This window comes from Hyperolius riggenbachi, chromosome 1 (assembly GCF_040937935.1).
Source record: "Hyperolius riggenbachi isolate aHypRig1 chromosome 1, aHypRig1.pri, whole genome shotgun sequence".
Taxonomy (NCBI): domain Eukaryota; kingdom Metazoa; phylum Chordata; class Amphibia; order Anura; family Hyperoliidae; genus Hyperolius; species Hyperolius riggenbachi.
This window is the reverse complement of record NC_090646.1, coordinates 55,150,915-55,727,630: the sequence shown is the minus strand read 5'-3', so window position 1 is coordinate 55,727,630 and position 576,716 is coordinate 55,150,915. Positions and strand designations below refer to the sequence as shown.

Below are 576,716 nucleotides of genomic sequence, written 5' to 3'. Positions count from 1 at the left end.
GGTGATTATTCCAGACCCCCAAAATCCACCCTGGTGGTAACATTGCAGGTGCCAACTCAATCTAGCAAACCTGATTAGTTTCTGCAAAAACACAACTTTTAACCAACCCTTAAAACACACCTTCTTATCAACACTGTCATGTTCATCAGAAACAGCACCTCCAAGTGGCCTAGTAAAACACTGCATTCAAATTCTCGAGTGTTAAAGGGGAACTGAAGAGAGAGGTATATGGAGGCTGTCATGTTTATTTCCTTTTAAGCAATACCAGTTGCCTGGCAGCCCTGCTGATCCTCTGCCTCTAATACTATTAACCATAGCCCCTGAACAAGCATTCAGCAGATCAGGTGTTTCAGTGGTTCAGACTTTAAAGTCAGATCTGACAAGACTAGCTGCATGCTTGTTTCTGGTTTTATTCAGATACTACTGCAGAGAAATAGACCAGCAGGGCTGCCAGGCAACTGGTATTGATTAAAAGGAAATAAACATGACAGCCTCCATATAGCTCTCTTTTTAGTTCCCCTTTAAAAGGAGGTCCCCCAGGTAGCGGCCATATGCTATTACAATACCACCAAGCTTATGACATCACAAAGAGTCAAAGAGGCTGACAAAAGCTACAAAAATACACTGGGGCTCCATCTATTGGCTGCGGGTGGTAAATATGAATTATTTCTTGGTAATATTTGATATGTATCTGATTAAAAAATAAGCTCTATTTTCAATGATGACAGAATTTAGTACAATGATGTAAACATTATCCATTTCCCTTAATGTATTCACAGCGTTATTATCATGTCATATACGTGACTGGGAGTAGAGTGATACTTCAAGGGTTAAAAAGAGCAGTGGTGGGAGGGAGGCCATGGGAGAGCTATACAGTGCATCACCTCATTAGCTGACTGGCACCACAATGTCTGGACACTGATGCTCCAGTAGTTTGTATGGAAGGGGCCTGAAAAGACACTTGCACAAACTTCCATGTTCTCCCTCAGGACAGGCAAAGCAAACAATGTGGAGTTTTTCTCTGAATATCTGTATGGCTAACAAGGTAGGCACCACTTTTGTTTTTTTGTTTTGTTTTTTCATAAAATAATGATTTTTTTTCCTTTCTGTCTTACTCATACTCGTTAAACTATTCTATCAGCATTTACATTTTGGGGTGATTTTTTTTTTAAACGCATGACATAATTAAAGAAAATAGCATAAACTTTGGTTTAGATTTAATATTTTGTATCACCCAGTTATGTATCTATTTAATTATTTCAGTTGCAGTTATTCAATTTATGGTTATTATTTATATTTTGCTGTTGAAACATTCTGCCTTTAGGCATTTTGTCCTAAATGGTTAGTTTTTGGCATCTTTTTAAAGCACTTCAGATATATTTTGGACTTAGAAAAAAAAATACCAGCTGGTCATTTTCGACTGTTATGAACATTTTAAACGATTGCTTGTAAGGATAAGAAGCACAAGAAACGTTTATTTTTGTGTACTTTTTTTTCAAACTTTATATTTGTTAAAAAAAAATTACAACCTAACCAAATACAATCACGTAGTCAAGTTCAATAAATAGAATAGTCAATGTATGGCAAATACACACAGACATAACATTTCTGTATATTTTATGTACACGACATACATAGGAAATACGATGGTTAATATTATTTCTCACTTGACATAAAAGTATAGAAAACTATTTCAATATATGTGTTAAGTGGAGCTTCAAGTATAGCAACAGATGTGCTTTAGAAAGTTATGCCATTAACTATTTTAGGCAGATGTTTAAAATATTCGCCTTTCTAAATGCAACTGGTAGTTATAGTAAAAAAATAATACTTAGAAGTGATTTATCAAGACGAGGTGAAAGAAAATAGGCACAAAATTGGAATCCTACATCCTGGTTCCATCCAAGAGCTTAAATCTTATTGGCTGCTCTGGTGAAGAACTTTCATTTCTCTATCTTTCATTCCTCTATTCCTGGCCATTGATTTGATCATTCAGTCAAGCAGAGATCACATACAAAGGGGATGTTTATCTGTCAATACGATGTGATTTAAAAATTTGATTCCGCCATTTATTTTTACTTTTCCATCTTTTCAAAACTTTTTGGGACGGACAGAATTGTTGTCTAATTTTCTTTTCAATTTAGTCTTTTAAAACACGAATGAACAGGTGAAAAAATATTTTACAAAATCAAAGATCGATTGGATTATAGAAAAAGTCGATTTCTAAAAACATCTCTAGACATGCTGGCAGACAAGGCAAATTCATAATGGGGCTGCTTGTAGACCTTAGAATAAAGGTAAACAAGTAAGAAGACATTGTAAAGCAGTATATCATGGTGGCTACTAATGATCCAATCTTTTTCATCCAATCTTACCATTTCTACTGTATGTAATATTATGCTAGGAATACACAATGAGATTTTTCAGTCGATTTACTGTCCGATCTTATTTTTGATCGATTCTCTGAACAATTTTCTTATCTATTCTTATCAATTTCCATTCACTTCTATGTGAACTCGATCAGAAAAATGATTGAAAATAAGATCGGACATGTCGGAAATCAGCTATCGAACCATCTATCTGCTGGAAAAACTTATGGTGGATTCCTAGCCTAAGGGACTTCTTAAATTAACTGTTCAATATATTCACTGTTTACCCTTATACAATACAGATTTAGTAAAATTGGATGAAAAAGATTGGGTTATTAGGGGCCACCTTATGCTGGGCATAAACGGGTCGATCCGGCGGCCGATTAGCCGCTGGATTAACTCCCGCCGCGTCCCTCCTTGTCCACGCATGCGCCCGGATCTATTCCCGCTCGTCCCTGCCGGCGCTTCTTATCTTCCGCTCAATTCGCCGCTATTGTCCGGTCGCGGGTATCGAGCGCGGAATCGATCCCCGCGGTGATCGGACACGTCGGATATTATCAATCGATTGATAAGCCTACGTCGAGCCGTGTATGCCCAGCATAAGGTAGCCATACCAAGATTATTGAGTTTGATATATATCTACCAAATTTGATCATGTTGAGCGAACCCGGCAATTATTGATTAGTTCCCTCAAAATCCATTGAAAGTGATCAATCAATCAGTTTTTCTAGGGATTAAATTCAACATGTAATGACCAAGTATGCTTGTAAAGTTGAATCAGTTTGCAGAGGGCGGATTGCTTACTTCTGTATCAAGAATGTCCAGTTCTACTTCTTCCATTGATTTTGAGCAATTTTAAAGGGTTATCAAAAATGCAATTGTCAGATTGATTTATATTACTTTTTTTTACAGTAAAGGTAACCATATTCCAACAGCATTTAGGAGATTGAAACCATATAATCATATAATCAATATCATTCCATTGCTATTATATTTACCAAAGGCCATATTGCAATTTACTTCCAAACTCATTGAATGTGCCCATATCAGCTGATATACCTTTCGTGTAGGGTGCATTCTTAGGTAGTTTGAAAAGATATCTACACACAGTAGTGAACTGTAAGATTTGTAAAAAAATTGTACACTACTTTTGATGTAGAGGACTGGGATGAACATAAATGAAAATAAAACATGTATGGACGAAATAAAAAGAAATTTTTTGCTAAAGATTTTCTTGGTTTTCATGCACAAAAATACGCTATTATAATGTAGATGTGATGTAATTTGTATTACGCGCCCCGATTGTTTAAAATTGTTTAGGCAAATTGTTTAATTTTATCCTAAAATTTTGAGTAAAGACAACCAATTTTTCTGATTAGTTCCTCTTTTTATAGACAAATGGGGCTGTATGCAATTCACTTTATCTCCAAAGTTTTCTCCTAGAATTTTTCTATTTTCTGTTTTAACTAATTTTTCATCTACCTGGTATTTAAAAAGTACTAAATGGTAAGTTAAAAAATACTGTCAAAATTATTCAGACTATTTTCTTGCTTGCTAGTGGCTTAAAAGCCATTTTATTACCAAGGTGTTACATTTTCACCTAGGAGAAAACTTAGAAGAAAAAGTAAATCGCATATGGGCCAGTGGGTTCACATATAGTTACTATTTTTAATGTGAAGGAAAATGTTATTTTTTAAATGACAAACTCTAAATAGAACCAAGTCTTAGGTGATATCAGTTTTCTAAAATTAAAGTTTTTTTTATTTTTTATTTTGGTAGCGTAAAAAATCTGGGCAAGTGGGCAACATAGCTGATATAGTAAAGTTGGGTGTGTGCATGAAACTGAAACAGCGCAAACTCTAATCCACCATCCTCTCAGTTTCCTCTCTTTATTCTGATATTACCCAGGTACCAGTGAAAAAAAATGTCACCCAAATGCAGGTAATTAAAAAAGAAAAATCCAGTCCTGATTTGTCAAATCCTTTACGTTCTCCAAGGTTCTCTAACATCAGTGAATGAACCCAGTTATTTGCCTTCATCTAGTGAGATTTAATTATGATATTTTCACTACAAGGCTGTCAGAAACTAGCAGATGTTCCTTACTGATACTGGTAGGTCCTGTCTGAAATCTCCTGCTATAATGTTTCTCTGATTCTGCAGGCAGGATTGCAATCAGGAACAGCGTAGAAGCCAGATCACGTCAGATGTTTGTTGAGTGGTTGAACAATAGATTTTTACTGCTTTGAGTGGTGCTAAACTACTACTACTGTAGTACTGACCCATTGAGATGTGGACTCTACAAGACTGCTGAAGGTGTCCTGTGGCATCTGGTGCCAAGACCTTAGCAGCAAATCCTTTAAGTCTTTTCCCATCAGGGCTTACTATTGCCATGAAGGGTTGTACATAGTCTACAACAATGTTTACGGAAGTGGCATTTCTTAAAGTTACCATGAACTGACAGAAAATGTGACTCAGACCAGGCCTTCTTCCATTGCTCCATGATCCAGTTCTGATGCACATGTGGCAGCTGTAAGTGTTTCAGGTGGTACAAGGGGATAAGCATAGTGACTGGTATGATGCTAACCAGGCCCATATGCAGCAAGCCACTATGCACTGTATATTATGATACCTTTCTATCGTGAAGTTTTCCAGCAGTTTGTGCTGCAGGAGCTCTTCTTTGCGATTTCACCAGACAGGCCTTTAAACCTCATGTGAATCAGTGAACCTTAGGTACCTTTCATTATTATTATTTAGTATTTATATAGTGCCGACATCTTCTGCAGCTCTGTACAGAGTAAATTGTCCTGTCACTTAATTGTCCCTCAGAGGGGCTCACAGTCTAATCCCTACCATAGTCATATGTCTATGTATGTATTGTGTAGTGTACGTATCGTAGTCTAGGGACACTTTACAGGAAGCCAATTAACGTATCTGTATGTTTTTTGGGGGGATGTGGGAGGAAACTAGAGTTAAAGCAGGAAACTGATGCAGACACAGGGAGAACATACAAACTCTGTGCAGATAGTGCCCTGGCTGCGATTTGAGCCAGCGATACAAGGCGAGAGTGCTAACCACTATGGCACCGTGCTGGCTATATAATCCGGTCATGGGTTAACTGGTATCCCATTCCGTTACAGATATTCATTGTTATTTATTTCCCCTTACAGTGCCTCTAATGTGGTGCTTCAAATCTGGTCAACATCACAGATACTCAAACTGTAATGATTTTTTTTTGGGGGGGGGGGATGACAGGTTTATTTCTCCTTAAAAATCCCTGTGCGTGTGACCGTCTGCAAAACTCTTATTGGTTACTGGTGACCTTAGTTTGACAACGGGCTCTAGGTCTGTCACCACCGGCACCTGTCAGCACGCATGCGCGCACCCGTCCGCCGTGCGGCGCGCACACGCCTGCTCAATGCATGCACATGCCTGCCTCCCACTCGCCTGGCTGGCCCCCTAGCTGTCCTGTTCCTATCCGAGTAGTGCAAAGCAGGGACACACACACACTGACATGGGACGCAGAGACACCGGGGTTTTATTAGGTAGGATTGCTGTTGGAGGAGGCAAGGGACAACTGAATATGAATAACCACATAGTAACTATCAACAATGATGATGAAACAGTGCCACGTCCAGGGGCGTAGCAATAGGGGGTGCAGAGGTTGCGACCTCATCAGGGCCAGAGGGGCCCTGAGAGGCCCTCCCTCAACCACAGTATTACCTCTCTATTGGTCCTGTGCTCATAATAATCACTTCTATAGATACTTTGAATAGTTGTAATCATTAACACACTGCTCCCCATCCCCTTCTTGCACCTCTGACACTGTATTTGCCATTGGCAGGTTTTGGTGCGTCGTATCAATTGTTATGTATAGAGTGCTTAGGGGGTCCCAATGTAAAACTTGCATCGGGGCCCACAGCTCTTTAGCTACACCACTGGCCACGTCAGTGTGCATACTGGGGACATACGTAAGTTCCCGGCAGTGGTTTGGTGGGCATGGGGGGGTGAACCGAGAAAAGGCCCTTCCTGTGCTAGGCAATGTAGGAGAATATAGCAAATATATTCCCCCTACTGATAACGCTTGGTGTGATTTGCCTTGTTAACACAGAAGGAAACTTGCAATTAGGGATGGTCATAGTCAGCCAACTTCGCTACGCTGGAACTACACGTAGTTTTACGCAATTACGCTTCGCCAAACTACGGCTTCGAAATCAAATATTCGCTTCGTATGCATTTCGTAGACTACGTGTTAAAATACGCATTTACGCGTAGTGTGAAGCGTAGTGTATGCGGATGCTTATGCCCGTATGCAGAAAATTTTACGCGTTAATTCCTTTTTAAATGCTTACACAGGGAGCTCTTCTATGCGTACATTTGTAAGCATACAATCGCATGCGGAAAATTAGATGCGAGTGACGCATTCGTAGTTCACTACGCAATACACATGTTAACTACACATAGTGGGCATAAACTACGCGTAAATTCGTAAGCGTAGTTTTGAAACTTCACCTACAAACTACGATGTGTAGATGCGAACTACAATGCGTAAATTCACACTGGCGTAAATTCTGCTCATCCCTGCTTGCAATAATTTAGCTATAAGTGAACATTTGTGGTTATCCACAATGCACTGCTACTGAATATGCAAATTATCTCTTTATGCCCCTGGAGCCAGACTTACATCCAGAACTGCTGGTGTATAGCAAGCCTATAGCTTTACATTTTACAGAGCCATATCAAACCCACATGTGACAGCCTGTTTCAGACTTTTGGTCCTCATCAGTACATGGCAGGGATTGATATGGCTGTAACCTAATTTGTCCCTTTGGACACGTAGTTCGGGGTCAAGCTACTGCCGGCAACCGAATTACAGTAATTTTAGGACAAATTCCTCCAGCACCACTATAGTCATAGTTAACATTACGGTCTATGGTAGGGCCCCGCCATGCTTGACTGAAATACCTGTACTAACAGTGAAACTGTCTATAACTGACACTCTATCGGACTAGCAGAGATGAATTAAGATGTAAGGGGAACCTAGGCAAGGTAATAGATTTGGGCGCCTCCTTGTGGTCTTTTTGGTAAGCTGAATTGGAGAGAGGTCAAAGATGGTGGCTGGTGGGTCCTGTGACATTCACTAGGCCCCAGGTACCTGCCTGGTGGATTATCCTGCACTGGTGACTAGTTACTAGAAGTACTATCTATCTGCCTGCACTTTTATTTAACAGTGAATTGGCCAGCAGCACAGAGGAGCTGTGTCCCACTAGCAGTTAGATTACAGATTCAGCCCAGCCCTGTTCTTATACTGTATTCCGCTATAGCTTCCCTGTTGTCATGTGTGTGGCAGAGAGCCAATAAGCTGCCAGCCACCAGTAATATTGAATGAATTCAGGCCATGTTTGCTGGATTACCAACCTCCATCAGGGAAGAACGTTAGTAAATCAGGCCAAACAAATCACATATTTCGATGTTTCAAGGAAAAATCCTGAGTTACTTTAGCCAGTGTTATGTGAAATCTAGGCGATTGAGCTCATACCATAATACTTCATCAACCAGAGCGAACTAAGTGAAGATTGAAACTAGTGCAAGCACATCTTTGCCTACATGGTAAATAGTGTGGCATGGTGGCTCATATCTGTGAAATGCCACACAGGCCATCGTTTTCAAACATGATGCTGATACCCCAGGGGGGCATTTTAGTTGCTCACAGGGGTTACCTGAACATGTCACAGCAAATTTTTTAGAGCGAATTTTGAGATTTAGGAACTAAGCTTTACTGCTGGGAAGACTACATTGTACATTGGTGTGGATTATTGGTTCTGTCATTGGTTGGTCAATTCATGGCTGTTGGCAACAGGTCAGAAGGTCGGGGGTGACCTGGGAATATCCACAATGCACAAGTAGACCTGCTTGTGGGTCGACTCCTATGGTGAGTCTTGTGTGATAGCGTAAGGTGGGGGCTTTCCTATCGGGGAAAGTGTGAAAATATGGGAATTGGGCATGGCCAGTGATGTGATATTATCTGGATATGTGTGGATATGGAATACATATGGACTCTAAAGTGAACATTGGGTTTTGCTTATAACGAAATTGAAAGTGTATTTCATTTTTGTAATATCAGGAGGTGCACCAAAAACGTGTTTTGGTCTTTTTGTACTTGTCAGTGCGCCTTGAAAAACGTTAATAGGTTTTGAGGTTTAAAAAAAATAAATCACAAATCGTATAGAAACAAACCTGATTAAAGAGGAACAGTTGATAAAATAATGTAATGAATAAAATTATTTTTTTTTACAATATTCATTTATATATTAATATTATTAGTGTTTTACCCATTCTAAATTTTTTTCCTCACCCTGATTTGCATTCTGAATCCTATTACGGGTGGCAAATTCTTTCAGGTGGAGCTCTGCGGAATGTTTGTTTACTGAGTGTTCTAAAGCCAGTAGAAAATATTCCTGATCTCCCAGAATGCTCGTTATTAAATGGTTATATAGAACAGCACAGACAGAGCCTACAAATAACCAACAACCACCATATAGCCATGGAAGTTTTATAACTCAAAACACAATGCAAGAGAAAATCTATCCATGACTGCACAAAATACACCAATTCTTATATTTCCAGTATTAGCACAAAGTTTATTAAGGACTTATCCCAAACATAAAATCATTTAAAAGCAGGCAGGAGGCAGATCAGAAAGTATATATAGAATGTCTCTAATTAATAAAGTATTCAAATGGGCAAGCAACAATTGCTTGCCCATTTGAATACTTTATTGATCACAGACATTATAATATATATATATACTTTTCGAATACTTTATTGATCACATACATTATAATATATATACTTTTTGATCTGCCTCCTGCCTGCTTTTAAATGGTTTTATGTTTGGGATAAGTCCTTAATAAACTTTGTGCTGATATTGGAAATATAAGTATTGGTGTATTTTGTCCAGTCATGGATATATTTTCTCTTGAATAAAGGGTTATATGTCATAAAAAACTCAGAAACTCTTGTCTGTTATATCTCATCTCATGAAGAAAATGTTTGGTAACTCCACATATCAAGTTGCTATTAGAGCTTCTATTACCTATTAGTGACTAATCTTTAGCAAGAAAGTACGTAGCAAAAAGAAACGTTGCTTAATTCCCTACCTTTTTATGTACTCTTGTATATACCTGTTACGTTAGACTTTAGGAACGCTATGGCCACATCATAGGGAGACTGACTGTCATAACATGTTTGCTTTCCAGCTCGTAAAACAATAGACAGAAAACAAAACGAACTCTGGCATCATTCTCTGTGAAAAGTATAGATGTTTACTATGCATTCCAGGCATGTCCTCCTCAGTACGGTACTCCGTAGCCTTTCGCCTCACTTAGTGCTTATCTTGGCACTGCTGACTGGAGCATTTCAAGATGATGAACATGACTGACTCCAGCCAGTAGAAAGGCAGCACTGGTTTACGAATCACTCAGGATGAGTCCTGTGAAAAGGCTGAATATGCGTAGAAAGGCCCACATTGGTGAGTCGCCTCTTGAGCGTCACTCGTGAAATCATCTCCTAGGACAAACTGATATCCCCTCCCAGAGTAGACTGGGGATTGTAGAGAACTGTTGGTTCTCCAGAAAACACTACCTACAAGACTGTCTCCTTTATTATAAAAGATTATAAATGTTCAGGGGTGAGTGCTTAACATTAATGTGCCAGGCTTTGGAATCCTAACAACTCTTTTTTTTTTACTTACTAACCTGCTTAACCAATAGCTTTACAATTAAGATATTTCAGCAGTGAAAGCTGAATCTGTGGCAGTGTTTTCTGTTTGCTGCAGTCTTGTGTTGTTTTGAGTTGTGTTCCTCGTATTTTTTTTCTTTTTAAATAGATTAACCACGTTACTCTATTCTCGCTGTCTCAAAGTTGTTATTATTGTTTTGTCAAAATATGTTTTATGGAAGTATTTGTATTTATTATATGCCGATTGCAGGACTGTATAAAAGTGTTTTGTAATTTATAATGTGTTACTCATTTTAATGATCGCATTTGAACCTCTTTTAAGTAGGTAAGATTAATTAAAAAAAACTATTACAATTAAAAATAGTGAGGATAAAATATCGTCCTCTATAGCTGACACTAATAAGGCCCCTCGTTAACTCAGAAATTAAGACTTTAATGGTTTTCGGCCTAGCCATATTGTTACAGCATGGTGCATTAATCTCCTTCGTACCTCTAAGTCCTGGCATCTACAGTTCAATATTATGGTGTTTTACACTTAAATTTGGATTTTTTTATTAATCTGTGTTTTTTCTATATTCATTTTTTACAGTTTTTACTGTCTTAAATACAGTACTGGCAAAAAGTCACATATTTATTTTGCATATATGTACCTTACACTTTAAAGGCACAGAAAATGAAGATGATATTATTCTCTGATTCTTGACTTAAAAAGAAAAAGAAAAAACTTTTAAGTAGACAGTTAAAAAAACAAGTGTGGCTTATAGTAGGATCATTTTAAAACTCTGTGTACAGCAGTTATTAGACTTCATGGCTATGTTTAACTTTTTTTTTTCTTCTTGTTTAAAGTCAAATCACCACAAAATATACATTGCTTAGCTGTAGTTGATGCAGTTAAGCATTGTCTGTACAGACTCCACACTAAAAAAGCTTGCAGTCTAAATGACAACTTTTTAGGTCGGTTGAGGAGGTAAAATTATGTTTCTAGATATTTAAGATTAAACTAGCTGTATTCAATGTTTGACAGAACTTTGGAGAATGTATTTGCTAGAAATCTACACTCCTTAAAATTTTAGGTACTATCATTTTTGAGAACTGTAAATGTAGTCAACAATTTAAAATAGATATTTAAATCTTGAATACTCCCAACTAAATTTAATTCATGGTTTTTGCACAAATAATGAGGGTTTCTTTTAAGTGGTAATGTTGATAGTGTAAAAAAAGAAAAAAATCTTACTACATCATAATAAGTAGCAAAAGTCCAACAAACTATAAGTAACTGGCATACTTGAACATACTAATGTCAATTTAAATATCTCAGCAAATATTGTAAACCTTTATTAAATTATTTCCTCTTTCTTTTTTCCTCTCTCTTCAGTTGTAATTACTAAGTGAAATTCAAAGGCTTAGAAAGGCATTTTTTTCTTTTTGTAATATATTCCAATGACTTTGGTGGACAACTTACTCTGAAGTTACTCTGAACAGTACCTCCTTCCCTGGAGTTGGAGCTCTTTTGGGAGAGATTCAGATGAGCTGACATGCCAACATAACTTGATACATGTTTTCTAATTGAACATTAGAGTACTTAAAGAGATTATACTTGTTCAGATGCATCTTGCTCTAAACTGACTGATTGCATTGCGCTGCTGGGGATTTCTGTCTTTTTTTAAATCTGTTGTCCTCTTCAAAAGTTTTTAATGTCTTCCTCTGAAGTTGTCTTGTTTTCGGAAAACTTAATTCAGTAAACAATTTATTTTTGGAGGCTTTGTGTATACGACTTAGAATCGTATTTAGTAAATTAATGTTTTCTGAAATTTCAGAAAGTAGAGTCGCAAGACATCAAGTATGTGATCAGCAATTTGAGTTTGATCCATCAAAATAACTTTGACTTACTTGACTTATTTCCTGTTGCTCGCGCTAGAAGACAGAGCAGTAGTTTGTCCAGTTGTGCCTGTCTTTGGCTTGGACCTTCAGTTCTGTACAGGTTTTCCTGCCACTTATCACTCTATAGCTCGTTTCCATGTCATCTTAGGGGGTTCCAGTCCAGAACTATATCTCAATTTTAAAAGAACATTTAAAAGTACATATACACATGAGAGAATGGCCCACCATCAACTGAACAATAAACCCCTTATATGTTGTTCAGTACACCAAGCCATAAATACCCCAGTCTACACCCCCATGCTATTGGCCAGTGGTGGCACTATGAGATGTTATTCCAGCCATGAAACATAATGATTTTTTTTCTTTATGATCAGCATTTCCACATACAGATGGCTCTTATTCATCTCACCTAGGGCCATACCCTACTAACTTTTCTCCTGAGTTTTGTCTAAGGAGATCATTTTTCATTTCTTATCTAAAAAAATGTTTTTAAGTACTTAGCAATAGAAAATATACTAAAAAAAGAAGAAGTAAAAGGGTAATATTAAACTCATGTTATGTAATTTTTTGCTTGGTGTGAGCTTTAAAAGTATTTTATTGACAAGGTTTGAAAATATCTACTTGGAGAAAACTTAGAAGAAAAGTTAATCAGGTATGGCCCCTTTTCTCTTAGGTTTTCTCCTAGGTGATATTTTTACGCCTTATCATATTCCTTTTAAAGCCACAAGCAAACAAGAAAACACATTTAGAATAATTTTGACAGTACTTTTTTGCCTACTTTTTGGTACTTTTTCAATTGCAGATGGTTGAAAAGTTATTAAAAAATATCTCATAGGAGGCAACTTTAGAGAAAAAAAGATAATTGAATTAAGGTCTTGATGCTCAAGATGGAAAACAGCTCAACTCAGCTGACAACCTTTTAGATTAAAAAATGGTTATTCATCCAAATCTACAATGACTTTTCATGGTGGCTCAAAGTTTATTTGGCCATGCCAAAAACATTTGTTGCCATTAATGTTTTATTTCATGATTGCAATTACATTATTACATTGCATTATATTATCATCGTCTGGGCATAAAGTGGTATAGGTTAAAAAAGACCACAGCAATTACATTATAACATTGCATTATATTATCATTATCTGGGCATAAAGTGGTATAGGATAAAAAAAAAACACAAATCATAGCATGTGTGGTGCTGTTAGAGCTCATCATAACATGTTTGATGGCAATTATATCTAATAATAAACATTAGGTGTACACAAGCCTTAAGTCGTTGAGTAACCCAGAGATTTTGTTTCAGTTTAGTAGGGGGGTCTTCAAAGCAACACTTTCCATTAGTGTTGAGGGTTATTGTGAGAGTACAAATAGGTTAGTAGGGGTTAATTAACATTTTGACACCACTGAGAATATTAGGATAATAATAATCAGGTTCAAGGTTAAGGGTACTTTTACAACTAGTTTAACTAAAAAAAGTTAGTTCTTTGTAATTGATAAATGGAGAGTTATTGAAAGGTTAGGTTTATGAGAGACAAGTATTCAAAGGTTAAGTGTATTGTTAAGCATAGGTAGGGTAGATTGGTGAGAGTAACTGTCAGCATTTAAAGCATATTGGGCTATATGCAATTCATTTTCTCTCCTAAGTTTTCTCCAAGGTGATATTTTACACCTTGTCAATAAAATGCATTTTAAGCCACCAGCAAACAAGAAAATACTCCTAATAGGTTTTTCACCTACTTTTTAGTACGTTATTTAGTTGCAGAGTTGTACAGAGTTATTTTAAAAAGAAGATGAAAATTATCTCCTAGGAGAAAACGTTAGAGAAAAAGTGAATTGCATATGGCCCATGTTTTCTGCATTTAAAGCATATTGGCCCATATGCAATTAATGTTTTCTCTTAAGTTTTCTCTTATTTCATATTTTCACGCCTTACCAATAAAAAGCTTTACAACCATCAAACAAGTAAAAAAAATACTCAAAATAATTTTGATAGTACTTTTTCACCTACTTTTTGGTCCTTTTGTAAAGTTCTGAAAGTGATTTTAAATAGAAGATAAATAATTATCTCCTAGGAGGAATCTCACGAGAAAAAGTTAGTTGAATAAGGCCCACTGTGCCAAATTACTGGTTCCAAAGAGAAACACAAAGCAATTACCCTCATCCAACCCATAACCTTTTCACAAGCCTTCACAGTTTTACACTAATGTTCACGCTTACACTAATCCTAGCACTAAACCAAATAGTAAGAAATTCCAAAACTAGGAGCAAACTGGACCCTCAACAACTCTTGGCACCAATGTCAACTATAACAGGGACTCAGATGTAACAAAAATGCATCCCAGTAATTAGTCATATATTCCACTTAATGTTTTCATCAACCATTTGAATACTGCAATTTGTTACAAATGCAATTCAGTATTTATGGCCTAGTAAATTGAAGTGGTCAGACTGAACCTATTTCTAGTACCAACATTTTGTTATTTAAATTTCTACATTTGTTCCTAAAATGTACATGTGTTTGAATTCACTAACGATTCTATTCCAACAATATCCTGCGCCAAAACTGTATTCACTATGTAAACCCTTAATGGGGAGCCAGAGGAGAACATCTAATCCAAAGTACAAATTCCAATACTCCAATGTCTACAAAAACATATTTACTTTATTCCAAAATACTGTACTTTGAATTCACTAAGCTACAATGTGGGTCTAAAATAGACATGATTTTGGACACATCAAAATTGTATACCCAAACAACACATGACAAAGTGCAATTCATGTTCTGTATATAATTTCATTCATGCATCTACCTCACGTAATTTTTTTATACAAAATAATGAATGAATGTGTTCAAGTAGGTTGAAAATGATCACTGGTCTTGAAAATGCTAAATGTGGTAATATATATATATATATATACAGTATATATATATATATATTACCGTATATATATCTGAGGTATGTGAAAAGGTGATATTTTTATATGTATATGAGAAATGTATGCACGTGTCAGATTTCCTGTAGTCGAGTATTTTCTTGGTCCTTTTATGACTCACCAACTCTAGGTTGTGTGTGTGACTCTCTCTCTCTCTCTCTCTCTCTCTCTCCGCTCCATATCTCCATCTACATACAACACACTCTGCTCACTTGATGTCCTGACTCTACTGCGAAAGGACCTCCCGACTTGAAGCTCTTCTTCATTTTGAACCAACCACTCAAGAATGGATTAAGCTATCGAAATTCAACGGTTTCACTGTGGATTACAAATACTACAATAACAATTTTACTGCCGCGGATTGTTTTTGTGTAAATTATTTTTCTTCATTTGGATCACTTTAAATTCAGGACTCGTCTACATGGCCAGAAATACCTTAAAGGTCGGCTGATCTTTAGACTTTTGGCTCAGTCTCTGGATAAATATAAAAACACAAATAGACTACTGGGGAATCTCAAATTAATTTGCGGATTGCACTTACTGATGGAATATCTCAATAAGGATAAAATCAAGAGAATCTGTAATAATAATAGCTGGTATGATACCTTGGAAGGATTTCAGGATTTCGTAAAAAAAGAAAAAGAAGTGTATTACCTAATCATAGAGAATTTCTTACCTGTGGAATGTAAAGTTTACTAACACTTAATGTCCGGATTGGAATATTCACTGGAAATACATACAGTAAGTTCAGTTCAGTAAATACAAAATGAAGACAAGAGCATCTTCACAAATCATGTAAAGCAACGTGATTGGTCAAACCTTATTGTTAAAAATTTGTTTGAAATTTTTGGTCTTTTCTGTCTACGAAAAGGTTATAAACAAACCCTTCAAAAGTGGCGGAATGTCCTGAAAAACTTTATTGCAAAGAAAATATTGAATTACAGTTTCCCAAAGAAGTATGTACACTCTAACTCATCTAACGTATTAAGAGTAAAACTAAATGGCTGGATCTGGTGGCGCAAAGGTGCCACTCAGAATAATTTTAAAAGTGTTTTTTACCCACTTTTTGTTTTTTTTTCAATTGCAGAGTGCTGAAAATGTATTTTAAACAGAAGATAGAAAAAAAAAATCTCTTGGGAAAATAGGTGAATTGGGTCGGGCCCAATATTAACTTAGAAATTAAATGTAAAAAAAAACCAAGTGAAAATGAAGCCCATCTCAATTGATGTTTGATCGTCTTATCAGTCAACCATTGATAGGAAAAGGCCATTCTTTAGCGCTCAAGTGAGGCAGGAGCGAGGGTTCGAGTGAGGCAGGAGCGAGGGCTCGAGTGAGGCGGGAGCGAGGGTTTAAGTGAGGCAGGAGTGAGGGCTCGAGTGAGGTGGGAGTGAGGGTTCAAGTGAGGCAGGAGCGAGAGCTCAAGTGAGGCGGGAGCGAGGACTCAAGTGAGGCGGGAGCGAGAGCTCGAGTGAGGCAGGAGTGAGGGATTGAGTGAGGCTAGAGCGAGAGCTCAAGTGAGGCAGGAGTGAAGGATTGAGTGAGGCAGGAGCGAGAGCTCATGTGAGGCTGGAGCGAGGGCTCAAGTGAGCAAGGGAGCGATGGGTAGGGAGCTGGAAGGAACAGTACATATTTGTGGGCCCCATAGCTTTCCATGGCATCAAACAGTAGAAAGCTAGGTCCAGTGGTGGTGCTATTGAAATGGGATCAGTTTTTTGTTAGAACATGATCTAATATCTAATACTGCAGGTTGGAACATATCGGTAAGTATTTGATACTAGGGATATACGTTGACCATTTACCGGATCTAATAGTGTGTTGCCACCATAAAATGCTTTAGGAGAGCTTTGAAGAAACTACTTACTGTGTAGACTGATATATAATATAGGAATAAATTATACACTTTAATTAAATCAATGTCATAAAAAAATGATATCAACAAGCAACTCCTGCAAATGGGCAAAATGTTAGCTTGTGTCATGAAATATAATACCGTACATTGTCTGCGCTCAACAATGCAACCTGTACTATGTTATAAATGTGCGCAGAAAGTCGCCACCCATCATTCTCTGAGTCTTTCAGTATGGAATTATCCTGCACATGCGTGCGTCCCTGCCCGGAAATGGGCAAACCGTCCATATTGAATCCTATCGGAAGAAGGGCATGCCGCCCACCATGGAATACAGGAAATACAGTCATAAGTCGTGAATTAAATAAAGGACAATGAGTAGTTGCATATTTATCTATAGGAGCCGTGTGTGTGTGTCAATATATATCGGAAACACTTTTTATCGACACAAGGATATTAATCAGAATTGTATGATGAAAAGAGGGCAACATGAGTGAAAGTTGCTGAAGTGGCAGGTAGCAATATCTGCTAAGCTGTTCATTTGAATTTTTATACCTAACATTTTAACATAACGATAAATAACAACAACGAAAAATATCAATAATTGCTTTTACAGAACAATAGTACTTCTACGCTGACTATTATACATTGCTGCCCATAATTATTCATACCCCTGGCAAATTTTGGCTTAAAAGTTGCTTTTATTCAACCAGCAAGTAATTTATTGATGGGAAATGACATAGGTGCCTCCTAAAAGATAATAAGACGATGTACAAGAGGCATTGTAGTGGAAAAAAGCATTTCTCAGCTTTTATTTACATTTGAGTGAAAAGTGTCCAGTCCAAAATTATTCGTACCCTTCTCAATAATCAATAGAAACACCTTTATTGGCTATTACAGCAATCAAACGCTTCCTATAATTGCAGACCATCTTTTTGCATGTTTCCACAGGTATTTTTCCCCATTCATCTTTAGCAATGAGTTCCAAATCTTTTAGGTTGGAGGGTCTTCTTGCCATCACCCTGTTCTTTAGCTCCCTCCACAGATTCTAAATTGGATTCAACTCAGGACTCTGGCTGGGCCACTCCAATACGTTAATGTTGTGGTCTCCTAACCATTTCTTTACTACTTTTGCTGTGTGTTTTGGGTCATTGCCATGCTGAAATGTCCACTGGAGCCCAAGGCTACGTTTTTCTGCAGACTGCCTGATGTTGTCTTTGAGAATTCTCATGTATTGTTCGTTTTTCATGGTGGCTTTTACTGTGATTAGGTTCCCTGGTCCATTGGCTGAAAATCACCCTCCAAGGCATTAGGTTCCCACCACCATGTTTGACAGTGGGGATGGGTTTCTTTGGGTTGAAGACTTCTCCTTTTTTATGCCAAATGAAGAAAACATCATTGTGACCAAACAATTAAATTTTTGTTTCAACTGACCATAACACAGAAGACCAAAAGTATTCTTCTTTGTCCAGATGAGCATTTGCAAAGGCCAAGTAAACTTTTGTGTGCCTTATCTGGAGAACTGGCATCATCCTTGGACTGCACCCGTGGAACCCAGCAGTGTGCAGTGTCCATTGAATTGTCTGCCTTGAGATATTGCCACCTGTAGAGCACATATTCACCAGGATGGCCTTGGTGATGATCCTTGGATTCTTTATCACCTCTCTCACTATCCTCCTGTCCAAGACAGGTATCACTTTTGGCTTCCGAACACGTCCTCTGAGATTTTCCACAGGGCAGAACATCTTGCATTTTTTTAATAATACTTTGCAGTGTAGCCACTGGAACTTTAAAACATTTAGAAATGGCCTTGTAGCCCTTTCCTGACTTGTAAGCAGCCACAATGTGCAGCCACAGTTCCTCACTGAGATCCTTTGTCTTAGTCATGATTGTCCACAAACCAACTGCAGAGAGCTGCTGTTTTTCACCTTTTGAGTTGATTAAACAGCTGTTCCCAAGTAATCAGGGTAATTAGGATGCTTTAGAACAGCTTGGACTATTTGGAATAGTATAGAACTTTGGATTTTCCCACAGACTGTGACTGTTTGTGAAGGGTATGAATAATTTTTAACTGGACACTTTTTGATAAAAGCTGATAAATATTTTTTCCCCACAATAATGCCTCTTGTATCGTCTTATTATCTTTTGGGAGACACCTATGTCTTGTCCTATCAAAAAATTACTTGCTGGTTGAATAAAAGTAACTTTAGGTCAAAATTTGCCAGGGGTATGAATAATTATGGACAGCACTGTATATGCCTTGGTACAGTACAGTCTCAGTTCTGGATCCGTGACGTTTATAAAAATACACAATATCTTACAAAATCGGATACACCTCTCACATTTTTGTAAATATCTATTATATCTTTTCACAACGCTGGAGATATCATACGTTGATACAATGTAGTCAGTGAACAGCTTGTATGTCCCATCAAAATAAATCAACACTCAGCCATTAATGTCTAAAGAACTTGCAATCAAGGTGAGTACACCCCTGAAGAATGTCACAATTCTGCCCAAAGTGTAAATATATTGTGCCCACTATTATTTCCCAGCACTGCCATTACTCTCTTTGGCATGAAGTTCACTAGAGCCTCACAGGTTGCCACTGGAATCCTCTTCCAATCCTTCATGATGAAGCTGGTGGATTTTTAGAGATCTTGTGCTCTTCCACCTTCTGTATGAGGAGGTTCTACAGATGCTCAATTGCGTTCAGATCTGGAGACATACTTGGGAAGTTCGGCACCTTTACCCTTTACCCTAGTTTCTTTAGTAAGGCGGTGGTCATCTTGGAGTTGTGTTTGGAGTGATTATTTTCTTGGAATACCACCCTGCAGCCCAGTTTCTGATGCTCTGCTTCAGTATGTCACAGTACAGTGTTGGCATTCATTGACCCCTCAATGAACTGTAGCTCCCCAGTGCTGGCAGCATCATGACACTCCCACCACCATGTTTGACTGTAGGTAAGACACACTGTTGTTTGTACTCTTCACCAGGTTGCCGCCCCCACCTGCGTGACACCATCTTAACAGAATATGTTTATCTTCGTCTTATCAGATCACAGGGCAGAGTTCCAGTAATCCATGTCTTTAGTCTTCTTGTTTTAAAGGAATACTGTAGGGGGGTCAGGGGAAAATGAGTTGAACTTACCTGGGGCTTCTAATGGTCCCCCGCAGACATCCTGTGCCCGCACAGCCACTCACTGATGCTTCGGCCTCGCCTCCGGTTCACTTCTGGAATTTCAGACTTTAAAGTCTGAAAACCACTGTGCCTGAGCTGCCATGTCCTCGCTCCCACTGATGTCACCAGGAGTGTACTGCGAAGGCCCAGTAAGGTCTGTGCCTGCGCACTACGCTCCTGGTGACAACAATGGGAGCGAGGACACAGCAACGCAGGTGCAGTGATTTGTAGGCTTTAAAGTTTGAAATTCCAGAAGAGAACCGGAGGCGGGGTCGGAGCATCGGTGTGTGGCTGCGCCGGCACAGGATGTCTGCGGGGGACCATTAGAAGCCCCAGGCAAGTTCAACTCATTTTCCCCTGACCCCCCTACAGTATTCCTTTAAGCAAACTGTTTGCGGGCAATCTTGTGCATCATCTTTAGAAGAGGCCTTCTTCTCGGACAACCCCAATCCAGACCATATTGATACAGTGTGCAGCGTATGATCTGAGCATTGATAGGCTGATCCTACTCCCAGTACTCATAAATATATTTGCAAAAGACAACCTCTGGATTTGATGTTGAGCATGTGCTTTCAATCTCTTTGCTCAGCTATGGCAAGGCCTGTTCTGCGTGAAACCTTTCCTTATAAACCACTGTATGTGTATGGTCTTGGCCTCCATGCTGCAGCTCTGTTTCCAAATGCTTTGGCCATCTGTGCGGTCAATCTTCTTACAGCCTAGGTCATCTTTATGTTGAGCAAAAATTATTTTTTTAACATCCTCAGGGAGTTATCCGCAACTCCCAGAGACCAGTATGAAAGAGTGTGAGAGCAATTACACCAAATTTAACACCGCACCCCATTCACACCTGAGAATGAGTAAAATGACCCCAGGAGAGGGAAATTGTCTAACTGGGTAAAATGTTGACATTTCTAACTTAGGGATGTACTCACTTTTAAAAATATTTGCAAAAATGTATAATTATGCTTGCATAATGGCCTACTAGTTTACTTCTATGAAAAAGGGTAGAGTAAGGTGACACAGCACCTTAAAAAGAATGCACGCAGACAGTGGGAGCCCAAATGGTGCCATATAAGACAGGTAAGGGAGTATAAAGAAGGGAGTAGTACTCACAAAAATTAGGTTTATTATATTAAAAACCCATCTCCACTCGGGTGTTCCCAGAAGTTCTTAGTATGGTCACTATCTAGAACATAGTTCTCCAACCATGTCCTCTAGGCCCACCAACATGTTTTGCAGGAAACCACAAACATTCTCAGGTGAAGTAATTAGTGCCTCAGCAGAGCTGATTAACTTTGTGGATTTCCACAAAACATGCACTGGGTCTTGAGGACAGGGTTGGGGGACACTGCTCTAGAAAATACACGGTACTGGCTGCAGACTATATAGCCAGGAAACAAGGTCCCTTAAAAGGGAGGGTACGAAGCACAAGGGGGTAAGAGGCCCTTAAGGGTGCTTCAATTTGAACGAGTGAATAGAATAGTGTCTGATCCTGCATTGAGGGATGTACGTCTAAAAGAAATGGCCAATAGATTTGTTCAGACAGATTATCCATTAGATTTATGCAATCCTTCTAACCGATCCGCTACGATCAAAAGATCACATTCCAAACAGATCGATCAGATTCCTCTGGTCACCACCTTTTCGACCAATTCAAAACAAATTGAGAAAATTGTCAGAAAGCAATGGCCTTTATTAAAAAAAAAGGCTTTCCTCAGGTTAGAGAATTTCAGGAATATCCACTTATGTCGTATAATTGGTGACAGTTTGGTGAGGGCAGATGTTGGCACTCGGACTGCCAATTTAACTACAGAAAAGGGACTTTTTCCTGTTTGTCTTGCCACATGTGTAATTCCATTGTGAAAAGGGATACTTTTACACACCCTACAACAGGAAAACGTTTTTTCAATTAATGGCTATTACACATGTGACTTGACATATGTTTTGTATCTTCTTTGTTGCCCCTGCTTTATGTGGGAATGACCACACAGATGCTTAAAATGTGCATTTCAGCGCACAAATCAGTTCTCCGCTCTGGCACATCTGAACAAGGGGTTGCTAGCCATTTTTCTGCCTGTTGCCATAATGTCAGCCAGTTGAGGGTCCAAGTGATTGACTCTGCCCCCCCCCCACCACGAAGAGGGGGTGATAGGGTCAAACAATTATTGAGACGGAAGCTATTTTGGATCAGGAAGCTGGATGCCCTTGGTCCTGGTGGTCTCAACCGGGAGTGTGAGTTGGGTCCGTATGTCTAAAGATAGATGTCTTGTTGATAATAATTTGGTCTGGACGCCTGGAGTCTCCTTCTTGGTTCGGTTCTGTTTCCTTGTTTCCCGACCCTCTCGACCGGCTGCCGCAAATTGGTGGCCGCCGATCGAGAGAGAGATGGGTATATATCATTTTTTATTTTTCATTTTGTTTTTTTGTTGGCTATCCTGGACTGGCCGCCACCGGTATGCGGCCACCAGTCCGGGTCACAGGTGAGCCTTCAAATATTGTGTGCGTGTTTTGTTGTTTACCTGTTTCTCTCCAGACTGGCTGCCATATGTGGACGCCAGTCGGGACAGGATTGGTATTTTTGTTCTCGCCAGCCCAGAATGGCCGCCGCAATTTGGCACAAGCCAGTCTGGGAGGGTGAGATGTTATTACTTTGTTTGGATTTTTGTTACGTTCGGTGTCTGGCCGCCGCTTTGGGTGGCCGTGAGACACCGAGCGCACGTTTTCTCAAAAAAAATTTCTTTTTTTCTTAAATTATTTTTCCTATTCTGCATTGTTTATATTCAACCCATTAAGGGTTAGGAGCATATACACTTTTATGTGTGACCGGTATAGGCGATTGGATTGGAACATCTATGTCTTAAACGATTTACACTTCCGGGTATTTTACGCATACATTTTTACGCATACGCATTGATTTAACCACATGCGGATTTTCAATGCGGATTTCTGCGTGCGGCGGTTATATGACCTTTTTTCATTCAGGACATGTTCTGCCCTTATTGGTCGGTGCTCCAGCGGCCATTTTAAAATGATTGGAGCATAAAAATAGATGCAGTTCCCCATCAGGTCCTCCACCAGATGGGAGAGTTTACTTGTAGGAACTTAGCCTGATTGGTTGACGACAGGGTGTCCAGACCTTTTTGATTGGCTCCCTAGTGGAGAAAGCACTATTTAAAGCCGATTGAAGTTGTATGTATTCAGAGGACTTGTCAGCTTCAGAAAAAGAGCAGGCTCCTCTCGAAACGTCACAAAGACTTGCCCTTTGTTATATCTTTTGATGCTTTAAACAAATGAAGAGCTTGCAATACATTTGAAGACAGTGCTGGGTCTCTTCTCTTGGAGCTTCTACCTGCTGTTCCAGGAGACAGAGGGACAACGACCAAAAGCACGTCGCATCTGGATGGTTGGGTGCAGCCTGTTACTTCTTGTCTACTGCCACACTAAGCTGCGCTTCTTGAGGAGTGTAGCTTAGTGAATAAACCCCTAACTGTGAGTCAGATGTGGCCATCAAAAGAGCCAAATCTGGCTCCCGGGCCATTGGTTCCCTACCCCTGCAATACTGCAACCTTTAATTATAATGCAACCTCTAATATATTTACAAATGGTGTCACCTACACAGACATTTACCTCTTTAGCTTTAAAGGGAAGGTTCAGGGAGGGTGCCTAAAAAATAAAAATCAATTTCCACTTACCTGGGGCTTCCTCCAGCCCGTGGCAGGCAGGAGGTGCCCTCGCCGCCGCTCCGCAGGCTCCTGGTGGTCTCCGGTGGCCGACCCGACCTGGCCAGGCCGGCTGCCAGGTCGGGCTCTTCTGCGCTCCAAGGCCCGGCACTTCTGCGTCCCACGCCGGTGCGCTGACGTCATCGGACGTCCGCAGCGCTGTACTGCGCAGGCGCAGAACTACTGCGCCTGCGCAGTACAGCCCGGCGGACGTCCGATGACGTCAGCGCGCCGGCGTGGGACGCAGAAGTGCCGGGCCTTGGAGCGCAGAAGAGCCCGACCTGGCAGCCGGCCTGGCCAGGTCGGGTCGGCCACCGGAGATCACCGGGAGCCTGCGGAACGGCGGCGAGGGCACCTCCTGCCTGCCACGGGCTGGAGGAAGCCCCAGGTAAGTGGAAATTGATTTTTATTTTTTAGGCACCCTCCCTGAACCTTCCCTTTAAATATTTCCAGTTTTTGGTTCCCATCTGAATGCTGCAATGCAGGGCAAGTTATGACGGGGGAAGGAGGGCCTTCTGAAAACTATTTTTGGAGTGGGGAATACATCTCGCTGATTGATCATCCTATTTCAGCACCAACCAATATGTACTAAAGAAAAGTCTATGGTAATCTTGTATTGTCGATGGTAGATAGTGATGAAATACAGACATTGTCTGTATTATCCTAATGTGTATTTTTTACCTGTAAAGTAAACAAAAGTTTATTAGTCATCACTAAGGGCTCGTTTCCACTTGTGCACTTTCAGCCGCGCTTATAGAAGCACAATCGCAGGGAAAGCAGACTGTCTGATGTTTCCATACATGCGCTGTGACTCACCACTGAATTGCAGCGTATGGTTGCATGCATTTTGATTGCAACAGCATTCTTATTCATTATAATGAATAGGACCACAGGCCTGTCCCCCAGGGGAACCAGGTACAATGCAGAGCCGCGCTGAGAGCATGGCTCTGCATTGCATAAATGGAAACGAGCCCTAAATTAGTCTGCACAAACTTGCAGAGTAATTTTGAAATTGTCTGCCTACGTTTGAAGTTATTAATGTTGGTGAAGTTTTGCTTTGTTCTTAAAGTGGAATATAACCCTGCATTTTCATCTTTGCACTAAAACATTATTTACAGCATATTATATGCAACCAGCATTTTTTTTTACTAGACCAGCATTCGAAGGGTTACACACAGAGCTTGAAAGTTCAGTGCAGTGAAATGCTGCCACGTCTGAACTTCAGATAATGTTATCTTGTGTTTACTTAAAGGATACCACAACTGACATGTGGCATAATGAGATAGACATGGGTATGTACAGTGCCTAGCACACAAATAACTATGCTGTGTTCCTTTTTTTCTTTCTCTGCCTGAAAGAGGTAAATATCAGGTATGTAAGTGGCTGACTCAGTCCTGACTCAGACAGGAAGTGACTACAGTGTGACCTTCACTGATAAGAAATTCCAACTATAAAACACTTTCCTAGAAGAAAATGGCTTCTGAGAGCAAGAAAGAGATAAAAAGGGGGAAATTCTTATCAGTGAGGGTCACACTGTAGTCACTTCCTGTCTGAGTCAGGACTGAGTCAGCCACTTACATACCTGATATTTACCTCGTTCAGGCAGAGAAAGAAAAAAAGGAACACAGCATAGTTATTTGTGTGATAGGCACTGTACATACCCATGTCTGTCTCATTATGCCACATGTCAGTTGTGGTATCCTTTAAATGTATCAAGTGAGGAATGTGACACATTCTCTGACTGCAGAGGAGCTGCTGGAGACAGAGAGACACTGAAAGCTTGTCTCCCTGCAATACATAATGTATACAGTTATTAATAGAATGCAAAGTCAGCTCACAAAGCAAAAAACTGTACTTTTGGAAACCTATAACTTCTAAATGAATAATAATACTTGTGCACAAATGCAAATATGATAACCGTGTGGCATATAAAAAGTAGGTAACATGTTTTCATTGAATATTATGTCAGGGTTTTAAACCGCTTTAAAGTAGATCCGAGATGAACTTTTACTCATTGCATAATTGTGTTCCTTTTCTATTGTTTATAGGGCATTCCTCAAGCCAAATACTTTTTTGTTTTAATACTCAAATTCCCTATAAACTAAACAAGCCACGCCCACAGGTTTTCAGACAGCCAAGGCATTTTCAGACAGTAGCAAGGGCTCATGGGAGCTCAGTCTGGGCAGGAGGAGGGGGAGGTATTACTAGCCAGAGATTAGAGAGGCAGAGGGGAGGAGGAGGGAGATTAGGTTTTTTTCACAGGCTGAGTGCTCAAGATGCAGATAAGCTTGCCTCTGTGTAATGTTTACAAACAACATGGCTGCTGTCATTGTATCACAGGAAGAAATGATCATATTCTATTGAAGCTGTTTGCAACTAGATTTGCTGTGTACACTATTTAAACTTTAGCTAAGACATATAGACAAGTTACTTGTTATAGTTAGTTTTTCATCTCGGATCCGCTTTAAGTACTTCCTAACTGGCCTATCTCTAATAAGACTATGGGGATGGTGTCTGCCTATATGCATGCAGTATGGCATTTATTGCAGTACATTTGTAAAACAAGGTACTTGGTTGAGAACCTCATTATCTTATACATACGTGAAAATTAATTCAAAAACATTTTCATTAAAGGAGTAATAAAACTATCCAGAAGTTCAACCTACCAGTCCAAAATGCCAGGATATTGTCAATGCATCCGTACCATGAAAGCATATGGCACTTAAGCATTGTTGGGTCTAACTTAGAACATAGCAATTGTTCCCAACCCTCCAGATACAGATTGGTGTACTCGAGGGGTGCGAAAAGTCCCCATTGCCACCCCACACTTGGAGATAATGGGCCCTTTTGAAGTCAAATACATTCAACACCAAATTATTTTATTTATGGTTTGTAATGTCAGGGTCATTCAAGAAATGTTGTATAGTATGATTGATTTTTATATAGGGGTAGAAGACATGTATGCACACTACACAGAATTTGGAGACAAAAGGGAAAAAGAGCCCAGGCCAATCAGCCTTACAATCTAAAGGGTTTAGGGGTAGGACAAAATGTGAAGGGATAGCTGTGTACGAGATGGTGGCCAGTGGCTGAGGTGTCCTTAGGGAGTATGCTTGAGTTTTTAAAGTGGACCCAAATTAAAAATACAAGATTCCAGGAATAAAATCTATTTTCTAACTTATAATAATAAATAGCAGCCTTTTTTCAGCTGCATGATGACAAATATAAAATATTTTCAATTTATTGGAGGAACCCCTCCCTTCCTTTCATATTGCCGGGACAGAATCCGGCAGTCTGGTGGAGGACTTAAAAAACAAAAACAAAACACAGGCGGCTACTGATGATGTCACAGGGGAGGTGATCTCAGCTTGTGTGAGATTTCACATAGACGACGCCTCTGTGAAGGAGAGTATCTGATGACAAAAACACCCATGATCTAAAACCTCCTACTAAGCTCAGAAGTAATGGCTGCCACCTGTATAACCCTAGTTTTGAAAAGAGAAGGGAGAAAAGCGTGCACTGAAATGCTCATAGGCTTGAAGGAGTGTTTATTTATCTCTGTATGTGTCAGAGTGGTGCAACTAAATATTTCGAACTAAAAAATGTTTGGTTTAATTCCGCTTTAAGTTGTGTCTAAAAAGGGTAAGTGTGGGTGAGTGGCAAATGTGTTGAGGGAGGGTGTTGCAGAGGAGGGGAGAGGATCAAGAGAAATATTATAAGCAGAAGTAAGAAAAGGCTGCCGCAAAGTAAGACAATAGGTTGAAAAAAGTTCAAAAACCAGTAATTGCAAAAGTATAAATCAATTTATTACTAAATAATCTATAAAAGACAATGCGGTGTGTGCCCCAAAGTGCAACCCCCCCATAAAAAGACCCAGGATTCAAGCCCCAACACTACCCACAAGCAATACCCCTGACATGGGAGAGAAACCACCACAGGTAAACCTCCCTGCCTTCTACCCTCAGAGCTCTTATAAGGCAGGCCTGCCTAATGAAGTTCTTGGTGTTTTCAGCAAAGCAACATACTATGTAGCATCTAAATGGAGAAGTTCATATTATGGCGTGTAGCACAATTAGATGCTACATAGTATGTTGCTTTGCTGACAACACCAAGAACTTCATTAGGCAGGCCTGCCTTATAAGAGCTCTGAGGGCAGAAGGCAGGGAGGTTTACCTGTGGTGGTTTCTCTCCCATGTCAGGGGTACAGGGGTATTGCTTGTGGGTAGTGTTGGGGCTTGAATCCTGGGTCTTTTTATGGGGGGGTTGCACTTTGGGGCACACACCACATTGTCTTTTATAGATTATTTAGTAATAAATGGATTTATACTTTTGCAATTACGGGTTTTTGAACTTTTTTTCATTAGTGTCATAGTGTGCTTAGCACACAATTGTATGTGAATTTTTAAGACAATAGATTACTTATAAGATGGTACATAGAGATAGGTTTATTTAAATAAAGTCATTTAATCATAGTCACCATCCATCCCCATAGTATTAGTAGAGCTATTCCATTGGATCAGCTCCTTCAGCTAATATGAAAGGTTTCCAATATAGAAATTCTCATTTCTCAAGACTACCGCTTAATAGCAAACAATCAATTATGATTTAGTCTAGAGGCAAAAATAATCATGAAGTTAAATCAGTCAATAAAACATAATTAGCACACACCTTCTTCATAAATATGGGTGTTTTTGAAACAGGGTGAGCATTTATTACTAAAATTATTATTATTTATAGAGCACCAACATATTCCATAGCGTTGTACAGCATGCAAACATACAGCAATGAGGAGCATAGATACAGTGGGATGCGAAAGTTTGGGCAACCTTGTTAATCTTCATGATTTTCCTGTATAAATCGTTGGTTGTTACGATAAAAAATGTCAGTTAAAGTGGAATATAACCCTGCATTTCAACTTTGCTCTAAAATATTATTTACAGCATATTATATGCAAAAAGCATTTTTTTTTACTAGACCAGCATTGGAAGGGTTAAACACAGAGGTTTAAAGTTCCGTGGAGAGATATGCAGAAGTTCAGATTGTTACATTCTATTTAGTTAAATGTATCTATTGATAAATGTTACACACTCTTTGGCTGTCCTCCAACTCCTTCTCAGTGAGAGAGAGTGAGTCACATTCAACACTTAGATACATTTATGTAAACAAAATGTATCTATGTCAGCTTCAGATGCGTCTTCAGAAATCTCCAGGAACTTTAAAGCACTGTGTAACCCTTCCAATGCTGGTCTAGTAAAAAAAAAATGTTGGTTGCATATTATATGCTGTAAATAATGTTTTAGAGCAAAGTTGAAATGCAGGGTTATATTCCGCTTTAAATATATCATATAGGACACACACAGTGATATTTGAGAAGTGAAATGAAGTTTATTGGATTTACAGAAAGTGCACATATGATAGATTTAACTGACATTTTTCATCGTAGCAACCAATGATTTATACAGGAAAATCTTGTCGATTAACAAGGTTGCCCAAACTTTAGCATTCCACTGTACATGTTGTACAAGCAGCACAACCAGTGACACAAGTACAGATACATACAATTGATCACCAATACTGATAGACATTCATTTAGCAAAACAAATTCTATGAAACCCCAACACAGGATGCCTACAGGCCCCTTTTGTCAGAACTTGCTTGCACACAGCGATTATAGGGGGTCCAACAGGGTTGATGCTTAATGTGATGGTGTAATGTTAAAGTAGACCCGCACTCTTGCACAGGACAGAAGGAAAACATAGAGAGTTTAGCCTGTCTAATTCCCCCTTATGTGTGACTAATCACCACTGTAATTTGATCTCTGAGCTGTGTCAGCTGGCTGCTTCAGCAGAGCAGCTCATTTGTAAACATAGGATGTTAACCCTAAGGCTAGTTTCACACTACAAATTGCCCTTAGCATTGCGGTGCAGGCCTTCAGCAAACACCTCGGTGTTCCCTGTCTGGCATCCGCCCAAACAGGAAGTGATGCGCGCTTGCAGCCACTTCCTGTTTCGGGTATGCAGAAGTGCAAGGAAGCGTATTGTAAAAATACACTTCTGCGCATGTGTGCTGCAACATCACAACTTCAACATGTTTAACCACTTACGCACGAAGGGTTGTTTATTTTTTGCATCTGAACAACTTTCACCTCCCATTCATTTTCCAATAACTTTATCACTACTCATCACAATGAATTGGTCTTTATCAGCGTTGGCGAACCTATGGCACGCGTGCCCGAGGTGGCACGCAGGGCGGTTTCTGTGGGTACGCGTGCTGCCCCATCACCACCGCTGTATGCACGAATAGTTACATTTCTGTCCCTTACAGTACGCGCGTGGAGACAGAAGGAGAAGCTGCCTGACCAAACACAGAACTCTGAAGGACCCCGCTACATCCTCAGGCTGTCTCATCAGCGCCTGAGTGAAATAAACAGATTTTTCTTAAACACTGGGAAACAGGCACTTATGAGTCAGCCTGAAGAAAGCGGGGCCCTTCAGAGTTCTGTGTGTGTAACTCTAATGAGCCGCCCTGGGATACTGCAGACGATCACTGACATGCAGTGCAATGGATGGGCTGCTATTTCTGCGGTGCCTAAGGCTTGGTAAGTTCAGGCTGTAACCTCTGTGAGGCTCTCTCTCCGTCTGTGTGCCTGTCTCTGCTCCCATGCCACGTGGCTGTGTCTTCCCCTGTAAGCCTGTCTCTTGGTCAGTGTGCCTGCCTGCCTCCCATGTGGCTGTCTCTGCCCCTGTGTGCCTGTCGGCCAGGGGTGAGCCTGGGGTGCCTGGCACCTGGGTGCAAGATTTTTTCTGGCGCCTATGGGAGTGGTTAAATTAACCGCGCCCAACCACATAACCACACCCATGTCCTGCCTAATCACACCCACACCTTCCACCTCTTTACGCATGCATGTGATACCCCATTCTTACCCCTCTTCCATGAGCTTGCTCCTGGCTGGCTTTGGCTGCCTGCGAGTCTGCTAGTCTCTGGACTGACTCAGGCTGAAAGGCTCTGCGAGTGCGACGCAGTCACACACTGCGTACTTCTGGCTGCCTGCGGCCACCCTACTTCCGCTCGCTGTTGGCACCTCCCCCCACCAAGCCCAAGCGTGAGGTGGGCTGCCTGTATCTTTCCCGTTGCGCCGCCAGCCAGTGTTGCCAACCTTTCACGTTATTTTTTTACTGACAAATACCTAAAAATTTACTGAGAAAAGATGTTTTACTGACAAAATTTCCACACTAAATGCACATAAGAGACAGCGTTTCACCAGTAAATGCACGTAATGACAGACAGCCTTTCATCAGTAAATGCACATAATAAGAGACCGCTTTTCCCTAGTAAATGCACATAAAAAGACCGCTTTTCCCTAGTAAATGCACATAAAAAGACCGCTTTTCCCTAGTAAATGCACGTAAAAAGACCGCTTTTCCCTAGTAAATGCACATAAAAAGACCGCTTTTCACCAGTAAAGGCACATAAAAAGACCGCTTTTCACCAGTAAAGGCACATAAAAAGACCGCTTTTCACCAGCAAATGCACATAAAAAGACCGCTTTTCACCAGCAAATGCACATAAGAGACAGCTTTTCACCAGTAAATGCACATAATGACAAACAGCCAGTGTCCCCAGTATATGTAGCCAGCCTGGACCCCCGTTAGTGAGCGAGTGACAGGGAGACCCGTTAGTGAGCGAGTGACAGGGAGACCCGTTAGTGAGCGAGTGACAGGGAGACCCGTTAGTGAGCGAGTGACAGGGAGACCCGTTAGTGAGCGAGTGACAGGGAGCCCCATTGGTGAGCGAGTGACAGGGAGCGCCATTAGTGAGCGAGTGACAGGGAGCCCCATTAGTGAGTGAGTGACAGGGAGACCCGTTAGTGAGTGACAGGGAGCCCCATTAGTGAGTGACAGGGAGCCCCATTAGTGAGCGAGTGACAGGGAGCCCCATTAGTGAGCGAGTGCCAGGGAGCCCCATTAGTGAGCGAGTGACAGGGAGCGCCATTAGTGAGCGAGTGACAGGGAGCCCCATTAGTGAGTGACAGGGAGCCACATTGGTGAGCGAGTGACAGGGAGCCCCATTGGTGAGCGAGTGACAGGGAGCCCCATTAGTGAGTGAGTGACAGGGAGCCCCATTAGTGAGTGAGTGACAGGGAGACCCGTTAGTGAGTGACAGGGAGCCCCATTAGTGAGTGACAGGGAGCGCCATTAGTGAGCGAGTGACAGGGAGCCCCATTAGTGAGTGAGTGACAGGGAGACCCGTTAGTGAGTGACAGGGAGCCCCATTAGTGAGTGACAGGGAGCGCCATTAGTGAGCGAGTGACAGGGAGCCCCATTAGTGAGCGAGTGACAGGGAGCCCCATTAGTGAGTGACAGGGAGCCCCATTGGTAAGCGAGTGACAGGGAGCCCCATTAGTGAGTGACAGGGAGCCCCATTAGTGAGTGACAGGGAGCCCCATTAGTGAGTGACAGGGAGCCCCATTAGTGAGCGAGTGACAGGGAGCGCCATTAGTGAGCGAGTGACAGGGAGCCCCATTAGTGAGTGAGTGACAGGGAGACCCGTTAGTGAGTGACAAGGAGCCCCATTAGTGAGTGACAGGGAGCGCCATTGGTGAGCGAGTGACAGGGAGCCCCCCTCTAGCCGCCGCCGCTCCCCCCCTTACCTGGCAGTCAGTCAGCCAGCACTCAGCAGACCTCAAGATCAGCGGCGACCCGACCAGTAAGTGCGGGCGCCGGACGCACCCGCTCTATATGCGGAAGTGATGTCACTTCCGCATATCAGTGCGGGCGCTGGGTCCTAGCGCCCGCACTATTGGTCGCCGCCTGATCGAGGTCTGACGCAGCGGCGGCGGCGGCGGCTACAGGGAGGGAGGAAGGGAGGGAGAAAGCGGCGGCCAGATGGGGTGAGCGGAGGCTGGGCGGCGCCTGTCGGAGACAGGCGCCTGGGTGCGATGCACCCGCAGCACCCGCCCAGGCTCGGCCCTGCTGTCGGCTGTTTGGCTGTCTCCTGTGTGGCTGTCTTTGCCCCTGTGTGCCTGTCCCTGCCCCCTGTGTGGCTATCTCTGCTCCTGTGTGGCTATCTCTGCTCCTGTGTGGCTGTCTCTGCTCCTGTGTGGCTGTCTCCCATGTAGCTGTCTCTTCCCCGTGTGGCTGTCTCCCATGTGGCTGTTCCTGCCCCTGTGTGGCTGTCTCTCCCTGTGTGCCTGTCTCTGCCCCATGCCATGTAGCTGTCTCTTTCCCTGTAAGCATGTCTCTCCCTCTTTGTGCCTGTCTCCTGTGTGGCTGTCTTTACCCCTGTGTGGCTGTCTCTGCCCCTATGTGCCTGTCCCCTGTGTGGCTGTCTTTGCCCCTGCGTGTTGCTGCTTCTTCCCCTGCGTGTGGCTGCTTCTGCCCCTGCGTGTGGCTGCTTCTGCCCCTGTGTGTGGCTGTCTCTGCCTGTTGGCTGTGTGGCTGCCTTTGCTCCTGTGTGGCTGTCTTGCCGCTATGTGCCTTTTCCCTGTGTGGCTGTACCTGTCCCATGTGCCTGTTTTTTCCCCTGTATGCCTGTCTCTGCCCCTGTGTGTGGTTTTGTCCTGTGTGGCTGTCCCCTCTGTGGCTGTCTCTGCTGTCTGTCCCCCTGTGTGGCTGTCCCCTGTCTGTCTGTCTCCCTCTGTCTGTCTGTCCCTGTGATTCACAAACAAATCACAGAGTGCCAATACGCCAATTTATACAAAATACAAAACAACTCATGCATTAAAGGTCTTAAAATTAGATGCAAAAACAACCCATATGAGTTGTTTTTTTCTTAACTAAAACTGAAGTATTTTGTATAAATTGGGGTATTGGCACTCTGTGATAAGTTTGTGAATTTTGGGTCTCAGTTTGGCACTCGGCCTCTAAATGGTTCGCCATCACTGGTCTATATCTTGTTTTTTTCCGCCACCAATTAAGCTTTCTTTGGGTGATACATTTTGCTAAGAATTATTTTATTCTAAATCCATTTTAACAGAATATTAAGAAAGAAATGGAAAAAAATCATTATTTCTCAGTTTTTGGCCATTATAGTTTGAAATTAATACATGCTACCGTAATTAAAACCTATGTATTTTATTTGACCACTTGTCCCGCTTATTACACCATTTAAATTATGTCCCTATCACAATGTATGGCGCCGATATTTTATTTGGAAATAAAGGTGCATTTTTTTCAATTTGCGTCCATCACTATTTACAAGCTCATAATTTAAAAAATGATGTTAATATACTCCTTTGACATGCATATTTAAAAAGTTCAGACCCTAAGGTAACTATTTATGTTTTTTTTTATTATAATTATTATTGTAATTTTTTATATTTTTTTGTATTAAAAATTGTATGTGGGTAATTTTTGGTGTGGGAGGTAAACAGCTAATTTTAAATGTAAAAAAAATGTATTTATTTATTAAAAAATGGATGTATGTGTAGTTTTAGTATTTGGCCACAAGATGGCCACAGTGAAATAGTCCCTTGAAGCGTGATCGTACGCTTCCAGGAAGAAGAATGAAGACGGGGAACTTTTTGAAACTCAGAAAAACCGCAGCGTCTGTTTAGACACTGTTTGCTTTTCTGCGGGGGGTTTCGATCAATGAAAGGGATCTATAATCCCTTTCATTGATCGCTGGGCTAACGGCCGGTGGCGGGTGGGTGCACGGGAGCCCCCCCGGGAGAACGCGCGGCCCGCAGGAGTGCACACAGCCCAACTGGACGAGAATGTTCGTCCAGTTGGGCTTTAGTGTTAAAGAACAGAATAGACAAACATGACTTTTGGGCTGACCCAGATCGCCGCAGGAGCCCCACTGTAACATAGGTATGCGCTAGCATTAAATCGGGCTCTTCTGACGCAGCGTACCGCAATGTGAGAGGTATGAAATTCCCTATAGACCTTCATTAGGCTGCAAAAGCAGTGCGGCAATTATCCGCACTACACCACCACAGTGTGAAAGGGCCCTATGTCTTCTTCCATGAAAGCAGGAAGTAGACACACTGCATATTAATTGCAGGATTTTTATCAACTGTAACAAATTTACAGCGCCACCCGGAGGACGGAGATAAAATTGCAGATGAGTGAGAGAAGGGGCTGCTGCTGGCATTCTGGCAGCATGATTTTTTCCCTAAATCTGGGTCTGAAACCCTAAAAATGAAGGCTTGGAAGCATTGTTTTTCTGTGTGATTCATGAGGAATATCAGTGCCATGCTGGAAAAACACCTCAGGAGCAAGTGGTAGATTAATATCTGTCACATGGAAATTATGTCATGGATTTCTTGCCAATATTTAGCCAATTTGGAGCATTTCCACATAATATGTAACAAACACTGGTTCGCACGATAGCCGGGGGGCCCAGAACTCTCTCACTGGCCGGGGCCTCCACACCACCATTTGATACCCAGAGGAAAGTGCAGGCGAGCCCTGGACCTCTCACAACCAGGGAATACACCCCCACTGCCTCATAACTGAATGCTAACTGCAACACACACAACTGCTCACTCCCAGGTAAAGCAATTTCCTACCTTTATTTGGTCAGCAGGCATCAGTCAGCTGACTGGTGCCTGCTGACCAAATACAGGTAGGAAATTGTTTTGACTGGAAGTGAGCAATTGTGTGTGTTGCACATAATATGTAAGAAAGATCCTTTATCTTGTTTCCATCTCCAACACAGGTCTGGCACTAATGCTGGGCACACACGGCTCGATTTTGCCGCTCGATTCAAGATTAATTGACCGCCAGGAGGGTTAAACTTCTACTTTAAAGAGAATCTGAAGTGAAAATAAACCTACGAGATAATGGCCCACATGCAATTCATTTTTTCTCCTTATTTTTCTCCAAGTTGATATTTTCACACCTTGTCAAGAAAATGCTTTTTAGGTCACATGAAGCAAAAAAATTCACTGAATAATGTTTACAGTACTTTTCCAACTACTTTTGGAAATTATTTTCAGTTGCAAAGTAATGTACTGAATAGTTATTTTAAACAGAAGTTTAAAAATGATCTCCTAGGAGAAAACATAGGTGAATTGCATATGGGCTAGTGAATTGTATGTGTAGTATAGCTACGAAATAGAACATTTGTAGCAAAGAAAAAATATCTCATAATGTTTCCAGTGCAGGAAGAGTTAAAGTGAACCTCCGGACTAAAAATCTACTCAGCAGCACTGAAAAGGCTTGGTGTTTCTTTAACGGTTTCACAGCATCAGAACGTTGTTTCTCTTATACAAGCCTCATTTTTAGCTGCACAGAAGAAAACTGCCTGGGCTTTTTTCCCCTGATGCTGTGCAAAGCATGATGGGATTTCTGAGTTTGTTGTTCTCGTTCTGCTGTTTTTGTGCAATTTTTTTTTTACATTTTTAATTTGACATTTGAAGCCTAGCGTGTGCAGCTGGGAGGGGTTATCGGGACACAGGATAGTTGGAACTGTGTCTCCCGCTCCTTGTCACCTCCTTTCAACCAAAAAGATGGCTGCCCCCATGGCAAAAATGGCAGCCCCCATAAATCACATACATTTGCCTGTTCTTTTAAAACAGGTTGGGTAAGAGATTATATTACCTATCTATTCTAATTAACATAACTAATGTAACTTGATGACAGTATGTTTGTTTAGGCTGAAGTTCCCCTTTAAAGAAAACCTGAACTGAAAATTAAAAGTCAAAATACGCATACACAAGTCATACTTGCCTCCCGTGTAGTCTACTCCTAAATCTTTTTCTCCTCTCCCGCGTCCTGCTTGTCCACTGTGATCAAGGGAATTCTCCGTCCTCCATTTTGAAAATGGCCATTACCCCATAACAGCTTTCTGGTCAGCACACTGTTAAACTGTAACATCGTCCACTTGAGCCATAGGGAAACATGGACATAACCGGACACATCAGATGTCCACTCAGCTATAACTGACAGCAACTGATATATTTCAGTTCTGACAAAATGTTGTCAGAACTGGAAGGGATTATTGTCAGAAGAAAATGGTGAGCTGCTGAGAGGAACTGATGCCAAGGTAACTATTTAATGTTCATTTAAAGTTACCACATGTGTTTATTTTAAATAATTTTACTCAGTACAGGTTCCCTTTAAGAACTTCAGTTTTTGTATATGCAAAAGAGCTTCTCTGAGGTCTCCGACTCAACTTGGGTTGAGACAGTCCTACTTTCTGAAACACTTATACATCAAAGATCAGTGGCGTAGCTGAGGAGCTGCGGGCCCCGATGCAAGTTTTACATTGGGGGCCCCCCAAGCACTCTATACATAACAATTGATACGGCGCACTAAAACCGGCCAATGGCAACTACAGTGTCAGAGGTATAAGAAGGAGGTGGGGAGCAGCTTGTTAATGATTCCTACTATTCCCAGCATCTATAGAAGTGATTATTGTGAGCACAGGACCAATAGAGAGCTAATACTGTGGTGGAGGGGTGGGCCCTGATGCGGTCGCTACCTCTGCACCCCCTATTGCTACGCCCCTGTCAAAGAAACAGTGAGGCACAGCTTCTGATAAGGTTTTATTGCAGGAAAGTTCAAAGGGTCATTAGCTCTGCTCTGTTTCATAGTTTAAAATACAGTGTGTGGTTTGTAATTGTTAATAGGACAGAAAGATGCAATGTTATAAAAAAAAAAAAAAGCTATATAACTGAAAATAAAAATATGAGACTCTTTTAATTGTTACTAATGTTCTATTGATTATCTGCAATACACATACAATTCATTATTTTATACTTTTTTTTTTTTGCTTCAGTGTCACTTTAACCACTTGAGGACCGCAGTGTTAAACCCCCCTAAAGACCAGGCCTTTTTATTGTTAATTGGCCACTGCAGCTTTAAGGCCAAGCTGCAGGGCCGCACAACACAGCACACAAGGGATTCCCCCTCTCCCCTTTTTCTCCCCTCCAACAGAGCTCTCTGTTGGTGGGGTCTGATCGCCCCCCTTATTTTATTTTTGTAATAAATATTTATGTTGGTGTTTGTTTTTTTTGTTTTTTTTGACTATTCCACTTTTTTTTTTTGTAAACTCCTCCCTCCCCCCCAGCCAGCCAATCCTGCGATCGGCTGTCATAGGCTTCTGCCTATGAGTAGAGTTGGGCCGAACCTCCGATTTTAGGTTCGCAAACTTCCGCGGAAGGTTCGGTTCGCGTTAAAGTTCGCGAACCGCAATAGACTTCAATGGGAATGCGAACTTTGAAAAAAATAAATAATTATGCTAGCCACAAAAGTGATGGAAAAGATGTTTCAAGGGGTCTAACACCTGGAGGGGGGCATGGCGGAGTGGGATACATGCCAAAAGTCCCTGGGAAAAATCTGGATTTGACGCAAAGCAGCATTTTAAGGGCAGAAATCACATTGAATGCTAAACAGGTATGCAGTGGCGGGTGTACTGAACACAACAGGTATGCAGTGGCGGGTTCACAGAACAGGTATGCAGTGGCAGGTTCACTGAACACAACAGGTATGCAGTGGCGGGTTCACTAAACAGGTATACAGTGGCGGGTCCACTGAACAGAACAGGTATGCAGTGGCGGGTTCACTGAACACAACAGGTATGCAGTGGCGGGTTCACAGAACAGGTATGCAGTGGCAGGTTCACTGAACACAACAGGTATGCAGTGGCGGGGTCACTAAACAGGTATACAGTGGCGGGTCCACTGAACAGAACAGGTATGCAGTGGCGGGTTCACTGAACACAACAGGTATGCAGTGGCGGGTTCACAGAACAGGTATGCAGTGGTGGGTTCACAGAACAGGTATGCAGTGGTGGGTTCACAGCACAGGTATGCAGTGGTGGGTTCACTGAACAGGTATGCAGTGGTGGGTTCACAGCATAGGTATGCAGTGGTGGGTTCACAGCACAGGTATGCAGTGGTGGGTTCACTGAACAGGTATGCAGTGGTGGGTTCACAGCACAGGTATGCAGTGGTGGGTTCACAGAACAGGTATGCAGTGGTGGGTTCACAGCACAGGTATGCAGTGGTGGGTTCACAGCACAGGTATGCAGTGGTGGGATCACAGCACAGGTATGCAGTGGTGGGTTCACAGCACAGGTATGCAGCCAGACAGGAACAAGTTAAGCCTAACTAATCTTTCCCTGAGAGACAGTCTGCAGCAGCTCGCCCTACTCTCGCTAACGCAGGCAGCACACGAGTGACCGTAATGGCCGCCGCTGCCTGCCTTATATAAGGGGGGGTGGGGCTCCAGGGGCTAGTGTAGCCTAATTGGCTACACTGGGCCTGCTGACTGTGATGTGGAGGGTCAAAGTTGACCCTCCATATGCATTATGGGGCGAACCGAACTTCCGCAAAGGTTCGCCTGCGGGACGCGAACGCGAACCACTGAAGTTCGCATGGAACCGTTCGCAGGCGAACTGTTCGGCCCAACTCTACCTATGAGAGCCGATCGCTCTCTTGTCCCAAAAGGGGACAGACGTGTAACACGGCTGTCCCCAGTACAGTGCTGCTGCTGATCGCAGCGCTGTACTAACAGAAAAGACGGCGGTTTCGCCCTCTAACAGTCTTCCGAGCGGCAATCGCTGCTCGGAGACTGAAGGCGGGGCGGAGCTCTGCCCCCGAGCAACAGATGTGCACACAGCCTGCGCGTAATCTCCTGCAAAATGCAGCCCCAGGACTTGACGCCAATTGGCGTTAGGCGGTCTTTAAAGGGAACCAGAGACGAAGCACCCTTGTGTATTTTACCATGTATATCAGTAAGAACATTAGAGAAAACACTTACCATGCTCTCTGTTTCCTCCTCACTGCTAAAAGTGTCTGTTAACAGCAGTCACAAGAATCCCAGACTGAGCAATTAAATCTGGCTTTGCTGGGAATGATTATAGCTGAGTCATTATAGCAAAGCCACAAGGGGGCAGGCTTGGGCTTGAAATAACACCACAGAATACAGACTTAGCTATAATCTTTCTGTAGCAAAGCTAGACGGAGCAGCCTGACTTCTCAGTCGGGGATTCTTATCAGACGTGATAACAGTCAGATTACACAGAGAACAATGAAACAAAGGGCAGATTAGGTGTTTACTGTCATGTTCCCACTGATTTATAAGGTAAAATACAAGAGGGTGCTTCATCTCTGGTTCTCTTTAAGTAGTTAAACAGTATATAACACGTTTGAATATCTTGCAGAAGTCCATTTATTTCAGTAATTCAAGTTAAAGAGGAACTGTAGTGAAAACCACATAATGAATAAAATTGCTTATTGTTTACAACAGAGGTGCCCACGCTTTTTCGGCTATGAGCTACTTTTAAAAATTAGCAAGTCTAAATGATCTACCTATGTATAATTTTAAGAGCACAATTGTATATACAGAATGGAAAATGTAGTGGGGTCGGGATCTATTCATTTACAGATTCTTTGGTCAGTGTTTGTCCATTGTAAGATCTTTCTTCTCCCTGATTTCCATTCTGACATTTATCATTGGTGGTGAAACCCTTAACCACTTAGCAACGCTTTTCTACGCCCCTGCTTATAAACATCTGTAAACACATGTAAACATTTGGTTCTGTTTTCTATTTTTAGAAAACGGAGTTAGTATAGCACCATCTTGTGGCCAAAAAGTAAAACTACTTACAAATACACTATTATACAGTTACCACAAAAAAATTGAATACATTTTCATTATTTTTTTTACCTACTTCACTCCTAACCCAAAATAAAATATTATCACCATACATTGTACTAGGGACACAATTTAAACATTGTAATAACCCGGGACAAATGGGCAAATAAAATGTGTTTGTTTTATCTACACTAGCACATTTTATTTTTAAACTACAATGGCTGAAAGCTGAGAAATGGTACATTTTTCCATTTTTTTTCTTCTTCTTCTTTCCTATCAAATGCATATAAAAGAATATAATTCTTAGCATAAAGTACTGCACAAAGAAAGCCTAGTTTGTCCTGCTAAAAATAATATATAGATCATTTCAGTGAGATAATTAGCGATAAAGTTATTACCGAATGAATGGGAAGTGCTTTTGAAGGGCAAAAAGCTGTGGTAGAGAAGTGGTTAACCTCCTTGCCGGTTATCCCGAACACAGTTCGGGGTAACCTGCGCAGGAGGATTTCTCAGGCCCCGCTGGGCCGATTTGCATAATTTTTTTTTCCTACACGCAGCTAGCACTTTGCTAGCTGCGTGTAGTACGCGATCGCCGCCGCTCGCCGCTGATTCGCCGCTACCCGCCGTGCCGAGCCACCCCCCCCGCCCCAGACCCCTGCGCAGCCTGGCCAATCAGTGCCAGGCAGCGCTAAGGGGCGGATCGGGATTCCCTCTGACGTCACGACGTCCATGACGTCGGTGACGTCATCCCGCCCGGTCGCCATGGCGACCGGGGAAGCCCTGCAGGAAATCCCGTTCTCAACGGGATTTCCTGCATACTCTGATCGCCGAAGGCGATCGGAGTGGGTGGGGGGATGCCGCCGCTCAGCGGCTATCATGTAGCGAGCCCTGGGCTCGCTACATGATTTAAAAAAAAAATAAATTAAAAAAAAGTGCGGCGCTGCCTCCTTGCCGGATTTTTTAGAACGGCAAGGAGGTTAAGTGCTAGGTCTGTATAGAATGTTCATTATTGAGATTTCTATGTACAGAGGGAGATATTGCTTGCTTGGCAGTTGGAAAAAGCTGTTATTTCCCACAATGCAATGAGGTTCACAGACAGCAAACTGTCAGGACCATGGTTATGACATCACACTGTGGGAGGGCTTTCACCGCAATATCAGCCATACAGACCCCCATGATGATCTATATGTGAAAAGGTAAAGATTTCCTGTGGGAAAGTGGATATCAGCTACTGATTGGGATGAAGGTCAATTCTTAATTAAAGTTTCACTTTAAAAAGTGAAACTAATATATGAAATAGGAACCCTTTGCAGATTAGAGTCTGACACTTTGAGCCTAGGAAATTGAACATTTTCACAACATTCAAATAATCTAATGGAGATTTTGATTTTGGGTTTTCCATAAGCTGTAAGCCACAATCATCAAAATGATAACAAATAAAGGCTTGTAATATCTCGCTTTGCATGTAATGAGTCCATTCCATATATTAGTTTCACCTTTTAAGTTGAATTACTGAAATAAGTGGACTTTTGCACCATATTCTAATTTTTTTAGTTTCACCTGTACATGGATCATTCATTATTAACCTTGTCAGTACAAAGTTTATTTTAATTTAGCATTTGAATTACCCGGTTAAAATCTAGTCCACCTGTAAGTGTGGGGAAGGCAGCAGACTTTATTATGACTGGGCTTTCCATAGCTCAGCATCTAGATTTCCTTTGGGAGGACTATGCACTATTTCAGTCCATCAGCTCTTCGGCCACCACTACAGTGATGCCTACTCAACAGGAAGAATGAGATCTTTCATGATGGCAACAACCTGAAAGCTAATATGGGGACTCAGGAGCTGACAAAACTTACCAAAAAAGTTCAGCCTAGAGTTGTCTAACCTAATCTAAAATACCAGGCTTAGGTGGCCCAACTGGTGAAGGTGTTTATGTGTAGGTACCAAATAAAAAAGTACTTAGGGCTCTTTCACATTAGGGCAGATTTTGTGCGTTAACGCAAACGGCAGCCGTTTGCGTTAACCAAGGTAAGATGAAAGTCCATAGACTTTCATTTTACCTTTCAGACCCGACGCTGCGTTTCGATGCGTTGCGGTTCCGACGCACCGGGGCGCAGTTTTTCATCCAACGCACCCACGAGCGGGCGTTTTCCGTCGGGTTTAATTACCAGCTGCCACCGCTGATTGCGTCGCACCGCAGATACCCGACGACACGCCGCAGGCAGACAACGCATGCAGGAGAAAGGCTCCTGCATGCGTTGTCTAATGTGAAAGAGCCCTCAAAGCAGACCTTAAAGAGCACCTCCAGCCAAAACAAGGTCTGGATGGCAATACATATACAGTAGCAGTAAAAAGTATGTGAACCCTTTGGAATTATATGGATTTCTGCACAAACTGGTCATAAATTGTGATCTGATCTTCATCTAAGTCTCAACAATAGACAATCATAGTCTGCTTAAACTAATAACACACAAATAATTAAATGTGCCCATGTTTGTATTGAACACACCATGTAAACTTTCACAGTGCAGGTGGAAAAGTATGTGAACCCCTAGACTAATGACATCTCCAAGAGCTAATTGGACCAATGTGTCAGCCATCTGGAGTCCAATGCATGAGATGAGATTGGAGGTGTTGGTTACAGCTGCTCTATAAAAAAACACACACTAGTTTTGGGTTTGCCTTTCCCAAGAAGCATTGCCTGATGTGAATGATGTGTCGCACAAAAGAGCTCTCAGAAGACCTACGGTTAAGAATTGTTGACTTGCATAAAGCTAGAAAAGGTTATTAAAGTATCTCCAAAAGCCTTGCTGTTCATCAGTCCAGGGTAAGACAATTTGTCTATAAATGGAGGAAATTCAGCACTGCTGCTTCTCTCCCTAGGAGTGGCCGTCCTGTAATGACGACTGCAAGAGCACAGCGCATGAATGCTCATTGAGGTGAAGAAGAATCCTAGAGTATCAGCTAAAGACTTACAAAAGTCTCTGGCATATGCTAACATCTCTGTTAGCAAATCTATGATACTTAAAACACTAAACAAGAATGGAGTTCATGGGAGGATATCACAGAGGAAGCCACTGATGTCCAAAAAAACCCCAATGCTGCACATTTAAAGTTTGCAAAAGAGAACCTGGATGTTCCACGGCAGTACTGGCAAAATATTCTGTGGATAGATGAAACCAAAGGGAGTTGTTTGGAAGAAACACACAACACTTTGTGTGGAGAAAACGAGGCATAGCACACCAATATCAAAACCTCATCTCAACAGTAAAGTATGGTGGTGGGGGCATCATGGTTTGATGCTGCTTTGCTGCGTCAGAGCCTGGACGGATTGCTATTATCGAAAGGAAAAATGAATTCCCACGTTTTTCAAGACATTTTGCAGGAGAACCTAAGGCCATCTGTTCACCAGCTAAAGCTCAGCAGAAGATGGATGTTGCAACAGGACAGGACAATGACTCCATAGACCTAAATCAACAGCAGAATGGCTTAAACAGAAGAAAATACGCCTTCTGAGTGGCCGAGTCAGAGTTCTGTAAAGAAAAATGGTCAAAAATTACTCCTGACAGTTGTGCATGCCTGATCTGCAACTACAGGAAATGTTTGGTTGAAGTTATTGCTGCCAAAGGAGCTTCATCCAGTTATTAAATCCAAGGGTTCACATACCTTTTCCACCTACACTGTGAATGTTTACATGGTGTGTTCAATAAAAACATGGAAACTTAATTATTTTTGTGGTAATAGATTAAGTAGACTGTGATTGTCTATTGTTTTGACTTAGATGAAGATCAGATTATTTATTTATTTATTGTATTTATAAAGCGCCAACATATTACGCAGCGCTGGACATTAGTTTAGGTTACAGACAATATTTAGTATGGCATGCACATCTGGGAGGTTCAGGGATGACCGGGGTGGGGAGATCATAAATTCCATTTTGTCTAGATTTAGTTTCAGGAACCTAGCGGACTTTCAGGAGGAGACCTTGTCCATGGTAGTGGTGGATATGTCAGGGGTGTGGAGGTAGATCTGGGTGTCATCTGCATAAAGATGATAGTTAAAACCCATGGAGGAGATAACCTTGCCAATGGAGGATGTGTATAGGGAGAACAGTAGGGGGCCAAGGATCAAGCCTTAGGGGACTCCCATTGAGAGGTGGTTGGGGGTGGATGAGGACTTATTGAAGGAGTTACATCAGATCACATTGTATGACCGATTTGTGCAGAAATCCATATAATTCCAACGGGTTCACATATTTTTATTGCTACTGTATGTAGTCTATGCACTGTGTACAGTTAGATGCACATATAAAGTTTACATCTGGAACATAATTGTGGATAGAACAGACTCACATTTATATCTGTAATTAGAACTTCCTTATTTCTCCAGAAAATGAAGCCTTGCTAAAGCATTGTGTCCACCCCTCCAGCCTGGTTAACTCCCCTGCCCCTCCCTCCTCTGCTCTTTGCCTGCCTGAATCAAATTACTTCTCTTTTCACAGAGAGGATAGACAGCAGAACAGATGTCTGTCTGTCTGCCTAGATTAGATCACACAGACATGAGAGGTGGAGTTATGACATCAATCCCCCAGCATCCTTTGCACCTATGGTTTGGAAATTAAAAAAAAAAATCACCAGAGCCCAATTTCACATTGGGGGCCTTATGTGGGATACAGACCCTGGGGGTGAGAAAATCACACTTTATCATGTGTGATTTTATATATCTTGGCAACTTATCTTGACTTATCTTGGCAAACTGTAATTTATAAGTTAGGTACTCTTTAAGCGAAAAAAAAAACTTCTGATATAATGAATTCTATACATATACAGTACGGATAATGAATAGACCATTAGTAGCAAAGAAACGAGTCTCATATTTTTATTTTCAGTTACCTATACAGTATAGCATTTTTATAACATTGCATCATTCTGCAGTTTTCAACGCACACTCTGTCTTTTAAACTATAAAACAAAGGAGAAATAATGACCCTTTGAATTTTTCTGCAGTGAAATCTTATCTCAAGCTAACTCTCAGTGTTTTTTGGCTGTTTAAAGAGACTCTGAAGTCTCTTTTTTTCCCCTGATTTTTTCATATAATCCTGTTAAGCATTAATGCCAAAATGAAATCGCTGCATCCCCGCGGCAGATTAATGATTTAATAGAGAGAAAGCGACCTGAAAAGTTCCATGACTCTGCAGGTCACAGTTTGAGCTGCCCTAGAGAGGCAGAGTTTTGAGCTGTAGCTCTGCCTCTCCGCAATCAATCTCCACGGATCTCCGCCTCCTCTCCTCCCCTCTCAGTGAAAGAAGACTGAGAGGGGCGGGGGAGAGGCGGCGATCAGCAGAGATTAACTACGGAGGAGGCAGAGCTACAGTGTATAAAGCTCTGCCTCCTCTTCGAGGAAGTAAAGCCCTGCGAGCCCAGGAGCTTTGCAGGTCTTAATCCTCTATAATAAATCATTCATCTACCGCGGGGATGCGGCGATTTTATTTGGGCATTCATGCTGAACAGGATTATAATTAAAAGCAGGGAAAAAAGAGACTTCAGAGTCTCTTTAAGTGCTTCAGAAAACAGGACTGTATTCAACCCAGTGGGTTGAAGAGCTCAGAGAAGCTCTTTTACATAGATAACAACTGAAGTTTGTTAACTTTTCCTGTACTGGAAACAATATAAGACTCATATCTGTGCTACTATGGCTGGATGGTGTAATGGTTAAGGGCTCTGCCTCTGACGCAGGAGACCAGGGTTCGAACCCCGGCTCTGCCTGTTCAGCAAGCCAGCACCTATTCAGTAGGAGACCTTTGGCAAGTCTCCCTTACACTGCTACTGCCAATAGAGCGCGCCCTAGTGGCTGCTGCTATGGCGCTTTGAGTCTGCCAGGAGAAAAGCGCGATATAAATGTTATTTGTCTTGTCTCTTGTCTACTAATGTTCTAATTCTTAGCTGTACTACACATACACTTCATTATATCATAAGTTTATTTTCGCTTCAGGTTTGCTTTCACAGTAGGTAAGAAAAGTAATGTCAAACAAAAGTAAATTAAGGACAACCTGTGATGAAGTCATTGTAAGGACTTTTTTTGTTGCTAAGGGAAAGGTTTATCGAATCGAGGCCATCTCACGAAATTTCCAGAAAAAACCTGAGAGAAAACAATAAAGTAAAGAAAACAGTAAAATTGCCAAGATTGACCTCTCATCATCAGGAAAGTATTGCAGGGAGTCCGATTAAACACTAAACACTTGAAGCATAAAATCTCCAAAACATGGGGAACTAACAGAAAATCTAGATGGTGGAAAAGTGTCAGAACACCAAATGTCAATGAGGTTTCAGTACACAAGTGAGAATGGATGTTCAATAGTCCATAAAAGTAGATGAGACAAAAAGCACAAGGCTGACCTCAGTAGTCTTTAAGGATGTGTGAGACAAATAGTGTCTCTTTGCAGGAAAGATCTGGATGTCTCGGGCTAAACAACCCTGCAGGACAATGTGGCCACAACTGTTATGTCGGTTTTCCATCACTTGGGGCCCTTTTCCACTAGCAGTCGCTAGCGTTCACGCTGAACGCTAGCAACTGCTGAATCGCAAAGGTAAAAAATTACCGGCGATTTCCCGACGTTTGCGGCCGCGATTTTGCTATGCTATGCACTACATAGCAAAATCGCGGCAAATATCGCTCCGCGCCACGATCGCGTTTCAGGCAGAAACGAATCGCGGTAGTGGAAACATCCTACCGCGATTCCTATGCTATTTAGCAAACCCTAGCGATTGTAAAATCGCTAGCTGTTTGCGGTTTTGCAATTCCGCTAGCGCAAACGCGCTAGTGGAAAAGGGCCCTTACACAAACTTTCCACAACTCTGTTTTTGCCATTAACTATAATCAATCTTTAACTATATGTAAGCAAATGTAAGCTAACAGGAGCTATTGTTTTGATCTCCAACTATTTCAGAGTTTTTTTAGGCAAAACATTACATGAGTTTGTTGTTTATTAAAAAATATTTTATAGAAAACATTGCACAAATGCAGACATGCAAAAGTCTACGCTATTCTGCTGTGTGGGGTACCCTGTGATACAAGACCCCCTACCAGGGGCGTAACTAGGCCCCACCGGGCCCCCCTGCAGAATTTCAGAGCGGGCCCCCTCCCTTGGGCCCGCTTGTGGCCGTTTTGTGGGGGCTGGAGGGGTGGCAGCATGAGGGGAAAGCCTTGGCCACAGGCGGCGGGGCTCCCTCACCTCGGGGCTCTCCCCTCTGCGCTCCCCTCCAGCTAGTTACAGTGTGGGCAGCGGCAGGCAGATACATACCTTCTTCCGTGCGTTCCACCGCAGACTCCTCGCTCTAGCGGCTGACGTCAGTTCCGGAAGTGACGTCAGCCGCTAGAGCGAGGAGTCTGTGGTGGATCGCACGGAAGAAGGTATGTATCTGCCCGCCACTGCCCGCTGCCCACTGCCCACACTGTATCTAGCTGGAGGGGAGCGCAGAGGGGAGAGCCCGAGGTGAGGGGGGGAACTTCCCCTCTCCCCGCCGACTGTGGGCAAGGCTTTCCCCTCATGCTGCCACCCCTACAGCCCCCACAAAACGGCCCCAAGCGGGCCCCCGGAGGGGGGCCCGCGGGCGCAGGGGCTGCAGGGCCTATTGTTACGCCACTGCCCCCTACTTGAGTTCATGATGTCTTGTATTTTCAGTTTTACCTTTCTTTTATAGAATAATGTTTTTTTCTTTAATAGAATAGTGGTTTTTTTTTAATAGAATAGTGTGTTTTTTAAGTAATAAACAATCTAAACTTAGAACAACCCTTTTCTTTGCTTTCTGAGTGCATATGGTCCTAATAGGGATTGAGACATGTGTTTCTTATGGTGCCCATACACGATAAAATACAAAGGTTCGATTTTCCCGTTTATTCGATCTAAATGATCGAATCGAATGAAAGTTGAAAATATTTTTTTTTCGAACAAATAATCCCGTTTTTTTGAGAAAAATCTGATCGGACATGCTGGAAAAATCTTTATATTCGATCTAACGGAATAATCGAACTAAATTATCTAATCGAAAAAAAAATGAAAAATTGTACCATGTATGGCCACCATTAATCTTCTACCCAGTCGAGCTGCCTATTCTGATGATAAAAGCCTCCTACAAACGCTTGATTAAAGGGAGCATGATATTATAAGCGTCTCATGTTCCATACTTACCTTGGGCTTCTTTAAGCCCCCTTGAGGCCGCTCATCCCTCGCCGTCTCCCCGGGTGGCTCTGGTACCCGACAATTCAGCCTGAAAGCTTGGCTGAGTCGCGCTTCATCACGCATGTGCGGGCCGGCCAGGCGGGCTGCCACATCACGCTTCCATCCCTGGGAGCGTTCTGCCCCTATGCATAGAAACACAGCACAACATCAGCTACACAGCTGACAATGCGTTTGTGTCGCCCAGGCCAGTGCTCAAAGGTGTGTACGCATCCTAACGATTTCAGCCCACGGGTATTTTTCACCTTATGGACAAGAGGAATTTTCACATTTCAGCACTCCTCCCTTTCATTTCCCAATAACTTTATCACTACTTAACACAGTGAAATGATCTATACCTTGATTTTTCCACCACCAATTAGGTTTTATTTGGGAGGTACGTTATGTTAAAAATGATTTTATTCTAAATGCATTATAATGGGAATAATAAGAAAAAAATGGAAAAAATTCATTATTTCTCAGTTTGCAGCCAGTATAGTTTTAAAATAATTTATGCTACCATAATTAAAATCTACACATTTTATTTGGCCATTTGTCCCTGTTATTGCAACATTAAAATGATATCTCTAGTAAAATGTGTGGTGACAATATTTTATTTGGAAATAAAGGTGCATTTTTTAAGTTTTACAATCCATTACTAATTTTTAGCCCATAATTTAATAATAATATGCCGTCTTGACATAGATATACAAAAAATGATTCCCTAAAGTTAGTAGGTGTAATTTTACTATATGCCCACAAGATGTCCCCATTGAGCGCTTCCTATTCACGTACAATAAGTACGCGATAGGAAGCAATGTGTTGCTACATTGTAACTAAGGAAGTGACGCAGGTATCAATGGATGCCTAGGATCACGGTGGCCTGTGGGGAGATTAATGAATGGGAACTTTGTTCCCATTCATAATAAATCTAACGATCGGTGGTGGCAAGCAGCGGAAATCAGCGGCGGGAGGAAGCGCGGTGGATCTATTTCAGACTGAACACTGTTTTTGAGCTAAACAGTGCTCATTCTTGACGGACATGTATGGATTGGCACAGGGGACTTTTGTCCCCTGCAACCAATCCCCCCCCTGCTCTCGGCAACATTGTAATCCCGCACAATTGCCCGCATAGTCATGTCCCAAACTGCAGGGACGTGACTAGCGCGTCCCTGCGGCTGTAGCAGCTGGAGGAAACCTGCTGCAGTGAAGCAGGGAAATATTACACCGCTCCTTGCGCTACTCTGCATGTGGGTGGGGAGAGGGAGGAGGCCACCACAGCCAGGGGCGATTCTTCCATGAAGCAACATGAATAACTTGCTTCAGGGCGGCAACAAATAGAGGGCGGCAAGACGCAGCATCCCTCCCCAAATGTTCCCTTCCCTCGCACTCCCCATCTGCCCCTCCCTAGATGCGCGGCACCACTTCACTCACCTGCTTTCAGCATTCCAGCGATGGAATCTCTATCTGCCTGTCCAGCTTCCTGTATCCATGGCTACAGCGATTCCTCATGTGAGCTGTTACCTGCTGCCGGGTCACATGAGGCGCTGCTGTAGTCAAAGAGGAAGCAGGACTTAACCTGTGGCTGGTTAAGCAGATCGCTAATCTGCTGAGAGTGGGTGAGTGATGCGGCGCTGGTGCAGCACATATCTTGGGGATCAAATGCTGCTGGCCAGCAGGGAGGAAATGCTGTCTTGAAGAAAGCAGAGGGAGGTAAGCGTAGTGCCAGTAATTGCAATGCACAGCCCGATCTGTCTCTCCTCTCCAGTCTGGCTTTGCACACACAAGTCAGAAGGGGGGGGGGGGCTTCTCACAATGTATTGCTTCAGGCGGGTAAAAGTCTCGAACGGGCCCTGCCCTCCACAATCACTGGGGTCACAAGAGCTAGTTATGCCCTTGCTCACACAAATCAAATGCGATCCCTGCCCAATGCACCTTTAGCACCAGTAAAGTGCTGCACGAGGCAAACTGAGGTGCACATGGCCTCATCTAAGGACAGGTCATGTGGAGGGTGCTGCCTCTCAGCAAACAGGGGTGGTCCACCCATGACGCCACCTGAATGCCGTGCTTCAGGTAGTGTCATTAGTCTTGCCCCCTACCGGCCCCCCTCTCCCCCGGCTGCCCTTATTTACCTTGTGAGTCAGAAACCCCCTCCTTCACAAAGTTCTTGGTCCCCCTAGCCTCTCTACTACTAGACCTCAGAACGGTGGCGACCCGCATCCCCACAGTGAAGGGAGAAGATCGGCTCCCGTAGCGGCACATATATAGGAAGTACTTCCTGTATACACATCATTACCAGGAGAACTGCTCTCCTCTCTTCACTGCAGCGCTATGGGTAGTTGCTGATATGAGGTCTAGTAGTAGCGAGGCGAGGGGGCCCACGAACTGTGTGGAGGAGGTAGCCGCTGACTCACAAGGTAAATTAGCCGCAGCCAGGAAGAGAAGGGGGGTTTGGCTGGCTACCTACTGGGGGCACCTACCTGGCTAACCTATACTGGGGGCCACTATCCTCACAAGTTTACCTCAGGCAGTCTAGAGCCAGCCGTGCCGGCAAAGCATTACTTAATACTGACAGTGAGCGTCTGCATTCAGTACCAATTAAACAACTCTACAAGTGTAAAACAATCTACCTTAAGCTTGTAATCTGCAGGGAAGCCACATCCACTCGTGTAATAAAAAGCAGTTTCAAGATGGCCCAGATACAATATGTTCAGTAATTCATCCTTATGTCCCACTTTAAAGCCAGTCCTCGTAAAAGGCTTCCCCGCGGCTTGCGCACCTGTGGAAGGGGTTAAATGTAAGTGCTCTGCAGCTCGGCACAGTACAGTGAATTATTCATCCCAAGGATGATCCTAAAACCCTCAACTGGGATTCCATTTAGGTCACTTCATTCTAAAGCCTGGCTGCGTCTTGATGCTCTTATTTAAGTGCTGAACACGTTGTATGGTAAAAGAGTCAAACGACAAAGACGTCGTGTACATGGAGAACTCAAACGTTCAAGTATTTAAAGTCAAATGTTGGCATTTAATGCCAGGCAGGGTGTCTACTTCTGAAAATGAGGATTTCACATTAATGTCCAGGAAAAAAAATTGCCATGCCCTCCCGCTCACACCCTCTGTAGCCTGACAGTGTTCCCCCGACTCCCAATAGCAGACCATGGAGGAAAAATACCCACGAAGCGCTTCAGTTTGTGACTCCTCCCTCTCAGTACCTCCCTGCAGAACATTCCAAGAGCCCCTGCCTTGCTCCTATGTAACCACGCCCTCCTTCCCTGGGGAATACCAGCCTGCATGGGGGCAAGGGGTTTATAAGCATTAAAGGGGAGGTTGGGGGGCATGCTATTTTTGATGTTATCTTATCTTGAGGCCTGTTTTATACTAGTAGGGTAAACCTGCGTTGTGTTACCCTATTTTGCTACAAGGGGCCACAAAAGCAATGAAAGTCTATGGAGACTTTCAAACTTATTGCGGTCCCTCTTGAAGAGACAGTGACTTAAAGGGAATGTCCAACAAAATAAAATGAGTTTCACTTACCTGGGGCTTCTACCAGTCCCATGCAGCCATCCTGTGCCCTTGTAGTCACTCACTGCTGCTCCAGTCCCCCGCTGCCAGCTTGCCGACCTCGGAGGTCGGGGATGCATTGCATACATTTTTACGCATTCCCGCTAGTGCAGCAACATTAACACATACATTTTTACGCATTACTGGTTCTATGGTTTATATGGGCCTGTGCAGCTGTAGGACAGTCAGCGTTCCCATAGTGACCCCTGTCCATGCTAAAAGCACCTACAAAGGAAGCTTGAACATTAGAACTGGACCATGGAGCAATGGAAAAGATAGTCTGGGCTTCAAGCAGTAATATTGGGCGCATGGGGCAAGTGGATTTATTGGGCACCGCCATTCCCAAAGAGAGACTGTCCTTCCAAAAGAGGGACAGTTGGGAGCTATGATTCTTTAGCATCCAAATTCTCCAGATCTCAGTCTGATTGAGCATCTGCAGGATGGATGCGCTGGAAAGCCCAATCAAAATAGGCCAAACGTTGCCATTTTCAGGACATAAAGGATGCGCTGCTAATGTCTTGCTGCCAGACACCACAGGGCCTCTTCAGAGGTCATGTGGAGTTCAAGCCTTGACAGGTCTGAGCTATGTTGGTGGCACAAGGGAGGGTGTGCACAATATACAGTGGTCAGTATTAATGTTTTGGCTGATCAGTGTACTTTACTAATGCATCTGCTGTGAAGAACAGGCCAACTCTCAAGTCGAAAGCAGGCTGGAAAAAATGTCTGCCACTTGTTTTAACTGTCAGGCTAGATTAATTGTGTTTTTTTGTCACAGCTTGGTTGTTGCCCGCCCGCACAGCTGTATCCCCCTAGTTTCCGTCTCACAGAAAACAAAAGGCTGACCTCTCCTGCTGCTCTGTCTGCATGAGCTAATGTCACAGCCCCAGACCCCAGACGCTATGTGTGTGTACACTGAACTGCCTGTCACTGTCCCTGCAAGCCGGCCAAGGGGTCCAAGCTGTCACTGAAAAGGCCATATTTAGATCAATGAACCACGGGACCAGCAATGCTATTTTTATATTCAGAATCCGCGAACGATCAAGTGCCCCTTTGGGATCCACACAACGTGTCTGTATCTAGTGTATCCTTTGCCAAAAAGGCTTCAGCTGCCAATCCGGCACATGCTTGGCAGATATTTAGTGGTAGGAGGTTACTGGGATCAGCCACCGGTCTGCAACAGATGTGAAGAGAAATCTAAACCTTAAAACAGGATTGGTTACGACTCACAGCAGAACATAAAAAAAAATTGAGGATCCCCATTTCAGGGTAATTACCCTGGTTTCAGCATCAAAACACTTCCTATATCTGTATATTGCTGTATTTTGGTAGTAAAAGGATTAAGAGGAAATGGGGCCCCAGGCAAGATAGCAGTTTTTGCCCACTGCTGATGGTCACCTGGCTTTTTTTAGTAAGATTTGGTGGGAGGCTAGCATCCTCCAGGCCCCTAGACTCTTCAGGCCCTTGGCAATTGCCTAGGTTTGCCTTGTTGGTGATCCGGCTCTGACTCCTAGTGATGTCTAGCCAAGGCAGAGGCGTATCTGCAGGGGTGCAGGTATGGAATGTGCCTGGGGGCGCTGCTCCATAGCATCCCTGGCGTTCTCCATATAGATTCTAGTTTTTATCTGGGGGGCATTCTGCTGCCTGGTTACATTATTTGGGGGGACAGGCTGCCTGCCTATTGCCATACTGCATTCTTACAGGTCTTGCTTCATGTCACATTGGACAAAACCAATTCAACTGAGGCTATAACTTACATCTTTTGGATGGTGCCCTTCCCCTTCTCTTCTCCGGGGCAGATCTCAATGTTAGCCACAGGACTGTTTTCCCTAAACATGCCCCTGAACCTAGGCTATTAAGTTATGTAGCCTTCTACCCCAGAGCACTCTGGGAACTGCGGACACTTTACTACCTATCCTTGGGAATGCCTTACTACTTACAGTGGGATGCGAAAGTTTGGGCAATCTTGTTAATAGTCATGATTTTCCTGAATAAATCGTTGGTTGTTACAATAAAATATGTCAGTTAAATATATCATATAGGAGACACACCCAGTGATATTTGAGAAGTGAAATTAAGTTTATTGGATTTACAGAAAGTGCGCAATAATGGTTTATACAAAATTAGTCAAGTGCATACATTTGGGCACCACAAAAAATAAATTAAATCAATATTTAGTAGACCCTCCTTTTGAAGAAATCACAGCCTCTAAATGCTTCCTGTAGGTTCCAATGGGAGTCTGGATTCTGGTTGAATGTATTTTGGACCATTACTCTTTACAAAACATCTCTAGTTCATTCAGGTTTGATGGTTTCCTAGCATGGACAGCTCTCTTTAACTCACACCACAGATTTTCAATTATATTCAGGTCTGGGGACTGTGATGGCCATTACAGAATGTTGTACTTGTTCCTCTGCATGAATACCTTAGTGGATTTTGAGCAGTGTTTAGGGTTGTTGTATTGTTGAAAGATCCAGCCCCTGCGATACTTCAGCTTTGTCGCTGATTCCTGGACATTGGTCTCCAGAATCTGCTGATACTGAGTGGAATCCATGCGTCCCTCAACTTTGTCAAGATTCCCAGTCCCTGCACCGGCCACGCAATCCCACAGCATGATGGAACCACCACCATATTTTACTGTAGGTAGCAGTTATTTTTCTTGGAATGCTGTGTTCTTTTTCCTCTATGCATAATGCCCCTTGTTATGCCCAAATAACTCAATTTTAGTTTTATCAGTCCACAGCACCTTATTCCAAAATGAAGCTGGCTTGTCCAAATGTGCTTTAGCATACCTCAAGCGGCTCTATTTGTGCTGTGGGTGGAGAAAAGGCTTCCTCTGAATCACTCTCGAAAACAGCATCTCCTTATGTAAAGTGCGCGGAATGGTTAAACGATGCACAATGACTCCATCTGCAGCAAGATGATGTTGTAGGTCTTTGGTGCCGGTCTGTGGGTTCACTCTGACTGTTCTCACCATTCGTCGCTTCTGTCTATCCGAGATTTTTCTTGGTCTGCCACTCTGAGCCTTAACTTGAACTGAATTGTGGTCTTCCATTTCCTCAATATGTTCCTAACTGTAGAAACAGACAACTGAAATCTCTGAGACAGCTTTTCTGTATCCTTCCCCTAAACCATGATGGTGAACAGTCTTTGTCTTCAAGTCAGTTGAGAGTTGTTTTGAGACCCCCATGTTGCTATTCTTCAGAGAAAATTAAAAGAGGAGGGAAAATTACAATTGACCCCCTTAAATACTTTTTCTCATAATTGGATTCACCCGTGTATGTAGGGCAGGGGTCACTGAACTTACCAAGCCAATTTGAGTTCCAATAATTAGTTCTAAAGGTTTTGGAATCAATAAAATGACAACAGTGCCCACATTTATGCACCTGCCTAATTTTGTTTAAACAATTATTGCACACTTCCTGTAAATCCAATAAACTTCATTTCACTTCTCAAATATCTGTGTGTGTGTCTCCTATATGATATATTTAACTGACATTTCTTTATCGTAACAACTAACAATTTATACAGGAAAATCATACTACCTATACTAAGGACACATTACTACCTATACTGGGGGCATCATATAATAATGGGGACACCTAATTAACTATACTGGGGACACCTTACTCGCTATACTGGGAACACCTTACTACCTTTACTGAGGACGCCTTACTATTTATACTGGGGACGCCTTACTAACTATACTGGGAACATCATATAATGCTACCTAAACTGGGGACACCTTATTACCTATACTGGGAACATCATATAATACTACCTATACTGGGGACACCTTACTACCTATACTGGGGACATCTTATAATTCTACCTATACCGGGGACACCTTTCAATACTACTTATACTGGCGACACAATACTACCTATACCGAGGACACCTTACAATACTACATAAACATGGGAATACCTTACTGCCTATTCTGGGGGCACCTTACTACCTATACTGGGGACATCTTATAATGCTACCTATACTGGGGAAACCTCTCAATACTACTTATACTGGGGACATCTTACTACCTATACTGGGGACACCCAGTATAGGTAGTATAGTGATGTGGGGTGTGGAATTCACCTATACTGCGGATAACTACTAATGGGGGTACCTTTACTGGGGGATACATTTGGCTACATATGAGTAGGGGGATATTACCTACACTGGGAGACACCCTTGGCTACCTAAGGTGAGGGCACTATCTATACTGGTAGACACTTTTGGCAACCTATGAGTGGGGGAACTATCTATACTGGGAGACACCTTTGGTAGCCTATGGGGGGGGGGGGGCTATCTATACTCTGAAAACATTTGGCTACCTATGGGGTGAACTGTCTCTACTGGAGGACACCTTTGGCTAGCTAAGGGTGGAAGGGACTATCTATACTGCGGGACATCTTTGGCTACCTTATATGGTGGGGATGGGAGAGAGAGACACCTTTGGCTATCTATACTAGGGGCTACCTGTACAGTAGATAGTAGAGGGGGGGACACGTTTGGCTACCTACAGATGAAATAGAAAAAATTATAATATAGTAAAAAAAAGTCTATTTATTTCAGTAATTCAACTGAAAAGGTGAAACTAATATATCAAATAGACATATTACATGCAAACTAAGATACTTCAAGCCTTTATTTATTATAACTGATGACTATGGCTTACAGCTCATGAAAACCTCAAAATCAAAATATCAGACCATTAAAACATTGTAAAAATGTTCATTATTTTAGGCTCAAAGTGTCAGACTCTAATTAACTAATTAATCCAAATCGCCTGCAAAGGGTTCCCATTTCATATATTAGCTTCACCTTTTAAGGTGGATTACTGAAATAAATGGACTTTTGCACAATATTTTAATTTTTAGAGTTTCACCTGTATAGCCATGTAGGGTAAAGTTTGCAGCATTTCATATGTGAGGTAACATTTGCTGCATTCTCGTATGTGGGATCAGGTTTGTTGCATTTCATATTTGGGGTAACATTTGCATTCCGTATGTGACTGGGGGGTGCACAATTTCAGTGTTGGCCATGGGAACTGTTTTAAAGCGGAATATAACCCTGAATTTCAACTTTGCTCTAAAACATTATTTACAGCATATTATATGCAACCAGCATTTTTTTTTACTAGACCAGCATTGGAAGGGTTACACAAGGCTTTAAAGTTCCATGGAGAGAACTGCTCCCTGCAGCCGAAGTTTAGATAGATACATTTAAGTAAACAAAATGTAGCAAGTGAGGAATGTTACACACTCTTTGGCTGTTCTCCAGCTCCTGCACAGTCAGAAAGAGTGAGTCACATTCCACAATTGTTACATTTTGTTTTGCTTAAATGTATCTATCTAAACTTCGGATGTGTCTGCATTTCTCTCCAGGAACTTTTAGAGCTGGTTCAGACGGACGTTTGGAGGCGTCGCGTTCGTTGGCGTCGCGGTTGCGGGCTTTCAGCAGCATTCGTGTTGCGTTCGGATGCGGCTGCGTTTTTTCTTCCCCTAGAGGGACATTAGCCGTCGTGGTTAACCGCCCCTGGAAGCTACATGTAGCTTCCAGGGGCTCCATGAACGCCAGGGAAAAATCAGGACCCAAACGCCGCGTTCGTGCAAACGCGCTTGAAAGCTTGGTACAAACGTTCCCATTCACTTGAATGGGAGCGTTTAACACCAAGCCCCGAACGCTGGCTGTAAACGCTCTGCAAGAGTCTGTCTGAACCAGCCCTAAAGCTCTGTGTGTAACCCTTCCAATGCTGGTCTAGTAAAAAAAAAAATGCTGGTTGCATATAATATGCTGTAAATAATGTTTTAGAGCAAAGTTGAAATGCAGGGTTATATTCCGTTTTAACTAGATGTGCCACTGCTATTGGCCCCCCCTAAAACGAGCGTCCCCAGGAAATGGAGAAGGATGTATTACGTTTTTAATCTGTCCAAATTTGTAGGCTGCAGCACAGAACTGGAATCGGCTAATTTCGGCACAGTGCTGCGCCAATCATTCGGTAATGAGAATTAGGGCTATAGCGGTGCTCATATAGACTAATTTGGGGCACCAGAGCGCCCCGGCACACAGTTTGAGAATCGCTGTCCTATAGGCATAACCAGTGAATAACAAAAAATAAATAAATCTGCAACCTTCATGCTGTCAAACTGAAATCCTGTTCTAAGTGTGTTGTATGGGCGGGGATCAGGGAACATATGAGAAATAGACCAATCCGACCAATTAGCTTAAAACCATTATCATGCATTGTGTGGCAGATAAAGTCCATCCATCTAACTTCCTCTGACCTATTCAGAATCTGTACAAAGGGACTGTGGGAGCTTTCGGAAGCCTTCGGGAGCACTCGGGCTCCGGATGACGCGGCCGCTCCATACTACGCATGCGCGAGCGCCCTCTATGACGCGCTCGCGCGTACGTAGTATGGAGCGGCCCGTCTTCGGAAGCCCGAGTGCTCCCGAAGACCTCCGAAGTCCCTGCGGCGGCGGACGCGAACGGGGGAGCCAGCGCAGCACCGAGGGCACCGGGAGAGGAGAGGGAAGGCTCATTAGGACCGAGCCTTCCTTCTCCTTAGGTGAGTATCTGACTTTTTCTTTTTTTTACCGGCACCCATTGGCTTTAATGACAGTATGTTTGTTTAGGCTGCAGTTCCTCTTTAAGAACAAATTGAAATATCATTATCATTAACTAGCTGATTGCCCGGCGTTGCCCGGGTATGTATTTGGCTGGTGTTGGCTCCGCCTACTTTTTCTAACCCTAACACACAATTACTCACTGACCAAGTTTGTGAGCTTTGCGGTCTTTGGTATCAATAATCTGCATTGAAATGAAACAAATCTGATTGAGTGTGTGTGGCTCCACCCCCTTTTCTGAATTTGAACCCCAGTCACCCAATAACCAACTGTACCAGGTTTGAGGCCTGTGCCATTAACAGTTGAAGAATGGTAGCAATTAAATATTCCCCTTGAAAAGCAACAGGTGAAGTTTGATTCACTTTTGTAGGCTCCACCCACTTTTCTGAATATTAATCCCAGTCACCCAGTGACCAACTGTGCAAAGTTTAAAAACCCTGCCATTAACAGAATGGCTGCAGTGTACATTTTCCCAGTGAAATTTGTATTTGTCTCCACCCACTGATGACCCGGCGTTGCCCAGGTATGTATTTGACTGGTGTTGGCTCCGCCCACTTTCTAACCCTAACACACAAACACTCAATGACCAAATTTGTGAGCTTTGGAGTCCTTGGCATCAATAATTTTCCCATAGAAATTAAACAAATCAGATAGGCTGTTTGTGGCTCCACCCCTCTCCAGCATTTAAACCCCAGTCACCCAATGACCAACTGTAGCAGGTTTGAGGCATCTGCTATTAACAGTGTAAAAATGGCAGCAATTTAAATATTCCACTTGAAAATCAACAGGTGAATTTTGATTGGCTATTATAGGCTCCACCCACTTCCCTGAATATCTCAGTCACTCAGTGACCATCTGGGCAAAGATTGGGAACCCTGAAATAAACAGTGTAAGAAGGGCTGCAGTTTACACGTTTCCAGTGAAATTTGTTTTTGCTCCGCCCACTTTTTGTAACCTGGACACAAAGTCACTAATCAATGCCCACGTTTGTGAGTTTTGGGGTCCTTGGCATCAATAATTTGTTTTTTCCCATGAAATGAAACAAATCTGATTCACTGTTTGTGGCTCTGTCCCCTTTTCTGAATTTGAACCTCAGTGACCCAATGACCAACTGTACCAGGTTTGAGGCTTGTGCCATTAACAGTGCAAGAATGGCAGCAATTTTAATATTCTCCTTGAAAAGCGACATGTGATTTTTGATTGGCATTTTTAGGTTCCACCCACTTTTCTGATTATTAATCCCAGTCACCCAGTAACCAGCTATGCTAAGTTTGAGAACCCTGCCATTAACAGTGAAGAAGGGCTGCAGTTTACAATTTCCCAGAAAAATCTGTTTTTAACTCCACCCACTTTTTGTAACCTTGACACACAGTCACAACTCAATGACCAAGTTTGTGAGCTTTTGGGTTCCTGGCATCAAAATTGTGCTAATGGAAGCAGTTTATCCAGCAAAGAAATCTGGCTGTTTTTGGCTCCGCCCCTTTACTGAATTTGAACCCCCAACACTTAACGACTGACTGTAGCAGGTTTGAGGCCTCTGCTATTAACAGTGTGAGAATGGCTGCAGTTTCAATATTCCCCTTGAAAATCAATAGGTGAATTTTGATTGGCTCTTGTAGGCTCCACCTACTTTTCCAAATATTAATCCTAGTCACCCAGTGACCAACTGTGTGAAGTTTGAGAACCCTGCCATTAACAGTGTAAGAAAAGCTGCAGTTTACATTTCCCCATGTAAAAAGTTAGTTGTTTTTGGCTCTGCCCACTATTTCTAATTTTGACATACAGTCACTTAATGACCAAGTTTATGAGCTTTGGGGTCTTTGGCATCAATAAGTTGCATTTTACCATTGAAATTAAACAAATCTGATTGGCTGTTTTTGGCCCGCTCCCTTCAGAATTTAAATTTTAGTCTCCCAGTGACTGACTGTAGCAGATGTTAGGCCTCTGCCATTAAGAGTGCATGAATGGCAGCAAAGTAAATATTCCCCTTGAAAATCAAAAGGTGAATTTTGATTGGCTGCTGTAGGCTCCACCCACTTTTCTGAATATTAGTCACAGTCACCCAGTGGCCAACTGTGTCATGTTTGAGAACCCTGGCAACAACAGAATGGCTGAAATCAATCTAACAAATCTGATTGGCTGTTTGTGGCTCCACCCCTTTAGTGAATTTGGATCCCAGTCACCCAATGACTGACTGTATCAGGTTTGAGGCCTCTGCCACTAACAGTGTAAGAATGGTAGCAATGTGAATATTCCCCTTGAAAATTAATAGGTACATTTTGATTGGCTGTTGTAGGCTCCACCCACATTTCTGAATATTCATCCCAGTCACCCAGTGGCCAATTGTGTAAAGTTTGGGAACCCTGCAATGTAAAAAATTAAGTTGTTGGCACCGGCCACTTTTTCTAACCTTGACATACAGTCACTCAATTATCAAGTTTATCAGCTTTGGGATCCTTAGTATCAATAATTTGTATATTCCCAATGAAAAATAAACAAATCTGGCTGTTTGTGGCTCCGCCCCCTTCCTGAATTTGGACCCTAGTCACCCAGTGACCAACTGTACCAGGTTTGAGGCATCTGCTTTTACCAGTATAAGAGAATGGTAGCAGATAAAATATTCCCTTTGAAAATCAAAAGGGGAATTTTTATTGGCTGTTGTAGGCTCCACCCACCTTCCAAAATCTTAATCTGTGACCCAATGACCAACTGTGCAAAGTTTGAGAACCCTGTCATTAACTGTGTAAGAATGGCTGCCGTTTATATTTTCCCAGTAAAAGTTGTTTTGGCTCCACCCACTTTTTGTAACCTTGACACACAGTCACTCAATGACCAAGTTTGTGAGCTGTCAGGTTCTAGGCATCAAAAATGTGTGAATGGAAGCAGTTTATCCACCAAGGAAATCTGATTGGCTGTATGTGGCCCAGCCCCTTTAGTGAACTTTGACCCCAGTAACCCAATGACCGACTGTAGCAAGTTTGAAGCCTCTGCCATTAAAAGTGTAAGAATAGCAGCAGTTTAAATATTCCCCTTGAAAATCAATAGGTGAATTTTGATTGGCTTTTGTAGGCTCCACCCACTTTCTTGAATCTTAATCTCATTCACCCAGTGACCAACTGTGGCAAGTTTGAGAACCCTGCGATTAACAGTCTAAGAATGGCTGCAGTTTACATTTTCCCATTTAAAATGAACGGCTGAAATTTGATTGGCTGTTTTATGCTCCGCCCACTTTTCCTGAATTTGTAACCTCGGTCACCAAGTGACCAACTGTGCAAAGTGTGGGGACTGTAGCTCGATTACTGTGAGAATGGCAGCCTTTTACATTTTTTCCATTGACTTGAATGGGTGGAATCTGATTTGCTGTTTGTAGCTCCGCCCAGGTGTGCAGGGGGGCCGCGAGACCCCCAGAACCTATCATCCCAGGTAGTAAGGGATCTGTATACCAAGTTTCGTTCAAATCGGTCAAGCCGTTTTCGCGTGATCGCGGCACATACACACACACACACACACACATACATACATACATCCGATTTTATATATATAGATAACCTCACAGTGCTCTCCTATGCAGCTGGCTAGTCTTCCTATAGTCCTGGATATAACCTTTTCCTTTAGATTATTACACAATCCTTTGCCATGGTGGAAATGTCAATACAAGTGAGTCAGAAGCAGGCCAGTCACCCATGAAGGCGACCCCCATGGAGGCAGTTTTCTGTGTGCCCCCAGGGCCCAGCAGTAATTCAGTGAGGTCATTGCCTCTGAAGTGTGAATGCCTTTGTCATCTCTCTCCTGGGCTCAGGGCCACGTTTACCAACAAGAGCTAAAAGACTGCCAAGCTCAAGAAGTCTATGATGCAAGTGAGCAGAGCGCAAAGGGCGTTAGTGCATGGGTCAGATTTACTAACCTGCTTCTGGAAGATGATCGGAAGTGTCTGAGGAGCATTCTACATATGCTGTTGTAGGTACCGTACCTTCTGAGATAGTAGCGGCAGTTTCTGATAGTGCTTTACACTTCACTCCACTTCATCCCACAAGGGTGCTTCGTAGAGACCATTATTTGTACAAGACTGGAAAAAGTTACATCGAATTTGTTTCAAAAGTAAAGAAATTCAAGAGGCACGCAAACCCAAAAAGGCGCTTAACCCAAAGTGAACCTGAAGTGAAAATAAACTTATGAGATAATTAACTCTAGGGGCTTGATTCACAAAGCGGTGCAAAGTGTTTGCACGCCTGTGAAAAGCCCCTTATCACGCCTAAACTCAGTTTAGGCGTGATAAGAAGAAACTCGCGCAAATTTTCCGCGCGCAAAGTTTTCAGCGTGCAAGCGCGCGGGCGCGCGCGCAGCACCCGGCGCTTCGCGCGACGCTCCCATTAAGCCCTATGGGACTTTGCGCGCGCGCTTACGCGCGTACGCGCGGTAGCTTCGCGCGAAGAGCAGCACAAATCGGTGATAACTCAGTGGTGCAAAGGTTATCACGCCTAAAGTCTTTTAGGCATGATAACTGAGTTATCACCGCTTTGTGAATCGAGCCCTAGGTGTAGTACGGATGATAAATAGAACATTAGTAACATGGAAATCAGCCTCATCATTTAATTTTCAGTTTATCATTTTTAATATTGCATCAGACTGTTCCAGCTGCTGTTAGGAAATCCACACTTGCCTTGTTAAGCTGAAAGAAAAATAGAAGTAGTGACCCTTTGAACTTTCCATTAGTGGTTTTATTTTACAGTTTATCAGCTGTTTTTGCTTACATTTACTTTTCAGAAAAACTAATTGAATTTGACAAGCTGCCAACAAACTTTTTTGCATAGACGACAACTGAAGTTTTGTTTTTTAACTCATGCTGTACTAGAAAACAGAAAGAGACTCCAGAGAATATCTTACTAGGGCTAGTATTGTATGTACCTATGTTTAGTGGATCATGTCACATGTTACTTTAGGTTAGCTTTAAAGGAAAATTGTCACAAAAAAAAGTTTTTGTTTTATACTGGATATGGAAAAGAGATATGTATGTGGCTGCAGTGCAACTATGGATCTTCTTCTTCCACTTAAAGACTAAAAAATAGAAACAGACAGGGCTGACTAGTACAGCACTGCTCTGCATGTCCTCTTTCCCATACCTTTCATTTTACAAACTGAGGTGGTGTGTGTTGCCTCCTCCCCTCCCTTCCCAGGCACCAGTCTCACATCCGAGCTCTGGCATAAGAGGTCCAGTTTTGCTAAACTTACAGTAGAGTTCAACAACACTGTCCTCAAGGCCATGTTTTTTCAGGAAACCACAAACAGATGAGGTAATGAGTGTCTTAACACAGCTTATTAACTACTTCTGTGGATTTCCATGAACCATGTATTGTTGGTGTGCTGTGAGGACAGGTTTGGGGAACAATGATTCACTAGACATTTAGCAAAATGAATGGCCAAACGCTCAAAACACATAAACCTTAATCTGTGACCTTACTACAGGTTTAGATATGAGATATCATTAGCAGATACTCATATTGCCCCTTTAAAGCTCATACACACACTCAACAAAAGTCTTTTAAAGGATACCCGAACTGACATGTGACATAATGAGATAAACATATGTATGTACAGTGCCTAGCACACAAATAACTATGCTGTGTTCCTTTTTTTACTTTCTCTGTCTGAATGAGTTAAATATCAGGTATGTAAGTGGCTGACTCAGTCCTGACTCAGACAGGAAGTGACTACAGTGTGACCCTCACTGATAAGAAATTCCCCTTTTTATCTCTTTCTTGCTCTCAGAAGCCATTTTCTGCTAGGAAAGTGTTTTATAGTTGAAATTTCTTATCAGTGAGGGTCACGCTGCAGTCACTTCCTGTCTGAGTCAGCCAGCATAGTTATTTGTGTGCTAGGCACTGTACATACACATGGCTATCTCATCATGTCACATGTCACTTCGGGTATCCTTTAAATGCACAATTATCAAACAACTTGAAGAAGTTGGACAAATTTTGTCAAGGCGTTATCACTGATAAGAGGCAACCAACAACTGATAAGACGCAGCTGAAGTCAATCCAGCTATTGGATTGACTTAATGAACAACTAATGCTGGGTACACACGGTAAGATTTTCCGTGCGATATTCCGACCCGATTGTTTATTCTGCGCGATTCTGCACTTGATTCTTCCCTCTATTCTCTTATCTTCATTCTTTTTACTTATCTTTTTCTATTCACTGCTATGAGAAATCGAGCGCAGAAACGATCGGGAGCAATATCGGACATGACGGATTTTATCAATCGGATCCATCTATCGCACGAAAAATCATACCGTGTGTATTAGGCATAAGAGAAGTTGTGTTTAACATGGCAATGTGTACAGTAGTCTGCTATGACTTTTCAATGACTTCCATTACTAACTAGAACACCAGTTGAGTAACAATATGTAAGTTTGTTGTTGTCCGTCAAGTCATTCTGTGTGTATAATAGTCGTTTGCACGCCAAGACATATTTTCTAACTTTTTTAATCGTAGTTGTTTGTAAAGTTGTTAATAGTAAAAGACTTTTGTTGCGCGTGTGTATGTGGCTTCACTGATACCAAAGACTTTGCAAGACAGACACACTTTATACACGATAGATTCGTAGGAACAAAAACAAGACAAAGGCCTCAATTCACTAAGATCATGCCGGTGACAATAAGGCAAGAGAAAACTTACCTCCACACAGTGAGAGAGTTATCTTATCTCTCCATTCCTTAAGTTACCTCCTCGGTAGTTACGTTACCTCCTCTGTAGTTATTTTCACACGCAGTTAATAAACAGCCTGTCTTTAACTTTGGAGTTATTTTAAGGATTGACGAGTTAGCTTAAAGACAGAAGAGTTAACTTTAGGTTTGCCTGAGGTAAAATGTTTGCTGAATACGACATGCCTCGTCACCATGGTGATCACTCTAGAAACGTTATTAAAGACAGGAGATAAGCTTAGTGAATTGAGGCCGTGAACTGTATAAACAGCTAGTAGCTGAAGCTCAAATGTAACCTGCCAATCAGTTATTGTGGGAGTTATGACTAATCTGCTGTTACTCATAGTCCACCCCTTCATCCAGTTCCCTTTCCTTATTCTGACTGGGATAATATTACTAATGATATAGTGGATCTCTTTTCAAATGTGCTTAGAGACTGACTATTTGCTATAACTTTTTAATATACTAGTACAATAAATGGCCAAAGATAGGATATCATGTAACATCTGCTTGTGTGATCGAGATTCTCTTCAAAGTCATCAGCAGGAAAAGTAAGCCAAAGGCATTAATGTGATGTCTGACAATAGACCAACAGTTGTTACATCTGAGTTGGGATCCTTCCTGAGGGACAGAAATATTGTGCGTAGGAAAGCCTCAAGCCTTATACACATGCTCAACAAAAGTCTATTATATGCACAATTATCAAACAACTTTTGTTGTTGAAACAATTGCCATTGTTCAAACAACTGATAAGACACAGCTCAAGTCAAGTTGGATTGACTTGAGCTCTTGTCCCGCTTTGCAGACATCTGATCCTGCGGGCACTGGCATCCTCTCCTGACCGCACAGCCTGCATACAGCATCACCGCTGCAAGGAAAGGAGCTTATGTCCCACACGAAAACAGTCATACAAAATAGGTGACTCACGTATAAGCTGAGAGGGAGACTTTTGAGCACCTTTTTTGTGCTCAAAAAATCGGCTTATATGCTAGTATACACGGTACCTTTTTCTCCGAAGTTTTTTCATAAGAGTTACTTTTTCATTCTCTCTTTAAGATAACTTTTCAGCACAAAAGTAATATTAAAATTAGTTTTGAGTATTTTCTTGCTTGATGGTAGCTTAAAGTGAATGGGAACCGCATTTTAAAAAAATGAGACAGATACATACCCAAGGAGAAGGAAGGCTCTGGGTCCTATAGAACCTTTCCGGCCCCTCTCCTGGTCCCCTCGTTCCGGTGCTGGCTCGCCCGGTAGCAGTATTTGACTAAAATAGTCAAATACTGCTTTATCCGGCTGAAGGAAGCTTCAGAAGTCTTCAGCGAGCCCGAATGCTCCTGAAGAAGGGCGGCCCTGTACTGCGCCTGCGCAGGCACGCACTTTTGCACGCTCACGCCTGTGCAGTATGGGGCCGCACGTCTTCGGGAGGACACGGCTCCCGAAGACTTCCAAATACACTTTCGGTGGGGGATTTAAACGTGGGGGGGGGGAAGCCAGCACAGGATAGAGGGCACTGAGAGAGGAGACGGAAGGCTCTATACAACCCAGAGCCTTCCCTCTCCTTAGGTAAGTATTTGCTTCATTTTTTTTTTAAATGCGGTTCCCATTCACTTTAAAGGTATTTTATTTAGAAGGTTTGAAAATATAACTTTGGAGAAAACTAATAAGAAAAAGTTAATTGAATAAGGACCATTGTGTGGACTATCCAGTATAACAATGAACAATGCAAAATGTTATGGGCAAGGTAAATGAACAATTTTCATGCTTTATTACCTGGCTGGCTGGATTTGCAATGCTGACTTCCTGTGCTAGAGTCAGATCCTCCTATGCTGGACTGAACAGCAGCCTATGGACTATACACTATTTTCAAACTGTGCACATAGATATCCAATATCACTTAAATGAATTGTTAGCTCTTCAGGCTAGCCTCCACATAGACAGGATCAAGGCGATTGTTCAGGTTTAAGTGCTTCTGTATATCACCAACCACCTCACCCAAAGAAGGGGGTACTCACCTAATTCCAAGAACCTCAGTTATGCCTGGAACGCACTACAAATCGCAAATCTTTAAGTATCATTTTGTAAGCGATTTCATGAGTGTTTTCTGGCGATTTTGGGAGCGATTTTAAAAAGGGTAAGTTTTTTTCAGTGATTGTGATAGTGATTTGCGATTAGTGATTTCCTCCAGCCCCAAGCTCCCAGCATGTCCCTCGCCGCAGCTCTCCTGCAGCCGGTCGCCGCAGCTCCGTCCCGGTCCCCGGCGATGACGTCAGAGCGACCTCCAGGTCGGCCTGTATTGCGCCTGTGCGATTGGTGCTGTCAATCACCACCACGTGGGCTGGAGCGGACTGCGCAGTCCACTCTGGCCCACGTGGCGGTGATTGACAGGCGCAGTACAGGCCGACCTGGAGGTCGCTCTGACGTCATCGCCGGGGACCGGGACGGAGCTGCGGTGACCGGCTGCAGGAGAGCTGCGGCGAGGGACATGCTGGGAGCTTGGGGCTGGAGGAAGCCCCCGGTAAGTAGCACTTATTTTATTAAATTATCCCTGATGACTCCTTTAGAAGGGTTAGCAGCGCATTGCTGTCATCTAGGGTGCCTTATCTGGACCTCTGCTCTATGTTCCCCAATGTGTGGATAGCATGAATCCATTACCCTTCAAATGAAGGACAACCAAGCATCCATAGCGGCACAACATAAAAATGTATTAAAGCGGAATATAACCCTGCATTTCAACTTTGCTCTAAAACATTATTTACAGCATATTATATGCAAAAAGCATTTTTTTTTTACTAGACCAGCATTGGAAGGGTTACACAGGGCTTTAAAGTTCCTGGAGAGAACTGCTGCCGCATCCGAAGCTGACATAGATACATTTTGTTTACATAAATGTATCTAAGTGTTGAATGTGACTCATCTCTCTGACTGAGAAGGAGTTGGAGGACAGCCAAAGAGTGTGTAACATTTCTCAATAGATACATTTAACTAAATAGAATGTAACAATCTGAACTTCTGCATATCTCTCCATGGAACTTTAAACCTCTGTGTTTAACCCTTCCAATGCTAGTCTAGTAAAAAAAAAATGCTTTTTGCATATAATATGCTGTAAATAATGTTTTAGAGCAAAGTTGAAATGCAGGGTTATATTCCGCTTTAAGCTTAAAATACAAACTCCCATTCCATCAGCAGAGCTAGCGCATAGAGTTTTTCTCCCCCTTATGGTGGCCGCTCGGCTGGCTTGGAGTTGTGCTACGGGTCTCGTCCTCCTTCACCCAAGATGCCACTTAGAACCTGTCATGTCCTCACCCCCGCTCTACTAGTTTTGTCAGATACCTCTCATCAGGAATGGCATCAGCAGCCTTTGAACTGTCAAATGCCAATGCCATCATCACGCCCATGAGGTATTCAAGGAGAAGCTGGGAGGGGCATCAGCTAGTCTTCTTTTGTGAACACAGAGCTGACCCCGCCTACAGGAGGCTGACTGAGATGTCACATGTATAGAATACATGGGGTGAACAGTATTATGGGTATACTATATTGGGCAATAGTATTACTGCAAAAGGACAGTAAAAAAAGGGGGGATTTCTATACAGTGGAGCAGCTAGAGATTATGGGGCCCCATAGCAAAACTTTCATGGGACCATAAGATGTAGGCATTCTTGAGCAATGCCACCTGTCCTATGGATATGAGTTAACTGGGCAATATAAATTCTAATACAATCTACACTGCATATATTACATGGGTACTGAGACAAATTCATAGGGTGAAGGAACACAATAAAGTTAATGGTGAATACATCAAGTACCACCTGGGCCCCCTCTGATCCAGGGCCCCATAGCAGCTGCTATTGCTGCCATGGCTATTACCAGTGGTGCTCAGCAGAGCTCGAATATTCGAGTAGCTCGAATATTCGAGCTCTTTTTCAGCTATCCGAGCTCGGTATTCGAGCTCCGAATAGCTGTAGCTATTCGAATGGGCTATCCGAGTACACTCGAATAGCCCATTCACTATTCGAGCTATTCGAGCAAACGGCGCTATTCGAGCTCGGTACCGAGCTCGAATAGCGTCATAGCCCAGATTGATGTCCTTAGAGCCAATCAGAGGGCTCCCAGGCCCTCTGACGGCAGCCAATCACAGAGGGGGACCCTGGCCAGCCCCTACCCTATAAATAGCGGCCGCCATGTTCCGTTTCTCCATGCTTGCCTGAGACTTGTACAGAGAGAGAGTTGCTCCTTTGTGCTTTGGCTTAGCAAGTGCTCTATTGTGATCATTTACCTAGCGTTTTTGCTCACCTACACCTGCCATATACACCTATATTGTTGTTAGTTAGATAGACATTGTATTTTAGTTAGTAGCTTGCAGGGCCGGATTTACAACTCAGGAGCCTATAGGCACAGGGGTTCTGGCGCCCTAGGCCACACCCCCAATGCACACCCATTTTGTTTTTACTTGCTTGTTTTTTTTTCTACTGGCGGGGACGGTTCAGGTGAGGCATGGGGGAGGAAATAATTAAGGTTATGCATGGTTATGCATGGAGGGTTTTGTGTTGGTGGGGATAGTTAAGGTTAGGCATGGGGTAGGAAGGGTTAAAGTTTGCTGTTCGGGGGGAGTTATGTGGCAGCAGGGATGGGTTAGGTTAGGCATGGGTTGGTTAAGGTTATACTTCAGTAGTCAGTATATTACTATAAATTTTTACAGTTTAATAGTAAAATATTGGTAAATTTACCAATATTCATATTTACTATCGGGCTAACTGGGCGCCAAAATTTCCAGGCATCCTTTGTTGACATACTCCGACCTCCCAAACTGCTAACACTAACACTCGCTTGTCCGCCCCACTCAGTCTCAGTAGATGGTCAGCGAGATACCCACAATTCTGGACGCATGCAGGCTATCAAATTGCATGCCTAGAGACAGCACAGAGGCAGCCATGAGTCATCAAATCTGAGGACACTACCAGACGGTCAGTAAGATTTTTCGCTGACCATCTGGTACTGGTAGTGTCCTCAGATGTGATTGCTCATCATGGTTGTACTGTCTGTAGGCAGCAGGGATGTAGACTGTGGGACACTAACCTAGCCAGTGCCGGACTGGGAGCTGGAAAAGCTGAGGAAATCCTCTTGCTGGCCAAGCAGCAGTAATTAGCTGTTGCTGCTCACAGTGAAAACTTGCTGCAGGTTTCTATTGGGAGTGATGACACAGGGTTACTGCTGCTTGGCCAGCAGGTGGATTTCCTCAGGTTTTCCACCTCCCAGTCCGACACTGAACCTAGCTGTCACTGTGTGTGACGCTGGCTACAGAGGACAAGGCGGGATCGTGATCTGAGTGGGCATGGCATGTGGGGCTGTCAGTGATCACGCTTTCAGCTTTTCAATTGTGAAGGGGGACATTTAGTAAGCTGCCTATGCTCCATAAAGCACCTGTAGGCTCGTGCCTACTGCCTACAGTGCATTATGCTAAATCCAGTACTGCAGCCAGTGTACAAAGTGCAGCACAAGGCACAAAAAGCCTCCATGGGGAATTTGTAGTGATAACAAAGTAAACAGGGAGCAATACCTGACGCATTAAAATGACCAAGAAAACCTGAAGGTAGTCATACATCTTGCAATGATGGGCAGATTCGACCAAGAGAAAAATCCCTCTCTAATTGAGTCTGATTAGAGAGATTTGTTGGCTGCCCATACACTGCAGGCCGATTCTCGATCAATTTCAGCATGAAATCTCCCGGGAATCAGCTGCGCCCGCTGCTGCCTCCCTAGTGTATAAATGTACGTGTGCGTTTATACATTACCTGTCCTGTGTCGCGATGCCCATCCGTCTTCCGAATCTGCTGCCTTTCCATTATCCCCAATTCCCCATACATGTGCCGCCATGGCGTGTGAAGTCAAACGCCAGTGTGCTATGCGCCGGCAACATGTATGGGGCTAATGAAAAAGTGGCGGATTTGGAAGACGGATGGCGCTGCGACACAGAATAGGTAATGTATATGTACAAGTACATTTATACATTGGAGAAACAGTGCCAGGGGGTCCGTCGCTTGTCCTGATATCGCATGCCATTACCGCCGCGCACCCAATCGAGCATGTCAGCCCTACATCTTGCAGCATGTCCGATTGATAAATGCGACACATTCCAGCTTGAAAATTGGTTGCAACGTCGATCGGGCATGCACTTGGCGGCACAGATTTTCATCCAATTCGAAGCACTTGGCGGCACAGATTTTCATCCAATTCGATTATAATAATCGAATTGGATGGTCGATCGGACACCACATCACCTGATGTATGAGTCTGAGTGGTGCCCTGGTGATAATAAACACCCATGTGTGCATAATTACAGTGGACTGCAGTAGACCACTAGTATAAGGAGAATGCAAAACTGATAGCTGCAGTGTAGACTGCAGGAAGACCAGTGCTGCAAGTCAGTCAAACATGGCATGCAATGCAGGATCGTGCAAGAACCATCAGACCCGACACCCCGAAAACTAAGCTCAAAGCATAATAAATGTGCAAGAACTGTTCACAAAATGCAGAGAACAGGCTTGCATGTTAAGACAGGCAAGAGGAAGGAGGTACAAAGAAGGCCAAAACTTACAGCTGACCGAGTACTTCTGCCCTCTGATCTATATCCGGAGGACCGAAGCTGGGAGTCCCGGTACCCAAGTGGAGGCGGGGCTTAGCGGAAGGGGCGGAGCTTCGCGGGTCCGGTAAAGGGGCGGGGCTTAGACGCGAGCGGCCACGGAGCTGTAAAGATTTGGAGGAAGTGGCCTGGAATAAATCTATTCCCTCCCAAGCCCAGCCAGGCCCGCCCACCCCATTGCCACAGTGAGAGCGTGAGTGAGTTGCATAGCATGTACCTGCTGCATATGATCTCCATGGGGAGGAGGGGGGCAGAGCGGAGCTGGCTGGGTACATGTGCAGGACTGGGAAGAAGTGTGTAGCAGCAGCGGCAGTATCTCTGCATCGGGAGGCAGTCGTTCACGGAGGGGAGGCGCCTTTCCCTTATAAGGCGCCTGTAGGCACGTGCCTACAATACTTAATGGTAAATCCGGCCCTGGTAGCTTGTGTGTTACATTAGAGACAGGCAGCTGCTGCAAGCTTACAGGTTTAGGCCTCAGGGGGGCCTTGCCTCTGTGGGCAGCTGTCCTCTGTTTATTTCTCTCATCTATACCAGTATTTATGCTGTCCTTTACTAATAGTATTGTAGTTATACTGTACTAGGAGTAGGACACTCACTGACTGTCACTGTTTATAGGCTACTAGCTAGCTCCTGCGTGTGTGCACTCACTCACTGTCTGTGTGTACACACACTCTATTTCCTTCTGATTACTGATAGATTATTGTTAGTTAGTTGTACTTACTGTTACTACTTACTCTTACTGTACTAGGAGTCTAGGACACTCAGTCAGACAGTCACTGTGTTCATAGGCTACTAGCTCCTGCGTGCGGTCACTCACTGTCTGAGTGTACACACACCACCCACACTCCATTTCCTTCTGATCGCTGATTGATTATTGTAATTAGTTAGTTCTACTTACTGTTACTACTTACTCTTACTGTACTAGGAGTCTAGGACACTCAGTCACTGTGTTCATAGGCTACTAGCTCCTGCGTGCGGTCACTCACTGTCTGAGTGTACACACACCACCCACACTCCATTTCCTTCTGATCGCTGATTGATTATTGTAATTAGTTAGTTCTACTTACTGTTACTACTTACTCTTACTGTACTAGGAGTCTAGGACACTCAGTCACTGTGTTCATAGGCTACTAGCTCCTGCGTGCGGTCACTCACTGTCTGAGTGTACACACACCACCCACACTCCATTTCCTTCTGATCGCTGATTGATTATTGTAATTAGTTAGTTCTACTTACTGTTACTACTTACTCTTACTGTACTAGGAGTCTAGGACACTCAGTCACTGTGTGTTCATAGGCTACTAGCTCCTGCGTGCGGTCACTCAAAGTCTGAGTGTACACACACCACCCACACTCCATTTCCTTCTGATCGCTGATTGATTATTGTAATTAGTTAGTTCTACTTACTGTTACTACTTACTCTTACTGTACTAGGAGTCTAGGACACTCAGTCACTGTGTTCATAGGCTACTAGCTCCTGCGTGCGTGCACTCACTGTCTGAGTGTACACACACCCACACTCCATTTCCTTCTGATCGCTGATTGATTATCGTAATTAGTTAGTTCTACTTACTGTTACTACTTACTCTTACTGTACTAGGAGTCTAGGACACTCAGTCACTGTGTTCATAGGCTACTAGCTCCTGCGTGCGTGCACTCACTGTCTGAGTGTACACACACCCACACTCCATTTCCTTCTGATCGCTGATTGATTATTGTAATTAGTTAGTTCTACTTACTGTTACTACTTACTCTTACTGTACTAGGAGTCTAGGACACTCAGTCACTGTGTTCATAGGCTACTAGCTCCTGCGTGCGTGCACTCACTGTCTGAGTGTACACACACCCACACTCCATTTCCTTCTGATCGCTGATTGATTATTGTAATTAGTTAGTTCTACTTACTGTTACTACTTACTCTTACTGTACTAGGAGTCTAGGACACTCAGTCACTGTGTTCATAGGCTACTAGCTCCTGCGTGCGTGCACTCACTGTCTGAGTGTACACACACCCACACTCCATTTCCTTCTGATCGCTGATTGATTATCGTAATTAGTTAGTTCTACTTACTGTTACTACTTACTCTTACTGTACTAGGAGTCTAGGACACTCAGTCACTGTGTTCATAGGCTACTAGCTCCTGCGTGCGTGCACTCACTGTCTGAGTGTACACACACCCACACTCCATTTCCTTCTGATCGCTGATTGATTATTGTAATTAGTTAGTTCTACTTACTGTTACTACTTACTCTTACTGTACTAGGAGTCTAGGACACTCAGTCACTGTGTTCATAGGCTACTAGCTCCTGCGTGCGTGCACTCACTGTCTGAGTGTACACACACCCACACTCCATTTCCTTCTGATCGCTGATTGATTATTGTAATTAGTTAGTTCTACTTACTGTTACTACTTACTCTTACTGTACTAGGAGTCTAGGACACTCAGTCACTGTGTTCATAGGCTACTAGCTCCTGCGTGCGTGCACTCACTGTCTGAGTGTACACACACCCACACTCCATTTCCTTCTGATCGCTGATTGATTATCGTAATTAGTTAGTTGTACTTACTGTTACTACTTACTCTTACTGTACTAGGAGTCTAGGACACTCAGTCACTGTGTTCATAGGCTACTAGCTCCTGCGTGCGTGCACTCACTGTCTGAGTGTACACACACCCACACTCCATTTCCTTCTGATCGCTGATTGATTATCGTAATTAGTTAGTTCTACTTACTGTTACTACTTACTCTTACTGTACTAGGAGTCTAGGACACTCAGTCACTGTGTTCATAGGCTACTAGCTCCTGCGTGCGTGCACTCACTGTCTGAGTGTACACACACCCACACTCCATTTCCTTCTGATCGCTGATTGATTATTGTAATTAGTTAGTTCTACTTACTGTTACTACTTACTCTTACTGTACTAGGAGTCTAGGACACTCAGTCACTGTGTTCATAGGCTACTAGCTCCTGCGTGCGTGCACTCACTGTCTGAGTGTACACACACCCACACTCCATTTCCTTCTGATCGCTGATTGATTATTGTAATTAGTTAGTTCTACTTACTGTTACTACTTACTCTTACTGTACTAGGAGTCTAGGACACTCAGTCACTGTGTTCATAGGCTACTAGCTCCTGCGTGCGTGCACTCACTGTCTGAGTGTACACACACTAAATTTACTTGTGATTACTACTGATTATTGTAACTGCTAGTTGTACTTCCTGACTGTTACTACTTACTTACTGTACTAGGGGACACTCACTCAGTCACCTCACCAACCAACCCACTCCATTAAAGTACCCCACTTTTCACCCGCCCTTTTACAAAACTTTTGTCTATACGCCCAAAACATTTAAGATGTCTGGAAGTGGCAGCCAGCGCGGTTTGGGCAAGGGGAAGGGCAGCAAGGGAATCAGGAGGAGAGGGAGCAGCATTGTGGCAAGCCGCGGCCGCGGGCGCGCCACCATGCACAGTTCCGCAGCAGCAGCAGCAGCGTCAGTGGCTAACATTCCTCCCATAGCCACTGGCCGTGGACGCCTTGGGCGCCGCCCAGCAGGAGCATCTGCAACTCACGCTGCAGAGACACAGCAGCAGCAGCGTGTAGCACCTGCTCCCATTTTCCTCCAGCCGGGTCGGAAACGTCCCATTGAGGAAAAGGATGCAGACACTGTGGTGCAACTCATGACGGAGGATGAGCAGCCCGCCATCAGCTCTGCATCCGAGGCCTCCACCCTCACCACCACCACCACCCCTGTTCGCAGCAGCCGCCCAGCAGGGTCTGGGGAGGAGGCCAGTTCACCGTCACTCGCCGACCTGTCATTCAGCAGTCTTTTGACCCCAGGCATCATGAGTAAATTGTCTGCTGTTGTTGGCGATCTTGAGGAGGAGATGCTGATGGGCACTTTGGGGGATGAGGGATTGGACAGCAAGACTGTGGCGACAGTCAAGCAGCCCATCCATGCATCAGGAGAGGAGTTTGGGGGGTCCTCATCCCAGCAGGACATGTTTCAGGAGGGGGAGGATGATGATGACCCGGTGACAGACAGAGACTGGGTGCCACCACCTCCAGGGGATGTCGTCCTCAGCAGCTCTGAGGAGGAGGAGGAGGATGCTCTTGTGGGCCTTGCAAGGAGGCGCATCATTGCAAGCATTGGCAGCAGCAGTAGGCAGGTCCCACAGCCTGCTGGTGTCTCAGGCTCAGCAGCAGCAGCAGCAGCATCTGCCAGTACCACCACCAGCCGCACCCAAGCCCCCCAAGCCCCCCCCCCCAACCACCACAGGGAGACAGGCAGCAGCGCTTCCATGCCGTAGGGGGATGTTTAAGTCACCAATCTGGCGATATTTCACCATGCCCACTGTGTACAGCAAGTACGCCACTTGCAACCACTGTCAGCGGAAGTTGAGCAGAGGTGCAGACCCCTTAAAGTTCTGCACCAGCTCGCTCATCAACCACCTTGCGGCTAAACATTTCCACCAGCATGAGGAGTTCCAGAGGCTGAAGGCATCTAGTGCTGGCAGTGGCACCACACCCATCACTGCACAGCCTTCAGCAGCAGCAGCAGCAACAGCAGCCACCCGCCCTCCTGCTCCTCCAGCAGCACCAGCAGGAGTGCGGAAACGCACTGCTCCTCCCCCCTCTGCAACTCCTGCCGCCGACACTGAGGCCTGTTCTGGCAGCCAGTCCTCAGTGGCCTCCTCTGCTGTGTCTGCTGATTCCCGTGTCAGCAAAAGGCCACGCCAGAGCCTTTTGAGCGAGTCCTTCCAGGGGGTGGTTAGGGCTCTGCCTCCCAGCAGCCGTCGCGTGCGGCAGCTGAACGGCTTGCTGGCACGGGCCATGTGCTCCCAACTCCTGCCGTACACGCTCGTGCAGGAGGGGAGCGACATTCGTGCGCTGCTTGCTTGCGCAGCCCCAGACTGGCAGCTCCCCAGCAGACACTTCTTTGCCCGCAAGGCCATTCCTGCACTGCACCGCTTTGTGATGGCCAATGTGGAGCGAGGGCTGGAGCACGCGGTTGGTGAAAGGGTCCACGTCACCATGGACTCCTGGAGCAGCCGCTTCGGGACAGGCCGCTACCTGTCCTTCACTGTCCACTGGGTCAGCTTGGTGGAAGGGGGTGAGGATGGGAGAGCAGCAGCGCGCACAGCAGCAGCAGCAACACAGTGGGTGGTGCCACCCCGCAGGCTCAGGGGAACTGCAGCAGGTTCCTCCGATCCTCTGCCATCCTCCGGCACACCTGGCCAAACCCCCCGCCTCAGCAGCAGCGTGAAGGCCCGCCACTGCCAAGCGCTGCTGCACTTGGTCAGCCTTGGGAAGACCAAGCTGACGGCAACCCATGTGTTGGCCAAACTCCAGGAGCAGGAGAGGATTTGGCTGACCCCCAGAGGCCTCAGAGTCGGAGAGGTGGTGGCCGACAATGGGGCCAATCTGGTTGCCGCAATAGACAGGGGAAACCTGACCCACATCCCCTGTCTTGCCCACGTGCTGAACCTGGTGGTGCAGAAGTTCCTGCGCACCTACCAGGGGATGGGCGAACTGCTGGAAACGGCAAGGAATGTTGTGCGTCACTTCCGGCGCTCGGCTGCAGCCTGTGCGAGCCTGGAAGACGTGCAAAAGGAGCTGGATCTGCCACGCCATCGGCTGATCCTTGACGTTCCGACTCGCTGGAACTCCACCCTGGCGATGTTGGAGCGTCTGGTTGAACAGAGGCGCGCTGTCAAACAGTACCTTGCCCTGGCCACTGTTTCCGCAGCTCAGAGAAGGGACAAGACCAGCAACTTCCCGTCCATCGTCCCCGATGATGACTGGAGGCACATGCAGCAGGTGTGCTTAGTGCTGGCTCCCTTCCTGCAGGCCACAAACATGGTGAGCAGGGACCATGCTATGGTCTGCGAGTGGGTGCCCCTGGTTTCTCTGCTGAACAGGGCCCTCGATGCTTTGCTGGAACAGGGAGCGGCAGCCTTGGACCAGCAGGAGCGGCAACCAGCTGCGCAGTCCACCTCTGAGGGGGAGGAGGAGGAGGACTTGGTGGAGGTCCCTGACCTGGCTGCTGATGAGGGGGATCAGCACAGCGCAGCTGAGTTGGTGCGGGGGTGGAGAGAGGATGAGGCGGCAGAGGAGGAGGATGAGGACAGCACTGACGTCGATGTGCCAGCAGACGTGGCCCGCCTCTTCCCAATGGCAGCGCACATGCTGACGTGCCTGCGCAGGGACCCCAGGGTGATCCAGATGAAGCAGAGGGAGGACATCTGGATCAGCATGATGTTGGACCCACGCCTCAAGGGGAAGTTGAGCCAGTTCCTGCCGCCTGCAAGAGGAGACCCAGCGCAACAAATAAGGAGCTTGCAGCAGGCCCTTGTTGAGCGCTTGGAGGAAGCCTTCCCCCAGCCTTCCACCCCCACTGTCCAGCAGCCAGCACAGAGGCAGCAGCAGGTGCCTGCATCCAGCAGCAGCAAGCGCCCCACAGACCTGCTGTCTCTCAGCCACGAGCTCTACAGGACTGTAGAGGCTCCGGCAGCAGTGACTAGAGAGGAGATGCATGCAGCAGCATCCTCCTCCGGTCACAGCCAGCGCCTGACCCGCATGGTGGCTGACTACATGGGGTCGTACAGCGGGCTTGACAGCGATGCCCCTGTTGATCCCATGGAGTATTGGGTCAAGCGCATGGAGATCTGGAGCGAGCTGGCGCAGTACGCCCTGGAAGTGCTGTCCTGCCCCCCTTCCAGCGTGCTGTCCGAGCGCTGCTTCAGTGCAGCTGGTGGCGTGGTCACCGAGAAACGCTCACGTCTGTCTCACAAGTCTGTGGACAGACTGACGTTTCTCAAGATGAACCAGGCGTGGGTGGAAGGCGAGTTCCTGGCCCCTGTTGTCGGCGAGAGGGGGACATGAACTGGCTGCCGGAACCATCGTTAATGTGCCTTACCACCCTTTACCACCTCCTGGCTCCTGCTCACTAAGCCAGCCTGGTTCACTTTGACTATTACGTCGCCTGCAGCCACACATTTTACACCTACAGTGGGCTGCTGTGTACTGCCCTTCTGCTGTCTGTCTGTGTTTCCCACTGCCAGGGTACACAGATGATTTACCTTCTGCTGCCACTCTGCCACCAGCTATTACGTCAAACAATAGCTGCTCGCCTACTCCTCCATTCCTCCTCCTGCTGCTGCTGTCTGTCTGTGTTTCCCACTGCCAGGGTACACAGATGATTTACCTTCTGCTGCCACTCTGCCACCAGCTATTACGTCAAACAATAGCTATATTGGTTGCAAAACCAAAAACCAAAACACCATAAAAAAAAAAAAAAGGTTTAATTTTTCTGAGGTGCCCGGGTTGAAAACTGTGTTGTCCCAGTTGTGTATTGGACACAATGTGGGCTGCACGACCGCTGTCTGGGACCTCCTGTTGTGTTTATTTACAGCCCTGGTATCACCGCTAGGTACCAGGGCTATTATGTCACGCTGCCTACCTGCTGCCACACTCACACTGCTCCTCCATACCTCCTCCTGCTGCTGCTGCTGCTGCTGTCTGTCTGTGTTTCCCACTGCCAGGGTACACAGATGATTTACCTTCTGCTGCCACTCTGCCACCAGCTATTACGTCAAACAATAGCTGCTCGCCTACTCCTCCATTCCTCCTCCTGCTGCTGCTGTCTGTCTGTGTTTCCCACTGCCAGGGTACACAGATGATTTACCTTCTGCTGCCACTCTGCCACCAGCTATTACGTCAAACAATAGCTATATTGGTTGCAAAACCAAAAACCAAAAAACCATAAAAAAAAAAAAAGGTTTAATTTTTCTGAGGTGCCCGGGTTGAAAACTGTGTTGTCCCAGTTGTGTATTGGACACAATGTGGGCTGCACGACCGCTGTCTGGGACCTCCTGTTGTGTTTATTTACAGCCCTGGTATCACCGCTAGGTACCAGGGCTATTATGTCACGCTGCCTACCTGCTGCCACACTCACACTGCTCCTCCATACCTCCTCCTGCTGCTGCTGCTGCTGTCTGTCTGTGTTTCCCACTGCCAGGGTACACAGATGATTTACCTTCTGCTGCCACTCTGCCACCAGCTATTACGTCAAACAATAGCTGCTCGCCTACTCCTCCATTCCTCCTCCTGCTGCTGGCTGTCTGTCGGTGTTTCCCACTGCCAGGGTACACAGATGATTTACCTTCTGCTGCCACTCTGCCACCAGCTATTACGTCAAACAATAGCTATATTGGTTGCAAAACCAAAAACCAAAAAACCATAAAAAAAAAAAAAAAGGTTTAATTTTTCTGAGGTGCCCGGGTTGAAAACTGTGTTGTCCCAGTTGTGTATTGGACACAATGTGGGCTGCACGACCGCTGTCTGGGACCTCCTGTTGTGTTTATTTACAGCCCTGGTATCACCGCTAGGTACCAGGGCTATTATGTCACGCTGCCTACCTGCTGCCACACTCACACTGCTCCTCCATACCTCCTCCTGCTGCTGCTGCTGCTGCTGTCTGTCTGTGTTTCCCACTGCCAGGGTACACAGATGATTTACCTTCTGCTGCCACTCTGTCACCAGCTATTACGTCAAACAATAGCTGCTCGCCTACTCCTCCATTCCTCCTCCTGCTGCTGCTGTCTGTCTGTGTTTCCCACTGCCAGGGTACACAGATGATTTACCTTCTGCTGCCACTCTGCCACCAGCTATTACGTCAAACAATAGCTATATTGGTTGCAAAACCAAAAACCAAAAAACCATAAAAAAAAAAAAAAAAAGGTTTAATTTTTCTGAGGTGCCCGGGTTGAAAACTGTGTTGTCCCAGTTGTGTATTGGACACAATGTGGGCTGCACGACCGCTGTCTGGGACCTCCTGTTGTGTTTATTTACAGCCCTGGTATCACCGCTAGGTACCAGGGCTATTATGTCACGCTGCCTACCTGCTGCCACACTCACACTGCTCCTCCATACCTCCTCCTGCTGCTGCTGCTGCTGTCTGTCTGTGTTTCCCACTGCCAGGGTACACAGATGATTTACCTTCTGCTGCCACTCTGCCACCAGCTATTACGTCAAACAATAGCTGCTCGCCTACTCCTCCATTCCTCCTCCTGCTGCTGGCTGTCTGTCGGTGTTTCCCACTGCCAGGGTACACAGATGATTTACCTTCTGCTGCCACTCTGCCACCAGCTATTACGTCAAACAATAGCTATATTGGTTGCAAAACCAAAAACCAAAAAACCATAAAAAAAAAAAAAAGGTTTAATTTTTCTGAGGTGCCCGGGTTGAAAACTGTGTTGTCCCAGTTGTGTATTGGACACAATGTGGGCTGCACGACCGCTGTCTGGGACCTCCTGTTGTGTTTATTTACAGCCCTGGTATCACCGCTAGGTACCAGGGCTATTATGTCACGCTGCCTACCTGCTGCCACACTCACACTGCTCCTCCATACCTCCTCCTGCTGCTGCTGCTGCTGCTGTCTGTCTGTGTTTCCCACTGCCAGGGTACACAGATGATTTACCTTCTGCTGCCACTCTGTCACCAGCTATTACGTCAAACAATAGCTGCTCGCCTACTCCTCCATTCCTCCTCCTGCTGCTGCTGTCTGTCTGTGTTTCCCACTGCCAGGGTACACAGATGATTTACCTTCTGCTGCCACTCTGCCACCAGCTATTACGTCAAACAATAGCTATATTGGTTGCAAAACCAAAAACCAAAAAACCATAAAAAAAAAAAAAAAAAGGTTTAATTTTTCTGAGGTGCCCGGGTTGAAAACTGTGTTGTCCCAGTTGTGTATTGGACACAATGTGGGCTGCACGACCGCTGTCTGGGACCTCCTGTTGTGTTTATTTACAGCCCTGGTATCACCGCTAGGTACCAGGGCTATTATGTCACGCTGCCTACCTGCTGCCACACTCACACTGCTCCTCCATACCTCCTCCTGCTGCTGCTGCTGCTGTCTGTCTGTGTTTCCCACTGCCAGGGTACACAGATGATTTACCTTCTGCTGCCACTCTGCCACCAGCTATTACGTCAAACAATAGCTGCTCGCCTACTCCTCCATTCCTCCTCCTGCTGCTGGCTGTCTGTCGGTGTTTCCCACTGCCAGGGTACACAGATGATTTACCTTCTGCTGCCACTCTGCCACCAGCTATTACGTCAAACAATAGCTATATTGGTTGCAAAACCAAAAACCAAAAAACCATAAAAAAAAAAAAAAGGTTTAATTTTTCTGAGGTGCCCGGGTTGAAAACTGTGTTGTCCCAGTTGTGTATTGGACACAATGTGGGCTGCACGACCGCTGTCTGGGACCTCCTGTTGTGTTTATTTACAGCCCTGGTATCACCGCTAGGTACCAGGGCTATTATGTCACGCTGCCTACCTGCTGCCACACTCACACTGCTCCTCCATACCTCCTCCTGCTGCTGCTGCTGCTGTCTGTCTGTGTTTCCCACTGCCAGGGTACACAGATGATTTACCTTCTGCTGCCACTCTGCCACCAGCTATTACGTCAAACAATAGCTGCTCGCCTACTCCTCCATTCCTCCTCCTGCTGCTGCTGTCTGTCTGTGTTTCCCACTGCCAGGGTACACAGATGATTTACCTTCTGCTGCCACTCTGCCACCAGCTATTACTTCAAACAATAGCTATATTGGTTGCAAAACCAAAAACCAAAAAACCATAAAAAAAAAAAAAAGGTTTAATTTTTCTGAGGTGCCCGGGTTGAAAACTGTGTTGTCCCAGTTGTGTATTGGACACAATGTGGGCTGCACGACCGCTGTCTGGGACCTCCTGTTGTGTTTATTTACAGCTCTGGTATCACCGCTAGGTACCAGGGCTATTATGTCACGCTGCCTACCTGCTGCCACACTCACACTGCTCCTCCATACCTCCTCCTGCTGCTGCTGCTGCTGTCTGTCTGTGTTTCCCACTGCCAGGGTACACAGATGATTTACCTTCTGCTGCCACTCTGCCACCAGCTATTACGTCAAACAATAGCTGCTCGCCTACTCCTCCATTCCTCCTCCTGCTGCTGGCTGTCTGTCGGTGTTTCCCACTGCCAGGGTACACAGATGATTTACCTTCTGCTGCCACTCTGCCACCAGCTATTACGTCAAACAATAGCTATATTGGTTGCAAAACCAAAAACCAAAAAACCATAAAAAAAAAAAAAAGGTTTAATTTTTCTGAGGTGCCCGGGTTGAAAACTGTGTTGTCCCAGTTGTGTATTGGACACAATGTGGGCTGCACGACCGCTGTCTGGGACCTCCTGTTGTGTTTATTTACAGCCCTGGTATCACCGCTAGGTACCAGGGCTATTATGTCACGCTGCCTACCTGCTGCCACACTCACACTGCTCCTCCATACCTCCTCCTGCTGCTGCTGCTGCTGTCTGTTTGTGTTTCCCACTGCCAGGGTACACAGATGATTTACCTTCTGCTGCCACTCTGCCACCAGCTATTACGTCAAACAATAGCTGCTCGCCTACTCCTCCATTCCTCCTCCTGCTGCTGGCTGTCTGTCGGTGTTTCCCACTGCCAGGGTACACAGATGATTTACCTTCTGCTGCCACTCTGCCACCAGCTATTACGTCAAACAATAGCTATATTGGTTGCAAAACCAAAAACCAAAAAGCCATAAAAAAAAAAAAAAGGTTTAATTTTTCTGAGGTGCCCGGGTTGAAAACTGTGTTGTCCCAGTTGTGTATTGGACACAATGTGGGCTGCACGACCGCTGTCTGGGACCTCCTGTTGTGTTTATTTACAGCCCTGGTATCACCGCTAGGTACCAGGGCTATTATGTCACGCTGCCTACCTGCTGCCACACTCACACTGCTCCTCCATACCTCCTCCTGCTGCTGCTGCTGCTGCTGTCTGTCTGTGTTTCCCACTGCCAGGGTACACAGATGATTTACCTTCTGCTGCCACTCTGCCACCAGCTATTACGTCAAACAATAGCTATATTGGTTGCAAAACCAAAAACCAAAAAACCATAAAAAAAAAAAAAAAGGTTTAATTTTTCTGAGGTGCCCGGGTTGAAAACTGTGTTGTCCCAGTTGTGTATTGGACACAATGTGGGCTGCACGACCGCTGTCTGGGACCTCCTGTTGTGTTTATTTACAGCCCTGGTATCACCGCTAGGTACCAGGGCTATTATGTCACGGCGAGCTGCCTGCCTCATTGACTGCCTGCTGCCACACACTCATCCTCCTCCTCCTGCTGCTGAATTTACCTCCTGCTGTCTTTGTGTTTCCACTGCCAGGGAGCACATACAATGGCGCTTCCAACATGCGTGCGCCCACCAGCTATTTGTTACGCTCAAAAATAGCTGCATTTCTTTAAAAAAAAATTGAAAAGAGAAATACGTGAAGAAGAATAAGACTATATTGAAAAGGAAGGAGAAGATGAAGAAGAAGAAGAAGAAGAAGAAGAAGAAGAAGAAGAAGAAGAAGAAGAAGAAGAAGAAGAAGACGATATAGAAGAAGACGATATAGAAGAAGACGAACAAGTATATACAGTAACACTACTGAACAAAATTAAGGACACAACTTCTCTTTCCACATTTTTTTTTAAAGGAACATCCCCACATAATCACTTGCTGTTGTTACTTGGAAAAAAAGAGGTTTCTTGCATCATTCACCCTCAAAACAAGTGTTGGAAGCTATTTAAGGCCAATTCGAATAGTCAGCTCGAATAGTCAGCTCGAATACCGACTCGAATAGTGAGCTCGAAGTCCGAGGTCGAATCGAATAGTAAAAATTATTCGACTCGAATATTCGAATGACCTCGAATAATTTACTATTCGAATTCGACCAAACTCGAATTTTAAAAAGGGGTATTTGAGCACCACTAGCTATTACTACGCCCTTGTTTCTATAGCAAGTGTAGCAAGGACACTGTATGGGGGGGACAATGTTATAAAGGCACTGTATGATGGTAAACAAGATTACAGTATATGTACACTTTATTGAGGAAGTATTCTTAAATGATAAAATTCATGCTGATTGGGTATTTTTTCGAGTTTGCATTCATCGCACATCCAATGCAAGTAAATTGCATCATATTTGCTGTGTGTTTTAATGTGAATTTCCAAATTAGAATTTTCTGCAGAAAAAAAATTGGCCTACCTGTATTCTATTTTTTCACCATGGGCACGTGAATCACATATCACGCAAGTCAATGGAAATGCAAATATTTGCATCCCAAATGCGAAAATTTGCATGCAAATACCAACATTTCCATAAATAAGAAGTTCAGCAGTAGCAACAACTCCACAAAAAAAAACAAGCAAATGCTCAACACTCCACTCTGGAAAACCCACAGGAAATAGAAGGGAGAGGTAGGAAATCATAACTTTAAGAAAAACTCGCAATACATACAAAGGGAAAGAAGTCAAAATCATATGCAAAAATTTGCGCATTGCAGATTTGCAAACCATTTACGAAAATGACTTTGACAAGCATGAAGGCACACTAATAATAGAGGGGACAGGTACTGGATTAAAGTATGATGGAGCTATGGGCCTCAGTGCAAGTTTTACATTGGGCCACCCAAGCACTCTATACATAAGAACCGATGCAGCCACCCCAAACCTTGCCAAGGAAAACCGCAGTGTCAGAGGTGCAGCAAGGGGACGGGGGACAGTTTGTTAGTGATTACTACTATTCAAAGCATCTATAGAAGCAATAATTACCAGCACATGACCAATAAAGAGCTAATGTAACGATCGGTGTCAGCACGCAGAGAGAATCTGATTATTGGTGATCTGCAGTACCACCAAGAATACAGATATATACCCGATTATTGATGATCTGCAGAATCACCGATAATACAGATATATTACTAACCTCTGGACACCTATGTATATAAGAGTGTTTGGTGTAACAGTAATACTTTGAGAAACACACCTAAAGAGCAGGTGATTTTAGGCAGTATAGGCAATACTGCTTTAGAAAATACAGGAACCTTCCAGCAGCCTGAGACTCTCCAAGGGGTGGAGTCAGGCTGAAGGTAGGAAGGACTAGAGGGTGAGTGACACCAGAAGGTGGATATCACTATCTGATCCGGAGACTATCTCTTAAGGGGAGAGATAGCTCTCGAGGTCGGGCAAGCCAGGTCGGCAACTCACGGACAGACAAAGTACAAAGACAGAAAGCTGATTCGGTATCCAAGGCATGCAGAGTTTGGCAACGGAATATCAGATATGCAAGGTACCGAATCAGTGATCAGAGGAATAGTCAGGAAAGCAATTAGTCATAACAGATATCAAACAATGCCTAGTCTGGGTGTGAGGTCCGTGGTCTCTACACCCTGGAACTAGTCTGATGTATAACAAGTTCCCTAATCTGGGTGTGAGGTCCGTGGTCTCTACACCCTGGGACTAGTCTGATGTATAACAGAATGATAACACAAGTTCCCTAGTCTGGGTGTGAGGTCCGTGGTCTCTACACCCTGGAACTAGTCTAACATATAACAGAGCAATAATACAAGTTAACTGGCTCAGTGTGAATTCCCAGGTCCTCCTGGTTCAAACACACTGTTGGATCTGACTAAGGTCTGAGTGCTTCCACGTAGTGTTCGCAACGGCAGACAACTTGTGACTGGGCAGCAGTAACTATATATGGAGTAGAGCTCTCTGGCGCCACCTTAAAGTGATCAACCAATAGTTACCAGCTCTGGGGTCAGCTGATCGGCTCGGTCAGCTGATCCCCCCTTGCCCATCATAAAAGTTCTGCCTTTCAGCGTGCGCGCGCGTATTCCTAAGCCTGTGTGAATTAACAGACTCAGCCACACCAGACCCATGCTGCTGCGTGCAAACCGCCGCGCTGGACGTGGAACCAGCCGCCTTGCTGTCAATACATGCGGCGGCTTTTCCGCGTTCTGCCATGTTACCAGACGCACGCTTCCGCGTGCAAACCGCCGCATTGGACGCGGAATCAGCCGCCTTGCAATCAGCACATGCGGCGGCTTTTCTGCGTTCTCTCACAGTACCCCCCCCCTCCCCCTGAGGAGTGGACTCCGGACATCTCCTACCCGGCTTTCCAGGATGTAAGTTATGGAATTCCCTTTTTAACCCCTCTGCGTGCATACGACATTCTGGCACCCAAGTTCTTTCCTCTATGCCATACCCCTTCCAGTGAACCAGATACTGCACGGAGTTCTGCACAAGCCGTGAGTCCAGAATCTTCTCAAATTCATACTCAGGTTGGTCATCAATCAACACGGGGGGGGGGGGGGGGGGGAGGGGAGCGGAATCCACGTGCACTGCCGGCTTGAGCAAGGACACATGAAATGATCTTACACCTCGCATGTTGGTGGGGAGATCAATGGCATAAGTGACATTATTGATTTTCCTGGTTACTGGAAAAGGACCCACAAATCTGGGACCTAACTTGGGTGATAGTTGCTTCAGAGCCAAATGTCGTGTGGACACCCAGACCAAGTCTCCTGGAAGAAATTCCCACTCTACGGAACATCTCTTGTCAGCCTGTTTCTTCTGACTCTGAAAAGCCCTCCCCAAATTCCTTTTGACCATTCCCCAAATCTGCTTTAAAGACTTCTGCCAATTCTCCAGGGCTGGAAACGGAGTAGAAGCCACTGGCAATGGGGTGAACTTAGGTGACCTTCCTGTCACCACCTGAAATGGGGAAAATCCTGAGGAGGAGCTTTTCAAATTGTTGTGTGCAAATTCCGCAAACGGCAAGAATTTGACCCAGTCGGTTTGAGCATCTGCAACATAACACCTCAGAAATTGTTCCAGAGACTGATTGGTTCTCTCGGTCTGGCCATTGGTCTGTGGGTGGTAGCCTGATGAAAATGAAAGCTCAATGTCTAACTGATGGCAGAATGCCCTCCAAAACTTGGAAACAAATTGGACTCCCCGATCTGACACTATATTTTCCGGAATGCCATGCAGCCGGAAAACATGTTGGATGAAGAGATCGGCCTCTGGGCCGAGGGGAGTCCTTTCAGGGGGACAAAATGGGCCATCTTACTGAATCGATCGACTACCACCCAAATGACCTGGGGAGTTCGCGCACAAAATCCATGGACAAATGGGTCCATGGCTCGCTAGGGACTGGTAAGGGCTGCAATGTCCCAACAGGTGCCTGACGGGAGGGTTTGCTCCTAGCACACACTGCACATTCTCTCACATACTCCTTGCAGTCAGTCACCAATGACGGCCACCAAGCACACCTAGCAATGAGGTCCTGAGTTCTGGTGGCCCCAGGATGCCCAGCATTCTTGTGGGAATGGAACAACTGCAGTATTTGTTGACGAAAAGGCAATGGTACAAACATGACCCCCTCAGGCTTCCCCTCTGGTACATCCTGTTGGAACGGACTCAACGTCTCTGTCCAGTCCCTCCAGGTCTCAGTGGCTGCCAGAACCACTTTCTGAGGGAGAATGGTTTCTGGGTCTGAGGGCTGTGCTGTCTCGGGCTCAAAACACCTGGATAAGGCGTCAGCCTTGATGTTTTTACTACCAGGGGTATACGTGATTACAAATCTGAATCTTGAGAAAAATAATGACCACCAAGCCTGGCGGGGGCTAAGCCTCTTAGCGCCCTCAATGTATTCCAAATTCTTGTGGTCAGTGTAAACAGTAATGGTTTGTTCTGCCCCTTCTAGCCAATGTCGCCATTCTTCAAAGGCCAACTTGATGGCTAGAAGTTCCCTATTGCCTATATCGTAGTTTTTCTCTGCGGGTGAAAACCTACGGGAGAAATAGGCACAGGGGTGCAATTTTCCCTGCAAACCAGAGAGCTTAGACAGCACAGCCCCTACCCCTAACCCTGAGGCATCTACCTCCATGATAAAGGGATAGGTAATATCAACATGTCTCAATATGGGTGCAGAACAGAACAATTTCTTCAGGGTGGAGAAAGCAGCATGGGCCTCAGGGGACCAGTGGTGAGTATATGCCCCTTTCTTGGTGAGACTGGTGAGAGGTAAGATCACCGTAGAGTACCCCTTTATGAACCTCCTATAGTAGTTGGCGAACCCCAGGAACCTCTGGAGCACCTTCAGTCCTACAGGTTGGGGCCACTCCAAGACAGCTGAAACTTTTCCAGGGTCCATAGAAAGGCCAGAGGTCGAAATTATGTACCCCAGAAAGGCGACAGAGGTCACTTCGAAAATGCACTTCTCCAACTTAGCATACAGCATATTTTGTCTTAACTTTCGTAACACGAACTTAACATGTTTCCTGTGTTCTGAGAGGTTGGATGAGAAAATTATTATGTCGTCTAAATACACCAAGACGAATTTGCCCAAAACCTCTCTGAAGACTTCGTTAATCAGCTCCTGAAAGACGGCCGGGGCATTACACAACCCGAAGGGCATCACTAGGTACTTGTAGTGCCCGTCGGGGCGTGTTAAAGGCCGTCTTCCATTCATCACCGTCCCTGATATGCACAAGGTTGTATGCACCCCTTAAATCTAGTTTCGAGAAAATCTTAGCATTGGTGACTTGAGTACATAAATCGTCCATAAAAGGCAAAGGATAATGATTTTTTACTGTGATTTTATTTAAGCCTCGATAATCAATGCATGGACGGAGGCCTCCATCCTTTTTCACAAAAAAGAAACCTGCCCCAGCTGGGGACCGAGAAGGACGAATAAAACCTTTGGCTAAATTTTCTCGGATGTATTCTTGCATGGCTAATTTCTCTGGCCCAGATAAATTATAGAGATGACCTCTAGGGGGCATACAACCAGACCTGAGATCAATGGGGCAGTCAAAAGGACGGTGTGGAGGAAGTTTATCTGCTGACTTGGGACAAAACACGTCCGCAAATTCTGAATACTGATCTGGCAATCCTTCCATGTGAATCTTGGCTTTACCTAAGGTTACTTTCGCTAGACAATGATGATAACAATGGGTAGACCAGCTCGTTAGCTGACCTGTAGCCCAATTGATCTGAGGCGAGTGAATTTGTAACCATGGCATGCCAAGGATGATCGTGGAGGTTGTCATTCGTAACACCAGGAATTGTAAACTTTCTTTATGTAACACCCCTATTGTGACCCGTAATTCTGGGGTCTGAGACAAAGGGTGGTTACTCTGCAGAGGAGAATCATCCACTGCTGTGACCCCAATCTGTTGTTTTAATGGGGAGATCGGGATCCCCAATTTCTTAGCAAATTCATAATCCATAAAATTGGCTGCTGAGCCAGAATCAATGAAGGCCTCAGTGGTCTTTGTCTTATCCCTCCAAGATATAGTACAAGGGAGAAGCAAACGTTTATCATCTAGAGGTAACGACTGCATGCCTAGGGTATTAACTCCGACTACACCTAGGCAGCAGTGTTTCCCGACTTTTTGGGACAATTCTGCACTCTATGACCCCCCTCTGCACAGTACAGACAGAGCTGTTCTGTTTCTCTGCGCCTCCGTTCCACCCGGGACAATCCTGACCGACCAATCTGCATTGGTTCTGGTGGAGGTGAAGCGGGTGGAGATGGAACAGATGGAGGTGCAGTGTAGGATACATATCTCACATTGTCCCTACCCGGGTCTGCCTTTGATAACGTAGACGACGATCAACCCTGATTACTAATGAAATAGCCTCATCGATGGATTTTGGCTCAGGATGACCCAACATTAGCTCTGAGACCGCGTCTGACAGCCCTGACAAAAAACAGTCTAGTAGTGCAAATGTACCCCATCTAGCTGAAACTGACCATTTTCTGAATTCAGCTGCGTAAATTTCGACCGGATTCCTGCCCTGCCGCGAAGTTTTGAGTTTCCGCTCAGCGGTAGAGGCAATGTCTGGATTATCGTAAATTATAGCCATGGCTTTAAAAAATGCCTCAACCGAGGCTAAAGCCCCATTCCCAGGCTGGAGATTATATGCCCAGGTCTGGGAATCCCCTGACAATAATGTCTTAATAAACGTAATTCTTTGAGCTACGGTTCCTGAACAATTAGGTCTCAACTCAAAGTATGATAACACTCGATTTCTAAAATTCTGAAAGTCAGATCTGTGGCCAGAAAACCGTTCAGGTACAGACATGCGTATGTCTGTGCTAGGAGGAGATCGCACTGTATCCACAGCCGTCTGTAGGGTTTGTGCAGACCCAGACAAGGCATTGATCTGGGTCTGATGGTTGTCCAGCACTTGGATGAAATTTTCCACCGAGGTGGTGAGTGCATTCAGACGGCTGTTGAGTGCGTTCATTTGGGTTTGGTCTGCCGTTCTGTAACGATCGGTGTCAGCACGCAGAGAGAATCTGATTATTGGTGATCTGCAGTATCACCAAGAATACAGATATATACCCGATTATTGATGATCTGCAGAATCACCGATAATACAGATATGTTACTAACCTCTGGACATCTATGTATATAAGGTGTTTGGTGTAACAGTAATACTTTGAGAAACACACCTGAAGAGCAGGTGATTTTAGGCAGTATAGGCAATACTGCTTTAGAGAGTACAGGAACCTTCCAGCAGCCTGAGACTCTCCAAAGGGTGGAGTCAGGCTGGAGGTAGGAAGGACCAGAGGGTGAGTGACACCAGAAGGTGGATATCACTATCTGATCCGGAGACTATCTCTTAAGGGGAGAGATAGCTCTCGAGGTCGGGCAAGCCAGGTCGGCAACACACGGACAGACAAAGTACAAAGACAGAAAGCTGATTCGGTATCCAAGGCATGCAGAGTTTGGCAACGGAATATCAGATATGCAAGGTACCGAATCAGTGATCAGAGGAATAGTCAGGAAAGCAATAAGTCACAACAGATATCAAACAATGCCTAGTCTGGGTGTGAGGTCCGTGGTCTCTACACCCTGGAACTAGTCTGATGTATAACAGAATGATAACACAAGTTCCCTAGTCTGGGTGTGAGGTCCGTGGTCTCTACACCCTGGAACTAGTCTGATGTATAACAGAATGATAACACAAGTTCTCTAGTGTGGGTGTGAGGTCTGTGGTCTCTACACCCTGGAACTAGTCTGATGTATAACAGAATGATAACACAAGTTCCCTAGTCTGGGTGTGAAGTCCGTGGTCTCTACACCCTGGAACTAGTCTAACATATAACAGAGCAATAATACAAGTTAACTGGCTCAGTGTGAATTTCCAGGTCCTCCTGGTTCAAACACACTGTTGGATCTGACTAAGGTCTGAGTGCTTCCACGTAGTGTTCGCAACGGCAGACAACTTGTGACTATATATGGAGTAGTGCTCTCTGGCGCCACCCTAAAGTGATCAACCAATAGTTACCAGCTCTGGGGTAAGTTGATCGGCTCGGTCAGCTGATCCTCCCTTGCCCATCATAAAACTTCTGCCTCTCAGTGCGCGCGCATTCCTAAGCCTATGTGAACTAACAGACTCAGCCACACCAGACCCACGCTGCTGCGTGCAAACCGCCGCGCTGGACGCGGAACCAGCCGCCTTGCTGTCAATACATGCGGCGGCTTTTCCGCGTTCTGCCATGTTACCAGACGCACGCTTCCGTGTGCAAACTGCCGCATTGGACGCGGAATCAGCCGCCTTGCAATCAGCACATGCGGCGGCTTTTCCGCGTTCTCTCACAGCTAATACTGCAGTTGAGGGAGGGACCTTCTGGGAGCCTCTGCCCCAAGGGCCCTGGAGTTATTGCATCCTCTGCACTCCCTATTGCTATGCCACTGTATGGTGGTAAAAAAAAAAAAAAAAAGATCTCCTTATACTACAATATTATTCTCTATAGCCACCTTATCAAACCATGATTTTTTTTCTGAAGCCAGCTCATCAGGATGACCCTATTAATATTATTTTATATATGTGCCTAGGTCTGTGTCATCAGATCACTTCCCCGAGACCCTCCCCATCTCCCCATCTGAAATCATTTCCATGTAATTATCGTTTGTCGTTTTTGGTATATTATCTCAGAAACTGATTTCCCTCGTTCACTTGATGTCGCTTGAAGGAAAGAGCAAGCTTACACCCCCCTCCCGTTCCTGCAATGTGTCCTATCTTCCCCCCACTCTACCGCCCTCCCCTCCTCTCCAGTCCCTTAACAATTGGAGAGATCTCAGCAGTTTGCGCAGACCGGTCCCAAGCTGCAGTGTATTCACGGTTCAAGGCGCACTCAACGCTAATCCGAGCTGACGGCAAAACCTTTGCTGAAACTAACGGGAATATAGTATCAGGAGAAGCTGACCGAACCGTGAACCGTACCCAAACACAGACCAAATTATCATCAACTAAAATAGCAGGCAGTTCAGATCACTTATGTGTAAGGTACCAAATGCAACTTGCATGTCAGGTTACGTTAGATGAAGGACGAATACTAAATTAGAGGCTGTTTCCAGGCTGGAAATTTTCTAACCGCTGTCATCCCTGTCTTCTGAAAAGTTCTGTGGAGCTCGGATAAGTTCAGCTTGGTGCATGACATGTTAATGCGTCGGTTGTCTATTATACAGTATATACATATATTTATTTTCCCTCTAATGCATTTTGTTTGGCGTAACATCGGTGTCACTTCTGAAGGACTTAAAGTGAACCTAAAGCCACAAAAAAAAAAATGAGATGAACTCACCTGGGGCTTCCCTCAGCCCCCTGCAGACGATCGGTGCCCTCGCAGCTCCGCTCCGATGCCTCTGGACCCGCCGGCGAACACTTCCGGTTTCGCGGTCACCGGCCGACAGGCATGGGAACGCGAGTGATTGTTCGCGTTCCCAGCCAGGAGGCCGCAATAGCAGCATAGGGGCGATATACAGACTGGGAACGCGAACAATCACTCGCGTTCCCATGCCTGTCGGCCGGTGACGGCCAAACCGGAAGTGTTCGCCGGCGGGTCCTGGGCCATCGGAGCGGAGCTGCTAAGGCACCGATCGGCTGCACGGGGCTGAGGGAAGCCCCAGGTGAGTTCATCTCATTTTTTTTTGTGGCTTTAGGTTCACTTTAAGTTGTCTTCTGCTGGAGAATAAAAAGAGATTATTATTATTATTTATTTTTTTTTAATTTACATAGCGCCAACATCTTCCGTAGCGCTGTACATAGTACAAACAGATAATGGGTAACAAATATACATAAGAAATACAAGACACTGTACAGTCATGACATTGAATAGAATAAATATAGATACATACATAGTTGATGTATAGTTGGTACATGTACATATGTTAAAATTACAGCAGTATGAGAAACACTAGGAGGAGGTCCCTGACTCCCTGCCCTTGCGGGCTTACAATCTAGAGGGTAGTGGGGAGGAAACAACAGGGAAGGAAACACGTGGATTAGTGAGTGAGCCAGTGTGCCTTCAGTGCTTCTTATACCACATTATAGGCTTGTCTGAACAGGTGTGTTTTCAGAGTACGTTTGAAGGTTTCCAGACTCGTGGCATGACGAACTGGCTGGGGGAGAGAGTTCCAAAGGAAAGGGATAGCCCGTGAGAAGTCTTGAATGCGAGAGTGAGAGGAGGTGACTAGGCTGGAGGGCAAAAGGGTCTCCTGTGAGGAACGAAGGGTCCGGGCGGGGAGGTATCTGGAGATTAAAGAGGAAATGTATGGAGGCGATAGCTTGTGTAGAGCTTTGTATGCAAGCGTGAGAAGTTTAAACTGGATCCTTTGGGCAACTGGTAACCAATGGAGGGATTGGCAGAGAGGGGCTGCCTCAGAGGATCTAGAAGAGAGGTGGATGAGACGGTTTAGTAGGGATTGGAGAGGTGCCAGTCTGCTTTTTGGTAGACCACAGAGTAGGGTGTTGCAGTAGTCAAGACGGGAGATGATTAGGGCATGCACAAGCATTTTAGTTGCTGCTTATGAAAGGAAAGGACGGATTCTGGAAATGTTTTTGAGATGAAAGTAGCAGGAGGTAGTTAAAGTGTTAATATGTGGTTTAAAGAGATGGTTGGAAAGATTTAAAAAATGTATAAATCTGGGACATACAAGGAAAGTAAGGTTCTCATAGCATTGGTTTGGGCCTAAGTCTTGGTTCCCACTTGTGTAGAAAACGTAACGGTTTGGTATGTTGTTAAAAATAAGATCCGCTTCCTCCCAGCAAAACTTTGTTGGGCCCTCTCCAGTGTTCACACACCTTGCCTTCCCTTAGCGCCCTTCATGGCCTGGCAGGCAGAACCGGAACAAGGTCCTCCAGCACCCAAGGCTGAGACACCAAAGTGCGCCCCTCCATCCTTACACTTTGCCCTGAGGCTGGAGCCTCTCTCGCCTCTGCCTCGGCCCAGCCCTGCTGGCGGCCCATCTTACAAGGGTCATAAAACAAGTGTGGCCATCGTGATCTTCACACCCATAACAAGTTTAGACACAAAAACACCTGATCTGAAGTGTAGTCCCCTGTATCAGAAGAATAGGCTAGCAGTTGTGGGCTCCCAACATCTCTGGGCCCACCTGCAAACAGGGGCTGCTCCCCTATAGTTATGCCCCTACACACAGGGGAAGCTATGAGAACAGACAGTGTCCTCACTAGGCTGGACACCACAATATTCACCTGTCCAGTGGATTTGGTTCCGCCAGTAATGGTACCGCCACCTGGCACACTGCAGGGGAGAAGCACAGAATGGAGCCCAGCAGAAGCATGGGGCTACACATTGGATTGCAAAAGGCCAATGGGAATCCTCCTTAGCAACAGGGAGGATTCTCAAGGGTACATGATAGACCAATGAAAATCCTCCCTGTTGCTAGAGAGAAAGTCCTCAATTCACTAAGCTTAACTCCTGTCTTTAATAACTCTTCTGAGCTTTTTTACAGTTATCACAAGTATATCACCATGGTGATAACTGTAAAAAAGCTCAGAAGAGTTATTAAAGACAGGAGTTAAGCTTAGTGAATTGAGGCCATGTCTTTTGTAAACCAAGTGGTGAGCAAGATGCTTTTGCTGGACTCCACTCTGTGTATACCGGCTGTTACCTGGACCGAGCGGCATTGTCAGCAGTGGTGGCAGACGGCACTCTACCTTCTAACTAAACTGCACATAGTCACCAGGGGCGTTTTTAGGATTCGAAGAGATCTGGGGCACTTCTGGGCACTCCAGCCGGAAAATGGGTGTAGTCAGAATGTGGGTGTGGTCATGGGTGGAGTCAAATTTACATAAACTTGACAGCGTTCTAAGTAGGCCTGCCCAGCAAAATGTTGGATGAAGCCCCCTCTCCATTAATACAAGGGAAAAAAATGCAGTTTATCTGGCTGTTTCCCCATAGCATTCCCTGATCTTTTGATGCACCCCCTCCCATGCTCACACGGGCCTCCCACTCAGGCACCACAACTCCCAGCATGCCACCAAAGAAGAACCACGACTCCCTGCATGCCCACATAGAGGAACCACAGCACCCAGCAGCATACCTCCGTTTGATGCACCACAGCTCCCAGCATGCCCGACATTGAGGCAACACAGCTGACTCTGCCTGGGGGACATGCAGGGCACCCCAGAAAAGATCCGGGCCACTGATCTTTAGGGCTAGCAACGCCCCTCCCTGACATAGTGTGAATAAACCATTAGGGCACTTTGATATCGGCACTTTGGTCTGCGATAACACTTCCCAAGGTTATCATGATCCAGATGCGTTGTCCAAACTTCCAAAGCAGCCTATTCATTTTGATAAGCTGTGATTCTGTTTCTGGATTCGTACATGGGAAATTGGCACAAATCACCACTAGTGGAAATGAGTCTTTACACCTGAGATCGGCCACAGTAGTAGTGTAGTCCTTCAGGTCTCTTGCAATCGTTACGCTTTGCGAGCAGCTCTGCCCCTCTGAAATCTGGCTGAGTGAGCCAGTTGCGGGTCCCATAGCTGGGAGCATTAGGCGCATGTTCCAGGAGAAGGGCGATCGAGTAGGCACACGGCCAGGGCCTGTGCATGCAGCTTTCGGAGGGGACAGCTGCTGAATGGATCATACTGGAATGACTGTGAGAGACCTGAAGGTCTACAGGGGGCTGGAAGAAGCTCCAGGTAAGTTAAACTGGGCCTTTTATTTTAGGTTTCCTTTAACCACTTGACCACTACAGGTTGTGTTCCCCTTATGGACCAGAGCAATTTTCACCTTTCAGCGCTCCTCCCATTCATTTGCCAATAACTTTATCACTACTTATCACACCAAAATGATCTATATCTTGTTTTTTGCGCCACCAGGTAGATGTACTTTCGGCAGTACTTTTTGCTAATAATTACACTATATGCATTTTAACGGGAATAATAAATTATTTTTCAGTTTTCAGCCATTTCAGTTTTTAAATGAAACATGCTACTGTGGATAAAACCAACACATTTTATTTTCCCATTTTTCCCAGTTATTACAAAGCTTAAAGGGCAACTGAAGTGAGAGAGATGTGGAAGCTGCCTTATTTATTTACTTTTAAGCAATACCAGTTGCCAGACTATCCTGCTAATCCTCTGCCTCTAATACTTTTAGCCATAGACCCTGAACAAGCATGCAGCAGATCAGGTGTTTCTGACATTGTCAGATCTGACTAGATTAGCTGCATGCTTGTTTCTGCCAATTATAGCCAAATAGATAAGCGCGACAGCCAGGCAACTGGTATTGTTGATATGGCAGCCACCATATCACTTTTACTTCAGTTCCCTATAAATGATGCCCCTAGTACAAAGTAGGGCAACAATATTTTATTTGGAAATAAGGTGTATTTTTCAGTTTTGTGTTCGTTTATACTATATCACTAATTACAAGCTATTATTTGTGAAAACAACAGTAATATACACTCATGACATACATATTAAAAAAATGTCCCTGAGTCCCTGAGGGAACTATTTATGTTTTTTTTTTTTTTTTAAATGTCACTTTTGAATTTGGACGGGAGAGGACTACACCCCTGAGACTAAGATGATGTCTCAAGGAGCGTAGATATAGTATACTTAGACCAGCACTTGGTTAAAGGGAACCTGAAGTGAGAGGAATATGGAGGCTGCCATCTTCAACAATGCCAGTTGCCTGACTGATTCTCTGCCTCGAATACTATAAAGTCACTACCCCAGAATGAGCATGCAGATCAGATGCTGTGACTCTGGTGTGACTCCACTGGCTGCATGCTTGCTGCAGTTGTGTGACTTAAAAGCAACTCAAGCCAAAAGCTCAGCATGACAGCCAGACAGCTGGCATTTTTCATAAGGGGATGAAGATGGAAGCCTCTGTATTCCTACCACTTCAGGGACCCTGAACAGTGAGTAAGTTCAAATTCTATATTTCGGCGTGGCCTCTGGCGGAAGTCGTACTGGGAGACATGATAGGAGTAACCGTCAGGCTGCTTTGGGACTCTCTAAGGATTTTATTATATGCGCATATGATCTACAAATTTGTGAGTGTATCGGAATATTTTAAAGGTTTTAATAAATACAGTATTACGCTATGTTGGCGTTTGTTTTGAGTTTAAGGGGTGCAGAAGAAAGTTGAAAATGAGGAGGACTCATCTCAAAAAGCGCATATTGCTGGTCAGTTAAAGGGGATCAGCACTCTCATCTGGTGAGCGCATAGTTATATCTCTGGCACGGACGGTGGCGGGGACACTGTGGTTTTGACACCTGGCACGAGTGTGAGGCTGAGGGATGTCAGTTGTATGCTTTACCATATGAAACAGGATTATGTCTGCACCATATGTTTAAGTTATAGATACTGAGAAAGCCAGAAGATCGCTGGATGCTTAAGAGACGCTTGTTTATGCTGATCTGTAACAAAATCAGCCATCTGATTCGGTGAGGGATTTAGTGGAATTATTGCCTGGAGCTGGACTTTTTTTGACACCAATAGACTTTAATAGACTTTTTTTTTTCATATGTCTTTTGTTGAGCGCCTGCACACATACATTCAATCTATATTTAGCCTCTGTTCAGACTCCCTTTAGAGTCCCTTTAACTGCTAGAAGCTGTGATTTGCTTATCCCAGCTTTAGATTCCTGGGTGGATCATCTCTGATCAGGAAGGCCGGGCACATTGCATCTGTTATGAGGTCAGAAGCAGTGGCGTAGCTTTGGAGCTGTGGGCCCCGATGTAAGTTTTACAATGGGGCCCCCAAGGCACTCTATACATAACAATTGATACGGCACACCAAAACCTGCCAAGGACAACCACAGTGTCAGAGGTGCAAGAAGGGGATGGGGAACAGTGTGTTAATGATTACCACTATTCAAAGTGTCTATAGAAGTGATTATTAACAGCACAGGACCAATAGAGAGCCAATACTGCATTTGAGGGAGGGCCCTTTGGGGCCCCTCTTGCCCAAGGGCCCCGATGCAGTCTCTACCACTGCAACCCCTATTGCTACGACCCTGGTCAGAAGAATGGCAGCCCCCACATCCCCATTTACTTTATTTCTTCTTTAGAAGGGAACCATCACGTGAGGTCATGTGCCTCGGCCTCCGGTGACAGTGAAGGGGTTACACGTTTCAGCGTTGATGTGTTGGACGCGGGTTAATGAAGGGTGAAGGATCCACATTTGCCTGGAATTAACTTACTATGAGCAAATTAGTGTTTTTACAAATGCGGCTGGCGTGGCGTGCCAGGGAGGAATTTCTCTGTGTCTACCCCGGGGTTCTCGGGGCTTATGCCAATCAGATCATGGCGGGGATCTGGCTCCAGGCAGGCCGTGGTTGGAGTTCAGTATGGATGCTGCTTCTTTTTTTCTTGTCCTTTTAATCAGAGCTGATGTTAGACATTTGACTAATTCTGCCAACGGAGCTCATTGTTTTTTTTTTTTTTATTATTTGTTTGTTTGTTTTTTTAAACTAAAACCAGAGGCATCTATATAAAATACCCTAATCATCTCATCCGCCGCAGCTCCGCTCTGGTGTTGCTTCAATCAGCGGCAGTTCAGCCATAAAACTCTAAAAGCTGTGGATTCCTCCAGAACCCCCAGAAACACTTCCTATAGCCAGAGGCGTAGCTATGGGTGGGCATTGGGAGACACATGTCCCTGGGCGCAGCACTGTAAGGGGGCACAGAGCATGGCCACCGCACCCCCAAGTGAGTGAGAGGCAGATCGATGGCTGCTCAAAGTGCCCCTGCTTCTCTCCCTCCCTCTGCAGAGGAGTGCAGAAGTGATAATAGCAGCAGAACAAGGGGGCGCATCTGGCTAACTATAGGGGGCACATCTGGCTAACTGTAGGGGGTACATCTGGCTATCTAAACGTGGGGAAGGGAGGCACATCTGGCTATCTAAACAGCATTTGCATATTTGACTCCACCCATGACCACTTTCTGATGCGTGGCCATGCCCAATTTGTCCATAGGGGGTTGCAAAAACTGTCTTTGTCCCCGGACGTTGGAAAGCCAAGTTAAGCCTCTGCCTATAGCTATATATCGTACACGAGTGATCCAGCGCAGGAAGATTTGGGTGCAGCCGGTGCCACCATAGACTGTAATAGTAATAACGGCTATAGCGGCGCACAGTGAGTAACTTTGGCGACGTCAGGAGGCGGAGCTGAAGTTACTTTTAAAACACTGTAATTCGGCCTCCAGCAATAGCTTGAAGCCAAATTTCATCATTCCCCACTATCCATGGCGGCCTGGAGGGGGAATAGTAATTAACACGGCCGGGGCTTGTGCAGCAGCAGGGTAAGCCGTATACAGTGTATCAGCTTTATCCTGTGCCCAAGTCTCCCGGTGGTGATTTCCTTCGTACGCCTATACATTGCTGTATATTGGTATGTAGCCCCACCCTCCCAGCGATGCCTAGCCTAGACTGTTTAGCTCTGTGGAATTCTCCTCCTAGACATTCTGGGAAACCAGGTATATTTTATACTGGCTTTGGAATTCTCAGAAATAAACATTCTGCAGAAATCACCTGCCAGGACTAAAGATGTCACCACCTGTGATAAAAATTCAGAGTGTAAATCAGGGTGAGGAAAGATTTTACAAGGGGCAAACACTGACTAAATAATCTATACATGAATATTGTTAAAAAAGAGCAGTTTTATTCATTATATTATTTTCATCACAGTTCCTTTTTAAGGGGAACCTAAAGTGAGGCTTCCATATTTCTTTTCTTCTAAGCAATACCAGTTGCCTGGCCGTCCTGCTGATCTCTATGGCTGCAGTAGTGTCTGAATCACACACCTGAAACAAGCATGCACTAATCCAGTCTGACTTCAGTCAGAGCACCTGATCTGCTGCATGCTTGTTCAGGGTCTATGGGTAAAAGTATTAGAGGCAGAGAATCAGAAGGACTGCCAGGCAATATGTATTGTTTAAAAGGAGATGAATATGGCAACCTCCATATCCATCTGGCTTTAGGTTCCCTTTAAAGGGCAAATGTAGTGAGAAGAATATGGAGGCTGCCATATTTATTTCCTGTTAAACAATGCCAGACCAATGGTTGGCCAGGGAGGAGGTCGTGGCCCAATACAAATAGATGCACAGAAGGAGGGAACGACACCCTGAAGAAACGCCCATAGCGTGAAACGCGTCGGTGGGCGGAGCCAACGCAACGTGTGGCCGTCCAAACCACCCACTACAAGGAAACTACCCTACCCAGGAGCCCCTGCGGGCAGTAGGACGGGCGCTTCAATACGGAAGTCCGTGGAAGATCGGCATCTGAGCTGAGCTGGGACGCCAGCCAGCCATAGCTCCACGCTGCGCCCTGCTAACAGCTCCATATATATGGCGACCTGGTGGAAGGGGGGCCCCCGAAGATGAACATGCATACCCCATCAGTTTAGCAGCATTGGGAAGCAGCGCTGCGGAGGTTCTATGAGACATTGGCGACATTGGTGAGATCTATCCATTCTATCATTACGCTGTGCATGCATCCCTGATGATTGTTGAAGCTTCCTATCAGCTGTCATATATATAAAATGAACTTCTATATGGATTACAACTAACCACCTGTATGTTACTAACTTTGAAGAGACGTCAGTAGTCTTATGGACTCTGCTCTATGATCCTCCTGTGATAAGTATCTCAGCGCTGAGATTTATTAGGCTGTATGGGGGTATGCATGAGTGGATGTAGTGAGTGGTCTGTTGGATTGTATGGCCGGCCATATATATTGCATATGTTGACTCCGCAAACTTCCTTCCATAGTTTTTAATTACCATATCCCCAATCCCAATTTTTGATATTAATAAAGTATGTTTATATTTTGATTACACTTTATACCGAATCTTTATTGTTATTTGAGTTAATACTAACTGGTTGTGTTTATAGCAGTTGAGATAGAATAACATTCTATTTATATTTGGAGGCAGTACATGCCCCATTAGAGTTCATGTAAACTGCTCACTGCAACAGATCATTATTATTAATTATAAACAATGCCAGTTGCCTGGCAGCCCTGCTGATTTATTTGGCTGCAGTAGTGTCTGACTAACACCAGAAACAAGCATGCAGCAAATCTTATCAGATCTGACAATAATGTCAGAAACACCTGACCTGCTGCATGCTTTTGCTAGGAATACACCATACAATTTTCTGTTAGATTTTTTTGTTAGATTTTCTGTTAGATTATTTTCTGTAGAGACTGGTCATTATCTCTGGTGCATTGTCTTCTGGTTATCTCCTGCTGAGTAGAACAATGCCTAATTGCTCGGCAGATAGATGGTAAGATAGATACATTTCCAACATGTTGAACTTTATCTATCTGGCAGGTAAATCTAATAGAAAATCTAACAGGAAATTGTATGGTGTATTCCCAGCATAAAGTACACTTATAACTTTGCAGCAGATTCGACCATCAGAAAGATTTCTGTCAGATGCCTGTCAAGTCGAATCTGACAGGAATCTATCTAATGTGTGCCACACACTAGGAACAGATTTCCAATAGATTTCAGAATGAAATCTATTAGAAATCTATTCAAAATCGATCTAAATGCATTATTGCACCATTCGATCCAATGCAACTCTATAGGCCATCGATTTGCTGCCAGCAGCAGAGCGACCTAGATTTTCCATCCTGTCAGATAGATTAAATTGATCAAAATCGGCTGCGAATCGACCGATTTGCTGATTTGAAAGAATCGAGAATCGATTTCTGATCGATCGATGTCTGAAATCGACCAGTGTATATCCCCTTTAGGCTCAAAATATTAGAGGCAAAGGATCAGCAGGATAGCTACTGTAGGTAACTGGTGTTGCTTATAAGAAAATAAATATGGCAGCCTCCATATTCCTCTCGCTTCAGTTGTCCTTTAAGTGCTTAAATATGTTGTGGCGCTCAGGAAAAGAAGATTATGGTGTCAGGAAGGCCAAGCAGCCCAGGACTCTGTGTGGTAAATATCTACCATAACATTTTTCCTCCTTAGATCAGCTCTCGGAGTACACTCGCTCTCAGATGGCAGCCTCCACAAAACTCTCCCTGTCCCACATGGGAGCAGACTGTGGGGAGGAGACACTATTTGGTCTTTTGATGGTTGGCGGTCATCTGACGGATATGAGTGGATTTGACTTGTTGTCACCCAACACCTCCATCTTTAATGGGCGCAGCGTCCCAATGTTTGAGTACGCCATTCCCCTTTCCTTTCTAGAAACAGGACCGCATGTCATCGGTGCAGCGAAAATAATTACACATAACAAAGCAATTAGGAGGAAAGCTAAAAGACCTAAAGGGGGTAAAAAAAAAAATGAAAGGAATTTAGTCTGGTTGTGTTTCCGCTGCCAGGCAGCGATTTCAGCGCCTGATCCTCTCCGAGACGGCAAGCCGATCTGTGACCCATGGCTTAATTCCTAAATCCTCTCCATTGCCTGCCTCTCATTAACCCACATGACCGAGCACTAGTATCTAATGATCATGCCCTACTTCCAGCAGGCTGGGCCCCTCCTGCAGATGCTGAGGTACAGCGCTGAGCTTCTATTCCCACAAATCCCAGGGCCTCTGTACAGGCAGCATTGTTCTCACACAGCTAACCCCAAACCTTGTTTGTTATTTCTGTGTCCAGGAGGGCCGTAACAGGGAAGTGAGTTTACGAGGTCGAAAACGGTGTTCATTACTTTTGGTGAGGTTGTATTAAACCTACGGACAGTGGCCTAGCTACAGTTTATGGGGCCCCCCAGTGAAACTATGATAGGTCGCCCAGTGTTAACACCCCTTCCTGTGCCTCCCCTTGGTGCCCTCCATGGCATTGATGCCCATATTACAAGGGTCATATGTAATACAAGTGTGGTCATCGTGATCTCCACGCCCATAACAAGCGTAGCCACAGTAACACCTGATCTGAAGTACAGTCCCCTGTATCGGAAAAAGGGAAGGTTAGTAGTTGGGGGCCCCCCACAGCTCTGAGCCTCCCTGCTGCTCCTCTCTAGTTACCCCCCCTGCCTAAGGTGTTCCAGAGCTTAAAGGACACCCAAGGAGAAAATAAACAAATGAAATAAACAATTGTATCTATCTTCCTTCTCATAAAAAATAATGTTTAAGATATTCCACGGTTTGATTTTATGTTCAAATCTACTTTTTAAATTGTAACTGTTTTATTGGTTGTGCTCAATGACACATTCATTGAAGTATTCCAGAGCTAAAATCTAAGAACTATTGACCTTTTTATCTCTTCCCTGCTCTCAGAAGCCATTTTCTGCTAGAAAAGTGTTTTATATTTGGAATTTCTTATCAGTGAGGGTCACACTGTAGTCGCTTCCTGTCTGAGTCAGGGCTGAGTCAGCCACTTACATACCTGATATTTAACTCTTTCAGGCAGAGAAAGTAAAAAAGGAACACAGCATAGTTATTAGTGTGCTATGCACTGTACATACACATGTCTATCTCATCATGTCACATGTCACCTCGGGTATCCTTTAAGCTCGGGTCAAAAATAACATACTTACCTAAGAGGGAAGCCTCTGGATCTTGTAGGGGCTTCCCACGGCAGCATACGTTATAAAAGGGCGTCTAAAAATGTGGGCGCCCAGGAAAGCTGATATTAGAATATTGATAAATTTAGAGTGTAAAGTAGCATCATCAAATACCATTTTACTATAACTAAACTTAACCCTACTCTCTCATAGAACCCTCCCCTAGATGCCTAACCCTCCCCTCCCCCCTGCACAGATATTCTGCCTAACTCCTAATCCTATTCGCCCCCTCCCCCCGCACAACCACCCTACCTGACGCCTAACCACCCCTCCCCCCCCCCCCACACACACACACAAACTAACCACCACTCCTGCACAAACATCCTATGGGCCCTTTTCCACTAAAGCGATTGCGATTGCTGAATCGCAAATCGCTAGTGATTTTTAAATCGCTACGGTTGTTACTTTATCATAGAAATCACGAGAAGTATTTTCCACTACAGTGATTCGATTTGGAAATCGAAAATCGCAAACACTTTCTGGAGCGATTTTTACAATGATAATGCAATGCAAATGAAAATCGCAAATCGCATAACAGAATTAATGAAAAATCGCAATCGCTGGCGTTTGTGATTGCGATTGCTAGTGGAAAAGGGCCCTACCTGACGCCTAACCGCCCCCCCCCCCCCCCCCCAAACTAATCACCACCCCTGCACAAACATCCTACCTGACGCCTAACCGCCCTCCCCCTCCCCCCCTAACTAATCACCACCCCTGCACAAACATCCTACCTGACGCCTAACTGCACCCCCCCCCCAAACTAACCATGACCCCTGCACAAACATCCTACCTGATGCCTAACCCTAACCCCCACCCCGTCAAGCCCAACCTTACTTCCGTCGGAAAAATAAAGCAAAAACGTGATTTTTCGGCTCTGCCACAGGCGCACATTGAATTTGTGGCATTGAGTGATAATTTGTGCTCCCACAGCACCCAATAAACTTCGGGTGCTGAACCCAGTGCCCACTATTTATTGGGTGCTGCGGGCACCCACATTTCACCTCCATGCTGGTATTTCAAAAGGAGCCCTACGTCGACGCCCAAACGTCTGCTGAAAGCAGGTGCCTAAATTTCCTGCTTTCCCCCGACATCCTCTGCTCCCCTGTTGCCGGTCACAAGCACCCCAAAGTTTTCATAGAAGGGCTTGTCAGTAATCTTATCAGGGTCGCACTTCTCAAGCAAGTACCTGCGCAAGTACAGCCACGCCTGTAGTAAGCCAGAGTGGGCTAGTGTACACGACGGGGCCCATGCTACTGCGCAGGCGTGGCCGTGCTTGCATGGCTGCAGTACACCCGTGCTTGTGCCAGAAGAAGAATGTGGCCCACAGTGGGGTAGTGGACAGCACTCTCGCATTGCACCGCTGGGGCCCTGGTTTGAAACCCAGCCAGGGCACTAACTGCACAGCGTTTCCTCCGGGCACTCCAGTTTCCCACATCCCAAAAACTTGTCCCTAGACTACAATCGGCATATGACTATGGTAAGGATTAGGGCACTAGTCTTCTTTAGGGGACCCAACGGGAATCTCCCTTAGACAAATGGCTGCTTCCAGATCGCAGAAAACTCACTACATTTGGTTGCGACCACTAATTTGTAAGAAATAGGGGAACCAGGAGGAAACACTGAAATTGCACACCAGGACCCCCGCCTTCGACCGATGGACTTTGGGCACAGCTCACCTCCGCTCACACAACTTTACTAAATCTATTCGGTTGGTGGCGTGGATAGTGACTCCTGTCGAGTCCCTTATTTCCTACAAATGGAAGCGGATGTTTTTTCCATGGGGATTCTCATTGGGTCCCCTAAAACAGACTAGCGCTGGGATTAGATTGTGAGCCCTTCTGAAGAAATCGTTAGTGACAAGATTATATGTACTCTGTAGAAGATGTCAGCATTACACAAATACATCTTAATAATATGGTAGGGGTTAGAATAAGAATATGATAGGATTAGATGGTGAGCTCCTCTGAGGACAGTCAGTGACATGACTATGTACTCTGTAATGTGCTTCAGAGGATGTCAGCTCCATATAAATACATAATAATATGGTAGGACATTAGACTATGACTATGGTAGCAGGGGCGGAACTAGAAATCACTGGGCCCCCCCCTAAAAAACTTTGGATGGGGATATCATTTATCACGGTTTAGCAAATCAAGCCCATGATGTGCAGGAAACACATACAGAAAAACACACACAGAAAACTGACAGACTAGTGTGCTCCCAGCCTCAGCTTATTACACTCACTCTGTCCATCTCTGATGAAGCTGAACTGGCTCTATAAACTTCTCAAGCATCACTACAGTACAGAGCACTTGGGGAGTGGTAGAGAGTTTGGGGGCTGGGTGTTGTACACAACAACCTGCTGCACACTAAATAGGGACTGTCTACAAATCTTTGTCTACAAAATTTGTGTATGATTCAGTAGCAGTCCTTGGAACAATTGTGCAGCGAGCAGAAGTTTTTTTTCTCTCCATGCCCTTAGTTGTCAGTCTCTTAGGTCAGAGAAAAGAAACTTCTCCCCCCACGGGGCCCCCCTGTAATTCTGGGCCCCCCTTCAGCTGCATCCCTTGCAGGGTGAATTGTTACACCCCTGTATGGTAGAAGTAGATTGTGAGTTCCTCTGAGGACAGTCAGTGACGTGACTATGTACTTTGTAAACTGCTGCAGAAGATGTCAGTGCTAAATAATCATAATAATAATATGGTAGGACATTAGACTATGACTATGGTCGGGATTAGAGTGTGAGCTCCTCTGAGGACAGTCAGTGACATGACTATGTAGGCTGCAAAGTGCTGCAGAATATGTCAGTGCTACATAACGACATAATTATAATATGGTAGGACATTAGATATGGCTATGGTAGGCAGCCTCGGACTGACCCACCAAACTGCCGATGATTCCATCGGTGGGCCCCGCCTCCTGGGGGGGGGGCAGAGCCGGCACAGCGCAGGAAGGGGGGAAATTGGGCACACAGAGCAGCGGGGAGGGGGGAAGCTTCCCCCCTCCCTCACCTAGGGGCCCCCCCTTCCACGCTCCCCTTCCGCGCTCCCCCATCCGCACTCCCCCTCCCTCCAAAATTTCAGCCGGCGGCAGTGAGCGGGGAAAAGCTTTACCGGCATGATGACATCAGTCATCAGAGGAGATCCATCGCTCTGCGTGCCGCTGGCTGGTCTCCGTCTCCTGCAATGCACTGACCAATCACGCTCTCACAGGAAGTACTGCAAGAGCGTGATTGGTCAGTGCATTGCAGGAGAGACGGAGACCAGCCAGCGGCACGCAGAGCGATGGATCTCCTCTGATGACTGATATCTTCATGCTGGTAAAGCTATTCCCCGCTCACTGCCGCTGGCTGAAATTTTGGAGGGAGGGGGAGTGTGGAAGGGGGGCCCCTAGGTGAGGGAGGGGGGGGAAGCTCCGCCCCTCCCCGCCGCTCTGTGTGCCCACTGCCCCCCTTCCTGCGCTGTGAGACACCTGTGACCTGCGCCTGCGGCCTGCCTACCTAAACTGGAGGGGGGCTCCAGGTGAGGGGGGGGGAGCTTCCCCGCTGCTCTGTGTGCCCACTGCCCCCCCTACCAAGCTGGGGGGGAACTTAGACCTACCTAACTGGGGACACCTGTGACCTGCCTACATAAACTGGGGGGGCTCCAGGTGAGGGAGGGGGGAGCTCCAGGTGAGGGAGGGGGGGAGACTTCCCCCCCCTGCCGCTCTGTGCCCACTGCACCCCCTTCCAGCATGGGGGCCCCCACTAACAGGGGACCTGACTTTGTGGGGATATCTGCCGCCAATCTAATTGTATTTTGTGGGGATATCTGCTGCCAATCTGTTTGCATTTTGTGGGGATATCTGCTGCCAATCTGATTGCATTTTGTGGGGATATCTGCCGCCAATCTATTTGCATTTTGTGGGGATATCTGCTGCCAATTTGATTGCATTTTGTGGGGATATCTGCCGCCAATCTATTTGCATTTCGTGGGGATATCTGCTGCCAATTTGATTGCATTTTGTGGGGATATCTGCCGCCAATCTATTTGCATTTCGTGGGGATATCTGCTGCCAATTTGATTGCATTTTGTCTGAAAATCTGCTGCGATTTGACTACTTGATAAGTTATCATGAGGCATGTAACTACTTGATTATTTTATCAAAAATGTATCTGGTCGGACCTAATCTGCGCGCACCGCATGTGGACATATCCCTATTGGACACTGTCCTCAGAAGTGTTTATAATCTATTCCCTACCATAAAATCATGCAAAATTTCTAGAGTACATGTATATGTGAGCCCAAAATGAGATGGGGGGGGGGGGGTGGAGGAGAGCGGGGGGGGGGGGGGGCAGGCTGAAACTTCCTCGGTGGGCCCTTCGTGTCCCAGTCCGACCCTGATGGTAGGGATGTCAGTGACATGACTATGTGCTGCGGAAGATGTCAGCGCTATATAAATACTAAATAATAATAATAATAATAATAATAAAACTGTGTTTTCAGGCTTAGGTTCTGCTTTTTTAATTTAATATTTTCTTAAAAACAGTGTTTGTGTATGAGAACTGCTGCCTGGTTGTTGTGCATTATCCCCACAGGGCATGAAGACCTCAGCCAAGTCTCTCCAAGGTCAGAAGCCACAGTGTCTGTACTATGGGAGGGTAACTGTGCCACCTGCAGACCAGCGTGGCTCCCCTGTTGCACGGGAGGCCAGGTAGAACAAGCGGCACACGGCTCTGCGGCTCGCCCTGCCCACCCCTTTTCTAGACTTCACCTTTTGCAAAGCGCCCAGAGCTGTGCTGCGGGGCTAGCACAGCCTGCGAAGCTGAGGGGGCCAGCGAGGCAAGCGGAGGGGCGCGCAGGCGCAGCCTGGAACAGCAGGGTTCAGCTCACGGTCACTGAGCACAGCCGGGTCAGCCTGTGACTTTGAGTCACAGAATGTGCCACTCTGCATTAGCAGTGCGTCGCTTCAGAGCGTTGCATTGCCAGAGAGGATGTAGTGCAGCTAAGACATCAGCGCACTTACACAGACACAGCTTGCCTCCCTGGGCACCGATTCCTTTTAAGGTAGCTCATAAAAAATACATCGGCTGCCACGGCTTAACCCTTCTCGCGCCCAGCTGCTCCCACCTGCTGCTGCTGCTCCGCGCAGATCGGCAACCTGCTCCTCCGCAGACCCGTTCCCAGCCACCTCGCCGGGGACAAGAGATCCGGGATTCAGTGAATCCTCCTTGAAAACGCGAATTCACGAAAAAACGTATTTTATGAACGCAGTTCATTCCTTTGGGGAGTAAAAACCCTATGTGAACTTAATATACACTACTAACAGGGGCGTAACTAGAAATCACTGGGCCCCCCTGTGAAACTTTGGATGCCCCTCCCCCTTTCCTCCTTGGAAAGGCAGGGCAGGCAGGATATTAAAAGAATAAAAAAAAGTTATTTACACTATAGGTAGCCAGGTATAGATACCCAGTATACGTTAGCTAGCTCTAGGTGCCCCAGTATATGTTAGCCAGCTATAGGTGACCCCAGTATAGGTAGCCATATATAGGTGTCCCAGTATAGGTTAGCCAGCTGTAGGTGTCCCCATGTATAGGTTAGCCACATATAGGTGTCCCAGTATAGGTTAGCCAACTATAAATGTCCCCAGTATAGGTTATCCGGGTAACTGTGCCCCCTGTATAGGTTATCCAGGTATATGTGCCCCAAGTATAGGTTAGCCAGCAAAAGGTGCCCCCAGTATAGTTTACCCAGCTATATGTGCCCCCAGTATAGGTTAGCCAGCTATAGGTGCCCCCAGTATAGGTTAGCCAGCTATAGGTGCCCCCAGTATAGGTTAGCCAGCTATAGGTGCCCCCAGTATAGGTTAGCCAGCTATAGGTGCCCCCAGTATAGGTTAGCCAGCTATAGGTGCCCCCAGTATAGGTTAGCCAGCTATAGGTGCCCCCAGTATAGGTTAGGCAGTCATTGGCTGCATTCCTTGCATGGGCCATTGTTACGCCCCTGACTACTAATTAGATAAGCACAGAGTAAGTTCATTTACTAAGCATGCCCATTCATTACTAAATGGAGGCTGATTTGCAGGCTGATTGGTCTTCCGATCTGATAATTTTATTGAATAGAAGGAGAAGCCGTGCCACGACATGGCCACCCGATCAATCTTTTGATCAATTCGGAAAGCAGTTGAAAGGTTGGGAAGTTTTGGTCACAAGGGATTGTTTGGGAGCTCAGCGGTAATGGCGTTCCTGATGATGGGCGGACCCCCAACCGATGTCTCCCCAAGTTTATCCCCTCTCCCGGTGAGTGTTAAAGGTGGCGGCACGACTCTTGGCCTCCTCCGGTGTCCGGCGTCACCGAGAGCCTGTACCACGTGACACCAGCATGTAAAATGATGTCACTTCATGCACTGTGTCACATGGCAAAAGATTCCTCTCTGATCAAATTCGATCAGAGGGATCTATCTGATTGTCGATCTGGTGGCAGATTGACAGGTATATGAGCTCACTTTATCCAAGGATTAAAATTCATCCCTGCCGGCAGCTGATACCCGATTTCCCATGAGAAATCTTTACTTCTTCTTGAATAGATCATCAGGGGGGTCTGTATAGCTGATATTGTGGTGACCCCTGCCACACACACACATACACAGTGATGTCATGACCATGGTCCTGACAGTTTGCTGTCTGTGAATTCTGTTGCATTGTGGGAAATAATGGCTGTTTCCAATTGCCAAGCAAGCAGTATCTCCCTCTGTGCATAGAACTCTCAGTAACGAGCCATCCGTACAGATCACCTGGCAGAATGAAAGATGTCAGTGATACATTTCAGAATGTAAATCAGGGAGAAGAGAGATTTTACAATGGGCAAACACTGACTAAATACACTATGAATGAATATTGTAAAAAAATAAGCAATTTTATTCATCATGTTATTTTCACTACCGTTCCTCTTTAAGGCCTTCCCAGTGATTGTCCCTATTTCTAAAATTGTCTTTTATCGGGTGGTAAAAGATTGCAGCCCTTGCCTGGTGTTGTGTTCAGTCGTCATGGAGGAAGGATAACTGAAACTAGGTTTATTTACATGATTCACCGACTCTCTACATAAGCAGTGACTTCTCTTCATCTTCCTATCCTGGCAGAACAGAAACCAACAACCAAAAACAGTCTAGATAATATTATGCATAAAACAAGTATAACAGCGCCATCTACAGGCCAGATGCATGAACACCACTTCAGGGTCACCTGGGTCAGGACACAGAATGGAGTTATTGAAAGGTTGGCACATTAGCAGTTTCCTGCAAGTGCCTACAACCAGGGATGCTCTCAAATTAGAATTCGGATGAAATTTAATATAGGGTAATTCGAAGTTCATCCTGCTAATTACAGCAGCTGTGTGAGTGGCCGAGGGGGGGGGGGGGGTGTTAATTTTACCCATCAGCCGTCTTCTTGGTCCGTCCCTCGGCGCCTCCCACGCTGCAGTCCAATCCGGCATCACGTGATTACATACACTTCCTCCTTCAACCCGGAAGGAGGAAGTGTATGTAATCACGTGACGCCAGATTGGAACACAGCGTGGGAGGCGCCGAGGGTACTTCTTGGACCAAGAAGACGGCTGATGGGTAAGATTACCCCCTCGGCCACCTGCACAGCTGCTGTAATTAGCAGGATGAACTTCGAATAACCCTATTCAAATTTCATCCGAATTTGAATTTGAGAGTGTCCCTGGCCACAACGAGAACTTCTAATTTTAATAATCCCAGCCTGCCTTGCTGTGGATGCTGGAAGCAACTGCAATCACATAACCATCAATTCACAAATCTCTCTGTAACTTTGACTTTAATCTTATATGACCCTGGTGAGGGTGACAAATCATAAACCTCTAGTAGCCAACAGTAAAACTAGCCCACATTTGCACCAATGATATCCCAGGTGTATACCAGGGGCAGACTGACCATTCGGGCACTCAGGCATGGACCGATGGGCCTGTGGTCAGTAAGGGACCTGCTCCTGGCGCCCCTTCTATCCAGAAGTTTGGGTGCTGTGCTACTTGGATTGGGCGCTGGCTGTGGTGCTGCCGAGGTCCCTTGCCTGCCCTGCAGAGTTGTGAGAGGAGCTACTTAGCAGAGATACTTTAAGTACTCATGTCACGTGCTCCAGGCTCCAGCACCGCCCCTCTAACTGCTCTCTCTGCCTCTGGCATCCTGTCCCCATGGTTTCAGCTGACCGGAAGATAGGACGCTAGCGGCGAACATAGGGCAGTCAGTGCAGCACCCATACCACCCTCCCAGCACCCAAACCACCCTCCCACCCAGCACCCAAACAACCCAAAGGATTTAATGTGTGGGAGCTAATGGTTCATGCATTTCATGTGTCGGAGGAAATGATTGTTACATTTCATGTGTTTAAGGTTTGTAACAAGTGTAGGTTATGTGGGTGAGGCTGTGTGTGGGTGGGGCTTGAGGATGGGCAGGTGTGGCTTGCGGGTGTACGGGGCCCGATTATCTCCTATTGCCGAGGAGCCCCATGAGTTGTCAGTCCGCCCCTGGTGTATACACACATGAGTCAGACTGGAAGGACCCCATAAAAGCTGTCTATGTAAGTATGTCAGTATTCAGCTTAGTTTTGCGTTCTGTTTCTCTGACGGTTCCTTGGTTATTATATGACAGTTCTATGCATATCTTTACTCAGCAATGTGCCAAGGCAGGAGATAAGGCAGCACTCCAACTGGAATTGTTCCTGCTATTCTGTTCTGATACATGAAAAGGAAGAATGCAATGGAAAAGAAGCCCACAACATGTAAAACTTTAGTTACAGGCTATTTTAAGAAGGAGGATATTCCCATGTGAGACAGTTTTCCTTTAAAGGACACCTGAAGCGAGAACGATATGGAGGCTGCCATATGTATTTCCTTTTAAACAATGCACATTGCCCGGCTGTCCAGCTGATCCTCTGCCTCTTAGGGCCAGTTCACACCAATAATCTCTAAGCATAATCTTTGTAGTTATTTGCAGTAGTGATTCCCGGCATGTGCCTAGCGATTTTCTATTTATGCCTAGGGATTTCGGAGCATTTGTGTTTAGCGATTTTGTAGCGAAACAGGAAGTACATTTTGACCTGGAAGTTTTCTGATATCTATTAACCTCTCACTCTCTCCTATACAGTTCCCTGGCATCTAGTACCCCCTTCCCTCCTTTATACAGTTCCCTGGTGTCTAGTGCTCCCCCCTCCCTCCCCTTTACAGTTCCCTGATGTCTAGTAACCTGCCTATCACCTTCCTCTATACAGTTCCCTGGTGTCTAGTGCTCCCCCCTCCGTCCCCTTTACAGTTCTCTGATGTTTAGTAACCTGCCTCCCACCTTCCTCTATACAGTTCCCTGGTGTCTAGTGCTCCCCCCTCCCTCCCCTTTACAGTTCCCTGATGTCTAGTAACCTGCCTCCCACCTTCCTTTATACAGTTCCCTGGTGTCTAGTGCTCCCCCTTCCCTCCCCTTTACAGTTCCCTGATGTCTAGTAACCTGCCTCCCACCATTCCTCTATACAGTTTCATGGTGTCTAGTGTCCTCTTCTCTCCCTTTACAGTTCCCCGTTGTCTAGTGACCTCCCTACCCTATACAGTTCCTTGGTGTCTACCCCCCTATATAGCTTTCCTTCAACTCCAATATAGCTTCCCTGGTGGTCTAGAGTGAGCCAAACCATTTGCGGGCCAATTTTTTTTTGCTCTAAGAGCCAAATTTGGCCTGTAGGCCAAAGTTTGACATGTATGGTTTAAAGTAAACCCAAGGTGAGAGTGATATGGAAGCTGCCATAATTTTTCCTTTTAGACAAAGTTGTGAAGTGAGCAGAAACAACACCTGGTGTTCCAGAGTACACTGGGAGGAGAAGGCTGCATGACATCAGACATAGCATAGGCTTAACATCACTGGGAGGGCGGGGTTACATTCCTATATACAGCAATAGACAGATACAGGAAGTGTTTCTGATGCTGAAACCAGGATGATGTAAAATTGGGTATCCTAATTAATGTATTTCATTGTACTATATGTGGCTATAATTCTAGCCTAAAGCCTGGTACACCTGACTAACCTGTACTGGGGGAACCTACCTGGCTACCTTATACTGGGGAAACCTACCTGACTACCTTATACTGGGGGAACCTACCTGGCTACCTTATACTGGGGGAACCTACCTGGCTGACCTGTACTTGGGGAACCTACCTAGCTACCTTATACTGGGGGACCCTACCTTGCTGCCTTATACTGGGGGAACTTACCTGGCTAACATATACTGGGGGAACCTACCTGGCTACCTTATACTGGGGAAACATACCTGGCTAACCTATAATGAGGGAACCTACCTGGCTGACCTGTACTTGGGGAACCTACCTGGCTACCTTATACTGGGGAACCTACCTGGCTAACCTATACTGGGGGAACTTTCCTGGCTACCTTATACTGGGGAACTTACCTGGCTAACCTATACTGGGGGAACCTACCTGGCTAACCTATACTGGGGGAACTTTCCTGGCTACCTTATACTGGGGAAATTACCTGGCTAACCTATACTGGGGGAACCTACCTGGCTACATTATACTGGGGGAACCTACCTGGCTACCTTATACTGGGGGAATCTACCTGGCTGACCTGTACTTGGGGAACCTACCTAGCTACCTTATACTGGGGGACCCTACCTGGCTGCCTTATACTGGGGGAACTTACCTGGCTAACATATACTGGGGGAACCTACCTGGCTATCTCATACTGGGGGAACCTACCTGGCTACCTTATACTGGGGGAACTTTCCTGGCTACCTTATACTGGGGAACTTACCTGGCTACCTTATACTGGGGAAACCTACCTGGCTACCTTATACTGGGGAAACCTACCTAACTGACCTGTACTGGGGGAACCTACCTGGTTACCTTATACTGGGGAAACATACCTGGCTAACCTATAATGAGGGAACCTACCCCGCTGACATGTACTTGGGCATCCTACCTGGCTACCTTATACTGGGGTACCTACCTGGCTAACCTATACTGGGGGAACTTTCCTGGCTACCTCATACTGGGGAACTTACCTGGCTAACCTATACTGGGGGAACCTACCTGGCTAACCTATACTGGAGGAACTTTTCTGGCTACCTTATACTGGGGAACTTACCTGGCTAACCTATACTGAGGGAACATACCTGGCTGACCTGTACTTGGGGACCCTACCTGGCTACCTTATACTGGGGGAACCTACCTAGCTAACCTATACTGGGGGAACCTACCTGGCTACCTAATACTGGGGGTCCTACCTGGCTAACCTATACTGGGGGAACCTACCTGGATAACCTATACTGGGGGAACTTTCCTGGCTACCTCATACTGGGGAACTTACCTGGCTAACCTATACTGGGGGACCCTACCTGGCTGACCTGTACTGGGGGAACCTACCTGGCTGACCTGTACTGGGGGACCCTACCTGGCTGACCTGTACTGGGGGACCCTACCTGGCTGACCTGTACTGGGTGAACCTACCTGGCTGACCTGTACTGTGAGGCCCTACCTGGCTGACCTGTACTGGGGGACCCTACCTGGCTGACCTGTACTGGGTGAACCTACCTGGCTGACCTGTACTGGGTGAACCTACCTGGCTGACCTGTACTGGGGGACCCTACCTGGCTGACCTGTACTTGGGAACCCTACCTGGCTACCTTATACTGGAGACCCTACCTGTCTGACCTGTACTGGGGGAACCTACCTGTCTGACCTGTACTGGGGGAACCCTACCTGTCTGACCTGTACTGGGGGAACCTACCTGGCTGACCTGTACTGGGGGAACATACCTGGCTGACCTGTGCTGGGGGAACTTACCTGGCTACCTTATACTGGGAGAACCTACTTGGCTAACCTATACTGGGGAAACCTACCTGGCTGCCTTATACTGGGGGAACTTACCTGGCTACCTTATACTGGGGGAATCTACCAGGCTAACATATACTGGGGAACCTACCTGGCTACCTTATACTGGGGGAACTTTCCTGGCTACCTTATACTGGGGAACTCACCTGGCTAACCTATACTGAAGGAACCTACCTGGCTGACCTGTACTTGGGGACCCTACCTTATACTGGGGGAACCTACCTGGCTAACCTATACTGGCGGAACCTACCTGTCTACCTTATACTTGGGGTCCTACCTGGCTAACCTATACTGGGGGAACCTACCTGGCTACCTTATACTGGGGGAACCTACCTGGATAACCTATACTGGGGGAACTTTCCTGGCTACCTCATACTGGGGAACTTACGTGGCTAACCTATACTGGGGGAACCTACCTGGTTGACCTGTACTGGGGGAACCTACCTGGTTGACCTGTACTGGGGGAACTTACCTTGCTACCTTATACTAGGGGAACCTACCAGGCTACCTTATACTGGGGGAACCTACTGGGGGAACCTACCTGGCTTCTTTATAATGGGGGAACTTACCTGACTACCTTATACTGGGGAATCTACCAGGCTAACCTATACTGGGGAACTTACCTGGCTACCTTATACTGGGGAAACTTACCTGGCTACCTTATACTGGTGAAACCTACCTGAATGACCTGTACTGGGGGAACCTACCTGGTTACCTTATACTAGGGAAACTTTTCTTGCTAACCTATACTGAGGGAACCTACCTGGCTGACCTGTACTTGGAGAACCTACCTGGGTACCTTATACTGGGGGAACTTACCTGGCTAACCTATACTGGGGGAACCTACCTGGCTATCTAATACTGAAGGAATTTACCTGGCTACCTTATACTGGAGGAACCTACCTGGCTAACCTATACTGGTGGAACCTACCTGGCTGACCTATACTGGGGGAACCTACCTGGCTAACCTATACTGGTGGAACCTACCTGGCTGACCTATACTGGGGGAACCTACCTGGATATCTTATACTGAGGGAACTTACCTGGCTACCTTATACTGGGGGAACCTACCTGGCTAACCTATAGTGGTGGAACCTACGTGGCTAACCTATACTGGGGGAACCTACCTGGTTGACCTGTACTGGGGGAACTTACCTTGCTACCTTATACTAGGGGAACCTACCAGGCTACCTTATACTGGGGGAACCTACTGGGGGAACCTACCTGGCTTCTTTATAATGGGGGAACTTACCTGACTACCTTATACTGGGGAATCTACCAGGCTAACCTATACTGGGGAACTTACCTGGCTACCTTATACTGGGGAAACTTACCTGGCTACCTTATACTGGTGAAACCTACCTGAATGACCTGTACTGGGGGAACCTACCTAGTTACCTTATACTAGGGAAACTTTTCTTGCTAACCTATACTGAGGGAACCTACCTGGCTGACCTGTACTTGGAGAACCTACCTGGGTACCTTATACTGGGGGAACCTACCTGGCTAACCTATACTGGGGGAACCTACCTGGCTATCTAATACTGAGGGAATTTACCTGGCTACCTTATACTGGGGGAACCTACCTGGCTAACCTATACTGGTGGAACCTACCTGGCTGACCTATACTGGGGGAACCTACCTGGCTAACCTATACTGGTGGAACCTACCTGGCTGACCTATACTGGGGGAACCTACCTGGATATCTTATACTGAGGGAACTTACCTGGCTACCTTATACTGGGGGAACCTACCTGGCTAACCTATACTGGTGGAACCTACGTGGCTAACCTATACTGGGGGAACCTACCTGGCTAACCTATACTAGGGGCATCTACACCTGGCTTCGTATATAGGGGGCACCTATACAAGGTTTTTGTTTTTTCTGCTATAATGTGCTGAGCAAAATGTCGGGTGCTGGGCAATCGTGCCAAATTGGGAGCATGTGGGGCGCACATCCACACAAGTTTGCCTTAGGCAGCAAAAAGTCTAGAAGCGGCCCTGGCTGCAAGCACCGATACCAAAAAATAGACCTCTCTGCAGCAAGATCTCACCCCAGAACCCAGTCGTGGCCTTGCTCGGTATCTGACAGCTCCATTTTTTTTTTTTTTTAAACAGATGCGGTTTAAACAAATAACTAGTAATTCATAATACAGTTCCATAAATAACTAGTAATTCATAATACAGTTCCATAAATAAGAGATGATGGGAAGGGAAGGCACCGCGGTCTAAGAGCTAGTCCACACTAGGTCCGGAAACGTATCCGTGGCTGCGTTTTTCAAACCTGATGAAAAACGGAGTCCCGGATACTAATGTTTAAAATAGCAGCCAGCCTCACCCAAGTAAAAAACGGATCCGTCTGCGTTTGCGGGGATCCGTTTTCAAAACCTGAACGGAAGGTCCGGACCTGCTGCATTTTCACGCAACGGATCAGGACCACGGATACACGCAGGGGTAGTGAAAGCAATGAGAAAACGCATCTCCAGCTCCACAGGCAAAAAACGGATGTGAAAACGGATAGCCTGAGCTTTATGATTGGCCCAAAAAATCCTCCCACTCCTTCCTAATGATAGTTCAATCAAGTTCAGGCTAGCACACCTGCTTCAAAGTGCAATAGTTCTCCTTTTTATTGCTCCATCAACACAATGATGACAATTGTTTCGGAGCCACGGCGGGTCTCCTTCCTCAGAATGTGCAGACATTTTGTCGTTTTGTCTGCACATTCTGAGGAAGGAGACCCGCCGTGGCTCCGAAACAATTGTCATCATTGTGTTGATGGAGCAATAAAAAGGAGAACTATTGCACTTTGAAGCAGGTGTGCTAGCCTGAACTTGATTGAACTATTGACTTCTGTGATGCTTGGGCTTAGCACCATCCAGGCTATGCACCCACACTTTGGGGTAAGGTGTGCCACAACCGCAGCTACCACATGCCTTCCTAATGATAGAGACGTTTTCTGTCAGGGAAAAACCTGAACGGAAACTGATACAAAACTTATGCAAAACTGATGCACTTTCATCAGTTTGCAGTACGGTGGGTACTTCCCCTGATCCGGACTGCAGTGTCCGTCCTGCAACCGGGTCTAGTGTGGACCCAGCCTTATGGGACAGCATGGCAGCTATCCAACATAAGCACGCCACTTTGGAAGCTAAGTGCCCCTGAAATTTTATCTGAGCAGGTTGGTAGCGATGTCAGGGCTGCCTCTCCTCTCGGTCCCCCCCCCCCCCCCTCCATGCCCCCGCCTCCTTCCTGGGGGCGGGAGCCTAATAGGAGGTGACAGCATATTTACAACGAACCAAGCCTGATCTCATTCTATTAGCACGATGGGACTTGGGCTATCAGATCTCGTATGAGTTTAATAATCTGTGCACAGTGAAGGCGCAGGAGAGGCTGGGATCCCGCGGTGCCCGCACGACGCTAAAATATGTTCCCTGTAAAGAGAGTCTTGTACATCCGCAGATCATAATGCAAAATGCATGACGGGGACTTAGATGCATGGCACTGCGATGACAAATTTATGGAGCAGTCAGGGGGATGGGTTCTTTTACTAGCTCACAGCCAGGCGCACAGCAACATACAGTACACTAGATCATAACTTAGCAAGCAAATGCCACTTATTTGAGTGAAATTAGGCTTCCGCACCTTACAATCCTGTTTATAAATATCAGGTCACGTGACTTGACAGGTGAAAGAATTAACGCGCACCCAAACTTTTTCACAGCACACAATGAAAAGTCTTTACTCCACATATAGTTTCTGACAGTGGCGTAACCAGTGTTGCTGAGAAATTTCGCATGTGCGAAATTTCGCATCGAAATTCACCGTTTTCCATCGTAATCATAATGCAAAATTTACGGGAGAATGCGTAATAAATTACGTGTGAACCGTAATTATGTATCGAAATTTCGCATGACTTCGTAACTTCGCGAAATTACGGTTCATTACGAAATTAGTCATTTAGTATCTTTTGACGCGTATTTGTATTGATGTACGCTTACAAATTTCCGCATGCAGGCATGTTACATTATAGACGCGCATGCGCTATTTCATGCATATGCTTATACGCATCATAAGCATGATGGTTCGCATTAATATATATTATGCGCATGCGCGTTGGCAAGTTAAGTAACGCGAAATTACGTTATGCAATTTCGTTTACATGTGTAGTACCGTAGCCGTAATTACGCTATACCCGTAACTTCGTAAAATACTACGCGAAGTTTAATGTGAAATTTTACGATGCGAAAAACTTAGCGAAATTTGCGAAACAAAGTTTTTTTGGCCATTACGAGCACCACTTGAGCGTAACTATAATTCATTGGGCCCTCCAGCAAAACTTTGATGGGGCCGCCCAATGGTCACACCCCTTCTCTTGTCTCCCCTTGGTGCTCTTCATGGCCTTGGGGCCCATCTCACAAGGGTCATAACGTGTGGCCATCGTGATCTTCACACCCATAACAAGTGTAGCCACAAAAACCTCTGATCTGAAGTATGGACCCCTGTATGAGAGGAAGGGAAGGTTAGTAGTCTGGGCCCCCCACAGCTCTGCCCCCCCCTCCCCCACACGATCGCTGGGGCTGCTCCCCTCTCGTTACACCTCTGGTTTCTGAAGAAATCCCCTTCTCTGTGCTCAGCAATTTTTCAGCCAGATCAAAGTGTCTAACTAGTTCTTAGCAGCAGCTGTGAATAGACTGCATGAGAGCTCTGCCAGGCAACTCTCCCTGTACAGTAAACACTGCGACTTAACCCTTTCAGTGCTCCTTGCAAAGTGTAACCAAGTAAAAACTGTAGTTTTTTGGGGAATTTTTATAAATTGTGACTCAGATTTTTTTCCCATTAAGGTTGTGCTGCTGTGGCTAATCTTTTAGAGAAGCGATTGAGTTCTGAGTTTAGTCCCACTTTTAGCTCTGGATGCAGGACTTCTGCTCCTGCTGATATGTTCAGTATCCTCACGTTGCGCAAGACTGAAAGTGGGTGTGGCACAGACAGAGGGTTTTGATGATTGCAGCATGAAGCTGTGGAGAGGTCTGTGCCACAGGAAGTGCCCAGGGTCTGGGATCCTGGACAGGTACTTTCATGCTAGGTGCACACTTAACAGAAACACTAATGTTGCAGAAAACGCTGCGTCTTTTGCCACTAATGGAAGTCTATGGGTCGCAGGAAAAACGCATATCAAAGCGCAAATGAGTTTTCTATGCGTTTTGAAACATGCGTTTTTAAAAATGCAGGTTTTGTTGTATAATATTTAAAAATGCATCAAAAATTCACATAATGAAGATTATTTAAAATTGTGTTGTGATGTATTTCCACTTCCTGTTGCCTTCCTATTTATTTGCATAAAACGCAATTTAAAACGCATGAAAAACGCATATAAAAAGCATATACGTTTTGTATATGCGAACCGCAAACGCATTAAAATGCACACAAAATGCTTGAAAAATGCATCTGAGGTAAGAAAAAAAACCTAACGCAAAAGCACACAAAACGCAGCAAAAACGCACACAACATAAAATGAAACATGACATAAAACGCAGCCTTTCATGTTATGTTATGTGTGCACCTACCCCCAAAGTGATTAAAGTGAACCTCCGGACTAAAAATCGACTCAGCAGCACTGAAAAGGCTTGGTGTTTCTTTAAGTTTCACAGCATCAGAACTTTGATTCTCTTATACAAGCCTCATTTTTAGCTGCACAGAAGAAAACTGCCCGGGCTTTTTTCCCCTGATGCTGTGCAAAGCATGATGGGATTTCTGATGTTGTTCTCGTTCTGCTGTTTTGGTGCAATTTTTTTTTTTTACATTTTTAATTTGACATTTGAAGCCTAGAGTGTGCAGCTGGGAGGGGTAATCAGGACAAAGGACAGTTGGAACTGTGTCTTATGCTCCTTGTCACCTCCTTTCAACCAAAAAGATGGCTGCCCCCATGACAAAGATGGCTGCCCCCATGAATCACAAACATTTGCCTGTTCTTTTAAAACCGGGTGGGTAAAAAATTATATTACCTATCTATTGTAATTAACATAACTAATGTAACTTAATGACAGTATGTTTGTTTAGGCTGAAGTTCCCCTTTAATTAGCTAATTGAGTAGCTACTGTGCAGATAAACCAAGTTTTGCCACTGAGTACCTGAACCCTAAGAATACTTTTGAGAAAGGCGTTGGGTTTTAGTGCATACAGACTGAAATATAAACTTACATTGGCATGTAACTCAAAACACAATTTTTGCTCTAAAAATTATTATTAAACACAATAACAAAAAAACAATAGATTACATTTGAGTTTTATCCTACTTTTTAACCAGAGTTGAAAGATAATGAAAGATCCAGAACATGGGACTCAAACTGTCAGGCTGAAAACACACTAGGCAGTGCGGGAAATGAAGCATTTTGCTGCATATGTGTTTTACGTGCCTTTTCTGTGCGTTTATATTGTGCGTTTTTCCCAACATGTGCGGTTTTTTGCGTTTTGCGTGCGTTTTAATGCAATTGCAGTTCGCATATGCGTTTTGTATGCATTTTGCATGCTTTTTTATGCGTTTTATGCAAATCAATAGGAGTTTAACAGGAAGCGGAATCATCAAACTTGTTTTTTTGGGGTGGATTTAACATTTCTGTGCCCTGGTGCATAGAGATGTCGGCGAACAGTTCCCGAACAGTTCGCCGGCGAACCCCTCACCCTTTACTACTTCCGGGTCGCTATGACCCTTAGTAGTACGGTTGCGCTGGGCCGGCGGTGCGCGTCCTTGATTGCGCGCCTGTTGCTGGGCACTTTCTGCGCATGTGCGTGACTTCATGAGTGATGTCACGCTCATGCGCAGAGAGTGCCCGGCAACAGGCGCGCGATCAAAGACGCGCACCACCGGCCCAGCGCAGCCGTACTACTAAGGGTCATAGCGACCCGGAAGTAGTACGGCCACATAGAGATTGCCGGGCGAACTGTTCGCTCACATCTCTATTGGTGCATAATATAGCATGACTTGCATGTTGGACATGACTGTAAATATATGCTTGGGTGGGTAGTTGTGGATGGTTTCCCTGAGGGTGAAGACAGGGGTCGCTGTACTGCTCACCACTGATTGAAGCTTACAGCATCCTACAGGTGATGTACAGTAACTCCCAGGTCACAGAGTAGGGGTAGGCATACCTCCCAACTTTTTGAAATAAGAAAGAGGAATCTTAAGCCACGCCCCTGCCACAACCCCAAGCACGCCCCCAGCACACCCTTAGTCACGCATCATAAAGATTTCTTTAGAAAAATATGCTGTTTTATAATCCAAACCACACTGGCCCTTTCCATCATTGTTCATTTTCCTTCATATTAAGAAAGAGGTTTTGGACTAGTCCATTTCCTCATGAGGGATTCTCAATATGTCCTTTATGCTTTACAAAGGCACTGCCTGGAAAGGATCTATTCAAAGAGGCTCGCTGGCCTCCCTACTTCCCACCACACTACTTTGGCAGCTGGACTGAGCGACTGCCTTTCAGTGCTTTTGAAAGTATCCTGAGAATCTCCTATGAGGAGATGGACTAGTCTAAAACGAGCTGTTATTTTTACAGAAATCTTTCTGTAGAAAATACAGAACTTTTATTTGGATCAGAGTGATAGTTACATTTTTAAATAAGCCCCAAGGGATTGCAGTCATAAACATACTGGTCCAAGCCTTATCCTATAGAGACATATCAGTCCCTGCTATGCACTGATGAGGACCAAAAAGTCAGAAACAGGCTGTATGTTGGGTTGCTGTAGCTCTGTAGAATGTATTCGCTACAGACTCACTGCACACCAGCAGTTCTAGATGTAAATCTGGCTTCAGGGGCAGAAAGAGATGATTTGCCTATCCAGGAGTGATGCATCATGGGAAACCACAGTTGCTCACTAGGGGCCTAATTCACAAAGCTTTTCTGTTAAATTATCTCACCTTATTTATTAACTCCCAATGTATCTCTCCTTAAATGACACAACTCATGGTTTAGCTCTCTTTATTTGACACAACTCATAGTTTAGCTCTCCTTATTTGACATAACTCATGGTTTAGCTCTCCTTATTTGACATAACACATGGTTTAGCTCTCCTTATTTGACATAGCACATGGTTTAGCTCTCCTTATCTATTTATCTGATGAAATTATCTCTCATCATTTGTTTATCTTATGCATTAGCGCTCCTTACAGGCAGGGCTGGTTTAAGCAACAATGGGGCCCCAGGGCAAAATAAACCTGGGGGGCCCCCCAACATATACCCCGGAACAAAAATCGGCATTAGGGGACCTTTTTTGCAGCTGGTATAGTCAAGGTGTGAAGTCCCAATTGGTCAGAGCTCCACATTCTGGCATACCAGCCTGCATGGGGGACAAGGGGTTAAAAAGTTTCAGGAGGGGGAACCCCACATAATTTAAAAAAAAAAAAATTCCCACACTCTAAACATAAAAAAAAATTGGGAAAATAGGAAAAAATGCCAGGGATCTTCATACAGCCATATTGCGGCTGTATAGCGATCCCTGGCCAAAGCGCTGCGGCTGCGTATGGACCCCCTGGAAACCCCGTCAGGAAATTTATTGCGCTTTCGTTTGATGCATGTAAAATTACACTACCGTTAGGTTTGCTACTAAAAGTGACATTTACCGCATTTAAAACTATACTTTTTTCCTTCTAAACTTTAAAATCGATTTTCTCAAAAACTATAAGGTCTTTTTGAAAAATTGTTTTTTCCTCTTATTCCTAATGATCTCCTTAACATATCCTGTAAATTTAGGGTTTCTAGCATTTAAGGTGGATTTGTTATTAACCATTAAAGTCGGCAGGTTTTTAAATGTGTTTTTTTTTTCCTTTGAAACTTTAAAATCGATTTTCTCAAAAACTATAAGGCCGATTTGAAAAATTTTTTTTTCCTCTTGTAGCCACTGGGGGCCCCTACAAGCTCTGGGGCCCTGGGGCAGCTGCCTCCTTTGCCTTAATAGTAGCGCCGGCCCTGCTTACAGGTGAAAAATAAGTTACCCTTGTGCATCAATCCCTTAAGCCCAATCTACATGACACGATTCTTTATACGATTCGATTACGATTCTATTTACGATCCGATTAAATCCAACATGTCTGATCGGGATTCGATTCGATTCGATTCGATTCAATTCGATTTGACATTGCAAAACAGTGGCAAATCGAATTGAATTACATCAAATCCCGATCGGACATGTTGGATTTAATCAGATCGTAAATAGAATCGTAGAGCTGAATTGTCACAAATGCCTTTTGTTTTAAAGGGAACCTTAAAGAGGAACTCCAGTGAAAATAATGAAATAAAAAAAGGGCTTCATTTTTACAATAATTATGTATAAATGATTTAGTCAGTGTTTGCTCATTGTAAAATCTTTCCTCTCCCAGATTCACATTCTGACATGTATTACATGGTGACATTGTTACTGTGGGCAGGTTATGTAGCTGTTTCTAGCTGTTCTGGCTGTTACAGACAGCTGTAAACAGCCATTTCCTGTCTGTGAACATTGTTACATTGTGGCAGTTTGGCCAGAGTACCGCGGTACTCAGAGCTTCTTGTGGGAGGGGTTTCACCACAATATCAGTCATACAGCGCCCCCTGATGGTCTGTTTGTGAACTGCAATAGATTTGTCATGTAAAAGGGGGCATCAGCTACTGATTGGGATAAAGTTAAATTCTTGGTCGGAGTTTCTCTTAAAAGGTGGCCATACACTGGTCGATTCTCCATCAGATTCGACCAACAGATAGATCCCTCTCTGATCGAATCTGATCAGAGAGGGATCGTATGGCCACCTTTACTGCAAACAGATTGTGAATCGATTTCAGCCTGAAACTGATCACAATTTGTGGATCTGCCGCTGCTGACCGCCCCAAACCCCCCCGCATACATTACCTGCTCCAGCCGGCGCGAGTCCCCTGGTCTCTGCTGTCTTCTTCTCGCTCCGGGCTCCGACTTCTGAACTTCCTGTCCAGGGGAAGTTTAAACAGTAGAGGGCGCTCTACTGTTTAAACTTCCTGCCGGGACAGGAAGTTCTGTGTAGCAGGAATGGCCTGGAGCGGAGAAGAAGACCGCAGAGACCAGGGGACTTGCGCTGGCCGGAGCAGGTAATGTATACCCGCTGTTTGTGTCGGTCGTTGGGCATTCGAACGCCGCTAACGACCCACTCCCGACCTGCCAGCGACCGAGGAAAATCTTCCGCACGGATGGGGCGATGGGAATCGACGGGAACGATTTCGGGCGGAAATCAATCGTTCTGTCAGCGGTGTGTGCGGCGATTTCACAGCCATTTCGATCACTGTGATCGAAACGGCTGTAAATCGGCGGGAAAATCGTTAGGTGTATGGGCCCCTTAACTCAAAAAAAAATTGAGTTTCGCTTCCCTGGGGCATCTACCAGCCCCCTGCAGCCATCCTGTACCCCCGCCGCAAGCTAGTTTCATTTTTTGCCGACTCGGGGTTGGCGGGCCGCCACGCGTACCTTTGCACGCATTCCCGTTGGTGCAGGAAGCTATTGCGGACATTAACACATACAGTTTTACATGTTACAGGTGCAATGCGTAATTACGTATGTGTTAATGTCTGCGATAGCTTCTTGCACCAGTGGGAATGCGTGCAAAGGTACGTGTTGCGGCCTGCCGACTCCGAGTCGGCAAAAACGAAACTAGCTGGGGGACCGGAAGAGCCACGAGTGACTGCGATTGCACAGAATGGCTGCAGGGGGCTGGTAGATGCCCCAGGTAAGTGAAACTCATTTTTTTTTTTTAAGAAGACAACATTCCATTTAGTCATAAAATACAAACTTTCACATATCCTAATCTCCTGCTGTCCTCTGGCCTACCAATACATTTGTTAAAATGGGCCTACACTCAGAACTTCCTCTCTGCTCTAAAAAATAAGCAATGGAATAATAACTTTTAAAGAAAAACACATCTTTGTTGCAGCTGGTACAAATCCTGCAATAAATCTGCAGTGTGTCTACTTCCTGCTTTCATGGAAGCAGACAAAAGTTTAACATCCGGTGTTTGCATATTAGCTGTGTCTGCCGAGGACTGCCAAATTTCTGTGCTGACACAGCTGACAGATCAAATTACACTTAGGATTACTTGAAGATAAGGGGGAATTAGACAGGCTAAACTCTCTAAAAACTCACAGGTGCAATTCTCTCTGTTTTCCTTGTGTCCTGTGCAAGAGTTCAGGCCCCTTTAATTGATAGTATCACCTCTCATTGTTTGATGCAGTCATTACAACCAGGCATTCTTTTTACATTTAAAAAGAAGAGGGACTTCTGAATTGTATCAAATTTCAAGTTGCTGTAAACTCCCAGAAAATCAAGTTTGTGCATGTAAGAAAGAGCTTCATACGGTTCTGATCCAGTTCTGTATCATACCTGAAAAAGAAACTTAAAGGATCACTATTGTGAAAATTTTTTAAATTTAAAATACATGTAAACACATACAAATAAGAAGTATATTTCTTTTAGGATAAAATGAGCCATAAATTACTTTTCTCCCATGTTGCTGTCACTTACAGTAGGTAGTAGAAATCGGACAGAACCAACAGGTTTTGGACTAGCCCATCTCTTCCCGGGTGATTCTCAGCAAGGTTTTATTCTTTATAAAGACACTCTTTGAAAAAGATTTATACAAAGATGCTGGCTGTTCCCTCCCTGCACACTATTTTTGGCAGCTGGACAGAGCCACTGCTATTCACTGAGGGCTGGTGCACACCAAAAACCGCAAGCAGATCCGCAAAACGCTAGCAGATTTTGAAACGCTTTTTCTTCTTTTTCTGTAGCGTTTCAGCTAGCGTTTTGCGGTTTTGTCTAGCGGTTTTGGTGTAGTAGATTTCCTGTATTGTTACAGTAAAGCTGTTACTGAACAGCTACTGTAACAAAAAACGCCTGGCAAACCGCTCTGAAGTGCCGTTTTTCAGAGCGGTTTGCGTTTTTCCTATACTTAACATTGAGGCAGAAACGCATCCGCAATCCAAAAAATGCCTCACCCAGGCATTTTTCGTTTCTGCAAAACGCCTCCCGCTCTGGTGTGCACCACCCCATTGAGATACATTGACCAAGCAGATCCGCAGCCGCAAGCGGATCTGAAAACGCCCAAAAAGCCGCTCGGTGTGCACCAGCCCAGAGTGCTTTTAAAAATAAACAAAAACCCTGAGAATCCCCTATGAGAAGATTGGCTAGTCCAAAACCTGTCAGTTCTGTCAGATCTCTACTACCTACTGTAAGTGAAAGCAACATAGGAGAAAAGTAATGTAAGGGTAATTTTACTCTGGAAGAAACATACTTCTTATTTGTATGTGTTTACATGAATTTAAAATTTTAAGATTTTCGCGATATTGGGGCTTTAAAGTTTCGAAAGCTTGCAAGGCAATCTTGAACAGTAAGCCATTAAAGGTATCACCTAAACAACTCGCATAGTAATGAAGTTGGAAATAGGCCCCTAAAAATAGAATATTGCGCCCGCAGTTCCGCATTCCACCACAAGAGGGCATCAGCTACTCAGGAATGTTATGTAACCCGGTCAGGTTGCTGCGAATGGCTCGGGGCTTTGTTGTTCCACTGATCAGGGATGATGATGTAAGGAAATGATTGCTTTACCTATTGCAGAAAGGCTGAGCTGTGATCACAGAGTATTGCAGGACACAGCTCAGCCTGTGCAATGCTGAATCTCAACTCAATATCTGGCAGCAGGTCCGCAGAAATCACAAACTGATGGCGTAGTGGTTAGTTATCTTCCCCGGTTCGAATCCCACCCAGGTCAACATCTGCAAGGAGTTTGTATGTTCTCCCCGTGTCTGCGTGGGTTTCCTCCGGGTACTCCGGTTTCCTCCCACATCCCAAAAAACATACTGATAAGTTAATTGGCTTCCCCCTAAAAAATTGGCCCTAGACTATGATACATACACTACACAATACATACATAGACATAGTATTATGGTAGGGATTAGATTGTGAGCCCCTCTGAGGGACAGCTGAAGTGACAAGACAATATACTCTGCACAGCGCTGCGGAATATGTCGGTGCTATATAAATACTAAATAATAATAATAATCTCCAGACTTAAAGAGGCCCTGTAGTGACATATAGTAAAATGCAGTAAATTATTCGGGATACCCACTTTTATGGTAATTTTCCTGGTTTCAGCACCAGAAACAATTCCTATAGTTACATATAGCTGTACATTGGTATGTAGCCCCACCCTCCAAGTGATGTCACAGCTTAGGCTGTTTAGCTATGCAGGCTTCTTCTCCCAGAGCATTCTGGGAGAACAAGTTTATTTTCTACTGGCTTTAGAACTCTCTGTAAAAAAACATTCCACATAGCTGCGCCTAACAGGACTAAACATGTCGCCACCTGAGACAAATTTCAGAGTGTAAATCAAGGAGCGGAAAGATTTTACAATGTGCAAACTCTGACTAAAGCATTTATAAAGTAATATTGTAAAACATTTCCCTGGTGTTCCCCAATGAGTCCTGGCCCAGACCTTGCCTTAGCTTATACAGGTGGATTTTCAATGGCTTTTGTACGCTCCACCCACCTTTCTGAATATTAATCCCAGTCACCCAGTGACCACCTGTGCAAAGTTTGAGAACCCTACCATTAACAGTGTAAGAATGGCTGCAGTTTACATTTTCCCAATGACATTTGTATTTTTCTCCACTCACTGATTTCCTGACATTGTTCGGGTATGTATTTGGCTGGTGTTGGCTCCACCTACTTTTTCTAACCCTTACACACAATTACTCAATGACCAAGTTTGTGCGCTTTGCAGTCTTTGGCATCAATAATTTGCATTGAGACTAAACAAATCTGTTTGGCTGTTTGTGGCTCCACCCCTTTGTCTAAATTTGAACCCCAGTCACCCAATGACCAACTGTACCAGGTTTAAGGCTTGTGCCATTAACAGTGCAAGAATGGCAGCAATTACATATTCCCCTTGAAAATGAATAGGTGAATTTCGATTGTCTTTTGTAGGCTCCACCAACTTTTCTGAATATTAATCCCAGTCACCCAGTGACCAATTGTGCAAAGTTTGAGAACCCTACCATTAACAGTGTAAGAATGGCTGCAGTTTACATTTTCTCAGTGAAATGTGTATTTGTCTCCGCCCACTGATGACCCGGTATTGCCCGATTATGTATTTGGCTGGTGTTGGCTGCGCCCACTTTTTCTAACCTGAACACACAATTACTCAATGACCAAGTTTGTGAGCTTTGCGGTTTTTGGCATCCATAACCTGCATTAAAATAAAACAAATAAGATTGTTTGTGGCCCCACCCCTTTTATCAATTTAAACCCCAGTCATCCAATGATCAACTGTACCAGGTTTGAGGCTTGTACCATTAACAGTGCAAGAATGGCAGCAACGAAATATTCCCCTGAAAAATCAATAGGGAATTTTTGATTGACTTTTGTAGGCTCCACCCACTTTTCTGAATATTAATCCCAGTCACCCAGTAATTAACTGTGTAAAGTCTGAGAACCCCACAATTAATAGTGTAAGAATGGCTGCAGTTTACATTTTCCCAGTAAAGTTTGTATTTGTCTCCGTCCACTGTACAAATCGGACAGTACAGATTCTCTTTAAACAATACCAATTTCCTGGCAGTCCTGCTGATCTCTGTGGCTGCAGCAGTGGCATTTAAATGAAGAAAGATGAAGTTGTACAATCATCCTTTAACCACCTGCACATAAGCTCTGCATTAGTAAAATAGATAAGCATTAGAAGAATGCTTCACTGTCCCCGTTTCCTGCAGATGAGATAACAGGAATTTACTGTTGGAGTGAATGTATTTTACTGATCAGTAATTCTGAATGTCTGCTATCAGCCATGGCTTTACAATCTGCCTTCCTTCATCAATTCTTCTGAGAATGGCAGCAAGAATAGCCTACAAGACATAAATCACCCCAAACAGTAACCAATACACCGCTATGCAATTTCATCCCCGACGCGCCTCTCTCTGCCTTGTTGATTTGTTTCTTTTGAATGAAGAAAAGATACATTGCGGGCAATTTTCCATGTTTCTGTTTACCGGAGGCTCGGACTGAAGGAAAAAAAGTAAACCCAGCATGCCCTGCAACTTCCTTTGTGTGGCAGATGTACCAAATAAGAGCCAGAGAAACTAGAGTATGCTGTTTTATGGAGAAGAAAAGTAACAGTGACTTTTAACTTTTGGATTGCCTGGTTTACTGGTTAGCATCCTTATTATTTGTTTATCAGATAAAAATAAAGAATTAATTTTTTTTATTTTATACCTGACAGTACTGGTTTTCAAAAACTTTTCAGTGATTTTAGATCTTTTTTCCAATTGTTTCTGTGGTGTATTGACGTATATCGGTAATTACAAGCATTTCATAAGCTTCAAAGGCTTTTACTGACAATTACATAAAGAGTCAATATTTGAAGTGTTGGACCTTCTTTTTCAAGACCTCTGCAATTTCTCCCTGGCATGTTGTCAATCAACTTCTGGGCCAAATCCTACATGATGGAAGCCCATTCATTCATAATCAGTGCTTGGAGTATGTCAGAGTTTGTGGGTTTTTGTTTGTCCATCCATCTCTTGAGGATTGACCACAAGTTCTCAATTAGATTAACACCGGTGGAGTATCTTGGCCATGGAACAGATGTTTTGTTCCCCAAGCTACTTAATTATCACTTTGGCCTTATGGCATGGTACTATATCATGCTGGAAAAGGCATTGGTCTTCACCAAACATTTCTTGGATGGTTGGAAGAAGTTGCTGTTGGTCTATGGCTTGGTACCATTCTTTATGGCTATGTTCTTAGATAAAATTGTGACTGAGCCCACTCCCTTGGATCAGAAGCAGCCCCACATATGAATGGTCCCAATCCCTGTCGTTTTCCAGAATATCAGCTAGTCCCTGGTGTTTTTCTTGGAGAAAAGTGGCTTCTTTGCTGCCCTTCTTGACACCACGCCACCCTCCAAAAGTCTTTGCCTCACTGTGTGCACTGATGCTCTCACACCTGCCTGCCTCCATCCCTGAGCAAGCTCTGCACTTGTGACACCCCAATGCCACAGCTAAGTAATCTTTAGGAGACGGTCCTGGCCCCTACTGGACTTTCTTGGGAGCCATGAAGCCTTCTTCACAACAACTGAACCTCTGTCCTTGAAGTTCTTGATGATCCAATAATTCGTTGATTTAGGCGCATTGTTAGTAGCAGCAATATGCTTGTGAAGGCCTTTTTTTAGACACAAAATGATAACTTCAGGTTTCCTTGCAGGTAACCGTGGTTAACAGAGGAAGAACAATGACTTCAAGCATCGTCATCCGTTTAGAGTACTCAGTTTTCTATTGTAACTCAACCTGCATGACAGAATGATCTCCAGCCTTGCTTGTCAATAGGGATGGTCAGAAATGCCGAATTCCGATTCTGCTGAAATTCCGACTTCCGCCAATGCCGATTACCAATTGCGGATTTCCGATTACCAATTCTGAGTCTTTTTGGGGGGGTCATTGTTTGCATTCTCTGATTGGCCAAATACTTCCGAGTGGACCCGTAAGTATTGGACCAATCAGAGAATGCAGAAATATACCGCAATAATCGTAATACTGTGGAAATTTGAGGCCAATCACAAGACTCGAGAATACCCGATAGTATCAGAGTCTTGTGATTGGTCTAAAATGACCACGGTAATCTTATTTTTGCAGACTCTGATTGGTCGAATGCTTCTGAGTTCAGTGATTGAGCTAAATTTACAGAGATGCAGTAATGCAGCATTTCCAGGGAAATAGGATTGAAAATTTCCATTTTCTGATTGGAAATGGGGAAATTTCAACTCTGTGGAATCTGAATGAGCATCCAGACTCATCAATAATGTGACCTGTGTTGCCAAGAACATTTCTCAAATGATCTCAGCAGGTCCTTTTCTGGCTGGGCTGAAATGCAGAGCGAATGTTTTTTTGGAGATTAAAGGGGACCTCCAGTGTAAATTAAAGAGAACCCGAGGTGGGCAGATGGGACACAGAAGCATGTTCTCTGCCTCATAACATGCCTCTTTGTCCCCCCACCGCCACTCTCTGCCCCCCCCCCCCACACAGCTGCGCTATAGTCCCCCAAGATTAGCGACATTATTTGTCGCCATCTCGGAGGTAAACTCAGGGGATAGGATTCCCCTTTTCAAAATGCCCGCCAGGGGCGATTCTCCAGGGTTTCTTGAGCTGCTTATGGGCAGCTCTCTCTCCATGGCCACACCCCCTGCCTCTCCCCCGCCTCCCTGCACACTGGATGAAAGAATGAATCTCTCATCCCAGCGTCAAGACCTACAGGTCATGAAAGTAAAAGTGGGTCAGTGTGGCGCAGAGGAGCGGCAGGGAGCGGCGGTTTTTACGGCTACCTGATGCGCTCAACTCCACGAATCAGGTAGCCTACTTTTTCTTTTTTGAGCCCACCTCAGGCTCTCTTTAAATATTCGGTGGGTCCTCTTCAGCCCGCCCCTACTGAAAACGTCACAGTGTTTTTTCTACTTGAGATAAATACCATAGATAATTTCTACACTGACATTACAGGAAACACGAGGTGAAAATAATTTGATGAGATAAACAATATCATTTATCCTCCTCCTCCTTTAAATGACTTTTTTTTAGATATCTCACAGTTTTATTTTATTTTTAAATCTACGTTTTAAGTTTTTATTGTTTCTCTACTTGTTTCTCTACTCAATGACACATGCATTCATTGAAGTATGCCAGGGCTAAAATCTATGAACTGTTGACCCTTTTTATCTACAATATTTCCTGCTTTTAGATGCCATTTTCTGCCAGGAAAGTATTTTATGGCTGTAATTCCTTATCAGTGAGGGTTATGCTATAGTGCGACCTGGTCCCGACCTGAACATAAACTGTCACTTCCATACCTGATTTTTAACTCTTTCAGGCAGACAAAGAAAACAAGAAAGACAACACAGTTGTTTGTGTGCTTGGTACTGTACATACACATGTCTATCTCATAAAGTCATGTCACCTCGGGTATCCTTTAAAAAACATATCTGAATGCATAGGAAGGTGATTTCATGCTTCTGATTAGCCAGCAACTTAAAAAGCCTCACCTACTCCACCCTAAGCCCCTCCTCTACTAGCAGCTGGTGCAGCATTCTGCTCAAATACAAGACACAGAGTATGAAGTCAGTGCCATTTCTTCCGCGTACGTTAAAAAGGGACGCTGGGAAAAAAGGGCGCGGGGTTTTAAACGATAAGCATGGATAACGTTTAAAAATGTATTGTACTGTATTTCGTTTAAAATTAATGTTTTATAAAGTTATAAATCATTAAATAATGTGCATTAAATCGGCAATTGTAAAAACGTTAATCTTTCGTTTAAATAGTGAAACGTATAATAACGTTTAAAAAAAAAAATTACTAAGTAACCCTCCCTGTACCTACCCCTAACCCCTAGACCCCCCTGTTGATGCCTAAACCTAAGACCCCCCCTGTTGGTGCCTAAGTAACCCTCCCTGTACCTACCCCTAACCCCTAGACCCCCCTGTTAGTGCCTAAACCTAAGACCCCCCTGTTGGTGCCTAAACCTAAGACCCCCCTGTTGGTGCCTAAACCTAAGACCCCCCTGTTGGTGCCTAAACCTAAGACCCCCCTGTTGGTGCCTAAACCTAAGACCCCCCTGTTGGTGCCTAAACCTAAGACCCCCTGTTGGTGCCTAAACCTAAGACCCCCCTGTTGGTGCCTAAACCTAAGACCCCCCTGTTGGTGCCTAAACCTAAGACCCCCCTGTTGGTGCCTAAACCTAAGACCCCCCTGTTGGTGCCTAAACCTAAGACCCCCCTGTTGGTGCCTAAACCTAAGACCCCCCTGTTGGTTTTTTCGTTTAAAAATAATGTTTGAAAAAAAATATTGTACTGTTTTTCGTTTAAAAATAATATTTAAAAATGTATAAATCATTAAATAATGTGTAATCATGAGAAGCAGTAATAAAACATTAAGTCTCCGGGCGCCGCTTTTAAAACGTTATTTTTCTCCGGCGCCCTTTTTTCCTATCGGGCGCCCATTAAACGATATTTATTATAGGAGTGAATGGCGGCGCCCGATTTGTCCACTAGCCTCCTGCGCCCTTTTTTACTGTTACCATTTCTTCCAGCTGACAGTGAGAGAAAGAGCGGGAACAGCTGTCCAGCTCTGCAGACAGGTCGCTCGCAGGGCTGCCAACTCTTCGCCCGTAAAATGCACACAAGCTATACAATTTCTTTGGTTAATTACACTGAGCCAGTGCCGTGCCTGCGTGTAACCAAGGCCCATGGAATCTATATGGGAAAGTAATTAATGTTCATTCTCTTGTCTTCCTTATTGCTGTAAACTGGCACTGTGCTGGCGGAGCTCCAACGTTCTCATATGCCTGTTATATTCTGATGCCTCATTATCATCGCGCGGACGTGGGGCCAGTCGCTGGGGGCATTGTAATGAGGTCACTGCTGGCACACATCTGCTTGATGGACAGGGATGGAAAGCGGGTTGGTCATGCAGACTGGATGGTGAAAACGTATGTAAATTCTGCCCTTCTGGGACAGTTGCTTGTGCACTATGACCTAATGAACTCTCTCTATCCTGGAGGGGTACAAAACCAACCTTAAATCAACCAGGGCAAGTCCTTAAAGGGCAAGTCCAGCTGGAATTATTTTTGCTATTTTTAGATAGCGTGGTCAAGGGTGAGAACGTCAGGAAGGTTTTTACTGTTGTGTGTATCCCCGCTGGAGAGAAGGACAGGAAGAATGTTAAATTTAGCATTTTGTGGTTGACACTGATGTGAATGCTGGGTGGGGATCTCATAGTGGACATACCCGGGACTCTAAGTCTGAGGAATAGGGTGTAGTCTGGTAGCATGCCGTAGCTTTTCTGTGCCCTCAGGAATATATCACGGTTACCAGTTAAAGTGGACCCAAATTATAAATACAAGATTTCAGAAATAAAATCTATTTTCTAAATTATAATAACAAATAGCAGCCTTTTTTCAGATGCATGATGAAAAATATAAAATATTTTACATTTTTGGAGAATCCCCTCCCTTCCTTTCATATTGCCAGGACAGAATCCGGCAGACTGGTGGAGGAGGTAAACAAAACACAGGCTGCTACTGATGATGTCACAGGGGAGGTGACCTCAGCTTGTGTGAGATTTCACATAGACGACGCCCCTGTGAGGGAGGGTAGCTGATGACAAACACACCCATGATCTAAAACCTCCTACTAAGCTCAGAAGTAATGGCTGCCACCTGTATAACCCTAGTTATGAAAAGAGAAGGGTGAAAAGCACGCACTGACTCATAAGCTTGAAGGAGTGTTTATTTTTCTTATCTTTGTATGTGTCAGAGTGGTGCAACTAAATATTTTGAATTAAAAAAATGTTTGGTTTGGGTCCGCTTTAAGGACCACTATCACAAAGAAATGTAAAATTTCAAAGTGTACCTGAAAGGAAAAAAGTGCCCCTAGGGGGAGCTTATTTCAGGAGGGGGAAGTCTCTGGATCCTAAAGAGGCTTCCCCCAATCTCCTCACCAGAGGGGCTCCAGCACTAGGACCCCTGAAGAATCCCTTGTCCCCGGTTGAAAGCGGTATGCGCATGCGCACTAGCAGCTCTCCCTCGGATTCCGGCAGCCCGATCGGGTCTGCTTTACTGAGGGGGCCCAATCTGACTCTGCTATTTCCAATAGACCCTGAGTGGAGAGCCACTAGTGCGCATACGGGAAACGGTCATTGTTTGAACTTGAAAAATTATTTTATTGAAAACATTCAAAAAGAACAACAACTAAAAAAGTTACATTCAAAAAGTGACATTCAAGGGGTACATATAAGCAATTGCATAATACAGGCCATATATAGTAGTGTGTCATAAATAAGGAAAAAGTAGACATGGGTGAAGCCCCGGCATCACCCCTTTCATTTGAATGGCAAGGCAACATCTGAACCATGGTCGAGGGGCCAGGTGGCCTTTAGGCCTCTGACAACCAGAGGTTCCAAGGTAAGGGACTAGACAACGGTATGAACTGAGTTTTGACCTAGTCTATTGCATTATTATTTTAACTTTTTTAATAAAGAACAACAACATAGGGTTAACAGGCCCTAAACCTAGTATCATAGGGGCTTAAAGAGACTCAGAGATGACCTATACTAATGCTCTGATACTTACCCGGGGCTTCCTCCCGCCCCATAAACACGTCTAAGTCCCACACCGTTCTCCCGCGGTCTGCCGTTCAGCTGCGGTGAGCCCCGGTTATAGGCTCAGTGACGTCAGTCCAGGTCTACTGTGCATGCGCGGGAGGTCTGCAGATGCGCAGCAGGCCCTGACTGGCATCGACTGAGGCTGGTAACTGAGATCAGTGAGGCTGAACGGCAGACCGCAGGAGGACGGCGTGGAACTTAGACGTGTTTATGGGGAGAGAGGAAGCCCCGGGTAAGTATCAGAGCTTTAGTATAGGTCGTCTCTGAGTCTCTTTAAAGGGAACCAGAGATGAACAATTCACACAAAATAAACATATCAGTTGATAGCTTGTAAAGAATAAATGCTCTACCTGATAATTTCGCCACTCTGGTGTGCCTTTTTGAGTGTTTTTATCCATTATTGCTCCAGGAAATATCCAATATGACCGCCGGCTCATATCCCTTCTGCTTCCAGGTTATAAGCTGTTCTGGATATGCTGTCTAGGCTATATGAGACTATAGACAAGCAGGGCTGCTGCAGCCTTTCATCTGTCTGCTTTCAACTTTATTATTCTGGCATGTTGTGTGGCAGCCTGTAGAAAGTGTCTCTCGTAGAAATGAAACTGCATACAGTAGATAATGACTGGCTGCACACTGCACACAGATACACTTGTCTGTTTCCTGAGGGCCTTTTCCACTAGCGGCGTTTGCGATGCTGAATCGCAAAGTCGCAAACCGCTAGTGATTTTGAAATCGCTACGGTTTGCTTTTTAACATAGGAATCGCGGTAGGTAATTTCCACTACCGCGATTCGGTTTTTACTCAAACGTGATAGCACCGCAGAGCGATCTTTGCCGCGATTTTGCTATGCAGTGCATTGCATAGCAAAATCGTGAACGCAATCTCCGGGAAGTTTCCTGCACTTGCGATTCAGCAATCGCTAGCGTTTAGCGCGAACACTAGCGATTGCTAGTGGAAAAGGGCCCGAACTTCTTTCTCGGCAGCAGCAGCTCCCCCTCCCCCCATGTCAACAGCTCTGAGTAGGAAATCTGAGCCAGGAGGGGGCAGGCTTGGGCTTGAAAAGACTCCACAGAAGAGTGACTCAGCTATAATGATTCCAGGTCAAACCTCGACTGAATCAGTCAGTGGAGTCTTATCACAGTTGATAACAGATAGATTAGACTGAGAAGAATAAAACTAAAAGCAGGGTAGGTGTTTACTGTCATGTTCCCACTGATAAATGTAATAAAATATATGAGGGTGCTTCGTCTCTGGTTCTCTTTAAGGGCATTGAAACCTATATGGTTCAGCTGAGGTAAATGTAAATATTATTATTATGATAGACTGTTCAGGGGAGTCAGTGCTGGATCTGTCTGGCTGAGGAGGACAGGGCAAGCTTCATTAGGATTTCCGAGGCTTCCCCCTCCTGAGGTAAGTACCCCCAGGGGCTGTTTCTTTTCCCTACAAGTTTACTTTAAATACATAAATATAAAATGTACAATGTAAATGCACTTTCAATTACCTTTTTCCTATTTTGTTGTCACTTACTGTAGGTAGTAAAAAAGTGACATATTTTAGACTAATCCATATTGTCATGGGAGATTCTCAGTATTAAAGAGAACCCGAGGTGGTATTTAATTATGTTAGTGGGGCACAGAGGCTGGTTGTGCACACTAACACCAGCCTCTGTTGCCCCATGGTGTGCCTCCATGTCCCCCCTGCGCGCCGCTATAGCCCCCGCAGTGCTGGCAACACGCAGCGCATCACCAGCACAATGTTTACCTAAGCGCTGTCTGTCAGCGCCGCTCTCCCTCCTCCGCCGCATTGGCGCTACCCGCCCGCGGCCCCTCTCTCCAATCAGCGGGAAGGAAGGGACACGTGCGGGTAGCGCGTATGCTGAGGAGGTGGGGGAGCGGCGCTGACAGACAGCGCTTAGGTAAACATTGTGCTGGCGACACGCTGCGTGTCGCCAGCACTGCGGGGGTATAGCGGTGCGCAGGGGGGACATGGAGGCTCACCATGGGGCAACAGAGGCTGGTGTTAGTGTGCACAACCAGCCTCTGTGCCCCACTAACATAATGAAATCCCACCACGGGTTCTCTTTAATTTTATTATTTACAAAAGCACTACCTGGAAAGGACCTATACAAACAAGACACTCAGTGTCCCTCCTCCTTTGCACACTACTTCAGCAGTTAGACTGAGCATCCGCAGTTTACATTTGTAAATGAAAAAATACCTGAGAACACCCAATAGGGTAATAGACTAGTCCAAAACCTGACAGATCTGTCAGATTCTCATTACCTAATGCAAGTGATCACAATATAGGAAAAAAGTGATTTATAGTTTATTTTACTTTACTTTTAAGGATAATATATGGTACATTTATATGTACTGTATATACTCGCATATAAGTCGACCCGTGTATAAAGACAAGGTACCCACCTTTTCTTCAGAAACCAGGAAAAAGTCATTGACTCACGTATAAGCCCCCCTCCCCAATATAGCCAGATGTGCCTCCAGTACAAGTCATTCCCTCTCCCCATAGCCGGATGTGCGCCATTGATAATACAGCGGTGTCTTAAGATGCCACTAGATGGCATCATAGATATGAGATATAGCAATTGCCACACAGGAAGAATCCCCAATCATTGCACTGCTGACAAGTTGCTTGCATGCTCCGCTCCACAAGCCAGGGGACACGGGTAGTCTTGAGTACAGTTGGGCCGAACCTCCGATTTTAGGTTCGCGAACCGGGTTCGCGAACTTTCGCGGAACGTTCGGTTCGCGTTAAAGTTCGCGAACCGCAATAGACTTCAATGGGGATGCGAACTTTGAAAAAAATAAATAATTATGCTGGCCACAAAAGTGATGGAAAAGATGTTTCAAGGGGTCTAACACCTGGAGGGGGGCATGGCGGAGAGGGATACACGCCAAAAGTCCCCGGGAAAAATCTGGATTTGACGCAAAGCAGCGTTTTAAGGGCAGAAATCACATTGAATGCTAAATGACAGGCCTAAAGTGCTTTAAAACATCTTGCATGTGTATACATCAATCAGGTAGTGTAATTAAGGTACTGCTTCACACTGACACACCAAACTCACCGTGTAACGCACCGCAAACAGCTGTTTGTACTAGTGACGGCCGTGCTGGACTGGTGCGCACCATGGCGAGAGTGCAGGTTTTGGTGGCTTTACAGCCCATATGGTCGGCCTGGCTGATGTAGCTGAATGACAGAACAGTGACTGTCCAGCTGATCAAATTTGGTCTGACCACAATGAAGCAACGACCTTATTATCTTTTGTGTGCCCCCCGAGACACTCATCTAGGCGCCGGTCATTGCTTCATTGTGATACGCAAGCCCCTTCACCACGGCAAGGTAATGATCACGAAGGGGAATGGGCGCATGTACATGCCTTTTCTTTTGTTGTTGCAGCTGCCCTCAGTGCAGCCAGAAAAATTAGGCAGTCATGTACACGCACCATAAAAATTATTACAGTGGCCGCTGCTAGCAGCGGCCTAAAAAATTCAGCAATCCGCCTGGAGTCCCGGACCCTGTTGGTGGTGGCGGAGAAGGTAGTGAAGCGGCCTGCAGGCAGACATGCTGTGTGGAGGGACTGGGAGCGACTTAGTCTTTTTGGGGCAGGCCAGGCAGCCAGTCACACGGCGTGCAGGCAGAGATGCTGTGTGTGCGGGGACTGACTTAGTCTTGGGGCGGGCAGCAGCCCTCCGGGATCCATGCCTCATTCATTTTGATAAAGGTGAGGTACTTAACACTTTTGTGACTTAGGCAACTTCTCTTCTCTGTGACAATGCCTCCAGCTGCGCTGAAGGTCCTTTCTGAGAGGACGCTTGCGGCAGGGCAGGAGAGAAGTTGGATGGCAAATTGGGACAGCTCTGGCCACAGGTCAAGCCTGCGCACCCAGTAGTTCAAGGGTTCCTCATCGCTGTTCACAGCAGTGTCTACATCCACACTTAAGGCCAGGTAGTCGGCTACCTGCCGGTCGAGGCGTTGGTGGAGGGTGGATCCGGAAGGGCTACGGCGAGGCGTTGGACTAAAGAACGTCCGCATGTCCGACATCACCATGAGATCGCTGGAGCGTCCTGTCTTTGACTGCGTGGACACGGGAGGAGGATTAGTGGCAGTGGTACCTTGCTGGCGTTGTGCCGTCACATCACCCTTAAAGGCATTGTAAAGCATAGTTGACAGCTGGTTCTGCATGTGCTGCATCCTTTCCACCTTCCGGTGAGTTGGTAACAGGTCCGCCACTTTGTGCCTGTACCGAGGGTCTAGTAGTGTGGCCACCCAGTACAGCTCATTCCCCTTGAGGTTTTTTATACGGGGGTCCCTCAACAGGCAGGACAGCATAAAAGACGCCATCTGCACAAAGTCGGATCCAGTACCCTCCATCTCCTCTTGCTCTTCCTCAGTGACGTCAGGTAAGTCAACCTCCTCCCCCCAGCCGCGAACAATACCACGGGAAGGTTGAGCAGCACAAGCCCCCTGCGACGCCTGCTGCGGTTGTTCTCCTGCCGCTGTCCCCTCCTCCTCCTCCTCCTCCTCCTCCTCCCCCAAAGAAACACCTTGCTCATCATCCTCTGAGTCTGACTCGTCTTCTGCACACGACCTCTCTTCTTCCTCCTCCTCCCCCCTCTGTGCTGCCGCAGGTGTTGAGGAAACAGCTGGGTCTGATGAAAATTGGTCCCATGCCTGTTCCTGCCGTAACGGTTCCTGGTCACGCTCATTCGCAGCTTCATCCGCCACTCTACGCACAGCACGCTCCAAGAAGTACGCGTAGGGAATTAAGTCGCTGATGGTGCCCTCACTGCGGCTCACCAGGTTGGTCACCTCCTCAAACGGCCGCATGAGCCTGCATGCATTTTTCATCAGTGTCCAGTTGTCGGGCCAGAACATCCCCATCTTCCCAGACTGTTTCGTTCTACTCCAGTTGTAGAGGTACTGGGTGACGGCTTTCTTCTGTTCTAGCAGGCGGGAGAACATGAGCAGGGTCGAGTTCCAGCGAGTGGGGCTATCGCAAATGAGGCGTCTCACCGGCATGTTGTTTTTACGCTGAATTTCTGCAAATCGTGCCATGGCTGTGTAAGAGCGCCTCAAATGCCCACAGAACTTCCTGGCCTGCTTCAGGACATCCGCTAAGCCAGGGTACTTTGCCACAAATCTTTGAACCACTAGATTCATGACATGTGCCATGCAGGGTATGTGTGTCAGCTTCCCCATATGCAAAGCGGCAAGCAGATTGCTGCCGTTGTCGCACACCACGTTGCCTATCTCCAGGTGGTGCGGGGTCAGCCACTCATCCACCTGTTTCTTAAGAGCAGCCAGGAGAGCTGCTCCAGTGTGACTCTCCACTTTGAGACAAGCCATGTCTAAGATGGCGTGACACCGTCATACCTGGCATGCAGCATAGGCCCTGCGGAGCTGGGGCTGTGTAGCTGGAGAGGAGAACTGCCACTCAGCCAAGGAGGAGGAGGAGGACAGCGAAGAGCATGTAGCAGGAGGAGAGGAGGTGGCAGGAGGCCTGCCTGCAAGCCGTGGAGGTGTCACAATTTGGTCCGCCGCTTTCTGCTTGCCATCGTTCACCACCAGGTTCACCCAATGGGCTGTGTAGGTAATGTAGCGGCCCTGCCCGTGCTTGGCAGACCAGGCATCCGTGGTCAGGTGTACCCTTGACCCAACGCTCTTCGCAAGAGATGACACCACTTGCCTCTCAACTTCACGGTGCAGTTGGGGTATGGCCTTTCTCGAAAAATAAGTGCGGCCTGGCATCTTCCACTGCGGTGTTCCTATGGCCACAAATTTACGGAAGGCCTCAGAGTCCACCAGCCGGTATGGTAACAGCTGGCGAGCTAACAGTTCCGCCACGCCAGCTGTCAGACGCCGGGCAAGGGGGTGACTGGCCAAAAGTGGCTTCTTCCGCTCAAACATTTCCTTCACGGACACCTGACTGCTGCTGTGGGCAGAGGAGCAGGAACCGCTCAAGGGCAGAGGCGGAGTGGAGGAGGGTGCCTGTGAAGGTGCAAAGGAGAAAGCGGCAGAAGCAGATGATGCACCTGAAGGAGGAAGAGGAGAAGGAGGGTGACTTTTCTTTTGTGTGCTGCTGCTGCTTTTGCTCAGGTGGCCATCCCATTGCTGTTTGTGCCTTTTCTCCAGGTGCCTTCGTAAGGCACTTGTCCCTACGTGAGTGTTGGCCTTTCCACGGCTCAATTTTTGTTGGCAGAGCGAACAGATGGCTTTGGTCCGATCTGAGGCACACACATTAAAAAATTTCCACACCGCTGAGCCACCCTGGGATGTGGGCACTATGGGGACCTCAGCAGCTGATGCTGAAGGGCAAGTTGGCTGGCTGTACATAGGTGGCGATACATGGTGCCGGACTCTGCCACCAGCTGTTTCTGACGAAGAGCTGCCCCAGCTTCTTTCAGCAACTTCTCTCCTCCTACTACTCTCTGACTCCCCCTCTGAACTGTCCCCCTCTTCATCTCCTCTATTGGGAACATACAGAGGATCCCTATTACCGTCATCATCGTAGTCATCCTGCCCAGCTTCGCTTGCCTCAGACAAATCCAAACTTGCACCATCAGTAGGTCCTTCATCCTCCTGACACGTTACATCCATAGTGTTGCCGCGTAACTCAGACATATTAGCTGGTGAAAATTCATCTGGCTGTAACAACAATGGCTGTGCATCAGTGATTTCAACACTAAATAATTCTTGCGAAGTGTCAAATGCAGCGGAAGTGGTGCTAGTAGTAGCGCTGGTGGCTGAGCAAGATGAGGTGTTCTGTGTCGCTAAATACTCAACCACGTCCTGACAATCTTGGGAGGTGATGGGACGTGCCTTCTTCCGAGCACTGTACTGTGGGCCAGGTCCACACGAAATTACATTTACACGACCTCGCGCAGACCTGCCGGGTTGCCTTCCTCTGCCTCTGCCACTACCTCTTCCTCTTCCTCTACCTGTTTTGTCCATATTGGGTATGCACGGAGTGGTATATCACACTGCGTGCACTCACGTAGGTAGGTGGGTTCACTTAACTGCACAGGTATGCGCACTGATGCGGTGGGTTCACTGAACAGAACAGGTATACAGTGGCGGGTTCACAGAACAGGTATGCAGTGGCAGGATCACTGAACACAATAGGTATGCAGTGGCGTGTTCACTAAACAGGTATACAGTGGCGGGTCCACTGAACAGAACAGGTATACAGTGGCGGGTTCACAGAACAGGTATACAGTGGCGGGTCCACTGAACAGAACAGGTATACAGTGGCGGGTCCACTGAACAGAACAGGTATACAGTGGCGGGTTCACAGAACAGGTATACAGTGGCGGGTCCACTGAACAGAACAGGTATACAGTGGCGGGTTCACAGAACAGGTATGCAGTGGCAGGATCACTGAACACAATAGGTATGCAGTGGCGTGTTCACTAAACAGGTATACAGTGGCGGGTCCACTGAACAGAACAGGTATACAGTGGCGGGTCCACTGAACAGAACAGGTATACAGTGGCGGGTCCACTGAACAGAACAGGTATACAGTGGCGGGTCCACTGAACAGAACAGGTATACAGTGGCGGGTTCACAGAACAGGTATGCAGTGGCAGGATCACTGAACACAATAGGTATGCAGTGGCGTGTTCACTAAACAGGTATACAGTGGCGGGTCCACTGAACAGAACAGGTATACAGTGGCGGGTCCACTGAACAGAACAGGTATACAGTGGCGGGTCCACTGAACAGAACAGGTATACAGTGGCGGGTCCACTGAACAGAACAGGTATACAGTGGCGGGTTCACAGAACAGGTATGCAGTGGCAGGATCACTGAACACAATAGGTATGCAGTGGCGTGTTCACTAAACAGGTATACAGTGGCGGGTCCACTGAACAGAACAGGTATACAGTGGCGGGTTCACAGAACAGGTATACAGTGGCGGGTCCACTGAACAGAACAGGTATACAGTGGCGGGTCCACTGAACAGAACAGGTATACAGTGGCAGGTCCACTGAACAGAACAGGTATACAGTGGCGGGTCCACTGAACAGAACAGGTATACAGTGGCGGGTTCACAGAACAGGTATACAGTGGCGGGTCCACTGAACAGAACAGGTATACAGTGGCGGGTTCACAGAACAGGTATGCAGTGGCAGGATCACTGAACACAATAGGTATGCAGTGGCGTGTTCACTAAACAGGTATACAGTGGCGGGTCCACTGAACAGAACAGGTATACAGTGGCGGGTCCACTGAACAGAACAGGTATACAGTGGCGGGTCCACTGAACAGAACAGGTATACAGTGGCGGGTTCACAGAACAGGTATACAGTGGCGGGTCCACTGAACAGAACAGGTATACAGTGGCGGGTTCACAGAACAGGTATGCAGTGGCAGGATCACTGAACAGGTATGCAGTGGCAGGATCACTGAACAGGTATGGAGTGGCAGGATCACAGTACAGGTATGCAGTGGGCTGAGGGCTCACTGAACAGAACAGGTATGCAGTGGCAGGATCACTGAACAGGTATGGAGTGGCAGGATCACAGTACAGGTATGCAGTGGGCTGAGGGCTCACTGAACAGAACAGGTATGCAGTGGCAGGATCACTGAACAGGTATGCAGTGGCAGGATCACTGAACAGGTATGCAGTGGCAGGATCACAGTACAGGTATGCAGTGGGCTGAGGGCTCACTGAACAGAACAGGTATGCAGTGGCAGGATCACTGAACAGGTATGGAGTGGCAGGATCACAGTACAGGTATGCAGTGGGCTGAGGGCTCACTGAACAGAATAGGTATGCAGTGGCAGGATCACTGAACAGGTATGCAGTGGCAGGATCACTGAACAGGTATGCAGTGGCAGGATCACAGTACAGGTATGCAGTGGGCTGAGGGCTCACTGAACAGAACAGGTATGCAGCCAGGAAGAAGTTAAGCCTAACTAATCTTTCCCTATATGAGAGACTGCAGCAGCTCGCCCTACTCTCACTAATGCAGGCACACGAGTGGCCGTAATGGCCGCCGCTGCCTGCCTTATATAAGGGGGGGTGGGGCTCCAGGGGCTAGTGTAGCCTAATTGGCTACACTGGGCCTGCTGACTGTGATGTAGAGGGTCAAAGTTGACCCTCAGTGCATTATGGGGCGAACCGAACTTCTTCCGCAAAAGGTTCGCGTGCGGTACCCGCACGCGAACCACCTACGTTCGCCGGCGAACCGTTCGGCCCAACTCTAGTCTTGAGTAGCGCACTCTGCACAAAGTTATAAAACTTTTGTAATAGTTGGCTGTTAAAGAGCCCCATTGGTGTGTCCTAGTTCTGTAACTGCTTCAGTAGTGTGCCCCAACTGTACAATAATTAGTACAGTATCTGTTATGGTTAGAGCTGATTGAAAAGGTCTGACTAAGCCTATGTCCCATGATTCCCTCAAAGCCAGCATAAGTATATAAAGGTCTTTGTGGTTTCCTATTGTCGGAGAACCACACAGACCTCAATGTACTTATCTGGCCTTTGAGGGCATCAATAGCCTCATCATGTCCATCGTGAAAAGGCTACATGGAAATCCTCCAATGAGTAGATGGGTGTTTGGCACAGCTTGGCACTGTATGATTTCACAGAAAAATTAACTAAAGTGTTGAAATTATCCCTTTGAGCTTTGCTGACCCTGACCCTATCTTCCTCACCTACCCCAACAATAAGGGTGTGTACACATGCAGTTATTGTTGCCCGCAGAGATCTGGACTTGGTCCCTCAGCAATCAGAGCCCACCAATAGAAAACTCTTTTGGTGAGCAGAAAAAGTGTGTGTGTGTGTGTGGGGTGGAAATCACTAGAGTGCTGAGTTGTACAGCCCAGCAGTGAGCCATTAAAGCTGCAGTGGCCTGAATTGTAAAAAGTAGCCTAGTCACTAGAGGGGTGTAAGCCTACAGTCCTCAAGTGGTTAAGCCAGGTACACACACTACAACAAACTCGGCCAAGGGGGCCGTTAAACAGAACCCGAGGCGGGGTTCTTACATCGCAACCCCCATACAGAGGCTGGGTCTGCCTATAGAGCCCAGCCTCTGTTGCTATATAGCTTCCTCCAAAGCCCCCCCTGCGCGCTGTGAGACCCCATTATTCACAGCCGCGCTGTCGACACGCAGCGTGTCGCAGCGCGCTGTGTTTACCTCACTAATGCCAGTCTCGCCGCTCCCCTGCCTCCTGAATCTCTTCGGTCCCCGCCCACGTCCCTTCCCATGCCGCTGATTTGAGGGAAGGGACGCAGGCGGAGACCGGAGCGATTCAGGAGGCGGGCCAGAGCGGAGACTGACATTAGTGAGGTACACACAGCCGCATAGCGCGGCTGTGTTTTATGGGGTCTCGCAGCGCACAGGGGAGGTTTGGGGGAAGCTAAATAGCAACAGAGGCTGGGTGGGCTCTATAGGCAGACTTAGCCTCTGTATGGGGATTGCGATGTAAGAACCCCGCCTCGGGTTCTCTTTAAGGACTGTCTTGCCCAAGAATCTAGTTTGTGCACAGGGGTCCCTCAATGTGGCTTAAAAATCGGGCCTACCGCAACATCTGAGAATAGGAGCTTCAAGAGGAGTTGTCAGAGGGGTGTCAGCTTAGAAGCATGATGAAATATAGCTGAGTTGAATAGCAGAGTTCAGAATAGACTGGAGTGGTGTCACACTCTTTGTCTTCTTCCTTTCATGTCTTCTCTCCATACCACTGCGCTCCTCTCTGTGTCCTCTCTCCTGGGAAACACTTTATTCAGATATGCACTATAGTGACAAACCAGGAAATATAACGGCAAATGATAGTTACTTACCACAAGTGATAACCATCCTTCCAATTATGCCCAATTCTACTGGACACTAAAATTCGGCTACAGACACAGGCCTTAGACTGTTTCAGGCTATACACACATCCTCAAGCCACAAATGTGCACATTTTTGGACTCAAAACATTTTTGGCCTCAGGAGGAGGAGTGTACATTTTGCACATTTTTGGCTGGAAGACAGGAGAATAGCCCAAAGCAGTCTAAGGCCGGTGTGTCTTGATGAACTTTAGGACACATGTATGTAATGGCATAAGTATTTGGACTCACTGGCAACCACGTCATGATAGCCAAAAGTTTCCAGTGGAATTGGTCTTTATTGGATGGACTTTGGGTTGTCAATTGTGGTAACTATCTTTTTCCAATACAGTGCTGCCCATAATTATTCATACCCCTGGCAAATTTTGACTTAAAGTTACTTTTATTAAACCAGCAACTAATTTTTTGACGGGAAATGACATAGGTGTCTCCCAAAAGATAATAGGACGGTGGACAAGAGGAATCATTGTGGAAAAAAAACATTTCTTAGCTTTTATTTACATTTGAGCCAAAAGTGTCCAGTCCAAAATTATTCATACCCTTCTCAATAATCAATACAAAAACCTTAATTAGCTATTACAGCAATCAAACGCTTCCTATAATTGCAGACCAGCTTTTTGCATGTCTCCACGAGTATTTTTGCCCATTCATCTTTAGCAATGAGCACCAAATCTTTCAAGTTGGAGGGTCTTCTCGCCATCACTCTGACCTTTAGCTCCCTCCACAGATTCTGTGTTGTTGTCTGCTAACCATTTTCACCACTTTGTTGTGTGTTTTGGGTCAAAGTCATGCTGAGATGCCCATTGGTGGCCAAGTCGAAGTTTCTCTGCAGACTACCTGATGTTGTTGTTGAGAATCCTCATGTATTACTCGTTTACTGTGATTAGGTTCCCTTGTCCATTGGCTGAAAAAGCAGCCCAAAGCATTAGGTTCACACCACCATGTTTGACAGTGGGGATGGTGTTCTTTGGGTTGAAGGATTGTCTTTTTTTTACGTCAAATGAAGGAAACATCATCGTGACCAAACAATTCAATGTTTGTTTCACAGAAGACCAGACGTCTTCTTCTTTGTCCAGATGAACACTTGCAAAGGCCAAGCAAGCTTTTATGTGCCTTATCTGGAGAAGTGGTGTCCTTCTTGTTCTGCATCAGTGGAACCCAGCAGTGTGCAGTGTCCGTTGGATTATCTGCCTTGAGACATTGCCAACAGCAGAGCCCAGCTTCACCAGGATGGCCTTTGTGGTGATCCTTGGATTCTTTATCACCTCTCTCACTATCCTCCTGGCTGGCACAGGTGTCACTTTTGGCTTCCGACCACGTCCTCTGAGATTTTCCACAGTGCATCTTGTATTTTTTAATAATACTTTGTACTGTAGCCACTGGAACTGCAAAACATTTAGAAATGGCCTTGTAGCCCTTTCCTGACTTGTGAGCAGCCACAATATGCAGCAGCAGATCCTAACTGAGCTTTTGTCTTAGCCATGACTGTCCACAAACCAACTGCAGAGAGCTGCTGTTTTTCACCTGTTGAATTGATTAAAACAGCTGTTCCCAATTAATCAGGGTAATTAGGATGCTTTAGAACAGCTTGGACTATTTGGAGTGGTATAGAACTTTGGATTTTCCCACAGACTGTGACAGTTTGCGAAGGGTATGAATAATTTTGGACTGGACACTTTTCGCTCAAATGTAAATAAAAGCTGGGAAATGTTTATTTCCCACAATAATGCCTCTTGTGCATTGTCTTATTATCTTTCAGGAGACACCTATGTCATTTCTCGTCAAAAAATGACTTGCTGGTTAAATAAAAGTAACTTTAAATCAAAATTTGCCAGGGGTATGAATAGTTATGGGCAGCACTGTACTGTACACTCCCTGTTTTTTCACTACAGCAAAGTCCCCGGTATCCGGAACCGCTGGAGATCGCCTGATGCCGGATACATGTACTTGCCGGTTGCTCAAGCACATAAAAAGCAGCATAAAATAGATATCGAGCTTCCAGCGCTGTATTCTACCCTTCTTGTAGCTCCTAGCGGCTCTCCAGCATCCTCCGTGTACAGGTCCCAGCATGTCACCTGATTGTGTCAGGTCACGTGACATGCCAGGAGCAATGCAAGGACGCCAGAAAGCCACTAGGAGCGATAGGAAGGTTAGAAGATGGTGCTGGATGTGCCCTGAAAACCCCCCCAAAGCACAGTCCCCGTTACCCCCTCGGGCATGCCAGTTAGTTGAGACTTCCGGTGGCCTGAGTTCCGGATAACAGGAAATTTGCTGTATATACAGTATGTATGTATTGTGAAGCTACTTTTCAGAGCAGAGTACTAAGGTGAGAGCGAGCTCTGCCGACAACACACTGCATTGGTTGTCCCAAGATCGAACGTCGCTACCATTGTGCTCCTGACCCACTGATCGAGCGATATCTTCCATCCAGCGACCACAAATCCTTTGATCAGGCATCATTTGCAACATGCAATCTAGGAAAAACAGGAGCGCTCCATAGTGTGTTACCAAGGAAGCAAATTTATTCAAATTCAAGGTTCTACTTACTTAAAAACAATGTAAAATTCACCTGTATGATCTGACGAAGGCGCAGAGCGCCGAAACACGTAATGATGCTATCAGCACGCCAGGCATAGACTCCGCACACTGCCCCGAGAGACGGAACTCCCAGGCCATCGGAGACCGCGCTGCAGGCCACAGCGCGTGTGGATCCATTCCCTTGGGCTTTAGCGGATGTGCCTACCGCATACAGGCGAATTTTATATTGTTTTTAAGTAAGTAGAACCTTGAATTTGAATAAATTTGCTTCCTTGGTAACACACTATGGAGCGCTCCTGTTTTTCCTAGATTGCATGTTTTACTCAGTGGTGGAGGAGCTCCAGCTTACTGTGTCTACCGTAGAAGAAACCCAGGATTGTTTTTCATTGTTGAAGCGCAAGGATTTTGTGTTGTTATCATTTGCAACATGTATTTCTACCAGATTCGATCACAGTGATCGAATTTACCGAAATTTTTGACAGGACACATCGATAAGCGTATGGCCACCTTTAGTAGTTAAGACATAGAAATGCCAAAAAAAGGAGCATGCAGCATACCTCCCAACTTTTTGAGATAGGAAAGAGAAACACTTAAGCCATGCCCCTGCCACTCCCCTAACCACGCCCCTGGCACACCCCTAACCACGCCCCTGGCACGCTGCTAGACACGCATACCCTAAAGATTCCTCAAGAAAAATGTATAGTTTAATAATACAAACCACACTGGTCATTTCTATCCTGGTTCATTTACCTTCATAATAATATTTTAAAATAAGAAATATATGAATGTAAAGGGTGGAAATAAAGTTTAGAGTCAATTAAACACGTTTTTAAGTAGAATAATACATCTATTTACACAGATCTGTCCTGAAAAGAGGGACAAATGAGGAAGAAAGAGGGTCAGTCCCTCCAAAAGAGGGACAGTTGCAGGGCATAACAATGGACCCTGCAAGGGATGCAGCCACAGGGGGGCCCAGAAGCCACAGGGGGGCCCTTCCTAAGAGACTGACAACTAAGGGCAAGGAGAGAAAAAACTTTCTGCTCTCTGCACAATTGTTCTAATGACTGCATCTGCTCAGCCACTGATAACGAATCATACAAAGTTTTGTAGACAAAGATTTGTAGACAATCGCTATTCAGTGTGCAGGGGAAGGGGGCCCCATCCAAAGGTTTGCAGGGGGGCCCAGTGATTTATAGTTACTCCCCTGGACAGTTGGCAGCTATGCATGCAGAGGCATGTTCATAGTGTCATGCACAGGGAAGGGACGGATGCAGGTTATGTTTATGAGATGCAGATGGAGGTAGTTAGTGAGTAGATGTGTGCCTCAGTGTTATACCGCGGAGATGATATACTGATCTCATGGGCTCGCTCCATGTTATATAACTCACACCCCCTCTCTGTATTTCCGGGGCCAGCTCATGTTATCCTCCTCGCATCTCATGCATTTTCACCTTGTGATCCCCTCCTGATCTGCTGCTGGAGATGTGAAGAAAATCATCATTAATTCACTGTACATTTCACAGCCTTTCTGCTGCATTTTGACACTATTAGATTAGAAGCCTTTAATTGTACGTGTCCTGCCCGGCTCTCTCCTCAGCTGGGCTCTTTGTGTCTTGTAGCATTAGGCATGACTGAGCAGTTTTAGTGGGAGTTCATCACTGCACTGTGTGAGAATCCGAAGAGGGGAAAGCGGGGTCACGGTAGGCCAGGGATGTCTGATTTCATGGCCGTTATAACTTAAAGTGGACCTGAACTGAAAATTAAAAGTCAAAATAAACAGACACAGGTCATACTTACCTCCTGTGTAGTCTACTCAGCAATCGCTTTCTCCTCTCCTGCAAACACACTGCAGAATTATGGCAGGATTTGTATCAGCTGTAACAAAGACTTGTTTTTCTTTAAAGTTTATTATGCTGTTGCTTTTCTTTTAGAGCAGAGAGGAAGTTCTGACGTCAATAGAGTTATCTCCAGCGAGATAAGATAAGAGTACTGCTTATGACCTGAGTAGGCAGAACTCCTTGTGCTGTAAATTCTTGGAATGCTTTGATCTCTCTCTACTAGCAGAAAATACAGAAATTGAAAGCAGAAGCTCTCTTTTATTGTCTCACACTGCCCCCTAATGACATAAATGCACATTACAGCAGTACTAATTAGGAGCAAGGAAATATAACAAAAAAATAAATTAAAAATATGTGCTAAATTAAATATGCCTGGAGCACTTGCAAGATTCTAAATAAATTTTATGCTAAAGGGTTAAAGCTACCCTGTTGTGTATTCATGCAAATGAATCCGGTGTTGAATCCAGAATCGGAAGTGTTTAATTACAGCACAGATGTTGATTATTGCCCTGAACACCTTTTCTTCTGTCTTATCCAGTCACAAGAAAATCCTACATGCCATTAAAGCCTGCAAATGATTCCCATGTGATCACTCCTCAGCTCCTCCCTTCTGATGATTCATGCTGTCTTCTTTCCCCCTAGACAGCATGAGTAATCAGAAGGGAGGGCTTGGGAGTGATCACAGGGAGTCAGCAAGTTTGGCTGTGACTCAGCTACTCAATAATCAATTTGATTTCCTTTTTTTACATGGTTGTATAAAACATAAGATGAAGTGTTCTGTGTGAGAAACGGCATCTGTACTGTTATTAAACTGGACCTGAACTCTTGCACAGGACAGAAGGAAAGCATTGAGAAATGCACCGTATGTATTTAGAGAGTTTAGCCTGTCTATAAGAGACGTGGCTTAATTAGCTACCACTTTCACTTGGATCAGTGACTGCACTGAGATGACATACAGTACATTCATCAGCTCAGTGCCACATCTGCTGAATCAGGATAACCCGCTCCACTGACTGCATGCCGAGTCAGCACAGACACAGCACTGAGCTGATTTCCATTATTTATTTACTCATGCTACAAACTACTGAAACATTTTCACAGCACTTTATAAAGAACATAGAACAATTAACTTTAGCCCCTATTCCTCCTCTAACAATACCTCATAATTTAAAGAGACATTGAAGCGAAAAAAAAATTATGATATTATGATTTGTATGTGTAGTACAGCTAAGAAATAAAACATTAGGATCAGATACATCAGTCTAATTGTTTCTAGTACAGGAAGAGATAAGAAACTCCAGTTGTTATCTCCATTCAAAAAAGCTATTAAGCTCTGGGACTTTCAAAGTCGTGGAGAGGGCTGTTATCTGAGGCTAGATTCACAGTGGGACGTTGCGTTTTGATGCCACGTTAAAGTCGCACCGCAAACTTACAACGCAACGCGCCCAAAAAGTGGCAACGCAGCGTTACCGTCGCATACAGCAGATACAGTATAAAATACAGGCAATGAAAAGTATGCTTCCAAGTCATTACTGAGCATGTGCAAACAGTCCAACGCAGCTAATAACGTGTATAACGCACTGCATGCAGTACTTTTACTTAACGTGCAGCGTTAGACACCAACGCAACGTGTGCACTGTGAACAGGGCATTGATTTTTCATTGCAGTGAGTTATTCTGCGTTAAATGTTGTTTTAACGCGCGACTTTAACGTCCCACTGTGAACTTAGCCTGACTTTTATTATCGCAAGTGTTATTGAACTATTTACTTTTTCCCTGCTAGAGGAGAGGTCATTAGTTCACAGACTGGTCTGAAAGAATCATTTTGAATGCTGAGTGTTGTGTAATCTGCACATATTATAGAATGATGCAATGTTAGAAAAAACACTATATACCTGAAAATAAAAATATGAGAATATTTTCTTTGCTGCTAAACTTCTAGTAATTATTCATAGTACACAACCAATTCATTATATCATATATATTGTTTTCGCTTCAGTGTCTCTTTAATGTCCCCGCTACAAAATAGGGCCCATTCTGGGAGGAAGTCATTTTACTTTTTGTATTATTTTTATTGAACATTTATATAGCACTGATATCCTCTGCAGTGCTTTACACAGTGCATAATCATGTCACTGACTGTCCCCAGAGGAGCTCACAAGCTAATCCCTACCATAGTCATAGTCTAATGTCCTAGGACATTATTATTATTATGTATTTATATAGCGCTGCCATATTCTGCAGCACTTTACAAAGTACATAGTCATGTCTCTGACTGTCCCCAGAGGAGCTCACAATCTAATCCTACCATAGTCATAGTCTAATGTCCTACCATATTGTTATTATGTATTTATATAATGCTGACATCTTCTGCAGAACTTTGCAGAGTACATAGTCATGTCACTCACTGTCCACAGAGGAGCTCACAATCTAATCCCTACCATAGTCATAGTCTAATGTCCTACCACATTATTATTATTATATGTTTATATAGTGCTGCCATGTTCTGCAGCACTTTACAGAGTACACAGTCATGTCACTGACCGTCCTCCGAAGGGTTCACTATCTAATTCCTACCATAGTCATGGTCTTATGTCCTACCATATTATTATTATTATGTATTTATATAGCACTGACATCTTCTGCAGCACTTTACAGAGTACATAGTCATGTCACTGACTGTCCTCAGAGGGGCTTACAATCTAATCCCTACCATAGACATAGTCTTACTGTATGTCCTACCATATTGTTATTATGTATTTACTAGCTGATGGCTCGGCGTTGCCCGGTATGTATTTGGCTGGTGTTGGCTGCACCCATTTTTTTCTAACCCTAACACACAATTACTCAATTACTCTATGATCAAGTTTGTTAGCTTTGCGGTCTTTGCCATCAATAATTTGCATTGAAATGAAACAAATCTTATTGGCTGTTTGTGGCCACAACCCATTTTCTGAATTTGAACCCCAGTCACCCAGTGACCAACTGTACCAGGTTTGAGGCGTGTGCCATTAAAGGACAACTGAGGTGACATGTGACATGATGAGCTAGTCTTGCGTATATATAGTGCCAAGCACACAAATAACTGGGCTGTTTTCCTTTTTTTCTTTTTTTGTCACTATGGTGCAATAAAATAGTGCTACAATTGCATTTATCCAGGTGGAGACCCAGTCTTTTTCTTCTATTCCTTTTTTTCTTTCTCTGCATGAAAGAGTTACACATCAGGTATGCAAGTGACAGTTTCTATCCGGGTCGGGACTGGGTTGGACTGGATCAGACTATAGCATAACTATTATTGATATGTAAAGTTGAAGAGAAATCGAGAGCCCAATATGGTGTAGTATGTCAAAATTGATTGGATAAATGAAACAGTGAGATGGTAATACTCACAAACACGGGTTACCACCTAGGTAACCACTCATTAGGCTGGTGAGGAGATTAGACCTGTCCTCACTCAGGATTAGGAAGTCGCTCTCTGTAGATAGGAAGAAAGGGGGTAGATCACCCCTCCACCTGGGGTGGACTCAAATATATTGGTAGGTGAACAGAGGCGCCAGAAGGATAAAAGTACATAACATTTTAAAAAAATTGCTGAGAAGAAGTGGTGGACTCTCCTCCATTAAAGCAGACACCAAGGACTGTAAATATATAGATATACACATTTATTGAAAATACCCCAAAGATGCAACGCGTTTCGCGGGCACAGCCCACTTCTTCGCCTGAAGAAGTGGGCTGTGCCCGCGAAACGCGCTGCATCTTTGGGGTATTTTCAATAAATGTGTATATCTATATATTTACAGTCCTTGGTGTCTGCTTTAACGGAGGCGAGTCCACCACTTCCTTCCAGCAATTTTTTTAAAATTGTATGTACTTTTATCCTTCTGGCGCCTCTGTTCACCTACCAATATATTATTGATATGTAATTACAGCCATAAAATACTTCCCTGTCAGTAAATGGCTTCCTAGAGCAGGAAAGAGATAAAAAGGGTCAATAATTCATAGATTTGAGCTCTGGCATACTTCAATGAAGGTGGCATAAGGCAGAGACAACGAACCAGTAAAAACTAGATTTAAATACAAAATAAAACTGTGGGATATCTAAAAAAAGGTCATTTTTAGGAGGAGGAGGATCGATAAAATTGCTTTTTTCATCAGTTTATTTTCACCTCGCATGTCCTTTAACAGTGCAAGAATGGCAGCAATGAAATATTCCCCTTGAAAATCAGTAGGTGAATTTTGATTGGCTTTTGTAGGCTCCACCCACATTTTAGAATATTAATCCCAATCACCCAGTGACCAACTGTGTAAAGTTTTAGAACCCTACCATTAACAGTGTAAGAATGGCTGCAGTTTACATTTTCCCAGTGAAATTTGTATTTGTCTCCGCCCATTTTTTGGTTATGGGGATAAAAAGTATCCTATACTTTATTCCAGGTAATGTACTATGTGTGTGCCAAATTTCATTCAAATCCGTTCAGCCATTTTTGTGTGATCGAGTAACAAACATCCGAACTTTCCCATTTATAATACTAGCTGGACGCCCGGCGTTGCCCGGGTATGTATTTGGCTAGTGTTGGCTCTGCCCACTTTTCCTAACCCTAACACACAATTACTTAATGACCAAGTATGTGAGCTTTGTGGTCTTTGGCATTAATAATTTGCAATGAAATAACATTAACCACTTTGTCCTCCTTGACGTATAAAAACGTCAAGGAGGACAGGCGCGCTCCCGCGCCCGATCGCGCGCGTGCACGCGCACTCCCGGCCGCGGAGTCGGTAGCCACGGAATCAATTTATCGGGCTATGGAGCCCGATTATTGATTCCTCTCCCCCGCTGAAAAAGCGACAGCTTCTCTCGGAAGCTTCGCTCTTTCTGAAGCTGTGTCTCTCTAAGCGTACATTGTACGCTTAGAGTGACGTCATGTAAAAAAAATCGAGATTGCCATCTTGTGGCCAAAAAGTAAAACTACAAGAAAATCCTCAAAAACATTACAATACACCAATATTTCCCCAAATTAAACACTTTTATATCCCACCCTCCCAAAAATGCCCACATAAAATGTTTAATAAAAAAAACAAAAAAAAAACAACATTACTATAAAAAAAAAAAAAACATAAATATTTACCTAAGGGTCTAAACTTTTTAAATATCTATGTAAAGATGAAATATTTCTCTCTATTTTTTTTTTATAAGCTTGTAAATAGTGATGTATGCAAAACGGAAAAAATGCTCTTTTATTTCCAAATAAAATATTGTCGCGATACATTGTGATAGGGACATAATTTAAATGGTGAAATAACCGTGACAAATGGGCAATAACAATACGTGGATTTTAATTATGGAGGCATGTATTATTTTAAAACTATAATGGCCGAAAACTGACAAATAATGAATTTTTTCATTTTTTTTCTTATTCTTCCTGTTAAAATGCATTTACAGTAAAGTGGCTCTTAGCAAAATGTACCCCCCAAAGAAAGCCGAATTGGTGGCGGAAAAAACAAGATATAGATCAGTTCATTGTGATAAGTAGTGATAAAGTTATAGGCTAATGAATGGGAGGTGAACATTGCTCGGATGCATAAGCTGAAAACGACTGAGATGTTAAGTGGTTAATCTGATTGGATGTGGCTCCACCCCTTTTCTGAATTTGAACCCCAATCACCCCATGGGCAACTGTACCAGGTAAAGGTGATTAACAGTGCAAGAATGGCAGCAATTAAATATTCCCCTTAAAAATCAATAGGTGGATTTTAAATGGCTTTTATAGGCTCCACCCACTTTTCTGAATATTAATCCCAGTCACCCAGTGACCAACTGTGTAAAGTTTGAGAACCCTACCATTAACAGTGTAAGAATGGCTGCTGTTTACATTTGCGCAATGAAATTTTTTTTTTCTCCACCCACTGATTTCCTGGCATTGTTCGGGTATGTATTTGGCTGGTGTTGGCTCCGCCTACTATTTCTAACCTTAACACACAATTACTCAATAACCAACTTTGTGAGCTTTGCGGTCTTTGGCATGAATGATTTGCATTGAGATTGAGGCTAGATTCACAGTGGGACGTTGCGTTTTGATGCCACGTTAAAGTCGCACCGCAAGCTTACAACGCAACGCGCCCAAAAAGTGGCAACGCAGCGTTACCGTCGCATACAGCAGATACAGTAAAAAATACAGGCAATGAAAAGTATGCATCCAAGTCATTACTGAGCATGTGCAAACAGTCCAACGCAGCTAATAACGTGTATAACGCACTGCATGCAGTACTTTTACTTAACGTGCAGCGTTAGACACCAACGCAAAGTGTGCACTGTGAACGGGGCATTGATTTTTCATTGCAGTGAGTTATTCTGCGTTAAATGCTGTTTTAACGTGCGACTTTAACGTCCCACTGTGAACTTAGCCTCAACAAATCTGATTGGCTGTTTGTGGCTCCACGCCTTTGTCTGAATTTAAACCCCAGTCACCCAATGACCAACTGTACCAGGTTTAAGGCTTGTGCCATTAACAGTGCAAGAATAGCAGCAATTACATATTCACCTTGAAAATCAATAGGTGAATTTTGATTGGCTTTTGTAGGCTCCATCCACTTCTCTGAATATTAATCCCAGTCACCCAGTGACCAATTGTGCAAAGTTTGAGAACCCTACCATTAAAAGTGTAAGAATTGCTGCAGTTTACATTTTCTCAGTGAAATTTGCATTTGTCTCCACCTACTGATGACCCGGCATTGCCGGATTATGTATTTTGCAGGTGCTGGCTGCGCCCACTTTTCCTAACCCTAACACACAATTAATCAATTACTCAATGACCAAGTTTGTGAGCTTTGCGGTATTTGGCATTAATAACCTGCATTAAAAGGAAACAAATCATATTGGCTGTTTGTGGCTCCACCCCCTTTTATAAATTTAAACCCCAGTCACCCAATGATCAACTGTACCAGGTTTGAGGCTTGTGCCATTAACAGTGCAAGAATGGCAGCAATGAAATATTCCCCTGAAAAATCAATAGGTTAATTTTGATTGGCTTTTGTAGACTCCACCTACCTTTCTGAATATTAATCCCAGTCACCCAGCGACCAACTGTGCAAAGTTTGAGAACTCTACCATTAACAGTGTAAGTATTGCTGCAGTTTACATTTTCCAGTGAAATTTGTATTTGTCTCCGCCCTCTTTTTGGTTATGGGAATAAAAAGTATCCTATACTTTATTCCAGGCAATGTACTATCTGTGTGCCAAATTTCATTCAAATCCGTTCAGCCATTTTTGCGTGATCGAGTAACAAACATCCAAACATCCGAACTTTCCCATTTATTATATTAGTAGGATTACTATGCATGCATATAGCACTGACATCTTCTGCAGCACTTTACAGAGTACATAGTTGTATCACTGACTGTCTTCAGAGGAGCTCACAATCTAATCTGTAACATAGTCATTGCCTAATGCATCCCTCCCACCTTTTTGAGATCAGAAAGAGGGATACCTAAGCCACACCTCTAATCATGCCCCCACACATCCCTAGGCACACCTACTATCCATATGTTGTCATATAATTCAGATCACACTGGTCCTTTCTATCTTGGTTTATTTTCCTTCATATTAACATTTGAAAATGCAATATTTCAATAAAAAGGATGGGGACAAAATTTAGAGTCAATTAAACACATTTTTCAGTAGAAAATACATATATTTACATCAATCTGTACATCAGCCCTGAAAGAGGGACAAATTAGGGAGAAAGAGGGACAGAGGGACTGGGTTCCCAAAGAGAAACTGTCCCTCCAAAAGAGGGACAGTTGAGAGCTATGCTAATGCACCTATGTAAATACTGGTAAAATTGCTGTACGCCCCCCAAACCACATCCATACTAATCTACAGAGGTCCTCATATTTGGGGGTAATATGACTCTCTCCCTGAGCAAAGTGCACTACGCCTCCTAACTCCTAAAACTCCTCTTTGCTGTGTGGACACACCTCCCCATAGGAAGCCAGGGAAGAAAGGCTGAGTGCCACACTAGGTCTGCCACGCCACAGACCATCATGATTCCCTCCCACTACCTTTATGCATCACACACAGCCTCCCACTTTTCACTTGATGGGAAGGAAGCCCCCCCAACAGCAGCCAGGAGTGGGGATGAGCCGAGGCCAAGCCCCCACTCAAAAGTAAGGTTACTGTGATGATGTGGCAGCTACCACCCTCCAGAAAACATTGCAAAAAAGAGGGACAGAGGGATAGGGACTGTCCCTCCAACAGAGGGAGCAGGGGCGAGCCTGGGCGGGTGCTGCGGGTGCAAGGCACCCAGGCGCCTGCCTCTGAGAGGCGCCGCCCGGCGTCGCTCTCCCCCTGTGGCCGCCGCTCTGCCTCTCTCCCTCCCTCTAGCAGCAGGTGCACTGGCGCCGTGTCAGACCTCGATCAGGCGGCGACCAATAGTGCGGGCGCTAGGACCTAGCACGCCGCACTGATATGCGGAAGTGACATCACTTCCGCATATAGAGCGGGTGCGTCCGGCGCCGCTCATACTGGTTGGGTCGCCCGCTGATCGAGGTCTGACTACACTGCCAGGTGAGGGGGGGGGGCGGCGTCGGCGAGGGGAGGCGGACTGTCACTCACTAACTAACTAACTAAAGGGGGTCCCTGTCACTCACTACATCTTCTGAGCACATATACCCCCTGGCTACATCTACTGCGCACATATACCCCCCTGGCTACATCTACTGGGCACATATACCCCCTGGCTACATCTACTGGGCACATATACCCCCTGGCTACATCTACTGGGCACATATACCCCCTGGCTACATCTACTGGGCACATATACCCCCTGGCTACATCTACTGGGCACATATACCCCCTGGCTACATCTACTGGGCACATATACCCCCTGGCTACATCTACTGGGCACATATACCCCCTGGATACATCTACTGGGCACATATACCCCCTGGCTACATCTACTGGGCACATATATCCCCTGGCTACATCTACTGGGCACATATACCCCCTGGCTACATCTACTGGGCACATATACCCCCTGGCTACATCTACTGGGCACATATACCCCCCTGGCTACATCTACTGGGCACATATACCCCCTGGCTACATCTACTGGGCACATATACCCCCTGGCTACATCTACTGGGCACATATACCCCCTGGCTACATCTACTGGGCACATATACCCCCTGGCTACATCTACTGGGCACATATACCCCCTGGCTACATCTACTGGGCACATATACCCCCTGGATACATCTACTGGGCACATATACCCCCTGGCTACATCTACTGGGCACATATATCCCCTGGCTACATCTACTGGGCACATATACCCCCTGGCTACATCTACTGGGCACATATACCCCCTGGCTACATCTACTGGGCACATATACCCCCTGGCTACATCTACTGGGCACATATACTCCCTGGCTACATCTACTGGGCACATATACCCCCTGGCTACATCTAGTGGGCACATATACCCCCGGCTACATCTACTGGGCACATATACCCCCTGGCTACATCTACTGGGCACATATACCCCCTGGCTACATATACCCCCTGGCTACATCTACTGGGCACATATACCCCCTGGCTACATCTACTGGGCACATATACCCCCTGGCTACATCTACTGGGCACATATACCCCCTGGCTACATGTACTGGGCACATATACCCCCTGGCTACATGTACTGGGCACATATACCCCCTGGCTACATCTACTGGGCACATATACCCCCTGGCTACATCTACTGGGCACATATACCCCCTGGCTACATCTACTGGGCACATATACCCCCTGGCTACATCTACTGGGCACATATACCCCCTGGCTACATCTACTGGGCACATATACCCCCTGGCTACATCTACTGGGCACATATACCCCATGGCTACATCTACTGGGCACATATAACCCCTGGCTACATCTACTGGGCACATATAACCCCTGGCTACATCTACTGGGCACATATAACCCCTGGCTACATCTACTGGGCACGTATATCCCTCGTACATATACTGGGGACATATACTCGGAGCAGTGCTTTTCAGCGCTGCTAGCTTTGGGCGCAGCCAACGCCGCCATAGACTGTAATGGGAATCAGTCTATAGCGGCGCTCAGTGAGGAAGGTCGAGCCGAAGTTGCTTAAAAAACACAATAATTCGGCCTCCAGCAATTATTTCATTCCCCCACTATCCATGGCGGCCTGGAGGGGGAATAGTTATTAAAATGGCCCGGACTTGTGCAGAAGCAGGACCAGCCATATAACAGCTGGATCCTGCGCCCAAGTCTACTGGCGCCAATTTCAAATGTACCTCTGGCTACATATACTGGGCACATATATCCCTGGCTACATATACTGGGGACACTGGCTGTTTGTCATTATGTGCATTTACTGGTGAAAAGCTGTCTCTTATTATGTGCATTTACTGGTGAAAAGCTGTCTCTTATTATGTGCATTTGCTGGTGAAAAGCGGCCTCTTATTATGTGCATTTGCTGGTGAAAAGCTGTCTCTTATGTGCATTTACTGGTGAAAAGCGGTCTCTTAAGTGCATTTACTGGTGAAAAGCTGTTTCCTATTATGTGCATTTACTGGTGAAAAGCTGTCTCTTATTATGTGCAGTTACTGGTGAAAAGCGGTCTCTTATGTGCATTTACTGGTGAAAAAATGTCTCTTATGTGCATTTACTGGTGAAAAGCTGTCTCTTATTATGTGCATTTACTGGGAAAAAGCTGTCTCTCATTACGTGCATTTACTGGTGAAACGCTGTCTCTTATGTGCATTTAGTGGGGAAATTTTGTCAGTAAAAATCTTTTGTCAGTAAATTTTTAGGTATTTGTCAGTAAAAAATAACGTGAAAGGTTGGCAACACTGTCAGGGTGTGCGGCGCAACGGGAAAGATACAGGCAGCCCACCTCACGCTTGGGCTTGGCGGGGGGAGGAGCCTACGACAGTGAGAGTAGGGTGGCCGCAGGCAGCCATAAATACGCAGTGTGTGACTGCGTCGCACTCGCAGAGCCTCTCAGCCTGAGTCAGTCCAGAGACTAGCAGACTCTCAGGCAGCCAAAGCCAGCCAGGAGCAAGCCCATGGAAGAGGGGTAGGTATGGGGTATCACATGCATGCGTAAAGAGGTGGAAGGTGTGGGTGTGGTTAGGCAGGACATGGGTGTGGTTATGTGGTTGGGCGTGGTTAATTTAACCACTCCCATAGGCGCCAGAGAAAATCTTGCACCCAGGTGCCAGGCACCCCAGGCTCACCCCTGAGAGGGAGCTATGCTTAAAGAGCTAACCTGCAATGCAGAATTCCTGGCTTTCAGCTTTGCAAAAAATAAAACCTTTTGGCCAGAATTCCAATTTAAATTTATAGTTCAAGATTTGTCATTCCTTTGTTAGATTGAAGGTAGGATTTATTTACTTTTAACGTCAACTAATTGATTTTTATTTTTTCTATAATTTTAACAGGTTTGAGAATCCTAAAAAAGAGCAGGAGATTGCTACTCAACATTCCTTACAATACTGTATGTTATCAAGGCTTAACGATCACCCACCGGAGCTGTAACCAATGGATTGCACCCATGATGAACCCCACAATAAAGCCTTCCTGGATCTTCACTGTGGATCCTACATGGGATGTGAATCTTCACTGTTGGTCCTACATGGGATGTGGATCTTCACTGTTGGTCCTACATGGGATGTGGATCTTCACTGTTGGTCCTACATGGGATGTGGATCTTCACTGTTGGTTCTACATGGGATGTGGATCTTCACTGTTGGTCCTACATGGGATGTGGATCTTCACTGTTGGTCCTACATGGGATGTGGATCTTCACTGTTGGTCCTACATGGGATGTGGATTTTCACTGTGGATCCTACATGGGATGTGGATCTTCACTGTGGATCCTACAAGGGATGTTCATGGATAGACGGGCCACCAGGAATATCCAATAATGTCTCGGCTGCACTCCATGGATGACAAAGTACTTCCTGTTGCCAAAAATGTGTGAGCAGCGTGACATATCCACTACACGCGGGCGTAACTAAAGGGGAGCAACCCCTGCGATCACAGGGAGACCCAGAGCTGTGGGGGGGCCCCAACTACGAACCTTCCCTTCCTCTGATACAGGGGACTGTACCTCAGATCAGGTGGTTTTCTAACTACACTTGTTATGGGTGTGAGATCATGATGGCCACACTTGTTTTGTGACCCTTGTGAGATGGGCCCCACGGGGAGGTAAGAGAAGGGGTGTGAACATTGGGGGACCCCGTCAAAGTTCTGCTGGGGGCCCCATGAATTGTAGTTATGCCACTGACTAAACATCACATATAACGGAGTTAAAAGAACTGAATGTAATATTAAGAGCTAAAGGACTTGGGAAGTCTTCAAACTACCAGCTAACTAGATCACAGTTTGGATTTTTTTCTTTTTTAATCATCAAGGATACATTATATTGGATAAAGCTACTGGATAATATTTGCTATCATGGCTTACAACCCATATTGGGTAGGTGCTCACAGGTCATCTGATACGATGGCAGGAGTTCATGGGTTAAACCTTGCGTTATTTTGTTGGAGAACCTTTGGAGATAAAGTTCTATACATTCACAAATATTTTGAAAGGACTTTATGCTAGCCAAAGTTTATGCACATCAACACTTAGGGGATATAACCTGGCCATGGATGGTATCTCTTACTGGAACCATCTGAAAATGGCGCCTGCGAATAATGGCGCACGGTGTTGCCGCTAATCCGTTTGTCGCTTATCGCTATTTAACGTTAAAGCCTCATCGTTATTTAGTATTAACACACAGAACCCTCTCTGTACCTATCCCTAACCTCTAAACCCCCTCTGGTGGTGCCTAACCCTAACCACCCCACTAGTGGTGCCTAACCCTAACCACCCCCCTGGTGGTGCCTAACCCTAACCACCTCCCTGGTGGTGCCTAACCCTAACCACCCCCCTGGTGGTGCCTAACCCTAACCACCCCCCTGGTGGTGCCTAACCCTAAGACCCCCCTGGTGGTGCCTAACCCTAAGACCCCCCTGGTGGTGCCTAACCCTAAGACCCCCCTGGTGGTGCCTAACCCAACCACCCCCCTGGAGGTGCCTAACCCAACCACCCCCCTGGAGGTGCCTAACCCTAAGCACCCCCTGGTGGTGCCTAACCCTAAGACCTCCCTGGTGGTGCCTAACCCTAACCTTGACAGTGTTCCATTCACCGTTTTGCAGTTAAATAACGTCTGCAGTTTGGCTTATGTAGGGCACTATTGATAAATAATGTTACTTTGCGCAATAACGTCTGCTGTTTGGCATATGAACGGCGCTATTGATAAATAATGTTACTGTGTGCCATTATTATACATTACTAACGATAAATAGCGATAAGCGTATCTTTTTAATGCGGCGCCATTTGTATGCATAGGCGCTGTGCGCCATTATTCACTGATCCGCTCTTACTATATCTTTTTGACCATTAAGGCTTTCTTCTCTTATCATTGGAGTCTACTGACCACATATGATGGGATGAAGAATGTCGTTGTTTGGCTGCTATGGAATATAAATCATACTGGCTACATTTTATGGATTATGTGTTCCATGAACTAAAACTTTTTATGCTGTTCCAACATCTGTAGGAAGTATGGATAGTATGGATATATTCATACTTTAAAGCACTCATATTGTGGTTTAGGCTACGTTCACAGTACCAACGCGCGTTGCGTTGCTACACAACGCAGATAAAACCCAACGCAAAGAAGCAAGTAATGTGTTGCGGTGGCATGCAATGTAACGGAGGCATAAGAATGAAAATTGCATCATAGGTGTGCGATGTTTGTGTCGCACATTTGAGAGTATAAAGCCCCGCCTTTTTAACCACTTTATCCTTAAGTCAGTAGATATACGTCCTCTGTGACTTCATCTAAGCCACAAGTCAGTAGATATACGTCTTGTAGCAGAAGCAGTGCTGTGCAGGGTTGGGCTCGCTCCTGTGCACATTTCTGGCACTATCTGATGCAGCACTAATTGGTGAACGGGAATATATGTTTCCTAAACTAATGAGATTATTTTTACTATTAAAAATACTTTTATTTTCTCATTTCATAGTGAAAAATACACTCTGTAGCATTATTTCAGAATCAAATATCTTCATCATAAATTGTGACCGGAACATAATCTAAGTTTTGTGATAAGCAGTAAGAATAGCCAAACAAAATATGTGTTTTTTATCTACAGTAGCACTTTTTATTTTTAAACTGGAATTAGTAAAACTGAGAAATGTTTTTTCTATTTTTTTTCTTTGTTTTCCCATTAAAATTCATAGAAAACAAAATTGTTCAAGGGAAAAAAATGGCACACAATGAAAGCCTAGTTTGTCTTGAAAAAAACAACAATATATATTTCATTTCTGTGTCCTAAGTAGGGATAAAGTTATTTCTGATTAAATAAGGACATAGCTAAACTGTCAAAACTGCTCTGGTCAATAAGTGGGAAAAAAGGTCTGGATGCGAAGTGGTTAAAAACAGATATGCACATGTGCAATGGCTATAACGTAGTGTGACGCAGCGCAAAAATTTAAACATGCGAGTGTTACCATAGACTAACATTGAACGTGTCAACACATAACTTGCATAAATGCAGAGCAGGATCTGTGTTATTTTTACATACCCCGTTGACGCGCATCACACCGCATACACTGTGAACATCGCATTGACTTTTCACTGCTGTGCGTAACTCTGTTAAAAAAACCTTCGTCATGAAGCACCACAATGGAGCACTATGAACATAGCCTAAAGTTATGAAGCATGTCCCATCTGCTCTGTAGGAAACACTTTGTCATTTCTTTTTGACAGGGGGATAAAATCTTTGTGACATTTTTGTTGCTGTCTGTGTTCCTGTTACTTCATGTTGAAATCGATGCCGTCACCTGGACAGAAATGTGGAGGAATCTATAGGCAGATTGCCGACAGTCTCCAATAAAAATCTAAAGAGAGGTTCTTGAATTTCCCCAATGTCCAATAAAAAGTGCATGTGTCGTTTTCGGTGTCCTGGTTAGAAAGGTTTCGCCTCACTTCCTTTCATGTACTCTCCAGTTGGACACAAACTGAGTAGATCTCTGCTTAGCAGTAAAGATGCTGGACAGGATGCCTAATAATTATTAAGCTTATACAAATGATGTTCATTTTTTACGAAAAGATTTTATTGAGAAAAGAATATCAGCAGGTAGCATACAAAATATAAAACAGTATATATATATATATATATATATATATATATATATATATATATGTATGTATCCATTCTATAAAAACAGACAGTATAGCATGTACATAGAGATATATAATCAATGAGCAAATTAGGAATGGAGACAGGAAGAGATAATGGTACAGATCCTGCTAAATACTGTACAAAATACCATCAACAGAATTAAACTGTAACAACCTTCTAGGCAAGTAAAGAGACAATCTATGTAATCCAGTAACACGTTTTCCCAAGGTAATGGGAAACCAACGTTCTAAGGAGGAGAGTTAGCGGATTGAAAAGATAACCATTCTGCCCAGTTATATTGAAATTTATCCATAGAGGCCGATATGGAATGAGCAAGGTGGTCTGTCTCCATCAAAACATTAAGTCGCTGTTCAATTTGAGCATGTGGAAGAGTAGGGGACTTCCAATTAAAGGCTATTACCTATTGGGTAGCAAGGAGGCAGGCATGGTAAAACTTCTTAAAGGCCCTATGGACACCTGGGGCATGGACATAGATAAGGGCCTGGGCAGGTGTACAGGTAATGTTGGTTGAGGTGACAGCACGAAATAAGTTAAACAGACTAGACCAAAGAGACTGCGCAACAGCACAGTGCCAGAAAATATGAACAAAACTACCCATTCCACCACAACCTCGAAAATAGGAGGAAGGGTGGGACAGGAAGATGCCATGAAGTTTCAAAGGAGTGTTATACCAGCGTGTCAAGAGTTTAACAATGGTTTCTTTCAAGCATGGAGAAGGTGAAATCCAATGTATAACAGCAAACATTATAGACCACTGTTTATTAGTAAAACTGGTACCCAAATCATGTTCCCATCTATCGACAAATTTAGGCCTAGAAGAGGGGAGAGTTTGCAACGCTCTGCCATTTTAATTAGACGAAAGTCAGTTAAATTTCAAATTTGAATGAGTCAATAGACTTGAGGCAGCCAGTATATAAGTCAGGTGAAACTGGTTAGATGCACACACCTCTGTTTCTCCCTTTGCAATCTAGAAGAGGGGAGAGCCACCATCATGTCTTTATAAAGGAGGGAAATGGGAAATGGTACCCCTGCCCCCAACCCCATCACCACACAGCCTGTCAAATAATGAAGGGGAGTCAACCCCTCTGTCAAGGCCTGCAGGACGTAGAAAATGTCTAATTTGGAGATATCGGAACCGTTCAGATTCATTGGAATTTCAGATGCTCAAATGGTCCAAATACATCATCAACCCAGATTTTTTTCCCATAATGTAGGCCATTCTCCACCCTCCAGGTAAATGAGGACGAGTCTGAAAAAGCTGGAGGGAAATCGGGGTTACCTACTAAAGGAATTATTGAAGTAGGAGGAGGAGTTTCGGATTTAAGGTTGAAACGGATCTGGATGTATTTTGTTTAGAGGGAAGAAGAGCCTTAATGTTATATGAAAGTATAGAGACCCTTTCAAATTCAACCCATAATGGACATTGAGCGTCTGAGTACATTCTGACCAACTGAGCAAACTGACAAGAGAGGTAATAATGCCAAAGATCCCGGAGGCCGAGGCCCCCCAGATGCTTGGGGCGTTCAAATGATGTTAATTTTATGCATGTTTACACACTTTCGGCTGTTGGAAAGCAACTGTGACGAGTTGGCCATTGTCACAAGTCCATCTCTCGGGATATAATCATGGTTTATGGGAACGTGAGGAGATAGAGATATGGAGACATATTTACAGGTGAAACTCGAAAAATTAGAATTTTTTTAGAATTTCTGTAATTCAACATAAAAGGTGAAACTAATATATGAAATAGGAACCATTAGCAGGTGTTTTGGATGAATTAGCTGATTAGAATCTGACACTTTGGGCCCTTTTCCACCAGCGCGTTTGCGCTGGCTGAATCGCAAAACCGCAAACCGCTAGCGATTTTACAATCGCTACGGTTTGCTTTTTAACATAGGAATCGCGGTAGGTCATTTCCACTACCGCGATTCGCTTTTGTCGGGAACGCGAACGCGCGGCGGAGCGATAATTGCCGCGATTTTGCTATGCAGTGCATAGCATAGCAAAATCGCGGCCGCAAACGTCGGGGGAATCGCCGGTTTTGCGATTCAGCAATCGCTAGCGTTCAGCATGAACGCTAGCGATTGCAGGTGGAAAAGGGCCCTTTGAGCCTAGAATAATGAACCTTTTCACAATATTCTAATGATCTGAGATTGTGATTTGGGGGTTCTCATGAGCTGTAAGTCAGAATCCTCCAAATTATAACAAATAAAGGTTTGAAGTGCCTCGCTTTGCATGTAATGAGTCTATTTCATATATTAGCTTTTAAAAACACAATTTGCACTTCCCTGGGGCTTCCTCCAGCCCACTGTAGGCCGCGAGGTCCCCCGCTGTCCTCCTGGCTCCTCTCCCGGTCCCGCAGGCAGCTCCATTAATCAGCCACTTCAGTCTGAAATCACCAGTATGAGTTCCGCTGCACACGCTATGTGTCATCACGTCGGCCAGCGTGAGAGTCCTGCACGCGCGCGGTTCTCTAACTTTGAACCGTGCATGCTCAGGACTCTCACGCAGGCCGGCGTGATGACGCCTAGCGTACGCAGTGGGGACTTGTACTTAGTGATAAGCATAAATTATGCCCATGCGTAATAACGCATCGTAATACGCAATTATGCATCGTAATCGTAATGTGAAATTTCAGGGAAATAGTGTAATTCATTTCCTAGTTAATTGTTACCATACGTAATTATGCATGAATTTACGTGTCACTTACACGTAATTTCGTGCCGACTTTGGCGGTATATAGCAAAGCCCTCATACATGCTATTGCTACCAATATTGCTTCATATGTTAAGAAGAATAGTGGGTACACGCTACAAAAAGAATTGTTCAAAAATACCATATAATTATTGAGAAAATTGATTTTAAATATACAAAAAAAAAAGGGGTTTAAACTGTCATTCTGGGTTTAGAAACCATTTTTCTTTGCATTTTTAAAGTCGATTTTCTCAAAAGCTACAAGGTCTTTTTGAAAAGTTATTTTTACTTGTACCCACTATTCTCCTTAACATATGTAGCAATCTTGATAGCTATACCTTGTATGGGGGCTCTGCTATTCACTGCCAATCAGCACAAAATTAGGGGTAAATTGTGTGTAAATGGATGCGTAATTATGAATTACAGAGGTCACACAGAGGTGCCAAGCGTAGATCTGACTCCGTGCTGTGTACCACTCCTGTTTATTGCCTGAGGAAGCGGGATTTTACCCGCGAAACGCGTTGCAACTGTTCTTAGGAGTATGCGAATAAATTGTTTACAACTTGAATCGACAGTACTGTGTCTGTTTTGGGTTGGCTGGTCCACCACCGCAACCCGAACATTTTAAAAGTTTTTAGTGTTTTTTATCCTACTGGCGCCTCTGTAAATCTCTACGTAGCATTATGCAGGAGAACAGAGGCGCCAAAAGGATAAAAGGAAGCTAAATGAGCTTAAAAACCAAATTCTTGGTAAATAGAGAAGGTAGTGGTGGACTTACCTCCTCCAAGTAGACACACAACGACTGTAGTAAACACAGTCAATATATTTTATTTATGAACTCCAAATATGCAATGCGTTTCGCAGGTTTGATCCCGCTTCATCAGTCAATAACAACGGAGCATAAGCATATGTGGCCAGTAGAAGAGCCAGGCACCTCTGTGATCAAACCTGCAAAACGCGTTGCATATTTGGAGTTCATAAATAAAATAAATAAAATATATTGACTGTCTTTACTACAGTCGTTGTGTGTCTACTTGGAGGAGGTAAGTCCACCACTACCTCCTCTATTTACCAAGAATTTGTTTTTTTAAGCTCATTTAGCTTCCTTTTATCCTTTTGGCGCCTCTGTTCTCCTGCATAATATTGAGTCCACCCTGGGTGGAGGGTGGAACCCCCTTTTTCTCATCTACAGAGAGCGACTTCTTATTCCTGAGTGGGGTCAGGAAAATCTCCCCACCTGCCTTTACAGTGGTTGCCTAATGGTAACCCTGGTTTGTGAGTATTAATATTTACTCTATCTAGTAACCATTTACCAGTACATATTACACTATTGGGGCTCTTGGTGTTCCTTGTTTTTATCTCTACATAGCAAGCTATCCACCCTTGGTGGAAGGGTGTTACACCCTATTTTTTTCCGTCTACAGACAGCGACGTCTTAATCCTGAGTGGGGACAGGCTTGTACTCCCCCCCTGCCTGTCTAGTGGTTGCCTTGGAGGTAACCTGGGTTTGTAAGTACAATACTTAAGTCTCAATTCTTCCTACCCATCATCCAATACATATTACACTATATTGGGCTCTCGGTTTTCTATTTCATGCGTAATTACGAATGATTATACAAAGTCAATTGAATTACGAATTTGTAATTATGTATAGGCGTAATTGCGTAAATGTACGTGTAATTTTGCGTAATCATAATTAACAGATTACGATCTTCACTACTCGTACTGGCGACTTCAGGCTGAAGTCGCCAGTACGAGTTTACCAGTTAAAGTTGAATTACTGAAATAAATGGTCTTTTGCAACATATTCAATTTGTTTGCATTTCATCTGTAAACAATACAAGTTGCCTGGCAGTCCTGCTGATCTTCTGGCATTATGAGTGTCATAACCCTGAAATAAGCCTGTGGCTAATCCAGTCTGTCTTGAGTCAGAGCACCTGATCTGCATTCTTGTTCTGGGTCTATGGCTGTATGTTTTAGAATAGAGACACAGGATCAGCAGGACAGCCAGGCACACTGGCTGATACTGTGGTTATGCCTCTGCCTGTAGCAGCACTTTTGTGTTATACTGGGCCTTACAAATGTCACTTGTTATCTAATGCTTGGTAGGGGGCGACAGCTGCCATCTGGTACAGGTGTACAGTGCAGCATAAGTTAGAAGTAGTGATGAGCTGAAATTTTTCATATGCGTAATTTTGCATCATAATTTGCAACTTTTAGCAAGCTCATAATCAATTTCATTGTAATCCGTTAGGTTGCATCGTAATTTCATGTTAAATTGTAATTTCATGTGTACTTTTGTGTGTACTCATAATTTCCCATAATGTGTCATAATTACCCAACAATGAGTCATAATCAACCATAACTATGCAAAAAATTGGTCATAATTACGCCAAATTGTGCATATTTACGTATAACGCTATAATAAAAAGAAATAAAAATGTTGTGTCATTTTTTTCCAATTACAATTTTGCTATTACAATGGTAATCACGAAAATTACACAAAATGACATGTAAACAAAATTCACAATTGTGATCATCACTAGCTGGAAGTACTCTGCAGGCTTGGGTCAAAGCCAACAAGTATACCTGGCAACATATGGTAGAGTCTCGGTTATTCGGCAGGGAGAGGGATTTGCTGATGGCGGATAAACAGTGGCATAGTTAAGGAGCTATGGGCCCCGGTGCAAGCTCTACATGAGGCCGCCCCAGCACTCTATACATAACAATTCATACAGCGCACCAAAACCTGCCAAAGACAACCACAGTGTCAGAGGTGCAAGAAGGGGATGGGGAGCAGCTTGTTAATGATTATTATCATTCAAAGCATTTATAGAAGTGATCATAATAAGCACAGGACCAATAAAGAGCTAATACTGCAATTGAGGGAGGGCCATTCGGGCCCCTCTGGCCATGGGCGTAGGGCCCGCAGTCGCAGGGGTCACCGTGGCGACCGGGCCCGCCTCCTAAAGAGGCAGGGGAGGGGCCCGGGGGCCTGGACCCCCCAGGTGTTGAAATCCCCGCAGCGCACTGCGGGGACTGGCTCCCGGAGGCAGAGCAGGGCTACGGCAAGATGGCTGCCGAAGCCCTGCACTAGAGACTATTTGTGTCTCCAGTACAGGGCTTCGGGCGCCATCTTTCCGTAGCCCTGCACTCTGCCTGTCAGCGAGGGAGAAACTGGCTGCTCCGCTGCAGGATCGTCGCTGAGGAGCTGCACAAGGGAGGCTGGGAGCTCACGTCAGAGGCTGGCCAGGTGAGTGAATTTTTTTTTATTTGTACAGGTTTATTTTCTGGTGACTGTCCCCACATAACGATTATTTTCTGGTGACTGCCCCCACATAACGATTATTTTCTGGTGACTGCCCCCACATAACGATTATTTTCTGGTGACTGCCCCCACATAACGATTATTTTCTGGTGACTGCCCCCACATAACGATTATTTTCTGGTGACTGCCCCCACATAACGATTATTTTCTGGTGACTGCCCTCACATAACGATTATTTTCTGGTGACTGCCCCCACATAACGATTATTTTCTGGTGACTGCCCCCACATAACGATTATTTTCTGGTGACTGCCCCCACATAACGATTATTTTCTGGTGACTGCCCCCACATAACGATTATTTTCTGGTGACTGTCCCCACATAACGATTATTTTCTGGTGACTGCCCCCACATAACGATTATTTTCTGGTGACTGCCCCCACATAACGATTATTTTCTGGTGAATGCCCCCACATAACGATTATTTTCTGGTGACTGCCCCCACATAACGATTATTTTCTGGTGACTGCTCCCCACATAGCGATTATTTTCTGGTGACTGCCCCCACATAATGATTATTTTCTGGTGACTGCTCCCCATATTTTGATTATTTTCTGGGGAATGCTCCCACATTGCGATTATTTTCTGGTGAATGCTCCCACATTGCGATTATTCTCTGGTGAATGCTGCGCACATAACGATTATTTTCTGGTGACTGCCCCCACATAATGATTATTTTCTGGTGACTGCCCCCACATAACGATTATTTTCTGGTGACTGCCCCCACATAACGATTATTTTCTGGTGACTGCCCCCCATAACGATTATTTTCTGGTGACTGCCCCCACATAACGATTATTTTCTGGTGACTGCCCCCCCATAATGATTATTTTCTGGTGACTGTCCCCACATAACGATTATTTTCTGGTGACTGTCCCCACATAACGATTATTTTCTGGTGACTGCCCCCATATAACGATTATTTTCTGGTGACTGCCCCCACATAACGATTATTTTCTGGTGACTGTCCCCACATAATGATTATTTTCTGGTGACTGCCCCCACATAACGATTATTTTCTGGTGACTGCCCCCACATAACGATTATTTTCTGGTGACTGCCCCCACATAACGATTATTTTCTGGTGACTGTCCCCACATAACGATTATTTTCTGGTGACTGTCCGCACATAACGATTATTTTCTGGTGACTGCCCCCACATAACGATTATTTTCTGGTGACTGCCCCCACATAACGATTATTTTCTGGTGACTGTCCCCACATAACGATTATTTTCTGGTGATAAGGAAAATAACAAACGCTAACTAAACGCGAACACCGCACTCATTTGCAACAGTGCACGCGTTTATGCGCGGTCTCCGTGTGTTAAGCACAACAGAGACAAGCACGCCTAACTAACCACCGACAGACAAACATGAAACAGAGGACGCAAGCGCTTGCTTAACGGTTACCTCACCGAGCCTCCAGCAAGCGTTCATAGCAGACAAGACAGATACACGAAAACAGGAATAAGTGAGAGATACGATCCACTGCTCTTTCCGCCAGAGCGAGTGCGATCCAAGTATAGAAACAGAGCGAGCTGGATCCACTGCTCTTTCCGCCAGAGCATGTGCGATCCAAGTACAGCAAGAGAGATGGAGATCAGACGGATCCACAGCACTAGCGCAAGGCGAGTGCGATCCAGACAAGACAGATCAGATGAGATAGCTGGTAGCAACCGCTGCTCCAGCTATACTCCAAGAACAAAGATCAGAACGACTTCCTGTCGACCACCGCTGGGACAGGACAATCGCAACAGACAAACAAAACAGATATGCAATCCTAACTGCACTAGGGAACCTGCCTAGTGCAGTCCCAGGAATTACTCTGAGCTAATCTTTAAACAATGAGCAAGGCTGACACTCCAGGAGTGTTTCACAGGACTAACCCTTATGACCAGCCCAGGTCTGTGATATCACATGGTATTTATAGAGCAAGCCTACAAAGGATGTGGCTAGGCAATCTGCATGACAAACGTATGCAAATTCCTCAGCAGCAAGCTGCAAAACTGACAAAAGGTCTCTCTTCCAGAGACCTGCAGAATGCAGACCTGAGCAGTGGTCAAAAAGCTGCCTGCCTGCGCAGGCAGCCGAGCGGATCCTCACAGCGTGCTGCAGATTTCTGAATCCCTAGCCCTGTAAGGCACAGCTAAGTGACCTGGATGAGTGCCTGCATCACTTCAAGTGCTGACGTGCGTCCTGCAAGACACACACCGGCTAGTGGAAATTGGCCCTAAGGATTAAGAATCCAGGGCTGTAAATGCAGCCAGACTGTAGTGTAACTATCACTGATAACTAATTAGAGTTCATGAAACTCCTGCATGGTTGAGAAATATTCAGCGCGGAGAACAGATAACAAGTACAATAGTTCAGCATTTGTCTGTGTTGCTAGTGAAAAACATTGAAAAATTGAAAAATTGTCACCAGTCACCTTAGGGCAGGTTCCAATGGACTCTCTGCAGATGTTAAAATACCCCTGAACTTGTTTTTAAATGACATACTTTTATTGCTTATTTATTTATCACATCACCGGTCTCCCCCTCCAGCACAATCCCCCCCCCCCCCCCCCCCCCAGCTCTGCTCAGTCGTAATATTCAACTGAGCAGAACATTGATTAGTGGGCGGGGAGAAAGTGTCAGTTCTTCCTCCTCTCTACCTGTCCTTAGTTCCGCCCCTCCACTCACCACTTATAGTTCCACATACTGTAAGTATTAAAGGACAAATCTCGCAAGAGAGCTGCACTGTGTGTGGGCTTGAGGTAACTGAGCTCGGAATGATAGTGTACTAACAGCTAGTATGCTATCATTCCGCACTCAATATAAGCTATGAGTGCAGGGGCCGGGACTAATGACAGAAGAAGAACTGACACTTCCTCCCCGCCCATAATCAAGCTCTACAATACGGCTGAGCAGAGCGGCAGGTACAAGAGGCGCTGGAGGGGGGAGGATGGTGCTGTGACTCATATGTCACAGCACCACAAATAAAGAAGCATTTACCAGCCACATGTGGGGTTGAGAGTTTTTTTTTATATCCCCAAAGCAGGCCCCGTGCTAATTTTATTGGAAGGTTATTGCTGCACCCAACTCAAACTGACAATGTTTCAGTCAGACACACTGTAACCGGTGTGCTCCTCTGGACAGGTAGGCCATGTGTTGTCATTCTTTTACTGCTTACAATGATGCACATTTGAGGCTCTGAATGGCCACATACATGGGCCTTGTGTTTGACACCCGTGGTCTAGCCCAGGGATGGGGAACCTATGGCTCGGCAGCCAGATGTGGCTCTTTTGATGGCTACATCTGGCTCACATACAAATCAGTAGGGGTTGATTCACTAAGCTACACTGCTCAAGCAGAGCAAGTAACATTTTTAAAGTAGGCACGCTACTGCTGTAACATCATGCACTACTAACTTACTCGTGCTGCCCCAAAACGAACACCGGTGTGAGAAAGCGTGGAGGAGCCGCCGCCATGAGCCATCGGCAGGCGTCTCCTTCCGCGCATAGTGAGCCAGCACACGGAGAGGCAGCCGCCTCCTCTCGGTATAAGGCGGCTGTCTCCGTGCAGGGCTCAGCGGAGCGCGGAGAAACCGCCACGTTGGACGCGGCAGTTAGCGCGCATACCCCCGCTGCGGAGACACCGCAGAACGGGGCTGCTGTGGCTGGGACTCGTAGTCCCTCTAGTGTTAGAGTGACGCGCGCGCGCGCACTCAGGCAGGGAATTTATGGCAGCCAGAAAGGAGTCAGCTGACCAGGCTGGTCAGCTGACTCTGGCTCCACTTGTCATTGGCCCAGCACTTAGGGAGGTGCTGGGGGGATACCTGTGTATATATACCACAGGTTGTTCACTTGCTTATTGTCTGGCGTTGCGATCACATATGTGGGAGCACCCAGATCCGTAGTCAAATCCGCAAGTGTGCCGGGACCAGCTGGAGCTGTAATCCTACACTTAGCTAGATTCTGTTGATAGCTAAAGTACTAGTTTGATTGTGATTATCTGTTATGACGTTTTGCCTGCGTGACTATCCTCCTGAATTCTGACCTTGTACCTCGATATTTCTGATACCCTGTTGCCGAACCCCGGCTCATCCTTAGACTCTGTTTCTGCCTCCTGATCTTGTACCTCGATATTCTGATACCCTGTTGCCGAACCCTGCCTGTACCTAGACTCCGCCTCTGCCTTCTTAATCTGTACTTTATCTGTCCGTGTGTGTACGACCTGGCTTGTCCGACCTCGAGAACCGACCTTACCCTTGGAGGCGGTTCCTCATCCTGTCAGTGACATCTCCTCCTGAGTGTCACTTTCAGACAATCCTTCCTACTGTCAGTCTGACTCCTCCCGTCTTGGAGAGCTCAGGTCTGCGGAAGGAATCTGTGCAGTACTCCTTGCTGCATTGAGGCCTTGTCCTCTATGTGTTACTGTTACACCAAACACTACACTCTACTCAGGTGAACAGAGGTTAGCTGGTATATCGGATTATCGGTGATACTGCAGATCACTTATAATCTGGTATGCATCTGTATTCCCAGTGATACTGCAGATCACCGGTAATCAGATCCTCTCTGTGCTTCACCGATCGTTACAGAACGCCAGACCAATTAACAGATGGACGCACGCGCTGACCCTCTGACTGTGCTTGCCACTTCGGTGGATACCATCCATCAAGCACTGGGCCAGCACAAAGCTTTAATTGATGCCCTAACAGGCTCTGTGCAAACCCTTCAGACGTCAGTTGATTCGGTGCGATCCCCTCGTAGTGATGACATACGTATGCCCGTACCAGACAAATTTTCCGGCCACAAGTCTGACTTCCGGAATTTTAAGAGTAGAGTGTTGTCATATTTCGAGTTGAGACCCCGATCCTCAAGGACTGAGACCCAACGGGTCGTTTTTATTAAAACCTTGTTAACCGGTGATTCCCAGTCCTGGGCATACAACCTGCCTCCCACAGATACAGCTCTGACCTCGGTAGAGCGACGACCCTGACCTCGCGGCAACCTCTGAGCGGAAGCTCAAACTTTTGCGGCAAGGCAGAGGCTCGGTCGAGGATTACGCGGCAGAATTTCGTAGGTGGTCAGTTACCGCCAGATTTGACACCTATGCCCTGATGGATTACTTCCTTTCTGGGTTGTCGGAGGAGGTCTCCGACCTAATGCTGACCTTACCCGAGCCCAAGACAGTCGATGAGGCCATCTCATCGGCCATTCGAGTCGACCGTCGGCTACGCCATCAGAGGCAGACTCGGGGCAGTCACCGTGTCAGGGTGACATCTTATGCGGCACCATCCGCTGCACCCTCAGTAACGACATCTCCGCCTGTCTCTTCCTTTCCGACCTTACCTCCACCCGAGCCAATGCAGATTGGTCGATCAAAACTGACCCAGGTGGAGCGAAGGCGGAGAATAGCTGAACAATTGTGCCTGTACTGTGCAGAAGCGGGGCATAGAGTGCGAAACTGCCCTAACAAGCCGGGAAACGAGTCTGCCTTGGAGTAGTGGGGGGTGACACCCTAGGCACACCTTTCTCACCCCAAAAAGAGAAAAAATTGCTTCTCCCTTGTACGATTACATGGGAGAATGAGTCTGTAGCCACTGAGGCTTTTATTGATTCTGGCTCAGCGGCTAATTTTATGAACCTTGAATTTGCTCAGGAGTTGGGTATTCCCCTCACTCCAGTAAGTCCCCCCATTCAGGTCACGGCAGTAGACGATTCCCCTCTGCAACGGGATCGTCCCCTGTCACAGACTCCGCAGGTGAAAGTCACGTTAGGGGTACTGCATGGGGAACAACTACAGTTTTTTGTATTGTGTATGTCAACCTCCACTATCATCCTAGGCATGCCGTGGTTACAAGTCCATTCTCCACACATAGACATAGACTGGGCTACGGGTCAGGTAACCAGATGGTCCGATCATTGTCACCAACAGTGTTTAGGGAAGGTGACATTGGGTCGGACCAAGTTTTGTGTGGAGGGGGTTCCCAAAGAGTATTCTGAGTTCTCCGATGTATTTTGTCCTAAGTCTGCTGACCAATTACCTCCTCATCGCCCCTTCGATTGCCCCATTGATCTCCGTGCTGGTTGTATGCCTCCTAGGGGTCACCTGTATAACTTGTCCGGTCCAGAGAAGATGGCTATGCAGGAATACATTCGTGATAACTTGGCCAAGGGGTTCATCCGGCCCTCCCGGTCGCCTGCTGGGGCCGGTTTCTTCTTCGTTAAGAAGAAAGACGGGGGTCTCCGACCTTGTATTGATTATCGGGGCCTCAATAAAATCACGGTAAAAAAAATCGCTATCCGTTACCTTTGATAGACGATTTATTTACGCAGGTCACAGCCGCAAAAATCTTCTCTAAATTGGATCTGAGGGGGGCATACAATCTAATCCGCATTAGAGAGGGCGATGAGTGGAAGACGGCCTTCAACACACCCGACGGGCATTACGAGTACCTAGTGATGCCCTTCGGGTTGTGCAATGCGCCAGGAATCTTCCAAGAATTAATCAATGAGGTATTCCGGGAGGTATTGGGTAGATTCGTATTGGTATACCTTGATGATATACTAATCTATTCCAATAACCTCTCCGAGCACAGGGTCCACGTGAAGTTTGTTTTGAACAAATTAAGACAAAATAGGCTCTATGCTAAGGTGGAAAAGTGTATTTTCGAGGTGACCACTGTCACGTTCCTAGGGTACGTAATTTCCACCTCGGGTCTTTCAATGGATCCTGCCAAGGTCACAGCTGTGTTGGAGTGGCCAAAGCCGGTGGGGTTAAAAGCCCTACAAAGATTTTTAGGTTTTGCGAACTATTACAGGAGGTTCATTAAGGGGTACTCCACGTTAGTTGCCCCCCTTACCAGTCTGACGAAAAAAGGGGCGGATACCAACCACTGGTCCCCTGAAGCCATGGCAGCATTTTCTCTTCTTAAGAAATTATTTTGCTCAGCACCAATTTTGAGGCATGTGGACACGTCTTTTCCCTTTATCGTGGAGGTTGATGCCTCAGAAGTTGGGGTGGGGGCGGTGTTGTCTCAACGATCAGGCTTGCAGGGCAGATTACACCCGTGCGCTTACTTTTCCCGTAGGTTCTCACCGGCAGAGAGAAATTACGATATAGGCAACCGGGAACTTCTGGCCATTAAATTGGCGTTGGAGGAATGGCGCCACTGGTTAGAGGGGGCAGAACACACGATCACAGTTTACACCGACCACAAGAACTTGGAATACATCGAGGGGGCGAAGAGGCTAAGTCCCCGTCAGGCCCGATGGTCTTTATTTTTTACAAGGTTTAGGTTTATTATCACGTACACCCCAGGCAGCAAAAACATCAAGGCAAATGCCCTCTCCAGGTGTTTTGAACCAGAAACGGCACAGCCACCCGCTCCTGAGTCCATCATCCCACGGGAACTAGTGTTAGCCGCAACGGAGACTTGGGAGGATTGGACAGAGGTTTTGGGCCCCTTTCAGCAGGATGTTCCTGAGGGAAAACCCGAAGGGGTTATGTTTATCCCTCTGCCTTTTCGTTTACAAGTCCTGCATCTCTTTCACGCCCATAAGAATGCTGGTCATCCTGGAGCTGCCAGAACGCAGGATCTGATTGCCAGGTGTGCTTGGTGGCCTTCTTTGGCAACAGATTGCAAAGAGTATGTCAGGGAGTGTGCGGTCTGTGCCAAGAGTAAACCCTCCCGGCTGGCATCTGTAGGTAAGCTGCAGCCTTTGCCCACCCTGAGTGAGCCATGGACCCACTTGTCCATGGATTTTGTGGGGGAATTGCCCAGGTCTGAAGGAATGTCGGTCATTTGGGTGGTAGTCGACCGTTTTAGCAAAATGGCCCACTTTGTGCCCCTGAAAGGACTCCCCTCGGCTCAGGAACTGGCCGAGTTGTTCATCATTCACGTCTTCCGGCTGCATGGCATTCCGGAAGACATTGTGTCGGATAGGGGAGTCCAATTTGTGTCCGGATTCTGGAGGGCATTTTGCCACCAAATGGGCATGAAATTGTCTTTTTCGTCAGGCTACCACCCACAGACCAATGGGCAGATGGAACGTATCAACCAGTCTTTGGAGCAATTCCTGAGATGTTACGTTGCGGAGGCACAGAGTGACTGGGTAAAATTTTTGCCCTTCGCGGAATTCGCACAAAATAATTTGAGGAATTCCTCATCTGGGTTCTCGCCGTTCCAGATTGTGACAGGGAGGTCGCCCAAATTCTCCCCTTTTCCAGTTGTCTCGTCTCCGTTTCCAGCACTGGAGGATTGGCAGAGGTCACTCAGGGACAATTGGGGAATTGTTAAGGGGAATTTGCAGAAGGCGTTCCAGAGTCAGAAGGGTCAAGCAGACAAGAGACGATCCGTGGAATGGAAGTTTCAGCCAGGGGATTTAGTCTGGGTGTCCACACGTCACTTGACTCTGAAGCAGCCTTCTGCCAAACTGGGTCCCAGGTTTGTGGGTCCATTCCCAGTGACCAAAAGAATCAATAACGTGACTTACGCCATTGATCTTCCTGCCAGCATGCGGGGCGTAAGGTCGTTTCATGTGTCCCTACTCAAACCTGCGGTCCAGGTGGGTCCCAGTCCTCCTCCTCCTGTGTTGGTAGATGATCAACCTGAATACGAGGTGGAAAAGATTTTAGATTCATGCATTGTGCAAAACTCGGTACAATATCTTGTACATTGGAAGGGGTATGGCATTGAGGAGAGACAATGGGTACCAGGGACTCGCATGCATGCCGATGAATTGAAGAGGGAGTTTCACACTTTGCACCCAGCAAAACCTGGAGGGAGCTGTCCGGAGTCCACTCCTCGGGGGGGGGGTACTGTGAGAAAGCGTGGAGGAGCCGCCGCCATGAGCCAGCGGCAGGCGGCTCCTTCCGCGCATAGTGAGCCGGCACACGGAGAGGCAGCCGCCTCCTCTCGGTATAAGGCGGCTGTCTCCGTGCAGGGCTCAGCGGAGCGCGGAGAAACCGCCGAGTTGGACGCGGCGGTTAGCGCGCATACCCCCGCTGCGGAGACACCGCAGAGCGGGGCTGCTGTGGCTGGGACTCGTAGTCCCTCTAGTGTTAGAGTGACGAGCGCGCGCGCACTCAGGCAGGGAATTTATGGCAGCCAGAAAGGAGTCAGCTGACCACGATGGTCAGCTGACTCTGGCTCCACTTGTCATTGGCCCAGCACTTAGGGAGGTGCTGGGGGGATACCTGTGTATATATACCACAGGTTGTTCACTTGCTTATTGTCTGGCGTTGCGATCACATATGTGGGAGCACCCAGATCCGTAGTCAGATCCGCAAGTGTGCCGGGACCAGCTGGAGCTGTAATCCTACACTTAGCTAGATTCTGTTGATAGCTAAAGTACTAGTTTGATTGTGATTATCTGTTATGACGTTTTGCCTGTCTGACTATCCTCCTGAATTCTGACCTTGTACCTCGATATTTCTGATACCCTGTTGCCGAACCCCGGCTCGTCCTTAGACTCTGTTTCTGCCTCCTGATCTTGTACCTCGATATTCTGATACCCTGTTGCCGAACCCTGCCTGTACCTAGACTCCGCCTCTGCCTTCTGAATCTGTACTTTATCTGTCCGTGTGTGTACGACCTGGCTTGTCCGACCTCGAGAACCGACCTTACCCTTGGAGGCGGTTACTCGTCCTGTCAGTGACATCTCCTCCTGAGTGTCACTTTCAGACAATCCTTTCAACTGTCAGTCTGACTCCTCCCGTCTTGGAGAGCTCAGGTCTGCGGAAGGAATCTGTGCAGTACTCCTTGCTGCATTGAGGCCTTGTCCTCTATGTGTTACTGTTACACCAAACACTACACTCTACTCAGGTGAACAGAGGTTAGCTAGTATATCGGACTATCGGTGATACTGCAGATCACTTATAATCTGGTATGCATCTGTATTCCCAGTGATACTGCAGATCACCGGTAATCAGATCCTCTCTGTGCTTCACCGATCGTTACAACCGGCTGCTTCAATTGTCCCACTCTGGACCCTATTAGGTCTAGTGACTTTGTAGGACGAGATCCCCACACTTTGATTGGCCCAATAGGCTGCCTGTCACTTGACAGGCAGCCTATTGGGCCAAAGTGTGGGGATGTTGTCCCACAAAGTGAATCAACCCCCAAGTCAGCTAGCTAATTGTACAAGCTGTTAGTCGGCATTTCTCTTCTCTGGCTCTCGGGGAAATTGCTGATGTTGCTGAAACCAAAGAGAAGCTGAAGACGTGTCTGACACTGCCACTGCCTGGCGGATCAACTGTATACTCACCACCATGGCAACAGGGGCGTGAGCCCTACTGTCCCAGTTTGAAACATATTGTATAGCTCTCACGGAATTACATCCTACTAATATAATAAATGGGAAAGTTTGGATGTTTGGATGTTTGTTACTCGATCACGCAAAAATGGCTGAATGGATTTGAATGAAATTTGGCACACTCATAGTACATTACCTGGAATAAAGTATAGGATACTTTTTATTCCCATAACCAAAAAGGGGGCGGAGACAAATACAAATGTCACTGGAAAAACTGCAGCCATTCTTACACTGTTAATGGTAGAGTTCTCAAACTTTGCACAGTTGGTCATTGGGTGACTGGGATTAATATTCAGAAAAGTGGGTGCAACCTATAAAAGCCAATCAAATTTGACCTATTGATTTTCAAAGGGAATATGCAATTGCTGCCATTCTTGCACTGTTAATGGCACAAGCCTCAAACCTGGTACAGTTGATCATTGGGTAACTGGGGTTCAATTTCAGAAAGGGGGTGGAGCCACAAACAGCTAATCAGATTTGTTTCATTCCAATGCAAATTATTGATGTCAAACACCACAAAGCTCACAAACTTGGTAATTGAGTAATTGATTAATTGTGTGTGAGGGTTAGAAAAGTGGGCACAGCCAAAACCGGCCAAATACATAAGTGGGCAACAGGGGGTCATAAGTGGGCGGAGACAAATACTAATTTTACTAGCAAAATGTAAACTGCAGCCATTCTTACACTGTTAATGGTAGGTTTCTCAAACTTTGCACAGTTGGTCATTGGGCGACTGGGATTAATATTCAGAAAGGTGGGAGGAGCCTACAAAAGCCAATCATAATTCACCTATTGATTTTTCAGGGGAATATTTACATTGCTGCCATTCTTGCACTGTTAATGGCACAAGCCTCAAACCTGGTACAGTTGATCATTGGGTGACTTGGTTTTGAATTGATAAAAGGGGGTGGAGCCACAAACAGACAATCTTATTTGTTTCATTTTAACGCAGGTTATTGATGCCAAAAACTGCAAAGCTCACAAACTTGGTCATTGAGTAATTGAGTAATTGTGTGTTAGGGTTAGGAAAAGTGGGTGCAGCCAACACCAGCCAAATACATAATCAGGCAATACCGGGTCATCAGTGGGCGGAGACAAATACACATTTCACTGAGAAAATGTAAACTGCAGCCATTCTTACACTGTAAATGGTAGGTGTAACGATTGGTGTCAGCAACACGGATATTCTGACTATTGGTGATCTGCAGTATCACCAATAATACAGATACTATACCTGATTATGTGGTGATCTGCAGAATCACCAATAATGCTAGTATAGCCAGACACAGGACAACCAATGTGGGATTGTGTTTTGGTGCAACAGTAATGAGAAGAGGGGATCTCCCGAGGAGCGGGAGATTCAGACAATCCTGCAGCCAGTGGACACCTGAGGAGCAGGGACCACTGACTGTGTAGCAAAGGATGATCACCTGAGGAGCAGGTGATTAAGACTACACTGCAGCCAAGAATTCCCTGAGGAGCAGGGAATTCAGACTGTACTGTAGCCAGTGGACACCTGAGGAGCAGGGACCACTGACTGTGCTGCAGCCAGTGGACACCTGAGGAGCAGGGACCACTGACTGTGCTGCAAGGATAATCACCTGAGGAGCAGGTGATTAAGACTATACTGCAGCTAGCGGACACTTGAGGAGCAAGTGTTACAGACAGTGCTGCAAGGGCTGATCACCTAAGGGGTAGGTGACAGCTATAAGAGATTCTTCACTAATGGTAAGTCCCACTAGTGAGGACAGGAAAGTCAGACAAGCAGAGTAGGCAACGTACGGACAAATAAAGTACAAAGACAGAAGGCTGATTCAATGTTAAGCTACAGGCTGCGTCGGCAACAGTAATCAGATAGGCAGAGGTACTGAATCAGCAAACAGGAGAGTAGTCAAGGAAGCAGAAGGTCATAATGTAACGATTGTGGAATTCTCTCCGTGATCAGCGCACAAGACGTGTGCGCTGACACTGCGGAAATCCTCCACAAACGTATAATTTGCGGGAACCCAGCAGAAGGTGCAATGCACCTGTAGAGGGAAATCCCTGTCGACAGGGGGAGCTGTGGAGTGCAAAGGAACAGCTCCTCTGCCCTACCACACATGCCAGACAGGGAGTGTACGACGGGACGGAACGCAATCGCAAGAGAGGCGATTGAGAATGAGCACAGAGAAAGATTGTATGTGTGTGCACCAAACCAGTCGCCAACCCGCGATGGTGCACACACCACAGCAGATATGAAATAGGAACGCGATCGCGAGAGGTGCGATCGCCAGACGTGACACAAGGTTACAGCAAGGCAGAGCATGAGAGTAGCAAAGGCACAGCAAATCATACAATGAGAAGATACGGAAAATAACAAACGCTAGCTAAACGCGAACACCGCACTCATTCGCAACAGTGCACGCGTTTATGCGCGGTCTCCACGTGATAAGCACAATAGAGACAAACACGCCTAACTAACCACCGACAGACAAACATGAAACAGAGGACGCGAGCGCTTGCTTAACGGTTACCTCACCGAGCCTCCAGCAAGCGTTCGTAGCAGACAAGACAGACACACGAAAACATGAATAAGCGAACGATAGGATCCACAGCACTAGCGAAAGTGGCTAGCGCGATCCAGGAAGACAGAACAGAAGGATCCACAGCACTAGCGCAGGATGCTAGTGCGATCCAGGTACAGAGTAGCAGAACAGAAGGATCCACAGCAGTAGCGCAGGATGCTAGTGCGATCCAGGTACAAAGTAGCAGAACAGAAGGATCCACAGCACTAGCACAGGATGCTAGTGTGATCCAGGGAAACAGATCAGAAGGGGCTACCAGTAACAACCACTGTTCCGGTTAGCACCCAGACACACAGAACGATTTCCTGTCGACCACCGCTGGGACAGGACAATCGCAACAGACAAACAAAACAGATAAGCAATCCTAACTGCACTAAGGAAACCTGCCCCGTGCAGTTTCCCGGGATTACTCTAAGCTGATATTCAAACAATGAGCAAGGCTGACACTCTCCAGAGTGTTTCACAGGAGGAATCCTTATGACCAGCCAAGTTCTGTGATATCACATGGTATATATAGAGCAGGTCTACAAGGGATGTGGCTAGGCAATTTGCATGACAAACGTATGCAAATTCCTCAGCAACAGCAAGCTGAAAAACTGACAAAAGGTCTCTCTTCCAGAGACCTGCAGAATGCAGACCTGAACAATGGTCAAAAAAGCTGCCTGCCTGCACAGGCAGCTGAGCAGATCATTACACATAACAGATAAACAATAGCAATATAGCAATATCCTAGTCTAGGTGTGAAGTCCTTGGTTTCAACACCTGGGATCTAGACTAAGGTCTAATACGCAGATAACACAATGCAATTAGTACTTTAAGCTATCAACGGAAACTGGCTAAGTGTGGATCCCCAGCTCCAGCTGGTTCTAGCACACTGTGGGATCTGACTAGGGTCTGAGCGCTAACACGTAGCATTTGCAACAGCAGACAACCAGCAACTGACAGACAGGTCCTATAAATACTCAGAGCGCCCCACAGCGCCGCCCCAGTCACTCAGCCAATCCGGAGCACTCCTGGAGTTAGCTGCCCGGCTGATCAGCTGACTCCCCTTCTACTTGCATAAAGGTCCTGGCGCGCGCGCTCGCGTAGCTCTCATTCTATGTGCACTAGAATGACCAGGCAACGCAGCAGCATGTAGCTGCGCTGGTCACTGGGTGACTGGGATTAATATTCAGAGAAGTGGGTGGAGCCTACAAAAGCTAATCAAAATTAACCTATTGATTTTCAAGGGGAATATGTATTTGCTGCCATTCTTGCACTTTTAATGGCACAGGCCTTAAAACTGGTACAGTTGGTTATTGTGTGACTGGGGTTCAAATTTAGACAAAGGGGTGGAGCCACAAACAGCCAATCAGATTTGTTTAATCTCAATGCAAATTATTGATGCCAAATACAACACACAAACTTGGTCATTGAGTAATTGTGTGTTAGGGTTAGAAAAAGTAGTCAGAGCCAACACCAGCCAAATACATACCCGAACAATGTCAGGAAATCAGTGGGTGGAGAAAAATACAAATTTCATTGGCAAAATGTAAACTGCAGCCATTCTTACACTGTTAATGGTAGGGTTCTCAAACTTTGCACAGTTGGTTACTGGGTGACTGGGATTAATATTCAGAAAGGTGGGTGGAGCTTACAAAAGCCAATTAAAATCCACCTATTGATTTTTAAGGGGAACATTAATTGCTGCCATTCTCGCACTGTTAATGGCACAAGCCTCTTGCACTGTTACTCACCTGTACCTGGTACACTTGGCCATTGGGTGATTGGGGTTCAAATTCAGAAAAGTGGTGGAGCCACAGCCAATCAGATTTATTTTATTTCAATGCAAATTATTGATGTCAAAGCTCACACACTTGGTCATTAAGTAATTGAGTAATTGTGTGTTAGGGTTAGGAAAAGGGGGTGGGGCCAACACCAGCCAAATACATAACCGAGCAAACGCCGGGCGTCCAGCTAGTTTTAAAATATGTGGCGTTTATGGCTCTCTCAGTCAAAAGGTTCCTGACCCCTGGTCTAGAAGTACCCACAAAAAAGAGAATTTATTCCATTAAAGAAAAAGCCAATGTTTTATAGTTACTAGGACCCCTTTGTCAAGCCTTGAAAAAGAGCTCCAAGAGACTACGAAACATTGGCTTGTTCTATGGTGGAATTATGTATAAAGCACTAACATCTTCCATGGCTATATGTTTACAATAAGACTGAGACAGACACACACACCCTCCTGTACAATTCACCCTTCATTTCTAGAGGACCCCTTTAACATGTGCCTGACTATGGCTCCTCTTCCCAGTGTTCCTCAGAAGCTGAATGGAGGCGATCCCTGGGTATATACATGAAGGTAAGGCAGCGCTGGCTGATTGTCAGCTGGAAAATCCCTTCTGAAAGCTCGTCAGAAGGGATCTAAAAATAACGTCGTCCTCATTGTGCCTTTATGGCAGGCTGGATACAGAAGGAGAAAAGACTGCTGCTGCGGTAAGATGATCTGAAGACACACAATTAAAGAGACATTTAGCCGTACAATGAAAACATGCCCGTCGCACAAAGGGCATATCAACATGACTTCAGGACTGTTATCATGGAGATTGCCACTCGGTTATTGAAAATATACAGTATAGATAGAGTATTTCACAAACGCAAGATCGCTGCACACATTATTGTAAATATTTCATTATAGCTTTTCATGGGACAACACTGAAGATGTGATACTTTGATATAATGTAAAGTAGTCAGTGTACAGCTTGTATAACAGTTGCTGTCCTATCAAAATATCTGAAAAGTGAATATGACCCCTACACGAAAAATATCAAAATTCAACCCAAAGGGTCAGTATTTTGTATGCCCACTATTATTTTTCAGCACTGCCTTAAAGAGACTCTGTAACAAAAGTTTGAGCCTTATTTCTTCTATCCTATAAGTTCCTATGTCTGTTCTAATGTGGTCTGTCTTACTGCAGCCTTTCCTAGTTGCACTGTCTCTGTAATAAATCTTATCTTCTTTCCTCTGTCGGCTCTGTCGGGCTCAGGCTGGAATGTGTGGAATGTGCAGCACTGCTTGTCATTGGCAGAAGCTTTACACACCCTCTGCAAGCTCTGCATGAGTCACACAGTAAGCTGTTTTCAGCCTATCATACTCTGGTTAGAAGCCATGTCTTTTGTTTGTAAACACTGCATAAAAATGGCAATTATAAGCCAGGATTGCAGCAGGGAGTGGCAGAAACAGCACAGAGGGGCCCAGGAGAACATAATGAATAGAATGGTATGCTTTTTATTGTAAGAATTTTAGAGTACAGATTATCTTTAAAGTTAACTGAAAGTAAAAAAATAAAATAAAATTGCCCATTTAATTACCTGGGGCTTCTTCCAGCTCCCTGAAGTCTCCCTGGTCCCTCGCCGTCCTCCCCCGCTCAGCTATTCCTAAGGCTCCCCCATCCATAATCCTGCTATCTGATGAGGTGGCTGGCCGTTGCACTTTGCTGGCTACCATGCTCCTGCGGCTGGGCGCATTCTTTGCATGCACAGTGGCAATTTTTGTTTACCCCCTTCACCCGACCGCCTGGCGTCGGGAGGAAGGCAGCTCCAGGACCGCCTAATGCCGAGAGATTGCCGCTAGGAGACTGTTGGACGGCAAAACTGCTGTGTATTTACATTGTACAGCGCTGCGATCTACAGCAGCGCTCAAGAGCGATCGGCTCTCATAGGCTGATGACTATGACAGCCGGACAAAAAGTAGGGGTAATAAAAATTGCACCCTGCAGAAAGAAGACACAGAGACAGCAGGAGCCCAAATGGTGCAGTATGTCACAGTACCAGAAGTATATAAAATATGCGGATAGATTATACTCACAAAGGTGGGTTGCAGAAGGGCAACCGGCCACTAGAAGCAGGTGGAGATGTATAACCCCGACTCCACTTGGGTGACCAGACGGAGCTGGTGATGGTCGCGCTCTTGATAACAAGCAAACCTCAAATTACCTAAATTGGTCAAAGAGGGTTGATCCCCTTCCAAAAGGAGGGTGAAGGCACAAGGTAAAGGGGAAAGAGGCGCCCAGAGATGATAAGATGCATTAAAAACAAAAAACAAACAAATAGCAGTGCCTAATAGTGTTGTTTGTAGCCACATATAAGGCGCCTCTCTACAGAGGCGCCTTATATGTGGCTACAAGCACTATTAGGCACTGCAATTTGGCCTGAGGAAATGGGCATGCACACACAAAACGCGTTGCCAGTGCAATAAAATTGTATTACTACGTGAATTTGTCTTCATTGAGGTAAGCCACCTCACTTTTTTCATTTTATTTGTTTTTAACGCATTTTATCTTCTCTGGGCGCCTCTTTCCCCTTTATCCTGACTATGACAGCTGATCACTGTCATTGGCTGGTGGGGGGAGGAAGGTAGGGGTGGGGAAAATAAATAAATAAAATACACAAATGTATTTAATAAAAATAAATAAATAAATACAAAAAATAAACAAACATCACAGCAGTGATCAGAGCCCACTAACAGAAAACTCTGTTGGTGGGCATAAAAGGTGGGGGAGATTCATATGTGTGATAATAAAAAGTAGCCAGGTCACTAGGGGGGGTATAAGCCTATGGTCCTGTAGTGGTTACTATACAAGCGCAGAGCGTGACAGAAGATATGGCAAATGGCATGGTGCAGCGCATCCAGCATTGGAGCGGGACACCGGAAAAACGGTGGAGTGCGTGATGACGGCGAAGGACCAGGAATACTTCAGGGTACTGGAAGAAGCCCCAGGTAAGTAAATGGGCAGTTTTTTTTATTTATTTTTTTTACTTTAGGTTCGCTTTAACTGTCTTGGGCATGGAGATCAGTAGATTTTCACAGGTTGCCACTGAAATCCTCTTTCACTCCTTAATGATGAAGCTGATTGATATTAGAGACCTTGCGTTACTTTACCTTCCATTTAACTGCTTAACTCAAACTGGACATACATATATATATATATACATATATATACAGTATATATACGCCTCCAGTTTGAGCCTGCACGTCCAATCTAATTCCCACGGGTGCACGTGCATGCGTTCATGGTGAGACTTAGAGGGTAGAGATTGGTGAATGGGAACATGTGTTCCCTGAGCAAATCAGAGCTCTCTAGTGAAGAACATACAGGGCTCGATTCACAAAGCAGTGCTAACCCAGTTACAGACTTTAGGCGTGATAACCATTGCACCACGCTGGTGAAAAGCCAGTTTAGGCATGATAAGTTTAGGCATGATAAGTTTAGGCGTGATAAGTTTAGATAAGTTTAGATCGCGCACAAAGTCCCGCACGCAAAGCAGCGCCATTAAACCCTATGCGAAGTGCACCAGACTTTGCTAGCGCAAAACTTTTGATCAGCTGTGCACTGCGGTGCTAACCCAGTTGGTGCTATAGTTATCACGCCTATACTTATCACACCTAGACTTATCACACCTAAACTTATCATGCCTAAACTTATCACGCCTAAACTTATCACACCTAAACTTATCATCACACCTAAACTTATCACGCCTAAACTTATCACGCCTAAACTTATCATGCATAAACTTATCATGCCTAAACTTATCACACCTAAACTTATCACGCCTAAACTTATCACACCTAAACTTATCAAGCCTAAACTGAGTTTAGGCATGATAAAGGGCTTTTCACCAGCATGCTAACTGTTAGCACCGCTTTGTGAATCAAGCCCACAGAGTTACAACCGGTTACAAAAAGCATTCTTAAGAATGCTTGTAATAATCATTTTCACAATTTTTACATAAAAAAAGTGTTTTTCTCTCTTCCAGTTCATCTATCACCACAGATTGCAGTCAGTGTTCTGTGGTGACAGGAGCTGGGATAGAGACTGACACAGGAAAATGGTAGGCCTTTTACTGATTTTTTTTTAAATAATCTTTGTCCCTCTCATAACTATCTTTTTTACCCCATACCTAACCCATTAACACCTGATCCTCCCTCTCCCTAGCTATAAGTGATCTAACTGATCCCCCTTCCACTACTTTTTGGTACCTTTTGGTACTTTCCCTCCTCTCCACCTACACTTATTTTTCTACTAGCTGATGGCCCGGCATTGCCCGGGTATGTTTTTGGCTGGTGTTGGCTCCGCCCAATTTTTCTAAACCTAACACACAATTATTCAATGACCTATTTTGTGAGCTTTGCAGTCTTTGGCATCAATAATTTGCATTGAAATGAAACAAATCTGATTGGCTGTTTGTGGCTCCACACCCTTTTCTGAATTTAAACCCCAGTCACCCAATGATCAACTGTACCAGGTTTGAGGCTTGTGCCATTAACCGTGCAAGAATGGCAGCAATGAAATATTCCCCTTGAAAATCAATAGGTGAATTTTGATTGGCTTTTGTGGGCTCCTCCCACTTTTCTGAATATGAATCCCAGTCACCCAGTGACCAATTGTTCAAATTTTGAGAACCCTACCATTAACAGTGCAAGAATGGCTGCAGTTTACATTTTCCAGTGAAATTTGTATTTGTCTCCGCCCACTTTTTTGGTTATCTTATGTGTTATTCCAGGTAGTGTACTATGTGTGTGCCAAATTTCATTCAAGTACGTTTAGCTATTGTTGCGTGATCGAGTAACAAACATCCAAACGTTCGCATCCTACTAATATAATAAATGGGAAAGTTCGGATGTTTGGATGTTTGTTACTCGATCACCAAAAATGGCTGAACGGATTTGAATGAAATTTGGCACACACATAGTACATTACCTGGAATAAAGTATAGGATACTTTTTATTCCCATAACCAAAAGACAAATACAAATTTCACTGGAAAATGTAAACTGCAGCCATTCTTACACTGATAATTGTAGGGTTCTCAAACTTTGCACAGTTGATCGTTGGGTGACTGGGATTAATATTCACAAAGGTGGGAGCAGGCCTGTTTCTAGGGCCGTGCGGCCCGTGCGGGCGCCCTGGGCGCCGAAGGACTATGGGCGCAGTAACGGAGGGAGGAGCCGCAGCCGCGGGGAGGGCAGCCCGACCTCTCCCTCCCTTCCTCTCCGGGCGCCCTCCGTGCTCCCCCCTCCGAGTCTGACTGCACAAGAAGCGATGTGTACAGAGCGCATTAGCGCAACTCACCTCCCTCCCTGGTTCCAATCGCCGCCAGTCTCCTCTTCTCTTCATAGCCGCTCATACACACGCTGCTCCCTGTTTACCCGGAAGCAGCGTGTCAGCGGCTATGAGGAGAAGACAGAAGAGGAGACCAGCGGCGATTGGAAGCAGGGAGGGAGGTGAGTTGCGCTAATGCGCTCTGTACACACCGCTTCCTGTGCAGTCAGACTCGGAGGGGGGAGCACGGAGGTCGCCCGGAGAGGAAGGGAGGGAGAGGTCGGGCTGCCCTTCCCGCGGCTGTGGCTCCCCCCTCCATTATAGGGGGGCAGCTTCCTATCTAACCTATACTGGGGGGCACCTACCTAATCTAACCTATACTGGGGGGGCACCTACCTAATCTAACCTATACTGGGGGGCAGCTACCTAATCTAACCTATACTGGGGGGCACCTACCTAATCTAACCTATACTGGGGGGCAGCTACCTATCTAACCTATACTGGGGGGCACCTACCTAATCTAACCTATACTGGGGGGCACCTACCTAATCTAACCACACTGGGGGGGGGCACCTACCTAATCTAACCTATACTGGGGGGCACCTACCTAATCTAACCACACTGGGAGGGCACCTACCTAATCTAACCTATACTGGGGGCACCTACCTAATCTAACCACACTGGGGGGGGGGGCACCTACCTAATCTAACCTATACTGGGGGGCACCTACCTAATCTAACCTATACTGGGGGCACCTACCTAATCTAACCTATACTGGGGGGTACCTACCTAATCTAACCACACTGGGGGCACCTACCTAATCTAACCTATACTGGGGGGCACCTACCTAATCTAACCTATACTGGGGGGAAGCTACCTATCAAAATCTAACCTATACTGGGGGGAAGCTGCCAATCAAAAATTACCTATTGATTTTCAGGGCAATATTTCATTGCTGCCATTCTTGCACTGTTAATGGCACAAGCCTCAAACCTGGTACAGTTGATCATTGGGTGACTGGGATTTAAATTGATAAAAGGGGGTGGAGTCACAAACAGACAATCTTATTTGTTTCATTTTAATGCAGGTTATGGATACCAAAAACCAAAAGCTCACAAACTTGGCCATTGAGTAATTGAGTAATTGTGTGTTAAGGTTAGGAAAAGTGGGCGCAGCCAACACCAGCCAAATACATAATCGGGCAATACCGGGTCATCAGTGGGCGGAGGCAAATACACATTTCACTGAGAAAATGTAAACTGCAGCCATTCTTACACTGTTAATGGCAGGGTTCTCAAACTTTGCACAATTGGTCACTGGATGACTGGGATTAATATTCAGAAAAGTGGGTGGAGCCTACAAAAGACAATCAAAATTCACCTATTGATTTTCAAGAGGAATATGAAATTGCTGCCATTCTTGCACTGTTAATGGCACAAGCCTTAAACCTGGTACAGTTGGTCATTGGGTGACTGTGGTTCAAATTTAGACAAAGGGGTGGAGCCACAAACAGCTAATCAGATTTGTTTAATCTCAGTGCAAATTATTGATGCAAAAGACTGCAAAGCACACAAACTTGGTCATTGAGTAATTGTGTGTTAGTGTTAGAAAAAGTAGGAGGAGCAAACACCAGCCAAATACATCCCCGAACAATGTTCAGGAAATCAGTGGGTGAAGAAAAATACAAATTTAATTGAGAAAATGTAAACAGCAGCCATTCTTACACTGTTAGTGGTAGGGTTCTCAAACTTTGCACAGTTGGTCACTGGGTGACTGGGATTAATATTCAGAAAGGTGGGTGGAGCCTACAAAAGCCAATCAAAATCCACCTATTGATTTTTAAGGGGAATATTTAATTGCTGCAATTCTTGCGCTGTTAATGGCACAAGCCTCTTGCACTGTTAATGGCACAAGCCTCTTGCAATATTACTCACCTGTACCTGGTACACTTGGCCATTGGGTGGTGTGGCTTCAAATTCAGAAAAGGGGTGGAGCCACAGCCAATCAGATTCATTTTATTTCTATGCAAATTATTGATGCCAAAGACCGCAAAGCTCACAAACTTGGTCATTAGGTAATTAAGTAATTGTGTGTTAGGGTTAGGAAAAGGGGGCAGGGCAAACACCAGCCAAATACATACCCGGGCAACGCCGGGCGTCTAGCTAGTTTATAATATTAGTAAGATTTCTATCTATATATTCTTCTATTATCTACCGTATCTCTTTTGCTGGGTATGGCAGGTAGGCTGTATTCTGTGGAGAAGGCAGCCACCATCCTGCAGCAGAGCAGCAGCGGTGATGATTCAGGATGCAAGCGGATCCCTGGGACCCACTCTGATTCAAAATCTGAAGGTTCCGAATACGCAGGGCTGCCACCTCACCACTTGAGGATGGATCCTGAGTCCGCTGATGAGGGACAATCAGAGGTCATAGAAGGTGGCTCAGTGGACAACACCGCTACAACACTGCTGCAGCTAGCAGCCTTGATCAGAGAGAAGCCAGGCGCAGACAGGGTGTGAGGCCACCATTACCTCGCAGGCATTAGGTACCAGATCATATTCTAAATGGCACCTGGTCCACTCCCTAATCTTGTTGCACCCAACATCCCACCTTTTACAGCCGCTACAGGTGTGTGTGGGCCTGCTGACAATCTGGCACCTGTTGACTACTTCCATCTGTACATCACAGAGGAATTATTGCAGCACATAGCCGAGCAGGCAAACTTGTGTGCGCAACAATTTTTAACAGAACCCCACCCACTATATGGTGACAAATTGCGATCCGACCATCATGCCTGAAATTAAAACTTACCTTCGCCTGACACTGAACATGGGCAAGTCAAGTCGTAAGGCACAACTAAAGATGTACTGGGCCAGTAAGACATCTTTCATAATGTGTCCCTCTATCCAGCTACAATGGGCAGGCAGCGGTATGAATTACTGTCAAAATTCATACATTTTAATGATAACACCAAAAATGCTCCAAGAACCGGCCCTGCATATGACAGGCTTTTCAAGCTGAGATCCCTGTTGACCTGCCTCAATATAGCATTTAGAGAAGTCTATACCCCAGAGTGTGACATCGCTGTAGTTGAGTCCCTGGTACTGTTTCATGGGAGACTTTCTTTTTTATTTCAATAATTTTTATTGATTTTTCAAGAAATGAACAAAATATGACAACAATTCTAATGACATTAAGGAAAGGTGGGGGGAAAGGCTGTGCATCCCTAAACACATGTTGCAATTGAATGGTTAATCGCACAGGCATACGCCGCCTCTGCCAGACTGAAAAATGCATGCCCTGCATCCAAAACAAGTGCTAACATTTATTAAACTAGGAGGAACTTTAGCTTCCAATATGGTTTGCATGCAAAGTATATTATACTAGACACTTGCGCCACGGTGAGGCAAACCTCCGGGCAAGTGACCTAACCTAAATTTAAAACCTCGGGAGCAGCCAAGCAAAAAAAATGTGTAACTTACATTTGGTTGAACAGCGAGGAGAATGCCAGCGCATACCACTAAGGCTGCATCTGAAATGACCACCAGCTCAGTGTGTAGCACCTAAATAGATTTTCTGCACACTTCGCATTCAATTCAGATGCAAATCATATGCAAATCTGCTACTACTTGTTATGCAAACAGGAAACTCAGGAGGAGGGGCTGGGAGCAGCTAACCTGGCCTCTTCTAGGAGTCAAATACCACCTGGTGATTGTTTTTTTGTAGAGTTTCCCAATGGGAATTACATTTGGAAGATTTTAAGAGGAATTTTAAACATTGGGATAATTTATCAGGACAAATGTATGTATTGAGGTCAATAGACCCAATTCTGCAATATTTACTAAGATTCCTTCTATAATTAGGTAGTAGATCATTGTACCATACTGTGATTGCGCCAGTATAATTCATTTTACTGTTTAATAGTGTCAAAATGTGATCTGGCAGGGAGATTGGAAATCTTTTAAAGGAGGATATATTGTGTCTCACTCTATAGTAACGGAAGAGGTGAGAAGTTGTTAGGTAGTACATGGCTTGTAGTTGTGCGAATGGCATGATTTTCCCTTTGTAGAGGATATAATTTAACCACAGAATTCCATTATTACTCCACATCAATGTATTGAGGCTTGGACTAAACAGTGTTAGTGTGGATAATGGAATTTTTACAGTTGATGAGTTAGGAATGTTGGGGGGAATTTTAAAAAGTGTTCCCATGCATTGAGCATAGCATTAATTGTGGGGTAAATTGAGGGAAAAGGTTTATGGCCTAGTGTCATAGCTAATAGAATTTCTCTTGGGTGGGATAGTAATGTATTCGTCTCTATTTTAACCCAGGTTTTGTTTTGGTCATTGTTCCACCAAAACTTCAGAGATTCTAGATTGGCTGCTAAGCAGTAGGACCATATACAGGGATCGTCATAGATTGGGATGAGATTCGTGACCTTTTCCCTTGCCAGATGTATTGGTTTAACATTCTTGTGATATCAACAAAAAAACTTTTCTTGATGGGTATTTGGACTGTCCTAAATACGTATAGGATTTGAGGTAATATAAACATCTTCAGGGCAGCAATTCTTCCTGTCCATGAAAACCAATGCTTAGAGAGTTTTATACATTCATTCTTGATTTTAGTTAGGAGCAGTGGCGTACCTAGAGTATTTGACACCCGGTGCTGGGTATTATAAGGCACCCCCCCCCCCAAAAAAGGAGCAAGTGCGGCAAACTACGCGTGCCACGACAGGTAATGTCAGGTATAGGTACCCCCAGTAATAATATCGAAGGCCTTCTCTGCATCCAAAGATAGGAGCAGAGAAGGCCTTCCAGAGAGTTCTATGTGTTTTATTATATTTAGCTTCCTTCTTGCACCGTCTACTGCTTGACGACCAAGAGGAGTCTGTATAGGCAGTGAAAGGTATTCCCTCCCCACTCGTTCCCAGTAGGGTCATTCCCTCCCCACTCGTTCCCACCTCCCAGTATGGTCAAATGTTTACATTTCCAGTACTTAGTTGTGAGATAGTAAAGAACGGCAGTGGGGGACAATAGTGCAGACAGCAGGACATGCACAGTGCACAGTGTGAGTCACAAATCATTAAGTGACAGAGCATTGTCTGTTCCATTCCGGCTCCCGCTGCTACTCCATCTCCCAGAGTTAGCCCCCTGTCACTAGTCCACCTCCAAGCCTCCTGCACATCCCGTAGAACAGTGTTTCTCAACATGTTATTGGTATGTACCCCTTTTAAAACCCTGAACTCACCAAGTACCCCCTAGTATAATAAACATTATCACAAGTACCCCTGACAAATATATATTTAATCATAATACATGATAATTGGTTTGAAACAATTTCCAAGCATTTACTACTGCTTTTCATTAACTAAAATACTAATTTAGCGTTATTTAAATAAGATTCATCATTTTCTAAAACTCTAAATTTGTTATTCTTGGCTAAGTATATCAAGTCCGAGTACCCCCTGGAACCATCAGAAGTACCCCCTGGGGTACGCGTACGCGAGAACCTTTGCCGTAGAAAGTCAGCCAGCAGCCCAGCACATGCCTACTACTGTATCTCTGTCCTGAATGGACAGAAGCATCTTCTCTCTTTGTTGCCTGGCCCGAACGATTGCTGCACCTATTACATACTTGTAATAATAATGCCTGGTGGTTCCCCCTAGTTGTTAGAAGAGAGACTCGCCCAGGGCAGGAGCCATATGTGCATGCCTGTAGATAGTTAGATATGCGTCTGCAGGGGGCGGAGTTACCATGTGACGCAAGACGGACACAGCCGGAGCCCGCATCAGCCAGGTAGATAAGGAAAGCATATGCAGCCAGGGCGGCAGCCGCTGTAATATCAGATTGTGCAGCCCGGAAGCTCACTACACCGGCAGGGCAGGAGCGCCCCCTGGAAACCGGCGCCCTGAGCAATCGCTCAGGTCAAAGGATGGCCCTGGTAGGAACAAACTTAGTCCATCAGTCAAAAAAAAAATGTAATTTTCTATCACACTTGGGAAAGAATGGTGCTGTAGCAATTAGTGAGAAAAAACGGAATGCAAAAAGCCATAACTGTACCTTGTAAAATGGACTGCTGCACCAAAAGTTTGTTACCAAATGCAGCAAATGTTGCGTCATTTTACTTGTAAGAAACTATAGAATAAATGTTGATGCGTCTTACAGCTTTGACCTATATCACATAAAAAATAGGAAGGGACAAACTCAGTCCAACAATTTAAACAAAAATGTCATTTTCATATTATGATCACACTTGGGAAATTTTGGCACAGCTACACACTTTTGACTAGCCCTGGTTTTTAGCTTTCCATAATGGTGACATTTGTGGCCTTTTTTCTGCTGGTCAGACTGTTCTGGGGCTATGCAAACAAAGAATGACTCTAAAATACTGTGCAAAAAACTGTGTGAGGACACAGATTTCAATTACCACACCGACCGTAAGCTCCCGCCGCATGCGCCGCTCTCCAGCCACTACAGCCCACTCACTTTGCTGTGGGTATGACAGCAGAGCTCTGTGAGCCAGTCAGAAGCTGATTTAATTGGCTCCTGACCCTGTGATCCAATCACAGTGATCACAGGGTCAGGAGCCAATGACATTGGTTCCTGATCGGTTCATACTGACAGCAGAGCGATTAGGCTTCAGATATGGGAAAGCGCTACGAACGGTGAGAGAGACAGGTCCCTGTGGCACTGCGTCGTTGTGCCCCATTTTCTGATCAAGAAGTCTCTGGTCCTTAAAGAGAACCCAAGGTGGGTTTCTGCAATCAATATTAGGACACCGCCTCCGTAAGCTTCCTCCAATCGTCTTACTGAGGCGGGGAGGGAAGGCGCAGGCGGAGAGCCGCGCTATACAGGAGGTGGGGTAGCAGCGGTGAATGGCAGCCTAAAGGTAAACAGCCGACTAGCGACAATCTGTGTGTCGCTAGCCTGGCGGTTTCTATAAGGGGGACAGCAGAGCACGGGGGAGGGGGGGGGGGATGGGTGCGCACTATAAGGACACAGAGGCTGGGCATTGTATGCAGAATGTGCCTCTCTGTCCTAATATTGATTGCAGAATCCCACCTCGGGTTCTCTTTAAAGAGACTCCGTAACAAAAATTGCATCCTGTTTTTTATCATCCTACAAGTTCCAAAAGCTATTCTAATGTGTTCTGGCTTACTGCAGCACGTTCTACTATCACCATCTCTGTAATAAATCAACTTATCTCTCTCTTGTCAGACTTGTCAGCCTGTGTCTGGAAGGCTGCCAAGTTCTTCAGTGTTGTGGTTCTGTGATGCATCTCCCACCTCCAGGCCCCTCTCTGCACACTGCCTGTATATTATTTAGATTAGGGCAGCTTCTCTCTTCTCTCTTATCTTTTACAAGCTGGATAAATCATCCTCTGAGCTGGCTGGGCTTTCACATACTGAGGAATTACATACAGGCAGAGCTGTCTGCACTCTGCAGGAAGAAACAGCCTGACACTTCAGTAGAAGATAGCTGCAGGGGAAAAGAAACACACAAATGATCTCTTGAGATTCAAAAGGAAGGGTGTATACAGCCTGCTTGTGTATGGATGTATTTTCTATGTGTGAACATACTGTACATCAACCTACTTCCTGTTTTGGTGGCCATTTTGTTTGTTTATAAACAAACTTTTTAAAACTGTTTTTAACCACTTTTAATGCGGCGAGGAGCGGCGAAATTGTGACAGAGGGTAATAGGAGATGTCCCCTAACGCACTGGTATGTTTACTTTTGTGCGATTTTAACAATACAGATTCTCTTTAAGGAGCCAGAGGCTGCTGGTCCGAAAGCGGTTAATAGCCGTGTGTTCAGTTACTTTGATAGGACAGCGAATTTACACTGTTATACAGTCTTTCCCAGTCTTTGCTTCATCCTGTCATTCCTGCGCCATTCCCGGTATAAGCTGTTCGACCTGCTTGTGCAGCCATCAGAAGTACTTGCTGTCCTGAATACTTCCAAAGACTAGCACATCCATACTGCGCATGCGCATGTGTGGGGTCCCGCAGGACACAAGTACATTTGAAGGCTGCATGAATAGTGCTGAAGTTCAGAAGAACGAGTAATAACAAAACGTTGATGGCACTGGAACGACCTCCTCTATCATTACCTCCTTCCCCCAAAGCTCTGTCCTTGGACATGTTCTGTTGCCTATCTACTAGGGATGCATGTTCGGATTCTGCTGAAATTGCACTTCCACATCGAAATTCGGAAATCGGTAATGGAAGTGCGGTAGGCGGAAATTTTCGCGAAAATAGCTTTAACATCAATTTTCTCAAAAACTACAAGTTCCTTTTGAAAGATTTTTTTCCCTCTTGTTCCTACTTTTCTGCTTAATATTCCCTGAAAATTTGGTGTATCTAGCACCTATGGGGAATTTGCTATTAACCTCTAAAGTCGGCACCATACCGCATACCGGTTCCAATGCAGATTTTCGCAGTAATTTCTGCCGATTTTAATATGGATTTTCTCAAAAACTACAGGGTCTTTTTGAAATATTTTTTCCTCTTGTTTCCACTTTTCTGCTTAACATACCCTGAAAATGTGGTGTTTGTACAACCTACAGGGGCTTTGCTATTAACCGCCAAAGTTGGCCACTGTTACTGTAATGTAAAATGCAGAAAATTTGCATAACCGATATTCGATATTATGCCGACTTTAGAGGTTAATAACAAAGACCTCATAGGAGCTAGAAACCAGGGCTGTAGAGTCGGAGTTGGAGTCGAGGAGTCGGAGTCCGGGCAATTGTGGGCACCCGGAGTCGGAGTCGTTACATAGTTATTTTGGTTGAAAAAGGACATACGTCCATCGAGTTCAACCAGTAAAAAGTACAACTCCAGCTTGCTCCCTCACATATCCCTGTTGATTTCATAAACTGAGGAGTCGGGAGTTGGAGTCCGATGATTTTTGTACAAAATCCACAATATTAAAATCCTTAATATTAGATTAAGGAGTCGGAGTCAAGGAGTCGGAGCTATTTTGGGTACCCGGAGTCGGAGTCGTGGTTTCATAAACTGAGGAGTCAGAGTCGGAGTCGGAAGATTTTTGTACCGACTCCACAGCCCTGCTAGAAACACCAAATTATCAGAGAATGTTAAGCAGACAAGTGGGAACAAAAGAAAAAAAAATCTTTCAAAAAGACCTTGTCGTCTTTGAGAAAATCAATGTTAAATTCGGCAGAAATTACCACAAAAATCGGCATCGGAATGCGGAATTCGTTAGCGGAAAGCGGAAACGGTAGCGGTAACTGGCAATGGCGGAATGCGGATTTTCGGCAGAAACGGAAATTGGCATTTCCGACCATCCCTGCTCTCTACACGATCTCCCTTGTCACACTTAATTCCTCTTTTGGACTTGAATAACACTTGTACACTGATGACACCCAAATGTACCTGTCTGTTCCTTATCTGTCTCCTTCTGTCCTAGTTGTCACTTCAGATTGCTTGTCATCCATCTCTCTATGGATGGTGGAGAGGTATTTCAAACTCGGCCCTCATTGTTGTTTCCCCTTCTCTCCCTGCATTCCCCAATATCTATGGACCCGTATAAAGGTACTATTATTTTCTTTACCTCACTAGTTTTCTCCCTTGAGTCATTTCTCATTCATTCTTCATATACAACACACTTCTGGCATTTCCATGTGTGCTATCATCAAAAACATGTTCCTTTCCAGCTATGGAGGATTTAAAAGTCTTAAAGAGACACTGAAGCGAAAAAAAAATATGATATAGTGAATTGGTTGTGTACTATAAATAATTACTAGAAGATTAGCAGCAAAGAAAATATTCTCATACTTTTATTTTCAGGTATATAGTGTTTTTTCTAACATTGCATTATCCTATAATATGTGCAGATTACACAACACTCAGCATTCAAAATGAGTCTTTCAGAGCAGTCTGTGAAGTAATGAACTCTCCTCTAGCAGAGGAAAAGTAAACAGTTCAATTACAGTTGAGATAATAAAAGTCAGATAACAGCCCTCTCCAGGACTAACTTAGTCTGAGAGCTTAATGGCTTGTTTGCATAGAGATAACAACTGGAGTTTCTTAACTCTTCCTGTACTGGAAACAATTACACTGATGTATCTGATCTTAATGTTTTATTTCTTAGCTGTACTACACATACAAATCATAATATCATCATTTTTTTTCCGCTTCAGTGTCTCTTTAACCCCTTAGCAGCCAATTTATTTAGAGGCTTGCAAGTGCTCCAGGCCAATTTATTTTAGCACATTTTATTTCTTATTTGTTACATTTCCCTGCTTCTAATTAGTACTTCTATAATGCGTATTTATGGCCCTGTGTCACTAGAGGGCAGTGTGAGACAATAACAGAGAACTTCTGCTTTCAGTGTCTATATTTTCTGCTAGCATAGAGAGATCAAAGCATCCCAAGAATTTACAGCACAAGGAGTTCTACCGACTGAGGTCAAAAGCAGTGCACTTATCTCAAGCTTGATAACTCTACTCAAGCAGATAATGGGTTAAAGGACACCTGAACTGAAAGGGATCTGAGGCTGCCATTTTTATTTCCTTTTAAACACTACTAGTTACCCGGCAGTCCTGGTGATCTATTTGGCTGCAGTAGAGTCTGAATCATACACCTGAACAAGCAAGTGGCTAATCCAGTGGCATCACTAGGGAGTACGGTAGGTGCAGACCACTCCAGATGTTACCAGCAGAGGGGGTGACACAAAGCTCCAAGCTGAGGCAGAGACATTGCTATGCAATTTTCCTGCGCTCCTGTACAATGTATAGCTCAGGAAATGCAGCAGGACAGCGATTGCGATCGGGAGGAAATTGTGTTGCAAACAGACTGGCCCTTTCCCACTGGGGCAGTTTTTTTCTTTTGCAGGGTGACATCACTTTACTGACAATGTATCCCTATGTAGAGTGACCAGATTTTTGTTGGTTCAACCTGGGACGGGGGTGGGGAGGGGGACGGGTGCAGCGCGCTGCGCGCGCCGCACGCGCCACACTGCAAAATGGGCGTGGCCATGACATTGTATGGGCGGAGCTAGCATAATGATGTAGCAGCGAGGCATAAGAAAGCAGTGTTTACGCCATGGAGGATTCGCATCATGGGTGTGCAGAAACTGTGTGATGCTATTTAACAGTATACCGTAACCCCAAAGCAGCAAACACAGCCAACTATGACCGTTAAATAATAAATGCAGCAACAGTTACCCCAGACACCAGAAAATAAACGCAATGTGGGCAACATGTCAGTACAAAATAAACGCAATGAGCAACATGTCAGCACAAAATAAACGCAATGGGCAACATGTCAGCACAAAATAAAGCGCAATGTGTGCAACATGTCAGCACAAAATAAACACAATGTGAGCAACATTTCAGCAAAAAATAAATGCAATGTGAGCAACATTTCAGCACAAAATAAACGCAATGTGAGCAACATTTCAGCACACAATAAACGCAATGTGTGCAACATGTCAGCACAAAATAAATGCAATGTGAGAAACATGTCAGCACAAAATAAACGCAATGTGAGAAACATGTCAGCACAAAATAAACGCAATGTGTGCAACATGTCAGCACAAAATAAACGCAATGTGAAAAACATGTCAGAACAAAATAAACGCAATGTGAGAAACATGTCAGCACAAAATAAATGCAATGTTGGCAACATTTCACCTGGAAAAAAAAAAGCATTTACTCACCTGAAGTCTCCTCTCGCTCCTGGCCGGCCTCTGGCGCGCTGCTCCCGGGACCATCTTCCTCCTCTTGAAGTCTCCCGCGCTGACAGGCAGAGCAGGGCTACAGCAAGATGGCGCCCGAAGCCCTGTACTAGAGACACAAATTGTCTCCAGTACAGGGTTTCGGGCCCAATCTTCCCGTAGCCCTGCTCTGCCGGAAGAGGAAGACGAAGGAGGCTGGAGCGGGGCTGCGGGCTATGAACTGGAACGGGCAGCACGGTGGCGTAGTGGTTAGCTCTCTCGCCTTGCAGCGCTGGGTCCCTGGTTCGAATCCCAGCCAGGGCACTATCTGCAAAGAGTTTGTATGTTCTCTCCGTGTCTGCGTGGGTTTCCTCCAGGCACTCCGGTTTCCTCCCACATTCCAAAAACATACGGATAAGTTAATTGGCTCCCCTAAAAAAAAAAAAAAAAAAAATGGCCCTAGACTACAGTACTTACACTACATAATATAGACATATGGCAATGATAGGGATTAGATTGTGAGCTCCTTTGAGGGACAGTTAGTGACAAGATATATATATATATATATATATATACACTGTACAGCGTTGCGTAATATGTCGGCGCTATATAAATACTAAATAATAATAATAACGGCGTCTATAGACACCGCTGCCAGTTGATGCAATGTACGGTGGCCAGAGTCCCGAGGCCGGGACGTCCCGCTCTTAAAAGCGGGATGTTTCCCGGGACCTCATGCAGCCTGGGACAGCGCCCCCCGAAGGCGGGACGCGTCTCGGGTAAAGCGGGACGTATGGTCACTGTACCCTATGGGACTATGCTCACTGCAGGGAATGCGATTTGTGTAAATCGCTTTTTCTCTTTTTCTCATTCCCTGAAGCAGGGAACACACTTGGCTGTTTTCGTGTGCGTTTTCTGCACAGAAAAACTGAGAACTCATGTTAATCAATGGGCTAGTTCATACTGATTATGTTATTCGCGCGCAGAAAGAAAACTGACATTCTCCATGATGACTCTGCACATTTTGTCAGTTTTCTCTATCAATTGCATCAGCTGCTGTAAAAAAAAAAAAGTGTGCATTTTCCTGCATAGAAAGACACTTAGTGTGCAAAAATCATGCACCGAAAGCTGAAAGACAAGTGGGTTCCCTGACTGAATGAGCATGCAAAGCGCAGTGGCCAGACATTCACTCACAAAAATCGTGATCGTAATCGTTCTGCAATTGCAGATCTGAACAGGGATGATCGCACTAATGGAAATGCACAGTTTCCATTACGGCTGGTTCACACGGACGCTTGGCGGTAGTCGGGGAGGCCGGAAGCCGCGTCGTCCTGTGACGTCTCGTTCAGGGGCGGCGGTACGGCGATCGTCTGCTTCCCGTCGCGATCGGTGTTTGTCATCCCCGCAAGGGGACATGAATTATGCGACCCCAGAAGCCGCATGCAATTTGAAGGGGTGGCTGAAACGACACGTTAAATCAGTATAGGAGCACTGCGTTTGCGCAATCAACAGTAATCACGTGATGCTAAATTCACTTGAATGGGAGCGTTTAGTGGACGAGTCCAGAACGCTTGGCGGTAAACGCCGCCTTACTTTAACTCATAGCTCCCAACTGTCCCTCTTTTGGAGGGACAGTCCCTCTTTGGCAGCCCTGTCCCTCAGTCCCTCTTTCCTCCTCATTTGTCCCTCTTTCTATGTAAATATATATATTTATCTACTGAAAAATGTGTTTGATTGATTCTAAACTTTTTCCCATCCTTTAAATTGCTATATTACTCATTTTAAAATGTTACTATGAAGAAAAATGAACCAGGATAGACAAGACCGGTGTGGTTTGAATTATAAAACAACATATTTTTCTTATGAAATCTTTATGGTATGCTTGACTAGAGGTGTGCCGGGGGCGTGATCAGCAGTGTGGCTTAAGTGTCCCTCTTTCTCATCTCAAAAAGTTGGGAGGGATGTTAACTGTACCTAGTTTTTTACAATCTGCAGAGGCCCATAGTGTATGGGTAGCTCATTGAACATTATACATCTAGCACTATCAGAGACCTCACTGGACTTTGGTTCGCTATCAGGTGATTTGCGCCCTTTATACAGCCAGCAAACTCTGCAGATGACGTAAAGCTGCCTTGCTGGCAAGCTTTGTAACCTTGGTAACAAGAGCGGCCAACCACACGGCGCGTAACAAGCCGCGTGGTTAGGTGTGGGCGCCGCTTCAGGCTAGCGGACGCAGCGTTTCCCTCATCAAACATGGCGGCGCTAGCTTCCTCCATGAGGTCTCCAATAGAGACATGGGCGGCGGCGGCAGGGTGCGTTCCGGAAACCGCGCTTGCCACGCCTCTCTATGGTTCCTGCAGGAGTCTCCTCTCTATGGTGGAGTGGCTGGAGGGAGAGGCAGGGGGAAGTGTCATCAAGAGCCCTGGGCATGTAGGGGCCCCGGAGAGGCCTGCGCAGGAGAACAAGAAGGGAGACCCGCAGAACAGAGGGGGGCTGACGCTGCTTCTGGGAGTCTGGGGTGGAGAGAGGCCTGGGCAGGCAGGGAAAGGGCTCATACAGGTTATTTACAGATTATTGAGGTTGGACAGCAATCAGTGGGGGATAGTTTGTAACTGAAGGGAGGTGAGGCTTCCTCTGCAGCTGATGAGGGGTCTTCAGCTGATCTAAAAGCTTTGCACTGTTTTGGGGGGTCTTGCAGGAAGCAGATGGCATGCAATTAGCTGGCAGATCTGTAGGGAGTCTCATTATTTGCATTGATTTGGGAGATTTATAGAGAATAAGGAATACTGCAGGAAGTGGAAGGACTTGTAGGAAGCCGGGAGATTTACAATGATTGGGGAGGATTGGTGGTTGCAGACAGATTTGCAGTGATTGGCAAGGATTGTTGATAGCAGTCAGATTTGCAGTGATTGTGGACACTTGCTGACAGCAGACAGATTTGCAGTGAGGTAGAGTTGCATGAACCCTCAGAGACCGCAAGCTAGGTTGTGACTGTCAGTTAATTATATTGGGGAGGTGGCATAGATAAGTAAGGATAGGTTTTCAAGCAGGTTTTGTTGCAGACAGCTTTTAGGATAGCTGTGCACCCAGATTGAGAAATCTGGTGCTGCCTTTAGAATATAGTAACTATAAGACTTGCGGGTGGATACCTGGCAGTACATTTGGGGGATTTCTATCAGTTTGAGAAAGAGGGATCAGCCTTGGAACATACTGCCCCAATAATAGTAATATATTTAGGAAATTAGTACAGAGTTGGTTTAGTGCAGCACACAGAAAAATGTGGTTTATCTATGCGCTCAGCTGGCTGTCTCTTTTCATACAGGTGGCTTTTGTCACCCTGGCAATAGGTGAGTCTGCTGTGACATCTGAACACAGTCACTGTGACGATCTTACTGGTAACACTTGCTGCTTTCCTTTTTTCTAGAATGGGAATGTTGGCATGGCTGTATTCTTGGCACTAGTCTACTTTAGGGGACCCAGGGAACAGTTCTCCAATCACAGCACCCTCTACAGCACGAAGCTTCGGGATTGGCTGAGTAGTGTGGGCGTAGTTTATTTCAGCCTATCGGAAACCTGGCAGTTAGGGTGCCGCCCACCCAATCACGTTAGCAGAATTTCCCTATGAAGATTCCCGCTGGGTCCTCTAAAGTAGACTAGCGTTGTATGCTCTACTGCTTGTATATTTGAGTGATGTTTGCTAGCTTGTTTACTAGATAACCTGTGTGTAATATGCAAATAGTTTGTTTCATGTTACCTGGTATGCGAGACTGGCCTTCTCTGCACTGTGAGGCCCAAATCCAGTCATACTTGTTTTTCTACTTTTATGAAAAGACCAGCTTATTTATATTTGGATATTTAATTCCTTGTTGTTCAGTCATGTCTGATTGTTTGCATCTCTATGGCGCACAGATCGCCAGACCCTTCTATCCTCTACTGCCTCTCTAAGCTTGGTCAAGCTCATGTTTGTTGCTTCCATGATACTATCTAGCCATCTCGAAGCTAGTATGGTTGAGGTGCAAGACAGGCAAAAGGCTCTGGAAATTTGGGCGCACCCTGCACTGCTATAGGCTGTAATGTAAATTACGGCTATATCGGCGCCCTGACAGTAATTTGGGTGCTGTCAAAAGACGGAGTCTTAATTACTGGAAGCCGAAATTACCTATTTCCCCCGAGTCCATGGCGGCCTGGAGGAAGAATAATAATTAACGCCGCCGGGACTTTTGTAGGAGCAGGGTGAGCCTTTTTTTTGGGGGGGGGGGGCTTTGCCCTGCTCCCAAATGTCCCGGCACCTTAATTACATGAATGCAGTTGAGATGAGTCAGCGTGAAAGTCCATAGGGATTAATAATGGGGAACAGTTCTCCAATCACATGAACACCTGGAAGCATTACTATTAGTACTGCAACCTATCTGAAATCTAGCCCTTCCAGAGGGTGCTGTCCACTCAGTTAGCGGAATTTCCCTTTCATGCTGGCTCACGTCAACCATACTAGCGCCATCATCTAATTCTCTGCCGCCCCTTCATCCTTTTGCCCTCAGTCTTTACCAGCATCAGGGTCTTCTCCAAATGTAGTTTTAAGTTACCCAGTTGGGAGTCCATTTGCCAGCCATTTCCTCAGCATAGACTTTTAGAGGTCTTCTAAAGGTGCCCATACATCTAGCGATGATGGGCAGATTAACCAAGAGACAGAGCTCTTTCTGATTGAATCTGATCAGCTGCATAGTGTACTGGTTAAGGGCACCTCCTTTGACATGGGAGACCAGGATTAAAATCCTGGCTAGGTTCAGTACCTCTTCAGTAAGGAGTTCAAGGCAAGACTCCCTAACACTGCAGGGTAGCCTCTTGAGCGCATCCCAGTGGCTGCAGCTCTTGAGTGCTTTGAGACAGGAGAAAAGCGCTATATAAATATTCGGATTATTATCAGAGATAAAGCTGTTGGCTATCTATACACTGCAGGCAGATTTCCGATCATCTGTTTCAGCATGAAATATACTGCATTTTGTGGACTATAAGACTCACTTTTTCTCCCCCAAAAGTCGGGGAAAAAGTCACTGCGTCTTATAGTCCAAATGCAGGGAGTTCCTGACTTGTGAACGTCTGCCAATAGGAACCTCCAACCTACCGCAATGTCTAGAACTCCCTATAATGTAGAGGAATGTAGAGCTTGGCAGACTGATGAAGGAGCTGGAGCCAGCGGCAGGGGACACAAGCCTACACATCTGCAGGGTGTGTAACGGCAGGCTTTCAGAGTGGAGAATCATATGATTGCACATGCCTTCTTCCAGCTGCTTCTCCATGCACAGAACAGGTAGACTGTTCTTACAGAAGCTACAGCTGTAATCGTGTAAGAACACTTTAGTGAGCAAGATATGAAGGTTTCTATATTTATTTCCTTTTAACCCTTTTGGGACCAGATGGTTCAAGCCACTTAAGGACCAGAGCCGTACTTCCCCTATTGTGTGCGGTGATAACTGATTGGCTCACAGTAATCACGGGGTCAGGAGCCCATGAAATGGGCTCCTAACCAGATATTCGGAAGCTTTGCTGTCACTGAGACAGCAGAGAGAAGTGGGTGCAGCAACGGAACAGTGGCGAGGACAGCGTGAGGGCGCGGCGGTGAATATTTGAAATCTATGTTCTGTCAGAGCAGCACAGCCACCAGCAGGATGTAGTTTCCAACTGCGTCGGTCCATAAACGCGTACATTTGAATACGGCGCTGGTAGACTTGGGCGCAGGATCCAGCTGTTAAATGGCTGGTCCTGCTTCTGCACAAGTCCGGGGCGTTTTAATTACTATTCCCCCTCCAGGCCGACATGGATAGTGGGGGAATGAAATAATTCGGCTTCCAGCGATTGCTGGAGGCCGAATTATTGTGTTTTTTAAACAACTTCGGCTCCGTCTTCTGACGGAGCCGACCTTCCTCACTGAGCGCCGCTATAGACTGATTCCCATTACAGTCTATGGCGGCGCTGGCTGCGCCCAAAGCTAGCAGCGCTGAAAAGCACTGCTCCGCCATAAACAGTTAATGCCAATTGTCTGACACTCCTGATTAACCTGAAGTCAAAATGAGAAGCTCTTTTGCATAAACTTTTTTTTTAAACTCTTCCTGTACTGGAAAACAGAAAAGGACTTCACATCATTTCTTAATAGGGCTAGTATTATATGTGTATATGTTTAACCGCAGGATTGTCACCCTAAAAATCAAATTTCAACAGCAACTGGTCTGGGTGTATTAAGTGATAAAGATGCTTATCTTGCTTTTAAAACTTTTTCTGCTGTTATGGTTTGGAGTTATGACATACTTTAGGAGCACTGGCCCTTTAATAGTCAGTGCCAAACAGTTGCATGCTGGGGTTCTTTTTATCTATAATATATTTCTCCTCTTCCATTTATTAAGCTGTCTATCTGAAACACGATCCTCCGCTCATTTGTGTTTACAAGCAAGGCTGAGGTGACTCAGCGATTGGAGGACAAAAGAAAAAAAAGTTAAGGGCAGAAATAGAAATAACATCAGGATTTAGCCTCAAACGGTGGGCAAAAGACATGTTTCCCACCAGACACAGAATTCTCTTCATTCACTATATAAAATTCACTGAAATCAAAATGTGGACAGTACAATACATATGTTATGTAAGTAGTTCAAAGTATTTATCTACTTATATATGTTTTGTTTTTTTCCCCTGTCATAGTATGGCTAATCCTCCTGCTTTAAAAGCCAGTTGTGATTGTAGGTGTACTGGCTAGCTGATGTCTCTGGCTTGTCTATATTGTCGTATATAATGTAACAATGCTGCGGTGTAGATCAGTTCCTTCTCTGGAACTCCCCATACGTAGATGCCATGTGGCTTTAATGATCTGCACATATTGCATTGATTAGACCGAGTTGTGTTGCAGTGCTGATAATGCCTCTGTTTCCTTGCAGCTGCCGGCCTGTACTATCTAGCAGAACTAATAGAAGAGTATACAGTGGCCACTAGCAGGATCATAAAGTACATGATATGGGTGAGTAGCAAAACTTCCGTCCATGCAACAGATAACATAATAGAGGTAAGAGGGTTATGGAGGCTGCCATATTTTTCTTGTAAACCATGCTAATTGCCTGGCAGCCCTGTTGATCTTCTGGCATAGGTAGAGTCAAAACCCTCGAACAAGCATAGGGCTAATCCAGTAAAACCAGAGTTGGAGTACCTGATCTGCTGCATGCTTGTTCAGGGGCTATGGCTAAACATATTAGAGACACAGGGTCAGCAGGATAGCCAGGCAACTGGTATTGCTTAAAAGGAAATAAATATGGCAGCCTCCTTGTCCCTCTCACCACTGGTTCCGTTTAATAATAATAATAATGTTTGACCGGTGTAGTGACGTCCCCTCAGATGTGGCAGTAACGGCTGCTTGGTGTCAGTTCTCCACAGGTGTGCTGATCGGCCTCTACTTCTTTGAGAGGTTCCCCACAGTGATGATTGGGGTGGGGCTCTTCACCAACGTGGTGTACTTCGGCCTGTTGCAGACGTTTCCATTCATCATGCTGACGTCTCCTAACTTTATACTGTCGTGTGGTAAGTGTGTTATAAAGAGTGCCGATCTGAAGTAGGGCTGTCCAGATGGCGGCCCGAGGGCCTTATGCTGCCCTTCAGAGCTCTTACTGTGTCTGTTTCCTTCAAACTCCTCTCACTACTAAATATTTTGTCTTTCACAGTGCTGGTGGTGCTCAATCACTACTTGGCTTTCCAGTACTTTGCGGAAGAATACTATCCCTTCTCAGAGGTACGTAATCATAGCCAGGCTCTGCCTAGCGTGAAGGTGACAGTACTAACATAAGTACTTATGGTTTTCAAGTCCCTAGTAACAGTTTCACTGCGGTTTCCCCACTCTCTCAGATGTCGCTGAGTCTAACCTCCTCACACCCCAACCTCTGACACCAGGAAGTAAAAGCTACTAAATTAAGCCAGCGGATTTGAATGATTTTCCATTGTTTCGATACAAAGCATAATGGGAGTTGAGTGCGTATAGTGCAGTAGGGCGGTTTCTTATGAGCCAGAGATCAGTGTTGTGACTGATAAGTCTGGAAGTTCTGCCCCATTCCCAGCCTGACACAGATGCAGAGCCTTCTGTTGGCTGCAAAAACAGTACCTAGTTTTAGATTGAATTGCAAACAGAAGAACTGATCATGTGACTGTAATGATAATGAATACATATAGGTTTATTGCCGCCTTATTAGAGTGCACCAAGCCGAAGCCCGGGCACACAAAATCAGAGAGTGCAGCCCTCCGGAAGATTAGCGACAATACATTGTCGCTAATCGCATTGGGGCCACGCAGTTCCTCTTCCTTGTTTAAAGAGAACCCGAGGTGTGGTTCTGACAATGCTATCTGCACACAGAGGCTGGGTCTGCCTATATAGCCTCTGTTTCTATCCAGATCCCCCCAAGCCTCCCCTGTGCTCTGCTATCCCCCATAAATCACAGCCGCGCTGTGCGGGCTGTGTTTACTTCTGTATTGTCAGTCTCAGCGCTCCCCCCGCCTCCTGCATAGCTCCGGTCCCCGCCCGCGTCCCTTCCCTCCAATCAGAGGGGAGGGAAGGGACGCGGGCGGGGACCGGAGCTATGCAGGAGGCGGAGGGAGCTGCAGACTGACACTATAAAGGTAAACACAGCCCGTTGCGACACACTGCGTGTCGACAGCGTGGCTGTGATTTATGGGGGATATCAGAGCTTAGGGGGGGATTGAGATGGCAACAGAGGCTGGGCTGTATAGGCAGACCCAGCCTCTGTATGTGGATTGCATTGTCAGAACCCCCCCTCGGGTTCTCTTTAAGTGTGTGCAGTGGCCAACTGCGCCCACCCTCGCAGTAGCACGGAGCTGCTTGCTCTGCTACTGTGCATGGGCGGGCGGTCTCGTGTGGCCATTGCACGCACTCAAACCAGGTAGAGGAGCTGCATGGCCCTGTTGTGAAGGGGGGGCTGCGCTCAGCAACTGGGGGCTTGGAAAAACCAAGGGAAGCCACATTAGGATCCTGAAGCTTCTCTCTCTAAGTGGTAAGTGTTAGATTTTGAACCCGAGGTTCGGCTCTGGTTCGCTTTAAGGGATCTGTCAGTTTACAAAAAGAGATTATTCTTGCTTGCCTGGATTGCATGTGGTTTTCATCTTTGAGAAAGGAATAACACAAGTCCGTGGAATCACAAGCATCATTCAGAAACATCTTATATGTATGCATGTTTAGGGTCTATGGCTAAGAGTATTAGAAACAGAGGCTCTGCAGGACAGCCAGGCAATCTGTATGGTTTCAAAGGAAATAAGTCAGCCTCCATATCCCTCTCAGTGCAGGTGTGCTTTAAAAAGGACAAATTAAGTGAGAGGGATATGGAGGTTGCCCTATTCATTTCTTTTTAAGCAATACCAGTTGCCTGGCAGCCCTGCTGATCCTCTGCCTCTAAAGGTTCGTATACACGTCCGATAAAGATCGTTCGTTACGAACGATTCGTGACGTTTACACGATATTCAAATTAGACTGAAAAGATCGTTCGTAATGAACGATTGTGTACACACGTGAACGATATAAGTATAAAGTACTGAACGCCGAACGATAAAAAAATGCGTGCGCAAACGGAAGTGACGTTATGACAGGCAATAAGAACATGCGTTATCGGACGATCTTTGTACACACTGCAACGATTGAACGATTATCTTTCGAAAAAATCCGCCGGGTTGGATCGGTCCGATTGAACGATAACGATCGTTATCGTTCACATAAACGATCGTTCACACTTTTTGAACGCACGATTATCGTTCCGATTGTCGTTATCGTTCGTTTTTGAATGATCGTTATCGTACGTGTGTACTCAGCTTTATACTTTTAGCCATAGACCCTGAACAAGCATGCAGCAAATCAGATGTTTCTGACATTATCAGATCTGACAATATTACCTGCATGCTTGTTTCAGGTGTTATGCAGACACTACTGTAGCCAAATAGACCAGCAGGGCTGCCGGGGAACTGGTAATGTTTAAAAGGGAATAATAATGTCAGCCTCCATGTCCCTCTCAGTTCAGGTGTGCTTTAAGTATCTTTAAACAAATGTGAGATTCCTTTGAGCCGGTGTTCAGAGGCTGTGCAGTAAGATCCGGCCCAGCATACTGGAGAGCACAGCGCAGGGATAAGCAATCCTCTTGTAGCACATAAGGCCACATACACACATCAGACCATAGTCTTTGGAAAATGAAAGATCACAGACCAATCTTACCACCCTTCATGTAGTATGAGAGCCATACTCTACACAGTCTTTTCTATGGAGCTGAACTCCACATCAGAAAAAAATCTTTGCAAGATGCTGCACACACAGATGCTGTACAGACACAAAAGATCAGTATCTGCAAAAGATCTGTTCCTGCCAAAAATCCATTCCTGCAAATTGCAATGATAGTCTATGAGATCTGCAGATCATCATACACACATGATTTAACTGACATTCATCTGCAGATCAGATCCACCAGGATGGATTTTCAGATCTGCGGATCTGCAGATGAATGTCAGTTAAATCATGTGTGTATGATGATCTGCAGATCTCATAGACTATCATTGCAATTTGCAGGAATGGATTTTTGGCAGGAACAGATCTTTTGCAGATACTGATCTGTTGTGTCTGTACAGCATCTGTGTGTGCAGCATCTTGCCAAGATTTTTTCCTGATGGGGAGTTCAGCTCCATAGAAAACACTGTGTAGAGTATGGCTCTTATACTACAGGAAGGGTGGTAAGATTGGTCTGTGATCTTTCATTTTCCAAAGACTATGGTCTGATGTGTGTATGTGGCCTAAGGCTCATCAGATTTACTTGTAATCTGTCAAGGACACTGATTGCAGTAATTGGTATGAGTAGCGAGGCCTGTAACCCTGGCTGAGCCTGCGCTAGATTTCCTGAGACTGGCTGTGTGTGAGCTGCACATTATATCTGCTGCCTCCCTAACACTGAGTGTTTCCAATTTATGTTTGGAGTTGTTGCCATCTGTTCTAGTTTCTGGGACAGCAGCAATGTATTCAGTATGCACTATGGTGTTCCTCTCTAAAGGCTCATACACAGATCAGACTATAGTCTTTGGAAAATGAAAGATCACAGACTAATCTTACCACCCTTCATGTAGTATGAGAGCCATACTCTACACAGTCTATTCTATGGAGCTGAACTCCCCATCAGACAGAAATCTTTGCACACACATGTGCTGTACAGACAAAAGATCAGTAGCTGCAAAAGATCGGTTCCTGCCAAAAATCCATTCCTGCAAATTGCAATGATAGTCTATGAGTTCTGCAGATCATCATACACACATGATTTAACTGACATTCATCTGCAGATCAGATCCACCAGGATGGATTTTCAGATCTGCAGATGATTGCTTGATCTGCAGATGAATGTCAGTTAAATCATGTGTGTATGATGATCTGCAGAACTCATAGACTATCATTGCAATTTGCAGGAATGGATTTTTGGCAGGAACAGATCTTTTGCAGCTACTGATCTTTTGTGTCTGTACAGCATCTGTGTGTGCAGCATCTTGCAAAGATTTTTTTCTGATGTGGAGTTCAGCTCCATAGAATAGACTGTGTAGAGTATGGCTCTCATACTACATGAAGGGTGGTAAGATTGGTCTGTGATCTTTCATTTTCCAAAGACTATAGTCTGATGTGTGTATGCACCTTTAGGCTAGGTAAGCTAGCAAAGTATGGTCCGGTGTTAGTGGTGGTGCAGATAGGCTGATATCAGACCAGCAGATGTGTGCACCATTTACACCAGGCTTTCAAAAGCTTGCAATGAACAGTTAAGGTGCGCACAGTCACCTTTGGATGATGATCGTCAAGGACTTGGACCCGATCCACGTGGGCGACATCGCTGGGTCAGACTGCACAGACGTGAGTCAGCTGTGTAGCTGACAACGCACTGTGTTGCTATGCGGAGCGGCAAATGTGTGACGTCACGTGGCATAGACAATGGGATTGACCGTCACGGGGGTTGAGTTGATACACCGGTGGGATCGCTTGGGAGGGGGGGGGGGGGGGACACTGTACACCGGCCTGACTATTGGCTGAGACTTTATTCAAACGTGTATGAGCCTTTAGTCATTAAAGGACAAGTAAAGTGTGAAGAATATGGAAGCTAACATTTATTTCCTTTTAAACAATTCCATTTGCCTGGCAGCCCTGCTGATATATTTGGCTGCAGTAGTGTCTGAAGTGCACCAGAAACAAGCATGCAGCTAATCTTGTCAGATCTTACAATAATGTCAGAAACACCTGATCTGCTGCATGCTTGTTCAGGGTCTAGGGCTAAAAGTATTAGAGGCAGAGGATGATCACCGGATGAAATCCGAATAGGTTTTATTCCGATTTCATCCGGTGATCATCCCTGTTAGAGGCAAAGGAACAGCAGGATAGCCAGGCGACTGGTATTGCTTAGAAGGAAGTAAATATGGTAGCCTCTATATACCTCTCACTTCAGTTGTCCTTTAAAGAGAACCCGAGGTGGATCTTAAGGGGGCAGGTGGGACACAGAACCATGTTCTCTACCTAATTACATGGATCTGTGTCCTCACCACCACCACACTATAGCCCCCCCTCCCCCGAGTTTAGCTACAAGATTTGTCGCCAACTCAGAATTAAACAGAGGGGAAAGGAATTCCCTGTTTAAAACACACCAGGGGTGAGCCTACAGGGTTTCCTGAGCTGACATTTGGCACCTCTCTCTCCTTGGCCATTCCCCCGCCTCCCTGCATGTTGTGAGACACACAGTCTCTCCTTGCAGCGTCGTGACCCAGAGGTCACAAAAGTGAAAGTGGGCCATTGCAGCCCACGGGAGCGGCGGTTTTAGCGGCTGCCTGATCCGCTCTGCCCCGCAGATCTGGTAGCCTATTTTTTGTTTGTTTTGGGGTTTTTTTTTTTTTTTTTTTTTTTTTAGCTCACCTCGGGCTCTATTTAATTTCCCTGGCTTCCTGCAACCATGAAAAATCTCCTGACTCTTCGTCTCACACGATGTATTTATAACTACCAATGACTCTTCGTCTCACACGATGTATTTATAACTACCAATGGCTGCCATAGAATCTTATTGGTCAGGAAGACTCCGATTAATAAGAAGCAGTTTGATTTGCACTAAATTAAAGGAAATGTAAAGTGAAACTAAAGTACCCAGTTGAACTTGCCTATGGCTTCTTCCAGCCTCTTGTAATCCTTCTCACCCCTCCTTGTAGTTCTGCTCTGATCCATTCAGCAGCTGTTCCCCTCGGAAATATGCATGTGTGTCCCTGGGCCAAAAGCCTCTTCCCTCTTGCTTCTGGGAGCGTCCTGCGCTTGCACAGTCTAAAAATTGTAACTGCGAAAGTGCCGCTCCTGGCCACAGATGCTGAACGGAGCAGAGCAGAATGACTGTGAGGGACCAGGACCAGGGATGCTCAAATTCAGCTTCGGGAGATATCCGGATTTTTGCTATCCGGATATCTCCCAGTAATGCTGTGCGGGCTGGGCGGGGGGGTCAAGCTTACCTCTCTGACGTCTTCTGCGGTCGTCCCTCGGCGCCTCCCATGATGCGCTCCATGCGCGTCACGTGATTACAAACACTTCCTCCTTCAACCCGGAAGGAGGAAGTGTTTGTAATCAGGTGACCACCGCTTGGAGCGCATCGTGGGAGGCGCTGAGGGATGACCGAAGAAGACGTCAGAGAGGTAAGCTTGGACCCCCCCCCCCCCCTCCCCCCCCGGATATCCGGATAGCAAAAATCCGGATATCTCCTGAAGCCGAATTTGAGCATCCCTGACCAGGACAACTACAGGGGGCTGGAAAAAGCCTCAGGTAAGTTAAACTGTCAACATGACTTTAAGTTTAGGTACCCTTTGAAGCCTGGTAGTGTGCAGTCTTGTTTGACGTATGCAGCCTGTTTCTCTCTGCAGGTCCTGGCCTACTTCACCTTCTGCTTATGGCTCATCCCATTTGCGTTCTTCGTATCCCTGTCCGCAGGAGAAAATGTGCTTCCATCTACGGTCCAGCATGGAGGTGAGTGTTCACCTAAGCTCTACCTATAGTGAGGAACTTTGCAATGTGCAGTCAGGTGTGCTTCAGGGTACGAGCTCCTCTGCAGCACTTCAGAAGCACCCAATGAAGTTTCTGTGAGCTGTAAGGGCTTGTGCACACGATGCGCAGTGCTGTTTGCTTTGATGCACCTCACACTCTGTTATAGGCATATGGACATATGAATCATAGTTGGGCTTGCAGGAAAACCTCTGATGAGCAGCCAATGTGGGTGGGGTAGCAGTGTGGGAACTGGTGGAAGTATGGTGTTGCATTGCATGGGGTTGTACAGTGCTAATGGCTTGATCGAAGCTTGATCAGATTTTGGTAGAAATAAAACTGGGATGTAGGAAACAAGTGGAAATGGCTGGTACCTTTCAGGCCTCTGAATAAGATGTGTGTGTATAGGAGTCTCTCATCTTTCCCACCCAGAGGAAAACAGTCGCGCCATCTTAGGATGATTCCTGTGGTGTTTTCCTGCAGCGAGAGACTTCCTGCTTCTCCTGCTCCCCTCTCGTGCAGGAGGAGACCTCCTGCTTCTCCTGCTCCCTTTTCCTCCCCTATAGTGGGAGACCTTTGACCTTCTCCTCTCCAGCAGCAGGAGACCTCCTGCTCCCCTCTCCTAACCTGCAGCAGGAGATGTCCTGCTTCTCTTCCTACTTTCCTTTTCTGTCCTGCAGCGTGAGCCCTGCTTCCCTCTCCCGCAGCAGGACTTCCCCTGCTCCTCTCCAGCAGCGGGACTGCTCCTGCTTCTTCTCCTGCTCCCCTCTTTTCTCTCCTGCAGCAGGACACCCCCTGCTCCTCCCTGCAGTGGGAGACATCTTGCTCCCCTCTCTTCAGATAAGTACATGTTCACCAGAGTGGTGGGCATGCATGACTGTATGAGTGTAGCTGTGAAGTCATGGTGGTATCCTGTCTGACTCCCTTCTTAAAGGTGGCCCTATACTAATAGATGGCCTCCAGAATCGACTATCAGACCAAATCCTTCAACATACTAGGCACAGACTTTCAATAGATTTCAGCATGGAATCTAAGGTATATCTAGTGAGGTCACCAGATATTTCAACCCCCCCCCCCTCCCCCCCCCCCCGGTCTCCGTCTATGGGTATCCGCCACCCTCCTCTGGGTCGTGCAGAGTGCAGGCAGCAGAGGTTATACTAGCTTATCCGCTGGCATGCGTCTTTTCTCCACCATCAGGTGCTCTTCCCTGATTTGTCTCTCTCTGGGCGCCTGTGTCACGTGATAAAGCTTAGTCATTCTTTGGCAAGTGTTAACACAAAATGGTGTTTATTCCCATTTTCTGGCCCTACTCCTTCACGATCCTTTAATCTCATTGAGAAGAAGTTTAACTGAGGACAATACCTTGAATTTGTCTGAAGTATGAATAAAGTTTTCCCTTCCTCCCTCTCAAATGGCAAAACACAGGAAGTAGAAACTCTGAAGCCAAGGTTTTGTTCAAAGGAAAGCAAAAGGTGGTACTTAGTTAAAGAGAAACTCTGACCAAGAATTGAACTTTATCCCAATCAGTAGCTGATTCTCCCTTTTACATGAGAAATATATTACTTTTCACAAACAGACCATCAGGGGGCGCTGTATGGCTGATATTGTGGTGAAACTCCTCCCACAAGAAACTCTGAGGATGGTGGTACTCCTGGCGGTTTCCTGTCTGTGAACCTTGTTGCATTGTGGGAAATAGCTGTTTACAGCTGTTTCCAACTGCCAAAACAGCATACAGCAGCTACCTTACCTGCCAGCAGTAAAAATGTCACCATGTAATAAATGTCAGAATGTAAATCAGGGATTTAAAATATTTTACAATGGGCAAACACTGACTAAATAATTTATACATAATTATTGTAAAAATGAAGCACTTTTATTACATTATTTTCACTGGCGTTCCTCTTTAATCAAATGATTTGGTAATCTTGACTTGTGGCTTATTGGTAGGTGTTTAGTGGTAATCCCTTACCTTGTCCGTGGTTAGAAAGCTGACTCAACAGACCGCCTATAGGGAATCCGAAGTGAGAGGGATATGATGGCTGCCATATTTATTACCTTGTAAACAATGCACGATGCCTGGCAGCCCTGTTGATCTTCAGGCAAAAGTAGTTTGTGAGTAAGAACCCTGGAACAAGCATATGGCTAATCCAGTAAAACCTGAATCCAAGTACCTGATCAGCTACATGCGTGTTCAGGGTCTATGGTTAAAAGTAGGGTACTGTTTAAAAGGAAATAAATATGGCAGTCTCCATATCCCACTTACCTTGGGTTACCTTGAAAGTGAACTTGTTCCTCAACCCTATAAAGGAAAGCTGTAAAATCATTATATAGGCCGTCTTACGATTGCCTCATGTCTGGTGTAATTTTTCTATGCCGAAATTGATTTTTCCTTATGTGTATATGGCATGAGACTAGCGTCTTACTAATATTATAAATGCGAAAGTTTGGATGTTTGTTACTCAATCACACAGCAATGGCTGAACGGATTTGAATGAAATTTGGCACACACATAGTACATTACCTGGAATAAAGTATAGGATACTTTTTATTCCCATAACCAAAAAGTGAGCGGGGACAAATTTAACTGGGAAAATGTAAACTGCAGTCATTCTTACAGTGTTAATGGTAGGGTTCTCAAACTTTGCACAGTTGGTGACTGGGATTAATATTCAGAAAAGTGGGTGGAGCCTACAAAAGCCAATCAAAATTTACCTATTGATTTTTCAAGGGGAATTTTTAATTGCTGCCATTATTGCACTGTTAATGGCACAGTTGGTCATTGGGTGAGTGGAGTTCAAATTCAGAAAAGGGGGTGGAGCCGCAAAGTCAGGTGTTTCATTTCAAGCAAATTATTGATGCCAAAGACCGCAAAGCTCACAAACTAGGTCATTGAGTAATTGTGTGTTAGGAATAGTGGACAGAGCCAACACAGCCAAATACATACCAGGACGACACTGGGCCATCAGCTAGTGAGTCATAAATTGTGCCCGCCCCGCCCTCCGTATTTTGGGTTATGGCTGCATTTCATATGTGGCAGTGATTGCTGCATTTAAAGTGGACCTGAACTCTTGCATAGGACTCAAGGAAACCACAGAAAATTCACCCTGTGTGTATTTATACAGAAGAGCCTGTCAAATTATCTCTCATCTTTAAGTAACCACAAATGTAATTTGATCTCTCAGCTGTGTCAGCTCAAAAATGTCAGTCTTGGCAGACACAGTTAATATGTAAACAATGGAGGTTAACCCTTTCTCTGCTTCCATGAAAGCAGGAAGTAGACACATGGCAGATTTATTACAGGAGTTTTGTAAACTGTAAAAAAGAAATTTATTTTCTTGAAAGGTTATGCTCTTGCTAACCTTTTAGAGCAGAAAGGAAGTCTGAGTTCAGGTCCACTCTAATATTTGGTGGCGAGTGCCGCATTTTATATGTGGGATTTATTGCTGCATTTCATATGTGGTGGTGATTGCTGCATTTCATATGTGAGGTAATTGCGTAATGTTCATCTTTTTTTCGGCGAGGAAATCTTGTGCTATTACACTGTGTCCAAAGATCTTGGGGACAGGCTGCAGAGCTGAAGTCTGAACTATGGAGGAGGTTACTCAGCCTTCAGAAAAAAATGACATGGCCTTCACCTTATATGGCATAGCGTGGGCTTAGGGTGTGAGTAACAGAAGTTTTGGGGTATCATAATTTGTTATAACTTATAAAGTTAGTATCCATGACTAACTTTAACGCTGGAGGTCAGCTTTAACACTGTATAGCCTTGAGGAAAAGGGTGTTCGGACTCAAATTCTGTAAACGCATCTAACGTTTGTCCCGATGTGATCTCATTTTGTTCACAGATGACGTAGTGTCAAACTATTTCACCAAGGGGAAAAGAGGAAAGCGCTCGGGAATCCTGGTCATCTTCTCCTTCATCAAAGAAGCCATCCTTCCCAGCAGGCAGAAAATCTACTAAGCTGATTGGTTGTCAGAACTTTGTGGAGCGGACCTGCATAGGCAGCCATGCTGAATCACATGATGAAGATAGCAGACGGGAGTGGGCGTGGCACGGACGAGGAGGCCTCCACTGGACGGCATAATGTGCTGTGTTTTGTGTTATCAGAGGGCGGAGCTGCATCAGCGCCACAATAAAACACTTGACTAGGCTTTGGCTAGAGGGAGTTTTCCTCTACGCTGAAGTGCCGGCGAGAGGTCTTCCTTTTAGACGCATGGCAGAAATCCGGGAACACTCAAAATACACTTTGTAGAACTTGTTGATTTGAACTTATCAGAGGCTTGAATAGAAATAATTTAAGAAGAATTATACCGAGGATAGGCCCTGCGCCCTGGATGGTTTAAACAACTTAGTGCCATAGATTTTTTTTTTTCAGTCGCCATTTTTCCCGTATTTTGCTGTTTCTACGCCTTTTTATTGTAGTTGAACACCGAGCCCTGCTGAGCTATGAGAAAGGTAACTTGTGTTTTCAGCATGGTGGATCCGGGACTCTGCCGATTCCCCTCTCTGTGAATCCACGGCGCTGAGTCTAGCGCTCCTGTGAAATAAAATCACTTTCTTACAGCTGTTTCTGATGTTCTTAACCGGTTCCGGACCGACACAGTTGAAATCTACAATCCTGCATGTGGCTGCGTGGATCTGACAGGACGTAGATTTCAACACTTGTCGCCGCGCGGTTCCGTTGCTCCCGCCAATCGCTCCGCTCTCTCCCCGCCGCAGATCTATATAACAGCAGACCTGTGTGAGCTGGTCAGGAGACTATTTCATTGGCTTACATTGATGGACAGGGTCAGAAGCCAATGAAAGCGGCTCCTGACCAGTGCATAGAGCTCTGCTGTCATAGGGACGGCAGAGAGAGCGACCTGCGGCGGGGATAGAACGGCGGGGGTGACGGATAATTGCACCGTTTTGTCGGTAAGCACCGTTTTCTCGTGCCAGCAGTTTCTGATCTTTAAGCGAGCAGAGACTGCTGGTATGGAAGTAGTTAAACATGTTTTTAGTAATAGTGTACAAGGCCTGATGACATTCTGAAAACGCCCCGTCACATACAGGTGAAACCCTAAAAATTAGAATATGGTGCAAAAGTCCATTTATTTCAGTAATTCAACGTAAAAGGTGAAACTAATATATGAAATAGACTCATTACATGCAAAGCGATATACTGCAAGCCTTTATTTGTTATGATGATGATGATGATGGCTTACAGCTTATGAGAACCCCAAAATCACAATCTCAGCCCATTAGACTATTGTGAAAATGTTCATTAAGGTTAGTACACACTAGCAATTTTGATTGGGCAATGATTGGTCAATTTTACCACCTCCATGTAGTATGACCATTTACCTATATAATCTGCATAGAATTGAAAATCTGTTTGGCCCTCATACTACATGGAGGTGGTAAAATTGACCAATCATTGCCCAATCAAAATTGCTAGTTTGTACTAGCCTTTATTCTAGGCTCAAAGTGTCAGACTCTAATCAGCTAATTCATCCAAAACACCTGCAAAGGGGTCCTACTTCATATATTAGTTGAAGTACTGAAATAAATGGACTTTTGCACAATATACATATTTTTTGAGTTTCAGGCAGGGAACACACTTGACTGTTTTCGTACGCGTTTTCTACACAGAAAAACTGAGAACTCATGTTAAAGAGAACCCGAGGTGGGTTTGAAGAATATTATCTGCATACAGAGGCTGGATCTGCCTATAAAGCCCAGCCTCTGTTGCTATCCCAAACCCCCCTAAGGTCCCCCTGCACTCTGCAATCCCTCATAAATCACAGCCACGCTGCTGACAAACAGCTTGTCAGAGCTGGCTGTGTTTATCTCTATAGTGTCAGTCTGCTGCTCTCCCTGCCTCCTGCAGAACTCCAGTCCCCGCCTGCATCCCTTCCCTCCCTGCTGATTGGAGGGAAGGGACGGGGGCAGGGACCGGAGCTATGCAGGAGGCGGGGGAGCAGCTGAGACTGACACTACAGATGTAAACACAGCCTCACAGCACGGCTGTGATTTATGAGGGATTGCAGAGTGCAGGGAGACCTTAGTGGGGTTTGGGATAGCAACAGAGGCTGGGCTGTATAGGCAGATCCAGCCTCTGTATGCTGATAATATTCTGTAAACACACCTCGGGTTCTCTTTAAGCAATGGGATAGTACACACTTAATATTTTGTTTGCGCGCAGAAAAAAAACTGACATTCTGCATCATGACTCTGCACATTTTGTCAGTTTTTTGTATCAATTACATCAGCTGCTATGAAAAAACGCACGCGTTTTCCTGCATAGAGACACACTTGGTGTGCAGAAAAAGTATGCAGGAAAACGCGCGCAGAAAACTGAAAGACAAGTGTGTTCCCTGCCTCGCCTGTACCCTGTCCACTTTCTAACTTAGAGGTATTTCAACCAAGCATTGAACTTCATCCCAATCAGCAGCCGATACCCCCAATCAGTAGCTCCCTCTGTGCATAGAACTCTCAGTAACGAACATTCTGTGCAGATCACCTGGCAGAACTAAAGATGTCCCCACCAGTGATACATTTCATAATGTAAATCAGAGGAAAGATTTTACAATGAGCAAACACTGACTAAATAATCTATAAATAAATCTTGTAAACAATAAGCTATTTTATTCATGTTATTTTCACTACAGTTCCTCTTTAATGAGACCCCAGACAGACTCCTGTCTCTCTTTTAGATATAGGGGGGGCGGGGACTAAGGGAGTCCGGTCAGTGGAGGTGACTTCTATGCGTTTTCGTACTCTCCTGCAAACCCCCCCCCCCCCCTGATTTTGTCGAGCAGCAGAGCAACTTACTTTACCTCATTCTGGTGGCAGGACAGGTTCACTTACTCTTCTGTATAGCCGCTGTGCGGCCTATCACTTTGCAGCTACAATTGTCACATGACATGCATCGGGAGCTGCAAGGTCATCGGCTGCATGAGGCAGCTACACAGAGGACTGAGGACCTGTCCTGTCACTGTAATGAGGAAAAATATGAAGTTCCACTGAGACTACTCTGCAAAACCGGGGGAATGCACACAAAAAACCATAGTTGTTTTTTTTTTTTCCGGGGGGGAAGTCTTGCCCCTGCATATAATATTGTTCGAAAACATGTTGCTTATATAGCTGTGCATACTTACCTCTCTAGTGAATCCAGCATGCTGTTGGTTTGCATCTCGCTGTCTGGAAGGGATTGGAAAGAGGCACAGAGGTGACACAGAGAGGGGCAGGGGGATGGGAAGAGGCACAGGGGGACACTGAGGGTGCAGGGGGTGGGGTTGGAAAGGCATAAAGGGTCATGTGCCACGGGGGGGGGGGCTTGGAGCGGTGCAGTGGAAGAGGCACGGGGGCTCAGGTGCCACGGGAGGAGGGGGGTGGAAAGAGGCACAGGGGTCAGGTGCCATGGGGGGGCACTGATTGCAGGGGGATGGGAGGAGGGACAGAAGTAGGGTAGGCAGAGGGGGACGCTGAGGGTTGCAGTGGTGATGGAAAGAGGCACAGGGGGTCAGGTGCCATGGGGGGGGGGGGGGCACTGAGGTTGCAGGGTGATGAGAAGAGGCACTGAGGGTGCAGGGGGTGGGGTTGGAAAGGCATAAAGGGTCAGGTGCCACGGGGTGGGGGGGGGGGGGGGTGGAAAGAGGCACAGGGGTCAGGTGCCATGGAAGGGGGGGGGGGCACTGAGGTTGCAGGGGGATGTAAAGAGGGACAGAAGTAGGGTAGGCAGAGGGGGACGCTGAGGGTTGCAGGGGTGATGTGATGGAAAAGAGGCACAGGAGGAGAGAGGGGACACTGACCTTAATGAGGTAAATATGACGTGTTTATGTTTATTTTGACTTTTCAGTTCAGGTTCTCTTTATTGTAACTATTACTTGTTATGGAGCACATATGAACACACTCCTAGTAGCGCCAAAAGCTTTTTAGCCCAGCCTCGGTAGCCCACAATGCACCTTCCTTACCCACAATGCACTTTGAAAACGGCTTTTATTTGATAAAAGATCGCTAGTGTGGATATTTACTGCATGCTTACCGCATCATTACCGAACACCAGCAATCTTTTAACGAACTGCCAACAACTAAAAAAAAAATGCTGAATACTACTAAGCATTCGGTAAATTTTGCATGTGGTAAATTAACGAAAAGCAAATTGTTACCGCAAACTGATGAATTGAGGCCACTGAAGGCACATAAAGACAATGTCTGAACACAATGCATGGCAACTTGTTGCGTATGGGTAGCCTTATATCGGCCACAGTACCCATACTGACCCCTTTTCATTGCTGAATACTGCTACAATGGGTATTTGAGGATAAGGCCTGTATCATGGATCAATGGAAGAAGGTAGGTGGCTGTTCTGATGAAACCACATCCTCTCTGGCCTTTGTATTTCCTATATCTCAACCCAATTGAGCCTTTTTATAAAACCAAGCAATTCAAGGAGATTCCAACTCACAATTTACAGGACTTATAGTGTACCAGAGACCATTAAAAAAAAAAATTTATAGCCCCATACGCACAGGTTGCTCGCACGCCGCTGCCTGCAGCTCTGGTATCGGATCCTGTTAGTTCTGCCAGTCGCAGCCAGTCTGCACAAGAGAAGTGCACTCTCTATGTATCTCCCTGGTGGCCACCAGGGAGATATGTAGAGGCCGCACTTCTTTTGCGCAGGCTGGCTGCGACTGGCAGAACTAACAGGACCCGATACCGGAGCTGCAGCGGAGATCGGCCTCGTGGGAGAGATCCGTGCGTATGGGGCTGGAGGAAGCCCCAGGTATGTATAAAACTTTTTTTTTTTAAATTGGTTTCTGGTTTCCTTTAAAGTGGACCTGAACTCTTGCAAAGGACAGAAGGAAAGCATAAAGAAACGTATCCTGTAAAAAGTTAGTTTAGCCTTTCTAATTCCACCTCATTTGTGTCTAATCAAAGGTTGTAATTTGATCCTCCCCGTGTCACATGACTGCCTATGGCAGGTAAGCCCATTTGAAGCCAAGGCTGTGAACAATGGGCTCTATTCTCAAAGACTTCCCGCATGCGGTAAAGTGCATGTGGGAAGTTACCGACCAAAACACCGCCACATTAAAAATTCTCAAAATGTTCCGCATGTTTTTTCCGCATGCGGGAAAAGTGTGAGTGCGGGATGCATGCAGAAAAATTTCCGCTAAAGTCGGTATTTTCCGCAATAAAAGATCAATTCTCAAAACTGTTCAGGCGCATCATTTAGTCGTTAATTACCGATTTTTTTTTTTTTTTTTTTTTTTTTTATCACCTACAAGTAGTAGGTTATATATTCCGCATCCCATTGACTTTAATGAAGTCTGGAGGTTTAAGGGCTGTGCTTGCTGGACTTTAACCTTTTTTTTAAAAAACCCTTTTTTATGCGACCTTTTTACCGCATGATTCCCGCATGAATGATAGCTGTTTCCGCATCTTTTTTCCCGCATGCGGAAAACATGCAGAAAATATTAGTGAATGTGGAAAAAATGCGGCGTTTACCGCTGGCGATAATATAGCGGTAAAATTTTGCGGAACTTTTGGCTCTTTGAGAATAGAGTCCAATGTCTGCTTCCATGAATCAGGAAGTAGAAACATTGCAGATTTAAGTTAGGATTTGTATCAGCTGTAACAAAGGAATGTTTTTGTTTAAAGGTTGTTATTCTGTTGCGTATCTTGTAGAGCAGAGAGGAGTTCTGAGTTCAGTTCCACTTTAATGAGTATCTGAAGTGACATGATGAGATAAACATATATGTACAGGGCCATTCCAGCATATAACTAAGCTGTGCTTTTCTTTTTCTCACTGAAAAGATTAAACATTCAGGTATGTAAGACAATAGGGTAACCCTCACTAATTACAATCCTAAAACTTTCCTGGAAGAGGACCTCTTCTGAGTGCAGAGAAGAGATAAAGAAACGGTCAGTAGTTTATACTACAAGACATTCAGCTGAGAAAAAAAAAATTAAACCTACTTTTTAAAATAAAAAAGGATTCTTTAAAAAAAAAAAATGCTGCATTTAGGAGTGGTTGGGTAGAAACTTAACAAATAAAATATCTTATTTACATTTACATGCAGTAGGCTCACCAGAAGCCCTATTTCTGTACCCAGAATTTTGTCTGCTCAGCTCCATAAATGTTCATTAAATCATTGTTTGCATTAGCCAGGCAGATGTTCTGGTTTTGTGTACCTTCCCCAACCACTTCTAGCCCCTAAAATAAGTCTCTGGCCAATGTATGTGAGCATGTAGTGTAATAGAAAACTACTAAGTGGATGGACACCAAGTTTATATATACAGTGTCTTACTCTGTCATCGCAAAAAGACTTTGGTGTACTTAGTAGAAGCAAGGTAGAGCCAGGCCCTAACAAAAGAGCGGGTAAATGGTTGGTGCAAAGTCATGGGCTGCCTTTGCAGCCTGGTGTATGTAAGCAAAGGAAGCTGCTTTATATGAACAGTGCCATGTTCCATTTCAGAAGTAAAACCAATAATGTGCTGTAATTGCTTTGTTGAGATGATGAACACACAAATTGTCTTCTATGATTTCTTGTAGAGTAGAATAACCACTACTGTGCACATTGGTGCTGGTTAGCAGTAACAAGGGGGAGAAGAGGCGCCCAGGGTTGTATAAAATTTGATTAAAAACACTTAAAGGGACCCTGAGCAGTCGTTAAAAATGAAATTGGTACTTACCTGGGACCTCCTCCAGGCCACTGTAGGCCACAAAGCCCCCCAACGTCCTCCTGGCTCCTCTCCCGGCCCCACTGGCGGCTCCGTTACCGGTGACTTTCGGCCTGAAGGTCAGCAGTACACTTCCTGGACGGGCACGTGCCGCATCATCACATAGGCCGGCGTGAAGGTCCTGCGCATGCGCGGTTCAGTTACAAAACCGCGCATGAGCAGGAATGTCACACCGGCCGTGGCTGTTCCGGAAGTGTACTGCCCACCTTCAGCCCGAAAGTCACCGGAAACTGAGCCGCCAGCGGGACAGGAGCCAGGAGGATGCCGGGGAACCTTGTGGGCTGCAGGAAGCACCAATAAGTACCAATTTCATTTTTAACGACTGTTCAGGATCCCTTTAAAATGAAAAACAAGGATTTAGCTTACCTTTAATAACAGTCACATAGGACAATAATATTTATTTAGCACAGGCAACTTGTTTCGTGGGTGGGTGCCCACTTTCTCAGGCCAATACAGTGCCAAAGGGTTAAGCAGCCGGAGTAATGGGTGCCTTTTTAAAGAGCTTGAGAGGCGCTCATTACTCCAGCTGCTTAACCCTTTGGCACTGTAATGGCCTGAGGAAGTGGGCTCAGAAATGCAAAACATGTTGCCAGTGCTAAATAAACATTGTCCTATGTGACTGCCATTATTGTGGTAAGCACCTCTTCTCCCCCTTGTGCTGTACACCTGCCTCCCCCTTTCCCACCTGTTGGGTTGAAGGGGGTACACCTGGCCCCACATGGTTTACACCAGTGTGTAGGCCAGTGTTTAGTTTTTGTTTTAGTTCACCTAGAGAGCGATCACATCCAGTCCAAGTTGGACACCCCGAGTGGAGTCGGGCCTAATACCTCCATGTGCTTCAAGTGGTCGGTTGCCCCTTATGCAGCTTTATGAGTAACCATTTGTTTACTATTCACTATTTATTATTACATATTGCTCTATCTGGGCTCCTGTTGTCTCTTTGCTTTCTTTTTAAGGTGTCAAGACACCCAACTTTTTCACGTTGTTAGAAGATAACTACTGCAGAGTCTTTATTGTTTCTCTTCAGCTTAGAGTCAAGGTTTCGTCTCAGATGGAAAGAGATTTCTGAAGCTGGTTTCCTCCCTTCCACAGCTTGCTGCTTTTTGGGAACATCAAAAATATGGCTGGCTTTGAACTCGTGTGGCATGCAGAGCCTTTCCTTTGGCGCGCTATTGGGGAACAGGCACCTCTGTATGGTCTCGTATGGCAGATGAGGCTGAGTAGGCAAGAGTTGTCCTTGGATTGACCTGACTTGTGGCTCTCCATGCTCATCTTTCTCCAGCACAACGATGGAGCTAAAGTCTGGGTAGGTGACATCGTCCGGATCGGTGCCTAGACGCAGTGTAGGGGTCCGGTATATATCTGTAATTGGAGGCATTGCTGGATTACAACTTGGATTCCAATTATAGTCTTGGGTTTCCACCCCCTCTCCAATGTCCTCAGATTGGACATCTAGTTCCTCTTCCTGTTTCCTAGAAGGTCTGTTCGCCATTTTTTCGTTACTGTCTGTGTTAGAATTTCCAACATGCCAGATCTTTTGCGTCTCTTGCCATTGGCCTTGTCTGGGTACTGATGAAACGTGTGTTCTGAAGGACATTTCTTTTGGCCTTTCCGACTCTTTGTCAGCTTTCGCACAAGCATGGGTTTGGCCATGGCACGTATGGTTGTTCTGAAATATATAACGGAGGACATGTTTTATTAGACCCTACGATGTAAGTGAAATATGTGGGCTTTTTTTAATCCCAATTTAAAGGGTACCTGAAGCAAGAAAATGAAAATGAATACTTACCTTAGTAGTAGGAAGCCTCTGGCTATCACAATCCACAGGTGTGTGACTATGCTACTACCTCCTCCCAGGGAATTTTCCACCTGGCTGCTGGTGCTCACCCCCTCCACAATGTATGAAAAATACAAAAAAATTGCAGCCTTATTTTTTCTATCCTATAAGTTCCTATGCCTGTTCTAATGTGGTCTGGATTACTGCAGCCTTACCTAGTTGCACAGTGGCTGTATTATCTCTGTAATATAATCTAATCTTCTTTCCTCTGACGGCTCTGTCGGGCTGAGGCACTCAGGCTGCAATGTGCTGTTTTGCTTGTGATAGGATAGAAGTTATACACACCCTCTCCACGCCCCCTGCAGGCTCTGTATGAGTCACAGACTGAGCTCCTCTCAGCCTATCACATGCCATGTCTTTTGTTTGTAAACACTGCCTAAAACTGGCAATTACAAGCCAGGATCGCAGCAAGGAGTGGCAGAAACAGCACAGAGGGGCCCAGGAGAACATAATGAATAGAATGGTATGCTTTTTGCTGTAAGAATTTTAGAGTACAGATTCTCTTTAAGGAATTACAAGTCCCACAATGCATTTGCCTTTGTGTCATGACTGTGTCTGTAAGACTCCTGCAATGCATTGTGGGACTTGTAGCTCCTTAACAGCTGGAGGGCCAAGTTTGCCGATGCCTGGTCTAGTCCCTACTATAGTTATTATGTATGTATCGTGTAGTGTATGTATCATAGTATAAGGCCAATTTTTTAGGGGGAAGCCAGTGAAGTTATCTGTATGTTTTTGGGGTGTGGGAGGAAACTGGAGTACCCGGAGGAAACCCACACAGACACGGGGAGAACATACAAACTCGTTGCAGATGGTGCCCTGGCTGGGATTCCAACCAGGAACCCAGCACTGCAAGGTAAGAGCGGTAACCACTATCCCACCGTGCTGCCCAAATTAGGGTTAAGCCTGGTTAGAGATGTTGACCTGCAATCGTTTTCGTTTGGCTTGTAATTGTATAGGAATGCACTTTTTCATTTATTTGTTGTACACCTGAGGAAGAGCAGGAATCCTCTGGATACTCTACATCAGCCTTTCTCAACCTTTTTACCCTGGAGAAACCCTGCAAATACTTTTTGGATCTCAAGCAACCCCTGTTATGGTCTTTAAAGGGAAGGTTCAGGGATGCTACAAAAAAAAAAATCCACATCCACTTACCTGGGGCTTCCTCCAGCCCGTGGCAGGCAGGAGGTGCCCTTGGCGCCGCTCCGCAGGCTCCCGGTGGCCGACCCGACCCGAGCCTGCGGAGTACAGCCCGGAGGATGTCCGATGACGTCAGCGCGCCGGCGTGAAATGCACAATGGAGCGCAGAAGAGGACCGACCTGGCTGCCGGTCGGGTCGGCCACCGGGAGCCTGTGGAGCGATGCCGAGGGCACCTCCTGCCTGCCACGGGCTGGAGGAAGCCCCAGGTAAGTGGATGTGGATTTTTATTTTTTTTGTAGCGTCCCTGAACCTACCCTTTAAAAGCTGGTGTGGCTGTTTATGCCACTACCCCCTATTACAGTGCCATTTATTACAATGTCTCCTTATTCTAGTGCTTTTTTTAAATTAATGTGCTCATTATTATTCTGACCCCCGATTTTTAGTTCTTTTTACAGTACCCCCTATTATAGCGTGCTCCCTATTATACCTCCAACGCATACGTATGAAATCACCGCCGGGAAACTTGGGCGCAGGATACAGCCGAAATATGGCTTATTCTGCTCCTCCGGCGTTAATTACAATTCCCCCTCTAGGTCCACGTGGATGGTGGGGAATGATGTAATTCGGCTGCCAGCTATTGCTGTCAGCCGAATTAGTGTTTTAATAGTAACTTCAACTCTGTCCTATTACGGCCTATGGTGGTGCCAGGTGCACCCAAATCTTCTGCACTGGATTCAACGTGCTCGCCCCCAACCCCCACAATGGGGAAAAATGCCAAGGAACTCCTGCAGAGTACTCCCATGAACCCTGGGGATCCAGGGAACCCTGGTTGAGAAAGCTTGCTCTACAGTGTTCCCTCGTCCACCTTGACCTCACTGTTCCAGCACTTGGACCTTTTGAGCACATTTGTCAACCCTTGGCCAACATGTACTTGTGCCTGGGCAGTAGCATGGATGGAGGCATTCATGCTGGGCAAGTTGACTGGACAAGCGTGATAACCAGGACGCCTATTGAATTAGCTATTCTCTTGAGTTTTTTCACATCTTATCTCTAAAATATATTTTAAACCCCCATCAAGCCAGAGAATACTGAAAAACATGTTAGATATGACTACTTTTAGTACTTTTTCGGATGCTGAAAAGTTATTTCGTAAAGGAGGTTGAAAATTCTCAGGAGAAAATCTAATTGATTACGCTTCCAGTACCTAAACCTCAGCTACTGCTCAAGCCAAAACATCAGAATTTGTGTATTTTTTAAAAGGCAATAAAAAGAAAAAGGGAAAAAAAGATGACAACCTTCATAAGCTCGCGTCAGTATGTTTTGTTCTTTTTTTAACAAAGTGAAATCCGATTTCTCACATCTTAAAGGACATTCGAGGTGAAAATAAGCGGATGAGATAAACAATTGTATCTATCCTCCTCTTAAAAATTTTTTTTTTTTTTTTTTTTTTTTTAGATATCCCACAGTTTTATTTTATATTTAAATCTAGTTTTTAAGTTTTGACTGTTTCATTGTCTCTGCTCATTGACACATTCATTGAAGTATGTCATAGCTCAAATCTATTAATTATTGACCCCTTTTTATCCCTTTCCTGCTCTCAGATGACAATTACGGACAGGAAAGTGTTTTATGACTGTAATTCTTTATCTGTAAGGGTTACGCTATAGTCTGACCTAGTCTCGAACCGGTTAGAAACTGTCACTTGCATACCTGATGTTTAACTCTTTCAGGCAGAGAAAGAAAAAAAGGAACACAGCATAGTTATTTGTGTGCTTGGCACTGTACATGTCTATCTCATCATGTCACATGTCACATGTCACCTCGGTTGTCCTTTAAAGTTTTGTGCACCTGGATTTCTGGTCTCATTTCAAGAAGGGCTCTTTTCAACTTCTCCAACTTCTTCATCTCCTGAGCCAACTGGTTCTTGTCTATTTTCCACATGGCGCTGCGGAGGTACCTGGAAGACAGAGGACAGTTACCTGCATGTTTAACATTTCATCCTCCAGGAAGGCTGTATACTAGAGAGGAAGTATGCTCTGCCCCCAAAGAGAAACACATCACAATTAAATCAATTGGCCCCTATATAGCCCTCTTCCCATCCAGCATCCTCAGTTTAGTTGTGTTTCCCACCTGAAGGAGACAACACGTCACGAGGCAGAGTTACCTGTGGGTTTCTGTCTCCACCAATCTTTTTTTCTTTTTCGCCTCTCTCCCTTTGATCAGCCGGCGGGACTGCGTGTGGAGCTATCCCTGTTCAAGGAGGAAGCGGTAGGCTCTGCGTCCCTGAATGGCGGCATGCTGTGTCTGTGGGCTCAAGCGTGCAGTGCTGGTGGATACCCTGCTCGGAAGCGGCGTCCTGATGGGCTATTGCGCAGGCGCGCTTCCGGACTTGTGATTGGAGCAGGGCGGGCGCAGCAGAGATGGCGTGGTTTCCGGTTCCGCTTATAGGCGGACTTCCGTTGGCGTCTCACCGCCATTTGGTTCCCAGCTGCCGGAACGTTCAGTGCGGGTTGGCATGGAGCAGACAGAAGCCACACCCGCGGCGCACATTGACCAGGCTCAGGCCTCTGATTCTACCGGACAGGTGAGCTGGGCGGACAGACTAAGGGCGACGGGTGAGCATTGCCGCTGTCTGTCCGTACCAAAGCGGTCAATATTATTTTTTGTGGTAATGCTTACTATTAGCCGTTCATTGTAGCATGTAGTGGTTGTCAATGAGGCTTATAGCATTGCATGTTTTGTTGATTGTCTGTTTCAGGCTCCTCCACCACCTCCTCCTCCTCCTGAAAAGACAGATAGACCTGCAAAAGCTGTTGACAAGTCCAGGCGCTGCAGGGAGTGTAATGTTAAGTTAGCAGAATCTTGGACTAGATCTCATTGTCAGAAATGTCTAAAGCCTTCTGCCCCAAAAAATGCTGATCCCTCTGTTGTCATGATGAATTTTATGGAATCAATGCGTAAAGAATTTACGTCCACTTTCCAGACTTTTAGATCAGTTATGACTTCCCCGGTTCAGTGGGGTTTACCTCAGGTTCCACCTGTACCTATGGCCCAGGCTTCGCCTGTTGCGGGCCCTGTCTTGCAGCCCCCTCTGGCCCCACCGCCTCCACCAGTAAGGGCCCCAATTGGGAGCCCTAAAGATCCTTAGCCGGTCAATATCGTTCAGGATTTTGCGGTATCTTCGTCGGCTGACGATTTTCTGGAGGAGGGTGAGGATAGAGGGGTTTCTGGGTCGGAGATTGAGGATGCTCCTAAAAAACCGACCAAATACCTCTTTAATGCTGAAGAAACTGCTGAATTGCTCAAAGCAGTTTATGACGCTGAACAATTAACTGACCCTGTAATTTCATCTTCTGCTAGAGATGATATTTACTCGGGTTTAGAGGGTTCAGAGGGTAGAACTTTTCCAGTACACCCGGCCATTCGCAAGATGATTATGTCCCAGTGGGAAGATCCTGAGAAAAGACTTTATATTCCTAGATCATTTAAACGCAGATTTCCCTTTTAAAGAGGATGATATTTCGCCATGGGAAAAATGCCCTAGACTGGACGCTGCTTTAGCTCAATATTCTAAAAATTCAGATTTATCATTTGAGGATTCTGGTATATTAAAGGATCCAATGGATAAAAAAGCAGAGACTTTGCTCAAAAGAGCATAGGAAGCTATTGCCTTTGCATTTAAACCGGCCATTTCTTCCATCTGTATATCCCGTAATTTAAACAAATGGTTGTCAGGCCTGAAGGGGCATCTGGAAGATGGAACCCCTCATGCCACAATTCTGGAATCCTTTCCAGTTATTGCTCGCTCAGTGGCATACTTGGCAGATGCGGCCACCGAATTACTTAAAGCAATTGCCAGGGCAGCTGCACTTATTAATGCAGCTAGACGGGCAATATGGTTGAACACCTGGGAAGGAGATGTAGGATCCAAACTAAAATTGTGTTCTATGAAATTTGATGGAGACTTGTTATTTGGTAAATGGTTAGAGGAGATCTTGGAGAGATCCTCTGGCAAAGGAAAGAAATTTCCTGACAAACGGAAGAAACAGCCCTTTCGGAAAAGTTACCAGGGGAAAAAAACGTTCAACCCTAAAGATGGCAAGTCTCAGCAACCCAAGAGGAAATGGGTCTACAATTAAACTAAATCTAAGACCCCCTTCCTTTTCAACAAGCCAGCCGCCACAAATCCTAGGGAAAACAAGTGACATGGAGCGGGTCGGGGGGAGACTTTTGTCATTCGGCCACATCTGGAAAAATGTTACATCAAATCCCTTCATTCTAGACCTAATACAGACAGGGTACAAAATAGAGTTCTCCTCCCGTCCTCCGTCAAAATTTGTACTAACAGGTCTACCAAAAGACAAAAAGAAATCGTCAGCATTACTGGAGTCAGTAAAGGTTCTATTAGACCAAGAGGTAGAGGGCGCATGCGCGAACCACCCAAGATGGCCGCTTAGGAGATACGCTCCGCTCACCGCCGCTCTTCACAGCTGCCTCCTCCGCCTCCTCCGCCCCAGGAACAGCAGCCGGCGGTTTTGCTGGGAACAGCCTCCGCAAACCCCCCTGACCAGAATGGCGACTAAAGGGGGCCCCAAGTCTTCGTCCCCACCGGGCACTATGGACAAATTCCTCCGTCCCTCCCCCAGCCAAGATGGCGCCGACCACGCAGCGCACCCAGACGCTCCTTCCTCTGATCAGGCAAGTGATAACCACGCTACACAGCCACCTACTGCAGCGCTATTAGAACTATCTTTGGACAAACATTACCACAGCTTACAAGACTCTCTGCAAAAAGTTATCATGGCTGCAGTGGGGGAAATACGTGCTGACATGGCAGGGCTGGGGGAGCGCACACAGGCCCTGGAAGAAAGGGTTGATGCAATTGTTATAAAACAGGCTGACTTAGCAGAAGATCAACAACTTATACAATCTGATATAAAATTAATGCGTTTAGCCCAAGAAGATATGGAAAACAGGGAAAGGAGACAAAACGTGCGCATTAAAGGGGTCTCTATGTCTCTTAAGAATGATCAGATCGTTTCCTATTTGAAAGAACTGTTCCACACTATTGTTCCAGATCTGCCAGATGAGATGTGGAGAATTGACAGAGCACACAGATCTCTAAGGGAAAGGAAACCAGGTACTAAGTCACCTAAAGACATTATCGCTAGGCTGCACTATTTTGAGGCAAAGGATGCTCTTTTTAAAGCACTGCGGAACACATCAAACATTCCATATAAGGGAGACGATATTGCCATCTACAATGACTTGTCTCTAATAACTCTAACAAAACGCAGGATCCTTAGACCAGTTACGCAATTACTTAGGGATGCTGGCATTTTATATAAGTGGGGCTTCCCCTTTCGCCTAATTGTTAACAAACAAGGCCTTATCCTAACATTATCTGATGTAGATGATGCTCCCATGTTCTTAAAACAACTAGGCCTCAAACTTCCACCTACTTCCGCATCCCTCACTCGCCCTGCGATAACCTCCTCCCCACCGAGGAAAATTCGACACATCTCTGAATGGACTAAACAACCGCTGAGGAGCCTCACGTTCTCAGAAAGAACGGAAGACATGGATGATCACCCCGCTTGACTATATCCTCACAAAGCTATAGTTCTCCATAAAAATCTTGGAAATTTATTACAGCTTCCACACACCCATTTTTTCTATCTTTTTTTTCTTTTTATCAGGACTGATAGCTGAATATATATTTTTCTGATCTCAAGCTGGCCTAGCAGAGAAATATTTTCAACCATATTCTGATATATAGCATAATTCCCCCCTTCTCCCCTTTCTGGGATGTATTCAAAAGAGTGGCGGGATGGAGCCTATCTCGATATCCACCAATGGTTTATGACATGTTCATCTATATGTTCATTCTAATGTTTTTATTCTTGGGATTCGGTATGCACCTCAGGGAGATCCTCCTTCGAATTGTCTGGTTACTACGGCAGCCGGCCAATCTAGGACGATTTCCATCTAGGCAGCAGTTTTATGCTGCCCATATGATTAGCCATTGGTTTAAATATGGCTGGTCCTCAGACGACCGAAACGTTATACTACAATATGTTACCTTTAATACAGTATATATTGTTATACCTTTAAACACGGTTATACCTTTTCTTTCTTTATTGTTTTTCTATTTTTGTTCTCCTTTTTTCTCTCTCTATATTACATATGAGCCTTACATGGTCTGTTCATCAAATATCTACACTATCTCATTTACAACTCAAAAATGGTTAAATTCTTGACACTAAATACTAAAGGTCTAAACACACCTCAGAAGAGATTTTCATTATTTCGAGATATGAAGAGGCTGGATATTGATTTAGCTTTTCTTCAGGAAACTCACTTCCGCAAAACTGATAACATACGTTTATATAACAGATTATATTCTGAAGTGTGTTTGGCCGCCGGCCCTACAAAAAAGGCAGGAGTAGCAATCATATATAAAAAGAGTTTCCCTTTACAAATCTCTAAAACTATTTCTGATCCTAAAGGTCACTACCTAACACTACAGGGATCACTAGCTGGTAAGGAAATCACATTGGCTAATGTTTATGTCCCCAACAACAATCAGTTATCTTTCCTTACTTTATTTCTTAAGAAACTATTCAAAAATACAAAGGGTAGTTTATTGTTAGGAGGGGATTTTAACCTGGCGTTCTCTGACCTTAAAGATCGATATGTCCCCCCCAGCACCATTACAACGGCTACTCACGAACGCAACTCCCGCAAGTTTAGAATCCTTATGAGACAATATAAACTGCTTGATTTATGGAGGATCTCTAACCCTACCTCTATTGAGTATACCTTCTTCTCTCCCCCACATGCATCTCACTCCCGCCTTGATTATTTCTTCTCAACACCCAGTCTTCTGTCATCACTGAAGGGAGCTGAAATACTTCCAATTGCATGGTCAGACCACCAAGCAGTCATCACAGAAATTGACTTACTCTCCCATACTCACAAACCGATTTTCTGGAGATTAAATGAAACTCTATTACAAGACAAAAAGATCCTATCTAGGCTTGCAGATGAATTGCAATCTTATTTCACAGTTAATACTGAATCAGGTCCCCCTTATGGGATGGTATGGGAGGCACACAAGGCCTTCATCAGGGGTCTGTTTATATCAGAGGCTACTAAACGTAAAAGAATGTCTTCCTCAAGACTTTCCAAGCTCTACTCAGATTTAGACTCGGCCCAAAAACTATATAAATCTAACCCAACCCAGATACATTACTCTGCAGTACAAACCCTCAAACAGGAAATACAAACCCTTCAATGCACACAACTGGAGAAAAGCTTGAGATGGACGAGACAACTTTTTTATGAAAGAGGCAATAAGCCACATACTATTCTGGCCCGTAAATTAAACCCAAAATCTTCCAACCATTCCATATACTCTATGAAAGATACCCACGGAACTGTCCACTACCACCCACGAAAGGTGGCACAAATTTTTACAGACTATTATAAGACTCTCTATAACTTACCAAAATATCCCAATCTCTCTACACATCTATCTAAAATAGATGCGTTCCTAGATCAATTAAATATGCCTTCTCTAACTGAAGTAAACATTAACTCACTTAATGCCCCTATAACAGATGAAGAAATCACAGAGGTTATAAAACATCTTACTTCCACAAAGGCCCCTGGTCCAGATGGCCTACCGTACTCTTACTATAAAAAACTTCAATCCACTCTGGTCCCTTATTTGACTAAACTAGCAAATGCACTTATGAAGGGGAATGGAGCACCTAACTCATTTCTGAACTCCCTGATTACTATGATCCCTAAAGAGGGCAAGGATCCACAACTTCCACAGAATTTCCGGCCTATATCTTTACTTAATTCGGATTTTAAAATTATCACAAAAGTAATGGCAAACCGCTTAAACCCAATCCTTACTTCTATGATTAATAACGATCAAGTAGGTTTCATTTTAGGCCGTCAGGTGGGAGACAACACTAGGAAAGCTATCGATCTGATAGAATTGATGAACAGATCTGGGAAGCCTTCTCTGCTACTAAGTTTGGATGCAGAGAAGGCTTTCGATAGGTTGTCATGGCCTTTTTTGCTTAGGGTCATGGAACGTCAGGGCTTTTGTGGAACCTTTTTGACTTTAATTCGCTACTTATACTCTTCTCCATCTACAACGGTTAAACTTCCCTTTGCTTCGGCATCTCCCTTCCCCATAACAAATGGCACACGACAGGGGTGTCCTCTATCCCCACTCTTGTTTGCTATAAGTATTGAACCCCTGGCGTGTGCCATCAGACAAAATCAGGATATAACTGGAGTCAAACAAAACACTCAGGAATATAAAATATCGCTTTTCGCAGATGATATCTTGTTAACGTTAACTAACCCTCTCACCTCTCTCCCAGTGCTACACTCAATTTTAAGAGAATTTGAAGCCATTTCAGGCTTCAAACTTAACCAAGACAAGTCTGAAGCACTTCCTATTAAGATGCCACCGACAATGCTCCTTAACTTAAAACAATCCTTTCCCTATAAATGGAAGACTCACTCTATTAAATATTTGGGGATTCAGTTAACAACTAATTACGCTACTCTATACAAAGCTAACTTCCCCTCATTAATACAATCTATCTTACAAGACTTACATAAATGGACAGCATACAAAATCTCATGGATAGGTAGGATCTACTCCTTAAAAATGAATATACTCCCACGTTTACTATATTTATTCGAGACACTACCTATCCAAGTTCCCTCTCTACAGTTTAAAATCTTACAGCGAGCCTTCTTAAAATTTGTCTGGAACAATTCTAAACCACGGATCCAATCCTCTGTTTTATTAACCTCTAGAGAACTGGGGGGTTTAGGTCTACCTAATTTGAAACTATACTATCAGGCCACCCACCTACGCCAACTCCCTGAATGGTCGGATCTAAAGACATACACTAAGTGGGGCCTCATAGAGGCGTTCAGTATTTACCCAATCTCCCTAGCTTCTCTGATTTGGTCTCCATCTCCTCCCAAGCTACCCCATATTAAACTTCTTCCCACGATTAAATTTACTCTTCAAGTATGGCACTCAACAGTTCTGAAAGCTAATCTCAGATCCTCAATATCTCCATTATATCCTATACTAGGTAACCCTGCTTTTGCTCCAGGTATGACAGAAAGATTCATGGGCAGATGGTTCAGTCTTAATTATACCAATCTCGATAATTGGACGAATGTTCTCACCAGAAAACTCCTCACCAAAACTGCACTAGAGGAAAAAATAACCTTCACGCCACAATTGTCTATGGAATACAATCAAATTAGTCATTTCCTTAGAACTCTCACTAAGGGAACAGATCTCCTTCCCATGTTTACTCCTTTTGAAAGATTGTGTCACAACAAAGGTCACCAAAAAGGGCTTATCTCGGCTATTTATGTGCTACTTCTAGACAATTCTGGTACCCTCAAACTTAAACATTCATATATGACCAAGTGGGAACAAGCTCTTGGACAATCCTTAGAATTGGAAGACTGGGTTTCAATATGGGAGAATGCGAAAAAAACATCAATATGCACACAAGTAAAGGAAAACATTTATAAGTTGATTTTTCGGTGGTATAGAACACCGGAAGTATTATCAAAAATATATCCGGATGTACCCAATCAATGCTGGAGGGGATGTAATCAGATAGGCTCTCTAGAGCATATATTCTGGTATTGTCCAATTCTTCAACCACTATGGGTAGAGATTCAATCATTAATAGCAAGGGTAACAAATACTAATATTCCTTTAGACCCCCTCTATATGATCCTAGGTAAACCGATACCAGGAATAAAGAAACATGTGATGAGACTGATTACACATATACTAACAGCTACTAGACTATCTATAGCATCCCATTGGCGTAAACCCCTCTCTCCTACAATTTCTGAAGTTACTGCAAAAATTAATTGGACTAAGGTGATGGAATATCTCACTTCTCTTCTGAGAGATACGGAAGAGAGATTTAAACAAATATGGGACCCATGGGAGACGTACTTTCTCAACTACTTCCCTCCCTGATATGTGTCTTCACCTTCTAACTTTCATTGAAACGACCTAAGGGATACCAGACGGGAAACAAATTCTTATTAAGATCCCACAGATTACCATGAATGGCCTAACTAACATACATCATAATGATCCATGATTCTTTCTCTCTACTCCTCCTTAGTGGGGCACAGCTCATGCTAGTAATGTTACGCTTTCCTTTCCAAATTGATGAACAACAGACCACAGGAACAAATACTCAGGTTTTAACTTAACTTCTATTGTAATAGCATGTTATTTCTTTTTCTTTTTTGCTTTTGTTTTTATTGTCTCATGGATAAATGGAAATGTAGGACAGTACAAACTCACACGATAACCCATTTTTCATATCTCCAATTTTATTGTATTATAGACAGAATATATGCCTTTTTGTTGAAATGGACATTTGCTGACAATTTCAAATGTTTGTATGGTACAATATTTGTTTAATAAAAACAGTGTTACAAAAAAAGACCAAGAGGTAATCATCCAAGTTCCAAGGACCCAATATCGAAAGGGGTTTTATTCCAGAGTATTTATGATCAAAAAACCCTCAGGAAAATACAGGATGATTCTGAATCTCAAACAATTGAACCCCTTCATTATGCAGAAAAAGTTCCGCATGGAGACAATTTTCACAGTAAAATCCCTGATCCCAAAGGACGCTTTTATGGCGACCTTGGACTTGCAGGATGCGTACTTGCATGTACCAATCCATCCAGCATATCAGAAGTTTCTAAGATTTGCTGTGAAGGTAGGAGATTCGATTCTGCACTACCAATATCGAGCCCTACCCTTTGGGATCTCATCCGCCCCTCGGATTTTTACCAAAATAATGGCGGAGATAACAGCTTTCCTACGCCTACAAGAGATTCAGATCATACCCTATCTAGACGATCTACTGATCCTTGCAAAATCCATACAGATCCTTTTGAATCACATAGATATTGCCATCCATTACCTGTCTCATTTAGGATGGCTGATCAATTACGACAAATCCATGCTAGTACCCACACAGAGAGTGAGATTTTTGGGCTTCTGGGTGGATTCAGTGAAGGAAATGTTTTTTCTCCCGGAAGACAAACAAGTACACTTGATTCAAGCAGTGCGAACATTCAGGGAGAAGGAGATTTCTCTAAGAGAAACTCTATCTCTATTGGGTCTCATGACTTCAACTATTCTAGGAATAGGCTGGGCCCAGGTACATACTCGCGCCCTTCAGGAATGGTTTCTGAACACCTGGGCTATTTGCTTCCACCCTATGTAGTCTCTTCACTCCTATAGTGGGAGCAAACAGAAAACCTGAGTCAGGGTTGACTTTGGAAACCGCCTTTCCCCAAGAGAGTCTATACAGATGCCAGTCTTTGGGGTTGGGGAGCCCATCTAGACCATCTGCAAGTACAGGGTCAATGGACAGCGGAGATTCAGGCAAAATCCTCCAATTTCAGGGAGCTTCTGGCAGTAAAGCTGGCGCTAATAGAATTCCTGCCAATACTGAGGGAATCTCATGTGACCTTTCTCTCGGACAATATGGTGACAGTAGCTTACATCCAAAAGCAAGGAGGTACAAGAGCAAAATAACTAAGGGATCTCTCTTTGGAGATAATGCAGATTGCAGAAGCCAACCTACAGACAATCTCAGCAGTACATATAAAGGGCTCTCTAAATTCTTTGGCGGATCAGCTAAGTCGGTTTCCCTGTATAGAAGCAGAATGGTCACTAAACGGCGAAGTATTCCAGCAGCTAGTATCTCTTTGGGGTCAGCCAGCAGTGGATCTATTTGCTTCTCCTCAAAATGCAAAAGTAAAGACATTTTTTTCCCTTCACCCATCTTCCCAGCTATCGCAGCTGGATGCACTGGAAGTACCTTGGCCGAAAGGACTCCTTTATGCGTTCCCACCTTTCAATTGGATAGCCAGGGCACTTTGGAAAGTGGAACAGGAGTTGGCTCAAGTGATATTTGTGGCACCACATTGGCCGCGGAGGCCATGGTTTTCGAAAATATTACGACTATCCGTACAGGGTCCTTATCTTCTGCCTGGCAGGATGGATCTTCTATCCCAGGCGGGAGTTTTGCACCCGAACCCTCAGAAGTTTGCCCTAGCGGCCTGGCTCTTGAATGGGAATCTCTGAAGTTAAGAGGATTTTCAAACAAGGTCATTACCACTATGGTCAACTGCCGTAAGTTGACCACAAGGAAAAATTACTGTAAGATTTGGAAAGTTGTTTTTTTTTTCTTCCTGGAAAAAAAGGAAGGGTCTTAAAGAATCTACTTTACCTATTATTTTGGATTTCTTACAAGACGGTGTGGATATAGGTCTGGCCACGAGTACATTACGAGTCCAGGTTGCGGCTCTTTCCCTTTTTCTTAATTTTAAGCTGTCTAAAGAACAAGCTGTTATTGATTTTCTTAAAGCAGTGTCCAGGTCTAGGCCGGTTCCCTCTAAGTCCGTTCCCCCCTGGGACTTGAGTTTAGTCTTGAATTACCTTACAAGCTCTCCCTTTGAACCCTTGGATAAATGTTCCTTAAAATGGCTTACATTAAAAACGGCCTTCTTGGTCGCCATCACATCAGCGCGTAGAGTTGGGGATATTCAAGCAATGTCAATTAAGGATCCCTACATGACTATCTTCCCGGACAGAATAGTTTTCAGGACAGACCCTACCTATCTTCCAAAGGTTGCCACAGTCTTTCACAGGTCTTAAGATATTGTCATTCCCTCCTTTTGCGACCCTCCAGCCAACCAAAAGGAAGAAAAACTTAATACGCTAGATGTTAGAAGAATTATTCTGAAATATTTAGAAGTAACAAAAGATTTTAGAAGATCTAATCACTTATTCGTGGCTTTTGCTGGATCCAGAAAGGGTCTGCAAGTATCCAAGAATACGGTAGCCAGATGGCTAAGGGAAATTATTAGTTCAGCTTACAGTAGTGCAGGCAGGTCCGTCCCAGATAAGGTCAGTGCACATTCGACTAGATCCCTTTCCACTTCCTGGGCAGAAAGGTCAGGAGCTTCATTAGAACAAATTTGCAAAGCAGCGACCTGGTCTAGTCATCAGACTTTTGTAAAGCACTAGAGAGTGGACCTGCTATCAAGCCAGGACCTATCCTTTGGCAGAAAGGTGTTACAGAACATCATCCCTCCCTAAGGTATTAATTTAAACTTCTCGTTGGTCTCTCTAGTATACAGCCTTCCTGGAGGATGAGATGTTAAACCTTTGTTAGTACTTACCGGTAGCGGTATTTCAACGAATCCTCCAGGAAGGCTACCTTAGTTCCCTCCCTATTTTGGGAGAAGATGTTATTAATTATGTCTTGTTCCTTCTGGTCCTTCTAGGGGTTACTCTATCAAAACTGAGGAGGCTGTATGGGAAGAGGGCTATATAGGGGCCAATTGATTTAATTGTGATGTGTTTCCTTTGGGGGCGGAGCATACTTTCTCTCTAGTATACAGCCTTCGTGGAGGATTCATTGAAATACCGCTACCGGTAAGTACTAACAAAGGTTTCCTGCTACTATGCTGTCTATGCCTCAGAGCAGGTGGATGCCATGTTCCTTGTTCCTCTGAATTCCAGCTTGTGGATTTGTATGGAAATAACTCTCCATGTAATCTGGAGGCTATCATCACTGAGGCTCCGTTCCCACATGCCATGGTTAAAAATGTATACATTTTCAATGGATCCGTTGGTCCATTCATTGCAACGTTTCATATGTTTTTACACATTTTTTCTGTATCTTGTACTGGGTTGTACACATTTAATGCATTTTAATTTTTTTCAGAAAAAGAATTTTTGGTGGCAACTTCCTTGGTGAGGTGTGTTGGAAGTGGTTGTTTGTTCTGTACAAGGCAGGAGCATTCTGTGGAATACGTTTCCCCCCTCGTTTTGCCCATGAAAATGTAACCAATCCAGTCTGGACCATTGAACTGGGAGAAACTCTCCAAACTTTGTTTTGTTTACTTTGTGGTGACACAGCATAGCTTCTAACGCAACATTTTGGGCCACATGCCCTTTGTCAAGAGCTTGACAAAGGGCGTCTGTCAAGGATCGTTGTGCTAGACTGCTATGCTGTACTACCGCAACTTAAATAAAAGATAGTTTGAAGAGCTTTTCCTACTTCAGGATGGATTTAAATCTATTTTTTGCATTGCGGTGGGGATGCATTGCTCCTACTGCATCCCAACGCAATGCAAAATATGACAAACATGTGACCCCACGGCAGAGTGCGCCCACAGGGTCATATGCATAGCACCGGCCCCCCACTCAGTGATGTGCTTCCTGCTAGTCCACAGGTGTCCAACTCCAGGCCTGGGGGGCCAGATCCATGCCAGTGTTTAGGATGGACTGAGAAGGAGATGAATGTGTTCTACCTGATGGACCACACCTCTCCTGATTCAGACCCACCAATTAATTTGAGCTGTGTCAAAAAATGTGTGAGGACCTCGGCCCTCGTAGGACCGATCTGACATCCCTGTGCGAGGCCCACCAGCATACAAAACACACTGGGTAGGTAAGAACTCGCTTCCAAGCAGCACCTGCCTTATAGTCTGCAGAAGCTCGTCAGCAAATTAAAGGCACGGTATGTGCATCCAAACTGCAGTACAATATTGTGCAAGGGCTGACCTGACCCCACTATAGCCTCAAAATCAAAAGAAAAATCACTGGGTCCTTTTATGGGAGTTTACCAGAAAAAGGGGTTTACTTGGATTCGTTTGGTGTGTGTGTATATCTTTCCTGCCTCGTTCTCACCCAGATACCTTACAGCCAATTTGTATTCTGGAAAAGAAGCCAGAATCTTTGTTGTATTGCTGTTGCACGTACCTGGCACAGGAGGCGTGGCACCACATCATGCATAAGTCAATGGGCTGGCGGCCCTCTGAGTCCTTGGCATGAACATTTGCCCCATTTTTGACCAGAATGCCTAAGCACTCTTCCAGGCCTTCTCTGGCCGCCTGGTGCAGCGGGGTGGATTTGCTCTCACTCTGCCTAAACAGAACAAATACAATAACTTGGGTTACTTCCTGATAAATAGAGCATGCTGGGAACTTCATATCTTCAGCCAAACTCCAGGCAAACAGGCTTTGTATGGGGTCGGTGCCATTGGGCTTTGCTTAGAAAGTATTAGTCATTTGATTGCTGAAACATAGCTACTTTTTGGTTTGGTGTTTTTTTGGTGTTTCACATACCTTTTTAGTTGTTTAACATACATGTAACAAGGGTGCTGGGAAATTTGGGCGTGAGGGAAAGCCAAAAAATGTCTCACCCTGCTATGGCAAATTTCCTGGGGGCATTAATTACTATTCCCCCTCAAAGGTGCAGTAGAGTGGGGGTAAGATGCTATTTGGCTTGCAGCTATTGCTGGCGGCCAAATTGTAATATTTTTTATTGTAATTTGGGCTCCATCTTTTTCTGGTACTGAAACTACTCATTGAGCGCGGCTGTAGCCATAACCCACATTATGGCCTTTGGCGCTGTCCAAATGTGCTCGGCTGCATGGCGTCCTTTTTACCCGACTCGGTTGTTTCTGCTCTGTCCATCTGCAATACAGTTGGGGAAAAAAGTCTCTTTCTACCTACCCCCTAATGTTAGCTCCTTCCTAACGTCCAACCTAAACATTCCACCCATATTAACCCTTTCCTGATGCCTAGCTCTAACCTAAGCCAACATTAAAGGCAACTGAGTATCTGTAACTCTAAATGTATAAAGTTAATCTCCCTATAAGGGCGACTCCGGATGCGAAATCAGAGCAACACACCTCCAGCTAGTTTGCCACACACATTCCATCAACGTATCTCCAGGCATCTCCCACTTACCTACAGGGTACTGCTCCCCTGGCCTCCTGCCCATATGGGAGCTGCCATCTTCCCCAGGAGAAACCACAGCAGTGGTGCATTTTGAAGTTCTCAGCGAAGTTGCGCGCTTGCAACCATCGCAATGCCTGCAGGAATTTCGAAATGCAGCACCGCTGCACCCAGTAATGCAACTAATGATACTCACCCCAATCCCTACCCACCCCCACCCACCACCACCACCAATGGCACACTCTATTCCAAATCTCCTTTATGGGGAGTAAAAAGGGGTAAAGATGAATTAAAATACATTAAAAGCAACAAAAATATAAATAAATGAGGTGGCATAACTCAATGATGACACACCCATATAGAAAGGGATATTTATTAGTAAAAAAAAAAAAGCACAGGCACCTTGAATCCGGCTACCAGCATTAAATGGGCGAGTTCCCACGAAACGCGTTGCCTGTGCTTTTTTTTTTTTACTAATAAATATCCATTCCTATATGGGTGTGTCATCATTGGAAAAAAATGGGCATGACCGGATGAGGGCAGAGCTAACTGTAATTTAACCACTTAACCACCGCCTAACGCCGATAGGCGGCGGCTGGTTGCAAGTGGATTTCCATGGAAACCATACCATGTCAGTTCACGGAGGGTGTCTCCATGAACAGCCTGTGAGCCTCCGATCGCGGCTCACAGGCTAAATGTAAAAACCCGGGGAAGAAATCCCCGGTGTTTACAGCGTACGGCGCTGCTGTCACAGCAGTGCCGTAAAGGAGATTGGCGATCCCCGGCCTCTGATTGGCAGGGGATCGCTGCCGTCTGATAGGCTGAAGCCGTCCTGTACCACCCATGGGAAGGAGGAGAGGGAGGGAAGGAGAGGGAGGGCGGAATAGCGCTGCGGAGGGGGGCTTTGAGGAGCCCCCCTGCAAGGCACAAGGCGGCGGCGATCAGACCCCCCCAGCAGGACATCCCCCTAGTGGGGAAAAAGGGGGGGGGGGAAGTCTGATCGCCCTGCCTACAAACCTGAGCCCACGCAGTACAGATCAATCAAAAAGGGGCCGGTCCTTATGTGGTTAAAGTGAACCCGAGGTGAGAGTTATATGGAGGCTGCCATATTTATTTCCTTTTAAAGGACAACTGAAGCGAGAGGGATATGGAGGCTGCCATATTTATTTCCATCTAAGCAATACCAGTTGCCTGGCTGTCCTGCTGATCCTCTGCCTCTAATACTTTTAGCCATAGCCCCTGAATAAGCATGCAGCAGATCAGGTGTTTCTGACATTGTCAGATCTGACAAGACTAGCTGCATGCTTGTTTCTAGTGTTATTCAGGCACTACTGCAGTGAAATAGACCAGCAGGGCTGCCAGGCAACTGGTATTGATTAAAAGGAAATAAATGTGGTGGCCTCCGTATACCTCTCACTTCAGTTCCCCTTTAAACAATACTAGTTGCCTGGCAGCCCTGCTGATTTATTGGGCTGCAGTAGTGAACTGAATTACACCAGAAACAAGCATGCAGCTAATCTTGTCAGTTCTGACAATATTGTCAGAAACCCCTGACCTGCTGCATGCTTGTTCAGGGTCTATAATTGAAAGAATTAAAGGCAAAGGACCAGCACGGCAGCCAAGCAACTGGTATTGCTTAAAAGTAGATCAATATGGCAGCCTCAATATTATTCTCACCTCGGGTTCCCTTTAAAAGTGCAACGCAAAGACAGTGGGCCCAAGTTTTGGTGACCCTTTCCCCATAAAATCACATAATTGTGCAGGTTTTCTCAAGAAAATACATGTAATGTGAGCAGATTTGCCCAGAAAATACGTTCAATCATGTCGGCAGATTTGACCAGAAAATACGTGCAATCATGTGGCAGACTTGACCAGAAAATACATTCAATCATGTGGCAGATTTGACCAGAAAATCCATGCAATCATGTTGGCAGATTTGACCAGAAAATACATGCAATCATGTCGGCAGATTTGTCCAGAAAATACGTGCAATCATGTGGCAGATTTGACCAGAAAACACAATTATGTGGCAGACCTGACCAGAAAATACTTCAATCATGTGGCAGACTTGCCCAGAAAACACCTCAATCATGTGGCAGACTTGCCCAGCAAATACACCTGCTAATAAAAAAAAAAAAAACATTTACTCACCTGCAGCAGATCTCCTGTCCTGGCCTCCATCCGGCGCGCAGCTCCAACGATCCTCTGCCAGCCAGCAACTGAAACACCCGCACTGAGAGCAGGGCTACGGGAAAATGGCGCCCGAGGTCCTGCATCGCAGACTCCAAGTCTCCAGAGCAGGGCTTTGGACGCCATTTTACCGTAGCCCTGCTTTGCTGCTGCTGCCGGTGAACTGACACAGCGTCTATTAGACGACGAAAGTCAGTTCACGCTGGGGGGTGCTAATAGGGTGCTTGGACAAATTTAGGGGGTGCTTCAGCACCCCCCTGGCGCCGCCACTGCTCAACCGTCTAGCCTTTATGGGGGGGTTAATTTTATATACTTTCAGTTAAAGAAGCTCAGTTGCCTTTAACCCCCTTCCTGATGCCTGACCCTAACCTTCCACCAATATTAACCCTTTCATGATGCTTAACCCTAACCTACCCCAACATTAATCCCTGACTGATGCCTAACCCTCACTAAAAGGTTAGATTAAAGCAGAAAACCTTACAATCAGATTGTACCATGTGTAGGCAGTGGCACCACTCCTGTGTAGTGTTCGTAGTCAGGAGTCACTCACACATTGATATTGTCCCCGTGTTGCAGAAGATATAGTAAACACTCCTTTGCCCGCTTGCCATTCTTCTGATTTAATACCAGATGCAGTGCTCTCCATCCAGAGCGGCTGGGCAGGTCCACATCCATCTTGTGGTCTTCAATCAAGAACTTCAGGCATTGGAGGCGACCATGTAGAGCAGCCATGTGCAGAGCCGTGAATCCCTGAGACAGGAAGGAAGCCATGAGCTGTGTGGGGATATAACTCTTATAGGGCCGCTACAAAGCCGGATTAAGACAATGAAGGGCCCCAAGCAGAGCAATACATTTAGCCAAACCCCTAACCCCCCCCCCCCCCCGCCACACTGTTGAAAGGATGTCTCCCCAGCACCCATCGACTGACCATTTGGGGGAATTCGAAACTTAGCGGCGGCGGGGGACCCAAGGATTGTGAGTACCGGTGCGGGCTTACGGTGACTGCAGGGGGCCGGTAGAAGCCCCAGATAAGTAAAACTGCCTTTTTTTTTTTACTAGACTATGTGTTGCCTTTAACATACGTGGAAAATTTGGTGGCGATAGCATGTATGGGGAGCTTTTCTATTAACCGCTAAAATCTGCACCAAATTAGGCCCCCGTTCACACTTGCATTTTGCCATGCAAACGGACCGGATCCTGATCGGATCAGGACCTGATCCGGATCGGAACTGTACGGTTCCGATCCGGATCCGGTCCGTTTGCATCAGGCATGCATCAGGCTGCCATCCGGATCCGTGGGCAAAAAATAGCGAAATTTAAAGAAAAAAAATGTTGGGGTCAGCAGAAGGTGCACCTGGTGCACCTGTAGAATCAGGTTCCTCCGCTGTAGGCCTCACCTCCACCTCCGACATTCTGCCAAACAGCTCCAGCACGTCTGTCACTGCTGCTCCACTCCAGACATGCTTGGCCCATGTGTCCCCATCCGAAATGGCCGCTTGGATACGCATAGGAAGTGGGGTAGAACGTCAGGTTTTTGTAGGCAGTGTGTTCTGTGCCTTCCGTTCCCCATTGGTTTCTGTGTTCCGGATGGTGCTGTCAGGCTCGGGTCCGGCTCCGGTCCGGGTGCGTGGGCCGAAGATCCAGACCCAAAAAATAGAGCATGTTGGAAAAGTGTCCGGATCCGGTCCGGCTCCGTACTGTACGGAACGTACGTATGTGAACGTCCGCATAGCCTTTGCATTGCTATGCGGAACGTACGTTCCGTTTGTACAGTATACGGTCCGGATCTGATCAGGCGGATCCGGACAGGGAACGCTAATGTGAACCGGGCCTTAGGCAAAATTTACGCAAAATTACGGTTCCTAAATACGTTTACATACAAAATTAATTACATTTTTCTTGAAATTTTGCATGACAACATCGCATCATAATTGTGAATTACGATGGGAAACAACGATTATGCGAAATTCAAGCTCATCACTATTTGTACATGTACAATTATTTGCAAAGTGGTGTCTTTTTATGAACACGTCTTGTGTCTGTCTGTTTTCTTCATCTTTGAAGCGCGTACAGAAAGTTGCCTGCTCATAACCAAGCAGCACCTGACTTATAATGGTTGCAGAAATAGCCTCATGGCAAATGTAAAGGCGCAGCATGTGCAATGGTATCCGCAGTACCAGAATACGCAGGTCTGAAACCAACTACACTACCTCTTCCTCTCACTAAAGGTGGCCACACACGATACAATAACATGATCCAATTTTACTGCAATTCGATAAAAACGATCGGATCTCCCGAAAAAATCAAAAGCTTTTTTTTCATTCGACTAAAAAATCCGATTGGATTTCTAGTTTTCTTCGATTTTTAGTGATCCGGAATGCCAGATATTTTTCTTCAATCTCTCTAAAGATTGTATGGTGTGTGTTAGATTGTCTATTTATTAATACAGTGGGTTGCAAAAGTATTCGGGCCCCCTTGAAGTTTTCCACATTTTGTCACATTACTGCCACAAACTTGCATCAATTTTATTGGAATTCCACATGAAAGACCAATACAAAGTGGTGTACACGTGAGAAGTGGATCGAAAATCATACATCATTCCAAACATTTTTTACAAATAAATAACTGTAAAGTGGGGTGTGCGTAATTATTCGGCCCCCTGAGTCAATACTTTGTAGAACCACCTTTTGCTGCAATTACAGCTGCCAGTCTTTTAGGGTATGTCTCTACCAGCTTTGCACATCTAGAGACTGAAATCCTTGCCCATTCTTCTTTGCAAAACAGCTCCAGCTCAGTCAGATTAGATGGACAGCGTTTGTGAACAGCAGTTTTCAGATCTTGCCACAGATTCTCGATTGGATTTAGATCTGGACTTTGACTGGGCTATTCCAACACTTAGATATTTTGTTTTAAACCATTCCATTGTTGCCCTGACTTTATGTTTAGGGTCGTTGTCCTGCTGGAAGGTGAACCTCCGCCCCAGTCTCAAGTCTTTTGCAGTCTCTAAGAGGTTTTCTTCCAAGTTTGCCCTGTATTTGGCTCCATCCATCTTCCCATCAACTCTGACCAGCTTCCCTGTCCCTGCTGAAGAGATGCACCCCCAGAGCATGATGCTGCCACCACCATATTTGACAGTGGGGATGGTGTGTTCAGAGTGATGTGCAGTGTTAGTTTTCTGCCACACATAGCGTTTTGCATTTTGGCCAAAAAGTTCCATTTTGGTCTCATCTGACCAGAGCACCTTCTTCCACATGGTTGCTGTGTCCCCCACATGGCTTGTGGCAAACTGCAAACGGGACTTCTTATGCTTTCTGTTAACAATGGCTTTCTTCTTGCCACTCTTCCATAAAGGCCAACTTTGTATGGTGCATGACTAATAGTTGTCCTATGGACAGAGTCTCCCACCTGAGCTGTAGATCTCTGCAGCTTGTCCAGTGTCACCATGGGCCTCTTGACTGCATTTCTGATCAGCGCTCTCTTTGTTCGGCCTGTGAGTTTAGGTGGATGGCCTTGTCTTGGTAGGTTTACAGTCGTGCCATACTCCTTCCATTTCTGAATGATCGCTTGCACAGTGCTCCGTGGGGTGTTCAAGGCTTTAGAAATCTTTTCGTAGCCTAAGCCTGCTTTAAATTTCTCAATAACTTGATCCCTGACCTGTCTTGTGTGTTCTTTGGACTTCACGGTGTTGTTGCTCGGCTCCCAATATTCTCTTAGACAACCTCTGAGGCCCTCACAGAGCAGCTGTATTTGTACTGACATTAGATTACACACAGGTGCACTCTATTTAGTCATTAGCACTCATCAGGCAATGCCTATAGGCAACTGTCTGCACTCAGATCAAAGGGGGCCGAATAATTATGCACACACCACTTTGCAGTTATTTATTTGTAAAAAATGTTTGGAATCCTGTATGATTTTCGTTCCACTTCTCACATGTACACCACTTTGTATTGGTCTTTTATGTGGAATTCCAATAAAATTGATTCATGTTTGTGGCAGTAATATGACAAAATGTGGAAAACTTCAAGGGGGCCGAATACTTTTGCAACCCACTGTATACACACCCTAGCAATTTTCTGAGAGTTTCCAATCATTTTTGTCATAATTGGGGGAAGATAGAACATGTGTGTGGTACATTGGTTATATTTTTGAAATGTTACAATCAGTCAGAAAAATTGATTGCAATTCTTAAATTGAACAGATATTTAAAAAATTGTATGGTGTGTGTCCACCTTAAGAGGTGTTGGTCCATGGACTGTTGACATTCAAATCTGTACACAATTTGGGCCCTGGATACATGAAGTGAAGCAGTGCTTTTCAGCGCAGGTAGATTTGGGTGCAGCTGGCGCCACCATAGACTGTAATAGGAATTACATCTATAGCGCGCTCAGTGAGTAACATCGGTGCCGTCAGAAGACGGAGCCGAAGTTGCTTTTAAAACACAATAATTCGGCCTCCAGCAATAGCTGGAAGCCAAATTATATCATTCCCCACCATCCATGTGGACCTGGAGGGGGAATAGTAATTAACACGGCCCGGACTTGTGCAGAAGCAGGATCAGCCATATACTGGCTGTGTCCTGCGCCCAAGTCTACCGGCGCCGATTTCAAATGTATGCACATGAAGGACTTGCTGAAACTGCACTACACCTCTCATTACCTCATATCAGCAGGATTCATAAACTTTGTCACTCCCAGAGTGCCACTCAAAACCTTTGGAGCTAGAGCTTTCTGTCATGCTGTCCTTACCCTTTGGAATGCCCTACCACACCCAGTAAAGAAAGCCTTATAGTACGTACACACTTGCGATAACGATCGTTTACAAGGAACGATAGTTACCAGATGAATAATATTGGAACGATTGGAATGCAACGATGGGATGCAGCAATCATCATACACATTTTAACGATCGTTCTCGCAGAACAGAACGATCAGAGGGAAATGTTACGTACATGTTTATATAAAATAAAAATAAAAAAAACACAAACATGGGGTTACAATAGATACAAATATATGATAGTTAACTTGCAAACAAAGTTTATTTGAAATTTGTAATGTAACAATCTTTACAGGCCGCGCTACACAGGAAGTATGAAAGCTGGCCAAAATCCAACGCAGGCACATTGGCCCTTGTAACGATCGTGCTCGGCAGATAACTGTACACACTATAGTTTTGTAATGATTGTCATTCAATATGATCCGTCCTGTTGTATTTTCTCAGGGTACATCAAAAAAGGGCGTCGGGGAAAAAAGGGCGCGTGGTGTTAACGATAAACAGTATTATCGTTTATTGAAATATTGTGTAGAATTTCGTTTAGAAATAGTGTTTTAAGAATTTATAAATCACTAAATAATGTGTATGAGATCGGCAATTCTTAAAACGTTAATCTTCCCTATTTGTAAACTGAAACTTATTTTAACGTTTGTTAAAAACCCTCCCTGTACCCCTCCCTAACCCCTAGACCCCCTGTTGGTGCCTAAACCTAAGACCCCCCTGTTGGTGCCTAAACCTAAGACCCCCCTGTTGGTGCCTAAACCTAAGACCCCCCAGTTGGTGCCTAAACCTAAGACCCCCCCTGTTGGTGCCTAAACCTAAGACCCCCCAGTTGGTGCCTAAACCTAAGGCCCCGCTGTTGGTGCCTAAACCTAAGACCCCCCAGTTGGTGCCTAAACCTAAGACCCCCCTGTTGGTGCCTAAACCTAAGACCCCCCTGTTGGTGCCTAAACCTAAGACCCCCTATGGATAATAATGTTTTACAGACATTAATAAATAAAAAATGTAAATAAAAAAATGTAATTAATTTTTTTGGGTGGATAATAATGTTTTAGAAATGTTTTATAAATAGTGATTTAGTATCTTTATAAACGTTATTCGTCACAGGCTGATTTTGTAAAGTTAAATCATCACGAACATAGTCATAAATCCTTAAAATTCTCCGGGCGCCGTTTGTTAAAACGTTAATAATCTCGGGCGCCTTTTTCTCCCTGTTCGGCGCCCGATAAACGATATTTATAATGGGAGTGAATGGGGCGCCCTTTTTGTCCACTTGTCTCATGCGCCCAAATCTACTGCTTCCATTTTCTCATCGTGCTGATACCATTCGTTCGTTGTTATACTTAATGATCGTTTGGTAAAGTTCTTTACCTGATTGTCGGCAGACCGATCGTTAAGCTGCTGTTTCAAACGACCATAGTCGCAAGTGTGTACGTACCATTATCCCTGGAGTTATTCATATCCAGACTGAAAAGCCACCTGTTTAACCTGGCATTTGCGGACTTGAAGGATTCTTTGTCTGTAGCAAAATTTACCAATCAATCAATCAATCAATCACTGGTCTGAGCCATTTTTATGTGCTTTGAATCCTACGAGAGAAAAATGTTTACCAATATCTGTTTTAATAATGCTCATGGAAATTATTAAAAAGAATAAAAAAAAAAAAAAAAAGAATGCTCATGTGTTAATAGGGGGCGCCACATGGGGAGCAGTGCAAGCAGCACCCCCAAACACACTCATTGCCTGCTACTCAGGGGAGAATGGGGGGGGGGGCTAAGTGTAGACAGCCCCCCTAAGTGTGGCCACCACCTGCGAAAGCAATCCACAATAGCCCCCCACAGAAGAGAAATCTTGCAATGATTGTCCCTCATACAAGTATTTAAAGGGAATCAGAGACGAAGCACCCTCATGTATTTTACCATATATATCAGTGGGAACATTAGAGAAAACACCTATCATGCTTTCTGTTTCATTCTGCACTGCACAGCTTGTTTCTAATCAGCCCTGATAAAATCCCCGACTGAACATTCAGTCTGGCTTTGCTATAATGACTCAGCTATAAAAATCCCTGAGCAGAGCCAGCAGGGGGCAGGCTTGGGCTTAAATAGACATGAGAGAACACAGACTGAGCTACAAATATTCCTGAGCAAAGCCAGACTGAATGCTCAGTTGGGGATTTTATCAGGTCTGATAAGAAACAAGCTGTGCAGTGAAGAATGAAACAGGGAGCAGGGTAGGTGTTTTCTCTAATTTTCCCACTGATATATATGGTAATATACATGAGGGTGCTTCGTCTCTGGTTCCCCTTAAGGCTTCACTTTGGGTATTTGGGGCAGAAAGGGATTAAGATGTAATGGGACAAGGTAGTAGATTTGGCGTCCCCTTGTGGTCTATTTTGTAACCTGAAGTGGAGAGAGATGTCAGAAACGGTGGCTGGTCGGCCCCTTGACACCCACTAGGCCCCTGGCACCTGCCTAGGTTGCCTGGTGAATGATCCTGCTCTGATTTGGGGCCCCCAACACAGCCTTGGTTACCCCTGTAGCTGCAGGATTTCCTTCCCCAGTATTCCTGGCTCTGCTTTGTTTTTCACTTGGAAATGAAACCACTCGGAGGAATCGCGATACCTCTGCTGCTCTGATCTCTCTTCTCCTTTGTTTAGAACTTCTGCAGTTATTTACAGCGGATCAGCGAGCGTTCCATATTGTACAAATCACAGAAATGACACCCAATACATCTAATTGCCGAGGCTTTCCTCCAAGTGACGGCTCGGCCACGTCAATATGTTGTTTTATCATCCAATCATCATATAATGGTGCAAAGGCAGATGGCTGCAGATTAGCAGGCCGCAGAGGATTAGACCAGCTTTTCCATCCGCGGCACAAGGTGTTTAGCATGGACTGACTATAGAGAGGAGGGGGCTCGTTACATAATGTCCTGCGACCCGCTGAGCTGACACTTACATTCTCATCCTCCTCCATCAGCGAGCCCGCCGCCTGTAGGCACAGCCGCAGCCACTCTACGTTCCCAATGGAGGCCGCCGTCAGCTGGTCTCTGGGGACGTCGGTCTTGTCCGGCGTGACTTTCGGAGGACTGGGGGACCAGGGAGTCTTTCTAGAGTTCCTGCGGAAAATACAAATTGAGCTGTATGTATGGAGTGTCATATTAAAGTGGACCTGACGGAAAACAGAGAGAAATGCACGCTGTATGTATTTAGAGAGTTTAGCCCGTCTAATCCCCCCCCCCCATTTGTGAATAATCACAGCTATAATTTGATATCTCAGCCGTGTCAGTTGACTGCCTAGGCTGAGCAGCTAATTTGTAAACACAGGATGTTAACCCCATGTCTGCTTCAATGTAAGCAGGAAGTAGACACAATGCAGATGTATTGCAGGATTTCTATCCACTGTAACAAAGAAATGTTTTTCTTTAAGGCTAGTTACACACCAGGACGTTGCGTTTAGGGGACGTTATAGGGCACATAACGTGCCCCTAACGCAACGCCTGGTGCTCCCTGCTTTGGACATCAGAGTGAGCCGCGTTGTGCAGCTCACTCTGGCGTCCGTGATGCGTACTCTTGGACGCATGCGGCATCACGTGGTCCCGCCCGGCCAATCGCCGCACAGAGCAGCCGCTCCAGGAAGTAAACACTGCACGTCACTGAGTGCAGTAAATATTAATTAGCCATGTGCCCGGCCGCTCTCCGCTCCTCCCCAACATGACTGAGCATGTGCAAACAGTCTAACGCGGCTTAGCCGTTTAGAACGCACAGCATGCAGCACTTTGCTGCATTACAATGTAACGCAACGTGGGCAGTGTGAACAGCCCACTTGTGTTACATTGCTGTGCGTTGGGGGAGCGTGCGGCGCGCCTGTAACGTCCCTGTGTGCAAGAAGCCTAAAGGTTATGATGCTGTTGCTTAACTTTTAGAGCAGAGAAGAAGTCCTGAGTTCAGGTCCGCTTTAAAGGACAGCTGCAGTCACATGTAGTTGTATTCTAAGCTGTTAGTGTTGTTCTAAACTCGCTGTGTGTTCTATTCTTGCATGTATTGGAAAACCACAAGCAGAGTGCGACCGGTGCAAATGCTTTGCATTCATACACTGCTGTGTGCCTGCATTGCGGTTCATATACACAGGCCCTCGCGGTACAGCCAGACGGGAACCTTTGGCTGGATTGTTTGTGATCATTTAGGTACAGTCAGGGGCGGAGCTAGAAATCTTGGGGTCCCATGGCAGGTAGCCCCCTAGTATAGGTAGCTATAGATACTATATAGTATTAGGTACCCCACCATCAGTACAGGTAACCAGAGTATAGGTAGCTAGTGGCACATTTCCAATATAGGAAGCCAGTTGTGCCCCCCAGTGTAGGTACTCTCCACTTTAGGGGGCCCGCCGAGGGTCTCCATGAGTCATACAGTGAACCCTCTAAGTTGGCTGCTGAGCGCCCCATGGCTATGGGCCTCATAGTAGCCACTACAGCTGCTATGGTGATCCCTACACCACTGGGTGCTGTATATACAGTGGCTTGCAAAAGTATTCGGCCCCCTCGAAGTTTTCCACATTTTGTCACATTACTGCCACAAACATGAATCAATTTTTTTGGAATTCCACGTGAAAGACCAACACAAAGTAGTGCACACGTGAGAAGTAGAACGAAAATCATACATGATTCCAAACAGATTTTACAAATAAATAACTGCAAAGTGGGGTGTGTGTAATTATTCGGCCCCCTTTGGTCTGAGTGCATAGACATTGCCTGATGAGTGCTAATGACTAAATAGAGTGCACCTGTGTGTAATCTAATGTCAGTACAAATACAGCTGCTCTGTGATGGCCTCAGAGGTTGTATACGAGAATATTGGCAGCAACAACACCATGAAGTCCAAAGAACACACCAGACAGGTCAGGGATAAAGTTATTGAGACATTTAAAGCAGGCTTAGGCTACAAAAAGCCTTGAACATCCCACGGAGCACTGTTCAAGCGATCATTCAGAAATGGAAGAAGTATGGCACAACTGTAAACCTACCAAGACAAGGCCATCTACCTAAACTCACAGGCCGAACAAGGAGAGCGCTGATCAGAAATGCAGTCAAGAGGCCCATGGTGACTCTGGACGAGCTGCAGAGATCTACAGCTCAGGTGGGGGAATCTGTCCATAGGACAACTATTAGTCGTGCACTGTACAAAGTTGGCCTTTATGGAAGAGTGGCAAGAAGAAAGCCATTGTTAACAGAAAAGCATAAGAAGTGCTGTTTGCAGTTTGCCACAAGCCATGTGGGGAACACAGCAAACATGTGGAATAAGGTGCTCTGGTCAGATGAGACCAAAATGGAACTTTTTGGCCAAAATGCAAGGCACAATGTGTGGTGGAAAACTAACACTTCATATCACTCTAAACACACCATCCCCACTGTCAAATATGGTGGTGGCAGCATCATGCTCGGGGTGCATCTCTTCAGCAGGGACAGGGAAGCTGGTCAGAGTTGATGGGAAGATGGATGGAGCCAAATACAGGGCAAACTTGGAAGAAAACCTCTTGGAGTCTGCAAAAGACTTGAGACTGGGGCGGAGGTTCACCTTCCAGCAGGACAACGACCCTAAACATAAAGCCAGGGCAACAATGGAATGGTTTAAAACAAAACATATCTATGTGTTAGAATGGCCCAGTCAAAGTCCAGATCTAAATCCAATCGAGAATCTGTGGCAAGATCTGAATATTGCTGTTCACAAACGCTGTCCATCTAATCTGACTGAGCTGGAGCTGTTTTGCAAAGAAGAATGGGCAAGGATTTCAGTCTATAGATGTGCAAAGCTGGTAGAGACATACCCTAAGAGACTGGCAGCTGTAATTGCAGCAATAGGTGGTTCTACAAAGTATTGACTCAGGGGGTCGAATAATTACGCACACCCCACTTTGCAGTTATTTATTTGTAAAAAAATGTTTGGAATGATGTATGATTTTCGATCCACTTCTCACGTGTGCACTACTTTGTATTGGTCATTCATGTGGAATTCCAATAAAATTGATGCATGTTTGTGGCAGTAATGTGACAAAATGTGGAAAACTTCAAGGGGGCCGAATACTTTTGCAACCCACTGTATATTTGCAAGAGTGAAGGATGAAGAAATGTTCTGTTATCAGGAATATATATAAATGAGCCCCATAAAGGCTGTGCTGTGTGTCCTCCTCCATTCCCTACACTGAAGCTAGAGCAGCCGGCTCTCCTGCAAAGCTTGCACTCCATCTACCGAAGGGTGCGCTGCTTTTTGGCCTCCCGTCTCGTTTTGAAACCATGACTAATCCTGTTCAGCGCTGCGTTTCATTTCCTCTCTTCCCCTTATTAACATATTTCTGGACATAAATAATTCCCCAGTAATCCGCTGCAGGAGCCTAATGCAGCACAGAGGATTACAGGGGTCGCCCCGAGGTCAGCTTTCTTTACAGCTCTGCTATGGATGCATCTGCTGCGACCTGACCTACTGACACTGCTGGAGAAAGCATGGCTGTTTGTTGTGTGCAGGTCAGCTTAAAGGGATACACCCTACATGCACATGGATGTGATGGGGAACTGTCAAATATCAGCCTCCACCAATCAGGAAACCCTAATAGAGCGTCCAATAAGCAACAAAAAACAGACATGTCAACAGGAAGTGATGTAAAACCTGTCAACAGCCCCAACACCCAATACAAATATGCAAATTTTCCTCAGTGGAGCTCACAATCTAATCCTACCATAGTCATAGTCTATATACAGTATATAGCAGTGACATCTTCTGCAGCACTTTACAGAGGCCTGGGGCACACCAGAGGAGTTTTTCTGAGCGTTTTGAGTTTTTAAATCTGCTGCTAATGTTATCCTATGTGTCTGTGCACACTGGAGCAATGAGGTTTTGTAAACAACCCCATAGCATTACATTGGGAAGAGCTTTTAGAGGTTTCAAAAGCTCTTCCCAATGTAATGCTATGGTTTTTTTTTACAAAACCTCATTGCTCCAGTGTGCACAGACACATAGGATAACATTAGCAGCAGATTTAAAAACTCAAAACGCTCAGAAAAACTCCTCTGGTGTGCCCCAGGCCAGAGTACGTGTTTGCACATGACAAAATAATAGATGGTCTCATATGAAACGGGAACATGTCTGCATATAGGTGATGAGTAGTTGGACACTTTTCTTTCTGGTGCACTAGCAACAACCATGGAGGTGATAGTAGATTTCAGGAGAACTCAACCCCAAACCCTTCCCCCTAATCATAAATGTATCTGCTGTGAACCAAGTAGAGTCAATCAAATATCCTAAAATGGGAAAGCAACGCTGCTGCCATCATCAAGAGACCCCAACATGTAGATGTACCTCCTACGGCAGCTGAAAAGGTTTGGCCTATCATAGAAAGCAATGGTACAGTTTTTCACTGCAATAATTGAATCCACCGTCACATCATCAATAAGGCCCAGTGCACACCAAAACCGCTAGCAGATCCTCAAAACGCTAGCGGTTTTTGGAGCGGATTTCAGAGTGAATCTAGGCATGTTTAGAGACGTTTTCTAAACATACCTAGCGGTTTTGGGTGCGTTTTTGTGCAGCAGATTTCATATATTGTTACAGTAAAGCTGTTACTGAACAGCTTCTGTAACAAAAACGCCTGGAAAACCGCTCTGATCTAGCGTTTTCCAGAGCGCTTTGCTTTTTTCCTACACTTTTCATTGAGGCAAAAACGCTTCTGCAAACCGCAAACATGCAGCAATAGGCACGTTTGCGGTTTGCTACAAACCTCAAACCGCTGGTGTGCACCATGCCATTGAAATACATTAGCCAAGTGGATTTACAGGGGGATGCGGCCGGCGGATCGCATCCAAAACCGCTCGGTGTGTACTGGGCCTTAATCTCTGATTCATTCAGCTTATGCTCCATACAGGAGAAGGTGAGACTTCAGCACATCATCCCATCAGCAGAAAGATTGATTGACTGTAGCTTAGCTTCCCTGAAGGATCTTTATGCTAGCAGGTGCAAAAAGAGAACAACCAAGATTGCCTCTGACCAGTGGCGTAGCTAAGGAGCAGTGGGCCCCGATGCAAGCTTTACAATGGGGCCCCCCCAAGCACTCTGTACATAACAATTGATACGGAGCACCAAAACCTGCCAATGGCAACTACAGTGTCAGAGGTGCAAGAAAAGGATGGGAAACAGTTTGTTAAGGATTACCACTATTCAAAGTATCTATAGAAGTGATTATTATGAGCACAGGACCAATACAGAGCTAATACTGCAGTTGAGGGAGGGCCCTTCAGGGCCCCTCTGGCCCAAGGGCCCCGATGCGGTCGCTACCTCTGCAACCACTATTGCTACGCCCCTGCCTCTGACCCCTCTCACCCAGCTCACTCCATCTTCCAGCCTATGTCTTCAGGGTTGCAATAACGGTCAGTCGCAACAAAAACTGCCAGGCACAGGACTAGCTTTTTCCTTAGGTGGTAGCCCAGCTTAACGTAGAACCAGACTAATCCTGGAACTGCTAGGACTTGAAAACATTGGAAAAGGAATACTTCATCCAATTTTTGTTTAATTCCTATACCGTCCTTGATCTGTAAATATATGGTCTGTCCTTGTACAGTATTGTCCATGTCTGTTAATCAACTGACAAGTCAAATTACTTGTAAGTGCAAATTTATTTGACCAAAATAAAATGATTCTGATTCTGAGTGGGTTATTTGACAAAGATCAGGAGCACAGGAAATATTCTGCTACCACCAGTACGAGAGTAACTCAAAACTGTCCTTCGTTTTTGATGATAAAGTGTTCATGTGACAAAGTTTAAATTTGCACAGGCAGGCAGGGCAATCACTGCAAAATCATGATAGTGGAAATCAAAGATACCGTTTGCGTTTGTGATCGCGTTACCTAGTGGAAAAGGGGCCCTTATGGAAATGATTTATCCGAACAGGTGATCAAGTAACTGGCAGCTGAATGATTCTCCATCTGCTGGTTAACTAGTTGGTAATCCTAAATCTCACTTTACCCTCATAATTCTGGACCTGTAGATTCTAGACTACGTTACATACACTACAGATACATACATAGTCATGTGATTAACTATGGTGGGGATTTCATTGTGAGCCCCTCTGAGGGACAGTTAGATGACACGACAATATACTGTACTCTGTACTGAGCTGTGGAAGATGTCAGTGATATAGCAATATTAAGTAATAAAAATTTGGTGTGGTATCATTCATTCCTGCAGCTATGTGACCACATTATCATCTAGATCAATAGGGCCCGTTTCCACTAGAAGTGGTGCGATGCAGCTACATAGCCGTATCGCACCGCAGGTGTCCTGTAACCAATGCACGGCAATTAAACAGTTTCCACTGCATGCATTGCGTGTGGAGCGGTGTGAAGCGATCCGAGAATCTGTAGCATGCTGCAGATTTTTGCACAGCCGCATCGGGAGATTTGCATCACTTTATCAATGGAAAAGGGCCCTTATAGGATACTTAGGCTTCTTTCAGACAGGAGGCTGAACTGCGCATCATCCCATTTGCCACCCGGCAGTGCAATTTTGGTGCAATTTAAATGCAGCTGATTTGCAGCGGTAGTAGCACCACGCGTCAATTGCTGACATGCGGTGGTGTTACTGGGCGGCTGTGGACGCAACATGTTACGTCTAAGCACAGCTGTGGCCGTGCTCAGATCTGACTCGGGGGGGGGGGGGGCTGCCAATCCAGTGCCAGCCAGTACTGATCACTAACAAGCGGGTGGCCAGTGCAGGAGAGCAGCTGACAGCCTCAGGCAGTGAATTCACCTGTCTGCCTGTCTGAAACAGGCCTTAGGAATTGAACCGTCCAGGGCTGCTTTACCAATTCAATGTAATGAGAGGCTTGCTGTGTTTCTCTGGTCCTCATGAATGCCGAACCCCAGCTATACAACAACATGTAAAAACAAGTTCAGTTACATTATATACATGTTGAACAAAATAAATAATGAGAGCTACAAATGGTGCAGTTACCCATGGCAACCAAGAGAAAGAGATTAAAAATGGTGCAGTTACCCATGGCAACCAATAGAAAGAGCTACAAAGGGTGCAGCTGCCCAGAGCAACCAATAATAAGTGCTGCAAATGATGCAGCAACCAATAGAACGAGATACAAGTGCTGTAGTTACCTAGAGCAACCACTGGAGAGAGCTACAAATGATAAAGTTACCCACAGCAAACAATAATGAGTGCTGCAAATGGTGCATTTACCCACAGCAACCAGTAGAGGATGCTACAAATGTGCCATTATCCACAGCAATTAATAATGAGAGTTACAAATGATGCAGTTACCCACAGCAACCAGTCAGAGTCCATGGACAACGGGGACACTAGCAACAGAGGCGTATCTAGAGGGATGCAGGCATGGCTTGTGCCATGGGCGCCACAGCACCATGGGGCGCCATGCCTGCTTCTGTGCTGCCTCCCATCACTCATACCTCAGATCAGATTAATTATGTTAACTGGGGAACATGTAGAACCCACTTGGGTTAGTGTTAGAAAAGAGGGTAGAAAGGGAATAAGTAACTTCAGTAATATCCTGAGCCCAAAAACACAGGCAATCATAACAAATGTACATGAGAAAGGATACTGTTTTTAGAGGGGGAGGCGCAATTTCAGAGTTTGCCATAGGCCCTATATTACCCAGATACGCCCCTGACTAGCAAACACTTTAAAAAGGCTCCCAAAACAATTTTATACGACTGTTTTGGGTGCCGTAAGTGAGGCCTTCAGGTGGCTATGTATGTAGATATATTAAATGGTGTGTACTTAAAGGACGACTAAAGTGAGAGGGATAAGTAGGCTGCCATATTTATTTCCTTTTAAACAATACAAGTTGCCTGGCCTCCTGCTGACCCTCTGCCTCTTATACTTTTAGCCATAGATCCTGAACAAGCATGCAGCAGATCAGGTGTTTCTGACATTATTGTCAGATCTGACAAGATTAGCTGCATGCTTGTTTCTGGTGTGATTCAGACACAACTTCAGCCAAATATATCAGCAGGAGGCCAGGCAACTGGTATTGTTTAAAAGGAAATCAAGATGGCAGCCTCCATATCCCTCTCACTTCAGTTGTCCTTTGAGAGAGTCTACAAATGCTTAAATAAAAAGTTGTTTTGTAAAAATTGCCACAGTTGGTAGTTTGTGCTTTCTCCTTGTGTTGCTCACTTACCTTGCAGGCTTCATGGCCAGTGGTGTGTGTACTCCCACATGAAGAACAGGCAGTGGCACCTTCTATGCCAGTTAGAGGGGTTACATGGCAGCAGGGAGGATATGGCAAGGCAGAAGTGCTGGAATGCAGAGCCAGATCACAACAACAGAGTCACCAAGCAACCGGTGAGAGCACACAGAGCACTGCTCTGTAATGTGGCTGCCACTCCTCCACAAACAATAGCCTCCGCTCTCTCCATGGAGTCATGCTGGAGAAAACTGCCAGTAAAGCGGACCTGAACTGTGTGCATTCAGAGAGTTTAGCCTGTCTATTCCTCCTCCATCTGTGACTAATAAACAAGTGTAATTTGATCTCAAAGCTGTGTCAGCTGGCTGCCATGGCAGAGCAGCTAATTTGCTGCCTGAAGGAAACGTGTGAGGATGCACCCCCACAATTTGGAATGATCGCACAGCACCCAATAATTTACTCTACTTCATTTAATGTTATCAGTCAGCAAGGGGACATAGGCAACAATTTGAGACATGACATGCTGCAGCTCGACACAATAGTACACTGGCTGACTGTGAGTCTGTGACAAACCCCCCCGAGGTGAGGGAGAGGGGGGAACTACCCCTCTCCCCGCCGACTGTGGGCAAGGCTTTCCCCTCATGCTGCCACCCCTCCAGCACCCACAAAACGGCCCCGAGCGGGCCCCAGGGGGCGGGGGGGGGCGGGCCACCCCGCGGGCGCAGGGGCTGCAGGGCCTATTCCTACGCCCCTGGGTGATATTGCGCCTGCACCATAGACATCCCTGTCGGCTGTATTTTCGGGGGAGCCATCACCAGCCGAGGCTTAAAGAAAACCTGAACTGAAAATAAAAGTCAAAATAAACATACACACGTCATACTTGCCTCCCGTGTAGTCTACTCCTCAATCTCTTTCTCCTCTCCTGCGTCCTGTTTGTCCACCGTGATCAAGGGAATTCTCCGTCCTCCATTTTGAAAATGGCCATTACCCCATAACCGCTTCCTGGTCAACACACTGTTACACTGTAATATCACCCACTTGAGCAATAGGGAAACATGGACATTACCTGGCACATCAGTTGTCCTCTCAGCTATAACTGACAGCAACTGATATATTTAAGTTCTGACAAAATGTTGTCAGAACTGGAAGGGATCATTCATTGTCAAAAGAAAAATAAAATGGTGAGCTTCTGAGAGGAACTGATGGCAAGGTAACTATGTAATGTTCATTTGAAGTTACCTTGTGTGTTTATTTTAAATATTTTTTCTCAGTTCAGGTTCCCTTTAAGGTGTAGTATACACAGCACTTGGTGATTGATTGTACAGCTAGATTGCATTAAAATTGTATGGTGTGTGGCCACCTTAAGGTGGATGCGGGAAGCCTCACCAGGATCCAGAGGACCCCCTCCCGAAGTAAGTCCAATGATGCAAATAATTTCAGGTTGATGCAGGATTATGCAAGCTGTAAGCTTTGTAAGCTTGAAAATGGACCAACTAAATTTTACTTCAGCAGGATTTGATTGGTTCATTTTCAAGCAGCATACATTTGCATGCACATTATTTGCATCTCATTGACTATCCCTATTGGCTGTCACATCTGGTGCAATTCTTCATGCGGGGAAAGCACGTGAACCCCTCATGAGTGACCCCTGCCCCAAAGAAAGGGGTGGCTGAATGGACACAACCAGGGCTATGGAGTCGGAGTCGAGGAGTTGGAGCAATTTTTGGGTACCTGGAGTCAGTGGTTTCATAAACTGAGCATGGATGGTGGATGATTTTTGTACCAACTCCATAGCCCTAAACACAACAGTTTCCTGTCATGTCTGTTTTAGTAACCGGTGGTCATGAAATGTCAGAGAACTTCTGTTCCCTCAGATAATCCGGTCTTCTCCAGCCTCCTCTAGCTTTCCTGCTCACAGCTCATCTGCCTGGCATTTGAACCTCAGATAGTTAATGATCAGGAATATATTGGAGAGAAGGGAACAGCTGAGGGGAAAATGTCACAGGTCAGAAGAACCTGATCGCCAATCATTATGAACAACGTCTTCATTATCGATGAGATTCAGAAGTAACACGACCTGACATCTGCTCCTCCTGATGGCCGCCGGTGACTCCAGATAGTCACTCACTGACTCTCTACAAGCTATCGATCAGTTAGAATGTCAGCCGAAGTGTCCCTGCGCATCCGAAGGCTCAATTTGAAGAGGACGAGATGATCCTGTGGGACAGATAGCGGAACTGAGGAGGTCTCTATGGGAATTTCACAAAGAAAAAATGAAGGTTCACTGCAGCTACTGGAACGACAACTTCAATTAAACTATTTTTAGCTTCTTCAATACTTGTATTTTCAATATTCTTATTTAATACAGATGAGCTTTTGCGGGGTCCGTGGGGTTTCAAAGTTAAACTCCAGTGAGAGAAATGGAGCCGTTCAAATCTATATATATCAAGATCGATATCCAGCAAGCTGTTCTTACCGGTACCTGAAACTGGTTTCATTATTCCTGGCATCCATTGTTCACAAACCAGCAAATTCCATTTAACTGTTAGGGCTTGTTCATACCTAGGGCATTTGCGCATTTTTTTAAGCTGCTTGTGCAATGATTCCCTATGAGAGTGTTCACATATGAGCGGTTCGATTCCGATCGACAAGCGCTGCCTGCACCATTTTCTGAGCGTTTTGGCTCAATGGAAGGTATAGGGAAATTGTTGTGTAGCAATTTCCCCAGCGCTTTCATGAATAAATACATTATATTCATTTATTTCTGGGTGAAAGAGTTCACTTCCTGACTAACGTCAGGACGTGAAAAAACGAATCGCTCTGGAAGTGTGATTTTCTAAAAAAAAAAAAAAAAAAAAGCGCAGAAAAAAACTGATGAATTGCTCAGTGCTTGCAATAGCGCTGGCGATGTCTGATGTGAACAAGGCCTTACACTAGCTTGTTGGCATCAGGGGCGTAACAATAGACCCTGCAAGGGATGCAGCTGCAGGGGGCCCAGAAGCCACCAGGGGCCCCACCCTGAGAGAATGACAACTAAGGGCAAGAAGAGAAGAAACTTTCTGCTCTTTGCATAATTGTTCTAATGACTGCATCTGCTCTGTCACTGATAACGAATCATACAAAGTTTTGTGGACAAAGATTTATAGACAGTTCCTACTCGGTGTGCACGGTTAGGGGGCCCCATCCAAGGTTTTGCAGGGGGGTCCAGTGTTTTCTAGTTACGCCCCTGGTTGGCATGGGAGCAAATTATGTAGGCCAGCTCACTCACCCTCTGCTTGTTAAATAGGACATAATCTGCATGCTTTTTAGGGCACAGAAAGTAACCAGCTTAAAATGTATGTAGATTCTGGTGTATATGTTACAGCCAGAAACCAAAGTCTGGCCACTTTGGGTCCTGGCCAGCCAAAATGTGAGGTGGCTGTGTTACAAGCGCCAATGTCAGAAACCAATTCATTCCGGTGACTCCGGCTCCTCCCCCTGCCCCCCTCCTCTCAGCAGTCTGCCGATAATGAGTTTGTGAGTTTGAGAAGTGTATGAAGAAGTTTTCCCAGTGAAATGTGTATTTGTCTCCGCCCACTGATGTCCCAGCATTGCCCAAGTATGTATTTGGCTGGTGTTGGCTGCGGCAACTTTTCCTAACCCTAACACACAATTACTCAATGACCAGGTGTCACAGGAGCCCTAGTGGCTGACCGCACTTAGCCTTCCAAACGGTGCCAGCGCACAGATCGTGCGAACTCTGGTCGCAGTCAATGCGCAGGAACCGTTAAGAATTAGCCGCAGACAGCCCAGAAGGGAGCCTGTGAGACACGGGTAATTACAACGTACACACGATTCCACGGTATCTGCCACCACCACTGGTATGGGCCAGTGGACCCGATTTACTGACTGACTAGTCCTGCGAATAAAACGGTTAAACACACGGTATTCTGTCTAGCCAACAACAAACAAACAGTAGTGTATCTTTAGAGACCCGGGATCAGTTCTGTGTGTGCTGATAAGCAGGGTAGCGGAACAGTGAATGACTTGGAGGAAGTCTTTTATTCACAGCAATATAAATAATTAATATATACAGACAATTATTAAAATCAACAATTATTAAAACAGTAATAGCCAGTATAAAAAATAAAAGAAGGGAGAAAAATACTTAGTTCCTGGAAAGATGTCCTTTAGTGGGAAAACTTGTAAAGTTCTTGGTTTCAATCAAAGTTCAGAGTTCAGACCAGGTGGATGCCAGCATATCCTCAAGCTGGCACAGATGAGTTCAAGATGTTTCAGGGTGGAGGACACTGAGTTTGGGTCCTCTGCCATTCTTATGCCCCTGATTCAGTAGGAGGGAGTGAGGGCGGGCCCACACACCCCCTTAGAACATGAGATGAGTCCTCCCCTTGTCCTGGGAACCAGAAATCATACCTTATTATTATTATATACCTTAACCATATATGGGCTCTATCTCACAGAACCGTACAGGTCAGGGCAGATTTACTAATATTTTCAGGTCTGCCTCGATGTACCCAGCAGCCTGATACCAAACATGAGGGGTGGGACCCTTGTTGTATCAGCAGGGCACTTTCGAACTGCCTAACTGGCAGTCTTTCCCTCAGAATGGTCTGAAATTTCTTCAGAACCAGCGCCAGGTAGGGCCAAGCATGCTCTGTTAGTTTGGAGGGTCTGCCAGCCTGGCAACACAGAAAATATGATGCACATAGCAGTTTATGGAATATGAGATACCCCTGGGATTGATAGCAGGTCATTCCCAGGCAAAGGCTCTTTGAAGTTTGGGGCAGCTAGCTAGGTGTCAGCTCCCCTGCTGGGAGGGAGCCAGAGGGTCTGGCTTTTCTCCCAACTAGATTGCTTCTGTCATGGTCTATACCTGATGGATGGGCCATCAGCACAGCTTGAAGCCAGGGACTCTCTGGGCCCAGGCTCATTAGCATATCAAAAGAGCCATCCAGCAGTTGGGTTGGTGCTATCTCTCTGCTGAAAAAAAGACTTCAGCTGCCCCTACACACTCAACCCAGATTGTATCGATTTGAAGCGCAATCGATACAGAGAATCGAGTGCGATCGCTTTTCCTCACGGGCGGTTACAGGACGCGCCTGCGGCCCCGCAACCGTCCGTGACAGCCCCCCCTGGGGAGAAGGCAGATAGACATGCATCAGCAAGATGTGTGTCGTTGCCGCTAACCTGCGAGATCTGATCTAGTTCCCCGTTGGCGTTCTGGGGTCGGCTGCCCGCTGCGTGTCGGCCAACCTGGCTGACGGGTCTCGGGTTGCCGGTGTGGCGGGAAAACCTATTGGAGCCTGTGGCTCGGTTCCCCTGGACCGGTCGCGGTCTGCTACCCTCAGGGTTGACCCGACGTGGACCGTTCTGGACAGGGCGTTTGCGCCACTGCAGTCGGACATGGTGTCTGCCGGGACTGCTGACAACGGGCAGTGGTTTGGGTAGGTCAACAGCCAGCCCACGCAGGGGTTCCCTGCGAAGTGGCTGTGGACCTAAGGGAACCCCGCGGGAATCCCTGGACCTTCCTGGCTCCTGACAGACGGCACATGCTTTGCAGTGGTTTGCTACATCCCTGTTCATCCTGGGCCAATAAAACTGCCTCCGAATACATGCAAGTGTCTTGCGGACACCAGAGTGTCCTGTCAGGGAATTATCATGTGCGGATTTCAGCACATGTCCCCTGAACGCACTCGGGACCACAAGCCATTTGGTATTCGCGTGGGATCTACCTGTAGGGGGCTGTACAGACTCGCTGTACAGTCTCCCACCTTCCCAGTACACCTTGAAAGCGGACCCGTCTGCGAGGGGCTCAGCGGCTTGCTGCCTGAGCACCTCCAGGCTTGGGTCACTTTGTAGTGCGGCTGAGAATACGGCGCTGTCAGTTTCAGCCAACTGGCTCATGTCACACGAGGCCAGCGGCTGAAAGGTCTCATCCCTGCGGTCAGAGGAGGGGGAGGAGGCCGGAACCCCCTCCACCTGTTCTGAGCTCGGGTTCTGAGCAGTGCAGCTGCGCGGTACTGCTAGCACAGGTACACTGTCAGAATGGCACAGACGGACATTACTCAAATCATCATTGCATGCAGTAATGACATTGACAGGTATAGACATTTTTTCATTACAGACAGGTTGTACAGTAAACTCAGGTACAGTTACAGCATCATCACAACAGACAGTCTGTACATCAAACTCAGGTGCCTTTGAAGCAGGCACTATTGAACCTGGTACCCTTGAACTGGGCACATTCAACCCACCTCCCCCTGGTGCTCCCCCAAGTGTATAAAGTACCTGGTGGTGGGTGGAGAGTCCGTCTCCTTCCGTGAGCGACAAGGCGGTCGGGGCAGGTTCATAGTAGGACACAAGCTTGCCCAAATCAGTCCCCAGCAACAAAGGGACTGGGAGATCCTTCATAACCCCAACAACCCTTTCGTGGACCCCTCCTCCCCAATCCAGCTTCACTCTCGCGTGGGCTATGTGAAAAAGGGTGCCCTCTACTCCAGTAAGGGCAAGGGATCGGCTGGGGCTGATGCTCTCCTTTGGCACAAGGTGTGAGTGAACTAACGTAATGTCAGCTCCGGTGTCTCGGAATCCGGTGACAACTTTGCCGTTCACTCTAACAAGTTGCTGCTGGTCGGTTCGGTCGCGGATTTCCTTTCCGCGGGCAAACAGGACAAAATCTGATGATCCAGGCTGTGGTTCGCTGGCGGGTTGCCTCTGCTGTGGGTGAGGTACAGGTGATGCAGATGATCCAGATGCTGGTGGTGTCTGTCTCCGCTCTGGACAGTCGAATTTCATGTGTCCGGGCTGGCGGCAGTAGTGACAGGTGACCTCTCCAGGCGCTGCAGCCCTGGGTGCAGAAGCTGTGCTGGGTGGCCTCTGTGGCTGACGGCTCACAGGGGCAGGAGAGTGCCGAGGTATTGGGCTGACCTCCTCTCCAGCTGGATGGGACAGTTCTGCGGGTATCAGCCACCCGGGTAGTTGCAAAAGTCTCAGCAAGGTCTGCAGCGACAGTGGCTGAAGCCGGCCTGCGTTCTAACACAAACTGTCGTACATCAGCAGGGCAAATGTTCAGAAATTGTTTGAGGACTATCAAGTCCTCCAGGACGCCATAAGACCCTTTGGTGAGGCCTAGAGTCCACTGGCGGAGTGTGGTGAGCAAGCTGCTGACCACATCTCGGTACGAATCAGAAGACTTTTTCTGCCAGGCCCTGAACTTCTTCCGATAGGCTTCTGGCGTCAGCTGGTACTTAGTATTGATAGCGTCTTTTATAGCAGCATAATCATTATCCTTCTCCGCAGGCAATTCTGCGAAGGCATCAAGCGCTTTGTAGCGCAGCAAAGGTGTCAGATGTCTGGCCCACTGGTCTTGGGACAGACGATACTGACGGCATGCTTTTTCAAAAGATCGCAAAAACAAGTCAATGTCTGTGTCTTTCTCAATATTAGCAAATTTAAATTTTGCACTTACGGGTGGTGCAGCTCCTTCAGCAGGGAGGCTGGGCGGTGAACTCCGGCTGGCCTGTTGCACTTTTGCCATGTTTAGCTCATGCTGTCGTTGGCGCTCCCGTTCTCTCTCAGCGGCATCCCTCTCCTCTCGTGCCTCTCGCTTTTGCTCCGCCATGTACTGCAGGTACTTTTCCAGGTCAGTCTCCATCAGCTTTCGTAATGCCTGCTGCATTACCGGGGCAGCACAAACGGACAGTCCAGTACTGGCCGATTCCAGGCGAGTACTTTCAGAATCTCTGGGATTGGGGTCCATACTGACAGTCTCTGGCGTAACTGTTGCAACAGGGCCCGCAGGATGCTCAACCTCTGTACGCCTAGGATCTTCAGCCTCTGGTTCCCCTTGCCTTGAGTCAGATGGGTCAGTGTCTACCTCAGCAGACACATCCAGCTCCCGCAGTTGCTGGGTATCCCATTGAAACAATTCCGCTACCAGGTCCTGTTGTTTCTTGCGGCCGACATCAATGCCTCTCTCTTGGCAAAGATTTTGCAGGTCCGCCAGGCACATTTTCTTGTAGTTCCCGGACATTTCCACGCCAAATAAAATAAAACTTTTGGGGAGAGGTACTGGCTACACAGTCTCTCTGTATATATAAAAAATATATTGCCTTCCAGCTACACCAACGAATTAGTTTGTTTCTTGATAGCGCTAGCGCTATCTTAGATACTTTCAGCACAACACAGGTCCCAACCGCTGCCTAACACTGTCACAGGAGCCCTAGTGGCTGACCGCACTTAGCCTTCCAAACGGTGCCAGCGCACAGATCGTGCGAACTCTGGTCGCAGTCAATGCGCAGGAACCATTAAGAATTAGCCGCAGACAGCCCAGAAGGGAGCCTGTGAGACACGGGTAATTACAACGTACACACGATTCCACGGTATCTGCCACCACCACTGGTATGGGCCAGTGGACCCGATTTACTGACTGACTAGTCCTGCGAATAAAACGGTTAAACACACGGTATTCTGTCTAGCCAACAACAAACAAACAGTAGCGTATCTTCAGAGACCCGAGATCAGTTCTGTGTGTGCTGATAAGCAGAGTAGCGGAACAGTGAATGACTTGGAGGAAGTCTTTTATTCACAGCAATATAAATAATTAATATATACAGACAATTATTAAAATCAACAATTATTAAAACAGTAATAGCCAGTATAAAAAATAAAAGAAGGGAGAAAAATACTTCCTGGAAAGATGTCCTTTAGTGGGAAAACTTGTAAAGTTCTTGGTTTCAATCAAAGTTCAGAGTTCAGACCAGGTGGATGCCAGCATATCCTCAAGCTGGCACAGATGAGTTCAAGATGTTTCAGGGTGGAGGACACTGAGTTTGGGTCTTCTGCCATTCTTATGCCTCTGATTCAGTAGGAGGTAGTGAGGGCGGGCCCACACACCCCCTTAGAACATGAGATGAGTCCTCCCCTTGTCCTGGGAACCAGAAATCATACCTTAACCATATATGGGCTCTATCTCACAGAACCGTACAGGTCAGGGCAGATTTACTAATATTTTCAGGTCTGCCTCGATGTACCCAGCAGCCTGATACCAAACATGAGGGGTGGGACCCTTGTGGTATCAGCAGGGCACTTTCGAACTGCCTAACTGGCAGTCTTTCCCTCAGAATGGTCTGAAATTTCTTCAGAACCAGCGCCAGATAGGGCCAAGCATGCTCTGTTAGTTTGGAGGGTCTGCCAGCCTGGCAACACAGAAAATATGATGCACATAGCAGTTTATGGAATATGAGATACCCCTGGGATTGATAGCAGGTCATTCCCAGGCAAAGGCTCTTTGAAGTTTGGGGCAGCTAGCTAGGTGTCAGCTCCCCTGCTGGGAGGGAGCCAGAGGGTCTGGCTTTTCTCCCAACTAGATTGCTTCTGTCATGGTCTATACCTGATGGATGGGCCATCAGCACAGCTTGAAGCCAGGGACTCTCTGGGCCCAGGCTCATTAGCATATCAAAAGAGCCATCCAGCAGTTGGGCTGGTGCTATCTCTCTGCTGAAAAAAAGACGTCAGCTGCCCCTACACACTCAACCCAGATTGTATCGATTTGAAGCGCAATCGATGCAGAGAATCGAGTGCGATCGCTTTTCCTCACGGGCGGTTACAGGACGCGCCTGCGGCCCCGCAACCGTCCGTGACACCAGGTTTGTGAGCTTTGCGGTCTTTGGCATCAATAACTTGCATAAAAATGAAACAAATCAGATTGGCTGTTTATGGCTCCACCCCCTTTTCTCAAATTGAACCCCAGTCACCCAATGACCAACTGTACTAAGTTTGAGACTTGTGCCATTAACAGTGCAAGAATGGCAGCAATGAAATATTCCCCTTCAAAATCAATGGGTGAATTTTGATTGGCTTTTATGGACTCCTCCCACCTTTCTGAATATGAATCCCAGTCACCCAGTGACTAACTGCGCAAAGTTTGAGAACCCTACCATTAACAGTGTAAGAATGGCTGCAGTTTACATTTTCCCAGTGAAATTTGTATTTGTCTCCGCCACCTTTTTGGTTATGGGAATAAAAAGTATCCTATACTTTATTCCAGGTAATGTACTATGTGTGCCAAATTTCATTCAAATCCGTTCCGCCGTTTTTGCGTGATCGAGTAACAAACATCCAAATATCCAAACTTTCCCATTTATTATATTAGTAGGATATGTTTAGTACTATAAAAATGCTAAACAATAAGCTCTACGACAAATATATTATAAAAATTGTTAATCAGAAAAGGAGAGAGATAGAGATAGAGTAGTACTGCAAAATATTGTATCCTCTGAAATTGAAGGGGAACGGTTATGAGAAGAATGTGGTTTATAAAATTGCTTACTTTTTGCAATATGACTTTAGGAATTTGGTCAGTGTTTGGCCATTGTGGAATCTTTGTTCTACCTGATTTTAATTCTTGCATTTGGCACGGGTGGCAGCGTCTTGGATGCTGTCAGGTGCATCTCTGTGAAATGTTTGTTTACTCTGTGTTCCAAAGCCAAAATGACTTGCTTTACCTTTTTCTATCAAAGGTTCAGGTATCTTTGAGCACTGCGAGGCATACAACTTGATCTGCAGAGCAGCACCTGCCGGCAGTGAATATGTTGCCGTCTGTGATAAATTTCAGAATGTAGGTCAGTTTACATTAAATGTGAATCGGGTTGAGGACGGATATTTGGAATGGGCAATCACTGACTAAGGCCCGGTTCACATTAGCGTTCTGAGCCAAAAGGATCTGGTGAGCGGATCCGGTCTCCGCTTCACCGGATCCGGATGGCTCACTCCATGGCTCGGTTCACATATTGAAAATGGATCTGATCAATGATTGATCGGATCTGTTTTCACTCAGCAAATACATACCTGATTTTCTGCAGCAGCCGGTGGTAGAGGCTTCCTCTTCTTCCGCTGTGACTACACAGCGCGTCATGCGACTACACAGCGCGTCATGTGACTACATGACGTGGAAGAAGACGGGAGCCTCTACCGCCGGCGGCTATGGAAGATTAGGTATGTATAAACCCTCCCTCACCAACCCTCCCTCACCCTCCCGTCGCTAGATTTGCATCAGCACATGCCCCCATCCCTCGTGGAACGGTCTGTTTCTTCACTAGTGTGAAGAAACGTTCCGTTTCCCATTGCCCCCAATGCTGCTGCATTTTTTGTCCGGATCCGTTCTGCTAAGCAGAACGGTCCAGAAAATTAGGGCCTGCAGCAATTTTTAGGTCCGGTGATCGGAACATACGGAACGTATCCGTACCAACGGACGCATGCGAATGGATCCATAGGTTAACATTGGATCCATTCACATCCGTTCCGTTTGTACAGTATACGTTCCGATCCACAAAAAACGCTAATATGAACCGGGCCTAAATAATTTATATATGAGAATTTTTTTTTAAAAAAGAAGCAATTTTGTTCATTACATTATTTTCACTACAATTCCTCTTTAAGAATGTTGGGGGTGTCCATAGATAACATTCTTGATTGATCAATCTTACAGCTTCTATGTAATATAAGGGACTAACTTAAGTATCCATTCAAAGTAAATTCCCTCAGCTTATCTTTCTACTACAATGGATTTGGTGGGATTGTACAGTCAGGGTTGTATTGTTGATGGGCACCTTAAAGTGGTTTGAAACTCAGCATTTCTTCTTTGCTTTAAAAGATTCCTTACAGCCTTAAACCTACTAGCACAAACAAAAATTGTAGCAGAACAGCATTCAAACAGTTAAACACAGCTCCTTATTTTGCCATAGAAAGCCCCTTTAGCTTAGCATCCGATCTGAAGTAGAGATAACAGTATATTTTGTTTACATTCCTCCATTGTTATATTGGCCTCAATTCTGGTAGGGGTATCAAACAAATTACCTCATGTGAGGTAATTTAAAACCTCATGAGGTAAGGACAAAAAAAAAAAAGTACTATAAAAACGCCTCCATTTCTTTAGAGCACCACCTGTTGGCATTAACAGCACAAAGCAGGTAAACTGGGAGCCAGATGTTAATAGCCAAGTTTAGCTGCTATGACTGGAAATGTTGATGTCAGAAGAGGGTTGGTTACGGTTAGGCTATCAGTAGGGGGAAGGCGTGGCCATCCCTCTCTTCCAGGGACCTCCAATACCATGGGCCATGTGGGATGGTATAACTCAGGCTGCAGAGCCCCACACAGTCTGGGCTCTGCAATCTGGCTATCCTAGCCTTCATGAGTGACAAGGGGTTAAATAGACTTGGAAGGGGGAACCCATGTATTTTTTTTATTTACTTTTTAATGGCCAAGCCTCCCCCTCCCCCACCTTGGCCAATCCATGGAAGAGTTCAAATGAAAAAAAATCCTCTTGTTCCCACTCCTTAACATTCTCTCCAAGCATATACGGGCGCTTTGCTATTAACCGTTAACGTTTTAGATGTTCGTCCACCACTAAAGTCAATGGGGCATGCCGCAAATTTTTGCAAATGCGTTTGCGAACATTCATTTGTGATGTTCGGCCATCCTTGTGTCTCCAAGTGCTAAAATATATGAACTATTGACCTTTTTGTTTAGCAGGATTGGCTGGATTTACCGTGTAAAATCTGGTCTGCCAATGGCCCAGTCTGCCCTCAATCAGGGCCATGGCCTCTTATCACACCTCCTGAAATGCAAAATTATCGCTAGAAGAAAGTAAACGATGGAGTCCAAACCTGTTTTATTATTTTTTTTATAAGACTTTATAGCAACAGTATAAAATATATATATTTTTTTTATAAATGTGGTCATTAGAAGTGCACTTTGGTAAACTGGAAGCTGTCTCTCTTGTCCCCCTAGATCTGTCCGGACTGACTGTTCTGTGCTGACATCTTCCTCTGTCTCATCTTCACAAAAACCGGACTTCTCTGAAATGGTGAAGAGGGTTCTGGGCTCTGCGATCCGCCTGCAGGAGATACAGAGCATTGCAGAGAGACTCGTGTCATGAATAGGACTACACAGGAAGCCCCCGATTCACAACCGCTGCACTAAGCCACCGCCCACAATAAACCTCCCCCCCCACACCAAGCCACCGCCCACACTAGGCTGCCACCCACAACTGCACCGCCCACACTAAGAAGCTGCCCACAGGTTCGTTTGTGCCTTTAAAGCAGATCCGAGATGAAAAACTAACTATAACAAGTAACTTGTCTATATATCTTATCTAAAGTTTAGATAGTTTACACAGCAAATCTAGCTGCAAACAGCTTTAATAGAAAATGATTATTTCTTCCTGTGATACAATGACAGCAGCCATGTTGTTTGTAAACATTACACAGAGGCAGGCTTATCTGCATCTCGAGCAAAAAAACCTAATCCCCTCTCCTCCCCTCTGCCTCTGAAATCTCTGGCTAGTAATACCTCCCCCTCCTCATGCCCAGACTGAGCTCCCATCAGCCCTTGCTACTGTCTGAAAGTGCCTTGGCTCTCTGAAAACCTGTGGGCGTGGCTTGTTTAGTTTATAGGGAATTAGAGTATTAAAACAAAAACAAAAATAGTATTTGGCTTGAGGAATGCCCTATAAACAATAAGAAAGGAACACACTTATGCAATGAGTAAAAGTCCATCTCGGATCCACTTTAAGTATATACAGACGAACCTGCAGGCCGCATGCGCACAACACAACTGCTACACTAAGCCGCCACCCACACTAAGCCACCGCCCATAACTACACCACCCACACTAAGCCACCGCCCACAGTCCGTGCATACTTACAACCTTCGGTTAGTATCTAGGATAAGAATGAGACTCCCCCTCTGACCAGACGCAGCTCAATGAGCTCAGTACTCACCTTGTGCTGCTGTCTGTATCTGAGTCGCGGAAGGCTGTTCCTTTGTGTCTTTCCCTGTATCGGCTGCCTGGTCAGTCTTTAGATTGAGCTCCACAATCTGGCGTCTTCTCCCCAGCACAGACCCCAGCTCACTGTCTTTTACTTTACGGCTTATCTTGCGACGACTTGCCCTCCGCAGTGGTTTCCTCGCATTGCTCTGCAAGGAGATATAAAGATTCAGCAATCGGCATTCCCATTATAATGCTTTGCATCCGGGCCACCATTATTAGAAAACACTGCTAGCAGCCATTGTAATAAAAAGAACGCTAGCTACAATCCTACAGAGGATTCTTATTGGTTAGTTCAACAGGATTTCCCAGAGGATGATTCAAAAATGCTTTTGCTGGTATTTCCTCAGGGGCCTTTCACACCGGGACGGTGCGGTGTGGTATTTTTACGGCACCACACCGCAGGGCAATGAAAGTCTAAGGGGACTTTCACACTGATGCAGTGCAGTGCGATGGAAGTGACATTTTTCACCACACCCCCAACGCTACGGCTTGGTTTTGCACCGACCTGCAGCGACGTGTGTCGGACCGAAAGTCATGTAAGTCTATGGCAGCCTTTCTCAACCTTTTTAACCTGGAGGAACCCTGCAAATAACTGTTGGATCTCAAGGAACCCTTGCATTTATTTTGCAGGCGGCATGGACTTTAAAGAGAAACTCTGACCAAGAATTGAACTTTATCCCAATCAGTAGCTGATACCCCCTTTTACATGAGAAATCTATTCCTTTTCACAAACAGACCATGAGGGGGCGCTGTATGACTCATATTGTGGTGAAACCCCTCCCACAAAGAAATTCTGAGTACGTACTCTTGACAGTTTCCTGTCTGTGTCTGTGAACCCTGTTGCATTGTGGGAAATAGTTGTTTACAGCTGTTTCCAACTGCCAAAACAGCAAGCAGCTGCTACATCACTTGCCAGCAGTAAAAATGTCACCATGTGATAAGTGTCAGAATGTAAATCAGGGATTTAAAAGATTTTACAATGGGCAAACACTGACTAAATCATTTATACATAATTATTGTAAAAATGAAGCACTTTTTTCATTATATTATTTTCACTGGAGTTCCTCTTTAAAAGTAGTTGGGGCTTTTTATTTAACTACCCCTTATTACACTGCCACTTATTATACTGTCTCCTTATTCTAGTGCATTTTATGAATGTGCTCATTATTATTCTGACTGACTTCCAATTTAGTGCTTCTTTTTACAGTACCCCCTACTATAATGTGCTCTATTATACTTCCCCCACGATGGGGGAAAACGCCAAGGAACCCCTGCAGAGTCCTCAAGGAACCCTGGTTGAGAAAGCCTGGTCTATGGCAATGCGGGTATGTGTAAACCCATTGTAAGTTTTACGTGTCACGCATGCGCGGAAGTGTATTTTAGCATAATGCTCCTGCGCATGTAACGGCTTTGGCCACAGGAAGTGAGCATCACTTCCTGCTAGGCCAGCTGCCAGACGGGGATTACCGCATACTAATGTGGTAACCCCCAAAGGCCTGTTGGCGGTGCAGTGCACTTTAAGTTTCCTTTCAGCGCAAAAACTGAAAGTCAAACACCGAAATTCCATATGGGGCAATGACAGAGTTGGAAACCGTAGTATTGTGGTTGCACCACTGGAGCATTCAGGAGTCACCAGGAAGTGATTTAGGAAGAGCAGGGACAACGTCCTCCGGCAACCAAGGCTGAGACACCAAAGTGCGCCCCTTCATCTCTCCCACCCCAGCCGTCACACACTGATTGCTATTAGACTAAGTGGTTCCTCCGCCCACCCTTTTCCAACACCTTAATCTCTAGTTATCTGGCTTGTTGTCACTGCCATGTATCCCCTTTTCTTATTTCTCTCTGCTTCAAACACAATAGGGGAATGATAGCTGAGTGAGTTGCGCACCCCTCCTACACTGCGCCCTGAGGCTGGAGCCTTTCTCGCCTCTGCCTTGGCATGGCCCTGGAATTAGGTCTCCATGCTTTACCTGTAGTAGATTTAGCAGGTTTGGGTGGAGAGTCAGCGAGTGCTCAGCTGTGCTCTCAGAATGACATGTGACACAGAAATGGTTCTACTCACCAGCAGTATGCCCTGCAGCTCACTGATGACACTCTTCCGTTTGTTCATTGAAGACTCCTAAGGGGGAGAAGGTAGATGTGAAGCTCTACGCCAAAGAGCAGCTGGGGAATCCAGCACACCACACACACATGGTTGTTTGTGAACCTCATTGCATTGTGGGAAATAGCTGTTTACAACTGCCAAAAAAGCAAGCAGCATCTCCTTCCACTGACATCACCTGCCAGCAGTAAAAATGTCACCATGTGATAAATGTCAGGATGTAAATCATGGAGAGGAAAGATTTTACACAAACACTGACTAAATCATTTATACATAATTATTGTAAAAATGAAGCACTTTTTTATTACATTATTCTCACTGGAGTTCCTCTTTAATATACTGGACGTGTTACTGCTGGGCTTTGTATAATGAGGGTTTATTATGGTTGCACTTGATAAACTTGAGACATTACTGCCATAGAGGCAACCTGAGCAATCAGGGCAGAGTCTTCAGCAGAGTATTGTCTCACCTGTCCATGCGGGCGCACTCAGTCTGTGGCTCTGTGCTCTCCCGTCTCAGCCTCGCAGTGTCAGTGGCTCCTGTCCTCCATAACCCGTGGCATGTTGTTAGTAATTACATACTGTTGGTCACAGATATGATGCAGCCAGCGGTGGATGAAGTCAGAGAGTGCATGGAGCCACAAAGGAGCACATCCACCAGGACAAGTGAGACACTACCCTGACGAATACTCTGCGGGGGCCTGGGGACCATAGTGCCTCTGTCCCACAAACAGGACGCATCCTGACAATCAGTGGTGGGATTTGTGACCGGGAAGATGTGTTCCTCAAGCCAATCAAAGTGCCTGTGAATGAATAAACATGACTCCTAATCAGGAGCCATGTTCATTCATTAAAATGAAAAGTAAAAAATAGAGAAAAAGACACACGCACTTGTAAATACAGGATTAAGTGTGTAGCGCTATCTACATCTCTATCTGGAAAAAAAATGACAATAATATACATTACAGCATACATCCCTCCAATATTCATTAACCCCTTCTTCCTCCTGTTGCTTCCCCATAGATACAAAAATAAAAAAAGGCATTACAGCTACACATGATATACTGGAGGTGTTACAGCTGCTCTCCGCATACTTGGTACTATTATGGCTGACCGTGATTTGCTGGAGGCTTTCTCTTTCTATGGGGTCATGATGGCTGGATTCGTCATATGATAGTGCACACATAATGGTCTTGATCAGCCTGTCATTGCATTTTAGATTTGGTTTATTTTCCTTACAATACTCGGCCGGTTCTCTCATGAAGCAAGGTAAAACATTTGCATCAGGCACAGAGATTACAGGGGCAGCATTTTTGTAACAGCATGCAGTCAGAGTAGGAGGAGAAGCGACAGGAGAGCGAGATGAAGAGGTCATCATTGGGGAAAAGCAGCTAGTTGTGCTGTGTGAGGAGTCTGACAGTGAGTGAGAAGGGGGAAGGCAGGAGAGCAGCAGTGCTCCATTTGACTTGCACAGCAGAAGGGAGGAGTTCGCACTGCTGTCCTGACTGAGGAGGGGGAGCATCCTCACAAGTTTGCCTCAGGCAGCAAAAAGTCTAAAACCAGCCCTGACAATACTGTATTTTGTCTTTGTATATCAGCATAAACTGCTTATCAGCTTGCAATGCAGATATACATAAAACACATTACCAACAGTCAGGATGTGTTCCCACTTGAGCAGAGAAAGGACATTTTTTGTCCATTTTCCGATCATTGCAAAACTGGCAACAAAATGCTCTTATTTTAAATATAGAAGCCGTTCACAATTGTCAGCCTGCAGCAGATCCGTGGCATAGGCAAACGCAGGGGGGGGGGGGGGATTACAGCTGCCCAGAATCCCCCCTCAAACCAGGGCTGGTGCAGGGTCTGGGGAAAGGCACAAGCTGAGACACCAGAACATCTGCAGGCATCCTGCAGCTCACAGCACTGACCCCTTTCTTTCCCTGCTACAGTTGACTTTGGGTAGAGCAGAAGTGTATGTACAGAGCATGGGGCAGCAGCGTGTGTGCAGAGCATGGAGCAGCAGTGTGTGTACAGAGCATGGAGCAGCAGTGTATGTACAGAGCATGGAGCAGCAGCGTGTGTACAGAGCATGGAGCAGCAGCGTGTGTACAGAGCATGGAGCAGCAGTGTGTGTACAGAGCATGGAGCAGCAGTGTGTGTACAGAGCATGGAGCAGCAGTGTATGTACAGAGCATGGAGCAGCAGCGTGTGTACAGAGCATGGAGCAGCAGCGTGTATACAGAGCATGGAGCAGCAGTGTGTGTACAGAGCATGGAGCAGCAGCGTGTGTACAGAGCATGGAGCAGCAGCGTGTGTGCAGAGCATGGAGCAGCAGTGTGTGTACAGAGCATGGAGCAGCAGTGTATGTACAGAGCATGGAGCAGCAGTGTATGTACAGAGCATGGAGCAGCAGTGTGTGTACAGAGCATGGAGCAGCAGCGTGTGTACAGAGCATGGAGCAGCAGTGTGTGTACAGAGCATGGAGCAGCAGTGTGTGTACAGAGCATGGGGCAGCAGCATGTGTACAGAGCATGGAGCAGCAGTGTGTGTACAGAGCATGGAGCAGCAGTGTGTGTACAGAGCATGGAGCAGCAGTGTGTGTACAGAGCATGGGGCAGCAGCATGTGTACAGAGCATGGAGCAGCAGTGTGTGTGCAGAGCATGGAGCAGCAGTGTGTGTACAGAGCATGGAGCAGCAGTGTGTGTACAGAGCATGGAGCCGCAGTGTGTGTACAGGTCAGGGAGCAGCAGTGTGTGTACAGAGCATGGGGCAGCAGTGTGTGTACAGAGCATGGAGCAGCAGTGTGTTTACAGAGCATGGAGTAGCTCTGGGGAACTTAACATAGTCAGGTATGAGCACAGCCCTGTGCCCTGCTGTGTGAATGCTTCACTTTCCCCTTCATTAGAAATGTCGGCTATCCTCATTATTATCTGTATCCAAACTGCTCCTGATTGATCCCATTGTTAGCCGATGGGAAATTGCATTGTGTGTATCCAGCATGATGTCCTACCATATTACTATACTGTATTGTGCAAGGCTGAGGGAGACCTTTCAGGAATCCCCCCCTCCCCCCCCCCTTGAAAATCCTGGGTTTGCCCCTCCGTGGGATGCGTTAGAGCAGTGTTTCTCAACATTTTATTGGTATGTACCCCTTTTAAAACCCTGTACTCACCAAGTACCCCCTAGCATAGTAAACATTATCACAAATACCCCTTAACAAATATATATTTAATCATAGTACATGATAATTGGTTCTAAACAATTTCCAAGCATTTACTATTGCTTATAATTAGCTAAAATACAAATTTGGTGTTGTTTAAATGAGATTTATTATTTTCTAAAACTTTAAATTTGTTATTCTTGGTTATGTATATGAAGCGCGAGTACCCCCTGGAACCATCAGAAGTACCCCCTGGGGTACGCGTACCACACGTTGAGAACCTAGGCGTTAGAGTAAGCGTACCGCACTTCTGTGCAGTTCGCAATAATCCCGGGCAGGCGGATGCATTCCCCATATACTATAGCTTATGGAGGTAATGTATCTTCCCCGGGCTATGCACCTCACCAAAGATCGCTCCCTGTACACAGGGAAGAAGCATGGGGATCTCCATTGGGCTACAAAAGACCAATGGGAATCCTCAGCAACAGGGAGAATTCTCATTGGTTCATGGTGGACCAATGAAAATTCTCCCGGTTGCTCTGGAGAATTGGTCTAATGCAGCTTATGGAGGAGAGCCCCATGCTTCTGCTGGCCTCCGGGCTGAGTACAGAGAGGGCCGATCAGCGGCCAGTGGGGCAGGTGAACAGCGATCGCTTCAGACGTGCGGAGCAGGAGCAATATGGATGGAGCTGTGTCCATTTTATCTCCGCTCAAGTGGGAACTGAGCCTAAATGTACTGAGTCCCATGTTCATTTTTGCTCAGGGCACAATAAAAAAAACAAAGCCTAAGTACTCTACTGCTTGCCTTACACATATTATATTTGCACCGCCCCACTAATGATACCTCCTACATCCTAGAAGCTCTTTCAGTACGGTAACAGACCTGAGCCATAGTCCGCGTTGGCCTCAGAAACACGCCTATCTCGATTCTCTTTTTCATTTCGGCCATGGCTTGATCTCTGATGTTGGGATCTACTGTAAGACAAGATTCCAGATAATATGCGATGCAAGTATAATGACACTCTGAAGAGATCATAATAATAGACAAGTTTTACTCCACAGTGCCTAAAACTCTCCAGGGGCCCCCGGGGACTACAACATAGTTGGGAGGAGACTTGGTGAGTCCAGTAGCTAAATCGGGGACTGTGTGGGAGTGAAAAATTAGCCAGAAATAAAGGGGTCCCTAACCTAATGCCGCTTATGGGGGGGGCCAAAGCCCACATTGGTTCAAAGTGATCACAGGGTCAGGAAGCAATGAAATAGGCTCCTGACCAGCTCACAGAGATCTGCTGCCATAGCGACAGCAGTGGCGGGAGAGTAGTGTAATCGGCGGTAGTGGCGGGTCTGTGCCGAGCGGTAGTTGAAATTTACGCCCTGACAGGGATAACAGGTCCCAAACAGGGCATAGATTTCAATTAGCCTGGTCTGGAAGTGGTTAAACAAACTTGGTAAGAAAACAAAACAATACACAGCAACTGATAGTGTCATTTTTCTAGCAGTGGGGATGGGTGAAGGAGCTGAATATACAGCGTCTTATCAGAAGGTGGCGCAGTGACCCCACTAACAAATGGTGGTACAAAAGCTGAGGTTTTCCCAAACTATTCATTTTCTACCTGTCACTGTTTCAGCTGCTGGTTTCTGGACTTTCTTCCTCTTTCTTAGTTCTGCTAGAGGGCTGAAATACAGACAACATATTATTATTATTATTATTATTATTATTATTATCTAGAAGTAAAAATAAATATCAAATCTAATGAAAATCCGTTGAAACGATATTGTGATTAAAATATCGAAAGTATACGGATACATCATGCTGGTCCCTTGTCAGATTAGTCCTGGTGGGTCTGAGAGGGAGTCGTGAGGGGGAAGGGGGGCATATGTGAAATAAAGGCACCAGGAAATTTGGATGCTGGGAAATGGCAGCTAGTAGAATATCAGTTACATTTACTAATATTTGACTATTTTAAATTGAGTAATCAAGCAGCTCAGGGTGACCCAAACCACTCGGAATGTATAGGGGGGTAAAAGAGACCGAAAAGCCCTCCTACTAATAAGCAATGCTTGGTGAAAATTGCCTTCTTAAAACAGAAGGAAATTTTCAATAATTCAGCAATAAGTGAACATTTGTGGCTACCCACAATGCACCACTACTGAATATGCAAATCATCCCTTTTCACCCTTGTAAGCAAGGCAAGCATCTAGAACCGCTGTATAGCAAGCCTATAGCTTTAAATATTACACAGCCACACCAACCCAACATGTAAACCGCCTGTTTTGGGCTTTTGGCTCTCATCAGTACATGGCAGGGATTGATATGGCTGTACCTAACCCTACTCTCACACAGAACCCTCCCCCCTCCAATCCCTAACCAACCCCCCTGCCCCCCTTCCTAAACGTAACCATCTCTCCACTGAAACTCCACTGCAAAAGATACCAGAAGCGCCATGGAAGGATGGCCACTGTCATAGGTGCTCATACAAATATAATTTATGGGCTTCGCACCCACTATTTGTAGCCACAATTTGCACAGAACCCTCCCACCTCCAATGTCTAACCCTACCCCCTTCCTGACACCTAACCCTAAAACCCCTCCTTCTTGACACCAAACCCAAAAACCCCCTTCCTGATGCCTAACCCTAACCCCCCCCCCCTACCTCCACCTAAACCTAAAACCCCCTTCCTGACGCCTAACCCTAAAAACCCCCTTCCTGACACCTAACCCTAAAAACTCCCTTCCTGACACCTAACCCTAAAAACCCCCATCCTGATACCTAAACCTAAAACCCCCCTTCCTGACGCCTAATCGTAAACCCCCCTTCCCTTCCTCCACCTGAACCTAAAACCCCCTTCCTGACGCCTAACCCTAAAAACCCCCTTCCTGACACCTAACCCTAAAAACCCCCTTCCTGATGCCTAACCCTAAAAACCCCCATCCTGACACCTAAACCTAAAACCCCCCTTCCTGACGCCTAATCGTAAACCCCCCTTCCTGACACCTAGCCCTAAAAACCCCATCCTGACTCCTAACCGTAAACCCTCCTTCCTGGCACCTAACCCTAAAACCCCCCTTCCTCCACCTAACCCTAAAACCGCTCCTTCCGGGTGCCTAACCCCAAAACACCCCTTCCTGACGCCTAACCCTAAAACACCACACCACAAATAATTATTTTAAGAAATGAAAAATTCATAAATACAAAAGACAAAAAAAATTCAAAAAAATATAACCTAATTTTAACAAACAAAAATGTTCTGCTTTGGGCCGTCCTATAGCCGATATCTGCATTAGCGCCTATGAAGCGCCCAATTTGTCCATTAGCCGCAGGTGCCAAGATTTCCTGCTCCCTGATATGGTGTAGTAGAAGGTTGGACATTGTAGAAGAATAAGTAAGAGAGGTGCTCACAAAAAGAATAGCCAGAAAACTTAAAAAAAAACGAGCTAAAAAAAAGAGAGCTAAAAAGCCGGAAAGCCCTCCTCCTAAAAAGTAATGCTGAATATAAATTTGCCTTCAAAAACGGAAGGTATTTGTGATAATTCAGCTGTAACTGAGCAACTGTGGTTTCCCATGATGCATCGAAAGGAGCACCCCTGCGACCGCGGGGGGTCCCAAAGCTGTTTTGGGGCCACAACTACTAACCTTCCCTTCCTCCGATACAGAGGAACTATACTTCAGATCAGGTGTTTTTGTGGCTACACTTAGGGATGGGAAGATCATGATGGCCACACTTGTATTATGACCCTTGTGAGATGGGCCTCAAGGCCGTGAAGGGCACAAAGGGGAGGCGAGGGAAAGGTTGTAAAATTGGGGGTGCCCTTTCAATATTTTGTTGGGGGACCCCTTGAATTGTAGTTACGCCACTGATGTGATAAATGCCCACCCTCACTGGGGTGTCTGGATTTGCTCAGTCATTCCACAAAAATTATATTTATGAAAACAAAAACAAAAAATGAAGCTAATAGATGCTGTTGTCTTATGTGCTGAATACATTTTCCTTTTCATAAACAAACTGTGTCTTAAAACTGCACGAGAACATGAGGAACTGAACTAATGCTGTTTCTTGCAGTGATACTGACTCTACTGACAAGGGAGCAACGGACTCCAATATCCCTCCAGTGCCATCTCTGCGGCACACAAATGTAACCCCTGCAGATTGACCCAAGTTCTCCCAGTCTTTAGTTTAGGTAGGTTGGTAGACTTTACTCACTCTGTAGAGATGGCAGAGGACAGGGCAGGTGGTGGTGGTGGAGGCGGTGGAGGAGGAGGGGGAGGCGGAGGTGGCGGAGGAGGTGGAGGCGACGAGATAGGCTGGACTGCCGTTTCAACGGTTTCCTGTGAATGGTCAGAGCAGTCCTTGTCTTTCAGTTTTTCTTTTAATATCCTAACTGGAGAAAATGAACAGAATTCAGTTACTGAAGGCTGGAACTCGTCCGGGAAGACTGAATTGGGGACTTCAACTAGAAGCCAGATGGAATGTGCACCAAACCTCCCTGCTACAATGCCAGCTCCCGTGTATCACAGGCCAGAGGGGATCTGACTGTCCCTTCCTAGCTGGCTGCAATCATACCTCTCTCTTCTAAGGCTGCACACTTTGCTTGCTCCGCCTCCACCTCCTCCTGTAACCGCTTCTTCTCCTGGTTTGCTGAGCTCAGCTCCTCCTTCATCAGCAGGAAGTCTTCCTGTGAGGGTCTGTCAGCCAGCTGCAACTCCAGGCTCATCACCTGCAGACAGAAAGCAAATACAATACTCGCAATACAATAAGGGGTTAGAATTGAAAAAGGCAAAAGGTAGGTATTGGTTATGGTTATCCCCTAGGGAAGAGCAGCAGAACCTAGAACGCACATTGGAACGTGTAAACGTCAGTGGGGAAGAAGGAGTTTAGGCACAATTCCTGGAGCACTGTAATTACAGTGCAGTAGATTTGAGTGCAGCAGGTGCCTCCATAGTCCGTAATAGGAATTACGGGTATAGCGACGCACAGTCAGTAACTTCGGCACCGTCAGACGACAGAGCTGAAGTTGCTTTTAAAACACTGTAATTACATTACATCATTCCCCCATTATTCACATGGACCTAGAGGGAGAATAGTATTTAACGCCGCCGGGACTCGTGCAACAGCAGGATATGCCATACCGGCTGTATCCTGCGCCCAATTATTCTGGTGGGCAATTCATATGTATGCCAATTCCTCCCATCTCATGGACTTCATTGCTTTCCACCTTACTTCCAAATGCTGCTGCTCCTCCTGGTTATTTAGACACTTATTAGAACTGTCAGGGCTCGCAAATAGGGTAAGGGGAGATAATTGATAAATCACTAAGATTGGAAGACATCCATCCTCGGGTATTAAGGTATTTAAAGGTGTGTACTCACCTGTAATGGATGTCGCCCATCGGGGATCGGGACCTGATGCCTCGCGAGGGGCCAAAGCTGGGCCGGGTTAAATAGATGTGAAGTTAGCTAGGCAGCTGACGACACGTTCTGTTGCTATTTGGGCAGGCAGAGAGAGATAATGGAGCAGCACAGGTGGGGGAGCGGCATGAACAAATTAAACGTCCGTCGCTCGGGTGAGTTGATCCACCAGGGAGATCCCTTGGGGTCAGCGGTCGGGGGCTACTCTACACATGCCTGATTATCGCCTTAGCTGAGTTTAATCAATTTTGTAAAGCAGAGGGACACCAAGAGCCCCAATAGTGTAATTCGTCTTGGGGACAACAAAATAAATGAGAAGTTAAAATTAAACTTACAAACCAGGGTTACCATTAGGCAACCACTGTAAAAGCAGGTGGGAGAACAATCCTGACCCCACTCAGGAATAAAAAGTCGCTCTCTGTAGACAGGAAAATAGGGTAACAACCCTCCACCCAGGGTGGACTCAATGTAGTGTACAAGATACAGAGGCGCCAAAAGAATAAAAGGTAATTAAATGAACTTAAAAAACCAACTGGTTAAACAGAGGAGGCAGCGGTGGTCTTACCCCCTCCAAACAGAGGCGCCGAGCTCGCTGATATAATACAGATGCTGTGACTCCTACTGTATTTTGCCTGAGGAAGCGGGATGTATGGCCCGTGAAACGTGTTGCATTGTTTTTTGGAGTTCCGAATAAATTGTTGACTGTCTGAATCGCAGTCTTTGCCTGTGTCTGATTGGAGGGGTAAGACCACCGCTGCCTCCTCTGTTTAACCAGTTGGTTTTTTTAAGTTCATTTAATTACCTTTTATTCTTTTGGCGCCTCTGTATCTTGTACACTTAATCAATTTTGTGTTTGAGGCTTAAAGGAACTTTAACCAACGATTGAACTTCATCCCAATCAGTAGCTGATACCCCCTTTCCCATGAGAAATCTATTCCTTTTCTCAAATAGATCATTGGGGGGCTCGGTATGGCTGATATTGTGGTGAAACCCCTCCCACATTGTGACGTCATGACCATGGTCCTATCAGTTTACTCTGTGAACCTCGTTGCATTGTGGGAAATAACATCTGTTTCCAATTGCCAAGCAAGCAATATCTCCCTCTGTGCATAGAACTCTCAGTAACAAACATTTCGTTCAGATCACCTGGCAGGACTAAAGATGTCACCGCCAGTAATACATTTCAGAATGTAAATCAGGGAGAGGAGAGATTTTACAACAGCAAACACTGACTTAATAATTTATAATTTAATATTGTAAAAAATAAGCAATTGTATTTGTTATTTTATTTTCACTACAGTTCCCCTTTAAGTTCCATTATTGACAAACCTCTTTATCTTTTGTGACTCTCTTTCAAAGAGGCCAGTTCCAGCAGAGCGGTGTACAGCCCATGTTTTGCCATTATTTAACCCATTAGCAGCTGCAATAGAGTTATCTCATTTGAAATAAGTGCACTGCTTTTGACCTCAGTGGGTAGAACATGATGTGCCATAAATTCTTGGAAGGCTTTGATGTCTCTATGCTAGCAGAAAATACAGAAACTGAAAGCACAAGTCCTCTGTTACTGTCTGACACTGCCCCCTAGTGACAAGTGGCCATAAATACACATTACAGCAGTAGTATTTACTGTAGTAGCAAGGATTCGTTTTTTGTAGAAGCCTCTTTAGTCCGCTATACTTTCCTGGTGGTTTAGGGTCAACCCGAGCTGCTTGGTTTCTTTGATGTAGTAGCAAAGAAAGGTAAAAAATCCTAGTAATATAATAAATGGGAAAGTTCGGATGTTTGGCTGTTTGTTACTCGATCACGCAAAAACGGCTGAATGGATTTGAATGAAATTTGGCACACATATAGTACATTACCTGGAATAAAGTATAGGATACTTTTTATTCCCATAACCAAAAAGGGGGCGGAAACAAATACAAATTTCACTAGGGAAATGTAAACTGCAGCCATTCTTACACTGTTAATGGTAGGGTTCTCAAACTTTGCACAGTTGGTCGCTGGGTGACTGGGATTAATATTCAGAAAAGTGGGTGGAGCCTGCAAAACCAATTAAAATTCACCTATTGATTTTCAAGGGGAATATTTCATTGCTGCCATTCTTGCACTGTTAATGGCACAAGCCTCAAACCTAGTACAGTTGGTCATTGGGTGACTGGGGTTCAATTTCAGAAAGGGGGTGGAGCCACAAACAACCCATCAGATTTGTTTCATTTCAATGCAAATTATTGATGCCAAAGACCGCAAAGCTCACAAACTTGGTCATTGAGTAATTGTGTGTTAGGGTTAGGAAAAGTGGGCGGAGCCAACACCAGCCAAATACATAACCGGGCAACGCCGGGCCACCAGCTAGTAAGAAATAAAAAAAATGTGCTGAAATAAATTGGCCTGGAGCAAGCCTCCAAATAAATTGGCTGCTAAAGGGTTAAGAAGGCAAAAAAATGAATCCAGGAAACTATAGACATGCAGAGTTGTGTGCAAACAATTTGAGGGTCTGCTCAGAGATACTACACAAAACTGCATAGCAGAAAATAATGTAATTTCTCAGCATCAGCATCAGGTCCTGTATAACTAACATGCTCAGCTTTCATGAGGTAGTGAATGCTAGTGTGGATGTTGGGAATGCTGTGGATGTGATTCATCTTGGCAGGGGGAAGTTATGGCAAGGCTTTGGTAATGGGAATCAGTGATATTCTAGGGCAGAGCTTTCCGCGTACGTACAAAAAGGGCGCCTGGACAAAAAGGGCGCGGGGTGTAAACTCTAAATAATAATTAATCATTAATAGGGTTTATAAAAATAGTGTGCTATATTTCGTTTACAAATAAAGTTTAACAAAACTATAAATCATTAAATAATGTTTATAAAATCGGAAATTGTGAAAACGTTAATCTTCCCTATTTCTAAAGTTAAACTTATAATTACGTTTATTAAAAAAACAATAATATATGTTTAATTGTTATAATTGTATATTATTGTGAATAACCTTCATTTATGGTTTGTTCTTATAATAAAATCTGAAAATATTCTTTATAACGATGATATAAATATAAGTACGTTCGTAATAAGTGTTGTAAAACATTAGTAATTATTACTAAAATTTGACTAAAACTATACCTAAGCCTACTCTTACACAGAACCCTCCCTGTACCTATCCCTAACCCCTAGACCCCCCTGTTGGTGCCTAAACCTAAGACCCCCCTGTTGGTGCCTAAACCTAAGACCCCCCCTGTTGGTGCCTAAGTAACCCTCCCTGTACCTACCCCTAACCCCTAGACCCCCCTGTTGGTGCCTAAACCTAAGACCCCCCTGTTGGTGCCTAAACCTAAGACCCCCCTGGTGGTGCCTAAACCTAAGACCCCCCTGTTGGTGCCTAAACCTAAGACCCCCCTGTTGGTGCCTAAACCTAAGACCCCCCCTCTTGGTGCCTAAGTAACCCTCCCTGTACCTACCCCTAACCCCTAGACCCCCCTGTTGGTGCCTAAACCTAAGACCCCCCTGTTGGTGCCTAAACCTAAGACCCCCCTGGTGGTGCCTAAACCTAAGACCCCCCTGTTGGTGCCTAAACCTAAGACCCCCCTGTTGGTGCCTAAACCTAAGACCCCCCTGTTGGTGCCTAAACCTAAGACCCTCCTGTTGGTGCCTAAACCTAAGACCCCCCTGGTGGTGCCTAAACCTAAGACCCCCCTTTATTATGTGGATAATAATGTTTTACAAATTGTGACTCCAAAAAATATATTCCAATTTACATTACGTACTGATCGCTTTATTTTGTGAATAATGTTTTAAAAACAGTAAAGGATAAAACTTTAAATAAAAAAATATATTGCAATTTACATTACGTACTGATCGCTTTATTTTGTGAATAATGTTTTAAAAACAGTAAGGGATAAAACTTTAAATAATGTTTTAATTATTTAAATTAGATAAATATATTTAGTATTTTCATAAATGTTATTCGGCACGGGTGCATTTTATAAACGTAAATCAACACAAGCTCAGTTATAAATCATTAAACAGCTCCGGGAGCCGTTTGTAAACTTTATTTAGCTCCGGGCGCCGTTTGTAAACTTTATTTAGCTCCGGCGCCCTTTTTTCCTGCTCGGCGCCCATTAAACGTTATTTATTATGGGAGTGAATGGCGGCGCCCTTTTTGTCCACTAGCGGCCTGCGCCCTTTTTTCCCAGCTCCGAGCTTTCCAACCCTGTCCTCAAGTACCACCAACAGTCAATGTTTTGTGGAAATCCACAGAGGTAGTTAATCAGAGTACATATGGGTCCGGCGCCGCTCAGTTCAGTGCGGAGAGAGCCGGATGACGGCTCTCCCCGCTGCCGCTAAACTCCGAGGCGGCATTAAATACTATTCCCCCTCCGAGTTGCCGCAACTCGGAGGGAGATGTCATTCGGGGTCTTGCAGCCGCCAGAGTCCCGAATTACCGATGCGCGCCCCGCGCAGCATAGCATTGCTGCTATGGGGTGCCCCGTCTCGGTGCTCGGCTCACAGAGCCGCACGCCGAGATGAACTGCTTCGGTTAATCAGCTCTGCTGCAACACTAATTACCTCACCTGTGCATGTTTGTGGTTTTCTGCAACACATGTACTGTTGGTGGTACATGAGGACAGGGTTGAAAAGCCCTGCTCTAGGGTTAGGTGATTGAGCACTGAAACACTGATAAATATAGCATTACATAGTGAAAGCATGGGCGTGTCAGGAATACTATTCTCAATACCCAGTGGCACACCTTATTCACTAAATCAGATGTGACATGAAACCCTAATGCAGCAGAATAACCAAGCAGCTTAGGGTGTCCCAGAACCACTAGGAAGGGGGACTTAATATAGGTGACTAAAAGACACCAAAAAGCCCTCCTACTAAAAAGCAACGCTCAGTGTAATTTGCCTTCTTAAAACAGAATGTATTTTTGATAATTCAGCTGTAAGTGAGCAACTTTGGCTTCCCACAATGCACCGCTACTGAATATGCAAATTATCTCTTTATGCCCCTGAAGCCAGGCTTACATCCAGAATTGCAGTTGTGTAGCAAGCCAATAGTTTATACATTTTACAGAGCCACATCAACCCAACATGCAGACAGCCTGTTTCAGACTGTTGGTAATCATCAGTGCTGAATGATAGTCATGTGACCACACGGCTCTCATATCTCTCCTCAGTGGTGAATTATAGTCATGTGACCACACGGCTCTCATATCTCTCCTCAGTGGTGAATTATAGTTATGTGACCTGACCACACGGCTCTCATCTCTCACCTGCGTCTGCAGCGCTTGCTTGGTCTCCTCCAGAGTTGTATTCAGCATGCGTATGTCCTCCAAGGCTCTCATCAGCCTCTCATCAGGTTCCAGGTTCTGCATGAGGATCATACTCTGCCTGGCGACCGCCCGCTTCTCTCTCAGCATCTGAGGAGGGAACGCAAGGTGATAAACACTGCGATTCATTAAGACTGCGAGACATATTTACTGCATATTGCTCTGTATGTCCGGGCACAGGAAATAGGCAGTACTGTTTTCCATGTGATGACGCTGCCAACTACTGCCGCTGCCAACTGGAAATTTCTGGGGATGTCTTAGCAAGTGCAGTGTGCCGGAAGGGAAATCACCGGTCCTCTTTATGTGTAAACTCAATACCTTGTTTGCCAAGACTTCAGCCTCTTGTCTTAAGTCTTGTTCCAACTCCAACTGCCCCATCATGGTGGAGAACTCCTGAGTGACTGCCAGGGATACTGAGAGCAAGAGGGATATCATCATGGTTAGTACAGCCGCAATCAATAGTCAGACATGTCTACAAAACTGCAATAAAAAGTTAATCAACTTGGACACCCTGATTATATAGGCTGGATAGTGTAACTGGTGGCTGGATAGTGTACTGGTTAAGGGCTCTGACACAGGAGACCAGGGTTTTAATCTCAGCTCTTCCTGTACAGTAAGCCTGCACCAATTCACTAAGGAGTCCTTGGACTAGACTCCCAACACTGTTACTGCCTACTGAGCGCACACTAGTGGCTGCAGCTCAAGCACTTTGCATGCCAGGAGAAAAGCGAAATATAAATGTTATTTGTCTTGTCTATATATCTAATAGAATAGGGGTAGGCTGCACACCTAAAGAAGCTATTTCACCCAAAACAGTAACAAAACTTATATATAACATAAGTAACACTAAATATGCATTGCACATATGCACTCAAGTTTTAGTATATAATAATTAGTTCTGCATAAAGATTAGTAAGGATTATGGCCCTAATTTACAGTACAGTGGTAAGACAGCCATGCGCAGTCATCGTATGGAAATTTTACTGGCACTTAGGGCTGGTTCACACGGGCTACTGCTGGTGGCCGGCCTCGACATTTACTGCCAAAATCTGCCGCGTTAACCGGTGACTGCTGTCTATTGCCCAAGCGTAGTGGTAAATCAAATTTTCCGAGATGCTGCATGTAGCTTCTAGTATTGGCTGCAATGGCAGTTCTGTATCCCCCCAGGGCTTCAAAACACAACGTAATGACCAATCGATGGGAATCAATGCCAAAGCTTTTTTTGCTCAGCAGCAGTAAAGCACTTGATGTTGGTGAAACAAGCCACCGGCAGTCGCCCGTGTGAACTGAGCCCTGCCTGTTACCTATTAGTACCAAGTATGTTACTGGAGTAATGTGGGTATTGCTATGGTAACTTGTGACGTAAAGCGCATTGCCATAGCAATGCCTGTGTCACCCTGGCAATGCTCGCCACGCTATTAAGTTAAAGAATACCAAAGCCAAAATACTCTGGTAAAAAGTTAAGGTGTAGTTGGTGGGGGGGCTATAAGCAAATACTTACGATACCTCCATTTCTCCTACTTCACTCGCTATTCCCCTACAATCAGACCCATTATTCTTGGCGACTCCAAACTGCGCAGTATGTCCATTCTGTTCCCCTGTGACCATGCAGTGATGTCACAGGACAGGAGGGCACACGCTCGCTCTCCTTGCCCCTGCTTCCCGGTGTGCACGCTCCACTGCAGTGCAGTGAGCATCACATGCTGAGCGGAGATGCGGTGGAGCGAGCGCTCTCCTGTCCTGTGACATCACTCTCCACAGGGGAGCAGAACGGACATACTGCGCATGCACTGCGCATGTCCGGGTTTGGAGTCACTGAGGATAACGGGACTAAGTGTAGGAGAACGGCAAGTGTTAGAGGGGAACTGGAGGTGCGATAAGTATTTGCTTACACCCCCTACCCACTGCACCTTCACTTTTTACTAGAGTTTTTTGGCTCTGGTGTCCTTTAACCACTTCACCACTGAGGGGTTTTACCCCCTGAGCACCAGAGCAATTTTCACCTTTCAGCGCTCCTTCCATTCATTCGTCTATAACTTTATTATTACTTATCGCAATGAAATGAACTATATCTTGTTTTTTCCGCCACCAATTAGGCTTTCTTTAGGTGGGACATTATGCCAAGAATTATTTTTTTCTAAATGTGTTTTAATGGGAAAATAGGAAAAATGTGGGGAAAAAAATAATTATTTTTCAGTTTTCGGCCATTATAGTTTTTAAATAATGCATGCTACTGTAATTAAAACCCATGAAATTTATTTGCCCTTTTGTCCCGGTTATAAAACCATTTAAATTATGTCCCTATCACAATGTTTGGCGCCAATATTTTATTTCGAAATAAAGGCGCATTTTTTTCAGTTTTGCGTCCATCCCTAATTACAAGCCCATAGTTTATAAAGTAACAGTGTTATACCCTCTTGACATATTTAAATATTTAATATTTAAAAAGTTCAGGCCCTAAGGTAACTATTTATGTATTTTTTTTATTTTTTTTTAATTGTAAATTTTTTAATTTTTTTTTTTATTACAAAAAAAAAAAAAATGGGGAGTGTGGGAGGTAATGAGTTAATTTTTTGTGTAAAAGTCATTTATTTGTATGTGAAAAATGTGTAGGGTGTAGTTTACTATTTGCCCACAAGATGGCCACAGTAGCTTTTTGTTTTCATGCGACCTCCAAGCTTCCTTCCGGAAGCTTGGAGGAAGTATAAGGAGGCTGGACACGTGAGTTTTTTTTCACAATGATCGCGCTGCCCATCGGAGAGCAGCGGATCATTGCGGGGCTTAGATCAACGAACGGGAATGGATTTTCCCGTTCATTGATCTCCGGGCGAGCGGGCGGCGGCGTGTTTACTAGCGGCGGGCGGCGTGTTTACGAGCGGGAGCGCGGACAGCGTCGGGAACGTGGAAAGTACGGATTTCTCCGTCCCTGGGGGTTAAAGGATGGAAAAAGGGACGGAGAAATCCGTACGGGCGGGGGTAAAGTGGTTAAGGCTACTTTCACACTGGGACATTGCGTTTTAATGCGACATTAAAGTCACAACGCAAACTAACAAAGCAACGTCCCAAAAAACTCACAACGCAACTTAATGCCTCGTTATCGTCACATACAGTAGAGCATACAGGCAATGTAAAGTATGCTTCTAAGTCATTACTGAGCATGTGCAAACAGTCTAATGGAGCAAATAATGTGTATAACGCACTGCATGCAGCACTTTCTAATAATGCTACACGTTACGCACAAACGCAATGTGTGCACTGTGAATGTCGCACAGACTTAGTATTGCTGTGCGTTAGTCTGCTTTGAATCATTTTAGAACTTGCGACTTTAACGTCGCACTGTGAAAGAGGTCTAATGAGTGGTGCTTCCGCGCCATTAGTACAGGTAAAATTGCTATGCGCTTACCACTGACATGCGTGACAATAAGGTTACTGACTTGCTACATGTGAATATATGTCCAGCAGCACGATTCAGGAGCGTTCCTGGATACATACTCACTTGTAGCATTATTGTATTGTATACAAATACTGCAACACAAATAAAGCTAAGCTTGTTCTCTCTACAGGACAAAAAGGTCAATTCATAAAACTTTTGTCAAACATCCCCAGAGTAATCATGACTCCTCCCCATCTTATTAAAAATAAAATAAATTGGTGGGGTTCCCCTTGGATCTTATTGTTGGGGGGCTGGGGCGCTTACCTCTGTTCAGTTTCAGGCACTTTTTCTGGTTCTTTTGGAGTTGTACTGAAAGTATTTGTTTTTGCAGACGTACCTCTTCAACCTTAAGTTAAAAATCATAAACAATCATGACAAATACTCAATAAAAATGTTACGTGAAAAAAAATCATGACAAATGCCAAATACTCAAAAAAATTTATGTGTTTTAAACGTGCCTCATTCCTATCTCAGAAAATCGGGAGGTATGCATGTTTGATAGCAGATGCGGGTGTCATCCTGGAGAATTCGCACTCATAACATGGAAAACCCGCTGTGGTGGGAGGAGTTTTCCAGGGTAGTGAGATAAACCTGTGGGTTTCCATGGTAGCTTAGACCCACCGCTTCGTTAGAAAATTGAAGTGTGATAAAAAGTCTTTGTAACCATGGCAACAGTACTCTGAAGTACAGCTCGTTCCGCTATGCTGCACAACTAAGTACACAACAGGAGCCATTGTTGCTCATTTTTGACACCTGTACAAATCAAACTTTGACAGTCCCTCTGACATGTCCAGTTACCCCATTGGATAGCAGTTGCTCAAGGCCTGGGCAGGGGCGGACTGACCATTTGGGCACTTGGGCATGGACCGAGGGCCTGTAGTCAGTAGGGCCCGCCCTGTGTTGCCAACCGATTTGTGCTGTGAGCAGGAGGGTGGCAGGGCAGTGAAGGGGGAGAAGCAGGCACAGCGGCGGGGAAGGGGGGACATCTCCCCCCCCCCCCCCTCACCTTGGGGCTCCCCTTACCTCGCTCCCCCCTCCAGAATTTAGTATTGTGGGTGGCTGGCAGTGGGCGGGGGCTCACCTCTTCCTTGTTCCAGGTGCGGGAGGGAGCACTGCATGCCACTAGTCTGGTCTACTCAGTCACTGAGTTTTTCTCAGTAAAAAATATCCTTTGTCTGTAAATTTTGATATCTTTGTCAGTAAAAAATAATGTGAAAGGTCGGCAACACTGGTACGGGGCCCCATAATCTCTTATTGCCCGGGGGCCCCATGAGTTGTCAGTCTGGGCCAGGGCCTGTGTGGCGTTTTCCAGAACTCTGGCCCGGCTGCTACCTCAGCACTTGCTGGAGAAGAACGGAGGGAGGAGTGAGGAGGAAGCGATACCCAGTGTCGGACTGGGAGCTGGAAAAGATGTGGAAATCCACCTGTTGGCCAAGCAGCAGAAACCCTATGTGATCACTCCCAATAGAAACCTGCAGCAAGTCTTCTCTGTGAGCAGCAACACAGGGTCACTGCTGCTTGGTCAGCAGGTTGATTTCTTCAGCTTTCCTACCTCCCAGTCCGACACTGGCAATACCTGATACTTTTTCACAATCACAGATTTACCTCCTTCTTCAGTCTCTCCATCTGGCTCTTCAGTTCTTCTATTTCATCCATATTCTGTTTCTTATCCTCCTGCAGCTTCCGGACCGCCTCCTGCAGATCTTCTGCCATGCAAAACAAACACACCCACCAGCAGCAGGAGGCTTCTCATTATAAATACACACAGCGGAAAATGTACGCTCAGTTCCAGCCAATACAGCTGTTATTAATTCGCTGACATTTCTATGTAATATTTGTAGTCATTATTTAAAGTGTCTATCCATTTTGGCATTGTTCACTTTGGCACTGGTGCCATGCTTCAGCTGTGGGACCATACTTCAGTTCTGGGCAGCAGGTTTAGCTACCCCTAATGTATCCACATAACAGGACCCCTTACTGACACCTAGCCCCAGCCTTAACATTTACCCCTTCCCAACACCTAACCCCCTGCCTTAACGTTCACTGCTTCTTGACACCTAACCCTAACCCCCTTCCCAACACCCAACCCTAACCTCCTGCCTTTACATGCTCCTGTCTATCTGCTTCCTGACACATAATCCCAACCTCCTGCCAATACAGTAACTGCTTTCTGACACCTAACCCCCTTCCCAACACCCAACCCTAACCTTCTGCCTTTACAGTAACTTTACAGTGACTGCTTCTTGACACCTAACCCCAACCTCCTCCCTTAAATCCCTTTATGACACATAATCCTAACCACTTCAGCCCACAGGCCATTTTAATCTTACTGCCAAGAGCCATTTTCACCTGTCCTCCTCCCACTCATTTGGTGATAACTTTATTACTGCTTCTCACACCTGAATAATCTATATCTTGTTTTTTCAGTAATTACTTTATTTTCTATGTATTTTATAGGGGAAAAAAAGGAAACAATTAAAAAAATACACTATTTCTCCAATTCCATCCCCTATAATTTTAAAATAAGCAATGCTACTGTAAATAAAACATTTAGGATATTTTATTTGTTCTTTTGTTTCGGCTATCACAACATTTAAATTATGTTCCTAGTACAAAGTATGGCGACAATATATTATTTGTAAATGAAGGTGTATTTTTTTTCTATTGTGTTTTTTTTTTTTTTTGTATCCCTGTCAATAATTACAAGCCCTTTTTTGCAAAAATATCAGGTATATACCTTATGACATACATATAAAAAAAGCTGAGTCCTTAAAGGAAAGGTTCAGGGAGGGTGGGTAAAAAATAAAAATCAAATTCCACTTACCTGGGGCTTCCTCCAGCCCGTGGCAGGCTGGAGGTGCCCTCGCCGCCGCTCCGCAGGCTCCCGGTGGTCTCCGGTGGCCGACCCGACCCGGCCAGGCCGGCTGCCAGGTCGGGCTCTTCTGCGCTCCAAGGCCCGGAACTTCTGCGTCCCACGCCGGCGCTCTGACGTCATCGGACGTCCTCCGGGCTCTACTGCGCATGCGCAGTAGTTCTGCGCCTGCGCAGTAGAGCCCGGAGGACGTCCGATGACGTCAGAGCGCCGGCGTGGGACGCAGAAGTTCCGGGCCTTAGAGCGCAGAAGAGCCCGACCTGGCAGCCGGCCTGGCCAGGTTGGGTCGGCCACCGGAGACCACCGGGAGCCTGCGGAGCGGCGGCGAGGGCACCTCCTGCCTGCCACGGGCTGGAGGAAGCCCCAGGTAAGTGGAATTTGATTTTTATTTTTTATCTACCCTCCCTGAACCTTCCCTTTAAGGCAACTATTTATGCAATTTTTTTTAAACATTCTTTTTCCTACATTAGAAAAAGGGGGAGGGGGGGCTTTAGAAGGGATTCATTTTAGTAATAGGAAGTGTTCAATCTTTTTTTTTACATTAATTTTTACTTTCGTTATTAGGAATGAACATGGCCCCGATGAGGGTCATGTCCATTCATTCCAGGCCCTTTGGTTTGCTCAGGGAACACATGTTTCCCTTCACCAGTTGCCGCTATGCTCCCACTTGTTCACGTCGGGAGCACCCGCCTCAGCAAAACTGGACTCTTATACCTGTCCATATAGACTAGCACGGCTCCTATCTGGACGACTATAGTCATCCAGAAAGGATAAATTAGGTAATGTAAAGTCTTTCATGACACCTAATGCTAACCTCCCCTAATATAAACCTTTTCACAACAGCAAACCTTAAACCCCGTCCCCCATAACATTAACACCTAACTGCCTTCCTTAATTTTGATCTCTTTCTGACACTTAAGCCTTTAATTCCCTCCTAACTGTGAACTCCTTCTTAATTACCTAACCGTAATTAATTACCACTAACCTCTTCCTGGCAACTAACAAGGCCAGATTTATACGTTTTCCAGCCCTGGGGCCCTTGTGTGATCATAACCTCTACATCCAGGGGCGTAGCAATAGAGGATGCAGAGGTAGCGACCGCATCGGGGCCCTTGGGCCAGAGGGGCCCCCGAAGGGCCCTCCCTCAACTACAGTGTTAGCTTTCTATTGGTCCTGTGTTCATAATAATCACTTCTATAGATACTTTGAATAGTGGGAAACATTAACAACCTGCTCCCCATCCCCTTCCTGCTCCTCTAACACTGTAGTTGCCATTGGCAGGTTTTGGTGCGCAGTAGCAATTGTTATGTATAGAGTGCTTGGGGCCCCATTGTAAAACTTGCACCAGGACCCATATCTCCTTACCTACGCCACTGTCTACATCTCCTATTGCTACGCCACTATCAGCATCCACTCTATCTGATAGTTATGTAGCTAAATTCCAGCACCCAAACTAAACACCCTGTCCTCACACACTACCTGACACCCCCCGATTTACTCCATCTGGCACAGATCTGCCATTTCATCAATGTATAAATAAGCACTGGTGGCCAAGTGAACAGTGGCGTGCTACTTGCTGTGTCTGCTCATGGCGTGTGTAATATACCCGCCATGCATTACCTGTATCCTGAAGCTGATCATCATGTATCCTTTCAGCACTGAGGTCACAGATCACCTCGTCTTGCTCCACCAGGGGTGCCACATCTTGTAACGGACACTGTGGTATGGAGATAGATTGTGAGCTCTTCTGGTTCAGTGTATCAATTTCTTTACTGTCCTGGAACAGAGAGGATGTTCAAGGTTTAGATTTGAACAAAACTTTATTAAAGCTTTCATATCTACTGACAAATATGTTATGTAGCACAGTGGTAGCAGGACATTTTTTTTTTTTCATCAAATACATAAATGTAACTAAACATATAACAATGGGTCTTTAGCATCAATGATGTCATGAGTAGAGCTGGCCACATCGAACACTATGAATCCAGCGCAGGAGACATAGCCAGCATAGGCCGTAATAGGAATTACAGCTATAGCAGCGCACAGTTAGTAACTTCAGTGCTGTCAGAAGACCGAGCTGAAGTTATTTAAAACACAATAATTCGGCCTCCAGCAATAGCTGGAAGCCGTATTACATCTTTCCCCACCATCCATGGCGACCTGGAGGGGGAATAGTAATTAACACGCCCGGGACTTGTGCAGCAGCAGGATCAGCCATATACCGGCTGTATCCTGCGCCCAAGTCTCCCGGCGCCGATTAATCTCGTACGCGGCCACATAGCTATGTATTGGGATTGTGTATCCTACCTGAAAAAAAGTTTGGATAGATGTCAGGTACCTGTCCCCAGAGATGGAGTAAGATAGATCCCCCCACCCACTGGTGTAACAATAGGCCCTGCATCCCCTGCCCCCGCGGAGGGGGGGGGGGGGCGCTCAAGGCTGTTTTGGGGGGCTGGAGGGGAAAGCTATGCTGCAGTTCGGGCTTTCCCTTCTGCGCTCCCCTCCAGCTTCAATAAGTGTCTATGAGCAGCGGTGGCAGATACATACCTTCCGTGTGCTCCAGCGTAGACGCTCCTCTCTCTAGTCTCTGACGCGACTTCCACGCTGGAGCGCACAGAAGGTATGTATCTGCCGCAGCTGCTCACGGACACTTATTAAAGCTGGAGGGGAGCGCAGAGGGGAAAGCCCAAGGTGAGGGAGGGGGGGACCATCCCCGCTCCCCTCCGAGTGTGGCCATAGCTTTCCCTTCATGCTGCGTCCCCTCTAGCCCCCCAAAACGACCCAGAGCGGGGCGGGTGCACACACAGAATTTTTGCAGGGGGGCCCGGTGGGATCTAGTTACGCACCCCCCCCCCATGATCCTTTTGATAATCTGAGACGGGAGTGGATCAGAGAAAGTAGCAATTGACCCCCTGACAGCCACCAGGCCACAGGCACTTACCAAGGTTGCCTTGTGGATGATCCTGCTCTTTCAGGGCTGTTTCTCATAGCCTACATGAATTTGTTTTATGAAAAGTTTGATGGGTTGGTTTCTTTAGGCCACACCTCGCCGTAGATGCAGGGCGTAACTAGGGGCGAGTAGCAGGGGGGACCAGAGGTGTGGGGAGGCCTCAACTACTAACCTTCCCTTTCTCTAATACTCCAGATTAGGTGTTTTATCAGCTTTACAAGATGGGCCAGCAGGCTGTGAGCGTCGCCAAATAGAAGCAAAGGAAAGGCTGTGAACATTAAAGTGAACCCCCGGAATAAAAATCTACTCAGCAAAACTGAAAAGGCGTGGTGTTTCTTTAACAGTTTCACAGCATCAGAACGTTGTTTTGCTTACCAAAGCATCATTTTTAGCTGCATTTTTAGCTAAGCTCCACCCATCAAAGAAAACTGCCCGGGCTTTTTTTACCTGATGCTGATGCAAGGCATGATGGGATTTCCTATGTTGTTATTCACGTCGCCTAGCAACTGGGAGAGGTGATCAGCACACAGGACAATTGGAACTGTGTCTCATGCTCTCTGTCACCTCCTTTTAACCAAAAAGATGGCCGCCCTCAAGAAATCAAACATTTGCCTGTTCTTTTAAAACAGCGTGGGTAAGATATTATATTACCTATCTATTTTAATTAACATAACTAATGTAACTTAATGACAGCATGTTTGTTTAGGCTGCAGTTCCTCTTTAAGGGGCCCATCAAAGCTTTGCTGGAGGGCCATAGACAGTCAATCCATGTAGTCATATTGGTGTCACAGTCCAAGGGGAGGAGCTCTCCCTGTCTAGCCCCTCCTCTCATTCTCTGTGTTTTGTATAGGCGGTTTCCCCATTCTTGTTGTGTGGCCATTTCTGCCTTTTCCACAAAGAAGACTATAAGTCCCCACACAGAGTTACTCTAATCTCTGTACCTGGCTTTGGAGTTCCGATGTTTCCTCCTCATCCTGCTTTTGTTCTTCTTGTAACTTCTGGTCCATCTCCTGGAGATCTTCTCTCGTATAAACATGAAAAAAATAGCAAACCAGAATACTAAGGCACACACCCAATGGGAAGACATTATGGTCGCTTCTGTCCATACAAAGCAATCGGGATAACTGTTGTTAGTTTTGGGGCTGAGGGCATCCAGGGAAGGTTAGAGGAAATGCTGAGAGCTTTGGTTAAGGTGGCCACACATCATACAATTAGAGTTGGGCCGAACGGTTCGCCTGCGAACGGTTCCATGCGAACTTCCGTGGTCCGCGTTCGCGTCCTTTTTCGGAAATTCGGTTCGCCCCATAATGCACCATGAGGGTCAACTTTGACCCTCTACATCACAGTCAGCAGGCCCAGTGTAGCCAATTAGGCTACACTAGCCCCTGGAGCCACTCCCCCCCTACTAAAAGGCAGGCAGCGGTGACCATTGCGGTCACTCGTGTGCCTGCATTAGTGAGAGTAGGGCGAGCTGCTGCACACTCTCTCTCATAGGGAAAGATTAGTTAGGCTTAGCTTGTCCCTGGCTGCATACCTGTTCTGCGAACCCACCACTGCATACCTGTACTGTGAACCCACCACTGCATACCTGTTCTGTGAACCCACCACTGCATACCTGTTCTGTGAACCCACCACTGCATACCTGTTCAGTGAACCGACCACTGCATACCTGTACTGTGAACCCACCACTGCATACCTGTTCTGTGAACCCACCACTGCATACCTGTACTGTGAACCCACCACTGCATACCTGTTCTGTTCAGTGAACCCGCCACTGTATACCTGTTCTGTTCAGTGAACCCGCCACTGCATACCTGTTCTGTTCAGTGAACCCGCCACTGTATACCTGTTCTGTTCAGTGAACCCGCCACTGCATACCTGTTCTGTTCAGTGAACCCGCCACTGTATACCTGTTCTGTTCAGTGAACCCGCCACTGCATACCTGTTCTGTTCAGTGAACCCGCCACTGTATACCTGTTCTGTTCAGTGAACCCGCCACTGCATACCTGTTCTGTTCAGTGAACCCGCCACTGTATACCTGTTCTGTTCAGTGAACAGTTTGGTGTGTCAGTGTGAAGCAGTACCTTAATTACACTACCTGATTGATGGATACACATGCAAGATGTTTTAAAGCACTTTAGGCCTGTCATTTAGCATTCAATATGATTTCTGCCCTTAAAACGCTGCTTTGCGTCAAATCCAGATTTTTCCCGGGGACTTTTGGCGTGTATCCCTCTCCGCCATGCCCCCCTCCAGGTGTTAGACCCCTTGAAACATCTTTTCCATCACTTTTGTGGCCAGCATAATTTTTTTTTTTCCAAAGTTCGCATCCCCATTGAAGTCTATTGCGGTTCACGAACTTTAACGCGAACCGAACCTTCCGCGAAAGTTCGCGAACCCGGTTCGCGAACCTAAAATCGGAGGTTCGGCCCAACTCTACATACAATTAGGCTGCTTTTACAGTGGGACGTTACAGGCGCACGTTAGAGCAGCCTGTAACTCAGCCCAACTCACAGTAATGAAAAATCAATGGGCTGTTCACAGTGCCCACGTTGCGTTACATTGTAACGCTGCACGTTCAAATAAAGTGCAGCATGCTATGCGTTCTACGCGGTTTTAGCCGCGTTAGACTGTTTGCACATGCTCAGTTATGTTGTTTTTTTTTTGGGGGGGGGGGGCCGGAGAGGAGGCGGTGAGAGTCCGCTATTGTAGCCAGCCACATGGCTACTTAATATTCACTGCACTGCAGTGTTTACTTCCTTGAGCGGGACCATGTGATGCGGAGTGTTCCGATCACGTGGCCTCCGCATCGCATAGAACAAAAAAGGTGCACCAAGAGCTGCATAACGCAGCTCTAGGTAGCGTCCTCCTCCAACACCACCAGGCATTGCGTTAGGGGCACGTTATGCGACCTATAACGTCCCCTAAAACACAACGTCCTGGTGGGAAAGAGGCCTGAAAAAATTCAATTTTTTGCAAATTCCATAATTTTGATCAGCTGTCCCAAAAGATCGAGAGCTTTTCTTTGTTTTTGATCATCATTTTTTTCGATTTTTGGAGACTGGACATGTTGGAAATTTCAGACCAACTTTATCAAGAATTGTATGGTGTGTGATGGATTGTCAATTACTTGGTGTACCGTTCCAATCAATTTTTTTTTCTGAGTTTTCAACTACATTATTCATGATTGGGGAAAAATTGAACATTGGTGTGTGGTACATTGGTCAGATTGTTGAATTGTTACAATCAGTCAGAAAAATGGATTGCTATTCTTGAATTGAACAGATATTTAAAACATTGTATGGTGTGTGACCACCTTAAGTGTGAGGTCCAGATCAGGGTTACTGTAGGATTATCAATTAGGGGCAGGTAGAACTAATTTCAGTAAAGGTGGCCACTAACAATACAATTTGCATAAAAATAGTTTACGAACGATTCTTTATATGAACGATCGGAAATAATTGTTTGGGACCACTCACTTATGGACCAAAATCTCCTAACCAATCCAATCAGATTGACAGGATCAACCCGAAAATCGAATCGATTTAATTATGGGATCATTCAGCAAATTATTATTACAGTATTATTATTGATTTATAAAGCGCCAACATATTCCATGGCGCTGTACAAAGTAAGAAACGAACATAGGGTACATAATAATACAGACAATGGTGTACACCAATATACAAGATATGGTGCTGGGAGTGGCCTAAGGTTTATTCCACCTATGGGATCCTGAGATACACATTTGGCCCTGCCCACTGCATTACCTGTAGTGCACTGCTGATCGTTATTGTTGTTGGCGTCTTTAGTCTCGGTGCTGAGGTCAGACGTCACCTGGTCTTGTTCCTCATGAGGCGTGGCCTCATCTGGGAGAGAAGGCAATGTAGGGAGAGACTGAGTGCTGCTTTCATTCAGTATAACATCTTCTTTACTGGCCTGGAATAGAAGAGATTATCAATTATATTAATCAATTATGCCCAACATCTTATTGCCGTGTTTTATTTTTAGGATGAAACGTTTGTAAAGGGCTGTTCTATACTTTAAAACAAATGTCTAAACATGACTAAGCTTAAAATTGGAAAAGGTAAAATTTTTGGCAATATAATTTGATATGCGCGCTTTTTAAAATGTAACTGTCGGGCATAAACTCAAAAATCAATTCTTTATTTTTATCTGTTAAACAAGTAATAAGGATGCTAATCAGGCAATCCAAAAGTTAAAATCTTTATTAGTTTTCTTGTTTATAAATGATCATCCCTCACTTTACCTGACTCTTATTTGGTACGCTGCCGCACAAAGGAAGTTGCAGTGCATCCTGGGTTGTCCTTTTTTGCTTCTGTACATTAGTTAAGTCTGAGGGGAAATAAAGAAGCAAAAAAAGACAACCAACCCAGCATGTCCTGCAACTTCCTTTGTGCGGCAACGTACCAAATAAGAGTCAGGTAAACTGGGGAATGATCATTTATAAACAAGAAAAGTAATATTGATTTTAACTTTTGGATTGCCTGATTAACATGCTTAATACTTGTTTACCAGATAAAAATAAAGAATTGATTTTTGATTTTATACCCGACAGTTAGGCCCGGTTCACATTAGCGTTCGCTATCAGGATTTTCCGGATCGGATCTGGAACGCATACTGTACAAACGGAACGTACGTTCCGCATAGCAATGTAATGTCTATGCGGACGTTCACACGCGTCCGTTCCATACGTACCGGAGCCGGATCGGATCCGGACTCCGGACTCTTTTCCAACATGCGCTATTTTTTGGGTCCGGATCTCCGGCCCACGCATCCTGACCGGAGCCTGACAGCACCATCCGGAACACAGAAACCAATGGGAAACGGAAGGCACAGAACACACTGCCTACAAAAACCTGACGTTCTACCCCACTTCCTATGCGTATCCAAGCGGCCATTTCGGATGGGGACACATGGGCCAAGCATGTCTGGAGTGGAGCAGCAGTGACAGACGTGCTGGAGCTGTTTGGCAGTATGTCGGGAGGTGGAGGTGAGGCCTACAGCGGAGGAACCTGATTCTACAGGTGCACCAGGTGCACCTTCTGCTGACCCCAACATTTTTTTATTTAATTTCGCTATTTTTTGCCCACGGATCCTGATGGCAGCCTGATGCATGCCTGATGCAAACGGACCGGATCCTGATCGGTGCTCTCGATTCTTTCTTTTTTCTTTACCTTTTAAAACATGATTTGCGTGATATACAACTTCAAAACCCACAAAAAGCTTTACAAAAAATAGATCCAATTCAATTCACTTTTTCTCCCGAGTTTTCGCCTAAGAGATATTTTTTCGTGTTCTGTTTAAAAATAACTTTTCAGCGCTCTGCAAATGAAAAAGTACCAAAAAGTAGCTGAAAAAGTACTGCCAAAATTATTCTAATTTTTTTTCTTTCTTGTTGGTGGCTTAAAGGGCATTTTATAATGTGGAAAAGTGAATTGGGTAAGGCCCAATCCTATATAGTAAAATGGCTGTGTCCCTGCATCCTCTGTCCCTGTGTCCGTGCGTTTGGCGTACTGCGCATGTGCGGCATGCGGGCAAACTTGGGTCAGCAGAGATCGGGTGCAGGGAGCGGACGTGTGCGTGCGGGCATGGGGGGGCGGATACGCGCGTGCGGGCACGCGCGGCGGTGTAAGCACGCCCTTTGCAAGAAGAGAGGCAGTTTTTACATGGGCGGGCTTTCATCTAGTAAATATATACTTAATTCACTTTTTCTCATGTTTTCTTCTAGGTGATATTTTCACATTTTATAAAATGCCTTTTATGCCACCAGAAATGGATGATGAATGAGATGCAAATATATCCGAGTTTATGCAAATTTGTATGCAAATATATGAAGTTTGAAAATGGAGCAATCCATTTAAACCGTTTAAATGGATTGGTCCGTTTTCAAACTGCATATATTTGCAAATAAATCTGCATAAACAAGCAAGAAAATACTCACAATATTTTTGACAGTACTTTTCAACTACTTTGGGTACTTCTGCAATTGCAGAGTGTTGAAAAGTTATTTAAAAAAAAGTATCTCATAGAAGAAAACATGAATTGAATAAGGACCATAACCTATTAACTTTTCTCCTGAGTTTATTCCAATGAGACCGACCGCACGCACACACGCACACGCACACGTACGTTAGCCGGGCGCATCTACTAGGTGGTGATAAAACTCCACCAGAATTACATCTTTCCCTACTATCCATGGCGGCCTGGAGGGGGAATAGTAATTAACGCCACCTAGTGGATGCGCCCGGCTAACGGAAAAGTACCCACACACACTTAGGCTTCTTGCAAGCGATTCCGATTCCGCTTTTTAATCAGTTTTTACATCCGATTCAGATTCCGATTTGCAGTGTGCAGGGAGCAAACTGCAAATCTGAATCTGAATCGGAAGTAAAAACCGATTAAAAAGCGGAATCTGAATCGCTTGCAGTGTGCAAGAGGCCTAAAAGTGGATCCGAGGTGAACTTTTACTTATTGCATAATTGTGTTCCTTTCCTATTGTTTATAGGGCATATACTTTTTTGTTTTTGTTTTAATACTCTAATTCCTTATAAACTAAAACCATGCCCACAGGTTTGCAGAGAGTCTTGGCAGTAGCAAGGGCTCATAGGAGCTCAGTCTAGGCAGGAGGAGGAGGAGGTGTTACTAGCCATTGATTTCAGAGGCAGAGGGGAGGAGGGCGGATTAGGTTTTTTTCACAGGCTTAAAGATACAGATAAGCCTGCCTCTGTGTAATGTTTACAAACAACATGGCTGCTGTCATTGTATCACAGGAAGAAATAATCATTTTCTATTAAAGCTGTTTGCAGCTAGATTTTCTGTGTAAACTATCTAAACTTTAGATAAGATATATAGACAAGTTACTTGTTATAGTTAGTTTTTCATCTCGGATCCGCTTTAATTAATTTTTTTTTTTGTGGGGGGGGGGGGGGGGGGGAGGGGGTGTTGTGGGGCTGTCCACCCTGAGGAAAGGCTGCAAGACCTGAAACAGCGGGCTGTCGCTGGATAACAGCCCCGCACTGTCCGTCGCTTTTTTAATGGAACTTAAAGAGACTCTGAAGCGAGAATAAATCTCGCTTCAGAGCTCATAGTTAGCAGGGGCATGTGTGCCCCTGCTAAACCGCCGCCATCGCGCCGCTAAACGGGGGTCCCTTCACCCCCAACCACCCCCCCCCCTGCAACATTTGGTCGCAGACTTGGTCGCTCCTGGAGGCAGGGCTAACGGCTGCAGCCCTGCCTCCAGTCGCGTCTATCAGCGGCGCATCGCCGCCTCTCCCCCGCCCCTCTCAGTGAAGGAAGACTGAGAGGGGCGGGGGAGAGGCGGAGATACGCGCTGACAGACGCGTGTGGGGCAGGGCTGCGGCGGTTAGCCCTACCCCAACCAGGAAGCGCTCCCCCGCTGCACCAAGGGGATTTGGGGGTGAAGGGACCCCCGTTTAGCGGTGCGATTTCTATGAGGTCTGAAGCGAGATTTATTCTCGCTTCAGACTCTCTTTAAAGGGAACCAGAGATGAACGATTCACACAAAATAAACATATCAGTTGATAGCTTGTAAAGAATAAATGCTCTACCTGATAATTTCGCCACTCTGGTGTGCCTTTTTGAGGGTTTTTTTATCCATTATTGCTCCAGGAAATATCCAATATGGCCGCCAGGTTATAAGTTGTTCTGGATGTGCTGTCTAGCCTCTATGAGACTATAGACAAGCAGGGCTGCTGCAGCCTTTCATCTGTCTGCTTTCAACTATTATTCTGGTATGCTGTGTGGCTGCCTGTAGGAAGTATCTCTCATAGAAATGAAACTGCATACAGTAAATAATGACTGTCTGCACACTGCACACAGATACACTGGTCTGTTTCAGAGCTTCTTTCTCGGCAGCAGCAGCAGCCCCTCCAATGTCAACAGCTCTGTCACAGGAGCCCTAGTGGCTGACCGCACTTAGCCTTCTAAACGGTGCCAGCGCACAGATCGTGCGAACTCTGGTCGCAGTCAATGCGCAGGAACCGTTAAGAATTAGCCGCAGACAACTCAGAAGGGAGCCTGTGAGACACGGGTGATTACAACTTCACCCACTGGTTCAGGGTACTGCCACCACCGCGGTTACCATGGGACCGTGGAGCCCATTAACTGACTAATCCTGCGAATAAAACGGTTAAACACACGATATTCTGTCTAGCCAACAACAAACAAACAGTAGCGTATCTTCAGAGACCCGGGATCAGTTCTGTGTGTGCTGATAAGCAGGGTAGCAGACAGTGAATGACTTGGAGAAAGTCGTTTATTCACGCAATATAAATAATTAATATATACAGACAATTATTAAAATCAACAATTATTAAAACAGTAATAGCCAGTATAAAAAATAAAAGAAGGGAGAAAAATACTTAGTTCCTGGAAAGATGTCCTTTTTGTGGGAAAACAGAGTTCTGGGTTTCAATTTGAGTTTCAGAGTTCAGACCAGGTGGATGCCAGCATATCCTCAAGCTGGCATCTGATGAGTGCAAGATGTTTCAGTCTGGAGGACACTGAGTTTGGGTCCTCTGCCATTCTTATGCCCCTGCTTCAGTAGGAGGGAGTGAGGGCGGGGAGCCATACACCCCCTTAGAAGATGAGATGAGCCCTCCCCTTGTACTGGGGGCTAGAAATCATATCTACCCATATATGGGCTCTATCTCACAGAACCGTACAGGTCAGGGCAGATTTATTAACATTTTCAGGTCTGTCTCGATTTACCCAGCGCCCTGATACCAGACATGAGGGGTGGGACCCCTGTGGTATCATCAGGCACTTTCAAACTGCCTAACTGGCAGTCCTTACCTCAGAATGTTCTGAAACTTCCTCAGAACCAGCACCGGGGCTCATGCTACACTTCCCCCACGTTTGGCGAAGCTGCCATCTCAGGAACCCCAGAAATATGACAGATCTGGGAAGTTATGGATTTGCTATGAGACTCAGGTTATTCCCAGGCAAAGGCTCTTTGAAGTTTGGAGCAGCCAGCGAGGTGTCGCCTCCCCTGCTGTGAATGAGCCAGTGGGTCTGGCTTTTAGCCCAACTAGATTGCTTCTGCCATGGTGCTTGTCACCTTATACCTGATGGATGGGCCATCAGCACAGCTTGAAGCCAGGGACTCTCTGGGGCAGATTAGGCTCAGGCTCATTAGCATATCAAAAGAGCCATCCAGCCTTTAGGATGGTGCTCTCTTTGCTAAGAAAAGGACTTCAGCTGTCCCTACACACTCAACCCAGATTGTACCGATTTGAAGCGCAATCGATGCAGGGAATCGAGTGCGATTGCTTTTTCTTCACGGGCGGTTCCAGGACGCGCCTGCGGCTCCGCAACCGTCCGTGACAAGCTCTGAGTAGGAAATTTGAGCCAGGAGGGGGCAGGCTTGGGCTTGAAAAGACTCCACAGAAGAGTGACTCAGCTATAATGATTCCAGGTCAAACCTAGACTGAATTAGTCGGTGGATTCTTATCACAGTTGATAACAGATAGATTAGACTGAGAAGAATAAAACTAAAAGCAGGGTAGGTGTTTACAGTCATGTTCCCATTGATAAATGTAATAAAATACATGAGGGTGCTTCCTCTCTGGTTTTCTTTAAACAATAAAGAGCTATGTTTATAGTTTACGAGCTCTAATGTATTTTTGGAGGTGCTGACCTTATTTGTTTTTGTTTTTTTTCCACTATGCTTCTAATTTAAAACAGTCTAGTATAAAATCTCCAGGTACATATCTAAAAATATCATGTAACAACTTAGTAATCAGTGATCAGATATTACTTTTTACTTACTTAAGTTTTTACTACATCTCAAATTTTGATCACATGACTAGAAGCAGTAAGTTTAGGGGGTAAGTATTCATTCTGTGGGTGTAGCCGCTACAGCAATTTCACTCCCACTATTCAGATGGCAAGTGGTGGGGCACAGACTGAATCTCTCTGAGAATAATGTAGTATATAGCACAGACAGTCTGTGGCTCAGAAATTGGTCACCTGACCAGATATTTTACAGGTGATTTATTTGACATTTCTGAATCATTTAAAGTGAACCCGAGGTGAAAATAAACTGATGAGATGAACAATTATATTTATCCTCCTACTCCTAAAAATGACTTTTTTTTAAGTATCCCAGTGTTTTATTTTATTTTCAAATATTTACAAAGTAGGTTGAATGTTTTACTGTTTCTAATCAGTGGCAGCCTATTAAGTGTCCCAGAATTAGAAAAAGACCAGTAGTTAATGTATTTTATCTCTCCCTGCCCTCAGAAGTTGTATTCTGCCAGGAAAACTTTTATAAGTGTAATCTGGTTATCAGTTATGCTTATTGTATTCCCATTGATTTTTTGTACTGTACATACACATGTTTATCTCATCATGTAACTGTGAGAATCTGCTCAGCTGCCTGTGCAGACAGGTAGCGTTTTGACCACTGTTCACGTCTGCATTCTGCAGGTCTCTTTAAGAGAGACCTTTTGTCAGTTCTGCAGCTTGCTGCTGAGGAATTTGCATACATTCGTTATGCAAATCCCCTATCTGCCTCCTGTGATGACTGGCAGCATAAAGGTTGGGATTACCCACAGTCCTTTGCTGGTCATTCCTTCAGGGTTTGTAGTAAACACTCCTAGAGAGTGTCAGCCATGCTACTTCTTGTTGAAGTTATCTTAGAGTAATTCTGGGGACTGCGCTAGGCAGTTTCTTTAGTGCTGTTAGGATTGCTTATCTGTTTGTTTGTCTGTTGCGACTGTCCTCTCCCAGCGGTGGTCGATAGGAAGTCGTTCTGTGTGTCTGGGTGCTAACCGGAACAGCGGTTGTTACTGGTAGCCCCTTCTGATCTGTCTTCCCTGGATCGCACTCACCTTGCGCTAGTGCTGTGGATCCTTCTGTTCTGTCTCCCTGGATCGCACTCGCCTTGCGCTAGTGCTGTGGATCCTTCTGTTCTGTCTCCCTGGATCGCACTCGCCTTGCGCTAGTGCTGTGGATCCTTCTGTTCTGTCTACCTGGATCGCACTCGCCTTGAGCTAGTGCTGTGGATCCTTCTGATCTGTGTTTCTGCTTGGATCACACTTGCTCTGATGGAAGAGCGGTGGATTCTTTCTGCCTAGTTCCTGTTTCACGTTTGTCTGTCTTGTCTGATACGACCGCTTGCTGTAGGCTCGGTGAGGTAACCGTTAAGCAAGCGCTCGCGTTCTCTGTTTCGTGTTTGTCTGTCTTTGGTTAGTTAGGCGTGCTTGTCTCTGTTGTGCGTAACACGCGGAGACCACGCACGAACGCATGCACTGTTGCGAATGAGTGCGGTGTTAGCGTTCAGCTAGCGTTTGTTATTTTCCTTATCTTTCTCTTTGTATGATTTGCTGTGCCTTTGCTACCCTGGTGCTCTGTCCTGCTCAGTCTTGTGTCGCTATTGGCAATCGCCATTCTTGCGATTGCGTTTCCTACTTCGTTTCCACCGTTGTGTGTTCGCCGTTGCTGGGTGGCGACTAGTTTGGTGGGCACACATTGGTTCTGTCCCTTTGCTCTGTTCCCTGTGGGCTATCCAGCCCTGCCTGATTGTACCTTGTCCTGGATCTGTACAATTCCCATTTGGCATCTGTGGCTGTGCAGCGGCTGTGTTCGCCTGCACTCCACAGCGCCATCTGCCGGTGGGAATTGCCCTCTGCGGGTGCATAGCACCTAGCCTGGGTGTCCTCAATTATACGCTTGTGGAGGAAATCCGCCGCGTCAGCGCACGTCTGGTGCGCTGACCACGGAGACGATTCCACATTCGTTACAGTAACATGTCGCCTCCGGTACATTTTAAATGCAGAGTTTGAATTGTGAATGTAATGTAAGCATGAATTTTATTTCTGTCTTACTTACATGCTTTGATTTAAGCTCCAATTATCTGGTCTTATTATCCTGCAATTGAAATGCTTTGCTGATCGTTCAGTGCATTTAATGCAATGTGTGGCTGAGAACAGATTATTATTATTATTTTAGATTCATATAACGACGAATATACTCAGTTACAAAACAACAGGATACAGATAATGGACTATTGAACAGTCATTCTGACTGCTGTGCTTCTGTAAAACGGAGGAAGTATCATTTCAGTTTTCTATCCTGCCGTCATACGAGTTTACCTGCGCACTCTCCACTTCCTCTTCTCCCAGACAGATGGTTTCTGCTTCCATTTCTGCCGCCAGTAATTTAAGATCATCCAGCAACTTCTGTGATACTGCAGAAAAAGCAAAAACATCTTAACTTAGGGGGAAACCCAACAAGGGGGGGAATTTGTAAGAGTAGTGCTAGATTAAGTTGTATTAAAATATCATTATTATTTACCATCATTTTGCTGTGATAATCAGGGGCGTAGCAATAGGGGGAGCAGACGTAGCCACCGCATCGGGGCCCTTTGGCCCCAAGGGGCCCTCCCTCAACTGCAATATTAGCTCTCTATTGGTCCTGTGCTCATAATAATCACTTCTATAGACGCTTTGAATAGTGGTAATCATTAACAAGCTGTTCCCCATCCCCTCCTTGCAGCTCGGACACTGTGGTTGCCATTGGCAGGTTTTGGTGCACCGTAACAATTGTTATGTATAGAGTGATTGGGGGGGCCCCAACGTAAAACTTGCATCAGGGCCCAGAGCTCCTTAGCTACGCCACTGGTGATAATTTACACTTTTAAATGTAGAATATCAGTCCATTTTACTGATATTCTACTGGCTGAAATTTGGTGCCCAAGTTTCCTCGCGCCACCTTTTCATGAATTCGTATTTTACAGCTAATGCCAGCAGGTTTTAGTCAAAGAAGACTTCTGCAGCTAAATCTCTTGGTTTAAAAATGTGGTCAGGTGATCATTAAATATCCCCATAAGATCAGCTAATAGGACAAAACTACCCACCAAAAGATAATATAGCGTGCATGAAAAAAGGGCCCGACTTATTAACAAATTTGGCGCCAGGTATTACCGAAATTTGCTAACGAGAACCATCGTTGTCAAGCTTTATTAATGATAATTACTGTTGCAAAAACAAACGAGAAATAATAATGAATAAATATTAACGTTAAATGTTGTTACGTTTTTAGTCAATACTGCTTAACCCAACCTTACCCTCACACAGAACCCTTCCCTGGTGGTGCCTAAAACGAACCACTCCCCTAGTGGCGCCTAACCCTAACCACCCCCCCGGTGGTGCCTAACCCTAACCACGCCCCCCCGGTGGTGCCTAACCCTAATTCCCCCCCGGTGGTGCCTAACCCTAACCACCTCTCTGGTGGTGCCTAACGCTAACTACCACCCCTGGTGTTGCCTAAAACTAACCGCTCCCCCCCGGTGGTGCCTAACCCTAACCACCCCCTGGTGTTGCCTAACCCTAACCCCCCCAGTGGTGCCTAACCCTAACCACCCCCCTAGTGGTGCCTAAAACTAACCGCTCCCCCTGGTGGTGCCTAATTCTAACCACCCCCCCCGGTGGTGCCTAACCCTAACCACCCCCTGGTGTTGCCTAACCCTAACCCTCCCGGTGGTGCCTAATCCTAACCACCCCCCTAGTGGTGCCTAAAACTAACCGCTCCCCCTGGTGGTGCCTAATTCTAACCACCCCCCCCGGTGGTGCCTAACCCTAACCACCTGCCTGGTGTTGCCTAACCCTAACCCCCCCAGTGGTGCCTAATCCTAACCACCCCCCTGGTTGTGCCTAAAACTAACCGCCGCCTAGGTGGTGCCTAACCCTAACCGCTCCCTCTGCAGAAACTATCCTTTTACATATATTAACGATAATACCTTTGAAAACGTAAAATCTGTACTTATTAATGAAATAATATGACAAAAACTATACCGTTGTAAACGTCTAAAACGATAACTACCTCAAAAACTATAACGTAATGTTATTAACTAAATTTTTCGCTGCGCCCTTTTTTCTGCTTTTTTCGCCATATTAACGATAATTACATTAAAGTCTATGGTGGCGCCCTTTTTGTCCACCCTCAGCCGGCGGCCTTTTTTCCTGCTACCATAACATAGTGTAAAACCGCCAATGAGTGATCATTTCACAATCCATCAGGATAGGTGCACACATAACATAACAGGCTGTGTTTTATGTCATGTTTCATTTTGTGTTGTGTGCGTTTCTTGTGTTTTTGCTGCACTTTTACTGCGTTTTTGGTGCGTTTGTGTTAGCGTCTTTTTACCGCAGATGCGTTTTTCAAGCATTTTGTGTACATTTGCGGTTCACATATACAAAATGCATATGTGTTTTTTATGCGATTTTCATGTGTTTTTCTTTTGCGTTATATGCAAATCACTAGGAAGACAACAGGAAGCGGAAGTACATCAGAAAACTATTTTTGTTTACAAAAAAGCATTGGAGAACGCATGAAAAACGCATACCATTGCGTTTTCATTGACTTTCATTATGTGCGTTTTTGATGTTTTTTTTTTTTTCAGATTATGCAACAAAACCAGTGTTTTTGAAAACGCCGGCATTGAAAACGCATATGAGTTTTTGATATGCACTTTTTTTCCTGCGGCCCCTAGACTTCCATTAGCGGCAAAAACACTGCGCTTTCCGCAACACTAGCGTTTCTGGTAACTATGCACCCAGCCTCACTGAAGATATCCATGAGATGTGATGTGAACAACAGCAGAAGACTGCAAACAACATGCCAAATGATCGGATTGTTAAATGATACAGAATCTAAGCCAAGTGCCGTAGACTTCGTGAACATATGGTTTAAAACAGGGGTCCCAAAACGTTTTGGGTCGAGGGCCGGGTCAACATACTTCAGACTGCTGGGGGGCCAGCCCAGAGTATACATAAATTGATGTAGAAGTCTTTGCGGGCCAGACAGTGAAGCATACCCAGGTGACAACCTGCAGTCCAATTGGACAGCAGTGTCACCTGATGTGGAATAGGATTGGAAACCAGCAAATTACTGCTTTCTGGCTTCCATGTGGATGGGTGGTGCCAGCACTGCTATTCTATTTGTGGACCACCAATATTTAAAGATGTAGCTGTCTAGTTGACCACATCTATAAGTAATACATTTTGTGTGTGGTGGGACAGTAAAAAAGCCTGGGGGGGGCCGCATTTGGCCCGCGGGCCTTAGTTTGGGGACCACTGGTTTAAAGTGTACCCGAGGTTTGCCTCAAAAGTGACATACTTACCTAAGAAGAGGGAAGCCTCTGGATCTTATAGAAGCTTCCCACTCCACGTCCAGTCCCCTATTGCCAAGTGTGAACCCCCTGAAGATTTCAAAGACTTGTCAGAAATAGGCTCGTGCTCGTGCTCCTGCGCAAGCATGGCCTCCCTCTGCAGCAAGCCGGAGCCCCTTGTTCATGAGTGGCCCTATGCTACTGTGCAGGCAGGTGCAGTGCAGTGCACAAGAAGAGGGACGCAGTCACAATAGGCAGCAGCCGAGGTCTGGAGGAGGTATGGGAGGCCGCTATAAGATCCAGAGCCTTCCCTTAGGTAAGTATTTGCATCTTTACCCAGGGTTTATTTTAACAATCATTCATAGCTCTGTACAGACCGCTGACTATGAACGGTTATCTGCCACAATGATCCTTTATGACAGTTGTTTGAATTGCGTGAGAGTTGTCGTGGATCGTTTGTTTAAACCGTCACGGTGCCATGAATTTTTGAATGACATCTGATTGAGGAGTTGTTCATTCGATTCTTCCTCCTCCTGTGTACGATGCTTGAAACAGCACTAAAACCTGAAGAATACAGGTGAAACTCAAAAAATGAGAATATTGTGCAATAGTCCAAGTTTAGGGGCTCAGTTTTTATTTTGTGGGTGTGGCAGGGGTGGGGCACAGACTGAATCTCTCTGAGAATAATGCAGTATATAGAACAGACAGTCTGTGGTTTAGGAAACGTGACCTGACCAGATATTTTACAGGCGGATCAGCTGATTTCGGCATGTGGCTCTGAGAGCACAGCGCAGAAACCGGGCGCCCCATAGCAGCAATGCTATGCTGCGCGGGGCGCGTAGCGGTAATTTAGGGCTCTGGCGGCTGCCAGACCCCGAATTACATCTCAGTTGTCGCAACACGGAGCGGCGCCGAATTCATATCAGGGGAGGACTGGGACCTTTTGGCCTGGGGGGACAACACAAACTAGAGGCCCGTTTCACGGCATCCCCAGCCCAAAGCCATATCTTTCTTGTGAGCAAATCTTCAAATTATGATGACTAACAGCCCCAGCCACACACACACACACACTATGTACCTGATGCCTAACCCTATTTCTCCGCACAATCTACCTGTCTGTGTCTGATGCCTAACCTTAAAGAAGTTATGAGGCTTTTTTTTTTTTTTATGAAAATAAGTGCTACTTACCCAGGGCTTGTCCAGCCCCAAGCTCCCAGCATGTCCCTTGCCGGAGCTCTGCAGTCAGCTGTTCGCTGCCGCTGCCTCCCAGCCCCCGGCGATGACGTCAGGCCGACTGCCACATGGACCAGAGCGTACTGTGCAGACGCAGAACTACTGCGCCTGCGCAGTACACTCCGGTCCACGTGGCGGTGATTGACAGTGCTGCTCGCACAGGCGCAGTACAGGCCGACATCCAGGTCGGATTGGTGCCATCGCCGGGGACTGGGAGGCAGCGGCAGCGAATGGCTGACTGCAGAGCTGCGGCGAGGGACATGCTGGGAGCGTGGGGCTGGAGGAAGCCCCGGGTAAGTAGCACTTATTTCATTAAAAATGCCTGATAACTCCTTTAAACAACCCCCCCCCCCCCACACACACACACAAACCTACCTACCTGGTGATACCTAACCCCTCTCCTGCCCACCCACCATACAAACTACTTGTTTGACACCTACCCCCCCCCCCCCCCCTCCAACTACCTGTTTGACAGTGCCTAACTGCCTGCCTCCCACCTCCCCTGCCGCCAATCACACCACAAGAAGAAAAAACGTTCCCCCTCAGGCCAGGGTCAGAATGGGGATGATTATCACACAAAAAAAAACTCAGAGGGCACTGGCCTGGGCAGAGAATTGAATTTGACAGCAGTAGCAGGCAGGCAGCAAAGTGTGAGTAACTCAGTGACAAGAAGGGAGAAGAAGTACAGAAACAAAATTTATAAAAACCACCTTCTCCTCTGGCAACCTGGACCCGAACTCCTCTATCCTCCTGTCTCCTCAGTCCTACATCTCCTCCTCCTCCACAGCATCAAGCAGCTATAGGTGGCATCTCCGACTCCCAGCCCCCAGAGTGTCCGACTCCTCCAGCCAGGACAGCCAGCCACTCGTAGCCGCAGCTCCAGGCCCCCAGCACAGAAAGCTGAAGAGTGATACAGCTCACTCCGATGACACCTCAGGCACAGCAGCACAGGGGAGGACTGTGTCCGACTCCTCCAGCCAGGCCAGCCAGCCACTCGTAGCCGCAGCTCCAGGCCCCCAGCCCCCCCAGCACAGAAAGCTGAAGAGTGATACAGCTCACTCCGATGACACCTCAGGCACAGCAGCACAGGGGAGGACTGTGTCCGACTCCTCCAGCCAGCCACTCGTAACCACAGCTCCAGGCCCCCAGCCCCCCCAGCACAGAAAGCTGAAGAGTGAGACAGCTCACTCCGATGACACCGCAGGCACAGCAGCACGTTGCGGGCGGCAATGCCTTCAGGTGGGGGGCGGAGTCAAGCAGGGTCAACCCACCGGGCCGGAGAGGACCTAAGCTATTTGTGTCCTTGTGCCGCTCACATCCACCGCAGGCGCAGCCACGCACAAGGGCACACCACGGCCTGCCGCCTCAGCCCCTTCTCTGATTGGATACTTCAACTTGCTGGGAAATATCGCGCGAGGTTGCGATCCCCACTGCGAACCTGTCACCTGTGGTATGTCTGCGGCCGCTGCGTATAGCAGCGGCCGGCCCTAATTACTTAAGATTCGGGCAGCCCGGGGGGCAATTGCCCCCCGTCCCCCTGGGCCAGTCCTCCCCTGATTCATATACACCCATTTTACAGGTGATTTCTTTGACATTTATGAATCACTTAAATGCAGAGTGAAATAATTAAATATATGAAATAGACTCTTTAGATGCAAAGCCAGATATTTCAAGCCTAAAATTGTTATAAGTTTGATGATTGTGGCTTACAGCTTATGAGGACCCCAAAATTTCAGACCATTAGACTATTGTGACAATGTTCAATATTCTGGCCTCAAAGTGTCAGACTCTAATCAGCTAATTCATCCAAAACACCTGCAAAGGGTTCCTGTGTAATATATTAGCTTCACCTATTAAGTTGAATTACTGAAATAAATGGACTTTTGTACTATACACATAGCTCCCAACTGTCCCTCTTTTGGAGCGATGTCCCTCTGTCCCTCTTTCCTCCTCATTTGTCACTCTTTCAGGACTTTGTCCCTCTTTGTATGTAACTATATATATTTCTCTACTAAAAAATGTCTTTGATTGACTCTAAACTTTATTCCCATCCTTTAAATTGATATATTACTACCGTAACTTAAAAATGTTAATATGAAGGAAAATGAACCAGGATAGAAAGGACCAGTGTGGTTTGAGTTATAAAACAACATATTTTTCTTATGAAATCTTTGCTTTACTCGGGGTGTGACAGGGGCGTGATCAGGGGTGTGGCAGGGGCGTGGCTTAAGTGTCCCTCTTTCTCATCTCAAAAAGTTGGGAGGTATGCTATACAGTATTCTAATTTTTCCAGTTTCACCTGTTTTCTACTTTCCCCAGAGAAAAACTAAAAAGTGTGAACTTGAGACATATTTTTAGCGAATACGGAATTATTCTGTGACAGGACTTCCTTTCACATTTGTGCCTGCTTCTGCTTTTTTCTTCCAAACTGATAACAAAATAATTTTTTTTCTACATAAATGGAACTGTAGATAAAACATCATATCTATTTTACATCCTCTCAACTAAAAAAAAACTAAAAAAAAATAAATAAGAAAACCTCACCAGTGCAGATAACAGGGCAGCAGCAAGAAGGGTGCGTATGTATATGTGTATGCCGCCAGTGAGCTGGGCGCAGGCTGAGATGAATGACGGCTCGCCCTGCTGCTGCTCAATATCCCAGCGGCGTAAAATACTATTCCCCCTCCGAATCATCGCAACTCAGAGGGAGATGTAAATCAGGATCTCGAACTACCCTTACGTGCCCCACTCAGCATAACATTGCTGCTATGAGGCGCCTGGTTTCAGTGCTAAACACCGCCTGCCGAAACCACCTTTTTGTGCCAAAACTGCAAAAAATGTCAGCGGAAAGACACGGCTGTTTTATGCAGACTCAAAGAGAAACAACTAAGGATTGACTTTCATCCCAATCAGTAGTTTATACTCCCTTTCCCATGAGAAATCTATTCCTTTTCTCAAATAGATCATTAAGAGGGTCTGTATGGCTGACATTGTGGTGAAACCCCTCCCACAGTGTGATGTCATGACCAGGGCCGGATTTGTACTCTTTACCACCCTAGGCCACTGTCGCCAGCCGCCCCCCTTCAGTATAGGTAGCGAGATGACCCCCTCCCCTCTTCCCTCTAGTATAGGTAGCCTGATGCGCCCCCAAGTATAGGTAGCCAGATGACTCCTCCCCACTTTCCTTACAGTATAGGTAGCCAGATGACTCCCTTAATCCCTCCTTTTCCCACTTCCCTCCCATCAGTATAGGTAGCCAGCTCACCTTCACACTGCAGCAGCCATCAGTGTCACTCATTTCTCCACTCGTCCCCAGTGCAGAAGTTTCCTCTTTCTCTCCGTCTCCAATGCTGCCCAAGTCCGTAGCTGCCCACCACAACGCCAACGTGCACAGAGAGCAAGTTGGCCACTGCACAGGTGGCTGGCAGCAGGCAGCGCTCGGCTGATCTCCCTGTAGTGCAGCATTTGCAAGCTTGCAAATGCTGCACCAGCTTAGCCTGCTGCTTTGGTGCCCTTCCTCCTGTGGTGCCCTAGGCCATGGCCTAGGTGGCCTAGGCCTAAATCCAGCCCTGGTCATGACCATGGTCCTGACAGTTTGCTTTCTGTAAAACCTTGTTGCGTTGTGGGAAATAATGGCCGTTTCCAACTGCCAAGCAAGCAGTTTGTCCCTCTGTGCATAGAACTCTCAGTAACTAACATTCTGTGCAGATCAACTGGCGGAACTAAAGATGTCACCACCAGGCATACATTTCAGAATGTAAATCAGGAAGAGGAAAGATTTTACAATGGGAAACACTAAATAATCTTTAATTGAATATTGTAAAAAAAATAAGCAATTTTATTAATTATATTTTTTTCCATTGCAGTTCCTCTTTATTAAAGAGGAACCCCAGTGAAAAATAATGTAATAACAAAAAGTTCTTAATTTTTACAATAATTATGTATAAATGATTTAGTCAGTGTTTGCCCGTTGTACCATCTTTTAAATCCCTGATTTTTATTCTGACATTTATTACATGGTAACATTTTTACTGTTGGCAGGTTATGTAGCTGCTGCATGTTTTTTTGGCAGTTGGAAATAGCTGTAAACAGCTATTTCCCACAATGCAGCAAGGTTCCCAGACAGGAAACTGCCAAGAGTACGTACTTTTCTTCTTTCTTGTGGCAGGGGTTTCACCACAATATCAGCCATACAGCGCCCCCTGATGGTCTGTTTGTGAAAAGGAATAGATTTCTCATGTAAAAGGGGGTATCAGCTACTGATTGGGATAAAGTTCAATTCTTGGTCGGTGTTTCTCTTTAAGTGTGGTCCCTGCCTAAAGAAAACAGACATGGTGGAGCTGTATATACAGTGTGCGTAAATTAATTAAGGACATGCTGTTTCTTTTCTTGTCTCTTCCTGTATATCTTGGATTTACTCCAGAAACTGCTGAAAAACTATGGCTGTACTTTGTCTATTGACATGACGGTAGATTGTTCCTCTCCCCATGTTGCTTAATGGCAGAAAGGACAATAAACTGACAGCAGAAGCTGGTATTCAGTATTGTCAGCTGAGAATTAGGAACAAGCTGTCACTGCTATGGATCATGGGAAATGTAGTCTTTCTAACAGGCAACTAGCACGGGAGGCAACATCATACCCTCCCAGTGGCGTTTCAACAGAGGAACAACTGCAATGAGCCCCCTGGACAGGAGGTACCTCCAAGCTCTACATTATCTCTTCATTGCTGTTATTATGGTTGTACATCAGCACTAGATGTGCTTAGGGGTAATGGTAATTATTGTTTCCCTCCCCTGCTTACACCTCTGCAGATATCCTTGGTAGGTTATAGCATAGAGTGCTTGTGGGGGCCCAGGAGAAAGTTTTGCATTGGGCCTCCTAAAGTTCTCTATTCCACAACCTATGAAGAATATCTGCATAGCGGTGAAGGCGGGGGAGGGGGGTGATTAGGTTAGGGTTAGGCATCGATAGAAGGAGGGTTCAAGTGAGAATAGGGTTACGTTTAGCGATATGAAAATATCTGTAAAAATTACAGATTTTATACTATTGTAATACCCATCGCCCAACAGCAGAATATCTGGGGCTCGATTCACAAAGCGGTGCTAACCCAGTTAGAGACTTTAGGCATGATAACCATTGCACCACGCTGGTGAAAAGCCAGTTTAGGTGTGATAAGTTTAGGCGTGATAAGTTTAGGCATGCTAAGTTTAGGTGTGATAAGTTTAGGCATGATAAGTTTAGATAAGTTTAGATTGCACGCAAAGTCCCGCACGCAAAGCAGCCCCATTAAACTCTATGCGAAGTGCACCAGACTTTGCTAGCGCAAAACTTTTGATCAGCTGTGCACTGCGGTGCTAACCCAGTTGGTGCTATAGTTATCACGCCTAAACTTATCACGCCTAAACTTATCACGCCTAAACTTATCACGCCTAAACTGGCATGATAAAGGGCTTTTCACCAGGGTGCTAACTGTTAGCACCGCTTTGTGAATCAAGCCCTTGTAATTTTATTGATATTCTACTAGGACCGTTTTTAGGCATAGACAAACTAGGCAGATGTCTGGAGTGACAGCTACTTGAGGGGGCCCCATAAACAGCCCTGCCCTAGAATGTTGATGTCATCAGGATAGTGAAAACTGTTTCAAGTTAACATCGAGGTTGAAAATATACCTGACCTCTGAATCACTTTTGAAATCAAAAGCTATATGTACGTTTCTTTCACAAAGACAGTCCCACACATACCTTTGGGTTGCTTGTGTCCTTCTGTTATCCGACAATAAGGACCTTTATCGCTGTAGACTTCAGTTGTGGGCAGTTCTGACTGGTTGGCCTTGTATGTGTTTACATGTAATTTAAAATTTTACAATTTTCGCGATAGTGATCTTATAAGGCCAATGGCCCACTAGAGAGCTGTAAGCTGCGCTTTGGTATCGTAGACAATCGTGGGTGATTCCAAAAAGTGCTCTGAGTACGCTGATGCAAATGGGCCCCGGGCCCAAGGCTTACGGGTTATCTAGCTTTGCACTGCAGCCGCTGGACTAAATCACTAAAGTATCTGAATACAGGAGGTACTTTCTTGAGCTATGAGCAATACAGGAGGATATACTTACTTGCAGCAAAGCTGTCCTCTTCACAGGTCACCTCCTCCTGTATAGAGAATACAAATAAACAAATAAATAAAGCTGTTTTTTGTTGAAATACTTAGTATTTACAGCATTTTAGGAAATAATGGGTTCCGCATTGCTAACTGAAATGATTTACGGTCATTTTTTTTCTACTTGTCTGAAATTACTTTTTCGTTTCTATTTTAGAATCATTATTAAATTGTAAAAAACAAAAATCCACTAGTATCCTATAGGGCTGAGGCAGGATGCAGTTTGCATCATGGCCACTAGATGTTGCTATGTACCCATCCCCTTACTTTCCCTCCTCCCCAAACAAATCATCCTGTTAAATCCTGACATCCGGGGGTGGGGTCAAAAAATGTTTATTTGGAAGATGTGGGGGGAGTCACGGTTTTCCTTCTAAGAGAAGAACATTTCACATTTCCTGCCAATGTTAGTGCCCATGGCAAGGGTCCGTTTATTTTCTTCCCCCTTGTCCTGTGAATAGGGAAATTGTAGCCTAGATGAACTGGTTTTTGGAAAGCACAAATAACACATCGATTGGCTATGTACAAAAGATGATGTTGTTTCTCAAAATAAGACCTGAAAGCTGTGGAGTACCTAGGGAATTATTTACAGACCCCCCCCCCCCCCCATAAAAAAATTGATGGGAGGGTTGAAGGGTTGGGGTGCCGAGTGTTGCTGCAAATTTTGGGGGCTTTTTTGGGAAAAGGAGTCATCAGGATGTAGACGATGCTAATCGTTATAAAAACTCTGTACTCTATACAGTGCTGCAGAAGATGTCAGTGCTATATAAATACACAATAATAATATGATAGGACATTAGACTATGACTATGGTGAGCTCCTCTGAGGACAGTCAGAAAAGGGGAACATATGAAAGAGGGGGATGCAAAGGAGGAGGGGGGATAAAGAGGTAGTTGCACAAGGCAGAGCCTGGTGGAAGAGGAGAAATGGCAGGAAGACCTCTCATCAGGACTGCAGACATCACCAGTGCTGTTTGGCAGGGACATGCTGTTAAAAAGCCACTAAAATCGGAAAAGAGGAAAGGGTCATGGGGGAAGACAACAGGGTGGGAGGGGGAGCTGGGAAAAGAGATAAGATCACTTGCAATCAAGCTGATCTAAATTGTCTGGAGCTTGCTTCTCTGCTTTCTACAGAAGTCGGCTGTCAGCACCTGTATCACTGGCATCTGCAACAGCAGACTGCCCTGCATTACTGGTTAATTACTCTGATCAGGATAAATAATGCACTGTACATCCACTCACTGCAGACTGTGTGTAGAGAGCAAGGAAATACATTGCCCATGGGACAGGAAGGGGGAGGGGTACTACATCTAGTGCAGGAAGTAGTCCCCTGCACTGCCTGCTGCTATTTTCCCGAATGTTGCCCAAACTATGAGAAAAGGTCCCAGTTGGAAGTACACAATGGCTGAGCACCACAGCGGCACCCTTAGGCATGGCTACACCCGCAGCCTTATGGTAGCTACACCACTGCCTGAAAGGATACACAAATTATGCTCAGGCCAGAAACACCTCACATGTCTAAACACAGAATCCACATTACAAGCCCTTTTTATAATTGGTGTGCCTATGCCTAGAAACGCCCCTGGTTCCACCTTTTATCTCGGAGGACAGCCATACTGCCCCAGGGCCAATTTGGAATGTAAAGTACAAGAAATACTGGGTTTGTCTCATCTGATTCTCAGGAAAGAGTACATGCCTCTGGGTGGATTCTATGGGCTTGATTCACAAAAGAGTGCTAACTGTTAGCACGGCCATTTTTCACGCGAATTTTCGCATTGCATGCGATCGCGAATTTTTGCACGAAACTATAACGTTTTCGCGCGAAAACGCGGGTGCCAGCAGTTAGCACTTTTTTGTGAATCAAGCCCTATGAGCGCTACTGTTTGCACCCGTTTCCATTATTGAGAGGAATTGTGCCTGCACCTAAGCTGAGAAGTATATGGATTTTTCATTTTAAAATAATACCAGTTGCCTGACTCTTCTGCTGGGCACAAGCCCATTATGGTCTGTGCCTGCGCAGTACGCTCCTGGTGACATCAGCGGGAACGAGGACACGGCAACGCAGGCGCAGTGGTTATCAGACTTTAAAGTCTGAAATTCCAGAAGTGAACCGGAGGCGGGGCCGGAACATCGGTGAGTGGCTGCGCGGGCACAGGATGTGTGTGGGGGACAATTAGAAGCCCCGGGTAAGTACAACTCATTTCCCCCCGACCCCCTACAGTATTCCTTTAACTGACTTTTTTATTGTAACAACCAACGATTTATACAGCAAAATCATGACAATTAACAAGGCTGCCCAAACTTTTGCATCCCACTGTACATGTATACTCTATCTGAGACATTAAAAACATTAAAAAAAAATCACATAGATTACTTTTGATTCTGACTGAAGAGAGCAGATAGAAGTAGGTGAGGCATGACACAGAACATCTATATTACGCTTTTCTACTTGCGCACTCAAAGCACCAGAATTACAGCCACTAGGATGCGCTCTATAGGCAGTAGCAGTGTTAGGGAGTATTGCCCGAGGACTCTTTACTGAATAGGTGTTTGCTTACTGACCAAGAAAGACCAAGATTCCAACCCAGGTCGCCTGTGTCAGAGGCAGAAGTTTAACCAGTACACTATCCAACCAATGGAGATGTATTGTGTCCCCTGCAGGTGGGACTTCTGATGAATATATTACCTCACTGGCCTCATCTGTTGAATCCTCAGGGGTGGTAGACTGGAGTTCTGCAGATAGACACACAGGCAGCAGAAGGTTATACATTATCATGACCACAAACAGCAGTTTTTATTTTTCAGCCTTCCTAAAAGAGAAATTATAACAGCCCCAATCAACCTGTGCAGTGCCCAGGAAATGTCTTCAGACTGAGCATGCAGCGTGACACTGAATAAGATCTTGGCCAGCAAATCCAATAACATGGGCACCAGGTGGGCCTGGTAATTTGAGTCCAATCGCGGCTACGGTGGTGCGAGGTTGTAATTTGGCCACCGGAGGCGCCAGAGTTCAGCTATTGTAAATTCAGGAAATGACGTACCCATTGCAACACGTGCATCTGCAGTGGCGGTGCAACAATGCGCTTAAAGCAGATCTGATCTCAGAACTTCCTCTCTGCTCTAAAACGTAAGCAACAGTATAATAACCTTTAAAGAAAAACATTTCTTCATTACAACTTACAGAACTTCTACAGAGATGCCGCGGAGTGGTTAATTCCTGGCTTGCTGGGAGCACAGAAAGGGTTAGCTTTCTGTGTTTTCATATTAGCTCATAATTCATTGGCAGAGAGCTCACAGCTCAAATTAAACTGACTCAATACTTGCTGAGAAGGGAGAATTAGACAGGCTGTTCTCTATAAACACCCACAGAGTGGATTTCTCTGTATTTTCCTCATCTCCTGTGCAAGAGTTCCGGTCCATTTTAACCTCCTTAACAGTATGCCCGACACTGTGTCGGGCATACCGCTCGCTGGCCCCAGGAGTCCCCCAGTATAAATTTAACAGATCGCACGCTTGAAAAAGCTTTAGCTAGCACTAGGCTAGCTAGTGCAGGTGGCCGGCATCCCCCCGATTGCTGCTGATCCCCCCCGATCCCCCGCTAATACATTACCCAGCCTGGATCCAGCGATCACGCAGCCTCCCTGCACATCTCCGGTCCTCTCTATGGGGAGGATCGGGTTTGCACATGACGTCATGACGTCAGCGACGTTCTGTACAACCCTCCTCATAGAGAAGAACGGAACTGTCCGGGGAGGCTGCGCCAATCGCTGGATCCAGGCTGCTTGATGAGGCTAACTGTAGACCTCCTATGCAACCTAACACTGGAACACCCCAGATGGATTGTTCTTGGAGATTTCAATACATGGGTGGATGACTCCTCTTCAAAATTTGGTATAGAGCTATCTCATGCCTTACATGAACTGGGCTTCCTCCAATCAATCAGCTCTGCTACTCACAGGAAAGGTCACACTCTGGACCTTATATTCCATACTGGGCTGTCAATAGCCAATGTGGAAATTAATCCTGTTGCCTGGTCAGACCATCACACTATCCACTTCTGCCTCTCAATACCAGCTGTCAAACACCAGGTCAAGAATCAAATAAAATATCGCCGCTTAAAAGGGCTAACACCTCAACATATCCAAGATAACCTTAGCTTTGATGAATTGACTGACTCCAGCTTGGACCCTGATACTCTGGTGTTTAAATACAACAAATGTGTGTCCTCCACCTTTGAGACCATTGCTCCTCTGCGCACCAAATATCTTACTCCACACCATCATGCACAGTGGTTTGATAACGCTATAAAAGAGCTGAAAAGGCAAGGCCGAAAACTTGAGAGACTGTGGCGCAAATCTAAGTCCCCAGACGACAAACATGCCTTAATCCTCCACTTGAAGAGCTACCAAAAGGTAATCACGGGAAAAAAATCATCCTTTCTATCACAAGAGATTGCAAATGCAGTTAACAAACCAGCCCAACTGTTCCGCACAGTGGAAAAACTCTGCAACCCGGCGTGTCAAAAACTTAATATCGAGTCTTCAAAGGACCTCTGTGACCAATTTGCCCATTTCTTCACAGACAAAGTCTCCGCTATAAGGTCCGCCATCCAACTTAGAGCATCTGAGCCTAATATAGCGCCGAAGACCATTAGCAGAGACAATGTAACACCTTGGTCAAACTTCAAAGAAATTGATGAAGAAGTCACATCAAGCATCCTCCTTCACGTCCGCCTAACTACCTGTGACCTGGATCCTGGCCCAACACAGTTCATGTTGAACTGCCCCGACCTGTTCGTACCGGTATTCCTAAAAATTATTAACTGTTCCTTAAAATCAGGGATATTTCCTGCTTTACTGAAAGAAGCAATCATCAGGCCTCTCCTCAAAAAACCCTCCCTGGACCCAGATGCAATGACCAGCTACAGACCTGTCTCTAACCTTCCCTTTCTGGGCAAGCTAATTGAAAAAGCTGTTTACCTCCAGCTAGAAGCCAAAATCCTACAAAACAACAGTTATGACCCATTCCAGTCTGGCTTCAGGAAACACCACAGCACTGAAACTGCCCTCATCCAAATATGCAACCACCTGCTCATGGCAAGAGACAGAGGAGAGTGCTCGATCCTCATACTGCTAGACCTTTCTGCAGCCTTTGATACAGTTGACCATGACATCTTGATAAACAGGCTACAGGAATACTGCGGCATTGATGGCATAGTTCTTCAGTGGTTCCAATCCTTCTTGAGTGGCAGAACCCACAAAGTGTCTATGGGGCCCTTCCTGTCCACCCCTGTATCACTTAAGTATGGGGTGCCCCAGGGCTCAATCCTCTCTCCCCTGCTTTTCACTATTTACATGTTACCGCTGGGAAAACGAATCCAAAAACATGGCCTGACATACCACTGCTATGCAGACGACACCCAACTATATCTTTCCTTCAAGCCTGGTGTGACAGACCCAACTCTAACTATAAACGCCTGCTTACGTGAACTACAGCAATGGATGAATGACAACTGGCTGAAACTAAATGCAGACAAAACTGAAGTCCTTCTGATTGGAGGGCGGAGCATGATAACAAAACAACTTAACTTGCAGTCTTCACCACTGGGAATAGGAGGCACGGATCTACGCAGCTCTGATCATGTGCGTAGCCTGGGAGTTCTAATTGATTGGGATTTAAACTTCAGAACTCAAATCTCTGCTGTGGTGAAATCATCCTATTTTCACCTGAAGAACACTGCAAAAATCAAGCACCTCATCCCCCCAGAAGATCTGCCAACCTTAGTCCACGCCTTCATCACATCCCGACTGGACTACTGCAATGCTCTCTACACTGGTCTTCCAAAAAAGGCCTTGTACCGTCTACAGCTGATACAGAATACTGCTGCCAGACTGCTAACCAACCAACCCCGTCACTGCCACATAAGGCCAGTCCTGCACTCCCTTCACTGGCTCCCTATAGAATGGAGGGTCCTATTCAAGATCGGCCTACGGACATTTAAATCCCTGAATAATCTGGGCCCTGGATACATGAAAGATATGTTGCAGCTGTGTAGCAATCCCCGCATTCTCAGATCCACAGGTTCTAATAATCTAGTCATACCCAGAGTCCACTTGGAAACTTTTGGTCCCAGAGCCTTCTGTCATGCTGCCCCTACGTTTTGGAACTCCTTACCTCAACAGATCAGGACAGCTCCATCCCTGGACGTGTTTAAATCCAGACTGAAAACCCACCTGTTCAGTTTGGCATTTGCAGAAATATAACTTTTGTTGTGTGAATATTTCATCCTACTACCAATTACTGAATCTGAGAGAGCCTAAGTGCTTTGAGTCCTATGGGAGAAAAGCGCTATAGAAATGTTATTGTATTGTAACTAAAATCTGTCAGATCTCATCTGTCAGACTTTTAGTGCTTACTGTTTGCGACAGTAACATCGGTGAAAAGTAATATATAGCTCATTTTACTGTGGTACAAATTTACATCTTATATGTAGCTATTTAAAATTTTATAGAGACACTGCAACAACAAAACTGTCACGGGGGGTACTTATCTTGGGAGGGAGAAGCCTCTGGATCTTAATGAGGCTACCCCTGTCCTCTCTACCCTCAGGGATCCAGCGCTGTCAGCCCCGAAAGATACAGCCAAACTTGTCGTGTGTTGCGCAGGCGCAGTGCACCAGCGCATGCAAAGTAGAGCAGACCCAATCAGGCTTGGCTGTTTTTGCCTGGGCCCATCGGAAAGGCTCTACTGCGCTGGAACTGGGAAGGTAAATATTTACATGGGGGATGGGGGAAGCCTCATTAGGATCCAGAGACTTCCCCCTCCCAAGGTAAGTACCCCCCAGGAGTTTTGTTTTTTTAACAGATTTTCTTTAAAATGTATCTGAGATGGTACCCTGTTGCTAATTTATAATTACCTGTGGCTTCCTCCAGCCCCATGAGGACCATGGCCTCCCTCACCATCTCAGCCCATCTGTTCGTCATCGTGGGCTTCTGTGTATGCGCGGTTCTGCCACACGCATGCCCCTGCTGCGCTCCCATCCCTGGGAGAGCTCTGCACCTGTGCAGTACTACCGCGTAGGTACATAACGCTTCTGGCCATGGAAACGCGACGAGAGGTGCGCCTGCGGCCAAGCTGGGCATGCACAGAACCCCACGGCCGGCTGCAACTGACTGCATTACTGAGAGTCATAGCGGCAGAATAGAGGGAGGCGAGGGAGGCTGGAGGAAGCCCCAGGTAAGTATAATGGCCAGTGCACACCAAACACCGCTAGCCAATCCACAAACGCTAGCGGTTTTTGAAGCAGATTTCAGAGCGATTCTAGGCATGTTTAGAGCGATTTTCTAAACATGCCTAGCGTTTTTTGGAGCGTTTTTGTGTAGCGTTTTTTATATTTGGTTACAGTAGTGCTGTAACTGAACAGCTTCAGTAACAAAAAAAACGCTTGGAAAACCGCTCTGATGTAGCGTTTTTCAGAGCAGTTTCCCCTTTACTATACTTTACATTGAGGCAGAAACGCCTCAGAAATCAGCAAAAATGCTGCAGCCCCCGAGTTTGCATTTGTGGAAAAAAGTAACCGCTCCGGTGTGCTCCATCTCATTGCAATACATTAGCCAAGCGGTTTTCAGCCCGAAAGCGTTTAAAAAAACGCTCAGAACTGCTCCTGGCGTGCACCAGCCCTCAATGAGCAACAGGGTACCTTCCCAGGCACACGTTATGTTTTTTTCTCGATAGTGGTGCTTTAATGATTACCACTATTCAAAGCATATAAGTGCTCATTACAAGCATAGCACCATTGAGAAGCTAATATTGCAGTTGAGGGAGGGCCCCTCTTGTCCAAGGGCCCCGGTGCGGTCACAGCCTCTGCATTCCCAATTGCTACGCCCCTAGGGAGGGAGTAAAAACCTTGTCACCTGTCAGCAGGAGCTCCAAGTGCAGCATGTCCCCATTCTTGTCAGGAGTGTGAGATCCCTCCATGGCCGCCGGCATAAGCACACAGCTCATACAAAGCAGGAAACCTGCACGATTCTATCCCTGTCACTGCCAAATAGGAGAAATGAAACTGCCTCCCTCCCCATACTTATCATCGTTATCACTTCTGCTTATACAGAACTGGCTTCAGCTGCAGAGGACAGAGAGATAGAGGAGGGGGGGGGGGGGGGGGAGGGTGTTGGTCATTTATAGAAGAAGTCTGTGATTTATAGCAGGGTGCCCAGCTGTAAACGTTAACGTTTAAGCTACACACCTTGGCGGGTGACGAAAATGGTAAATAGATGTCTCACAAACTAGTTGGGTCACGTGAAGGTGCCCTGCGCAGTCTTCAAGACAATACCCAGGCGAACCAGCGCAAATTTCAGTGACTAAAGCCTAGTATACACTTTCAATTATGATTGTCCAATCACTGACCAATGTTATCACCTCCATGTAGTACGTGATAGAGCAGAGTGTTCTAAACACACAGATGGGCAGCCAGTATAACAAGTTAGAAGAAACTCTTTACTGAAGAAAAACATACAGAGATAAAACATACTCCACCATTAGGTAATACTGCTTACGTAGAACAGAGAGGAACACTGAGTGAATACGGGAAATAACAATCCCATAAAGATCATCATAACATTTTACACACAGCGACATCTTGTGGTTGTTTGACTATACTGCAGTTTAAGGTAATAATGTTGTTAAATCTCTAACAGTATGAGGGTCGACAGATATGAAAAACCATGAGCAGATTGTGTTGGTAAACACTCATACTAAAGGGAGGTGGTAAAACTGATCACTGATTGGCCAATCCTAATTGATAGTGTGTACCAATCTTTAAAGTTCTGAAGGTGATTGTGATAAATAATAGGCTCAGGGCACTGGTGTAGCTCTGCAGCCACGAACCCTGGTGCACATTTTGCACTGATCCCCCTGCCCCCCCATACCGCCACCACCAATACTGTATGTATGCATAGCATCCACGTTACAGCGCAGCTAAACCTGATTTCCAAGGGCAGATGCAGCGTAGTGCAGTGTAAACAGCAGGAGGGGAATAGTTGGTTAATGATTACCACAAGGCAGAGCTCATATACAGGAGACCAATAAAATGACAGCACCACTGAAAAGCAACAAAGGAGAAATGCAGCCTTTTCTTTCCAACAGTGTTAAAAACAAACAGCAACAAAAAATGAAAAAGAATTTTTGCGTTTTTTTAGAATCACAGAGTCTCGCAGACCCCTTACAGGTGCTTTTTTTGGCCTCTCAAGGCAATTGAGGCCTTCGGTGTTTGGTTTTTGAAAAATAGCTGGCACTGTAGTTTGGCCTGATGAAGTTAGTCTTAAAGGGGAACTCCAGTGAAAATAATGTAATAAAAAAAGTGCTTTATTTTTACAATAATTAGGTATAAATGATTTAGTCAGTGTTTGCCCATTGTAACATCTATTAAATCCCTGATTTACATTCGGACATTTATCACATGGTGACATTTTTACTGTTGGCAGGTGATGTAGCTGCTGCTTGCTGTTTTGGCAGTTGGAGACAGCTGTAAACAGCTATTTCCCACAACGCAGCAAGGTTCACAGACAGGAAACTGCCAGGAGTACGGACTCAGAGTTTCTTGTGGGAGGGGTTTCACCACAATATCAGTCATACAGAGCCCCCTGATGGTCTGTTTGTGAAAAGGAATAGATTTCTCATGTAAAAGGGGGTATCAGCTACTGATTGGGATAAAGTTCAATTCTTGGTTGGAGTTTATCTTTAAGCACTCACAAAGCATGTTGCCATAGTGCAAACAAATACTGTTTCTTCTTTCCAATGACTGTGTCATCCCTGAGTTAATCCACCTCCCAAACTGATTTTTGTTTTTAATGTAGTTTATTGTTCCTGTGCGCCTCTTTCCCCTGTTGTATTCAGTGGCGTACTTAGGGAATTTGACATCTGGTGCTGATTATTTACAGACAGCCCCTCCCCCCCACCACCACCCTCCTTTCAAAAAAACAAAAACAACAACCAGTTTATTTTGATGGGAGAGTTGACAGGTTGTGGCACCGAGGGTCGCTACAAATTTTTAGGGAAAAGGAGTCATCAGGATGTGGACGGAGCTAACCGATATGAAACTCTGCACTCTAAACAGTGCTGCAGAAGATGTCAGTGCTATATGAATACAGGGAGTGCAGAATTTTTAGGCAAATGAGTATTTTGACCACATCATCCTCTTTATGCATGTTGTCTTACTCCAAGCTGTATAGACTCGAAAGCCTACTACCAATTAAGCATATTAGGTGATGTGCATCTCTGTAATGAGAAGGGGTGTGGTCTAATGACATCAACACCCTATATCAGGTGTGCATAATTATTAGGCAACTTCCTTTCCTTTGGCAAAATGGGTCAAAAGAAGGACTTGACAGGCTCAGAAAAGTCAAAAATAGTGAAATATCTTGCCCTCTGCAAGATGCAAGACTCTTAAAATTGCAAAGCTTCTGAAGCGGGATCATCGAACAATCGAGCGTTTCATTCAAAATAGTCAACAGGGTCGCAAGAAGCGTGTGGAAAAACCAAGGCGCAAAATAACTGCCCATGAACTGAGAAAAGTCAAGCATGCAGCTGCCAAGATGCCACTTGCCACCAGCTTGGCCATATTTCAGAGCTGCAACATCACTGGAGTGCCCAAAAGCACAAGGTGTGAAATACTCAGAGACATGGCCAAGGTAAGAAAGGCTGAAAGACGACCACCACTGAACAAGACACACAAGCTGAAACGTCAAGACTGGGCCAAGAAATATCTCAAGACTGATTTTTCTAAGGTTTTATGGACTGATGAAATGAGTGAGTCTTGATGGGCCAGATGGATTGGCCCGTGGCTGGATTGGTAAAGGGCAGAGAGCTCCAGTCTGACTCAGACGCCAGCAAGGTGGAGGTGGAGTACTGGTTTGCGCTGGTATCATCAAAGATGAGCTTGTGGGGCCTTTTCAGGTTAAGGATGGAGTCAAGCTCAACTCCCAGTCCTACTGCCAGTTTCTGAAAGACACCTTCTTCAAGCAGTGGTACAGGAAGAAGTCTGCATCCTTCAAGAAAAACATGATTTTCATGCAGGACAATGCTCCATCACACGCGTCCAAGTACTCCACCGCGTGGCTGGCAAGAAAGGGTATAAAAGAAGAAAAACTAATGACATGGCCTCCTTGTTCACCAGATCTGAACCCCATTGAGAACCTGTGGTCCATCATAAAATGTGAGATTTACAAGGAGGGAAAACAGTACACCTCTCTGAACAGTGTCTGGGAGGCTGTGGCTGCTGCTGCACGCAGGGGCGTAACAATAGGCCCTGCAGCCCCTGCGCCCGCTCGGGGCCGTTTTTTGGGGTCTGGAGGGGTGGCAGCATGAGGGGAAAGCCTTGCCCACAGTCGGCGGGGAGAGGGGAAGTTCCCCCCCTCTCCTTCCCCTCGGGGCTCTCCCCTCTGCGCTCCCCTCCAGCTAGTTACCGTCTGTGGGCAGCGGGCAGCAGTGGCGGCAAGATACATACCTTCTTCTGTGCGTTCCATCGCAGCCTTCTCGCTCTAGCGAGAAGTGACGTCAGCCGCTAGAGCGAGAAGGCTGCGATGGAACGCACGGAAGAAGATATGTATCTTGCCGCCGCTGCTGCCCGCTGCCCACAGACGGTAACTAGCTGGAGGGGAGTGCAGAGGGGAGAGCCCCGAGGTGAGGGAGAGGGGGGGAACTTCCCCTCTCCCCGCCGACTGTGGGCAAGGCTTTCCCCTCATGCTGCCACCCCTCCAGCCCCCAAAAACCGGCCACGAGCGGGCCCCCCCCCCTCCCCCCTGGGGGGGAGGGGCCCGCTCTGAAATTCTGCAGGGGGGCCCGGCGGGGCTTAGTTACACCCCTGGCTGCACGCAATGCTGATGGTGAACAGATCAAAACACTGACAGAACCCATGGATGGCAGACTTTTGAGTGTCCTTGCAAAGAAAGGTGGCTATATTGGTCACTGATTTGTTTTTGTTTTGTTTTTGATTGTCAGAAATGTATATTTGTGAATGTTGAGATGTTATATTGGTTTCACTGGTAAAAATAAATAATGGAAATGGGTATATATTTGTTTTTTGTTAAGTTGCCTAATAATTATGCACAGTAATAGTCACCTGCACACACAGATATCCCCCTAAAATAGCTAAAACTAAAAACAAACTAGAAACTACTTTCAAAAATATTCAGCTTTGATATTAATGAGTTTTTTGGGTTCATTGAGAACATGGTTGTTGTTCAATAATAAAATTATTCCTCAAAAATACAACTTGCCTAATAATTCTGCACTCCCTGTACACAATAACAATGATTTTGATCAACACATTACCGATTTTTGAAGTGGGGTAGATAAAAGATAGATGGGCACCAGGTGCTACCAACAGACGAACACTATGGATAGCCTACCACTGATGGTCGTGCTCACGTTCCACACATATGTAACATCCAGTAAGAACAACAGCCGGAGCACCAACTCATGCAATTTGGGTTTAATGGCAGTCACATAGGCATACAGGCAATCCAGCAAAGGTGATAGGGAGAGAGAGATACCGGCCTTACAGACGTTTCACGGCAACTGCCGCTTCTTCAGAGACCAGAAGTATCACCGATTTTTGGTTTGAGAGCTATGGAGGAGAATCATCAAGATCTTCATTTTTGTGTGTGAGCCACTAGTCGTTCGACATCAACCACACTCGTTTATCGCCCAATAAAGTAAATTACTTAAAGAGGAACTATCAAAGAAACTGTGACTCTGTAACCCCCCATACCTATTGAGCTTTTAGCTAGCAACAATAGAAAGCTTTTCAGAAGTCTCTGATCACAGCCTGTTGAAAAAATACCTTGCAACACAATCAGTGTCGGGGCTAGAGCTGTACCATGTGAATAGGTTCCACTTCACTGTCACTATTCACAGAGGAATGATTTACTGTTTGTTTCTGCCCTGCCTGCTTTTTCACAGATCATATGAGAACAGCTGAGAGATTTTTCAGAAAGGATCTGAAGAGAAGTAGGCTTACTTTATTCCTGTTTTTGCATGCTTACACCCTCTATTCAGAATGAGCTCTTCCTCACTGTAATCTCTGTTTACTTTACACTGCGTGAGGCAGAGAGACACAGGAGCAGCGGATGAGTTATTTACACAGTATTTCATGCTATATTTCTGCCTTCTATTATTCTGAAGAGATTCCAGTCACAGGATTACATATAGTGAGGACTGTCTCTGTATGCTGGATGTGCTGGACACATAGTGTTGGGCGAACATCTAGATGTTCGGGTTCGGGCCGAACAGGCCGAACATGGCCGCGATGTTCGGGTGTTCGACCCGAACTCCGAACATAATGGAAGTCAATGGGGACCCGAACTTTTGTGGTTTGTAAAGCCTCCTTACATGCTACATACCCCAAATTTACAGGGTATGTGCACCTTGGGAGTGGGTACAAGAGGAAAAAAAAATTTAGCAAAAAGAGCTTATAGTTTTTGAGAAAATCGATTTTAAAGTTTCAAAGGGAAAACTGTCTTTTAAATGCGGGAAATGTCTGTTTTCTTTGCACAGGTAACATGCTTTTTGTCGGCATGCAGTCATAAATGTAATACATATAAGAGGTTCCAGGAAAAGGGACCGGTAATGCTAATCCAGCAGCAGCACACGTGATGGAACAGGAGGAGGGTGGCGCAGGAGGAGAAGGCCACGCTTTGAGACACAACAACCCAGGCCTTGCATGAGGACAAGAAGCGTGCGGATAGCATGCTTTGTACCACCATGCAGTCATAAATGTAATAAAGATAAGTGGTTCCATAAACAGGGACCACGCAGCAACGCTAACCCAGCAGCAGCACACGTGATGGAACAGGAGGAGGCGCAGGAGGAGAAGGCCACGCTTTGTGAGACACAACAACCCAGGCCTTGCATGAGGACAAAAAGCGTGCGGATAGCATGCTTTGTACCGCCATGTAGTCATAAATGTAATAAAGATAAGAGGTTCAATAAACAGGGACCACGCGGCAACGCTAACCCAGCAGCAGCAGCAGCACACGTGATGGAACAGGAGGAGGCGCAGGAGGAGAAGGCCACGCTTTGTGAGACACAACAACCCAGGCCTTGCATGAGGACAAAAAGCGTGCGGATAGCATGCTTTGTACCGCCATGTAGTCATAAATGTAATAAAGATAAGAGGTTCAATAAACAGGGACCACGCGGCAACGCTAACCCAGCAGCAGCAGCAGCAGCAGCACACGTGATGGAACAGGAGGAGGCGCAGGAGGAGAAGGCCACGCTTTGTGAGACACAACAACCCAGGCCTTGCATGAGGACAAAAAGCGTGCGGATAGCATGCTTTGTACCGCCATGTAGTCATAAATGTAATAAAGATAAGAGGTTCAATAAACAGGGACCACGCGGCAACGCTAACCCAGCAGCAGCAGCAGCAGCAGCAGCACACGTGATGGAACAGGAGGAGGCGCAGGAGGAGAAGGCCACGCTTTGTGAGACACAACAACCCAGGCCTTGCATGAGGACAAAAAGCGTGCGGATAGCATGCTTTGTACCGCCATGTAGTCATAAATGTAATAAAGATAAGAGGTTCCATAAACAGGGACCGGCAACGGTAACCCAGCAGCAGCAGCAGCAGCAGCAGCACACGTGATGGAACAGGAGGAGGCGCAGGAGGAGAAGGCCACGCTTTGTGAGACACAACAACCCAGGCCTTGCATGAGGACAAAAAGCGTGCGGATATAGCAGCAATGCTTTTTGCCGCCATGCAGTCATAAATGTAATACAGATGAGAGGTTCAATAAACAGGGACCGGAAACGCTAAACCATCCCAGATGTTCATCGGTCATGTTACTTGGTTGGGGTCCAGGAGTGTTGCGTAGTCGTTTCCAATCCAGGATTGATTCATTTTAATTTGAGTCAGACGGTCTGCATTTTCTGTGGAGAGGCGGATACGCCGATCTGTGATGATGCCTCCGGCAGCACTGAAACAGCGTTCCGACATAACGCTGGCTGCCGGGCAAGCCAGCACCTCTATTGCGTACATTGCCAGTTCGTGCCAGGTGTCTAGCTTCATGCCCGGTTTCAGGTCCAGCGGTGCCAGCCACAAATCCGTCTGTTCCTTTATTCCCCTCCAAATTTCCTCCCCTGTGTGCTGCTTATCCCCAAGGCAGATCAGCTTCAGCAACGCTTGCTGACGCATGCCAACAGCTGTGCTGCACTGCTTCCACGATCCTACTGCTGCTGGTGCTGGGTTAGCATTTCCGGATGAGGTACAGCTTTGAGATGCGTTGGAGGAGAAGGAGTCAGAGAGGTAGGTGCTGCTGTTGTTATCCAGCTGTTTGCGGCGTGGGCAACACCCGCGCCGTAGCAGGTGAGGAATCGCTGCCAGGCTCCACAAGGTTCACCCAGTGCGCGGTAAGGGAGATGTATCGACCCTGGCCGAACGCACTCGTCCAGGTGTCAGTGGTGAGGTGAACCTTGCAGGCAACGGCATTCTTCAAGCTTCGGGTTATTTAGCTGACCACGTGCTCATGCAACTCAGGCACTGCAGAGCGCGCAAAGTGGTAGCGGCTGGGAACCACGTAACGTGGGATGGCCACTGACATCATGCCCTTGAAGCTGTTTGTCTCCACCACTCGATATGGCAGCATTTCGCAGGCCAGAAGCTTGGCTATGCTGGCTGGCTGTTACTGCCACGGCCCGGGGGTCATTTGCTGGCAATTTCCTCTTGTGCTCAAACATCTCAGAGACAGACAACTCAACCGTAGCGCTGCACACCGAAGGGCTGTTGGTTGTTGTGTTTGATGAACACTGGGAGACCTCAAGAGCACTAGTCCGGAAAGTGACAGTGTCAGCATCGTCTGATGTTTGTGAATGTTGTGAACCACGCAATGGCTGGGCTACTGCTGCTGCTGAGGCGGGTCTGGTGGTGAGTCTGGTGAACCCAAGGGAGGCAGTGTTGCTGGTGGTACCCTGTCCTGCCGCGTTTGCCCACAGAGTGGGATGTTTGGATAGAATGTGGCGGCTCATGCTGGTGGTGGAGAGGTTGTTAATACTTTTCCCCCTGCTCAGGCGGGTCTTGCACACCTTGCAAATCGCCATGGTAACATCCTCAGTGCAGTCTTCAAAGAAAGCCCAGACTTTAACTGGCTGAGGACTCGGACCTCGTGCGTGATGTGCTGGTGCTGCTTAACCCACTGCTGGACGCTTGAGAGGTCATCCAAGTAATTATCTGGTCCTGTTCTTTTGGATCTGTGAGGGTTGTTGTCCTGGACAACATGGGCAGTATTGAGTGGGTTTTCTTGGGTGCTCCCCTGTGGCCTGTACGTGAACCGTCAGGGGAAACACCTCTTCCCTTGCCCCTCCCTCTTTCACCGGATTTCTTCCTCATTTCACTTATCCTTAAAGTACACGCTGACTGGCAGCAGTATAGTGGCAGTACAGAAATGCTATACAGTGGTGGGTGAGCGGTGTACCACTATTGTCAGCAGTGACACAGAGCACAATGCTATACAGTGGCGGGTGAGCGGTGTACTACTGTTCCCAGCAGACACAGAGTGGAAGTAAACACAATGCTATATAGTGTGGCTGAGCCGTGTACACAGAGTGGCATTAAACACAATGCTATATAGTCTGCTATATAGTCACCCCGAACAGGGTGATGTTCTGCAGAACCCGAACAGTGGCAAACACTGTTCGCCCAACACTACTGGGAGGGAACGCAGATTTTAGTACCTAAACACACGATACAACATGTTTTCCGGGGTCGGACTCTGAGGCACATACAGATGGTCCCGATCATCATCCTCATCATACAACTCTTCTCCTGAGTCTGACCCACCCACCACCTCTGCCACCCCAACATCCCCAGACACAGACCCCTCATCGTCCTCAACATTAACTTGGGATGCTGGCCTGAGCCAGACCTCCTCCTCCACATCAGGCCCCATCATCTCCTCAATGGCAGCCCTCATTAATCGCTCTGGCGACGGACTGATGGACACAACGTTCTCCTCCGGGGAGGGCTGCTGCTGACCACTGGCTGCTGGGGTGGATGTTATAGCTTGCGTGGGGCGTTGGCTGTTGCTGTTGTTGGGAGTGCTGCTCACAGCGGAGGTCTCTGGGGAACTCATGTTGAGCTCATATAGTGGTTGACGGTGAGTGGAGTATTACTGATCCCAGCAATATACACACTGACTGGCAGAGTACGCAATGCTATATAGTGTGGCTGAGCGGTGTACACAGAGTGGCAGTAAACACAATGCTAAATAGTCTGGCTGAGCGAGCGGTGTACTACTGTTCCCAGCAGAATCAGAGTGGCAGTAAACAATGGTATATAGTCTGGCTGAGCGGTGTACACAGAGTGTCAGTAAACAATGGTATATAGTCTGGCTGAGCGAGCGGTGTACTACTGTTCCCAGCAGAATCAGAGTGGCAGTAAACAATGGTATATAGTCTGGCTGAGCGGTGTACACAGAGTGTCAGTAAACAATGGTATATAGTCTGGCTGAGCGGTGTACACACAATGCTATATAGTCTGCTATATAGTGTCAGTAAACAATGGTATATAGTCTGGCTGAGCGAGCGGTGTACTACTGTTCCCAGCAGAATCAGAGTGGCAGTAAACAATGGTATATAGTCTGGCTGAGCGGTGTACACAGAGTGTCAGTAAACAATGGTATATAGTCTGGCTGAGCGGTGTACACAGAGTGTCAGTAAACAATGGTATATAGTCTGGCTGAGCGGTGTACACAGAGTGTCAGTAAACAATGGTATATAGTCTGGCTGAGCGGTGTACACAGAGTGGCAGTAAACACAATGCTATATACTCTGGCTGAGCGAGCGGTGTACTACTGTTCCCAGCAGACACAGAACAGTAAACAGAATGCTATATAGTGTGGCTGAGCGAGCGGTGTACCACTATTCCCAGCAGACACAGAACAGTAAACAGAATGCTATATAGTGTGGCTGAGCGAGCGGTGTACCACTATTCCCAGCAGACACAGAACAGTAAACAGAATGCTATATAGTGTGGCTGAGCGAGCGGTGTACCACTATTCCCAGCAGACACAGAACAGTGAACAGAATGCTATATAGTGTGGCTGAGCGAGCGGTGTACCACTATTCCCAGCAGACACAGAACAGTGAACAGAATGCTATATAGTGTGGCTGAGCGAGCGGTGTACCACTATTCCCAGCAGACACAGAACAGTGAACAGAATGCTATATAGTGTGGATGAGCGAGCGGTGTACCACTATTCCCAGCAGACACAGAACAGTAAACAGAATGCTATATAGTGTGGCTGAGCGAGCGGTGTACCACTATTCCCAGCAGACACAGAACAGTGAACAGAATGCTATATAGTGTGGCTGAGCGAGCGGTGTACCACTATTCCCAGCAGACACAGAGTGGCAGTAAACAGAATGCTATATAGTGTGGCTGAGCGAGGTACACAGAGTGGCAGTAAACAGAATGCTATATAGTGTGGCTGAGCAAGCGGTGTACTACTATTCCCAGCAGACACAGAGTGGCAGTAAACAGAATGCTATATAGTGTGGCTGAGCGAGGTACACAGAGTGGCAGTAAACAGAATGCTATATAGTGTGGCTGAGCAAGCGGTGTACTACTGTTCCCAGCAGTGACACAATGACAGGGGGGACCCTGGCTAGCGTGGCTGGAGCGCGAACTACCCTGCCTGCCTACCCAAAGCTAAACCCACAGACAAATGGCGGAGATATGACGTGGTTCGGGTATTTATTTACCCGAACCACGTGACAGTTCGGCCAATCAGAGCGCGTTCGGGTCCGAACCACGTGACCCGTTCGGCCAATCACAGCGCTAGCCGAACGTTCGGGGAACGTTCGGCCATGCGCTCTTAGTTTGGCCATATGGCCGAACGGTTTGGCCGAGCACCGTCAGGTGTTCGGCCGAACTCGAACATCACCCGAACAGGGTGATGTTCTGCAGAACCCGAACAGTGGCGAACACTGTTCGCCCAACACTATGGACACAGTCCTTTATAGTAATGCCCACAGTGAGAACTGTTCTCTGTAAATGCCATATTTTCTTCACATAACAAATGAAAAGAGGAAAAAGCCTTTGTATTGTTATTGGCTAGTAATTACTGGAAATATATGTGGAATTTAGAATGTTAGTTAACTTTGATAGTTCTCCTTTAATCACTCAATGGAAAGTCGATGTGTGGGTACCTTTAATGGCTGTCTGTTTATATGATGTTATCTGCCTATTATATGGTTACACTGTGTTGTTTTTCTTGTGTTATTATGTTATGGTATGCTATCATGTGTGGGTTTATCTTATCATACAGATGTCTTTTCTCATGGTGTTTTACAATGACTGTCTTGGCACTTAATTACTGCTACCATCCAGTTGTTGGGTTTCCTTATTACTGTGTAACTGAATGCAGAAGCAGCATTCCTAATGAATGCGCACGTCAGGGGAATGTCCCTCAGCTGTTAGCTGATCTGATCATGAGTAAATATTCTCTCATTGAAGGTGGCTGAGCTTACCTCCACCACGCCCTTGCCAGGAACAGGTATATTGGCAGACTGAGATAGCAGGTGGGGGATGGGAATTCTAATATCACACAGCTTGCTGGATAGTCTGTAACTCCGGGTGTTTTAAGTCTTACCCATAGAGCCACATTAACTCATGATGCCATGCACTGATGAGGATCCAGCAGTCCAAAACAGTTTGTATGCATGCTGGATTATTGTAGCTCTGTAAGCTGACACATCATTGCATTCCAGAGGTTCTGGAGGTGTGGCTAACTTACAGGGACAGCAAAGGATGATGCAGTGATGCATTATGGGAGGCCTTATATGCTCAATCCAATCTCAGTAATCTCAAATACCTATTGTAGTAAGAAGGGAAACTTTTGTTTACTATAGCACTTTAGTAAGAGGGCTTTTCGGTCTTCTGTAGCCCCTTACACAGTCCTAGGAGTCCTGGTTCGCCATGAGCATGCTGGGTAGTCTGGAATACAGGATAAGACCCGGCAATATCTCCTTGTGTGCTACTATTAGGACCCCCCCTTTGAAAAAAAGGGAAAGCAAACATTTTCCAAAAACAATTGGGATGTTGTGTAAAATGTAAATAAAATCAAAATAGGATGATTTGAAATTACTTTTTAACCATTTGAAAATAATACAAAGACAACAAATCAAATGTTGAAACTGCAAAATTTTATTGAGAAAAATATATGTGCTTGTTTAAGATTTGGTTCTAACAAATCACAAAACATTTCCAAAAAGTTAGGACCAGGGAAACAAAAGACTGAACAGCTTGTGTAATGATTTAAGGTCCGTTCACACCTAAAACCGCAAAACGCCGGCGATTACCGCTGTGACGGTCATAATAATCATGCATCACAAAATGTAGTTCGCTTAATCGCACAGACGTATCCACGTCACAAAAATCATGGAAAATCACAGAAAACGATTGCTCGTTGTGCAGGTTGCAGAAAAAACGCTTGAAAAATCGCGACGGGGGTGTATAGCTTAAAGCGGACCTGAATTCAGAACTTCATCTCTGCTCTAAAAGATAATCAACAGCATAATAACCTTTAAAGAAAAATATTTCTTTATTATTTATCACTTGACAGGCAGCCTATTGGGCCAGTCAAAGCCACTGGTCCCATCGGGGCTCAGGGCGGGTTCAGTGGAACGGCGGTTAGTTCGGAGGAATGAGCATAAGTTACCAGCGCACACTAGTTTCACATGCGCTGAGCATGCGCTGAGCTCGCGCTCCCCTCATTAAGCTGCCCTGCTTTAGCAGCACAGCTTAATGAATCTTCCCCATTGGGTTCTTGGCAGTTGGAAAAAGCTGTTATTTTCCATAATGCAACGAGGTTCACAGACAGCAAACTGTCAGGACCATGGTCATGACATCACACTGTGGGAGGGGTTTCACCTCAATATCAACCATACAGACCCCCCTGATGATCTGTTTGAGAAAAGGTAAAGATTTTTCATAGGAAAGGAGGTATCAGCTGCTGATTAGGATGAAGTTCAATCCTTGGTCAAAGTTCATTTTTAAAGAAAACCTGTAATTAAGAAAAAGTCCCCTGGGGGGTACTTACCTCGTGAGAGGAAAGCGTCTGGATCCTAACAAGGCTTCCCCTGTCCTCCCGTGTGCCGCTGTTGTCCAGCTGCAGCCCCCCGAAGTGCGGTGATGTAAATATTTACCTTCCGGGATCCAGTGCAGGCGTACTAGCGGATCTCGCTTCGGGTTAAGGCAGAAATAGCCGAACCCCATCTATCCTCTCTACTGTGCAGGTTTGAGTCCTTTTGCGCCTGCGCAGTAGAGCGAATACGATCGGGTTCTGCTATTTCCTCTTTACCTGAAGGAAGAGCCGCTACTGAGCCTGCGCTGGATCCCGGTGTAGTGAAAAATTTTGCTACCCATCATATTTTGCAACTTGCCATAGAGGACAGGGTATGACTGTGTAGGCGTGGCTCCACTCTGTTAACACGCCTGTAATTTTTTGCAACCACAGATCCCATTGAGCTAAAAGGGGGATTGTTCCCTACAGGGGGGGTTATTAGTTGAGCAAGAGAGGGGATTGTTCCCTCCGGGGGTTATTAGTTGAGGAAGAGGGGGGATTGTTCCCTCCAGGGGGGGTTATTAGTTGAGGAAGAGGGGGGATTGTTCCCTCCAGGGGGGGTTATTAGTTGAGCAAGAGGGGGGATTGTTCCCTCTAGAGTTGGGCCGAACGGTTCGCCTGCGAACGGTTCCATGCGAACTTCCGTGGTTCGCGTTCGCGTCCTGCAGGCGAACCTTTGCGGAAGTTCGGTTCGCCCCATAATGCACATGGAGGGTCAACTTTGACCCTCTACATCACAGTCAGCAGGCCCAGTGTAGCCAATTAGGCTACACTAGCCCCTGGAGCCCCACCCCCCTTATATCAGGCAGGCAGCGGCGGCCATTACGGTCACTCGTGTGCCTGCATTAGTGAGAGTAGGGCGAGCTGCTGCAGACTGTCTCTCATAGGGAAAGATTAGTTAGGCTTAGCTTGTTCCTGGCTGCATACCTGTTCTGTGAACCCACCACTGCATACCTGTACTGTGAACCCACCACTGCATACCTGTTCAGTGAACCCACCACTGCATACCTGTTCTGTGAATCCACCACTGCATACCTGTACTGTGAACCCACCACTGCATACCTGTTCTGTGAACCCACCACTGCATACCTGTTCAGTGAACCCACCACTGCATACCTGTTCAGTGAACCTGCCACTGCATACCTGTTCTGTGAACCCGCCACTGCATACCTGTTCTGTTCAGTGGACCCGCCACTGTATACCTGTTCAGTGAACCCGCCACTGCATACCTGTTCTGTTCAGTGAACCTGCCACTGCATACCTGTTCTGTGAACCCACCACTGTATACCTGTACTGTTCAGTGAACCCGCCACTGCATACCTGTTCTGTTCAGTGGACCCGCTACTGTATACCTGTTCTGTTCAGTGAACCCGCCACTGTATACCTGTACTGTTCAGTGAACCCGCCACTGCATACCTGTTCTGTTCAGTGGACCCGCTACTGTATACCTGTTCTGTTCAGTGAACCCGCCACTGCATACCTGTTCTGTTCAGTGAACCTGCCACTGTATACCTGTTCTGTTCAGTGAACCTGCCACTGTATACCTGTTCAGTGAACCCGCCACTGCATACCTGTTGTGTTCAGTGAACCCGCCACTGTATACCTGTTCTGTTCAGTGAACCCGCCACTGCATACCTGTTGTGTTCAGTGAACCCGCCACTGTATACCTGTACTGTTCAGTGAACCCGCCACTGCATACCTGTTCTGTTCAGTGAACCTGCCACTGTATACCTGTTCTGTTCAGTGAACCCGCCACTGTATACCTGTTCAGTGAACCCGCCACTGCATACCTGTTGTGTTCAGTGAACCCGCCACTGTATACCTGTTCTGTTCAGTGAACCCGCCACTGCATACCTGTTGTGTTCAGTGAACCCGCCACTGTATACCTGTTCTGTTCAGTGGACCCGCTACTGTATACCTGTTCTGTTCAGTGAACCCGCCACTGCATACCTGTTGTGTTCAGTGAACCCGCCACTGTATACCTGTACTGTTCAGTGAACCCGCCACTGCATACCTGTTCTGTTCAGTGAACCTGCCACTGCATACCTGCTCTGTGAACCCGCCACTGTATACCTGTACTGTTCAGTGAACCCGCCACTGCATACCTGTTGTGTTCAGTGAACCTGCCACTGTATACCTGTTCTGTTCAGTGAACCCGCCACTGTATACCTGTTCAGTGAACCCGCCACTGCATACCTGTTGTGTTCAGTGAACCCACCACTGCATACCTGTTCTGTTCAGTGGACCCGCTACTGTATACCTGTTCTGTTCAGTGAACCCGCCACTGTATACCTGTTCTGTTCAGTGGACCCGCTACTGTATACCTGTTCTTTTCAGGATGCAGCACATGCAGAACCAGCTGTCAACTATGCTTTACAATGCCTTTAAGGGTGATGTGACAGCACAACGCCAGCAAGGTACCACTGCCACTAATCCTCCTCCCGTGTCCACGCAGTCAAAGACAGGACGCTCCAACGATCTCATGGTGATGTCGGACATGCGGACGTTCTTTAGTCCAACGCCTCGCCGTAGCCCTTCCGGATCCACCCTCCACCAACTACTGGAACGGCAGGTAGCCGACTACCTGGCCTTAAGTGTGGATGTAGACACTGCTGTGAACAGCGATGAGGAACCCTTGAACTACTGGGTGCGCAGGCTTGACCTGTGGCCAGAGCTGTCCCAATTTGCCATCCAACTTCTCTCCTGCCCTGCCGCAAGCGTCCTGTCAGAAAGGACCTTCAGCGCAGCTGGAGGCATTGTCACTGAGAAGAGAAGTCGCCTAAGTCACAAAAGTGTTAAGTACCTCACCTTTATCAAAATGAATGAGGCATGGATCCCGGAGGGCTGCTGCTCGCCCCAAGACTAAGTCAGTCCCCGCACACACAGCATCTCTGCCTGCACGCCGTGTGACTGGCTGCCTGGCCTGCCCCAAGAAGACTAAGTCGCTCCCAGTCCCTCCACACAGCATGTCTGCCTGCAGGCCGCTTGACTACCTTCTCCGCCACCACCAACAGGGTCCGGGACTCCAGGCGGATTGCTGAATTTTTTAGGCCGCTGCTAGCAGCGGCCGCTGTAATAATTTTTCTGGTGCGTGTACATGACTGCCTAATTTTTCTGGCTGCACTGCGGGCAGCTGCAACAACAAAAGAAAAGGCATGTACATGCGCCCATTCCCCTTCGTGATCATTACCTTGCCATGGTGAAGGGGCTTTTTCTTAATTAAGAAAAAGTCCCCTGGGGGGTACTTACCTCGTGAGAGGAAAGCGTCTGGATCCTAACAAGGCTTCCCCTGTCCTCCCGTGTGCCGCTGTTGTCCAGCTGCAGCCCCCCGAAGTGCGGTGATGTAAATATTTACCTTCCGGGATCCAGTGCAGGCGTACTAGCGGATCTCGCTTCGGGTTAAGGCAGAAATAGCCGAACCCCATCTATCCTCTCTACTGTGCAGGTTTGAGTCCTTTTGCGCCTGCGCAGTAGAGCGAATACGATCGGGTTCTGCTATTTCCTCTTTACCTGAAGGAAGAGCCGCTACTGAGCCTGCGCTGGATCCCGGTGTAGTGAAAAATTTTGCTACCCATCATATTTTGCAACTTGCCATAGAGGACAGTGTATGACTGTGTAGGCGTGGCTCCACTCTGTTAACACGCCTGTAATTTTTTGCAACCACAGATCCCATTGAGCTAAAAGGGGGATTGTTCCCTACAGGGGGGGTTATTAGTTGAGCAAGAGAGGGGATTGTTCCCTCCGGGGGTTATTAGTTGAGGAAGAGGGGGGATTGTTCCCTCCAGGGGGGGTTATTAGTTGAGGAAGAGGGGGGATTGTTCCCTCCAGGGGGGGTTATTAGTTGAGCAAGAGGGGGGATTGTTCCCTCTAGAGTTGGGCCGAACGGTTCGCCTGCGAACGGTTCCATGCGAACTTCCGTGGTTCGCGTTCGCGTCCTGCAGGCGAACCTTTGCGGAAGTTCGGTTCGCCCCATAATGCACATGGAGGGTCAACTTTGACCCTCTACATCACAGTCAGCAGGCCCAGTGTAGCCAATTAGGCTACACTAGCCCCTGGAGCCCCACCCCCCTTATATCAGGCAGGCAGCGGCGGCCATTACGGTCACTCGTGTGCCTGCATTAGTGAGAGTAGGGCGAGCTGCTGCAGACTGTCTCTCATAGGGAAAGATTAGTTAGGCTTAGCTTGTTCCTGGCTGCATACCTGTTCTGTGAACCCACCACTGCATACCTGTACTGTGAACCCACCACTGCATACCTGTTCAGTGAACCCACCACTGCATACCTGTTCTGTGAATCCACCACTGCATACCTGTACTGTGAACCCACCACTGCATACCTGTTCTGTGAACCCACCACTGCATACCTGTTCAGTGAACCCACCACTGCATACCTGTTCAGTGAACCTGCCACTGCATACCTGTTCTGTGAACCCGCCACTGCATACCTGTTCTGTTCAGTGGACCCGCCACTGTATACCTGTTCAGTGAACCCGCCACTGCATACCTGTTCTGTTCAGTGAACCTGCCACTGCATACCTGTTCTGTGAACCCACCACTGTATACCTGTACTGTTCAGTGAACCCGCCACTGCATACCTGTTCTGTTCAGTGGACCCGCTACTGTATACCTGTTCTGTTCAGTGAACCCGCCACTGTATACCTGTACTGTTCAGTGAACCCGCCACTGCATACCTGTTCTGTTCAGTGGACCCGCTACTGTATACCTGTTCTGTTCAGTGAACCCGCCACTGCATACCTGTTCTGTTCAGTGAACCTGCCACTGTATACCTGTTCTGTTCAGTGAACCTGCCACTGTATACCTGTTCAGTGAACCCGCCACTGCATACCTGTTGTGTTCAGTGAACCCGCCACTGTATACCTGTTCTGTTCAGTGAACCCGCCACTGCATACCTGTTGTGTTCAGTGAACCCGCCACTGTATACCTGTACTGTTCAGTGAACCCGCCACTGCATACCTGTTCTGTTCAGTGAACCTGCCACTGTATACCTGTTCTGTTCAGTGAACCCGCCACTGTATACCTGTTCAGTGAACCCGCCACTGCATACCTGTTGTGTTCAGTGAACCCGCCACTGTATACCTGTTCTGTTCAGTGAACCCGCCACTGCATACCTGTTGTGTTCAGTGAACCCGCCACTGTATACCTGTTCTGTTCAGTGGACCCGCTACTGTATACCTGTTCTGTTCAGTGAACCCGCCACTGCATACCTGTTGTGTTCAGTGAACCCGCCACTGTATACCTGTACTGTTCAGTGAACCCGCCACTGCATACCTGTTCTGTTCAGTGAACCTGCCACTGCATACCTGCTCTGTGAACCCGCCACTGTATACCTGTACTGTTCAGTGAACCCGCCACTGCATACCTGTTGTGTTCAGTGAACCTGCCACTGTATACCTGTTCTGTTCAGTGAACCCGCCACTGTATACCTGTTCAGTGAACCCGCCACTGCATACCTGTTGTGTTCAGTGAACCCACCACTGCATACCTGTTCTGTTCAGTGGACCCGCTACTGTATACCTGTTCTGTTCAGTGAACCCGCCACTGTATACCTGTTCTGTTCAGTGGACCCGCTACTGTATACCTGTTCTTTTCAGGATGCAGCACATGCAGAACCAGCTGTCAACTATGCTTTACAATGCCTTTAAGGGTGATGTGACAGCACAACGCCAGCAAGGTACCACTGCCACTAATCCTCCTCCCGTGTCCACGCAGTCAAAGACAGGACGCTCCAGCGATCTCATGGTGATGTCGGACATGCGGACGTTCTTTAGTCCAACGCCTCGCCGTAGCCCTTCCGGATCCACCCTCCACCAACTACTGGAACGGCAGGTAGCCGACTACCTGGCCTTAAGTGTGGATGTAGACACTGCTGTGAACAGCGATGAGGAACCCTTGAACTACTGGGTGCGCAGGCTTGACCTGTGGCCAGAGCTGTCCCAATTTGCCATCCAACTTCTCTCCTGCCCTGCCGCAAGCGTCCTGTCAGAAAGGACCTTCAGCGCAGCTGGAGGCATTGTCACTGAGAAGAGAAGTCGCCTAAGTCACAAAAGTGTTAAGTACCTCACCTTTATCAAAATGAATGAGGCATGGATCCCGGAGGGCTGCTGCTCGCCCCAAGACTAAGTCAGTCCCCGCACACACAGCATCTCTGCCTGCACGCCGTGTGACTGGCTGCCTGGCCTGCCCCAAGAAGACTAAGTCGCTCCCAGTCCCTCCACACAGCATGTCTGCCTGCAGGCCGCTTGACTACCTTCTCCGCCACCACCAACAGGGTCCGGGACTCCAGGCGGATTGCTGAATTTTTTAGGCCGCTGCTAGCAGCGGCCGCTGTAATAATTTTTCTGGTGCGTGTACATGACTGCCTAATTTTTCTGGCTGCACTGCGGGCAGCTGCAACAACAAAAGAAAAGGCATGTACATGCGCCCATTCCCCTTCGTGATCATTACCTTGCCATGGTGAAGGGGCTTGCGTATCACAATGAAGCAATGACCGGCGCCTAGATGAGTGTCTCTGGGGGCACACAAAAGATAATAAGGTCGTTGCTTCATTGTGGTCAGACCAAATTTGATCAGCTGGACAGTCACTGTTCTGTCATTCAGCTACATCAGCCAGGCGACCATATGGGCTGTAAAGCCACCAAAACCTGCACTCTCGCCATGGTGCGCACCAGTCCAGCACGGCCGTCACTACACAAACAGCTGTTTGCGGTGCGTTACACGGTGAGTTTGGTGTGTCAGTGTGAAGCAGTACCTTAATTACACTACCTGATTGATGTATACACATGCAAGATGTTTTAAAGCACTTTAGGCCTGTCATTTAGCATTCAATGTGATTTCTGCCCTTAAAACGCTGCTTTGCGTCAAATCCAGATTTTTCCCGGGGACTTTTGGTGTGTATCCCACTCCGCCATGCCCCCCTCCAGGTGTTAGACCCCTTGAAACATGTTTTCCATCACTTTTGTGGCCAGCATAATTTTTTTTTTTCAAAGTTCGCATCCCCATTGAAGTCTATTGCGGTTCGCGAACTTTAACGCAAACCGAACCTTCCGCGAAAGTTCGCGAACCTAAAATCTGAGGTTCGGCCCAACTCTAGTTCCCTCCAGGGGGGGTTATTAGTTGAGCAAGAGGGGAGGGTTCTGGGTGAGAATAGGGTTTGGTTGGGTTGCATTTTCTGATACAGATAGGTTAAAGTCAATGGTTAGGTTGCACTTTCTGATAGCTATACCTATAAATAAGTGCAACCGGTTGCAAAATCTGATAAAGTTGCAAAAAATTTCACCACACCGGCAAGGTAAATAAATCAGCACTTGTCAGCCTTGTCGGGGGAGGATTGTGGGACACTTCGGGGGAGCCAGCGCTGGACTGCCTGCAGCTACAGGGGATGGGGAAGCCTCATTGGGACCCTGAGGCTTCCCCCTACCGAGGTGAGTACCCCCCAGGGGATGATTTTTTTAGTACAGGTTTTCTGTGAGTCTCCCTGTGAGTCCTGTGCATTGCACAGAGCGATGGGTGGAGGAAATACTCCCAGCCTGCCGCTATGTTTCTTCCTTTTCATAGCTCACTAGCTCAGTGTTCTTTTCCTCTCCGGTAATGTTGTGTGACGTATTCCCTGCCTCAGCTGCATCCCGCTCCGTCCTTTCCAAGGTAAGGCTCCTTATGTAACATCAATGGATCAAGTGACATTTAAAGTGCACCTGTCACCATAGATTAACATGAAACCTCTTCTAATGGAGGATGAAAAACCAATCATGTCAGACTTACGTTCCCCCAGTAACAGAAGAAACATTGCATTTGACGCTCTGGCATTGGGCCTCACAAAGCAAATAGTCTGCAGAAGAACTGTATGTCGTTCCTCGCAGTAACCAATCACAAACAATGCTGCAATGGACAATGGAAATGGCCGATGGAGAAAGCTTTAATATATGAATATAAGCCAAAACTGGCTTTATAGTGTGGATAATAGTAATGCTTTTATTACTGTCTGTGTCTCCCTCCAATGCAGGGACTCCTCTTCAGTAACTACTCTATTTCTAGCTATTAGTGATGAGCAGAATTTATGCCTTTGCGGAATTACTCATTGTCATTTGCAATTAGGCATCATAATCGTAATGCAAATTTTCTGGGAAAAGCGTAATTAATTTCGTAGTTAATTGGAAGCATTCATAATTACGCATGAATTTTATGCTGGCTTTGGCAATGAATAGCAAAGTCCTTATACATGCTATTGCTACCAAAATAGCGACATATGTTAAGAAGAATAATGGGTACAAGCTTCAAAAGAATGTTTTGTAGTTTTTGAGAAAATCATTTTTAAGAATACAAAGAAAAATGTTTTTTAAACTGTCATTTTTCTGAGTTTAAAACCATTTTTCTTTGCATTTTTTAAAATTGATTTTCTCAAAAACTACTATTATTATTTTGACTTGTATCCACTATTCTCCTAAAGGGAACCTAAACTGAGAAGGATATGGATTTTTCCTTTTAGAATAATACCGGTTGCCTCAGGGGCGTAACTATACATCTTCCCACCCCGGCCATCCACGAACCTCCCAGATGTGCATGTCACTGTTAACCACACTACCATTTGCCCTACCTCTCAAGCCCGCTGTCTGGGTGTCACCCTGGACTCCGCACTCTCCTTCACTCCCCACATCCAAAACCTCACAAAGTCCTGCAACTTCCACCTTCGTAACATCTGTAAGATTCGCCCTTTCCTGACCTCTGCCACCACCAAACTCCTCATCCATGCCCTCATAATTTCCCGCCTTGACTACTGCAATGCCCTGCTGTCTGGTCTCCCTATGACCCGAACAGCCCCACTGCAGTCCATCATGAATGCGGCAGCCAGAATTATCCACTGCTCCCATCGCTCCACCACGGCAGATCCCCTCCTTGAATCCCTCCACTGGCTTCCTATCCAGTCCAGAATCAGATTCAAGATACTGTGTCTGACCTACAAATCTGTCCACAAAACCTGTCCAACCTACATTTCCGATCTTACTCAAAGGTACAAACCTAGCCGCTCACTCCGCTCTTCCAATGAACTTCGCATAACCGCCCCCCGCATCACCCAGTCCCATGCACGCCTCCAGGACTTCTCAAGAGCTGCTCCAACACTATGGAACTCCCTACCTCCACCCATTAGGGCAGCGCCCTCCTTCAACATCTTCAAGAAAGCCCTCAAAACTCACCTTTTTACTCTGGCCTACTACCCCTCACAAGTGCTCTAAACCCACAGCTGAACTCTGGTCCCCTACCATTCGTGTCCTTACCTCTCCCTCTAGATTGTAAGCCTTTGGGCAGGGTCCTCCTCCTTTTGTGTCCAACCTGATCTTGCACCTCCATTACTGTGAACCCATGCTATGCATCTGAGTGAACCTAACTTGCCTAATCTCCATGCTTCCCTCCAGTGACTGACTAAGCATTACCTGGTACTCATACTGTGCTGTGTGATCTGGTTGTCTTGTATTCCTGTATTGTCATATTGCTGTCTGTCACCCCTAAATATTGTCTGTAACCTAAACTAATGTCCAGCGCTGCGTAATATGTTGGCGCTTTATAAATTCAATTAATAATAATAATCACTGCCCCCCCCCCGCAAAACTTTGGATGGGCCCCCCACCCCCCTCGCTTTCTGTACAGGAAAACTGAGGACCAATGTGTTTTCCCCATGCAGATAAAACCACTTAAAGGAAACGTCAGGCAATCTATGCTACCCCCAGATCTACTTACCCGGGGCTTCCTCCAGCCCCTTGCAGCCGACAAGTCCCTTGTTGCAGCTCTGCTCCCAGTACATACATACACACACAGCCATATTTTTTTACTACATGAGAGCACATGCTATATGGAGGAACAACAATGACATGCTGAACATAAGATATAGTATTCACTGTAACTTTGGCAAAACATTCAGAATGTCACTGATTGATACTGTTATTATAGGATCTTGGACTCCATGTGAGACAACAAGCTCTCAATAAAGCAGCAACAGTAAGATATCAATCTCCACTCCATTGGTTGTAAAAGTATTCAGAGGCCATAAAGTCATTAGCCCTTGTGATAATAATCTAGGAATCCTTTTGCTGAAAAGGGAAAGTCTACAACTTTTTTTTTCAAAATGTGACTCCTTTGTTTTAAGGTTGTACATCAAGTCATCAGAACTTTGCAGCAGTGAGAGACAGAAGTTTTTTTTACGAACCCTAGGGAGCAGGTACAGTGTACAAATTCCAAAGTGTGTGTGAGTCCTTATCTGTGTGCTGGACACATGCAGTCAATATAACAACGGTAGGAGAGCAGAATACGTTTTTTTTTTCTCCATGCCTTAAGCTGTCAGTCTCTCAAACTTTTCCCCCCACGGGCCCCCTGTGGCATCTGGGCCACCCTGAGGAGGCATCCCTTGCAGGGTCTATTGTTGCGCCCCTGAGTTGCCTGACTCACCTGCTGATCCTGTGTCTCTAATACTGTTAGCCACAGCCCCTGAACAAGCATGCAGATCAGGTGCTCTGACTGAAGTCAGACTGGATTAGCTGCATGCTTGTTTTCGGGTGTGTGATTCAGCCACTTCTGCAGCCACAGAGATCAGCAGGACTGCCAGGCAACTGGTATTGTTTAAAAGGAAACATTCATATCCCTCTCAGTTAAGGTTCCCTTTAACATATGTAGCAAGTTTGGTAGCAATGGCATGTATGGGGGTTTTGCTATTTACCGCCAAAGTTACGGTAACATGAAATTATGTGTAAATTATGCGAAAAAATTCTTGCGTAATTACAATTGATAATACAAAGTCAATTGGATTAACAATTTGTAATTACGCATACGTAATTATGCATAGGCGTAATTGCAAAAATGTACGCGTCATTTCGCATAATCGTAATTATCTGATTGCGATCATCACTACTGGCCATACACTGGTCGATTATAGGACGATCGATTGACCTAATGATTCTTAGAATTGATTGAAAATAAATGAATCTATCGAACCTGAATTGATTTCTTGCCCATACACTAGAGTCGATTATGTTTCATTTTTCCACCACCGAGTAAATGTCGATCATATACTGTACATATCAAAAAAAGCTCTCGATTATTGTTCCATCGATTGAAATAACCTGACATACTCTGATTCATTTTAAAAATTCGATCGAATATCGGCCAATAAGAATCGATTCTACATCAAAATGACAACTTGATTTTTTATCAACTCGATTCATTTATCGGTTATAATAATCGATAGTTGCACCAAAGAACATTTAAAGGGAACCCGAGGTGAGAGGGATATGGAGGCTGACATGTTTGTTTCCTTTTAATTAATGCACATTGCCTGGCTGTCCTGCTGATCCTATGCCTTCAATACCATTAGCCATAGCCCCTAAACAAGCATGCAGATCCGATATCTCTGACAAATCTGACAGTATTAGCTGCATGCTTGTTTCAGGTGTGTTATTTAGACCAAACTGACCAGAAAGATCAGAAGCCCTGCCAGGCAACTGGTATTGCTTAAAAGGAAATAAATATGGCAGCTTCCATAGGTGTCACACCTCGGGATCATTATAAAAGCATTCCCAAGTATTCCCTGTGTGTAAAATCTTTTATTTTCACTGCAAAGCGCAGTACAGGCTTCTTTATCTCTGGTCATCGGCAAAGGCAAAAATCTCTCTTCCTGTGTCTTCCTTTTACCCCCCCCCCCCCCTCCCGAAATAGACACATTGCCATGGCAACACCAGAGCTACTTCAGCAGGGAGGGGGCAATAGTGAAGACACAGACACGGGGAGATTATTTCCTTTACCGATGACAAGAGATAAGCAAGCTTCTACTGCTTTGTGCAGTGACAAATTATTTTACACAGAGGGAATACTTGGGAATGCTTTAAAATGTTCTTTTATGTAACTAGGGCCCATATGCAAGTAAGTTTTTCACCTGGGCTTTCTCCTAGGTAATAGTTTCAAACTTGTCAATAAAATGCTTTTTAAAGCATCAACAAGCAAACAACTAATCAAAATAATTTTTATAGTACTTTTCCCCTACTTTTTGGTACCCTTTCCACTGCAAAGTGCTGAAAAGGTATTCTAATTTGAAGATGAAAAATTATCTCCTAGGAGAAAACTCAAGAGAAAAAGTTAATTGCCCTTGGAGTAGTAACTGAAATGTTAGTTTGGGGAGTATAATCCCACTTTAAACTAAAAATATTGCTCTTTTACGTCAAATACCTTCTGAACTGTCTGTGTCGATGAGTTCAAGTGTAGCCTCTCCCCCAATATCACACTGAAGGCTAGAGTAGTAGCCACTGAGGTACAGTGCATGGAGTGGATGAGTTGGGTACATATATACAGTTAGGCCCGGTTCACATCTGCAAAATGAGCCAAAAGGATCCGGTGAGCGGATCCGGTCTCTGCTTCCCCGGATCCGGATGGCTCAGTCCGTGGCTCGGTTCACATATGAAAACGGATCTGATCAATAATTGATCGGATCCGTTTTCATTCAGCAAATACATACCTAATCTTCTGCAACAGCCGGCGGTAGAGAGTTTCTCTTCTTCCGCTGTGACTACACAGCGAGTCATGTGACTAGTCACAAGACGCGTCATGTAGTCACATGACGCGGAAAAAGACAGGAGCCTCTACCGCCGGCTGCTACGGAAGATTAGGTATGTATAAACCGTCCCTAGTCCACTTGCCCAGCTGCTGCACCCTCCCCTCACCCTCCCGTCGCTAGATTCGCGTCGGCCCATGACCCCAACCCCGTGGAACGGTCCGTTTCCCATTGCCCCCAATGCTGCTGCGTTTTTGTCCAGATCCATTCCGCTGGTCAGAATGGTCCGGAAAATTAGGGCCTGCAGCAATTTTTAGGTCCGGGGACCGGAACGTACAGAACGTATCCGTACCAACAGACGCATGTGAATGGATCCATAGGTTAACATTGGATCCATTCACATCCATTCCGTTTGTACAGTATACGTTCCGGGTACGTTCCGGAAAAAAACGCTAATGTGAATCGGGCCTTATCTAATATGTAATGTTGAAATATGAACATTTGTACCCGTTCAGGCAGCCATCCAACTTAAAGGATACCCGAAGTGACATGTGACATGATGAGATAGACATGTGCCTAGCACACAAATAACTATGCTGTGTTCCTTTTTTTCTTTCTTTGTCTGAAAGAGTTAAATATCAGGTATGTAAGTGGCTGACTCAGTCCTGACTCGGACAGGAAGTGACTACAGTGTGACCCTCACTGATGAGAAATTCCAACTATAAAACATTTTCATAGCAGAAAATGGCTTCTGAGAGCAAGAAAGAGATACAAATGGGAATTTCTTATCATTGAGGATCACACTGTAGTCACTTCCTGTCCTGTAGTCAAGACTGAGTCAGCCACTTACATACCTGATATTTAACTCTTTCAGGCAGAGAAAGAAGAAAAGGAACACAGCATAGTTATTTGTGTGCTAGGCATTTTATGTACACATGTCTATCTCATCATGTCACATGTCACTTCGGGTATCATTTAACCTTCGGCAGGAAACACACTTGCAGGGGCGTTTTTTCCCCCACAATTTCCAGGTCTCTGTTGAAGTGTGTGGATAGTGTACTGGTTAAGGGCTCTGCTTCTGACATAGGAGACCAGGGTTTGAATCTTGGCTCTGCCTGTTCAGTAAGCTGCACCTATTCAGTGAGAAGACCTTATGCAAGTCTCCCTAACACTGCTACTGCCTATAGAGCATGTCCCAGTGGCTGCAGCTCCAGTACTTTGAGTCTGCCAGGAGAAAAGTGCAATCTAAATGCTCTGTGTCTTGTTTTGTGTTTTCCACCTTAAAGGTCAGGTCCGAGGTATAGAAAAAAAAATCTACTTACCTAGCACTTCCTCCAGCCCCTGGCAGACTATCTGTCCCTTGACGCAGCTCAATCCCAGACGGTGACCCCGGGCCCCCTCCATTACAGATGCCTACTTCGCCAGGTCGGCATCTTCTGCGTGAGCGTGCGGCCATGCCGCTTGTCATTACGCTGATGTAGCCGGGAGTGTTTTGTGCAGGCGCAGAAGACATCTGCAATGGAGGAGACCCGGGGACAGCGTCTGGCAGTGGAGCTGCAGCGACATATAGGCTGCCAGTGGCTGGAGGAGGCCCAAGGTAAGTAGAGCTTTCTTCTTTTTTTTACTCTGGATATCTCCTTTGATGAGCTCAATTGAGTACAGATTCCAGGCAGATTTTACATGGATAATTGCACAATAAAAGTGCGTTGCATTACTGCTTGTGTGCTGATGAACTTTGCTTACTACTGGTTATGAAGTGACCCTGCCTTAACTGACTCCAGTATTCAGACAGCCAGTGGTGTAACTGAGGAGCTTGGGCCCCAGTGCGAGTTTTACATGGGGCCCCAAGCACTCTAATGATATGGAGCCCCAAAACCTACCAGGGACATCTGCAGTGTCAGAGAGAGAGGTGTAATCGTTTACTGCTTGCAAGTTGAGGTCTTGCAAGCTGTCTGCAAGCATGCCTACAATACTGTATAAAAAAAGTACATTAAAAAAAAATATATATATATTCTACGTTATGGTTTGCTGCTATGGGCAGTAGTGCTGCCCATAGCTTTTTTTTTTTTCTTTTTTAAACACAAGTGAGTAATAGTAATTGCTGGACGAGCCTGACTCATCCTTACTGTTCCTAGCTAGCTTTTTATAGGCGAGTCAGGCTCATCCATACCGCTGAGGAGGTTAAAGGGATACTGTAGGGGGGTCGGGGGAAAATGAGCTGAACTTACCCGGGGCTTCTAATGGTCCCCCGCAGACATCCTGTGCCTGCGCAGCCACTCACCGATGCTCCGGCCCCGCCTCCGGTTCACTTCTGGAATTTCAGACTTTAAAGTCTGAAAACCACTGCGCCTGCGTTGCCGTGTCCTTGCTTCCCCTGATGTCACCAGGAGCGCACGGCGCAGGCATAGACCATACTGGGCCTGCGCAGTATGCTCCTGGTGACATCAGCAGGATCGAGGACACTGCAACGCAGGCACAGTGGTTTTCAGACTTTAAAGTCTGAAATTCCAGAAGTGAGCCGGAGGCGGGGCCGGAGCATCGGTGAGTGGCTGCGCCAACACAGGATGTCTGCGGGGGACCATTAGAAGCCCTGCGTAAGTTCAACTAGTTTTCCCCAGACCCCCCTACAGTGTCCCTTTAAGGGTTACCACTATGCAATGCACATACAGAGGTGTTCATTACCAGCATAGCTGCAATGAAAAGCTATGAAGCTTTGGATGAAGCGATGGATGAATGTGGGCCCTGGTGCGCTCACAATCTCTGCATCCCCTACTGCTACGCCTCTGCAGACAGCCCCACATTTCTCTAGAGCTTGAGGAGTTTCGCTGCTTTCAGAGACGTTTCCGTGATAGATTTTGTGATTGCGCCGCAGCTCTTTTGCATTATATAAAGTTGTAGACTTTTTTTGCTTGTTTTGGCCTGGAGCCTGCGTGCTCAGCAAGCGCCATACTCATCTCAGCAGAGCTCTTGTCCTGCGTCCACCTTGTATTCCCCCCTCCCTCCCCTGCCTGTGTATCCCCACGCTGTGAGGAAATATTAACCCTCCCGCATGTTATTTTATTGGGTCTCAGTATAATGTGTGAAGTAGCTGCAGAAGTGTGTACAGTCAGCTGAAGCGTGTGTGTGTGTGCAGCAGGTGAAATGTTGGGTCTGACTCCCGGCTAGCGGCTCCCAGACGCACTGAAGCGTCCGCAATAGGCTGCAGCCAGACACAACTACTGTCTGGCACTGCAGATGTGAGAAGAGGGCCCACAGCCCAGAGCTGCCTCCGTACCACTGAAGGACCACTCAGACCATTAACCTGTTGCTCCCTGGAGACCGGCCTGTAACCGACAACGAGACCAGCAACACAGAACTCACATTTCTCCTGGATTTTACTCCTTCTGCACCGGGCTGGATGTTCCTCATCACTATACGAGTCATAGATGGGGACAGAGATTTGCTAGATAGATAGGAGACAACGTGAGAGAGAGAGAGAGATAGATAGATAGATCTGGCCTGATGCTGGTAACTGAGGTAGTATTTGCTGTGCACAGACAGCACGCAGCAATTACTACCCTTACTTCCACCAGCAGTACCACGAGTAATACTATTATTGCGACCTGTGGTATTCGAGTAGCAGCACCGTTGCTACGATAATGAGTGGTACTAAAGGTAATGCTCATTAGTAACGCTCTTTATAATAGCAATGGTCGTGATACTTGAATAGCACGGGTGGTATTGATAGCGTAATTGGCGTTACTGCTGGTGGAAGTAAGGGTAGTATTGCTGTGGCCATCTGTGCACATCAATATTACCTCAGTTACATGCACCAGGCCCATCGATAGATAAAGAGAATGATAGATAGATCAACAAAGAGATATAGATAGCAAGGAAGAGATAAGTAGAGATGGCCCAAACGGTTCGACCGCGAACTTATTCGCGCAAACTTTGGTGGTTTGCGTTCACGAACGAACGCGAACTTTATAGCGGTTTGACCCGCCTCCTATACTATATCATTACGGTCAACTTTGACCCTGTACATCACAGTCAGCAGGCGCATTGTAGCCAATCAGGCTACACTCCCTCCTGGAGGCCCCCCCCCCCCTTATAAAAGGTAGGCAGCGTCAGGCATTTTACTCACTCATGTGCCTGCAGTAAGAAGGGAGAGCTGCTGCTGCAGACTCTCATAGGGAAAGCTTAGTTAGGGCCCGTTCACACTGCACGCGTTTCCAGACGCGTTTTGGAAACGCGTGCAGGTGGCCGATACGCACGACATCAGACATTGCATAGAGTGCAATGTCTGATGTTCACACTGCATGCGTTCCGGACCTGTGCGGTCCGGGAACGCATGCTGCACGCAGATTTTGCTAAAACGCGTGGCTGTCCCATTCACTTTTCAGTGATGGGATAAGCCACGCAACGCACACAAACGCGGATGGCCATGCGTTCGTACGCGTTGCGGTCCGCACGCGTTCCGCACGCATGGCCATCCGCATTTGTGATCTGAACGGGCCCTTAGGCTCTTGTAGGCTTGTTAGCTTGCTCTTTGCCGATTCTTATTGCTAAAAAAGCACCCCTCAACAGTTCTTTTGAGAGCAAATCTTGTTCTTGTGATCTATTTTTTTTTTTGTGTGGCCAACTTGCATTATATACAGCCCTGTCAGTCAGTCGCAGCTGGCCTTTGGCCCCTTGGTGGTAATTCCTACTGTGCCACTGCCAGGCCCAGCACATTCAGTGACTACCTGTGTGTGTGACAGACAGCTGCACATTTGTAATCCCATCCCAATTACTGCACCTGTTCACTGTTCAGTGCACCTACCTACCTACGTGAGCGCATGCATTGTTAATATCACCAGTCATTGCACCTGTTATATTTGAGAAAAGAGGTGCCAAAAGAATAAAAACAGTATTTAAAAGTTTAAAAAATTGCTTAGGAGGCAGTGGTGGACTTACCTCCCACAAGCAGGCACAACAGACTGTGTATTCAAAAAAGGGAATATTTATTGGTATACTCCAAAGGTAGATCGCAACGCGTTTCGCAGGTCAAGCCCGCTTCATCAGGCAAATACAGGAAGGAGCACACAACAGCAGTATGTCTGGGTAGCACTTGGCGCCAATGGCAAGCAGGGAGTACGTGGCTGTGCAGCGGACCAACTTGTGACACCTCCACGGCTTGCAGGCAGGCCTGCTGCCACCTCCTCTCCTTCTCCTCCTACTCCTCCTGCTACATCCTCTTCGCTGTCATCCTCCTCCTTGGATGAGTAGCAGCGCAAATCTACTGGTGCTGCGATCTCCTCTCCAGATACACAGCCCCAGCTCCCCAGGGCCTATGCTGCATGCCAGGTACGACAGTGTGATGCCATCTTAGACAAGTCTTGCCTCAAAGCGGAGAGTCACACTGGAGCAGCTCTTAACAAACAGGTGGATCAGTGGTTGACCCCGCACCAACTGGAGATCGGCAACGTGGTGTATGACAACGGCAGCAATCTCATTTCCGCTTTGAATTTGGGAAAGCTGGCACATGTACCCTGCCAAATTTCATTCAAATCCGTTCAACTATTTTTGCGTGATCAAGTAACAAACATCCAAACTTTCCCATTTATAATATTAGTAGGATTCCCTAAAAAGGATTTAAACCATGATGCTGGCCAGCTTACCTGTTCACTACACAGTTTTTTTGGCAGTTGGATAGAGCAATTGCCTTTCACTAAGTGCTTTTGAAAATAAATAAATCCCTGAGCATCCCCCATGAAGATATGGACTAGTCCAAAACCTGTTGCTTTTGTCAGATTTCTACTACCTACTGTAAGTGACAGCGACATAGGAGAAAATAAATTTATGGCTTATTTTACTCTGGAAAAAATGTACTTCTTATTTATCTAAATTTGTACATATTTTAAATTTTACAATTTTTTGCCATAGTGCCCCTTTAAGAAAAAAATAGAGCAGTAGCCAGGCAGGGATACGCTGCCTGACGCAAGACGTTCAGGTGACGTCATGGGCAGACCGCCCCTGCCTCTGGCTAGCTATATTGGGGGCCACCTCATACTGGGGCGCACCTCGGCCACTGTATCGCAACAGTGTGGCCTAGTCTATGGGGGGCGCAATTGATACATCCTCACCCTGGGGGCTCTCAGGAATAGAAACTGCCCTGTTTAAAGTGAACCTGATATGAAAATAAACTTATGAGATAATTAATTGTGTGTGTAGTACAGATGATAAATAGAACATCAGCAACAGAAAAGAGTCTCATATTTCTATTTTCAGTCAGTTTTATAGCTTTATTTTTAAGATTGCATCAGACTAACAGATCAAGACAGCCGCAGTTTAGAATCCACGGTCTGCCTTTTAAACTGAAAAAAAGAAACAGAAAAGTAAAGACACTTTAAACTTTCCTATAGTGAAAACTCAGTATCTCCCCACTCCTTGACTGATTTCAGCCTTTTAGCTTCTATTTACTTTTCAGGGGAACCAGACTGAATTGCACAAGCTCTTCAGCAAGCTCAGACAAGCTCATTTGCTTAAATTAAAACTCAAGGGTTTATTTTTTAACTCTTGCTGTACTGGAAAACAGAAAGGGACTTCAGAATTATTTTTAGTTGGGACAGTACTGTATATGAATATGTTTATCTCATTATGTCACATGCCACTTCAGGTTTACTTTAAAAGTGAAAAAAGTTGGATTTAGCTGTAAAAAATGTTTCAAAAGAAAAGCCTCTCTTATTCATGCAAGAAATGGAAATTTGAGGGTTTTCTGTAAACCAAACTCATGCCATGGATGCAAAGATGTGCAATTTAAAGTCACTGTAAAGTTAGAAAACAACAACAGGCTGTATATCAATATTGAAAAATCCAATGCTATTAAATCACCGTTTCTATGGCACTGATGTCATATCATTTTTTTTTTTTTTTTTATGTAGGTGGCATCATACTTTATAGGGGAAAGGTAAGTATTTTTATACCAATATTTGAAAACTACTTTGTGTGAGTCTGCTTGTCATGTGATCGCTGTCAGCTGATGGAATGAACCACGCCCATATTCTGAGGGGAGGATTCCTTTAATAATGAGACAGGATATTGTACCAGCATTCAGAATAAATATGGATGTGTATAGACACAGGACTGATAATATGAGCGAGTTGTACATCTAGGAGCGTTTGCCAGGAGCGGACGCCTCTGCCTGGTACCGGGACTCTCGGGGGTAGAACTCCGCCAGCATACTCTCTGGGATACGTTTCAGGAGCTCCTTGGGGAAGATTCGCAGCAGCTGCCATCCGATGTCCAGAGACTCGAAGATTGTGCGGTTCTCGTAGGCTCCTGGAGGAGAGTCAGGGGAGAGAATGGTTATTAAGGTGATCATGTCCAATGATAGAGAGCAGGCTGATCTCACTAATCCGCTGCATACTCCAGCCAGCTATGCCAGACACACAGAAGTTCCATCACACTGATATCTACAATCTGATGGTCCTCGGCCACCTCAACTTCATACTCATTTCAGGCTTTGGCCTAATGCCTACCTGGTAACCAGGATACATTTATCTATGGACTGACCAGACAAAAAGGGCGCTTGATGCATACCTAATCCTGGATGTACAATTGATAATGCTGTTTTTAAAACCTGTTGTCACAACTATTGATACCTCTACACTTTGCCTCTGAAGAAGCAGCTGTTTAAAGGGCCGCGAAACGTGGCTTATCTGTGATCTCAATTCTTTTGACTCAAGGACTTTTATGATATTTGTTATACCGACTGGGTAATTTAAAGCTTATAATTAAAAACTACCTGTTATAAATTCCCTTGTCACGGATTTACCATGGACCTGTTGTAAATGAATCAAGTCATTTTGGCGCCTGGCAACCAGCACTGAAGCTGTGCTATGCGCTTGTGCTATGTTGTGCACCCCGCACAAGTGTAATTCGGGGCTCCAGCAATTGCCAGACACCGAATTACATCTCAACTCCTAGGGGGAATAGTGTTTAACGCCACCAGGGTATCGAGCGGCATTCGGCTCACCCTGCGCCCCCAACTCAAGTGCAGTCGAATGACATGTCCCGTGTCCTCCTCGCCACCGCTGCTGCTGCGTGGGATCCTCCTGCGTGAGCGGCTCTGGTTTACTGCGCAGGCGCAGCCATACTCGTGCATGAAGAGGAGCACGGTAACAGACAGTTGTCGCATTTCTTACATGGGACTGCACGCGACAATAGTGGGGGTCAGGAGGATGAGGGAAGCCTCTGCAGGTTCCACAGGCTTCCCTCTACCGAGGCAAGTATACATTTTTTGTTACAGGATTCACCTCAAGTACACTTTAATAAGTGAAGTGACAGAGGACGCAGCAACCCACACAACTCATGTGAGTCCCGGCAACATCAAGGCTACCATTTGGACCAGTGGCGTGACTACAGTTCATGCCCCCTCCCCAGCAAAGCTTTAATGGCCCCCCACAGCTCTGGGCGATTGCAGGGCCTGCTCACCTCTAGTCATGCCCCTCAATTTTAACCAGCCCTGCTGTTCACTTAAATCACTATCCAGATTGGAGGCCAGGATTACTACTAACATGGTGTACATTTATAGAGAAATGGGCAGAGGTTAAAGGCCACACCCGTCATTTAAGAATGAGCTCTCGATTTAGAATTGGAACAAACTGTATGCTCACAGTCCACTCTGTCATTGCCGGTATTCTCTCTTTTCCTCTGTCTGGTTGGTGATACTATCAGGAAGGCATGGGGGGGACTATGTTTGCCAATGATCATTTTATTTTGACTCTCCTGGTTTGTTTTTTTTACAATCTCGTAGGATTGTCAGTGTACAGCCTCCTCAGGGGCAAGGACTAATAAAACTCTGGTAGGATTGTCAGTGTGCAGCCTCCTCAGGGGCAAGGACTAATAAAACTCTGGTAGGATTGTCAGTGTGCAGCCTCCTCAGGGGCAAGGCCTACTAAAACTCTGGTAGGATTGTTAGTGTACAATCTCCTCAGGGGCAAGGACTAATATAAATCTGGTAGGATTGCTAATGCATATGCATTTCAGAGGCAAGGACAACTAGATCTGTAATAGGATTGTTAGGGTATAAGCTTTTTAGAGCGAAGGACTACTATTACTCTGGTTGGAGTGTTAGTGTCAAGGCTCCTCAATTACAAGGACTAGTATGACTCTGATGGGGTATTAGTGTATAACTACCTCAGAGAGACATGGGGCTTGATTCACTAAGGCAAATAGCATGCCTTATCAAAGTTAACATGCCTAATCAAAGTTAACATGCCTTATAAGAGTAGCATAGCGAGCGCTACGAACCCACATTGGCTCAGACCAGGACGAGTGGAGCTCTGCTCATTGCCAATTAGCAGGCATAAGTTCGCTATGCTACTCTGATAAGGCACGTTAACTTTGATAAGGCATGTTATCTCTGATAAGGCATGCTATTTGTCTTAGTGAATCAAGCCCAAGGACTTATGTAACTCTGATAGGGATAGTAATGTATATGCTCCTCAGGGGCCAGGCTAACGTAACTCTGATAGGGTATTAGTGTGTAAACTCCTGAGAAGCAATAATTAATGTCATCTTGCTAAGAGATATTAGTATGTAAACTCTTCAGCACTGTGGAGTATTGTAAATGATTCATATAGTTCAGTTCAAAAAGTCAAAATTACATCAAATAATAATCATCATAGCATTAAAAATAATAACAATTATGAGATACCTTGAGCAATAAACTGTCTTTCAAACTTCTGCAGGAACTCCAGATACAGGAGATCATCTGAAGACAAGGCTTCCTCTCCTACGACGGCCTTCATGGCTTGGACATCTTTCCCAATGGCATAACAAGCATACTGTGACAAGAGACAGAGGTTAATGATTCTGAATTTTCACATTTAAAGAGACTCTGTAACAAAATTTTTAGCCAGATTTCTTCTATCCTATAAGTTCCTATACCTGTTCTAATGTGCTCTGGCATACTGCAGCCTTTTCTAGTTGCACTGTCTCTGTAATAAATCTTATCTTCTCTCCTCTGTCGGGTCTGTCGGGCTCAGGCTGGAATGTGTGGAATGTGCAGCACTGCTTGTCATTGGCAGAAGCTATACACACCCAAGCTCTGCATGAGTCACACAGTGAGCTGTTCTTTCTCTGGTTAGAAGCCATGTTTTTTGTTTGTAAACACTGCATAAAAATGGCAATTACAAGCCAGGATTGCAGCAGGGAGTGGCAGAAACAGCACAGAGGGGCCCAGGAGAATATCATGAATAGAATGGTATGCTTTTTATTGTAAGAATTTTAGAGTACAGATTCTCTTTAAAGAAAATGCTGCTCGGGGCCTATCTCTGGTCCCACTCAAAGCTTAGGAAATTGATGGTCAATCTTTCATCAGTAGACTACCGTAATGGCACTCTGATTTGGGGAAGCTAAGACAATGTATGAAGTGTATGGAAATGTTTGTGTTCCACTCCTAGAAACCAATCAGCTTTTGCTCCATCCATCTCAAAGGGGGGGGGGGTTACTGATTGTGTACATGTAGTTAAGGGTGAGTCATCCTCAGACCATCCAGCTCTCAGCCACGCTTGCTTTCTCCGTGTCCCCACGCTCAGATGCTGATTGTGGGGATGCGGAGACAGCAAGCATGGCTAAGAGCTGGATGGTCTGGGGACAGCAGTGCAACTAAGCCCACCGGGTGCCCTACGAACGGGGGTAGAGCCCGCTAAAACTCTGAGCCAATTTAATTCAACATGTTTGTAAGCGTGCACTCTGCTTATAAACAAATGTTTTATAAGGTTTTACGCTATGGTGGCCCCGGTATATTTTATTTGAGATGATATGGTACAAGAAGTCTGACATTAAGCAGGTTGAGAAGAATTCCGAGTAGATCCGAGATGAAAAACTAACTATAACGAGTAACTTGTCTATAAATCTTATCTAAAGTTTAGATAGTTTGCACAGCATATCTAGCTGCAAACAGCTTCAAAAGTTTATGATTATTTATTCCTGTGATGCAATGAGGGCAGCCATGTTCTGTTGTCACATTACACACAGACAGGGATGGTCGTAGTCAGCCAACTTTGCTACGCTGGAACTACGCATAGTTTTAAGCAATTACGCTTCGCCAAACTACGGCTTCGAAATCAAATATTTGCTTCATATGCATTTCGTAGAATACGCGTTAAAATACGCAATTACGCATAGTGCGAAGTGTAGTGAATGCAAATGCTGGAAAATCAGACGCAAGTAACGCAGTCGTAGTTTACTACGCAATACACATGTTAACTACGTAGATGCGTAGTTACACATGTTAACTACGTAGATGCGAACTACGATGCGTAAATTCGCACTGGCGTAGTTTCTGCTCATCCCTGCACACAGAAAAGCTAATAGCATCTCCAGCCCTCAGCCTGTGACAAATTCACTCCTCCCCTCTGCCTCTGAAATCTCTGGCTAGTAACCTCCTCCTGCTCCTGCCCAGACTGAGCTCCCATGAGCCCTCGCTAACTGGGACTGAGTGCCTTGGCACTCTGGAAAATCAGTGGGCGAGGCTTGTTTCGTTTATAGGGAATTAGATTAAAACAAAACAAAAAAAAGTATTTGGCTTGAGGAATGTCATATAAACTATATGAAAGGAACACATTTATGCAATAAGTAAAAGTTTATCTCGGATCCACTTTACAGGGGGCAGCCATATGACCCCATAGGCGCTGCAGATCTATCTAACAAAATGTCATTTTTTAATGCTGAGTTGCCACTGCTTGGGGTGTGGTGATGGCTTATCTTACCGGACTATCATTAAACCGCTCCTACCAGGATATCCATAAAGATTTGCAACAAGGTGTATGGACTTGCATGGTCTTTTAAAGAAATTCTTGAACCATTGCGCGCTAGAGTTTTGTATTGTATAAATATAGACTGAGATAATCAGTTTGCTTTTCTAAACTTTTCTATAGGTGGCCATGCACTAATAGGAGGCCACCAGAGCGACCATCAGATACATCTCTCTCCAAATCTGATCAGAGAACGATCTATTAGCTTCTCACACACTGTACACAGAATTTCAATAGAATTTAAAGGGAATCTGAAGTGAAAATAAACGTATGATATAATGATATGTATCTAAGAAATAAAACATTAGGAGCAGAGACATAAGTCTAATATTGTTTCCAGTACCGGAAGAATTAACCACTTGAGGACCACAGTCTTTTCGCCCCTTAAAGAGGATCTGTAACGTCAAAAGATCCCCTGGGGGGTACTCACCTCGGGTGGGGGAAGCCTCCGGATCCTAATGAGGCTTCCCACGCCGTCCTCTGTCCCACGGGGGTCTCGCTGCAGCCCTCCGTGAAAGATGACATCAATATTTACCTTCCCGGCTCCTGCGCAGGCGCTCTGACGGCTGTCGGCTCCGAACTACACGGAAATACCCGATCGCCGTCGGGTCTGCTCTACTGCGCAGGCGCAAGTTTCCGGCGCCTGTGCAGTAGAGCGGACCCGACTGAGATCGGGTATTTCCGTGTAGTTCGGACCCGAGAGCAGCCACAGCGCCCCCGCTGGAACCAGCAAAGGTAAATATTGAACTGACAGTCGGGTCTGTCGCCGGCTGTTCGGAGGGCTGCAGCGAGACCCCCGTGGGACAGAGGACGGCGTGGGAAGCCTCATTAGGATCCGGAGGCTTCCCCCACCCGAGGTGAGTACCCCCCAGGGGATCTTTTTCATGTTACAGAGTGTCTTTAAGGATCAGAGCCTTTTTTTCCATTCAGACCACTGCAGCTTTCACGGTTTATTGCTCGGTCATACAACCTACCACCTAAATGAATTTTACCTCCTTTTTTTGTCACTAAGGGCCTGTACACACTGAAAAATGCAAGCAAAATCGCAAGCGCATGCGTTTTTAAAGTGCCTGTAGTTTTAAAAACGCATGCGCTTTTGCCTGCGTTTTTTGTGCGTTTGCGTTTTTCTTGTAATTGCTGATTGGCTAAAGAATCCTTTGGTTTTTTTCTAGTTTACATTTCAACAGGAATCAGGAGATTGCAGAGTCTTCTGGGATACTGACTTCTGAAAAACGCAGGCAAAAACGCAAGCGCATGCGTTTTTCATGCGCTGCGCTTAAAAAAGCGCAGCAGGCACTGCGATTGCGTTTTTCTAAAAACGCATCGCACCAGTGTGTACAAGTCATCACGATTTTCATTCTTTTTCAAAAGACCTTGCAATTTTAAAAACGCATGCGTTTTTAAAAACGCAACGCAAGCGCAGCAGTGTGTACAGGCCCTAATACAGCTTTCTTTTGGTGCTATTTGATTGCTGCTGCGAGTTTTACTTTTTATTATATTCATCAAAAAAGACATGAATTTTGTCAAAAAAAATGACTTTTTTAACTTTCTGTGCTGACATTTTTCAAATAAAGTAAAATTTCCTATACATTTGAGCGCGAAAGTTATTCTGCTACATGTCTTTGATAAAAAAAAAAAACATTCAGTGTATATTTATTGGATTGGGTAAAAGTTATAGCGTTTACAAACTATGGTGCCAAAAGTGAATTTTCCCATTTTGAAGCATCTCTGACTTTCTGACCACCTGTCATGTTTCATGAGGTGCTAAAATTCCAGGATAGTATAAATACCCCCCAAATGACCCCATTTTGGAAAGAAGACATCCCAAAGTATTCAGTGAGAGGCATGGTGAGTTCATAGAAGATTTTATTTTTTGTCACAAGTTAGCGGAAAATGACACTTTGTGACAAAAAAAACAAAAAGGTTCCATTTCTTCTAACTTGCGACAAAAAAAAATGAAATCTGCCACGGACTCACTATGCTCCTCTCTGAATACCTTGAAGTGTCTACTTTCCAAAATGGGGTCATTTGTGGGGTGTGTTCACTGTCCTGGCATTTTGGGGGGTCCCTAATTGTAAGCACCCCTGTAAAGCCTAAAGATGCTTATTGGACTTTGGGCCCCTTAGCGCAGTTAGGCTGCAAAAAAGTGCCACACATGTGGTATTGCCGTACTCAGGAGAAGTAGTATAATGTGTTTTGGGGTGTATTTTTACACATACCCATGCTGGGTGGGAGAAATATCTCAGTAAATGACTATTTTTTATTTTTTTTTACACACAATTGTCTATTTACAGAGATATTTCTCCCACTCAGCATGGGTAAGTGTAAAAATACACCCCAAAACACATTATACTACTTCTCCTGAGTACGGCAATACTACATGTGTGGCACTTTTTTGCACCCTAAGTGCGCTAAGGGGCCCAAAGTCCAATGAGCACCTTCAGGATTTCACAGGTCACTTTGCGACATTTGGTTTCAAGACTACTCCTCACGGTTTAGGGCCCCTAAAATGCCAGGGCAGTATAGGAACCCCACAAATGACCCCATTTTAGAAAGAAGACACCCCAAGATATTCCGTTAGGAGTATGGTGAGTTCATAGAAGTTTTTTTTTTGTCACAAGTTAGCGGAAATTGATTTTAATTGTGTTTTTGTCATCAAAAAATAAAATCGTCTATGAACTCACCATACTCCTAACGGAATACTTTGGGGTTTCTTCTTTCTAAAATGGGGTCATTTGTGGGGTTCCTATACTGCCCTGGCATTTTAGGGGCCCTAAACAGTGAGGAGTAGTCTTGAAACCAAATGTCGCAAAACGACCTGTGAAATCCTAAAGGTACTCATTGGACTTTGGGCCCCTTAGCGCACTTAGGGTGCAAAAAAATGGTCATTTCACAGGTCATTTTGAGGCATTTGGATTCTAGACTACTCCTCACGGTTTAGGGCCCCTAAAATGCCAGGGCAGTATAGGAACCCTACAAGTGACCCAATTTTAGAAAGAAGACACCCCAAGGTATTCTGTTAGGAGTATGGTGAGTTCATAGAAGATTTTTTTTTGTCACAAGTTAGCGGAAAATGACACTTTGTGAAAAAAAAACAATACAAATCAATTTCCGCTAACTTGTGACAAAAAATAAAATCTTCTATGAACTCATCATACACCTAACAGAATACCTTGGGGTGTCTTCTTTCTAAAATGGGGTCACTTGTGGGGTTCCTATACTGTCCTGGCATTTTAGGGGCCCTAAACCGTGAGGAGTAGTCTTGAAACCAAATGCCGCAAAATGACCCTTGAAATCCTAAAGGTACTCATTGGACTTTGGGCCCCTTAGCGCAGTTAGGGTGCAAAAAAGTGTCACACATGTGGTACCGCCGTACTCAGGAGAAGTAGTATAATGTGTTTTGTGGTGTATTTTTACATATAACCATGCTGGGTGGGAGAAATATCTCTGTAAATGACACATTTTTGATTTTTTTTAAACACAATTGTCCATTTACAGAGAGATTTCTCCCACCCAGCATGGGTATGTGTAAAAATACACCACAAAACACATTATACTACTTCTCCTGAGTACGGCGATACCACACGTGTGACACTTTTTTGCAGCCTAGGTGCGCTAAGGGGCCCAACGTCCTATTCACAGGTCATTTTGAGGCATTTGTTTTCTAGACTACTCCTCACGGTTTAGGGCCCCTAAAATGCCAGGGCAGTAGAGGAACCCCACAAGTGACCCCATTTTAGAAAGAAGACACCCCAAGGTATTCAGATAGGTGTATGGTGAGTTCATAGAAAAAATTTTTTGTCACAAGTTAGTGAAAAATGACACTTTGTGAAAAAAAACAATAAAAATCAATTTCCGCTAACCGTTGACAAAAAATAAAATCTTCTATGAACTCGTCATACACCTAACAGAATACCTTGGGGTGTCTTTTTTCTAAAATGGGGTCACTTGTGGGGTTCCTATACTGCCCTGGCATTTTACGGGCCCAAAACCGTGAGTAGTCGGGAAACCACATTTCTCAAAATGACTGTTCAGGGGTATAAGCATCTGCAAATTTTGATGACAGGTGGTCTATGAGGGGGCAAATTTTGTGGAACCGGTCATAAGCAGGGTGGCCTCTTAGATGACAGGTTGTATTGGGCCTGATCTGATGGATAGGAGTGCTAGGGGGGTGACAGGAGGTGATTGATGGGTGTCTCAGGGGGTGGTTAGAGGGGAAAATAGATACAATCAATGCACTGGGGAGGTGATCGGAAGGGGGTCTGAGGGTTTGGCTGAGTGATCAAGAGCCCACACGGGGCAAATTAGGGCCTAATCTGATGGGTAGGTGTGCTAGGGGGTGACAGGTGGTGACAGGAGGTGATTGATGGGTGTCTCAAGGTGTGATTAGACGGGGGAAATAGATGCAAGCAATGCACTGGCGAGGTGATCAGGGCTGGGGTCTAAGGGCGTTCTGAGGGTGTGGGCGGGTGATTGGGTGCCCTAGGGGCAGATTAGGGTCTAATCTGATGGGTAAGTGACAGGGGCTGATTGATGGGTGATCAGTGGGTGATTAGATGGCAGAACAGATGTAAACAATGCACTTTGGAGGTGATCTGAGGGTAGGTCTGGGGCAATCTGATGGTGTGGGTGGGTGATCAGATTGCCCGCAAGGGGCAGGTTAGGGGCTGATTGATGGGTGGCAGTGACAGGGGGTGATTGATGGGTGGCAGTGACAGGGGGTGATTGATGGGTGATTGATAGGTGATTGACAGGTGATCAGTGGGTTATTACAGGGAAGAACAGATGTAAGTATTGTACTGGCGAATTGGTAAGGGGGGGTCTGAGGGCAATTTGAGCGTGTGGGGCGGGTGATTGGGTGCCCACAAGGGGCAGATTATGGTCTATTCTGATGGGTAACAGTGACAGGTGGTGATAGGGAGTGATTGATGGGTAATTAGTGGGTGTTTAGAGGAGAGAACAGATGTAAACACTGCACTTGGGAGGTGATCTGATGTCGGATCTGCGGGCGATCTATTGGTGTGGGTAGGTGATCAGATTGCTCGCAAGGGGCACATTTGGGGCTGATTGATGGGTGGCAGTGACATGGGGTGATTGATGGGTGGCAGTGACAGGGGGTGATTGATGGGTGATTGACAGGTGATTGACAGGTGATCAGTGGGTTATTACAGCGAAGAACAGATGTGAATATTGCACTGGCGAATTGATAAGGGGGGGTCTGAGGGCAATCTGAGTGTGTGGGCGGGTGATTGGGTGCCCGCAAGGGGCAGATTATGGTCTGATCTGATGGGTAACAGTGACAGGTGGTGATAGGGGGTGATTGATGGGTGATTGATGGATAATTAGTGGGTGTTTAGGGTAGAGAGCAGATGTAAACACTGCACTTGGAAGGTGATCTGACGTCGGATCTGCGGGCGATCTATTGGTGTGGGTGGGTGATCAGATTGCCCGCAAGGGGCAGGTTAGGGGCTGATTGATTGGTGGCAGTGACAGGGGGTAATTGATGGGTGGCAGTGACAGGGGGTGATTCATTGACAGGTGATTGACAGGTGATCAGTGGGTTATTACAGGGAAGAACAGATGTAAATATTGCACTGGCGAATTGATAAGGGGGGGGTCTGAGGGCAATCTGAGCATGTAGGCGGGTGATTGGGTGCCCGCAAGGGGCAGATTAGGGTCTGATCTGATGGGTAACAGTGACAGGTGGTGATAGGGGGTGATTGATGGTTGATTGATGGGTAATTAGTGGGTGTTTAGAGTAGAGAACAGATGTAAACACTGCACTTGGAAGGTGATCTGATGTCGGATCTGCGGGCGATCTATTGGTGTGGGTGGGTGATCAGATTGCCCGCAAGGGGCAGGTTAGGGGCTGATTGATGGGTGGCAATGACAGGGGGGTGATTGATGGGTGATTAATGTGTGATTGACAGGTGATCGGCAGGTGATCAGGGGGGATAGATGCATACAGTACACAGGGGGGGGGGGGTCTGGGGAGAATTTGAGGGGTGGAGGGGTGATCAGGAGGGAGCAGGGGGCAGTTTAGGGTTAAAAAAAATAGCGTTGACAGAAAGTGACAGGGAGTGATTGATGGGTGATTAGGGGGGTGATTGGGTGCAAACAGGGGTCTGGGGGGTGGGTAGGGGGGGGTCTGAGGGGTGCTGGGGGCGATCAGAGGGAAGGGGGGGCAGGATCACTGTGCTTGGTGCAGACTAGGGTGGCTGCAGCCTGCCCTGGTGGTCCCTCGGACACTGGGACCACCAGGGCAGGAGACAGCCAGTATAATAGGCTTTGTATACATTACAAAGCCTATTATACTAAGTACATGCGGTGATCCGGGTGCTAGTAACCCGCCGGCGCTTCCAAACGGCCGGCAGGTTACAGCACGAAGGGGGTGGAGCCAGTCGCCGGTGGCTGTTCGCGTCACGAATGACGCGATCGCCGCATAACCACGCCCGCAGTGGCCCCTGCCGATGGGCGTATTGCGGTTGTTTAGGCCTGGACTTTGCCGCCGCCCATCGGCTGGGGGGCGGTCCTTAAGTGGTTAAGAAACTCCCGTTGTTATCTATGCAAAAGAGCAATTGAGCCAAACGACTTTGAAAGTCGCAGAGAGCTCTGTTTTCTGAAGCTTATTATCTCAAGTGTCAGTCACTGTATTTTGTTTTTTCTGCAGAGTAAAGTTCAAACGTTTGCTGGCCTGCTCTGTAAAATCATTTAGAATGCTGAGTAGTGTGTTAATTGCAAATATTAGAGAATGATGCGATGTAAAAAAAAACAAAACAATATAACTGAAAACAAAAATATGAGACTTTTCTTTGCCACTAATGTTCTATTAATTATCCGTACTACACAACCAATTCATTATATAATTTTTTTTTTCGCTTCAGTGTCACTTTAACATGAAATAGAAGCTTAATATTGTGCATTTTTTTACCTAATTGTGCATTACTACTGTTACTGTAAAGGTTAATATTGTACACATGGGCACCTATTTGTACACACCTGAAAAATGGCTCTACCCGAAACATGTAGCGTGTACACTAAGCTCCAGTACAGCTTGTTGCTGGTTACTGAGTGCAATGTCCTTATTTCGAATTGTGTGCTTGGAAATCAGGAGTGGTGTACCGGTTGGACGATTGGCACCGACTGGCCGGTTATTTACCGGTTTTACCGGGTTCTACCCAAGGCTGACTCTAAACCCCATTCCCATCATTTTAATTGATAGTTTTCCTTCCTTTTAACATTTAAAAATAAGAAATATCATGATGATAAAAAGGATCGGTGGTTTGAATGGTAAAACTACATCTTTTGATTCTGAATTCTGTGTGCTAAGCACGGTGAGGGGTGTGGTGGGGGTGTGGTTAGAGGTGTGGCAGGGGTGTGTCTTAAAGTGTCCCTCTATCTCAGGGATGTCAAAATGGTCCTTCGAGGGCCGAGGTCCTCACACATTTATGACACAGCTTAAATTAAATGATGGGTCTGAATCAGGAAAGGTGTGGTCTATCAGGTAGAACACCTTCCTCTCTTTCTCAGTCCACTGGCATGGATCTGGCCCTCCAGGCCTGGAGTTCGATACCTATGCTCTATCTCAACTCAAAAAGTTGGGAGATATGTCTACTGTGCTTCCTACTTTGTGGGTCACATGGTCATCCCTGAGTGACCCGCCCACCAGCTGTAGCATGATAAGGACTGTAAGCAGGCTGTATACAGTCTGGTCCAGGAAGAGCAGTTATTCTGTCCAGCGCTTTACATACTTTTTATATTTGCTTACTCTGATGCTAGAATTTGCTGTGTTCAGTTTTGGGTTTTAATTAGGCTTCAGAATTTTGAGTTTTGGATCTCTGTCTCCTCTCTGGCTGTACAGAAAGCTGGGTGAGAGAGAGGCCAGTGGCTGTGATGATGGAGCAGAGTGGTCTGTACATACAGATAGGCATTCAGTACAACAAGTTAGAGCTCTTTACTGGAGAAAAAAATGCAGAGATATATCATACACAACCATCAGCTTACTTAGAACAGAGAGGAACCCAGAATGAATACAGGAAATCACAATACCATAGAGATCATTGCATCATTTTGCAGACAGTGACATCTTGTGGTTGCTTTACTATACTACAGTTTAACTAATAATGTTGGACCAGAACTGCACCTACCAGTTGGTTGGAGACGTCACCATGGTCTTTGCGCGTCATCCCTTCTCCGATGGCGGACTTCATGAGACGGGACAGTGATGGGAGCACGTTGATGGGGGGATAGATCTGCAATAAAGTATATGTTGAATGTCGTGTTCTTCAACTTCATTACTACACAACCAATAAGGAAGGAGATGGTTAAGGCATCAGAGACTGATGTACACATGCTAGATACTGTCTCTTTTTGTGCCTTCTTCTGTCTCCATGTGCCTCTTTCAGTTCTCCTCTACCTCCTTCTGTTATCCTGTGCCTCCTTCTTTCCCCCATTGTGCCACCCTCTGTCTACCTTTGTGCCTCCTTACGTCCTTCTTTGTGCCTCTTTCTTTCCCTCTGTGTGCCTCCTTCTGTCCCACTTTGTGATTCCTTCTGGCTTTATGCCTCCTTCTGTTACCCTGTGCCTCCCTCTGTCCCCCATGCTTCCTCCTGTCCCTTGTGTGCCTCCTTCTGTCCCCCTGTGCCTCCTTATGTCCCCTTGCACCACTATCTGCCCCCTCCTCCCCCTCCTGCACTCCCCCAGCCCAGTGTGTAGATGCAGAGTATAGTGCAGCAGAAGCTGTGCTCTCACCTCTCCACTGGAGTCCATGGCTGTGCCTGTGCAACTATCCTGCCTGTCTCCTGCTCCCTCTAGTGCTGGCACCTCACTTTCCTCATGCCGCGTGTAATCACACTACGTGCGGTAGGAGATGCTTAGCACTAGGCCCAGCGTTGAGCAGTCAGGTGGAAGCACAGCACTGGACTCCAGAGGAGAGGTGAGAGCACAGCTTCTGCTGTGCTATACTCTGCATTTACACACTAAGCTGGGGTTATGCAAGGAAATGCGGTAAGCATCCACCTTATACACCACATGGTTCATATACTCATGTGTGTGTGTGTCTCAGCATGTGGCGTCCTTTCTCCATGCTCCCGGGGGCGGGGCTTATTGGGAGAACCTCCCAGCGACTAGGCTGCAGGCAGTGCCTTTACTAGTGACGCACACAGGTGCTGGCACACGGACGCGGTGTCACTGTGTTCTGCTGCCTGCGCTGCAGTGACCTGAGGCAATGACAGTGGCAGGTGCAGTCATAGTGACCAGGTCGTCCCTCAGTAAGGGCCTGTTTCCACTACACGTGGATTCTGGATGCAGTAAACTGACTCTAATGAATTTCTATGGGAAAATCTGCATCAGAAAAATTGCGTTTAGTGGAAACACGCCCATAGGAATTCATTGGAGTTTTTCTACATCCAGAATGTGCGTGTAGTGGAAACAGGCCCCAAGCGCATGTGGTGGCCCCCCTGGGAATAGTGGCCCTGTACACAGGCACAGATGGCACATGCCTAAGGTCACCCCTGGCAGATACCTGTCACTACCTCCAAGAATTACACTTCTGCTAAAACATTTGTTACGCATGAGATGAACAAGTTCAGTAGCATTAGCTGGGAAAATCAGTTCATAACTCCAAAGACATAAGCTCACCTGTCTGTTGTGCAGCTGTCGGTCTACGTAGATCTGTCCTTCAGTGATGAATCCAGTTAAGTCAGGAATAGGGTGAGTGATGTCTGAAGGAATAGGCCGTGGAGAAAATGGTCATAAAATGTAAACACTCCTGTGATGCATAAATGGACATCTGAAGTGAGGGGGATATGGAGGGCTGTCTGCCATATTTATAAGTGTACTGGTTAAATATACCACCTTTGACACAGGAGACCAGGGTTTGATTTCTGGCTGGAGCCAGTTACCCAATCAGCTAGGGGAACTTGGACAAGACTACCTAAAGCTCTAGAGTGGCCTATTGATTGCACCCTAGGTGGCTGCAGATCTCAGGTGCTTTGAATCTGACTGGAAAAAGCCAAATGGGAGCCAAATCCCACTGTCTCTTTTTTTTCCTTTCAGAATCAGGACCGACGTACAGATCTGTGTAACAATATTTATGTTTCTCCAGAAAAATGTGTTTACTGAATTATAAACTATATTCCCAACTTTAACTTGATATATTTTTGATTTTCAAATGTTAATATGAAGGAAAACTAATGATTATAGAAATATCCAGTGGGGCTGGAATTATAAAACTACATGTTTTTACTGATGAATTTATTGTAGTATGTGTGATTCGGGGTGTGACATAGGCGTGGTTAAAGGTGTCCCTTTTTCTTATTGCAAACATTTGGGAGGCATGTTGTTACATACCATACAATACAATAACATTTGTAAAGCGCTTTTCTCCCATAGTACTCAAAACGCATATGTCTAAGATCAACTGTGTTACAGAGATACAGTAGGTGTTCATAAATGCTAGACAAGACAGGTGGCTTTTCAGTTTGGACTTAATTGGTTGGAGGGATGGAGCTGTCTTGATTGGGTGCGGCAGGGAGTTCCAAAGTGTAGGGGAAGCATGACAGAAGGCTCTGTCTCCATAGGTTTTGAGGTGGATCCGGGGGGGGGGGGGGAGCAAGGTATTACATCCTTTGATCTAAGATTGTGTGTGTGTGTGTGTGGGGGGGGGGGTGATGCAGTTGCAACAAGTCCTTCAGGCATCCAGGGCCCAGATAGTGCAAAGATTTGAATGTCAATAAGCCAGGGGCATAACTAGAAATCACCGGGCCTCCCTGCAAACATTTGGATGCCCCCCCGGCCCGTTCAGGGCCGTTTTGGGGGGCCAGAGGGGTCGCATCATGATGAGGGGAGAGGCTGGCCACACATCACCTCTGGCTCTCCCCTCAGCACTCCCCTCCAGCATCTATCAGTGGCAGCAGCAGCAATACATACCTCCATCCACCGCGGAGGTTCTGATCTCTAAGTACCTCACGCTACGTCCTGTTTAAACAGGAAGTAGCATCAGACACTTGGGGCTTGATTCACAAAACAGTGATAACTGAGTTATCACGCCTAAAAGCTTTGCATGTGCAAACATGCGTGCAAGCCATTTTGCGTGCGTGTTGGACGTGCAAAGTTTTAGTTACGCTGTATGCACAAAAAGTGCGCTTTGCACGTGACAACTACGCACTTTGCAAGCTAACCTATTAGAGTGTATGCTTAGCACGCCCGTGCTAAGCTGGTTTGCACGTGATGTAATGCGCGCAAAACTTTACGCGCGCAAACTATTGACTTCACGCGAAGTCATTTGTTTGCGCGCGTAAAGCTTTACGCACTAAGTGTTAGCACGCTTTTGTGAATCAAGCCCCTAGAGAGAGGAACTGTGGAGCAGTGGAACGCATGAAGGTATGTGATCCTGCCGCTGCCGCTAATAGATACTGGAGGGGAGCACTGAAGGGAGAGCCCGAGGCGAGGGAGGGGGAAGGACTGTCCCCCTCCCCACCGATGTGCGCCCATGCTTTCTCCTCATGCTGCGCCCTATCCCCCCCCTCCCCCCGCGCAGGTGCACGGGCTGCATCCCCTATTGTTATGCCACTGCAATAAGCGTGCCTGTAACTTAAACAGAATTCTCCATTGTATTGTTAGTGAGCAAAGGATTGGTGTTTAGTGGCAATGGTGGCGGGGTTGGTTTTTAACAGTCGGTGCAGGCGGTGCCGGTCTTTGCTTGGAAGGCCTGTACGGAGAACACTGCATTTGTCCAGCCATAATTAGCTATATTGCGGATAAGTGTCTGGTAAGAGGCCTGGAATGTAGCTGTAAGCCTGACGTGTAAGGAGGATTTGACCGAGGTCAGTAATTAGCTGTGTTACGAGGCAGTACACAGTGTGACCGGCTGTGGAGGAAGGTGTCAGGGACAGGGTAGTTTGTGATGCAGGAACTCACCATCATTAGGCATGGTCAGGATAGGGATCTGGGTGATGGAGCCACTTCTGCCCTCCACTCGGCCGGCTCGCTCATAGATGGTGGCCAGATCGGTGTACATGTATCCGGGGAAGCCACGCCTACCTGGTACCTCCTCCCGAGCTGCCGACACCTACAACAACAAAACACCATGAATGCCCTCAGCCCTGCGCTTTATCTGCCAGACTCTTGGCCAGTTTCACACTATGGTCAGTGCAGCAGAAGGAGTGAGACTCCGTGGTGGAAGGAGAAGAGATGGGCAACAAACGTACAAACATTCAGCCTTCTGCAATAAAACTGTGCAAGGGGCTGGAGGGATTTCACTGCTTAAGTCACAGGAAGTTACCTAAAACCTAGGCTCTATAAGGCAAAATTCTACAGCAACCAGCAGGATAACTTTAACAGTATACTGTATAGAAACAAAGTTGTTACAATCTCTTTCCGGTTTATCTTAGCTCTTCACTTCCTGTTTGGGTGACCCCTGGTGAATACTGGCGAATCCGCTGTCAGTGGGACAGAAAGACCGGGGCATTCTTCCTATATGAGGCACAATAATATTCTAATGCCTGGTACACACCATGCAATTTCCTGTCAGCCCGATGGTTCAAATCGATAATTTCTGACAGGTCTGATCTGATCTCCGACTGATCTTCTAATCAATTTTCTATAGAAGTCATTGGAAAATCGATCAGAAATCAGATCGGACCTGTTGGAAATAATCCATTCGACCAGGCATAAAGCGAGTTTAAAGAGGAACTCCAGTGAAAATAATGTAATAAAAAAAAGTGCTTCATTTTTACAATAATTATGTATAAATGATTTAGTCAGTGTTTTCCCATTGTAAAATATTGTAAATCCCTGATTTATATTCTGGCATTTATTACATGGTGACATTTTTACTGCTGGCAGGTGATGTAGCTGCTGCTTGCTGTTTTGGCAGTTGGAAACAGCTGTAAATAGCTATTTCCCACAATGCAACAGGGTTCACAGACAGGAAACTGCCAGAAGTACCTCAGTACTCAGAGTTTCTTGTGGGAGGGGGTTCACCACAATATCAGCCATTACCAGCCGCCCCCCTGATTGGTCCGTTTGAGAAAAGGAATAGATTTCTCATGTAAAAGGGGGTATTAGCTACTGATTGGGATAAAGTTCAATTCTTGTCCGGAGTTCTCTTTAAAGCCCCTCCCCCCTCTGACAAAAACAAAGAACAAAGTGATGAAACCAAATGGAACCCAAATGGAACAAACGTTTTGCCATGCTGTATAATATGATTTAGAATTCAGGACTTGGTGACTTTATTTATTTTAGCATTTACCGCTACAGGGAAAAGTCTGTATTAGATGGATGTAACCTTAAAGGAGAACTCTACCAATGTGCTACTCCTTTAAAGTATATCTAAACATATTGGTAAAAATGAACGTGTGCTCTTGTAAATGCTGTGCATAATGAAGTCGGTTTTTCCAGACTTTCAGAAACTTTTTCCATCCATACTCCCTGCTGTGTTAATGGTGTAGCATGGCAGCGTATGCCAGGCCATACTATTGGTCATAATGATAAAAATATTGTCAAGAAGCAGTAATGCAAATAACTGGTAACCATAAACACAAAGTGCACTCATTTTCTAGCCTGGAATCTGTAGTCTGTGTTTTAGTACAGACAGCCCAGGTATTTCTGGCTTTCCTGTCACCTGCATGCTCTTCTGATGATGTACACGGCATGACACTGAGCCTCTGTGCCTGAATAAAGGTGAGTAAACATGCTTAGGCCTAGTGACCACCAAGCGTTTTTGGTAGCGTTTTAAAAAATGCTGCTGCTTGTGAAAACGCTTGGCTAATGTATCTCAATGGGATGGTGCACACCAGCGATTTGAGGTTTTTAGCAAACCGCAAACGTGGGTCCTGCAGCATTTTTGCGGTTTGCAGATGCGTTTCTGCCTCAATGTAAAGTATAGGAAAAGCTCAAACCGCTCTGAAAAATGCTAGATCAGGCGTTTTTGTTACATAAACTGTTCAGTAACAGCTTTTACTGTAACAATATACTAAATCTGCTACACAAAAACGCTCCAAAAACCGCTAGGCATGTTTAGAAAACCTCTCTAAACATGCCTAGAATCGCTCTGAAATCTGCTTCAAAAACCTCTAGTGTTTTGCGGATCTGCTAGAGGTTTTTGGTGTGCACTGGGCCTATGTGCCTGGTTACCTTTCTTCTTTTATCTTTTGCTTGCACCCTCCCCTGTATGTCACTTATGAGCACATCCAGCAGGTATTTCCTTCACCTGCATGAGTACTTCACCGCACAAAGCAGGATGGATTATTAGTCAATTTCCACACCTGCACTAATTTAGTGACTGCTTGTAGTGTGGACACTCATGACAGACTGTGCAAGGATCATGGCAAAGGGGCTCGGTTACTGAGTGCTTAGCACTTGAGATAATGTATGGCATCCACCCTACCCGTCTTTCCCCGAAAATAACACAGTGTCTTATATTAATTTTTTGCTATAAAAGATGTGCTAGGGCTTATTTTCAGGGGATGTCTTAGATTTCTATAAGGAAGTGTCTCTCAGCAGAACATTTCCTGTTCCTTTGTACTGTGATGTTCATGGATTTGAAAGTATGCTACTGTACTGATCTGGCACCTGCCCTGTCTTCCCTGCACACAGCTAATAACCTTGCTGTGTGCAGGGATGGCAGAACCAGTTCCCGATCAGCACTGCACCACTGTGTCCCCACTTACTGCCTGCCTCTTCCTCCTCTTTAACTTCCACTAGGGCTTATTTTCGGGGTAGGGCTTATATTTCAAGCATGCTCAAAATTCCAGCTAGGGCTTATTTTCAGGGAAAGAGGGTATGAGCAATGTAAAGATTTCAGTGAAAGGATTCTCACTGTTAAACCACCCAAAAAAATAAATGAAGGAAAACAGAGAATGTGAGACAGTGTGAGAGAGATGTCACCTCTCTCAGGGCTTCAGCATAGGAGCTCATATCCGTCAGGATCACCAGCACGTGCTTCTCACACTGATAGGCCAGGTACTCTGCTTCCGTGAGCGCCAGACGCGGCGTGATAATCCTCTCAATTCTGAGCGCAAGAAATAAAAGACAAGGATATCACATTAGCATGGATTTAAAGGATACCCGAAGTGACATGATGAGATAGACATGTGTATGTACAGTGCCTAGCACACTAATAACTATGCTGTGTTCCTTTTTTTCTTTCTCTGTCTGAAAGAGTTAAATATCAGGTATGTAAGTGGCTGACTCAGTCCTGACAGGAAGTGACTACAGTGTGAGGAAGGAAGGGCAACGCCCGAAACATGTCGTGTGTATTTTGCACTTTTGTCTGCTCCAATACAGTTGTATGCTGAACCTTTGGTGTGCAGTCTCCGTTCTTGAATTGCTACAGTGTGACCCTCACTAATAAGACATTCCAACTATAAAACACTTTCCTAGCAGAAAATAGCTTCTGAGAGCAAGAAAGAGATAATAAGGGTAATTTCTTATTAGTGAGGGTCACACTGTAGTCACTTCCTGTCTGAGTCAGGACTGAGTCAACACTTACATACCTGATATTTAACTCTTTCAGACAGACAAAAAGAAAAAAAGGAACACAGCAAAGTTATTTGGGTGCTAGCACTGTACATACACATGTCTATCTCATCATGTCACATGTCACTTCGGGTATCCTTTAAGTACATAAAACATTAAGCATGCGCAATAAACTAAAATAACACATATACACCTATACATTACAGCATAATGCTACCATGTGGAAAATCCCCAAAGTCTCCACCATCCAGTCTGCCATTTAGTCTTCAGCACCTAACCCCAATGTAGAGCTAAATAACGGACACAAGAACTACCCAACACCATGGTTGGACATCAAAGTAATTTGTGGAGAACCCAACTCAAACATTCTCCACTGCATCCATCAAGCTTCCTACATCCTGGACCTTGGCATGACCGGGTGTTTGTTGCAACTCTGAAGGATGCAGTAATTAGACCCGTACTTAAAAAACCCTCCCCAACCCAGACCTAGCAGCTACAGACCTGTTTTCAACTTCTCCTTTCTAGTGAAACTTATTGATAAGGCTGGTTATCTTCAACTTGAGGTTAGGCTCTCAGGAAACAACATCTTTGGCCCTTTCTAAGGAACATCATGGCTGTAAAACAACCCTTGTACAGATCTACAAAGAGAGAATGGCTAGTGTTCCATCTCTATTTTGCTAGATATCTTGGTGGCTTTTGATACAGTGGACCATAAAATCTGGCTTAGGAGGATACAGGAGTAATGATGTACCAATGGCTTAGTTCTATAGTGGTTCAATTGCTTCTTGGCTAGCAGAACACAAAGGGTCTCCTTGGGTTCTTTCCTATCCAGCACTGTATCACCAAAATGTGTTGTACCCCAGGGCTCAATCTCTTCCCTTCTGCTTTTCACCATATACATGCTACCACTTGGAAAAGTCTTTCAATCCCAAAACATGGCCTGATGGACTCTTGGAATGCTGATGACATCCAGCTTTTCCTGTCCTTCAAACCGGACCTACTCCCAACAATAGAAGGACAAGTGAAGTGAGAAGAATATGGAGGCTGCCATATTTATTTCCTTTTAAGCAATACCAGAAATTTGTAAATGTAAAACTTTGATTGATTGAGTACCTGACTGTAAATGTGTTATTCCCATGATTCCTAAAGGCAGGTTCCTGCTTGAAAGCCCTGATTTTGTGGCTAATTTTTAATGTGTGAATACCTTTATCATTTCCATGTACTCACGTTGGGTCATTGGCCAGGTTCAGGAACAGGCACACGTTGTCCATGGAGCCATTCTCCTCAAAGTCTGACTTGAAGAACCGCGCAGTCTCCATGTTCACCTGCAAGCACACAAAATGGCTGACACTCAACATGTTCTCCAGGTAAGAGGATTCTGTAGTCTTTTAAAGTGTACCAGAGATGATATAAAGTTAAAGTTTTATACAACCTACTAGGGCTTCCTCCAGCCCCATGCGTGCGGATCGCTAATAAAAATACTATTTTGTGATGCACGTGAGTGCGGTCAGCCTGATGTAATAAATGGGACAAAAGGAAAAAAACATACTTTTGAGGATCAAAGTCTTAAGACTAGAAAAATAGGGCCCAATCCAGTTCACCTTTTCTCCTAAGTTTTCTCCTAGGAGATCATTTTTCTTCTTCTGTTTAAAATGACTTCTCAGCACTCTGCAATTGAAAAAGTACCAAAAAGTAGCTGAAAAAAAAATTGTAAATTTATTTATAATGTATGAAAATATCACCTAGTAGAAAACTTAGGAGAAAAAGTGAACTGGATCATTCCCATAGTGTTTTTTAAGCCATTATTTCATATCAGTGGAACCTGGGTTGACGTTAATTGCTGCCAGTTTACCTGCAGCCTCTAGTTGCACATCCTCTGTCAATACTTAGGATGGGAGTTTGGTTAAGGTTTAGGGTCAAGGTTGGAGTTTGGGTGAGAGTTAGTTTACAATTGTGGAGAAAGTTTGATGTTAGACATTGATTGAGGGTTAGCAGCACTTTTGGTGAGGGTTGGTATAAGACTACAGCTGGGTAAGAGTGAGATGTTTGGAGAGGAAAAGATTAGGATTTAGGTAACATTAGGGTGAGGGTTGAGTTAGGTTAGGTTTCATTTTAAAGCAATTCTAATTACCTGGCTATCCTGCTAATCCCCTGCCTCTAATACTTTTAGCAATAGACCCTGAACAAGCATGCAGCAGATCAGGTGTGTCTGACATTATAGTCAGATCTGACAAAATTAGCTGCATGCTTGTTTCTGGTGTTATTCAGATACTACTGCAGTCAAATAGACCAGCAGGGCTGCCATGCAACTGGTATTGCTTAACCACTTGCTGTCCCTATGACTTGAAAATAAGTCTCTGCACTCTCCTCCCTACAAAATCTTAGACAACACTGTTTATTTATCTCTGACCTGATAACATCATTACAGAGTTGTAAAATAATGACAGCAAACCCCTCTCCTCCTCCCAGCGAATTCAATGGCAGAGTTAATTAGTAAACACGTGTAAATTACACATTCCAGGAGCAAGACAGTAGCAGATTGTATACATTACTTACTTGTTACATCTAATACATTATCAAAACAAATGAACTGTTAAAATAAACAGGAGGGATAGACAAATAAAATGTGTGGGTTTAATGTACAATAGAACTGTTTACATTTAAGATATAATGTATGAAAGTGAATAAATTGTGTATTCTTTCACTTTTTTCCTTATTTTCCTTTCAAAATGCATGGCAAATAAGGTAATTACTAAAAACAAATATCAGCCACAAAAAGTCTAATTTGTCTTGAAAAAAAAAAACATATTACTTTAGTTGTGATAATTATTGATAAAGTTATTGCCAAAGTAATGAGAGCTGAGCTGAATGGGGAAAATGCCCAGGGTAGGGAAGTGGTTAAAAGGAAACACATATGGCAGCCTCCATATCCCTCTCACTGCAATTGTCCTTTAGTTCAGACTAGGGTTTAGAAGAGGGTTGGGCTCAGGTGAGGATTATGGTTAGTATTCTAAGTGCAAGGTTAGATTTAGAGCTAGGGTGAGGTTTACTTTAGGGTGAGGATAAAGATTAGGCTAGGGTTAGCAATTGTGGTAGGATTAGTTTAGGGTCGTAGTAAGGATACTTTGGGTTTCCTGAACTGTAGTGTAGATTAGAGATGTCGCGAACCTCTGATTTTAGGTTCGCGAACCCTGTTCGCGAACCTCCGCGAAAGGTTTGGTTCGCGGAAAAGTTCGCGAACCGCAATAGACTTCAATGGGAGGCGAACTTTGAAAATTTAAAAAAATTCTACCGGCTAGAAAAATGATAGAAAAACATGTTTCAAGAGCTCTAATACCTGGAGGCACACCTGATTGAGTGAAATACACATCACTGCTGGAGGACCCACCCTCCCTCCCTCCTCCAAGCAAGGTCCTTATACCATTTGACTCAGTTGTCTGCCTACACTAATTAGTTATGGGACAGCTGCTACACACTCTGCTAGGGAGATTTTAATTAGCCTCTTGTGGGTCCCTACCTCCCTACTCCCTCCTCCCACCTCCCTCCTCCTCCCACCTCCTCCCACCTCCCTCCTCTCCCACCTCCCTCCTCCTCCCACCTCCCTCCTACCCTCCTCCTCCCACCTCCCTCCTCCTCCCACCTCGCTCCCTTCCTCCTCCCACCTCCCACCCCCCTCCTCCCACCTCCCTCCTCCTCCCACCTCCCTCTTACCCTCCTCCCACCTCCCTCCTCCTCCCTCCTCCTCCCACCTCCCTCCTCCTCCCACCTCCCCTCCTCCCTCCTCCCACCTCCCTCCTCCCACCTCCCACACTAACCACGGTACCACTACAGTAGTAACTGAAGCTGGCCTAAAATTTACCATTTATGCTCAATACAAGAGAAAGGTGGGAGGAGGGAGGAGGGGAGGTGGGAGGAGGGAGGTGGGAGGAGGAGGGAGGTGGGAGGAGGGGAGGTGGGTAGGAGGGAGGTGGGAGGAGGAGGGAGGTGGAAGGAGGTGGGAGGATGAGGGAGGTGGAAGGAGGAAGGTGGAAGGAGGTAGGAGGATGAGGGAGGTGGGAGGAGGTGGGAGGAGGGAGGTGGGAGGAGGGAGGTTGGAGGAGGGAGGTGGGGAGGAGGGGAGGTGGGAGGAGGGAGATGGGAGGTGGGAGGAGGGGGACCCACAAGAGGCTAATTAAAATCTCCCTAGCAGAGTGTGTAGCAGCTGTCCCATAACTAATTAGTGTAGGCAGACAACTGAGTCAAATGGTATAAGGACCTTGCTTGGAGGAGGGAGGGAGGGTGGGTCCTCCAGCAGTGATGTGTATTTCACTCAATCAGGTGTGAGACCAGTGTGTTTGGCAATAATGTGTCTGCTGACAGTGATATGGAGGGTCAAAGTTTTGCTCAATAGAGCATTATGGGGCGAATCGAACTTCCGCAAAAGTTTGCCTGAAGCAGGCGAACGCGAACCCCAAAAGTTCGCCTGGAACCGTTTGCAGGCGAACCGTTCGCGACATCTCTAGTGTAGATGTCAGATCAGTGTCAGGTGGTGTATGCAATGTAATTACATATGATTATATAATAATACAGGACTCATTAAAAAAAAAGCAAACTAGATAAAAAGTAAAATGACACTTTTACGACATGCTTTTTGAGCTGCCGTTTAGATGGAAACATTATTATGTAAATGATGGCTTGCTGGAGGGAATATCAAGTCGCCAATGAGTACATAGAGCTACTAGAATGATGTACAGCCCGGAACAGATGTAAATAACAGTAATTCACCCACCAGGGTGATCTGAGGACGGTGGACTCCAGCAAAGGTCAAATGAGAGCTTTACGTAGAAGAAATAAAAGCACAAGTACAGCAGGAAAGATAGTAACAACATTAACATGTGAGCACAAAAGAAAGTTGTCACTTACACCCATGGCAGCGAAGACGATGGCAAAGTTGTCATCATGATAATCCATCACGTCCTTAGACTTCTTCACCAGCCCCGCCTGCCTGCAGATCTGAGCCGCAATCTGGACGGGTCACGCACAAAGCACAGAGAGACACATCATCATCACACCTCTCACGTTATATTACAGTAAAGGAAAAGGTAAAGGGAGGTTAAGGAAGAGCTCCAGGCAAATCTATAAAACAGGCCTTGCTTATATAGACCTGAAAAAGTAAAATAGTTTTTTTCTGCCTAGTTTTGGCCAAGGAGGAAATGAGGGGGGGCTACTTGGCTCCTGTCCGATACACTAAAATGCCAGATGATGAACTGACAAATCTACAGTCTGTGTGGATGAGGGGTTGCTCTGTAAACATTGGGACAGTCAGGAGAGTGATACAGGTGAGCTTTTTACCTTTCCAATCCTATGTTGGGCTACATCCTTTTTGACTATGACTATGTCCGGCACTGGCCTTTTGTAGCTTAGGTCCAATGTTAGACATAATCCAACATAGGGAAAATGGCCACTAGGCTGGCAGATAAAATCTGGCACAACATCAGTCCCTTTAGATCAGGGGTGTCAAGCTCAAATACAAACTTGGACGAAATTGTACACCAGTGACCTAGTTGCGGGCCACTTTTGATGTCTATTTGGCACCATCTTCCCTTATAAAGTTTCCAGCTGGACCCCCTCCCTCCCCTATACAGTTCCCTGGTGTTTAGTGCTTTCTCCCTCCCTCACCCATATGGCTTCCCCGGTAATCTAGGGCTTCACCTCCAATATAGCTTCTCTGGTGGTCTAGAGTGGGCAAAACATAATGCAAAGTGGGGAAACCACTTGAGGGCCAAATGTAATGGCTCTGGGGGCCAGATTTGGCTTGCGGGCGGGAGTCTGACATGTATGCTTTCGATCGAAGTATCAGACTGAGTCCGACACTTTGATTGCCGATGGCCCCATCCTCCACCGCTACACCACGTATTTTAAATTATTCCACGGGCACATTTGGGCTCATTATTAGGTGCAAGATCTAGTCTGGAACAGTATCACCCATCTGACATTTTGATCCCCTCCGGCACCATGCTGCGTAATAATAGGAATTTGCTGGTGCGTCTGCAATGGGGCGGAGCTACAGCACACAAGCTGGTGTCAGACCAGTCCCCTCCCTACCCCTGATGACGGGTCAGTTCCTTGCTCTAGTGGAAACAGGTGAAGACCCCCTCCAGATCCCCGCCACTGCAGCACTCGCTGGATCTCTCCACGTCCCCCCACTCACCAGAAAACTGTAAGTGCTGGGGGGGGGGGGGGGGGGTTGATCCAAAATTTGGATTGGAAAGGGTTAAAAAGACAGGGTGTAGCAATTTTACTGTCAACCTCCCATGCACAGCAGTACTCTGGCTGAGATGGGGAGGAACAGTACAGTGGCACCAATATAAAGCTGCATATAGATGCTAGATTCTTGTCACCCTATATCAGGGTTCCCCAAATGTTTTGGGTTGAAGGCCGGGTCAACATACTTCAGACTGCTGGGGGGCCGGAGTATACATAAAATGATGTCTTTGCGGGCCAGACAGTGAAGCATACCCAGGTGACAACCTAAAGTTCAATTGGACAGTAGTATCACCTGATGTGGAATTTGATTGGAAACCAGCGAATTACTGCTTTCCGGCTTCTATGTGGATGGGTGGTGCCAGCATTGCTTTTCTATATGTGGATCACCAATATTTAAAGATGTAGCTGACCGCATCTATAAGTGGGGGACCGGTAAAAAAAGCCTAAGCGGGCCGCATTCGGCCCGCGGGCCTTAGTTTGAGGACCACTGCCCTATATGATCACCTGTGATTGTCTTGTACAAAAATGAAGTGTCGATACAGGTGTTCCAGCGTGTCCATTAGTGATTCTACTTTTCGTGACTGACGAGAAGAAGTGACTATGCTCCACAAAACACATAGTCCTGAATAAATAAACATTTAACTTGACCATTCAGTCCAGTGTTGTCTTGGAGTCAGTTCATTACTTGTTCCCCTTTTAATTTATTTTATCCTTAGCTTTGTTTTTATATTGTTTCATAGTGTGTAGTTTTATGACCCCTTGGCGGCTCCTGATCAACCATACTATTAACCAAAAATATCTGTGTGATATTCATACATTTTGCCTGTAGATTGCAATGATCTAAAAAATGATTGAGCACTGCCAATCTTTTTCCCGATTATCTATACTGTTGTGGGTCGTTGGTTCCTGTTCTGCTTGGCCAAGAACAGGAGGGAAGACACTGTTTATATAGAGAGTTGGTTAATCCTGTAAATATACCTGGTTTTAGTTATCTTGCCTCCTGACTATTTAGAAAAAATATTCTGTGGTTGATCTACATCAACCACATTTCCAAGAACCCTTCTAGGACTTCCTGAAGGTGTTACCTCATTGTGGGGGAGACCAGCTGCAGAGAAGATGGGGATCTTCTGGCCTCGAGCAATGCTGTTCATCACATCAATGGGTGAGATTCCAGTCTGTATCATCTCCTCAGGATACGTCCTACCGTATGGGTTGATCGGCTGACCTTCAGTGATGAGGTATAACATGACTTAAGAGTTGTACAAGGAATGGTAATTATAATTCTTTAATTGTTCCTTGAAGCTGTTTGTCAGATACGTACAGGGAAAAATGGTGCGGGCTAAAAAAAATGGCGCACCGTTCCGCCGATAAATGTATTATAAAACGTTGTTTATCGTTTTATTGTATTCTATTTCAAAACGCTATTTATCGTTCATATACATGATGCCAAAAATGACATCTTGTTACTAAGGTTATTTAATGTTTTAAAATATACCCTAAAACGTTAAGTAACCATAGTAACTAGATGTCATTACTGGCATCTAGCATATATTACCTTGTCTCGGCGATTGCTCCTTCACTTCCTAGTCAGTTTGCAGGAGTCCTGCAGCCAGCCAATCACCATGCGGGGACTGAAGGCAAAAGGTGATTGGCTGGATGCAGGATTACTGCAAACTAGCTCAGGAAGTGACGGAGCGATCGTCGGGACAGGTAATGTATCAATGCCTATGCACACACTGAATCCTCCCTCTACCTAATCCTACTCCCTCCACCCCCGCTGCATAACACCAGTGTCGTACTGTGCGCCATTGTTTAACCGCACCATACGTTGTTTTAGTCCGTGCGCCATTATTACATCTTTAAATGCTAAATATAATTTTATAATGCAGTTCAATGCACCATTTTTATCTAATCCCATATACCCTCTGTTTTAGTTACTGCAACATTTCTGCTCTATGCCACCCTTGTATGATCTTCTTTTGTTTTGTACTTTCATTTGTAGAGCACCGCATGAGAGTATCCTATATATCTGCGTCCCATGTCCCTGTGTCAGTGTTATTGCGCATGTGCTGCACTGACAGCCATTGGGAGAGGACGAGGACAGCCAGGCGGGCGGGCGTGTGCGCACGTGGTGGACGTGCGCAGGGGCATGTGTGCACGCAGCAGGCGTCGGCGCGTGGCGGGTGTACGCGCATGCATGCTGACATGCAGCAGACAGGGACAGAACTAGAGCCCATTTTTTAAACAGGCTTAGGTCAACTAGTAGCTCTTTATAATTCCTTAAAAGGACCATAATTGCAAAACATTTTAAAATTTAAAATACATGAAAACCCATAAATGAAAAGTCAATTTCTCCCAGAGTAAAGTGTGCTATAAATTACTTTTCGCCTATGTTACTTTTACTTACTTAAGACAAAAGTGACAGGTGACAGGTTTTGGACTAGTTCATCTCCTTATGGGAGAATCTCAGGGTTTTCTTTATTTTCAAAAGCACTTAGTAAACGGTAGTTGCTCAGTCCAACTGCCAGAACAGGTTTTGGGGACAACCTGCATCTTTGTGTAAATGCTTTCCAGGGTGTGTTTTTGTAAAGAATAAATGAAATACTGAGAATCCCCCATGAGGAGATGGACTAGTCAAACACCTGTTAGTTCTGTCAGATTTCTACTAAATACTATAAGTGACAGCAACATAGGACAAATGTATTTTATAGCTCCTTTTACTCTGGAAGAGACATACATATTTTAAAATCTTATTTATTACTTATTATTCTGGTTGGACTTGATGGACAGATTACTTTTTTCAACCAAACTATTTAACTATATGCAATAAAATTATCATATGTGTAGAAAAATCGAAAAAAAAATCTTGAAGAATTTGCTAAAATACTTTCTTGGTTATGGAAGAAAATTTAGTTTGCTCTAACTAAAGAAAGAATTATAAAAAAAAATAGAATAAAATGACCAATTGAGGTGAGAATGCAGACTTGTGGACTATATTTATGGATCCAGCAGATGGTATAGTCAGATCTGCACTATCCGCTGTAATGTGTACAGAGTACATTATCCCGCACACACACACAATCATCTTCTCTCACCGTTGATATCTAAGAAGTCCTCGGCCATCACAGTTGGGCCCTTGTCGATGGGTTTCCCGGATCCATTAAACACGCGGCCTGAAACAGATGATGAGAATGAGTTTATCACACATCGCGTCTCCGGCCTCCTCACATCAGCGCGGCCGCTGCCTGGTTCTTTGGAAACAGTGGAGTAAGTAACGAATAAACGAAAACATCATTTCACACAGTGCGGCTCCCGCCTGGAAATTACTGTTTGTGTGACTTCCAGGTGATTTGATGATGACTTTGTGCTTGCGCTAAAAAGCTCACTGACGCCAATACTCTGTGTGGATTGTATAGGTGCAGCGAGGCGTCAAACCGCATGAGTGCACGCCGCATAAACCAGGGAATCAAGCAGCCGATCTGTTCAGCTATACGTGTAAAAGAGATCAGTTGGTGTAAGAGATCTCATCAGCGTAAAGGTGGCCACTAATGATCCAATCTTTTTCATCCAATTTTACCAAATCTATGTACTATAAGGGTAAATTGAGTGAATATAGTGAATGGATACTTTAGGCAGTTCCCTTATATTACATAGAAATGGTAACATTGGATGAAAAGATTGGATCATTAGTGGCCACCATAATGCTAGGTACACACTATGAGGTTTTCTGTCAGATTTACTGTCAGATTGATTATTTCTAACATGTCCGATCTGATTTCCCATCGATTCCCATCGCTTGCAGATCATTTTCCAATCGATTTCCTATTGAAGTGAACGGAAAATGGTCGGAAATCAGATCGGACATGTTGTAAATAATCGATCGGACAGTAAATCTGCCAAAATAAACAATCTTTCACATAAGACAGCAGAATGAATGCACGCAAGTCCGCAGTCCCATTAGCCCAGCTCGTGTACTAAGGATATCAGGGAAGGTGTCTATACACTAGTTGATGGCCACCAGATCAAGCATCAGACAGATCCTTCTCTGATCCAATCTGATCAGAGAGGGATCTATTACATGTTCTCAAACTGCAGACAGATTTCTGGTACTCCAGAGAAGCTGAGGGCAGCCAGGAACATCCTAAGCTGAGGACTTAGAGGCGCTAAGGGACTCCTTAAAGTGATAGCACAAAAAAGAGTGACCGCCACTCAAAGAACTATAAAAGTACAAAACTTTATTCATCAATATAATTCCAATCTCCAGCTAATTCCCCAGATCTATTGCCTCCCCCCCATTAAAAGGCTGCATGGACTATCGTAACAGGAGCGCTCCTGAATACACACACATCAACAGTTACATCACATGCATACAATCTTGATCGTCCGATCTCTAAAGACTGATATCATGTGGAACCTATGAGGCTGCATTAAATTGTCCACTTCAACTGGGCCCAGATACAACAGTTCGTTTGATACCTTGATCTTCAACAGATCACAAAGAGCACCAGGTAAAACTTCATCAACAGACCATAGTCCATTCTTTCAACCACTTGAATGGCCTAATTCTGCCTTATTGTAAGCCAGCGGCTAATAGATCAATAACACTAGCCTTTTCCAGCCACTGTGTATCAAACCCAGGCACTTTTAACATGGATTCCTCTTCTGACAGCCACTTTGTGGTAACAGAAGCCTTTGCCTTTTCCTTCACTCCTTAAAGTGAACCTGAGAGTGATTTGGAGGCTGCCATATTTGTTTCCTTTTAACCAATGCTAGTTGCCTGGCAGCCCTGCTGATCTATTGGACTGCAGTAGTGTCTGAAGAACACCAGAAACAAGCATGCAGCTAATCTTGTCAGTTCTGACAATATTGTCAGAAACCCCTGATCTGTATATGCTTGTTCAGGGTCTGTGGCTAAAAGTATTAAGAGGCAGAGGATCGGGGGGATAGCCACTTAGCCAGGCAACTGGCATTGCTTAAAAAGAAATAAATATGGCAGCCTCCATATCGCTCTCACCACGGGTTTACTTTAAACAAGCTGAGTCTCAGCCTCCGGTCCACCAACCCACAAGAAGTCTGGAAAGGTCTCAGGGTAGCCACAAACATTAAAAGCCCCCCTCAACACACACCCTGAACACCGAACTAGCTGAGGAGCTCAACAAGTTGTGCTGTAGATTTGAGAACTAATCCAACCATCCCAGGGGTCGAGTCCTGAGTGAACACGGGGGGACAGCGTTGTCACATGAGCCCCACTGGCCGTGAACACGCAAAACCGTCCGATCCGATTCTAGCACACAGATTGAGAGCTATGGACGCAATCTGCGTAGAATTGGCGGAGTTTGAGCGTCACGACGCAGTAGGGAGCCTGTGAGGTTACGAAAATACACTTTTACTCCAACCCAGGGGTAGATTTGCCACCATCTCTGTTTTCTATCAGCCCAGAGAAAACTGCTAACTGGCTATAGACCTGTGAAACAAACAACCGGTTGAAACTGTGCAATTCCTATCTATCTATCAAAACAGTAGCGTCCCTTCGGAAGTTTAGGTCTCGTCTGTGTATACTGAATAGAAGGTTTTACTGAGAGGTAAAGACCTTTTAAAAAGCCTTTATTTGTTACAATATAAATAATTAATATATACAGACAATCGTGAACAATTGAACGATGAGAGACAGTGATAACACAGTACATAAAAGAAAAAAGGATAAAAAGAACGAATACTTATGATTCTGTGGAAAGTCCGTTCGGGAAAAGACAAAGTTCCTTTGTTGCAGTTAGTTCGCAATATGGCCGAACCACATGGCCGTTGCTCCGCCTGCAAGATGGCCACTGCTATTTCCCCAAGCAGTGGCAGTCTTTTCGGTATGATGGAAAGTGGGGGAATTGGCTGGGGGTCCTCATGCAATCAGTTTTGAGCACTGACATTTCTGGGCGGAGTCTCAAGCTCAGCCCAGGGGCGTGTCAGGCAGTGAGTTCTCAGGGGAGGAACTTCCAGCCATCCACAAAATATGTCCAATTTCATACCCCGCCGGGGTTTTGTCGCACATGCAAACCGATTTCATATTCAGATTGGGCTGAGAATACACGTTCATAGGACATCAAACTTGCAATATTTGGGGCGCACGGGGACCCCATTACTCATATCTCAGCCCCTGCTCGGGTTACCTGGCTATGTCTAGTATCACCATATTCTACAGAATTAGGGAAACAAAATTATGTAATTTTCATATTCCTCCCATGGATGGTATTTGCAAAATGTGACAAAGTTATCAACACCATGCATTCCATACTCAGTCTAGTCGGTGCCGTCAAGACTGGGAGGAATGTAGGTGTCAATAGACCTCATGCTGTGCTAGCTTCCCCTGTTGAATAGACTCTGTTGGTATTTCAGCTCTGCCCAATTAGCACATTAGTGTCACCAGAGCTTTTCCGGGAGCCTTAACAGGATTTCTTGCTAAACCAGGTTGCTTTAGCCATATGCTAACGCAGGCCCATTCAGCCCTCATGGCAAAAGGGGGGGGAAGGCAGGAAGAAAAAACTTCTATTTTAAAAATAAAGAATGTCAGTTTTCCGATCACGGTTGCGATCGGACAATCGGCCGCGAATCCTCGGACGACTGGGCGTCGCCCGGCGTCACACCTCCCCCTTCCCGAGCTCTGCTCAGGGAGGTGTCAACAGGACGCCTTCCGTAGCAGCTATTGGCGCTGTTGGGTCGGGTTCCCCCTGACACCGCGACAGCCCATCAGCGTTTTGGTGTCGGCTGCCTGCTTTGTGTTGGATCGTAAAGTCGTACTGCTGCAATGACAGGCTCCACCGTAGGAGCTTGCCGTGGGTTCCAGCAGTACGGTTTAGCCAACTCAGGGGATTGTGATCAGTGACGATCGTGAAGGAGCGGCCGTACAGATACGACTGCAGTTTCTGTAGGGCCCACACGATCGCCAGGCACTCCTTTTCAGTTGTGGAGTAGGCTACCTCTCGGGGCAGGAGCTTCCGGCTCAGGTAGAGGATAGGGTGTTCATCCCCCTTTCCATCCACCTGGCTGAGGACTGCGCCGAGACCGTAGTCAGAGGCATCGGTTTGCACCACAAACCGACGACTGAAGTCTGGGGCACGCTCAGCATCCCTGCTATACAGCACATATTTGACCTGAAGAAGCGACTTGTGGTCGCGAAACGCGTTGTCCTTAGTGCAATAAATAAATACGAATTACTATCTTATGTGTTTGAGTCTTCGCACCAGGTAAGACGGTTTACGCTTACCTTTGAAACACTTTTATGTTGTGCTGTATATATTGATTCGTAAGGGCGCCTCCCACAGTGGTTTTTACTAAATTATACCTCACAGTGTGGGGTTATATCATTATAGTTCTATAGTGATATATTTTTTCCGGGAACGGCGACCGACAAGGCCGAGTGGAGACGGTACTTCTCCACATGCTCTGATGGTGGTTGCCATAAAAGCAACCCAGAATTGTGAGTATAATTCCACTACAATAGACCAATTTACACGACGATAATACTCGATATCGGGCTCCCGGTGTCCTTGTGTTTTTCTGTCTCTACTAGTTCTAATTCCCTCTAGCAGGTCGTTCACGGCCCGCTGAAACGTGGCGGGGGCGTTCTTCATCCCAAAGGGCATCATCGTGAACTCGAAGAGGCCGAAAGGGGTGATGAAGGCCGACTTTTGCCTCGCGTCAGGTGCAAGTGGTATCTGCCAATACCCCCGGCTCAGATCCATGATTGATAGGTACCTGGCTGATGCCAGTGTATCTAGCAGCTCATCAATGCGAGGCATGGGGTAGGCGTCTGTAGTGGTGATGGCGTTCAGTTTCCTGTAGTCTACGCAGAACCGAGTTGTCTGGTCCCTCTTGGGGACCAGGACAACAGGGGCTGCCCAGGCACTACTGGACTTTTGAACCACCCCTAACTCCAGCATCTCCCTCACCTCCTTCTGCATGTCCGCCTGTACCTCGGGAGAGACACGGTAAGCGGATTGCCTGATGGGGGGATGGGTACCTGTATCTACCCCATGCACCGCCATACTGGTCCGCCCCGGGATACCGGAGAAGGTGTGCTGGTACTGGCCCAGCACCTTCTGTAACTGCTCTTGCTGGGCTGAGGCGAGCTGTGGATTGACGTTTAGGTCGCCGTCCACATCTCGTACGTCAGCCAGCAGGTCTAACAGGGGGTCTGCCTCTCCCTGCTCTAACCGGCTGCACACTGGCAGCGCATACTGGGTCCTGTCATGGTGGGCCTTCAGCATGTTTACATGAAAGCTCTTCTGCTTCCTGCCCCCCATGTTCACTAGATACGTCAGAGGGTTTAACCGCTGCACTACAGTAAAAGGCCCCTCCCAGGCTGCTTGCAGCTTGTTCTGCCTCACGGGAAGAAGGGCATATACCTTGTCACCCACATCAAATGACCGCTCTCCAGCAGTGCGGTCGTACCATGCTTTTTGTTTGGCCTGAGCCTGGGCCAGGTTGTTGGTCACTACTGCGGACAGGGACTCCATTTTGTCCCTGAACTTGAGGACGTAATCGACCACGGAGACATCAGTGGGGTCGCCCTTGCCCTCCCATGTCTCCCGCATCAATTGTAAGGGTCCTCGGACATTCCTCCCATACAGGAGTTCAAACGGGGAAAACCCGGTTGACTCCTGCGGCACCTCCCTGTACGCAAACAACAGATGAGGCAGGTATCGTTCCCAGTCCCCACCTTGCGACTCAACAAACGTGGTCAGCATTTGCTTCAGCGTCCCGTTGAACCGTTCACACAGTCCATTGGTCTGCGGGTGGTAGGGACTGGAGACAATGTGCGTCATGTGTATCTTTTTGCACAGGGCCTCCATGAGTTCGGACATAAACTGGGATCCCTGATCGGAGAGCATCTCCGCAGGGAACCCGACTCGGGAGAAAATGTTAAGTAGCGCGTCTGCTACCTTGTCCGCCCTCAGGGAGGAAAGCGCCATGGCCTCAGGATAGCGGGTGGCGTAATCCACCACCGTCAGGATGTACCTTTTGCCACTGCTGCTGGGAGTGGGCAATGGTCCAATTATGTCGACTGCCACTCTGTGAAAGGGCTCACCTATGATTGGCAGTGGACACAAGGGAGCCTTGCGGGGGTTCCCAGCCCGTTTTACCTTTTGGCAAACAGTACATGAGCGGCAATAGTTGGTCACATCGATCCGCATCCTGGGCCAGTAGAAATGACCCTGGATACGGTCAAGTGTCTTGTGGATTCCCAAGTGCCCTGCCAGGGGAATGTCATGTGCGGACTTCAGCACATGCCCCCGGAAGGCACTGGGTACCACAAGCAACTTGGTACCCACACTTGTTTCACCTTCGGTGGGCTGTACAGGCTCGCTGTACAGCTTACCACCTTCCCAATATACCTTGAAGGTATCTTCATTCGTGAGGGGCTCCGAAGCCTGTCTTCTGAGTGCCTCGAGGCTAGGGTCAGTCTGGAGTGCTTGCACAAATGCAGCACTCTCGCTCTCAGCCAGCTGGCCCGTGGCATATGCAGTTAGTGGCTGAAGGCTACCATCCCTGTGGTCAGAGGAGGGGGAGGAGGCCGGAACCTCTTCCACCTGCTCTGAGCCCAGGTTCTGAGCAGCGCGGCTGCGTGTTACTGCCAGTACAGGTACACCTTCAGACTGGCACATACTGGCATTACTCACATCCTGGCTGCATGCATGAATTACAGTGACAGGTACAACAACATTTTCATCACAAACAATCGGTATATCAAACACAGGTACCTGTGACACAGGTACTATTGGACTCGGTACCCCTGGACTGGGCACATTCAACCCACCTCCCCCCTGTTCTTGCCCCTTGGTGCAAAGTACCTTAGTGTGGGCGGAGAGTCCGTCTCCCTCCTGGCAGTCTGAGGGGCTTGGGGCAGGTTCATAATAGGACACAAGCTTGCCCAGGTCGGTCCCCAACAAAACTGGGACCGGCAGTTGGTCCAGGACCCCAACAACCTTCTCTTGAACCCCCACCCCCCAATCGATGGACACCCGAGCCTGGGGAATGCGAGAAAGAGTGCCCCCCACTCCAGTGAGGGTAAGGTATTTGTCAGGGAGGATATTTTCCATCGGGACCAGGTGCGCACGCACCAGGGTGACATCCGCTCCAGTGTCGCGGAAACCGGTAACAAGCTGGTCGTTCACTGTAACCAGCTGGTGGTTGCTCGTAGCGGAGTGGATCCCTCTCCCACCTGCGAACATGACGTTGTTGGGTGCTCCCGGCTGGGGTGCGCTGGCTGGCGGCAGTTGCCGTGGGCGAGGTGTAGGTGGTGCAGGAGCTGGCGCTGTCTGCCTCCGCTCCGGGCAGTTAAACTTCATGTGTCCGGGCTTGCGGCAAAAGTGACAGGTGATGCCCTCTGTTACTGCAGGCCTGGACGCAGCAGCTGCGCTGGAGGGCCTCTGGGGCGCACGGCTCACAGAGGTAGGAGAGTCTGCAAAATTGTGGGACTGACCTCCTCTCCAGCTAGATGGGGCAGTCCTGCGGGTCTCCGGCACCCTGGTCGTTGCAAAGGTCTCAGCGAGGTCTGCAGCGACCGTCGCTGACGCCGGTCGGCGCTCCAGCACAAACTGGCGTACATCAGCCGGGCAAATGTTCAGAAACTGCTCCAGGACGATTAAGTCCTCCAGGACACCGTAAGACCCTTTAGTGAGGCCTAGCGTCCACTGGCGGAGTGTGGTGAGCAGACTGCTGACCACATCTCGATAAGAATCAGTAGATTTTTTCTGCCAGGACCTGAACCTTTTCCGGTAGGCTTCTGGCGTCAGCTGGTACTTAGTGATTATAGCCTCCTTTATAGCGGTATAATCATTGTCCTTTTCCACAGGCAGCTCTGAGAAAGCATCAAGCGCTTTGTAGCGCAGCAAGGGTGTCAGATGTCTGGCCCACTGGTCTTGGGACAGACGATACTGACGGCAGGCCTTTTCAAAAGACCTCAAAAACAAGTCAATGTCAGTGTCCTTTTCGATAATAGCAAATTTAAATTTTGCACTTACTGGAGCGGCAGTCCCTTCAGCAGGGAGGCTGGGCGTTGAACTCCGGCTGGCTTGCTGCACTTTCGCCATGTTCAGCTCATGCTGTCGTCTCTCCCGCGCCTCTGCAGATTGGCGTTCCTCTCGCTTTTGCTCCGCCATGTACTGCAGGTACTTGTCCACATCAGTTTCCATCAGCTTTTGCAATGCCTGCTGCATTACTGGATCAACATAACTGGACAGTCCAGTACTGGCCGGTTCCAGGCGAGTACTTTCAGGGGTTCTGGGGTCGGGGATCACACTGACAGCCTCCTGCGTATCTGTTGCCGCATTGCCCGCGGGTTGCTCAACCTCGGTACGCACAGGATCTTCAGTCTCTGGTTCCCCTCGACTTGCGTTAGATGAGCCGGTGTCCTCCACAGTGGACACCTCCAGCGTCCGCAGATTCTGGCTATCCCATCGGTACAAGTCCGTTATCAGGTCCTGCTGTTTCTTGCCGCGGATGTCCATGCCTCTCGCCTCGCACAGACTCTGCAGGTCGGATAGGACCATGACCTTGTAATTCCCGGACATTTCCATGCCAAATAAAAGAAAACTTAGGGGAGGGGTACTGGTTACACAGTCTCTCTGTATATATGAAAAATATATTGCACTCAGTCACTACCAACGAATTAGTTCGTTTCTCGATAGGGCTAATTCGATAGCCCTACCTGAGATACTATCAGCACACACAGATCCCAAACGCTGCCGACCACTGTCACAAGAGCCCCACTGGCCGTGAACACGCAAAACCGTCCGATCCGATTCTAGCACACAGATTGAGAGCTATGGACGCAATCTGCGTAGAATTGGCGGAGTTTGAGCGTCACGACGCAGTAGGGAGCCTGTGAGGTTACGAAAATACACTTTTACTCCAACCCAGGGGTAGATTTGCCACCATCTCTGTTTTCTATCAGCCCAGAGAAAACTGCTAACTGGCTATAGACCTGTGAAACAAACAACCGGTTGAAACTGTGCAATTCCTATCTATCTATCAAAACAGTAGCGTCCCTTCGGAAGTTTAGGTCTCGTCTGTGTATACTGAATAGAAGGTTTTACTGAGAGGTAAAGACCTTTTAAAAAGCCTTTATTTGTTACAATATAAATAATTAATATATACAGACAATCGTGAACAATTGAACGATGAGAGACAGTGATAACACAGTACATAAAAGAAAAAAGGATAAAAAGAACGAATACTTATGATTCTGTGGAAAGTCCGTTCGGGAAAAGACAAAGTTCCTTTGTTGCAGTTAGTTCGCAATATGGCCGAACCACATGGCCGTTGCTCCGCCTGCAAGATGGCCACTGCTATTTCCCCAAGCAGTGGCAGTCTTTTCGGTATGATGGAAAGTGGGGGAATTGGCTGGGGGTCCTCATGCAATCAGTTTTGAGCACTGACATTTCTGGGCGGAGTCTCAAGCTCAGCCCAGGGGCGTGTCAGGCAGTGAGTTCTCAGGGGAGGAACTTCCAGCCATCCACAAAATATGTCCAATTTCATACCCCGCCGGGGTTTTGTCGCACATGCAAACCGATTTCATATTCAGATTGGGCTGAGAATACACGTTCATAGGACATCAAACTTGCAATATTTGGGGCGCACGGGGACCCCATTACTCATATCTCAGCCCCTGCTCGGGTTACCTGGCTATGTCTAGTATCACCATATTCTACAGAATTAGGGAAACAAAATTATGTAATTTTCATATTCCTCCCATGGATGGTATTTGCAAAATGTGACAAAGTTATCAACACCATGCATTCCATACTCAGTCTAGTCGGTGCCGTCAAGACTGGGAGGAATGTAGGTGTCAATAGACCTCATGCTGTGCTAGCTTCCCCTGTTGAATAGACTCTGTTGGTATTTCAGCTCTGCCCAATTAGCACATTAGTGTCACCAGAGCTTTTCCGGGAGCCTTAACAGGATTTCTTGCTAAACCAGGTTGCTTTAGCCATATGCTAACGCAGGCCCATTCAGCCCTCATGGCAAAAGGGGGGGGAAGGCAGGAAGAAAAAACTTCTATTTTAAAAATAAAGAATGTCAGTTTTCCGATCACGGTTGCGATCGGACAATCGGCCGCGAATCCTCGGACGACTGGGCGTCGCCCGGCGTCACAAGCGTCCACTCACTTTTTTTGGACAGTGGACGCCGTCCCCTCTAGCACCCTGGAGGGGAGCAGCGCAGCAGAGAGGAGCATTGTGCGCAGCGTGGGGAAGGGCGGACGTTTCCCCCCCTCCCTCACCTTGGGGCTCCACTCCGTGGCTCTCCCCTCCATAAAGAATGCGGCGGTGGTGGCTAGCGGCGGTGACTGGCAGCGGCATCAGTGGGCGGGACTTACCTCCTCCAGCGTTCCGGGTTGACGCTGTGCGTGCCGCTGCTCTGGTCTTTACTAGACCAGAGTAGCTGCACGAACAGCGTCCACTTGCCGGAACGCTGGAGGAGGTAAGTCCCGCCCACTGATGCCGCTGCCAGCCACCGCCGCCGCATTCTTTATGGAGGGAAGAGCCTCGGAGAGGAGCCCCAAGGTGAGGGAGGGGGGAATGTCCGCCCTTCCCCACGCTGCGCACAATGCTCCTTTCTGCTGCGCTGCTCCCCTCCAGCTGGGGGGACACCTATACACCTGGCTACATATACTGGGCACATATACACCTGGCTACATATACTGGGCACATATACCCCTGGCTACATATACTGGCCACATATACACCTGGCTACATATACTGGGCACATATACACATGGCTACATATACTGGGGCCACTATACACCTGGCTACATATACTGGGCAGATATACCCCTGGCTACATATACTGGGCACATATACACCTGGCTACATATACTGGGCACATATACACCTGGCTACATATACTGGGGACACCTATACACCTGGCTATACTGGGGACAACTGAACACCTGGTTACATATACTGGGGACACCTGAATACCTGGTTACATATACTGGGGACACCTGGCTATACTGGGGACACCTATAGACCTGGCTATCTATTCTGGGGACATCTATACACTTGGCCACCTATTCTGGGAATATCTATACACCTGACCACCTTTTCTAAGGACATCTATACACCTGGCTACCTATTCTGGTGACATCTCTACATCTGGCCACCTATTCTGGGGACAACTATACACATGGCTACTTATACTGGGGACACCTATAGACCTGGCTAGCTATACTGGGGGTACCTATTTTGGGAGAACTGCTGTCAGATCTGTATTTTTGGTGAACCGCTGATGCCAGATTACGTGTATTTTGGGGAACCGCTGCCAGATTGTGTATGTTGGGGGACCACTACTGCCAGATTACATGTATTTTGGGTGTTACATGTATTTTGGATGATCCACTGCCAGGTTTCGCGTATTTTGGGGAACTGCTTCCAGATTATGTGTATGTTGGGGGAACTGCTGCTGCCAGATTGTCTATTTTGTGGGAACCACTGCCATATTATCTGTATTTTGGAGGAACCTCTGCCAGATTATGTGTATTTTTGGTGAAATGCTGTCAGATTACATCTACTTTTTGGGGATACACTACGACAGAGCTCAAACTTCCCCTGGCAGACCTTTTATTCCACTGCTAAGGCCATGTATATTTGGCCCCACCCATGACCACGCCCACGCTATGCTTAACCACGCCCGTTTTTTGGCGCGCCGCGCTACGCGCGGCACAGAGGTTTTTAGGGTTAGTCCACTCACTTCTTTTTCCAGGACTAGACCCCTGAACCATCCTGAGAACCAGGCGCACATACCAGTATTTCCTCCCTCCCCATCTCCTCAGGCTAACCGCATCGCCTCAGCCCCAGTAGCAGTCCTGAAGGCCTACATACTAAGGTACCTCAGAAAGCTAAATCCCAGAAAAGCCTCAGGCCTGGATAGAGTGTCTTCAATCTTCCCGAGAACCTTTGCAGGCCAGCTCGCCCCTGTTCTCACTTCCATATTTAACAAATCCCTCATGGAAGGAAAAGTTCCCTACTGCTTTAAAAAATCCATCATCATTACAGTCCCCAAAAAGCCAGTAGTCACAGATCTAAATGACTTCAGGTCTGTTGCCCTAACATCCACCGTCATATAGATCTTTGAAAGACTGGTACCCATCTGAAGCGCTCCATTGATGCTTGACACAGGTGGGGGGTCAGACTGTCGGGGGCATAAGCTGGCTGGCCTCTGGCTCCTGGTTTGACTGGCGTGGGGCGGAATTAGAGGCTGGGCCACACGAGGTAAACACTTTACCTGTGTGGCTACTAAGAAGAAGGGGCACGGCTTTAAAGAAGGAGCCTGGCAGAGAAGAGCAGTATTGATTGCTCTATTGGCTGGGGAGAAGTGGAGGTGGAGGCACTGCTGAGCACATGGTAGCGTGCCGAGCACCGGGGACTGAGTCGGGAGGTTATATAATATAAAAGAAAAAAAAAACATGGTCATGGTAGCAGTGGTGGGGGAATGCGCCTCACCACCTCATGGCGCCTTACCACCTCATGACGCCCCAGGCAACCGCCTATACTTGCCTGGTGGGTGAGACGCCCCTGCTTTCCTGGATCCACTCCAATTCACATACAGGGCAAACAGGTCCATAAAAGATGCCATGAACATCATTCTGGTGTTCATAACGGAACACCTTGACATACCTCACACCTATGCCAGGATCCTCTTCCTAGACTTCAGTCCGCCTGCAATTCTATTTGCCTGAACATCCTGCATGGCAACCTTGTACAACTTGGTGTTGACCCTACTCTATGCGTGTGGATCAAGGACATTTTCAGCAATAGAACACTAATCTAGTTCGGCAGCTTATTCTCCCATGTAAGAACCACCAACACAGGTGCGCCGCAAAGGTGTGTGCTGTCCCTGAACCAGTTCTTCCTGTATACAAATAGCTTTACATCATCTACTGACTTAAGGTCATCAAATTCATGCATGATACCACCATCCTTGGCCTCGTTGGCCAAAATGGTGGTCATGCATACCGCAGTGAGATTGAGCCTATCTGCACTAAGTGCAAAGTCATCAGGCTTATTCTAAACATGGCAAAAACAGGTTCATGTATACTGTACAGGCTAAGTACAGTTTACCAGGACCTCGCTGTGATGTGTACAGGCTATGTACAGTATACAGGGACCTGGCTGTGAGGGGTACAGGCTGTGTACAGTATACCAGGACCTGGCTGTGAGGTGTGCAGGCTATGTACAGTATACAGGGACCTGGCTGTGTGATGTACAGTATACAGGGACCTGGCTGTGTGATGTACAGGCTATGTACAGTATACTGGGACCTGGCTGTGTGATGTACAGTATACAGGGACCTGGCTGTGTGATGTACAGGCTATGTACAGTATACAGGGACCTGGCTGTGTGATGTACAGTATACAGGGACCTGGCTGTGTGATGTACAGGCTATGTACAGTATACAGGGACCTGGCTGTGAGGTGTACAGACTATGTACAGTATACAGGAACCTGGCTGTGATGTGTACAGACTATGTACAGTATACAGGGACCTGGCTGTGTGATGTACAGTATACAGGGACCTGGCTGTGTGATGTACAGGCTATGTACAGTATACAGGGACCTGGCTGTGTGATGTATAGTATACAGGGACCTTGCTGTGTGATGTACAGTGTACAGGGACCTGGCTGTGAGGTGTACAGGCTATGTACAGTATACAGGGACCTGGCTGTGAGGTGTACAGTATACAGGGACCTGGCTGTGTGATGTACAATATACAGGGACCTGGCTGTGTGATGTACAGGCTATGTACAGTATACAGGGACCTGGCTGTGTGATGTACAGTATACAGGGACCTGGCTGTGTGATGTACAGACTATGTACAGTATACAGGAACCTGGCTGTGATGTGTACAGACTATGTACAGTATACAGGGACCTGGCTGTGTGATGTACAGTATACAGGGACCTGGCTGTGTGATGCACAGGCTATGTACAGTATACAGGGACCTGGCTGTGTGATGTATAGTATACAGGGACCTTGCTGTGTGATGTACAGTGTACAGGGACCTGGCTGTGAGGTGTACAGGCTATGTACAATATACAGGGACCTGGCTGTGTGATGTATAGAATACAGGGACCTGGCTGTGTGATGTACAGTATACAAGGACCTGACTGTGAGGTGTACAGGCTATGTACAATATACAGGGACCTGGCTGAGACCTGTACAGGCTATGTACAGTATACAGGGACCTGGCTGTGAGGTGTACAGACCATGTGCAGTATACACAGGGACCTGGCTGTGTGATGTGCAGGCTATGTACAGTATACAGTGACCTGTCTGTGAGGAGCACAGGCTATGTACAATATACAGGGACCTGGCTGTGTGATCTACAGGCTATGTACAGTATACAGGGACCTGGCTGTGATGTGTACAGGCTATTTACAGTATACAGGGACCTGGCTGTGAGGTGTACAGGCTATGTACAGTATACAAGGACCTGGCTGTGAGATGTACAGGCTATGTACAGTATACAAGGACCTGGCTGTGAGGTGTACAGGCTATGTACAGTATACAGGGACCTGGCTGTGAGGAGTACAGGCTATGTACAGTATACAGGGACCTGGCTGTGAGGAGTACAGGCTATGTACAGTATACAGGGACCTGGCTGTGTGATGTACAGTATACAGGGACCTGGCTGTGTGATGTACAATATACAGGGACCTGGCTGTGAGGTGTACAGGCTATGTACAGTATACAGTGACCTGGCTGAGTGCTCTGCAGTCTATGTACAATACACAGGGATCTGGCTGTGAGGCGCACGGGATTCAGCCTAGTTTGCTGGGAGCGTGCGTGCGTTTGTCGCGATCCTCCGCGAGGAACGTCAGGTCCATTTCCCGGCACTCAGGGACAATCAGCGCGGTTCTCCTTGTCACAGCGCATAACATTCACATCCCTATCTGGAGGGGGAACTGGCTGACCATGAAAGGTCAATAATCTTGTCAGCCACTTGAGCGCTTACGCTGTTCCATGTTATTTGTGCTCCTGTCTCATGTATCACTGGTTCCGAGAGAGGGTAAGAACAATCGTTTAAAGGGATCAAGGTAGAATATAGATCAACCCGCCTGGGGCACTTTTTGGCGTCTCTCCTCACCCGTAGCAACCGGCAGTGCCATGTGGGCATGATACACTGACTCAGGGCCAGGATGGATGCAAAACAAATCAACCAACGCATTAAAAAAGTAATGTTATTTGGAGGAAACACCGCTCTACCCCACCGATGGATAGTTGTGCTGGACCAGGTTAGCAAGACCTCAGAAACACTTCGACAAAAGGAAGGTCCGCACCAATTCACCACGAATCCTCTTTATTGTCAGGACATATCCTGTATTAAAACATCGAATCTCAAGCTGACATGTTTCGGACCTACTGGTCCTTAATCATAGCTGAGTTCACATGGAAACCTTTGACATATTAATACATATCCGACCCATGGCTCCACCTCCCACCCACCTCTATGGGGGCGGTCTCACCTTGGAGGGTAGAGCCAGGGTACGTATCATTTTTAAAGGTACATACATCTTTTCTTAAGAACAATATAACAGAAATACTATTGTACACAATAAAAGAATAAAGTAAAAAGGTGTCAAAATTGTTCTCATGACTGAGAGCAAAAAAGAGCAACGCAATAAAACAATGATAGGAGCAGATAATGCATAGAGAAAAAGAGACACACATCATCATGAGCCAATAGAGGCATAACGGATGTCACTGTGTTGTAAGACTCACATCCCATTTAGCATTCAAGCCTCGAGGGACTCTCGTGTCTAGTTTAAATATCCACATGGCTTCTCTCCTAAGTAAGCACTTATAAAGGTCCCCACCCCGTTTAGATGGGAACACTCTCTCTATACCTTGGAATTGAAATCCAGTCATGTTCCCACCATGTACCTCCCTGAAATGCTTAGCAACATTGGAAACATTTGTGGTAAGCCACCCTTGCCCCAAGTAGTGCTCCGCTATCCTCTGCCTCAGCGGCCTGGTAGTACATCCTACATACTGGATGGAGCATGCACTACACGTGACTAAATAAATCACGTCCTTGGTTCCACAATTAATAAACTGTTTTATCGGATAACTGCGGCCGCTAACGGCAGAGACGGCGGATCTGGTTTTTGTGTGCACGTGGCAATATCGACATGTGGGAACGCTACATTTAAAAGAACCTGTCAAGGAAAGCCACGTACTAGAATGTTGCGTTGATTCGAACATGCTAGGGGATAAAAGTCTGGCAAGAGTGGGTGCTCGTCGACTAGCCATTCTAACACCTTCATTGATAATTGGACATATGCCTACATCTGCTTTAAGTATGGGTAGATACTTGGTAACAATACCTGTAACCTCTTTATACTCTGACGAGAAGGTAGTCACGAATGTGGGTTTTGAAGTAGTGGCCCCCCTAGTTGAGGTGGCATGCACCAAGTCTGTTCTAAGTCGAGAGGATGCTTTCGACCTACCCCTCTTTATGGCCCATTTGGGATAGCCTCTGTCACGGAGTCTTGTTTCTACAATGTCCAATTCACTAGCTAAATCCCCTTCTTCTGAGCAGTTACGCTTTGCCCTACTAAATTCTCCAACTGGAATGCCTTTTATGGTGTGGGCTGGATGGCAACTGTTTGCCCTTAATGTGGAATTTCCACTGCACGCTTTTCTATAAGTGATCGTGCTGACTTTACCATTGTAAGGGTTACCCCTTAACACAAGGTCCAGATAGTTGATGGAAACCCTATCATGTTCGAATGTGAACTGAAGGTTCAATTCATTGGCATTAAAATATTCCACCAAACACTGGACATTGCAGGGGCTTCCCTTCCACACCAATAGCAAGTCATCTATGTACCTCCCGTACCACACAACATCCTCCATGAGGCCGCAGCCACCCCCAAAGACATGGCTCTCCTCCCACCATCCCATATATAGATTGGCCAGGGATGGGGAGAATTTCGCTCCCATGGAGGCACCACGTCTCTGGAGGTAGAAGCGGCCATCAAACATGAAATAGTTGTGGGCCAGGAGGTAACAAACAGAATCCAGTATAAAGACCTGGAGGTCCGGAGAATAATCCGAATATTTCCTCAGATGAAACTCCAAAGCTTGTAAGGCAAGATTATGAGGGATGCACGAGTAGAGAGATTTTACATCAATTGTAATCCAAATGTATTCTGATCTCCACTCGAAATCCTCAACACTGGCCAATAGATGTTTGGAGTCTTTTATGTAGCCTGGGAGACGCTTCACCAGAGGTTGGAGCATGGAGTCCACCCAACTACCGAGGCGCTCGCCCAGAGAGCCAATCCCGGCCACAATGGGCCTGCCCTCCGGACGAGCGCCTGGTTTGTGAATTTTCGGCAAATGATGGAAAATTGGTATGGTCGGGTGCTGAACTCCCAAATACTCCACTAATCTTCGGTCAAGGACCCCCAGGCTCTCGCCATATGACAGGAGGCTAAGTAGCCTACGCTGGAATTCCGAGGTCGGATCGTTTCTCAGAGTCTCATAGGTGTCACTATCATTCAGCTGTCTTAGGGCCTCATCTCGATAACTGACACTGTTTAATACCACCACTGCGCCACCCTTATCTGCGTTGCGGGTCTTTGGGGGTGGCTGCGGCCTCATGGAGGATGTTGTGTGGTACGGGAGGTACATAGATGACTTGCTATTGGTGTGGAAGGGAAGCCCCTGCAATGTCCAGTGTTTGGTGGAATATTTTAATGCCAATGAATTGAACCTTCAGTTCACATTCGAACATGATAGGGTTTCCATCAACTATCTGGACCTTGTGTTAAGGGGTAACCCTTACAATGGTAAAGTCAGCACGATCACTTATAGAAAAGCGTGCAGTGGAAATTCCACATTAAGGGCAAACAGTTGCCATCCAGCCCACACCATAAAAGGCATTCCAGTTGGAGAATTTAGTAGGGCAAAGCGTAACTGCTCAGAAGAAGGGGATTTAGCTAGTGAATTGGACATTGTAGAAACAAGACTCCGTGACAGAGGCTATCCCAAATGGGCCATAAAGAGGGGTAGGTCGAGAGCATCCTCTCGACTTAGAACAGACTTGGTGCATGCCACCTCAACTAGGGGGGCCACTACTTCAAAACCCACATTCGTGACTACCTTCTCGTCAGAGTATAAAGAGGTTACAGGTATTGTTACCAAGTATCTACCCATACTTAAAGCAGATGTAGGCATATGTCCAATTATCAATGAAGGTGTTAGAATGGCTAGTCGACGAGCACCCACTCTTGCCAGACTTTTATCCCCTAGCATGTTCGAATCAACGCAACATTCTAGTACGTGGCTTTCCTTGACAGGTTCTTTTAAATGTAGCGTTCCCACATGTCGATATTGCCACGTGCACACAAAAACCAGATCCGCCGTCTCTGCCGTTAGCGGCCGCAGTTATCCGATAAAACAGTTTATTAATTGTGGAACCAAGGACGTGATTTATTTAGTCACGTGTAGTGCATGCTCCATCCAGTATGTAGGATGTACTACCAGGCCGCTGAGGCAGAGGATAGCGGAGCACTACTTGGGGCAAGGGTGGCTTACCACAAATGTTTCCAATGTTGCTAAGCATTTCAGGGAGGTACATGGTGGGAACATGACTGGATTTCAATTCCAAGGTATAGAGAGAGTGTTCCCATCTAAACGGGGTGGGGACCTTTATAAGTGCTTACTTAGGAGAGAAGCCATGTGGATATTTAAACTAGACACGAGAGTCCCTCGAGGCTTGAATGCTAAATGGGATGTGAGTCTTACAACACAGTGACATCCGTTATGCCTCTATTGGCTCATGATGATGTGTGTCTCTTTTTCTCTATGCATTATCTGCTCCTATCATTGTTTTATTGCGTTGCTCTTTTTTGCTCTCAGTCATGAGAACAATTTTGACACCTTTTTACTTTATTCTTTTATTGTGTACAATAGTATTTCTGTTATATTGTTCTTAAGAAAAGATGTATGTACCTTTAAAAATGATACGTACCCTGGCTCTACCCTCCAAGGTGAGGCCCCATAGAGGTGGGTGGGAGGTGGAGCCATGGGTCGGATATGTATTAATATGTCAAAGGTTTCCATGTGAACTCAGCTATGATTAAGGACCAGTAGGTCCGAAACATGTCAGCTTGAGATTCGATGTTTTAATACAGGATATGTCCTGACAATAAAGAGGATTCGTGGTGAATTGGTGCGGACCTTCCTTTTGTCGAAGCATTAAAAAAGTAATCAGACACGAACCAGGAAAGCAGCACTTACAGGAATTCTGAGGTGAAAAGTCTCTATTATGATATACTTACCTGGGGCTTCTTCCAGCCCCTGGAAGTGTGTGTGGTCCCCCGCCACTGTTCCTAAGTGCTCCTGCACACCGTCAGCCCCTCCAAAATGATCGATCAGTGACCCAGAGTGTCGGCAACGTTTGCTTATGGGCGGGCATGCGTGCCTCCTGCACTACAGGAGTACGATTCCAAGAGGGGCGCAGGCATGCGCAGAAGCAGCCGACCTGGAAGGGTCGCAGAATGCAGGAGCACATAGGAACTGCAGAGAGGGGCCACACACACTTCTAGTGAATTATAAAAGAGATGTTCCACTTCGGAATTCCTTTAAAGGGAACCTAACGTGAAAGGGATATGTAGGTTGCCATCTTTACACCTTTTGAAACACATTTTTGATAAGGTGCCCATACAATGCAGACAAATTCCCAATATCAAGAATCGGCCTAGTGACCCCACCTCTGCCACCTGCTTGCCACCGGCTCTCACCTGTCCTGCTGATACAACTCCCAGCATCCTCTGCTGTCACACCAGTTACCACGAGTGCTTGTCCCGTGCTCTGAGAATTCTCACCTGTCCTGCTGATACAACTCCCAGCATCCTCTGCTGTCACACCAGTTACCACGAGTGCCTGTCCCGTGCACTGAGAATTCTCACCTGTCCTGCTGGCACAACTCCCAGCATCCTCTGCTGTCACCCCAGTTACCACGAGTGCTTGTCCCGTACTCTGAGAATTCTCACCTGTCCTGCTGATGAAACTCCCAGCATCCTCTGCTGTCACCCCAGTTACCACGAGTGCTTGTCCCGTACTCTGAGAATTCTCACCTGTCCTGCTGGCACAACTCCCAGCATCCTCTGCTGTCGCCCCAGTTACCACGAGTGCCTGTCCCGTACTCTGAGAATTCTCACCTGTCCTGCTGGCACAACTCCCAGCATCCTCTGCTGTCGCCCCAGTTACCACGAGTGCCTGTCCCGTACTCTGAGAATTCTCACCTGTCCTGCTGGCACAACTCCCAGCATCCTCTGCTGTCACCCCAGTTACCACGAGTGCTTGTCCCGTACTCTGAGAATTCTCACCTGTCCTGCTGATGAAACTCCCAGCATCCTCTGCTGTCACCCCAGTTACCACGAGTGCCTGTCCCGTACTCTGAGAATTCTCACCTGTCCTGCTGGCACAACTCCCAGCATCCTCTGCTGTCGCCCCAGTTACCACGAGTGCCTGTCCCGTACTCTGAGAATTCTCACCTGTCCTGCTGGCACAACTCCCAGCATCCTCTGCTGTCACCCCAGTTACCACGAGTGCCTGTCCCGTACTCTGAGAATTCTCACCTGTCCTGCTGGCACAACTCCCAGCATCCTCTGCTGTCACCCCAGTTACCACGAGTGCTTGTCCCGTACTCTGAGAATTCTCACCTGTCCTGCTGATGAAACTCCCAGCATCCTCTGCTGTCACCCCAGTTACCATGAGTGCCTGTCCCGTACTCTGAGAATTCTCACCTGTCCTGCTGGCACAACTCCCAGCATCCTCTGCTGTCGCCCCAGTTACCACGAGCCGGGTCGGACTGGGACACTAAGGACCCACCAAGGAAGTTTCAGCCTCAGCTCTCATCCCCTCTCCTCCTCCAACCCCCCCCCCCCCCCCCATACAATGCAGACAAATTCCCAATATCAAGAATCGGCCTAGTGACCCCACCTCTGCCACCTGCTTGCCACCGGCTCTCACCTGTCCTGCTGATACAACTCCCAGCATCCTCTGCTGTCACACCAGTTACCACGAGTGCTTGTCCCGTGCTCTGAGAATTCTCACCTGTCCTGCTGATACAACTCCCAGCATCCTCTGCTGTCACACCAGTTACCACGAGTGCCTGTCCCGTGCACTGAGAATTCTCACCTGTCCTGCTGGCACAACTCCCAGCATCCTCTGCTGTCACCCCAGTTACCACGAGTGCTTGTCCCGTACTCTGAGAATTCTCACCTGTCCTGCTGATGAAACTCCCAGCATCCTCTGCTGTCACCCCAGTTACCACGAGTGCTTGTCCCGTACTCTGAGAATTCTCACCTGTCCTGCTGGCACAACTCCCAGCATCCTCTGCTGTCGCCCCAGTTACCACGAGTGCCTGTCCCGTACTCTGAGAATTCTCACCTGTCCTGCTGGCACAACTCCCAGCATCCTCTGCTGTCGCCCCAGTTACCACGAGTGCCTGTCCCGTACTCTGAGAATTCTCACCTGTCCTGCTGGCACAACTCCCAGCATCCTCTGCTGTCACCCCAGTTACCACGAGTGCTTGTCCCGTACTCTGAGAATTCTCACCTGTCCTGCTGATGAAACTCCCAGCATCCTCTGCTGTCACCCCAGTTACCACGAGTGCCTGTCCCGTACTCTGAGAATTCTCACCTGTCCTGCTGGCACAACTCCCAGCATCCTCTGCTGTCGCCCCAGTTACCACGAGTGCCTGTCCCGTACTCTGAGAATTCTCACCTGTCCTGCTGGCACAACTCCCAGCATCCTCTGCTGTCACCCCAGTTACCACGAGTGCCTGTCCCGTACTCTGAGAATTCTCACCTGTCCTGCTGGCACAACTCCCAGCATCCTCTGCTGTCACCCCAGTTACCATGAGTGCTTGTCCCGTACTCTGAGAATTCTCACCTGTCCTGCTGATGAAACTCCCAGCATCCTCTGCTGTCACCCCAGTTACCATGAGTGCCTGTCCCGTACTCTGAGAATTCTCACCTGTCCTGCTGGCACAACTCCCAGCATCCTCTGCTGTCGCCCCAGTTACCACGAGCCGGGTCGGACTGGGACACTAAGGACCCACCAAGGAAGTTTCAGCCTCAGCCCTCATCCCCTCTCCTCCTCCAACCCCCCCCCCCCCCCCCCATTTTGAGCTCACATACACATGTACTCTAGAAATTTTGCATGATTTTATGGTAGGGAATAGATTGTGAGCACTTCTGAGGACAGTCTTCAATAGGGATATGTCCACATGCGGCGCTCCGCAGCAAAAATAAATGAGTGTCACCACGCACTGGAACATGGGCGTGGTCATGATGCGTCATTTGTAGACAACAAAACACAAAGTAAGTAGCGGTGTTATTCACAGAGACTAGGGGCTTGATTCACAAAAGAGTGCTAACTGTTTGCACGGCCGTTTTCGCGCGCATTTTCAAGTTTGCACGCGATCACGAATTTTTGCACACAAATGCAATTTTTTCCGCGAAATCGTTACTGTTTTCGCACGAAAGATTGTGTTTGCGCGCGAAAACTATAACGATTTAACGTGAAAATCCGCGCAAAACCGTTAATTGCACGCGAAAATTCTCAATCGCGTGCAAACACGAAAATTCGTGCAAAAACGGCCGTGCTAACAGTTAGCACTCTTTTGGGAATCAAGCCCTAGGTCTGACCAGATTCATTTTAGATAAAATAATCAAGTACTTACATGTCTCATGATAATTCATCAAGTAGTCAAATGGCAGCAGATTTTCCAACAAAATGCAATTAAATTGGCGGCAGATATCCCCAGAAAATGCAATCAGATTGGCAGCAGATATCCCCACAAAATGCAATTAGATTGGCGGCAGATAGCCCCACAAAATGCAATTAGATTGGCGGCAGATTTCCCAACGATATACAATCAGATTGCATTTTGTGGTGATATCTGCCGCCAATCTGATTGTATTTTGTTGGGAAATCTGCCGCCAATCTAATTGTATTTTGTGGGGAAATCTGCCGCCAATCTAATTGCATTTTGTGGGGATATCTGCCGCCAATTAGATTGAATTCTCACCTGTCCTGCTGGCACAACTCCCAGCATCCTCTGCTGTCACCCCAGTTACCACGAGTGCTTGTTCCGTGCTCTGAGAATTCTCACCTGTCCTGCTGGCACAACTGAGTGTCACCATGCACTGGAACATGGTACAATTAGATTGGCGGCAGAATTCCCCACAAAATGCAGTTAGATTGGCGGCAGATTTCCTCACAAAATACAATTAGATTGGCAGCAGATTTCCCAACAAAATACAATTAGATTGGAGGCAGATATCCCCACAAAATGCAATTAGATTGGCGGCAGATTTCCCAACAAAATACAATTAGATTGGTGGCTGATTTCCCAACAAAATACAATTAGATTGGCGGCAGATATCCCCACAAAATGCAATTAGATTGGCGGCTGATTTCCCAACAAAATACAATTAGATTGGCGGCAGATATCCCCACAAAATGCAATTAGATTGGCGGCAGATATCTCCACAAAATGCAAATAGATTGGCAGCAGATATCCCCACAAAATGCAATCAGATTGGCGGCAGATTTCCCAATAAAATACAATTAGATTGGCGGCAGATATCCCCACAAAATGCAATTAGATTGGCAGCAGATATCCCCACAAAATGCAATTAGATTGGCGGCAGATATCCCCACAAAATGCAATTAGATTGGCGGCAGATATCCCCACAAAATGCAATTCGATTGGCGGCAGATATCGCCACAAAATACAATTAGATTGCCGGCAGATTTCCCAACAAAATACAATCAAATTGGTGGCAGATATCCCCACAAAATGCAATTAGATTGGCGGCAGATATCTCCACAAAATGCAATTAGATTGGCGGCAGATTTCCCTACAAAATGCAATTAGATTGGCGGCATATATCCCCAGAAAATGCAATTAGATTGGCAGCAGATTTCCCCACAAAGGCAGGTCCCCAGTTAGTGGGGGCCCCAGTCTGGGATGGTCGGAAATGCAAATTTCTGATTCCGCCATTGCCAATTACCGATTCCGCTACCAATTTCCGCATTCCAATGCGGAATTTCCGGCGGAAATCGCGGAAATTCTGCCTGACTTTAACATCGATTTTCTCAAAAACTGTAAGGTCTTTTTGAAAACTTTGTTTTGCATCTTGTTCACAAGATTCTGTTTAATAAACCCTAAAATTTGGTGTTTCTAGGACTTAGGGGGACTTTGATATTAACCGCTAAAGTCGGCAGTAATGTAAAATGCAGAAAATAGGCAGATGCTGGTTTTCTGCATTTTGCCCAAAAAGAACTTATAGTTTTTGATAAAATCGATGTTAAAGTTGGCTGAAATTTCCGCGATTTCTGGAAATTCTGATGCGGAAATGCAATTTCCGATCAGAATTTCGGATATTGCATTTCTGCGGAATCCGAATGAGCATCCCTAGCCCCAGAGCTGAGAAGGAGGGGGCCACAGCGCAGGAAGGGGCAAATTGTGGACAGAGCAGCGGGGAGGGGGGGGAAGCCTCCCCCCCTCCCTTACCTAGGGGCCCCCCTTCCACGCTCCCCCTCCCTCCAAAATTTCAGCGAGTGGGGAACAGCTTACCGGCATCAGAGCGATATCGCTGCGTGCCGCTGGGCTGGGCTGGTCTCCTGCACTGACCAATCACGCTCTCACAGTACTTCCTGTGAGAGCGTGATTGGTCAGTGCAGAAGACGGAGACCAGCCCAGCGTCACGCAGCACTATCGCTCTGATCCCGGTAAGCTATTCCCCACTGGTGCCGCTGGCCAGCTGCAATTTTGGAGGGGGGGGGGGCGCGGAAGGGGGGCCCCTAGGTGAGGGAGGGGGGGAGGCTTCCCCCCCCCCCCCCCGCTGCTCTGTCCACAATTTCCCCCCTTCCTGCGCTGTGCCCCCCTCCTCAGCTCTGGGGCCCCCAGGAGGCGGGCTGGCCGAGGCCCACCAATGGGACCATCGGCACTTCGGCGGCTCAGTACGAGCCTGACCATGAGTGCTTGTCCCGTGCTCTGAGAATTCTCACCTGTCCTGCTGACGTAACCCCCAGCATCCTCTGCTGTCACCCCAGTTACCACGAGTGCTTGTACCAGAATGCACATGTACCGCATAGTGTGTGTCACACACACCCGACTGGTGCCACGTGGTACAAGCATTTGCTTTTTACGGGGGTGTCCGCTAAGACTGCCGGGAGTTGTGGTAGACAGTTACAGACAAGCCGAAGTAGTTTGATAAAGGACTTGTAAGCCTGAAACAGCGATCTGTCACTGCCAGAGCAGGATCATCAACAAGGAAAACATAGGCAGTTGCCTTGGGCCTGGAGAGAGTCTAGGGGCCTGGTGGATGCTACTCCCCACCAAATACAAATCTTACTAAAAAAACAACAAGTGATCATCAGCTCAGGCCAAAAACTGCTATATTGCCTAGGAAAGCCTTTCCCTTGCCTAGCTCTGATGACCGTCTTGGGGCCCATCTTACAAGGGTCATAGAACAAGTGAGGACATCATCAACCACCCATAAAAAGTGTAGCCACAAAAACATCTGATCTGAAGCATGGACCCCTATAGTGGAGGGAGTGAAGTAGTTGTTGGGGCCCCCTTATAGCTTTTTCCAGAGGTGTAGCTAGGGTTTTCAGTGCCTGCCGCCTGGGAACAAAGACGGTATGTGCCCCCCTCTGGACAAAGTACAGTTGCCCCCAGTATAGGTTAGCCAGGTACAGTGGCCCCCAGTATAGGTTAGCCAGGAACTCTCTTCACTTACCGTTTCTGCCTGGTGCTGCCCCCAGACTTCTGCCGTCTGAGGAAGTCGCCACACTTGGCCTCATGGGCGGACCGGGCCTGCCAGTGTGTGCCCACCAACTGTTCATTAGTGCCTAGTGAGGAATTTTACTTTCCATTGCGGTAACAGCCTGATTTGACATTTTACTTTTTTTTGTTGTTAAAATCAGCTGTGTTCTGCAGTACTGAATGTGGTAATGCTTAGTGATTTGAGGCCGTTGTGTGGACCTAGCCCTGTGACAGATTCTACAAATAAGTATTGGATGCAATGGCGATAGTGTTCATCATACCCAACACATATTAGACCTAAACTTGTTCCATTTAATGTTTATGGCAGTGAACTTCCACTGACCTTCTGGTAGCCTGCACCAGCAGAGCTGACATCCCAGTGCGCACACAGATATTGCTGCAAGTGTCCGCAAAGAGGCAAAATATATCATTAAAGGACAACTGAAGTGAGAGGGATATGGAGGCTGCCATATTTATTTCATTTTAAGCAATACCTGTTGCCTGGCTGTCCAGCTGATCCTCTGCCTCTAATACTAGCCATAGCCCCTGAACAAGCATACAGCAGATCAGATGTTTCTGACATTATTGTCAGATCTGACAAGATTTGCTACATGCTTGTTTCTGATGTAATTTAAACAATACTGCAGCAAAATAGACAAGCGGGGCTGCCAGGCAACTGGTATTGTTTAAAAGGAAATAAATATGGCAGCCTCCATATTCTTCTCTCTACAGTTGTCCTTTAAAACACACCTTAACTGAAAGGTATATGGTGGCTGACATATTTATTTCCTTTTAAAAAATGCAGATTGCCTGGCTGTCCTGCCAAGTCTATGCCTGCAATACTTTTAGCCATAGACCCTTAACCAGCATGTCGATTCGGTGTTTCTACTACTGCAGCCAAACAGATGAGCAGAATTGGCAGGAAACTAGGATTGTTTAAAGTGGAACTTTAACCCAGGATTGATCTTCATCCCAATCAGTAGCTGATACCTCCTTTCCCATGAGAAATCTATTCCTTTTCTCAAATAGATCATCAGGGGGGTCTGTATTGCTGATATTACGGTTGAAACCCCTCCCAAAGTTTGATGTTATGACCATGGTCCTGACAGTTTGTTGTCTGTACACCTCATTGCATTATGGGAAATAACAGTTTTTTCCAATAACTGCCTAGCATGCAATATCTGCCTTTGTTCATAGAACTCTCAGTAACGAACATTCTGTACAGATCACCTGGCAGAACTAAAGATGTCACCACCAGGGATACATTTCAGAATGTAAATCAAGGAGAGGAAAGGTTTTACAATGGGCAAACACTGACTAAATAATCTATACATAAATATTGTAAACAATAAGCAATTGTATTCATTATGTTGTTTCCACTACAGTTCCTCTTAAACAGGAAATAAATATGACAGCCGCCATGTCCTTCTCATTTCAGGTGTACTCTAGTAATGAAACGCATTTGCCTCTGCCAGGGCACAGATATAAAATGCAGCTTGAATTGATCATTTCCTAAATACAAAATTAGGAAAAAAATGTAATGTTTGTGGCGGATCTGAAAGCAAAATCTTCCCTCTGATTCCCCTTCACATCTCAAGATTCTTCTTCAGGCAAAAGAAGCTCTGCTGTGCCTCTATATGAACACTAGATGGCGATGCTGCGAGGAGCTAGAGTCCCACGAGAATCCTGGAGCTTTTGAGGAATTTGCAGAAGTATGCATAGAATGCAGCTAAGGCCACACAGGGAAGAACCAGCGTCATCATCAAGAATGTCAAAGTTAAGGTCAGTGTTGAAGATCAGCTCCTCCTTGCAACAGCAGATGGCACTATAAGAGCTCCATACTGACTAATGCTCATTATATAATGGGAAGCTAGTCCTAAAACCTGGCTTAAAGTGAATGTTTACCAAGTTAAAAATAAAAAAAGTCAGATACTCACCTAAGGAGAGGAAAGGCGCGGCCCTAATGAGCCATCCCTCTCCTCTCCGGGTGCCCGGTCCCGCGCAGGATCCCCCGTGGCAGTATTCGACCAGTTCGGTCAAATACTGCCACTTCCGCAGCCGAAGGGAGCTTTCGGAAGCCTTCGGGAGCACTCGGGCTCCCGAAGACGGGCCGCTCCATACTACGCATGCGCGAGCGCCCTCTATGACGCGCTCGCGCGTACGTAGTATGGAGCGGCCCGTCTTCGGAAGCCTGAGTGCTCCCGAAGACCTCCGAAGTCCCTGCAGCGGCGGACGCGTACGGGGGAGCCAGCGCAGCACCGAGGGCACCGGGAGAGGAGAGAGAAGGCTCATTAGGACCGAGCCTTCCTTCTCCTTAGGTGAGTATCTGACTTTTTTATTTTTAAATTGGTAAACACTCGCTTTAAAAAGGAACCAATTAAAAAAAAATTGCCCATATTGCACTCACAGCATTATAAGTAGAAAATACAACAATACTACCTAGTTACTCCTTCACCATTGTTTCATATTTTTGATAAGCGGGTTGCTCAAGCAATATTCATCTTTATCTTTAAATATGCAAACGCATGAATTTAGGGGATGCAGCTTCAGTCTCCATTTAGTTGAATGGATGTTTATACTTTCAAAAGAAAAAAAATCAGAACTTCATATTAAAAAAGTAGTTAATGATTAATATTTTGTGAGTAATGATCAGTTTTAAGTTTGGGTCTGCTGCTTTAAAGGACCACTATTGCGAAAAAAGTAGGCAGTTAAAATCTGACAAAACCGACAGGTTTTGGGCCAGTCCATCTCCTCATGGGGGGTTCTCAGGGTTTTCTTTGTTTTCAACAGCATTTCGTGAACAGCGAGTTGCAAAGTCTAACTGACAAAATAGTGTGCAAGTGAGAAGGGAGGCTGGCTGGCATCTTACTATTTCGGCAGTTAAACTGCTGTTCAGGAAATGCTGTTGAAAACAAAGAAAACCCTGAGAATCCCCCATGAGGAGATGGACTGGCCCAAAACCATGTGGCACAGTAATAAAGCCTGCAAACTTGCAGCAAATGTATTTATTTTCTACATTTCATTCATCTTGAAGCAAAGGCTTAGGCCTGGTTTACAGTCTCTCTTGCGTGCGTCGCAGGTGGGTGGAGTCATGCTGCTGCAGGACGTTTCTCCCAGATGCGCTTGCGATCGTATTCATTTATAATGAATAGTATTGCAGCGCTAACGTGCTGTAATCCATGCAGCCGTGCATTGTGATCGCAACGCATTTATGGAAACATTACACAACGCAATCTATGCAATTTCTAATGTTGCTGCGATCGCGCATTGTGCAGCGTTTCCGAAAGTCATGCTGATGGAAAGGAGCTCTCACTCCTTGTTCAGGCTGCATGCTGGGACTTGTAGTTTGTCATCAGCTGGGATGTTTATGTAAACAAAGACTGCTGACAAAAGGAGCTTAAAGGGAACCCAAGGTGAGAGGGATATGGAGGCTGCCATATTTATTTCCTTGTGAACAATGCCAGTTGCCTGGCAGCCCTGCTGATCATCTGGCATAAGTAATGTCCGGGTCAAAACCATGGAACAAGCATATGGCTAATCCAGTAAAACTTGAGTGAGCTGAGTCAGAGCACCTAATCTGCTGCATGCTTGTCCAGGGTCTATGGCTAAAAGTATTAGAGACACAGGATCAGGAGGAGCGCCAAGCAAATGGTATTGTTTAAAAGGAAATAAATATGTCAGCCTCCATATCCCTCTCAACTTGGGTTCCCCTTAAAGGATACCCGAACTGACATGTGACATGATGAGATAGACATGTGTATGTACAGTGCCTAGCACACAAATAACTATGCTGCGTTCCTTTTTTTCTTTCTGTGTCTGAAAGAGTTAAATATCAGGTATGCAAGTGGCTGACTCAGTCCTGACTGAGGAAGTGACTACAGTGTGACCCTCACTGATAAGAAACTCCCATTTTTTACCTCTTTCTTGCTCTCAGAAGCCATTTTCTGCTAGGAAAGTATTTTATAGTTGGAATTTTTTATCAGGGAGGGTCACACTGTAGTCACTTCCTGTCTGAGTCAGGACTGAGTCAGCCACTTACATACCTGATATTTACCTCTTTCAGACAGCATAGTTATTTGGGTGCTTGGCACTGTACATACACATGTCTATCTCATCATGTCACATGTCACTTCGGGTATCCTTTAAGATAAGCTTCCAAAATTAATGTGGACCTGAACTCAGAACTTCCGCTCTGCTCTAAAAGATATAGAATAACCTTTAAAGAAAAACATTTATTTGTTACAGCTGATGCAAATCTGCAGTGTGTTTACTTCCTGTTTTCATGGAAGCAGACATAGGGTTAACATCCTGTGTTTACCAGTTAGGTGCTCTGCCGAAGCAGCCAGCTGACAGCTGAGAGATCAAATTACAATTGTGATGACTTGAAGCTGAGGCGGAATTAGACAGGCTCTTCTCTCTAAACACAAACAAGGTGGATAAATCTGTGTTTTCCTCGTGTCCCGTGCATGAGTTCAGGTCCACTTTAACATAGTATGAGGACCAACAGATTCTGAATACTGTGAACAGATTGTGCAGGAAAGCTCTCATACTAAATGGAAGAGGTGAAATTGGCCAATCATCCACAATAGCCAATCAAAATTTGATGTGTGTACCAGGCTTTAGGTATTAATGTATCTCTGCAGTGAGCCTTTCTATGCAGAAAGCAGCAGCCAATTACTCAAATTTCAGACGACTTATTAGGTAGTCTCTATAACCTCATGAGAATTGGTCATGTCGTTGTTAACACTCACACTATTTAACTATACAAGTCTTTGAATTGAGTCCCCACGTTCCTGTTCCAAACGAAGGACGGAGTTCTACTTTAAATCACCCAAATAGGCTTAAGCTGAATAGTTTTAGCTTTTCGAGCAGACCCTGGACCCCCCCTACACCCCCCTCCCGCCCCCCACATGTCCCTCCTTGTCTGCAGGGCTTTCTCTGGGAATATGGCTCCCATTGACATCGCCAATGAATAACAGGGCAGCCGGGACTCAGCTCTGCTTTTTCCTGCGGACTAAAAAAAAAGGGAGTTAAAAAAAGCCCCGGTTCTTATTAAGCCTGTAGGCTCCGAAATCTGCAGCCTAATTAACAGCCTCCCCACCAGCCTATAATTCACTTTATTTAAAGACGCTATTAGTGCTCCACAAAGGGCGCCACCAATGGGAGCTTGAATGGCTTATTTTTTATTTATTACAATGTTTTCTGCAAATGTTGTGAAACTAATTAAGGCTTTTTTTGAGGGGGGGGGGGGGTGTGAAGGTGGTGGCATCTGCTGAATTCTTTCTTCGCCGCGCCGTCCCAGGGTGCGAGGATAGATGGTAGGTCGGGATAAATGTGGCAATTCAGCCAAAATCTTAAGCCGCCTAAACTAAGATCAGCGCTTGTGACCTGTTAATGCAGTATTAATAATAGCCAGGCTATATAGGGGTTAATGGGAGTAGGCGCAGGCTAAAAATCCCTGCTGCCCATTAAAGATTACTGCCCTGCTCCAGGCTTAAAAATAATGTAGTATATATACATATAGCTCCTTTGGAGACTGGATTTATATTCAGTGGCGTAGCTAAAAAGCATTGGGCCCCAGTGCAAGTTTAGCATTTGGGCCCCTCAGGCATGCTGTAGATAACAAATGATACAGTGCACCAAAACCAATCAAGGACAACCAGAGTGTCAGAGGTGCGAGAAAGGGATGGAAACTGTAGGTTAAAGTGAACCTCCAGACTAACAAATCTACTCAGCAGCACTGGAAAGGCTTGGTGTTTCTTTAACAGTTTCACAGCATCTGAACTTGTTTTTCTTACTCATGCCTCATTTTTAGCTGCACAGAAGAAAACTGCCCGGGCATTTTTCCCCTGATGCTGTGCAAAGCATGATGGGATTTCTGATTTTGTTGTTCTCATTCTGCTGTTTTGGTGCAATTTCTTTTGTTTTTTAATTTTCCATTTGAGATTTGAAGCCTAGCATGCACTGCTGGGAGGGGTGATCAGCACACAGGACAGTTGGGACTGTGTCTCATGCTCCCTGTCACCTTCTTTAAAACATAAAGATGGCTGCCTCTATGAAATCCCAAACATTTGCCTGTTCTTTTAAAATAGGGTGGGTAAGATATTATATTACCTATCTATTTTAATTAACATAACGAATGTAACTTAATGACAGTATGTTTGTTTAGGCTGAAGTCCCCCTTTAATGATCTCTACTATTCAAATCAACTATAGAAGTGATTATTACCAGCACAGGACCAATAAAGAGCTAATACTGTGTTTGAGGGGTGGCCCCTCTAGCCCAAGGGCCCCCAATGTGGTCGCTACCTCTGCATCCCCTATTCAGAGTCGCTACGCCACTGTTTATATTTACATTTAAAAAACGTCCTCCACTGTTACAAAATTTGCTGTAAAAGCAAATCTTACATGAAACAATTTGGTGGGATGAGAATGAGAGCCTTCGCAGGAGGCCCGGGGGAGGGGCATGTGGTGACATCATCACACAATCCTCAGATCCAACAGCACACAAGGGGGCGTGTCTTGGGCTTGTCTTGAGAGACATAACAGCTTCACAAAAAACAGCAGTCTCTGGTCCGACAGGAAAACTGCAGAGAAGCAGTGCCGTCAAAACACTCGAGAATTTGAATTCACAAAACATAACAAACCCGGCAGTAAGATTATTATTTTTACAATACCGATAAAATCTATATTTGAAACATAAACTACTATATTTGGAGGGTGCTGCTCTTGCAGAAGCTGAGATTCTGGCAGAGCTGGAAGACATCCTGTAGTGGATCCAAGTATTTAATTCAACTTCTATATGTTTACAGATAAGTGTTTACTAAAAACACTGTTGCTGTATCTTACAATGTAAAAAGTTTTCCTGTTCCTAATACAGACAGCTAAAAGGCTGAAATTCAGGGAAATCATGCTGGCATCTGCAGCTTTGCCTAGGCTCTCTGCTACCTCCTGCCTTGACTCCGCCTTTCTGATGAGTCATGCTGTCCACTGTCTTTTGTGCAGTTCTCTGCTCATCTGGGGGCTCACTCAAGGCAGCACCGAACACACAGAGCAGTTGTCTCCTCTCCACACACAAGTGAGAAAACAGCATGACCAGCTGCATGCTTGTTCTAGGCATGGAAAAACACTGAATCCAGTATTACAGGTGCAGGGAAACTAAAGAAGATGTTGCTCACAACAAATTGGTAACTGCAACCATAAACATTCATAAATTGGTACATTTCTGAATATTTTTTTAGAAAACATTGCTGAATAATTTCTAAGGCTAGTTTCACACCAGGACGTTGCGTTTTAGGGGACGTTATGGTCGCATAACTTGCCCCTAACGCAACGCCTGGTGCTCTCTAAGGTGGACGTCGGAGTGAGCCGCGTTGTGCAGCTCACTCTGGCGTCCGTGATGCGTACTCTTGGACGCATGCGGCATCACGTGGTCCCGCCCGGCCAATCGCCGCACAGAGCGGCCGCTCCAGGAAGTAAACACTGCACGTCACTGAGTGCAGTGAATATTAATTAGCCATGTGCCTGGCCGCTCTCCGCTCCTCCCCAACATTACTGCGCATGTCCAAGCAGTCAAACGCGGCTCTGCCGCTTACAAAGTACTGCATGCAGTACGTTGTATAATGGCGCAGCGTTACTGTGTAACGCAACGTGGGCACTGTGAACGGCCCATTGATTTTTCATTGCTGTGCGGTGGGGTGCGTTACAGGCTGTTCTAACGTGCGCCTGTAACGTCCCACTGTGAAAAACTGGAATTATATTATACAGAAAATGAAAACAACACACATGATTTTTCTTTCTCTCCTGGATAACTGACCAAATCCTAGCAGAAAATGCAATGACAATATACGGATTATAAATGGCAAGCCGATGAACAGCACAGTATGTTAAAGGACTCCTGAGATGAGAGGGATATGGGATATGAGAGGAATATGGAGGCTGCCATATTTATTTTCTGAATATATTGTGGCATCGAAGTCTGCAACATTCACTCAATATAATTGAATTTGCCAGATATTCTGCACACCAAGCAAGTATCCTACCATGAAAAGTCATGTGTTAAAAATACGCCCATGTGACATGAGGCGGCCCAGCTAAAGGAGATAGGGGCAGGCTCTCTGGGCGGGGCTGTTGCTGCTTGATGGCTTGCGGTATCGTGCTGCAAAGGGGTGGAGCTCAGGCAGAGCTGTTTGAGGGAATCATAGCCTGCAGCTCAGGTAGTCTGTGTTGTATTTAGTACCAACTTATCAGAGATCTGGATGGATACATACATCCAATTTTGATTGGCTAACTATTGGCCAACTTTACCACTTCCATGTAGTGTGAGAGTTTACCTACACAATCTGTTCATACTATTTAAAATTAATTGTGTATGTGCCCTTAAAGGAATACTTAAGTCAAAATCAAAAAATGATTTTTACTCACCTGGGGCATCCCTCAGCCCCCTGAAGCTGTATGGTGCCCTCGTAGCCTGGCTCCGATCCTCCTGTCCCCGCCGGCGGCTACTTCCGGGTTCGGCGACAGCCGCCGACAGGCTGGGAACGCGAGTGATTCTTCGCGTTCCCAGCCGCTATATCACCCTCTATGCTGCTATAGCGTATAACATATACGCTATAGCAGCATAGAGGGTGATATAGCGGCTGGGAACGTGGAGCATCACGCGCGTTCCCAGCCTGTCAGCGGCTGTCGCCGAACCCGGAAGTAGCCGCCGGCGGGGACAGGTGGATCGGAGCCAGGCTACGAGGGCACCATACAGCTTCAGGGGGCTGAGGGATGCCCCAGGTGAGTAAAAATCATTTTTTGATTTTGACTTAAGTATTCCTTTAAACACTTGGACAATCACTGACCAATTTTATCTCCTCCATGCAGTATAAGGGTCAAAAGATATTGAATTCTATGAGCAGATTGGTGTAAAATTGGTTAGCGATTGGCCATTCATAAATTAAAGTGTGTACCAAGCTTAAATTTCCTCCTAGGAGAGCTTTTCATCTTGTGTTTAAAATAACTTTTCAGCATTCTGCAATTGAAAGTACCAGAAAAGTAAGTGGAAAAATACTGTCAAAATTATTCACAGTATTTTTTTGATTGCAGGTGGCTGAAAAGAGGTTTTCTTGATAAGGTGTGAAATATAACCTAGGAAAAAACGTAGGATAAAAAGTCAATGGAATGAGAACCTGAATGCCTGTACAGAGCCATGCAATGCCTGGATCTGGTCTTAGGCCCAGTGCACACCAAAACCGCTAGCAGATCGTCAAAACGCTAGCGGTTTTGGGAGCAGAGAGCAGATATTTGGCCAGGTGCACACCAAGCGGATTTTGTATGTGATCCACCAGCCGCATCAGCCAGTGAAAACGCTTGGCTATTGTATTTCAATGTGTGGTGCACACCGGCGGTTTGAGGTTTTTTAGCAAACCGCAAACGCGCAGCAGGAGGCGCGTTTGCGGCTTGGCAAAAACCTCAAACCGCCGGTGTGCACCATCCCATTGCAATACATTAGCCAAGCATTTTTCCAGGCGGATGCGGCCGGCGGATCGCTCCAAAAACCGCTCGGTGTGCACTGGGCCTATGGCCTGGTGCACACCAGAGGAGTTTTTCTGAGCATTTTGAGTTTTTAAATCTGCTGCTAATGTTATCCTGTGTCTGTGCACACTGGAGCAATGAGGTTTTGTAAAAAACCCCATAGCATTACATTGGGAAGAGCTTTTGAAACCTCTAGTGCCCAAACGCTAGAGGTTTCAAAAGCTCTTCCCAATGTAATGCTATGGGTTTTTTTTTACAAAACCTCATTGCTCCAGTGTGCACAGATACATAGGATAACATTAGCAGCAGATTTAAAAACTCAAAACGCTCAAAAAAAACTCCTCTGGTGTGCACCAGGCCTTAGACCCCATTTCCATGGGCAGTTGAACTGTGTACTCAACAAGCAGTTACCAGGCAGCAGTGAGCAGTTACCAGACAGCAGTGAACAGTTACTAGGCAGAAGCAAGCAGTGGTGAGAGTTTGAGAGGCATTTCACTGCCTATCAACTGCTCGTGGAAAAGGGCCCTAAAGCCGTATACACACTTTCAATTAGGATTGGCCAATTACTGACCATTGTTACTTCTTCCATGTAGTATGCAGGTCAACAGATATTGGGCTTGATTCACAAAGCGGTGCTAACATACTTAGCACGTCTAAAGTCTTTAGACGTGCTAACCAGGGTGCTAAGTAGGTTAGCACCGGATTTCTCAGACAGATCGCGCACAAAGTTTTAAGTCCTATTGCGCGTGCTAAGTCCCATAGGCTTTAATGGGCACCTAGCGCGGAGCGCCCAGTGCTCTGTGCAGTGCGCGTGTAAAGTTTTACACGCGAAAAGCTCGTTTAGACGTGCTAAGGGGGTTTTCACAGGCGTGCTAACAGTTAGCACCGCTTTGTGAATCAAGCCCATTGAGTTCTATGAGCAGACTATGTAGGTATACCCTCATACTATAGGGAGGTGGGGACATTGGTCAGTGGTTGGCCAATCATAACTGAAAGCATGTACCAGGCTTTAGGATAGAGTCCCACTTTAGCTATGGAGTCACGGGCTGTATTTGTACATGTGGCTCTTTTCAATAACTGAAGGAATGCATCAACATTTTTGGTTTTTCACTTTTCTTTTCTGCTTGTATGTGAAACAAGGACAGCCTGCACTACGCCGGCCACCAATCAGATTCAGCGGTGAGGAATGCCAGTTATAGGATGGTGAAGGTGATGGATGGCGAGGCAATACAGACAGTGCTTATTTCGGAGACTCTGATATGAGGTGGTTTCTTGGCCACTCTTTATTTCGGAGCAAGACACAATGAGGCATTAGCCCTGGTCCAACGTACCCAGCATGTCTTCTGAAACAGGTGTCCTCAGGATGTCCCCTGTGAATTCACAAGTTGTTTTCTTGGCATCTATCCCAGATGTCCCTTCAAACACCTGCGGAGACCCGGGGCAAGAGCCCAATTACTGGCAATTAGTGAGGATTAGAGCAGACACTGCAGGAGCAAAGTCAGGGCCGAGTGAATGCGAGGGATAATGTGAGCGGAGAGGGGGGGGGGGGGCTCTCCTCGCACTCTCATTCACACACCGGACCTCAAGGCTGTCGGGAAGGCTTTTAAAGGTGATTGGGGGGCTGGCGGTGGCTGGGAAGGGGTTAATGTCAGGATTAGCGGAGCTCTCTATATGAATGTGTGTGCCTGTGCTTGTGTTCATGTTCTGTGTGAGTGAGTGCACAGGGTGTGTGTAGTGTGTGTCCATAGTGTATGTCCTGTGTGTGCTGTGTGTGTGTCTATGTGTCCATAGTGTGGGCATGTCCATGGTGTGTGTCCATAGCATGTGTTGTGTGTCTATAGTGTGTATCCATTGCATGTGTTGTGTGAGTGTATATAGGGTGTATCCATAGCATGTGTTGTTTGTGTGTGTCCTTAGCATGTGTTGTGTGCAGGGACAGATCAAGACCAAGTTGCGCCTGGGGCAAGGTCAGGTTTTGGCGCCTAAACTGCCATTCATTTTGCCGCCTTTTTAGGAATTCAACAAACTGCGCCTGGGGCAAAATACCCGCCTGCCCCCCCCCCCCCCCCCCTAGATCCGTCCCTGGTTGTGTGTGTCCTTAGCATGTGTTTTGTGTGTCCATAGCATGTATTTTGTGTGTGTGTGCCTGTATGTCCATAGTGTGTGCCCATAACATGTGTTGTGTATATATGGTGTATATGTGCATACCGCTCGTCTGTGCAAGTGTGTGTGTGTGTCTCCGCGTACAAAGTGTGTGTGTGTGTGGATATACAATGCATGTACAGTGTGTGTGTATACAAATGTATATGTATGTATAGAGTGTCTGTGTGTGCGGACAGTGTGTCTTTTTGCATACAAGTGTGTATGTATGTACACAGTGTGTGTGTGTGTGTGTGTAGATACAATGTGCGTTTACAGTATGCGTGTGTGTATACAGTGCACAAAAGGATTAAGATAAAATAGGACCCTAGGCAGTTTTTTCTCACCCCTGATGGCCACCTGCCTTTTTTTGTAAGATTTGGTGGGGGCCAGCATCCACCAGGCCCCTAGACTCGAAGCAGCACAAAATGGCGCAGGGAAATTTGCGTCGCCAGAGGCCATAATGTGAAATACGGCTATACCGGTGTTTAGACAGCAATTTCGGCACCATCAAGATGGAGCCCAAATTACTTTAAAAACAGTGTGATTTGGCCGCCAGCAATAGCTGGCAGCTGAATTACGTGTTTCCCCGGTGTCCGTGGCGGCCTGGAGGGAAAATAGTAATTAATGCCGCCGGCACTTTTGCAGGAGCAGGGTGAGCGGTTTTTCGGCTTTACCCTGTGCCCAAATTTCCGAGCGTCGTTTTTGCATGTATGCCCCTAAACTCTCTGCAGGCTCCTAGGTTTCCCTTGTGGATGATCCATCTCTGATACAGTGTGTGTATGTGTGTGTGTATGTTGTAAGTGTACTTTGTATGCTATAGGATTTAACCCTTTCCTGTACAAGATGGTAAATGAGGTGACCCTGATACATGACATTAATATTTGTGAAGAGTACCAAGGAAGGTGGTTTTGTTTTTTGGCTTTACAGCACAAGTTTTCTGAAAGATGCAGTGAGAGCACACATGTCAGGTGACCTGGCTGTAAGCCTGGAGAATATAAACACTGCGTGTGATGACACATTACATAATGACAGGTCACCTTCAGGGAAAACTGCCTCCAAATACTCAGACATTCCCTGTTGGCCGGGGAACACATCCATCACCTTAAAGGACACCTGAGGCAAAAATAAACAAATGAAATAAACAATTGTATCTATCTTCCTACTCCTAAAAATGACTTTTTAAGATATTCCACTGTTTTATTTTATGTTTAAATCTACTTTTTAAGTTTTAACTGTTTTATTGTTTTGCTCAATGACACATTCATTGAAGTATGCCAGAGCTAAAATCTATGAACTATTGACACTTTTTATTTCTTCCCTGCTCTCAGAAGCCATTTTCTGCTAGGAAAGTGTTTTATAGTTGGAATTTGTTATCAGTGAGGGTCACACTGTAGTCACTTCCTGTCTGAGTCAGGACTGAGTCAGCCACTTACATACCTGATATTTAACTCTTTCAGGCAGAGAAAAAAAAAAGGAACACAGTTATTTGTGTGCTAGGCACTGTACATACCCAACTCTATCTCATCATGTGACATGTCACCTCGGGTGTCCTTTAAATGGACCAACGGACAGGCTGCAAAGGTCAAAAGGAGGGACTTCCTCCTTACACCGAGTGACTTCCTCCCAACAATTACTAAAAGTACTAATGTATACGTATTACTTTGGAATATACAGTAGCTCTGGAATGAAAAAAAAAAGTACTGAAGATAACCTTTGGACTGTGCAAGGCCATCGACCATCCAATTTAATCATTTTATCAAAAATGGATGAAAATTGGTGCAGCAGCATGTCTGCCCAATTGTTGATTCAACTGATTTTGGGCCAAAATCGATCAAAAGCTTTGATTGGACATGCTGGAAAATCTCAGTGGTCAATGGAATGCGCAGTGATAACGGCAAGCGATATCGCGAGTACCCATATAGGCGACAGACGCCCGGCCGCAACCCACCACACCACCACAACCTGGTGGTTATTTGCAGCAAAGCAGTCCACCACTCACTAGAGGTGGTGGCCCAACAACCTTTTTTAGGACGGTCTGATGAAAACCATTAGCCACTTAGACTAAACCTCATGCCTGTTCCTCCAAACAGCAAGTAACAGCCAACATGGAGCCTATGAGAGGCGCTAATCCTTCTTTGACTATGGGACAACTATGCCAACAAGGTGCTGGTCTTCAGATTTCTGTCAAATAGGCACTTCAGCTATTTCCAGCTAGAAGGAAGTCTTCAGACTCTGACTACTTATCCTGCTATGGCCTCTGCAGTAGCCCTGATCTAGCAACACCTATGCCAACTCCAGAATCTAAGAACCCAATACCAGACTGCTTCTCTGAAAGTTTTAGCAGGTCCACGGCTCATGTATTTGCATTTCTCCCTTAAAAATTGAAGTTTAATTGATGAAAACATCAAAGTGGGTACCATCATCTCTTTTCTACAAGGTGAACCTCAGTCCTGGGCACTACAGCCGGAAAGCAATGCAGCAAACAACTAGCCTTTACTATCACCTTCTTTGCCGCATTAGTTGAGATCTACAATAATTCCCAATTCACATCCTTTGGGTGAGACTGCTTTACGCAGTACCCAGCAAGCGAAGAGACTCATGGAGGATTATGTATTAGAATTCCATTGGTGTTACATTGAAAGTGAATGGCATAATGCAACTCTCAAACACCAGTTCTGTGTCAGACTATCCGAACAACTCATGGATGAGTTGGCCTGAGTAGCTAATTATGTCTATACAGATTGACCTAAGTCTCAGAGATTACTTCCTCCTCTTCTCCAGATGCTAATCTTCCTGTCCTGAACAATGCAAATTGGTCTAACTTGTTTTGCTTTGTCCTCAGAGGATTGTCTATAGAGATATCTAACAAGCTTTTCCTGTACTTTTTTCTCTATTTGCCTTGAGACTCACAGATAAGAGGAGTCTTCACGTGATTTTACATCATTATCCTTCAAGGCTTCTTCATCTTAACGCTGTTACTTTTTCTCTACAGGCCCAGGAAGAACAACTTTTTTCCCTTTTACAGTAAGATAGCCCATCAACTGCATATTCCTTTACAAAGACCAAGACTAACAGTTCCCAGATCAAGACCACTCCAACAACCAAAAATACTCCTGTCTACCACTGCATTCCACCATGAAGATTTTCTAAACTTTCATATTATACCTTCACCTCTGTTCATGGTCATTCTCGAAATGCCTTTGTTTCAGGCCCACAATTCGCTCATCAACTGGCTCACCAGCAAAATCTCTTTCACTTCTTGCTACTGCGCACAGGCTCATGCCTGGCCTTCCCACTACTTTGTTTTGCATCAGCCCTAAGACCCAGGAAGTAATTCCTGAAGCTTAGCAGTAATATGTTGAGGTCTTTGATAAGCAGGGAGCAAACAAACGTCTTCCCCATAGAAGTTATGAGAGTCCAATTGAAATCTTTCCTGATGTAGGCATTTTTTTTGGTCATACTGTATTTATCCTTTGTCCAAGCCAGAACATGCCGAACAATTACATTGAAGAGGACCTTCAAAAGGGGTTTGTTAGACAATCTATGTCTTCCGCCGGTACCAGGAATTTTGTACAGAAGAAAGGTCACATGTTGCATCCATGCATAGACTTTTGTGAACTGGACAAAATAACGGTCAAGAATGGCTGCCCTTTTCCGCTGTTCTTGGGACTTTAAACTTTTGGTAGGCCCAAATTTTTGCCACACTAATTGGGCCCCTTGATTTCAGCAATGTTCCCACTAAGTTCCATAATTTTATTAACAATATTTTCAGAGACATTAGCCATTAGTTCATTGTTTATATTGATGGCATCTTGATATTCTCCAATTCTCTAGAAAAACACAGAAGTCATGACAGATGAGTCCTTCAGCTTTTATGTACTCACGGTTACCCTCAAAAATACCTCCATCCAATTTCTGGGTCTTATTATATTCATCAATTGCATTACTATGAACTCTAAAAAGGAAGTTGCTGTCAACCTGGAATTGATTGCTTTCACTGATTGCAAATGTTTACAATGTTTTATTGGTTTTGTTAAATTTTACAGTAAATTCATAGAGGACTTTTCTGCCATATTTGCTCCACTGACCCAACTTATAAAAACGTACATACCATTCTCTTTTTCCAAGAATGCTCAGGGAACTTTTCTAAAATGTAAAACTCCATTCCCATGCGTTCCTATTCGAATCCATCCTACTCCAACTTTGCCTTTTGTTCTTGAGGTGGACACTTCTGAGAATGCAATTGGAGCTATCTTATCCCAGAACTCTGGTCCAAAAGCTTTTCTACACCTTATTGCTTTTTATTTCCTTAAAACCAAAAAAAAAAATGATGTAGGATAACAAGAGTTGCTATCAATCAAACTGACACTTGAAGAGTGCTGCTGTCTACAAGGAGGTTTCAGTAATCCTGTTGTAATGTTAAAGACCATTGTAACCTCAGATAGTACACTAAAATTCTTTAAACTCAAGTAGCTTCTTCATGATTAAACTGGATCTCCTTTAAGAATTAATCCAAGCCTCTACCAATCTTCCACCTAGTTGATCCGAGATCTCTCCTTCTGTATTTCTGATGCAGGAAAATAAACTTTTTGTATCCAACCAGGTCAGAATATCTGTCTTGAAACTCTTGACTGGCTCTATTGGGATCACCAACTCTTGTAGAGGAACTTTTGGTTCTAAGATATGTCACAGAGCTGCAAACTGTATGTCGTTTCTCACCAAACCTGTCCCTATTCCAAGACCCTTAGAGACAAGCTTTGGGGCTTGCTGGAACCTCTACCTGCCCCCTTTGGCCTGTGGAGAATGCCATCTATGGATTTCAATGGCTATCTTCCTTTCTTCATTCTCCATCTCCGGTGAAGACCAGATTCTGTGTTTTTTCTTGTGTTTTTTCTTCATGGGAAAGCCCATGATTAACACCAATATAGGGATCAACAGCGCTGCAAACCACGTGAAGCTGAAAGATGGCGCACCATGATCTAGCTATACTCCTGCCCTCGTTCTAAACTATTCAACAATTCCCCAACTGTAACTATTCATTTCCTCGCATAATTTGGGCTCCAACTATTGCCAGTGCCCAAATTATACCGTTTCTATCATAATTTGGGTTCAGGCTATTGGTACATTAGTAAGTGAACAATGCTATAGCTGTAATTCACATTACAGCCTATGGTGGTGCCCAAACCTGAGGCATCGTGTGGCACCCAAATGATCTGCCTCGTTGCCCCTGCTCCTCATAACACCACCTTACGCTTATTTCCACTTACATTAGCTTCAGTATCTGGAACAGCTGAAAATTCAAACCTGTCACCTTCTGCATAGGTAACCTCTGATTTTATGATCTTATCTCACTTTTATTGCCTGAATTTTATTCAAAACCTCTTTTGACTGGCGTTCTACTTGAAACCAATCAGCTGTAAAATCCATGCATTATGTTGTACAGCTAGTAAGTAGTGATGATTAGGGATGGTCGGAAATGGCGATTACCGATTCCTCAAATTTCCGATTTCTTTTTTCTGAATTCCGATTTCCAAGTAGTCTTTTCTTTGGTCATTTTTTGCTATCTCTGGTCAAATACTTCCAAATTGACTCTGCATTCTCTGATTGGTCCAATGCTTCTGAGTTCTGTGGGCTAAAATGTCCGAGTTGCGGTAATGTGGTATTTCCACAGAAATCCGTTTTGTGAGACCCGATTGGAAATGACGATTTCTGATTGGAAGTGTGGAATTTTCATTTCCGCAGAAACCAAATGAGCATCCATAGCGATGAACAAAAAATCTTCTAATGTGATATTTTCTGGTGACCCAGGAAGGGAAATAAATTAAACCAATGAGGAATTATCTGGCAGCTAGTTGGTCCACCAGGAAGTGAGGCTTTGATTGACTAAATGTAACCCCCGCCCACTATTAGTGAAGATTGGCCTTTTAGAAGAAAATTTTGCTCATCAAGACTTCGTAGTACTGGAAATCAAAAACATTTCTATGGACAAACTTCGGGAAGTCATGGGACATTAAAGAAATTATGTGACTATGGTGATTTTTATGGACAGGCCCAGTGGCGTAGCTAAGGAGCTGTGGGCCCCAATGCAAGTTTTACAATGGGGCCCCCCAAGCACTCTATAAATAACAACTGATACAGCACCCCAAAACCTGCCAATGGCAACTACAGTGTTAGAGGTTGCAACCGCATCGGGCCCCTCTGGCCCAAGGGCCCCGATGCGGTCGCAGCCTCAACAACCCTTATTGCTATGCCCCTGGACAGGCCCAATTAGTATCAATCTAGAAGCAGCAGAGCTCCGTTTATATTAACATAATGACTTATCCAACCAACAACATGGCTGCCACTAGCAGGGAATAGGCATGAGAAGCAGGTACTCTTCACTGAGGTTTTGCATTGATATTCATAGCATGTATCAGGGACATACTCCTTCATAAGATGTGTGATTGCTACCATATTTGACACTGTTTGTATGTGGCTTGATTGAGATCTGTGTGTCCCTAGGCCAGTGAGGAATGTTCTGCAGCTCAGTGTGTGACTCGTGCTAAGCTGCTCCGGCTCACTCGGTTCTGAGGCTGACTCTCTAATGGGATTAACAGGGCTGTGCAGAGGTCTCGCTGGGATTAAGTGAGGGTTGGGTTGGCGGATTGCCAAGAGGGGTTGAGCACAGGTCATCAGTGTGGTCTACCTTACAAAGATGAGTGCTCTGGGTTGGGGCAACTTAGGGACTACAAGCCCCAGCATGACCTACCATTGCTCTTCAAGACTGGCATGAGCACTGGAGTTATGTTCAGTATTGTTGCCTACTTCCTGACACATACAGATTACTTGTAAATGTTGTATTAGAAGGTGTTGAACCATGTATTCATTTTGTTATTCATTTTGATGCATTACCCAGGCTTTCATAGTCAGTCGATATAAGAGCTCTCTATCATGTAGAGCAATGCAAGGACAAGAAGCATGGAAGCTATGAGACTAGTGGACCTGGAGCCCGTAGGATTAGAGCCGGTGGTGAATGGAGCACAATGAGAGGCCTGGTGGTAAATAGAGCAGGAAGGACTTGAGGCCTGTGGAATATGGAGGGGTCGCAGCCTTCAGAAACCAGATCAGGGAAAGTGTATGGATTATGGATGCTGGAGTAAGAGTAAGGTGTGAAGTTCATGGACATTAAATATGCAAGATAAAGATGAAGCAAGGAGTATGTGGAACAAATAGAGTATGGAATAGAAGGTAAGCCGGACTAGTGGGCATGGAGCATAGAAGAAGTAGGAAGTAGGGACAGTGGAACTTGCACAGATGGAGAACAAAGTTTGGGGGACTAGTGGGAATTGAAGAGAGTAAGGTTGGACTTTTGAGAATGGAGCTGAGAAGTGGTGGGTCAAGTAAGGATGGATCACAGCAGAGGCACGGCTAGAGGAGGTGGGTCTAGCGAGAATGGAGGACAGAGGTGGTGGAACTAGTGAGGATGGAGTACAGCAAAGGTGGTAGTAGTGAGGAGAATGAAGCAAAGAGGAGGCGGGACTAGTAAGAATGGAGCACAGAGGAGGTGGGACTAGTGGGAATGGAGCACAGAGGAGATGAGATTAGTGAGGATGGAGCACAGAGGAGGTGAGATTAGTGAGGATGGAGCACAGAGGAGGTGAGATTAGTGAGGAGAATGAAGCAAAGAGGACGTGGGACTAGTGAGGATGGAGCACAGAGGAGGTGGGACTAGTGAAAGTGGAGCACAGAAGAGGTGGGACTAGTGAGAGTGGAGCATAGAGGAGGTGGGCCTACTGAGAATGGAGCACAAAGGAGGTGAGAAGAGTGAGGATGAAGAACAGAGGAGGTGGGATTAGAGAGAATGGAGCATAGAGGAGGTGGGACTAGTGGGGATGGAGCACAGAGGAGGTGGGACTAGTGAGAATGGAGCACAGAGGAGGTGGGACTAGTAAGAATGAAGCACAGAGGAGGTGAGATTAGTGAGGATGGAGCGCAGAGGAGGTGGGATTAGTGAGGATGGAGCACAGAGGAGGTGGGACTAGTGAGGATGGAGCGCAGAGGAGGTGGGACTAGTGGGAATGGAGCACAGAGGAGGTGAGATTAGTGAGGATGGAGCACAGAGGAGGTGGGATTAGTGAGAATGGAGCATAGAGGAGGTGGGACTAGTAATAATGGAGAACATAGTAGGTGAGAATAGTTATAATGGAGCACAAAGGAGGTGAACTAATGAAAATGGAACAAAGAGGAAATAGGTAAATGAGGATGGAGCACAACATACGGTAGGTAGGTCTAATGAAATACATACCGTATATACTCGAGTATAAGTCTAGAAATTTAGGTCTGAGTCATTAACTAAAAGTATAGGGGTCGACTTATACACGAGTCACAGGCAATACTAAGCACACTGAGCAATGTGTGTACTATTAGTGACATTCCCATTTGCACCAATTTACCCAGTGGTAAGTGATACTTTCTTGATAAACGAAATGCCAAGAAATACAGGTCTGAAAGTCCTGGCCACAAAAATTACCTAGGAAAGGGGCAGCAGAGAAAATACTGGGCTGCAGGAAGGGGGTGAATAATTGCTGCACTTTGGGGGCCTGGAGGAGATATTAGCTGCACTTAAGGGACAGGAGAGGTTAATGGCTGCAATACTTTATGCAGTGCAGTCATTAACCCCTCCTGGGCTTCAAGTGCAGCTATTCAGTAAGCCATCACCTATTCAGTAGGAGACCTTAGGCAAGTCTCCCTAACACTGCTACTGCCTATAGAGCGCGTCCTAGTGGCTGCAGCTCTGGCGCTTTGAGCCCGCCAGGAGAAAAGCGTGATATAAATGTTCTATGTCTTGTCTGTGTCTTTATTGTTCCTGGTCCCCCATTGCAGTCATTAACTTTGCTGGATAGACTTATACTTGAGTCAATACAAAATTCCAGCTTAAGAGGATCAAATATTGGAGTCAACTTATACACGGGGTAGACTTATATTCAAGTATATATGGTAGTAGGCACAAAAATGAAACACCGAAGTCTCTTAAAATTAAGCTTTTTATTGCAAAAACCTCTTTAACATGATTGCCCTAACTAAAATGCTGCATCCCCGCGGCTGAACTCTAACTAAATCCCCCCAAACTCCCCTTGCAAAATCCATGACTTTCTTGGTCGTGATTTTTGCTGCCCTCCATGCGTGTCAATCCGCGCTGATCGCCGCCCCTCTCAGTGAAGGAATACTGAGAGGGGCAGGGGAGAGGCGGCGATCTGCGCTGATAGATGCGTATAGAGGCAGAGCTGCAGCTGAAAGCTCTGCCTCTCACGGAAACGTTACCCGCAAAGTCCCCCCAGGAGTTTGGGGGGATTTAGTTAGATTTCAGCCGTGGGATGCAGCGTTTTAGTTATGGCAATAATGTTAAACAGGTTTTTGCAATAAAAAGCTGAATTTTAGGAGACTTCAGAGTCTCTTTAATATCCAGTAGGGTATAGATATGGCTAGCAAAGCTACAATAGAGAATAGACAGAGCTTACGTCTAGTGATGCTCATCACGACCTCGGAATCATGGGTAACCCGGTAATCCGCGATCAGCCGCGACCACGGATGGCGATTTCAATTGCATCCGTATTTTCATCCGCATTCAACAAGTGACACGGCTTACAGCCATAAACACGAATCGGAATCCGCCCGCTGACTTTAACGGTTAATAGCAAAGAAACACCCTACCATGGACCATGCGGGCTGGTACAGCTCACGGTGCGATGCCCCACTCGGCCAGGGCTCCGCATTGTGGCTATCCCAGCCTGCATGGGAGACAAGGGGTTAAAGAAGTTTGGGAAGTGGGGACCCCATGTCATTTTTTTTTTTTTACAATTTCCCACTCTGAACACTAAAACAAAAGTACAAAAAAATAGGAAAAGTTGCCAGGGATCTTTATACAGCCATATTGTGTCTGTGTAGCCATCCCTGGTCAAAGCATTGCGGCTCCAGAGGGGTTTACCGGGAGTCCACTGCATACAGACGCCCTGGAAACCCCGTCATGACATCCATTGCTCTTTCGTTTGTTATATGTACTGTAAATGTACACCACCGTTAGGTTTGCTACATTATCTGTCATTTACCACATTTAAAAGTATACTTTTTTCCTATTGAAACTTTAAAATTGATTTTCTCAAACACTATTAAGTCTTTTTAAAAAAAAATGTCCTCTTGTTCTCACTGTTCTACTTAAAGGGAACCTAAACTGAGAGGGATATGGATGTTTCCTTTTAAACACTACCAGTTGCCTTTCAGCCCTGCCGATCTCTTTGACTGCAATAGTGGCTGAATCACACACCTGAAACAAGCATGCAGCTAATCCAGTCTGACTTCAGTCAGAGCACCTGATCTGCATGCTTGTTGAGGGGCTGTGGCTGAAAGTATTAGAGACACAGGATCAGCAGGAGAGTCAGACAACTGGTATTATTTTAAAAGAAATAATCCATATCCTTCTCAGTTTAGGTTCCCTTTAAACATACCCTTCAAATTTGGTGTTTCTAGCATGTAAGGGGGCTTTGCTATTAACTGCTAAAATCGTCAGGAAAGCACAAATTCCGACTCGTGAGTCCGGATTCAATGCGGAATTTCGACTCGAAACCTATCCGTGATCACGACCAATTCGGAAGTGGACAGAGTTGTGATCACTAGAATCCGAGCAACCCTGCTTACGACTATAGAGAAAGAGAAGGAATAATGTGAAATAGATAATGAATGCATGTTTTACCTGGACAATAGCCTTGGAACCAGCAACTTCCAGAACCTGCCCGCTGCGGCTTGTACCATCCGGGAGTGTAAAATTCACAATCTCAGCATACTGAGCGTACTGTGCAACGAGAAAAATAACCTTTATCAGCAGAGGAAACAAACGTTTTCATGATACTCAGATGCTCTCAATTACAGTCACAGTTAAATGTGGAGAGGACCCGCCCTCCTAAAGTAACAAATTAAAATAACAAGGGATGTTTGTAGCATACGTTTGAAAAAGTTGCGATGTTAAATACCGATATTACTAGCAATATCGGCAAATAACAATTTAAGCGCAACATTAAATAACAAAAGCGATAACAATTGCGGTACTACATTATCAGTAAATTTACCGATAATGTTGAACCTAACTATAACCTAACCTCTCCCTACTCTCACACAGACCCCTCCCCTGGTGGTGCCCAACCATAAGACCCCCCTGGTTGTACCTAACCCTAAGACCCCCCTGGTGGTGCCTAACCCTAAGACCCCACTGGTGGTGCCTAACCCCAAGACCCCCCTGGTGGTGCCTAGCTATAAGACCCCCCCTGGTGGTGCCTAGCCCTAAGACCCTGCCAGTGGTGCCTAACCCTAAGACCTTCTGGTGGTGCCTAACCCTAAGACCCCCTGATCCCTCCTACCAATAATAAGATACATTTCAATGCAATTGCAGCCACCCGCTAAATAGCGTAACAGCTATCTATATTACCATAATTAACAATTATGCCCACATATATCGATAAATAACAATTACACCCATTTTTGGCAGCGATTTTTTCAACTACTCCTTGTTTGTGTGTCCAGAGGTAACCTGACCATACAAAAGATAAAATAAGATTATATACTCGTTGCATTATGGGAAATAATGACTGTGTTAGTGGATGCTGTTTATTTTTCTCATGCTCACCAGAATCAGAATCAGAAATATTTTAATCGCCAGGCACGACTGGGTCGTGCTCGGAATTGGGTTTGGCACATACAATTGCTCATAAAAAGGGTTCAAAGGTATAGATACCAGAAGGCATAAATAATAACAATAGGCATAAACAGGAGTGCAAATTAATAAACAGGCAGGACTGCAGATTGATAATTAGTTATAACATGAGTGCAAGTTAGAATGAATAGCACAGTTGCAGACATAAAAAGTTACTTCCAGTACTGGGCTGAAGATGAGTGCGATTATACGCAGGAGGTAAAGTTAATAACTAAGGAAGGGCAAGGTGCCATTCAGTTCACAGCGGTGGAGGGGGTGGGATGGCCTGGAGGGAGTTCAGGAGGTTGACAGCAGAGGGGAAAAAGGAGTTCCTGTGCCTCGAAGTTTTGGTGGCAATGGCCCGAAACCTCACCAGCAGTAAAGATGCTGACCTGCAAGTTCACTGAGGATCAAACAAAAAGATCTATCTTCTTTTTCTTTAATTATTCTTTTTGAAATGTCTTTATTTATTCTTCTTTACTCCTACAACTATTATCTGTTAAAGATCCTCTTAAAGGCTTTCTTCCACGAATGAGGAAAAAAATAAAAAGTGGTTTATGCATAAACTATTAAACATCCTGCTAAGATAGCGTAAAACGTTTTTTAAAAAAATGAATGGTTTCATCAATATAACATGTATTGTAAATAGTGACGGATGACAGCTGGGAGGCTAATCCATTTGTTAGGGGTGTTTTTTTTTACTTTCTTTTACAACCATAACTGCTGCCTACATAGTTTTCAGTGGTATAACCCACTTCTAGCAGGAATCGCGGTTATAACCCTAATAGCTGAGCTGTGCTGAGCTGCTGAATATGTGTTTACATTGTTGCTAGGCAACCAGACCCTGGTGCAGAGACTCGTTTTGTGAAAAGAGTCATAAGCAGCTGGGAGAATCACTCCCATCTACACCATATGATTCTTTGTCAGATTCGATTTAATTTGATTCGATTCATTGATTTGATTTAATCTGACATGTCCGATTCATGATTTGATTCAATTTGAATCAAATTAAATCGAATCATGAATCGGACATCTCAGATTGAATCAAATCATATCAATGAATCAAATCAAATTGAATCGAATCTGACAAAGAATCATATGGTGTAGATGGGACTGATTCTCCCTGCAGCTTATGACTCTTCACAAACGAGTCTCTGCACCCGGGGTCTGGTTTCCTAGCAACAATGTAAACACATATTCAGCAGCTCAGGGGAGCTCAGCTATTAGGGTTATAACGCGATTCCTGCTAGAAGTCGGTTATACCACTGAAAACTATGTAGGCAGCAGTTATGGTTGTGAAAAGAAAGTAAAAAAAAAAAACACCCCTAAGAAATGGATTAGCCTCCCAGCCGTCATCCGTCACTATTTACAATACATGTTATATTGATGAAACCATTTTTTAAAAAAACTTTTTACACTATTTTACAAGGATGTTTAATAGTTTATGCTTAAAACACTTTTTATTTTTTTCCTCATTCGTGAAAGAACCCCTTTAAGAATTAAGGGGTGGAGCAAAGAAGCATTAAGGGATGATGGTGCCTGGCAGTGCCATGCTGTTTTTCCACCATACCTCCCTTAATCTGCTGTCTGTGTATGAGGAGGGAAAATGTCTGATTGGGCAGAATTTTGGCACTTAGTGGTGCACTCAATTTTGTTGCCAGTGGTTTAAACATTAATGGTTGTGTGTTGAGTTATTTTGATGGGACAACACATTTCCACAAACTGTACACTGACTTTATATTGTATCAAAGTGTCATATCTTCAGTGTTGTCCCATGAAAAAGATATTATAAAATATTTACAAAAATGTGAGGGGTGGCTATTACTCTAGAGACAAAATCATGCTTATTTGGTCTAATGGATGAGGTTGATGGTCAGAACTACTATGGTTAGAGAAATCTTATTTATAGCCAGGAAGGTGGTGGTCCTGAAATGATTTTCCCCCGATCAGTCTCAGTTGTCTTATTGGATTACATTGGTAAATTAGATGATTCAGTCTAAAGTTCTCTACTCCCACTGTGGGTGCCCAGCCAAGTTTGGGATAATTGAATTGATTCTCAGGACTCCTTGCCTCCAGACCAGCACCAAATTGTGTGAACGTTTAGTGCAGTTCTGAGTTTAACTGAATGTTAACATAGTACCAAATGCTGTTTGGTTTGAGTGAGGTGTCCATTGACATCTCTTCAATAGTACATAGCAAGGAAATGAGCAGCGCTACTTAAAAACAGACTAGTGCCTACCTGCAAAAGAGTGCAAGCCCCACTTGTGGGGTCGAATACACACCGAGCATACACATGACCTCTCTACCACTAGAGGAGGATGTTGGTTTCCATTAACAGCTTGCATGCAACCTATTAAGTACTCATCCCTCCCACTGCGAAGAAGTCAATCCTCCATGGGAGGGGCCTAACACTAACTAAATCCTAACCTATGTATATGCATAGCCTGGGTGCGGTTAATCAAATAAAATTGAAAATTGCGCAAAAGGTGGATCAGCGCAACACCAGGCCGCCTCCGAATGGCCTTCTTCTCAGTGGGAGGGACGAGTACTTAATAGGTTGCATGCAAGCTGTTAATGGAAACCAACATCCTCCTCTAGTGGTAGACAGGTCATGTGTATGCTCGGTGTGTATTCGACCCCACAAGTGGGGCTTGCACTCTTTTGCAGGTAGGCACTAGTCTGTTTTTAAGTAGCGCTGCTCATTTCCTTGCTATGTACTAATGTAATTCGTTTTTGGTCAGCTGCTCCCACTTAACAGCCATGCTTTTGGTGTATATGCAGAGCTTCTGTTTGGGTTCAAGGTGCGTTTGTAGTTCCTGGGGGGGCTCAGCGCATCTCTGATGGAGGCCATTCGGAGGCGGCCTGGTGTTGCGCTGATCCACCTTTTGCGCAATTTTCAATTTTCGATTTTATTTGATTAGCCGCACCCAGGCTATTCATATACATAGGTTAGTATTTAGTTAGTGTTAGGCCCCTCCCATGGAGGATTGACTTCTTCGCAGTGGGAGGGACGAGTACTTAATAGGTTGCATGCAAGCTGTTAATGGAAACCAACATCCTCCTCTAGTGGTAGACAGGTCATGTGTATGCTCGGTGTGTATTCGACCCCACAAGTGGGGCTTGCACTCTTTTGCAGGTAGGCACTAGTCTGTTTTTAAGTAGCGCTGCTCATTTCCTTGCTATGTACTAATGTAATTCGTTTTTGGTCAGCTGCTCCCATTTAACAGCCATGCTTTTGGTGTATATGCAGAGCTTCTGTTTGGGTTCAAGGTGCGTTTGTAGTTCCTGGGGGGGCTCAGCGCATCTCTGATGGAGGCCATTCGGAGGCGGCCTGGTGTTGCGCTGATCCACCTTTTGTGCGGCATCTCTTCAATACTGATATGCTGGGGATACACGGCTCGATTCTGGCCCTCGATTCTGCGCACGATCCTTTTGCCCACTCAATTCTCTTATCTTCCGCTCATTTTTCGTATTTTTTTTCAATTAACTTCAATGGTGAATCAATCGAACGGTGATCGGACGTGTCGGAAATGATCTATCGACCCGTGTATTCCCAGCATTACAGGTGAAACCTGAAAAATTAGACTATGGTGCAAAAGTCAATTTATTTCAGTAATCAACTTACAAAGTGAAACTAATATATGAAATAGGAACCCTTTGCAGATGTTTTGGATGAATTAGCGTCTGACACTTTGAGCCTCGAATATTGAACATTTTCACAGTATTTTAATTGTCTGAAATGTTGGGGTTCTCGTAAGCTGTAAGCCACACTCATCAAACTTATAACAAATAAAGGCTTGCAATATCTCGCTTTGCATGTAATGAGTCTATTTCATATATTAGTTTCACCTTTTACGTTGAACTACTTAAATAAGTGGACTTTTGCACCATATTCTAATTTTTAGAGTTTCACCTGTATATCTTTGCAGATTTTAATATTGTTTTGCTTTAGCAGATTGCACCTGATTGTTTAGTTCTCAGACTGTGTGTCCTGATTTGTCTGTATACTATATATATACACACTATATATATATATATATATATATATATATATATATATATATATATATATATATACTAGCTGATTGCCCGGCGTTGCCCGGGAATATATTTGGCTGGTGTCGGCTCCACCCACTTTTTCTAACCCTAACAATTAATCAATGACCAAGTTTGTGAGCTTTGTGGTTTTTGGCATCAATAATTTGTATTGAAATGAAAAAATCTGATGGGTTGTTTGTGGCTCCACCCCCTTTTCTGAATTTGAACCCCAGTCACCCAATGACCAACTGTACCAGGTTTGAGGCTGTGCCATTAACAGTGCAAGAATGGTAGCAATTAAATATTCCACTCAGGGGCGTAACTAGAAATCACTGGGCCCCCCTGCGAATATTTGGATGGGCCCCCCCCCCCCCCCCCATAGGTGCCAAATAATCATAATGGGGCAGCGTTTCACTGTAAATGAATTGTAAAGTGGGCAGCATTTTACCAGACAATCGTAATGTGGGCCAGAAAATCGTAATGTGGGCAGAGTTCACCAGAAAATCGTAATGTGGGCCTTTAGAAAATCATAATGTGGGCAGAGTTCACCAGAAAATCATAATGTGGGCACCAGTCACCAGAAAATTGTAACGTGGACAGCATTCACCAGACAATCGTAATGTGGGCAGCGTTCACCAGAAAATCATAATGTGGGCAGAGTTCACCAGAAAATCATAATGTGGGCAGAGTTCACCAGAAAATCGTAGCGTGAGCAGCAGTTACCAGAAAATTGTAACGTGGACAGCATTCACCAGACAATCGTAATGTGGGCAGCGTTCACCAGAATATCGTAATGTGGGACAGAAAATCGTAATGTGGGCAGAGTTCACCAGAAAATCGCAATGTGGGCAGCAGTCACCAGAAAATCGCCATGTGGGCAGCAGTCACCAGAAAATCGCAATGTTGGCATCAGTCACCAGAAAATCCTAATGTGGGCAGCAGTCACCAGAAAATCGCAATGTGGGCAGCAGTCACCAGAAAATCCTAATGTGGGCAGCATACACCAGAAAATCGTAATGTGGGCAGCAGACACCAGAAAATCGCAATGTGGGCAGCAGACACCTGAAAATCGTAATGTGGGCAGCAGACACCTGAAAATCGTAATGTGGGCAGCAGACACCTGAAAATCGTAATGTGGGCAGCAGACACCAGAAAATCGTAATGTGGGCAGCAGACACCTGAAAATCGTAATGTGGGCAGCAGGCACCTGAAAATCGTAATGTGGGCAGCAGACACCTGAAAATCGCAATGTGGGCAGCAGACACCTGAAAATCGTAATGTGGGCAGCAGACACCTGAAAATCGTAATGTGGGCAGCAGACACCTGAAAATCGCAATGTGGGCAGCAGTGACCAGAAAATCGCAATGTGGGCAGCAGTGACCAGAAAATCGTAATGTGGGCAGCAGACACCTGAAAATCGTAATGTGGGCAGCAGTCACCAGAAAATCGTAATGTGGGCAGCAGACACCTGAAAATCGTAATGTGGGCAGCAGGCACCTGAAAATCGCAATGTGGGCAGCAGACACCTGAAAATCGTAATGTGGGCAGCAGTGACCAGAAAATCGCAATGTGGGCAGCAGTGACCAGAAAATCGTAATGTGGGCAGCAGTCACCAGAAAATCGTAATGTGGGCAGCAGACACCTGAAAATCGTAATGTGGGCAGCAGACACCTGAAAATCGTAATGTGGGCAGCAGACACCTGAAAATCGTAATGTGGGCAGCAGACACCTGAAAATCGTAATGTGGGCAGCAGACACCTGAAAATCGTAATGTGGGCAGAAGGCACCTGAAAATCACAATGTGGGCAGCAGACACCTGAAAATCGTAATGTGGGCAGCAGGCACCTGAAAATCGTAATGTGGGCAGCAGGCACCTGAAAATCACAATGGGCTCTATTCTCAAAGACTTCCCGCATGCGGTAAAGTACATGCGGGAAGTTTGCACCCAAAATACCGGCAAGTTGGAATTCTCAAAATGTTCCGCATGTTTTTTCCGCATGCGGAAAAAGTGTGATAAAAGTGCGGGATTCGTGCGGTAAAATTTCCGCAAAAGTCGGTATTTTCCGCAATAAAAGATCAATTCTCAAAGATGTTCAGGCGCATCATTTCTTCGTTAATTACCGAATTTTTATCACCTACAAGTAGTAGGTGATATATTCCGCATCCCATTGACTTTAATGAAGTGTGGAGGCTTAAGGGCTGTGCTTGGTGGACTTTAACTTTTTTTTTTTTAACACTTTTTCATGCGACCTTTTTACCGCATGATTCCCGCATGAATAATGACTGTTTCCGCATCTTTTTTCCCGCATGCGGCAAACATGCGGAAAATATTAGTGAATGCTGAAAAAATGCGGAGTTTACCGCTGGCGGAAATTTAGCGGTAAAATTTTGCGGTACTTTTGGCTCTTTGAGAATAGAGCCCAATGTGGGCAGCAGACACCTGAAAATCGTAATGTGGGCAGCAGACACCTGAAAATCGTAATGTGGGCAGCAGACACCTGAAAATCCCCCTCCAGCTAGTCAATGTGTGTGGGCAGCGGGCAGCAGCGGGATACATACCTTCTTCCTTGCGTTCCATCGCCGCCTTCTTGCTCTAGCGGCTGACGTCACTTCCGCTTCCGGAAGTGACGTCAGCCGCTAGAGCGAGAAGGCGGCGATGGAACACAAGGAAGAAGGTATGTATCCCGCCGCCGCTGCCCGCTGCCCACACACATTGACTAACTGGAGGGGAGCGCAGAGGGGAGAGCCCCGAGGTGAGGGAGAGGGGGGAACTTCCCCTCTCCCCGCTGACTGTGGGCAAGGCTTTCCCCTCATGCTGCCACCCCTCCAGCCCCCAAAAAACTTCCCCGAGCGGGCCCCAGGGGGGGGCCGGGCCCCCCCGCGGGCGCAGGCGCTGCAGGGCCTATTTCTACGCCCCTGATTCCACTTGAAAAGCAATAGGTGAAGCTTTACACTATTGTAGGCTCCACCCACTTTTCTGAATATTAATCTCATTCACTGAGTAAGCAACTGTGCAAAGTTTAAAAACCCGCCAATTACCAGTGTAAGAATGGCTGCAGTTTACATTTTCCCAGTGAAATTTGTATTTGTCTCCACCCACTGATGACCCGGCATTGCCCGGGTATGTATTTGACAGGTGTTGGTTCCGCCCACTTCTTCTAACCCTAACGCACAAACACTCAATGACCAAGTTTGTGATCTTTGGGGTCTTTAGCATCAATAATTTGTATATCCCCATAGAAATTAAACAAATCAGATTGGCTGTTTGTGGCTGCACCCCTCTCCAGCATTTGAACCCCAGTCACCCAATGACCAACTGTAGCAGGTTTGAGGCATCTGCTATTACCTGTGTAAAAATGGCAGCAATTTAAATATTCCCCTTGAAAATCGACAGGTGAATTTTGATTGGCTATTATATGCTCCACCCACTTCCCTGAATATTAATCTCAGTTACCCAGTGACCATCTGGGCAAAGTTTGGGAACCCTGCCATTAACAGTGTAAGAAGGCCTGCAGTCTACATTTTCCCAGTGAAATTTGGTTTTGGCTCTGCCTTCTTTTTGTCACCTGGACATACAGTCACTCAATGACCAAGTTTATGAGCTTTGGGGTCCTTGGCATCAATAATTTGTATTTTCCAAGAAATGAAACTGTTTGTGGCTCTGTCCCCTTTTCTGAATTTGAACCCCAATGACTAACTGTACCAGGTTTGAGGCTTGTGCCATTAACAGTGCAAGAATGGCAGCAATTTTAATATTCCCCTTGAAAATCAAAAGGTGATTTTGATTGGCTTTTTTAGGCTCCACCCACTTTTATGAATATTAATCCCAGTCACCCAGTAACCAATTGTGCAAAGTTTGAGAACCCTGCCCTTAACAGTGAAGAAGGGCTGCAGTTTACAATTTCCCAGAAAATCTGTTTTTGACTCCACCCACTTTTTGTAACCTTGACACACAGTCACTACTCAATGACCAAGTTGGTAAGCTTTTGGGTTCCTGGCATCAAAATTGTGTGAATGGAAGCAGTTTATCCAAAAAAGGCAAATCTGATTGTTTTTTTGTGGCTCCACCCCTTTAGTGAATTTGAACCACAGTCACTTGATGATCGACTGTAGCAGGTTTAACAGTGTAAGAATGACAGCAGTTTCAATATTCCCCTTGAAAATCAATAGGTGAATTTTGATTGGCTCTTGTAGGCTCCACCTACTTTTATAAACTTTTATAAATCCTAGTCCCCCAGTGACCAACTGTGTCAAGTTTGAGAACCCTGCCATTAACAGTGTAAGAATAGCTGCAATTTATATTTTCCCATGTAAAAAGTTGTTTTTGGCTCTGCCCACTAACCTTGACATACAGTCACTCACTGACCAAGTTTATGAGCTTTGTGGTCTTTGGCATCAATAAGTTGCATGTTACCATTGAAATTAAACAAATCTGATTGGCTGTTTTTGGCCCACTCCCTTTTCAGGATTTAAACCCCAGTCTCCCAGTGACTGACTGTACCAGATTTGAGGCCTCTGCCATTAAGAGTGTATGAATAGCAGCAATGTAAATATTCCCCTTGAAAATCAAAAGGTGAATTTTGATTGGCTGTTGTAGGCTACACCCACTTTCCTGAATATTAGTCCCAGTCACCCAGTGGCCAGCTGTGTCAAGTTTGACAAACCCTGCCAATAACAGAATGGCTGAAATCAATTTAAAAAATCTGATTGGCTGTTTGTGGCTGCACCCACTTTAGTGAATTTGGACCCCAGTCACCCAATAACTGACTGTATCAGGTTTGAGACCTCTGCCATGAAAGGATTCCACAGCTGAATAAACAGATAACTCCAGTGTGTGGAGGGTCAAAAGTACATACTGTGACCTCCTCCTGCCCCCTCCGTCTGCCGCTGTTCCTGCACTATTCATGCCGGTGTCCCTGCGACTTGCTTGACCCTTGACCTGGACATATTTCTTCCCTCTTCACTTCTGGCTGGCGCATAGCTTTCGGCTCAGAAGCACACTGTCCTCTCCGTCTAATCTGGGCTGCGTGTGCGCTCCATTACACCAAGCGTCACATGATTAGCATGTGACGCTTGGTGTATTGGAACACACACGCAGCCCAGATTAGACGGAGTGAAATGTAATGTAAATGTTCCCCCTTGAAAATCAATAGGTACATTTTGATTGGCTGTTTTTAGGCTCTACCCACATTTCTAAATATTAATCCCAGTCACCCAGTGGCCAATTGTGTCAAGTTTGGGAACCCTGCTATGTAAAAAATTAAGCTGTTGGCGCCGCACAATTTTTCTAACCTTGACATACAGTCACTCTATCAAGTTTATCAGCTTTGGGGTCCTTGGTATCAATACTTTGTATATTCCCATTGAAAAAGAAACAAATATGATTGGCTGTTTGTGGCTCCGCCCCCTTTCTGATTTTGAACCCTAATCACCCAGTGACCGACTGTACCAGGTTTGAGGCATCTGCTATTAACAGTATAAGAATGGTAGCAGCTTAAATATGCCCTTTGAAAATCGAAAGGTGAATTTCTATTGGCTGTTGTAGGCTCCACCTACCTTCCAAATTCTTAATCTCATTCACCCAGTGACCAACTGTGCAAAGTTTGAGAACACTGCCATTAACGGTGTAAGAATGCCTACAGTTTATATTTTCCTAGTCAAATTTGTTTTTGGCTCCGCCCACTTTTTGTAACCTGGACACACAGTCACTCAATGACCAAGTTTGTGAGCTTTCAGGTTCCTGGCATCAAAAATGTGTGAATGGAAGCAGTTTATCCACCAAGGAAATCTGATTGGCTGTTTGTGGCCCCGCCCCTTTAGTGAATTTGGACCCCAGTTACCCAAAGACACACTGTAGGAAGTTTGAAGCCTCTGCCATTAACAGTGTAAGAATGGCGGCAGTTTAAATATTCTCCTTGAAAATCAATAGGTGAATTTTGATTGGCTTTTTTAGGCTCCACCCACTTTCTTGAATCTTAATTGCATTCACCCAGTGACCAACTGTGGCAAGTTTGAGAACCCTGCGATTAACAGTCTAAGAATGGCTGCAGTTTACATTTTCCCATTGAAAATGAACGGCTGAAATTTGATTGGCTGTTTTATACTCCGCCCACTTTTCCTAGATTTGTAACCTCAGTCACCAAGTGACCAACTGTGCCAAGTGTGGGGACTCTGGCTTGCCTACTGGCAGAATGGCAGCCTTTTACATTTTTTCCATTGACTTGAATGGGGGAAATCTGATTAGCTGTTTGTAGCTCCGCCCACGTGTGCAGGGGGGACCCAAGACCCCCAGAACATATCATCCCAGGTAGTAAGGGATCTGCATACCAAGTTTTGTTCAAATCGGTCAAGCCGTTATCGCGTGATCGCGGCACACACACACACACACACATCCGATTTTATATATATATATATATATATATATATATATATATATATATATATATATATATATATATATATATATATATTTGTGTTACGGCCAGAACCGTAGTGTGGCCACTTCGGGTTCTGGCCGGCCAATGTGTGAAGTGGCCGCAGCGGAGCGGCCAATGTCAGAAATGTAATTACTACACTAAGCACAATGTATTTTACGGCCGTCTCGCTGCGGCCATATGTATAACATACTTGCTTAATTTCATTAAATATAGCCGGCGGCAATGTAATAGATGAAGCCGCCGGCTTTTGCACTGCCTCCTCTCCTCCTCCCCTGCCTCCTATACGATACGGAGCAGTGTCCCCGAGAGTCGTTCGTCGCGGCAGGGGAAGCAGAGCACTCGCTCTGCAGGAACGGCAGGGTACCCCTGCCGCGACGAACGACTCTCGGGGACACGCATGTCCCCGCCGGCTAATCCGTATCGTATAGGAGGCAGGGGGAGGGGGGGGGAGGAGGGGGAGAGGAGGCAGTGCGAAAGCCGCAGCGAGACGGCCGTAAAATACATTGTAGCTTAGTGTAGTAATTACATTTCTGACATTGGCCGCTCCGCTGCGGCCACTTCACACATTGGCCGGCCAGAACCCGAAGTGGCCACACTTCGGGTTCTGGCTGTAACATGTATATATATATATATATATATATATATATATATATATATATATATATATACACACACTATATATATATATATATATATATATATATACACACACTATATATATATATATATATATATATATACACACTATATATATATATATATATATATACACGCTATATATATATATATATATATATATATATATACAGTATATATATACACTATATAACTACATGTACATGCACGTACAACCACACGCACACGCACATATATTTAAAGCACACTCAGAGGGTAGTAGTATTTAAGTCTTGGCTGAGTGGAATTCTCATTTGTTACAGCCAGTGGTATGTCTTTCCCTACAGGTTAAGAGGATTACCGTCCAATTTCCCCACCATTAAGTACACAATAGCACTATGCTATATTATCACAGAGGATAAACCTATACAAGAAGTCTGTAAATGCCATACTGCATATCTTGAATGGTCAGTCCGCCGAAAAATGATATTCATGGCATGGATATCCTCTACCCAATTGAGTCACTCACTGTCCTCTTATGATTTTCAGGGACATCGGCGTTGAGATTTCTTCTTCAGGCATCCAGTATTGGCTTTTTATTCTCCCTGAACCCATTGGGCTCAACGGACAAAACACATGAGGCACTTTTAGCTTCAAGGGCTTTTATTGGAGGTAATGCAATTTAAACAGAATAAAGATTGTGGTATTAAACTGATTCCCTCGCAGGGGATCATCAGATTTTCATTTACAAACAGTTTGCATTTTAAGTAATTGTTTCTAGAGCAATTACCTCAAAGACCACCAAAGAAAGAGCTTAACAACAAACATTTTCCTATCAGTGGCTATTGATGCAGTCCCAACCTGTTTCGCGTCTGTTTTTTTTTTAGCGACTAGTGGATACTCGTCCTTTAGTGAGATCATTGTCAGAGCATCCAGTTAGCCCTGTGGTTTTACAAGTTTTCTGGGTGAGGAAACCCTTCCTTCATGACATTTTCTCAAGGCACCCCTTGGCGAGTGTGACCTGCTTAGTCCAACAACCCAAGTGTGCATGAATTAGGGGCACGAGGATAAATGGGTGCCCGTTTTCATTAATGACATTATTGTTAATATCTACGGATATCCTTTGTTTTTAAAATGTAAATTATCGTAATAAAATATCCGTATATATAAACAATATTTTACTACAACTTAACCCAACCCTACTCTCACACAGGACCCTCCCTTCTTGACGCCAAATCCTAAAACCCTCCTTTCTGACGCCTATCCCTAAAACCCCTTTTCTGTCCCCTAGCCCTAAACTCAACCCCCTTTCTTGATGCCTATTGCCTAACTCTAAAACCCCCTCTCTAGACGCCAAACCATAAAACCTCCCTTCCTGATATCGAACCCTAAAATCCTCCCCTAACCCTAAAACCTCCCTTCTTGACTCCAAACCATAAAACTTCCCTTCCTGATATCGAACCCTAAATCCTCCCCAACCCTAAAACCTCCCTTCATGATGCCTAACCCTGAAACATCCCTTTCTGACGCCTAACCCTAAAATCCTCCCTTCTTGACACCCAACCCTAAAACTCTCTCTTCTTGACACCTAACCCTAAAACCCCCATTCCTGATGCCTAACCCTAAAGAGTTAGAATCTTGAAAACATTACATTTCAAAGCCATAACTTTGAAAAATGAATAATTTCTGAGTACCAAAACACTTAGGGTTCGTTCACACTAGGGGCGTTTTCGGCCTTTTTTTAAACACAGGCAATTTTTAAAATCACCCACAAAACGCTTGTGCAATGAATCTCTATGAGAAGGTTCATATCACCATGGTTGTGCGTTCAGCAAAGTGTTGTCTGTACCATTTTGGGGGTGTTTTTGCTATAATGAAAGGTATAGGAAGAGCGCTAAACGCTCACAAAACCGCTTCATGCGGCGATTGCATTCGCGGTTTTTAGAATAAATACATTGTATTTATTATTTTCCGGGTCAAAAAGTTCACTTCCTGACTTGCGTCACTGAGTGAATCTCAAAACCGCTCTGGAAAAGCGCTTAGAAAAGCACTTTTTCTAAAAACGCAGCACGCAGTGGAGCGCCGGGAGTGGAAAAAAAACTGCGCACAAAAACGCAAACCGCTTGTTGGTTTTCATTTTTAGATGTGAATGAGGCCTAAAAATGTCAAAAACTATAACATTGTAATTTTCAAAACAATAATTATTGTGCACCCAATTTTCTGCTTTGGGTGCCTTTTAGCCAAATTTCAAACTCTGAGTGTAAAATGGTCACTTCTCCATGTTCTATCCTTGCTGGTTACTCTTTAGACAACCCCACTTGGTGAGTATAAAATCTTGCATGAAATGTTAACATCATTTGATCTCAATGACTGCACTTAGTGGTTCCTGCGTTCCTTTGTGTTTTTGTCCTTTCTGAGATTTCCAGATGACTCTATATAGGTTATGCTTGTCCCACAGAGAGGCTAAATATATACGTGCTGTTGGAGCCAAGTACTGAATGAGCCAGTGCTCTTTATTAAGGCAATTTATAACCAAATAACAAAACGATGAGGCTTTAATGAGAACCCGAGGTGTGTTTAAAGAATGTTATCTGCATACAGAGGCTGGATCTGCCTATACAGCCCAGCTTCTGTTGCTATCCCAAACCCCCCTAAGGTCCCCCTGCACTCTGCAATCCCTCATAAATCACAGCCATGCTGTTAGGCTGTGTTTACATCTGTAGTGTCAGTCTCAGCTGCTCCCCCGCCTCCTGCATAGCTCCGGTCCCTGCCCCCGTCCCTTCCCTCCAATCAGCAGGGAGGGAAGGGATGCAGGCGGGGACCGGAGTTCTGCAGGAGGCGGGGAGAGCAGCAGACTGACACTATAGAGATAAACACAGCCAGCTCTGACAAGCTGTTTGTCAGCAGCATGGCTGTGATTTATGAGGGATTGCAGAGTGCAGGGGGACTTTAGAGGGGTTTGGGATAGCAACAGAGGCTGGGCTGTATAGGCAGATCCAGTCTCTGTATGCAGATAATATTCTTTAAACCCACCTCGGGTTCTCTTTAATGATTAAACAGTCTTTTTCCTTAAAGGCTAGTTGATTAATTCATGACCATGAGGCTAGGTTAACAGTGGGGCATTGCAATGTGGCTTTCAGTGATGTAACTAAAATTCATGGGGACCCCCAGCAAAACTTTGATGGGGTCCCCGATGCTCACCCCCATCCCTTGCCTCCTCTTGGTGCACTTCACGGCCTTGGGGCCCATCTCACAAGGGTCATAGAATAAGTGTGGTCATCACGATCTTATTCTTCACACCCATAACAAGTGTAGCCGCAAAACACCTGATCTGAAGTATAGTCCTCTGTATCGGAGGGAGGGAAGGTTAGTAGATGGGGCTTCAAAACTGCTCTAGGCCCCCCGTGATCGCAGGGGCTGCCCCCCTCTAGTTACACCCCTAGCGGCATTCCGTACTGCAAATGAAAATCCAATGAGACATTCACAATGTGGCCGGTGCGGTGTAACGGTATGTGGCATCCCAACACACTGCATTACTGCAAAACACTTGCAATAACAGTGAAGCATACTTTTCATTGACTGTATGCAAAACAACACGCGATTAGCATGCGGTGTGACTTTTCCGTTCTGTTTAATATCCTGCTTTTACAGGTAACACAACATTCACTTTGTCAGCTGGACATGTCCACCAGACATGCCAGATAGTTCTATTGTGACCACACAACCTAAGGAAAGGCGGAGGTTCAAGACAAGACACAGAACATTTTCTCCTGGCGGACTCAAAGCGCCAGAGCTGCAGCCACTAGGGTGCGCTCTATAGGCAGTAGCAGTGTTAGGAAGTCTTGCCCAAGGTCTCCTACTGAATAGGCTCTGGCTTGCTGAACAGGAAGAGCCAAGATTCAAACCCAGGTCTCTTGTGTCAGCTCTTAACCAGTGCACTATCCAGCCACTACAATAGAGCAATAGGGTCAATTGGTATTGTGGACCAGAAGGTTTCAGACAGGTCTGGAGGTAACCTTTGGTCTCACAGCAATCCTCACATTCCTCCTTGTTGATGCGACTGGATCAAGATAGAGTAGAAAAAGGAAATCATACCTATTTTGATGGGGTACTTTCCATAAATAGTTTTGAATGTGACTTACTATCTGGGTTTTCGTTAAAACTTTGAAAAAAGGAAAACTCAGTAGACTCTAAATACTTTCGATAAGAGAACCAAAGGTTTCATTTTATTATTGAGCCACCTTTTAAATCTGTATTTGTATATGTCCAGACTGAAAGATTCTTATTCATGGCAAACAGGTGTATCCAGCTTTGAAGCAGACTGGGAAGATAGGGACGGGGAAGATTCTATTGACATTTCTTGCTTGTTTAGTCCTGTTCCATATATTAAGCATCCAGCAGGTTTAAACAAAACCGTGCCTACCCAAAATCATTGGCTTTTTCCTATTTATGGTATAACGCGTAGGAAAATCTAAGTAGTGTTACCATTTTGTACCACTTTATAAGGTCTAAAGTTTAATGATTGAATAATGAAAATTAATTCAATTTGTATAAGGATTTCCAATTATCTGTTAATGTAATACGCAGGTATTCAGCGTTAATGATCTTTTTTCTTAAATCCAACTAACCTCCTGGGCCGGAAGGCCGCAGTGCAGAACATAATCTCGGATTTATTAGTATTTAAACCGAGACCTGCCAAGGAGCCAAAGTTAGTAATTACATTTATTAAATCCAGGATTGATATTGACCGGTTGCCTAATGGGAGAATCATGCCGTCCAAAAGTAAATTAATATTTGCACGGTTATGAATAAATCCAATTATGTCCGAGGATTCTCTGATATATATTGTCATGTGCCAGAGGTGTAACTACAAACCATTAGGGGGGGAGTTAAAAACAGAGCCCCCCACCCCCTTCAGGGGCTACTTGCCCTATAGTTATGCTTTGCCAGGGGCTCTGTGGCCAATATGATTAGAGGTATGGATAAGGGACATTCCTACCTAGTGCCTCTTGGTACAATGTTAAAGGCAGGAAGCACACCAAGCAGAAATGCTAGCGTTGCGGAAAATGCAGCGAAAACATGCATAATGCAAGTCAATGGTCACACAGAGGTATTGCGTTTGTGTTTTTATATGTTTTTTTTTAATTAAGAAAAAAAAACAAGTTTGATGAAGTAATTCCACTTCCTATTGTCTTCCTAGTGATTTGCAAAAAAAATATGAAAAACGCATGCAAAACGCATACAAAACGCATATGCGTTATGCAAACAGCCATGCTGGACTGGACTGGTGCGCACCATGGCGAGATTGCTCTTCCTCACTCAGTGATGTCAGGCAATCTCTGACTGCCTTATCAACTGTTGATGGTTCTTTCTTTGCCATTGTTAAAGCCTACATCTATTTTTTTAAATACTTGTTCTGCTTGCTGTTCAGTACCTGCATCGAGATTCTTTTATGGAGGGCAAGTGTTGCTTCATTGTGATACGCAAGCCCCTTCACCGCGGCAAGGTAATGATCACGAAGGGGAATGGGCAAATGTACATGCCTTTTATTTTGTTGTTGCAGCCGCCACAGTGCAGCCAGAAAAATTAGGCAGGCATGTACACGCACCAGAAAAATTATTATAGTGGCCGCTGCTAGCAGCCTAAAATTCAGGAATCCGCCTGGAGTCCTGGACCCTGTTGGTGGTGGCGGAGAAGGCAGTCAAGCGACCTGCAGGCAGAGGTGCTGTGTGTGGACTGACTTAGTCATGGGGCAGGCAGTCAAGCGGCGTGCAGGCAGAGATGCTGTGTGTGGGGACTGACTTAGTCTTCGGGCGGGCAGTAGCCCTCCGGGATCCATGCTCGATTCATTTTGATAAAGGTGAGGTACTGAAGACTTTTGTGACTTAGACGACTTCTCTTCTCAGTGACAATGCCTCCAGCTGCGCTGAAGGTCCTTTCCTGTATCAAACATGGCGGCATACCTACGGGTATTGGCTCCGCCCCAACCCTGATAGGACAGTCCACTATAAAAGCTTTGACTCCCCCCCCTCCAGCCTTTCTTTTTTTCTGTCCTTTTTTCTGTCGCCATGGACAAGTTCACTTATTTTTTCTCTCTTTAAATTTCTTTTTTATTTTTTCTCTTTATCTAGGTTTTTGTATTTATTCCTTTTTAGAAGAAAGTACCTGTGCTGGCGGCGGGTTCAGCCTCTCCCGCATGCCAAACGTCCAGGATCCTTAAATAGGATCGAGTGGCGTCCTCTCTCCCCACGTGCAGTTCCCTAGCGTCCCCCTCTCTAGCTGGCGCCACCGCATTTGCTCGGAGAGCAGAAGAGTACTCGGAAGGGGATCTCGCGTATCGCGAGACTTGGAGCGCCGAAGCTGATTGAACAGCGGCAGGAGGCGGAGGCGGCCGGAAGTACGCTTATACGCCGCACAGGAAGCAGGAAGAGCGGCTGGAGGCGTGATTACCGGCAGAGCTTCACTGTGGGTAGCGTTCTTGGCGCTGGTACCACATGAGCTACCCGGCTGCTTAGAGAGCTGGCAGAAGGTTCGGACGGGGAGTCATTAGGCTAAAAGCCTATTTTCATCGGGGAACAGAGATGGAGAACCAGGGGCAAGTGGTGGAGATAGAGAAGGTAGTGGAACACAGCCAGGATGAAGAAAGAAGTGTTCATTCAAGGTCCAGGGACCGACCATCTTCTGCTCAGAAAAGGGATTCTCGCTCCAAGTCGAGGAGAAAAGATAACAAGTCAGCATCAAGGAGAAGGTCTTCAAGGGACCCTAGAAGCCGATCTCGTAGCAGAAGCCCGAGCAGGCGGCGCAGAGACTCATCTAGAAGACGTTCACCCAGACGTCAATCTAGAAGGTCCAGATCCAGATCTGCCCATAGGCAGGAAAGGAGGAGACGTTCTCCATCTTATTATCCAGCATACAGACAGTATTCTGAAAGAGACTATTATGCTAACAGAGCCCCAAGGGGGTCTCGCAGGGTGTGGTCTATTTCCCCTGATTCTGACCCAGTTACTCCTTTTCAAAGACCTGTACAGGATCAGTGTTGGTCCTGTGCTAAGCCAGCCCTTCCTGAGAAGAAGGTGTGTGAATCATGCTTCCGGGAGCTTGGCCGTGAATAGGAGTCAGATAATCAACAAGTATTAGCATTTATACAACAGGCTGTGCAAGAAACCTTTCAGAATATGGCGCAGCAGCCGGGAACATCGGCAGCTTTTCAGGCTTCAGTAGCTGATGCTACGCCTCAGGCAGATGCACCACCAGTCGGATCTGGCTATGCTTTAGTCCCACCCTTCTTGATGGCTATTAAGTCGGCAACTGGCAAGAGGATGAAGGTACTTCACAGGAGCCTGATAAGTACTATCCACACTTGGATCAAAAGCCGCAAGTTTTTCCCTTAATGAAGGTGATAAAGGAAGTGGTGTTAAGTGAGTGGAGCAAGGTTGAGCAGAAGCCATCTTTAAATAATAGATTCATGAAACTGTACCCACTAAAACAGGAAGATTTGAATTTGTTTGATTCAGCTCCGATTGTGGACGCCTCAATTATGAGACTGGCTAAGCATGTCACTCTGCCAATAGAAAATGCTATAGCATTTAAAGACCCGCTAGAAAGGAAGATGGATGCAGACTTGAAGAAAGCTTTCTTAGCAGCAGGAGCAGCCTGTAGACCGGCAGTGGCACTAACTTCCTTGGCGAAAGCTACAAAAGTATGGGTCGACAACATTGAAACGGCCTTGAATAATGGCACGGATAAGCAGGAGATAATCAAGGCCCTGGATGAACTAAAACTGACAGGAGACTTCATGGGAGAAGCAGCAATTGATGTAATCAGGTCATCAGCAAGGGCAATGCTATGGAATATCACTGCTAAGAGAGCTTTGTGGTTAAGACCATGGTCGGCGGATCAAGCTTCAAAAACCAACTGGTACAAGATCCCCTTTGACGGAACCCATTTGTTCGGGCCTCAAATGGACTCTGCTATATCTAAAGTGACAGGGGGGAAATCAGGATTGATCCCGCAAGATAGAAAGCAGAGGGCTCCCAGACAACAAGCTTCCAGGAGGAACTTTAACTATAGATACCAACAAGCAAGGTCCTATAGACCAGGAAAGCAATTCGGAAAGAACTGGCGAGGTACCCAGTCATCTTTCTTGAAAAACAGCAAGCCAAAGATCTCTTCGGATCCCCAGCAGAGCCAGAAGCGGTTTTGACGGGTTGTCCACTCAGGACCAACCAGTAGGAGCCAGGCTACAGCTCTTTTAGAAGTCTTGGGTGGGAAGAATCGAAGACCCATGGGTGATAAGGACCCTAAGGCAGGGTCATTTTTGGCGATTCAACAGAAGACCTCCGCAAAACAGATTTGTGTCGACAAAGATTCCTCTGGGCAGGAGCAAGTCGGCTTCCCTGAGACAGTATGTTCAGTCTCTATCGAGGGAAAATGCAATAATTCCGGTACCAGCCGAAGAGTGCTTTTCCGGAATCTATTCTCCACTCTTCTTAGTCCCAAAGGCATCGGGAGGCTGGAGGCCGGTGCTAGATTTAAAGTTTTTAAACAGCTTCATAGAAGTAAAGCACTTCAAGATGGAGTCCCTTCAGTCCATCATTCCAATGGTGGCAGTGGCAGACTGGATGTCTACCATAGATCTTTCAGACGCCTACCTGCACATTCCCATAAAAAAGGACTATCAGAAATATCTGAGGTTTTGCATGGAAGGACGCCATTACCAGTTCAGATGCCTGCCTTTCGGTCTATCGACAGCCCCAAGGACCTTTACGAAGATCCTTTCACCAGCAGTGGCATACCTGAGGTTACGGGGTCTAAAGATATACCACTATCTGGACGATATTCTCTTACTCCACCAAGACCGGGAGGTATTAACTCAGCATCAGGATCTGCTGCTAACATTCCTGCAAAGTCTAGGCTGGATAATCAACCTCAAGAAGAGCCAGCTTCTCCCTTCTCAGGATATGATATTTCTGGGAGCAAGATTCTTTTTTTTTTTTTTTAAATTCTTTATTTAGAATTTTACACATAACATATAGAAATTATGACATTGATACAAGGGAACTGTAGATAGTACACCTGGTTACATTAACGACAGATTTTCCTATACAATAGGTCAACCAACAGTGTTGATTTTTAAAGTCCAAGTGAGTAGAATACTCGAGCATATCCCTTTATAACCATTAATTGAAAAGATAACAAATATCTTGACGTATTAAACCTTTTCTTAAGCTAAAAGAGTTGCACATGTCTGCCACTCATGTGCGCTTAACTATATAATCGGAGTTGGAATAGAAGAATACTTTATCTGCATCAAGAGGAACCCGAGGCCCTGAGGGATCATACACTCAAGTGATCCCCCTGACGTAGATCTATTGTCTCCGACATAGTGACTGATTTTCGAGTCGTAGAGTCAATAAAATATTACATGTACCTATATATTATCTATATAGTATAGCTATAAGTGTACGCCCAGTGCACTCAGTGTATACTGCTAATGTCATTATTTGACCCACTGATTAATATATGCATTCAGATGCGTAATTGGGTCTATAGTATCTAATCTAGTGCTGGCAGTAACAAAACCAGAGAAATAGGAAAGTAAGAAGGGAGGATAAAGAAAGAGAAAGAGGTATAGGATAGAATATAAAGAAGCGAGTTTCAAATTCGACCCATCGCAGCCCATATAGCGATCACATACACTGAAGTTAATATTATTATCGTTTAATGATAGAAAGGGGAAGTATAAATTCCTTCAATATGACCTATTCTAGGAGTTTCAGAGTATTTCTCCATATTCCTGTGTGATCCGCCATACGTCCCATGGCCTCCAGATCTCATTGAACTTGCCTAATGTATCATTTAGACGAGCCGTGAGCTCTTCTAATCTCTTGACCTCCAGAATTTCGTTAATCAAAGCCTCTGTGGTTGGTGATTTTGTTGAACGCCAATGTTTGGCTATCAAGCGTTTAGCCATGTTTAAAATGATACTCGAGAGCTTACTGGTTTTACGTGTTTGTCCTGGGTATGGGTATCCCAATAGCATATTTAAAGGAGTACACTCTAATTGTGTTTCCAAAATTTCGCTCAGAATATTTTTAACCTTGTTCCAAAAGGGGGATATACGAGTGCACTCCCAGAATATATGATATATGTTGCCCTGTGTTTTCTGGCATCGCCAGCAAGAGCTAGGGATGGTTGGGTTCCATTTATTGATGATCTCTGGAGTTCTATACCATAAGAAAAGTACCTTATAGTAAGTCTCCTTATGCGTCGTACATATGGGGAGTAGGGAAGAGGCATTCCAAAGCCTCTGCCACATGGGGGGTGTAATATCAATAGATAGGTATTGAGACCATTTCATCATATATCTATGTGTGAACGTATCGTTTAGTGGAGTGGCTAATATTCGATATATCGTTGAGATGAGATGAGGTTGAGTATGGCCCCTTGCGCATAGCATTTCAAAAGATGTGGGCGTCTCGAATGACCATGATCCACTTAGTGAGTGTATAAAATGTCTAATTTGGTGATAATTATAAAGCATCAATGGTGATAATTTAAATTTCACCTTAGCTTGTTCTGGGGTGTACATGTTTTTAGTTAAAGGATCTATTAGGTGTCTTAGTTGAAAGACCCCCTCTTTTAACCAATGTTTTACAAAGTAGGGCATGGAGCTATTTGGTAGATCAGGGTGAAACAATATATTGGTTAGCGTGGATGCTGGAGATATTAAGCCAAATTTTTTATTACTGTAGGACCAGATATTTTTGGTAAATTGTATTGTCTTCAGTAAGGGTGTGTGTACTAGGTTGGTGTTCCATAAGAGAGAGCATGGATGTATTGGTGCTAACCATATTTTCTCGATCTCCATCCATTTAGTATATGCATGGTAATGAGTCCATGGCACCACCTGCCTTAGGTGGGCGGCCAGGTAATATTTAATAATGTCAGGTAGTCCAAGACCTCCATGTTCCTTCCGAGTGATCATAACAGAGTTAGGTATTCTATGGAATTTCGAGGCCCAGATGTATTGTAATATATCTCTCTGTAATGAGCGTAGCGAGCTCATTGGGATCCTAACAGGTAGGGTCTCAAATAGATACAAAAGTTTAGGGAGAATGGTCATTGATACACTATAGATTCTTCCGAAGAAAGATAATTTGAGAGGGGACCATTTATTAAGCAACTGTCTAATTTCTACAAAGAGGGAGGGGAAATTGTTGATGTATAGTGAATCATAGTCTGAGGTAAGTTGAACCCCCAAGTATTTCAGCGAGGTGGAGCACCATTTATAGGTGAACCCGTTTTGTAATAGGATGAGCTTGTCTGGTGGAATATTAATGGGGAGGGCTTCTGTTTTAGTGGTATTCACTTTGTATCCCGACAGGTCCCCAAATTGACGTAAAAGCTTATGCAGATTCGGGAGTGTGATATGTAGGTTTATAAGAGTAAGGAGAATATCATCTGCAAATAATGACAATTTGTACTGCTTATGACCTATTTGTATACCTGAGATATCCGGTGAATTTCGTATAGCGGACGCCAGAGGTTCTATGCAGAGAACGAAAAGTAAAGGGGAAAGGGGGCATCCCTGCCGTGTGCCATTCTTAATGGGAAATCTAACAGAGGTGGCATGTGGTAAGCGTACTTGGGCTGAGGGGGCCGAGTATAAAAAACGTAATGCCTGTAGGAATGGGCCTTGGAAGCCTAGATATTGTAAAAGATTAAACATATATGGCCAGCTAAGCCTATCAAAAGCCTTTTCTGCGTCTAGACTAAGTAATAGAGCCGGTGTTTTCGTATGTCTAAGAGAGTCTATCAAAGAAATTGTACGCCTGGTGTTATCTCCCGCTTGCCTATAATTAATAAATCCGACTTGGTCCTTATTGATCAGGTCGGGTAGTAAGCCTGCCAATCTAGTCGCTAAGATTTTAGTGAAAATTTTGTAGTCAGAATTTAAAAGGGCTATCGGTCTGTAGTTGCCACAATCGGTGTCATCTTTACCCGGTTTAAGAATTACCGATATATATGAGTGACCTAGGTTGTGGGGGTGTTCTTTCCCTTCAAGAATGGCATTAAACAGTTGAGTTAAATAGGGACTTAAAATATCTTGATAAGTCTTGTAATATATATATGAGAGACCGTCTGGGCCTGGAGCTTTGCGCAGGGGCAGTGATTTGAGAACTAGCTCAATTTCCTCTCGATCTACGGGGGCATTCAGAGATGTAATGCCCTCAGGTTGTAATTTAGGTAGATCCGAATTAGATAGGAATTTCAGAAATAACTCTTCATTGAACTCGGGATGCTTCCCCTTCTCTAAGCAGGAATAGAGTTTTGTGTAGTATCCAGCGGACGTGTCTGCAATTCGTTGTGGATCTAGATGTTGTGTCCCTAGTGAATCAATGATTTTATCCGGTGAATGTTTCTGGTTGGGGCCCCTGAGCATCCTTGCCATCAAAGTATGGGGTTTATTCGCTTGAGCATAGAACCTCTGTCGGGACCATAGTAGGGATTTAGCCGTGCGAGTCATATATAAATCTTTCAAATGGTTTCTTAAGGTTACTAACTTTTTCAATGTTGTACGAGAGGGAGTTTGAGCATAGATTTTTTCAGACTCTTTTATCTTCTCCGAAACTTCCCGGATCTGCATAAGCTTATCCTGTTTTCTCTTTGCCCCTAAAGCCATACATTGTCCTCTGAAGTAAGCTTTATGGGCTTCCCATAGGGTCGATATCTTATCTACCGAACCTGTATTGATTGAAAAGTATTCCTGTAAAGATGATTGTAGGAGGGATTTAGTTTCCTCATTTTGCAGGAGGTATTCGTTAAGTCTCCAGTGATAAGGTCTGGGACTTGGTGTTTCTAATTTAATTTCTAACGTTATGGGGGCGTGATCTGACCATGAAATGTCCAGTATATCGGCTGAGAGCATAAGTCTCAAAATTGGAATTGTTACCAGGAAGTAGTCTAACCTTGTATGGGTTTTGTGTACCGGGGAGTAAAAGCTATAGCGTCTTTGTGTAGGATCTGAGATTCTAACAGTGTCAAAGAGGTGGTGAGATCTTATCCATTGTCGAAAATCTTTAGATAATTTAATTGTGGGTGTAGGGGGATCGGGTTTAACCAAAGAATCTCGATCAAGATAGGGGGAATGTAGTAAATTTAGATCACCTCCTATAATCACGGCTGAGCAGTCCATGTTGTCAATAAAAGTCATCACCTTAGAGAGAAATTGGATTTGTTTTACGTTTGGAACGTAAAGATTAGCCAGTATAAACTGGGTCCCACCCAGCAGACATTTAAGTATGATATAGCGTCCTTTCGGGTCCAGTTTGTGGTCTATAACTTTAATACCTGAACCATTAGCCAATAGGATAGAGACCCCTGCTTTGCCCGACACATCACTGGCAGTATATGTATCTTGGTAGTGCTTAAAAGCAAACTTTAAGGAGCCTCCCCTTTTAAAATGTGTCTCCTGGATAAATATAATTTCGGCCTTTGAGTCTGTAAATTGTTTTAGAGCTAGGTTACGCTTTTTAATGGAATTTAACCCCTTTACATTGTAAGAGAGGAGCTTCACTGTGTATGTCTGTGGGGTGGGACCCAATCCGTGTCATATGTCAGTCTTAATTTGTATTTAGAAAACTGCTGGGCTGCGATAGGTCGAATAGAAACATAATCCTGTTTGAAATAATGAGGGTCAGTACATTTGCAACAAGCAAATTTAGCGATAGAGAGAAAGTTACAACTTAACATATCAAGAACAACAGAAATCAACATCATCATGGTAAGTAATGCTAATGAATAAAAGAGAGAGAAAGATATCATTAATGAACAATTATGCATAAGCTTTGCCTGTAATCAGTATTACAGGACAAGGATAGGAACAAAACGATACTCTGAGAGCAGGGCACTACAGAGTATGGTGGTGGCCCGTCTACTACACCTGTGGGGGTTAAGTGACTGGCGTCGGGGAGAGGAAGGCTCTCCCATGATCTCCGTATAGAGGCTTGTATAAGGATTCAAATCTGATCGGTAGTCTTTTCATGTTTCCATAGTGGATATGTTTGCTGAGCGTCGGTTACTGACACGTGATACTTTAGAAGGGTGTTCAGTCCACTCTTTTTGAGGTGACCGAGCATGTTTCACCGGAATATTCGGACGCATCTCTGCTACTGTCTGTGGGATGCCCAGTTTCTCAAAAAAGGAGTCAGCTTCATTTATGTTGGTAATTGAGAGTATCCGGCCATCTTTTCTCACTAGTAGTTTGAATGGGTAGCCCCAACTGTATGGGATGTTCTGCTTGCGGAGAAGAGCAGTTACTGGTTGCATAGCCCTCCTTTTAAGTAGAGTAGAGACTGAAATATCATTGAATATTTGTACACGACAGCCGTTATGCTCTATCGACTCGTGTTTCCGTGCGGCGCGCATTAGGATCTCTTTGCTTTCGTAAAAGTGGAATTTCACCACTATGTCTCTAGGTCTTTTACCAGGTTCAGGTAGCGGGCCCAGTGATCTGTGGGCTCTATCAAGTCTCCAATCTCCATCGGTTACTTCCGGAGCCAGTTTACGAAAGAGTGAAATCAGAAAGGGTTTTATCTCTGGATCCTTAAGCGATTCTGGGACTCCTTTAAACCGTAAATTTTGTCGTCTGTCCCTATTCTCCTGGTCTTCTTGTTGCAGTTTCAAAATGGTCACATCATCCTTTAAAGTAGCATTCTCCTCCTCTAATGTATTAACATATTCCGTGAGTTGGTCCATTTTTTTCTCCATATCATTTGTACGGGATCCGATTGAGGATATTTCACCTCTCAGTTCGTTTGATAGTTTGGATAACTCATTAGCATGTGATAGCGTAATTTTCTCAAATAGTGCTGCTAATCTTTCATCGAGTACTTCCACTGTAAGAAACTGTGGGGTCAGTTGGTCTAATTGTGGAGTCTGCGCCATTTTTCGATATCTCAGCAGTAGTAAATACACAAATCTGTCACGTATAATGAGTAGTAGTAAGACCCTCTTTAATGTTTAGCCCATGGATCTTTGTGCAGTCAATTAGTGGCTAGTGTAAGTATAGAGACAACTTAGGAATGTATATAGCTGGTATTAGTGAGGATAGAGGGAGATGATGTTTGCCAACAAAAAGATCTCAGATAGTTCCAGATAGTAAGGGGACAGGAGGGTTGAAATACCTGCTGGATCCTTTGATGATATGCGCAGGGCTCCAGTATCAGTCTCTTGCAGCCCGGGGTGCTTTTTGGAGCAAGATGCGTAATTGCGGCCTAGTCGCGCCGCCGAAGCCGGGGCCTCGCGTAGTTTAGTCAGCCGCAGATGGAGCGCGTCTGGCGCGGAGGTCCGCGGGCAGGCGGTGAATCAGCTCTGGTCGCTTGGGTCTGGTGCTGGGAGGTCAGGAGTCCTTGCCAGTGTGCCCCCTTCTATTGTAAAGCTTGTTTGTGGCTGTTATGGGGCATATTTCTGAGTCCAGGAGGAGAGCTGGGAACTAAGCTGCCATCTCCATCGGTGCCAGGCCACGCCCCTTGGAGCAAGATTCTTAACCTTCAGGAATCAGGTCTGCTTACCGGACCTGAAGGTGGTATCTATTCAGGAGAAGGTATGCAAGGCCCTAGCAGTTTCTCATCTATTGGCAAGAGAGTGCCGGAGCCTGCTGGGAACGTTATCCTCTACGATCCTGATGGTGAGATGGGCGCATTGGCATTTGAGAACATTTCAGTGCTTCTTCCTGAACAGGTGGAACAGGGTGTCCCTGATTCAGAGGATACGATTACCCTTCGAAGTAAGGAATTCACTTCATTGGTGGATCAAGGAAGAAAACTTAAGGAATTGTCTGCAGATACAGCCAGACGTCCCGATAGTGATTACAACGGATGCAAGTGTGACAGGTTGGGGAGCACATTGCCAAGGCAGGTGGTGCCAGAACAGGTGGAATACAAGACAGGTTGGAGTACCCTCAAATCTGCTAGAACTCAGAGCAGCCTTTTTAGCATTAAAAGCCTTTCATCACCTGATTTGCGGCAAGTCAGTACTGCTGCAAATTGACAACGTGACGGCAGTTGCTCACATCAGGAAGCAGGGGGGAACAAGAAGCTACTCCCTACTGATGGAAACGAGTCGATTGATGTCATGGGCTCAGAAAAATCTAGCCAGTCTGTCGGCCACTTACCTTCCAGGAGACAAGAACGTCCTGGCAGATCATCTAAGCAGGCACTTCGCGGATCCCCACGAATGGTCTCTAGACACGGAAGTGTTCCTACAGATCTCTGCAAAATGGGGCAGGCCACAACTGGATCTGTGGGCATCATATCAGAACAGGAAAGTGGAGAAGTTCTTCTCCCGCTATCATCATCCTGCGGCAGAAGGGGTGGACTGCCTGATACAGGAGTGGAGTTTCGCACTGGGCTATGCGTTTCCTCCCTTTCCGCTAATTCCCAGGTTCCTCCAAAGACTTTACAGAGAATCATGCATGATCATTGCTATTCTGCCATACTGGCCCAGGAGGCCCTGGTTCGCCCTAGCGATGCTAATGAGCATGGAGGAACCAATGAGACTGCCAGTATCCCACAGTCTTCTGTCACAGGGGAATCTTCTGCATCCAGGAGTGGACAGGCTCAGTTTGACTGCTTGGAAACTGAAAGGAAAAGGTATATAGACTTGGGATGTTCAAGCGAAGTAGTGGATACCCTCCTGAAGGCTAGAAAAGCATCTACTAATTCCACCTACTACAGGATTTGGCAAAAATTTGCGGCCTTTGCCTCAGAAAAAGGAATTTCTCTCTTCAGCATGTGTTAGATTTCCTACAGTCAGGAGTAGAAAAAGGTTTGAGTGTATCAGCACTGAAGGTTCAAGTTTCAGCACTATCCGCATTGACAGGAGATCGTTGGGCAACGCACCCTCTGGTAATACAATTCATTCAGGCAGTCTTCAAGATGCGGCCCCCAAGAAGGCCGTTCTTTCCAAAATGGGATCTATCAGTAGTACTGGAAGCCTTATCATCTCCTCCATTCTATCCTCTGGAAAAAGTCTCTCTGGAAAATCTGTCTTTAAAAACAGTCTTTTTAACAGCCATTGCCTCAGGGAAAAGGGTGTCAGATATTCAAGCCCTAGGTTGTTCAGGCAATCTGTTAGAATTTTTTCCAGATAGAGTAGTCATTAGGCCAGTGTTACATTTTGTCCCAAAAGTATCCTCATCATTTCATGTGAATCAAGAATTAGTCCTGCCTGTCTTTCTTTCGGAAGGTTCATGTCATCCCTTGGACGTTGGCCATTGTATCAGGGCTTACTTGGATGCGTCAGCTACATTCAGAGATTCTGACCATCTGTTTGTAAACTATACAGGTCCTAGAAAAGGGAAGAATGTATCAGCTAGAACTGTTTCTGCATGGTTGGTTAAGGTCATTAAAAAATGCTATGTCTTGAGAGGTTTACCTGCTCCATCTGAAGTACATGCGCACTCTACCAGGGGCATGTCTGCCTCCTGGGCATGTTTTTCAAAAGTGTCTGTTGAAAAAATATGTAAGGCGGCCAGTTGGTCTTCAGTTCATACATTTATGAATCATTATCATGTTGATCCTTCCTCACTGACTCCTGTTGAGTTTGGGAGAGCGGTTCTTGCAGTGTAAATAAATTTTGTGTTTTGCATATTTCCCTCCCTCATGTGTGATTTGTTATATCCCGTAGGTATGCCGCCATGTTTGATACACGAAACCGGAAAATTGTATACTTACCTTGCGTAATTTTCCTTTCCTGGATCAAACGATGGCGGCATACGAATCCCTCCCTCTTGTCCATTCGAGGACTGATTTTCACCAGAATGGCTGGAGGGGGGGGAGTCAAAGCTTTTATAGTGGACTGTCCTATCAGGGTTGGGGGCGGAGCCAATACCCGTAGGTATGCCGCCATCGTTTGATCCAGGAAAGGAAAATTACGGAAAGTAAGTATACGATTTTCCGGTTTCTGACAGGACGCTTGAGGCAGGGCAAAACAGAAGTTGGATGGCAAATTGGGACAGCTCTGGCCACAGGTCAAGCCTGCGCACCCAGTAGTCCAAAGGTCCATCGCTGCTCACAGTGTCTACATCCACACTTAAGGCCAGGTAGTCGGCTACCTGCCGGTCCAGGCGTTGGTGGAGGGTGGATCCGGAAGCGCTAAGGCAAGGCGTTGGACTAAAGAATGTCCGCATGTCCGACATCACCATGAGATCACTGGAGCGTCCTGTCCTTGCCTGTGTGGACATGGGAGAAGGATTACTGGCAGTGGTACCTTTATTGCGTTGTGCTGTGACATCACCCTTAAACGTACTGTAAAGCATAGTTCTGCATGTGCTGCATCCTTTCTGCCTTCTGGTGAGTTGGTAACATGTCCGCCACTTTGTGCCTATACCGAGGGTCTAGTAGCGTGGCCACCCGTGGCTACAGCTCAGGACACACTCCAGGAAGTGAGCTTACAAGTCGCTGATGGTGCCTTCACTGCGACTCACCAGGTTGGTCACCTCTTCAAACGGCCGCATGAGCCTGCATGCATTTCGCATCAGTGTCCAGTTGTTGGGACACAACATCCCCATCTCCCCAGATTTTGTCCTTTTACTGTAATTGTACAGGTACTGGGTGACGGCTTTCTCCTGTTCTAGCAGGCGAGAGAACATGACCAGGGTCGAATTCCAGCGAGTCAGGCTATCACATATCAAGCGTCTCAACGGCAAGTTGTTTCTCCGCTGAATGTCTGCAAAGCATGCCATGACAGATTGCTTCCATTGTCATACACCACGTTGCCGATCTCCAGCTTGTGTGTGGTCAGTCACTGATCCACCTGTTTGTTAAGAGCAGCCAGGAGAGCTGGTCCAGAGTGGCTCTCCGCTTTGAGGCAAGACATGTCTAAGATGGTGTGACACCGTCGTACCTGGCATGCAGCATGGGCCCTGGGGAGATGGAGCTGTGTAGCTGGAGAGGAGATCGCAGCACCAGTAGAGTTGAACTGCCACTCAGCCAAGGAGGAGGAGGAGGACGACGACAGCGATGAGGATTTAGCAGGAGGAGAGGAGGTGGCAGGAGGCCTGCCTGCAAGCCGTGGAGGTGTCACAAGTTGGTCCGCTGCACAGCCACGTACTCCCTGCTTGCCATCGGTCAACAGGTTGACTCAATGGGCTGTGTAAGTTATGTACCTGCCCTGACAATGCTTGGCAGACCTGGCATCCGTGGTCAGGTGGACCCTTGACCCAACGCTGTGTGCTAGAGATGACACCACTTGCCTCTCAACTTCACGGTACAGTTTGGGTATCGCCTTTTTAGAGAAATAATTGCGGCCTGGTATCTTCCACTGCGGTGTCCCAATGGCCACAAATTTACGGAAGGCCTCAGAGTCCACCAGCTTGTATGGTTACAGCTGGCGAGCTAACCGTTCCGCCACGCAAGCTGTCAGACGCCGGGCAAGGGGGTGACTAGCAAAATTGGCTTCTTCCGCTCAAAGATTTCCTTCACGGACACATGGCTGCTGTGGGCAGAAGAGCAGGAACCGCTTAAGGGCAGAGGCGGAGTGGAGGAGGGTGGCTGTGAAGGTGCAAGGGAGAAAGCGGCTGAAGACACTGCACCTGAAGGAGGTGCTGCTTTTGCTCAGGTGCTCTTCCCATGCAATTTGTGCCTTTTCTCCATGTGCCTTCGTAAGGCACTTGTCCCTATGTGAGTGTTGGCCTTTCCATGGCTCAATTTTTGGAGGCAGAGAGAACAGATGGCATTGCTCCGATCTGAGGCAGACGCATTAAAAAATTTCCAAACCGCTGAGCCCACCTGGGGTGATGGTACTATGGTGGCATCAGCAGCTGACTTTGAAGGGCATATTGACTGGCTGCACATAGGTGGTGATACATGGCGCCAGACACTGCCCCCAGCTGTTTCTGATGACGAGCTCCCCCTGCTTCTTTCAGCAACTCGTCTCCTCCTACTCCTCTCTGACTCCCCGTCTGAACTGTCCCCCTGTTCATCTCCTCTATTGGGAACATACGTGGGATCCGTATCATCATCATCATAATCATCCTGCCCAGCTTCGCTTGCCTCAGACACCTCATAAACTTCACCAACAGCAGGTACTTCATCATCTTCACACGTTACGTCCATAGTGTCGCCGCCTAACTCAGACATATGAGGTGGTGTAACTTGCTTAGCGCCTTCATCTGGTTGTAACAATAATGGCTGTGAATCAGTTAATTTCCCACCAATTAACTTCTCCGAAGTGTGAAATGCAACGGATGTGGTACTTGTAGTAGCGCTGGTGGCTGCGGAAGATGAGGTGTTCTGTGTTAAATAGTCAACCACGTCCTGACAATCTTGGGAGTTAACGGGACGTGCCTTCTTCTGGGCACTGTACATTGGGCCAGGGCCACACGAAATCACATCAACATGACCTCGCACAGACCTGCCGGGTGGCCTTCCTCTTGGTCTGCCTCTACCTCTGCTTGTTTTGTCCGTTGTGTCCATATCGGGGAGGGGGGGGGGGAATGAAGTGAAATGTATTCACTGACTTGACTAATACAATGTGCAGTCACACAGGTGCAGTTAACAGGTATGCATGGAGTGGTATATCACACTGCATGCACTCACGTAGGTAGGTGGGTGCACTGAACACAACAGGTAGGTATACGCAGTGATGAGGTGGGTGCACTGAACACAACAAGTAGGTATATGCAGTGATGGGTATTACAATGTGCACCTGTCGCACACAGACAGGTAGCGGACAGGCACAGTGACACTGCGTGCGCTCAACTCACGTAGGTAGGTGGGTGCACTGTGAACAACAGGTAGGTAGGTATATGCAGTAATGGGTATTACAATGTGCACCTGTCATACAAAGACAGGTAGCGGACAGGCACAGTGACACTGTGTGTGCTCACGTAGGTAGGTGGGTGCACTGTGAACAACAGGTAGGTAGGTATATGTAGTAATGGGTATTACAATGTGCACCTATAACACACAGATAGGTAGTGGACAGGCACAGTGACACTGCGTGCGCTCATACTCATGTAGGTAGGTGGGTGCACTGTGAACAACAGGTAGGTAGGCATATGCAGTACTGGTTATTACAATGTGCACCTGTCACACACAGACAGGTAGCGGACAGGCACAGTGACACTGCGTGTGCTCAACTCACGTAGGTAGGTGGGTGCACTGTGAACTACAGGTAGGTAGGTATATGCAGTACTGGTTATTACAATGTGCACCTGTCACACACAGACAGGTAGCGGACAGGCACAGTGACACTGCGTGTGCTCAACCCACGTAGGTAGGTGGGTGCACTGTGAACAACAGGTAGGTAGGTATATGCCGTAATGGGTATTACAATGTGCACCTATAACACACAGACAGGTAGCGGACAGGCACAGTGACACTGCGTGCGCTCAACTCACGTAGGTAGGTGGGTGCACTGTGAACTACAGGTAGGTAGGTATATGCAGTACTGGTTATTACAATGTGCACCTGTCACACACAGACAGGTAGCGGACAGGCACAGTGACACTGCGTGTGCTCAACCCACGTAGGTAGGTGGGTGCACTGTGAACAACAGGTAGGTAGGTATATGCAGTGATGGGTATTACAATGTGCACCTGTCCCACACAGACAGGTAGCGGACAGGCACAGTGACACTGCGTGCGCTCATACTCATGTAGGTAGGTGGGTGCACTGTGAACAACATGTAGGTAGGCATATGCAGTACTGGTTATTACAATGTGCACCTGTCACACACAGACAGGTAGCGGACAGGCACAGTGACCAGGGCCGAGGCATAAGCTGGAGAGGCTCCAGCCTCAGGGCGCAGTGTAGAAGGGGACGCACAATTCATTTAGCTGTCATTCCTAATTGTGTATGAAGCAGAAAGAAATAAGAAAAGGGGATACATAGCAGTGACTGCAAGCCAGATAACTATATATTAAAGTGTTGGGGAGGTTGTGGGCCCTGTGGCCCTCTTAGTCTAATAGCAATCAGTGTGTGACGGCTGGGGTGGGAGGGATGGAGGGGCGCACTTTGGTGTCTCAGCCTTGGGTGCTGGAGGACCTTGTCCCTGCTCTGACAGTGACACTGCGTGCGCTCACGTAGGTAGGTGGGAGCACTGCGAACAACAGGTAGGTAGGTATATGCAGTACTGGGTATTACAATGTGCACCTGTCACACACAGACAGGTAGCAGACAGGCACAGTGACACTGCGTGCGCTCAGCTCACGTAGGTAGGTGGGTGCACTGTGAACAACAGGTAGGTAGGTATATGCAGTAATGGGTATTACAATGTGCACCTGTCACACACAGACAGGTAGCGGACAGGCACAGTGACACTGCGTGCGCTCATACTCATGTAGGTAGGTGGGTGCACTGTGAACAACAGGTAGGTAGGCATATGCAGTACTGGTTATTACAATGTGCACCTGTCACACACAGACAGGTAGTGGACAGGCACAGTGACGCTGTGTGCGCTCACGTAGGTAGGTGGGAGCACTGCGAACAACAGGTAGGTAGGTATATGCAGTACTGGGTATTACAATGTGCACCTGTCACACACAGACAGGTAGCGGACAGGCACAGTGACACTGCGTGCGCTCAGCTCACGTAGGTAGGTGGGAGCACTGCGAACAACAGGTAGGTAGGTATATGCAGTACTGGTTATTACAATGTGCACCTGTCACACACAGACAGGTAGCGGACAGGCACAGTGACGCTGCGTGCGCTCACGTAGGTAGGTGGGAGCACTGCGAACAACAGGTAGGTAGGTATATGCAGTACTGGGTATTACAATGTGCACCTGTCACACACAGACAGGTAGCAGACAGGCACAGTGACACTGCGTGCGCTCAGCTCACGTAGGTAGGTGGGTGCACTGTGAACAACAGGTAGGTAGGTATATGCAGTACTGGGTATTACAATGTGCACCTGTCACACACAGACAGGTAGCGGACAGGCACAGTGACACTGCGTGCGCTCAACTCACGTAGGTAGGTGGGTGCACTGTGAACAACAGGTAGGTAGGTATATGCAGTAATGGGTATAACAATGTGCACCTGTCACACACAGACAGGTAGCGGACAGGCACAGTGACACTGCATGCGCTCAACTCACGTAGGTAGGTGGGTGCACTGTGAACAACAGGTAGGTAGGTATATGTAGTAATGGGTATTACAATGTGCACCTATAACACACAGACAGGTAGCGGACAGGCACAGTGACACTGTATGCGCTCAACTCACGTAGGTAGGTGGGTGCACTGTGAACAACAGGTAGTAGGTATATGCAGTGATGGGTATTACAATGTGCACCTGTCGCACACAGACAGGTAGCGGACAGGCACAGTGACACTGCGTGCGCTCAACTCACGTAGGTAGGTGGGTGCACTGTGAACAACAGGTAGTAGGTATATGCAGTGATGGGTATTACAATGTGCACCTGTCACACACAGACAGGTAGCGGACAGGCACAGTGACACTGCGTGTGCTCACATAGGTAGGTGGGTGCACTGTGAACAACAGGTAGGTGATAGGTTGAATGCTTTGATTCAGGACAAAATGGATGGGCTCTCTATGATTTTGGAGCCTTGGAGAGTTTCGAGGGGGTTTGGGTCTCAATCCATACTCTGAGCATAATTGGGTCCATGCAAATTGCAAAGGGAAAAACCCCGGGAATCAACCTCCACCTCTAATTTGAGAAATCAGATGATATCTTAATACTTGAATAATGCGCTGATCCTATCTATTTCGTGTTGCCTTGCATGTTATCTATGTTATTGTTCCTGTATTAGGTTCCTGTATCACTTGACAGGAGACTTGACAGGCAGCCTATTGGGCCAATCAAAGTACGGGGATAATGTCCTTTAAAGCAATTGGACCCGCAGGGGCTTAGGGCAGGACGAGTGTAGCTCTCGTCATTGCCAATTAGCAGGCATAAGTTCATAGCGTTTGCTATGCTACTCTGATAAGGCATATTAACTCTGATAAGACGTGTTAACACTGAGAAGGTGTGTTAACTCTGATAAGGCTACACTAATCAGGAAGGAATTTTTCCCTTTTGGGGCTAAATGGACCATGCCTTGTAAGATTTTTTCGCCTTCCTCTGGATCAGCAGGGATATGTGAGGGAGCAGGCTGGAGTTGTACTTTGTTCTCTGGTTGAACTCGATGGACGTATGTCTTTTTTCAACCCAAATAACTATGCATTCTATTTGTCTTAGTGAATCAAGCCCACTGACTGTTATCTTGTTGTCTTTCTACTTTCAAATAAAACGTTTTGAAACTAAAGGTTATTATCCAGTTGCTTATCTTTAGAGCAGAGAGGAGGTTCTGAGTTCAGGTCTGCTTTAAGTTCTGGATAACCAGCACTGTATCTTTATTGTGTGTATTGTAAAATGAAGGAGGTTGTTCTTTTGAGCATGGTACCTACAGTCTCCAGGGGACTCTCTCATTTTAAATGTTTTTTATTTTTGTATCTATATCACTTTACTGCTGACTGAGTGACTGAGTGAAGATTTTGTTACCACATCAGTGTGCCACGTAACAGTTGCCTTCTAATGGATGTACTTGTTGCTTTACTGAGCTGCACAGGTGGCTTGTACTGTATCTATTATATTATTGAGTGGTGCTCTCTATGCTATTCTGTGAGCTCAGGATAATGATAAGATCGGGTGAAGGGAAGTTTACCTCAGGTGTGCTGTAACTGTAGCAGAGAGAAGTAAAGTCATGAAGCTGGCTGAGCAGTCTAAAGCTGGGCAGGGCCGGATTTAGGCCAAAGCAACGAGGCCATGGCCTAGGGCACCACAAGAGCAGGGGCACCAAAGCAGCAGGCTAAACTGGTGCAGCATTTGCAAGCTTCCAAACGCTGCAATACAGGGAGATCAGGCGAGCGCCTGACCGCAGCAGGCACCTTGCTCTCTGTGCACAATTGCATTGTGGCCGCGGCTATGGACTTAGGCAGCATTGGAGGCAGAGGGGAAGGGGAAGCTTCTGCACTGGAGACAATCGGAAAAATGAGTGACACAGATGGCTGCTGCAGTGTGTAGGTGAGCTGGCTACCTATACTGAAAGGTGCAGGGGTGGGAAAAGGAGGGATTAAGGGAGTCATCTGGCTACCTATACTGGAGGCAAGGGGGAGGGGTCATCTGGCTACCTATACTGGAGGGAAGGGGAAGGGGTCATCTGGCTACCTATACTAGAGGGAAGGGGGGAGAAGTCATCTGGCTACCTATGCTGAGGGGGTCATCTCGCTACTTATACTAGAGGGAAGGGGGGAGGGGTCATCTGGCTACCTATACTGGAGGGGGGGTCATCTCGCTACTTATACTAGAGGGAAGGGGGGAGGGGTCATCTCGCTGCCTATACTGGGGGAGGGGTCATCTCGCTACCGATACTAGAGGGAAGGGGGGAGGGGTCATCTCGCTACCTATACTGAAGGGGGGCGGCTGGTGACAGTGGCCTAGGGTGGTAAAGAGTACAAATCCGGCCCTGAAGCTGGGTACACACGTTTCATTTTTCCGCTCAATAGATACGTTCGATTGATCAATTCCATCATGTACGTTATTCCTCTCAATCCTTTTACCGCTCGATTTCTCATAGAAGTGAATGGAAAAAAGAAAAGGAAAACGAGCAGAAGATAAGAGAATCGTGCGGAGAATCGAGCAGAAAAACGATTGAGCGGAGAATGGAGCGGAAAAACGATTGAGTGGAGGATCGAGTGGGAAAAATGTATTGTGTGTAGCCAGCATTACAGAGCTACATAAAGCATAAGATTGGCTGAACAAACACTGGGAACTTCCTGTCAGGTCAAACAAGCCACATATATGCTTTTCACCAGGGCTGTTTTTAGGGATAGGCAATCTATTTTTCTGTTTGTTTGTTTTTTACCCTATTTTAGTGGAATTATACAAAACGTCTGGTTATATAATTAGATGGGATGGCCAGGCCTGGATTTACAGCACAGGAGCCTATAGGCACAGAAGTCCTGGAACTTTAGACTTTGCCCTCCATGGACCTGCAAACCTCAGCCGAACCGCACCACAAGTGAGCTGGCTGTCCCAGCTATCACCTCTCCCCTACTTCCCCTGCCCGGTGTAAGCAGCTACAGGTGCCCCTTAGTATTCGGTAGCCAGAGGTACAGTCAGTATTAAGTAGCTAGATGTGCCCCTGACTGAAGGGAGAGCTCCTCAGTGGAATGCCAAGAGCTGGGTGAGTAACCTCTCATTTACACTCTGCTCAGGACTCTGCATAGGGAAGGAGAGAGAGCGACACTCAGGGAGGAAAGTGAGCTCCCTTTCCATCAGCAGGCACCTGTAGGCACGTGCCTACAGTGCCTTATGGTAAATCCGGCCCTGGGGATGGCAAAAAATGTGGTATAAACAAGGGGCAAAAAGAACATAAGCACCTCATCTCATTAGTAAAACAATGGTATGGGTGGTTTTATTAAAGACAACTGAAGTAAGAAGACTATGGGGGCTGCCATGTTTATTTCCTTTTAAACAATACCAGCTCCCTGGCAGGCCTGCTGATCTGTTTGGCTGCAGTAGTGTCTTAGTCACACCAGAAACAAGCATGCAGCTAATCTTGTCAGATCTGATAATAATGTCAGAAACACCTGATCTGCTGCATGCTTGTTCAGGGTCTGTGGCTAAAAGTATTAGAGGCAGAGGGTCAGCAGGGCTGCCAGGCAACTGGTATTGTTTAAAAGGAAATAAACAGCAGCTTCCATATATCACTCTCTCAGTTGTCCTTTAAGGAGTTTTAGCTGAACAAACATTGGAAACTGCCCGTTAAAGTGGACCTGAACTCTTGCACAGGACAAAAGGAAAATGCACCCTGTATGTATTTAGAGAGTCTAATGTCTAATTACCCCTTATCCTTGTCTAATCACAAGTTGTGATTTGATATCTCCCCATGAGAGGAAGTTCTGAGTTCAGGTCTGCTTTAAGTCAAACAATCCACATACAGTAGAATGCCTTTATAGTAAACTCCAAGGGACCAGGAAAAGTAGTTTACTATATCAGAAGTTTACTATATCAGAATTGGTCATACATTGCATATTTATACAGACTGCTGGGACCTGATAACTGGGTACTATATCCAGAGGTTTGCGATAGTAGAGTTTACTATAATGCGATTCTGCGTCACCAGGGTTGTTTTAGGCATAGGCAACCTTTTTTTTGTTTTGTTTGTTTTTACCTTCTTTTGATGGAAATATCCAAACGTCTGGTTATACGTTTAACTGGCCGGGGACCGCAATAATGAGAATCTATGCCGCATCTGTGGCTCTCGATCCCTGATGCGGCGTAGATTCTAGCTTCCTCCTATGGGTAAGGAGCCCGTTTCATTGGTTCCTTACCAGGTGATCACTGTGAGGTAATCAGACAGCAAAATGGTCCTTAACCTCCTGGGCGTTACGGACAGGGCCGGCCCTAGACTTTTTGCCGCCTGAGGAAGTGCAGGAAGTGACGTCAGTGGAGCGCACGCTGGAGCGAGTAAGAGGTGAGTCCTCCCCGCCCGTGCCTCTTACGAGTAGCGGCTGCTTCTGAACTATTTAAGGCTGGAGGGGAGCGCTAGGCCCAATAACCCCGTCCTGCCCGCTACCCCTCCAGCTCGGCGGCCGGCTCTCCGCACCCACGGACGGGCGGGTACCGCCCCTAGAAATGTGCCGCCTGAGGCAAAAGTTTCACCCCGCCTCATGAGCGAGCCGGCCCTGTGGACGAGCTCAGCTCGTCCAGTAACGCCGCGCTGGATTGCTCAGGCCCTGGTGGGCCGATTTGCATAATTTTTTTTTAAACACGCAGCTAGCACTTTGCTAGCTGCGTGTCTTACCCGCTCGCCGCTGATCCGCCGCTACCCGCCACGAAAGAGGGCCCCCCCACAGACCCCCTGCGCAGCCTGGCCAATCACCGCCAGGCTGCGCTATGGGGTAGATCGGGACTCCCCCTGACGTCACGACGCCGATTACGTCGATTACATCGTTCCGTTCGTCGCCATGGCGTTCAGAACGGGATTTCCTGATGGGCTTGATCGCCGGCCGCGATCGGAAGGGTGGGAGGGAGCAGGGAGGGGGAAATCATGTAGCTAGCTCTAGGCTAGCTACATGATTAAAAAAAAAAAAAAAAAGGTAAAACAAACCACCTGCGGCCGCAGGGATTTAGAACGTCAGGGATTTAAAGGTGTGTGTGTGTGGGGGGGGGGGGGGGGGGTAACAGAGAACTTTATCTGCTTTACTTCCACACTAATTTCTTCACTGGGAGTACATCTGATCTGATCATTTGTCCCCTAGTCGGCAATAATATCAGTCAGCTCCGGTGTGGTGCAAATATGCATTCAAAAGACATCAGAGCAGTCTCATAGTGTTTCATATTCATTTTTCACTGTGTTTAATGTTTTAGAGGAATAACATGTTTTTGCTAACATTACGGCCGATTTCACACTACAAACTGCGGCGCACCGCCAAAAGCTTGCCTTCGGAGGATACCGTGTTACAATGCGGCATTCCCCATCTTGCATTAGTCCAAGCAGGAAGTGATGTGCGCTTGCAGTCACTTCCTGCTTTGGGGTATGCGGCAGTGCACGGAAGCATACTGTAAAAATACACATCCGCGCATGCATGCCGCAACGTTGCGTCTGTAAATATTTGAAATTCCCTGCATCACTATAGACTAACATGATTTCCGGGCTGACCCAGATCGCTGCAAGTCGACACAGAGGCCGCGCGGTAATGTAGTTTTGGACCTGCGTGGGGGATGCGGCGACAACGTCCCTTCCGTCACATCGCGCCGTACCGTGGCAGTATGATAGTCTCCATAGACTTTCATTGCCCGGCAGTGGGGTGCAGTAAAAGTACCGCACCACCCTGGTGTGAAAGGGTCCTACCACTTTAAAAGTCAATATGTCACCCTTCATATGCTTCTCAGTTCAGGTGTGCTATCTCTGTGTGTATGGCCCAGTGCACACCAAAACCGCTAGCAGATCGTCAAAACGCTAGTGGTTTTGGGAGCAGAGAGCCGATATTTGCCGGGTGCACACCGAGCGGATTTTGTATGTGATCCGCCGGCCGCATCCGCATCAGCATCCGCGTGGCTAATGTATCTCTATGGGCTGGTGCACACCGGCGGTTTGAGGTTTTAAGCAAACCGCAAACGTGCAGCAAGAGGCACGTTTGCGGCTTGCTAAAAACCTCAAACCGCCGGTGTGCACCAGCCCATAGAGATACATTAGCCACGTGGATTTTCAAGCGGATGCGGCCGGCGGATCTGCCCAGTGTACACTGGTCCTCAGTGTGTGTTTTCCCCATCTTATCTCATATTTATAAGTCTGGGCACAGCTTCTCTGCCATTAGTAACATGCTATAAGCTACTAATAGGGATAGGCTGCCTTTAACAGGGTTGTTTTCTTTCATTGGCGTCTGCACAGTTCCCAGCTATCACCTAATTGTGCGTCTGGATCGGTAATCCACTTGGACGAGCGTTGCTGATCCGCAGCCCCCGGCGCCGCCGCTGACGTTCTCTAACGCCCAGCTTAGTTTCCCTGCTCCTAATTTTGAAGTCCCGCTAATCTGCGCCATGTTGTGTAACCACAGCTGAATCGTAACCTTTGTTTCCCTCTGGCCGGAGTCCGTTTAATAAGATTACTAATTGTTGCAGCACCCTCATCGCCCTGCTACTTATTTCAAATGATATTGTTGCCGTTTTCATTGGCAGGGCTGCCAGCGACTAAGGTTAAACCTGAACGTGGCTGGAGAGAGTCCAAGCCTGCCTCTCCCTCGCCTCTCTGACCCGTGTGCTGTCGCTGTGACAATTGCTGGACATGCAGAGCGGTCGTACTGCCTCGTCTGGGACTGGTCAATTCTGCAACACTTTCCAAAAAGGGTGAATTAACCAGATAAAGACCAAGACTAGGTTCACTCTACGATTCGCTAACATCGGGAACAGATACCGTGTTGTCAATGCGGCTTGTTGGATCCTGATGTCTTTTGCTGCTGTAGTAGGATGTCCATTTCGAAACAGTGGACTATTTGTGCGCCGCCATAGGCGCCAATGTTAAATGCTGGTATATATATATATATATATATATATATATATATATATAGTAAAATATTGTCATTTAATACTGATATTTTTTACGCTTTTATGGTAAAATATCGGTATTTAAAGGGATACTGTAGGGGGGTCGGGGGAAAATGAGTTGAACTTACCCGGGGCTTCTAACGGTCCCCCGCAGACATCCTGTGCCCGCGCAGCCACTCACCGATGCTCCGGCCCCGCCTCCGGTTCACTTCTGGAATTTCAGACTTTAAAGTCTGAAAACCACTGCGCCTGCGTTGCCATGTCCTCAATCTCGGTGATGTCACCAGGAGCGTACTGCACAGACACAGACCATACTGCAATTGTGATATACATTCCTGGTGACATCAGTGGGCTCAAGGACACGGCAACGCATGCGCAGTGGTTTTCAGACTTTAAAGTCTGAAATTCCAGAAGTGAACCGGAGGCGGGGCCGGAGCATCGGTTAGTGGCTGCGCGGGCACAGGATGTCTGCGGGGGACCATTAGAAGTCCCGGTAAGTTCAACTCATTTTCCCCCGACCCCCCTACAGTATCCCTTTAATACCAATATTTTGCTATCTGCCTTTAGTGGTGGTTTAAATTTCCAGGTGCCTTTATTTGCCGGACGTTATCCATTTTGCATCTGAGTTCCCCCTACCTGTACCACCTCGGATTTAGTCCAACATGGATGGAGTCAAGCTTCTCAGACCGGAGTGTCGGACCAAGTCCAACACTTTTACCCCCCCGGCACCACGCTGCAGCACATAATAATGCATTACACTGGCGTGCGAGCATTGCGGGGCAAAGCTACCCACTGGTGCCCCGCCCCCTCCCCCCAAGTGACAGGTCACCTCCTCACAACGGCTACTAATGGCACAAGATCAAGGGATCATCCATGTCCTCTCCGCGCAGTGCATTGAAAAAATACGATTCGCATGTCCATTCCGATAAAAAACATACATGTAGGGCATTTTTTTCTGCAGAAAATTCAGGTGCGTAAATTTGCATAAAAAACCCAAAAAAAGTGATGCCATTGACTTGCATTAGATGTGTGGGAAAACGCAAATCACATACGAATTCCGTCATGTGTGAAGGGGGTTAGAGTTCTTGGGCAAGACTCCCTAACACTGCAGTGTGACCCATTGACTTGAGCCACGTAGTGGCTGCAGCTCTCAAGCGGTTTGATTCCGACAGGAAAAAAAGAGCTATACAAAAGCTAGCACAATATTATTATTATTTGAAGGAATCGGCTGTTATGTTATGTACAATAAATCCAGAAGGTGCTGCATTATTTGGGCATAGAAGACAATGGCCTCAATTCACTAAGCTTTATCAAACACTTTATCAAACATTTGATAATTTACCTCATGAGTAAAATCTAATTTTTAATTCACTGAGGTGCTATATTTTTATCAAATGTTTTATCGATAGAACGTTCAATAAATCAATAACATCTTAGTGAATTCAAAATTAGATTTGACCCATGAAGTAAATTATCAAACATTTGATAAAATGTTTGATAAAGCTTAGTGAATTGAGGCCAATGGGTGTGAAGAGTGACCACAACTGGCAATGCAGATAATTTAGTGTGCGCCAGAGGTCTTGCTCCACCCCCTTATTCTACATGTGGTCAAAGCAATCCGTGTTCTGTGAAGAACTCCTAACAGAGGCGGTGTCAACTGCCTCACACAGATACCAGCCCTGCTTTCTGTAACGATTACTGCACTGCCGAGATAGTTTCTCAAAGTTCACACGAGTTAGTTGACAATGTTAGAAGCTGCAGAGTTTCCGCTGTCACGAGATCTGCTTGTATACACTTGTGTGTTTAGTGTACATAGATTCTTCCTGCTGTGACAGCGGCAGTTGTGGTAAGATCACCTGACTGTCCTCTGCTCACACAATTAACCTTCAGATTGCTGTTTACAGTCACAACAGGTGATCTGTGTCGCTGTACACACTATACACAGGCTGAACAGCCTCCATTCATGACTTGTGTTTACTATACAGGCTGAGGGGCCTATGCTGGGCTCTCCTCACATTGCTCAATCACCAGGCAGACTGGCATCGCCAATAGACGATACGTGACATCCTTTCCCTTCACAGAACATATGCTGCATCCTGCCTGTCCAACTGTCTCTTTTTTGGAGGGTCAGTCCCTCTTTGGGACGCTAATCCCTCTTTTCTTCCTTCTTCATCATTTGTCCCTCTTTCAGGATTAATACACAGATCTTTGTAAATAGATGTATACAGAAAATGTGTTAAAGTGACTCTTAACTTTATTCCTATCAATTAAAATTATATATTTCTTATTTTCAAATGTGAAAATGAAGAAGAACGAATGATAATAGGAAGGGCCAGTGTGCTTTGAATGATAAAAATGACATCTTTTGATTCTGAACTCTTTCTGATATGCATTGTGAGGGGTGTGGTGGGGGCGTGGTTAGAGGTGTGGCGGGTGCATGTCTTAAAGAATAAGCGACACCCATGCTAACCTAGAAATAAAAAACACATATATAAGTAGATAAATACTACTTCTACTTACATAACAGATGTATTGTGCTATCCACGTAATGATTCCTGTGAATTCTATAAAGGAAAAGCAGAGAATCCTATTCTAGGCAGTGGCCATCTTGCCAACCTAATGCTGACATCATATCCTCCCTGACTCTTGTTTTCCCCCCTCCCTTCTCTTGCTCATTGTGTATTCATTAGCTGCCCTCCTCCCAGAGTCTTCAGACACTCTTACTGAGGTGTATACTAGGAAGTGCACTGTCTATTTTATTTACACATCCAATCACTGAGTCACCTCAGCCTTGCTTGTAAACACAAGTAATCAGAGGGTGTTTCTGCTAAGCAGCTAGGCAGGGAAATAAATGGACGAGGATGAATGTATTATAAATGAAAAGAACTCCCAGCATTCAACTCTTTGGCACTGTTTGGCACTAGGGCCAGTGCACCTAAAGTATGTGATTACTACAAACCATAACAGCAGAAAAAGTTTTGCAAGTTTTGTATGCAGGATTAGCATCTTTATCACTTAATACACTCAGACCAGTTGCTGTTGAAATTTGATTTTTATGGTGACAACAACCCTTTAGAGTGTCCCTCTTTCTTATCTTGAAAAGTTGGGAGGTATGTATATATTCTGTACCCAGACCCCTCACAAGCTACTGCATTTTGCCCCCCCCCCTTCCATTGTATATACACATCATACTGGCCTCCCACTATACATATGTAGCCTGGTCCCTACATTATACATGCAGCATCCTGCCTTCCCCAAATATATATGTAACATCCATCCTGCCTATACTGGGGGTGCACCTATACTCATATCTCTCAACTTTTGAGATAAGAAGTGCACTGAAGCCACACCCATGCCACACCCCTAACCACGCCCCAACACACCCCTAGTTACACATACCATAAAGATTTAATAAGAGAAATACATTTTATAATTCAAGCCACACCGGTCCTTTCTATCCTGGTTCATTTCCTTCATATTAACATTTGAAAATAAGAAAAATATCAATTTAAAGGATGGGAATACAATTTAGAGTCAATTAAACACGTTTTTCAGTAGAAACATATATATATATATTTACATAGATCAGTCCTAAAAGAGGGACACATAAGGAAAAAAAGAGGGACAGAGGAACAGGGTTCCCAAAGAGGGATGGTCCCTCCAAAAGAGGGACAGTTGGGAGCTGTGCCTGAGGTGGGGGGGGGGGGGCTACTTCTGGCTACCTACACTGGGATTCGTCTGTGGTTAACTATACTGGGGGCTACGCATACTGAAAGGGACTACGTCAGACTGCCTATACTGGGGGGATCTTATACTGTGTGGGGCACCTATGGCCACCTAAAACTGGTGTGCCTGTCCCCCACAGTATATATGCTGCACTTGACCCCCGCCCCCCCAATATACAGTATATGCAGAACAGATGGCAGCTGCAGGGGAGCCCAGAAGCCACAGGGGGCCCTGTCTTGAGAGACTGACAACTAAGGGCAAGGAGAGAAAAAACTTTCTGCTCTCTGCACAATTGTTCTAATGACTGCATCTGCTCAGCCACTGATAAGGAATCATAACAAAGTTTTGCAGACAAAGATTTGTAGACAGCTCTATTCAGTGTTCAGCAGGGTCTTGTGTACAGCGCCCCCAACCTCTCTACCCCTCTCCAAGTGCTGTGGGAGGGGGCCCCATCCAAAGTTTTGCAGGGGGCCCAGTAATTTCTAGTTACGCCCCTGGTATTAGCACTTGATTTCAGACCTGGTGAAGCAGCCCCTGTGCAGCTACACATACTGCTCAATCACTCTGGTAGGAAGTTACCGTAGTCATATGCACTGTGTTCACAGATTACTGTATTCAGATGTCAATTGCGAGGCGTAAGATTCAGTATTGCCTGCTGTCATTATGCATGTAGTGTGGTCTAGGCGATGTAGCACATAACCATATACTTAGTAGGCACTTGTAGCCTGTCTGGCAGACTGCTAACTGCCTGGCTTAAAGAGGAACTCCAGTGAAAATAATGTAGTTAAAAAAGTGCTTCATTTTGACAATAATTATGTATAAATGATTTAGTCAGTGTTTGCCCATTGTAAAATATTTTAAATCCCTGATTTATATTCTGACATTTATTACATGGTGACATTTTTACTGCTGGAAAGTGATGTAGCTGCTGCATGCTTTTTTGGCAGTTGGACACAGCTGTAAACAGCTATTTCCCACAATGGGTATCATTCATAAAGCATTTCCGCATGCGGAAATGCTTAACACCGGTGACTTTCCCGACCACTCAGCATAAGCCCATTCATAAAGGCTCTTTCCGCATGAAAAGGTGACAGAGCGATACATTTCCGCCTTGTGCGGAGTTTTTCTAGATTAATCTAGAAAAAGTAACAAACACATCCATTCATAAAGATTAGAGCAAGCGGTATCCAGAAGGAAAATACCGCTTGCTCGACAGTAGCGATAGGCGGGCGGAATACATATAAATGAATGGGAGGGACCTCCCAAGCAGCATCAGACAGAGCAGCGCAGGGAGGGAATCGGGCAGCTTTTAAGTTTCCGCATGTCTTCCGCCACGCTGCCACCAGCTTCCTCCAGAAAACCTCCGCACTTCTTCCGCAACAGGCAGACTTCTTTATGAATGGCCACCCAGAAGTCTTAATTACCAGTTGCGGAGAAGAACGGTGTTTTCCCGCACTACTGACAGCCTGTTTATGAATGATACCCAATGTAGCAGGGTTCACAGACAGGAAACTGCCAGAAGTACCTCGGTACTCAGAGCTTCTTGTGGGAGGGGTTTGACCACAATATCAGTCATACAGCGCCCCCTGATGGTCTGTTTGTGAAAAGGAATAGATTTCTCGTGTAAAAGGGGGTATCAGTTACTGATTGGGATAAAGTTCAATTCTTGGTCAAAGTTTCTCTTTAACTGTTTATGTTATTATTATTATTATTTATTAGATTTATATAGCGCCAACATATTACGCAGTGCTGTACAATAAATAGGATTACAGACAATGATAACAGGGTTGACAGAACAATACAGGTAACAGACCATAGATACAACAATACAGGTAATAGCAATAAGATACATAACACAATGCAGATAATAGTACAATGCCAGATCATAAACTGGAATGGTAGTGGTAAAAAATTACCAGTTCCAAATTCTGGGTAAAGTGCACACAGTCAAGTATGATAAACAAGGGGAGAGGGCCCTGCCAAAGGCTTACAATCTAGAGGGAGGGGTTGTGACACAAAAGGAGGGGGTGCAGCAAGAAGTTATTGGCAGAAAGGATTAGGGTAGTGTTGAGTTGATGTAGGCCTCCTTGAAGAAGTGAGTTTTAAGTGCTTTTTTGAAGGTTTTGAAGGTGGGAGCGAGCCTGATGGGCAGCGGGAGAGAGTTCCACAGGATAGGGGCAGCTCTAGTGAAGTCCTGCAGTCTGGCATGGGAGTGCGAGATGCGTGGGGTGGTTAAGAGGAGGTCGTTGGAGGAGCGAAGTGGGCGGCCAGGTGTATATCTGCTGACCAGGTCAGAGATGTAGGTTGGGCAGGACTTGTGTAAGGATTTGTATGCCAAACATAGGATCTTGAAGCTGATTGTGAAGTGAATTGGAAGCCAATGAAGGGATTTGCGTATTTGTTATTAGAATTAGGTTGTGCTTTTGCTCAGCTGTGAATTGTGTATTTTTGTGAATTTTTTTTGTGAATTTTCAGTAGAAGCAATGATTTATACATGTTTTTTTCTCGATATGGACCAGAGCAATTTTCCCCTATCAGCACTCCTCCCATTCATTTGCCAATAACTTTATCACTACTACGGCCAAGTGACCGCAACAAGGACAACAGAACACATAACAAACATGACTTTGCCAGCTCTCGGGTCTCTACAAGGATAAGTATCTATTTATTTAAGTATTTATATAGCACTGACATATTACATAGCGCTGTACAGAATATATATATTGTCACTAACTGCCCCTAAGAGTGGCTCCCAATCTAGTCCCTACTATAGTCATATTTCTATGTATGTGCATGTATCATAGTCTAGGGCAGGCATGGGCAAACTTGGCCCTCCAGCTGTTACGGAACTACAAGTCCCACAATGCATTGCAGGAGTCTGACAGCCACAGTCATGACTCATAAAGGCAAATGCATTGTGGGACTTGTAGTTCCGTAACAGCTGGAGAGCCGAGTTTGCCCATGCCTGGTCTAGGGCCAATTTAGGGGAAGTCAATTAACTTATATGTATGTTTTTGGGATGTGGGAGGAAACCAAAGTGCCCAGAGGAAACCCACAAGACACGGGGAGAACATACAAACTCCATGCAGATATTGACCTGGCTGGGATTCAAACCAGGGACCCAGAGCTGCAAGGCGAGAGCGCAAACCACTACGCCCCCTTGCTGCCCCTACGCCAAAAGTTTTGAAGGGCAAAATTTAGCCTACTGTTTTCCAACCACAAAACCCAGGAATCCCAAGTACTATAGAATCCATGCATGTTATCTTTAAGTTTAGCTAGTAAGTGTTCCGCCAGCATGGTGTCAGTTAGAAGACTAAATACTCTATCAGAAAGTATAGGTAGCCAAATGACCTCTTCCCCCTTTCCCCCCAGTATAGGTAGCCAGATGACCCCTCCCCCCTTCCCTCTAGTATAGGTAGCCATATTACCCCTCCCCCCTTCCCTCTAGTATAGGTAGCCAGATGACCCCTCCCCCCTTCCCTCTAGTATAGGTAGCCAGATGACCCCTCCCCCCTTCCCTCTAGTATAGGTAGCCAGATGACTTCTCCCCCTTCCCTCCAGTATAGGTAGCCAGATGACCCCTCCCCCCTTCCCTCTAGTATAGGTAGCCAGATGACCCCTCCCCCCTTCCCTCTAGTATAGGTAGCCAGATGACCCCTCCCCCCCTTCCCTCTAGTATAGGTAGCCTGATGAACCCCCCCCCCCCCCCCCCCCCAGTATAGGTAGCCAGATGACCCCTCCCCCCTTCCCTCTAGTGTAGGTAGCCTGATAACTCCCCCCCCCCCCCCCCCAGTATAGGTAGCCTATTCAATATAACTGGCTGCGCCACTCAACTTATTAGTGCAAGAAAGTTCATAAATACCGTTACTATCAAAAGTCCTTATAGAATTGCCTGTAGACACTGTGAGTTCGCTGTGGGAATGTCCTTTAAGGTGGCAATAAATTTAAACTGTTCCACTGCGCTCTCTTAGGAAACCTGAAGCAGAAAAGACATATTGCACATAGCGTAATCCTGCCTCTAATATTATCACCACTCCAAATTGTGCTGCATGGACATGAGTGCACCCTCCACCGACATAAAAGGGGCTCACCAGATTCTGACCACCTCTTTCTTCAGGTGGGGCTCAGGGTCAAATCTGTGTATTCACCAGGACCTTCAGTGAATCACACCATCCAGTGCAGTAGAAATTATATTTATTCTTCGTTAAACTTTAAAACAAACAGAACAAGCTCCTCATGGCGTAGTATGACAAAACCACCATATATCACACTTGCGCTTCTCGCGCCAATGGCCTACTTACAAACTAAAAGAAGATAAAAAGCACATCTGAGCGGTGAGGCTGAAGATCATCTGGTTCTACCTACGACTATCCGGCGGAGTCCCGCGCTATAGAAGGTTCCCGTGATGCTCCAGCTTCCCGTTTTGGATTTCCGTACGGAATGACGTCACACGCACTGGCTCCGCGGAGTGCGTGTGGCGGCGGCGTCCCGCGCTATAGAAGGTTCCCGTGATGCTCCAGCTCCCCGTTTCGGATTTCCGTACGGAATGACGTCACAACGCACTGGCTCCGCAGAGTGCGTGTGGCGGCGGCGTCCCGCGCTATAGAAGGTTCCCGTGATGCTTCCAGCTCCCCGTTTCGGATTTCCGTACGGAATGACGTCACACGCACTGGCTCCGCAGAGCCAGTGCGTGTGACGTCATTCCGTACGGAAATCCGAAACGGGAAGCTGGAGCATCACGGGAACCTTCTATAGCGCGGGACGCCGCCGGATAGTCGTAGGTAGACCCAGATGATCTTCAGCCTCACCGCTCAGATGTGCTTTTTATCTTCTTTTAGTTTGTAAGTAGGCCATTGGCGCGAGAAGCGCAAGTGTGATATATGGTGGTTTTGTCATACTACGCCATGAGGAGCTTGTCCTGTTTGTTTTAAAGTTTTACTAAGAATAAATATATTTTCTACTGTGCTGGATGGTGTGATTCACTGAAGGTCCTGGTGAATACACAGATTTGAGCCTGAGCCCCACCTGAAGAAAGAGGTGGTTAGAATCTAGTATAGGTAGCCTGATGACCCCCTCAGTAAAGGTAGCCAAATGACCCCTTCCCCCCTTTCCCCCAGTAAAGGTAGCCAAATGACCCCTCCCCCCTTCCCTCTAGTATAGGTAGCCTGATGACTCCCTTAATCCCTCATTTTCCCACTCCCCCATTCAGTATAGGTAGCCAGCTCGCCTTCACACTGCAGCAGCCATCTGTGTGACTCATTTCTCCACTCATCTCCAATGCAGAAGCTTCCTCTTCCCCAAGTCCATAGCCGCCAGCCACAATGCAAACATGCACAGAGAGCAAGGTGACTACCTGCACAGGCAGCTAGCAGCAGAGTACCCTGGTCAGGCGCTCGCCTCATCTCCCTGCATTGCAGTATTTGCAAGCTTCCAAATTCTGCACCAGTTTAGTTTGCTGCTTTGGTGCCCTTGTTCCTGTGATGCCCTAGGCCATGGCCTCCTCGGCCTTGGCCTAAATCCGGCCATGAGTACTGTCACTCCAGTTGAATTTGCAGACTCAGGAGCATTATAGGTTTTTAAAAAAAATAAATAATAAAAAATTACAATACATTTCCATTTATTGGCCAAACCGTAACCAGTGTTATGCAGTGTAAAAGGAATTGCCTGCCTCCCTTTCTGCTCAGGAACGCCACCCTCTAGGTACAAAATATATAGCTCTGTGTGGTTAATAGATATCATAGTTTTCTGATTAGAAACGTACTGCAGTTATTTATTTTTATTTTTTTTTGCAGTGGACATAACAAATAAAAACAAAATGACAAAATACTCTAAATTCAATAGTAAAACTCTTGCAAACGACAGTACCTACCTTCACATTGTCTAACACCACCAGAGGACCATTGACACCACACACCGTGCGATAACCTATGGAAAGGAATAAAACAAAAAGAATTTAGAGTTTCCATCATTCTCTATCTTCAGATATCTTTTTTATGTTGACACCTTTTTACCATAATCTGGATCTGATATTAGGCGTGCATGAAAAAAGGGCACCTAGAGAAAAGGGCCCGGCTGGATAACGAAATGGCGCAGATGGATAACGAAATCTCAATAGCGATAAACATTGTTTTCAAACTTGGTTAACAATAAATACCGTTGTAAAAACAGATGGGAAATAATAACAAAAAGATATTAACGTTAAAGAATCGTTATGTAATTCAACAATACAGCTTACTCCAACCCTACTCTCACACAGAGTCCCCCAGTGGTGCCTAACCCTAACCACCCTACCGTGGTGGCTAACCTTACAGACCCCCCCCCTGGGTACCTAGCCTTAACCACCCCCTGGTGCTGCCTAACCCTAACCTCCCCATGGTGCCTAACCCTAACCACCCCCGTGGTGGTGCCTAACCCTAACCACCCTACCGTGGTGGCTAAAGCTAACCCCCCCCCCCCCATGGTGCCTAAACCTAAACCCCCCCCCCCGCCCCCCGGTGCTGCCTAACCACCACCCCCCATGTTGCCTAAAACTAACAACCGCCCAGGTACCCTAACCACTCCCTCTGCAGAAACACTCTTTCACACATAGAAACGATAATATCTTTGATAATGTGAAATCTGTACATACAAACAAAATAATATGATAAAAACTATAACGTTGCAAGCGTCTAAAACGATAACATACTTCAAAAACGTATATGTTCTAATCTTGTTAACGATATTTATCGCCGCGCCCTTTCTGCTTTTTTCGCTGTATTAACGATAATTGCATTAGAGTCTATAGCAGTGCCCTTTTTTCCTGCTACCGATATTAGCATATAGCATATTTTGAGAGTATTTTATGTGGTTAGAAGGATTCTAAGAAGAGCTCTTCGGGTAAGACTGCTGTATAAACAGTTATAAGCAAGATGAACTGCAGTGAAAATAACTTAAAGGGACACTTAAGTCAAACAAAAAAAATGAGTTTTACTCACCTAGGGCTTCCAATAGCCCCCTGCAGCTGTCCGGTGCCCTCGCTGTCTCCCTCCGATCCTCCTGGCCCCGCCGGCAGCCACTTCCTGTTTCGGTGACAGGAGCTGACAGGCTGGGGACGCGAGTGATTCTTCGCGTTCCCAGACACATTAGCACCCTCTATGCTGCTATATGGTATATGATATATGCTATAGCAGCATAGATGACGCTATTGTGGCCAGGAACGCGAAGAATCACTCGCGTCCCCAGCCTGTCAGCTCCTGTCACCGAAACAGGAAGTGGCTGCCGGCGGGGCCAGGAGGATCGGAGGGAGACGGCGAGGGCACCGGACAGCTGCAGGGGGCTATTGGAAGCCCTAGGTGAGTAAAACTCATTTTTTTTGTTTCACTTAAGTGTCCCTTTAATGATAAAAATTGGTTATTTTCACAATTTTACAACATTAATTTTAGTCCGTGTTTGGCCAATTTCCTCACCCCGATTTAAATTCTGAAATGTATCACTGGCGGTGACATCTTTATCTAAAAATTAATGACATCTTTATCTAAAAATTAATGCTGCAATCATTTAGGAATTGGCCTGCAGTTTATTGCGGCCAACAGATCTCTCTATGATCAGAGAGAGATCTGTCTATTGGTCGATCGGCCTCCAAAATAGCTAGGTGTGTGGGCACCTTTAGTAAACAAACAATCCGCAGAGATCGTCTGACAGGACGTCAGAGGATCTCTGCAGATTCTTTGTTTACTAAAGGTGCCCACACACCTAGCTATTTTGGAGGCCGATCGACCAATAGACAGATCTCTCTCTGATCAGAGAGAGATCTGCTGGCCGCAATAAACTGCAGGCCAATTCCTAAATGATTTCAGCATTAATTTTTATGGGCACTTGTCCCCGTTGCCATGCCGTCCCCAGCTCGATGCCCCCCCTAGTGAGCATGTACCCCCTGTGCATTAATACATTACCTCTCAGCCACCCCCCAGACTCTTCCGTGTTTTAATCACATGGGACAAGAAGATGGAAGAACCCGGAAGAGTAGTAGTGTGGGCCGCGGAGAGGTAAAGTATTAATGTAGGGGCACGAAGGGTACATGTACAGTGGGGGGGGGGGGGGGGGGGCAGCGGGCTGGGGTTTTTCTCGCGTTCGTCGTTTGCGATTATGACATGCCATTATTGCCTATTGAGCATGTCGGCCAGACATCTTGCAGCATGTCTGATCGATACATACAACCAATTTTTTTGCCCAAATTGGGCATGCTTTTGCCAGCACAGATTTTCATCCAATTTGATAATATTTATAGAAGCGGATGGTCTAATTGCACAGCAGCACGTCGGAATAGCACATTGGCTCCGCAGTGGGTTGGATTCCATCCTATTTAGCCGAGCTGTGCCCTACCAAACACACACGCGTTTCACTGGCGCTACAAGTGACTGGCAGACAGGAGCGTTTTGAAATCGAAAATCTGAAGTGAACTTACCCTAGAGGTGACCACACGCGATACAGAAAATGATCATATTTTACGGCAATGCGATAAAAATGATCAGTTGTTTCGAAAAAATCAAAAGCTTTTTTTTTTGTTTGTTTTTTATCCAAGCAAGGAATCCGAACGTATTTTACTTTTTTTTTTTTTTTTCAATACAGTGCAGGCATCTATTCCAGGCTACCTATACTAGGGGCAGCTATTTCAGGCTACCTATACTGGGGGCAACTATTCCTGGCTACCTATACTGGAGGCAACTATTCCAGGCTACCTATACTGGGGGCAACTATTCCAGGCTACCTATACTGGGGGCAGCTATTGCAGGCTACCTATACTGCAGTGCAGGCAACTATTCCAGGCTACCTATACTGGGGGCAACTATTCCAGGCTACCTATACTGGGGGCAACTATTCCAGGCTACCTATACTGGGGCAACTATTCCAGGCTACCTATACTGGGGGCAGCTATTCCAGGCTACCTATACTGGGGCAACTATTCCAGGCTACCTATACTGGGGCAACTATTCCAGGCTACCTATACTAGGGGCAGCTATTGCAGGCTACCTAGACTGGGGCAACTATTCCAGGCTACCTATACTGCAGGCAACTATTCCAGGCTACCTATACTGGGGCAGCTATTCCAGGCTACCTATACTGGGGGCAACTATTGCAGGCTACCTAGACTGGGGCAACTATTCCAGGCTACCTATACTGCAGGCAACTATTCCAGGCTACCTATACTGCAGGCAACTATTCCACGCTACCTATACTGGGGACAACTATTCCAGGCTACCTATACTGGTGGCAACTATTCCAGGCTACCTATACTGGTGGCAACTATTCCAGGCTACCTATACTGCAGACAACTATTCCTGGCTACCTATACTGGAGGCAACTATTCCAGGCTACCTATACTGGGGGCAACTATTCCAGGCTACCTATACTGGGGACAGCTATTGCAGGCTACCTATACTGCAGTGCAGGCAACTATTCTAGGCTACCTATACTGGGGCAACTATTCCAGGCTACCTATACTGGGGGCAGCTATTCCAGGCTACCTATACTGGGGCAACTATTTCAGGCTACCTATACTGGGGGCAGCTATTCCAGGCTACCTATACTGGGGCAACTATTCCAGGCTACCTATACTGGGGCAACTATTCCAGGCTACCTATACTGGGGGTAACTATTCCAGGCTACCTATACTGGGGGCAACTATTCCAGGCTACCTATACTGGGGGCAGCTATTGCAGGCTACCTATACTGCAGTGCAGGCAACTATTCCAGGCTACCTATACTGGGGCAACTATTCCAGGCTACCTATACTGGGGGCAGCTATTGCAGGCTACCTATACTGCAGTGCAGGCAACTATTCCAGGCTACCTATACTGGGGCAACTATTCCAGGCTACCTATACTGGGGGCAGCTATTCCAGACTACCTATACTGGGGGCAGCTATTCCAGGCTACCTATACTGGGAGCAGCTATTGCAGGCTAACTATACTGCAGTGCAGGCAACTATTCCGGGCTACCTATACTGGGGCAACTATTCCAGGCTACCTATACTGGGGGCAGCTATTGCAGGCTACCTATACTGCAGTGCAGGCAACTATTCCAGGCTACCTATACTGGGGCAACTATTCCAGGCTACCTATACTGGGGGCAGCTATTCCAGGCTACCTATACTGGGGGCAGCTATTGCAGGCTACCTATACTGGGGCAACTATTCCAGGCTACCTATACTGGGGCAACTATTCCAGGCTACCTATACTGGGGGCAACTATTCCAGGCTACCTATACTGGGGGCAACTATTCCAGGCTACCTATACTGGGGGCAACTATTCCAGGCTACCTATACTGGGGGCAACTATTCCAGGCTACCTATACTGGGGGCAACTATTCCAGGCTACCTATACTAGGGGCAGCTATTGCAGGCTACCTAGACTGGGGCAACTATTCCAGGCTACCTATACTGCAGGCAACTATTCCAGGCTACCTATACTGGGGGCAGCTATTCCAGGCTACCTATACTGGGGGCAACTATTGCAGGCTACCTAGACTGGGGCAACTATTCCAGGCTACCTATACTGGGGCAACTATTCCAGGCTACCTATACTGCAGGCAACTATTCCAGGCTACCTATACTGCAGGCAACTATTCCAGGCTACCTATACTGCAGACAACTATTCCAGGCTACCTATACTGGGGGCAACTATTCCAGGCTACCTATACTGGGGACAACTATTCCAGGCTACCTATACTGGTGGCAACTATTTCAGGCTACCTATACTGGTGGCAACTATTCCAGGCTACCTATACTGCAGGCAACTATTCCAGGCTACCTATACTGCAGACAACTATTCCAGGCTACCTATACTGGGGCAACTATTCCAGGCTACCTATACTGCAGGCAACTATTCCAGGCTACCTATACTGCAGACAACTATTCCAGGCTACCTATACTGCAGGCAACTATTCCAGGCTACCTATACTGGGGGCAACTATTCCAGGCTACCTATACTGCAGGCAACTATTCCAGGCTACCTATACTGGGGGGCAACTATTCCAGGCTACCTATACTGCAGGCAACTATTCCAGGCTACCTATACTGGGGGGCAACTATTCCAGGCTACCTATACTAGGGGCAACTATTCCAGGCTACCTATACTGGGGGCAGCTATTCCAGGCTACCTATACTGGGGCAAATATTCCAGGCTACCTATACTGCAGGCAACTATTCCTGGCTACCTATACTGCAGGCAACTATTCCAGGCTACCTATACTGGGGGCAACTATTGCAGGCTACCTATACTGGGGGCAACTATTGCAGGCTACCTATACTGCAGGCAACTATTCCAGGCTACCTATACTGGGGGCAGCTATTCCAGGCTACCTATACTGGGGGCAACTATTTCAGGCTACCTATACTGTGGGCAGCTATTCCAGGCTACCTATACTGGGGGCAGCTATTGCAGGCTACCTATACTGGGGGCAACTATTCCAGGCTACCTATACTGGGGGAAACTATTCCAGGCTACCTATACTGCGGGCAACTATTCCAGGCTACCTATACTGGGGGCAGCTATTTCAGGCTACCTATACTGTGGACACCTATACCTGGCATTACCTGCCCATGAGCGCTTAGCATGCTGCACTCACCTATTTCCTTTTTTGGGGGCGGGGGAGGTGTCACTTAATACCCAGCATTGATGTGTAAAATGCCCAAGGTACGCCACTGGGTGTGTGCAAACTTTGGGTAAATAAAACAATCATCCTACACCTACAGCCTGCCGTAGGCAGATATCACACAGAAGAGAAGTCTGCGCTCGGTTTCTCCAATGTCCTCCTGACAAGGCAGCTTCACATTATCAAAGTAAACTGGGGAGAGCGTGAAATCCTGTAACGGATTAAGATCCGGAGAATATCTGGCCGGAAAACTCCAATTTCTGTAATTGAGGGGTTGAGCTGAGCTTTGAAGAGGAAAAAAAAATAATAATAATGATATAAAAAAAACTTCCTTGGTAAAATGAGCTATGTGGGTGGGCTGCTTTTTTCAAGGAGGAAAAAAAGACAAAAAAAGCAGTTGCCAATTTTGCAAAGTGTGTGTGAGAGAGAGAGCAAAAAACTGACAAAAATACAAGTAAAAGTCTTTGAGGCTGACCCCATGCACACACCCACCCAAAATTCACAGCTGCTGTCACAAGCAATCAGCGTTAGGCGGAGGAATAATGCGTTATTAACTCTGGTCCGGGCGCACATGGGGGACATCCAAGCGCGCTCACAAAAGAGTGACTAGTCCAGTTTTGTGCGGCCGCTAATTGTTCTTCTCCGGACATCTGTGAGGCGGTGGGTTCCCTCTGGCTGAGCAGAGAGTCCCGGCTCACAGGACAGGGCCAGGAGTATGAAGTACAATGAGTATAGTCCTGTTTAGCCTCCCGGCATTTAATTGATGCATAATTTTTGTACTGAAAGAGTTACAAGTGTTTTTTTTATAGATTGTAAGCATTTTTGTGGACTGCTTGCGAGTTGCAATCTTGCAATCTGTCTGCAAGCATGCGTGCAATATAAAAAAGCAAGGTTTTTTTTGTAATTTTTATTATTTCCCCCCCCCCCCCCTACTTTTAAAAAGTACGCGCCGAGCCGGATTAAGACCACACGTGGGCCCAAGCAGTGCAATAAATGTAGAGCCCCCCTCCTCAGCCACTCTGTTGAAAGGATGTCCCCCCAGTATAGGTGGCCGGATGTCCCTGCAGTATAGGTAGTTGGATTTCCCCCTACTAGAGGTAGTAGCCAGATGTCCCCCCAGAATAGATAGCAAGACAACCCTCCCATTAAAGGTAGCCAGATGTTACCCCACTATAGGTAGCCAGATGACCTCCCAGCATATCCTGCTATCACCCCCCCCCCCCCCAATATAGGTAGTCAGATGATACCCCCCAGGCCCCCCCCCCCCCCCCACACACACACACACACACACACACACACACACACACACACACACAGGCAGCCTGCTATTTCCACAGTATAGGTAGCCAGATACTCCCCAGTAGAGGTAACCAGATCCAAATTTCTCCCAGCCGCAGCCAGTGTCTCACTGGTCGGTCACATGGTAAGAGACCCCAGCTGTTGCCTTGGAGAACAGACACTAAGAAGCACTGAGGAGAACTTGCACTGAAGATGCGTTGCGGTAACCTGGAGAGGTAATAAATTACTTTTTCATATGTTGCTGTCACTTGCAGCAAATAGTAAAAAATCTTACAGATCTGGCACATTTTAGACTAGTTCATCTCCTCAGGGGGAATTCTCAGTATTATTTATTGTATTTGTAGTATTACCTTTATTCTTTACAAAGGCACTTTCTGGAAAAGATGTATACAAAAATACCAGCCAGCCTCTCTGCTGGCTTTCACACTATTCTCGCAGTTGGATTGAGCACCTGCCATTCAGTAAGTGCTTTTGTAAATAAATACTTCAGAATGCCCCATGAGGCGACGGACTAGTCCAAAACCTGTCAAATGCCCCATGAGGCGACGGACTAGTCCAAAACCTGTCAAATGCCCCATGAGGCGACGGACTAGTCCAAAACCTGTCAAATGCCCCATGAGGCGACGGACTAGTCCAAAACCTGTCAAATCTGGCAGATTTTCACTAAGTGACAGCGACGTATGAAAAAAATAATTTATAGTGTATTTTACTCTGGGATAAATATTCATTTTATATAGGTGTATTTTTATGTGTATAACTTTTACAATTTTCCACGATAGTTGTCCTTTAAGATAAATGATGATGCTGAATGTAAATAATCAGTTTGGGAGATGTTAGAATGGATAGAAAAGCGTGTGATGATTACGGAAGAGTAACTGTCGGGGAAGTTTGAGACACTCCCTGGAAGCGCTCAGCTTTTTAGCCAGTACAGCTTGGCCTTTACTCCGCAGCCATTGTGTGAAGTGTCAGTCTGGACTGTGTTGTCAGGCCTGGCCGGCCTATCCTGAGCCAGCAGCCCCTGTGAAAGGCCCGGCGGGGAATCTCAAACTATTCCACTAATTAAGAGCAGAGCTCAGGGTTCCCATACACACCTGCACGGTCATGTGAGGGAGGCCAAAGAAAAGGCCCATACAAAACCCCAGGGACTGGCCAAGCGTGAAGAGGCAGGAACAAACAAGGGGGAGCCACAGCGATGGCACTGGCGAGGCCGGGGGAAGACTGCTCCGGTCGCACAGCCCTTGTCTTTCTTTCACTCTCAGGAAAAGATTAATTTGCAAGTGTTGATGCTTCCTTTGTGGATGTCCTATTTGTGTGGCCTCCGTCTGCAGCTCCTAGAATGCCCCTTCCGGGCCTGTTACACCCATCTACCACACTGGTCAGCACTCCCCGTGTTTCAGAGGGACAAACACAACATGTATCATTTTAGCTATAAGAATTGTCTCTGATTTTGATAAGGTCTGGTCAGCTTCACGCTGATATGCCTCATGGTTTAACCACTTCAGGATTCGGCGTACGCTTAACTACGCCCCTGAATCCTGAAGTGGATTGCATGGAAACGGCCGCTCATACGCGCTCCATGTCAGTTCACGGAGGGTGTCTCCGTGAACACCCTGCGAGCCGCCGATCGTGGCTCGCAGGGTAAATGTAAACACACGGGGAAGATCTTCCCCGGTGTTTACATGTATACGGCGCTGCTGCGCAGCAGCGCCGTGGCGGAGATCGGCGATCCCCGGCCTCTGATTGGCCGGGGACCGCCGGCACCTGATAGGCTGAAGCCTATCCCATCAGGCGCAGGACGGAATTCCGTCCTGCGCCGCTCACAGGGGGAGGTAGAGGGAGGGAAGGGGAAGGCGGCCAGGAAGCGTTGCGGAGGGGGGCTTTGAAGAGAGCCCCCCCGCAAGCGCAAGCAGCCGGCGGCGATCAGACCCCCCCAGCAGGACATCCCCCTAGTGGGGAAAAAAGGGGGGGAAGTCTGATCGGCCTGGCTGCTAGCTGATCGGTGCTGCGGGCTGGAGAGCCCACGCAGCACCGATCAGCAAAACCACCCGGTATCCGGAAGTGGTTAAAGGGACTCCGAGCAGTGCAGAAACTATGGAAAGATGCATATCATTTTAAAGCTCTCTTTCTCCTCCTACGCCTTTTAGTTTTCGCTATTTTCGCGATTGAAATTGCTGCGGCCGCGATTTCAATCGCGAAAATAGAGAAAACTAAAAGGCGTAGGGTGACGATTTAGGTGTCGCCAGCAAGAGGAGAAAGAGAGCTTTAAAATGATATCCATCTTTCCATAGTTACTTGTATTACACAGGACGACACTTTCCCCAGTGTCAGCAGCTCCATTCAGCAGAAAAAGTCGCCCTGTGTAATACAATGTAACTATGGAAAGATGGATATCATTTTAAAGCTCTTTTAAAGCTCTCTTTCTCCTCTTTCTGACGACCCCTAAATCATCGCCCTACGCCTTTTAGTTTTCTTTATTTTCGCGATTGAAATCACAGCCGCGGCAATTTCAATCGCGAAAATAGCGAAAACTAAAAGGCGTAGGGCGGCGGTTTATATATCATTGGAAAGAGGAAAAAGAGAGCTTTAAAATGATATGCATCTTTCCATAGTTTCTGCACTGCTCGGAGTCCCTTTAACCAATATGGTTGAAATTGGGGGTAGGGGGAGTCCATATTCATGTGAGTGTGAAAGTAGCCTTAAAGAGAACCCGAGGTGGGTTTGAAGAATATTATCTGCATACAGAGGCTGGATCTGCCTATACAGCCCAGCCTCTGTTGCTATCCCAAACCCCCCTAAGGTCCCCCTGCACTCTGCAATCCCTCATAAATCACAGCCACGCTGCTGACAAACAGCTTGTCAGAGCTGGCTGTGTTTATCTCTATAGTGTCAGTCTGCTGCTCTCCCCGCCTCCTGCAGAACTCCAGTCCCCGCCTGCATCCCTTCCCTCCCTGCTGATTGGAGGGAAGGGACAGGGGCAGGGACCGGAGCTATGCAGGAGGCGGGGGAGCAGCTGAGACTGACACTACAGATGTAAACACAGCCTCACAGCACGGCTGTGATTTATGAGGGATTGCAGAGTGCAGGGGGACCTTAGTGGGGTTTGGGATAGCAACAGAGGCTGGGCTGTATAGGCAGATCCAGCCTCTGTATGCAGGTAACATTTTTTAAACACACCTCGGGTTCTCTTTAAAGAGGGGTTGTCAGCCACAAAATCAAATTCCACTTATCCACTGTTTTGAGTTTATTATGCAGCCAGCAGCATTCCAGTCTATCAGAAATGTTTCTGCTGTGATAAATCTCATCTGTCAGCCTGGCTCTATTTGGTACATTGCTGATGAGAATCAAGCTTGTCATCTTCCCTCTCACATGACCTGCTCATCACTGATTGGCTGAGGGGAGTTCAGTGTGACACGAGGATGAAATCTGAGCACTCCGAGATGCAGAAAAAGACTGTTACATTCAGCTAAGAGAAAACCATAAATCTGCTTAGTTATGTTTTTAAACATAAAATAAACCTGTGGGATATCTAAAAGTAAGTTTTTAGGAGTAGTAGGGTAGACACAATTGTTTATCTCTTCAATTTGTTTTCACTTAAAGGAAACCTGAAGTTAAAGGTATATGGAGGCTGACATTTTTTTTTTAAGAAATACTAGGTGCCTGGCTGTCCTGCTGATCCTCTGCCACTAATACTTTTAGCCATAAACCCTAAACAAGCATGCAGCAGATCAGATGTTTCTGATATTATTGTCAGATCTGACAAGAATACCTGCATGCTTTTTTTTTGGTGTGATTCAGACACTGCTGCAGTCAATTAGATCAGCAGGGCAGCCAGGCAACTGGTATTGTTTAAAAGGGAATAAATATGGCAGCCCTAATATTCTTCTCCCTTCATTTGCTCTTGAAGTATCAGTTTAAGCAAGCTTTAGGTTAAGCTCTTAGTGAATAGTGAGCAGTGGCGTAGCTAAGGAGCTGTGCAAGTTTTACAATGGGGCCCCCTAAGCACTCTATACATAACAATTGATACGGCGCACCAAAACCTGCCAATGGCAACTACAGTGTCAGAGGTGCAAGAAGGGAATGGGGAGCAGGTTGTTAATGATTACCAATATTTAAAGTATCTATAGAAGTGATTATTATCAGCACAGGACCAATAGAAAGCTAACACCGTAATTGAGGGAGGGCCTCTCGGGGCCCCTCTGGCCCAAGGGCCCTGATGCGGTCGCTACCTCTGCACCCCCTATTGCTACGCCCCTGGTAGTGAGAAGAATATTGAGACTGCCATATCTATTTCCCTTTAAAGTGGACCTGAACGCTTGCACAGGACAGAAGGAAAGCAGAGAAATGCACTCTGTATGTATTTACAGAGCTTAGCCTGTCTAATTCCGCCGCATCTGTGACTAATCACAAGTTGTAATTTGATCTCTTCTCTGTGTCACATGACTGCCATGACAGAGATGGCAGATAAGCTCATTTGAAAGCACAGGCTGTTAACAATATGTCTGCTTTCATGAATCAGGAAGTAGAAACGCTGTAGATTTATTGCAGGATTTGTATCAGCTGTAACAAGGAAATGTTTTATTGTTTAACCACTTCACAACTGAGGGGTTTTACCCCTTCAGCATCCGAGCAATTTTTTCCTTTCAGCGCTCCTTACATTCATTCGCCTATAACTTTATCATTACTTATCACAATAAAATGAACTATATCTTGTTTTTTTCACCACCAATTAGGCTTTCTTTAGGTGGGACACTATGCCAAGAATTATTTTATTCTAAATGTGTTTTAATGGGAAAATAGGAAAACATTTGGAAAAAAATTATTTTTACATTATTTTTCAGTTTTCCGCCATTATAGTTTTTAAATAATGCATGCTACTATAATTAAAATCCATGTAACTTATATGCCCATTTGTCCCAGTTATTACACCGTATAAATTATGTCCCTATCACAATGTTTGGCGCCAATATTTTATTTGCAAATAAAGGTGCATTTTTTTCAGTTTTGCGTCCATCCCTAATTACAAGCCCATGGTTTATAAAGTAACAGTGTTATACCCTCTTGACATAAATATTTAAAGAGTTAAGTCCCTAGGGTAACTATTTAAGTTTTTTTTTTATTGTAATTTTTTTTAATTTATTTTAATATTACAAAAAAAATGTATTGGTAACAATTGGGGAGTGTGGGAGTTAATGAGTTAAAATGAATAGTGATAATAATTTATTTGTATGTGAAAAATGTTTTTGGGTGTAGTATTAAATTTTTTTTACAGGTGTCCTACAAACGTCGGAAGGACGCTTGCAGGAAGGGAGGTTGGGAAACTGAGTTTTTTCACAATGATCGGCTACTTCTCGTAGAAGCATGCCGATCATTGCGGGGGCAGAGATCAACGAACGGGAATGGATTTTCCCGTTCATTGATCTCCGGGTGAGCGGGCAGCGGCGTGCACAATCGCGGGAGTGTGAGCGGGAGCGCGGACAGCGGCGGCGGTAGCGGCGGGGGGTGCGTATATCTACGCTCCGGGCGGGGAACTGAAGTCCAAAGGAGCGTAGATATACTGTACCCGGGCGGCGAAGTGGTTAAAGTTTATGATGCTGATGCGTATCTTTTAGAGCAGAGACAACGTTCTGAGTTCAGGGCGGCTTTAAAGAATACTGGTTACCTGGCAGTCCTTTTGATCTATTTGGCTGCAGTAGAGTCTGAATCACACCTGCAACTAATCTTGTCAGATCTGACAATAATGTCAGAAACACCTAATCTGCTGCATGCTTGTTCGGGGTCCATGACTAAAAGTATTAGCAGCAGAGGATCAGCAGGGCTGCCAGGCAACTGGTATGGCAGCCTCCATATCCCTCCCATTACAGTAGTCCTTTAAGAGAATGGTTAAATTGGCCATACATCTGTCGATTTTACGGTAGATCGTCCATCTAATTTGATTATTATAATCGAATTGGATGAAAATCGTTGCTGCCACAAGCATAAATTGGAGGTGATGGGATATCCTGGACTGGCGTGGTTGCTCAGGTGCGAGAGTTAAAGGAATACTATCGATTCACATATTTTTTTTCAATTGACACAGGAATTGTTTGGGAAGTGCTGCTAAGTACTGGTGTATACATTTTAGTAGCAACTTCATTGTTTACTGTTATCAAAATACTTTCAAACTTTACTGATGCCAAAACTGGCAGACTGACTGAGCCATGAGGAGAGGGGAAATTCCCCTCACACTTGATCAGTTAACTCTATGTGTAGCTTTGTGTGTGACAGAGAAGAGAGCTCCCAACAGCTCCTGTGTCCTGTGTTTCTGACTGAAGTGTCTGAAGAGAGCAGAGGAAATGTAACTAATTGTCACAGCTTTTCATACTGTTTTTGCTTTCAGAGTTTGATATGTTTGATATTTGCTTTCTGTAGTCTGATATGCAACCCTGGCTGTGCATTGAAGCAGACACCCCTTCTGCAATTGATTTGTCCCAATATAGCTAAATCCTACCCTCAATAAATTACAGCTTTTGCCTCTGATATTTAACATGAAAAGTAGGAAAATGTTTACACAGCTACTTAGACATTATTTGCACACTGTCATTTTAGAACACTTGGGTATCAATAGTATTCCTTTAAAGAGACACTGAAGCGAAAAAAATATATGATATAATGAATTGGTTGTGTACTATGAATAATTACTAGAAGATTAGCAGCAAAGAAAATATTCTCATACTTTTATTTTCAGCCAGGTATAGTGTTTTTTCTAACATTGCATCATTCTATAATATGTGCAGATTACACAACACTCAGCATTCAAAATGATTCTTTCAGAGCAGTAATGGCCTCTCCTCTAGCAGAGAAAAAGTAAACAGTTCACTTACAGTTGAGATAATAAAAGTCAGATAACAGCCCTCTCCATGACTAACTTAGTCGGAGAGCTTAATGGCTTGTTTGCATAGAGATAACAACTGGAGTTTCTCAACTCTTCCTGTACTGGAAACAATTAGACTGATGTATCTGATCTTAATGTTTTATTTCTTAAGGTGGCCATACACTGGCCCGATTCACGGCCGTTTCGACAGCAGATTCGATCCTGGGATCGAATCTGCTGCCAATCGTTCGCGCTAAACGCACCCGCCGATCTGATTTCCTCCCGAAATCGGATCGGTCCGTCGATCGAGCCGTGCGGGAAATTACCCTCGATCGCCCGCGGGTAGGGTGCACGTCGCTAGCGGCGGCCGATCCGATCAGGTATACATTACCTGACGCTGGCTCCCGGGCGTCTTCTCCGCGCTGCACCGATCTGTTCCGGCTCCATCCCGGCGCTTCCTGTGTCACTGCAGTGACCAGGAAGTTCAAATAGAGGGCGCTCTATTTGAACTTCCTGGTCACGGAGTGACACAGGAAGCGCCGGGATGGAGCAAGAACAGAGCCGTGCAGCGCGGAGAAGACGCCCGGGAGCCAGCTTCAGGTAATGTATGGGGGGGGGAGGGAGGGGCACAGGCGACAGGAGCAGCTCAACAGATTGTGATCGGTTTCAGGCTGAAATCGATTCACAATCTGTTTGCAGTAAAGGCAGCCATACGATCCCTCTCTGATCAGATTCGATCAGATAGGGATCTGTCAGCTGGTCGATCTAATGGCAAATCGACCAGTGTATAGCTACCTTTAGCTCTACTACACATACAAATCATAATATCATAATTTTTTTTTCGCTTCAGTGTCTCTTTAAGAAACTTCAGTTGTTATCTATGCAAAGGAGCTTCCGTGAGCTCTGCAACTTTATAAAGTCTGGACAGCACTGTCTTTTGAAGCTCTTATCTCAACTATCTCTGGGCCAGTGCACACCAAAAACCATTAGTGTATCCACAAACGCTAGTGTTTTTTGAAGTGTTTTTTTTTTAGAGCGATTCTAGGCATGTGCAGAGCGATTTTCTACACATGTCTAGTGTTTTTTGGAGCGTTTTGGTGTAGCATATTTTATTTTTTGTTACAGTAGAGCTGGAACTGAACAGCTTCTGTAACAAAAATGCTTGGAAAACTGCTCTGATCTAGCGCTTTTCAGAGCGATTTTCCACTTTCCTATACTTAACATTGAGGCAGAATCGCCTCAGAAAGCCGCAAAAACCCTGCAGGACCCAAGTTTGCGTTTGGGGAAAAAACAAATCGCTCTGGTGTGTACCATCCCACTGAAATACATTAGCCAAATGGTTTTCAATCCGCAAGCGTTTTTAAAAACGCTCAGAACCGCTCTTGGTGTTCACCAGCCCTTTCATTGTTTCTTTTTTGTTTATGTTTTTTTCTGCAGAGAAAAGTTCAGCGTCAATAGCTTGCTCTGTTAAATCATTTAAAATGCTGAGTGTATTGTGGAAACTGCAATTATTAGAGAATGATGCAATGTTATATAAAAAAAGCTATATACCTAAAAATAAAAATATGACACTATTTTCTTTGCTACTAATGTTCTATTAATTATCCGTATTACACAAATAAATTTATTATATCATGAATTTTTTTTTTTGCTAAAGTGTCACTTTAACATTTTAGGGGACGCTGCGGAGGGCGGCGAGGTGGCGTCACTAGGCTGATTCCCAAAAGATCTTAGGACTGAATAAAGAAAGCATCTACCACTAGTGAGAAGGAGCCCCCCAAACAAAAATGAATCACCCAAGGCAACAAAAATATGTTTTAGCTCTCAGACATGCTCTGCTTACTTTATGGAGAGCACAATTTTGGTGAAAGAGGTGCCCTGGTGGTTTAAAAAAGCATTTAAAAACAGTTTAAAAAATGACAAGAAATTTGAAGTAGCTTACCTCAGTGACTAAAAATCTTTGTATTAACAAAAGATTTTATTAGTAGCACAGGCAACGCGTTTTGCGGGTCAGAGCCCGCTTCCTCAGGACAATATCAGTGCCTCTTTCACCAAAATTATGCATTCTATACCCCCATACGTTACCCGTTTGAGGGGTGGGGACAGAACACCACGGTGGGCATCAGTCTTCTTTCTTTTACCAAGGAGAGCGACCGCATCCAGGTCCCTATCGACCTCCCCGAGTGGAGTCGGGTTTATTGTCTCCACCTGCTTCCTGTGGTCGGTTGCCCCCCTGCAACCTACTTTTGTGAGTACTATCTTACTTTTCAACAATTTCCAGTTATTTTGACATACTGCACCATTGGGCTCCCACTTTTGTCTCCTGTGTTTTTTTCCTAGAGGTGCCTTGACACCCACACCCCACTACTTTATGGAGAGGTTTTGGGGGGCTACAGGCACTAAAACTTTGTGAAGCTGGACAAGCACTTTACCCAAAACAGCTGAACAAGCACGGTCTGTGGGGAGTTATCAGTCGCTTGGCTCCCGTTCAAGTTTGGGATTGTTTCTCGGGAAAGAGACAAAAGCTGGGCTGGGGACTTGCTGCCAGCTCATCAGGCTGCCAAGCGGGGACAATGAGCCAAGTGGGGGTGAGGGGCACGTCAAACGGATAGCAATTCGGGAAGGTGCCAGAGAGAAGTGACTCTGATGTACATAGACAACCAAGGCGAGGGACCAGTGGCCAATTTTTATTGCGAAGGGTCAAAGGATTCTGGGTGCGGTCACCGCCATTAGGATTTGCAAGCAGGAGCTGGTTTAAAGAACTGTTGTCTAACGCGCCGAACATGTGCACTGCCACTGACAGCGCTGGCAATCACACAGGAGCGAGAGGGTGCAAATCTGTCACAACAATCAGCATATGATAAAGAAATAATACACAACCAGCAAAAAAATGTCAAGCTGCTGGATCTGGAGGTAAACAATAAAATGTATCGGCACCGGGGGTCAGCCAGCCAACACACCCACCAGCTTCTACTGTTACCTCCAGAATGCCATCATCACAAGGCTCAAAAGTGTGGCTTTTTTTTCTGTGTGCCTCTGACAACAGCAATGCCATTTGCAACCTGTGACATAAGAAACTTACTTATGAGAAGGTCAACACGCACCTAGGTACAACTGCTTTGTGAAAGCACATGACCTCCTAGCACAAAGCACTATGGGAACAACACCAGAAGAAAAGCAGCGCACAAAGTGAAAGCCACCGTTCTGATGGTCCAGCTTCTTCATTGTCTATCTCTGGTTTCCTTGTCCCTTTTCAACAACCCTCCACTCCGCCTTCCACCTTGACCAGTTCCTGCTCATCGACCCACAGTCAAGCTTTTGTGAGGGACATGTTTGAGTGTAATAAAAATAAAAAAAGTATTTACCAAATTCTTCTGGCCTCTGCTACAGTGTATACAACAACAAAAAATTCAAAAATGTAAATGTACATGTACGGTATATGCCAAATTCTTCTGGCCTCTGTTACAGCGGCTGTAACAAAACATAATTTTTCAAACATGTATATGTTACGGCCAGAACCCGTAGTGTGGCCACTTCTAGTTCTGGCCGGCCACTTCGGGTTCTGGCCGGCCAATGTGTGAAGTGGCCGCAGTGCAGCGGCCAATGTTAGAAATGGAATGTTACGCCGTCTCGCTGCGGCCAGAATTGATGACAAGTTGCATAATTTAATGAAATATAGCCGGCGGCAATGTAATAGATGATGCCACCGGCTTTCGCACTGCCTCTCTCCTCCCCCGCCTCCCCTACAATAAGTAGCAGCCGGCGGGGACACGCGTGTCCCGAGAGTCGTTCGTCGCGGCAGGGGAATCCTGCGGTTCCTGCAGAGCGGGTGCTGGCAGAAGCAATGTCTGCAGCCTCCCCGCTCTGCTGCCGCGACGAATGACTCTCCCGCTGGGTGTCCCCGGCTGCTATTTATTGTATGGAAGGCGGGGAGAGGAGGGAGGCGGGGGAGGAGAGAGGCAGTGCGAAAGCCGGCGGCTTCATCTATTACATTGCCGCCGGCTATATTTCATTAAATTATGCAAGTTGTCATCAATTTGGCCGCAGCGAGACGGCGTAACATTCCATTTCTAACATTGGCCGCTGCGCTGCGGCCACTTCGCACATTGGCCGGCCAGAACCCGAAGTGGCCGGCCAGAACTAGAAGTGGCCACACTACGGGTTCTGGCCGTAACATATATACCAGGGGCTGGAAAACCACGATCACGTGCACTCCCGCGAATGTGTGCACAAGCACCGCGAACATCACCACTACACAAAGATTGCTGCCGACAGGACTAACATTTACCCCCTGGAGGTGTCAACTAGTAAAAAAAAAATATTTGCTCACCTGACGTTATCACTTCTCTTTGCAGTTGTTTGCAGTGCGTTAAACGCAGCTTTTCATATGTCAGTGTGATCTGGGCCTAAAGGCTCATACACACATCAGACCATAGTCTTTGGAAAATGAAATATCACAGACCAATTGGTTAGGGTTAGACTTGGGGGGGGGGAGGGCGGACGGACTGTTAGGGTTAGAATAGGGTTAGGTTAAGTTGTGATAAAATATTGTTATATATAGTGATGCTCAAATCCGGATCCGGGAGACACCCGGATAGTTGCTATCCGGATTTCTCCCAGTAAACCTGTGCGGGGTGGGCGGGGCTCAATCTTACCTGTCTGACGTCTTCTTCGTCCTTCCCTGGCGCCTCCCACGATGCGGTCCACGCACATCACGTGACTACAAACACTTCCTCCTTCAACCCGGAAGGAGGAAGTGTTTGTAGTCACGTGACTGCCGCATGGAACGCATCGTGGGAGGCACCAGGGACGGACGAAGAAGACGTCAGACAGGTAAGCTTGACCCCCCTGCCCACCCCGCACAGGTTTACTGGGAGAAATCCGGATAGCAACTATCCGGGTGTCTCCTGGATCTGGATTTGAGCATCACTAGTTATATACTGTACCAAAATATTTTTACAATAATATACACCATCTACACTTTAAAAACAAAAAATATTGGTAGATATAAACAATATTCTTTAGCGGAATATAACCCTGCATTTCAACTTTGCTCTAAAACATTATTTACAGTATATTATATGCAACCAGCATTTTTTTTTTTACTAGACCAGCATTGGAAGGGTTGCACAGGGCTTTAAAGTTCCTTTAGATTTCTGCAGATGCATCCGAAGCTGAAAAGAGATACATTTTGTTTACAGAAATGTATCTAAGTGTTGAATGACTCATCTCTCTGACTGAGAAGGAGCTTGGAGGACTGCCAAAGAGTGTGTAACTGTTTATCAATAGATACATAGAATGTAACAATCTGAACTTCTGCATATTTCTCACCACGGAACTTGAAACGTCTGTGTTTAACCCTTCCAATGCTGGTCTAGTAAAAAAAAAAATGCTTTTTGCATATAATATGCTGTAAATAATATTTTAGAGTAAAGTTGAAATGTAGGGTTATATTCCGCTTTAACAAAATCCAGTGCCCATTTTTCATGCACTCCTTTTATGGTCATTTTCCTGGTTTCAACATCAGAAAAACTTCCTATATCTATATATTGCTGCTTTTTGGTATGTAGCCCCACCCTCTCCTTGTGATGCTTAGCCTAGGCTGTTTTGCTATGCAGAATTCTCCTACCAGGGCATTCTGGGAGACCAGGCATTATTCTCACTGGCTTTAGAATTCTCAGAAACAAACATTCCGCCGAGCTGCACCTGACAGGACTAAAGATGTCACCAACTGTGATAAATGTCAGAATGTAAATCAGAGGGAGGAAAGATTTGACAAGGGGCAAACACTAAATAATTTATAAATTACAGTAATATTGTAAAAAATAAGCAATGTTATTCATTATGTTATTCATTACAGGTCCTGTTTAAATCTCCACCCCTGAATGCAACCGATGAAATGACAGAGGGTAGATGTGACCCCCAGTAATGGACCTCAGTTAGAGCGTAGCGGGGAAGGCGGGCCCACGGCGTGGTGTGAAATTGCGTGTGCACCTTCACACCTGGCAGAATGGAGGTCGGCGAGGTCACAGATTGAGAGTGGAGGTCAGGGAGGGAACAAAGCGGAGAATGCGCTCTGCCAGATCTCAGGCTATTAGCAGTAATGGCATCTGTCAGGTCAAGAGGGTGATTTTCCAGTACAACACCGCCAGCCAACCAGGGCAGAGCCGGGAGCAGGGAGATGATGTGCAGGCAAACAAGGGGCACCCAGTGCTGCAGCATTACTCTGATCTACGGCAACAATCACTGCCTGTGCTGCTTTAAACGGACCCAAACCAAACATTTTTTTAATTCAAAATGTTTAGTTGCACCTCTCTGACACATACAAAGATAAATAAACACTCCTTCAAGCCTATGAGCATTTCAGTGCATGCTTTTCACCCTTCTCTTTTCATAACTAGGGTTATACAGGTGGCAGCCATTAGCAATTCCTCCTTGGCCAGACACCAGGATTCTGTCCCGGCAATATGAAAGGAAGGGAGGGGTTCCTCCAATAAATGTAAAATATTTTATATTTGTCATCATGCAGCTGAAAAAAGGCTGCTATTTATTATTATAATTTAGAAAATAGATTTTATTTCTGAAATCTTGTATTTTTAATTTGGGTCCACTTTAAAGGATACCCGAGCTGACATGTGACATGAGATAGACATGTGTATGTACAGTGCCAAGCACACAAATAACTATGCTGTGTTCCTTTTTTTCTTTCTCTGCCTGAAAGCGTTACAAATCACCAGGTATGTAAGTGGCTGACTCAGTCCTGACTCAGACAGGAAGTACCTACAGTGTGACCCTCACTGATAAGAAATTCCCCTTTTTACCTCTTTCTTGCTCTCATAAGTTATTTTCTGCTAGGAAAGTGTTTTATAATTGGAATTTCTTATCAGCAAGGAACACACTTTAGTTACTTCCTGTCTGAGTCAGGACTGAGTCAGCCACTTACATACCTGATATTTAACTCTTTCAGGCAGAGAAAGAAAAAAAGGAGCACAGCATAGGTATTTGTGTGCTAGGCACTGTACATACCCATGTCTATCTCATCATGTCACATGTCACCTCGGGTATCCTTTAAAACAACCAATCGGCTTTCAGTTTAGAATTTTTTGTGTGCATAGGCTACAAAAACTGAGCATCTATAGACATCCATGATATGAATAGATGGGCGGAGAGTCAGAGACAGATGCAAGGAAACAAGTAACAGTAGCATACACCATGCAATGCTTTTGATAGATTAGACATTAGATTCAAAGGGCTTGATTCTCTAAAGAATCCAAACTGTTAGCAAGCCCGTGCTAAATAGTCAGCACGCGAAGTGCCGTGCGCGCATCTTCGCGCCCGCGCGGTAACTACCGTTTGCGTGCTTCAATGCGGAATTTTGCGCAGAATCGCACGCCCGTATGTGCGCAAAGTCTGCGTTATCGCGCGCGGTAGTTACGTTGCGCACGCAAAGATGTGCGCATGGCACTTTGCGTGCTAACTGTTAGCACTCAGCAAGTTAGCACTCTTTCGAGAATTAAGCCCTATATAAGTATTAAAGAGGAACTGTGGTGAAAACAGCATAATGAACAAAATTGCTTATTTCTTACAATATTCATTTATAGATTCATTAGTGTTTCCCATTGTAAAATCTTTCCTCTCCCTGATTTATATCCTGAAATGTATCACTGGTGGTGACCTCTTTAGTTGAGATACTGCTTGCTTTGCAGTTGGAAAAGTCATTTATTTCCCACAATGCAACGAGGTTCACAGACAGGAAACTGTCAGGACCATGGGGTCATGACATCACACTGTGGGAGGGGTTTCACCACAATATCAGCCATACTGAAGTCCCTGATGATCTATGCGGGAAAAGGTAAAGATTTCTGGTGGGAAAGGGGGTATCAGCTACTGATTGGGATGAAGCTCAGTCCTGGGTTACAGTTCCTTTTTAAAGTCAATGAGAATCTAGAAAAACCATGGCATTTACTATCAATGTTGTGATTGAAATGTTGATTGGATATCAGCAGGATGTGCCCATTCTTTGTCCAATCGGTGCTGGTAGGTGGGTGGGGGAGGGGCTGAAGGCTGAAGCATTATGCAGCGACATGTGCACAGCTCTAACGCCCCCATATACACGCTCACCAGCAGCCTTTTATGCAGCACTATTATCAAACAACTTTTCATAGCTCCCAACTCCCTCTTTGAGAGGCTTTTCCCTTTCCTCCTCATTTGCCCCTCTTTCAGGACTTTGTCCCTCTGTGTATGTAAATATATATATATTTCTCTACTAAAAATGTGTTGGACTGTAAACTTAATTCCCATCCTTTAAATTGATATATTACTAGTTTTGAAATATTGATATAAAGGAAAATGAACCAGGATAGAAAGGACCAGTGTGGTTTGAATGATAAAATAACATATTTTTCATATGAAATCTTTATGGTATGCGTCACTAGGGGTGTGACGGGGCGTGATCAGGGGTGTGATTAGGGGTGTGCCAGGGGTGTGACTTAAGTGTCCCTTTTTCTCATCTCAAAAAGTTGGGAGGTATGACTTTTGTTGTGAAACAAGTTGAAAACACAACTGGTAAGACGTCAATCCAACTGCTGCCTGAAAGAGAAACTTTAACCACTTCTGTGCCAGGGGGTGGTTTTGCTGATCGGTGCTGCGTGGGCTCTCCAGCCCGCAGCACCGATCAGCTGGCAGCCAGGGCGATCAGACTTCCCCCTTTTTTTCCCCACTAGGGGGATGTCCTGCTGGGGGGGTCTGATCGCCGCCGGCTGCTTGCGCTTGCGGGGGGGGGGGGGGGCTCTTCAAAGCCCCCCTCCGCAGCGCTTCCTGGCCTCCTTCCCCTTCCCTCCCTCTCCCTCCCCCTGTGAGCGGCGCAGGACGGATTTCCGTCCTGCGCCGGATAGGATAGGCTTCAGCCTACCGGGGAAGATCTTCCCCGTGTGTTTACATTTACCATGCGAGCCGCGATCGGTGTTCACGGAGACACGCTCCGTGAACTGACATGGAACGGCCGCTCGCAATCCACTTCAGGATTCAGGGGTGTAGTTAAGCGTACGCCGAATCCTGAAGTGGTTAACTAAAGATTGCACTTCATCTCAGTCAGTAGCTGATACCCCTTTCCATGAGAATTGTTTACCTTTTCTTGAATAGATCATCAGGGGGTCTGTATGGCTGATATTGTGGTGAAACCTCTCCCACAGTGTGATGTCATGACCATGGTCTTGACAGTTTTCTGTCTGTGAACCTTGTTGCATTGTGGGAAATAACAGCTTTTTCTAATTCCCAAGCAGGCAATACCCCCCTTCTGTGCATAGAATTCTCAGTAACGAACATTCAGTACAGATCACCTGGCAGAACTAAAGATGTCACCACCAGTGAAAGTGTTAGGGGGAGGGGGGCACATGACTTGCTAACCTGCAGAGGTGGGTAATAGAATCTGGCCACACTTCTGAAAATCCTTGCTTCAAGAGGAACTGTAGTAAAATAACACAATTAATAAAATTTCGTTTTTTTTACAATATTCATCTGTAAGTTATTTAGTCGGTATTTGTGCATTGTAAACGTTTTCCTCTCCCTGATTTACATTCTTCAGTTTATTACTGGTGGTGACCTCTTCACTGCTGGGAAGGAGCCTCGCTGCAGAATGTTTGTTTGTTGTGTGTTCCAAAGTGAGCAGAAGTAACACCTGGGGCCTGATTCACAAAGCGGTGCAAACACTTTGCACGCCTGTGAAAAGCCCTTTATCACGCCTAAACTTAGTTTAGGCGTGATCTGAAGGAATTCACGCGAACTCCCGCGCGCAAAGCTGCCCATTAAGCCCTATGGAACTTCGCGCGAGTTAGAGCACAAAGCGGTGATAACTTTGCTGGTGCAAAGGTTATCACGCCTAAAGTCTTTTAGGCGTGATAACTGAGTTATCACCGCTTTGTGAATCAGGCCCCTGGTCTCGAGGAGAAGGCTTCATAACTAAATAGCCTAGGCTGAACATCACTGGGAGGGTAGAGTTACAATATTTACACATATATGAAGTGTTTTTAATGCTGAACCCAGGATAATTAATGTAAAATCAGTTATCCTAAAATATGTATTGCATTCTTATATATAGGACTTTAAAGGATACCCGAAGTGACATGTGACATGATGAGATAGACATGTGTATGTACAGTGCCTAGCACACAAATAACTATGCTGTGTTCTTTTTTTTCTTACTCTACCTGAAAGAGTTAAATATCAGGTATGTAAGTGGCTGACTCAGACAGGAAGTGACTACAGTGTGACCCTAACTGATAAGAAATTCCAACTATAAAACACTTTTCTAGCAGAAATTGGCTTCTGAGATCAGGAAAGAGATAAAAAGGGGAATATCTTATCAGTGAGGGTCACACTGTAGTCACTTCCTGTCTGAGTCAGGACTGAGTCAGCCACTTACATACCTGATATTTAACTCTTTCAGGCAGAGAAAGAAAAAAGGAACACAGCATAGTTATTTGTGTGCTAGGCACTGTACATACACATGTCTATCTCATCATGTCACATGTCACTTCTGGTATCCTTTAAAGTGATACTGAAGCGGGGAAAAAAAACCCAAAAGCTTATGATATAATGAATTGCATGTTTAGTACAGATAACTCATAGGTCTTCAGTAGCAAAGAAAAGCATCTCATTATTTTATTTTCAGTTGTATAGCTTTTTCTTTTATACCATTGCATCATTCTCTAACATTAGCAGTTGACAAATTACGAGCTCTGTAATCACAATGCAGGAGATTTGGGCGCACACTGGGTAACATCGGCGCTGTCAGAAGACGGAGCTGAAGTTACTTTTAAAACACTATAATTCGGCCTCCAGCAATAGCTAGAAGCCAAATTACATCATTCCCCACCATCCATGGCGGCCTGGAGGGGGAATAGTAATTAACGTCGCCAGGACTTGTGCAGCAGCAGGATCAGCCATATACCGACTGTATCCTGCGCCTAAGTCTCCCGCCGGCGATGACATATGTACTCTACAAATTACACTCTGTATTTTAAACTATGAAACACAGCAGAGCTAATGACTCTTTGAACTTCCTTGCAGTAAAACCTTAACAAACCAGAAACAGTGAGAGAGCTGGTGCACACCTGGGGAGGGATTCACTTATCCGTGATAACTCATATCACGGCCCAATTTTCGTGCACAATCGCGAATTGGAGTGCAAAAATTCTCGAATGCGCACAAAACAAATCGCACATGCCAGCGGGACCGCGGAAGGGAGGAAGAGGACGACGGGGGACCTCGCGGGCTCCGGGGGGCTGGAGGAAGCCCCAGGTAAGTCCAGATTTTAATTTTAAAGAGAAACTCCGACCAAGCATTGAACTTTATCCCAATCAGTAGTTGATACCCCCTTTTACATGAGAAATCTTTTCACAAACAGACCATCAGGGGGCGCTGTATGGCTGATGTGTGGTGAAACCCCTCCCACAAGAAGCTCTGAGTACCGAGGTACTCTTGGCAGTTTCCTGTCAGTGAACCTTGTTGCATTGTGGGAAATAGCTGTTTACAGCTGTTTACAACTGCCAAAACAGCAAGCAGCAGCTACATCACTTGTCAGCAGTAAAAATGTCACCATGTAATAAATGTCAGAACATAAATCAGGGATTTTAAAGATTTTACAATGGGCAAACACTGACTAAATCATTTATACATAATTACTGTGAAAATGAAGCACTTTTTTCATTACATTATTTTCACTGGAGTTCCTCTTTAGCTGTCTGTTCAGGGTCCCTTTAACTCTTCCTGTAGTGGAAACAATATGAGGCTCTTGTCTTTGCTACTAATGTTCTGTTTCTTAGCTGTACCACACATACAAGTCATTGTCTCATAAGTATATTTCCGCTTCAGATTCCCTTTAAGAAAGTTTTTCCTAGAACAAGTATGGACTCTCCTCCTTTTCATAAAAGGAAATGCCTGAAAGTCGAGTTTTCCTCGGAAGGGATTGAGACATTTCGCTGAGAACAATCAGTTTTTTGATGAGGCGAGGAGTTAAGAGGGCATAATGGTCTGTTAATCATTTTCACACCATCAGGCATGGTATGTGGTAGAGAAGAAGTCATCATCCGCAGGACCCCACGCTCCTACAGGAATTATGTCACATACAATCACGTCTGCTTGACATCATTCAGGAAACAGCCGCTCACAGCTGCACAGGCCCGGATCCCCCCGCCCCCTCCCTGAGAGCAGGACATACCAAACAAAGGGGGTCACTACAGTTCTTCATAATTCTGGCGCAGGGGTTCCTCCCAGCCCGCTTGTCCAGGTTCGGGTGACCCCCTTGTATCTAGTTAAGCCTTTCAGTTTATAACTGGTTTGGGAATTTTGGGGAGGCGGCCCAATTAAACTATAATAATGGGTCTAGCTGTAGTTGCTATACAGTAATATAGAAAGAGGTGTCTTACCTCCAATGAAGACTCACTCAGATGGAATTAAGGAGTCTTTATTATAGAACGGTGATACTGTAGGCAATGCGTTTCACGGGTCTCAGCCCACTTCCTCAGGTCAATACAAACAAATAACCTTATTAATAAGCCGTGTGGGGCGCGGGCACCTTTTGGATCTAAAAGGCGATTGCGCCCCACACGGCTTATTAATAAGGTTATTACTGTATAGCAACTACAGCTAGACCAATTATTATAGTCTAATTGGTCGCTTCCCCAAAATTCCCAAACCAGTTGGTACCCTCTTTCCCTGAAAATAAGACCTACCCTGAAAATAAGCCCTTGCTGGAATTTTGCGCATGCTTCAAATATAAGCCTTACCCCGAAAATAAGCCCTAGCGGAAGTTAAAGAGGAGGAAGAGGCAGCCAGTAAGTGGGGACACAGTGGTGCAGTGCCAATCGGGCACTGATCCTGTCATCCCTGCACACAGCAAGGTTATTAGCTGTGTGCAGGGAAGACAGGGCAGGTGCCTGATCAGTACAGTAGCATACTTTCAAATCCATGAACATCACAGTACAAAGGAACAGGAAATGTTCTGCTGGGAGACACTTCCTTATAGAAATATAAGACGTCCCCTGAAAATAAGCCCTAGCACATCTTTTATAGCAAAAATTAATATAAGACACTGTCTTATTTTTGGGGAAAGACGTTACCTACACCCCAAAAGGGGTGCTAGCACTTGCTACTCGTGCACGCAGTTCACCAGTAGAAAGGCACACAGGAGGAGAGCGACCACCCAATTCCAGAAGATTCCGGGACACCGAGCGGGAACGGTCATTTTCTGCATGCCTATATGGTGGTTGCAGGACTGCAACCCATGCTTGTGAGTATATACTACCCACAATCCCCCACCGATTTATTCACTTATTGGGCTCCCGGTCTCCCCTATTACAGGCCAAAGGATCTCCACTCCCCTTGCAAAGGGACTTCCAGAGACCTGGACCAAAACTACTTTCAGTTTATAAGTACAGTAAGTCAAAATTGAAGGTCACTATATGCTTTACAAATTGTTATACAAACATTTTTATCAGAAAAAAAATCTGATCGATAATTCTGCTTGATCGAATGAATCTTAGGTCCGGTTTACACTGCATGGATGAAAAACAGATCTGTGGAAAAACTGATCCGAAAAATTGATAGTTGGGAATGAGATTGATCTAGTCAGATCCAGAGCGGAGAGATATAATTGTGGAAAATGTTAGCGCTACGTAAATACTAAATAATAATAATTATTAGGTATCAACACTAATTTAATGATACTGGAAGGCCGACCAACTGTTAAGCCAAACAAGAGTGTACATATAAATAGAGAAGAGGAGAGGTCCAAGGTCCGAGCCTTGTGGTATTCCAATAGGAAGGGCACATGATGAGGAGCAGATACTGGAATTTACAAGCCTATCAGTGAGGAAGGAATTGAGAGAGAGAGAGAGAGAGAGAGAGAGAGAGAGAGAGAGAGAGAGAGAGAGAGAGAGAGAGAGAGAGAGATTCTGGTTACAGACAGGAGGTACAGTTTCAGAGATTTCAAAGGAGGATCTGCTCTGCTGCATCAAAGGCTGAGGAAAATGACCATCAGAATAACCCTAGAGTCAGGGGCGCCTCTAGGCATAGGCAGTACAGTCCATTGCCTGGAGTGCTATTGGTCCTGGGGGGTGCCATGTTGCTGGATTAAGCCCCACCCCAAATTAATCCCCATTTGTCGCCTGGAGTGACAAAATGGCTAGAGGCGCCCCTGCCTAGAGTTGATGTCTTAAGATTTAGCAGATAACAAGTCCTTGGCCAGTTTGATGACTGAGAGCTGTCTCAGTGGAGTAAATCTAGACAGAAACCAAAGTTGCCTAGTTAGTATCTCCTCACCACTTCCTTCTAGACTGCAAGCTTTCAAGGGCAGGGCAGAGTCCTTCCCCAAGTGTTTCTCTTTTCTGCAGAACTTCATGAACATGTCCCTATTTTCCTGGATGTGCCGTAGTTGTGCTGCTGAAGGTTCTAATTGTACTGTGTGTGTGCAATGTATGGTTCCCCACTATGGTCAGTGTTGTTATCTATTCTATCTATCTATCCTTCCATCCAGCTATCTGTTTAGCTATTTGCCGGCAGACACAAAACTGCTGGACCCATTTTGCTAGAATTTGGCCTTCCAGCCAGTTGCTCCATGTTTGGACAAGATGCTAATTGTGCGGCCCCAGTAATTAAGCAGAGATGAGCGATGCACAAGGCCTTCCAGGCAGCTAATGACCAGATGGTATGACGCTCAGATAGCTTCAGACCTCCGCCCTGAGCCCTGCTAATGAGTGGCAAGCCTCCCTGCCAACTTCCTACCCAGCCGCTTGACTCCGCTCCATCCCTGGACTTCTGTATGTGATCGGAGGAGACGGGGAACAAACAGATGAACATAAGATTGCTGCATCAGAAAGTGTATCTGTTTTGTCCTCCGCGGGGTAGGGGGTTACTGAAGAACTACAATACCCACAATGCAACTCTTTCTTGCTCTTGATAAGTAAGACAACAGCAAGCAGCAATTTGAGGTAAGCCATTTCCTCATTTAACCACTTCACCTTTCAGGGCTCCCTCTCATTCATTTTGCCATAACTTTATTACTGCTTATCACACCTAAATAACTTTATTACTGCTTATCACACCTAAATGATCTATATTTCGTTTCCCCCCACTAATTAAGCTTTTTGTGGGTGATATTTGTTTTCAGTAATTACTTTATTTTCTATGCATTTTAAAGGGAAAAACAAGGAAAAAAATGAATAAATATACTGTTTCTCAAGCTCCATCCCCTATAGTTTTAAATTAAAAAATGCTGCTATAGATAAAACCCACACCTTTTATATGCCCATTTGTCCCAACTATCGCCACATTTCAATTTTGTTCCTAGTACAATGTAAGGCGACAATTTATTATTTGGAAATCAAAGTGTGTTTTTTATTTCTCACTGTACCCAATCAAAAATTACAAGACCTTATTTTCTAAAATAACAGTAATATACCCTCTTGACACATCCAGCAGAAGCCGACACTAGTTGAGCCGTGCAGGAGAGAAGCGAATCGGTCGCCGCAGGAACCTTGGATTAGGTGAGCCAGGCTGCCCAATTGTACACAGGGGAGCAGGAGACAAATGGGGGAGGAGGTTGGGGGGGGGGAAGCAGAGACACAGAGGGTGAAGACACAAAGGGGGGAGCAGAGACACAGAGGGTGAAGACACAAAGGCGGGAGCAGAGACACAGAGGGTGAAGACACAAAGGGGGGAGCAGAGACACATGGGAGGAGAGAAAACACACCAGGGGGGAAGGAGCAGAGGCACATGGGGGCAGAAGGGGACACGCTGGGCACACAGAAAGGGACACAAGGGAGACAAAAGGGGACACAAGGGAAACAAAAGGGGACACACTAGGGACACATTGGAGACAAAATGGGACACTTGGGGGACACACAGGGGGACAGAAGGGGACACATGGGGCAGAGTGGGAGACACTGTGTAAACACGGTGGACAGAAATGGACACACTGGGGACAGAGGGGTACACACGGGGGCAGAAGGTGACACATGGAGGACAGAAGGTGACACATGGGGGACAGAAATGGACACACTGGGGACAGAGGGGCACACACGGGGGGCAGAAGGTGACACATGGAGGACAGAAGGGGACACATGGGGGACAGAAATGGACACACTGGGGACAGAGGGGCACACACGGGGGGCAGAAGGTGACACATGGAGGACAGAAGGGGACACATGGGGGACAGAAATGGACACACTGGGGACAGAGGGGCACACACGGGGGCAGAAGGTGACACATGGAGGACAGAAGGGGACACATGGGGGACAGAAATGGACACACTGGTGACAGAAGGGGACACATGGGGGGAAGAAGGGGACTCATGTGAGGGACATGGGGACACAGGAGGTACAAGGGGGACACAATAATTGGAAGAGAACATGTACAAGATGCTCCTGGAACATGGATGCACCAAGTTTATTATTTTTTTACCTTGATTTTTGCCCTCTAAACCTAGGTACGTCTTATATTCCGGAGCATCGTATAGTCCGAAAAATAGTGCCCCCAAAGCACTGTCAGTGGTTGCCTTGTGCAACATCCCAATTTTGTGAGTATCCTATCCACCGCTCTCTCTTCTCTGCTTACCTGAGGACCTTAAGGACCCATTAACACTAGGACGATTAGCAGGTTATTCGCGCTAATCACTAAAGAGCTAGCACTTTTTAAAGGGATAGCGCAATTATAACTCTATGGCAGTGATTGCCGCCAATCACAGGCATTTCACGATTAACGGCAATTGCAAAATGTGTTACCTGCTGCATTTTCTCGCGATTCTGGAGTGATAGCGATACAGTGCTTATAACAGCGCTGATCGCGATCGCTCTGAATCACGAAAGTATATAGTGATTTTACTGCGCTAAACGCGGTAAAATCACCCACGCAAAATGGAAGCGCTATCGTTTTGCGACTCACAAGTGTGAATGGACCCTAAGCCACGTCTGGCTCTCCTAGTCCTAGACCTTGTTTTTAATGTTAACACCAATGAGGAAGTACTACACCAATACAGTGAAGATTAATATCTAAGAGCCCTTTTCCATTAGCAATCGCTAGTGTTTACGCTAGCGATTGTGATTCAGCAAAGTAATTTTTTTCCCGGCAATTGCGATTTTGCTATGCACTGCATAGCAAAATCACGGCAAAAATCAATCAGCGGCGCAATTGCGCTTTTGTAAAAAATCAAATCGCAGTAGTGGAAATTACCTACCGTGATTCCTATGTTACTAGCAAACCCTAGCGATTTGCGATTTTGCGATTCAGCAATCACAATCGCCTCTAGTGGAAAAGGGCCCTTAGCAGGATTCTCCCACAAAAAAAATCACATTCAAAAGCAGATAAAAAGTCCCCTTGCTATAGAGTTCATGATGCAGTAGAAGCAACTCAGAGGCCAGCTTGCACCAGGATTCAGCACTCTTGGGCTACAGTGCTGAGAATATAACCACCACCACACCCTCTATGTAGCTCTCACCGTCCTGTATGACCCTTTGTTGGAGCAATAGGTGCCTTATATTAATCTTCACTGTATTTCTGTAGCGCTTCCTCATTGGTGTTTGTATCTTTATAGAGGCAGCAGTGGCGTAGCTATAGGGGGTGCAGAGGTTGCAACTGCACTGGGGCCCCTGGACCGGAGGGGCCCACTAGGGGCCCTCCTTCATCCATCTTATTAGCTTTTTATTGGTGCTATGCTCGTAATGAACACCTCTATGTGTGCATTGAATTGTAGTATGCTTAAAGGACAACTGAAGTGAGAGGGATATGGAGGCTGCCATAGTTAGTTCCTTTTAAACAATACCAGTTGCCTGGCCGCCCTGTTAATCTATTTGGCTGCAGTAGTGTATGAACAACACCAGAAACAAGCATGCTGCTAATCTCATCAGATCTGACAATGTCAGAAACACCTGGGGGTAACAAAAGGGTGCTAACTCAGTTAGCACGCCTAAAAGCTTTTATTGATCGCGTGCAAAGTTTAGCGCTGGGTGGTGCATGCGAAATGTCGCCGGTGCAACATTTTAGGGGCACCCGGTGCAACGGTTTAGTCGCACCCGGTGCGCCATTTCGCGCGCACCGCGCAGTGCTAAACTTTGCGTCCTAAAGAGCTTTAGGCGTGCTAAGGGGCTTTTAGGCGTGCTAACTAAGTTAGCACCCTTTTGTGAAACAAGCCCATGATGTGCTGCATGCGTGTTCAGGGTATATGGCTAAAAGTATTAGTTGTCCTTTAACAAATGGTTTCTTTACTCTGATTACGCCTCTCTGACACTGCAGCTGTCCTTGGTAGGTTTTGGGGTTCCATACATGAATACAGTGGTTGTGGCCCCATGTAAGCCCCATGTGAGGCAGGGAACCAAGTCTCAGCATATTGCTGTGCGCCTTGTGTTTTTTACCTTGTTTTTAATGTGCTGCAGTGATCTGCAAACTTGGCTCTGTAGCTGTTAAGGAACTACAAATCCCACAATGCATTTGCCTTTATGAATCATGACTGTAGCTGTCAGACTCCTGCAATGCATTGTGGGAATTGTCGTTCCTTTAATGCTGGAGAGACAAGTTTGCAGATCACTGTGCTAGGGGCATGTTCTCAGTGCAAATATCTTTACGCTAAATGTTTTCAATCTCTTCACCGGAGAAAGTTGGAAGACGTGTAAAAACAGCAAACAGTGAAAACGAACTCGGTACACAAGGTCAATTTTTAAAATGTTTAAAGCCGAGACATTTACAAGAATTGATGTGAGCGGACGGTGCGTTTCACATTGAACTCACAGAGTGTTTACACAACATTGCCGCTCTTTACAATGTTGCCAAAACGCTGTCCCGCCCTGAGGCCTGCAGCGAGTTCTATAGAGATGCCACATCCATGGAGGAGCGCACATGCCAGCAGATATGCCTTTCACTTCATTCTTAAAGCGAACCTTAAGTCAAGTAAAAACATGAGATTTACTCACCTGGGGCTTCCCTCAGCCCCCAGCAGCCGATCGGTGCCCTCGCAGCTCCGCTCCGATGTCCCAGGACCCGCCGGCGAGCACTTCCGGTTTGGCCGTCACCGGCCGACAGGCATGGGAACGCGAGTGATTGTTCGCGTTCCCAGCCTGTATATCGCCCCCCTATGCTGCTATTGCAGCCTCCTAGCCTCAATAGCAGCATAGGGGGCGATATACAGGCTGAGAACGCGAACAATCACTCGCGTTCCCATGCCTGTCGGCCGGTGACGGCGAAACCGGAAGTCGTCGCCGGCGGGTCCTGGGACATCGGAGCGGAGCTGCGAGGGCACCGATCGGCTGCTGGGGGCTGAGGGAAGCCCCAGGTGAGTAAATCTAATTTTTTTTACTTGACTTAAGGTTCGCTTTAAGCCCAATCTACACGATACGATTCTTTGTGCGATTCGATTACGATTCTATTTACGATCAGATTAAATCCGACATGTCCGATCAGGATTCGATTCGATTCAGTTCGATTTGCCATTGCAAAACAATGGCAAATTGAATCGAATCGAATCCCGATCGGACATGTCGGATTTAATCCGAACGTAAATAGAATCGTAATCGAATCGCACAAAGAATCGTATTGTGTAGATGGGGCTTTAAAGAGACTCAGTGATCAATTAAACTAAAGCTCTGGTACTTACCCGGGGCTTCCTCCGGTCCCATAAACACATCTAAGTCCCACGCCGTCCTCCTGCAGTCTGCCGCTCAGCCGTGGTGAGCCCTGGTAACAGGCTCAGTCAATGTCAGTCAGGATCTACTGCGCATGCGCGGGAGGTCTGCACATGCGCAGTAGATCCTGACTGGTCTGTAGATCCTGACTGATCCGGATAGACCCGGACTGACGTCACTGAGCTGTTACCAGGGCTCACCGCGGCTGATTGGCAGACCGCCGGAGGACGGCATGGGACTTAGATGTGTTTATGGGGCCGGAGGAAGCCCCAGGTAAGTATCAGAGCTTTAGTTTAATTGATCTCTGAGTCTCTTTAAAGTACACTTGTAATGGAAAAAAAGTGTCCCTAGGCAGTACCTCTGGAGAGGGAGGACTCTGGATACTAAAGAGGCTTCCCTTATCCTCCTTAGCCAGCCCCATCCAGCGCAGGCACTCCTAAACTTTCAGCATCCATAACAAGCCTCTGACGCGCCTCGCGCAGGTGCAGTAATGGCTTTCCGATTGGTGGCTTTCTGATTTGTGTCTGCACAGGCGCAGTACTATTTTTTGCCAGAGGGAGACGGAGGTAGCGCACTGCGCTGGATCAGACAGGCCACGAATGGCCGAACTAAGGGGACCCGGGACAGAAGACAGAAAAGACGGAGGACGGCAGCATGGGAGTGATCCGTGCGGATGGAGCTGGAGGAAGCCCCAGGTTTGTATAAATCTTTTAGTTACATTCATCTCTGGTACACTTTAAGTGCTGCCTATTCATATGAATGGGCAGTGTTGGTACCGTCTTTTACTAACGCACATAGGTCTATTTCTATGGCTTCCTTGGTTGTTTACCATCGCACTTCCATGTCCCGCTACAGGGGAGAAAAAGGCTGATCGCCGCAGAAAGCCACCAAAAGCTTTTCTGTATGCTTGCAAAAGAGCATTTGATTGAGACAACGTGGGATGCCCATCTGCACTGGGCCTAGAGGATGATGGGGTAGTGGTTAGTGCACTTGCCTTGCAGCACAGGGTCTCCAGTTCAGATCCCAGCCAGGGCACTATCTGCACAGAGTTTGGGTTTAATCTGGGCACTTGGTTTCCTCCCACATCCCAAAAACATACAGATAATTAGCTTTCCCCTATATTGGCCCTAGACTATGATACATACACTACACAATATAAGACTATGGTAGGGATTAGATTGTGAGCCCCTCCAAGGGACAGTTAAGTGACAAGACAATATATGCTCTGTATAGTGCTGCGGAAGAGGTTGGCGCTTTATAAATACATCATAATAAAAAGTGAGAAGGATATGGCGGCTGGCATGTTTTTTTCCTTTTAAACAATGCACATTGCCTGGCTGTCCTGCTGATCCTCTGCCTCTGACAGATCAGCTGTCTATAGCAAATCTGACAAGATTAGCTGCATGCTTGTTTCAGGTGTGCGATTCAGACCCAACAGACCAGAGAGATCAGCAGGGCTGCCAGGCAACTGGTATTGTTTAAAAGGAAATAAATATGGCATCTTTCATAGGTATCACACCTCGGGTTCCTTTTAAAGTGAACCAGAGAGAAAGCACCCTCATGTATTTTACCATATATACTGTATATCAGTGGGAACATTAGAGAAAACACCTACCCTGCTCTCTGTTTCATCCTTCACTGCTCAGTCTGCTTCTTATCAGCCCTGATAAAATCCCCGACTGAGCATTCAGTCTGGCTTTGCTCAGGAATCATTATACCCGAGTCTGTCTTCTCTGATGTCTTTTCAAGCCCAATCCTGCCCCCTTCTGGCTCTGCCTTCCTGTTTTGTATATTTGCAGCATCACAGAGAACTGTGATGAGATGGGAGGGGCTGCTAATGTAAGGGTATATTGAAAAACGTTTTTTTTATCTATATTTGTTAGTCATTTTTTAGAAATGGTGATTTCATTTTGCACACAGCCCACTAAATAATATGCTTTTCTGATGAACTGTGTTTTGCTTGGAGTTTTACTAAAAAACCCCACAAAAAACGGCACACCAGAGTGGTGAAAATACCAGGTATAGTATTTATTTTGTATCGTGCAATATGTAATCTATCGGAGGATGTTTATTTTGGACCAAAGCGTTCATCTCTGGTTTCCTTTAAACACAATAAAAAAAAAAAATGAAACACTATGAGACTGGTCTGAAGTCATTTGAATTCATATTAACACCTTACTGAAGCTGATATTTCTGACTGTAGGACAAATTATCAAATAGACTTGAAAAGTTCACATTACAAACGCGGACGGCCACGCATGCGGAACGCAACGCATGCGAACGCACGCCATCCGCGTTTGTGTGCGTTGCGTGGCTGATCCCATCACTGAAAAGTGAATGGGACAGCCACGAGTTTTGGCAAAAAATGCGTGCAGCATGCGTAACCGGACCGCACAGGTCCGGAACGCATGCAGTGTGAACATCAGACAGTGCACTCTATGCACTGTCTGATGTCTTGCATGTCGGCCACCTGCACGCGTTTCCAAAACGCGGCTGGAAACGCGTGCAGTGTGAACGGGGCCTTAAAGTGGACCTGAACTGTTGCACAGGTCAAAAGGAAAACAGAGAGAAATAAACCCTGTATGTATTTAGAGAGTTTAGCCTATTTAATTCCCCCTCATCTGTGTCTAATCACAAGTTGTAATTTGATCTCTCCCCTTTGTCAACTGACTGCCATGACAGATAAGCTAATTTGTAAATGCAGGATGTTAACAATATGGCTGCTTCCATGAATCAGGAAGTAGAAACACTGGAGATTTATTTTAGCCATTGTATCAGCTGTAACAAATGTTTTTCTTTAAAGTTTATCATGTTGCTGCGTATCTTTTAGAGCCGAGAGTAAGTTCTGAGTTCAGGTCCACTTTAAGTTAATTAATTAAGTAATTAGTAAGCAAACAAAGAAGAGAAAGTCCTCTGTGCAAAATGACACATTGTAATTACAGCTGCATGCAAAATTAAACAGTTTGTCATTTCACTGCGACATTACTACCGTACGAAATTTGAGCCCATCACCATAGATAGACGGCTGCGCTGAGATGCTGCTGTTAGTTTGTGTAACTTAATAAAGTTCCCCTCGCTCACTGAAACGACACACAGGAGCTGAAGGTGACTTACATAGCCTGGGATTGGATATGTAATTCCGGGTCACTGCCAAGGCATGTTCTCTTGCCGCTCCTATGTCCTGGTGTGTTGGGATCCTCATCTCTACCTTGGTTGCCATGTCGGGAGCAGCTGGTGACGGTGTCTGTGCCCAGACCGATGCCCTGTGTGTTTTATAGACGGCAGAGAGCTCCCCTGTGTTGTGTATATATCTCTATTCTCTGCCCATCCAGGTGAAACTGACCTTTTCCGGCTGCACTGTGCCCATCTCACCTGCACAAACCCTCCCTGTGTGTACTGTAAACTGTCACAGCTCACTGACTCGCTGCATGTCATTATCCCTGCCAGTGACGCCCGCCTCCCAGAACCACCGACACTATATGCACAAGCAGGCCAGGGAGCTTAAAGGGAAAGGCACATTTTATAGAAAAAAAATCCTAATGCCTTCAAGAATAACAATTTATATTGTGTGGATTAATGGCAAACATATTGCAGTGCATGGATGGGTGAAAGTGCAAAAAATGGGTAATGAGGGCTCCAGCTCTGTGGAGCTAATTATTCATGGCAGCACATAGTCATAGTCTTACTATCTGGATGCACGGCGTTGCCCGGGTATGTATTTGGCCGGTGTTGGCTCCGCTCACTTTTCCTAACCCTAACTCACAATTACTCAATTACTTAATGACCAAGTTTGTGAGCTTTGCGGTCTTTGCCATCAATAATTTGCATTGAAATAAAATAAATCTGAGGTCGCTCCACCCTTTTTCTGAATTAGAACCCCAATCACCCAATGGCCAACTGTACCAGGTACAGGTGATTAACAGTGCAAGAGGCTTGTGCCATTAACAGTGCAAGAATGGCAGCAATTAAATATTCCCCTTAAAAATCAATAGGTGGATTTTGATTGGCTTTTGTAGGCTCCACCCACTTTTCTGAATATTACTCTCAGTCACCCAGTGACCAACTGTGCAAAGTTTGAGAACCCTACCATTAACAGTGTAAGAATGGCTGCAGTTTACATTTTCTGAGTGAAATTTGCATTTGTCTCCACCTACTGATGACCCAGCATTGCCCAATTATGTATTTGGCTGATGTTGGCTGCGCCCACTTTTCCTAACCCTAACACACAATTAATCAATTACTCAATGACCAAGTTTGTAAGCTTTGTGGTCTTTGGCATCAATAACCTGCATAAAAATGAAACAAATCAGATTGGCTGTTTGTGGCTCCACCCCTTTTATAAATTTAAACCCAAGTCACCCAATGGCCAACTGTAGCAGGTTTGAGGCTTGTGCCATTAACAGTGCAAGAATGGCAGTAGTGAAATATCCCCCTGAAAAATCAATAGGTGAATTTTTGATTGCCTTTTGTAGGCTCCACCCACTTTTCTGAATATTAATCCCAGTCACCCAGTAACCAACTGTGCAAAGTTTGAGAACCCTACCATTAAAAGTGTAAGAATTGCTGCAGTTTACATTTTCTCAGTGAAATTTGTATTTGTCTCCGCCCACTTATGACCCGGCATTGCCCGATTATGTATTTGGCTGATGTTGGCTGTGCCAATTTTTCTAACCCTCACACACAATTAATCAATTACTCAATTACCAAGTTTGTGAGCTTTGCAGTGTTCGGCATCAATAATTTAATTGGAATGAAACAAATCTAATTGGCTGTTTGTGGCTCTACCCCCCTTTCTGAAATTGAACCCCAGTCACCCAATGATCAACTGTACCAGGTTTGAGGCTTGTGCCATTAACAGTGCAAGAATGGCAGCGAAGTAATTATTCCCCTTGAAAATCAATAGGTGAATTTTGATTGGCTTTTATAGGCTCCACCCACTTTTCAGAATATTAATCCCAGTCACCCAACGACCAACTGTGCAAAGTTTGAGAACCCTACCATTAACAGTGTAAGAATGGCTGTGGTTTACATTTCCTAGTGAAATTTGTATTTGTCTCCGCCCCCTTTTTGGTTATGGGAATAAAAAGTATCCTATACTTTATTCCAGGTAATGTACTATGTGTGTGCCAAATTTCATTCAAATCCATTCAGCCATTTTTGCGTGATCGATTAACAAACATCCAAACATCCGAACTTTCCCATTTATAATATTAGTAGGATTACTATGCATGCATATAGCACTGACATGTTCTGCAGCACTTTACAGAGTACATAGTCATGTCACTGACTGTCTTCAGAGGAGCTCACAGTCCAGTCCAACTATAGTCATAGTGTAATGTCCTACCATATTATTATTGTGTATTTATATAGCACTGACATCTTCTGCAGCACTTTACAGAGTACATAGTCATGTCACTGACTGTCCTCAGAGGAGCTTATAGTCATAGTATCATGTCCTACCATATTATTATTATATATTTATATGGCACTGACATGTTCTGCAGCACTTTACAGAGTACATAGTCATGTCACTCACTGTCCTCAGAGGAGCTCACAATCTAATATCTACCATAGTCTAATGTCCTACCCTATTATTATGTACAGTATTTATGTAGCACTGATATCTTCTGCAGCACTATACAGAGTACAGAGTCATGTCGCTGACTGGCCTCAGAGGAGCTCAAAATCTAATCCCTACCATAGTCATAGTCTAATATCCTACCATATTATTATTATGTATTTATGTAGGGCTGACATCTTCTGCAGCACCTTACAGAGCACATAGTCATATCAGTTACTGTCCTCAGAGTAGCTCACACTCTAATCATATCATAGTCATAGTCTAATGTCCTACCATATTATTATTATTATTATTATGTATACAGTATATAGTACTGACATCTGCAGCACATTACAGAGTACATAGTATGTCACTGTCATAGAGATGTCGCGAACCTCCGATTTTCGGTTCGCGAACTTCCGCGGAAGGTTCGGTTCGCGGAAAAGTTCGCGAACCGCAATAGACTTCAATGGGGAGGCGAACTTTGAAAAATAGAAAAAATTATGCTGGCCACAAAAGTGATGGAAAAGATGTTTCAAGGGGTCTAACACCTGGAGGGGGGAATGGGGGCGGAGTGGGATACATGCCAAAAGTCCCGGGGGAAAATCTGGATGTGACGCAAAGCAGCGTTTTAAGGGCAGAAATCACATTGAATGCTAAATTGCAGGCCTAACGTGCTTTCAAACATCTTGCATGTGTATACATCAATCAGGGAGTGTAATTAGAGTACTGCTTCACACTGACACACCAAACTCACTGTGTAACGCACCGCAAACAGCTGTTTGTGTAGTGACGGGCATGCTGGACTACTGCGCAACATGGCGAGATTGCTCTTCCTCACTCAGTGATGTCAGGTAATGTGTGACTTCCTTCTCAACTTTCCATGGCATTGTTAAAAAGCTTACGTTTTGTTTTTAAATTACATTTTCTACTTGCTGTGTACTTGTTCAGTACCGCTACAATGAGAATCCTGTGGAGGCAGGCAAGTCTGCCATTGTGACCCCGGGTAATGGCCGGGGAATGAGGGGTTTGAATCCGGTGTGGAGCCTGAGCAACGGCTACCACTACACATCCAAGGAGGGCAGCGGGCAGGCATGCACGCCCGCTCGCACCGAGGTAGTGACCAAAAATAACAATACAGGAGAAGGACTTTCGAGGCCCTGCTGTGTATTTGAAATGAATGTACTTTAAATCCTTTAACGAGAACCAGTTATGGCGGGCAAAGATGACACCACATTCCTTTCACGAGAATCATATGGAGGCGGGCAAGTCTGCCATTTGTGACCCCGGGTAATGGCCGGGGAATGAGGGATGGAATCCGGTGTGGAGCCTGAGAAACGGCTACCACTACACATCCAAGGAGGGCAGCAGGCAGGCATGCACGCCCGCCCCGAGGTAGTGACCAAAAATAACAATACAGGAGGCGGACTTTCGAGGCCCTGCTGTGTATTTGAAATGAATTAACTTTAAATCCTTTAACGGGAATCCGTTATGGAGGGCAAGTCTGCCATTGTCACCGCGGGGAATGAAGGTTGGATTCCGGCCCGAAGTGGGAGCCTGCTGAGACCCATGCTGTAGCTGCCCTGACCGTGCTTTGCAGACCAGGCATCTGTGGTCAGATGGACCCTTGAGCCAGCGGAAGACAAACCAAGTCGAAAGCATTTGCCAAGAATGTATTACGGAGGGCAAGTTTTTTTGCCCTTTTTTTAAATTTTTGAAAATGATAGATGGTTGTATTTTTAAATTGTTTGCAAGTTTAGATGGTTGTATTTTTAAATTGTTTGAAAGTTTAGATGGTTGTATTTTTAAATTATTTGAAAGTTTAGATGGTTGTTGTATTTTTAAATTGTTTAAAAGTGTATCCATTCTTCCTCCCCCCAGCCACGAACAATACCATGGGAACGTGGAGCAGCAGAAGCCCCCTGTGACGGCTGCCGCGGTTGTTCTCCGCGGCTTGTCTTTTGAGGGGTGCTGCTTTTCCTCAGGTGTTCTTGCCATAGCTGTTTGTGCCTTCTCTCCAGGTGCCTTCGTAAAACACTTGTCCCTACGTGACAGTTGGCCTTTCCACGGCTCAATTTTTGCTGGCAGAGACAACAGATGGCTTTGCTCCGATCTGAGACACACACATTAAACAATGTCCAAACCGCTGAGCCCCCCTGGGCTGATGGCGCTACCGTGGCATCAGCAGCTGACGTTGAAGGGCATGTTGGCTGTTTGGCCATAGCGGGCAATACATGGCGCCGGACACTGCCCCCAGCTGTTTCTGAGGACGAGCTCCCTCTTGTATTGCGTTCCGGAGTTGGAGCCTGATCAACATCTACCACCACACATCCAGGCAAGGAGGGAGGCAGGCAGGCATGCACGCCCGCCTAGAGGTAGTGACCAAAAATAACAATACAGGACTCAGGAGGACCTTTTGCGGCCCTAATTGAAATGAATTAACTTTAAATCCTTTAACGGGAATCCGTTATGGAGGGCAAGTCTGCCATTGTCACCGCGGGGAATGAAGGTTGGATTCCGGCCCGAAGTGGGAGCCTGCTGAGACCCATGCTGTAGCTGCCCTGACCGTGCTTTGCAGACCAGGCATCTGTGGTCAGATGGACCCTTGAGCCAGCGGAAGACAAACCAAGTCGAAAGCATTTGCCAAGAATGTATTACGGAGGGCAAGTTTTTTTGCCCTTTTTTTAAATTTTTGAAAATGATAGATGGTTGTATTTTTAAATTGTTTGCAAGTTTAGATGGTTGTATTTTTAAATTGTTTGAAAGTTTAGATGGTTGTATTTTTAAATTATTTGAAAGTTTAGATGGTTGTTGTATTTTTAAATTGTTTAAAAGTGTATCCATTCTTCCTCCCCCCAGCCACGAACAATACCATGGGAACGTGGAGCAGCAGAAGCCCCCTGTGACGGCTGCCGCGGTTGTTCTCCGCGGCTTGTCTTTTGAGGGGTGCTGCTTTTCCTCAGGTGTTCTTGCCATAGCTGTTTGTGCCTTCTCTCCAGGTGCCTTCGTAAAACACTTGTCCCTACGTGACAGTTGGCCTTTCCACGGCTCAATTTTTGCTGGCAGAGACAACAGATGGCTTTGCTCCGATCTGAGACACACACATTAAACAATGTCCAAACCGCTGAGCCCCCCTGGGCTGATGGCGCTACCGTGGCATCAGCAGCTGACGTTGAAGGGCATGTTGGCTGTTTGGCCATAGCGGGCAATACATGGCGCCGGACACTGCCCCCAGCTGTTTCTGAGGACGAGCTCCCTCTTGTATTGCGTTCCGGAGTTGGAGCCTGATCAACATCTACCACCACACATCCAGGCAAGGAGGGAGGCAGGCAGGCATGCACGCCCGCCTAGAGGTAGTGACCAAAAATAACAATACAGGACTCAGGAGGACCTTTTGCGGCCCTAATTGAAATGAATTAACTTTAAATCCTTTAACGGGAATCCGTTATGGAGGGCAAGTCTGCCATTGTCACCGCGGGGAATGAAGGTTGGATTCCGGCCCGAAGTGGGAGCCTGCTGAGACCCATGCTGTAGCTGCCCTGACCGTGCTTTGCAGACCAGGCATCTGTGGTCAGATGGACCCTTGAGCCAGCGGAAGACAAACCAAGTCGAAAGCATTTGCCAAGAATGTTTTACGGAGGGCAAGTTTTTTTGCCCTTTTTTAAAAAAAATTTGAAAATGATAGATGGTTGTATTTTTAAATTGTTTGAAAGTTTAGATGGTTGTATTTTTAAATTGTTTAAAAGTGTATCCATTCAAGTGCAAGTTATGCACTGACCGCCAGGTATAATGTGCAGTCACAGATGCAGTGAAAGGTATGCAGTGACTGCAAACAGCCGTTTGTGTAGTGACGGCCGTGCTGGACTGGTGCGCACCATGACGAGAGTGCAGGTGATGGTGGCTTTTCAGCCCATATGCTCGCCCGGCTGATGTAGCTGAATGACAGAACAGTGACTGTCCAGCTGATCAAATTTGGTCTGACCACAATGAAGCAACGACCTTATTATCTTTTGTGTGCCACCCCCACCCGAGACACTCAAATAGCCGGCGGTCATTGCTTCATTGTGATGCGCAAGCCCCTTCACCGCGGCAAGGTAATGATCACGAAGGGGGATGGGCACATGTACACGCACCAGAAAAATTAGTGTAGCGGTCACTGCTAGCAGCGGCCTTAAAAATTCAGGAATCCGCCTAGAGTCCTGGACCCTGTTGGTAGTGGCGGAAAAGGCAGTCAAGCGGCCTGCAGGCAGAGATGCTGTGTGTGGGGACTGACTTAGTCTTCTGTCGTGCAGTAGCCCTCCGTGATCCATTCCTCATTCATTTTGATAAAGGTCAGGTACTGAACACTGTCGTGACTTAGGCGACTTCTCTTCTCAGTAACTATGCCTCCAGCTGCACTGAAGGTCCTTTCTGACAGGACGCTTGCGGCAGGGCAAGAGAGAAGTTGTATGGCAAATTGGGACAGCTCTGGCCACAGTTCAAGCCTGCGCAACCAGTAGTCCAAGGGTTCATCGTCGCTTTTCGCAGAGTCTACATCCACACTCAAGGCCAGGTAGCCGGCTACCTGCCGGTCCAGGCGTTGGTGGAGGGTGGATCCGGAAGGACTATGGCGAGGAGTTGGACTAAAGAACATCCGCATGTCCGACATCACCCTGAGATCGCTGGAGCGTCCTGTTCTTGCCTGCGTGGACTTGGGAGGAGGAGGGTTACTGCCAGTGGTACCTTGATTGCGTTGTGCAGCCACATCACCCTTAAATGCATTGTAAAGCATCATCGACAGCTTGTTCTGCAAGTGCTGCATCCGTTCCGCCTTTTGTTGAGTTGCTAAGAGGTCCGCCACTTTGTGCCTGTACCGAAGGTCTAGTAGCGTGGCCACCCAGTACAGGTCATTCGTCTTGAGTTTTTAGATACGGGGGTCCCTCAACAGGCTGGACAACATGAAAGAGGACATCTGCACAAAGCTGGATGCAGACATACTCACCATCTCCTCTTGCTCTTCCTCAGTGACGGGACGCAACTCCTCTTCCTCCCCCCAGCCACGAACAATACCACGGGAACGTGGAGCAGCAGAAGCCCCCTGTGATGGCTGCCGTGGTTGTTCTCCTTCCGCCGCCTCTTCCTCCTCCACAGAAACACCTTCCTCATCATCACCATCATCAGAGTCTGACTCCTCTCCTTCCCCACACGACTCCTCTTCTTCCTCCTCCTCCCCCCTCTGTGCTGCCGCCGGTGTTGTGGAAACATCGGGTTCGTGTGTAAATGGCTCCCACGACTCCTGCTGCCCTAACTCTTCTTGTTCACGCTCCTCCACAGCTGTATCCACCACTCTACGCACGGCACGCTCCAGGAAGTAGGCGTAGGGGATCAAGTCGCTGATGGTGCCCTCATCGCGACTCACCAGTTTGGTCACCTCCTCAAAGGGCTCCATGACCCTGCATGCATTTCGCATCAGTATCCAGTTGTTGGGCCACAACATCCCCATCCTCCCAGATTGTGTCCTTGTACTGTAATGATACAGGTACTGGGTGACGGCTTTCTCCTGGTCTAGCAGGCGAGAGAACATCAGCAGGGTGGAATTCCAGCGAGTCGGGCTATCGCAAATCAGGCGTCTCACCGGCAAGTTGTTTCTACACTGAATGTCCGCAAAGAGTGCCATGGCCTTGTAAGAGCGCCTGAAATGCCCACACAACTTCCTGGCCTGCTTCAGGACATCCTCTAAGCCTGGGTACTTGGACACAAATCTTTGCACGACCAGATTAAGCACATGTGCCATGCAGGGTATGTGTGTCAGCTTTCCCAAATTCAACGCAGCAATGAGATTGCTGCCGTTGTCACACACCACGTTGCCAATCTCAAGCTTGTGCGGGGTCAGCCATTGCTCCACCTGTTTGTTAAGAGCAGCCAGGAGAGCTGCTCAAGTGTGACTCTCTGCTTATAGGCAATACATGTCTAACACTGCATGACACCGTCGCACCTGGCATGCAGCATAGGCCCTGGGGTGCTGGGGCTGTGTAGCTGGAGAGGAGATGGCGGGACCAGCCAAGGAGGAGGAGGAGGAGGATGACGACAGCGAAGCGGTGATAGCAGGTGGAAAGGAGGTGGCTGGAGGCCTGCCTGCAAGCCGTGGAGGTGTGACAAGTCGGTCCTCTGCGCAGCCACATACTTGCTGCCATCGGTCACCAGGTTGACCCAATGGGCTGTGTATGTAATGTAGTGGCCCTGCCCGTGCTTGGAAGACCAGGCATCCGTGGTCAGGTGGACCCTTAAACCAACGCTGTGTGCCAGAGATGACACCACTTGCCCCTCAACTGCACGGTACAGTTTGGGTATGGCCTTTTGTGAAAAATAATTGCGGCCTGGTATCTTCCACTGCGGTGTACCAATGGCCACAAACTTACGGAAAGCCTCCGACTCCACCAGCTTGTATGGTAATAGCTGGCGAGCTAATAGTTCTGCCACGCCAGCTGTCAGACGCCGGGCAAGAGGGTGACTGGCAGACATTTGCTTCTTACGCTCACATACTTCCTTCACGGACAGCTGGGTACTGCTGTGGGCAGAGGAGAAGGAACCGCTCAAGGGAAAAGGCGGTGTGGAGGAGGGTGGCTGTGAAGGTGCAAGGGAGAAAGTGGATGAAGACGATGCACCTGAAGGAGGAAGAGGAGAAGGAGGGTGGCTTGTCTTTTGAGGGGTGCTGCTTTTCCTCAGGTGTTCTTGCCATAGCTGTTTGTGCCTTCTCTCCAGGTGCCTTCGTAAGGCACTTGTCCCTACGTGAGAATTGGCCTTTCCACGGCTCAATTTTTGCTGGCAGAGACAACAGATGGCTTTGCTCCGTTCTGAGACACACACGTGAAAAAAATTCCAAACCGCTGAACCCCCCTGGGGTGATGGCACTAAGGTGGCATCAGCAGCTGACGTTGAAGGGCATGTTGGCTGGCTGGCCATAGCTGGTGATACATGGCGCCGGACACTGCCCCCAGCTGTTTCTGAGGACGAGCTCCCTCTGCTTCTATCATGGAGTCGTCTCCTCCTACTCCTCTCTGACTTCTCCTCTGAACTGTCCCCCTGGTCATCTCCTCTACCGGGAACATATGTGGTATCCGTATAATCGTCATTATAATTCTCCTGGCCAGCTGCGCTTTCCTCAGACACCTCCTCAAGTGCACCAACTTCAGGTGGTCCACCATCATCCCCATCCACACACGTTACGTCCATACTATCGCCACCTAACTCAGACGTATGAGGTGATGTACCTGCGCCTTCTTGTTGTTGTTGCAGTAGTGGCTGGGAATCAGTGATTTCACCACCACCACCTAATAACTCCTGCGAAGTGTCAAATGCAGCGGATGTGGTGCTTGTTGTAACGCTGGTGGCTGCGGGAGATGAGGTGTTCTGTGTTAAATACTCAATCACCTCCTCACGATTTTGGGAAGTGATGGCACGTGCCTTCTTCTGAGCACTGTATTTTGGGGCAGGTCCGCACGAAATCACAGCAACACCACCTCGCACAGCCACAGACCTGCCGGTGCCTGGTGGCCTTCCTCTGGGTCTGCCTCTACCTCTTCCTCTACCTGGTTTGTCCATTTTGTCCATCTCGGGGGTATGCTAGCTATATGCAGTGAGGTGGGTTCTCACTCAACACAACGCTAGGTATATGCAGTGATGAGGTGGGTTAAGTAAACACAACAGGTACTGGGTAGTTAGATGCAGTGAGCTGGGTTCACTGAACAGTAAAGGTACTTAAGATGCAGTGAGGTGGGTTCTCACTCAACACAACAGGTAGTTAGATGCAGTGAGGTGTCCAGGTGGGTTCACACTCAACACAACAGGTAGTTAGATGCAGTGAGCTGGGTTCACTCAACACAACGCTAGGTATATGCAGTGATGAGGTGGGTTAAGTAAACACAACAGGTACTGGGTAGTTAGATGCAGTGAGCTGGGTTCACTGAACAGTAAAGGTACTTAAGATGCAGTGAGGTGGGTTCTCACTTAACACAACAGGTAGTTAGATGCAGTGAGGTGGCCAGGTGGGTTCACACTCAACACAACTGGTAGTTAGATGCAGTGAGCTGGGTTCACTCAACACAACGCTAGGTATATGCAGTGATGAGGTGGGTTAAGTAAACACAACAGGTACTGGGTAGTTAGATGCAGTGAGCTGGGTTCACTGAACAGTAAAGGTACTTAAGATGCAGTGAGGTGGGTTTTCACTCAACACAACAGGTAGTTAGATGCAGTGAGGTGGCTAGGTGGGTTCTCACTCAACACAACAGGTAGTTAGATGCAGTGAGCTGGGTTCACTCAACACAACGCTAGGTATATGCAGTGATGAGGTGGGTTAAGTAAACACAACAGGTACTGGGTAGTTAGATGCAGTGAGCTGGGTTCACTGAACAGTAAAGGTACTTAAGATGCAGTGAGGTGGGTTCTCACTCAACACAACAGGTAGTTAGATGCAGTGAGGTGGCCAGGTGAGTTCTCACTCAACACAACAGGTAGTTAGATGCAGTGAGCTGGGTTCACTCAACACAACGCTAGGTATATGCAGTGATGAGGTGGGTTAAGTAAACACAACAGGTACTGGGTAGTTAGATGCAGTGAGCTGGGTTCACTGAACAGTTAAGGTACTTAAGATGCAGTGAGGTGGGTTCTCACTCAACACAACAGGTAGTTAGATGCAGTGAGGTGGCCAGGTGGGTTCACACTCAACACAACAGGTAGTTAAATGCAGTGAGCTGGGTTCACTCAACACAACGCTAGGTATATGCAGTGATGAGGTGGGTTAAGTAAACACAACAGGTACTGGGTAGTTAGATGCAGTGAGCTGGGTTCACTGAACAGTAAAGGTAGTTAAGATGCAGTGAGGTGGGTTCTCACTCAACACAACAGGTAGTTAGATGCAGTGAGGTGGCCAGGTGGGTTCTCACTCAACACAACAGGTAGTTAGATGCAGTGAGCTGGGGTCACTCAACACAACGCTAGGTATATGCAGTGATGAGGTGGGTTAAGTAAACACAACAGGTACTGGGTAGTTAGATGCAGTGAGCTGGGTTCACTGAACAGTAAAGGTACTTAAGATGCAGTGAGGTGGGTTCTCACTCAACACAACAGGTAGTTAGATGCAGTGAGGTGGCCAGGTGGATTCACACTCAACACAACAGGTAGTTAGATGCAGTGAGCTGGGTTCACTCAACACAACGCTAGGTATATGCAGTGATGAGGTGGGTTAAGTAAACACAACAGGTACTGGGTAGTTAGATGCAGTGAGCTGGGTTCACTGAACAGTAAAGGTACTTAAGATGCAGTGAGGTGGGTTCTCACTCAACACAACAGGTAGTTAGATGCAGTGAGGTGGCCAGGTGGGTTCTCACTCAACACAACAGTTAGTTAGATGCAGTGAGCTGGGTTCACTCAACACAACGCTAGGTATATGCAGTGATGAGGTGGGTTAAGTAAACACAACAGGTACTGGGTAGTTAGATGCAGTGAGCTGGGTTCACTGAACAGTAAAGGTACTTAAGATGCAGTGAGGTGGGTTCTCACTCAACACAACAGGTAGTTAGATGCAGTGAGGTGGCCAGGTGGGTTCTCACTCAACACAACAGGTAGTTAGATGCAGTGAGGTGGCTAGGTGGGTTCTCACTCAACACAACTGGTAGTTAGATGCAGTGAGCTGGGTTCACTCAACACAACGCTAGGTATATGCAGTGATGAGATGGGTTAGGTAAACACAACAGGTACTGGGTAGTTAGATGCAGTGAGCTGGGTTCACTGAACAGTAAAGGTACTTAAGATGCAGTGAGGTGGGTTCTCACTCAACACAACAGGTAGTTAGATGCAGTGAGGTGGCCAGGTGGGTTCTCACTCAACACAACAGGTAGTTAGATGCAGTGAGGTGGCTAGGTGGGTTCTCACTCAACACAACTGGTAGTTAGATGCAGTGAGCTGGGTTCACTCAACACAACGCTAGGTATATGCAGTGATGAGGTGGGTTAAGTAAACACAACAGGTACTGGGTAGTTAGATGCAGTGAGCTGGGTTCACTCAACACAAAGCTAGGTATATGCAGTGATGAGGTGGGTTAAGTAAACACAACAGGTACCGGGGTATATGTAGTACTGGGTAGTACAATGTGCAGCTCCCTGTCACACACACAGGTAGTCACTGAATGTGCTGGGCTGCTGGCAGTGGCACACACAATATCAATTAGCAAGGCTGTGCATGCAACAAAAGTGTCAGTTTGACACACAGAAAAAAAAAAGTACAGGTTGAGCTCTGAAAAGAGCTGTTGCTGGGTGCTTTAAAAGCAACAATAATCAGTCAGGAGCAAGCAAAGCAGCCTAGAACCTAACTAATCTGTCCCTAGGAGAAAAAGTCTGCAGTAGCTGTCCCTTTCCTCTCTCTAGCAGGCACACGAGTGAGGCTAATGGCCGCCGGACCCTGCCTTATATAAGGGGGGGTGGGGCTCCAGGGCTTAGTGTAGCCTGAATGGCTACAATGTGCCTGCTGACTGTGATGCAGAGGGTCAAAGTTGACCCTCATAGTGCATTATGGGGCGAATCGAACTTCCGCAAAAGTTCGCCTGGTGCAGGCGAACGCGAACCCCCTAAGTTCGCCTGGAACCGTTCGCCGGGGAACCGTTCGCTACATCTCTAGTCACTGACTGTCCTCAGAGCAGCTCACAATCTAATTCCACCATAGTCATAGTCTAATGTCTTACTATATTATTATTATGTATTGTCATCTTCTGAATTGTCATCTTCTGAAGCAATTTATAGAGTACATAGTCCTGTCACTGAATGTCCTCAGCGGAGGACCATAATATTATTATTATTATGTATGTATATAGCACTGGCATCTTCTGCAGCACTGTACAGAGTACATAGTCATGTCACTGACTGTACTCAGAGGAGCTCACATTCTAATTCATGCCATAGTCATAGTGTAATGTCCTACTACCATATGATTATTATGTATTTATAAAGCACTGCCACCTTCTGCAGCACTTTACATAGTAGTACATAGTCATGTCACTGACCGTCCTCAGAGGAGCTCACCATCTAATCCCTACCATAATCATTGTTTGATGCCCTACCATAGTATTATTATGTACAACCACAGCATCGACTGAGTTGTGGCAAGTTTGTGAAATGGTGGATTTAAGTGACAGAAATCAGTGTTTAGATGTGTGATTTACCTCATGCAGGTAGAGAGACACAGAAACCCGGAGACCTTCCATAGACTTTGGTCTCTTTAGTGACAGAGCCACACTGCTCTAGTGAAGAGCCGGTGACAGGCTTTCACTAACCAGTAACACAAACTCCTCTGTATTGGAGTGTCAATATTTACACCCATAACGCAGGGGAGAGGTGTGGCCGACAGACAAGACATCACAGTATCAGAACAAGGCTCACATTGCTAAAGAACTCACTCGCTGATGCAACCGCCTGCTCTTACCTGTCCAGCGGGTCCCTGCCTCAGGCTGGAGTCTATAGCCTGTACATTTAATAAGTGCAGTGCCACGGAGTATGTTGGTGCTTTATAAATCAATCATACCAATAATAATAAACCAGCACTGCAGGCCTGCATCAAACAACTCCATGTGATCTGCAGGCAGTCAGCTTAACCACTTCAGCCTTCAGTCGTTTCCACTTCATGCATCCAAGCAATTTTCACCTCCCATTCATTAGCCTATAACTTTATCACTACTTATCACAATGAACTGATCTATATCTTGTTTTTTCCACCACCAATTAGGCCTCGTTCAGACTATACACGCTGCCGTGCGCATTTTGGCAGCGCGTATAGTGTGCGACGCGCAAGAACGGTAGAAGGGCATAGACAGCCCTTCTACCGTTCCCATCATATGCGCTGCGTGGCAGCGTGATTGCGCTATCGCGTGCTGCACGCATTTTTGATAATCGCAGCGCAGATCCCATTCATTGTAATGAATGGGATCTGCAGCGCAGCGCATAGTAGCGCACATGGCGTGCGATCGGACGCGTTGCGTTCCGATCGCACATCCATCTGCGCTAAATGATGTGAACGAGGCCTTAGGCTTTCTTTGGGTGGTACATTTTGCTAAGAGCCACTTTACTGTAAATGCATTTTAACCTCCTTGCCGGTTATCCCGAGCTCAGCTCGGGGTAACCTGCGCAGGAGGATATCTCAGGCCCCACTGGGCCGATTTGCATAATTTTTTTTTTGTTACAAGCAGCTAGCACTTTGCTAGCTGCTTGTAACTTCCGATCGCCGCCGATCCGCCGCAATCCGCCGCGCCGAGTCGCTCCCCCCCGCCCCAGAGCCCTGCGCTGCCTGGCCAATCAGTGCCAGGCAGCGTTGAGGGGCGGATCGGGATTCCCTATGACGTCCCGACGTCCATGACGTCATCCCGCCCCGTCGCCATGGCGACCGGGGAAGCCCTGCAGGAAATCCCGTTCTCAACGGGATTCCCTGCATACTCTGATCGCCGAAGGCGATCGGAGTGGGTGGGGGGATGCCGCCGCTTAGCGGCTATCATGTAGCGAGCCCTTGGCTCGCTACATGATTTAAAAAAAAAAATTAAAAAAATGTGCGGCGCTGCCTCCTTGCCGGATTTTTTAGACCGGCAAGGAGGTTAACAGGAAGAATAAGAAAAAAACAGAAAAAAATCATTATTTCTCAGTTTTCAGCCATTATAGTTTGAAAATAATACATGCCTCCATAATTAAAACTCACGTATGTATTTGCCCATTTGTCCCGGTTATTTCACCGTTTAAATTATGTCCCTATCACAATGTATGGCGACAATATTTTATTTGGAAATAAAGGTGCATTTTTCCGTTTTGCATCTATCACTATTTACAAGTTTAAAATAAAAAAAATATAGAAATATTTCATCTTTACATTGATATTTAAAAAGTTTAGACAATTAGGTAAATATTTACATGTTTTTTTATTGTAATGTTTTTTGTTTTTTTTTATAATAAACATTTTATTTGGGTATTTTGGGGAGGGTGGGATGTAAACAGCATTTTTATTATGTAAATGTGTGTTGAGTTTTATTTTTTTTACTTTTAGTTGTAGTTTTACTTTTTGGCCACAAGATGGCGGCCATGAGTGTGTTTACATGACGTCACTCTAAGCGTAACATACGCTTAGAGGGACGCATGGGGGACGCAACAGCCAGAAAAAGCGAAGCTTCTGAGAAAAGCTGTCTCTTTTTCTGCATGGGAGAGGAATCAGTGATCGGGCACCATAGCCCGATTCACTGATTGCCTAGCTAACGAACCGCGGGCCGGGAGCGCGATCGGCCGCGGGAAAACACATGGCCTCCTGGGCGTAGCTAGTACGTCCAGGAGGCCAAAGTAGTTAAGGGAAGCGCTAGGTGACAAAAAACTGATAAGAAAAACAATTATTTCCATCCTTCTAAAAATTTGTTTTTTAAGTTATCCCATGGTTTTATTTTATTTTAAAATCTACATTTTAAGTTTTTACTGTTTCCTTTTCTCTACTCAATAACACATGCATTGAAGTATACAAAAACTAAAATCTATGAACTATTGAAACTTTTTATTTCTTTCCTGCTTTCAGAAACCATTTTCTGCCAGGAAAGTGTTTTATGGCTGTAATTCCTTATCAGTGTGGGTTAGGCTATAGTCTGACCTGGTCCAGACCCGGTCAGAAACTGTCACTTGCATACCTGATTTTTAACTCAACTTAAGGTGAAAATAAACTAAATAGGTAAACAATTGGATCTTTCCTTCTAATCCTAAAAATGACTCTTTTAGCTATCTCAAGGTTTTATTTTATTCATAAACATTTACAACGTAGATTTAATGTTTTATAGTCTCTGCTCAATTGCAGTGTCTCAAGAGTCCCAGAGTGAAAATACATGAACTATTGACCTTTTTATATTTTCCTCTGACAGTAAAAAGCTCAGGTATCTGCTTAGGAAAGTATTTTATAGCTGTAATTTGTTATCAGTGAGCCGACTGAGTCCTGACTAGAGAAAAACTGTCAGTTCCATAGCCAATTATAAACTCTTTCAGGCAGGGAAAAAAGAAAAGGAGCGCAGCACAAGTGTCTGTATGTTTGCCACTGTATATACACATGTCTATTTCATCATGTCACATGTCATCTCTGGTACACTTTAAAGCCAGAGAAAGAAGAAAGGGAAACAGCCTAGTTATTTGTGTGCTAGGCAGTGTTCATACACTTGTCTATCTCATCATGTCACCTTGGTTGTCCTTCAAAGCTCACCTGAACTGAGAGAGATATGGAGGCTGACATATTTATTTCTTTTTAAACCATACCAGTTGCCTGGCTGTCCTGCGGATCCTCTGTCATACTTTTAGCCATGGACCCAGAACAAGCATGCAGATCAGACACTCTGACTGAAGCCTGACGTAATCTGGTCGGACTTCATTTGCAAGCTGCATGATTGCTTCAGGTGTGGGATCCAGACACTACTGCAGCTAAAGAGATCAGCAGGATAGCCAGGCAACTGGAATGGCTTATAAGGAAACAAATATGGCAGCCTCCATTCCCCCCTCAGTTCATGTGTCCTTTAAAGCACACCTGAAATGTGTGAGATATGGAGGATGACATGTCTACTTCTTTTTAAACAATGCAGATTGCCTGGAAGACCTGTTTGTCACCTGCCACTCATACTTTCAGCCATAGACCCTGAACAAGCATGCAGATCAGTCACTAAAGTCTGACTGAATAAGGCGCATGCTTGTTTCAGGTGTGTGATTCGCACACTATTGATGCCAGAAAATTCAGCAGGACGCCAGGTAACTGGCATTGCTTCAGGCAGGGAGCACAGGAGCTGATTCTTGTGTCCGCACATGAGAAAATGTGGACTACCCTCTGGCCACAATTTTAAACAGGACAGTGTTCTGCAGCTCGGTACTGTACTGAAAGGCTGTCTGTCACCATTACGAGCATTTACGGGTGAAAAGCTGTCTCTTATGTGCATTTACTGGTGAAAGGCTGTCTGTCATTACGCGCATTTACTGGTGAAAGGCTGTCTGTCATTACGTGCATTTACTGGTGAAAGGCTGTCTGTCATTACGTGCATTTACTGGTGAAAGGTTGTCTCTTATGTGCATTTACTGGTGAAAGGTTGTCTCTTATGTGCATTTAGTGGTGAAACGCTGTCTCTCATTACATGCATTTACTGGTGAAAGGCTGTCTCTTATGTGCATTTAGTGGTGAAACGCTGTCTGTCATTACGTGCATTTACTGGTGAAAGGTTGTCTCTTATGTGCATTTACTGGTGAAAGGTTGTCTCTTATGTGCATTTAGTGGTGAAACGCTGTCTCTCATTACATGCATTTACTGGTGAAAGGCTGTCTCTTATGTGCATTTAGTGGGGAAACGCTGTCTCTCATTATGTGCATTTACTGGTGAAAGGCTGTCTGTCATTACATGCATTTACTTCATTTTTTTTCTTAAATGTAACTACATTAGCTGGTACAACTACATTGCAGTTAGCCCTGCCCACATGACGTCATGACCACGCCCACTCCTTTCGCCCTGGCAATTTGGCACAGACAAAAGAGGCCCTTAATGACGCTTTAGGGAAGAGGGGTCTGTCGAAGGGGAGCCCCAGGATAATTTTGCCCGGGGCCCCATTGTAGCTTGAACTGGCCCCGGTTGAGGGCGAGCTTAGCGTTAACCTCAGACTAAGGTTAGGTTACTGTTATGCTGAGGTTGTGCTTAGAACTCATGAGAGAGTTAGGTTAACGTTTGGGTAAGTGTTAAAGGACCACTATCGTGAACAATTTAAAAAATGTAAAATTTAAAATACATGTAAACACATACAAATGTAAAGTATGTTTCTTCCAGAGTAAAATGAGCCATACATTACTTTTCTCCCATCTTGCTGTCACTTTTACAGGAGGTAGTACAAATCTGACAGAACCAACAGGTTTTGATCTAGTCCATCTCTTCTTGGGGGATTCTCAGCATGGCCTTTATTTTTTTTATAAAAACACCCCTTAACCTCCTGAGCGTGTGGTTACTTTTTGCCAAATTAATAAAATTATTGCTCCAAATGAGTGTAAATCCTATAGCTAGCACTAGGCTAGCTAGTAAAGGTGTTGGGCATTCCCTGAACCCCCTGTTTATACATTACCCCCCCTGGATCCAGCGATCGCGCAGCCTCCCCGGACAGCTCCGGTCTTCACTATGGGGAGGATTGTAGATGACGTCATGACGTCGCCGATGTCATGACATCATGCGCAAACCCGATCCTCCCCATAGAAAGACCGGAGCTGTGCAGGGAGGCTGCGGGATCGCTGGATCCAGGGGGGGTAATGTATAAACGGGGGGATCGGGGGGGGGGTCACAGGGGAGCGGCGGGTGCCCGACACCTTTGCTAGCTAGCCTAGTGTTAGCTAAAGGATTGACACTCATTTGGGGCAATCATTTTATTATGGGGAACTCCTGGGGCCACAGAGCGGTATGCCCGACAGTGTCGGGCATACCACTAAGGATTTGTATAAAGATGCTGACCAGCTTCCCTGCTCGCAGCACATCTTTTTAGCAGTTGGACAGAACATCTGCCATTCACAAAGCACTTTTGAAAATAAAGAAAACCCAGAGACTCCCCCATGAGGATATAGGGTATTCCAAAACCTGTCGGTTCTGTCAGATTTCTACTACCTACTGAAAGTGAAATCAAGATAGGAGTAAAGTAATTTATGGCTCATTTTACTCTGGAAGAAATGTGCTTCTTCTTCATATGTGTTTACAAGTATTTAACATTTTACCAAATAGCAATCAACCACTGTGCTTCAAATGGGAAGTTTCTAGCACTCAGGGGATCACAGCAATGAAAGGGTCACTCCACCCCAGACAGATGATAGCAATAGACCACTGCTCCCCGCCCTCCCGTCTCTACTCACTATCAGTATAGTGGCAACCAACCCTGCAAAACACAATTCACAATCCACACATAGGGGCTCTGAATGAGTCACAGTGTAGGGCGGAGTAGGAGGCGCGCACTGATGTCAGATGTGGAGGGCGGAGTCAGAGGCGCGCACTGACGTCAGACGTGGAGGGCGGACTGAATGAGTCACAGTGTAGGGCGGAGTCGGAGGCGCGCCCTGATGTCAGACGTGGAGGGCGGAGTCAGAGGCGCGCACTGACGTCAGACGTGGAGGGCAGAGTCAGAGGCGCGCACTGACATCAGACGTGGAAGCCGGGTGGATTGAAGGCAATGTGCTGCTCTGTGTTACCTGGCATATGTATATGCCTGTCACACACACAGTCCCTGGCATTTTATATTCAAGTTTTTTAACCTGCAATGCTGGAATGGATATCCTTGGCTGACTTATCTGATATGCATTGAAACAAGACGTGCTTTTGGTGAATGGATGCACATGGGGGGACCTGTGTTTCTTAATCTTCCCGTGGTGGTGGCATTACCCCCAGGAGTGCAGCACTGGGTGCTATTTGTGGAATTCTCCAACAATACTTGGCACTAAGTGCGGATTGTGAATTGTGTTTTGCAGGGTTGTCTGCTCCTATATTGTTAGTGAGTAGAGATGTGAGGCGCAGTGGTCTATTGCTATATTTTACAATTTACAATTTTCCCGATTAAAGGTATTATTAGCTTAGGCTGAGGCAGGGGCATAACAATAGACCCTGCAAGGGATGCAGCCACAGGGGGGCCCAGAAGCCTCAACGGGCCCTGTGGGGGGGAGAAGTTTCTTTTCCCTGTCCTGAGAGACTGACAACTAAGGGCATGGAGAGAAAAAAACCTTCTGCTCTCTGCACAATTGTTCTAATGAGTGCATCTGCTCAGCCACTCATAAGGAAGCATATAAAGTTTTGCAGAAGAAGATTTGTAGACAGTCCTTATTCAGTTTTCTGCACACCATGGGGCTTGATTCACTAAACTGTGATAACTCAAATATTTGCGAAAATGCACACGAAAAACGCTAGAGCGGCCATGATATCAAGCCCCATGTGTGTCTGTATGTGTGAAAACATGCACGTTTTATCACAGAAGCTAATGTAATTGCTAGAGAAAATGCCTGCAGTGCTTCACTGCTGTCATCTTTTATCTGCATGAGGAATACACATTAAAGTCTGCACTGGCCAATTAAATAACATTGGTTCTCAGTTTACCTGTTCAGAAAGTGAGGGGGGGAGTCTAGGGGGGCCCCATCCAAAGTTTTGCAGGGGGGCCCAGTGATTTCTAGTTACGTCCTGGGCTGAAGGTGGGCGGAGCAGTGTCACAGGTTGGGCATGGCTAAGTAAGACAAGATGCTTCTTCCTGCTTCTAGGTCAGGTCCGGTGGGGAGGAGCAGTAAAGAATATTTACATAGACCAAATGAAGTTTGGGAAACCTATTAACAAGCTCCCTGTAGGCAGGTTTGGCTAAACAGTTTTAAGAACGCGTCAGGTACACTTTCAGTCTGTTTTTGGTGAGTAAGTTGTTGATCTGTGTTCTATAATGTCCTTTAATGGAAAGAAACGTATTTGGCCACCATATTTTTGATGTTGGGGTCATAAAAAAACTAATTGTAAAAAATATATATACAGTAGAATCCCTTTATTGTAAACTCCAAGGGACCGGAACCGGGCAAAGTTTGTTACTATATCAGAAATGGTCATACTCAAGCACATACAGTATACTATAGTACCGTATCTTAATTCAGTCAATGATTTGGAGTATTTTTTTTTCAATGCTTCAGCAAGCAAGCATGAGTGTCTAATCTAGATTAAAATACACAGTGCTCAATATGCAGAGAAGTGCATGCAATAATCACACAACAGCTTGCACAGAAGGTTAATGCAGGTACACTACTGACAGTATGCTCCTCTGCCCACATTTCTGTGCAGCCTGGATGATGCTATAACTTTGCAGCCATGCACAAGCTAGTCACAAATAACAGGCAGTTTTTCTCAGTTATCAGGTAGCATCTTACACAGGAAGCATAGGACTCACCAGCAGGTGCTTTAGAGGTAATCCACGCAGGCCCAGAGTAGTGTAAAGATAGCAAGCAGGCTACAAGTGGCTGCCAGCCCGCCCACTGACCACGGCTCATGAGTTTCTGAATGAGGTATGATCCCGCCCACTTTCCACTATAGCTGGATACAGAATACTGCAGGGGCCACAAAACAGGTTCACTATAACAGAAGTTCTATTATATCAGAGTTTATAATACCAGGCGTTACTCCCATATACTTATAATGGGGCTTGGCCAGGACCTGGACACTTAGTTTACTATACTGGAAGTTCTACCTTGCCTCCTGAGAGAATCGGCCCTAACTGTACATCCCATCATACCCTTGGAGAGAGTGATTCTGCACACTTCCTACTAGCAATGACAGGACAGTATGTCTTGTGTTTAACCCCTCCCTTACCACAAGAAATACTTTGCCAATGCTGCACAATTATCCATGGTGTATAGATTGTCTTTGATTTCCATTGTCAGCTGCAGGTCGGTAAGATTCGCCCGCTGGAAATGTCCCACCTCTTTAAGTTTTAGCAGCTGCAGAGGGGAATTCATAATTTTCTCCATGTCAGGTCCAATTACTGTCTACGTTTCACTTTCTCCGGGCATTTTAAGTTATTATTTTTTTTTATCTCTGGTATTTTGTCATCTAGTTCTGTCAATGGATGAGAATTTTTTTTACTCACAAATTCATTGTGACCTCCATGACTGAAGAGGGGGTGGGGATATGATCAGAGAGAGGGTGGGGATAAGGTGGGATAGGAGGTGGGGATAAGGCAGGAGTGGGGGTTGGGGATATGACTGGAGAGGGGGTGGGGATTTGGCTGGAGAGGGGGTGGGGATATGGCTGGAGAGGGGGTGGGGATATGACTGGAGAGGCGGTGGGGATATGGCTGGAGAGGGGGTGGGGATATGACTGGAGAGGGGGTGGGGATATGACTGGAGAGGGGGTGGGGATATGACTGGAGAGGGCGTGGGGATATGACTGGAGGGGGGTGGGGATATGACTCACGGGGGTGGGGATATGACTGGAGAGGGCATGAGGATATCATTCGAGAGGTAGTGGGGATATGACTGGGGAGGGGGATATGAACTGAAACGGGGGGGATATGATCGGAGAGGAAGTGGAAAAGCATATGACTGGAGAGGGGGTGGGGATATGACTGGAGGGGGGTGGGGAAATGACTGGAGGGGGTGGGGATATGATGGGAGAGGGGATGGGTATAGGATGGGAGAGGGGGTTGGGGATATGACTGGGGAGGGGATGGGGATATGACTGGAAAGGGGATGGGGATATGACTGGAGAAGGGGTGGCTGTGTAGCTGACGACGCGCTGTGATGCTTTGTGGGGAGGCGGAGGGACAGCTGAACAGCGCGTGCGTGACATCACAAGGTGGGCAGGGGAGCGGCATAGACAATGGAATTGACTATGGCGGGGGGAGGGTGTGAGTTTATCCACCTGACGGATCGCTTACGGGTTGGGGGCTGCTGCAAACATGCTTGATTATCGGAGGTGGTCGTTATCGGTCACCTCTGCCAACTCTAGTCAAGCGTGTGTGCGAGCCTTAAGTGAGGTGAGATAATTCAACAGAAAAGCTTTGTGGTTCAGCCCCTTGTGCCACAAATACATTAGAAAGTGCAGTGCAAAATAAATAATCAGATCATGATGACGTCCCATGGTTGAGCTGGTGGAGAGGGTAGACAAATCGAATTTAAAAAAAGACAAAATGGCCCAGTCTAAAAAAAATTTCAAGACCTGGAGTCCTGGATTGTAGAGTCCACATACTCTGATTCTCAAATTGAACACTTAAAGAGGACCTTTGATCACTCAAGCTCCTCCATAGACAGTATATGACCCCAGCTAGAATCCACGATTTTGATAGATCAGTTTCAGCTTTTTGTTTTAGGGGCTGCCAGACCAGGGGGGGATCTCTGGCATACATGGTGGACCTGTCCAGTAGCTCAATCATTTTGGAATGCCATCTGGTCTAAGTTGTGTTTCATTACTCAAGTCTCAAGCCCCATTGACCCATCAGTTGTGAAACAAACCCTCAAAGTTTAATCACCCCACACATAGATTTTTTTCAACATACATTTGCTCTTGGGAAACAACAACTTGCTTCCAGATGGAAATCCGCCATCTTATCTCCTGATTGTGTATTTTCGGATCTCAACTCAACCATGCTCTCTGAGCATATTATTGCAAAAATCCAGGATAAGTTACCAAACTTTTTTAAAACATGGAATGACTGGATAGAGTGGCAGGATAACAATGGCCTAAACGATGTCCTCCATTCTTTCTAAACAGACTAACTCTGGCATAAGTATGGTTATAATTGTTGTCTGGACCATCTTGGACCCGATATCCAAATTTCATATTTTTGGGAAAATCGTTCACCTATTTACATTTCCCTGGGAAAACCTTCCACCTCTATCCTTTTCCCTCTTCCTTTATACGAGACCCATCGGCATGTTGTGTGTAGCACCCATGCGTCTCATATTCCTGTCTATGCCTTTATAATTTCCCCCTTTCCTGCCCCTTCCCCCCCTCCTTTAGTTCTATAAAAGTAAAAATGTGTTATGCTCTATTGTTTCTGGAATGTTTCATACTTTTGATTCTACCATTGTTGTTCCTGTAGTTACTCCTCCTGCGTGGGGAAATATTCTTAGCTGTGAAATATTCCTGCTCTTGAGTTTTTGCATTAATAAACACCCTTGAAAATACAACTTGGTACTTGACCAATCAGATAGCGGGCACTCTGGGTAGGCTGGAGATCCGGACATGACATGGAAGACTGCCTGGCACGGGTCAGGGAGGAGATGGTAGAGACAGAGATGTGGAGAACAGGCTGATGTTTGGTTTAAGTTAAAGGGTACCTGAGAAGTAAGAAAAGGAAAAATCTATACATACCTGGGGTCTCCTCCAGCCATGTTCAAGCTTATCGTCCCTTGCCATTCTTACGGGCCACATGGATCCTCCACTAGGCAGCCAGTCAGGGGGAACTGTGCATGCGGAGCTTGGCCATGTGTGCCCCCACCCCATCACGCTCCTGGCAAGGGTAGCGCAATGGGAGTGTGCGTGTCCAGACTGTGCCAGCACCAACTGGCTGACTTAGCAGGCCTACTAGCAGAGGGATCCAGGCAGCCAGTGGCGTAGCTAAGGAGCTGTGGGCCCTGATGCAAGTTTTACAATGGGGCCCCCCAAGCACTCCACACATAACAATTTATATGGTGCACCAAAATCTGCCAATAGCAACTACAGTGTCAGAGGTGCAAGAAGGGCATGGGGAACAGTTTGTTAATGATTACCACTATTCAAAGTATCTATAGAAGTGATTATTATGAGCACAGGACCAATAGAGAGCTAATACTGTAGTTGAGGAAGGGCCCTTTGGGGCCCCTCTAGCCCAAGGGCCCCGATGCGGTCGCTACCTCTGCACCCCCTATTGCTACACCCCTGCAGGCAGCCCAAGAGGACGGCGAGGGACCAATGAGCCTGAATGGAGCTGGAGGAACGAGCACGCCAATTAGAGTGCAGGAGATATGGGCAGTGGCACAGCCGGCGCCACCATAGACCATAATAGGAATTACGGCAATAACGGCGCACAGTGAGTAACTTCGGAGCCATCAGAAGACGGAGCTGAAGTTACTTTTAAAACACTATAATTTGGCCGCCAGCAATAGCTGGAAGCTGAATTACATCATTCCCCACCATCCATGTGGACCTGGAGGCGGAATAGTAATTAACACTGCCGGGACTTGTGCAGGAGCAGGATAAGCCGTATATCAGCTGCATCCTGCGCCTAAGTCTCCCGGCGGCAATTTCTCTCATACGCTGGAGGAAGCCCCAAGTGTCTATATATTTTTCCTTTTTTTGCATCTCAGTTACACTTTAAGGGAAGTCATGCTACCACAGTTTTAATTCCTGAATATATTGACGTCCTTTAATGACACGGTTCGCTACTTAAGACTAAAAGGTACCTGCAAGAGTAGCACTAAATCTATATAATGAGATGTGTTGTGTCATTTTCTTTTCTGTTAAGTATATTTCCATTTATGTTTGTAATGCATAATTGTGCTTTTACTGATAGCATCAATAAAATGTTTTAAAAACAAAAAAAATAAAATTGATAAAAGTAGTAGCAGAGTAGTAAAATAAGAACAGTACATAATAAATATATATAAGTATAATTAATAGCATTACATAATATATAAGGGAATCCCACATTGCCCAGTTTGGTAGTTTTAAGTAGAAAGTTGCCGTTATTCTGTCAGGTGCATCATGGGAGCCCCAGAAAAACATTGATGTAATCCCATGTCCCCCATCCCCCAGTGCTTTCTACAAGCAACCAACACCAACTCCCCTTCATAAAATAGGCAGACGGATAAAGTGGCTACACACGTTACAATTTTTCAGTTGAATTTTAAACCAATTTGATGAAATCGATTGATTGTACAGAAAAATCTAAAGTATTTTTTATTAGACTAAGAAATCTGATTTTGAATTTCCTTGGTTTTTATTTTTTATACATTTAATAATTTATTGACATGAGATATTAATCGATGTACAGATATTCAGTTTGAAAAATGTATATTAAAAAAAGGTATTCCTATTGAAAATCAAAAAGATCAAGAGTTGACTACAGAGTGAAATGTTTTTTAACCCAACCAACTTTTTTGCCATATGATCTTTTTTTACAAAATCGCGGCAATCTTGAACACACGTGTGTGGTGCTCCAAACCACTTTCTTTCAATACACCGAAAAATTATATTAGTTTTGTTTAAGGCTGCTTTCACAGTGGGACGTTACAGGCGCACGTTAGAGCAGCCTGTAACGCACCCCAACGCACAGCAATGAAAAATCAATGGGCTGTTCACAGTGCCCACGTTGCGTTACATTGTAACGCAGCACGTCCAGATAACGTACTGCATGCAGTACTTTACACGCGGCGAAGCCGCGTTAGACTGTTTGCACATGCTCAGTATGGGTGTTTTTTTTTATTTTGGGGGCGGAGAGGAGGCTGGGAGAGGCCGCTACGTAGCCAGGCACATGGCTACTTAATATTCACTGCACTTGCAGTGTTTTCTTCTTGGAGCGGCCGCTGATTGGCTGGCGGGACCACGTGATGCTGAGAGCTCCGCTCGCGTGGTCTCCGCAGTGCCTCCGACAGAGCAGGCGCACCAAGAGCTGCTTGTAACGTGGCTCTTGGTAGCGTCCTGTTCCAACACCACCAGGCGTTGCGTTAGGGGCACGTTATGCGACCTTAATGTCCCCTAAAACGCAACGTCCTGGTGTGAAACCAGCCTAAAGCTGAAATTTTTATCGTAACTTATGTGGCCACTTAAAGGCTCCCATGATGCTCTGCTGCAAGACTCACTGGACTTCCTGTGTGCTGTAATCACAGATCGGACCCAGATTAACTGGAAGCAGACAAAATTTATTCTGTGAGAATAAAGAAAGAAAAAAAAAAAGAGTTTGTCAAAACACCTTTTCGGTAGCGAGCACCGAACACAACATCACTGGTCCTGAAAATACATAACACATGAGCTTATATTTTCCATAGGACAAAAAATGTAATCAGGACTGGTCACAACAGGACACTTTGAACAACCTTGTATTTATTCTTATCGCCCGTGGTTAGTGTTACATCCAATCAGTGTGGTGTGGTGTGGTCACACGGGCCCTGTGGGGGCACCAATATTCCCAATCAATACAAAATAGCACCACTGAGTATTCCAGATGTTAATGAGTTTCTTCTCAATGGAATTTCACTGGAGCTGTTGTCTTGTTGGCACTGAGGATGATTGATAATTTAGGGATCTGGTCAAGAAAAAATATTGCTATATCACACACCATACATACCAGACATTCAGCAGAGGAACAACCACACTGACCCTATCCGAACATTATCAACAGAACTGAATTATGTGTATTAGCTAGTTTGTAGAGGCCGGTAAAAGTAGTGGTGTATATTTTGACTTATCGTGCTTCCTGGACTACTGCATTCAATTCTTCCTGACCCAGAGGAGTTTCTTTCAAACACACAATTCCTGTAGCTGGAGGAGGGTGTAATTCAATTAAAAGGACCACTATGCCGAAAAACTGTAAAATACATATTTACATACACATAATATGTACAGTTGGTCCCTCCCATGAGGAGATGGGCTTGGTCCCACGAATGAAAATAAGGACTTGGTCCCACCTATGAGGAGATTGACTTGTTTAAAACCTGATGGTTAGAGTTTTATACCATTAGCTTAATACCTACTGTGAGTATCATCTACCGTATGTAACAGAAAAAAAAGGTTTAAGGTACATTTTACCCTGGAGAATGTACATACATCTGATATGCATATTTACAGTTTTTCATTATACAGGTCCCTTAATAATCTTTAATGATCTCAAAAGTTTGTGTATGTGTAAGCGTACATTTTTAACCCCCAGAAGAGGATTGTAGAGTAGATAAAAGAACATCCTCAGGATGAGGGGGACATGACGATTGCCATCTTTATTAACACTTTCAAATTCTACATTCCAGGCGGCTGTGCTGATGTGCTGCCCTTAATACTTCCTGAATGGCTGACCCAGAACCAGTAGGCTGTGCTGGTATGCGGAATCAAGCCTACCCATCCACTGTAAATGGTGGGTCAGCCCTCTTCACACCTATGTGGGTTGTGCTTTCCTGCAGAGGATATGGCGACCCAGTGACCACACCCACTTTCATAAATCCCACCTACTACAAATAGTCATAAGGAAAAAATTCACCTAACAAGCAAGTTTACAGTGAATCAGAGGATGAGTTAAACAGCCAATCAAAGCCTCTTGCTGCTTACCAACTAACTGACTGACTCTGATAGGCCTAATTATTTACTTTCCCTGTATTAATGGAAATTTGCTTGTTAGGGGATTTTTATTATCATTTTTTTTTTAAATAACTGCAAATCCCTCCAAAGCTACTGAAATCTAATTTGTATTGCTCAGTGTGGAGAGATTACTTCACCCAACAGCGTTAAGCCATATTGCACATAATTATATACAGTATATATGTTCATGAAGTTCACTGAAAGGTTTTTAATGGACAACCTTCATCTTCTCAAACTGGCTCAAAACCATTGCGTTTTCAAAAAGTCATTTTCACATATTTATTTATTTTTACTCCCGCCCAGTCACCTCACAAAGAGCCATTGTTTTATATCCAACACCTGACCAGAGAGAAAACGTCAGACAATTTAATGTGCACTGTTTGGTTGTAAAGTACACTTCCTGACACAAGAAATACTTTGTTTTGAACATTTTTCTCTTCGTAAAGGAGAACTTCAAACAACTCAGGTGCCTCACTGTGTTATTATAAGATTATAGTTTACATTTATTCAAAAAAAGTAAGGAAGGAAATTTAACAAAATTCCAGCCCTCGCAAGAATGCTTTACCTCAAGTGTCCAGTTACTTCCTGTGGAGCTGAAAGCTTTGTAACCCTTGGAACCTGAAGGCTGACTGATACTAAGGACCTTAACCCTTAACCCTGCGCTCCCAGAAATGTGAAACCAATGTAAACTTTTTTTTTAGGCTTCCATAAATTGTAATCAATAAAATGTTTTCCCTGAAGGTTGCTAGGCTGTGGCTATTCTTTTAGAGCAAAGAGGAATTTCTGAGTTTAGTTTCACTTTAACCTCCTTGGCGGTATGGACGAGGACACCGCTCAGCTGCACGTTGGTGACGATCGCCGCTGCTCGCTGCCAATGCGCTGCTACCTGCCGCATTACAGCTTCCCCCCCCCCCGAGACCCCGTGCGCAGCCTGGCCATTCAGTGCCAGGCAGCGCTGAGGGGTGGATCGGGACTCCCTGTGACGTCACGACGTCGATGACGTCATTCCGTTCGTCGCCATGCCGACGGGGGAAGTCCTAAAGGAAATCCCGTTCTGATTACCTTATGGGCATACGCGCCGGCGGCGATCTTAGGGGTGGGAGGGACACTGCAGGAAGGGGGGCATCATGTTGCTAGCGCTAGGCTAGCTACATGATTTTAAAAAGAAATTCAAAAAATACTGCGCAGCAACCACCCTGGCGCATTTAATAGAACGCCAGGGTGGTTAAGCTACATGTCCAACAAAGTGCACGGCTAACTCCATGACATGATCGACAGTACGACAAACCATTGACACGACTTGTGTTTTCCAATCGAACGAGCAACTCATTTGCATACTCTGCGCTGGAGTGCATGATGTTCAAACAACGTTGTACACACATAGCCAACTGTCCGATATCAGCCCAGCAGTCGTGTGAGCTGATCTGCCAGATGGGTTGGGTAAACCGCCTATTATCAGATGCTCGTCTAGTTGTTTGCCACGCCTACACACTCCTGATTGTTGTCCAACAGACCAAAGTCAGACAACAATCAGGCTGTTTGGCTGAGCATGTGTTCGGGCCTATATCCAATTCATTTTTTCTCTTAAGTTATCTCCTAGGAGGTAAATTTTCATTTTCTGTTTAAAGGGAATGTCCAAGCAAAATAAAAAAATGAGTTTTACTTACCTGGGGCTTCTACCAGCCCCATGCAGCCATCCTGTGCCCTCGTAGTCACCCACTGCTGCTCCAGTCCTCCGCTGCCAGCTTGCCGACCTTGGAGGTCGGCGGGACGCATTGCGTACATTTTTACGCATTCCCGCTAGTGCAGGAACATAAACACATACATTTTTACGCATTACTGGTTCAATGCGTAAAAATGTACGCATTGAACCAGTAACGCGTAAAAATGTATGTGTTTATGTTCCTGCACTAGCGGGAATGCGTAAAAATGTACGCAATGCGTCCCGCCGACCTCCGAGGTCGGCAAGCTGCCAGCGGGGGACTGGAGCAAAAGTGAGTGACTACGAGGGCACAGGATGGCTGCATGGGGCTGGTAGATGCAGAACTAGCTGGTGGAGGGGGACTGGAGCAGCAGTGAGTGACTAGGAGGGCACAGGATGGCTGCATGGGGCTGGTAGAAGCCCCAGGTAAGTGAAACTCATTTTTTTATTTTGCTTGAACCTTCCCTTTAAAATAACTTTTCAGCACACTGCAACTGAAAATGTACCAAAAAGTAGATGAAAAAGTACTGCCAAAATTATTCTGAGTATTTTCTGGCTGGTGGCTTGAAAGGCATTTTATTGATAAGGGGTGAAAATATGACCTGGGAGAAAACCTAGGGGAGAAAGTGAGTTGGATCGGGCCCTAAGTGGGCTCTTATGTAAACAGCAATGACAGTAAATAAAAAATGCTACAGTTCAAAAGTCACATGACACAACCTTCCACATGACGGAAACTGCTCATAGTGCAGGAGTCAGCTGACCTACCAGCTCTCCAGCTCTACAGCTATGTGAGACTTTGGGTTAATTTTTCTTGTGAGGGCATAAATACCAGTTATTATAGTTATTGGCCTCTGAGGATCCCAACTGAATTTAAGGGACTCCTTTAAAAATGATCTGCCATGCCATAGTTTGGCCATTAATTGTATGATCTAACTATTGTAGTTTGGCCACTCATCTTCGTACTGGGCTTGTCTAAGGAACATGCACTGTTTTATGGAGGGAGCAGGGTACACAGGATGACTGCAGGGGGCTGCATGAAGCCCCAGGTAAGTTGAACCAGTTTTTTTTAGGTTTAAGATTCCCCTTAAAGAGAACCTGAGGTGGCATTTTTAAATCTTAATCGGACCCAGAGGCATGTCATGTGCACAATGACATGGCTCTGTGTCTCTCTATCGCCGCCGCTAGTCCCCTCTGAGCTCTGCTGCCCCCCCCCCCCCTGAAAATATCGCCAGGCTAGCGACAATCTGCTTGTCCATAGACTGCTTTGTACACCTGAGGCTTGTCAGCCTCCTACACATCGCCGCCTCTATTACAGGCTGCCCCAGCTGCTGCGACCCAGGAGCACTTCCTGGTTTGCGGCTAGGTTTCTGATTGGAGGAAGCTGGCAGATGTGGGAAGGGGACGTCAGGGAGGCGACGATGCAGAGGAAGCTGACTGACAAGCCTCAGGTAAACAAAGCAGGCTATGGATAAGCAGATTGTCGCTAGCCTGGCGATATTTTCAGGGGGGGGGGGCAGCAGAGCGCAGGGGGGACTAGCGGCAGCAATAGAGAGACACAGAGGCATGTCATTGTGCACATTACATGCCTCTTGGTCCTATTAAAATTTCAATATTCTGCCTCGGGTTCTCTTTAAGATTTTCATACAGGAAAAGGCAGGCTTGCCACACTGTCCCCTACTATCACTATCTCTTGCCCTGGCCCATTCTTTCCCCTTAAAGCAAAGCTGAAATGAGAAAACTCACTTAGGTTTGATACTTACTTTAGTAGAAGGAAAGCTCTGGGTAGTATAGAGGAAAGCAGATAATTTGGGTGGCAGCCGCTAGCGGACAAAATGGGTACCACCATTGACACCAATATAAATCAGGGGCAAGCGGGTGCTGAAGTGAAAATTTGGGTGCCCGATAACATGCATTGGTTTTTTGTTGAAACTTATGATAAAAATATTGGTTATGCAATATCTGACTCCCCTCATTTTAACGGTATACACTTACATTAACTATATATTCTGGAATATACAAGCATGGGTGGTGGTTGGTGGTTTACATTAGGCATAGGGGTGGGTGGTTAAGGTTAGGAGTGGAGAAAGGGTGGTTATGGTTAGGTATAGAGAGAAGGGCTAGTTAAGGCTAGGTGTGGGGGGTTGGTTAAGGTTAGGCGTGGGGGGTGGTCAAGGTTAGGAGTGGGTGATTATGGTTAGGTGTGAAGAGAGGGTGGTTAAGTCTAGTTGTGGGGGTGGGGGTTAAGGTTAGGCGTTGGGGGGTGGTTAAGGTTAGGAGTGGGGAGGGGGTGGTTAAGGTTAGGCATGGGGGTGGGTGGTTAAGGCGAAGTATTGGGAGTGGGTGGTTAGGGTTAGGAGAAGGGAGGGGGTGGTTATGGTTAGGTGTGGAGAAAGGGTGGTTATGGTTAGGTGTGTGTGGGGGGGGGGGGGGTGGTGGTTAAGGTTAGGCGTGCAGAGGGGAGGGTTAAGGTTTGGTGTGGAGAGTGGTTGATTAAGGTTAGGTTGTGTCAGTAGTGGGAGTGCTCAGTGTGAAAATAGGGTTGTGCATACCTGTATTTTTTACCAATATTTTATGATATTTTATCATCATTTGCACTGAAATAGTAGAATATCAGTAAATGCACTCATATTCTACTATCGGGTTTTCGGGCCTCCAAATTTCCTCGGCGCCCTTTTTTCCATGTACTCCAATACAGTTTTTTCCGTTCCTCTGTGTAGCCCATCATTCCTCCGCACTTAGCCGGTAAAACTGTTTGTCCAAACGGCTCCTTGGAATGACTTGCGTCTCCGATTAGGTCTGAGGACAAGTGAATCAATATTGTGCATGTGCAAGTCTGGACAGCAGATCGAATATATTTCCCGGTGGACAATGGAGGAACAGCGGTCTGGACATGGGAATGGGAAGGCTCTATGCTATCCAGAGGTACGTTACTTTCAGGGAGGGTCAGAGCCGGGACAAGGCCCTCCAGCAACCAAAGTTGAGACACCAAAGTGCACCCCTCCTTCCCTCCCACCCACCCCAGCCGGCACACACTGCACACTGATTGCTATTAGACTAAGAGGCTCCCCAGGGCTCCCAACACCTTAATCTCTAGTTATCTGGCTTGCAGTCCCTGCCATGTATCCCCTTTTCTTATTTCTTTCTGCTTCAAACACAATAGGGGAATGATAGCTGAGTGAGTTGTGCGCCCCCTCCTACACTGCGCCCTGAGGCTGGAGCCTCTCTCGCCTCTGCCTCGGCCCGGCCCCGGGAAGGATGATAGGGTGGAATGTTGCTGCAAGCCTGCCTCAGTCAGATTTTGAAGGAAGGATTACGGGGAGGGAAATGTAAATGTATAAATGTAATGTAATAGGCAATCCTTTTTGGCTAAAACAAAACATAAGTTTTACTTCAGATGAACCTCATTTTCAGGTATTATTAGTACATCTGAACTGACTTTTACTTCCCTGGGGCGTCTTCCAGCCCCTGTAGTCTGTGTATTTTGCACTGTTAAGGTGTATGCGTCTCTCTCAGGGGCGTAGCAATAGGGGGTGCAGAGGTAGCGACCGCATCGGGGCCCTTGGGCCAGAGGGGCCCCAAAGGGTCCACCCTCTATTACAGTATTAGCTCTCTATTGGTCCTGTGCTGGTAATAATCACTTCTATAGATGCTTTGAATAGTAGTAATCCTTAACACACTGTTCCCCATCCCCTTCTTGCAACTCTGACACTGGGATTGTACTTGGCAGGTTTTGGTGCGCCATATCAATTGTTATGTATAGAGTGCTTTGGGGGGCCCCATGTAAAACTTGCATCGGGGCCCACAGCTCTTTAGCTACGCCACTGGTCTCTCTGATATCTGCCTTGACAAAGAGGACCCCTTGGGGCCCCGAAACAATCGTCGGCCTATGCAGGTCAGACATTTATTGCATATGTATGTGATGGGACAATACACTTCACGTTGGTTGCTCCTTACGTCCGTGTGCGGACTCCTTCATCGAAAGTATCCTGTAGTCTGTGAGGTCCCCGGCTGTCGTGCGGACCAGTGTTTGTGGTCTGTGAGGTCCCACAGTTTCCTCTGGGTTCCCTCTGTTGATCCGCTGTCACCCCAACTTAAAGTTCTCAATCCTAGCTAGGAACGTTCTGCACATACGCAGGTAGTAAAGACTTCCGAATGTGCAGAACACTTCTGACCAATGGAGAGGGATTGAGGAGACATGCGGCCAGAACAGCGCATGCGCCATGGTGTGTGACCCAGACAGGTTGCCGACTTTAATTGGGGCAACAATTCCTGGAAGGATCGGCAACACACAAAAATATTGTATTTATAAGCTCTTTAGATCTTTATTGCATTAAATCCAATAAAGATCTAAAGAGCTTATAAATACAATATTTTTGTGTGGTGCCGATCCTTCCAGGTATTATACATTTTTGCCCCTTGTGGTATAGGGGCCTGGATCTTGGCACACACTTCAAACTGTTTAGAGCCTGGAGGGTGCTCCTTAGTGTATGTTTGGACTTTAATTGGGGCGACAGCAGAAAAACAGAGATGAGCTGGAAGAAGCCACAGGTAAGTTAAAGTCAATTTTTTTCCTTACGTTCATAAGATTTGTCTGCTACACATTCTTTACCTCTCACTTTAAATACGGTACTTTATCAACCATTTTGCCCTTTGCGTGTGGTGGCTAATAATTAAAGTAGACCTCTGGTGTAAAAATAAAACCCACAATATCAGCAGCCAGCCTAGCACAGAGAGTAGAGGTGAAGAGAGAAGTAGTGCAGTGTCAGTCTCAGTATGTTACATTCCAGAGCTGCCTCTATGCTTCCCTGCTGCTAGACTGAGTAGTCAGCCATTGCTGCATTGGGTAAAAAAAAGACAGGGAACAGTCATAGTGAGTGTCATTCTGGCTTACTTTTCAATTTACTGTGGAGGTCCTCTTTAACTGCTGTGCACAACTCTAATAATTTATGAGCGCATGGATGTAGTCGATTTCGGTTTTATTTGCCCCACCTTTGCTGTCCGGTTGAGGAAATTTTGAAAAGTGCATTAACATGGCATGAAGTTGCCCTATAAAAATCATTGAGAAGGCAACTATATACAGCCCTTATCATAAGGTGCCAGTCTTGTCTCTTACATAATTAGATGTATCACAATGTCCTTGCTTATTCCAACTCTTCATATGGTATGTCCAAATCCTCAGAGTTCCAGAATTAGCATAAAGAGGTGCCCCCCCCCCCTTCCAGCCATGTGATTGGTCAGTCATCCTGCATGAGGAGAGGGGCCTGCTGTACACAAGAAAAAGTTGTCCAGCAAGTTATACCTGTTGGAATAGTGCAGGACATCAAATTAGGCAAGTGTGTGTTGCAACTGACACCTTAGTCTGGCACCTGCATATTAGAGCCTTCTATATAATTTTACAGTCATAAATATTGCAAGCAGGCTGCAAGTAGTTCTAGATCACTCCGGAGTGCTTATGGAGTACTCCAGTCCTGCCGTAAACTATAAAGAGGCGTGAACCTCTCTATGTCCTACCCCTTCCTGTCACCCAGAAACCAGAGGGCGCCTCCTCTGGCAAAAGTTGTGCTCTTATTGGTTTCTGGGTAGCAGCAAAATGGCTGAACAGAGCTTAAAGTAGGGAAAGCCACCTATGACCTCTGTTTCTGGTTCCAAAAGGATGTGACTTTCTTAGGATGCAGGAAAGGATTCAGAACTTAAAGTAAACCCGAGGTGACCCTAATGTCAAAACAACCAGATCCTCCAGAGGCTTCCTGTGTCCTTCTTGAGACCACCATGAGCTCAACCACGCTTCACCCATATGGTTGTGCCTGCATGGTAGCATAGAGCCACTCGTGGACAAGCGGCTCCTGGCTTCCTCTACAGACACGGCCATACTCATGCAGGCGCAATACATCTGCACTTGCACATGAAGAGGAGTGTGGCTATGTAATATATCCGACCAGCACTTGTTGAATTTCTTTCAGGGATCCCCACAGCAATGATGCAGGACGTGGGAAGCTTCTGCTGGATCCAGGGACTTAGTAGATGGACTTCTTACATAAGTGTCTCTTGTTTTACATCAGGTTCACCTCGGATAAACTTTATAAAAAGTCCTTCCAGTAAGATTGTAACTAAATTAACACAGCATTATCAGGTTGTAAATGTTGCAAGCCCTCACAATTCCTTAATGAAAACATCTGTAACTTGGGCTACCAAGTAAAATTTGGTCAGTGAGCACTTTGGTCCAATGCTGGGAGCTGGGGAACCTTCCCAACTTTCAGGGAAAATGACTGATTGGCTGATATTTCTGGCCATAACTGAATTCTTCAATGTTTAGATACATTTCCCATAGGAACTCTCACCTTCACAACCAAGCACACTGTAGCTAGGTAACCTAAACCTCAGAGTGTCTACAAAGGCTTTAACATTTGATGTCAGACCATTAAACAGTGCCTACTGTAATGTGTAAAAGGGCCTCCACCCACCATATTCCTCTTGCTCAAGATTTCATCATCTCCATGAAAATCAGAAAGCACACACACACCAAGCACACACACACCAGGCACACACACACCAAGCACACACACACACACACACACACCACTAGACAGGTTTGGTTGAAAAAGTCTTTTGATATTTGTTGACTTGCAAGACCAGTCACTAGGTGTGGACAGGAAGCAAATACAGTGGACTTTGACACCTTTTCAGGTCAGTGACAACTCTTAGGAACTTGGCTTTTTGCTGGTGATACTGTCTTTTCTCTCCAGACGGGTGTAAGGCTCAAATGCCGAGCTTCCCAGTCCGTACCCTGGGGGTATTTCATGGAGGCCTCCCAGTAAGGGCCCAGGGAAACAAAGGGGGGGTGGTAGCCTCGGAGAGGTTGAAGAAGCTAAGGATGGGACTTGAAGGGCGAAGGCTCCTGCTCCAGGAGGGCTACTGCTGATTCCAGGCGAAGTGCTTCCTGAAGTACCCAAGCTTGACCCATTGGCTGATGGAGTGCCTAGTGGGTTTTGACTAGGAGAGAGCAGGTTGGGGGGTCCAGGTACGGACAAGAGTCTACCTTGCTCCAATAACCGTAAAATATTGCAGGTAGCAAAGGATTCAGAGGTGGAAGAGGAACGTTTCTCAGAGTCCCTGCTCTGGTCCTTCTTCTGCTTAGTCCTCCTGTTCTGGAACCAAACTTTGACCTATGGAAAAGAATACACAAATATTAATAAAAAAAAAACCCTTGAACCAATCATTACACCAAGTGTATTTTATTAACTTAAAAATTCTCACTAGCCATACTAATACAGTTGGATGTCTATGGATCTGTCTCCCATTCTGAACAGTTTTCCATAGACAGAGTTTGGCTACATGGGAATTTTTCAGACAGTCATTATTGAGTTCAGTCAGAGTAGTACCGTACTACTGCTGAACCGCCCGCTGCCCGGCCTCCCTCAACGCGTCACTCTCCGGACTCCTCCTCCTCAGTCACTCACTTCATAGTGCCGCCCACTGCCAGCCACCCACTACCACCGGTACTGTTTTACTTCCTTAAACTTTTGTATGGGGAAGCGGGCAGAGGGGGGAGCGCTAGCAGAGGGGGTGGGGGGAATTTCCGACCCCCCCCCCCCGCGATCGGGGCATGCTCCCCCCTTATGCCTGCGACCCCATAGGGGGGCAGTATTCGGCCGAACAGGGCCCTGTTCGGCGGCCATTTAGTAGTTCGGGGCGAACCCGAACTTAAAAGGCCGAACACCATCAGGTGTTCGGCCGAACGCGAACATCACCCTAACAGGGTGATGTTCTGCAGAACCCGAACAGTGGCGAACACTGTTCGCCCAACACTATTTGACACCATTAAGCGCTGAGGGGTAATTTTTGTTTCCCGAGGTCCTCAGAAGAGTCTTTACATAGTTAATGTGGCTAAAAAGAAAAAAGTTTTTGTTTAAAAAAACAAACAAATGATATTAAAAAGTATATATTTAATTCAACTGGCCTTTCAACTCTTTCTTTGTTCCTTATTAAATACTAGCTGGTCACCCGGCGTTGCCCGGGTATGTATTTGGCTGGTGTTGACCCAGCCCACTTTTTCTAACCCTAACACACAATTACTCAATGACCCATACAAAGATAAATAAACACTCCTTCGAGCCTATGAGCATTTCAGTGCATACTTTTCACCCTCCTCTTTGCATAACTAGGGTTATACAGGTGGCAGCCATTAGCAATCCCTCCTTTGCTGGACACCATCTATTCCACCAGTGTGCCGGATTATTTGCCGGCAATATGAAAGGAAGGGGTTCCTCCAATAAATGTAAAATATTTTATATTTGTCATCATGCAGCTGAAAAAAGGCTGCTATTTATTATTATAATTTAGAAAATAGATTTTATTTCTGAAATCTTGTATTTTTAATTTGGGTCCACGTTAAGACTGCAAGAATGGCAGTCATGAAATATTCCCCTTGAAAATCAATAGGTGAATTTTGATTAGCTTTTGTACGCTCCACATACTGTTCTGAATATTATTCCCAGTCACCCAGTGACCAGCGCGCAAAGTTTGAGAACCCTGCCATTGCAGCATGTTTTTAGGGATGCGCAACCCCCCCTTTTCATAATTATGCATAGCTGCATTTTTTAACCAATATCTTATGATATTTTATTGTCATTTGCAGTAAATTACTCATATACTACTATCAGGTTTTTAGGCCCCCAAATTTCCCTTTGCACCCTTTTTGCATATATAGAGTTTTTTCCGTTCGTCTGTATGGCCCATCATTCCTCCGCGCTCAACCGGTAAAACTGTTTGTCCAAACAGCTCCTCGGAACGACTTGTGTCTCTGATTAGTTCTGAGGACAAGTGCATCGTTACTGCACATGTGCAAATCTGGACAGCAGATCAAATATCTTTCCCGGTGGACAATGGAGGAACAGCGGTCCAGACATGGGAATGGGAAGGCTCTATGCTATCCAGAGGTATGTTACTTTCAGGGAAGGTCAGAGCCGGGACAAGGTCCTCCAGCACCCAAAGTTGAGACATCAAAGTGCGCCCCTCCATCCCTCCCACCCCAGCCCTCACACACTGATTGCTATTAGACTAAGAGGCGCCCCAGGGCCCCCAACACCTTAATCTCTACTTATCTGGCTTGCAGTCACTGCCATGTATCCCCTTTTCTTATTTCTCTCTGCTTCAAACACAATAGGGGAATGATAGCTGAGTGAGTTGTGCACCCCCCCCCCCCCCTTTACACTGCGCCCTGAGGCTGGAGCCTCTCTCGCCTCTGCCACCGCCCGATCCTGGGGAGGATGATAGGGTGGAAGGTTGCTGCAAGCCTGCCTTAGTCAGATTTTGAAGGAAGGATTACGGGGAGGGAAATGTAGAAATGTAATAGGCAATCCTTTTTGGCTAAAACAAAACAAGTTTTACTTCAGATGAATTTCATTTTCAGGTATTATTAGTACATCTGAACTGACTTTTACTTCCCTGGGGCGTCTTCCAGCCCCTGTAGTCTGTGAGGTCCCACAGTTTCCTCTGGGTTCCCTCTGTTGATCCGCTGTCACCCCAACTTAAAGTTCTGAATCCTAGCTAGGAACGTTCTGCACATGCGCAGTTAGAAAAGACTTCCGCATGCGGAGAATCAATAGGTGAATTTTGATTGGCTTTTGTAGGCTCCACCCACTTTACTAAATTGTAATCCCAATCACCCAGTGACCAACTTTGCAAAGTTTGAGAACCCCACCATTAACAGTGTAGGAATGGCTGCTGTTTACATTTTCCCTGTGAAATGTATATTTGTCTCTGCCCACTGATAACCAGACATTGGCTGGGTATGTATTTGGCTGGTGTTGGCTCCGCCCACTTCTTTACCCTATCACACAATTACTCAATGACCAATTACTCAATGACCAAGTGAGCTTTGCAGTCTTTGGCATCAATAATGTGCATTGAAATTAAACAAAATCTGAGCAAAGTTGGGACACCAATGGGCGGAGAAAAATATACATTTCATTGGGAAAATGTAAACTGCAGCCATTCTTACACTGTTAATGGTAGGGTTCTCAAACTTTGCACAGTTGGTCACTGGGTGACTGGGATTAATATGCAGAAAAGTGGGTGGAGCCTACAAAAGCCAATCAAAATCCACCTATTGATTTTCAAGGGGAATATTTAGTTGCTACCATTCCTGCACTGTTAATGGCACAAGCCTCTTGCACTATTAATCACCTGTACCTGGTACACTTGGCCATTGGGTGATTGGGGTTCAAATTCGGAAAAGGGGTGGAGCCACAGCCAATCAGATTTATTTAATTTAATGCAAATTATTGATGCCAAAGACCGCAAAGCTCACAAACTTGGTCATTAAAGGGGCACTATGGCGAAAAATTGTAAAATTTATAATATGTGCAAACATAGACAAATAAGAAGTACATTTTTTTCCAGAGTAAAACGAGCCATAAATTACCTTTCTCCTATGTTGCTGTCACTTACAGTAGGTAGTAGAAATCTGACAGAAGTGACAGGTTTTGGACTAGCCCATCTCTTCATGGGGGATTCTCAGCAAGGCTTTTATTTTTTACTAGCTGGAAGCCCGGCGTTGCCCGGGTATGTATTTGGCCGGTGTTGGCTCCGCCCACTTTTCCTAACCCCAACACACAATTACTTAATGACCAAGTT

The 576,716-nt window shown here is 45.7% G+C and overlaps 5 protein-coding genes and 1 long non-coding RNA gene across 8 annotated transcripts in view; 2 read left to right on the top strand and 4 right to left on the bottom strand.

Moving 5' to 3' along the window:
- Window positions 1-208,223: 208,223 nt before the first annotated feature.
- Window positions 208,224-224,497, top strand: TEX261 (testis expressed 261). Its single transcript, XM_068274490.1, has 6 exons — window positions 208,224-209,230; window positions 212,807-212,886; window positions 213,287-213,440; window positions 213,581-213,648; window positions 219,816-219,918; window positions 223,779-224,497. Exons 1-6 carry the CDS (start codon window positions 209,161-209,163, stop codon window positions 223,892-223,894), a joined length of 591 nt encoding a protein of 196 aa, XP_068130591.1. The 5' UTR covers window positions 208,224-209,160; the 3' UTR covers window positions 223,895-224,497.
- Window positions 224,498-231,482: 6,985 nt separating this feature from the next.
- Window positions 231,483-267,832, bottom strand: ANKRD53 (ankyrin repeat domain 53). The gene is made up of 6 exons (XM_068266387.1): window positions 267,655-267,832; window positions 259,419-259,578; window positions 252,236-252,435; window positions 248,516-248,680; window positions 235,483-235,591; window positions 231,483-232,328 (listed from the first exon to the last, which is right to left on the bottom strand). The coding sequence occupies exons 1-6, from the start codon at window positions 267,666-267,668 to the stop codon at window positions 231,645-231,647; spliced, it is 1,332 nt and encodes a 443-aa protein (XP_068122488.1). The 5' UTR covers window positions 267,669-267,832; the 3' UTR covers window positions 231,483-231,644.
- Window positions 267,833-280,313: 12,481 nt separating this feature from the next.
- Window positions 280,314-337,349, bottom strand: LOC137562766 (shootin-1-like). Of its 3 annotated transcripts, none has more exons than XM_068274447.1 (18): window positions 337,188-337,349; window positions 331,961-332,007; window positions 329,235-329,271; window positions 318,876-318,970; window positions 310,506-310,674; window positions 307,677-307,753; window positions 305,406-305,562; window positions 302,519-302,619; window positions 301,178-301,259; window positions 297,799-297,893; window positions 297,424-297,570; window positions 291,315-291,468; window positions 290,955-291,132; window positions 288,365-288,426; window positions 287,635-287,723; window positions 283,553-283,609; window positions 281,441-281,636; window positions 280,314-280,555 (listed from the first exon to the last, which is right to left on the bottom strand). In XM_068274447.1, the coding sequence occupies exons 1-18, from the start codon at window positions 337,276-337,278 to the stop codon at window positions 280,446-280,448; spliced, it is 1,944 nt and encodes a 647-aa protein (XP_068130548.1). In that variant the 5' UTR covers window positions 337,279-337,349; the 3' UTR covers window positions 280,314-280,445. The 3 variants fall into 3 exon arrangements, with proteins under 3 accessions (XP_068130548.1, XP_068130538.1, XP_068130558.1); XM_068274437.1 differs by having other exon boundaries at window positions 287,635-287,726; window positions 337,188-337,347; XM_068274457.1 differs by lacking the exon at window positions 331,961-332,007 and having other exon boundaries at window positions 287,635-287,726; window positions 337,188-337,344.
- Window positions 327,715-372,929, top strand: LOC137562785 (uncharacterized). Its single transcript, XR_011030188.1, has 2 exons — window positions 327,715-327,819; window positions 372,652-372,929. It is a non-coding gene; the product is annotated as an uncharacterized lncRNA (long non-coding RNA).
- ATP6V1B1 (ATPase H+ transporting V1 subunit B1) lies at window positions 369,960-536,432 on the bottom strand. Its single transcript, XM_068274471.1, has 14 exons — window positions 536,116-536,432; window positions 499,424-499,479; window positions 447,684-447,782; window positions 436,147-436,240; window positions 399,543-399,620; window positions 397,533-397,672; window positions 395,104-395,205; window positions 391,429-391,526; window positions 389,611-389,734; window positions 386,641-386,791; window positions 384,361-384,443; window positions 382,869-382,973; window positions 372,618-372,747; window positions 369,960-370,237 (listed from the first exon to the last, which is right to left on the bottom strand). Exons 1-14 carry the CDS (start codon window positions 536,219-536,221, stop codon window positions 370,068-370,070), a joined length of 1,536 nt encoding a protein of 511 aa, XP_068130572.1. The 5' UTR covers window positions 536,222-536,432; the 3' UTR covers window positions 369,960-370,067.
- A 36,237-nt stretch (window positions 536,433-572,669) lies between these two features.
- VAX2 (ventral anterior homeobox 2) overlaps window positions 572,670-576,716 on the bottom strand; it is a 174,827-nt gene continuing 170,780 nt past the window's right edge. The window contains exon 3 of the mRNA XM_068274425.1: window positions 572,670-573,244. Coding sequence (XP_068130526.1) covers window positions 572,780-573,244 — 465 coding nt within the window. The 3' untranslated portion in view covers window positions 572,670-572,779. The remainder of the gene's footprint in view (window positions 573,245-576,716) is intronic.

Bases quoted from the DNA above. Each gene is read 5' to 3' on its own strand.
- TEX261 (XM_068274490.1), top strand. From the start codon at position 209,161: ATGTGGTTTATCTATGCGCTCAGCTGGCTGTCTCTTTTCATACAGGTG. The intron at 209,231-212,806 runs GTGAGTCTGCTG...GTTTCCTTGCAG, and splicing joins TTTTGTCACCCTGGCAATAG to CTGCCGGCCTGTACTATCTA. The intron at 219,919-223,778 runs GTGAGTGTTCAC...TTTTGTTCACAG, and splicing joins ATCTACGGTCCAGCATGGAG to ATGACGTAGTGTCAAACTAT.
- ANKRD53 (XM_068266387.1), bottom strand. The intron at 252,436-259,418 runs GTAAGTGTCAGC...TTCCTGTCTCAG, and splicing joins TGATGGAGGAGGATGAGAAT to GGATTCACGGCTCTGCACAT. The intron at 232,329-235,482 runs GTGCACAAAACT...TATATATTTCAG, and splicing joins AAATGAGACCAGAAATCCAG to AACAACCATACGTGCCATGG.
- LOC137562766 (XM_068274437.1), bottom strand. From the start codon at position 337,278: ATGAGCTGTGTGCTTATGCCGGCGGCCATGGAGGGATCTCACACTCCT. The intron at 307,754-310,505 runs GTAATGCAGTGG...ATACGAGAGAAG, and splicing joins CGATCAGCAGTGCACTACAG to ATCTCCAGGAGATGGACCAG. The intron at 302,620-305,405 runs GTAATGCATGGC...TTTGCATGGCAG, and splicing joins TGATCAGCTTCAGGATACAG to AAGATCTGCAGGAGGCGGTC.
- ATP6V1B1 (XM_068274471.1), bottom strand. From the start codon at position 536,221: ATGGCAACCAAGGTAGAGATGAGGATCCCAACACACCAGGACATAGGA. The intron at 386,792-389,610 runs GTGACATCTCTC...TTGTTGTTGTAG, and splicing joins ATGCTGAAGCCCTGAGAGAG to GTGTCGGCAGCTCGGGAGGA. The intron at 382,974-384,360 runs GTGAGCTTATGT...ACTTTATTGCAG, and splicing joins GACAGCTGCACAACAGACAG to ATCTATCCCCCCATCAACGT.